We start from the raw sequence: 576,716 nt of genomic DNA, 5'->3' as shown, positions 1-576,716 counted from the left end.
TAGCGACAGCGATTGATGGAACATTCTGGCAGTGAGGCCCACCATTGTCTCACTGCCCACCCTGCATTTCTTCCCCCGCTGGCATGCCTTTCCCGAGCTGCTGCATGAACATGACATTCAAAGGATGAGGCCTGGAACCCCAGTGGATTGTCCTCCCATCGGCCCACATTACTGTGGCTTCCTGGGACCATCATATGGAAGGAGGCAGTAGACTCTAGGAAACAGCGGTAAAGCCCCTGAGGACCACCATGGAGGAGAGGGCCGTGTCGTGACCTCCTCTGAGGTCAGTCACCTTTCCACGATTTGGGCTGGCTGCCGGTGGGACTCCTACCTGTGTCAGGGAGCCCACCTCAGCCCATATTGTTTTATTAAAAAAAAATTCTGCAGCTGCCTAGGAGGGAGATGACTAGGCTACACTACTGTTGGCATCCAGCGTGAGTACATGCACCTTGGAAAAAACTCCTAGCAGCATCCATATCATTTTCTGCAGCAAACCTCTGCAGTACCTAATACTCTTATTTTTCAGGTTATAGCTGAAATTATGATTTTGTTTATCTAATGATTTAAAAACAAGGTAATGTCCAAAGACCAATTAATCAAAAATGGAATGGCAGCTATAGCTACCAATAAAAAAGCAGAGACGCTGGACTAATCAAATTACTCAAAAAAAAATTTGACAATCCTTTCAGCCAACGTCTTGGGCTCTCCGTTAATCTAACTGTCCATTATCAGAACTAAGGTTTGTAAAATGCAAAAAAATTACCAAAATTATAAGAAAATGATTGTTTATCTTTACTATAGAATATTCTGTGTTTGAAATACTTGTAACAATGGGCTCGATATTAGGAGGGCTGTGGGTTCACGGTGGGGGGGCGACTGGGCGCATGGGTAACGCACCCGGTGAAATCAGTCTACCCCACGCGCGATCGCAGCCTAATTGGATCCACTTACCTGTTCTTCCGGGTACCCCACTGCTAAGCTGCACGTCGGGCTGACCGCGCATGCGCAGTAAGGTCTGTCAGCTGGAGGAGCTCTATTTAAAGGGGCCCCGACAACATCCCAGCTGTAGTGCTGAAGAATTGTGCTCCAGAACGAGCCGTGCCTCTAGCCAAGCTGTTCCAGTACAGCTACAACACTGGCATCTACCCGACAATGTGGAAAATTGCCCAGGTATGACCTGTCCACAAAAAGCAGGACAAATCCAATCCGGCCAATTACCGCCCCATCAGTCTACTCTTAATCATCAGCAAAGTGATGGAAGGTGTCGTCGACAGTGCTATCAAGCGGCACTTACTCACCAATAACCTGCTCACCAATGCTCAGTTTGGGTTCCGCCAGGACCACTCGGCTCCAGACCTCATTACAGCCTTGGTCCAAACATGGACAAAAGAGCTGAATTCCAAAGGTGAGGTGAGAGTGACTGCCCTTGACATCAAGGCAGCATTTGACCGAGTGTGGCACCAAGGAGCCCTAGTAAAATTGAAGTCAATGGGAATCAGGGGGAAAACTCTCCAGCGGCTGGAGTCATACCTAGCACAAAGGAAGATGGTGGTGGTTGTTGGAGGCCAATCATCTCAGCCCCAGGGCATTGCTGCAGGAGTTCCTCAGGGCAGTGTCCTAGGCCCAACCATCTTCAGCTGCTTCATCAATGACCTTCCCTCCATCATAAGGTCAGAAATGGGGATGTTCGCTAATGACTGCACAGTGTTCAGTTCCATTCGCAACCCCTCAGATAATGAAGCAGTCCGAGCCTGCATGCAGCAAGACCTGGACAACATCCAGGCTTGGGCTCATAAGTGGCAAGTAACATTCGCACCAGATAAGTGCCAGGCAATGACCATCTCCAACAAGAGAGAGTCTAACCACCTCCCCTTGACATTCAACGGCATTACCATCGCCGAATCCCCCACCATCAACATCCTGGGGGTCACCATTGACCAGAAACTTAACTGGACCAGCCACATAAATACTGTGGCTACGAGAGCAGGTCAGAGGCTGGGTATTCTGCGGCGAGTGACTCACCTCCTGACTCCCCAAAGCCTTTCCACCATCTACAAGGCACAAGTCAGGAGTGTGATGGAATACTCTCCACTTGCCTGGATGAGTGCAGCTCCAACAACACTCAACAAGCTCGACACCATCCAAGATAAAGCAGCCCGCTTGATTGGCACCCCATCCACCACCCTAAACATTCACTCCCTTCACCACCGGCGCACTGTGGCTGCAGTGTGCACCATCCACAGGATGCACTGCAGCAACTCGCCAAGGCTTCTTCGACAGCACCTCCCAAACCCGCGACCTCTACCACCTAGAAGGACAAGAGCAGCAGGCGCATGGGAACAACACCACCTGCACGTTCCCCTCCAAGTCACACACCATCCCGACTTGGAAATATATCGCCGTTCCTTCATTGTCGCTGGGTCAAAATCCTGGAACTCCCTTCCTAACAGCACTGTGGGAGAACCATCACCACACGGACTGCAGCGGTTCAAGAAGGCGGCTCACCACCACCTTCTCGAGGGCAATTAGGGATGGGCAATAAATGCTGGCCTTGCCAGCGACGCCCACATCCCGTGAACGAATGAAAAAAAATGACCTACGTCGGTCAGCCAAAGTGAGTACACTTACTCATTCCCCTACACTCCGTCTGCCACATCACCGTCGCCACCCCACATCTCCTTCTGCACTGCCAACACTACTCTGTCACATCACTCCTCACACCCACTCAAAGCTCATCCTCATCTTACCTGCACTTACTCACCTCACCAGTACTCATCCCGCCATTACCACTCAACCCAATCCTCATACAATCTCATGGCTCTATCTCATACTAACCCTCTCATGCATCTCTTTCACGGTCAGCCTCACTCAACCTGCCACTACCTGTGCTGCAGCCACAGGGCATACATCACATATGTGCAGTAGGCAGCATAAGGCAAACGCGTCGTGAGCATGAAGGAGATGCACAAGGGTGTTTGAGGGTTTGTCATGGTTTTTACTTATATTTAATTTCTGACCAACTCACATCACATATTATATTGGCACCACTACTGCCACGTCTTTGCGAATCTTGTCTGGTTTGTGCAATAATGCCCTTTCCTGAGGATCACAATGAAGACCCACAACTGATGCCACCCATTGTGTCACTGCAGAGTGGGTGTAGGTGTATTTGCAGGGCTCTTTTGTGCAGATGACTGAGAGACGTCGGCGATGTCCCCGGTGGCACCCTGGAAGGATGCGGAGGAGAAGTTGTTGAGGGCAGTGGTGACTTTGACAGCGACAGGTAAGAAGATGGTGCTCGGGCCAGCCAGGAGCAGCTCGGCATGAAGGAAGCTGCAGATGTCCACGACTACATGTTGAGTGACTCTGAGCCTCCGTGTGCACTGCTGCTCAGAGAGGTCCAGGAAGCTGAGCCTCGGTCTGTCGACCCTGTGGCGAGGGTGGTGCCCTCTGCGATGCATCTCTCTCTGCGGTTGCCCTCCCTCCTGATGTGTCACAGCACTGTGTTGTGGAGCTCCACGTGTTAGAGGTGGACGGCGTGGCCGGCGAGGCTGGTGATGCTGTTCGTCCTCCGAGGAGGTCATGACTGCAGCTACGGCGGCCCCCATCCAGAAGATATACATCTGAGGGGGTCCGCAAGGTAGGTACATGTGTCTGGACCCCAGGGTAAGTGTGCAAGTTTGTGAATTTTATTGTTAGGAGGAGGGTGGTGGAGGCCAAACTTTGTCCAAAGTGACAGAGTGGCCTCCTGCAATGAGTGAGGGTCTCCCCCCGCCACCTGTCAAATGGACCTTTGCAGCTGCCACAGGCTGATGGCTGCAACACATCCATTTCAACTGGGAGTGTTTCCCCAAGTACGGGAACAGTCCCAATTGTTTCTAAAATCCCACCCCTCCTGACATATTCCCTTAATCAGGTCTGTTAACAACCTGAAATAGCACAATAAATACTGTTAAGTGGCACCCCGCTGGCTTTAATTGCCTGCGGGAGTCCCACATGCGGGGGCTGCGCGCGCACGTCAGCGCGTCTGTGGGGAACTCGGAAGTGGGCGGGTTGGAGCCGGGCTCTCGGCCCACTCCGGGATTCCCCGATTTTCGGAGCCCCCCCCCCCCGCCAGGAACGCACCCGATGGCGGGTGCTAATATCGGGCCCAATATTTCCATCTGAGGCTTGTGCCCATGTGAGGAGTCTAAGCATTGAGTTCATGCAGATTCCCAAACCTATCACTATCAGCTGAAGAAATTCAAGATAACATGTCACAGATCCCAATATGCATAAAAACAGAAAATGCTGCAAATACTCAGCAGATCAGGCAGCATCTGTGGAGAGGGAAACAGAGTTAATGTTTCAGGTTGACGACCTTTTGTCAGAACTGGAAGAAGTGTATGCAACTGTGCATATAAATAACGTGTAGCCCCTCGACATATTCAAAACCTCCAATAATCCACCACTTTTAAGATTGACTGCAAGACTGGTTTTATTTCCATTCAAAATTCAACTTCATCTTAAAAAAAAAATCAGATTAGAATGAGAAAAGAAACTACGTGTTTTCCTTTCTCTCTATTTGTGAGATTCATTCCCTATCTCTCAATGTCGCAGAAGAATTGGAATTTGATTTTCTGTCTCACGGGTGTAAATGATTAATATTGACCCTTTCTAATTGTCAACAAAACACAGATGAGTTAATCAGTTGGCTTCAAAATTCAACTGTTTTTTCGAAAATTGAAATAACATTAAATGATGAAAGATTCTCGCTTTCTCCCTCTGTGCTGCTTTCTGACCCACCCCTCTCTATCTCTGATCCTAGTCTCTCTCTTGCTTACCTTCACTTCTTATACACTTCTTAAAGATTATAGAACACAAGAGAAAAGCTACAAGTGTGTAATCTGAAAATTGTCATTTCTCTCTCTCTCTGTCACACAAACAATTGAGCCTCAACCTCCTAAGGACCCAAAATGGTGTCCGGAATGCACATGCACACTGACTTGTGCCGGACGCCATCTTGGTAAAGGCATTTGCACACGAAGATCAGTGCATCCGACGGCTACGGTTCATGAAGAGGTCGTGATGGAGATATATTAACTGCTGCAGCCACAACCACAGCCTCAGAGCAGGGCACGAGAAGGAGGATTAGGTATGCAGAGACCCTCATCGCCAATACCTCCAGTGTCACCAGTGGCCACGGCCGCCGCGACGGCCCGCCCAACAATCCCAAGCACTAGCACCTCCATGGGGGTTAGGACGTGTAGGCGTGCCTGTCCTCCTCCAGGTCTTTGCTGCTGCCAGTTGATATGCGCCACCTTCTCCTGCAAGACAGAGGGAAGTGTATCAGTGAGTGTCCTGTAAGATGTTTGGGTGATGTGGGTGTCATGGTTGAATAGCTGCCAGTGTGTGTGACCTGTGAGTGGTGGTTGTGTGGGCTGCAAGTGTCATTCTATGTGAGGGTGAGGTGCAGCATCCGAAGTGCAGTGTTGCGTATAGATGGGCAGCATTTGTTGGTGGGTGGGTGACAGGGGGTGTCGTGCGTGGATCAGTGGTGCAGTTGGTAGGATGTGCCACTTCACACTTGAATTCACTCACCATGACCACTCGTGTCAAATCATTGAACTTTCTCCTGCACTGCGTCCAAGTGCGTGGTGCAATGTTCCTGGCATTCACTTCCAGCGCCACTTCCTCCGCAGCTGATTTCTGGAATGTCTCCTGCCACCCTGTGGTTGGCCCTCCATGCATCCATCTCGTGCACCAAGGCCCCTAGTTCATCATCTGAGAGCCTCAGTGCACCCACTCTCGCAGGTCCAGCCATTAGACTTTTCTTCCACCACAGATTGAATTGACAGTGCATCTCCCCTTTAAGACATGCAGGCTGCCTCTAAGTAGTGCTGGCCACGCCCCATATCGGGCCCCCTGCTGGTGCATGCAGCCACTCAGCAGTGCAGGTAGCGCTGGCTGCACGCAGAAATCATGGAGTTTATCAGGCAGCATGAATCTCACGTGCTGCCTGCACTTCAATAACCCGGCGCAGGTTAATTGCGCACCGCGATCCCCACTCCCCGTTTCGGGGGTCATCCAATTTAACCCCCGTAGTGTCCCTGTTTAAAAAACACTCAATATAAATTTGACCTCAATAACGCTTTTTGGAATTTATCCTCGATTTCAAAATTATTTGTAGAAAAGCTACTGAGTAGGTACTAGAATCGAAAGGAAAATATTCCATCAGTACAGCTGACTGAATTTTACTGGCACATCTTGGGAAATTAGGTACAATGTACATGCTCAGACTGCAGAATCTAAATTCAGCTCACAGAATCACAGCTCTGGGCAGAAATACTAAGGGGTTAATTTTAACTTAACCTGCCCAACGGGAAACAGACAAGATAAGTTCGGCCACCTGTTTTACACCCCACCTGATTTTATTTTCCAGTGAAATCGGGCAGTGTATAAAACACATGGTCGATCTGATCCCTGCAGTTTCTCGCCGGGCGAGTTAATTAAACTCACCCTAAAGTCCACGACTAGGTTTGGCCTAGGCTTTTAAATACAAATATTAATTAAAGCATTAAAAGATATAAAAGACAATATCCAATGGATAAAATTAATCGTATTATTCTGAAATATGTAATTTTTGAATTTTATACTTTATACAAACTTTTATTTTGGGCTTTAGAAATTTCAGTTACTGAGTAAAAAACAACTGTGAAAAAAAATGTTCAGAAAGCATTTTTGGGAACCCAGTGGCCACATTGCACAATTACAGAGCAGGAAAACCCCTACAGACATTCACCTCAGACGCCCACCGAGTGGACCACTCGGCTCCAGACCTTGGTCCAAAAATGGACAAAAGAGCTGAATTCCAGAGTTGAGGTGAGAGTGACTGCCCTTGACATCAAGGCAGCATTTGACCGAGTGTGGCATCAAGTGGCCCCAGTAAAATTGAAGTCAACGGGAATCAGGGGGAAAACTCTCCACCTCCCAAACCCATGGCCTCTACCACCTAGAAGGACAAGGGTAGCAGGTGCATGGGAACACCACCACCTGCACGTTCCCCTCCAAGTCACACACCATCCCGACTTGGAAATATATCGCCGTTCCTTGATCGTTTGACTCAAAACCCTGGAACTCCCTTCCTAACAGCACTGTGGGAGAACATTCACCACACGGACTGAGTTCAAGAAGGCAGCTCGCCACCACCTTCACAAGGGCAATAAATGCTGGCACATCCCATAAATAAATAAAAACTATATATTATTATAGTACTATAGAATTCTATTCATAAACCTTACTTCCCCTCTGTGATAGCATAAAAATAAGGAAGCAATTTTTCACACAAAGAGGAATGGAAATCTGGAACTCTCTGCCCCAAAAGGCTGTGGATGCTGAGTCGTTTGAATTTTTCAAGACTGGTTCGATAGATTTTTATTAGATAAGGGTATCAAGGGATATGGATCAAAGGTAAGAAAACGGAGTTGAGGTACAGATCAGCCATGACGTGATTGAATGGTGGAACAGGTTCGAGGCTGAGTGGCCTACTCCTGTTCCTATCTTTCTAGCATATATAGAAAAAAAATTGCAATTTGTACATTTGTTTGAGAAATCTATTGTGAATAAGAAATGACCAAGATTGATAATCAGCTGTCAATGAACCTGTGTTATTCTCTTGCATCAACTTGCGGCTGGCTACAGAGAATTATTGACAGAGGCCGAGGAACAGCTGGCCTCTCTACCCTCTTGGAGTGTGGCACAAGGAAGACCTAATGATGGGAATAAGTTAAATGTGGGGTGGGGGAGGACGGAGAAATTGCCTTGAAATGCTCAAGGGATGAAAGCTGTAATAGAGTTTGCTTGTGCAAACTTGGATGCCAATGGATGGTGTGATGTCAATCTTTATTCAGAGATGCAAAACATCCATTGCTAACTAGAAAAGATTTTTTTTCTCAAATGCAATCACAACAGAAGGCATTTTCCCTTGTGATAGATTTTCTGTACATTGTAGTTATTATTCAGGTCAGGATTACAAAGTATGCAGAACACACTGTTAAGTGATAATTCACATGTGTGTATTTATAAATTCTGTGTTCACTCCAATGTTATCTCCTTCGGGAGTAGTGAAATAACAATAAAGATCTTTTTTTTCTGTTTTCATGAGCTCATGCATAGGATTCTCCTTAAAAGTGTGGGCCCAGTTCTCCATTATATTTTACACACGTAGCAGACCATACATGACCACATCAATGAATCTTTAGCACAAAGCTGAGGTGCAAAGTTGCCACTGGTACTTACATAGATACCTTTCAGTGACTTACAAGATTCTAATCCAATTAAGGGTTACAATTGATATTGCAAGATAAAGTGAGAGCAGCTTATGGTTGTCATTTGAACTCACATTGGATTGGAGATAAACGTCTAAAACTGTCTGAGATGTACTAGTCACTATATTATTATAACATGCAAGCAGATCTCTCGCGACATTGCTGCATTGTAATAATAAGGATGATATGTCATGTAACGCACAACATGTTATCGGGGTCACTGACTTACAATGACTGAATAAACTTAACAGAAACTTAACTGGACCAGCCACATAAATACTGTGGCTACGAGAGCAGGTCAGAGGCTGGGTATTCTGCAGCGAGTGACTCACCTCCTGACTCTCCAAAGCCTTTCCACCATCTACAAGGCACAAGTCAGGAGTGTGATGGAATACTCTCCACTTGCCTGGATGAGTGCAGCTCCAACAACACTCAACAAGCTCGACACCATCCAGGACAAAGCAGCCCGCTTGATTGGCACCCCATCCACCACCCTAAACATTCACTCCCTTCACCACCGGCGCACAGTGGCTGCAGTGTGTACCATCGACAGGATGCACTGCAGCAACTCGCCAAGGCTTCTTCGACAGCACCTCCCAAACCCACGACTTCTACCACCTAGAAGGACAAGAGCAGCAGGCGCATGGGAACAACACCACCTGCACGTTCCCCTCCAAGTCACACACCATCCTGACTTGGAAATATATCGCCGTTCCTTCATCGTCGCTGGGTCAAAATCCTGGAACTCCATTCCTAACAGCACTGTGGGAGAACCTTCACCACACAGACTGCAGTGGTTCAAGAAGGCGGCTCACCACCACCTTCTCAAGGGCAATTAAGGATGGACAATAAATGTTGGCCTCGCCAGTGACGCCCACATCCCATGAACGAATAATAAATAAGTCAAATTCCATTTTTATTAGATGGTACTGTGGGATATCACTGGTACTTTGGGGATTGAAGTCCACAACTCTGTCCATTTTTCTGTGAAAACTGTAAACGAGTGGTCTTTACATATTTCTTTACCAAAGTCATTAATTTTTATCCCTTACTATTTCTAAAGCTGAGAAAATACAGCAAGCTGCACCAGAGTTAGATATCTAAGCCTGGAAATTCTGGTCAGCAGGGGGGGGAAATTTGGTGCAATTCCATCAGGGGAGGCTACAATTTGGGATGGAGTCTGGATCCACTGGATTTTCACCCTACATAAGATTCCCTAACAATTTGTGCACCAGCGGTTGGGCCCTTCTTTGGTAGCTAGATCTCAATGCACATAAATCTAAGATAAGGCGTAATAAGAAACTTGCACATAATGAAGGGTATCAAAGCGTAAAAGTAAAAAAAAATCTTAAGGTAGCACAAAAAAGGGCAGGATTGAGTACTAAATATTCCTGGATACAAGATGTTGAGGAGATCTTGAGAGGTCAAGGACAGAATCTATTTGGTTAGAGTTAAGAAACAATAGAGGCAACATTACACTACTGGGTGCATTCTATAGGCCACCAACTAGTGGGAAGGATATAGTGGAGCAAACTTGCAGGGAAATTACAGAAGGGTGCAAGAACTATAGAGTAGTGATAATGGGGGACTTCAGCTATCCTAATATTGACTGGGATAGTAATAGTGTAAAAGGCAAAGAGGGGGAGGAATTTCTGAAGTGTGTTCAAGAGAACTTTCTTATTCAGGATGTTTCCAGCCCAACGAGGAAGGAGGCATTGCTGGACCTATGGAATAAGGTGGGTCAAGTGGAGCAAGTGTCAGTGGGGAAACATTTAGGGAACAGTGATCACAGTATCATAAGGTTTAGATTAGTTATGGAAAAGGACAAGGAGCAACCTAAAGTAAAGATACTTAATTGGAGGAGGACCAATTTGAGAATGGATCTGGCCCGGGTAAATTGGAATCAAAGATTAGCAGGCAAAACTGTAATTGAACAATGGGCGGCCTTTAAAAAGGAGATAGTTCAGGTACAGTCTAGGTCCATTCCCACGAGGGAGAAAGGTAGGGCAACCAAAGCCAGAGCTCCCTGGATGACGAAAGAGAAAGAGTGTAAGATGAAGCAGAAAAAGGGGGCATATGATAGATGTCAGGTTGATAATACAAGTGAGAACCAGGCGGAATATAGAAAATAAAGAGAAGTGGAACAGGAAATAAGAGGGGCAAAGAGAGAGAATGAGAATAGACTGGTGGCTAACATAAAACAGAATCCAAAAGTCTTCTATAGGCATATAAATAGTAAATGGGTAGTAAGAGGAGGGGTGGAGCCAATTCGGGACCAAAAAGGAGATCTATGCATGGAGGCAGAGGGCATGGCTGAGGTACTAAATAAATACTTTGCATCTGTCTTCACCAAGGAAGATGCTGCTACCAGAATCACAGTAAAAGAGGAGGTAGTTCAGCACTGGATGGGCTAAAAATTGATGAAGAGATAGTACTAGAAAGGCTGGCTGTATTAAAGTAGATAAGTCACCGGGTCCGAATGGGATGTATCCTCGGTTGCTGAGGAAAGTAAGGGTGGAAATTGCGGAGGTGCTGGCCATAATCTTCCAATCCTCCTTAGATATGGGGGTGGTGCTAGTAGACTGGAGAATTGCAAAGGTCACAACCTTGTTCTAAAAAGGGTGTAAGGATAAACCTGGCAACTACAGGCCAGTCAGTTTAACCTCAGTTGTGGGGAAGCTTTTAGAAACGATAATCCGGGACAAAATTAATAGTCACTTGGACAAGTATGGATTAATAAAGGAAAGCCAGCACAGATTTGTTAAAGGCAAATCGTGTTTAATTATCTTGGTTGAGTTTTTTGATGAGCTAACAGAGGGTTGATGAGGACAATACAGTTAATGTTGTGTATATGGACTTTCAAAAGGGGTTTGATAAAGTGCTACATAATAGGCTTGTCAGCAATATTGAAGCCCATGGAATAAAAGGAGCAGTGGCAGCATGGATACGAAATTGGCTAAATGACAGGAAACAGAGTAGTGGTGAGCAATTGTTTTTTGGACTGGAGGAAGGTATGCAGTGGTGCTCCCCAGGGGTCAGTACTAGAACCACTGCTTTTTTTGATATATATTAATGATATATATTAATGATATAATGATATATATTAATGACTTGGACTTTTGACTTTGGGCATAATTTCTAAATTTGCAGATGACACAAAACTTGGAAGTGTAGTGAACAATGAGGAGGATAGTGATAGACTTCAAGATGACGTAGACAGTCTGGTGGAATGGGCGGACACATGGTAGATGAAATTTAACGCAGAGAAGTACAAAGTGATACATTTGGCAGGAAGAATGAGGAGAGGCAATATAAACTAAAGGGTACAATTCTAAAGCGGGTGCACGAACAGAGAGACCCGGGGGGTATATGTGCTCAAATCTTTGAAGGTGGCAAGACAAATTGAGAAAGCGGTTAAAAAAGCATATGGGATCCTGGGCTTTTTAAATAGAGGCAGAAAGTACAAAAGCAAGGAAGTTATGTTAAACCTTTATAAAACACTGGTTCGGCCACAACTGGAATATTGTGTCCAATTCTGGGCACTGCACTTTAGGAAGGATGTGAAGGCCTTAGAGAGGGTCTGGAAACGATTTACTAGAATGGGTCCAGGGATGAAGGACTTCAATTACGTGGAGAAGCTGGGGTTGTTCTCCTTAGAGCAGAGAAGGTTGAGAGGAGATTTGATAGAAGTGTTCAAAATCATGAAGGGTTCAGATAAAGTAAATAAAGAGAAACTGTGCCCATTGGCAAAAGGGTTGAGAAGCAGAAGATACAGATTTAAGGTTATTGACAAAAGAACCAAAGGCAACATGAGGAAACACAACGAGTAGTTATGATCTGGAATGCGCTGCCTGAAAGGGTGGTGGAAGCAGATTCAATCATGGCTTTCAAAAAGGGATTGGATAAATACTTGAAGGGAAAAAATTTGCAGGGCTACGGGGAAAGAGCGTGGGAATGGGGCTAACTGGATTGCTCTTACAAAGAGCCAGCATGGACTCGATGGGCCGAAAGGCCTCCTTCTGTGCTGTAACCATTCTATGATTCTATGATCGTTCACGTAAAGTTTCCAGTCAATGTGAAACTATTATCAACGAGGCTACTATAATGAATCTTCAGGACTTTTGACCATAGAGTAGATTTAATGTCCTTGACACCAGAAAGTAAGTGAGTAACTGATGTAAAGGGAGCTCAGATTTGGGAGTGCATGCCATGTGACAATTTCCTACTGCTTGAAATTCAGTAGTCTTTTGCATTTAGTAAACTGAAAAGCTTGTGCTCGGTTTGCACTTTGGTCTTGTGAAGGCCCATACTGGCACCATGGACCTAACCTGAAGCTCATCCTGGGTATCAGTAAATGACCAGGTTTGTGTTTCAATGCTTTGACGTGTGAACCCCATGGAAGATGTGAATGTGGCAAGACTTTTAATTGTATATTGCATCTTGACTTTGTGCCCTGCTAAGGTATGGGTATGCATGCGATGCAATGACAGAGCTGCAAGGTGAGAGTTGTAAGGTGAGCGTTGTAAGGTGAGTAGTTGGCATGGGTGAGCAATAAATGTGGAACAGGTTGACAGGCAACAATTTGTGGCTTAGAATCTTAGGCCATGTAACTGGTACATGATTCTGTTCAGTAGTAATATTTTGTCAGACTCCTTAGAGTATGCCATCTTCTCCTACATTTGTTCCCATGTCCTGCAGATACTATAGACAGTATTGAAACTAATATTCACCCAGTTAGGTATGGTGCATTTACGTCCTCTGAGAGGGTGCCCTGAGGTTCCAAATAGACCAACTATCCTCACATGCACCTCATGCAATAGCATACTAGCATGTCCACTTCACTACTCATCAAACAGCTGCTCTGATATTTGACTGATGACTCTTTTTCGTGCCTCCACTTTAGGTTTCCTGTCCTTAGTTCTTAGCCATGATTTATGCTTCTCCAGACAACCTTTGGAAAGGCTGGAAAAGTTTCAAAATCACTTTTTGAGTCTTTAAAAACTCCAATATTTTTTATCCCGCCATGCAACCACTTACCTTTAATTTTGAGGTGCAGCATTTTAAGGGTAGCATGCATGCAATATTCTGCTGATCCTCCTTAACCGCGGGAGAAGTGGCCGAGTGGAGCGTAAAGCGCGGGAGAGGCGGCCGAGTAGAACGTTAAGGGCGGGAGAAGTGGCCGAGTGGAGCGTAAAGCGCGGGAGAGGCGGCCGTGTAGAGCGTAAAGCGCGGGAGAAGTGGCCGAGTGGAGCGTAAAGGGCAGGAGAAGCGGCCGAGTAGAGCGTAAAGCGCGGGAGAAGCGGCCGTGTAGAGCGTAAAGCGCGGGAGAAGCGGCCGTGTAGAGCGTAAAGCGCGGGAGAAGCGGCCGAGTAGAACACTGTAAAACAAACGCGGGGAAAAATCTGAAAAAATGACGTCAGAGGAAAGGGAGGAGCGACAAAGCCAGAGGAATTACAGCCAAGTGTTTAATTTATTATATACTTAAGCTAAGTGTTTAATTAATTAAACAGATCAAAGGGGATACAATTAAAATTAACTAAATAGATTTTACTAACACTAAATGGTTCCGAATTTCATTAAATTCAAATCTGGTATATATAAATAGGAGTCACAGAAATAATAAAATGAAGACGTTAATAAACAAAAAACAAGGCTAATTAGCTATAAACTAATCTGCAATCAAGCCAGATCCATCTACTAAATATAATCTTGATCGCAAGTAATTGTATTATTTCTAGAACTAAATTAATACTAATAAATAAATAAATACGAGAAATGGCAGTGCAGGCCATGTGTGGGAACCTGTAATATGTGAGAGTTTGTGGACAGTAAGACTGTCCCAGATTGCCATATCTGCAGTAAACGTCTCTGGCTTGAGACACTCCGGCACAGAATCCTTGAGCACGATTTTAACTTAAAATTGCGGGTGCATTGGGGGGGGGGGGGGGGGGGGGGGGAGTGGGGGTCAAACAAAATCGGGCATTTCTGGAGCTGGAAGGAATCCCGGCTCCATCCCGCCAAAAAACGTGCATGACCCAGAGCCACCTGGGTGTGCGCGCCGTTCCCAGACCCAGAAGTCTATTTAAAGCACAATTGAAGTACTTAAAGTACTTGAAATCTGCCTTAATATAATTAATCATGCTGGCAAGCGATTTCAACATTGCCTCAACTTGTTTCCCGTGCTGCATGAAGCACGCCATGGGAAACTAGACAGGTTGCAGCCGGCAGAACATTTAAATCCCTGTTTGACAGATGGGGATAATAGCTGAATTATTGCAGCAGAGCACTCAGTTCTCTCAGACAAACTTTTGGCCGGGAGATCATTGTGTTTAATCTGAAAATTCTTGGTTCACACTCAGAATTGTTCTGTTTACACATATTTACCAACCTTTCGGTCCCCCTCAAACTGACACCAACAGGATCAGCACTTCCACCACTTGGAGCTCCACAACACAGTGCTGCACCACAGGCGTCTGCACAAGAGCACGGAGGGGAATAACAGAGGGACCGACGTCGCAGGAGTCATTACCCTCGTCAGAGGGTCTACAGACCAAGGCTCAGCTTCCTGGACCTCTCTAAAGAGCAGTGCATATGGAGGCTGAGAGTGAGTCACCAGGTGGTCGCAGACATCTGCAGCCTCCTTCATGCCATGCTGCTCCCGGTTGGGCCTCGTGGCATTGCATTGCTCGTCGCAGTTAAAGTGACCGCTGTCCTCAACTTCTTCACCTACAGATCATTCCAGGGTGCTACCAGTGACATCGCCAGGGTCTCTCAGTCGTCTGCCCACAAGTGCATAAGGCAGGTCACCGACGGCTTGTTTCGCAGGGGGTTGCAATACGTCAACTTCCCCATGAACGACCTCAGCCAGAAGGAGAGGACAGTGGGATTCCACTTTGTGGCTGGCTTCATACGTGTACATATGCATATAGCAATCCGAGCACCTCTATACGAGCCAGGACTATTCATCAACAGAAAGGGGCATCGCTCCATCAACGCTCAGCTCGTTTGTGACCACCGCAAAAGATTTCTTCTCATGTGCACCAGATTCCCTGGCAGTTGCCATGATCCATTCAGTCTGAGGGAATCCAACATCCCAGCCCTCTTCCACGCACCAAAGAGCCTTAAGGGCTGGCTCCTCGGAGACAAGGGATACCCCCTGCACACGTGGCTCATGGCACCTCTGAGGAACCCCATCAGCGAGGAACAGCGTCGATGCAACGACAGCCACATCGCCACCAGGTCTGTCACTGAACATGCGATAGGACTGCTGAAGATACGATTTCGCTGCCTGGATCGGTCTGGGGAAGCGCTTCAATACGCACCAGCGAGAGGGGGACTTCTGATGTGTCCTGCACAACGTGGTGCAACAGAGAGGGGTACCGGTTGATGAGGTGCCATCCCCTCATCCAGAATCCACATCTGCCATGAACATTGAGGAGGAGCAGGAGGTGGAGGACAAACCCATCGGCAGAGCAGCGGCTCACCTGGCTGCTCATGAGGCCAGGGAGTCACTGATATTTGAACAATTCTCATAAGGAGATCACAAAGTGAGAATAGTCCAGACCTCAGATCACCCGGAAAGAGCAGCACCAACACCAGGTACTGGTTGAAAGTGGGGCAATGGGTGAGATGTGGGTGCACTTTGAGTGGCATCCCTATTTCCATGTCCCCTTTCGGCATCATCCCTCTCCTGGGCCAGGCCCACATCACTCCTACCACCCCGCTAGACAACAGTTTGGAGGACGTGTGTGATGCCTTGGAAGCCCAGTTGTAAAGTTTCTGTCTACCTTTTTAAGGCGGCAGAATGTTGTTCACCCTGAGTCCGAACGGCCGTTATCAGGGTCTGAATGGATTCATTTGTGAGCTGTGCTTGAAGCTCAATGGAGGCTAACCTTCACTCCATCGCAGACATTCCTGCATTTACCTGTGCCACTATTCCACTATTGTGGAGAGTGTGTGTTCCAGTACCTCGCAAAGGTACTGCTGCCCCTCGATCATTCTCCTTTTAAAGGATGGCCCCCAGGGTTCAGCATCTGCATCCAGCTGAGCAGAGCCTGGAGAGGAGTGCTCCCACTGACGCGGACTCTCCACAGCTGCCCCTGCCACCAGTGTCTGCTCATGCTCACTTGTGTGTGGTGACTCACCAGGTGCCAACCCAACTAACTGACTACTAGGACCCAATGAAGTGTGAGTATCTGCGCTGGTGGATGGCTCGCTAAGATGTTACACTGCACCCTCAGAGGCCTGGAGCTCCTCTGAGGAATCACCCTCTCCCATCACTTCTGTTGTTGAAGGGCCTGGAAGAGAACAGATGGCAATATTAATGCTGTGATGAGCATACTGAGGTGTTCAACAGGCCAATCACCTTCTTAACATCAATTCATGTTGTGTGTGATGAATGATAAAGTTGTGTCACCAGACGTTTGTGGGGTGCCAGTCTCGGTGTTCCTGACAGACAGGCACTCGAGGCTGTAGCTGATCTCCAGGACCTCCTCCTCTGCCTCTGTGAGGACACTATTTGTTGTGGCTCCCCTCCAGTCCTCGCTGTCTCTCGTACATTTTTCCCTCTCCTCCATTTTTCCCTCTCCTCCTCCAAGGGGAGAAAGTACAAACATGTGAGTGAGTGAGTGAGGGTGAAGTGGTCAGCTGATGAATGCATTGCTTTGGGTGAGGTTGACTGTGAAAGAGGTGCATCAGAGGGTGAGTATGAGACAGAGACATCACATTGGATGAGGATTGGGGTGAGTGGCGGTGGTGGGGTCACAGATGGGGAGGTGAGGAACTGCTCAGGAAGTGCAGGTAAGTTGAGGATGAGCCTTAAGTGGGTGTGAGGAGTGATGCAATAGAGTAGTTTTGGCAGTGCAGAATGAGTTGGGGTGGGAGAGGGCAGTGATGTACAACACGGAATGCAGGAGAATCAGTAAGTGTACTCACTTTTGCTGACCTGGTTAGGTCATTGAAACATTTCCTGCACTATACCCAGGTGCAGGATATGTTGCTCCTACTGGTGACCTCCTCCACCACCTCGAGCTTGGCTTTCTTAATGGCAGAGGCAGGGCGGGTAAAATAGTTCCCTCCTCCTCGCCACCATGGCCAGCAGCACCTCAAGTGAGGCATCACTGATTCTTGGAGCTGTCTTGCCCCACTGCTGCTTCATTCTGCGTGCTTGCTCCAGCAAAAGCCATTGGTACGATGGCCCTTTAAATCCAGACATTCCAGCCAACAGCAGGTCATGCAAGTGCGCAGTCATCCGTTACGGCAAACCCCGAAACAACGCTAAGGGCCACCAATTAAGTTGCGACCGTGTGGGGAACTGTAAGATTTTATTATTCAGGTTATCCGAGCGCCCATTCACCCACTGCTGCCATCCCGCCGGCATTTTAAGACCGTGCCCCTTGAGCTGGAGTGCGAGTTAGAGACACTCCAACACATAAGGGAGGGGGGAGGAATTTTTGGATAGTTTTCACCAGAGTATAGTCACATCTCAGAGAAAAGCACAGGTACAGGAAGGGGAGAGTGTGACTGTCAGTCAGCAGGGTAAGGGGAACCAAGGGGAGGTAGAGGAGGTGGTCCCACAGACACTAGTCCTGTCCAACAGGTACAATGTACTTGCTACCTGTGAGGATAAAGATGCAGGCTGCGGGGTGGATGGCCAGAATAATAACCATGGCACCATGGAGCAGGAGACAGTCCAAGGTGGGGAAGAGCAAATTAGAAAGGTTGTAGTCATAGGTGATTCAATAATTAGGGCGATAGATAGCGTCCTCTGCAGTTAGGACTGAGAGTCCAGGTTGTCTACCTGATGCAAAGGTAAAGGGTATCTCAGAGCAACTGGACAGGAACTTGAAAAGGGAGGGGGAGGATCAGTTGTCATGGTCCACGTTGGGACCAATGACATAGGGAAGAAAAGGGAAGGGGTTCTGCTAAGGAGATATCAGAAGTTAGGAACTAAATTTAAAAAAGGAACTCACAGGTGACAATCTCGGGATTACTACCTAAGGCACGTGTTAATTGGCATAGCGATAGGCAGATCAGGAAGGTGAATGTGTGGCTGAAAGAGTGGTGTGGGAAGGAGGGGTTCCATTTCATGGGACACTGGCACCAGTACTGGGACAGGAAGGAGCTGTACCGCTGGGATGGGCTCAATCTGAACCGGAATGGGACCATAGTCCAGCAAAAAGTATAACTAGGGCGGTGAATAGAACTTTAAATTAGTAAAATGGGGGGAGGGACCTGGTGAAAATAAAATGTCTGAAGATAAAACAAATAGAAGATGAGAGTAAAGGTCAGACCAAGGTAAGGAACAAGAGTAACAAACAGTCAGGGAACAAATACAGTTATATAACAGGAGTACAAAATGACTGTTAAAAATAAACCATTAAAGATAGAATAATTAAAATCAAATTAAATTGCCTGTACAGCAATGTGCACAGCATCAGAAACAAAATGGAAGAAGTAGAGGCAATAATTCATAGCGAGGAGCCAGATATATTAGGGATAACTGAAACATTGCTACATAAAGACGAGGACTGGTAGTTAAATATTGCAGAATATAACGTATTTAGAAAGGATAGGGATGGAAGAGGGGGAATGGGCGGGCATAGAGCAGCTGTACTAATTAGAGACAACATAATGGCAATAGGAAAAAGCGACATGAGTAATATTAAGACAGAAGCAGAATCCATATGGATTGAGACAAAAGGATAAGAAGGGATCGATTACATTAATAGGTATATTATACAGACCACCCAATAGTGGAAGGGAAGTGGAGGTAGAAATATGTAGGCAAATCTATCAATTGAGTAAAAAAACATCGAATAATAAACATGGGAGATTTCAACTACCCCCAAATAAACTGGCAAGAGGTGGGGAAAGGGGAAAGGAGTTTTTACAGTGTGTACGTGACTCCTTTCTTACCCAATATGCGAGAAACCCAACAAGAGAGAAATCACTGCTAGATCTCGTAATGAACCAGTGCAGATAAGAGAAGCAAACATAAAGGAACATCTAGGCAATAATGATCATAACATAATAAGATTTATAATAATGATTGAGAAAGACATAAGAAAGACAAAGACCAAAGTAATAGATTGGAAAAAAAGCTAATTTTGAGGGGATGAGAATGGAACTAGGAAGGTAAACGGGAAAAAAAAATTGACAAAGAGATAGAACAGCAATGGGAAATATTCAAAACAATGATCCATAGAGTTCAGGAGAAATATATTCCTCTAAAAGGCAAGATCAAACTAGCCAATAATGACACACCATGGATGAATAAAGTGATAAGGGTAAAACTGAAACTGAAGAAAAAGGCATTGTCTAAATACATAGACAATAAAGGAGAGGATGACAAAAGGAAATACAAAGAGGTTAGGAAAGAACTCAAAATAACAATTAGGAAAGCAAAGAAGAACTACAAGATTAAATTATCAAGGAATACAAAAAGAAATAGTAAAGTATTCCAGACACATAAATAACAAAAGAAAAATCAGGATAGGGATAGGGCCACTAAGGGATGCACAAGATAAACTCACAGGTAATGACAGTGAAATGGCAGAAATATTGAATAGTTACTTTGCTTCAGTATTTACCACGGACACTAACAAGGTGGGCATGACATTAGAAGAGCAGATCAAAAAATGTATAAAGACATTTAAGATAGAAAGGGGGAGATAATTGATAAACTAATCAAATTTAAAGAGGATAAGCCCCTGGTCTGGACGGATTGCATCTGTGCATACTAAAAGAATTTAGGGAAGAGATAGCAGAGGCACTATTACATGTATATAAAAATTAATTAGAATAGAATCAAAGAATCATAGAAAGTTATGGCACAGAAGGAGGCCATTTAGCCCATCGTGTCCATGCTGGCGGTAAAAGAGCTATCCAGCTTAATCCCAATTTCCAGAACATGTTCCGTAGCCCTGAAGGTTATGGCACTTCAAGTGCACATCCAAGTACTTTTTATATGAGTTGAGGGTTTCTGCCTCTACCACCCTTTCAAGCAGTGAGTTCTAGACCCCCACCACCCTCTGGGTGAAAAAGATTCTCCTCAGCTCCTCTCTAATCCTTCTACCAATTACTTTAAATTTGTGCCCTCTGGTCACTGACCCCTCTGCTAAGGGAAATAGGTCCTTCCTATCCACTCGATCGAGGCCTCTCATAATTTTGTACACCTCAATTAAATCTCCTCAGCCTCCTCTGTTCCAAAGAAAACAATCCCAGCCTATCCAATCTTTCCTCATAGCTAAAATTCTCCAGTCCTGGCAACATCCATGTAAATCTCCTCTGTACCCTGTCTAGTGCAATCACACCTTTCTTGTAATGTGGTGACCAGAACTGCACGTAATACTCAAGCTGTGGCCTAACTAGTGTTTTATAGAGTTCTAGTATAACCTCCCTGCTCTTATATTCTATGCCTCGGCTAATAAAGGAAAGTATTCCATAGGCCTGCTTACTCACCTTATCTACCTGACCTGCTACCTTCAGGGATCTGTGGACATGCACTCCAAGGTCCCTCTATTCCTCTACACTTCTTAGTATCCTCCCATTTATTGTGTATTCTCTTGCCTTGTTTGCACTCCCCAAATGCATTACTTCTCAGGATTGAATTCCATTTGCCACTTTTCTGCCCACCTGACCAGTCCATTGATATCTTCCCGTAGTCTACAGCTTTCCTCCTCACTATCAACAACAAGGCCAATTTTTGTATCATTCATTCTGTATCATTAACCCTACCATTAGAAAAAGGAATAGTGCCTGAGGACTGGTGGACAGCTAATGTTACTCCTATATTTAAAAAAGGGAGATAGAACAAGTCCAGGGAACTATAGACCAATTAGCTTAACATCAGTGGTAGGAAAGATAATGGAATCTTTACTCAAAGATGTAATAGAAAAACATCTAGAAAACAAAAATATAAAAGAATAGTCAGCACGGATTTCAGAAGGGAAAGTCATGCTTAACCAACCTTATTGAATTCTTTGAAGAAGTAACAGAAAGAGTAGATAAGGGTAATATATTAGATGTATTATATTTGGATATTCAAAAGGCCTTTGATAAGGTACCACATTCTAGACTCATGACTAAGGTCAGAGCATGTGAAGCCAGGGGACAGGTAGCAGAATGGATAGCAAGTTGGCTCAAAACAGAAAAAAAGAGAGTAGGGGTTAAGGGTAGCTACTCAGACTGGCAAAAGGTGGGAAGTGGTGTTCCACAGGAATCGGTGCTGGGACCACTGTTGTTCACAATTTACATAAACGATTTGAACTCAGGAATCGGAAGTACAATTTCAAAATTTGCGGACGACAAAATTGCAGAGTATAGTTAATACAAAAGGAAGAACACGTTAAAATGCAAGACGACATTAATAAACTTGCAGAATGGGCGTGTAATTGGAAAATAAATTTCAATGGTGGTGCATTTTGGTGGGAAGAATAAGGCGGCCACATATGGCTTGGAAAATAAGAGTCTAAATGGGGTAGAGGAGCAAAGGGATCTCGGGATACAGATACACAAATCACTAATAGTAGCAACACAGGTTAATAAGGCCATAAAAAAGGCAAACCCAGCACTGGGGTTCATTTCCAGAGGAATAGAATTGAAAAGCAGAGAAGTTATGTTAAACTTGTATCGAACCTTGGTTAGACCACATTTGGAGTACTGTGAACAGTTCTAGTCTTTATATTATAGAAAGGATATAGATGCATTGGAGAAGGTACAAAAAAAATTCACAGGGATGATACCAGAACTGAGAGGATATACTTATCAGGAAAGGCTGAACAGGTTGGGGCTCTTTTCTCTAGAAAAGAGAAGCCCGAGGGGTGACCTGATAGAGGTCTTTAAGATTATGATAGGGTAGACGTAGAGAAAATGTTTCCACTTGTGGCAGAGTCCAATGCTAAAGGTGATCAATATAAGGTAGTCACCAATAAATCCAAAAGGGAATTCAGGAGAAACTTCTTTACTCAAAGAGTGGTAAGAATGTGGAACACACTACCACAAGGAGTAGTTGAGGCAAATAACAGATGCATTTAAGGGGAAGCTAGATAAGCACATGAGGGAGAAAGGAATAGAAGGGTATCCTGATGGCGGTAGATGAAGTAGGGAGGGAGGAGGCGCGTGTGGAGCATAAATGCTGGGGTAGACTCGATGGGCCGAATGGCCTGTTTCTGTGCTGTAGACTCAGTAACTCCTTCTTCCCATGCTCTGCACATGGCCCAGGGAATAAAAGATAATAATATTCCTGAGCTGGTCTTGCAGCATATAGTAAGGCCTGCTTATTATTCTGCTAGTGTGCAATTTTGGCCTTACACACTGATCCCGGCAGCTTTTAGGTGAATCAGCCTTTGTAAGTCAAAACAAGTTTATCCTAACATTGAATAATAGGGTTGATTCTCCAATCGGGCATTGCTGGCAAAGAACGGTACTCACAAGGAACTCTAGTTGGCTAATCATGAGCCCATAGTTTCTTATTTTCCATCTTTTAGTTTAAATGGATGGAAAATCAGGAGTTGCGGGACTGTGATTTCCTGACCAGCACTTCCTGCTAACACCATTTCTCACTTGAGTACTCAATTATGGATTTGACCTGTGTGTGATTTAGGGTCACCCACCCTTCAAAAGGGCATCAGTGCATTGGGAAAAGTCCAGAGAAGAGGAAGAAGGTTGGTTCCAGACCATGAGGCTCTAAGTTAGGAAGGGAGATGCACAGGACTGAACTTGTTTTCAGTGAAGAAAAGACAATTGGCTGGAGATGTAATCTAGGCCTTTAAAATGATGAGAGGCATCGATGATGCTGCCTATTCAACACCAAAAATGAGGACACAGATTCAAAATTAAAAACTTCAAGTAAGACTAGAGATTGGGGGGATAATTTTTAAACTTGAAATCAATGGAATGAAAATCAGGAAGGTGCTACAATGGGTTGGTGACCTGCTTCGCCAGGCGGTAAAGTTGAAAATTACCATCTAGAAGTCTTTTCTTCCCACACAGAACACGTAATAAAAGCAATCAAGTCTATTTCAATTAACTCATTTGACAAAAAAATGGATGAATATCTAAAGTGCAAAGTTATGGTATAGATTTAGGCAGTTGAGTACTCCATAGAACACAATGGGGTGATTTTCCATGTGGATTCTCCTGTTTGTCTGCCGTAACTCCCAAAAAAAGAGTGAAAATGCCATTTACACTGTTTTACGTGGGATTCCACACCTCCTCCGCTGACCTTACAGTGGACGAGTGGAAGACCCCCCCAATGGTTCCAATGCCGCTGGGAATAAGGAGAAAGCAGAGGTGGGGCCTTGTTGATCTACAATAGCTGGCCAGATGGAATAGTGGAGATGTGAGGATGGAAAGATGTACTGGAGTTACATTTTGACCTTTTGGGGTGCAGGAATATTAATGCAGAATTTTCTCTCAGGATATCAAATGAGCCAAATAAAGTTAATGATAAAGCAAAATTAAATGAACTCTTGAAAAAATAGGCATGATGTATCTTTTTCTTCTATGTTTTCTTATGCTGTTTTGTTTTGTCAGCTAACAGGAACTCACTGATGTGCAGCAGGGCTGATGTTGTTCGATATTTCTTTGCCCTTAGTGGGAGTACGTTACAACCATGAAGTGCGTCGACTATGAGTTAGCCACCAAACTCCCCCATTGAGGAATTAAGTTTGAAAGACTGTCAAAACAGGGATTCAAGCTCAACCCATTAAATAGGAGTGCAACATTCTTCCTGGAGAAAATGTACAGCAGACACCTCAAATCCCTGGAGAGATAGCACCAACGTTGCCTCTGCAAAATCCTGCAAATCCACTGGCAGGATACACGTACCAACGTGAGCGTTCTCTCCCAGGCTAACAGCCCCAGTATCGAGGCACTGGTCACGCTTAACCAGCTGCGCTGGGCGGGCCACATTGTCCGCATGCCCGACACAAGATACCCTAAACAAGTGCTCCACTCCAATGGCAGGCGATCACTAGGAGGGCAGAGGAAACGCTATATGGACACTCTCAAAGCCTTCCTAAAAAAATGCAACATCCCCACCGACACGTGGGAATCGCTTGCCCTCGAACGCCCAAACTGGAGAAGAAGCATCCGCAAAGGCGCCAATCACCTTGAGCATCACCGAGTGGAGCACGCGGAGGCCAAGCCTAAGCAGCGGAAAGATGGCGCAGAATCCAGAGTGTCTCACCCATCCGCCTTATTAAACACAACCTGCCCCACCTTTGGCAGAGTCTGTGGCTCCAGGATTGGACTATTCAGCCACCGCAGAATCCACCCTCCCGGAGTGGAAGCAAGTCATCCTGGAGCCTGAGGGACTGCCAAAGAAGATTAGGACACCTGATCATCTTTGATTTATTGAAAAGTCATGACTTTGGGAACAGGCTTTGGAAGCCAATATAAATGTGTATTGATCCATATCAGATTTTGGTTTACTCATTTCCAACCAACACAGCATTTGTTCACAGATCAAAAAAATATTTGATGATTGCAGCACATCCCTAGAACTGGTAGCTTATTTTTGGGGACTGAGACCCAAAAATCAACGCATACTCGAGGAGCATAGAAATAGCTGTAGGTACAGGCCATTGAATGAAAATATTCAGAGGAAATGGTCTAGTATAACAAGACCGTCACAGACATTCACATAAAAAGCCACATTTGTTGCACAGGCTGAACCGCTGTCTTACTTGCCGTTGTCTTTCAATGTTTCATTTTTTATCTACTATGGTTTGTATCTACTGTTAATTTTGTTCAGTTAAAACATATGCATTGTATTTTCCCATAGGCTTTTAGAGCTTTTGACATCAAACATGAATATTTCGTCTGATTCAAAATACACTTTAGATTGTCAGTGGGTTTCATAACAGATGTCGTAGTTTAAAAGTTATTTTTTTGGTCCCCCTACATCCTTTTTCATTTCCTTTGAGGACCTCGTGTCCATTGCATCTGACACATCATTCTATCATATCACGTTTTATATGCTCTATGATTTTCCCCAAATATCAAATAGTGAATATTATACAGTAGAATTAGAAAAACCTATGGAATGATAGAACATTGCCTCATTCACACTGAAGTATACTAAAAATAAATTGCACCATATAGCATATTTTATTTAAAATGTGTACAGAAATGGATCTGCGGTTCTCCAGAGGTTAAATTTAAAACTCTTTGAATTTTATCCTTGCTTCCAGAATCCCATTAAATGGTATATTCCAGAATATAGTTACAGAATTTTAACTTAATTATATTTATAACCTGTGAAATATTTATATTTGTGACAGCGATATATGCATTGAATTGCTATGGTTGCTGTGCTGGTTATGTATAAATTTCACTTATTGCTACACTTATGAGTAATATATAATTAAGTGAAATCTATTGTTTATACACACTGAGATGCTTAGTAATGTCATATCACTGGAGAGCTGTCAGTCAGCCTTCCATCCATCTGGCTAATTGGCTTCTTGCCGCATTTCAGTCATGTTTTTCTTAACTGGTCGCCTCTGGCAAGAAATGCAAATGACAGACAAAGCAGTCTGGCAGTCTGCAGCTTCTTAATTATCTGTCAGAGTAAAGACCAGTAGAGCCCAGGCCGCACAGTGGAGATATGCTAAGCAGCAATGCATCTTGGGAATAAGAATGACAGCTCATTTTCCTCTTGCGTTTTTGGCTGCCTGACACCATAGGTATGTGAATTTCCCAGTTTCCCAGTGAACACCTGGGCCATTGCTCAGGAGAGCATAGTGCCAAGTGTCTGGCTTATCAAGTCAATGGCTTTTTTTTCCTTCTGTGTGACAGGATTGTTGACAAACGCCAGCAGTTGTTCAAGCGTCATGGGAAATGCCTGCCATGATTATGTCAGTGGCCTGCCAAAAATTGTTATTGTTAAAAATCCTTCCAGTGACAGAATGCTGTCATTCTAAAAACACTTCTCTCGTGAACTGCAAACTTTATCAAATGCCAAATAACCACAATAATGGGTAGCACTTGGAACGCTATGCGCGTTTTTCTAATTGTATGTAGAGTGCGTTCTTACTTTTTTTTAAAAAAAGTTTAACTTCTTCACATTTACGCAGTGATTTTTTAAAAAATCAACATCAACCAATTTAAGATACATATCAGGAGATCATTTTATATCAAATTTATTCTGCAAGTTTTAGGAACAGTTAAAAGGACCAGAATTGTCTCATATGCCAAATGAATGCAGAGAACGATCCCTGCAGCCTAAGAGGTCGGCCTGAAGCCTGATCGAAACTGGGTCTTGGGCCTCATCTGTATAATTGGGGTGAGCTGCCAGTGTCTGGTGGGCCTCCAGATGCAGTGCACCTATTTCAATCTATACAGTTTGGGCTATCTTCCTCACTGGCAGTGGCCCTCAGGTAAGTCGCAAGGGGAGGGGGTGGGGGGTAGGGGAAGGAGAATGGTAGGGGTGATCGCAGCTGGCAATGACCCTCAGGAATGCCGTGGGGTCAGGAGGAGCTCCACAAAGTTTTTTTCAAAAAAAAAACTTACCTTCTGGTGGCGGTCACTTCCACAGCAGGAACACCTGAGCGGAGCCAGGCCCAGCCCCTGCTCCATTCAGGGCAGCAGAATTTCAGGAGGGGGTCCTAGAACGGGCACTAGGCCCCTCATTAACACATGCAAGGGGCTTAACCTGTTTTAGGTGGCAGCCAGTGATGCCTGAAAAATCGCCCAATCCAATATGTGGTGAGACTCTGAGCACAAGTGCGCAGGAGCCACGGCGGGAGGGTGACGGGGAACACATAACACAGGTGCCAGCTCACCGGAGGACAAGGTCACACAATGGTTCTGCTGCCGAGGAGTGAAACGATGACTTTGATGGGCTAGGCTACAGAAGGCGACTGATGCATACACCACCAAATGCTTGGTGCACTGGAAAGCTTGCCAGAAAGCCTGTGCACAATGTCAAGAGGCATGAAGGAGTCCAGCTCCAACTTGACACAGGGCTTTGCACAGAGCTTGGAGCCCATCCTTTCCCACATAGAACAGGTGGTCACCTCCATCAGCACACCTGTGGAACCCACCATGATGCAGCGTCTGATGACCGATATCGCGGCTTCCATTGCAGCACAAACCAATGTCAGAGGTCTGCAAGCTTCAGTTGAAGCTCAGACTGCTGCTATGATGGCTTTGTGTACCACTGAGGAACGGGGCTTTCAGGGCATCAAAGCACTCCAGCAATCCATTCTCCAGCTGATCACCAGGATTGCTGAGGCGCCGCCCATGCGAGTGGCAGTGGCGTCGAGGCAGACGAACCTGCTATCCTCCCTCAGGATGACAGCATTCCTGCTCCCACCCCTGCCACTCCACCAGTGTTCTTGCTGTTGCCCATCAGCCAGCCAGGCCAAACTGCTGCAGCCCATGCCGAGATGGTGCAGTCTGAGGCCGGGCCGGGCCGGGCCTTCCCGGCCCGGAGCTGCTCAAGATCGTCCTCCAAGGCTATCTGTACACTCCTCTATTGAAGGTCAACAGCCTTCCACCATCCATGCTCCAGCCACTGGGGATGCATCTCATAGGAGCACTAGGAAAGGTAAAGGCACACGGACGACAGGCACGAAGGGAGTGCACAAGGATGAATAGTGCAATATTTGATATTTGAGTTAATGTGTTACTTTATAAATTTGGATTTGAAGTCGCAGTTGGTGGTGGTTTTAATTTATGCGATGAGCTGCGGGAGGAAGCCATGTGTAATCATATGAAGGGCGATTTGATGGTCATGTGGGAGAGGACATGTAGGGAGTGTAGGAATGTTGGTGATTTGGGAGATGTCTTTGAGGTTACTGATATTGCTCATGAATAAAGTGGGCACGCAGAGCCCTGGCAGACAGGCCTGTGCACCTTGTTGCCTCTGCCTCCTCAGCCTCCGCCTCAGGGTCAGGGTCTTGCCGGATAGGCGTTGGCAAGGGCTGTTCCCTCATAAGGGTGAGGTTGTGCAGCATGCAGCATACCACGACAAATCTTGACACCCACTCAGCAGAGTACTGCAGGGCTCCTCCACAACGGTCCGGGCAGTGGAAGAGTTAATTTAAAAGCCTACGTGTGCTTGACGATGTTCCGTGTGGCCACATGGCTCTCGTTGCATGCCTGCTCTGCTTGCGTGCATGTGCCTGGCCAGAGTCATGAGTCACCTCATGAGGGGATAGCCCTCATTACCCAGCAGCCAGCCTTTCACTTGCCGAGCTGGTGCAAAGATAGTTGAGACGTTGAACTGCCGCATAATGAGGACGTCATGACTGCTGCCAGGGTAGCGGGCATTGACCTGCATGATGCCCTGCGTGTGGTCGCACACTAGCTGCATGTTGAGGGAGTGGAACCCCTTTCTATTCATGAATATGGCCGAGTTGAGACATGGACCACGCATGGCAATATGCGTGCAGTCAGTGGCACCCTGCACCATGGGGAAGCCTGCAATACGAGCAAACCCTCGTGCTCGCTCATTCTGCTTCTCTCTGTCAAGAGTGAACGTGATGAACCTATTGCACAGCTCGTACAGTGCCTCAGTGTCCTCCCTACAGTGCACTGCAAACTGAGAGATTTTGTACATATCGCCAGCAGAGGCCTAAAAGGATCCAGAGCCGTAAAAGTTCAGCACTGCGGATACCTTGACAGCCACAGGCAATTCTGTCCTTGGCCTGCTCTAAGCCTGCAGCAGTTGACATATCTCCATGACAACCTCTTTGGTGAACCACAGCCGTTGGATGCACTGATCAGTAAGTGTATTGTTCCGTGGTGGTGGTGGTGGCAGTTGTTGTTCCTGTCCCTGTTCCTCCTCTGCACGACCTCTCTGCATGCTCCCAGTCATGTTCTATGCCCAGCGGGTACCCTGGCAGGCCGCCCATGGTTACCAGGAGTCTTGTTCAGCACACTGTTGTAAATGACACCAACAGTAATGCAGGACCTGCCAAACCACTATATACTACAGCAACCCTATCCAATTATAGGAAGCTTCAACAAACACATACAATTTTACTAGCAGCCAAAAGCAATAATCCAGCCATTAACCTGCAACACCTGCATGATCCCTTTAAATTGCGCTGCTGGGGGGTCCTCCAGACTATCTAAGACATGATCAGCTGTTCCTGGTTAAGAAATTTCATTGGCTGGAGCATTGAGTGCCAAAATATTGTCTATACCTTTAAATCAGCATTGCACTCTGATCTAACGCATATTCTCCTTACTTTACAAGATGCCAGTGTTCGTTATCTGTGCATGTGCAAATGTCTTTACCAAAATGGCATCTGGCACACGTCACACTAGAAGCAGTCACGCAGATTCCAGACGCCATTTTGGGACCTTAGGAGGCCGTATAGTGCCTGAAAAACAGGCGCTACATGGCCAAATTTCTAGCCGCTGATGTTCTACAGACCTGTCCATGTCTTCTCTCAGTCTTTTCTCCAGCAAAAATTAAGTTGCCTGAGTCTGCCTTGATAACTTAGTCCACTAGGAACTGGAGTCAGCCTGATCACTGATCTGTGCACCTTTTTTAAGGTAGAGCAACCAAAATGGCATGTCATGCCCTGCAATTCGCCTCACCATTGATTTATACATAAGAAAATAAGAAGCATGTCTTGTAAGATCACCACATTACAGGAAGGATGTAATTGCACTAGAGAGGGTACAGAGGAGATTTACGAGGATGTTGTCAGGACTGGAGAATTTTAGCTATGAGAAAAAATTGGATAAGCTGGGGTTGTTCTCTTTGGAATAAAGGTGGCTGAGGGGTGATTTAATTGAGATGTACAAAATTATGAGGGGCCTAGATAGAGTGGATAGGAAGGACCTATATCCCTTAGAGAGGTCAATAACCAGGGGGAATAGATTTAAAGTGATTGGTAGAAGGATTACAGGGGAGCTGAGGAAAAACATTTTCACCCAGAGGTTGGTGGGGATCTGGAACTCATTATCTGAAAGGGTGGTAGAGGCAGAAACCCTCAACTCATTTAAAAAGTACCTGGATGTGCACCTGAAGTGCCGTGACCTACAAGACTATGGACTAAGTGCTGGAAAGTGGGATTAAGTTGGGTGGCTCATTTTCGGCCGGTGAGGACACGATGGGCCGAATGGTCTCCTTCTGTGCCGTAAATTTTCTATTATTCTTTGATTCTATGGAGCAACATCTCCAGCCACCAGTGCAGCATAGATGTAATCCATTACTGAGCATGCTGAAGCATTGCTTATAGTGCCTTGATAGGTCAGGAAGCATCCCTCAGTATAACCCTGTCATACTTCACAAATCAAAGGGACACCTACATGGAGCAGGAGCCCTTTGGTGAGCAACTAGAGGTCGTCACTGAGAAGCCTGAGGAACCAAGGGGACGCAGCAGTAAGAATTCCCATGGCAGCTTCAAACCTTGACCTAGGACATTTTCTCCTAATGTTCCATCACAAGTCCTCCTTGCTTCTTCCCTGTACCCTACTAATAAATCATGATCCACAACATTTGCACTATCACCCTACACCTCTTTACTGCACGAGCTTTTCCCTAGTCACACAAATGAAACCATCTGCAGACTCTGCAACTCCTGTGCAAAACAATTCTATTGCCCAAAGTGTGAAGTGTCTCAGAATTTACTGCCTGCTATCACAAAGCTTCCTCTTCCTAGCAGTTTGTGTGAGTCGTGCTTGAACACCCAATCTGGTGCTTCTTCTTGGTGCAACACCTGTGACTGGAGCCTGTAAACTCTTCTGCAGGTGAGAGGGTGAGGTACATGCTTATATGAGATTGGTCATCAAATGGGCCAAAGGGATCTTAAAGGCATGCTTTTGCTACTCAAGAGGTCGGGAGGGAGGTCTGCAATATGCTCCAGATTATGTGTCACAAATAGAGGGGTGTTACACAGGGATTCCAGCCTCACTAAGTTCCATGGCCTTCTCGTGAGGCATGAAGGCTTTAAAGGTGGGGATGTGCCCTCTAGGGGGGATGCCTCTCGTGGGCATTGTGAGCTATTTTCTCCTGCACAAATACTGAGTAAGTGAGGGTAAGGCTAGCAGTTGAGGAGTGTGTGCGCCAAGTGGTACGGGAGAGCTGACGGTAGAGTTAGTATCATAGAATAATAAAGCACAGAAGGAGGACACTTGGCCCATCGTGCCTGTGCCGGCTCTCTGGATGAGCTATCCAATTAGTCCCATACCTCTGTTCTTTCCCCATAGCGCTGCAAATTTTTCCCCCTTAGTAGTTATCCAGTTCCCTTTTGAAAGTTGCTGTAGAATCTGCTTCCACCACCCTTTCAGGAAGTGCATTCTAGATCATAACAATTCACTGCATAAATTATCCTTCTCTCATGTCACCTCTGGTTCTTTTGCCAATTACCTTAAATCTGTGTCCGCTGGTAGCCGACCCTTCTGCCACTGGAATCAGTTTCTCCTTATTTACTCTATCAAGCCCTTCATGATTTTGAACACTTCTTTCAAATCTCCTCTTATCCTTCTCTGTTCTAAGGAGAACAATCCCAGCTTCTCCAGTCTCTCCATGTAAGTGAAGTCCCTCATCCCTGGTACTATTCTAGTAAATCTCTTCTGCACCCTCTCTAAGGCCTTGACAACTTTCCTAAAGTGCAGTGCCCAGAATTGGACACAATACTGCACTTGGGGCCTAACCAGTGATTTATAAGGTGTCACAGAGTCCTACCATCTCGGAACCTTCTTCATACGACAAACGATAGTCCTTGAACAATTTGTACTTCATACCACGTTTCTTTTAATTTACTCCACACAAAGTCACACTACAGTGCCTTTGGTACACCTAATACACTTCCCAATACACCGTACCTTTGGCGATGCCTAGTGCACTTTCCCAGTCCCAGGCTCTTTCAGCTGTCCGCAGCTACCTTGCAACTGCCCTTCAGCTCATCAGCTTCTTTACAGGTCTCAGAGCCCAAGCCAGCCCTAGTTACTTTACAGCTTCCTCTTTGAGCTGTGTTCAGGGGGCTCTGTCATTGCCGTCGCCGCAGCAACAGCAGTCCTGTTTCTCTTGTGCCTCACCCTTTTAACTCTCATCTAACTGGGGAAGGTCTCCACCAACTCCAGCCTTAATTACTTCTTAAAGGTGAGGTCTCTTAAAAGGGCCACACCCTTACTCAGGGATCAGGGTCCACAGTTACTCTGCTACAAAAGGTTTAGCAGAACTTCCTTGCTTTTGTACTTTATGCCTCTATTTACAAAGCCACAATCCCATATGCTTTTTTTAAACAGGCTTCTCAACTTGTCCTGCCACCTTCAAAGATTTGTGTACATACACTCCCAGGTCTCTCTGTTCCTGCACCCCCTTTAAAATTGTACCATTTAGTTTATATTGCCTCTCCTCATTCTTTCTACCAAAATGAATCACTTCACACCTGTGCATTAAATTTCATCTGCCATGTGTCTGCCGATTTCACCAATCTGTCTTTGTCCTCCTGAAGTCTGTTACTATCCTTCTCATTGTTTACTACATTTCCGAGTTTCATGTCATGTGCCAACTTTAAAATTACATCCTCTATACCCAAGTCCAGGTCATTAATATATATCAAAAAGATTTGGTCCTAATACCGAACCCTGAGGATCACCACTGTATACTTCTCTCCAGTCTGAAAAAATGTTCACCACTTCTCTCTGCTTCCTGTCCCTTAGTCAATTTTGTATCCATGCTGTCACTGCCCCTTTAATAACATGGGCTTCAATTTTGCCAACAAGTCTATTATGTGGTAATTTGTCAAATGCCTTTTGAAAGTCCATATACACAACATCAACCACACTACCCTCATCGACCCTCTCCATTACCTCATCAAAGAACTCAATCAAGTTAGTCAAACACGATTTGCCTTTAACAAATACGTGCTGGCTTTCATTTACTCGCCCATACCTTTCCAAGTGCCAATTAATTTTGTCCCGGGTCGTTGTCTCCAAAAGTTTCCCCACCACCAGTGTTAGACTGACTGGTGTGTAGTTGTCGGGTTTATCACTCTCCCCTTTTTTGAACAGGGTTGTAACATTTGCAATCCTTCAGTCCTCTGCACCAGTCCTATATCTAGTGAGGATTGGAAGATTGTGGCCAGAACCTCAGCAATTTCCACTCTTACTTCCCTCAGCAACCTAGGATGCATCCCATCCGGACTGGATCAAATTTCTACTTTGAATACTGAGGATTTTAAGCAGAATCACAGAATGGTTACAGCACAGAAAGAGGCCATACGGCTTGTCGAGCCCATGCTGGCTCTCTGCAAGAGCAATCCCGTTAGTCCCACTCCCTTTCTCCGTACACCCCTGTACACCCAAGTCCAAGTCATTAATATATGTCACGAAAAGCAGTGGTCCTAGTACCAACTCCTGGGGAACACCACTGTATACCTCCCTCCAGTCCAAAAAATATCCATTCACCGCTTCTCTCTGTTTCCTGTCACTTAGCCAATTTCGTATCCATGCTACCACTGCCCCTTTTATTCCATGGGCTTCAACTTTGCTGGCTAGCCTATTATGTGGCACTTATCAAATGCCTTTTGAAAGTCCATATACACCACATCAACTGCATTGTCCTCACCAACCCTCTTTGTTACCTCATCAAAAAACTCAATCAAGTTAGTTAAACACGATTTGCCTTTAACAAATCCGTGCTGACTTTCCTTAATTAACCCCCACTTGTCCAAGTGACTATTAATTTTGTCACAGATTATCATTTCTAAAAGCTTCCCCACCACCGAGGTTAAACTGACTGGCCTGTAGTTGTTGGGTTTATCCTTGCACCCTTTTTGAACAGGGGTGTAACATTTGCAATTCTCCAGTCCTCTGGCACCACCCCGGTATCCAAGGAGGATTGGAAGATTATTGCCAATACCTCCGCAATTTCCACCTTACTTCCCTCAGCAACTTAGGATGCATCCCATCCAGACTTGGTGGCTTATCTATTTTAAGTATAGCCAGCCTTTCTAGTACCTCCTCTTTATCAATTTTTATCCTATCCAGTATCTCAACTATCTCCTTTTTAACTGTGACCTCCTCTTTATCTATTTTCACCCTATCCAATATCTCTATAACCTCCTCCTTGATTGTGACATTGGCGGCTTCCTCTTCTTAGAATCATAGAGTCGTTACAGCACAGAAGGAGGCCATTCAGCCCATCGAGCCTGTGCCGGCTCTTTGTAAGAGCAATCCAGTTAGTCTTGTGGGTGTATCCTCTTAAAGTGGAGGAAGGGGTTTTAGATTGTACATGTAAGTAATGCTGTTAGGGGAACTGGGTAGCCATAGTTCAAGGTGTTGAGTTTTAACACCCCACCCCCCAACTCCTGTTCACCAGTGTACATGTAGAAGATCACGTGTCTGTTATAGATGTGTAACGGGCATGCTCTCCCCCACACCCTGGCATGCGGTGCTCTGCACTGGGAACCCAAAAGTGGAAAACTACCCTTCTAGCATCAGAATTCTTGCTCTATCAGTGAACATCACCTTAACAGAAAGTAAATGAGCAGATTTTGTTGTCGTTGCACTATTTGAAAAAGAGGGGAGCTTCCCTGGTGCCCTGGCCAACATTTATCCCTCAAACAAAACCATAAAAATTTCAGATGATCTTTACTCTGCAATGTTTATTTATTTTGTTCCTCTGCACCTCCCTCTTGTCCAAACACCCCTACATCTTCTCTCCACAAATGCTGACTGACCTGCTGAGTGTTGCTGGCATTTTGTATTTTTGTTTCACCCCCTAAACAAAACAAGTGTTCCAAGCACACTGCCAGACAAAGCAAGTCATTTTTAGGCTGCACTTGTTTCTGGAGTAATGGCAGGAGATATGGGTCACCCTCCTGTGGCCCAACCCCCTACCCACCCAAGCTCCCACTACCAGACAAGCCCCAGGGCAATCTACTGCCGAGACACAGTCTCCACATTGCACAATTCCAACAAGGACATATCGGTGCTGTAACCTCTTCCAGCACATCATCTCCCCCTTCCCCCCTGACCAGAAATAACGCCAGCCTTCTCACTAAGCACCCTTCACTCTAATGTATAGAAGCGTAAGCTATGTGTGTATGACCCTCACTGCATTTACCTGTAGGTATTAGTGAAATAAGTACTATCGAAATATTCTGTATGAAACCATTGCTGAGAGTATGTAAAATAAACTAAAATCTGCATTTTCCAGACAGCATAATTGGAGAGTCATCTGCAAGGACCTGATTGAAACAGAGATGAAAACAGCTTCATTTTTGACTGTGCAAATTTCATAATTTTCCTTTTTACATGAAAACAGCGATCGTCATTACATTAATGTCTTGTATCTGATATTACATCAGAAGATGTGAAACAGCTTTAATATACCCAAAGTAGCCTTAGTACCTAGATTGCTATTGACCACATAATAGTATGTTCTAATATTTTGTAAGTAAATGTTAAATATATGGGTATCCTGAAGATATGTTGGGTATGTGGGAGAACTCCTGTGGAAATTCTCCCTCATTACCCTAGAAATTATGTCCCTTTTTTGGCACAGAATTGGTGTTATTTTGTGGAAGGGATTAATTTGGGGCAGAATCCATTTCCACTGGATTTCTACCCCTTTCTGGTCAAATTATGAATTTCAAAGGGGGCGAGGGGACGACGGTTCTTCTGGTCACCTCCCTAAGAAATGCAGTTGTAAGTGGAGCCCATAAAGATGTACCCCAAAGGTACAAACATGGAGCAGCCAGCAGCAAAAAATGTCCATATCAAACACTGAGGCCAGACAGGCCCGCGGATCCCTTCCCTGGCAGAGTGTCAAGGTACCGTTCCAATATCCCAGTGCCCCCCCAGGGCAGGCATCCCAGTAATTCAGGCACTGGCATCTGCCCCTATCATGAAGATGACCCCCCCCCCACCACCCCCACCTCTGGGATCTGAGATGGGCTCATCGCTAGGAGAGACGGGTGGGCAGAAGTCCCACCCCATTGAACGCCTCGAGATGCTGCAACCAACCCAGAATTTCTAGGCTATTGTATAAAGGGATGTTGTGAAAGAGCAGCAGGTCTGGCACATGCCTTGGAGTGGCAGAATGGAGGTTCAATTCCACTGAGTTTCCAAACATATACACAATGAGAGTAAATCAGAGGAAGTGTAGGTAAGTTACATTGCTCCCAGTCATGGATGAAAAGAGACATTGGTAGAGTCACATGAACAGTCACTTGCTCACCTCAAAAGAAGATGCGTAACCATGTGGGTTCATGGGAGACTGAGAGAAAATAAAGCCATTCATACAAGTACGTGCAGCTACGGCCTAATTATTGTCCACACTTTTTGCCAATTTGTTTACAAAATTCTAATTCTTTTAATGCACCGTAATTCATTTTGTTTCATAAAATGTGTTTATTGCCAGTTATGGTCCATTGTGATTTTTACATAGGAATTTTAAGCACCACACGTACTTCAGAATCACTTTCTTGTCCTTTCAAGTAAATTGCAAATCAATAGTTGTAAAGATTTTTTCTGGGGTTGATTCTAATCATTACTCTGTTCTAAATTAACGTGTTCCATTGAAACTGACTGTTTCAAACTGATTGCAATAGGGCCCAAGACTAGGAATTGAATGAGGTGAACTCGAGCGCCCTCATGTGGCCCATATTGAGCAGTAGCATGCAAGTGCAGTTAAATCAGAAGTGATGAGAAGTTTCTTGTTTTCTGGATTCCCAGTAAGCCTTTCAGTAGAAAAGGAACCAAATATACTTTTCTGTTTGTACTAATTTAAAAGGCAGGATTGCATTTACTTGGATATCTGGGAATGATTACAAAGCAGTAATGTAATCAAGGTATTCAGATTAAAACATAAATGCCGGAACTATTAGAGCAAACCTTGAATGGACTCTTACTTACGTCATCCAAAATCCAAGAATAGGTTATTGCATTACAGGCCATCAAACAGCAGACATGAGACATACAGGGGGACCTGCAATCAGTTCAGGGAGATCTGTAAAAACAACAGGGCAATGATATTGGATAACTTTAATTATCAAAAGATAGACTGAAGTCATAAGATGAGGGTGCCGATGAAAAATGCATGTATTCAAAGTGTTTCTAATACCACAAAGAAAGAAGGATTGCTTGATTTAGTTCTGGGAAATAAAATGGAGCAAATCAATATTGTGAGAGTAGGGGACCAATTGGGAAATAATGACCATAACATATTTAAGTTCAATGCAAGAATAGAAAAGGATAAGGAACAGTCAAAGATGAGGGTGCCAGACTGGAAAAATGAAAAGTTTACTGAGATGAAAGAGATTGGTCCCAAATCAACTGGGCAGAAAAGTTAGTAAAAATGTTGATAGATCAGCAGTGAAAAGTCTTGAAGTATGAGATGCACAGATGAAAAGGGGGTGCATCAAAGAATAGAATTCCAGGGATAAGTCGAGAGATTGGCCCTGAAAAAGATGGGAATGCTCTGCTGTTGTAAATGTAGAAGTAGGTACTTACAAAATACCAGATATTGTGTTCAAATACATTCTGCTCACTGGTTCCATTTTAATCAGTGCTCGGAACTGTCTCAAGCAGGTGTATTCAATACCATGAGGCTACATTCAATACCACGGCACTGTATATAAGTGGACTTTCACTAAGTGTAAAACAGAGTTCACAAGCTCCTCCAATGATCTGAGCTTCAATACCCAATATAATATAAAGCAACATGCTCTAGTAGCATACATAACACATAATTTTACAGCTAAAGATTTAACGGGTCCCACAAGATTATGAAAGTCCCATGAGGGAGACTCTTGTAACCTGGCCCCAAGTATCTGAAGGTCAGAATGCAGTGCCCTCTTAAGTCTATCCCCGAGGGCCTCAATGACTGCAGATGGCAATGAAGCCCCCACATGTTCCTTTGATGTCTGCAATGAGGAAAATACTTCCCTGATGTTACATATGAGGGCAGTGAACCCCACCATGATCCCTGCCATCTGCTGCACATCCTGGAAGAAGAACCTCAGTGCCTGCACATAGGTCTGATGCTCCTTGAATTTCCTTCTTTTCAGAACAGAGCCCATGAGATCTGAGTGCCCTGACTTTTCAGCCAAGGGTAACTATCTCTGCACAGGAACAGCAAAACTTCTCCCACTACACACTCCGCCAGCTCCCTTGTGCTCTACCACTCTCCTCGTGCTAATTTCTCATTCCCACTATCTTTCTCCAACTGGTGATGGTCTCTGAGCTGGTGAGAAAGAGCAGGCAAGCGGGACTGAAAAAGAGGGCCAGTAACTGAGGGACCAGTCTTGCCCTCCTCCTCCTCCTCCTCATCATCATCCTCTTCGTCCTCATCTCCCTTCCCATGCTGCAACTGTAACTTCAGTGCAATGGAAGCCTAAACATGGTTTCTGCTGCACTGTCGGTGAAGTGACGATGGTGGAGTGAGAGCAGCTCCTATCAAGACACGTGGTATGCCATTGGGTGAAGTTCTTCAGGAGTTCTCCAATTCATCTGCCGTAACTTCGGCGGGAGAGCAGCGGAAACTCCAGAAAAATGGTGTAAATGGCGTTTATATCCGTTTTTTTTCTGGGGATTGGGCAATCAGGAGAACTCCTGCAGAAATTCACCCCCATAGTTTATAAACTTTGCTGACCTAATGCAGTAATCAGTAGCTGTATCATCGTATCAAATGGATAGCACGCACCACTTTTGCAGATCACAATTTTAACGGAGGCTGCAATTTTTTTTATTTATTTACTAAAAGCCGAAAGGTTGCCATTATGGCTGGGGGACATTGGATCTGCCACATTTTCAGTAGTCAATCAGAATGTAAAGCACTAAAGGCAGGAGCATGGCTCAGCAGCTTTAGCAAAGTTTTCAGCTCTTTCGGTCCCACGATAGGGACTCAACAGATGGCTCAGCAGCACCTTGGCGACTGTGTTCGGAATGGCTCAACACTTGTGTACACATCCAAACAAACCTGATCTTACACAAATCACAGGGGCAGATTATCATTTTCGGAAGTGGCAGAAAACAGGTGGTAGTGGATCAGACGTCCGACATACACTGACTTCAATGGACAGGATAATCAGGCCGGATGTTTAACGGGCAATCGATCCCCTACCGCCCTTGTTCTGGGTCAAAAGTTACCCCAAAATGTTTAAAGGAGAGTTTTGCCATTTCTTATAACTTAGAAATAAGTTGGTTAGATTGTTTTCCAGGAGAATTAAATTAATTTTTATGGATGAAGTTTTATTTATTCTTTAGACTAAACCTACAAGCTACAAAGAAATATGTATTCAACAGTATAAAGATCGGCTGCTGTAATAATGAACATAAAAATTAGCATTACAAAATGTTTCACAAATGTTCCAGTAGAATTCCAAATGCACCTTTTGTTAAACCGGGTGTCAGGGGTTACTCGGCCCTGGCAATGATTCAGCTCAGCACTCCCAACTGGGTATAACAAGGCTTTATTGTAACATTAGCAGAATCAATAATACACAGTATTCAAGCAACAATTAACAGACTCATGGTCAGTATTACCTGGTCCAAGCCTCTGGACAGCAACGCAGCGGGTAGGTCTTCTTCAAACCTGCTGTGTTTTGTGCCTTTTCACGCTCTTTCATTTATATCCTAACATTTGTCAAGTAACAAGGTTAAGGCCTCCTCTGAGGTCATCTGACAGTTAATAGGGTTATCTAACAATACCCCACTTTGAGAGTGAAAAATGTAGTTTTGATCCCTCAACAGGATGACTAAACATCTTCTCCCTCCTGCATAAGGGCAGCCAGCTCTAGATTATTAGCGCGTTGGTTAAGCATTTTAAGCATCCGCTGTAAAAAGCACATCATAATACTCAATTACAATAAAAGATGTGGAATGAGCTTTTTTTTTAGGGCTTGAACGATTGTTGGTATCCCACTAGCCCCAAATACAACCGCAGAGCCGTCTTTGACACTGGCAATGATAGACTCTATATAATGTCCACTTGTGGGTGTCAGGCATGTTTCCGTCGTGTGAAAACGTGATCCCCAGAAAAAATACTTCTGATTGTAGTAGCTGAGTTTCCTTGGGATTGATCTTTAGATCCTTAATCTGCCCAGAACATCCCGGAGCACTATCAGATGTTCTCACACCTTGGTGGCAATCAAAATGTCATCCACATATTGTAGAACAGACTGTGAGTGAGAACATCCCTTCAGTATAAATACTATATGATTGTGGAAGATTGTAGGAGGGTTATGGAACGCCTTTGGCAAACATGCCCTGGTGTATTGTTGGTCGTTGAAAGTAAAGGCGAACTTCTACTGATCTTTCGGGTGAACTGGAACACTCCAGAATCCATTGGAGATATCGAGGGTCAAAAAGATCTCGGTCGTCCTCGGGACCTGTGCCAGCAACGCAGGTGAATCTCCCACCACAGGCACGCACACAGGTGTGACTGAGTTTAATTTCCTGAATTCAATTGTTAATTGCCAACTACCATCTGGTTACTTTACCGGCCAAATTAGTGAATTCACCGTGAATGATCCCTGACGGATCACATTTTGCTCTTGCAGAGTGTCAATTGCAGCCTGTACACAAGGATGGCTGTCAGTGGGAATTGGATATTGTTTACATTTACCGTGGGGTGAGCCATTAACCCTTTCTTTTTCGTCTGACCTACCACAATCATATTTATGCTTAGGCGACACCCCACCCACCTGCTCCAAGATTGCTTGAACGTCTGGGTCAGAATGAGTGAGGGGAGGGTACGGTTCAGGTTTCTTAATTGCATACAACATCAGATATAATCATGGCAGACACATTAAACTGTTGTCCCATCACACCTTTTATCCACAAACATTGGTTCATATAATCAATCAATATCCGGTACCGGGTTAATGCATTGGATCCCAATAGCCCCCTACCCATTGGCAAAGTCATCGCGACCAGTTCAGGTATTGGCATCTGAATACCATCGATATTCAGATCAACGAGTCAATTGCATAGATTCTTGTACAAAGCCATTAAAGTCTTGCAGTGAATGAAAAACCCCAGTGACTCCTGCAAAGTCAGAGAGGTGTAAGGTGTGTAAGACAGTGACAATAGAACCAGTATCAACTAATGACATCTGCTGTGGGCTCCATTCGATCACAGCAGTGATGAAAGGCCGCTTGTCACATGTCCTCTGGAACCTTACTACTGGATCGTTATGGGGGCCAGAGCCCCGTCATTGTGGGTCCGGACGTGTTGGCTCACCCTTCACTGGTGGCACTGAGGCCTGGACCGAATGGACCTGAGGGAGGCCACCCCCAATTAATTGCTGATTGGTTAATAATGCAATTAATTTGTCCAATTTTTGATCTGTGGGGACAGATGTGGGGGTTTGTAGGGAGGTGGGTATTTGGACCTCAGTCCTGGACCTCCACACCTCTCCAGGATCGAGCAGGTGCACTTCGGCAATCTCTCGCCCCGTGTCCCAGTTTACCACAATTAATGTAAAGAATCTTACAACACCAGGTTATAGTCCAACAATTTTATTTGAAAATCACAAGCTTTCGGAGGCTTTCTCCTTCGTTCACCTCCTAATCGTTCCTGCTGAGGCCAAAGGCTGGGACATAACATACAGCTCATGCAATCTTTGTTCAAATACCTGTGGGTGCTCTTGCTGTCCCTGTTCACACCTACCAATTGCACCATAAATATCCTACTTCACCATAAACATCAGACCGATTCCCAGCATTGCAAGAATAGCATCCTTTACAGCTCGAGAGTTAGTGGCGGCGGCAAAGACCACTGGTTCCGACCGTGCCTTGAGGTCCGGACTCAAGCCATACAACAATATGTGGTTAAGATCCGGATCACCAAGTTCAGGATGACCCTGGGTGAAGACCCCAAATGTCTGAGCGAGCTCTAATGGGTCCCTCGGACCTCTCTCTTGTGCCATTGCCTGCTGTTCTATCGTGGGTGGTCAGGTGATCCTCCTCATAATTACTTGTTACTTGACTCACCTGATTAGTCCGGACTGTCTGGTGCACCACCTCTACCTGTCCCTGTGCTCCCTTAGGAGGATCATCATCATCATGGTAGTGATACGTCACATCCTCCAACGTTCCCCAATCAATCTCATCACCTCCAAACCCAAACTTGCTTGGATTACTGCCTCTACCATAACCGTTCTCTACCCCACCTGACTCCTGAGTGCTTGTATTTGCATCTGACACTGTCGATGGTCAGGTTTACCCATTTCCTTATTCCTTTCTGATCTTCTCTCAGCGCTCCTTTTGCATCCTCTAACTGCTGTTTTAACTTTTCTACTTCCTTTTTTAGCTTCTTTCTCTCACACTCCTGTACTGCCTGTTCTGACCCTTGCGCAGCTGCTAGGTTCACCAGCACTGATTGGTTTCCTAACATAGCACTTATCTCAGTGATTCGCAAATGAAAGCTCTCAATTGACTGCTGTAGTTCCTTTTACTCGCATGCGCTCTGGCACTTATGCTCCACCATTTCCTCCTTTAAATGTTTAGCCCTTTCTTCATTTTTAACTGCACAGAACCACATAGCATATCTGCACAAATGTTCTACTTGCTTGCCTGGCTTTATTTTCTTGGCCCCGACCTGTTCTGGTATCCAGGCACTCGTCTCCTCGAACGGTTCATCTGCTTTGGACATTATCAGGATCAGCGCCTTACCTGGTTTTACTACACCGCCTTTGACTTTCCCCTCATATTGGTGGATTCAGTCGGATTCCCCTTTCTTACTCATGTTGCTTAATTGTCGGAGGGTAGCACACCGCCCTCACTCCTAGTCTACTAAACTAGTATCCTCCCCCAGGAGTTAGGTTATGACCCTTTACAACCCAAAGGGATTCTGTTTCGGCTACTTCGCCTTGTTATTTGCCAAGTCCTGCCACGGGTCGCCACTTTGTTGGGCCGGGTGTCGGGGGGCACTCGGCCCTAGGTCACCCTGCCGATGATTCGGCTTGGCACTCCCAATTGGGCATAACAAGGCTTTATTGTAACATTAGCAGAATCAATAATGCACACAGTATTTAAGCAACAATTAACAGAATCAAGGTCGGTATTACCTGGTCCAAGCCTCTGGACAGCAACACAGCATGGTAGGTCTTCTTCAAATCTGCTGTGTTTTGTTCTTTTCGCGCTCTTTCATTTATATCCTTACGTTTGTCAAGTAACAAGGTTAAGTCCCCTCTGAGGCCGTCTGACAGTTGACAATTAATAAGATTATCGAACACTTTGCCTCCCCTCCCCTCCAAATAACTCAGTAAGCAGTGAAAAGGGGGAGAAACTGGTATTACTTTCATCAAAGTATAATGACAATTTATTCAACTTAACAATCATGTTCAGTTCTAAGACTATTAGATTTACCAATCTGTTTAAATTAAAGCACTACATTTACAAAACCAATCACTGGTTCTAGCATCAAATCATTAGGTATTCAAATTCGTTTCTGTCTGGGTCACAGACCCATAACTTTAATAAATTTTCATCAGAAATACAACCATGTATCAAAGATACTAACTAATGGGTTTGAATTAGTTGTAACATTAATTCAATGATTCTGAACCATAATAAAGCTCAAGGTAGAGTAACCAATACATGGATGGTATCATAGGTTACAATTTTTAATGTTGAAACTACACGATCAAAAAGAAGAAAATCTATTTTCCAAAATGGAAAACAGGTTAATTCAAAATCTCCAAAAAAAAATTTAAAACATGCCCCAAGTGAAGAACCCTTAGTTCTTCAGTCCACATGGCATTGGGCTGAAACTTTAAACCAAGGCACCTGTCTGCCAGATCAGATAGACATAAAGAATCAGAGAATCACTGCAGCACAGAAGGAGGTCATTCGGCCCATCGAGCCTGTGCCGGTTCTTTGTAAGAGCAATCCAGTTCGTCCCATTCCCCCACTCTTTCCCCGTAGCCCTGCAAATTTTTTCCCTTCAAGTATTTATCCAATTCCTTTTTCAATTAGTTTGAGGTGCTTTAGAGATTGAGGTCCTGTATTAGTTTGATGTTTTGTATTAGTTTGATGTTTTGTATTAGTTTGAAGTCTTCTATTAGATTGCGGTAGTATATTAGTTTGAGGCACTCTATTATGGATGCTTTGGTAATAATTTTCCAAAATTCTCTGGACTCTGCAAAGGTCCCGGCAGATTGGAAAACTGCTAACGTAACACCCTTATTTAAAAAGGGTAGTAGGCAGAAGGCTGGAAATTATAGACCAGTTAGCCTAACATCTGTGGTGGGTAAAATTTTGGAGTCTATTATTAAGGAGACAGTAGCAGAACATTTGGATAAACCTAATTTAATAGGATAAAGTCAGCATGGCTTTATGAAGGGGAAGTCATGTCTGACAAATTTGCTTGAGTTCTTTGAGGACATAACGTATAGGGTGGATAAAGGGGAACCAGTGGACGTAGTGTATTTAGACTTCCAGAAGGCATTCGACAAGGTGCCACATAAAAGATTATTGCTCAAGATAAAGAATCACTGGATTGGGGGTAATATTCTGGCATGGGTGGAGGATTGGTTATCTAACAGGAAGCAGAGAGTTGGGATAAATGGTTCATTCTCGGACTGGCAACCTGTAGCCAGTGGTGTTCCGCAGGGGTCCGTGCTGGGTCCCCAACTCTTTACAATCTATATAAACGATTTGGAGGAGGGGACCGAGTGTAACATATCAAAGTTTGCAGATGATACAAAGATGGGAGGGAAAGTAGAGAGTGAGGAGGACATAAAAAAACCTACAAGGGGATATAGACAGGCTGGGTGAGTGGGCGGAGATTTGGCAGATGCAATACAATATTGGAAAATGTGAGGTTATGCACTTTGGCAGGAAAAATCAGAGAGCAAGTTATTATCTTAATGGTGAGAAACTGGAAAGTACTGCAGTACAAAGGGATCTGGGGGTCCTAGTGCAAGAAAATCAAAAATTTAGTATGCAGGTGCAGCAGGTGATCAAGAAGGCCAACGGAATGTTGACTTTTATTGCTAGGGGGATAGAATATAAAAACAGGGAGGTATTGCTGCAGTTATATAAGGTATTGGTGAGACCGCACCTGGAATACTGCTTACAGTTTTGGTCTCCATACTTAAGAAAATACATACTTGCTCTTGAGGCAGTACAAAGAAGGTTCACTCGGTTAATCCCGGGGATGAGGGGGCAGACATATGAGGAGAGGTTGAGTAGATTGGGACTCTACTCATTGGAGTTCAGAAGAATGAGAGGCGATCTTATTGAAACATATAAGATTGTGATGAGGCTTGATCGGGTGGATGCGGTAAGGATGTTCCCAAGGATGGGTGAAACTAGAACGAAGGGGCATAATCTTAGAATAAGGGGCTGCTCTTTCAAAACTCAGAGGGTAGTAGGTCTGTGGAATTTGCTGCCCCGGGAAGCTGTGGAAGCTACATCATTAAATAAATTTAAAACAGAAATAGACAGTTTCCTAGAAGTAAAGGGAATTAGGGGTTATGGGGAGCGGGCAGGAAATTGGACATGAATTTAGATTTGAGGTTAGGATCAGATCAGCCATGATCTTATTGAATGGCAGAGCAGGCTCGAGGGGCCGATTGGCCTACTCCTGCTCCTATTTCTTATGTTCTTATTATGGGTACGGTAGCATAGTGGTTATGTTCCTGGACTAATAATCCAGAGCCATGAGTTCAAATCCTGCCATGGCAGCTGTGGAATTTAAATTCAATTAACTAAATAAAAATCTGGAATTAAAAAGAAACTAGTATCAGTAATGGTGGCCATGAAACTACCGGATTGTTGTTAAAACACATCTGGTTCACTAATGTCCTTTAGGGAAGGAAACCTGCCGTTCTTACCCGGTCTGGACTATATGTGACTCCAGACCCACAGCAATGTCCTCTGAGAGTTGTAAAATCTCGCTATGAAAAGTAACAACTGTGAGAGAACCTTCACTACATGGACTGCAGCGGTTCAAGAAGGTGGCTCACCACCATCTTCTCAAGGGCAATTAGGGATGGGCAATAAATGCTGGCCTTGCCAGCGATGCCCACATCCCATGAACGAATAAAATAAAATTAGTTTGAGGTACTAAGAACATAAGAAATAGGAACAGGAGCAGTCCATACGGCCTCTTGAGCCTGCTCCGCCATTCAATAAGATCATGGCTGATCTTCGACCTCAACTCCACTTACCCAATCCCCATAATCCCTTGATTCCCCTAGAGTCCAAAAACCTATCTATCTCAGCCTTGAATATACTCAACAACTCAGTATCCACAGCCCTCTGGGGTAGAGAATTCCAAAGATTCACAAACCATTGAGTGAAGAAATTCCTCCTCATCTCAATCTTAAATGGCCGACCTCTTATCCTGCGACTATGCCTCCTAGTTCTAGACTCTCCAGCCAGGAGAAACAATCTCTCAGTATCTACTCTGTCAAGCCCTCTCAGAATCTTATATGTTTCAATGAGATCACCTCTCATTCCTCTAAACTCCAGAGATACTCCCATAATACTCAATCTCTCCTCATAGGACAACCCTCTCATCCCTGGAATCAAACTAATGAACCTAAAAGAGATAAAAGATCTCTTGACACGTTTTGAAAGGAGAACAGGGAGTTCCCCTGGAATGTTCGCCAATATTCATCCCTCACCCAACCCCACCAAAACAGATTGTCTGTTCATCACACTGCTGTTTGTGGGACCTTGCCATGCACAAATCACCTGCCGTGTTTGCCTACAAAACAACAATGACTACACTTCAAAAGTGATTAATTGGCTGTGAAGTATCTTGGAATATCCAAAAGAAAATAAGAGATACGTGATGACTGCAAGTTCTTTTGTTTAAAGGAGCTAACAGTGTCCACAATCAAAAAATTAAATTCCTGGAATATTTTGAGCCATCATAGAACCGTACAGCACTGAACGAGGCCGTTTGTCCCATCGTGCCTATGCCGGCTCTTTGAAAGCTAACCAGTTAGACCCACTCCCCTGCTTTTTCTCCATTGCCCTGCAAATTTTTCCTTTTCAAATATATATCCAGTTCCCTTTTGAAAGTTACTATTGAATCTGCTTCCACCACCCTTTCAGGCAGTACATTCCAGGAGAAGAAGAAAAATAAAGCTGGTCTGCTCACTTAACAATATAAACTTCAAATATTGACTGTGATAGATCAAAGTTCAGTTCTATCTAATATCACAAGAATCTCTATCTTCCATCTTTTTCTTATGTAAAGAGTTTGTAACTTGTCTTCAGGGTGGCCATTTAATTTGATTATCGCTTGTGGGAAGCAACCTATCTTGTGTGTACATGAAATATATATTTTCTGCCTTCTGTACCAATGTCACTCCAAAGGCAAATGAGTTACTTCAGACTGCCGGATGGCCTAACTAGTGCGAGATATTAAGTTTACTCAGATGTTAGGTACAGATAATATTGATTACCAGGCTGTGAAAGGGTGGTTGAGTCACTTGTTTGCAATTGTTGATCCACCAGGGGATATAAGCCTGTTTTAGTAGCATTTCATCCATGGTGCTTTATGCTGGTGTTAATTGACACCTCCAAGGACAGAGAAATAAATACCAGCAGTTTTTTCTATTTGGCAGTTCCCTTCTTGCTGTACATGAGTGGAGGTTAATGAAGGACTCTGTGGGTATTTGATCTCATGTAAAAGTTTTTATTATGGGCATTAGGGCAAATTAAGAGGGGCTAATTTTAACTTTGGGCGATAATGTAAAATGGGCGATATCGAATTAGCCCCCCCATTATACGCCCGATCATATTTCCCTTCAATTAACTTCAATGGAAAGGAAAACCAGACGCGCTGTATAATGGGCGGCTAATGCGATATGGCCCAAAGTTAAAATTACCCCCAGAGTGTTTAATATAACAGAGAATAGACAGAAATGTAAGATATTTCATAGCATCTCTGCACTTAGTGAGAAATGGTATGATTTATCAATTTGCTTTCGCTTATACTTTTGCTTCTACCTATTTTATTTCTTAGTAAATCTGATTCATGCTGTAGCCTGAGCTATGCAATCAATATTCAAATCAACAATTAGCTGTGCCATGTAAATAGTCTGAGTAAATAGTCTGTACTTGCATGATGTAGACTGGATAAAAATCCACGTCAGTTGCAGGGGACCCAATATTTGAGAGTAGGACAAACTGTTTTGGTGCTGGAAGAACTATTATTAATTTTCCTTGCAACTCAAATAAACAAAGCAGTTGTAAAAATGGTATAAATATCTCATACGGATGGTACAAATGACAGATAACTTCATATGATAGAGTTCCCAGTATTACCATTTCTGTGGTGCAGATTGTAACACTGAGGTTAAAAGGGGCACTTCGTGCTCTGGTGATCAATAGGAAATTGTCGGGTTAGAAAGAGGTGAATCTTGCAATACCTCAGATCAGTCTTGACTCTTCTACATCTTCATTAATAATCAAAGTGGAGAGTTATCAATTTTGTGGGTAGATTTACAGCTGAACTTGGAGAAGGAATGAAAACAATGAGCACTTGGGTAGAGGATTGACATTCACAACTGTATGGTTATGCAAGTTACGTTTGGCAATATTAGTTCTGTCTACAAGCTGGGATGGGGTACTTACATTAAGATTTGGGAGACATAACTGTTAAACCTGCTCAACAGGATAATTCAGTAATTACAATAACAAATAAAAATTTAGGACCTAAATCAATGAACAGAAGGTGGTTTTATCGTGTAGTTAAAGCCCAAATTGAGATTGCAGCTTTGAAATCTTTCAACTGAAGTGATGTAAAATTTTTAAAAGTTCCTTTATCCTGAAGGTTTTTTTTACCTTAGATCTGATGGCCAATTCATATTGTCAATAAATATGTGTTTATACCCATTCAAAAGAATTAACACCTAGTCAAATGATGACACTTTATTCCCTCAGCAAGGTGGTCTTTTTACTTCACATTCACATTTGTCCTTTGAGCATGAAACTGAATACTTGGAGGCTCTTGCCCAGGATCCACGGCTACTGGTAAAGACCAGATGGATTCATTAATAGTAGAAATGGAGGAGCACTGTAATGAGTTTTGAGGATTGAAATGATCACGCATACTCTTCATGTATCTCTCAGGAGTGTTTGCTTTTTTCTTGAAACAAATGAAGTAGCACTTTGGAAAGAAATGGCAACATAAGATGCCATAGTTTGATGCTAAAATTGCAACCACTTGAACTGCTGAAAGATATCGATCATCAGTGTTGACATACACAGGGACAAAAGAAATCCATACAATTAAATAGATGAGCATGCTGAATGTGATGAACTTGGCCTCATTGTACCTATCTGGCAGCTTCCTGCCCATGAATGCAAACAGGAAACAAAATATTCCAAGTACAGCTATATATCCCAAAATGACACCAAATGCCACACTGGAGCCTTCTTCACATTTTAGTAAAATGATTTTAGGTATGTCATAACTTATTACGGAACGGGGACCTTTAAGTGCCAACCACAGTGTACAAACAATTACTTGAATCCCTGTACACATTACCAGAATTACTATGGGTTTATACAACTTCTTCATTTGTTCATGGACAATGGGATCAAGCTTAAACGCCAGAACGATCCTAAAAGATTTGATCAGGATCCAAGAAACACAAATAGTAAAGCTTATGCCAAAGAGTGGCTGTCTAATTTTACAGCCATAACCTGTTGGTTTACCAATAAAAAACCCAGTACTGACAAAGCTAAAGAACAATGAGAAGAGAATTATATAACAGAACTGGCCCCCAACAGCCTTTACTGCTGGCGTGTTCAAATTCAGTGTAAATATTATAATAATTACAATTATTAAAAGAATTCCTAAACAAGCAAAAACTACAAGTACAATTGCAAACCCATCATTCCATCTGAAGAATCCAATGGTTCTGTCATTACACTTTGAACTTCCAGCATCAGACCACTGGTCATCCGAGCACTTCAAACAGTTGTTCATATCTGCGATGAAATAAAAGTCCTTGTTAGGCATCCAGAGCATTCAAATCAAGCCCGCTTGATTAGCACCCCATCCATACCTTAAGCATTCACTCCCTCCATCAGCTCACCATGGCTACCATCCACAGTGTGTACCATCCACGGGATGCACTGCAGCAACTCGCCAAGGCTTCTTCAACAGCACCTCCCAAACCCACAACCTCTACCACCTAGAAGGACAAGGGCAGCAGGCACATGGGAACACCACCACCTGCACGTTCCCCTCCAACTCACACACCATCCCGACTTGGAAATATATCGCCGTTCCTTCATCGTCACTGGGTCAAAATCCTGGAACTCCCTTCCTAACAGCACTGTGAGAGAACCTTCACCACATGGACTGCAGCGGTTCAAGAAGGCGGCTCACCACCACCTTCTCAAGGGCAATTAGGGTGGGCAATAAATGCTGGCCTTGCCAGCGCCGCCCACATCCCATGAACGAATATATTAAAAAAATAATCAACAAAGTTGACAGAATTGTTATATTTGGACAAAATAGTCAAAAACTAGTTATACGTTCTATTAAGTTCCTGATTAGTGGCACTTCACATATGATAACTATTGTAACTTACCCCAGCTTTCAGCGTAGTATCCATTTGCACAAGGTACACAGTCATAACAGTAGGTGTATGTGGTTTGTGAGTTCTTCCTTTGTCCAGGTTTGCAGGATTGTGAGCAGTTAGAAATGCCTAATTGCCCTTGAGAAGGTGGTGGTGAGCCGCCTTCTTGAACCGCTGCAGTCCGTGTGGTGAAAGTTCTCCCACTGTGCTGTTAGGTAGGGAGTTCCAGGATTTTGACCCAGCGACGATGAAGGAACGGCAATATATTTCCAAGGCAGGATTGTGTGTGACTTGGAGGGGAACATGCAGGTGATGTTGTTCCCATGTGCCTGCTGCCCTTGTCCTTCTAGGTGGTAGAGGTCGTGGGTTTGGGAGGTGCTGTTGAAGAAGCCTTGGCGAGTTGCTGCAGTGCATCCTATGGATGGTACACACTGCAGCCACTGTGCGCTGGTGGTGAAGGGAGTGAATGTTTCGTGTGGTGGATGGGGTGCCAATCAAGCGGGCTGCTTTGTCCTGGATGTGACATCACACTAGAAGTGTGTGCGCACATTCTGCATGCCAACTTGGGTCCTTCGCAGTCCACGTAGAGCCTGCACAACAGGCGCCACATGGCCCAATTTAGAGCCCAGCGAATTATTAAACTAAATTAACTCTTCTTGTAAATTGAACTAAAATTAGGATGAAAAAGACACTTTCTCTCTCCCAGCTTTATGCACTTACTAGAGTGTATAACTGTGGGGAAGAAAACACTTCTAAGGAGAGGTAAGGGATAACAAAATGTCCATTGGTATGGGGAATTTAATTAATTTGGAGGGTTGTCTTTTGGGGGACATTAGCACTAAACTCGAAACTGGCCAATGTGAATCATTAAGTAAGTTTTTGCACTAGAAGAGAAGTCTCATAATTTTTCGATTATTGTGTACACACTTTTCCTGATTTCCATCTCTCACCTTCACCACTACAACCCTTTAGGAAACAGTACGAGGATATGCAGCACACCCCAGATATCAAAGTTGTATTTCTTTCCAGGGTTATTGTAACTGCTGCACTGTCCACCTGAAAACTGATGGTACTAAACAAAAAGGTAAACAGGGCTGGCTGGCAGTTTCTGCACAGACTTTAGTAGAAAATGAAATCTCACATTGTTTTGCAGTAATAAGTTAACTGTGTTGATTGAACTAAGCACATCAAATAATAATTCACTGCCTTTGTGGTGTTTCTGAAGGTTTCATCATAAATGTATATTATTTTATCCAGAAGTTTGTATTCTCCAACTATATTGAACTGGGGTTGACAATTGTAAACAATTTTACAATTTTATAACTTGGCGTTGTAAAATTGTTTATATTGAACTGAGTAGTGCCATTGATTATCACCCAATTAATTAGGTCATATCCATTGATGGAATCTCAAAAATTGTCAAAATAAAATGATCTACCCGCTTCTGTTAAATTCATCTTTTTCAGTTCTTCAAGTAGCTGCAGTTAAAAAAATAACTGATTATTACACACAGGAATATACATATAGTTGGTCATTGAAATACCAAAAATCATATTGAGAGAGATTTGGGTGTCCTCGTACAAGAAACACAAAAAGTTAGGATGCAGGTACAGCAGGCAATTAGGAAGGCAAATGGCACATTGGCCTTTATTGCAAGGGGTTTGGAATACAATAGTAAGGAAGTCTTACTACAATTGTACAGGGCTTTGGTGAGACCTCACCTGGAGTACTGTGTACAGTTTTGGTCTCCTTATCTAAGGAAGGATATACTTGCCTAGGGGGCGGTGCAACGAAGGTTTGCTAGATTGATTCCTGGGATGAGAGGGTTGTCCTGTGAGGAGAGATGGAGTTTAGAACAATAAGAGGGGACCTCATTGAAATGTACAAGATTCTCAAAGGGCTTGACAGGGTAGATGCTAAAAGGATGTTTCCCCTGGCTGGAGAGTCTAGAACTAGGGGGTATAGTCGCAGGATAAGGGGTCGGCCATTTAAAACTGAGATGAGGAGGAATTTTTTCAGAGGATTGTGAATCTTTGGAATTCTCTACCCCAAAGGGCTATGGATGCTGAGTCATTGAGTATATTCAAGGCTGAGATAGATAGATTTTTGGACTCTAGGGAAGTTGAGGGATATGGGGATTGGGTAGGAAAGTGGAGTTTAGGTCGAAGATCAGCCATTATCTTATTGAATGGCAGAGCAGGCTCGAAGGGCCATATGGCCTACTCCTGCTTCTATTTCTTATGTTCTTATATTCAATTCGCAATGGTAAGCTCTTTATGAGAGACGAAACTCAAAAAAGAGCCCAAACCTCAAAAAGGATCCCTTTACTGCACCAAGGTTTTTCTTTTCCATTTCTCATACTTGCTGTCTTCATACACAAGTTGGTGTAAATTTGTTTTGAATATGAACAGTCTTGTACTAAGGACCCATGCCCATGTGGAGCTGAGTTGATATTGCTCAAACTCATTTATATAAACTCTTTAAAGACAGTAGTGAAGGAAATGATTTCAGGACTGATTCCCTTGCATGGAAAGGCACTTGCAGGGAGCGCTGGCCAGGAAAGCACTAGTTTGAGGGAATTTGAGTTTAAGATTAGAGTGGGAGTATGGTTGGGCTTGGGGTCAGAGTTGGGGTTCGGATTAAAATTCGATTTAAAATAGAATTGGCATTAGGGTTAGGGCTAGGTTTGGGATTAGACTTAGAATAAGCATTGGGCTTGGGGTTGGGGTAGGGTTTAGTGATAGGGTCAAGGTTGCAGGTAGGGTCAAATACGCGGAAAGGGCAGGGGAGTGGGACTAGCTGGGATTGCTCTTGCAGAGAACCGGCACGGGCTCGACAGGCCAAATGGCTTCCTTCTGTGCTCTAACCATTCTATGGTTCTAAATATTGTAGGGCGAGTCGAAGTTTACACAAGCGAGGGGGGGGGATGGAATGGGATGATTGCCCCAACTTAATAAATCCACTTCAACTACTGCTTTTTCCATTATTGGAATAGGAAAGTCACTTTTAATACATCATGTAGAACAACAGCAAAAGTATTTTTTTCTGTACCACAGCAGGAAAAATAGCCCAAAGCTGCTGCTTTATTTGTCTATTTCAATTGTTATGATCCTGTTGCCAACTGGACATGAGTTCCAAACTAAGCTTAGTATTTAGCATTTCTTTATAGGGGAAAATAAATCAACATTGAATTTGATCCTTTAAATAATGTTGCATTTTGCAGGTTTTCCTCTGTAATGTAATAACAGCAAAGAAGAGAAAGTTTCAAATATTCTTCCAAAAATATACAATTCCACATTGTACAGCCAAATAAGATTTGAAAACAGATGTGCTGCAGAGCAATCAATGTTTACTGCCACATAACTAGAATGAAATATTACTCCAAATATCTCACTGATGTGGATTAAATCTGGTAAACTATTCAGTCAATAAAATGCAAAAATAGAATTTGAGAAAACCCTGACTTCAGAAATAGTCAAAATAAAATAATGATTTACTTATGCTGGTTATTATACCCATTGTAACAATTGTAGTAAATTAACCTGTTTCCTGTTTAGCCAGCCTGCCATGAAATACAACAAGAAGGTAAAAAGCCTTGTAAGAATCAATGGTGATGCTTTTTGATTGTTCACTGAACAATCATCCACATCTAACCACTGCCTAAGAGTTCCTGAGTTGGCAGCGTTGAGCTTGTAGATATTATAGTCATGTACTTGTAGTAAAACCATGCAAGAGTTACATGATGGAGATTGTTGTCAATCACAGACTGGTCATATAATGGTAACAATAGGGAATCTAGTATCACAATATGTGTACCTGCTCAGTTACTGCACTGCTTTTGAGACACAGGAACATTTACTTTAGAATTAATTAATACAGATTAATTTTCGGCAAGTATCAGAATAAAAAAAATCCACCCTCCATGGTGCAAAATCAAGTATTCTTTGACATGCTCCTTCTTGAGGAGGATTTTAGGTGGTTCCTCAGAGCATGAGCTATTGATTTGATTGCCAAGAACATTGCATAAGTTCCACCGAGCTCTACGTTTCTAACTAAATAACCATCATCAAAATCTACGAAGGGTTCATTTGTTTTGGTACAAGCAAGAGGTGACACCAGTTTCAAGGAGTCTGGAAGTGAGCAGCACTGTGAGCTTGAACCACATGTCTTTGTGTAATTGATATATTCATCCGAACAAGTAAAACGAAGTTGCCTGTATTCGTCAATGAACTTGTTAAGAGTTCCAGGCCTTGGCCTTTGGTTCTTTAAATGTGTTACATGCTCCTCTAATTTTCTGATTTATACTCTGTCCAACACTATAACCACTGTTAAGTGGCCTATAAACAACTCCCACCAGCATTTTCTGCTCCTTGTTATTTCTTAGCTCCACCCATTCTAAATCTACATCCTGATTTTCTGAGCTAAGAGCCTTTCTCACTACTGCTTTTACCTCATCCTTTATTATGAGAGCTATCCCCTCCCCCACCTTTTCCGTTTTGCCTATCTTTTCTAAAAGTCAAGTACCCTGGAATATTTAGTTCCCAATCTTGGTCACCCTGCAACCATGTCTCAGTAATGGCTACTAGATCAAACCCATGTATCTCTATTTGTGCCATTAATTCATCTATCTTGTTACGAATGCTTTGTGGATTCAGATAACAACTTTCCAATAACTGAAATTAAGCTAACGTGCCTATAATTTCCTGGTTCAGATTTGTTGCTTTTTTTGAATATTGCTACTACATTAGCCTCTCTAATCCATGGGAACAATCCCTCGCCCAGAAATTGGGTCGCATGGCTTTCGTTTTTAAGGCCCCAAGATGGTGGGCAGGAAGCACGTGCTCACTTCCAAGCGGAAGTGTGCTGCTCGCCTGATTGGGTAAGGACAAACAGGAGGCATCCTTTACCCATGCCTGAAGGAGATGTTAGGCCCTTTACATATACAAATAAAGGCCTAACACCTGCTTCAGGTCCCCGCTCCAACATTGGTTAGCCCTGAGGCAGCCACGCCTGAAGATCGCCTGCTAAAAAGGGAAGCTACTTACCTGTAAAGCACCATTCCAATCATTCCAGCTCCCAACCTCCCCCACAGTCCCCAAGATCCCCGATCGCCCTCCTCCCAACCCCAACCTCCAGGCTCCCTTACCCAATCTCCCTCCCCAGCCCAAAAATTAATTTGGGATCTAATTTTAATATAATAAAATACAAACTGCAGGTTACTTCTGATGCCAGTACAAAATCAGAACACAAATTTGCATGGGACATTAATAGGACAGAAATCTGGTGTAATAGATCTCCACCCATTTTTCCAATTGGTTATTCCCACTCTATGAACACATATGGGCATAACCAACCAGAAAATCTGCCCTAGCATGTTTAAAATTATCTACGAAATGGCAACACGTCCTTGGTTTAATCTGTTCGTTTTTAAGAGTAACACACTTACCTGAGGCAAGAGGATTAAATTCAATATTCTCGCAACGGATATTGAGATTTCAGAGTGGCCTTCCCCATAGCAGCTTTTACAACTGGCTGGTAATCCATAAAGTCGCATCGAGCTTCGAGGCAGTTTCCTGAGGTGTTGGGCTTAGAAAGAAACCTTATGGTTGCTGCTATGGCTCTGGAGGCATCTGCACAGGAGTCATATACTTCATATCCAAGTTTGATTCCAGGCATCAGAGTAGAATTGTTAATCATCTCAATGATGTATATCACACTCTGAGATCAGGGAAACCCATTAATGTCAAATCTTAGAAAAAGAAAAGAAAAATTGAATCTATTGTTACATTTTTTGGCTAATTTTGAAAACAATAATTAGTAAGTCTGTGGGGGATGGTGGTGTGTGTCAGCTTCACTTCTGACTTCTGAGCGGTCCGAATCGCTCCCACTCCCTGGGTTCCAGACCTTGGACTTATTTGGGGGTTGTGACAAAGTGCAGCAGACAACTGGTTTTAGTGCAAGAAACTTTGACCTTTATTCAAGAGAGAAAATACAACACAACAATCTTAACACTCTAATAAAATGGGGAACACTTCGGTACACACGAGGGAAATTACAGTAGAAAGATACCCCACCCCTCCCAATCCCACTGTACTAGCTAGGTTGGACACTAAAGGGCCAGAGAAAATGCTCACCAAACGAATCTTTGACAGTAATTCACCCAGAGGTAAGTCAGAAATAGATTGTAGAGTGGAAACTTTGCGGATCTTCGGTTTTCTCCCAAGTTGGTTTTCTTTGGTCGCGGTGGCTCAATATTACCCGGTTGGTTGGTGGTAATATTCGGTTGGTTGTTCCGTAAGGCCCTTGTTGGCGCGAGGTGTCTGATGGTCACTGGGGCTGTTGCTCTGGTTTCTTCTTGTGTGTCGGCCTGCTTCTAGAGCTGCTGATCTTCCATGTCGAACTGCCTTCCCCTCGCCTTGTTGTTTGCTGGAAACTGCTCTTCTTTCCAGACACAGGCAGAACCAAGACAAGCAGCCCACCAGAGAGAGCGAGAGAGAGAAAGAGAGCGCTTTCGCCTTGTGGATGTCTCTCTTACAATGGTCTTCGACCCTTTAAAAAAACACTTTGTTATCTGTTTAAACAGTTCTTACAAAGTCCTTAAGAATCTTTGATGGCTTTTTGATGGTCCCTCATCATGTTGCCATTGCTTCTCCCGATGGGTCATTGTTAATTCCGATTTGCTGATCACCTGATATACAGGCTTCCTTTTGTATCCAACATCCTAGGTGTTGATAGGTTTTGCATTAAAACAAAAACATGGCCCCACCATGTCTGGAGCAGTTGCCTCTTTCAATGGCTGACTGCCTTTTGAATTCATGCTGAGTGTCGACCACGTGCTGTCGGTTATGCATTAAAACAGAAACATGTCTGAAGCATTAATTCTCCGAAGTTCCACTGTGTGTGTGCTGTTGATTTTGTCTGGTGACCTCTCAACTATCCTTCCATTTTAGGATTATAGTCAATGGCCAAAGTTTTCCCATACTCAGGGTTTTTTAAGGTTTTTCTCCGGGTTTTGGGGGATCTGTGAATTTTGAGAATCTTACAAGTCTTAATAATTAAAGCAGGGACAATATGAAGGAACTGATTATACTCAGCTGTTCCCTGAGTACTATATTTTCCTGTGTAAAACTAAATCTATTCACCTATGGAGTATTGTAGCTAAATCTCAACAGGTAACTAGACCAACCACAAGGAATGATTGTCAGATAATAGTGGCACTGCTTCATGATCTCACAGCAATGTTTGTAGAGGGCATTTGTTTTGCTGCTGGTTTAAAAAAAGATTTTGTTTTCCAGATCATGTACCAAAACTCTTCAAATAGGCGTTATTAAACAAAGTAAGAGATAGGTAGTATGCTAAAAAATGTATTATAAGCGTTTGAATTGTTTTAAAATATATCAAATTACAATTTCCCTTGCCTTCATTCTGCAAGTATATATCAAGGCTCACTTTAAAAGTGATTTATAGCTCTAAAAGACAACACAGCGTAATGATTCAGTATTTGTAGCATTACTGAATTGCTGTAAAAGATTTATCACCATATTAAGCCTAGGTAAACATTTGGGAACCACCAGCTGTTAAAGTGGCATTTAACAAATGACACAAACTTCTCATCTGCCAGTTTATGTAACTTTCATCCCCACCTCTGCAAACTTTGAACCCGTTAATCAGTGGCAACACAGCCAGTGGCAAGAGAGAGTTCGGCTGTGGGACGGCCAGGGCAGCATCATGGCTGGTTTCACGAAATATATCAGCTCCTGTAACAGTTTACCCCCCTCACTCTGGCAAGTCCATACATTCCCAATTCTTCCCATTGAAATCAACATCTCGGTTCTTTCCCCTGAAATAACTCCACAGCCCTAACCCTGCCTTAAACCTAAGGTCAATTTCCCCCAAGCCTAACTTGGAAAGATTTTCTGGAAAAAAGGCCAACAAGAAGTTGGGAGGGAACAACAAGAAGGTTAACAGAGACAAGTTCATCTAATCAATTTGAGTGAACTCAAATTCAGGTCCCAAAGTCAGTGTGTTGATCCATTGGGGGGAATTTTAACCCCCTAGAACAGGCACAAGTGGGACGGGTGGCAAGTTAAAATTTTAAAAATCGGAAACCCTACCCCAACCCGCCTCCAACGAGCCCATTTCCGGTTTTAATGGAGGTGGGTTGGGGGGGGCGAGCGATTAACCTGCTCTCGAGAGGCGAGTCAGTAATTTAAATATGCTAATGAGGGTGCATGCCTCAAATTTTACCAGAGTTTTATATCTAACGGTGACGGACCGGGTTTCCCGGGGCTCGGGAAACCCGGCAGCTGAAGGGATGTAAGAACAGTCGGATCCAGCAGGTAAGTGCCTCTCCAACTTGCGGGCCAGGATGAGCAGGAGCGCTATCCCCCGGCCCCTCACGTCAACCTGCTTCCCTCCCCTCGATCGGCCGATCTCCCCACCCACAATCAGCCGACCACCCCACCGTGATCCGCCAAACCCCCAGCAACCCGATCTCCCACCTGACCCACGATCTCTCCCTCCCTCTACAATTTCCCCCCTGACCCCCAAGATCTCCCCCCCCCCCACAATCTCTCCCTCCGCTCCCCTGCTGAAGCCTATCAGCGCAGGCCTTCCCGCCCGACAGCCAGCCAGCCTCTCAATCTGGCTGGCTGCCTGCCTGAGAATAGAGAAATAAAGCCCCACGTGTGCGGAACAGTCAAGGGGTTACATGCCCGAATGTTAAAGGAAAAGAGCTTGCTAGTTTTCCTCCACCCACAAAAAATGGTAGAAACTCAAAGAGTGGTATTTAAGTCTAGTGCCTTAATTAAAGTGTGTAATTATACTTGACTGTATGACTGAGTGACACTTTACACGGCTGGCTGCAAGACCATACAGAAAGAGTCTCAATACTGCTTGTACAACTCTTATCAGTACAGTTGAAATTTTCATATATTTGGCCACCCAATGAACAGTGAGGCCGAAATCCCGATTACACCGAGTCCTGGTCTCATGTGGGAATTCTCAATCGGCCTTTTAGCAGGTGGGAGGGAAATTTGGCAAAGGGTGGAATTGGTACACAGCTGGAGATCCAGGGATCAGGGCTTGAACTCCCAAAGAAATAAGACCAACTTTTTTTTAAAATATTTTATTTTAGCCCCCTTTCAAAGAAAGTCACAGAGGGCATCCGTATGTTCTTTCTGGGGAGGAACCCGGCCCCCCTCCCCCTCACTCCCCAAACTGACTACTTGCTCTCGATTTTCCAGGCTCCCATACATGGCGGGCACTGTAAATGCCTTCCAGTGGTATAAGAGAACATTGCCATGTAAAACATGGAACCTCCCCCTGACTCCACGAACTTTGGCATCTTGCACTTATGCCAGGATGCAACCCTTGTGGATTATTGGGAGCTAGTATCTATGAAATTTCAGTTTTGTTGATATTCTGTACTGAAAAAGTCAACTTTCACATTTCCTTTAGAAATTGTTCTCTTGTTTATTCCAAGCCGTTACTGCAGACTACAATAGAATACTTCTCTGGTTTTCCTTCCATCTTACAATATGCTGAAAGGCATTTGTTGTGTATAAATGATCATTTTTAAACCATTGGTGCTGGTGTGACCACATTGTAAACACTGAAAGCTTTGACGTCTGTTTAATGCAACTGGATATTCCTGTTGGCCTCAATCCATTTTAATTGTGTCTGCATGTCATCTCTTTTGCCTACTTTAGGCATTGTTACATTCATCAACAGCCAAAAGGAAATTCAACAATTGTCTATACATTTTCTGTGTACAGTTTTGGTCTCCTTACCTAAGGAAGGATATACTTGCCTTAGAGGCGGTGCAAAAAAGGTTCACTAGATTGATTCCTGGGATGAGAGGGTTGTGCTATGAGGAGGGATTGAGTAGAAAGGGTCTATATTTTCTGGAGTTTAGAAGAATGAGAGGTGATCTCATTTAAACATGTAAGATTCTAAGAGGACTTGACAGCATAGATTGTGAGAGGATGTTTCCCCTGGCTGGAGAATCCAGAACTCGGGGACATTGTCTCAGGATAAGGGGTCGGCCATTTAGGACTGAGATGAGGAGGAATTTCTTCACTCAGCGAGTCGTGAATATTTGGAATTCTCTACCCCAAAGTGCTGTGGATGCTCGGTCGTTGAGTATATTCAAGACTGAGATCAATAGATTTTTGGACTCTAAGGGAATCAAGGGATATGTGGATCGTGCGGGAAAGTGGAGTTGAGGTCAAAGATCAGCCATGATCTTATTGAATGGTGGAGCAGGCTCGAGGGGCCATATGGCCTACTCCTGCTCCTATTTCTTATGTTCTTATGTACTTATAACTTCATATATGTGACAGGATCAGGATATTAAGGATCTTGGGTTTCGATATTCCAGCTTATATATTAGACTAAAGCTTAAAATCTATCCTTGGTACAATCTTTATCTTCAGAATCATGCAATTCTGAAAAGGAGAGAGGTTTCATCCCCACTCCTGAGAGAACTTCACAACAGAAGCAAGAGAATATAAATTTTTGTTGCACAAATTGAAAATTTTGAAACATTTCATCAACTTTATTTAAAATGATTTCACTTTCTCTTCCCTTATCCATAAAATAACAACATCAGAGTCTGACCTGCATATTTAGAGAAGGACCCCGTCAGTTTCAGGAAGACATCCTTGCCACCTGCTCAGAAGAGCAGGTTAAAATTGAAGACTGCAGGAAGAACACTGGACATCGGCAGGTAAGTTTCCTGGCCAAATTTAACTGCCCGCCTGCCCGAATACCGCCGGATGGGCAGGGTTAAAATCGTCCCTTAACTTTTAAAAATTGCAACAGGATAATTTAACAAAACAATCAACACAGCAAACTAATGTTAAGTCCTCCTGCCACGTAGCAATACAGTTTCAATAACCTAATATCAATAGTAAACATTGGCCCAGAAATTGCTTTTAAAATAACGGTGAGCTTAACAGCGCTCTCCATTATTAGCGGCAAAATGGAAGAGCATGTTCCGCTGACCACACATGCGCAGTTAAACACAGAAATCTGGACCTTGCTCTTCCTGGTTCACTGGCGATGTGACGGCTTCGCCTTAAAGGGATGTCGCTGGCTGCAATCAATGGAATCAACGGACCAGCGTCAACTTGCTCTCTTGCCCAGTTGGAAACAAATTAATCTCACCACAAAACAGGTACCCTCAATATTTTAGGTCTAAACTAAGTTTTAACAGCATGCTAAGTCTTAATGACTGCCAAACAACCTCTCTGGCACTAAAAATTAACTTCTAAAAACGTGGTGTCTCATTAGTCCTGATTTTAATAGTTTTTGGACATTTAAAAAAAAATTGAATTTTTTTTTTTACTTTTTCCTTCTGTCTCTTTTATCTCAGTCTTTTAATCTTATCCTCTCTTTATTTCACTTTCTCTATGTCATTTTACAATACCTCATCGGGCACATCTGGGTTTTTAGTCTGCGCTGTTTGTCTATGAACTGCATTACCTGGTTCTCACAGCGTGGCTTGCTTCAAGCTGATTAGTTGAGGGGCCTTAGAGATCCTTTCACCACTCACACAGCCCGGGAAAGAACACTGATGTTTTTTGACGTTGCAGTTCAAGGAAGTTGCCATCAAAAAGAACGCGTTAACTTAATGGGTGAATTTAATTCTAATGAGCGGCTGGTTCGCCACATGGAGCAATTTACAGGACATTATTTTTTTTGTAAAAGGAGCACTTTTCCCGGTTACAGTTAGAGGCCTGGATTTTCCTGTGACAAAACGTCTCTTTTTGGGTGGTGTCGAGACCTAAAATGAAGTAAAATGAGATGGCGTGGCACCACAATCCTGACCCAAAATACTGCCACCAATGACCAGTCGGGTATTGCTGCCAATCCAGAGTTCACTTTGCCGCATGTAAATAGGGTGGGTGGGTGTGATCAATGGACATATGTAACAATTACATACATTATATCCATACAGTCATAACAAATCCTCCCTACATGTACTCTGAATATATTAATGGTGCCCCGCCCTGCTCAAAATGTTCACACTGCTAATTTTGTCAATTATCCTTAAAACACATGGAATTTATCTTAACTAGTTGGTTAATTAGTTGATAACTGTGTTTTAATGCACAATGCAAAATCCATAGTTTGTGCAATCGAAATCAAGTGATATTTGTCAGCAGTGCATGAAAAATAACAATTAATTTGAGTCTGATTCTTCTAATGATCCCTTATTAGGAGTTGATATCACTGTCTCGGTGGTCAGGCACATGAATTGTAGTATATTACCACCATGACAAAGCAACCTCATTGTTAGTGGCAGGACCAAAACATTGGCCATAGGTTTCGCTGCAATGCCTACTGCAATGTATTCCAATTAGAAAACCAAGAAATTTTGGAATAAGTTTGCAACGGCAAGATCAGCATACAAAAGGGTTAAATTTACACGCACAGCGCCGATCTCACTACTGCAGGCAATTTTGGGATATTCTGACAATGCAGAATAACTAGGTGCAATTAGAAGGGACCATACATCTAACTCCCAAATGTGAAAAAGCTAATGAAATTAATTATAAACAGAAGATTGAACTACAATCTTTTGACAGCTAAGTGTTCAACCCATGGCGCTTTTCTTAACAGAAGATTTCCTCACTCTGCTATCCCTATGAGGTGCTCCGCCAGTGGCTTCAGTAGAGCTGGTGGAAGGCTGCTGTTGCTAATGTGGGGACCCTTGAGTTGTTGGGTACTCAAGCCTGAGAGGGCCTGGCTACAGACTGTGGCACCTTGGCTTCTGCCAGGGCAGTTTGGCTCATCTGGTTTTCTGCTATCATACTGGCATTGGTTGAGGGGATGGTGAGGGCACAAGCATGCTGACATCCCGAAAGAGGGCAACACGTGCTACTACCCTTGTGCCACTGCCACTCCCATGAGGCTAGGGCTCATCACTGCTACTGATCTGTAGAAGGACAGAGTGGAGAAGATGGGTGACTCCTTGAAAGCCCTATCTACTTGTTCCACCAATCTGTCCAAGGTGGACGTCTGCCTCCCCAAGGCGGAGCAGAGATTTCATAATATCATAGTAAGTACAGCACAGGAGGAGGCCATTCGGCCCATCATGCCTGTGCCGGCTCTTTGAAAGAGCTATCCAATTAGTCCCATTTCCCTGCTCTTTCCCCATAACCCTGTAATTTTTTTCCCTTCAAGTATTTATCTAATTCCCTTTTGAAAGTTACAGTTCAATCTGGTTCCACCACCCTTTCAGGCAGCGCATTCCAGATCACTACAACTGGCTGCGAAAAAAAAATGTTTCCTCAAGTCGCCTCTGGCTCTTTTGCCAATCACCTTAAATCTGTGTCCTCTGGTTCTTGACCTTTCTGCCACTGGAAACAGTTTCTCCTTATTTACTCTGTCAAAACCGGTCATGATTTTGAACACCTCTATCAAATCTCCCCTTAACCTTCTCTGTTCTAAGGAGAACAACCCCAGCTTCTCCAGTCTCTCCACATAACTGAAGTCCCTCATTCCTGGCACCATCTCTAAGGCCTTGACATCCTTCCTAAAGTGTGGTGCCCAGAATTGAACACAATAATCCAGCTGAGACCTAACCAGTGTTTTATAAAGGTTTAGCATAACTTCCTTGTTTTTATACTCTATGCTTCTATTAATGAAGCCCAGGATCCAATATGCTCTTTTAACAGCCTTCTCAACTTGTCCTGCCACCTTCAAAGATTTGTGTATGTGCACTTCTAGGTCCCTCTGTTCCAGCACCCCCTTTAGAATTGCTTCATTTAGTTTCTCTTGCCTCTCCTCATTCTTCCTAACAAAATGTATCACTTCACACTTCTCTTTGAGCCCAGAGTCTGCATGGCAGCAAGTTTGAGTTTCCACCAAAGCTGCAAAGCATGCAAGCATGTACTCCCCGTTGTGAGGTCGAGGCTGTGGCATCCCTCGAGGTGGCCACACTTTCCCAAGTAGACTGCAGAGTGTTGATACCGCGCAACATGACACCACTCAGGCTGGAAGGCAATGGCGGTGAAACTCCTTGGGAGGACTTCCAGTACCCCGTATAACTGCTTGTGAGAGGCAAGCAGTTTTCTTCTTATTGCTGGGCCCCTGAAGTCCTCATCTCTATCCCCCTAAGCAGAAAGGGGAGATAACCTTGCCATCGGCAATCTGTCGTTAGCGCTATCCCTTCTAGGTGGCAGTCAAAGCCTTTTGAAAGTAGCTTGATTCAATGACTGTGCCTCCTTGCTTTCAAACCAGGGCAACAGCTTTGCAATTATAAAATATTCAGCACTTCTAATTAGTATTTGAATTATTTTGAGACTATTAACAGTTAATGTTCATGATCATGTTTAAGGTGGGAGGGTTACATCTTAGAAATACAACTTAATAAGCACAGAGTTACTCTGACAAATATATCACGTCTGCAAACCAAGATTCAAATGGCACCCTGGGAAATATAGTAACATCAATGACAATTGCATTTAAGTCATATACTTTTCAATATAGAACAACAGTCTGAAATATAAAGGATGATAAATTGATTAGGAATATAGCACACAAAGAACATTTAGGAAAATGGAAATGATCACTCAAATCGTTTACTGTTTGCTTCAATATATAATTCAAGTTATGAGGGCCTTTTACATATGCACAAGCAGGAGTGATTCAATTTACTTATTTCTCTCAGACAGGAATAAGTTATAGAACAGAATAAAATGACACAATTGGTACATTTTTTAACAAACCCTGGTCCATCAGATCAAACAGTCTGCGTTTCTGTGAGACCAAATCAAGCCTTAACTCAGCTCTAAACCTCTGAAATTACTGTTAAATTGAAATCTGTCTCCCCTTTAAGATTTTTTTCACAGTTTAGATTTCCTGTAGAACAGAAATTGTTTACTGCAAGAGCTCAACATCAACTTTTTGATCACTTGGCCATCAAACAAGATCTCAACAGGTTTTGGATGCCAGAACACATCTCTTGACTGCCAAAGTCAAAATGATTGCACATTATTCTTAAGCTCTCCCCTGATTGAAGCACAGCCTTTTATTATTTTGCCATCTAATTGCTACAATGTTTGTACCTTTAGATTGTACAGTGACAAAATGCAGCTTCTGAACCTTGGGATTTAGTTAATTAGGAACATATATCTCAACATCATCATTATTTTCCATTCTCACCAGCTCTTATAATTCCCTTCTTTCATTAATATTCCTTTACACCACTGATACTTCATCACAGCATCCCTCATGACCGTCAAGCCTGATGCCTCTCCAGCTTTTTAGTTTTCCTCCCAATCTTTCTTAGCTTTTTGACGTTTCTCCAAATATTCCCTCTTAGTGTGCCTGTGTACTGTTCCCTCCTGCTCCCACAATGAGAGGAACTCAGAGCAATATTGAGAGACAGGTCCATCCACTTTAAAACACTGAAGTAGATTGTCACCTTGACGGTCATGGGGGAAGCTGTGATCAGCATATCAGTGGTGTGTAGGAGTATCATTGAAAGAAGACCTCGTATGAATGGAAAATAATAATGATGTCGAGATATGTTTTCCCAATTAACGAAATCCCCAGGTCCAATGGAATGAACATTGGGTGGGTTCTACAACGTGCGGGCGATCCGCTCCGACTGACTACTGCTCGGGTGATGAAGACAAAACTCTACCTCACTGTCTGAAACTAGACTCATTTTAGTTTTGGATTCACACCAACATGGAGGAACCAGAGCAGCTCCTGTCCCAACTCACATTCCCAAGTTCTCACTAAAAAGACACAAGATAGTCGTGTACTTGGATGCACATTGAAAAACCAGAAGGACACCAGTTCTGCATGTTCATACAAAATTAGAAATGAGCATTGCAAACATTATTGGTGTTCAGAGAGATTTGGGTGTCCTTGTACACAAAACACAGAAAGTTAACTTGCAGGCACGGCAAGCAATTAGGAAGGCAAATGGTATGTTGGCCTTTATTGCAAGGGGATTGGAGTACAAGAATAAGGAAGTCTTACTACAATTGTACAGGGCTTTGGTGAGACCACACCTAGAGTACTGTGTACTGTTTTGGTCTACTTATTTAAGGAAGGATATACTTGCCAAGGAGGCGATGCAATGAAGGTTCACTAGATTGATTCCTGGGATGAGAGGATTCTTGTATGAGGAGAGATTGAGTAAAATTGGCCTATATTCTCTGGAGTTTAGAACAATGCGAGGGGACCTCATTGAAACATACAAGATTCTCAAAGGGCTTGACAGGATAAATGCTGAGAGGCTGTTTCCCCTGGCTGGATAGTCTAGAACTAAGGGGCTTAATCTCAGGTTAAGGGGTTGGCCATTTAGGAATGAGATAAGAAGGAATTTCTTCACTCAGAGGGTGATGAGTCTTGGGAATTCATTACCCCAGAGGGCTGTGGATGCTGAGTCATTGAGTATATTCAAGGCTGAGATAGATAATTTTTTGGACTCTATGGGAATCAAGGGATATGGGGATTGGGTGGGAAAGTGGAGTTTAGGTCGAAGGTCATCCATGGGCAGAGCAGGCTCGAGGGGCCGTATGGCCTACTCCTATTTCTTATGTTCTTATTAGATATAATATTGTGTATAGTGAGGATGGATGCTGACTGCAAAATCAGACATACACTTTATGACTCCTCTTATTGGGTTTCCTGGCAGGTAGTTATTTTAGTCCTAGAAATATCTTTAGTTTTAATTTTGTCTCTTTATCTCAAGTTTTAGACTTATTTTAAGTACATAAGGCCAACTATTATTGTTTGTTATGTTAGTATGTGATCGCTTAACGTGGTGTTTTTCTGCTATTTTAATGGACACGCTAACCGATTTATTTTAAATAACCATGGAATCCCTATTTAGAATATTAGTAAAAACGCATTAAACATTCGTTTGCTTTTATTGCAAACAGCAATTTCCAGGCTTGTACAGTCTTCATAAGAAATGTAGGCCTCATTTTAGTCTAGCATTTTTGTCCTTAATTTTAGTTATATTTTAGTTTTAGTCTTAGAAAAAATGTTAGTCAAAAATGTCATTTTGCTTTCCATATTTTAATTCGAGCAATTACAGAATGTTTTTCATAATTTGTGTTTCACTTCTGTTGATTCGCTTCTATCACAAATCACAAAGGTAGAAGAAATATGGAGAAATTATAATTTCATCTGCTCTCGTAGTGATGGATTAGTAACCAGTGTTGTTTCAGTCCTGGAAATTATTCTAGTTTTAGATTTATCTTAAATTTTAGGCTAATTTCAGTTATGGTCTCCAAAAGAAATCTTTTCCTACACCAGGAATTTCCTCAGGGCTTCTGCTGCAATAACTTTGGCAGAAACCTGTTTTACGTATGTAAAATGGGTTTCCACCCAATTTCCGCCAAAGTTACGATCTCGGAGCGGGAGAAGCCCTAAGAAAATTCATTCCCCTAGTTTTAGTCTCGCTGTTAAAGAAACAATCATTTTAATCAACATAGAATCATAGAATCTTACAGCACAGAAGGAGGTCATTTGGCCCATCGTGCCTATGCCGACTCTTTGAAAGAGCTGTCCAATACACCAGGTTTTTCCCCATAACCCGGCAAATTAGTCTTCTTCGAGTACATGTCCAATTGCCTTTTGTAACTTCCAATGGAATCTGACTACCACCCTTTCACATAGTGCGTTCCAGATCTTAACAACCCTCTGTGTGAAAAAATTTCTCCTCATTTCCCCTCTAGTTCTTTTGTCAATTATTTTAAATCTAAGACCTCCAGTTGACAGACGAAACAGTTTCTCCCTATTTTCTCTATCAAAACCCCTCATTATTTTGAATACCTTTATTAGGCCTCCCCTTAACCTTCTCTGATCTAAGAAGAACAATCACAGCTTTTCCAATCTCTTCACATAACTGAACAATATCCATTAATATTTAGCCCCCATGTGAAAACTGAACCCCAGTCCATACAGATCAAACCAGCCCCATTTAAGTGGGTTTATCGTCTCAGCCCAGTATTTTATAAACCCCACAGTCAACATAAAGAATAAGAGAGCAAAAGCTGCTGCTTGCAGTCCCGTCAATGCATCAGGTTTACTGTGATTTGGTGATGGACTGGAAAGAGTCCACCTAGGAGAATATCGCCCTGATCTTTGGCACCTACAAAATCATTCAGTATATCACAAGATCTCACTAACCAGAAATGAAAAACACAGCAATAAAAACCACAGGCAACTTTCACCATCCACATGATTCTTCACAGTTCTACAGGACTCAAATGTAACCCAATGTACAACCTGGAGAATGAGTATCATATACAATGAGCTCTTCTTCATTACATTTACAAAAGGTTTCTATACAGCTTCATTAAGAACAGCTGTCGTTTAACTTTCAGACACTATTAAAACTATACCCTTCTCTGTTACTGATTGGTACAATGAAGGGAGGTGCCTTTTTATTCCCCTCAGTGCATTAAAATTGTGACTGGATTGTTCATTACAAGAAAAAGAATCTTCCTGCTAAACCAGTTAGACTTTCTTCAAATCACCATAGGGACAAAACACTCTTGTTGATAATTTTATCAACAAAACTCAGTGTGACTGATCTTCACAGTCTATAGGGCAAATTTTACAACTTAGCACTCACGATTCAGAGGTTCGCACACCCAGAGCACTAATCAGAATATCAGGCACAAGAATTAGCATGAACATTTCCCAACAATCCAATCTTCCATCCAATGAACAAAAAATCAGATGGACATTAACTTCAACATGCAATATTCCCATCAGTGCTCCAAGCACGCAAAGCTCTACACTGGGGGCACTGATTCATAAAATCTGGCCCTATGAGTTCAACAAGCCTAATAAGCACATACAGATTGGAAATTCCAAGAAAGCGTACCACTTTTGTATATGAGGGCCTATTTTTCAACCATTAATTTTATTGGATGGGAAATTATGTTAACGTGCCCATGATTTCCTGATACCCACGGCCGGTGGGTAAAGCTGCCCACAGCTACCACCAATTCACAAAATAACCCCATAATCATAGTAGGTACAGCACAGGAGGCAGCCATTTGGCCTATCATGCCTGTGCCAGCTCTTTGAAAGAGCTATCCAATTAGTCCCATTCCTCTGCTCTTTCCCCATAGCTCTGCAAAATTTTTCCCTTCAAGTATTTATCCAATTCCCTTTTGAAAGTTACTATTGAATCTGCTTCCACCACCCTTTCAGGCAGTACATTCCAGATCATTACAACTCGCTGCGAAAAAAAAATGTTTCCTCAAGTCACCTCTGGCTCCTTTGCCAATCACCTTAAATCTATGGGTCCTCTGGTTCTTGACCTTTCTGCCACTGGAAACAGTTTCTCCTTATTTACTCTGTCAAAACCAGTCATGATTTTGAACACCTCTATCAAATCTCCCCTTAACCTTCTCTGTTCTGAGGAGAACAATCCCAACCTCTCCACATAACTGAAGTCCCTCATCTCTGGTACCATTCTGGTAAATCTTTTCTGCACACTGTCTAAGGCCTTGACATCCTTCCTTAAGTGTGGTGCCCAGATTGAATGCAATACTCCAGCTGAGGCCTGACCAGTGTTTGATAAAAGTTTAGCATAACTTCCTTGCTTTCATACTCTAAGCCTGTATTAATAAAGCCCAGGATCCCATATGCTTTTTTAATAGCCTTCTCAACTTGTCCTGCCACCTTCAAAGATTTGTGTGTGCGCACTCCCAGGTCTCTCTGTTCCTGCAACCCCTTTAAAATTGTACCATTTAGTTTATATTGCCTTTCATCATTCTTCCTACCAAACTGTATCACTTCACACTTCTCTGCATTAAATTTCATCTGTCATATGTCCTCCTGAAGTCTGTTACTTTCCTCCACATTGTTTACTACATTTCCAAGTTTCGTGTCATCTGCAAACTTTGAAATTATACCCTTTATGCCCAAGTCCAGGTCATTAATATAGATCAAAAAGAGCAATGGCCCTAATACTGACCCCTGGGGAACACCACTGTATACTTCCCTCCAGTCTGAAAAACAAAGATAATACCATCATTTTTTTTTGCTGAATTTTGTGCGCATTAAGGTATGGAATATTATTGCTGTGAATGAAACATTATCCTATATCAGGCATCTTGTGTCAGCATCAAGTACTCCATTTCAGATATAACGTAGGAAGAAAACAAAGCTTAGCCACAACCTCAGAAGAGCAATTGCTACATCATATGAAACACTTTGCATGAGTTTTTCTACTTATCTATTATCTATTAAAAACACTGCAGTAGAAATTGCCTCATGCCAATTTTTGGCCGTCAAACGGGCACAGTGAACAATCCTTGCACCCAAAGACTGAGGCCCAAGGATTGCAAGAAATTGTTTCTCCGACCTCATTATAATAATAGCAGTAAGCTGCGACCACCAATCGGATGCCTCAATGAGCTTGCCACTCCGGGCCTACCTAATTCCGGCTGGCTGACCCGCAGGTAAAACCGGAGGATGAGGTGAGGGGGCAGGGCGAGACAAATGGGAGGAATTGGGGTAAGCGCAGGCTGGCAGTGGCCCACAGACTTGCTGTGGTGCTAGGAGGAGCACTCCTGCTCTTCCTGGCTCCACCTCAATGTAAGTAAAAACTAGAAAAACCCACCTTTCTTTCCACGGCCTTTAGTGGTTCCTTTAAGGACCATTGGGTAGGCCGCTGTAAAATTGCATAAGCTAGTCGGGGCGTGCATGATGTATGCCATGCATAATTTTTCACGAATATTGCAGAAGGGTCATGAAGCAGGTGCAGGGCCCTTATTTGAATGTTTAAATTGGATCAACCTGCTTTCAGATGGCTGCCAGGACTAATATGGCAGCCTATATGTTGCCGGCGCAGATAAAATTGGCGTACGTTGTGCCTGAAAAAAAGGCGCAACACATACTAATTTCTCCCCCACTGTCTGGTGGCAGAATGCCAAAATACTACGCCTGTAGGTGGCGTTGTGAGCACATCATGACATTAAATATTTTTGTGTGACTGGCCCCTAAAACAAAAATAAGTAACTTACCTTTGCAACAAAGCAAGAATGAGAAAAAAATGAGGAGCAGAGATCTTAAAAAAAAAACTTCAAAATACTTAATGTCAGAAAATAATTAAAAAGTCAAATAAGGAACAAGCTAAAAGGCACTTCCCTCTTGGTGTACACAAAATAAGGCCCAGTTATTGTGCACAAATTTCATACTGTTGTACTAGTGCTCCTAACTTTACAATTTTCCATATTGAATTCCATCTCCAATTCCCCGGGCTATCAACTTAATTTGTCCAAATTCTTTTGAATGTCATCAATCTTACCAACAATGATCACCTGACCACATCATTTGGTATCAATCAGCAAAATTTAAGAGCTAGACTAGAAAGTCCTCTTCCATATTATTTATGAAGTGTTGAAACAGCAAAGACTCAAAGCAGACCCCTTCAAACTCGCTATCTCAAAACAGACACTTGCTCATTTATCCTCATCTGCTTTCTATTGCCCTTTATTTTAATCATGAAGGATTAGCCCCCTAAGCATAACCTAAGTTAACAATTTTACAATACGTTATAGCCACTGGATGTCACTCTGCAACTCATGTAGTTACTTCTTGAAGAATTTCACCACATTCATGAATCGTTATCTTTCATTTCTAAAATTGTTCTCAAATTGTACTCATTTTATCTAATTGTTTCAATTTTTCTGACCGTTGTTAGATGTGATTTTAACTTTGTTACCCATATACTTGCCATATCTCTAACGCATCACTAACTTTATCATAAATTGCTATTTTCCGAGAAGGACACATCTGAAAAACAAAAAAGAAATTGTTAACTTCCTCAATCTTTCTGCATCCAGTAATAGTGCAACAGGCGAATTCTTTTCTTTACATGTCATCATGAAGTCAGCAGAATAACATGCAATTGTAAAGAAAAAAGAAAGAACTCACATCCTTGGGATGTCCCAAGGCACTTCACCGGCCCTGGAGTACTTTTGAAATGTAGGCATTAGTTTACACTTTTGGCGGAAAATTGGGCACAGGTGTATGACAGGCGGCTGATCTACAATGGCCAGTTTGCTGCCGGCACCGAAAGTGAAAATTATCCCCCCCACCGTAGTCATTGTTGTAAGGGTGGGCAAACATGGCAGCCAATTTGTGCACAGCAAGATTCCAAAAACAGCGCAGAGATAAACAATTAGATAACAATTAGAATTCTGTATAACTCTATGACTCTATTGGAATATGGGATTAGAGTAGACAGGGCTTGATGGCCGGCGCGGACACGATGGGCCGAAGGGCCTCTATCCATGCTGTATAACTCTATAATGGGCAGAATTTCCACAGCAGTTCTCTCAATCTCCCGCTGTAATCTCAGCAGAAACCCTGGAGAAACATCGTGAATGCTTGTTATATGTCATTTTCCGGGGTTTCTGCCAATCGTACGGCAGGCAATCAGAAGGACACCCATGGAAATTCCAGGCAAATCTCTTTTTTTAATGATGTTGGTTGAGGGATAAATGTTGACCAGGACAATGGGAGAATTTCCCTGCTCTTCATCGAATAGTGACATGGAAGGTAATTTTTCAACTGCCTTCTGCCCCATTAATGTTGGAAGGCGGGGCAGCCAGCAGTTCAAAATTACAAAAACATCACCCACTTCTTAGCCACCTGAGGCTGGCTGACGTAATTTTTAAGCGAACTTTCAAATGAGCGGCCAACGTTCCCCACTCAAAAACAGGCAGGAGCCGACTTCAATATGCAAGTCGAGGTCCTACGTCGGTTGTAGGACCATGTTTGCAATTTTCAGTACCAATGGCTGGAGCATGCACCGTGCATTCCATTGGCACTAAGCCTTCAGCGGCCCAACCGGCAGTCCTTAATGGACCGCTGAAAGCTGCTCACTAAACAGCCCCTAAAAATTTATCCCTGCAAGAATGCTTCTCCTGACCCCATAGTAAAGTTGTGACCCACTGCCAGTCGCTCTGTACTTCCTTCCAGTTCGGCTCTACTGTGAAGCTGCTGGGTTTCCCACTCCCTGTTTCGGTGTGCTGCCCGTCAACACTTATTGGGCGTTTGGCAGCTTGAGACCTGGAATCGAAAATGATTTGGGCCTTAAACTACTGGTATCAGGTGGGCAGTGCAATTACTTCGATACAGGTGAATGTTGAAAATCACCCCCAGATCTTTTACGTTCACCTCAGCAGGCAGTTGAGGCATCAGTCGCACATCTCATTTGACAGACTGCGCCTGTGACAATGCAACACTCCCTCACTACTGCATTAAGTATCAGCCTAGATTATGTGCTCATGTCTCTGGAGTGAGGCTCGAATCCAGAACCCTCTGACTCAAAAGTGGAAGTGCTACCACTGAGCCATGGTTGACACCAGTTTCAAATAAAAATTTTCAATAAAAAAGTGTTAAAAAAATCTCAGCTTGATCGCCCATGTACATGATGAATAAATTACAAATACAAGCTGAAATGTATACTAATGATAACTGCAATGGACAAAAAGCTCTCCAAATAAGGCTCCGCTTCCAACCTTTCCTTCCTCTTTAAGATTCTGGATCGTGTCATCACCACCCAACTCCGTGCCCACCTGTCCTGCCACTAGCTATTCAAAGCTTTTCAGTTTGACATCTATCCTGTTCACAGCAGCGAGACTACCCAGTTCAAAGTATGCAGTGACATTCTGTGTGTCTGTGACCACGGTACACTATCCATCCTTGAACTCTTCGAGCTGTCTGTGTTTTCAAGATGGCCGACCATACCATCCTCCTCCACTGCCGCTCCTTACAGATCCGCCTCCATTACAGTACCTTCAAATGGTTTCCTTCCTTCCTGCCCAAACAAAATCAGTATATTTCCTGCAATGATTTCTCCTCCTATACTCACATGATCATTTCCAGGGGTACTGCCTTCTCCTCCAGGGGTAAAAGAATACACAAGATATAAATATAGATAAGAAAGACCATTTGGCTCATCTTAACTCACCCATCCAGAAAATACAGTCACCCATCATGGCATCTAACAGTTTCTGATTCCAGGGCTTTTTCCTCTATTATCCCACCCTGAAGTCTATTCCATATGTTGATCACGTTTTGTGTGAAGAACTTGCTGAACTTGTCTTTCACCAGTTTTAACCCATGCCCCCTTGTCCTATTGTCACGGGGCAATTTGAATTAATTCTCCATACTTACTTTTTTCTGTACCATTTATTGTTTTGTATATCTCTTTAAGGTCACCTCAATTACTTCTTACAAGAATAAAAACCACAATTACCCTCAGTCTTTCCTCAAACTCAGTCTTCTGATGCTAGGGATCAGCTTTGAGGCCCTTTTCAGCTCTACTTTTGTGTATCTTGGTAAACAGAACTAGATACAGTATTCAAGGTGTATTCTGACCAGAGCATTGTACAGATCAAGTATGACTTCCGCTGGCTTGTGACTTGATGCTGGATGGTGTCTTGTTTGACCAGGGCACATATCAGCAAACTGGCACAGTCAACTCTACATCCAATTCTCAATTTGTAGTCTGAGCAAGTAGGACTCCATACCAATAGCAGAGTATCACTACATTGAGGCTCAGAAACAATAATTCCAACAACTTGTAATTACATAGTGCCTTTAATGCAGAAAAGCATCCCCAGGTGTTTCACAGGGGCATAAGAAAAAATGGACATGGAGCCAAAGAAGGAAAGATCCGAAAATATAATTACAAGGAGAGACTTGAGATTTCACCAAAGCAGAGGATGCTAAAAGGAGATTTAAATTAGAAAGAGTTTTCATAAAGTGAATAAACAAAGACTATTTCCTCTGGAAGGGGAAACATTGACAAGGGATCATTAATTTAAAATTATCACTAAAAAAGTGAGGAGAGGTGAAATTTCTTTTCACAGCGGATTGGTGGAGCATGGAGCAGTAGATTCAGAGACCGTTACATCTTTTAATGGAAAATTAGATAAATATGTGAAGTAACAGAAGATATGGGACTATAGGAGGAATTTTAATTCCCTCCATCTGGCAGAAACCAGGTTGAACAGGGGTTAAAATCCAAGTGGTACACTTACCGTTCTTTTACCGCCCTGCAGCCATTTTAACGCTGCTGCTTTCACAGGCAGATTAGGTGCCCACCTGTCTCATGCAGGAGCCTCATGAATACATGTAAATCGGGACCCTATGGCCTACATAGGACCCTGAAGTTATTTGAACGATCTACTGGGTGGGGGGTCCACTGCGGATGTTCTGCTCAGTAGAATCTGGCAGACAAGAAGCAGAGGCTTTCATAGGTAAGTAAAGAAATTATAATGTAGGCCCAGGAGGAGCAGGTGTGTTCTTATGGGTCTCACAAAGAAAGCTGCCTTGGGCTCCCCTTCTTCTGTGTTCGCAAAATCCTCCCAAACCCCACCTCGACGACTTATCCGTGTGTCGGTCGGGAGGCCTCTGGTCAGCATGATATTCACCGACCAAAACTCAGCGCACTCTCTCTGGATGCACATTTCAGACGGTCAGTTCATCGCATCAAAGTTAATGAAGCCTGCGTTAAAATGGACCAGGCCTCTCACAGCACCTATTGGGTGGCAGGCTCACTTGTTCCACCAACTGACTGACGGAGTTAAAATTCACTTTATGGGGAAAGGGTGGGACAGTGGGATTAGTTTTGGATTGTTCTAGCAAAAAGCTAGCATAGACAAGATGGGCCAAACTTCTGTGGTGTTTTACGCTAGCTTTACTATCACTACAGTGCTGGGATAGCCCCATTGCAAAAGCAATCTCAAGAGAAATACCAGGAATTACCAGCAAAAATTACACACAGGAGATGGTGATCCTCATGGGAGGTAAGATGATCACAATCTCCCTTGTGAAGCTCCTGAATGTGGCAGATAATTGGATTTGTTAAAAAAAATTATATTGATGCACTTGTTTAGTTCTGTTTGAATCCCAATTTAAGATCTCAGGGCAAGTGCTGTCAAGTTGCTGGTCATTAAGCCAATCTTGGGCTAGATAATGGCCCTTTCCTACTAAAGGGCTCTCTTATTTCAGGATGTTCCCTCACGCTGAAGTTCCTACTTGTTTTATTTCTTCTGCTCTTTGCTTTTCTCTTCCACCTGGCGGCTCTATAGTTGTCCCTGAAATTACATGGTCATCTTGTCCAGCTAGGTCAGGGGGAAGAATACACTTCAGGTAAAACCAACCCAACATTGCACTCCTCCTTCATTAAATAAAACATGTTCTATGAGTAGAGCTTGGCTACCACTGCCATTACTTCTAATCCATGATGTGGTCAGGAAGATGGTGTCAATGCACTCATACATTTAATCGTGAATTGTGCTGCTCACCATGCCACTCAGGAGGCATTTCTGGAACCTGTTGTCTATATCAAACCCCTGCTTCTCAGTTGTGCAATGGCCAATGAGTGGCTATCCTCCTGGAGATGGGCCAAGTTAGCTCCTAGATGATTAGCCTGGTGATGGGAAATTGGAACAAAGTCAATCCTTTGTGGCGGTCTCAGTCACCAATACCAGAGCCAGGCAGGTCCACAGCGCTCTAGGGCACTGTTGATCAGCATGGATCATTAATGGGATTTGGAGGGTAGACTAAAGGTTGGGATTCTTTTCACTTGGCTCCAGGTAATCTTCTAGTTCAATGCTTTAATGGGTAGGGCATCTGGACAAGCAGCAGAAAATTACTGATGCACTGTGCTGGTAAACTACATAGTTTCAGCTGGTTAAATTCCATCAGCATTCCTATATACACTTGAGTGTCCCTAAGCTTTGCCAGCCTCCACCTACCTTCTCTGGGCTTCGGCAAATGGAGTGCGTCCCTACGGGGAGAGAGTACGCAGTCCATATCAGTCAAATGATAATTCTACCTCTAGGGATTTCTCACTAGTTGGTTTGGAGAATATTAAGCACGGTGATGGGTTTCTGTATGTGTCGGGCAACCAGCCGACCAAAAAAAATACCTGTTTGGTTGGCTCCCTCACCAGGGTGCTGGTGAGGAAGGATACAGATTTATTCCAGTATGCTTTTACGTCACAGTTAGCTGATTGTGGTCAACTGGGTACTGATCTGGAATGTCTAAGATTTAATCTATGCTTTGTGCTTAATTAGCTGTTCTCAATCAGAACAGTGTTGGTGTGCTATAATTGTCTTCACTGACCCCAGGCTAGGGAGGGGGAAATCATCCAGCATGCCAGCTGCTACCATCTACTTGCAGGTAATATTTCTAGAACAATGATACTGAATAACTGGAATGCTGTTCTGCCAGCTTTGCTAACTTTCACAAACATCCTTATTGATTTGTTAGCTGTCATCAAGGACATGTCAGATGTAAGCAACTTATGTTGTCTTTCTGACCTGCAGCAAGCAAATCGCTTCACGGGCATGATTTTATCATGGCAGCGGGATGTCAGCTGGGGAGGGGGGGTGGGGGGGGAGGTGGGTCAATGGACGCGTGGGAAACCCACAAAATATTTTCCTACCTTTCCTCGAGCGATCACGATGTAATTGATGCTCATTAATGTGGCTTCCGGGTTTGGTGTCTCCAAGTTGCACAGCGGGCGCACTGCGCACCCGAATGACATGCTGTCAGCTGGAGTATTTAAAGGGCCATTGAAAGAATGACTTTTGTGGAAGTGAAAAGTAACTTATGAAAATGGAGCAGCAGAGGACCAAGCCGATGCCAAGGTTCAATGACTCCTCACTTGAGGTGCTGCTGGCCAGGGTGAGGAGGAGGAGGGAGACGCTGTAACCGGCAGACAGAAGGAAGTGCCCTGCCTCTGCCAGCAAGAAGGCCTGGCTCGAGGTGGCAGAGGAGGTGACCAGCAGCGGTAACATCTTCCGCAGTTGGGTTCAGTGCAGGAAGCGCTTCAATGACCTAACCAGGTCAGGAAAAGCGAGTATAGTTACTGATTCAACTGCATTCTATGGTGCACATCACCCCCCCTCACACTCTGCCCTGCGAAGCCTAGTCCATCAAATCACTCCTCACGCCCACTTAAGGCTCATCATCAACTTACCTTCCCTTTCTGTGCAATTCCTCACCTCCACATTTGTGCACCCACCACTGATGCAATGTGACAGATCCGTCGTGTATCTCTGATGCATCTCTTTCATTGTCAGCCTCACTCAAAGCAACTCATCCATTGGGTGACCACTTCACCCTCACTCACACGTCTGTACTTTCTTCCCTTGTAGAAGAGAGCTCAGAATGCACGGCAGAGGACGAGGACTGGAGGGGGGCCACCACAAATAGCGGTCCTCACAGAGGCAGAGGAGGAGGCCTTGGAATTGAGCCAAGCGGTGGAGTGCCTGTCCCTCGGGGATGCCGAGACTGGCACCCCGCAAACGTCTGGTGACAGAACTTTAACATCCCTCAAACAAAACATAAATTGATGTTATTAATGATTGACATGTTGCACACCTCAGTATGTTCATCGCAACATTAAATCTGTGATGATTCTTAATATTGCTGTATGTTCTCTTCCAGACCCTTCGAGGACTGAAGTCATGGAAGAGAGTGATTCCTCAGAGGAGCTCCCTGCCTCTGAGGGTGCTCCATCACATCTTCGCGAGCCATCCACCAGCACAGATACTCACACCTTGGTGGGTCCTATTAGAGAGGTAGTTGAGTTGTCACCTGGTGAGTCACCACACACAAGTGAGAACAAGCAGATGCTGGTAGCAGGGGCAGTGATGGAGAGTCCACATTGGTGGGCACACTCCTCTCCAAGCTCTGCTCAGCTGGGCACAGATGCTGAACCCAGGTGCCATCCTTGAAAAGGAGAATGATGGAGGGACAACAGCATCTTTACGAGGTACTGGAAAATGTGCCGCACACACTCTCCATAATAACGAAGAGTATGGAGGAGTCCACCTCCAGCATTAGTGGAATTGGGACACAGGTAAGGTTGGGAATGTCTGCGATGAAGAGAATGGCAGTGTTGGCCAGGGACTGCAGAAACTACTGAGTTTATTGAAGAAGTAACAGAAAGAGCAGACAAGGGTGATGTATTAGATGTATTATATTTGGATTTTCAAAAGGCCTTTAATAAGGTACTGCATTGTAGACTCATGACTAAGGACTGAGCATGTGGAGTCAGGGGTCAGGTAGCAGAATGGATATCAAGCTGGCTACAACACAGAAAACAGAGGGTAGGGGTTAACTACTCAGACTGGCAAAATGTGGGAAGTGGTGTTCCACAGGCATCAGTGCTGGGACCACTGTTGTTCACAAATTACATTAACGATTTGGACTCGGGAATCAGAAGTACAATTTCAAAATTTGCGGACGACATAATGCAAAGGAAGAATGCGTCAAAATGCAAGAGGACATTAATAAACTTGCAGAATGGGCATGTAATTGGCAAATGAATTTCAATATTGATAAGTGTGAGGTGGTACATTTTGATAAGAATAAGGAGGCCACATACTGCTTGGATAATAAGAGTCTAAATGGGGTGGAGGAACAAAGGGATCTAGGGGTGCAGATACACAAATCACTAAAAGTAGTGACTCAGATTAATAAGGCCATAAAAAAGGCAAACTAAGCACCGGGGTTCATTTCTAAAGGGATGGAATTGAAAAACAGAGAAGTCATGTTAAACCTGTATAGAACCTTGGTTAGATCACACTTGGAGTACTGTGCACAATTCTGGTCTCCATATTATAAAAAGGATATTGGAAAACATTTAAAAGATTCACAAGGATGATACCAGAACTGAGAGGATATACTTATCGAGAAAGGCTGACCAGGCTGGGGCTCTTTTCTCTAGAAATGAGGAGGCTGAGGGGTGACCTGATAGAGGTCTTTAAGATAATGAAAGTGTTTGATAGGGTAGAGGTAGAGAAAATGTTTCCACTTGTGGGGGAGTCCAAAACTAGAGGTCATAAATATATAATAGTCACTAATAAATTCAGTAGGGAATTCAGGAGAAACGTCTTTATCCAAAGAGTGGTAAGAATGTGGAACACACTACCACAAGGATTAGTTGAGGCAAATAGCATAGATGCATTTAAGGGAAAGCTAGATAAGCACATAGGGAAGAAAGGAATAGAAGAGTATGCTGATAGGGTTAGATGAAGAGGGGTGGGAGGAGGTTCATGTGGAGCATAAACACTGGCACAGACCAGTTGGCTTAATGGCCTGTTTCTGTGCTGTAGACTAGATGTAACTCGATGTAACAGCGAGATTGCAATGTGTCCTATCCCCGGTGGTAAGTTAGCATTCCAAGTACAGGTGAATTTTCATTTTGAAATTCAGTTGAGCTGTCATCTCTAATGTGTGGAGATGCCGGTGATGGACTGGGGTTGACAATTGTAAACAATTTTACAACACCAAGTTATAGTCCAGCAATTTTATTTTAAATTCTAAATTCACAAGCTTTCGGAGGCTTCCTCCTTCATCAGGTGAACGATGTGAAAATGAAATCCTCGAAATGAAATCACATTTATAATTCACAGAACAATGCTTGGTGAGTACAGACAGTTTTTTCAACTGCCCGTTGCCAAGGCAATCAGTGTGCTATCATAAATATATAATGATAGCACACATCGTTCACCTGACGAAGGAGGAAGCCTCCGAAAGCTTGTGAATTTAAAATAAAATTGCTGGACTATAACTTGGTGTTGTAAAATTGTTTACAAATCTCTAATGTGTGCAGGTATAATGAGGATCGTTAGCCTCTCGCATATCTTTCCAGTCCAAAGCAGACCTAGATCCCCTTCTGTAGTCAAGTTCAAATAGAGTGCTCAATGGAAGCATGAGGAACAGCACCACATAGATACTGCCTCACATGCTGAGTGTCTCCAGCATTTTCTGTTTTTATTTCAAAAGAGTGCTTGTCACAGACTTTTTAATAAAACAAGAATAGTGATCCAACCAAATGATAGACACAGATAAAGTACGACTGTTTCTGTGCACCTATGCACAACTTTCCTCCCTACACCTTACACCCCACCCCGCCCCACCGCGCCCCATCCCCGGCCAGCAGCAACCCTGATCCTGAAGCATTTAAACTATAATGCTGATAGGCTTATTATAGCAATGTCTGACCTTGTAAATACTGTGTAAGGAAAATTTACAATTGCATCAATATACAAATAAGTCTACAATTGTTTTAAAATAATAGAAGCAGATAAATTAAGCACAAGGACTTGTATTTGCAAATTAACAAAACAAAATAGGAAATTTAGGAGGGACTTTTTTTTTACTAAAGTGAGTAATAAGTACGTGGAACAGATTACCAGCACTTGTGGTGGAACAAGAAACTTTAATGGGCTTCAAGAAGGAACTAGACAGGTTCTTGTTAACAAATGGAATTCAGAGCTATTAAAAATGCAACAAGGGAATACTGTGGATAGGTGGTTAGATGGACCAATGGTCTTCTCCTGCCTGAAACTATGTTATATAATTGAGACACAAGACAATGGGCTCGATTTTAGCAGGCCTGCGGATTTCCGGCGGGTTGGGTTTCGGGAGCGTGGTCAACACACTCGGTGAAATTAGTGGGTTGCCCGCGCGATCGTAGCAGGCAACACACTAATAGGAATCAATTACCTGCTCCTCCGGGGTCCACGCCGCTGGTCTGCGCGTCGGGCGGGCTGCGCATGCGCAGTACGATCTGTCAGCTGGAGGCTCTCTAGTTAAAGGGGCAGTCCTCCACTGACAGATGCTGCAACCAATGGAACAAATTACAGCATGGAGCAGCCCAGGGGGAAGGCTGCTCCCAGTTTAATGATGCCTCACCCCAGGTATCATCAGATGGGGTGAGGAGGAGGGGGAGGACAGAGATCTTCCCCCCGGCGTGCGGGAGGAAGCGGCATGCCTCTGCCACCAAGAAGGCCTGGCTCGAGGTGGCAGAGGAGGTCACCTGCACCACCAACATATCGCCCACCTGCATACAGTGCAGGAGGCGCTGCAATGACCGCAGTAGGTCAGCCACAGTGAGAACACGAAGTCTTTCTCCTACACTCCGTCTGCCACAACACTGCCCCCACCCCACATCTCCTTCGGCACCGCCAACACTACTCTGTCACATCACCCTTCATACCCACTCAAACCCCATCCTCATCTTACCTCCACCTACTCACCTCGCCAGTACTCATCCTGCCACTAACACGCAACCCAATCCTCATACAATCTCATGGCTCCATCCCATACTCACCCTCTCGTGCATCTCCCTCACGGCCAGCCTCACTCAACCTGCCACCACCTGTGCTGCAGCCACAGGGCATGCATCACATATGTGCAGTAGGCAGCGTAAGGCAAACGTGTCGTCAGCATGAAGGGGGTGCACAAGGGTGTCTGAGGGTTTGCCATGGGTGTTACCTATATTGAATTTCAGAGCAACAAACATCACACATTATATTGGCACCACCACTGCCATGTCTCCGCGAATCCTGTCCGTTGTGTCCAATAATGCCCGCTCCTGGGTATCACTATGAGGACCCACCACTGATGCCACCCATCGTGTTACTGCAGAGTAGGTGCAGGTGTATTTGCAGGGCTCTTCCGTGCAGACGACTAAGAGACATCGGCGGTGTACCCGGCTGCACCCTGGAAGGATGCGGAGGAGAGGTTGTGGAGGGCAGTGGTGACTTTGACAGCAACAGGTAGGCCGTTGGTGCTGGGGCCAGCCAAGAGCAGCTCGGCATGAAAGAGCCTGCAGATCTCCACGACTACATGTCGAGCGAATCTGCGCCTCCCTGTGCACTGCTGCTCGGAGAGGTCCGGGGAGCTGCGCCTCGGTCTGTGGACCCTGTGGCGAGGGTAGTGCCCTCTGCGATACGTCTCTCTCTGCGGTAGCCCTCCCTCCTGCTGTGCAGGTGGGCGTGCAACAACACCGTGTTGGGGGGCTCCACGTCTCTGCGGCGGACGGCGTGGACTGCGAGGCTGGTCATGCTGTTCGTCCTCCGAGGGTGTCCACGCACCACCCATCTGGCAGGTGTTGGTCTGAGGGGTTGTGCAGGGTAGGTGGGTGGTTCCCCGGACTGGGGCTGCGGTTTCGTGTCGGTCTGTCCTCTGGCTTGGCGGGGGGTGGTGGGGGGCAGGGGTTGCCCTATGTGACGCGGTGGCCTCCTGCGTGGGTGAGGGCTCTCCCCCGTGGAGTGCACCTTGGCACCTGCCACAGGCTGCTGGCTGCAACACGCCTGGTTGGAGGGAGACTGTTTCCCCCAGTGTGTGAAACTCACTGCGATGAAGGTAAAATCCCACACTTCCTCTTTTGACAGCTGATTCAGCTCATTAAATGACCTCAACAAGCAAGGTAAGTACTCTCAAGTGGAACCCCGCTGGCTTTAATTGCCTGCGGGATTCGCACCAGCGGGGGCCACGCACGCAGCCCCGCACGTCATCGGGGAACCCGGAAGTGGTCGGGATCGCGGCCCGATCCGGTCACGTGACCAAATATCGGGATTTTCGGGGGCCCCCCGCTGGAAACCCTCAGGAAATCAGACGCTAAAATCGAGCCCAATGTGTTAGCACCCAGTAGAGCCCGTGCAGCTAATCACTTCCATACACATTACATGATGTAATTTCAATAACACCACCTTCAAATAAATATTTAGGTTTCATATAAAGTACACAAGTATACAAAAGCTGAGCCTGGAATCAGTGCACTGTCTCTCTTATGAAATTACACAACCGAGTATTCCAGTCTCTTAATATCTATTAACAGTTAAACAGCCTGATAGAGAAAGCAGGGAGTCCCAATAGCTCAGCGTAAAAAGTGAATGTTCCTGTCATGAGTTAATTAGTCTGGCAAGGAAATTCATATCGTGAACTTATCTGTCAAAACAAAAGTTTCATAACTTTAAAAGTGCAGGTAACTCATTTCAGAGTATCAGTGCGCAGCAGATAAAGGGAAGGCATTGATAGTGTTTGAGATCAAAAGAGGCAGCTGTTTTAATCAGCTCTCAGACATTCAAGTAAATACACATAAGCAAAACTTATGCTATTGAAAAGTCTAATCTTTTCCTATGCTTTTATGCTGTTACATTTAAATTCTTATTCAGTTATATAAAATACTGAATAACTAAAGATTCCTAGGAATCATGTTCACTGTGAAGGCTGCCTGTGTTTGGTGCTCTATTTTTCTTTGCTGGTTGTTGAGACCTTGCGATACATCTGGTGACATTGTAGGAGCCAGAAGCCCAGGAGATATTATTATCGGTGGAATCTTTCCAGTCCATCAACAAGTGGAGAATTTAACAATTCGCTCTAAACCAGACCCACTAAAATGCACAGGGTAAGTGTTTCATTATTTTGACTTTTATTCTGTTACATTATTGCAATAACCTGGAATGAAAAGTTAAACACACTTAAACATGACAAATTCAATCCGGTATGGTTTGGAGTTTAGATTTCATGCAAAATTAGTTTTCTTTGTTATGCAAGAAATCCAATCTGACAAAAAAATGGAGATGAGGCAGTTTCACTTGATTATAAGTTTTGAAGAAAAAAAACATTCCATTGATCAATCTGTTTCTGTTCTAAACTACTTTACTGCTTATATATCCAGTTTCGCAACCAATCCGAATATCAGCTTGAGTATGGATATTTGCATCAATCGGGCATCTTTATGCTAGTGTAAGTGCGCTGGCTGTTCTGGTCTGTGTTATTTTTGCCCTTTCAGTGGATTTTGTGCTAATCAACAAAGGAATGCAAGTACTGGGGGATGGAATGGAGGATTGAGGCACAGGACACTTCTGTTCCTGTTTGTATATTAAATCTGTAGTAGACATGGAAGTCACTGTGAGTGGAAGGTGAGAGCAGGTTAGGGGACCACAGCTTCTTCATGAAAGCACCAATAATCTGTTACTGGATTGTCTGTTCCACCAACTCATTCACCTTCGCCCACAAAACGAAATCTGCTTGCATTTTTGAACAGGTGTGAGAGATAGCACATTTAACCTAAATATCTGAGGTAAGTTTTTTAAGATTGTATTATATTAACATCAGAAGCACATTTTGTGGTGTGTTATTCTGGTTTAGCCAAAGGTCTTTGAAGAAAATTTAAAAGTTTAATTTATTCTCTTAGAATCATAGAAAGGTTACTGCAAGGAAGGAGGCCATTCAGCCCATCGAGTTCACGCCGGCTATTTGCAAGAGCAATCCAGCTAGTCCCACTCCCCTGCCCTTTCTCCATAGCCCTGCAAATTCTTTCCTTTCAAGTACTTATCCAGTTCCCTTTTGAAGGCCATGATTGAATCTGCCTCCACCATCCCCTCGGAAAGTGCATTCCAGATCCTAACCACTCGCTGCGTAAAAAAGTTTTTCCTCATGTCACCTTTGGCTCTTTTGCCATTCACCTTAAATCCATGTCCTCTGGGCCTTGACCCTTCCAGCAATGGGAACAGTTTCTCTCTATCTACTCTATCCAGACCCTTTGTGATTTTGAATACCTCTATCAAATCTCCTCTCAACCTTCTCTGTTCCAAGGAGAACAATCCCTGCTTCTCCAGTCTGTCCACGTAACTAAAGTTCCTCATCCCTGGAATCATTCTAGTAAATCTCTTCTGCACCCTCTCTAAGGCCTTCACATCTTTCCTGAAGTACGGTGCCTAGAACTGACACAATACTCCAGTTGGGGCCGTACCAATGTTTTATAAAGATTCATCAAGACTTCCATGCTTTTGTACTCTATGCCTATTTATAAAGCCCAAGATCCCGTATGCTTTTTTAACCGCTTTCTCAACCTGCCCTGCCACTTTCAACAATTTGTGCACATATACCCCAGATCTCTCTGTTCCTGTACCCCTTTTAGAATTGTGCCCTCTAATTTATATTGCCTCTTCTCATTCTTCCTACTGAAATATATCACTTCGCAAGTGCCCACCCATGCCACCAGCCTGTCTATATCCTCTTTAAGTCTATCGCTATCCTCCTCACTGTTTATTACCCTTCCAACTTTGTGTCATATGCAAATTTTGAAATTGTGTCCTGTACACCCAAGTCCAAGTCATTAATATATATCAAGAAAAGCAGTGGTCCCAGCACTGACCCCTGGGGAACACCACTGTATACCTCCCTCCAGTCTGAAAAACAACCGTTCACCACTACTCTCTGTTTCCTGTCCCTTAGCCAATTCTGTATCCATGTTGCTACTGCCCCCTTTATTCCATGGGCCGCAATCTTGATGATAAGCCTACCGTGCGGCACTTTATCAAACACCTTTTGAAAGTCCAATTGATTGTCACGGGGAAACGGGACCCACTACCACCAGGTTCAGGCAATGCTAATACACCTGCTTCATGATGCTTGCAGAACTGTTTAATTAAAGTCTAACACGATAGGGTAAATTTTGCAAGGCAAAGCTCCTGCTCAGCAGAGATACGGATCAGAGAATTGTGAAGAGGTCACTTTGCCCAAATCTGTGTGCTCATGATTTTTTAGTGACTACAATTAATCACTGGAAAATCAGGAGCACCGTGAATCAGGCGCACCGACCTCTGCATCCAACCAAGATTCCCCTTGACCGAGGCTCCAAGCCATGAACAGAGCTATAGGGTAGTTATATGGGCCACATTGCACTGCTCCAAGATTAATTGGACCATATCGGGACCAGCCAGGTCCTCAAAACAACTACTTGGGTGTAGCACCACCACTGCTATTTGTTAGAGTCTCCACCTCCATTCGATGTACTGTGTCTCTATAGAATGTCTTCACATCACATTTAGCCTTCCTTATGTTTCCAGCAGGGAGGATATAAATCTTGATTTGTGGAAGCAATCTGCGTCTTTGCAGTCTACAAAGTTATAGCTCTATCGCATGTATTCCTACACTTTTTCAACTGTTTTCGAGTTAGAGCAATAACATTGAGAAATTACAAAAAAAAAATCATGTTGTTATGATGTAAAATGCTGTACGGTACCATTTGCGAAAATTAAAACCTTAAACTTTAACATATCATTTGGCAGCTGTCACTTTCCTAATGCAATTCCCAATCATCAACAGATAACTGGGGAAACTAATTTGTGCAAAGGATATGTCATTGTTTACCAAAATTTGCACTCTTATTTGACAGGAGATTGCACACCTCTGGAGCACTGTTATGATTTTCCTACTGCACTAGATATTCCTTTCGTGCTCAGTGCCTAGGACCACTCCTATGAGCGAGCTCTTGCTCCCTACAAGTCAAAATGTGACCTTACACGCACGGTAGAGGTAATTCTGCACTCACGGGGACAGTGAGTTGGAGAATCAGGGCTACAATTTCGTAGCTTTATCTTCAACCCCCTGGGAATGTGGGAGCGCAGAATTAACCCCGATATCTGGCAATGTAGCTTTTTGCAGGGTCAAACATAGCATCCTGGTTATAATTTGTTCACTGGAAATGGCACAAGTCCTTGTGTTCTCCTAGTTCTTCAGATAACAAAGAGAATTACAAAAAAAATTCAAGCTATTAGATTGTATGACTTAGGCTGTAAACTATGATTCAGGTTTACTAAAAATGAAAATTAAACAGTACAAAAAGATCATCTCGGCAGATTTCGTTTGATTACAAGAAGTTATTTGACTCACTAAATCTGAGAGGGCTGCAGCAATGGCAATCACTGCCATGGTTGGAGCCGTCTGGCTGCTGTCCAAAAATAGCAGCCTGACGACCTCCAGCCAATCCCTGGCCCAAGGTCCCTTTTAAGGGAAAAAAGGGGACTTAACTTTGGATTCACTGCCTGCCCATCCCTGATCCTGGATGCAGGGTCTTAGGCCCACTTCTTCTGGGCACCCCTCGAAAAGAGGACCAATTGGCAAAGAAACAGGAAAATGAAGCCAGAGACCCAGGAATTCCCCCTTCTGAAAGTGTTATAATTCTTGCACCATCCAGTAGAGGGAGTCATTTAAATATAAAGAACTTTGTCTAACAATTTGAAGTTTATTAACTGCCTCTTTCTCTTTTGAAAAGTTCTTACTTGAAGGGCTCCTCTATAGAGTGCAGGAGACAGACGGGTCAGTGAACGACTCTACTGACTTCTGGCACAAAGCAAAGGTGATTTCACACTACAAGATTAATGTTAGTGTGAAGTGATTTTTATTTTGCCTCAAGGCTAAACTGGTATAGTGTAAATCAGGCCTGACCTGACTGAAGCTGGGACTCTCACTCTACTTTGCTCCAGTGACGAGTCAGACCCTGACTCTGGATTTAGGCTGCATTGACATGATAGGGCTGATTTTATGAATGCATGCACCTGTTGGGGAGGCTTACCTGTCGGGAGCACGTAACAGGTGCACGCAGACATGCTCCCCATGATTTCTAGTGCATTAAATTTAATGAGCCTGCAATATGCGCTCCGAATCAGTGAAGCTCCCAACCAGAATCATTCATTTGTAAAATTGGCCCTTATAACTTTAGTCTTGGTGTGAAGGCCTCGATTTTCCGAGGTCTTACTGTCCAATTTTGTGTGGTACTGGGGCAGACGAGGGTAAGAAATTAGCTGGAGAGTTGTTACACCAGCTCCCTGCTGATTGCTGCCACGTCTGGTATTTTCCACCAGAAGCAACAACAGCCACCAGATACATCTGTCCAAAAATGGGAGGGGTGTATTCTAATGAGGTATTAATGACAAAGTTACATAATTTGTCACATTATCCATCATTACCGCCATAGCAATGCTGGACACTAGGTATGCTTGCGTACAACAGCTACAGGTGGTGGGAATAGTTGTTTAAGAATTAATTCCCCCCAAAGGAATGGAATCGATTCACTCTGAAACCCACATAAATGAAATGATTCCAGTAGGACCAACTTCTTATTGCCCAGGAGACTGCAGTGAGTGCCCAGGGCCTACAGCAGCACTGATTTTGCCACTTCCCTCGAACGGGCTCTGCAGAGTAGGTAGAAAGCTGCAGGGAACCCGCTGATAAAATGCTGATTAGGCTGACCCCAGGATATTCCCAAGGATCAGCATCGGGCCAGGTAAACAGCTGGTACTCTTACGCTCCCCACCCACACCATGTTTCTGGCGGCAGTCACATCATTTGGGATAATCCATCTGTAGTGCCCTGCACCCTCAGTGATAAGTTAGAAAGATAGAATTTACAAAAAATTATCATTGACAATAGATGCTTATAATCTCAGTGGACATTGTCACCGTTCAGCAATTTCTTTCAAAAGCTAAATTTTCTTTTGACATACTGAAGTATCATTGTAAACTCTGGGGTCAACATGATGATGTCAAACAATTAACCTTTTTAATGCTTAGATTGAACAATTATTAAAAATCTTTTTTTTTAAGATTTGATGTCCAGAAATTTATCTGGGTCCAGGCTATGATATACACCATTGAAATGATAAACAACTCTACTCTACTACCAGATATTAAACTTGGATATGAAATATATGACACCTGTACAGATGCCACCAGGGCTATAACAGCTGCAATGAAGTTACTTTCTAAGTCAAACACCTCAGAAAATTGTCTGGAAGTTCGATGCAATTACACTGATTACCAGCCAATTGTAAAAGCTGTTGTAGGTGAATCCTATTCTGAGTTGTCGATTCCCATCGGAAGAATATTTAATGTAATCCTCATGCCTCAGGTATGTAAAGCATTACTATTGTGTAACACTTTTGTTCTATAGTCTTTGAAGATAACTGTGTTCCTGTTTGTGCCACTTTACTTATTCATGGGCCAGAGGTTGCTGTAGCAGAGCATCTGACAGCATCTGCCATTAGCTGGACTTACCCCTGCACCTTTCAGCTCAAAAAATTTTGCCCACAAAGTTGCTGAAAGTGCGAGCTGATAACGGTGCAGCATGGGAAACAGGGCATCTGGAATCTGAGTAAACAGGGCAAGCAGCAGGTCAATCCTTAATCAATGATATTTATGGATTGGGAAATAAACAGCGGAAGGATTGAGAGGGAAGGTTAATTAAAGGGGATGAGTTCAATGTCAAATCAGGTACAGAAACAGAAATAAAGACATGGAAAGAAAAATTGGGTTAACAGAGAGTAAAAAAAGAGACAGAAAGGAAAAGTAAGAAATTATTTTTTTTAAATTTGACATTTTTAAAATCTCTCTGAAAAATTCAAAATCTGAAGGAATGAGACTCCACACTTGTAATAGTTAATTTTCGGTGCCAAAGAGTTTGATTGGCAGTCATTAACACTTATCACATCGTTAAAAGGGTAGTTACAGTTGTAATTACTAGCCCTAAACATCTGCATCGAGTTTAGTTCGTATCGACTGCGCAAATACAGCAACTTCACCCCATTCAATGCACGTCAATGGTGAGACAGACAGCCTAATGCCATTTTCACGAAGCTAACGGTGGAGCCGCACAACTTGGACAGCAACGTTTGGATATTTGCATTTAATCGAACATCTGCTCCTCACCCGAAGTTGCTGTACCATTTAAGCATAAATAACGGCGAGCGCCATTAGTCTCACTGTTAATTTGACAGTAATATCTGGCCCCATAAGTATGGGTCAGACCTTGCTGGAGACGGGGGCATCTCGTGGCGCACGCTATTAGACTTTATCCTGCACCCTTCAGTTTGAAAACCTTTTGCGCCGTAACTTGCTGGAAGTGTGAGCTAATATCGGCATTTCAAGGGCAAAGGGGCATTTAGGAGCTTAGTGACTGGCAGGACCAACGGTGTATCTCCTTAACCAATGAGATTGAAGGATTGAGAAAGAAAAAGAGGAAAGATGGAGAAGGAGGGAAAATTAGAGTCAAATCAGGTACAAAAAAAAGAAATAAAGAGAGGGAAAGATTGATTGGATTGAGAGAGAAAAAAAAGACAGAAAGGAAAAGTAAGAAAAAATTTTAAAATTTTAAATTTGACATTTTTAAAATCTCTAACAACAATTTACTGCATGCAGAAATGAGTTTGAACACTTTAAATTGTTCCCATTCTAGAGAGGTTGATTGGCATTGCATTAACACTTATTACGTAGTTAAAAAGGTACTTAAGCTCGTAATTACCAGCCCTAACTTTCTGCAGAGAGTTTAATGGGCAGTTAATATGCAAATCGAGCAAGTACTTAAAAATAATGAGGAGGCTAAGGGTGAGATGCTGTTTGTGCGAAGCAAACAGTGGAGTGGCATAAATTGAGCAGCAAGTTCTGGATATTCACAACTCACGGTGTATCTCTTAATCCCCTGAACTTGCTGGCCGATTTGCACATTAATAACTCCATGCATCGTCTACACGCCATCATTTCTCCAGCAAGATTTGACCCTTTGTCTCATAGATTTGACCTCTCAGATACTTTCCCTTCAGTGACTATGCTATATATCAAATCTATCATAAGGTGACGTGCTCTTGTGGCTTTTCTCACTCTAGAAGAAACCTACCAGCTGCCTTTCAGTCTGTCGAGTATTAGAAAGTTGGATGAAGGCAACAATGAGGGAACATGTACCACTGTACACTTCTTCCCCAATTACATGGAGAGACTTTATGAATTCTATTACTATTAGCACAGCACTGCCACCAAGACCAGCAGCAATCCTTTGAACTACTGAACAAAAACAACATGCTGTTCAATAATGCAGTAGGATGTGTCATCATGCTTTATATGTATATAAATAGGTCAATTAAGCAGCCATCATTCCTTGAGTAAAGTTATGCTCCATTTACCATGCAAAGATCACAAATACTACTGGGGAAAATATCACTGGAATGACTGCCCCTTTAAGAGACCTTTTAGTTAAAAGTGCATGACATTTGCTACAATATTCTTTGTCTCCTCTGGAGGCTGACCTTATTTCCAAATGGCATGCAGTTACCATTCTGTTTAAACCTATACTTGATGCTAGGCAACCTATGATTGTCAAGGGATCAGCAAAACTGAGAAACCTTAATATTAATTTTATTAAATGCAATTCTAAAAAGTATAGAACTAAAATAGGGTTCAGAGAGCAAAAAAGGGAAATTGATGAAAGAGAAACTATGAGTTGGTTATTCATTTTCCTGTCCCAAAAGGATTAGAGCTGGACTTACGATCGCCACCTCAACCCCTCTTTGACCCAGCCCAGATTCCTGGATCGGGGTCATTAGCTATTCCTGGTGGTAATAAGGAGCCCAGATGTGCCCCTCAAGGAAATTCCAACAGTGCTGCAGCAAGTAGTGATGGAGCCACATTAAAGGGGCAGAAGACTGCAGCAAATCTCCAACTGAAGTCCTCGGCTGAGACCAAGGCCTTCAGCAGCTAAGCACTGGGAGCTGAAATGGAGGGAGAGGAAGCCTCTACTAGGCCCTCTCCCTCCATCAGAAAACTTCCGGGCCTTTACCACTGTTACCCCCAGTCTACTGTCACCTTCGACCAAGCGATCCCAGGGAGCAGTGGTAACTGAGGCAAATGGGAAGGAAATGGGACCAGAACACAGGCTTTGCCCAGATTTGTACATGGCAACCAAGAAAGGGGTGGCCAGTAGCATTCCTGACAGGGGCTGGGGGAGGACAATCCAGGTCAAGGTGCGAGGCAATGGAAGGCTACCACTTCCACTCAAATACAGGTGGGATCACAGAGGAAAATCCAGGCACTGTAAGTGTCTAATGGGTGTGTTTAACATAATCTTCATTGAACAACTTTCCTTTATTCTGAATGTTTTACAGATCAGTTTTGCATCATCTGCTGCAATCCTTAGTGACAAGGTGAGATTTGCATCGTTTTTACGCACTGTTCCGAGTGACATCCATCAGACAGAGGCCTTGGCTCGACTTGTCAGCAACTCTCAATGGAACTGGATTGGAATTATCGCTACCGATGATGACTATGGCAAGTCTGCAATGAACGATTTCATTTCAAAAGCACAGAACCATGACATTTGTATTGCTTTTCAAGAACTGATTCCAACATATGTGGGTGATGAACAAAGTGATGAAAGAATACAGGCCTTGGTTTCAAAAATTGAAAACACTCCTAATGCGAGTGTTATTGTTCTTTTTGCTAAACCACCACTTGTCATTAAACTGTTCAATGAAATCATTCAGCGTAAAGTGGCTAGAACATGGATTGCCAGTGATGCTTGGTCCATATCCAGAGCAGTTGCAATGATGCAGAATATCCAAAAAGTTGGAAACATATTTGGTTTTTCTTTCAAAAATGGAAACATTCCAGGCTTTCTAACACATTTAAAGAACCTAAGGCCGAGGCCTGGAACTCTTAACAAGTTCATTGACGAATACAGGCAACTTCGTTTTACTTGTTCGGATGAATATATCAATTACACAAAGACATGTGGTTCAAGCTCACAGCGCTGCTCACTTCCAGACTCCTTGAAACTGGTGTCACCTCTTGCTTGTACCAAAACAAATGAATCCTTTGCAGATTTTGATGATGATTATTTAGTTAGAAACGTAGAGCTCGGTGGAACTTATGCAACGTTCTTGGCAATCAAATCAATAGCTCACGCTCTGAGGAACCTCCTAAAATGTCAAGAAGGAGCATGTCAAAGAACACTTGATTTTGCACCATGGAGGGTAGATATTTTTACTCATAGTATTTATTTGCAGAAAATTATTATTCTTTAACTATAAAGTAATTGTTAAATGTTCCTGTAATTGTGTAGCAGTGCGGTAATTGAGCAGGTACACATATTTCGATACTAGATTCCCTGTCATAGCCATTATATAACCAGTCTGTGAGTGACAACAATCTCAGTCATGTGACTCTGCACACTTGTAACTACTAGACTCCCAGTATATTATATATGTGGCTATTATCCACAGGCTCAGTGTTGCTAATTCAAAAGGCATTGGCCAGATGTGGGTGACTGGTTCAGTGAACAGCACTGACATGCAAAAAATGTAACACCGCTGCTTCTTTAGCAAAGCCTTACCTAAATCTTAAAAAAAGCTTTGTACCTCCTTGTTATATTTCAAGGTCAGCATTGTAGGTTGGCTAACAAATCTATGAAGCTCCTGGAGATGTTTTTCTACCTTGAAAGCACTTTTAAATGTAAATTGTTGCCATTACTTTGCACGAAAGTGGAAAATGGGGTTAAGTTACTGCATCTACTGCCTTCTTGTAAATAGCTTTTCCTCAGCCAATGTGCACCTGAGCTCTGAATGTAGAAATGTGAGATGTGTCCCTACAGGGAATGAGTGTGCACTCCATACTGGGAAAATAGAAACTCTACAGGTCGGGGTAGTTTTCTCAGTAAATGAATTGGGGACTGTTATGGCAGTGATTTTCTGCACATGTCAGATACCGAGCTAACCAAAAAATAGTAACTAGCCTTTGAATTCCCAATCTTGCCAATTCTGTTAGTATAATAATCATCAGTCCTTTTGTTTGCAGTTACTTCAAGCTCTAAAAACGGTGAATTTCACTGAAGCGGGGAGACAGCTTTATTTTGACAAGTCTGGAGATTCCACAAATGGATATGACTTAATAAATTGGGTGATGGAGAATGGTACTGCACAGTTTAAAACGATTGGAGAATACAAACTTCTGGATAAAAAAATACACATTTATGATGTTACCTTCAGAAACACCACAAAGGTTAGAGTTTATTCTTTGATGTGCATAGCTTAATCATACAGTTAATTTGTTGTTGTAAGACAGTAATTTAAGATTCCTACTGTTATGATGAAGTTTGCCAGCTTCAGAAAATCTGCCAAGATCGCTGTACAAAGTAGGTGGGCAAAGAAGCAAGCCGTAAAGAGTTTACTCTCAACCTGTTACATCTTGACCAATTTTTTCGTGCAAAGCACTCAAGCAGCATTGCAGTTATTTCCCAGCTCACATGCATGCCCATACTGCAGCAGGGCAAACTGTCTAGCTGCAACTTCAAACTGGAAATATTACATAAGAAATAGGAGGAGTAGGCCATATGGCCCCTCGAGAATACTCCACCATTCAATAAGATCATGGCTGATCTTCTATCTCAACTCCACTTTCCCGCCCTATCCCCATATCCTTCGATTCTCAGTGTCCAAAAATCTATCGATCTCAGTTTTGAATACACTCAACGACTGAGCACCCACAGCCCTCTGGGATAGAGAATTCCAAATATTCACAACCCTCTGAGTGAAGAAATTTCTCCTCATCTTAGTCCTAAATGGCTGACCCCTTATCCTGAGACTATGACCCCTAGTTCTAGACTCTACGGCCCAGGGAAACAGCCTCTCAGCATCTACCCTGTCAAGCCCTCTAAGAATTTTATCACCTCTCCTTCTTCTAAACTGTCACACTAACGCCTGTAACATGTGCTGACATGGCAAGCTTCCAATAAAACCTAGTTAAGTGATGCATGTTCACTTACTCACACATATTGAGATGCAGCATAGGCATTTGGGTATCATCTCAAAACCACTTCTCTGCTTGCAGCACGAAGTGACATGGAACTGGAGGAAGCAAAGCTGGAGATGACTCTGGCACTTTCTTATCTTAAGTACATTTGGACAGGCTACCCTAGAAATTTCTCAGACACCAAAATATGTCTTTCTTCATCAGCTTTCCATGAAAGAAAGAATTTGCATTTATATGGTGCCTTATCGCATCCCCAGGATATCCCAAAGTGCTTTGCAATCAATGAATCACTTTCAAGTACAATCACTATTGTTGTGTGGGCAAATGTGACAGCCAATTTGCACACAGCAAGGACCCACAAACAGCAATGAGATAAATGACCAGATAATCTGTTTTTGGTGACGCTGATTGAGGGAGGAATGCCGGCCAGTACATCAGGAGGACTCTTTACTCTTCTTTGAATAATGTAATTGGATCTTTTGCATCCACCTGAGCAGGCAGATGGATCTTGGTTTAGTACTTCATCCAATGGACAGCACTTCCAACAATGCAGCATTCTACATCAAAGTGTCAGCCTAGATTATATGCTCACAGTGCAGCCTGAACCACAACCTTCTGAATCAGAGGCAAGAGTGCTACCAACTGAGCCAAGGCTGACACTTGAGGTATAAGTATTGCAGGAAACGGTCGCTCTCCACTTAGTTTGTCCTTCGTCCCTCAGTCCTAATTTATCAAAGTCACTCCTTAACAAATCCCAATTGCAAACATCACTAAAGGCTGAAATTGGAACTCAGACCTCCTAGTTGTGAGTCCACTGGTTTCTGATTAAATTAATAACTATATTCAGGCAAACACATTACCTCCAGTAGAAAATATGTTCATGGATGTGGAAAGACATTAAAAGGGACAAAATTTGCAATTTGTTTTTAACGTTACCATGCACCAATCCCATGGAAATTCAACCTCTCTGTTCACAAAGTGTTAATGTTTCTTTTAATGATTGATAAAACTTCTTTCTAAAAATAATAAAGGAATGAATGCGAGGAATGCCCTGAACAGACCAATAAACATAATAGCCTGTATGGTGCAGTTGAAAAAACAATGGTCAGGGTGATTGATGAGGTGTAAATAACTTTTAAATTCAACTACTATCACATTAAATCAATGATAGTTTGGGGGAATCAACTATTAATTATGTTTCTTCTAGGCTGTGTTTTCTAACTGTTCACAATCCTGCAAACCTGGACAAAGGAAGAACTCACATACCTCATACACCTGCTGTTATGACTGTGTACCTTGCGCAGAGGGATACTACTCTGTAGATCGGGGTAAGTACTAGTAATTCACACTGGTGGTATGACAATAAGAGCCAAATAGCCATCAAGCTGATCCCCAGTGTCAGAAGATTGAGTTCTGAGAAAAGACTGGAGAAACTAGAGCTGTTTAGTCTTGATAAGAGGCTACTAAGAAAGTGTCCAATAAAGATATATAAAATTTCATTGTCCTAGAAATTTCAGCACCGAAGGAGACCATTTAGCTCATCATACCAGTGTTAACTCCATATCAGAACTTTATGTTCCAATCCCATTTCCCTGCTCCTTAATATTTTTCCTCCAAGTTTTTATCCAATTTCCTCTTAAAATGTTATGATTCACTTGGCTTCAATTGCCATTTGTGGTAATGTATTTCAAATTTTGATAACTATTTGCATGAAAATTTCCTTCCAATCTCTATCTTTATGTTTTAGTACTGATTCTGATTAATCACCCCTTATTGCAGATTCATCAAATTGGAAATAATCTTTTGTTATATAATCTCTCAAATCTCTCCAAAACTTTAAACAGTTCTTTGATCTCTCCTTAACCTTCTCGTGAATATAGTCCTAGTTGTTCATGTCACTTATAATATGAGCAAGTATATGAAGTGATATAGATAAGGCCAATCCGGGGCACTACTTGGAGGTAGGTAAGACAGTAGAAGAATGGAGCATTGACTAAACCTAGTTAAAAGACAATTTAGAACTTCTTCAAGCAAACAGTGATCAATATTTGAAATCATCTACCAAGCATGATAGTGGAGGCAAAAATGTTTACATCCATTACAGACCCGGTTAAATGACATGATGCAGATTACTAGATGGACAAATTACAGTGACTGAATGGATTCCTTCATCTATATTCATCTTGTGGCCTTGTGAATGAAATGCCATTTAATAATATAAAATTTGCAGATCCTTCATAAATCATACACAAAATGTGAAGGTATCTTTTGAATATTTTGTCCAAATGTAATTCGGTCAGCTTTTTTGATTAATTTGAATGCTCTGGATGCCTAACAAGGACTTTTATTTCATCGCAGATATGAACAACTGTTTGAAGTGCTCGGATGACCAGTGGTCTGATGCCGGAAGTTCAAAGTGTAATGACAGAACCATTGAATTCTTCAGATGGAATGATGGGTTTGCAATTGTACTTGTAGTTTTTGCTTGTTTAGGGATTCTTTTAATAATTGTAATTATTATAATATTTACACTGAATTTGAACACGCCAGCAGTAAAGGCTGCTGGGGGCCAGTTCTGTTATATAATTCTCTTCTCATTGTTCTTTAGCTTTGTCAGTACTGGGTTTTTTATTGGTAAACCAACAAGTTATGGCTGTAATATTAGACAGCCACTCTTTGGCATAAGCTTTACTATTTGTGTTTCTTGGATCCTAATCAAATCTTTTAGGATCGTTCTGGCGTTTAAGCTTGATCCCATTGTCCATGAACAAATGAAGAAGTTGTATAAACCCATAGTAATTCTGGTAATGTGTACAGGGATTCAAGTAATTGTTTGTACACTGTGGTTGGCACTTAAAGGTCCCCGTTCCGTAATAAGTTATGACATACCTAAAATCATTTTACTAAAATGTGAAGAAGGCTCCAATGTGGCATTTGGTGTCATGTTGGGATATATAGCTGTACTTGCAATATTTTGTTTCCTGTTTGCATTCATGGGCAGGAAGCTGCCAGATAGGTACAATGAGGCCAAGTTCATCACATTCAGCATGCTCATCTATTTAATTGTATGGATTTCTTTTGTCCCTGTGTATGTCAACACTGATGATCGATATCTTTCAGCAGTTGAAGTGGTTGCAATTTTAGCATCAAACTATGGCATCTTATGTTGCCATTTCTTTCCAAAGTGCTACTTCATTTGTTTCAAGAAAAAAGCAAACACGCCTGAGAGATACATGAAGAGTGTGCGTGAGCATTACAGTCAGCAAGACGTAGTCAACTGTTGGCAAGCTTCAGCTATCAGTGAATCCATTTGGTCTGTACCAATATCTTCACCTCCCATGCAAGGACCTCAATTTTTTCAGTTTCCTGTGAATACAATAAGGCGTAAACATTTTCCAACTTTCACACAATCCTCTGTGGGTGACCGGCGTAATAGCTGGTAATAAAAATGAGGTCTCTGGCTTTTTTGAGATTTTGATTTCAGAGGCACTGGAACTAGAACATTTAGGAACCTGAAAATCAACTCCAATAACTTTACTACTTTCTAAAACCAGTGAAAAACAACTTTGGTGCAAACCAACTGACAACGGTGAGGGGCATGTGACAGAACTCACTCGTAACCAGAAGGTCCATATTGGGCCAAATCCAGGTATTTGCCTTAAACATGTAATGACATGATTGGAATTTCTTTGGTTATTACCCCCACCGAATGAAAGATTGAAGAATTGTATTCAGTGAGAATCTTCAAAAGCGTTCCAAAGGATTCACTGCTAATTTATACATGTGTTTTTTTTCCTAAAGAAATTGCTTTCAGTCGGATGATGCAAAGGAAATATCTCGGTATCTTAGGGTGCATTTACACTACAACAACTGGTTGGAGACAGGTAGATATAGTTTGTGTTCCATCCAGGCACAATCCAGGTTTCACTTCTTGGCTCCCAGCTGGTTGGAGATTTAGGTCTCCTTATTAGGAGAGTGTTCTGTGAATACCTGGATACAAACATGCACAAAGCTGTCTCCCAAAAGATTTTAAATTTATATGTTTAGATTTCGGATTAGAGAATCTCTGCTCTCTAAACAGTTGAATTAAAGACAAATGTAAGGAATCTTAAAACACCAGATTATAGTCCAACAGTTTTATTTGAAAATCACAATCTTTCAGAGCTTACCTCCTTCGTCAGGTGAGTGAGTGAAAGGTTCTAAAATCGCAAAGCATATATTAGGCTGGGAGACAATCACAGCAATCAAACATACAACAGAGTACCCTTCGTCGTCCAGTACTTCCCCGGAGCGGAGCAACTACGCCATGTTCTCCGCAGCCTTCAACATGTCATCAATGACGACGAACACCTCGCTAAGGCCATCCCCACGCCTCCACTACTCGCCTTCAAACAGCCACCCAACCTCAAACAGACCATCATTCGCAGCAAATTACCCAGCTTTCAGGAGAACAGCGTCCACGACACCACACAACCCTGCCACAGCAACCTCTGCAAGACATGCCAGATCATCGACACAGATACCACCATCACACGAAAGGACACCACCCACCAGGTACATGGTTCATACTCCTGTGACTCGGCCAACGTTGTCTACCTCATACGTTGCAGGAAAGGATGCCCCGGAGCATGGTACATTGGCGAGACCATGCAGACACTGCGACAACGGATGAACGGACACCGTGCAACAATCGCCAGACAGGAGGGTTCCCTCCCAGTTGGGGAGCACTTCAGCAGTCAAGGACATTCAGCCACCGATCTTCGGATAAGCATTCTCCAAGGCGGCCTTCGAGACACACGACAACGCAAAATCGTCGAGCAGAAATTGATAGCCAAGTTCCGCACCCATGAGGACGGCCTCAACCGGGATCTTGGGTTCATGTCACGCTACACGTAACCCCACCAGCGGGGAAAAAAAGTTATCTGTTTTTAATACAACTGGACATTCTCTCTCTCTCTGCCTTTCAGGTCTCTTTTTTTTCTCTTTCTGTCTATGTAATCTGACCCATTGCGTATTCAGTATACTGGGATGTAATGTTTTCCGTGGCTAACCTGTCTGAACACCAACGACACCTTTGATTGCTGTGATTGTCTCCCAGCCTAATATATGCTTTGCAATTTTAGAACCTTTCACTCACTCACCTGACGAAGGAGGTAAGCTCCGAAAGCTTGTGATTTTCAAATAGAACAGTTGGACTATAACCTGGTGTTGTAAGATTCCTTACATTTGTCCACCCCAGTCCATCACCAGCATCTCCACATCAGAATTAAAGTCAGGTAGATTTGCAAAGTGTCTAGGGGGGATCCAACAGATCGCATGACCACTTTGCAAATCACCTTTGGAACCTCATTAGATTTACACTCCGTGTGGTGCCAGACTGAAGCAGAATGAGCTACCACCTCCATGGAGTCTCACTCTGCTTCGCTCCACAGTCAGATTAGGCCCTTACACTGTATTTACACTGCCAGTTTAGTAGCGGCACAATCGTTCTGTACCAATGTTAAACTTGTAGTGTGAATGCATCCTTACTTACAGTTACCCTGATTCAGATGATACACTGGTAAAATTAAAATACCACATGTGCTGAATTTTCCTCTCCTGATCAGAACAAGAGATTTATAATTGGATTTTTATATCAGTTTCATGCTTTGGAGCTCAGATCAGTTGAAACATAAAAGCTGAGAGCTACTTGGAACGACAAACAAAATAACTAATTCTATAAAATAAAAGGGAAAAACTGCAACTGCTGGAAATCTGAAATAAAAACAGAAAATGCTAGAATCAGACAGCAGGTCAGCCAGAAATTGCAAATAGAAAGGACAATAATTCTGTACCATTTATACTATACCATTTGCAGCGATATTAAATGTGGAACATGAGATGTGACTGGAATCTCACAATATCTCCCGTTCTTATAAAACAAACACAATGGGCCCGATATTACCAGGGCGGCGGGTTCGTGGCGGGGGGGGGGGGGGGGGGTGGTGGCGATTGGGTGCGTGGGTAACGCGCCCGGTGAAATCAGTCTGCCCCGAACGCAATCGCAGGCTGATTGGATCCACTTACCTCTTGTTCGGGGTTCCCCACTGCTGAGCTGCGCGTCGGGCGGACTGCGCATGCGCAGTAAGGTCTGTCAGCTGGAGGAGCCCTATTTAAAGGGGCAGTCCTCCACTGACTGATGCTGCAACAAATAGAAAAAATTACAGCATGGAGCAGCCCAGGGGGAAGGCTGCTCCCAGTTTAATGATGCCTCACTCCAGGTATCATTGGATGGGGTGAGGAGGAGGGGGAGGAGAGAGATCTTCCACCCGTTGGGCGGGAGGAAGCGGCCTGCCTCTGCCACCAGGAAGGCCTGGCTCGAGGTGGCAGAGGAGGTCACCTGCACCACCAACATATCGCCCACCTGCATACAGTGCAGGAGGTGCTGCAATGACCTCAGTAGGTCAGCCGAAGTGAGTACACTTATTCATTCCCCTACACTCCGTCTGCCACATCACTGCCCCCACCCCACATCTCCTTCTGCACAGCCGACACTACTCTGTCACATCACCCCTCACACCCACTCAAAGCTCATCCTCACTTACTTGCATTTACTCACCTCGCCAGTACTCATCCCGCCACTACCACTCAACCCAATCCTCATACAATCTCATGGCTCTATCTCATACTCACCCTCTCATGCATCTCTTTCACGTTCAGCCTCACTCAACCTGCCACTACCTGTGCTGCAGCCACAGGGCAGGCATCACATATGTGTAGTAGGAAGCGTAAGGCAAACGTGTCGTGAGCATGAAAGGGATGCACAAGGGTGTTTGAGGGTTTGTCATGGTTTTTACTTATATTTAATTTCTGATCAACTCACATTACATATATTGGCACCACTACTGCCATGTCTTTGCAAATCTTGTCTGGTTTGTGCAATAATGCCCTTTCCTGAGGATCACAATGAAGACCCACAACTGATGCCACCCATTGTGTCACTGCAGAGTGGGTGTAGGTGTATTTGCAGGGCTCTTTTGTGCAGATGACTGAGAGACGTTGGCGATGTCCCCGGTGGCACCCTGGAAGGATGTGGAGGAGAAGTTGTTGAGGGCAGTGGTGACTTTGACAGCGACAGGTAAGAAGATGGTGCTCGGGCCAGCCGGGAGCAGCTCGGCATGAAGGAGGCTGCAGATGTCCACGACTACATGTTGAGTGACTCAGCCTCCATGTGCACTGCTGCTCAGAGGTTTCCAGGAAGCTGAGCCTTGGTCTGTGGACCCTGTGGCGAGGGTAGTGCCCTCTCTGCGACACATCTCTCTCTGCGGTTGCCCTCTCTCCTGCTGTGCAGGTGGATGTGTCACAGCACTGTGTTGTGGAGCTCCACGTGTCAGAGGTGGACGGCGTGGCCGGCGAGGCTGGTGATGCTGTTCGCCCTCCGAGGAGGTAATGACTGCAGCTATGGCGGCCCCCATCTGGAAGATGTACATCTGAGGGGGTCCACAAGGTAGGTACATGTGTCTGGACACCGGGGTAAATGTGCAAGTTGGTGAATTTTGTTGTTAGGAGGAGGGTGGTGGAGGCTAAACTTCGTCCAAAGTGACAGAGTGGCCTCCTGCAATGAGTGAGGGTCTCTCCCCCCACCTGTCAAATGGACCTTTGCAGCTGCCACAGGCTGACGCCTGCAACACGTCCATTTGAACTGGGAGTGTTTCCCCCAGTACAGGAAACAGTCCCAGTTGTTTGTAAATGACCTGAAGTACCTAGTTAATTACTTTAAGTGGCACCCGCCGGCTTTAATTGGAGCCAGGCTCCCGACCCCCCGCCCCGGGAATCCCCGATTTTCGGAGCTCCCCCGCCAGGAACGCACCCGATTGCGGGTGCTAAAATCGACCCCAATAAGGGGGTATTTTCCAAGTACATGTTGGTGTGCCGAATCTCTCTTGCAGCAAGCATATTGGAAAATCCCATGATTTTTGGATATGTATTGGTAGCAGCTGAGGTTTCTCACAACTAGCATATACTTGGAAAATTAGCCTGATTAGCAGATTTCCTCTGTTCACTATTTGTAATGAGGTCTTAAATACATTCCTATTTCAATTTATGTAATCTAGTTAGAATCATACATTAATACAGCACAGGAAGCGGCCATTCGGCCCATCGTGTCTGTGCCAGCTCTTTGAAAGAGCTATCCAATTAGTCCCATTCCTCTGTTCCTTCCCCATAGACCTGCAAATTTTTCCAGTTCAAGTATTTATCCAATTCCCTTTTGAAAGTTACTACTGAATCTGCTTCGAGCACCCTTTAGAATATAAGAAATAGGAGCAGGAGTACGCCATACAGCCCCTCGAGCCTGCTCCGCCATTCAATCCGAACACGGCTGATCTTCAAGCTCAACTCCACTTTCCTGCCTGATCCCCATTTCCCTTGATTCCCCTAGAGTCCCAAAATCTATCAATCTCAGCCCTGAATATACACAATGACTCAGCATCCGTAGCCCTTTGGGGTAGAGAATTCCAAAGATTCACAAACCATTGAGTGAAGAAATGCCTCCTTATCTCAGTCTTAAATGGCCGACCACTTATCCTGCGACTATGCCCTCTGGTTCTAGACTCTCTAGCCAGGGCAAACAACCTCTCAGCCTCTATCCTGTCAAACCCCCTCAGAATCTTATATGTTTCAATGAGATCACCTCTCATTCTTCTAATCTCCAGAGAGTATAGGCCCATTCTGCTCAAACTCTCCTCATACGACAACCCTCTCATCCCAGGAATTAATCTAGTGAGCCTTCGTTGCACCGCCTCTAAGGCAAATATATCCTTCCTTAGATAAGGAGACCAATACTGTACGCAGTAGTCCAGGTGAGGTCTCACCAAAGCCCTGTACAATTGTAGTAAGACTTCCTTACTCTGGTACTCCAACCCCATTGCAATAAAGACCAACATGCCATTTGTCTTCCTAATTGCTTGCAGTACCTGCATGCTAACTTTTTGTGTTTCTTGTATCAGGACACCAAGTCTCTCTGGACATGAACATTTAATAGTTTCTCACCATTTAAAACATACTTGGTTTTTCTATTCTTACCACCAGAGTGAATAACCTCACATTTCCCCACATATGAACATATTAATTAAGAGCAGGAGTTGGCCATTCGGCCCCTCGAGCCTGCTCTGCCATTTGATAAGATCATGGCTGATCTGATTGTGATCTCAACCCAACTTTCCCATCTACCTATTGACTCCCTTGTTAATCAGGAATCTATCTAACTCAGCCTTAAAAATATTCAATGACCCTGCCTCCACCACTCTGAGGAAGGGAGTCCCACAGAGAAAAAGTTTCTCCTTAGCTCCATCTTAAATGAGACCCCTTATTTTTAAACTGTGGCCCCTAGTTCTAGTCTCTCCCACAAGGGGAAACATCCCCTCGGCATCTACCCCTTCTAGTCCCCTCAGGATCTTATATGTTTCAATAGATCACATCTAATTCTTCTAAATGCCAGTGTATACAAGCCCAACTTGTCCAAACTTTCCTCATAAGATAACCCCCTCATCCCAGGAATCAGTCGAGTGAACCTTCTCTGAACTGCCTCCAAAGCAATTATGTCCTTTATTAAATAAGGAGACCAAAACTGCACACAGTATTCTAGATATGGTCTCACCAATGCCCTGTACAACTGTAGCAAAACATCTCTGCTTTTATATTCCATTCCCCTTGCAATAAATGACAACATTCCATTTTCCTTCCTAATCACTTGCTGTACCTGCATACTAACTTTTTGTGATTCGTGTACAAGGACATCCAGATCCCTCTGTACCTCAGAGTTCTGCAATCTCTGTCTATTTAAATAATATACTGCTTTTCTATTCCTCCTGCCAAAGTGGACAAGTTCACATTTTCCCAAATTATATTCCATCTGCCAAATTTTTGCCCACTCACTTAACCTATCTATATCCCTTTGCAGACTCCTTATGTCCTCTTCACAACTTACTTTCCTACTTACTTTTGTGTCATCAGCAAATTTAGCAACCATACATTTGGTCCCTTCATCCAAGTCATTGATATAGATTGTAAATAGTTGAGGCCCAAGCACTGATCCCTGTGGCACTCCACTCATTATATCTTGCCAACCTTAAAATGACCCATTTATGCCTACTTTCTGTTTCCTGTTAGCTAATCAATTCTTTATCCATGCTAATAGGTTACCCCCTGTACCATGAGCTCTTATTTTGTGTAGTAGCCTTTGATGCGGCACCTTGTCAAAAGCCTTCTGGAAATCCAAGTACACCACATCCACAGGGTCCCCTTTATCCACGTTGCTGATACTTCGTCAAAGAACTCTAATAAATTAGTCAAACACGATTTCCCTTTCACAAAGCCATGTTGACTCTGCCTAATTGCATTGAGATTTTCTAAGTGCCCTGCTATAACCTCCTTAATAATAGATTCTAGCATTTTCCCTATGACAGATGTTAAGCTAACTGGCCTGTAGTTTCCTGCTTTCTGTCTCCCTCCTTTCTTGAATAAAGGAGTTACATTCGCTATTTTCCAATCTGATGGGACCCTTCCAGAATCTAGAGAATTTTGGAAGATTAATACCAATGCATCTAATATTTCTCCAGCCACTTCTTTTAAGACCCTAGAATGAAGTCCGTCAGGACCTGGGGACTTGTCAGCTTTTAGTTCTAATATTTTTTTCAAAACCCTTTCCCCGGTGATTGTAAATGTTTTAAATTCCTCCCTCCCTTTCACCTCTTGATTCACAATTATTTCTGGCATGTTATTTGTATCTTCTACAGTGAAGACGGATGCAAAATATCTGTTCAATTCATCCGCCATTTCCTTATTCTCCATTATTAATTCCCCAGACTCTCTCTCTAGAGGACCAACGCTCACTATACTTACTCTTTTCCTTTTTAAATACCTGTAGAAATTCTTACTATCTGTTTTTATATTTCTAGCTAGCTTTCTCTCATACTCTAATTTCTCCCTCCTTATTATTCTTTGCTGTCGTTTATATTTGGACCATTCTTCTGACCTGCCACTAATCTTCGCGGAATTAGAGTCCCCTAGAGTCTTTTTTTCTCACTTTGCTGAGTGTTATGAAAGATATCATTAAATGTCTGCAATTGCATCTCTACTGACATATCCCTTAACCTAAGTTCCCGGTTCACTTTAGCCAGCTCTGTCTTTATGCCCTCATAATTGCCCATTATACTCCATCTGCCACCTTCTTGCCCACTCACTTAACCTGTCTATATCCCTTTGCAGACTCTCTGTCCTCCTCTCAGCTTACTTTTCCACCTAGTTTTGTATCAACAGCAAACTTGGATACACTACACTCAGTCCCTTCATCCAAGTCATTAATATAGATTGTAAACAGCTGAGGCCCAAGCAACAATCCTTGCGGTACCCCATTAGTTACAGCCTGCCAACCTGAAAATAACCCATTTATCCCGACTCTCTGTTTTCTGTCCATTAGTCAACCCTCTATCCATGCTAATATGTTACCCCCAACCCCATGAGCCCTTATCTTACATAACAACTTTTTATGTAGCTCCTTATCGAATGCCTTTTGAAAATCCAAATATACTACATCCACAGGTTCCCCTTTAGCTATGCTGCTAGTTATATCCTCAAAAAACTCTAATAGATTTGTCAAACTTGATTTCCCTTTCATAAAACCATGTTGATTCAGCCTGATCATATTATGATGTTCGAAGCACCCTATTACATTTTCCTTAATAATGGATTCCAGCATTTTCCCCGACAACTGAAGTCAGGCTAACTGGCCTGTAGTTCCCTGTTTTCTCTCTCCCTCCTTTCTTGAATAGCGAGGTGACATTTTCTACCTTCAAAACCGCTGGGACCATTCTAGAATCTAGGGAATTTTGGAAGATCACAACCAATGCATCCACTATCTCTGCAGCCACCTCTTTGAGAACCAGTGGATGTAGGCCATCAGGTCTGGGGGATTTATCGGCTTTTAGTCCCATTATTTTCTCAAGTACTTTTTCTCTACTGATATTAATTACTTTAAGTTCCTCACTCTCATTAGACCCTTGGTGCCCCATTATTTCTGGTATGCTTTTTGTGTCTTCTACTGTGAAGACAGATACAAAATATTTGTTTAACACATCTGCCATTTTCAAATTCCCCATTATAATTTCTCCTGTCTCAGCCTCTAAGGGGCCAACATTTACTTTTGCTACTCTTCCTTTTTACGTACTTGTAGAAGCTCTTACAATCTATTTTTATATTTCTTGCTAGTTTACTTTAATATTCTATTTTCTCCCTTTTTATAGACTTTTTGGTAGTTCTTTGCTGGTTTCCAAAACTCTCCCATTCTTCAGGCTCACTACGTTACTCGGCAGCATTACAGGCCTCTTCTTTTAATCAAATACTATCCTTAACTTCTTTAGTTAGCAACCGGTGGATCACTTTTCCCATGGAGTTTTTATTTGTCAATGGAATATATATTTGTTGAGAATATTGAAATATTACTTTAAATGTTTGCCATTGCTTTTCAACCGTCATACTCTTTAATTTAATTTCCCAATCTACCTTAGCCAACTCGCCCCTCATACCGATATAATTGGCTTTATTTAAGTTTAAGACACTAGTTTCGGACTTAACTATGTCACTCTCAAATTCAATGTGAAATTCTATCATATTATGATCACTCTTCCCCAGAGGATCCTTTACTGTGAGATTACTAAATAACCCTGTCTCATTACACAATACAAGATCTAAAATAGCCTGTTCCCTGGTTGGTTCCATAATGTATTGTTCTAGGAAACAGTCTCAAATGCATTCCATTAACGCGTCCTCCAAAGTACCTTTGCCATTTTAATTTGCCCAGTCCGTATGAAGATTAAAGTCCCCCATGATAACTGCATTACCTTTGTTACAAGCTCCTATTATTTCATGATTAATGCTTTGTCCATCGGTATTACTACTGTTAGGGGGCCTATAAACTACTCCCACTAGTGTTTTCTGCCCCTTGTTATTTCTTATTTCCATCCATACTGATTCTACTTCCTGATCTTCCAAGCTAACATCCTTTCTCACCACCTTTCTGAGCCAAGATCCTTTAAGGCTGTTCCAGTACGGCTACAACACTGGCATCTACCCGACAATGTGGAAAATTGTCCAGGTACGTCCTGTCCACAAAAAGCAGGACAAATCCAATCTGGCCAATTACCGCCCCATCAGTCTACTCTCAATCATCAGCAAAGTGATTGAAGGTGTCGTCGACAGTGCTATCAAGCAGCACTTACTCACCAATAAACTGCTCACCAATGCTCAGATTGGGTTCCGCCAGGACCACTCAGTGCCAGACTTCATTACAGCCTTGGCCCAAACATGGACAAAAGAGCTGAATTCCAGAGGCGAGGTGAGAGCCCTAGTAAAATTGAAATCAATGGGAATCAGGGGGAAAACTCTCCAGTGCCTGGAGTCATACCAAGCACAAAGGAAGATGGTAGTGGTTGTTGGAGGCAATCATCTCAGCCCCAGGACATTGCTGCAGGAGTTCCTCAGGGCAGTGTCCTAGGCCCAATCATCTTCAGCTGCTTCATCAATGACCTTCCCTCCATCATAAGGTTAGAAATGGGGATGTTCGCTGATGATTGCACAGTGTTCAGTTCCATTCGCAACCCCTCAAATAATGAAGCAGTCTGAGCCCGCATGCAGCAAGACCTGGACAACATCCAGGCTTGGGCTCATAAGTGGCAAGTAACATTCGCGCCAGACAATGACCATCTCCAACAAGAGAGAGTCTAACCACCTCCCCTTGACTTTCAATGGCATTACCATCGCTGAACCCCCCCACCATCAACAGCCTGAGGGTCACTATTGACCGGAAACTTAACTGGACCAGCCATATAAATACTGTGGCTACAAGAGCAGGTCAGAGGCTGGGTATTCTGCGGCGAGTGACTCACCTCCTGACTCCCCAAAGCCTTTGCACCATCTACGAGGCACAAGTCAGGAATGTGATGGAATACTCTCCGCTTGCCTGGATGAGTGCAGCTCCAACAACACTCAAGCAGCTCGACACCATCCAGGACAAAGCAGCCCGCTTGATTGGCACCACATCCACCACCCTAAACATTCATTCCCTTCACCACCGGTGCACTGTGGCTGCAGTGTGTACCATCCACAGGATGCACTGCAGCAACTCGCCAAGGCTTCTTCGACAGCACCTCCCAAACACCGCGACCTCTACCACCTAGAAGGACAAGAGCAGCAGGCACATGGGAGCAACACCACCTGCACGTTCCCCTCCAAGTCACACACCATCCCGACTTGGAAATATATCGCCGTTCCTTCATCGTCGCTGGGTCAAAATCCTGGAACTCCCTTCCTAACAGCAATGTGGGAGAACCTTCACCACACGGACTGCAGCGGTTCAAGGCAGCGGCTCACCACCACCTTCCCAAGGGTAATTAGGGATGGGCAATAAATGCCGGCCTCGCCAGCAACGCCCACATCCCATGAACGAATAAAAAAAGTCGAATAGCCTGTGTTATCGTAAAATTTGGGCTGTTGGGTTAAAGGCAACGATGAAGTGACTATTGGGTACATGGCGGTGGTCATTACCCTAAAACCACACCGAAATGCGCTTTGTGTAGATTAGACTAACCCTAATTAAAGCTTAAACATAACAATTGACTACTAACAAAATGGACACTACTAAACAAAATGGATTCTGTGACTGTGGGAAAGACAGTTAAAAGTGCTGAGTTTGTATATTCCAAAACTGACTTACAGTCTGGGAATACAAAAGACATTTCACAACGAACTGATAAAACTATAGAACCAGACTGCGTGAAACAAAGGCATACCGTCTTAAGGTGATAACAGTTGTTTTAATTTGATTGGTTAATATGTAAACAGTCCGTTGTTGCTGTGCGGGCTTAATTGGTTAATGTGTAAGCAGTCCGTTGTTGCCATGCGGGCTTAATTGGTTAATGTGTGTAATCAAGATTAATGATGTAAAAGCTACTGAAAGTCTGTATTTTAAAGGTATAAAAAGCATGACAACCATTTTGAAGTTGAGGAGGTAGTTGTGATACTGCGGAGTGTCCAGTTCTTCTCCCAAAGTACTTTGTCCAATAAACTGCATGTTGAATCTTTAAGTGGTGATTTTTCCCACAACAGCCTGTTAGATGCTGTTGCTCTCAGATTAACTTGAAAGTGGAGAGATTAGGGGAAACAAAGCTACCAAAAAACGCCAGAACAATTAAACACATACTTTGATTCTGTCTTCACAAAGGACGACACAAATAACCTCCCGGAAATGTTAGGGAACCAAGGGTCTAGTGAGAGGGAGGAACCGAAGGAAACCAGTATTAGTAAAAAAAAAGTGCTCGGTAAATTAATGGGGCTAAAGGCTGATAAATCCCAGAGTACTAAAGGAAGTGGCCTTGGAAATAATGGATGCATTGGTGATCATCGTCCAAAATTCTATAGACTCTGGAACAGTTCCTACAGATTGGAGGGTGGCAAATGTAACCCCACTATTTAAAAAAGGAGGGAGAAAAAAACAGGGAATTACAGACCAGTTAGCCGAACATCAGTAGTGGGGAAAATGCTAGAGTCTATTATAAAAGATGTGATAACAGAACACTTGGAAGGCATTAACAGGATTGGACAAAGTCAGCATGAGTTTATGAAAGGGAAATCATGCTTAACAAATCTACTGGAGTTTTTTGAGGCTGTAACTAGTAGAATAGATAGGGGAGAACCAGTGGACGTGGTGTATTTGGATTTTCAGAAGGCTTTTGATAAGGTCCCACACAAGAGGTGAGTGTGCAAAATTAAAGCACATGGGATTGGGGGGAATATACTGGCATGGATTGAGAATTGGTTGACAGACAGGAAACAGAGAGTAGGAATAAACGGGTCTTTTTCCGGGTGGCAGGCAGTGACTAGTGGGGTACCGCAGGGATCAGTGCTTGGGCCCCAGCTATTCACAACATATATCAATGATTTGGATGAGGGAACTAAATGTAACATTTCCAAGTTTGCAGATGACACAAAGCTGGGGTGGAATGTGAGCTGTGAGGCGGACGCAAAGAGGCTCCAATGTGATTTAGACAAGTTGGGTGAATGGGCAAGAACATGGCAGATGCAGTATAATGTGGATAAATGTGAAGTTATCCACTTTGGTTTAAAAACAGAAAGACAGATTATTATCTGAACGGTGATAGATTGGGAAAAGGGGAGGTGCAATGAGACCTGGGTGTCCTTGTACACCAGTCACTGAAAGCGAGCATTCAGGTGCAGCAAGCAGTTAGGAAGGCGAATGGTATGTTGGCCTTCATTACAAGAGGATTTGAGTACAGGAGCAGGGACGTCTTACTATAGTTATACAGGGCCTTGGAGAGACCACATCTGGAGTATTGTGTGCAGTTTTGGTCTCCTTATCTGAGGAAGGATGTTCTTGCCATGGAGGGAGTGCAACGAAGGTTTACCAGACTGATTCCTGGGATGGCAGGACTGACGTATGAGGAGAGATTGGGTCGACTTGGCCTATATTCACTAAAGTTTAGAAGAATGAGAGGTGATCTAATCAAAACATATAAAATTCTAACAGAAGTAGACAGACTAGATGCAGGGAGGATGTTCCCAATGGCTGGGGAGTCCAGAACCAGGTGTCACAGTCTCAGGATAGAGGGTATGCCATTTAGAACCGAGATGAGGAGAAATTTCTCTACCACAGAAGGCAGTGGAGGCCAAGTCATTAGATGTATTCAAGAAGGAGATAGATATATTTCTTAATGCTAAAGGGATCATGGAATATGGGGAAAAAGCAGGAACAGGGTACTGAGTTAGAAGATCAGCCACGATCATTTTGAACGGCGGAGCAGGCCCGAAGGGCCGAATGGCCTACTCTTGCTCCTATTTTCTATGGTCTATCCGGGGATGGATCACGTGTGTTCAGTGGAGGGAGTGTGGGATGTAGATGTGGGATTCCGAGCAGGGGAACACCCGACAGGTGTACGTGGATAGGTCCAGCTCAATAACGCAAGGAAAACATAGAACAGGGTGTGGAATTTATGACCCAGAGACAGGAATAGAAAGGGCCATAAAACTTCCCAAAACACAGTGCACAGCAGGCCGAACTGGCGGCCATGACCTATGTAATAACACACCCCAACAAATTCCCAACCCTCTATACCATATGTTCGGACTCGATGTTCACCCGCAACTCCTGCACCGAATATTTGCCGATATGGGCTAGATGAAGTTTTAAGTCTTCGGACAGGAAACCGTTAGTTTCCAACAGAGGGGCCGTTACCATCTTAAATGTCAAGGATAATAACCAGAAGGATTCAGAAGGTTAAGGCACAATCAAAAATGGAGCCTAAGTGGGAAGGCAACCAGAAGGCCGATGAACTGGCCAAAAAGGCGGCCATGGAAGGAGTGCCTTGGGACCCATACCAATCTGGACAAGTTACAGCCATAAGAAAAAGAGATGGACACCAGGAGGTGAAATTGCCCCCAGACTTGACACCGCTCCAAACACAAGATGTGGGATTAAAAGCGGTAATTAGGGAAAAGGAAGGAGGGGAACCAATTGAGGGACCTTTCGGAGCAGCAGACGTAGTAGTTAAAGAAGGAATGTTGCTTAAGGGAGATAAGTGGATTGTGCCCACGCAGTATAGGGAAGAATTCATGCAGCTCATGGGGGTCCGGGAGCCGGGCAACCAGAACCAGAAATGACGTGGAGGATAGTAGAGGAAGTGGGATGGTGGCCCCACTTCAGGGAGGATGTAAAGGAGTATTATAACTGTTTCGTGTGTGCTGCAAATAATCCAGACTCTCACCAAAGAAAGGTCCCGTTGGGATGCACTAGGAGGGTAGAGGGACCATGGCAGTCTATACAAAAACTTCATTGGGCCACTGCCCAACACAAAAATGGGCCATAAGTATTGTCTGGTGCTGGTAGATATATTCTTTAAGTGGGTGGAGGTTTTCCCTCGTCAGGCAGCCGTGGCATTAAACGTGGCTAGGATTCTGGTGAGGGAAGTGTTCTCCCGATGGGGACCGCCCCAGATAGTAGAATCAGATCAGGGAAGTCATTTCACTGGACAGGTTATGCAGGTCATTCTGAAGCTCCTAGGAATACAGGGAAATTAGCATGTGGCCCATAACCCCCAATCATCGGGTAAAGTAGAGAGAATGAACCGCACCATAAAAGGGAGGCAAGAGATAGGAGAGGACCCAAAGAAGTGCGATGAGGTCCTGCCCCTAGTCCTAATGAACATCAGGGCCAGTCTCTCTAAAAGCATGGGACATTCCCCACACGAGTTGATGACAGGGAGGTCAATGAGGGCCGATCCTCACTGAAACGCAGACTAAGGAGGTCACCTGAGCCAGGTTTGTGAGGGATCTGCATGATACTTTAAGGAAGCTGCATTGGGAGGCAGCTAATAAAATGGGAAAACAGCACCAAAAGAATAAAATGCTGTTGGAACCACAAAGCGCAGGAATGGAAAGTAGGGGACTAGGTCATGATCAGAAATTACACGAGAATAGGAGCATTCGAATCATTGTATAAAGGGCTGTACAGTATTGTGGATAAGGCAAGTCCCATGGTATATGCGGTACAACTGCCGAAACGGGTAAAATGGTTCCATATTAACCGGTGTAAGCTCTATGATCCCAAAGAGAGGAGAACAAAACAAACTAAAGCCCAGGGAACAATCATAAGTTTGATCAGTGCAAGCCTTCCTCCCATGTTGTGGGATGATGAGGATAACTCAGGGGGAGGGGCGGTGAGAAGGAGTAGTCGGATACCTCGGCCCAGGGTGCCCTGAATGCCTCCTCCTACGCCACCCCCTCGAGGGAAAGGAAAAGGATAGCAGTGATCAACCCGTACTATGTAAATATGTGAATAACTTTAGTTGAACCTGTGAAGGGAAGACCCCTCACAGAGCAGTGCTTTGTATTTTATTTTTCTTTTGTAGAAGCGAGTCGAACCAAGGACACGAGATGAAGTGGATACTGTGGCTGAACATGTTGGTGATCCAAATTGGAGCAGGGCAGGGGAGCCAGGGGGACATAGAGATATCTCTCGCTTACGGGTGTATGGGAGGAATCGGTCCCACTGTCAGTTTATATGCTATTAACATGAGCTGAGTCTTCGTTTTGCATTGCCCAGCTCCTCTGGGCCAAGTTAACATTAGTTGAGGCAGAATCTTTAACATTTACTGTTTTTTTTACAACTTTGTTCATTCAACATATAACATTTTACATCTATAAAGCAGTTTAATTTATGTTCAGGAGACTAATTCAAAATGTGGTCAGCTGTTATATATTCACAAGAAGCATTTAGCAAGATTCAATGCCAAATATAGGCAGTCCGGACCAGTGCAGAATCTATTTTTGTTAAGACAAATCTTGTTGACATTCATTGTAACATCCTCAATGAGATCTTCCGATATTCTAGCAGTGCGAGTCTGAGCTCTCGTAAAGCAGCACTCTGAATCGGAGATCTCATCAAATCTAGAGTGATACTGAGATCTTGTTAAGCAGTTCTGTGAGCCTGAGATCTCATCAAACAGCAATACGAGTCTGAGATCTCACTAATTTCACCAAATGGCAGCAAATCTAAGATCTCACGAAGTAGCAGTGCGAGTCTGAGATCTCATTACATCGCATTGTGACTGCAAGAGCTCCCTTAACTCCAGTCTGACTATACAATCTCACTAAATTGCAATGTAACTTAAATCTCATTAAATTACCATGTGACTGAAGTATTGTAGACTTTTACTTTTGCTTCATTGAATGATGAATTTCATCTGGAATATCTAATGCAAATGAGATCATGTTAAGAGATTTTTAAAAGTTTTATTAATGGAGTGTATAGTACAGTAATAGAATCATAATGTTATTTTTTTGTTTCCTTTTGTCTTGGCGCAGAAGTTCCTCTATATCTCCCCCTTGTGCTCCCAGTATCAGCTGAGTCTATGCAGCACCTACACCCAAAAGGGCTATAATCAATCTGCTTCCAGGATTCCAAGTGCACGACCTGCCCACTACACTTCTGTCCTTATGGGAAAGTACCTAGACTCTACATGATGCCTCCTCATTGTGATGTAGCTGAGATTGGGAATTCAGCAACGTGAGGGTTTGAAGCTGTGACAACCACTGCTGATATTTCAATATACTGTGGTCTTACAATGCCACCAAAAAATAGACCTGTACAAAACTTTTAACATGTAGCTTCTTATATTCTTTTTGGGCGAGAATTTCTGCAGGGGTTCACCTGATCTTCCACCATCACTTCAGGGTAGATGATCAGCGGGAATCATAGAAAGGTTACAGCATAGAAGGCGGCCATTCAGCCCCTCCACAAAAGCAATCCAGCTAGTCCCATTCCCCCACCCTTTCCCCGTAGCCCTGCAAATTTTTTGCCTTCAAGTACTTATCCAATTCCCTTTTGAAAGCCACGATTGAATCTGCCTCCACTACCTCCTCAGTCAGTGCATTCCAGATCATAACCACTCGCTGTGTAAAAAAGTTTTTCTTCATGTGGCCTTTGGTTCTTTTGCCAATCACCTTAAATCTATGTCCTCTGGTTCTTGACCCTTCCGCCAATGGGGACAGTTTCTCTCTATCTACTCTGTCTAGACCCTTCATGATTTTGAATAACTATCAAATCTCCTCTCAACCTTCACTGTTCAAAGGACACCAACCCCAGCTTCTCCAGTCTATCCACGTAACCAAAGCCCCTCATCCCTGGAATCATTCTAGTAAATCTTTTCTGCACCCTCTCTAAGGCCTTCACATCCTTCCTAAAGTGTGGTGCCCAGAATTGGACACAATACTCCAGTTGTGGCCCAAACAGTGTTTTATAAAAGTTCATCATGACTTCCTTGCTTTTGTACTCTATGCCTCTATTTATAAAGCCCAGGATCCCGTATGCTTTTTTAAACTGCTTTCTCAACCTGCCCTGCCACCTTCAACAATTTGTGCACATATACCCCCAGATCTCTCTGTTCCTGTACCCCTTTTAAGAATTGTACCCTTTAGTTTATAGATGTGGAGATGCCGGTGATGGACTGGGGTTGACAATTGTAAACAATTTTACAACACCAAGTTATAGTCCAGCAATTTTATTTTAAATTCACAAGCTTTCGGAGACTTCCTCCTTCCTCAGGTAAATGTTTTGTTTACCTGAGGAAGGAGGTAGAAACAATAATCCGGGATTTTAGTTTATAGAGGCATAGAGTACAAAAGCAAGGAAGTCATGATGAACCTTTATAAAACACTGGTTCGGCCACAACTGGAGCATTATATCGTTCTCCCTACCAAAACGTATCACTTCACACTTCTCTGCGTTAAATTTCATCTGCCATGTGTCCGCCCATTCCACCAGCCTGTCTATATCCTCTTGAAGTCTATCACTATCCTCACTGTTCACTACACTTCCAAGTTTTGTGTCATCTGCAAATTTTGAAATTGTGCCCTGTACACCCAAGTCCAAGTCATTAATATATATCAAGAAAAGCAGTGGTCCTAGTACCGATCCCTGGGGAACACCACCATACACCTCACTCCAGTCCGATAAACAGCTGTTCACCACTATGTTTCCTGTCACTAAGCCAATTTCGTATCCATGGGCTTCAAATTTGATGACAAGCCTATTAGGTGACACTTTATCAAATGCCTTTTGGAAGTCCAGATACACTACATCAACCGCATTGCCCGCATCACCCTTTCTGTTACCTCATCAAAAAACTCTATCAAGTTAGTTAACCACGATTTGCCTTTAACAAATCCGTGCTGGCTTTCCTTAACCAATCCACACTTGTCCAAGTGACTGTTGATTTTATCCCGGATTATTGTTTCTAAAAGTCTCCCCACGACCAAGGTTAAACTGACTGGCCTGTAGTTGCTGGGTTTATCCTTACACCCTTTTTTGAACAAGGGTGTAACATTTGCAATTCTCCAGTCCTCTGGCACCACCTCTGTATCTGAGGAGGATTGGAAGATTGTGGCCAGTACCTCCGCAATTTCTACCCTTACTTCTCTCAGCAACCTAGGATGCAACCCTGGAAAGCCTGGAGAAACAGCGTAAATGGTCGTTTTTAGCCATTCACGCTGTTTCTCCATGATTCCGCCAATTTTCAAGTGAAGTTATGGCAGAAGATCAGAAGAACCCTGCAGAAATTCCAAGCGATTGTTTCTTAAATGGGCTATTTAGGAGCTGAATGCACTTACTGGAATTCTTTAGTTTATAAAGTTAAATATATTACAATTAAGCCATCATAAATGAGCAGAGGCAGGAAATGTGAAAACCTGATCTTCCGTATATTCAGGTTCTTCATTGTTCTGCACTGCTTAATACAATCAAATTAGGATTTAAATGTAAGACATAATAGTCTCAATTTTCCTCCTCTTAGCCCTTGATATTTGAGCAATATTCTGTGGGGAGGTGAAAAATGGGCAGGAATGTTACATAAGATCGCCTTTCATTTGAGGGCTCACCCAATTTCCCACCACCATTTCCATCCATTGGTAGAAATACTGGCCTTATAATGAATGAGTGTATTTTAATGAGGTACTCATTGAAGTTGTAGTATCATACATCCCATTTCACATCATTAATGCCTCATTCATGTGAACATCAATCATGCCCAAATAATACAAGTGTCCAGCATTGCCTGATGGTAATGAAAAGGGCTCAGCAATTACATTAAAACGTTTCACAGAAAGCTTACTTCTCAAATGATTTGGATTTTTTTTTTCTTTTCTTGCCGCTAACAATTGCTTTACGGCTCTGATTCTTCACCCTCAATTCTAAAGGGCCCCAGTGGGTACCCTCTATCTCTGTTTTTTTTTGGTGGAAGATGACTAAGCGCAACGGAGGAAGGCCAGGCAGCACAGGAGGGCACAGCACCCACCTGCAGCTATCCCCACACTGGAGGATACATTGAGGATCTTGTGCTTCCAGCTGGCCCAGGAGCTGTTTGTGGAGATATCAGTCTATTATACCACATGCTGTAACCTACAGTCCACCTCCATCACAGTACTGCACTGCCTGTGGTTATAAAGGTAACAACTACCCAAAAATGTTATGCTAGTCAGTCCTGGCTGCCACTGGGGACATTGGCATATAGATGCATTAGACACCGATTGCAAGAGCAAGCCAGATGACAGAGCACTACAATTTTACAGATGCACAGGATTTTGCAAGGTCCAGGGTTCATTAGATTGCACCCATGTGGTCACAGGTGCTCCCTTGATCCCATCATGTACACAAACACAAAACAGTTCTACTTTCTTAATGTCCAGCTCATTTATAACCAAAAGCACTGCATGATGCATGTAAATGCTTACTTTCCTGTCAGCTGCCACAATGCCTTTATTTTAAGAACCATCCACAGGATGCACTGCAGCAACTCGCCAAGGCTTCTTCGACAGCACCTGTCAAACCCACAATCTCTACCACCTAGAAGGACAAGAGCAGCAGGTACATGGGAACACCACCACCTGCACGTTCCCCTCCAAGTCATACACCATCCAGACTTGGAAATATATCGCCGTTCCTTCATCGTTGCTGGGTCAAAATCCTGGAACTCCCTTCCTAACAGCACTGTGGGAGAACCTTCACCACACGGACTGCAGCGGTTCAAGAAGACGGCTCACCACCTCCTTCTCAAGGTCATTTAGGGATGGGTAATAAATGCCAGCCTCGCCAGTGATGCCCACATCCCATGAACGAATAAAAAAACCTTTGCAGCCAGAAAGCAAGTATCGACATAAGAACATAAGAAATAGGAGCAGGAATAGGCCAATCGGCCCCTCGAGCCTGCTCCGCCATTCAATAAGATCATGGCTGATCTGATCCTAACCTCAAATCTAAATTCATGTCGAATTTCCTGCCCGCTCCCCGAGGTGTATGCGGAGAGATCAAGGCTACGTTCTACTGGCACGGTTATTGATAAGTGGACATTTCCACGGCAGATGCTGAATATTGCTACAATGAGGTTTATTCTTCCACACAGAGCATATGATTGGCATTCAGAAGTTATACATCAGTTGCCTAGATCAGTCTGGCAATGCTCTGCAACAAAGTCCAGGTAGAATCTTGAGGATTTGAATGGTGTGCTGCCTGCTAAAGAACATTGCCTTACAAATAGACTTTACCATGGAGGCCCCAAAAGAGGAAGACCCTCAAGGGCAACAGTGGGGAGGATCAGCCAGAAGAGTGGGCAGCAGCGAAGAGGATGCCAAGGACACTTGTTGCCAGCTGCAAAATACATTAATCTCAATTTGATACAGGAGACATTCCTTTGACTACCACATTTGGCCACTGTATGGCTTGTCCAGTCTATATCTTCTGCCTCTTCACCACTAGAACCAGGCAATGGCATTATATGGCCACTGCTCTATAGTAAAGCAGACCAAATCGCCCCAGTAAGATCAATGAATCCCCGAAACATACTTGCCTGTATCCCAGCCCAATTGCTTGCAGACTGGAGAAAAAGCTCTTTCCAAATCAATAATGACATAGCACCTGAGGATTTTAATGGGGTCTATGCAAATAAGGCTGCGAGGAAAGGAACACTTGCAGGTGATGGCTAATGATATAAAGGGCTTCACACTACCTCCTAGCATTAATGAAAGCTCATAACACAGAGGGGAAGGAGGCTGAAAGTGGCAGATATGCTAACAGCATTGGATTCTTCGAAAGCACAGTTAGCTCTTCATAGTTCCCTCATTAAATTTCTTGCAGCACTGAATTGCCATGCGTGGGGACATAGAGTCATAGAGTTATACAGCACGGATAGAGGCCCTTCGGCCCATCGTGTCCGCGCCGGCCATCAAGCCCTGTCTAATCTAATCCCATATTCCAGCATTTGGTCCGTAGCCTTGTATGCTATGGCATTTCAAGTGCTCATCCAAATGCTTCTTGAATGTTGTGAGGGTTCCTGCCTCCACAACCCTCTCAGGCAGTGAGTTCCAGACTCCAACCACCCTCTGGGTGAAAAAGTTCTCTCTCAAATCCCCTCTAAACCTCCCGCCTTTTACCTTGAATCTATGCCCCCTTGTTAAAGAACCCTCAACGAAGGGAAAAAGCTCCTCAGTATCCATCCTATCTGTGCCCCTCATAATTTTGTACACCTCAATCATGTCCCCCCTCAGCCTCCTCTGCTCCAAGGAAAACAAACCCAATCTTCCCACTCTCTCATCATAGCTGAAGCGCTCCAGCCCTGGTAACATCCTGGTGAATCTCCTCTGCACCCTCTCCAAAGCGATCACATCCTTCCTGTAGTGTGGCGACCAGAACTGCACACAGTACTCCAGCTGTGGCCTAACCAGTGTTTTATACAGCTCCATCATAACCTCCTTGCTCTTATATTCTATGCCTCGGCTAATAAAGGCAAGTATCCCATATGCCTTCTTTACCACCTTATCTACCTGTTCCGCCGCCTTCAGGGATCTGTGAACTTGCACACCAAGATCCCTCTGACCCTCTGTCTTGCCTAGGGTCCTCCCATTCATTGTGTATTCCCTTGCCTTGTTAGTCCCTCCAAAGTGCATCACCTCGCACTTTTCCGGGTTAAATTCCATTTGCCACTGTTCCGCCCATCTGACCAACCCATCTATATCGTCCTGCAGACTGAGGCTATCCTCCTCACTATTTACCACCCTACCAATCTTTGTATCATCAGCGAACTTACTGATCATACCTTTTACATTCATATCCAAGTCATTAATGTAGACCACAAACAGCAAGGGACCCAGCACCGATCCCTGTGGATCCCCACTGGCCACAGGCTTCCAGTCACAAAAACAACCTTCGACCATCACCCTCTGCGTTCTGCCACTAAGCCAGTTTTGTATCCAAAGTGCCAAGGCACCCTGGATTCCATGGGCTCGTACCTTCTTGACCAGTCTCCTGTGGGGGACTTTATCGAAGGCCTTACTGAAATCCATGTATACCACATCCACTGCGTTACCCTCATCCTCACGCCTTGTCACCCCCTCAAAAAATTCAATCAAATTAGTGAGACATGATCTTCCCTTGACAAAGCCATGTTGACTATCCCTGATTAATCCTTGCTTCTCCAAGTGGAGACTAATTTTGTCCTTCAGAATTTTTTCCAATAATTTTCCTACCACTGATGTTAGGCTCACTGACCTGTAGTTCCCTGGTTTTTCCCTACTCCCCTTCTTGAACAATGGTATTACATTAGCGGTTCTCCAGTCCTCTGGCACATCCCCTGTGGCCAGAGAGGTTCTGAATATATGTGTCAGAGCCCCCGCAATCTCCTCCTTTGCCTCACACAGTAGCCTGGGATACATTTCGTCCGGGCCTGGGGATTTATCCATTTTTAGGCCTGCTAAAACCACCAATACCTCCTCCCGCTCGATGTTAATATGTTCGAGTATATCACAGTCCCCCTGCCGTATTTCTATGTCTACATCGTCCTTCTCCATAGTGAAAACAGATGCAAAAAATTCATTTAGAACCCCTCCTACATCTGCCGGCTCCACACACAGATTGCCATTTTTGTCCCTAATGGGCCCTATTTTTTCCCTAGTCATCCTCTTACCCTTAATATACTTATAAAACATCTTAGGATTTTCCTTTATTTTGCTCGCCAGTGTTATTTCATGGCCCCTCCTTGATCTCCTAATTTCTTTTTTAAGTATCCCCCTGCACTTTTTGTACTCCTCTCGGGCTTCCTCCGTCTTTAGCCTTTTATATCTGCCAAAAGCCCTCCTTTTTTTCCTAATCCATTCTCGTATATCCCCTGACATCCAAGGTTCCCTGGAGTTCTTGGAACCACCCTTGACCTTTACGGGAACATGTTGCCATTGTATGGTCTCAATCTCCCTTCTGAAAGACTTTTACAACACCAAGTTATAGTCCAGCAATTTTATTTTAAATTCACAAGCTTTCGGAGGCTTCCTCCTTCGTCAGGTGAACGATGTGAAAACATCATTTTCACATCGTTCACCTGACGAAGGAGGTAGCCTCCGAAAGCTTGTGAATTTAAAATAAAATTGCTGGACTATAACTTGGTGTTGTAAAATTGTTTACAATTGTCAACCCCAGTCCATCACCGGCATCTCCACATTCTGAAAGACTCCCATTGCTCCGATGCGGATTTTCCTACAAGCAGCTGATCCCAGTCCATTTTGGCCAGATCCTGCCTTATCCTATTAAAATCGGCCTTCCCCCAATTTAAAACCTTAATTTCCGGCCCCTCCCTGTCCTTTTCCATGACTACCTTAAATCTCACCGAATTATGGTCACTGTCACCAAAGTGCTCACCTACTAGCACTTCTTCCACTTGGCCGGCCACATTCCCTAGAATTAGGTCCAGTACCACCCCCTCTCTTGTAGGACTTTCTACATGCTGGCTCATAAAGCTCTCCTGGATGCACATTAAGAATTTTGTACCCTCTAAGCCTTTTACACTCTGAGTATCCCAGTTAATATTGGGGAAGTTGAAATCCCCCACTATTATTACCCTATTATTTGCACTATTTTCTGAGATTTGCCTACATATCTGTTCCTCTATCTCCCCCTGACTGTTTGGGGGCCTATAGTACACTCCCATCAAAGTGCTTGCCCCTTTTTTGTTTTTAAGCTCCACCCATATGGCCTCATTAGAGGAACCTGCTAATATATCATCCCTCCTTATGGCAGTAATTGATTCTTTAATTAATATTGCGACCCCCCCTCCTCTTATACCTCCCCCTCTGTCTCGCCTGAAGATTCTGTACCCCGGAATATTGAGCTGCCAGTCTTGCCCCTCCCTCAACCATGTCTCTGTGACAGCAACAATATCATACTCCCATGTGTTTATCAACACCTTCAGTTCATCCACCTTATTCGCAAGACTCCTTGCATTAAAATAGATGTCATCCAGCCTTGCCCTCACATATTTGCCCTGTCTTCCAAGCTGACTTGTTTTTTTTCTCTATATTTGGCTGCACATCACCCCCTATTGTAGCTCCACTCTGTATCCCATCCCCCTGCCAAGTTAGTTTAAACCCCCCCCAACAGTGCGAGCAAACCTCCCCGCAAGGATATTTGTCCCGCTCTGGTTCAGGTGCAACCCGTCCGACTTGTACAAGTCCCACCTTCCCCAGAAGCAAGCCCAGTGATCCAGGAAACTGAAACCCTCCCTCCTGCACCAACTCTTTAGCCACGCATTCATCTGTTCTATCCTCCTATTTCTATACTCACTAGCCCGTGGCACTGGGAGTAATCCAGAGATTACAACCTTTGAGGTCCTGCTCTTTAATCTGCTACCTAGCTCCCTAAATTCTTGATGCAGGACCTCATCTCCCTTCCTACCTATGTCGTTGGTCCCAATGTGGACCATGACCTCTGCCTGCTCACCCTCCCCCTTGAGAATGCCCTGTAGCCGCTCAGTGACATCCATGACCCTGGCACCAGGGAGGCAACAAACCATCCTGGAGTCACGTTTACGGCCACAGAAACGCCTGTCTGTTCCCCTTACGATAGAATCCCCTACCACTATAGCTCTTCCACTCTTTTTCCTCCCAGCCTGTGCAGCAGAGCTACCCCTGGTGCCAGGAAGTTGGCTGCTGCTGCCTTCCCCTGATAAGTCATCCCCCTCAACAATATCCAAAGCGGTATATTTGTTTGAGAGGGGGACGGCCACAGGGGACCCCTGCACTGCCTGCCTGCTCCTCTTACTCTGCCTGGTGGTCACCCAATTACTTCCTGCCTGTACAACCTTTACCTGCAGTGTGACCATCTCACTAAACGTGCTATCCACGACGTTCTCAGCATCGCGAATGCTCCATAATGAATCCATCCGCAGCTCCAGTGCCGCAATGCGGTTTGTCAGTAGCTGCAGCTGGATACATTTCCCGCACACATGGTCGTCAGGGACACCGGAAGGGTTGGTCCCGACTGCCCTGACCACTTCCTTTCACTGGGCCTCAGCATATCATTCTGGGAGCCTTTACCACTCTGTCCCAAATAGGGCCTCCCCCCTTTGCCTTACTTGGGCCTGCAGCTCTTCCAATGCTGCCCGAGAACCTGAGTAAACTCCTGGTTTCAAGAAAATCAGCTTTTGATGACACCGGATCCTTTTAAACTATTGTAAGTATTTAAATCCTGCACCAGCACGCCATTTCCCAGCCCCAAGCAGACATGCCAGAGTTTGCCCATGGTGTTAAATTAGGTTGACCCCAGAAATTTTGGCTGCATCCACAATGGTGTGATTGGATGGGCAGAAGTCCTGCCCTGCCACATTTCCAGTGGCAGTCGTGCTGTAGAGGAATATCTGAGCTCTTTTGAAATAAGTCTCTGAATCAGCAATCTCTAATTAATGGTATTGAGTGCCAGGAACCCGTAAACCATCTGGTGGGGTAATCTTGACAGCTAAGAGCAGTGTACAATAAACATTTCAATAACACAAAGGACGACTTGTATATTAGCCAAGTGATAAGGTTACATAAATATAATCTCACTGTCAGACTGATTCTATTCAGAGGCAACAATGCAATCAGCAACACAGGCTGGGTGGGACACTTTCAATGGATAGCACAAGCTTTTTCAAGTCATATGGCCAGTAAGGGGTTTGGGTAGGGGGGAAAAGACTGATTATCCTAGTTTCTACCAGGACAGGCGAGCATCACCAGTTCAGCTGCCTCATGTACCTTATTCTTTTGTCCAAGGAGAATGCTTCCCCACACACTTCTTTTCCATTCAACAACAGAACAGAGACTGGGTGTAAAACCTCCGACATTGTGCATGTGTATTCCAGTCGCCAGCCAAGTGATTGGTCCCAGATCCTCTTCACCTTTTTCTTGGTGGAGATCTTTTTGTTATGAAGAGTTATACCCAGAAAGGTAACTTTTCTCTTTCTCTCTCAGGTGACCAACCCACTCTATTTCCAACATTTCCTGTTTTTACTTCAGAACTTCTTTGCTCTTTGATAGTCGCTCATCAGTGACCTAGGTCTAATTTTATTCAAACGTGGGTTCAAGCTCTTCCCTGCCTTCCTTTTCTCCTTCAATACTTGAGTGGAGTGTGTTGGAAAATTCTTTAGGAGCCACACGCCCACCCACTTTAAGCACTTTCCACCAGAAATGATGTCAGGTGAATAATAGATCCATCCAAATATGGGCAGGCACATTATTAGATATAAAGGATAGGAAATATGTTATTTCCTGTCACTTATGCCTTAGCAATGCCAACTGAAAGAAAAGCTGGTATGTTCTTGGCACCAGCATTTCTATGGGTGGCAAAGGGGAGGGAGTTTAAAATGAAAGGGCTGGAATTTCTATACAATAAATTGCCAGATGTCACTTCCATCAGAAAATGTTAAAAGGTCATGTTGTTTCATATGAAATGAGATTCTAATTAAAAAAAAACTGCTTTAAGAGTTTGGGTTTGGTTCTGACATCCTTTTGATTATTTGTCACTTCACTTTCTTTAAGGTTACTGATGTTTGATTGATTCCTTGGGATCGGGAGTAGGAGAATTGAAGGGGATTTGAAAGAGAATGAAAAGCTAGAATATGAACATGCAACAAGTCATGAAAATAATTTAAAAGTTGCTTTTATTTTAAAATAAAGTTTATTAAAATTTGAGGGCAGCAAGATTGGCCGGCTGGGATTCCAGCCGAGGACCTAAAGTCAGTTCGGGGAGCGGTAGCTGGCAGCGGCCCACGGTTTTAATGTGGATCAGGTGGGAGCACTTATATTTCTCCTGGCTCCATGTTAAGGGAAGTAAAAAAAAAACTCACCTTTTTGGTGGTGACTTCCAGCACTCCCTTTAAGGACTGCTGGTTGAGTCAAATGTAGACCAGGTAATTCTGAAAGCAGCAGGCTCAATTTCCGGTTTGGGTCCTAAAACAGGCATTTTATTCACATATTCAAGCTGATTAAGCTGTTTAAAGGAAAACATATTTCACACTTACTGTTTAGGTCTAAATATATATTCTTTAGTGGTGTAAATAGTAAAGTTTGTTATCATGCGTGAGGCCTGGAATTTTTTTTCAGCACTTGTTTTGTCATTTTTTTTTTGATTTCCATTTCCCTGTCTGCCAACCATTTGAGATCATTAATACATTTATGACAATGCTGTTATTTTTCTACATGTGATGACTCATGTCTGTTTTCACCCTCTCAGTTTGGTAGAGTTGAGCTATTTGCAAAGAACGAACCTTTGAATGTGCTTTACCAAAAGGAACAATTTTATGAAACATGGTGACCACTGAACTTGAAACGTCAGATTGATGTTGCATTGTGTGTGTGAAATTCCTGTCTACTACTGCAACAAAAGCAATATAGTCAACAGAATAGCAACAACAGCATTTATATAGCACCTCTAATGTAGGACGACATCCTAGGAACACAAGACAAAAATTAACACCAACCCAAGGAGATATTAGAACAGATGACTAAAAGCTTGGTCAAAGACGCAAGTTTTAAGGATGGTCTTAAAGGAGGAGGTGGAGAGTAGTACTTTACATATGTCCGTATTAAGTTTCATTCTGCTCACCAATGCATTTCATCCAACTCATTTTGTATTTCCTGAGCTGCCTCCTAGTTTGGTATAATCAGAAAATTTGACTAATTTGATTGAGCTTTTGAATCAGAGTCATTGAAGTGAATTTTTTTTTGTTCGTGGGATCTGGGCGTCACTGGCAAGGCCGGCATTTATTGCCCATCCCTAATTGCCCTTGAGAAGGTGGTGGTGAGCCACCTTCTTGAACCGCTGCAGTCAGTGTGGTGAAGGTTCTCCCACAGTGCTGATGGAAGGGAGTTCCAGGATTTTGACCCAGCGATGATGAAGGAACGACGATATATTTCCAAGTTGGGATGGTGTGAGACTTGGAGGGGAACGTGCAGGTGGTGTTGTTCCCATGTGCCTGCTGCTCTTGTCCTTCTAGGTGGAGGTCGCAGGTTTGGGAGGTGCTGTCGAAGAAGTCTTGGCGAGTTGCTACAGTGCATCCTGTGGATGGTACACACTGCAGCCACTGTGCGCCGGTGGTGAAGGGAGTGAATGTTTAGGGTGGTGGATGGGGTGCCAATCAAGCGGGCTGCTTTGTCCTGGATGGTGTTGAGCTTCTTGAGTGTTGTTGGAACTGCATTCATCCAGGCAATTGGAGAGTATTCCATCACACTCCTGACTTGTGCCTTGTAGATGGTGAAAAGGCTTTGGAGAGTCAGGAGGTGAGTCACTCGCCATAGAACAACCAGCCTCTGACCTGCTCTTGTAGCCTCAGTATTTATATGGCTGGTCCAGTTAAGTCTGGTCAATGGTGACCCCCAGGAAGCTGATGGCGGGGGATTCGGTGATGGTAATGCCATTGAATGTCAAGGGGAGGTGGTTAGACTCTCTCTTGTTGGAGATGGTCATTGTCTGGTGCGAATGTTACTTGCCACTTATGAGCCCAAGCCTGGACGTTGTCCAGGTCTTGCTGCATGCAGGCACGGACTGCTTCGTTATCTGAGGGGTTGCAAATAGAACTGAACACTCTGCAATCATCAGCGAACAGCCCCATTTCTGACCTTATGATGGAGGGAAGGTCATTGATGAAGCAGCTGAAGATGTTTGGGCCTAGGACACTGTCCTGAGGAACTCCTGCAGCAATGTCCTGAGGCTGAGATGATTGGCCTCCAACAACCACTACCATCTTAGTTTGTTCTAGGTATGACTCCAGGCACTGGAGAGTTTTCCCCCTGATTCCCATTGACTTCAATTTTACTAAGGCTCCTTGGTGCCACACTCAAATGCTGCCTTGATGTCAAGAACAGTCACTCTCACCTCACCTCTGGAATTCAGCTCTTTTGTCCATGTTTGGACCAAGGCTGTAATGAGGTCTGGAGCCGAGTGGTCCTGGCGGAACCCAAACTGAGCATCGGTGAGCAGGTTATTGGTGAGTAAGTGCCGCTTGATAGCACTGTCGCGACACCTTCCATCACTTTGCTGATGATTGAGAGTAGGCTGATGGGGCGGTAATTGGCCGGATTGGATCTGTCCTGCTTTTTGTGGACAGGACATACCTGGGCAATTTTCCACATTGTCGGGTAGATGCCAGTGTTGTAGCTGTACTGGAACAGCTTGGCTAGAGGCGCAGCTAATTCTGGAGCATAAGTCTTCAGCACTACAGCCGGGATGTTGTCGGGGCCCATAGCCTTTGCTGTATCCAGTGCACTCAGCCGTTTCTTGATATCACGTGGAGTTAATCGAACTGGCTGAAGACTGGCTTTTGTGATGGTGGGGATATCGGGAGGAGGCCAAGATGGATCATCCAGTCGGCACTTCTGGCTGAAGATGGTTGCAAACGCTTCTGCCTTGTCTTTTGCATTAGAAACAATAATAGTCCCAATACTGATTACTGGGTTATCCCACCCAGCAATTATTCCCTTCCCTCCTCAAAATAACTCTTCTAACTAGTTATCCACTGTTTTCTATCCAACAGCCAATTTCTTATTCATTCCAAACGTTTCTGAATCCCCATGGTTTTGAGCTTAACTTAGCCTGTCACGCAGAAGTCTCGCACACCACATTCTAGCGCTTTCTACAGTCCACTTGATATACAACTCAAGGAGATTGGGCAGACAAGATGTTCCCCTCTGAATTCATGTTGATTGTTGTTTACTAGGTTATTATTAGACAGATAATCCTCAAGGTTACTCCTAATAATCAAATTCATTATTTTACACTGCAAGATTTACATTGCAAGACAAATGGCTCTGTAGTTGACTGCATCTGCTTATTTAAACATTTCTGAATTGGGTAGCCATTGCCACCCACCCCCCACCGCAAAATGTAAGACAGATAAAGGATGACTTCTTCCATAATCGCATATCTGAAGCCAATTTTAAATTCACATTTACTGTCTCGATTTTTCATATTTTCCCTATTTGATTGAACAAAAGTGCTCTCATTGCCATGTATATTGACTTCATTTTAGATCTCCACGTTATCTCTATCTACCCAGTATCTTTTCTCTTAACACTCAGCCTCCCTCTTATGTTTTAATAATTGGGTTGTGTTACATAGTTGCCTTATAAATTGAAAAAAAGGATAAAACTAATACAATCCACAAATTCTATTCATCACTTTATTTTTTCCATGAAACTAACTAGTACAACCATTTTCTAATTACAGCATTCCTTTCCTGACTATATATTATATTTGAAAGTATTTTATTAATGTGAAATGCAAGATTACAGTTCAAAAGACTTCTGTGGAATTTTCAAGTTACTGCTGTTTTGGGAAGGGGAGGTTTGAGAGTTCAAAGCCTCAGCTGCAACATCACACTTAAACATCTCATTATAAAGCACATCTATTTTGTCAGCTCTTTTAATTTTCCCCCACCTTATATTAGTGATTAATGCTGAAAAATCCCACATTAAATGAGTTTCGTTTCTTGAAATTCAAATTATTTTCCAACTGTGGTTTTTGCTGAAGTATATTATAACATGATCAATATGAAAAAGAAATAGCTTCCTTCTCGAACAATTAATGATTATCATGGTTTTTTGAAAAATCTTAGGAGACATTTGATTTCTGATGTTCACAACACAGTGGGTCTTATGTTATACTCATTTTGCATCAAGGCAAAGTTGCTACTGTATCCATCACTGTGCCCAAGGGCAAAAATCAGTACCATGCTGCAATGTAAACATGTATAGAAATCACCGTTCTATATAGCAGCAGTAACGGATTCCTAGTTGTATATTCCTTTTATTTAATATTAGAAAATAGTTTTTATTGAGATGTTTATTTTCCCTGGAGATATCAACATCTTAACTAGAAAAAAAGTGGGCTCGAGCAGCCAGGATAGCCGGGAACAGTAGGAGGGAGGCTCGGCCAATTTTAACATTGGCATCATTATCATGCCGCTTGCTGAACCATAATGGTCGGGAAGAGGCTGTCTGGCCATTAAAATCGGACAGCACGGAGGCCGCCGCTCGCGACTTGCGGGAATGGCCCCGACACAAGGTGAGTGGATAAGAGCTGCTCAGCAAGGGAATTGCGGTCTGAGGGGTTGAAGCCCATGGCAATAAGGTTTTCTTGCAGAGCCTGGAGGAGCACTCATGTTCCTCCTGGCCCATAAGAAAACTTCAAATACATTTTAAAAGCTTTCCTTACTGGGTCTTTTCTGACTTTCAATGCAGCTCTCAGTAGTTTTGACCTGGCGGGGAAGTCACCACTGTTCTACCGCTCAGCTTTCAGTTAAAAAGTCAGGTCCCGATGACATCATGAGAGCCCGATCTGCATAGTTAAAGAACTCTGCCAGATTCTGGTATGTGTCTTTGCCACAGGCTTCAACTCCAGATTGGAGCAGGAATGGAGGGGGGGGGGGGGAAGCCTCCGCTCGATTTTAACTGCCTCCCACCCGGTTTCCTCCAGTATCTTAATATGGACATTGCAAAAGCACCTTACTACTGTCTGCAAAACGGTGGTGAAAATGCTTTAAATTACCACTCTTGGCATTGTCTAGTGATGCCATTGACAGGAAGGCCAGAGTTTAAGTACCAAGCTTAGTTAACCTCAGCACTCAGGGTTCTCCTTCCCAAACAATCAGCTCCCAATCCCACCAGCACCAAGCAGAGCAGAGGAAAGGAATTCAGTGTGGGTCACATTTAGTATTCTCCTCAAATGCTATTACAGAATATTATGGACATCTGCCTTCCTGGCCACAGACTGGTATCTGCAGCTCGAAAACTACAATGAAAAGATAATTATTTTTTGGTTACAGAATAAACCTTTTAGTTGCAGAAAAAGTATATTAATGCCAGAAACAGAAAGCAAAATATCTTTACCACATTGCAAAATTTATAATACTGAATCTATTGATTTATTTTCCATTTGATTTAAACTGATCATATACCTCTATTTAATGCTTGCACTCTAGAGAAACCGCTTTTATTTTTTGACTGTTTGAATCTTTGAGGCTTCTTCTGGCCAGGTGTAAGAATCAATTACAAACTCATCATAATCAGTGCTGTAAATCAGGGAGCTGATAAAAGATTCTTTGTCTTTAGGTTCCGGATACACAGATGCCATTCCATTTCTGAACACATATTCAGCAATCTGGAAAGAAAGACGACACAGGAGGTTCAGTCCCGCAGCAGGAACTGCGTCACACTCATTCACTTCTTGAACGAGGCTTTCAAAAAGTCCCAAACTATTCTAACTGCCATCTACAGCTTTTAGAATGGTTTGTATTTATATACAAGGAAGCTTTCCACAGTTGTTCATTTATCTTAATGCCTTTTGATAATACCCATCTTCTGTTATTTTAAATACATGTTCTACTGTCTCAATGGAAAACCCATAATAAAAATCTTAACATTTAACAGCAGCACATTTTACAACTAAAGCTGAAATTATGGGTAAGCAAACCAGGTTACTTTTATAATAAATAAAATTAAAACTTTTATAATTCTTTGGCTCCTGAACTGCCTCCCACCTCACCCACCCATTTGCCCAACTCCTTCTTCAGACCCTCTCCATGAACAGATCTTCAGGCCACAGGCTTCTTATGTGCCAAAGGCACCTCAATCCTTCTCCCCGGGGATCTCACTGTGCATCAGTTGTCAGGTAACCCGCTGGTTCCCCACCTTGGCTCCATCCTGCTTGCCAGGCCTCACCACAGCTGCCCTCTCCTACTGATTGCCTGTCCGCTCACCATCACATGCCCTCAACTCTGTGCACACCAGCTCACATGCCATCTTAAAAACATTGCAACTATCTCCATTCAGCGGTGGAAACAAACCCCAACCCTGTAAGATCAACATTGTGGCTTTTCATCCAGCCCTTTATGCACCTCCTGTACACCTCTCCCTGCCACAGCAGCATTTGGACATTCCCCTCTCCCCCACACTAAGCATCATTTTCTCCTCCCCTTTCGAAGCAGTACTTCGGCTCTGCCCCTCTCCCCACCCACTGACCACCTTTTGGCCCTTCATCTCCCCCCCCACTCCCGTGAGCAGCAATTTAGTCCTCATACTTACTCGCTGAGCAGAGTGCTGAAGCAATCCAGGCCCCCTCCCTGAACAGGGAGATTGTTGCTGTCCCACTGACGCTCCCCCACCCCCCACAATAGAGAATAAAAACAGGCCCTGGGAAACTGTTTCCCAACTCCCATCATCACCAGACATGCAAATATCCTCTATCCCTTCCTTGTGTCCTCTTCTCCCTCCTTCGCTCCTCATTGTTCCCACACATCCACCCCCCACTCCTCACTCTCTTCTATTCTGTCCCTGTCCCTCCTCTCTTCCTTATGCCCTTGCTCCTTACCTGTCGTCTTCTCTTTCCCCCACCATCCTCCCCTCTTTCCCTTCCCACCCCACCACTGCCTCCTCCCTCGCTCACCTGGGTCCAATTATTCCTGCTCTCTAACCCTGCCGGATACTTGGTCTCGAGTCTCCAAGTGCAATGCCAAGATCAACTAGCCTTTTATAGAAGTCATCAGGCCAGTTGTGGTAGTTCAGTTCTTATTAACACAATGCAGCATTTGGAGAAAGCAGTATGGCAAACAGGTACTGCCTGGCTACTGACAATATTTCTCTTATGGATCTCTCTCAAAGTACTATATTGCTATCAAAGAGGAAAAAAAATGAATGTGACATGCCTGAATTGAAAAATTAATTATATATAATAAACTGCTTAATCTTTAAAGGAAATGTCCTTACCTTCACAGCCAGTGTTAGAGAAACAGTTCTGATAGTGTCAAGAGGAGGATATAAGCGGCCTTCAGCCAAATGTTCTTCGAGCACCTGCTCAGCTATAGCCTGGAATTCAAGAGCAAAAACATACAAGATGCAGGATTCCATAACAGTATTAAAATAAAATATTTGCATTGATGAGGTCTACAAGAAATGATTTTTCAGGATTTAATATGAAGCACAACTGACAAATAAATTGTGCAATCACAGTACGAACATTGTCTCTTCAATTGCAGAACCTTGGTCTTATCAAATTCAGCCATTCTCTAGGTAAATCAGCTTTTGTGCCCCAGACAACACCCTCCTGAGTTCTCTTACTCCACAGAACCAATGTTAGCCTCTGACGTCCTCTTCCAAGTGCTACAAAACCTCTGATTCCACCCCCCCTCCCACCAAGAGCACTGGCAGACCACCCCCCCTCCCCCAAACCAGAGTACTGGCAGGCCTCAGCTCCCTACCCGAGTGCTACCAGGGCTTGGCTACGTTTGCCTGGAGCATTACCAGGTCCCAGACTCCCTAGCTCATTCCAAGTCCTGGAATGTCCAATACCTCCCAGCCCCCGACCAACTCTGCCTGTGCCATCCTATGTGCCAACCTCAAAGATAATGCCCACATTCCCACCCAGCCTCCACCCCAATTTCTCAATTTCAGAAACCCTTTTGAATAAATTTGCTCCTCTCCTGCTAAAGTTAATAAGTAAGGAAGCTTCTTCCACTGCGCCCCCATAACCTCGGCAAAAGATTAGCGCAAAGCCCGTTCACATGCGCAAAAGGAAATTCTACTGAATTTACGGTGGCATAGTAGGATAACGTTCAGAGGAAAGTAACCCCCTAAATTGGAAAATATATTACATCAGTTTTCAGTTGCCATGAGCATTCCAATTCATTGCTTCTACACTGGGTATATTAACAATTGCATGGTCTCCAATCGCCAGGCCTCACCCTCCAGGTCTGTGGCCTCAGTATTTATACATTTTTCTGGGACACTACAATAATGGTAAATTATCAAAGTGAGCCCTGGATTATGCTGTTCCACATTGGGTGGAGGGCTGATGCATATGTCTATTGAAATAATTTGGAAAGAAATTTGTAAGAAATCTCCCCATTGACAGTAAATTAAACTTCTGGTTCCTGAAAAATAAAATGAACTTACTGCAGTTAGACAGAGCTCACTGATGGGATCTCCAGCCCCTCTGTTCTGGGGCAACTGCAGTTCATTGTGTAGATCAAAGATTTTGATATAGGCCAATTAAGGCCTTATGCCTTCCCTCTTCCTCCCCACGCTTCCCACTCCACCTCTGCCCTCTGCCCTCTCCCTCTATCCCTATCCCTCCCCCATTAGGCTCCAATTATTTCTGCCCACTAACCTTGCTGGATGTGAATACTTAGTCGCGTCTCCATGTGCAATGCTGAGAGAGATCAACTATTCTTTCATAGAATTCAGTATAGGCTTAAATTTGCAGATAACACAAGTAGGAAGTATAATTAATTCTTTAGAATACAAAAGGAAACTGCAAAAGGATACTGATAATATAGGGGAATAGACTGAAAAGTGTAAGTATGAGATAATACATTGGTAAAAAAAATAACAGCAATAACTTTACTCTGAAAGTAGACTCAGTGCTGTGGAAGAGCAAAAGAATTTGGGGTTACAGGTTCAACTGACATTAAAGGCAGCACCTCAGGTAGATAAGGTTGTAAAACAAAGCTAGGTTTTATCACAACATGTATACAATATAAAAGCCAAAAGGTAATGATGAGCCAATATAAAACCTTAATAAGACCTCACTTAGAATACATGTGCAGTATTGAGCTACACGCTGAAGGAAGTATATTGTGGCTTTAAGAGACGTTACAATCTAGATTCACTAGGATGCTGCTTGGTATTAGGACATACAAATATGAAGATAGACTTGAAAACTTGGGGCTTTTTTGTTAGAGCACAGATTATGGGATGATATGATTTGTAATTTTAAACACCAAAGGATTGGCCAAATTAGATACTGTTTCCAGTAGTTGAGGGATCTAGAATGGGACCATAGATACAAGATTAAATGCAAGAGATGAGAGCAAAAGAAACTCCTTAACATGGAGTGTTGTGAAGCTGCAGCAGTCCTTTCAGGGCCAGTGGTTGAGGCACAAACTATGTCAACATTCAAGATTAGATTGGATAGGTGGATGAAGAAAAAGTGAATGAACGGATATGGGAACAGGCGTGTAAATGTGATTAGGCTGGACTGGTTGGTTGAATGGCCTGTTGCAATTTTGTAACTTCTTTGCATTCCTATGTGAACACTTGTCGTCATCTTCTTTCTCACACGCACACAGCCAATACATCCAATATGAGTTTTACCTCAGTAACGCTTTTGAAATTTAACTTCTAGCCTTTGGTCAAATAAGATTGAAAAAGTTTTGACCAGAAACTGCTAGAAGAAAAAATATCCTTCCGTATACCTGACTGAATGATACTGATGCACCCTGGGAAATTAGGTAACTCTTCAGATGCTCAGACTGCACAATCCAAATTCAGCTCAGTTCTGGGCAAAAATATCCAGGCTTTTGGGGGAGGCTTAGACCTTCAAGTAAAAACTTTAACGAAGGCATTAAAACACCAAAAAGACAATTCAATGGTTAAGTTTAATCATGTTATAATGAAATGTATACTTTTTTGATTTAAAAAATGGTTAAATCCTTATTTTGGACACTAAAAAATTCAGTTACTGAGAAAAATCAGTGAATGAAAAAAATTTTCAGAAAGCATTTTGGAGCAATTTGAAACAGGTGGCCACATTGTACAGCAGGGAGATATACTCTCACTATGAGAGCATAAGAACATAAGAAATAGGAGCAGGAGTAGGCCATACGGCCCCTCGAGTCTGCTCCACCATTCAACACGATCATGGCTGATCTTCGCTCTCAACTCCACTTTCCCGCCCGATCCCCATATCCATCGATTCCCCTGGTGTCCAAAAATCTATATCTCAGCCCTGAATATACTCAATGACTCTGGGTTAGAGAATTCCAAAGATTCACAACCCTCAGTGAAGAAATTCCTCCTCACTTCAGTCCTAAATGGCTGACTCCTCATCCTGCAACTATGCCCTATCGTTCTAGACTCTCCAGTCAGGGGAAACAACCCCTCAGCCTCTACCCTGTCAAGCCCCCTCAGAATCTTACATGTTTCAATGAGATCACCTCTCATTCATCTAAACTCCAAAGGGTATAGGCATATTCTACACAATCTTTCCGCATAGGATAACCCTCTCATCCCAGGAATTAGTCTAGCGAACCGTCATTGCACCGCTTCTATGGCAAGTAAGTATATCCTTTCTTAGATAAGGAGACCAAAACTGTACGCAGTACTCCAGGTAAGGTCTCAAAGCCCTGTACAACAGTAAGACTTCCTTACTCTTTTACTCCAACCCCCTTGAAATAAAGGCCAACATGCCATTTGCCTTCCTAATTGCTTGCTGTACCCGCATGCTAACTTTGTGTTTCTTGTACCAGGACACACAAGTCTCTCTGGACACGAACATTTAATAGTTTCTCACCATTTAAAACACTGTTTTTCTATTCTTCCTACCAAAGTGAATAACCTCACATTCCCCAACATTATACTCCATCTGCCACCTTCTTGCCCACTCACTTAATCTGTCTATATCCCTTTGCGAACTCTGTGTCCTCCTCACAGCTTACTTTCCCACTTAGTTTTGTATTGGCATTAAACTTGGATACACTACACTCGGTCCCTTCATCCAAGTCATTAATATAGATTGTAAATAGCTGAGACCCAAGCACCCTTGCATCACCCCACTAGTTACAGCCCACTATCCTGAAAATGACCCGTTTAATCCTACTCTCTGTTTTCTGTCCGTTAACCAATCCTCTATCCATGCCAATATGTTACCCTCAATCCCAAGAGCCTTTATCTTGCGTATCAACCTTTTATGTGGCACCTTATCGAATGCCTTTTGAAAATCCAAATATACTACATCCACAGGTTCCCCTTCATCTACCCTGCTGGTTACGACCTCAAAAAACTTGAATAAATTTGTCAAACACAATTTCCCTTTCATAAAACCATGTTGACTCAGCCTAATTATATTATGATGTTTTAAGTGCCCTGTTACCACTTCCTTAATAATGGATTCCAGCATTTTCCCGACAACTGATGTCAGGCTAACTGGCCTGTAGTTCAGTTTTCTCTCCCTCCTTTCTTGAATAGCGGGGTTACATTTGCTACCTTCCAATCCACTGGACCGTTCTAGAATATAGGGAATTTTGGAAGATCACAACCAATGCATCCACAATCTCTGCAACCACCTCTTTTAGAACCCTTGGATGTAGGCCTTCTGGTCCAGGGGATTTATCGGCTTTTAGTCCTTTTAGTTTCTCTACTGATATTAATTACTTGAAGTTCCTCACTCTCATTAGCCCCTTGGTTCCCCACTATTTTTGGTATGCTTTTTGTGTCCTCTACTGTGAAGACATACAAAATATTTGTTTAACTTATCTGCCATTTCCTGATTCCCCATTATAATTTCTCCTGTCTCAGCCTCTAAGGGACCTATTAAATAGTAGTTCTTCTGTTTCACACAGCATGACACCTTTAACATTGAAGTATGTCACAGGAGTGCTAATGGAACATGTACTACATGTACCAAAGTTGATATTTAATACCAAACAGATCTTTTCATGCAGGACATGTTACATGGTTGGTTCCACACTTGTTCATGATTTGATACATACAAGCCCAATGACTCCCACAACTACCTTGGTTATACTTCTTTCCACCCCATTTGAAGAAAGGAATGCAGCCTTAGCTCCATGACTCAGTTTTATGACACACCTGTCATGAGGAAAGCAGTAGTCTCTGAAATTTCCATACTTAAAAAACTGTATTTAAAAAAAATTACCTGTAAAAGTTACATTTTGGCCAAACAGTCCCTCTGTCCTGAAGATTTACTTGAAGATACTGGGTAGCCTAAACAATGTGCACTTTTTTGCCATGTGTGTTTATAATGAGTAGTCTGTTGCAACAAATTTCTGGCACTAGAGGGCAGAGGAATGCTTTGCAAATACTACATGTGGTACATTGAAAGTTTGATGGGAAATATTGCTTAAGTAATCTATTTGCTTATTGTGCCAAATTAGATCTGTAAAACTGAAGATTGTTTACAATGTTTCCCATTTTAGTGGAGTCATGATCAATAATGAACCATATTCAGCTAAAGCAGCTATCTTGACCACTTTTCTGAAAAGAACAATGATATCAAAAGCCCATCTTCCATCAAAATTACTACACAAACACACACTTGTGGTCCCCAGTATCAGAAATTTGATATTGCAGGACTTATAACCATGGGAGCCAAGTCAGAGGGAATTTAACATGTACAATCTGCACAATTCAGGGTGGTTGCACAGTCACTGTGACTCCTTTAAGAGCACTAGAAATTTGAATCAGGTGCTTTAACTAGTGTACATGCTGCCACTGAGTCCAGCTCTTAATTCTGCCTGGTGTCATTCCAAAAACTTAATAGCGTTGCCACAGGTTTTGAGCACAATCGACTTCAACGATTCAGCAATTCAGGCCAGAGACTTTCCCGTGGCTATTTGAAGGAGCCCAATAGCTTGCTACACCAGTGATGGAAAGTGTGCAAGACAATGGTAGGGCAGCTATCACTGGAAGTGTTTCAAATTGTGTGTACACTTGTAAACTTAAAGAGCCTTAGCTCTGATCCTCCAAAATGTCATGCAAATTTAACACAAGTTGACGCTTATGCGCTCGTAAACCGGTTTACATGGATTATCAGAACATCTTAATATTTCTCCCCCTCTCCAAAAGCAAAAAGTTTGTTAACCTGTTTTAAGATTTTCTAAAATACCTTCAGCAAAAAGAAAATGGACATATTTTCAATTGAGAACAATGTTGGAGGATTCAAAATGTTCTAGTGTTTCAAACCACAATCAAATTTTTGTTTTCTCAAAAAGGGTTATGTGTGTCTTTTGTTTAGTAAATAACTGCAGTCTTCCTTCCTCATAACATCCTCCACAAGATGGAAGACTGGGTGAAGAACAAGCTCTACAGTTAGTTTCAATCTAAATCTTTTAAAAATAAAGTTCCTCAAACATTAAATCATTTTGAAAGCCCATTTAAAATAGTGGGCAAAATGTTTTTCATTCATTAAAATTATTTAATTCTAAAAAAAGATTAGCTTCTTACCTCATTAGCAAAAAAAAGCTATATTATACAGGTAGGTATTCTGTAATGAAATGGGATCATTTTCCAACTTTTCCGGCTGTTTCCCCACAGAAGCGCAAATGTACGCCTTGTGGTCAAGGCTCCCAATCAGAAGCATAAATCACTTTTGGGGACACTGATATAGCTTAAAAAATGCAATTATACATCTGGTCCCGATAACTTTATATGCAACATTTATTGCAGTAAGCAGTAATGCAGCAGGTTTCAGAGTTATTTAATACCAAGGAAAATTCAATGAAGGCAGAACAAGCTTGCATTAAATAGAATCTTTCACATCCTCAAGATGTCAGATAGTGCTTCAAAGCCAATTAATTAGTTTTGAAGTGTAATCACATTCATTCAACAGCAGGATTGTTACAAATCTGAGAAAATGGATTGGACTAGTAGCATAATCATTTGAGTGCTACCTAACCTGCCGAGAAGCTCCAGCATTTTCTTATCTTTTAGAAAAAAATGTCTAGGAGTTTGCATCAATGTTTCTTCTAACTTACAGTCTCGTTTTAGGCTGGTTAATTTTAAACCAATGTCCTCTGGTTTTCTCCTAACTGTTCAAGTCAAACATCTTACTTACGTCATATGTATCTTAGTATTTTAAAGGCTTGGAATCATGTTCCTCTCAATCTTCTTTTCTACAATGAAAATACATTTAGCTTTGTAAACTTCTCATAATAAAGTTAGAAGTTTTCAAACCTACCTTGTGACCTTTGCCAAACTCCCTCTTGTTGGAAGGTAGCATGTCCAGAATTGTACACATCATTCCAAAAAGAGCCTTGCCTATGATCTAAACAAGTATAATTTCATTCCATTTATAGGCAAATGCCCTCAAGACAGATCCTGTCTGAATATGTTCAGTATTTGAACATATTTGCTAACAACGGCTGCATTCTGACTGGAAACTTTCACAATTAAATCAAATCCTTTTCCACCTTTTCTTAAAGAAAGACACTCTTGTCGGCCCCAGAGCCATCTGACGATCCGGATTCTTTCCCCTCAGTCTGGTTCAGTAAAAACTGAAGTCGAATACATTTTAAAGTTCATCACAACTTTAATAGCAGGTCTTAGTCTGTAGCTTCAATTCAGATACCTGAGAGAATCCGAACGATTCTAACAGAATAAGGAGACAAAGACAAAGACAAAAACTCATACCTTTATACAGATCGATAGGGGTTGGAACATTAACACAAGAGTCAACACCAATCATAAGCCGAGCACAGGTTGCCATGCGAGGTTACATTATTGCCGGCCAATCCTAGATCGCCCATGTGCTGACCATGTTGCTGTTAGACATCAAAAGGGATACTTCCTCACCTTCCAACCTGGAATGTTCTTCCCTGTTCCTTCTGTTCCTTATCTCCCAACTTGGAATGTCTTTCAACTTTGGCTAAGCTCGTTACCTATATTGATCTGCCATAAACATGGAGACATTCAGACCAGTCCTTGAATCACATCAAAGACTCTACATTGCTAAGACCATGCAAACCTGCTGACTACGCAAACATATGGCCCAGCAGGAGGCCAGGCCACCTGTACCAATCTCAGTTACTAACTAATTAACCCTTTCTAACCATTTTGCATTCTGCTTCTTTGCCACGTAGGCATCTTAATATTTTACCAAAAACTGACCACGTAGGGATTCTCACATCCATCACTCAAACACTCGCTTCAGTTTGGTTCAACTAGACAGCTGGATGGAGAAGTACACAGAAACCAAAAAGAAACGGTGAGGAGGAAAAGAAAAACTGGGGAAAGGGGTAATTTTCACCTGCACCACTTGGACGATAAACTGCCTGAGCAGATTGCTGGTCTGTTGATTTTAATGGGAATGAAAATCAAGCTGGCTCTATAATAGGAGGCAATCCACTCCGTTAGTTTACTGCTCAAGCAATGAAGGTGAAAATTACCCCCTGGGATTCTTCTCTGTCTCTATACTTAGATCTCCTGTCAGTACTGATGGCAGCTTTAGCCTAAACTGTCCTCCCTCCCAGCTGAGGGAACATTGGTCCTTTAAAGTTGCTGAGTTCCAGCTGTTTTGTTAATGTTTCTCCAATGTAAATAAATTCAAAAAACTTATTAAATTAGACTGCAAGTATAGTGTCAGGCCAGGACATCCTAGACTGTTCTAAGCAATAGAATAATAAAAATTGTGTAATATTCACTATGGTATTATGTAGTTCAATAGAGCACAATGCAAGAAAATAAACTTTGCAAAAAGAATAAAAACAAGACAATATATTTTTGTCTGTATTTGCATGGTTCATATTTTAAAAAGGCAACTCAGTGTTTGAGAGTATGGTGCAATACCTTTACAAAATAATTGAGTTGATAGATGCTTCTGTACTCTAGTTAAAGTCAACTGATGCCAAAGTGCCATTAACAAAAATGTTTCTGTACTGCTTTTGCAAACCCCCAAGTGGGAAATAATCCCAAATTTCATCACAAACTAAATTACATGGAATTTTTAGTATTAGAATCCATAACACCACAAGCTGTATTGTTCATTAATCAGAACCCCTGCCTGTTTTAGTCGGTGTACAAAGAGTTGGAAAATGATACATTTATTACTGAATAGTTAAACTTGCTCTGACTCAACTGTGGTGGTGGTGAAATATAAATGCAATCACTTTTTCATATTTGGACTGTACTAATATTAAATTGGACATATCTGGACAATGTTAAATCTCAGAAGAAACATGTGAGAGTTTATAATCAATCAGCTGTGCTTCTTGCTTAACAACAACTATGGCATTGTGTAGCACAATATACCATAATCCAAAAACTGGATAGGTCTGCTGCAGCAGGGAGGGAAACACCTGCCTAGAACCAGCGATATAATTTTATATTGAATTATAATGAATTAAGAAAGTAAAAAGGTCATTTGAAATGTTTTTTTTAGGAATAGTAACTGAAGCACTATTTGCAACTCATAGCAAAGATAAATATTGCATGTATATGTTAATTTGTATTGTAACACAGTTCCATGTGCATTAACTGATATCCTTCAAGATTGCAAGCTGTCTCAAAATGCTACATCAATATTAGTTTCACTTCCATCAACCAACCACTTGTGGGATTTGTTTCATCAGCTTTCTAGGTAGGGTTCTTTATAATGCCAGGCATTTCACTCCAGGGGTAAGCATTGATTGGCAACCACATCGGAGGCGGTAGAGCTGACCCATTTATCAGCCCACCCAGCCACTGGAAGATTAGTGAAGGCGAGAACTATTAAGGAAATTTTGAGTCCAATTACCTCCAACCACAATTTATTTTTCCAATATTTGGTACAATAAAGTATATTTGGTGCATCAGTATATTTTAAAGGGGAAGCTGGAAAACTATTACAGGTCACCAAGACTTTTAATGAGAAATATATTTAAAATGTTACACAAAATAATGAGAAGTGATTCTGTTTTACATTTATGAAATAAAACTTTGTATTGGCTCATAATTGAGGCTCAAATTGTCTAATTATTTTGGTCCCTCCTGTGGTTTGCATTGTTTCCCATTCTGTATTCACAACACGTGGAGACCATTTTTCACATAAATATATTTAGTTTTAATGAGGAGCATTACATGTGCAGATTACTGTATAATAATCTCCATCTGCTGGACGTGCGCACGTTTGAATGGTGGGTGAGGATAGGGTCAGACTCAGCTGTAATTCCCAGATGAATAAACTGCCAACACTTGCATCTAACCTCAAGCAGGAATGACAGCTTGGGTGAGATCACAGAAAACCGTTGATACTACTGGAAGAGTACCCTCAGAATGAGTCGCCACCTTCAGCAGAGGGGGGAAAAGGAGAGAAATCTTGAAGGGGAGGAATTGAGAGTCTCCATTATTTCATCTGTGCAGACTCTCATTTCTCTTTAGAGGTGAGATACTTAACTGGGTGCAATCTTGAATATCCCCTAATGGAATAACTACTAAATTAATGAGATGTCTGTGCACCAATTACTTTTACTCAATAGTTTAAGAGCCAATAGTAATAGGCTCAATAGAAAGAAACATGCCCATCTTTTCATATATTGCACTGGCCACAGTGTAGAAATGAAATATTTTTGTGGGGTTTGCATTCCACACTACATTTAATTGAACTATTTCTGTAGTAAAGGGTAGAATTTCCTTGGGAGGCTCAGGAACTACCCCAACACATCCTGTTGACAGAATTTTAAAGGCCAGTAAAAATGAGACAGAATCCGACGTGATTGGGCTCGGGTCCATTTCTCGCCCCCGCTAATTGTAGGATTTTCAGGGCCTTAGTCTCATCATTTTCATTTTTCTTCTTTAGCAGATATCAAGCTGTTTTTAGTTTAAAAGGTAATTATCCAACAGAGCGTTAATCACTTTTTAATGAAAGTCTGCTCCACAGATCCACTACTCTGGGCAGGGGAATTCTGATCACAAGGTAGATTCAGATGAAAAATGCCCTCAGCCAATTTGATCACATCCTTCCAGAATAACTACCCAGCCATTTTCCCATTACATCATCGAGTTGTTTCTTAAAATGAGCCCAGTGTCCCAGCTTGAACCACTCTTCCCAGCGACCCAAACCAGCTGGTGATCGTCTTTTTCATCAGCAAATAACTTCTCAGTCTCATTAATTTTGCACTTATTAGGGCCAGTTTTATGAATGCATGCACCCAACATGGAGCCTTGTCCACAGGGAATGCAGGTGGACTTCCCAAGATGTTCTGTTAATTCATTTTAAATGGACAGAAAATCGTGGGAAGTACACCCACACTTTTCCAAGATGCTCTCCCAGTGGATGAAGCTCCATGCCAGCATTCACAAATAGGCCCTCTAGTCAAAATTAAATTCTCTGCTTACATTATTACTATTTGTTAACAGTAGCATTTTTAACATTCTTTAACAAACACTTTCATAACAGTCAAAATAAATCTGAGGCTATGCAAGCCAGAACAATAAAAGGGAAAAATGATACATTGACAGTTCCTACATGATGACAGCTGTGATTACAAAGCATTCAGCATTGGCAGTACCAACATAAGATATGGAACCTGATACGACGATATTAAATCATTCCAAACTAAACAAAATTCATAAATCCCTCTGCACCAAGAGCACATGATGAAAGAGGTACCCATGCAGGCTGAATCAGGCTATATGTAGCTGCTCTTAGGACCAGAACTGGAAATCTAACAATTTAGGCCAGAACTAACCCTCAAGTGCTTTAACAGGCCTTCAGTTGTCAGACTCGAATTAAAATTACTGATTTGTGCTGAAAATTATGCATAAGTGCAATAAAGACTAGCAGATCTCCAATGGTCTTGCTCCTGGCGATTCAGAAACTACACATTTATACAGAAGGATCAATATACAGTTTACTCCTGTTAATTCAAAGTCTCTTAATTCAAATTACTGGATGGTCTGAATTTTTTTTTAAGCACAAAAAAACAATTTTGAATTAACAGTAGGCTGTTCCATGTAATACACAATGGGGTAGAGTTTGCGCTTTGAGCGCAAATTGCACCCAAAAATTACACCGGCTAGGTTACAGTTCGAGTTTCCTCCAAAATACATTCACATAATCACAAATATAAAATCTTCCATGAATCAGTGCACTCTGACAGTAATCATTGATCTTTTTTCTTTGCAATAAAAAAATATTCATTGATGTATTCAAGAGTGGTAACCTGGTGCAGTTTTATTAATACAGCTGAAAATGGACTGATCACAAAAAACAAGCACTTTTAATAAGAGTGTCTGGTCCTCCACTTGTGATTAACCTGATTTTAAATAATTGAAAATGAATTTTAAAAAAACTATACTGAACCATTTATTACTTTCATTGCTGATTCGGCCGGATTGCGCTGATAAAACCACCGCAATCTAGCGGAAACTCTACACCAATGTATTACATAACACCAACCGATCTATGGACAAAAAAATATTGTGGGGGAGGCAATCCATGCATCAGTCATGCTGGCATTGTGCCAGATTGCGCCCACTGGGACATTGAATAGTGAGTAAGAACACTCAGAGATCAAAGATCTCTGACACCGCCGGACTTTGCGGGGAAAAGCTCCTTATTTGCATCTCAATGGCACGTGCCCGTTAACATTACGGGTGCTCATTAGAAGGGGGCTAGAAATGTGGCACAGGCCAGCATCTTTGTTTGCAGCTAGCAACCCAGTAGGAACTTCTTCAATGGTCAATTAGCCACAGTTACCTTATGGCTGATCTCTCCTCCTGAATGTCCAGGCCAGGACCCTCAGCTGGTACACCTCTTCTCACCCAGCATAGTAGTCGCCCAATTTTTGTATGAACCTGATTAGTTTATCATATAGTAGGTACAGCACAAGAGGCGGCCATTTGGCCCATCAGGCCTGTGCCAGCTCTTTGAAAGAGCTACCATTTAGTCCCATTCCCCTGCTCCTTCCCCATAGCCCTGCAAATTTTTCCCTTCAAGTATTTAACCAATTCCCTTTTGAAAGTTACTGTTGAATCTGTTTCCACCATCCTTTCAGGCAGTACATTCCAGATCATAACTCGCTGAATAAAAAAATGTTTCCTCACGTTGCCTCTGGCTCTTTTGTCGATCACCTTAAATCTGTGTCCTCTGGTTACCAACCCTGCTGCCACTGGAAACTCTTTCTCCTTATTTACTCTGTCAAAACCGTTCATGATTTTGGACACCTCTATCAAATCTCCCCTTAACTTTATTTGTTCTAAGGAGAACCACCCCAGTTTCTCCACATAACTGAAGTCCCCTAGCCAATTTTGTATCCATGCTGCTAATGTCCCTTTAATTCCATGGGCTTTAATTTTGCTAACTAGTCCATTATGTGGTGTTTTATCAAATGCCTTTTGGAAGTCCATATACACATTAACCCTCTCCATTACTTCAAAGAACTCAATCAAATTCGTCAAACAATATTTTCCTTTAACAAATCCGTACTGAATTTCATTTATTTGCCCATACTTTTGCAAGTGCCAATTAATTTTGTCCCAGATTATTGTCTCAAAGTTTCTCCACCACCATGTTATGGTCACTGTTTTCTAGATGGTCCGCTATCCTTACATAATTTACTTGCCAACTTCATTTGCTATAACCAGATCCAGTACTGCCTTCTTCCTTGTTGGATCAAAAACCTATTCATCTAGAAGGCAACCTTGGACACATTGTAGAAACCCTTCGACCTCTGCCATAATCTAGGTTGACACTCCACTGTGGTACTGAGATGCTCCGTATCTCGTTCCGCTTCTCCAAACATTTTTCTCACTCTTTCTCTTAAGATTTCTGTAAGTATCTTCTCTCTTCTAACTCCAATGTCTCTGCATGTTCCTTTACTTAATTTCTATGTCTTAACTTTGTTAAAGCCCAGGGTATGGATCAGGATGGCAGACAACAGATAGCAGTTCAAATATTGGAAGGGATCTTGGGATAGGAAAAGGTGGCGTAACAGCTGGTGTGACAATAGTGGCGAGAGACAATCTCACTTGCTGGGGCTTGGAGGTTTAGGCTGGGGTGGAGGCAGCAGAACAAGAGGGGCTGGAATGGAGTGACGGTCTGTGCTCAGGCTGGGGTTTTGAGCACAGTCTGGGAGCCCGGATCTGACCGCAGTCAGGGGATTGGGGACTCACCGCTCGGGAGGTGGGGCAGATTTGGGATCTGAGAGCACCCAAGGTAAACGGTGGAGGCGCTGGAATACAGGGAAAGGGCGCTGGTAGCGAAGAGGAAAGGCATCAAAGATTTTTAAGTAGGTTTATTTGTAAGTTTAGCGATTTGTGTTTTTTGTGTTATAAATGAAATATTTAGATGTAAAAGTCGGGGTTTGAAAAGCAACACGGCCACCAAAAGTTAGATTAAAAATTGTTTGAGTGATTTGATTTGTGGTATTTGCTGGTTCATTAACAGTACCTTTGAAGATAAAATAGCCATTACCAATTTTGTGCTCATTGCTGGTTATTGATTGATAGCTTTGCCTATGTGTTTAGTGAATGGAACTGGTCTTTGCTCAAATATCCATATGACTAAACGTGAACCAATTAGCATGGTTATGTGAGCCAATCATTATTTTTCGCTCAGACATGTGAAAACGTTTAATTCTAGAGCGACTGCAAGAGGCTAGACTCAGTTCTTCAGTGCAGCCATCTGCGAGGATGTATACGTGCACATTTACTGTGATCACTGGGAATTGAAAAATATAAGGCTACAACTGCAAAAATATTGGGTCAATAAATCTATTGATGTTATGGTCTATAATGTATACCTAGAGTCATTGAGCTATGATTTATACACAGTATGAAAGCAACTATTATCAGGCTTATTTTCATACCATATTTTAAACAGACTGCATCAAGTATGGATATTTTTGGCCATAACTTTTCCTGACCATTCTATAACAGCAATTATCTGCAGGCTTAACTCCAGTATCACCAATTTGAATTCTCCCACAATTTTTTTCCCCAATTATATATATATATATATATATATTATATATATATAAAAACAATGAAAATACACACATTTGCTGAACACCCTATTTTACTTAGGCACCCTACCAGTCTCAGCATGACCCTGGCAAAACCCCTAGTGTAAAAAGCCATTTTCAGCCATTTCCCTGCAGGTTCTGCCAGTCTCTTACTGGCGTTTAAGGGCAGACAAGTCAAATCCATCCACCCACCACCACCACCACTGAAATTTCAGAGCCAGAGTGTCATTGCAATACTGGTTTGAAACTGGGTCCTGTTTAGAGTCACAAGCAGATACAAGTTATATTGCTGACTCCAGCAGTGAAAGCATCTGACATCTAGCAAATCACTGGCTTAATCTGCTGCGCCATCAGGGGAGCCAATCTGCAAATTTCTGAAACTTCGAAAAGGCTTAAAATCTGCCGGTCGCCAGGTTTTACTGGCGGGACTGAGCATCACTGCTGCGATCAGCAGTTAAAATTACGTCAGGATCCAAATGATTTCATCAGTCCCCTAACATTTCAATATTAGAGGCCCCCGTCTGCCTGTGGCAGACAACCTCAATGCTGCCGAAAACCTGAAGATTAAAATGGCGGCAGGCACGAATGCGTCGGGAATGCAACGATTAACACCTGACCATTTTAACCCCTCGCCTGCCCAACTCCCATTGGACAAGCAGGATTAAAATCTGGTCTTGAGTCTATTTGGTACATCTTAACCTTTCCACAATCAGCATTAAAAAGGTTATCCATACAATTACATCCCATTAACTTACGCCACAGTATGAATAAATATCTTACCACTGGACTGTTCCAAATGACGGAGGGTTGCCCCCAAGTTTTCTGATGCCTACCTGTAGGTTCTGGTGAAGGAAGTCGGGACAAGGTGGGAGGTACTGTTTCCCAGCAACCGCAGGAGCATCCCCAGGGCTACCATCCAGCAGGCCTGGACAGAGGTGGCTGACAGGGTCAAGGTCACCAGCAGCACTGCCAGGACCTGACTTCAGTGTAGGAAAAGATTTAATGACCTCTCAAGAGCAACAAGGGTGAGTACAGCTTTTCATCTCTCCACCTCTCTCAACACCTGATAGCACTCCTTTCATCCCTTCCTCATCACTTTCAACAATTCCCTTCCCTCCATCCTATCCTTCAGCATACAATCATAAGGGCACACTACAACACTTCTTTCTCATTCCAAACACACGGACTCTCTCTTTGCACTCTTCACACCACACACAAACACCATTCTCTTCTCTCAGCTTTTGCACAACCACCAGCTGCTCCCACCGCTCCTGCCTCACTTCATGTGCCATGCACTTGGCTTTACATTCATCACCGCTCCATCCTCATTCCACCTTGCTTCTTATCCACCTCTCCACACAAGCACTATATGCACAATCCCTATTCATGGGCCGATTGGCCCCCTTCTCTGCCGTAAATTTCTATGATTCTATGACATCTCCACTTACCTTTTCAACAAGGCATTCACAAACTCTCTCCCTCTCCCTCTCCCTCTCCTTCTGAAGGACAAGTTAGTGCACGATGCCAGGGAGAGGACGAGAGCCCTCAGTCAAGTGGATCAAGGCGGCCTGGAGATTAGTGGCCCAGGCAAAGCCACGAGCATGGGATGAAGACTTTGGGGGCTCAGCCAGGAAAAGAAAACTGCTGGTCTCACACAAGCAGTAGTACGAGGTAGTAGAAGGGCTGCCAAAGTGTTTCAACACTATCGCTGAAAGTGTGGAGGAATCCGCTTCCAGCCATGAGATGCCATCTGGCATCATCACCCTGCAGTCTACCTGGGAGAGTGTGATCACCTCCAGGGACACTGCAGCCAGATCCACACAGCCAGGTCCCCACAAAGAGTCAGTGTCACTAGTCTTTACAGCTTTAGTGGAAGCTCAAACATCTGTCATGCAGGCTCTAGGCTGCATCTTGGAGAGACAGATATCCATCTGGGACAGATTGGTGAACCAAATAGATAAGATCTTTCAAGGAGTCACTCAATGTCTGCAACCTGCTCTCCCGCAGATCAGCGGAAGTGACGAACCCCAGCCCAACGGGAGTGTCAGGGACGCGATGGGAGTAGTACATGTTGTCACCTCTCAGGATGTCAGCACATTTGCTCCTTTGCCATCCCGTAAACCAATACACGCCATTATGCCAGCAAGTTAGCTGGGCCAGACGGCAGTAGCTGAAGTGCAACAGTCTACAGTCGGGCCTTCACAGGCTTGAACACCCAGTATTCATCAGCCACAAGGTCAAGGGTTGTGCAGTATACAGCATACCACTATGATGCAGGAGACTTGTAGTGGGACATATTATAGAATCATAGAAAATTTACGGCACAGAAGGAGGCCATTCAGCCCATCGCGTCCACGCCGGCCGAAAATGAGCCACCCAACCTAATCCCACTTAGACAAATATAGAACAGAAGACATAGATAGGGAGCCTCCAGGTCAGTTGAGGCATCTGAACCTCTGCTCCAGCATCCCTATGGTGTGCTCAATAATGATACTGGTGGCCCCCTAGCTTTGATTATACCTGTGTTGTTCAGGAATGGTGCAGTTGCAGAGGTTTGTCATGAGCCATGTGTGCAGGGGCTTGTCCCCAGCAGCAATCCTGCCATGTTTCTGGGAGGGTCGCTTATGGGAGGGATACAAAATTGACGGGCAGGGAAAGACCAGCTGGTCCATCAAGCCTACCCCACAAACAGAGGACTGTTAGAGGATAATGTATCATGACAGCAACTTGGGAACTATGCACAAACTTGCTTGATCCTGTTTCTGTGATCGGACACTATCCAAACGTTAATGGAGTGGCAGCCTTTTTGATTGATGAATGCTGCAGGCTGATGTTCTGGTGTCCTGATGGCAACATAGTCAATGATGCCCGGGATGTGAGGGAAGCCAACCGTTGCTGCAAATCCCTGAGCTCTCTCCTTTTGACTGTTTTGAGGTGAATGAGGTTGGTGGCATACTGGTTAGCTTTGGCAAACAGGCCATCAGTGACCTGCTTAATGCAGCTGAGCACTGCAGACTGGGAGATGTGGATGATGTCATCTGTAGCAGACTGGAAGGAGTCAGTGACAAAGAAGTTAAAGGGCTATAGTGAATTTTGACAGCCACTGGCAAAGCAGCAGCTCCTTTCTCCAAAATTGCCAAGTCCACATGAGTGGAGTTTCTGTTCACTCAATATGAAATGCACACTTTCTCCCTGTAAGGACACAACACACTTATCCAAGTTTAGAAAGCTTAGCTTGGCAACAGCCAAGACTTAAGGACCCTGAAGTGTGTGCAGGATCACTGCTGGGGTTTAAGCAGCTAAAATCACACAGCCTGGACCATTCCATCCATTCAGACATCGGGTTGCAGAGTTATCTGGCACCAAATGGGAAGAATCCCAACTCCCAGTGAGGGTCTAGCTCTCCAGATTCCTGCTTTGAGCTAGGCTGCATGATTAATCAACAATACCCTGGAATATCGTGGCCCTCCATGGCTCAGGTATTGGGTACATGAAGTGTGATGTACAGAAGTACAAGCAAAGTTTGTTTTAATATAAATTGCAGATAGATATATAGAAAGATGTCCTGTGTACCCAATACATCTTTGTGTGAAGTCACAACATACAAATTACACAAATATGAAAAATGTGATAATTGCTCAGCACTTAAAATATGCATTGCCTTTGATTCTAAAAACAATTAATTATACCTACTGTGCTGCTGCTTGCTTTCTTTCTTTGTTAGAATGCAGAGTTTCAAAGTTTTGAATTACTTGCGACAGCCCTACTTGCAGGCTCCAATGTTGAGTCTTCTGACTTTAGGGTTAAACTCAATTGAATCCAAAAAATTACCCAATCTAAAGATGAGTTGTGAAATTCAACTAAAACCTGGAATTTTGACATACTTCAGTTCTGGTGTGATGCATGTAATTGCTTTCTCTGTTTGCCAAAAGGAGAACTTTATTTTTCTTTGAACCAAGAGGCAGTATTGACAAAATGGGCACCTTCACCCCAGTTAGACCACATCTGGAGTACTGTGTACAGTTCTGGGCACTGCACCTTAGAAAGGATATCTTGGCCTTGGAAGGAGTACAGTGCAGATTCACCAGAATGTTAGCAGGGCTCCAAAGGTTAAATTTTGAGGACAGATAATATAAACTAGGCTTCTATTGCCTAGAATATAGAAGAGGTGATTTGATTGATGTTTTGGGGATTTTGAATGGAATTTAAAAAAAAAAAATCATTCATGAGATAAGGGCGTTGCTGGCAAGGCCAGCATTTATTGTCCATTCCTAATTGCCCTTGAGAAGGTGGTAGTGAGCCGCCATCTTGAACGGAGTGGTTTGTTAGGCCATTTCAGAGGGCAGTTAAGAATCAACCACATTGCTAGGATGAATTGATAGGGTAGATAGAGAAACTTTATCCACTGGTGGGGAGTCTAGGACAAGGGGACATAACCTTAAAACCAGAGCCAGGCCATTCAGGAGAGAAGTTAGGAAACATTAATTCACACAAAGGGTGGTAGAAGTGTGAAACTCTCCCACAGAAAGCAGTAGATGCTATCTCAATTAATAATTTTAAATCTGAGATAGATAGATTTTTGTTAGCCGAGGGTATCAAGGGCTGTGGAGCCAAGGCGGGTAAATGGAGTTAGGATACAGATCAGCCATGATCTCATTGAATGGCGGAATAGGCTTGAGGGGCTGAATGGTCTACTCCTGTTCCTATGTTCCAATCTCTTGCATCACATACAGATGGCTGAACAAAGGTTCATGGGGAAGGGGTGCTCAGGGGGCAGCTAATGATAGATGCCAACTCCTTTTAACATACTTCATGAAGATAGGAGTACGAATTTATTATTTACTTAAAAGTATTGTTAACCCTTCCAAAATTGTTTTGCTGAATAAACTCAAGTTTTCAGGTTACAAATATTTAATTTTACCTTTGTCCAAAAGCACATACTTGCTCGCAACAAATTTCACCCAATTCTTTAACTGAATTCACTCAAAAAATAAACACCCTGCATTCACAAGGTCTAAACATTGTTAATTTGAGAGAGGGGGGAGCAGATGGACAGATAGGTGCATACATAGAAACCATAGACTGCAATATCAGCTGGTGAACAGGAAACATACGCCCAGCTCAGGATTCTTCAATCAAGTATTTTACACAAATGTAACTAATGCAAACAACCAGAAACAAAAGTATTGTTGTCGATGTACATTAGAATCAGTATCGATGCTTAACTAATGTAAAAATACAGTACGACTGCATACAATATTTAAACCCAACCCCGATTAGGGTTGACTGGAACTTCAGCTCCGATTTACTGGCTGCATTTGAGTCAAGTGTTTTTTCAGTTTGCATTGAGAATCAACAATTGAGGCAAAAACCAAGAGTGTTCAGGCCTGTTTTTGACTTCCACTTATCTAATCAAGTCTATGGTATTTTGACTTTAGGCAAAACTGTGGTCTGTCCCTCTAAGTCAGTTCTTACCTCAACTACAAAAATAATCCAAAGGGTTGCTTTCAAAACATGTTCCTACCTTGTTGCAAATAATTAAGGGGTCCGAATGCTACTGTAAATTGTCTGAATAGTTTCCAAATATCATCAGAGCTCCTTTATACTGAAACTGTTTATAACAGCTGATTCTTATTACTTTTCAATAACATCATTTTGACATTAAAAAATCCAGTGCCTTGTCCAGCCTCATGTTGTAGTTTATGGTGAGCTCAAGTCTGGCATGGCATCAAAAGCAAATGAAAGGTGATGATCATTTAACTGGTAAAAGGGTATTAAAGTTGCTAGGTGATGAGTTCCTTTAAGATATCAGGCTATTCAATAATATAATTATAGACATAAACAGACAGAGTACAACAGGGGGATGGGTGAGGAATTATCTTTACGTGCGAATAGATGATTGTTAGTGAATCTATTGAGACAAATTGGCTCAGAATTGGAGTTTCAGGTCAGATCAAGTGACCCAGAGCTGCATAATGTACCACCTGAGGCTTATATTGAAAAATATACAGTTTAATGACATTTGCACAAATACATATGTTAATTCATCATATATTCACAATAGATTGCTATTAGGAACTGCCAATCATTTTAACTTCATACAATTGCTCCAAATCATGTGTACATACACACCAACTTAGAAAACTAACAAACATGGCTCAAAAGCTTAAAAAAATACCAAAAACCTGACAACTCAAAAACTAGTAATTACACAAAGTACAACGGGATGCAGACTTGTACCTCAAGCTGTAGACACCCAATCTCCTGCCATTCCATGCTGGCACTCTCCTTTCCTCCCCTTCCCATCCCTCTTCCTGGCCAGTCATGCTGGCAGTCTCCTTTCCACTCTCTTCCTCTCCGCTCATCCCCAGTACTAATCCCAGGTTCTTCCACCTCTCACAGCAAAAAAAGTCACCTCAGGAACAATACCAACAAAAAGGCATTTTACTTACCTGGCAATTTCCCTTTTTAAAAAATATTGTTACATTGAGTATGCTCTATAATGCAATAAAATACACAGTCCAGTCACTGCTGTTGCTGTGAATGGTTAAATGATTAAACGTGGCTGCATACTCTAGGCGGGAATTCCTAATCTTGTGGGAATTCCCACCCACAGTATTTAATCACTTTTGCAGCAGCAGTAAGACCTAAAGTGGATCTAGGGGTGAGTCGGGGAAGGCCAATTCATGTTGATTTTCAAATACAAATATGAACCAAACACTAATGGTTGGCATGCATGATATCTGCTTCACCTGACACAGCTTAATTAGCAAATGCAATTATTTACTATTTCAGATTTCACAAATTACATTCTAGGTTTCTGAAACAATCTCTTGTTACAGCAGCATCCTGCTCTCCTGTGTCTCAAAGTGCACATCTTGTGCCAAATATAGGATCTGCAACTATTCTCTGCGTCCCCAATCACAGATACTAGATTCAATCCAAGCACTCATGTGCAAGACTTCAAATGTATATAATCTGTAACAAGAGGTGGTTTCTCAACTCCTGGCATTTAAATGATTGGAAAAATTCAAAGCAATAAAACAACTGCATTTACTATTATTTTTCCTTCCTGGCTGTTCCAGTCCCCTCTGTTGCCCTTCCCTCCGGTGTATATTCCCCTTCCTCCCTAAAGCACATGCCTCTCTCCCATCCACCCCATGTTATCAGTGCTACTCCCCCTCACTCTTCTCCTAAGAGAAAGTTAGGAATGTTATTAGATGTTTAAACCTAGACTATGTAAACTGGGCAACCCCTTCCCAAATTGCATTCCCCAGTTTCTCTGCCTGGGAGCATCAAAGGAAGCAGTGCTAATAACAGGCACATAAATAAAACAGACAAAATAAAATAGACAACACGCGAAGATGAGCAGTATATTGAAGTCTGTCCCACCAAACTCTCCAAATGGTCACATTATCCTGGTGGCTGGGAATACCGACACCCTATTGTCGAACCCCAGCTTTGGAAATATTGAACTCACACTACTTTTAACCAAACATCAGGGGAAATTTTCAAAATTTACTGTGGAACCATGCCACGGTGTATTGTTTGTGTAGAATTAGCTCTATGCTTTTTTTGGAAGCAGCTGGCCTTAGTGAAGCAATTCAAATATTGCACTGTGCTATCTGTACACAGGCACTGACAAAAAAAATCTAAGTGACAACATTACTATGTGTGTGTGTGTGTGTGTGTGTATGTATAGTGGGAGTGAATACTGTCTTATATAATCCAAGTTGCTTCAAATTGGAAAGAAAAATGCAAAACTGATATTACTGTGTTTTGAGTCACAAGTATTACAATTTGTTCTTAATGGACACAAATTGTAAACAATCACACTGTGATCTGAAAAAGGGATGAAGTAATAAAACACTGCACTACCCACTTTATCTTCCAGCTGAAATTATTTTCTCATGTACTCTTATTCCACTTGGAATAAAGCTCTGGGTCAGCCAGAGTGCCAGATGCAGTAGAGAACCCATCAATTTTGTCGCTATACCACGTGTCATGCAATAGAAAAAAAATCAAGTTGCAGTTGGCTTGGAAACATACAGTTCTAGTCTGCTGATTCCATATTCAAAATATGGCCTTAAGGTTTTAATTAGAAATGCTACACTATTTGAAATTAAGGAGGCCTATGTAAAATACATGGGAAAGCTGCATTGAGGTATATTGTAATATTATTACACTTATTCAAATTAAGGAATGCAGCTCATTAAAAAAGTGTTCTACAATAATGGGATAAAGTACAAACATGCTGTATGGAGATAATGTGTACATGCAACAAACCAACCACCTTTTCTCATTAATTATTTTGGCATCTCCACAGCACTGATGTCAAGCTCTATAAACAGCCGGACCATGGGAAATCTCAATTATGAACATACACATTACCTCTGCTGCAATAAGAAAAATTTCATCTTGGATGTGTCTCACACCACAGGCTATGACCCCAAGTGCAACTCCTGGGAAAACATAGGCATTGTTACCCTGGCCTGGATATAACACATGTCCATCTGCAAGAGTAACTGGGTCAAATGGACTTCCACTTGCAAATATAGCTCGGCCCTGTAACAGAAAACGGGAAGAGAAAAAAATTGTTTAGAAATTAAATGCGAGGGGCTGGATCACATTTGCTTTTCAGATGAATAATTGTCTGACTTTTTCTTTGACATCTAGGCTGCAAAATTTGAGGGTCCACTCTGCCAGCAAGCGTGGCAACCGCTTGAGTACCAAACCAGTGACCCCATCCCAAATACCCGGACGGAGTCATTTGCATAGTCGGGGTGGGGGGGTGCTTCGCATCTGCAAAGGTGCCCAGACCTCCAGCTGGAATGTCAGCATGGTGCCTTATAGCTTCTACAGCAGACAGAAGGTCCAAGGAGGCCCCAAAGAAAATTTTCCTTTTCTGATCGTCTGCTTCTAATGGAGCAAGCTGGTGTCTTGGGGGAGGTCATCGATCTCAAGAGAGGTCCAATTACCTTTCGTTAGTGAAGGTTTGGGGTCGCTCAACGTCTTCAGAGGGATTCATACCAGTTCTTGACTGGCATGAACTCAACTGATGTTTATGGAGGGTGCAATTCCCAGGATAGCCCAGAAACTCCCCCAAGCATTCCCACCTGATGTTTGGGGGGGGGGGGGGGGGGGGGGGGAGTAGAAGCTGGCTGAAAATTCCACCCACTGCCTCCCTGCCAGAATTTAAAGGGCAAATAGGGCAGAGATTGCAGCATAACTGAGGTCTAACCCAAATATTGGGGCTTTCCACTCTCTCTAGCCTCAAATTTCAGTGCAATAGTCTTCAAAGGCTGTTGTCAAGGAAATTAATGTAGAGACAGCAGATATACATCATGGATTACTTACAACTCAGTCTGCTGAAACCACAAACATTCCAATCCCTGTATAGACTCAAACACTCTGCAACAGCAGGCATTGCAAGCAGCCCACACTAGGTTCTGGCATGGGCACAAAACCAGAGTCAGTCATTCAGACTCTCTCAGCATGCAGAAGTGCATCTAATGCACAGCTTTTAATTCTAAAACAAAGTTTACATAAGTTACATTCTAGCAGAACAAAAAGTTCCATAGCATCCCACACAAGTTGCAAAGGGCATCGACCATACTAGTACAATGTTTCAGTCTTCAAAAACAGGGCTCCAAAGGGCTCTCAGCTTTTATGGTTCATTGATTTAAAATGGTGCTTGTAACCCAATACAGAGGTACGCAGTAGTCCCAGTTTAACTAAATTATATCGGTCACTAAATTCCAGGCATCATGAGGTATATTTTCCTTCATTCATTAATGTTAGCAAAACAATTATCACAAGTATAAAACATGTATCCTCACTGAATACTCATGCTAACTTTTCCATCAACATTCACAGAGTAAAATATGTCCTGCATGTTCAGGTGACTTATTTTACCAAGAGGAAATCTATTTGCTGTGATAGAAAATATTGGTTCTGCTGCTCAGAAGTAGAAAAACGTGAAAGATTTCAGTCACACTTAAAATAAATTCTTCCATCACATAAATGTCTCATTTAAAATAAGCAACTGAATATTCAGCTGAATAAATGTTCCTATGAAGATACAATATTGCTTTCTCTTTACAGGTCAACATAACCTTTTTCTTCCCCCTATAGCTCTACAAGGTTGGTGCACTTTTTAAGTGACACCCCTTCATGCTACAGCTTAATGCATAGATGACAACCTAGAAAACTAGCAGAATTTGACCAACAGGTTCAAAAAAACCTGATACTTCCCGCAAAAAGCTGGCAACTCCAGAGTGGTCCTGACATGTAAATATGTAGTTATATAGGCTTTGTAACTTAAATTGTAGTCTATGCAACATTGCTTCATTTGTACTGGAGGAAATAAAACAAAGACCTGAAAGCTTGAGGGGGGAGTGCAAATGTTGAAGCACAAAATCTCTGGTGCATTTCTAGCAGTCTGGGAACTAACATGCTCCCTAGAAAACAGTGGCATTTTACATTAAAAATGAAGCATGCTGGTTAATTTTAAGCACTTACATACTTAGCAATTAACAGATTCTTAATCTTAAAATAAGGAAAAACAATCAGTAATGGTGGCCATGAAACTACCGGATTGTCGTGAAAACCCATCTGGTTCACTAATGTCCTTTAGGGAAGGAAACCTGCCGTCCTTACCCGGTCTGGCCTATATGTGACTCCAGACCCACAGCAATGCGGTTGATTCTTAATTGCCCTCTGAAATGGCCGAGCAAGCCACTCCGTTGTAAAATCTCGCGAAAAAGTCATGAATAAAACCGGACGGACCACCCGGCATCGCACCACTAGGCACCGCACATGACAAAGGCAAACCAAGCCCAGTCGACCCTGCAAAGTCCTACTCACTAACATCTGGGGACTTGTGCCAAAATTGGGAGCGCTGTCCCACAGACAAGTCAAACAACAGCCTGACATAGCCATACTCTCAGAATCATACCTTTCAGCCAACGTCCCAGACTCTTCTATCACCATCCCTGGGTATGTCCTGTCCCACCAGCAGGACAGATCGACCAGAGGAGGCGGTACAGTGATATACAGTCAGGAGGGAGTGGCCCTAGGAGTCCTCAACATTGACTCTGAACCCCATGAAATCTCATGGCATCAGGTCAAACATGGGTAAGAAAACCTCTTGCTGATTACCACCTACCGCCCTCCCTCAGCTGATGAATCAGTCCTCCTCCATGTTGAACACCACTTGGAGGAAGCACTGAGGGTAGCAAAGGCACAGAATGTACTCTGGGTCGGGGACTTCAATGTCTATCACCAAGAGTGGCTCGGTAGCACCACCACTGACCAAGCTGGCAGAGTCCTGAAGGATATAGTTGCCAGACTGGGCCTGCAGCAAGTGGTGAGCGAACCAACACGAGGGAAAGACTTACTTGACCTCGTCCTCACCAATCTACCGGTCACAAATGCATCTGTCCATGACAGTATTGGTGGGAGTGACCAGCGCACCACAGTGCTCGTAGAGACGAAGTTCCGTCTCCACACTGAGGACACCATCCAATGTGTTGTGTGGCACTATCACAGTGCTAAATGGGATAGATTCAGAACAGATCTAGCAGCTCAAAACTGGGCATCCATGAGGCGCTGTGGGCCAACAGCAGCAGGAGAATTGTATTCCAGCACAATCTGTAACCTCATGACCCGGCATATTCCTCACTCCACCATTACCAACAAGCCAGGGGATCAACCCTGGTTCAATGAGGAGTGAAGAAGAGCATGCCAGGAGCAGCACCAGGCATACCTAAAAATGAGGTGCCAACCTGGTGAAGCTACAACTCAGGACTACATGCATGCTAAACAGCGGAAGCAACATGCTATAGACAGAGCTAAGTAATTCCACAACCAACAGATCAGATCAAAGCTCTGCAGTCCTGTCACATCCAGTCGTGAATGGTGGTGGACAATTAAACAACTAACGGGAGGATGAGGCTCTGCAAAACATCCCCATCCTCAATGATGGGAGTCCAGCACGTGAGTGCAAAAGACAAGGCTGAAGCGTTTGCGGAACTCAAACTGAGCATTGGTGAGGTTATTGGTAAGTGCCGCTTGATAGCACTGTCGACGACACCTTCCATCACTTTGCTGATGGTTGAGAGTAGACTGATGGGGCGGTAATTGGCCGGATTGGATTTGTCCTGCTTTTTGTGGACAGGGCACACCTGGGCAATTTTCCACATTGTCTGGTAGATGCCAGTGTTGTATCTGTATTGGAACAGCTTGGCTAGAGGTGCAGCTAGTTCTGGAGCACAAGTCTTCAGCACTACAGCCAGGATGTTGTCGGGGCCCATAGCCTTTGCTGTATCCAGTGCACTCAGTCGTTTCTTGGTATCAAGTGGAGTGAATCGAATTGGCTGAAGCCTGGCTTCTGTGATGGTGGGGATATCGGGAGGCCAAGATGGAGCATCCACTCAACACTTCAGCCTCGTCTTTTGCACTTACGTGCTGGACTCCGCCATCATTGAGGATGGGGATGATTGCGCTAGAATACAATTCTGCTGCTGCTGATGGCCCACAGCGCCTCATGGATGCCCAAGTTTTGAGCTGCGAGATCTGTTCTGAATCTATCCCATTTAGCACGGTGGTAGTGCCACACAACACGTTGGATGGTGTCCTCAGTGCGAAGACGGGACTTAGTCTCCACGACGACTGTGCGGTGGTCACTCCTACCAATACTGTCATGGACAGATGCATTTGCGACAGGTAGATTGGTGAGGATGAGGTCAAGTAAGTTTTTCCCTCGTGTTGGTTCGCTCACCACCTGCCGCAGGCCCAATACTCACCAATAACCTGCTCACTGATGCTCAGTTTGAGTTCCGCCAGGACCACTCTGCTCCAGACCTCATCACAGCCTTGGTCCAAACGTGGACAAAAGAGCTGAATTCCAGAGGTGAGGTGAGAGTGACTGCCCTTGACATCAAGGCAGCATCTGACCAAGTGTGGCACCAAGGAGCCCTAGTAAAATTGAAGTCAATGGGAATCAGGGGGAAAACTCTTCAGTGGCTGGATTCATACCTAGCACAAAGGAAGATGGTAGTGGTTGTTGGAGGCCAATCATCTCAGCCCCAGGGCAGGGTCCTAGGCCCTAGGCCCAACCATCTTTAGTTGCTTTATCAATGACCTTCTCTCCATCATAAGGTCAGAAATGGGGTGTTCGCTGATGATTGCACAGTGTTCAGTTCCATTCGCAACCCCTCAAATAGCGAAGCAGTCCGAGCCTGCATGCAGCAAGACCTGGACAACATCCAGACTTGGGCTCATAAGTGGCAAGTAACATTCGCGCCAGAAAAGTGCCAGGCAATGACAATCTCCAGCAAGAGAGAGTCTAACCACCTCCCCTTGACATTCAACGGCATTACCATCACTAAATCCCCCATCAACATCCTGGGGGTCACCATTGACCAGAAACTTAACTGGACCAGCCATATAAATACAGTGGCTGCAAGAGCAGGTCAGAGGCTGGGTATTCTGCGGCGAGTGACTCACCTCCTGACTCCCCAAAGCCTTTCCACCATCCACAAGGCACAAGTCAGGAGTGTGACGGAATACTCTCCACTTGCCTGGATGAGTGCAGCTCCAACAACACTCAAGAAGCTCGACACCATCCAGGACAAAGCAGCCCGCTTGATTGGCACCCCATCCACCACCCTAAACATTCACTCCCTTCACCACTGGCGCACTGTGGCTGCAGTGTGTACCATCCACAGGATGCACTGCAGCAACTCGCCAAGGCTTCTTCAACAGCACCTCCCAAACCTGCGACCTCTACCACCTAGAAGGACAGGAGCAGCAGATACATGGGAACACCACCACCTGCACGCTCCCCTCCAAGTCACACACCATCCCGACTTGGAAATTTATCGCCGTTCCTTCACCGTCGCTGGGTCTAAATCTTGGAACTCCCTTCCTAACAGCACTGTGGGAGAACCTTCACCACACCGACTGCAGCGGTTCAAGGCAGTGGCTCACCACCACCTTCTCGAGGGCAATTAGGGATGGGCAATAAATGCCGGCCTCGCCAGCGACGCCCACATCCCATGAACGAATTAAAAAAAAAATCAGGAGAGGAAGACTGGGCCCAATGTGTGCTCAAAAATGTCAGGTTATGAAAAGGTCATTTTCTGGGTCAATTCCCTTCTGAAGCATCAGTGATTTCCCTTTAAGAATTCTAGAAACACAGAGAATGTCAAAAATCAAAACATTTTGGGTTCCTGTAACATTGCTATGTGTGTAATAGACTGAATATATTTAATAGGCAAAATTCTGATTTCCGTTCATGGTTCAATGTCTAAACATTTCTGACACAAATAGAATTTATGTTTCCGCTTCAGCTCTCCTTTTTGATTCTAGTAGCTAGCTATACACAAACCTATTACCAAAACTCGTTGGCAATAGATTTGTTACAGTGCACCATCTTTATATAAATAGGTGTCATGCACTCGGCAGACTTTTACAAACTCAACATAAACTTCTGGATCAAAGTTCCAACCACATTCATGCATTTCTTAGCTCACGTGTTTAACACCAGAGTGTAATTCAAGAAAAGTTAAGAAAATATATAAAACATTTCCATCTATGGTTTTGATTAACTTTTTGTGGGTTTCAATTAAAATAAGGATTTAAGGGCCATCTCCTTAAACTCTAAAGTGGAACCTCTTATGCAGAAAAATTAAACCAAGGTTTTGATGCCAAATTTTCACTCTAGTTTATGACCACGATTGTGATCAGCTAGCCAATCTTGAGGGAACCTTTCTTTTCCAAACTACAGTGCACTGAGTAATTGTTGAATTTTGCAGTTGTTTGCTGTTTTCATGACTATGATATATCATTTCTAACAATGTTGGGTAGATTTTCACTGTCTGGAGAAAATTGCCATCAGTTTGATAAATTAGTTCCAGTTATACGTCCTTTCCTACCAGGTCAGTGCAGCAGATCGATCACCTGCCCATGGTAGAAACCGCCCCATTTTCAGTTCATTGGAATGAAAACCAGGCAGGTTTTATAATGGATGGGTGATCCACTTCACTCTGCCAGGTTACTGCCCAAGCGGTGAAGACAAAAATCTACCCTGACATCTCCAAAGAAATGGCTTTCTGAAATAGTTTGCGATCGAACAACACGAGGCATCTCCTGTGCAGAAACAGCAGATGCGATTCACTTTTCAGTAGGACTGTGAACTGCTTAATGCAAAGGTTTAGAATTTACACTTGGGAAAATTGCTATCAGTTTGATAAATTAGTTGCAATTGTATGCCCTTTCATAGCAGGTCAGGTTGAAGCAGTTGAACACAAATTGAAAATAAGCCTTTTTTCTCCCCCCCCCCATCCCATGGCAGCCAGCATAAAAATCTTTACAAAAATGACAAATTATTGCTATAAAAACAAATTAAAAATCCAACTTTTTATTACCCAATTTGATTGAGTGCAGCTGGAGGCTTTGCATGCTTTTCTTCTCCCTCTTTTTACAGGAATATTTTCAGAGAAAATGTTGTGCAGACAGCTGTAATTTCTGTTTACCTCTCCTTGACAGAAGACATAATTGGTTTTGTACTCTCCAATCTATCGTAATTCAAAATCGCTTAATTCAAGTGACATGATAATGCAACTTTTTAAGATTAAATTCACATCTTTGCTGTGTTATTTATGGTGTTTAATTTAAATTATTGGATAATTTTTTAAAAAAAACAAAACAACTTTTGAACTATGTTGGGGGTGGGGGGGGCAGGGGACGAGTGTATCTGAACATTGCCCATCTAAAGAGGGATAAACCACACCCAGTCATGCCAGTGGGATCCAGAGTTGTGCCCTCTCTCCAGAGGAAAGGAGGAAAACTGGTGGCATCATTTCTAGGCTAGAATCATGCCCCATTCTGGTGTCAGGCTAAAGGTGTTTTTACAGTGATGGGCTTCTATAATTTGCTCATGGGAGGTTAACATCCATTTGTCTGCTACCCAATGTACATTCCTAAATCTGGCTCCCTTATTGGCAGAATTGTAGAGCCACAAACACTAAAAAGAACAGATGACATCATTGGAAGACTTCTCATTATAATTAATTTATGTTGGCTCAGTTAGTACCACTCTCACCTCAATTAGAAAATCTTTGGTTCAAGCCCCACTCTAGTGCAGTACTGAGGGAGTGCAGCATGGTCAGAGGTACCGTGTTTTGGATGAACTGTTTAGGTGGACCTAAAAGATTCCGTGGAAGTTTTTGACAAAAGGCAAGGGAGTTTTCTTTACGTTCTGCCCAACATTCTTGCCCCAGTCATGACCACCAAACACAGATTCATCAAATTTACTGGATGTGGGAACTTGCAGTGCACAAATTGGCTGCCACATTTGTAGGTATTACAACAATGACTGTACTTCAATAGTAATTCATTGGGTGTGAAGCATCTTGGGACATCCTAAAAGGCAGTATATAAATGCAAGCCCTTTCTCTTAATAGTCTGGCCCGATTACACAGTGCCAGTATAAACTTGCCACCTTAGCCTGTTTTTTTTTTGATTTGGCACCCACTAGAATGCAGAACTACATAAATTAGCACACGTTGACTACCATGGTGCATCATTTCCCCAACTTGGACGTAACACGCATGAAGGAATAGTTTTAGCATTATTTTGTTATTTTTTGGACTGTGGCAGTTAAAACAAGTTGGATTTATATACAACAACAACTTACATTTATATTACATCTTTAACGTAGTAAAACGTCCCAAGGCGCTTCACAGGAGTGTTATCAAACAAAATTTGACACCGAGCCACATAAGATATTAGGACAGGTGATCAAAACCTACATTCTTGCCCCAGCAGAGTTTTGGACAAGCACAAGTTTATGGAGGGTGGAAGATGGGAGGCCGGACAGGACAGGTTTTAAGGAGCATCTTAAAAGGAGGAGAGGTAGAGGCACGGAGGGGTTTAGGGAGGAAATTCTAAAGCTTAAGGCCTAGAAGGCTGAAGCGATTAAAATCAGGAATGCGCGAGAGGCAAGAATTGGTGGAGCGCAGAGATCTTGGAGGGTTGTAGGGCTAGAGGTTACAGAGAAAGGGAGGGGTGAGGCCACAGAGGGAATTGAAAACAAGGATGAGATTTTTAAAAATCAAGGCATTCCTGGACAGGGAGCCAATATAGGTCAGTGAGCACAGGGGTGAGGGGTGAACAGGACTTGGTGCGAGTTAGGATATGGGCAGCAGAGTTTTGGACAAGCACAAGTTTATGGAGGGTGGAAGATGGTAGTTGAGTCTAGAGGTAGCAATCATAGTGCCTTTAATGTAGAGGAAGGTCTCAGTGTTGCACAGAGATATAGGCCCTGATATTTACGAGGAGGGGGGGGGGGGGGGAGGAGTTGGAGAGGAGGGGTGTCCGATCACAAGGAGGTTAATAGGCGTGCTTGATGGGATGGGAGGAAAGCACTCCTGCACCTCCTGGCCCACAAGCAGTGCTGTAAAGGCATTTATCTGTTAGATCTAACCGTTCTTGCCTCCCTTCAGCTGCCAGGTTTCCCGAGGCCTGGGTAACCCGGCTGGCCAATGTTAAATCTGAACCACAGGTAAAATTTGAGACAAGCAGTCTCATTAAAATATTCACATTAGGGACTCGCCTCCGGAAAGCGGGTTCGGCACCCGTTGAAACTGGAAGTTGGAGGGGGGTTGGGGTCGGGGTGCCCATTTTTGAAATTTTAACACCTCCCTGCCACCCTACTCATCCTGGGGGGGTTAAAACTACCCCTATAAAACAAAAAATGGAGTTATGAGAATGGGTGACCTAAAGGAGGGCCTTAAAGGAGGTAGAGATTTAGGGAACAAATTCTAGAGCTAGAACTGTTGAAACAGCTGGAAAAACTCAGATGAAAATCAGCAGAATAAGTAGTCAACACAACTGGGCCGTTGAACCACAGGCTCGTGTCAAGTCTATAGCTCCATAAATTACAGAAAATTATTACTTTTTTTATCAAAATAAAAGGATGTTAGTGTTGGGGGGGAAGAAAGCTCTTACCATTTCAGACATCCACTTTCAATATCAAGCACTCCCGGGTCAGGCACAGCATAGCCAAGACCTTCTGAGGTTTAGGCTGAGGTACTTTGTTTAAGCAGAGTAAAGGGAGCTTAAAATAAAAAAACAACAAACACCATCGTATGGCATGTGATCGCAATACTCATATCTCACGGTGTACGCATGTGTACTCTAACCTTTGTGAGTTTGTTAGCAAAATAGTCAGATGAAAAGGAAAATACGTGAGCGTCTTTTGATTGCTGAGTGCTTTACTTCCTTCGTTAGAGTGTTGGTAGATGTTCAGTAAATATACACCACAGGTAAATGTACTTTATATGTGTATCAGTGTAGGTAAGGCGTCTTCTGTCTAAATTAATGCCTGTGGCTAAAATGGTGTAACCGTAGCAACACCTGTGGCTAGTCAGTGATTTCTATTGGACAACACTGATGTAGTTCATTAACAAAATTCTGCTTGACCTGAAAGTCATTTTTTCTTCGATAGAAGCCCCAAGATCCATCAGTCAATCTTAAGCAACCGAGACAGGTAATTAAAGCTCTGGTCAATTTCAGGGATGTGTGATGTGAATGCATTTGTTAATTATATCTGATCACATATGTAATTTGTGCAGATATGTTGACCTGCGTCTACTCTTCTGTTAATCCTGAAAGGAATATGTACATTTTCAACTGACAGCTTTTCACGCTATGACTTGCAATTTGTATCAGTGGTTTGTTTCATAAGAGTTAAAATGTTAGCTGGGAACTATTCTTGTCAATTTCATAGATGGCAGCATGGATGACTCCATGCTATATAAATGAAAGTTGTTGCTGTAGTAGTATTGTCCCATCAAAAGTATGGTTTGTAACATTTTCAGTCAATACAGCTTTGTTGGGATAGTCTTAATACTTTTGGTGGCGGGGGGGGGGGATTCTTAACCTGCCTAGCAGGAAACTGACGGGATTAGATCGGCCACCTGTTTTACACACTGCACGATTTGACTTTCCATTGACTTCAACAGAACGTATAATTGGGTGCCTGATCCAATTGGAAAGCTCTTTCAGAGAGCATCATAGTAGGTAAGGCACAGACAGTACTAAATGATTTGTTACTTCTTTAAAATAATATTTTCACTACAACACATTAATTGGAAATGACCTCTTGGAAAAAGAGGCAATATCACTGCATTTAATTACTGAAATGGTGCCACATCTACCATATAATGACACATTTGCACTTCAATACAAAGTTAGTTTTTGTCACCACATATGAAATGAGAATTAATTAATATGCAGAGTATGTTACTTTGAAACTGAGGCAAGACAGATGGGTGAACTTAAGTTCTCCACCTAATGTTCAATTACAAGCTACAGTAATGACAGGAGGTTCACTGTTGCTTCTGTGTGGGAGGATATGGACTTTTGTCCTTGATGAGATGAGCTCCTGATTTCCACCACAAAAGTAGATTACAAAAATCAGGTGTAGCAGCAGAGACCCAGCAACCAGTCTGCCTGCTTGCCTTCTGAGTCCTGGAATGGCACTCAACATAGGGAAACAGAGATGGGAGAAAATAAATAAAATAATGTTTTTTTAAAAAATTGGAAAGAATACACCAGGGTTCCCAATGCTCTCATGCACCTTATAATGGCCAGAGATACAGCCTTGGAGCATGCCTTCATCCTGGGTTCTTAGCCAAGGAAGGCATTTGACATGGGGAAACTTCAGGAGGAGAAAGAGAGAGAACAAAATAGCTTATCTAATATATTGTGTAATGCAAGAGATTTTAATCTCAAGGAGGCCTTTGTGACAAAATGTTTGTTGGTCCATAGTTAATTTCATTATAAATCTCAGAGGGAGATTTCTCAACACAGTGACAGGGCAAATGCCAATGGACAAATGCCAATATTACCCACATAGATTCCTGCTTATTTGTAATCCCAGACAAGATTTCAGCCAAGTGTCACAGATGTTTTGCAAAATGCAGTCTTACGGAAATTGAGAAATAAAATATCATAGTAGGTACGGCACAGGAGCCCGCCATTCGGCCCATCGTGCCTGTGCCGTACCTATGATACTCTTTGAAAGAGCTATCCAATTAGTCCCATTCCCCTGCTTTTTCCCCATAGTCCTGTACATTTTTTCCCATCAAGTATTTATTCAATTCCCTTTTGAAAGTTACTATTGAATCTGCTTCCACCACCCTTTCAGGCATTATATTCCAGATCATTACAACTCACCGAGTAAAAAAGTCGCCTCTGGCTCTTTTGCTAAATCTGTGTCCTCTGTTACCAGCCCTTCTGCCACTGGAAACAGTTTCTCTTTATTTACTGTCAAAACCATTCATGAATTCGAACACATCTATCAAATCTCCCCTTAACCGTCTTTGTTCCAAGGAGAACAAACCCAGCTTCTCCAGTCTCTCCACATAACTGAAGTCCCTCATCCCTGGTACCATTCTAATAAATCTCTTCTTCGCGCTCTCGCGCTCTCTCGCTCTCGCGCTCTAAGGCCTTGACATCCTTCCTAAAGTGTGGTGCCCAGAATTGAACAATACTCCAGCTGAAGCCTAACCAGCGTTTTATAAAGGTTTAACATAACTTCCTTGCTTTTGTACTCTATGCCTCTATTGATAAAGCCCAGAATCCCATATGCTTTTTTAAAAAAAAAGCCTGCTCAACTTGTCCTGCCACCTTCAAAGATTTGTGCATGTGCACCCCCAGGTCTCTGTTCCTGCACCGCTTTAAAATTGTATAATTTAGTTTATATTGTCTCTCCTCATTCCTCTTACCAAAATATGCTTCTAAACTTTCAACACATCAATTCAGATATTAAAACCTTAATACAACCGACAGCTCTTTATATTTCGAAAGTCAGCCACAGACAGACAAATGGCATGCAGCACTCCCCTTACATTAAACAAAGGCCCCTTAATATGGTTTAAGAAGGCTCAGTGAAACGCAGCACTTGTGATAGTCAGACACTAATACTAAGAGAACAACAGCATTATCCATTAAAGAAATAACCTTTCCTGCATTTGCTGCTAGTGGTTAAAGTCATTAATCCAGCTATCATGCTGAGAACATCACCCTTTTGCCTCAAACAAATTTGCTAAGGTAACAGGCAAATCTATCCCTTCACCATGATTGCTATCCTGAATATGCACCAGGGGATAGGAGAACATTTGCATTATCTTGCAGTAGCCTCAATCAACTTGCTCTGGCAACATCTAGACAACTTTGAAAATACAAGTCGAGTGCCATCTGGTACACAGCATTCTTAGTGAGGCTGGTTTTCCATTCGCACAAATATGAATAACTGCTTTCAGGTAAGAGGCTTCAAGGAAATATTAATTTAACTTCTGTAGGCACCACTTTAGATTGAAAATTCTTCCCCCTCACTATGATAAAGTTTCCCATTGTTAACAGAATAAGAGGTATACCTCAAATTCTGCTGGACAGTTTCATGGAATCCATCAATTATTTCTAATAGATTTTTGGGAATGTTCTAAAGGTCAAACTACCACTTACATTCATACAAATTTACTATATTGATAATTTTATTTCTGCAATCACAAGACCATAGAGTCAACCCTGCCTACTCACAATTAAAGTTCCATTTTACGGTAACAAAAAAAAACCTGATAAAAAATGCAAGTTAAAATCTGAAAAAATTGGTTCCTTTTCATCAGTTTTACCATGTCCCTCTCTTCACCTACTATTCAGCCGCCGAGGTCCTACATTTTGGAATTCCTTCCATAAAGCCTCGTGGCTCTCCACCGCCTTCTCCTTTATCACCCTCTTTAAAACCCACCTATTTTACCAAGTTTTTGGTCACCTCTCCTAATATCTCCTCCAATTGCATGGCATCCATGTCGTGTGATATGTTTCCTTTGATGCTCAATGACTGGACGGACGGATGGAAATAAAATGGAGGCCCAAAGCCACATGTAGCAGAGGACCACAGGTAAGGGACAGGTAGGCTATATTATGAATATTATAAATCCAGATCTGCTGCTCATGGTGAATCAGAGGATATACTCTTTTATGCTATGTATAATACAGTATCAAGGCCACTGATGTAGTGATTAAATGAAATTGTGCTTTTCTAAGAATTACATTTATTTAGTGCCTTATTACAATCTCAATGTCCCAAAGTGCTTTACAACCAATGGATTGCTTTTGAGGTGCAGACACTTGTTTTTGTCAGCAAATGTCATAGTAGAATCGTGCAGTGTGCAAATTGTCTAACAGCACACAAGTGAATGACCAGAAAATCTGTTTTTGGCAGTGGGTGAGTGAGGAATGTTGTCCATGACATCAAGAGAACTCTTGGTTTAACATATCATCCAAAAACAGCATCCCCAACAATACAGTACTCCTCAGTCGCGCACTAAAGTATCGGTCTAGATTATATACTCAAGTCCGCAATGGGACTTGAACCTACTACCTCCCGACTTAGAGGAGAGTACTATTGACTGAACCAGTGGCACTTTTTGTACTTGTGGTTATGGGAGTATCAGTAGCATTTGAGAGTTTCTGTTATGTGATGATGTCCATATTTTCATTTGACCATTGTTTACCTATTTATGGAATTTTATGTTTTAAATCCAGGATATACAGGAAGACAGTAGGAAAGAATTTCCAGGGTACGACTGGGGGAACAATCCAATGGATAGCAATTGTCATTTCTAGTCCTGTACATTCCAATAGGTGGTATTACATCGAATTAACAGCACAGAAAGGGGCCATTCAGCCCAACTGGTCTATGCCAGTGTTTATGCTCCACAGGGGCCTCCCCCCATCTTACTTCATCTCACCCTATCAACATATTCTTTTATTCCTTTCTCACTCACGTACTTATCTAGCTTCCCCTTAAATGGATCTATATTATTCGCCTCAACCACTCAATGTGGTAGAGTGTTCCACATTCTCATAACTCTGAGCAAATTAGTTTCTCCTGAATTCTTCATTGGAGTTATTAGTTACTATGTTATAATTAAGGCCCCTAGTTCTGGACTACCCCACAAATGTAAACATCTTCTCTACATCTACCCTATCAAACCCCTTCATAATTTTAAAGACTTCTTCCAGGTTACCTCTCAATCTTCTCTTTTCTAGTGAAAAGAACCCCAGCCTGTTCGGTCTTTCCTGATAATTGTACCCTCTCAGTTCTAGAATCATCCTTGTAAATCTTGTTTGCATTTTCTCCAATGCTTCTATATCCTTTTTGTAATATGGAGACCAGAACTGTGCACAGTACTTTAAGTATGGTCTAACCAAGGTTCTAAAAAAGTTTAACATAACTCCTCTGCTTTTCAATTCTATTCCTCGAGAAATGAATTTCTAGATTGTGGAATGGGAATTAGTTTAAGCATGTCGGGTGATGCATAATTGATAGCCATAGTCTCCTGGAGCTTGTTTGATTACCTTAGGGAATCAAGGGAGAATTTGCCAGAGTTTTTCTTGAAATTAGGTGCAGATGTTACTTTTTGTTTGTGGCTTTACCAGGAGTTGTCATTACTAGTGGTTAGGAACGATGGTTCACTGCCCAATGGGAATCAGGATATGGGCCTGGTTGTCTTTTCTTTTCTGATATTTGTATTAGCAGCCGGTAGATTCTCACCCCTCTGTCTCACTTTATGCAAGTTGTATCCAAGCAGATCTGCCTTAGTTCTTAACTGGGATATTAATGTAGTCCTTCATAAGCTATGGACCAACCATAAAATTCATTCAAATGTCTTATTTGAAGCGTATTACCTGTATTGGTACCATTTTGTTTTTGTACTCACCAATCTCTGGGCTTTAGGAAACTAAGTGTACATTCTCCACTGTAGCATTTAGCCAGTAAACATTTGAAGTCTGGCTAAGAGCCATTCTGCTAGTCCCTTGCCTACTTCTTAGACTTCTCAATCAGGTTTGCATTTACAGTGCCTGTAGAGTGGCTATGTGGAGTACACCTCACACATGCACCAGGTGCTACTGGGTAAATTGGACTTAACATGCAGGACAATATTTTTGGCAGACGTGCTCTGACAGCAGGAATCAGGGTTTCCTTGCTGGGGCGTTTGTCTACCTAAACTGGTGCTATTTTGTTATGGCTGTAATAATGTGTGCGGTATGCCTAAAGGACCAAGAACCTTGTAAAACTTCATTATTCTTTGGATTGTAGCATCCTTCATCTAGATCACTCATGACTACCCCCTCCCTTCCCCCCACAAACCCAGGGCCTGCTGGGGTCGTTATTGTTTTATGGCTAATAAGTTTTGAAGGAATTCGTATTTAGGATAGTGTAGATCAAAAACCAAACTTTCACACAGGTCCTGACCCTTTATTATGTTGGGGGCAGAGGGTCAGATGGTGGCAATTTCAACGACATAAGGACAAAAAAGTAATTCTCTAGAATCAATCAAGATTGGATAAGTTCTTTTGGTGTGTGAGGAGTTCTCTCGTTTGAAGAATGAAGGCCCTACAACATAAGCAATCCTTTAGGCAAAATAGAGCCTCTGAAAAAAATGTTAGTATAAACAGAAGAGGGAAAGGGAAAGGAAAGAGAATATCGGGAAGAAAAAGCAAGGTGTGAAGAAGAATGATTGAATTTTTATTTATTTTTAAAATCAAGTTTATTTTTATATTTAAGGGTTAATATTGCAGAAATAAACCTACTGGTGACAGTAGAGTTTATTACTGTAACATAGCTATTAGGGCTTGTTTCAGTATCAGTGTGTTAGCTAAAAACTCAAAAGCAGCTGGTCCAAAAAACTGGAGTCAGGACTCGTAAGAAATCAGGAGTCAGGATTGAGTAATGTGTATATAAATGCACAAAACTCAAAATAAATTTCAAATTAGAAACAATAACAACTATGGAGGGGTACTTTATTATAGCTTAGGTTTGGACAGGAATATTTCTGGTTATAACATTTGAGAGAGAGAGAGAGAGAGAGAGAGAGAGAGAGAGAGAGAGAGAGAGAGAGGAGAGAGACTAGAATGGCAGGCAATATTAATAAAGGATTCTAGAACAACACAAGTATGTTCTAGGGGGTTGCAGTAAGGCAGAATCCATATTGATTGCATTAGTAAATACAAATTTCCCTGTCCATACAAACCAAATAAGAGAATAGGGTTGCCAAGACACCTGGATTGTCCTGAAGTCTCCAGGAATTAAAGATTAATCTCCCGGACACTACTGTGCGCCACCTAGGAGAAAAATCATAGGGGCATAAAAAAAAATTGGAGCCGGGAAAAAAGACTATTTGACTGACAAACAAAAATCATCCAATCAGATATAGAAGAGTCTGTTCGCTTTCCAATTGGGCATGGGAAGGCAATGCACCACGACGATGGAGGGGTCAGATGACCAATGGCAGGCATGCGGGGGTGGGAGGTCATCTGCTGAAACCTCTGGAATATGCCCAGAGTCGGCAACCCTATGGAGAAAAGGACTCTGAAAAGATCATTGCCTGCATTTTAACTTAGCCTCTCAAACATATATACATTGGGACCACAAAGGTAGTAACTGATGCAAGTCTTAATATCCAGAGATAAACCTGGGCTGTGCGACAGATGCTTTGCTCTAATGTTGCAGGAAGGGAATATAAATAGGATCTTAGGAAGCATTGCTCCAGGGATAGAACACAAATCCCATTTTGCCATTTGGTCCATCAATTCTGTGCCAGCTCTTAGCTAGAGCAATCTGAAATTAATCTCACTGCCACACACTGTCCCCGTAGCCTTGTAACGTGCAGGAATGTGGCCCACTTGGATTCCAGAGTCCAGGAATTTTTTGAGATACAAAATGGGTTGCAGGCCGCCTGAATGTTTTTGGTACAATAAAGGAAATGGAAGAAAGACCCTGTATCTACTGCTTTGGGAATACACAGCCCCTAAAGTAAATGAGATTTTTTTTTTGGATGCTAAACTCTTGGTAATAAGGGTATCCCTTAAGTGATCTAACATTCTATCTCCGTCCATAAAATGCAGGGCAGTGACCTTGAAACGAAGGGGTAACCCTTGGTTGACTATCTCCAGCACTCAAATCCAAACATCTTGGGCATAATAGAGGGACTAAATAGTTGCATTGAGGTCCTCTGCTTTAATTATACAGCGTCTATGAGGCTGGGTCCAAGGGCAAAGCAAAGGCTCGGAGTTCGACGTTGAGGGAAAAATGTCCATCATGGGATGCTTTAATAAAGATGGGAGTAGGAAGTCACATGCAGGGTGCTTAGGACAAAAAAATGTGATTCCCAGAACCAAGATTGGACAAATTCCCAATGCGTGAATAATGGAGAACTTTTATTCTGTCCATTTTAGAGGTGGGAGCAACATTTATTTATTTATTTTTAAAATGAAAAGATTGACATAACGCAACCAGGTCAATCTTTTACTTGTATAAACATGCACAGCAGGAACGGCTGCTGATAGACAGTCATACATCCAAGGCATCTGACACAGCCCAATTGCACCTCAACAAGTAAAGTTGTCTGTGGAGTATTAAAAAAGCTCTTAACTGCACAAATACTATTTTACACAATGAAATGTAATCTTTCCTGCTTCTGCAAATTGTACCCAAGTTTAGATTTGCAAGAAAATTTTCATATATGTTGTAGTGTAGTGTAGAAAATCAAGAATATAATTTTTGAACTCAGACATTTAAAATACACGATGGAAACAGAGAACTTTACAGCACAGAAAGAGGCCATTTGGCCCCTTGCACGTGAGAGTGTCATGCACAGTCGCATTCCCCGTATCCTTTTAAATGTTTCTTTTTCATAATACTTAGTGTTTTTGCAACATCACTAACTGAGTAGTAGGAAGTATACTTTAAGTATGTTGAGTGTTTATATGCTACGAAATTACACTAACTCTCTAAAATGTGGTAGAAATGTTCAAACCTTCCCTGTCTAATAAGAATCAGTAATAATGACAGTGCTGCAGTCTAAATCTACAGTTTGAAAAGTGTAGTTTGCATGTGAAAGGCTTTACTTGCTCAGAAATGTCTTTCTTGTAAAAAGAAAACTTGAACTCTCACTTTGTGCCTTTATCCGCAACAATACGAAGCTCACTGTTTGCACTGCTGAATAAATATTACCCATGCCACTTAAATCTATCTCCAGCAAGTATTTGAATCAATGTGCTGGAATTCTGCAGAGTTCTCAGGAAGGTAGTGGCGTCACATTTGCTGCACAGAAACAGAGACAATTTAGTCCTTAAGATCAAAACTTAGTTGGCAACAAGAGGTTGCCATCAATGTCACAAAGTTTCAATTTTTAAAAAAAAATTGGGATTTTATTTGCTGGTTCTGAAGATCTTAGCAAGACAACAGTTAGTGCTAATATTCAGTATTCCTAAACACTAAATCAAATCAGCAAAGTAAAGCCATTATCAAACAAAAAATATTAATCTGTTACTGTGAATTATTTCTGTCCTCCTGGGCAATATAAAATCATAACTACAAGCAATTATAAAATGCAATCATTTTCAGGTATCACTTTTCAAATATTCACCCTGGAATTTGCTGTGCTCCTTAGGAATTGCATTTTGTATGATAAACCAGTCATGATAACCATTTCAGCTGTAGCATTCAAATAAGGTTATTTAAAATCAAGTATGAGTGCAAAAAGTTAGTAATAATTAAGTAAATGTTCATGTTTTCTTGAGATATTGTCTGTGTTATTATTGTAATTTTAGAGTGGTGAAACTTATCAGAAGTAAAGTTACATTTACAAATTGGATACAATACCTCAGTCAGACGGTAACATTGCTCAGCAGTGCACTCTGCTTTGCTGGTTGGGTTGCTCAAAGCAAATATAATTGGGTGCTTATTGAAGCTCGCCATGTCTTTAATGATCTGTTCAGTAAATGCACCACTGATTGCAGCAACTCCTGGAAGAAAGAGTCAAATAAAATCAATACACAGGATTCTGTTTCCATGTATCTTTAAGAATACTGTTCACACTCCCAGGGAAAAGGCAAGGAACAAGATATTGTTAGAAAGGTCAGCACTGCAAGCCAAGAACACTTTCTTACTGATACAGGACAGAATTCATCTAAGTACCATAAATAACTGCATACAAGGTGACCCACTTCCCAAATAAAAAAAACCTGAAAACAATCAATGATTTATGTAGGAGATGCCTAGTCATCACATCTCGCAAGAGTGCAGGAAATTTGATTTTAAATTTGCACTGGCCGTTCCACACACTGGTACCATTGTAGGGAGAAGGACCCTGGGAGTCAGAGAAGCAAGCAGTGCTAGATAATTCACAAATGCAGTGAGAGACTGGGCAGAGTAGATGAGTGCAATGCCCAGAGCTACTTAAGAAGAGTAGCGAATGAAGACTCTAGTTTCAGTCAAGCGTCTATATCTTTACGATATTCAAACCAAGCAAAAAGGTGGCAGCCTCTACTCATCCACTACTGCCAAGGGTTGCAAATCTAATAGACTTCATTTGTCTCATATTTTCCAGCCAATACTAGCCTGCAATCCAAATTTCTGGAACACGATACATTATAACAAGATTGACATACAAGAATATATCATGAAAAGTAATGTAAATTTGGTTTTAAGTGAGCTTCCTGTAATGCCTCTAAGCATGCTAGATTTTGCTAATACATTATTATTCAAATCACTATTAAAACTGCAATAAAATGCTATTATAAATAGCAGTTGCAAACAGTAACATTGCCCAAACATAAACAACATGTTCCTATGTGTTAAAATACCGTATCACATCACCGATGCTTGACTTGGACAAAAATAATGCACAGCACTTATGTTTTTTCTTGCTCCTCCCAAAAAAAAGGTTCACCAAACATGACAGTGCATCTTCATAGAGTGTTAATGACCTGACTCCCTCTCTAAGTTGAGCATTCCTCGCAACTTAAAAACACTTCGTTAAGTGACACTTAGGAACATAGGAACAGGAGTAGGCCATTCAGCCCCTCAAGCCTGCTCCGCCATTTGATAAGATTATGGCTGATCTGTGATCTAACTCCATATACCTGCCTTTGGCCCATATCCCTTAATACCTTTGGTTGTCAAAAAGCTATCTATCTCACATTTAAATTCAGCAATTGAGCTAGTATCAATTGCCGTTTGCGGAAGAGAGTTCCAAACTTCAACCACCCTTTGTGTGTAGAAATGTTTTCTAATCTCGCTCCTGTAAGGTCTGGCTCTAATTTTTAGACTGTGTCCCCTACTCCTAGAATCCCCAACCAGGGGAAATAATTTCTCTCTATCCACCCTATCTGTTCCCCTTAATATCTTATAAATTTCGATCAGATCACCCCTTAACCTTTGAAACTCCAGAGAATACAACCCCAACTTGTGTAATCTCTCCTCGTAACTTAACCCTTGAAGTCCGGATATCGTTCTAGTAAACCTACGCTGCACTCCCTCCAAGGCCAATATGTCCTTCCGAAGTTGCGGTGCCCAGAACTGCTCACAGTACTCCAGGTGCGGTCTAACCAGGGTTTTGTATAGCTGCAGCATAACTTCTGCCCCCTTGTACTCCAGTCCTCTAGATATAAAGGCCAGCATTCCATTAGCCTGTTTGATTATTCTCTGCACCTGTTCATGACACTTCAATGATCTATGTACCTGAACCCCTAAGTCCCTTTGGACATCCACTGTTTTTAACTTTTTACCATTTAGAAAGTACCCTGTTCTATCCTTTTTTGATCCAAAGTGGATGACCTCCACATTTGCCTACACTGAATTACATTTGCCACAGTTTCACAAATCCATGCTGGCTCTCTCTGATTAACTGAAAATTCTCGAGGTGTTCAGTCACCCTGTCCTTAATTATAGACTCCAGCATTTTCCCCACAACAGATGTTCGGCTAACTGGTCTATAATTCCCTTGTTTACCTCTCTCTCTTTTCTTAAAAAGCGGAGTGACATGTGCAATTTTCCAATCTCGAGGGACAGTTCCTGAATCTAGAGAACTTTGAAAGATTATAGTTAGGACATCTGCAATCTGCTCACCTACTTCCTTTAAAACCCTGGGATGGAAACCATCTGGTCCTGGGGATTTGTCACTCTTTAGTGCTATTATTCTCTTCATTACTGTTGCTTTACTTATGTTAATTTTAATCGAGTCCCTGTCCCCAATTCAACATTAGTTTTCTTGGGATTTCCGGCATTCTATCCTCTTTTTCTACTGTAAACACTGAAGCAAAGTAATTGTTCAACATGTCCGCCACTTCCCCATTGTCAATGACAATATCCTCACTTTCAGTTTTTACGGGGCCAACACTGCTCCTGACCACCCTCTTTTACCTAATGTAACTATAATAGTTCTTCATATTGGTTTTGATATCCCTTGCAAGTTTCTTTTCATACTCTCTTTTTGTAGCCCTTACTATCTGTTTTGTGACCCTTTGTTGATCTTTGTATCTTTTTCACTCGCCAGGATCTGTGCCATTTTTTGCCTTTTTGTATGCCCTTTCCTTATGTCTTATACTGTCCCTTACCTCTTTAGTTGTCCATGGCTGTTTTTTTTGGCAAGTAGAGTTCTTGCCCCTCAGGGGTATAAACTGGTTCTGTATCACGTTAAATGTCTCTTTAAACATTTCCCACTGATCATCAGTCGTTTTACCCATTAACAAATTTGCCCAGTTTACTGTGGACAGTCTCTGTCGCATCCCATTGAAGTCGGCCTTACCCAAGTCTAGAATCTTAGCAGCTGACTCACTTTTTTCCCTTTCAAACACTACATTGAACTCGACCATGTTATGATCGCTATTGGATAGATGTTCACGCACAGTTAAGCTGTTAACTGAATCTGGTTCATTACTCATTACTAAATCTAGTATGGCTTGCCCCCTTATTGCCTCCAGGACATACTGCTGTAGAAAACTATCCCGGACACACTCGAAATTAAAAACCTTTCTGACAGTTGCTAGTCTGCTTTTCCCAATCTATGTGAAGGTTAAAGTCCCCCATTAAGACCACTATGCCTTTGCTACACGCTTGTCTAATCTCTGCATTTATACAATCTAACACTTCAGAGCTGCTGCCAGGTGTCCTATATACAACTCCCACTATTGTCTTAGATCCTTTCCTATTTCTCAATTCAATCCATAAGGTCTCTGTTGGCTGCTTATCTCACGTTATATCCTCCTTTATCATTGAAGCGATTTCATCTCTAATCACTAAGGCTACTCCTCCCCTTCTTCCATTTTCCCTATCTCTCCTGTAGACCTTATAACCCAGTATATTTAGTTTCCAATCCTGACCATCCTGCAGCCATGTCATACCCTCCAATTTGAATTTGAACCTGTAGTTAATTTAATTTATTCCTTATACTCCGTGCATTTGTATATAGAACTCCTAGTTGGGCCACACACCCTAGCCTGACCTTCAGCTTTGATGCTGGGTTAATCGCCCATATTTTCCCATATGTACTCTCTGAACAAACATTACAGCAATATTCAGATTATAGGCAGTTGAATTATATAGCCCTCACTTTATAATTTAAAAATTTAAACAGGACAGGATGGGGTAGATTTGGAAGGAATACCATCAGGACCAGGAACCTTACTGGAGTCCAGAGAGCAGAGGATTCAACACAGCACTACTTGACATCAATCAAAATGGTCAAACAGAATAGAGCGATGGAGGGGATGATCTTTTCGAAGTTTATCGTAAATAGGTGCTCCAAGAGAAATTGAGCCAAAAATATCAGTTGTCTCTTTGGGAAAGCTGACAACTGTACAAATCAGGACAAAAAAAGATGAGAAAGAAGGATTTATGGAAAGCCTTTGCAAGGAACTTGACGGGGTGGCTGCTGGCAGGGTAGCAACACAGCAGTTGATGATTCTTTTCAATAAAGTTGTCCTCAGCAGATCTAATAATGGATTTGCAGAAATTATGAGCAGAGATAAACTTGACCTAGAATGATTCAGACTGATCAAGAAGCCATGGACAGAACTTTTACAAGACACGACAATAAGCTAGCCATGATTGAACCAAGATGATGTGCCAAATCTGACCGAAGAGGGAGAATGAAGCACAAAACCTGCCATACCAGCTAGAATCACACCAGTTACTACAGTGGCACAGATAGAAGGGTCATAAGATTAAAGGCAGCAATTGGAGCAGCAAAAGACAGTGGCAGTTAGTTGACTTACAGTGCCAAACAAAATGGAATGGGTTTAAAGAACATGATTTGTTAGAGAATTGTATAAAAGATAGATTTGAGATAGTGGTCAGAAGATCCCAGTATTGAGGAGGCAGATAGAGTGTAGAAGTTAGGATAGAAAGTAAGAAAATGCATTATACCTATAATTGCAGTAGGTTTAAGATCCCGAACCGCATCATCCAGGTTCCTCAGCTCTGGATGTGGGTGAGCAAACTGCAATTTCTGATGAGTCAGGTTAGCACGTCCCTTAAAGACAAAGGAAAATATCAATAATAACATGTTATTATAATGTTATTGACAAAACTGTTTAAAGCCTTTCTTTCTCATTGCTATTTGAAAAAAGTGTATTATTAAATTCTGTACAGTGTCTCAGATGCATCACTAGACTGTTCACATGCTCATAATTAAGTCTAACTATATTAAATGACAAGTCCCATTCCTTAACATTGTGGTTGATACTTGAATATTTATAAATACTTAAATATGTATAATAAATTTTCCTTTAAAAATATTTGTACATTGTTCAATATGTTAAACCCTAGATTTTCCACTATTAGCGTGGTTTATATGAGAATCACTGCCGGTGCGTTTTAGACACACTGAAGTAGAAGCGTTTTGCTTGAACCCAATTTCCCCATGGCAGCTCATTAGCATGATTCCAGATGCAGATTCAGACAGGTGTAAGGAACACATTTGTGGTAAGAGCATAAAATTGCATTTAAATGAAATATCTAGGAGCAAGGACAATCAAAGGGAGTATCACATTAGGGTGACCAATATTCTAATCCTTTGGGATGCCTCAAAAAGAATCTGAACCCGTAAAACATTTAAGCTAGAAAGGGGGGGAAAATAATTGATAAACTAATCAAACTTCGGGAGTATAAGACCCCTGGTCCAGATGGATTGCATCCGCGAATATTAAACGTAGTTAGGGAGGAGATAGCAGTGCCATACACACCACACACACACTGAATAGTGCCAGAGGACTGGCAGACAGCCAGTGTTATTCTTATATTGAAAAGGGGAGATAGAACAAGTCTTGGGAACGATAGACCAGTTAGCTTAAAAATCGGTGGTAGGAAAGATAATGGAATCTTTACTCAAAGATGTAACAGAAAGACATCTAGAGAATGAAAATATAATAAAGAATAGTCAGCACGGATTTCAGAAGGGAAAGTCATGCTTGACCAACCTTACTGAATTCTTTAAAGGAGTGACAGAAAGAGTAGACAAGGATAATGTAGTAGATATAATATATTTGGATTTTCAAAAAGGCTTTCGATGTGGTACCACACTGTAGACCCATGGCTAAGGTCAGAGCATGTGGAGTCAATGGACAGGTAGCAAAATGGATAGCAAGTTGGCTAAATGGAGAACAGAGAGTAGGTGTTAAGAGTAGCTACTCGGACTGGGAAAAGGTGAGAAGTGGTACTCCACAGGGATCAATGCTGGGACTACTGTTCACAATTTACATTGATGATTTAGATTCGGAAATCGGAAGTACTATTTCAAAATTTGCAGACGACACCAAATTGGCGGGTGCAGTTAATACAAAGGAAGAATGTGTCAAAATGCAAGAGGACATTAATAAACTTGTAGAATGGGCATGTAATTGGCAAATAAATTTCAATATAGACAAGTGTGAGGTGGTGCATTCTGGTAGGAAGAATAAGGAGGCTACATACTGATTGGATAATAACAGTCTAAACGGGATAGAGGAGCAAAGGGATCTAGAGGTAAGATACACAAATCACTAAAAGTAGCAACACAGGTTGATAAGGCCATAAAAAAGGCAAATAAAGCACTGGGGTTCATTTCTGGAGGGATAGAATGGAAAAGCAAAGAAGTTATGTTAAACTTGAATAGAACCTTGGTTAGACCACACGGAGTATTGTGCAGAGTTCTGGTCTCCATATTATAGAAAGGATATGGAGTCATTGGATAGATTCACAAGGATGATACCAGAACTGAAAGGATATACTTATCAGGAAAGGCTGAGGCTCTTTTCACTAGAAAAGAGAAGGCTGAGGGGTGACCTGATAGAGGTCTTTAAGATAATGAAAGGGTTTGATAGGGTAGACAGAAAATGTTTCCACTTGTGGGGCAGTCCAAAATTTAGAGGTCATAAATATAAGATAGTCACTAATAAATCCAATAGGGAATTCAGGAGAAACTTCTTCACCCAAAGAGTGATAAGAATGTGGAACGTGGAATAGTTGAGACAAATAGCATAGATGCATTTAAGGGGAAGCTAGATAAGCACGAGGGAGAAAGGAATAGAAGGGTATACTGATAAGGTTAGATGAAGTAGGGAGGGCGAGCCTCGTGTGGACCATAAACACTAGCATAGAGCAGTTGGGCCGAATGGCCTGTTGCTGTCAAACCTGACGTAACCCATTCTCAGTGTTTGCCAAGGATGAAGGGGCATGAGACGAAGAAGAGACAAGCAAAAATAAAGGGAAAGGAAACCCAAAGTGCAGGCATAAATCTGTTTGCAAATGATAGAATAGCCCAGCAGACAACCCCCATTGCACAGATGATTTTTACTGTCACAGGATAGGTCAGCTCTACGTTGCATTGTTGCTGGAGGCGTCCTTACAACATCACTGCATCTGCTTCTCTGTTGGCCCAGACTCTGAGAAGACTCTTCTCATGGTCATTGTGAAGTAGAAGCACCAAGGCCTGCATAAATAGCAGGTAGCATTGTGCTGGGTAGGTCCAATCAGGTATGTTAGATCTCAATCACTCCAGCAGGCAGTACCGCTGAAAGTTTGACAATATTTGATTGGGTACTTCCAAGACAGCATCAAATGATATGGTTGGTCAAACATTTGCGAATCTTAGTGATGCCATTGGACCTGTTGTCGCAGTTTCCTTTGTGAAGAGGAACCTCTACCAGCTTAATCGGTTTCCATAGTGAGGCCTGCCCATCTGCCTTCATATGAATGTGCAGATACCAGTAGATGGGCACAACCATCTCTCGTGCAGCCTGGCATCCGTCCATGGGTCCTGCTCCTTTTCCAAACATAACAGATAAGGTGATTCCCATTGGTGTCAGTAATGGTGCTGGGACAAAAAATAATTTACAAATTCCAACAGGAAAAAAAAGTAAAGAAAACAATTAAGAAATGGTTGATAAACATTCCCTTTCATATTACTGTATCCAGGCATCCAAATATCATCCAGAAATTTATACAAAAATCCAGTTTTAAAACTCAAGCAGCTTAAAAACTGAAAGATTGGTGTTAACCAAAATCTGCCTGAACAAAAACATTGACTTCAATGGAAGGTAAAATCAGGTGGCATTTAAAATGGGAGGCTGATCTGACCACCATCAGCTCCCCGACAGGCAGGTCAGGTTAAAATTACCCCCTTGATTTTAATTAAACATCATGTGGATCTCCTATTCAAAGCCCACCTTACAAGTTTTTCTTACAATCTGCAAGATGAACAACCCATTACTAATCAGCTGCTCTTGCAGGGAAAAGGGCACTAGCCAACTTACAATGAGAGAAGTAAAAATGAGAAAAGGGAGTTCTAAATTGTGATCACAATTATACACAAGAATAGATGCTTTGTACAGTTTATATTTACTTGTATTCTACCCCTGCTGGTTCTGAGAAAATTTGTTGGATTATCTAAAGACAACTTTAAAGGGTTGATTCTGTGATCCGGCGCTCCCAGCAAAAAGTGAATCTTGGGAAATCACACTTATTAAAATCAATGAAAAATACATGTCCCCGATTTATTGAAATGCACTCATATTGCAGAATCACCCCTTAACTGTGGAGAACGCTGATCAGGAAATTTGGAAATCACTCAACTTTCTCAGTAATCAACAGAGGGCACTATTTCCCAGAAAACATTTAAATCTCTTCAGCTTTGAAATAATGCTAAATATCTTCAGATTTAAGAAATCCACTCTAGATAATCCATCTCCCTCTACAAAACAGCACTTCATTTTTTCACATGGGGAATATTAAATTTAGACCAGGTGTAACTGCATTCACAACATCTAAAGTTTTGACAAAACGTGGAGTGTAGATGAAACAACATTGAAAACCAGCACTTGACATTTTAAACAGGGTCTTCAAAATAGTAGGGAACTAAAGTGTTAAGAATAATTCTGAAGAAAATTTAGAGTATTTTGATGTTATTTCTACTAATCACATATAATTGTGTGGACTGAAAGTCCCCCAGATAGCTTGCATTCCTTTGCAGAAATGCAGAACTTTAAAGGAGGAGGTCAGGTAGCACTCTTCAAAGAATCTAATTGTTTTCATCGTTCCCTCCTCTCCTTTAGGCAGTGACTCTTGCTGAACTATAGGTCAATAAGCACCAGCAGCCTCTGGTACCTTAATCTAACCGCACTTCTTTAGGTGACAGCCTGAGCAGTGAACGTTGACAGGTCATTTGTTCATTGGGACCATCCCAACTGAGCCCAGTGTCCACAGAAGCTCACCTTCCAGCAGGGCTCATCAGACAACGATCAGGAGTAAGATTGCCAGCTGGTTTTCCCCTCCCTGCCAAGGGATGTGGAGGTCAATTGCAGTAACCTCAGACCAGCCCCAGCTGATATCAGCTAACTCAGCACAGACCAGGGACAGAACAGAGGGCATTCGTGGTCTGCACAGATTAGTACTGCAACACAATACATTTGCCAATGAGCCACCAGAGGAATCAGACTGTGAATGTTAAGATTTTAATAAGCAATGTAATATTGCAAATGCTAAGGTTTGTACAGGGCTAAAGTTGGTTATCTGGAAAGAAAAGCCTTGGCGAATAAGGTGTTAGGTGTAATAGTTTATAAAATGGCCTTCTATATGTACCTAGTTGGGGTCAATCGTTATGGGGAAGAGAAATGCTGAAAAAAACTCAGGCTGGTCATTAGAAGAAACATTAACTGTTTCTCTCTCCACAGATGTTGCCTGACCTGCTGAGGGTTTTCCAGCATTGTCTGTTTTTATTTCTGGTCATTAGAAGGCTGCACTTAAGAAAAAGTGACTGAATCAGCAAACAAATCTCTGCCTTGATCCATGATGTCATGGGTAAAACTGGGTTAAATTTGATCTGCAGTTGAGATGCAAAGTTTTTCTGCTTTTATATAGCTCACAACTGTAGAATGAGGGTTGAAATAAAATGAGAACATTTATGTAGCCTTTGTGCTAACTTTTAGTTATATTAGGAAAAAGAGGGTGGTCAGGAGCAGTGTTGGCCCCGTAAAAACTGAAAGTGGGGATATTGTCATTGACAATGGGGAAATGGCGGACATGTTGAATAATTACTTTGCGTCAGTATTTACAGTAGAAAAAGAGGATAGCATGCCAGAAATCCCAAGAAAACTAATATTGAATCGGGGACAGGGACGCAATAAAATTAACGTAAGTAAAGCAACAGTAATGAAGAAAATAATAGCACTAAAGAGTGACAAATCCCCAGGACCAGATGGTTTCCATCCCAGGGTTTTAAAGGAAGCAGGTGAGCAGATTGCAGATGCCCTAACTATCTTTCAAAGTTCTCTAGATTGGAAAATTGCACTTGTCACTCTGCTTTTTAAGAAAGGCGAGGGGGGGAAACCGGAGAATTATAGACCAGTTAGCCTAACATCTGTTGTGGGGAAAATGCTGGAGTCCATAATTAAAGATAGGGTGACTGAACACCTCGAGAATTTTCAGTTAATCAGAGAGAGCCAGCATGGATTTGTGAAAGGTAGGTCGTGCCTGACAAACCTGATTAAATTTTTTGAAGAGATGACTAAAGTAGTGGACAGGGGAATGTCAATGGATGTTATTTATATGAACTTCCAGAAAGCATTTGATAAGGTCCCACATAAGAGACTGTTAGCTAAGATAGAAGCCCATGGAAAAGTACGGACTTGGTTAGGAAATTGGCTGAGCGAAAGGCGACAGAGAGTAGGGATAATGGGTAAGTATTCACATTGGCAGGATGTGAATCAGGGATCTGTCTTGGGACCTCAATTATTCACAATATTTATTAACGATTTAGATGAAGGCATAGAAAGTCTCATATCTAAGTTTGACGATGACACAAAGATTGGTGGCATTGTAAGCAGTGTAGATGAAAACATAAAATTACAAAGGGTTATTGATAGATTACGTGAATGGGCAAAACTGTAGCAGATGGAATTCAGTGTAGACAAATGTGAGGTCATCCATTTTGGATCAAAAAAGGATAGAACAGGGTACTTTCTAAATGGTAAAAAGTTAAAAACTGTGGATGTCCAAAGGGACTTAGGGGTTCAGGTATATAGATCATTGAAGTGTCATGAACAGGTGCAGAAAATAATCAATAAGGCTTATGGAATGCTGGCCTTTATATCTAGAGGACTGGAGTACAAGGGGGCAGAAGTTATGCTGCAGTTATACAAAACCCTGGTTAGACCGCACCTGGAGTACTGTGAGCAGTTCTGAGCACCGCACCTTCAGAAGGACATATTGGCCTTGGAGGGAGTGCAGTGTAGATTTACTGGAATGATGCCCGGACTTCAAGGGTTAAGTTACGAGGCGGGATTACACAAATTGGGGTTGTATTCTCTCGAGTTTCGAAGGTTAAGGGGTGATCTGATCGAAATTTAAGATATTAAGGGGAACGGATCGGGTGGATAGAGAGAAACTATTTCCGCCAGTTGGGGATTCTAGGAGTAGGGGGCAGTCTAAAAATTAGAGCCAGACCTTTCAGGATTGAGATTTGAAAACATTTCTACACACAAAGGGCGGTAGAAGTTTGGAACTCCCTTCCGCAAACGGCAATTGATACTAGCTCAATTGCTAAATTTAAATGTGAGATAGATAGCTTTTTGGCAACCAAAGGTATGAAGGGATATGGGCCGAAGGCAGGTATATGGAGTTAGATCACAGGTCAGCCATGATCTTATCAAATGGCAGAGCAGGCATGAGGGGCTGAATGGCCTACTCCTGTTCCTATGTTATATAGTCTACTCCTGATAATTCACAATTGCAGTTCAAACAAATTTGAATTAAGCAACTTTAAATTATCAGTAGACTGCAATAGTTATTTAAAGCAAACTGTGCAGCCTGTTGTCAAATTTGATTCCAGCAAGATACATGGATGAACTTTACCATTTTTTGTGCCTCATTACACTGCTTTTTTAAAAAAATGCTGCCGTGTCCAAACATTAATGTGAGTGCTGGGGACAGCAAAAGGGATCAGGCCGTGAAAGTAGAGAATAGAGCTGAAAAACCATGAGTACCTTTTTATACAAATAAGGCATTTTTAAGATTTATATGCAGGTGTATATTGACTCCTCCACCTTGCCTTGTGAAATACAATACTAATGTTCCCCATGCACTTTTAGCATGGCACACTGGGCACTTCCTACTACCTTTTCCAAGAAATTCTTTGACAGTTGTTTTAAACTGTGTCAGCTTTAAATTGGTGTCCTGGTCAATATTTATCCCTCAACCAACATCACTAAAGCAAATTATCTGGTCATTATCACATTGCTGTTTGTGGGACCTTGCTGTGCACAAATTGGCTGCCGCACTTCCTACATTACAACAGTGACTACACTTCAAAAGTAATTCATTGGCTGTAAAGCGCTTTGGAAAATCCTGAGGTGGTGAAAGGTGCTATATAAATGCAAGTCTTTTTTCTTTTTAAAGTCATGACCGTGAACTTGCCCTTTGTGAATATTGATGTACGAATGCTTAAAGCATTAGTATGAAATTCCTTTGTCCAGTAGTTGAATGGAAACATTAACCTTTCATCTTAAATGGGTTACTTCCCCTGTTTAAATGGTAACCAGAGGAAAATCATACTAATATGTTCAGTATTGTATGCTAATTCAGAGTGGAATTTCAAGCTGTATGTGTTAATGTCTAAAGGTTCTTACTGATGAGCCCTGATTCAAATGCCTGGGTGCTGCAATAACTACTTCCACAACTCAGCACCTTTTAGAGGCCATGGATTGCATGAAACAAAGCAGGAGTCTAGAAAGGATGATGGGATAAGCAGAACTTACAAGAAATTAATAGATAAAAAGTATAAAAAGAAAACATCAATATAAAAAAAGCGTAGTAAAAGTAAATTATATTTTCAGCTGTCGCTCCAAGGAAAGAAATGACCTTATTTTTCCTGCACCATTTAAAGCAATTTCCTCCCCAGCAGCCAAAAGAAATTCCAGTGTTCCAACGTGAGAATGTGTCGGAAATGCCTGATAATTAAATCACTTATAGGTATAATTTGTACGTAGAAATTTGGCAACATAAAAAAATCATCTACCTTGTCAGACTGACAGATATATGCATCCTGCACACATCATTGGAGTGCAGCCTAGTTTCATAGATTCAAGGGAATCCACATACTGAATATGCACAAAATTACTGTCAATGTTGCATAGGTGCTGCCACTCATGGTTTCCTACTTCTGATCATATAAAGACCCAGAACTTGCAGCGGTTCATTTTGAATTAACATCAACTCTCCCAAAACTAGGATTGTGGTATGTGGAGGATGCCCATCATTTAAAGGAGGTCATTATTTTTTCTTCATTTTGCATACGCCACACACCATAAGAACATTCCAAAGTGGTACAGATTCAGGAAAGGAAGGCCCCTAAATAGGAACTATAACACTTGCTGTCAGGACTGATCTGCCAAAGAGCCTGTTGCATACTGCAATTCAATCCAAACTGTCATGTTTATAGATATGCAAGGACTGCTCTGGATGACAGCCCTGCATATGCTATCAGTGGGACTCAGAGTGACGGCTAGGAAATAGCCATAGAAAAGAAAACTTGCTTACAGCGCTTCTTGCCTGCAAGGGCCCCTATGTTGTTCAGGCCTCGCAAATCACTTGAGCCAATTGTAGGATACCAGGCAATGGAGAAATACATCCAGCAACCTTGGCATCCACAGACACAACCTCCATCCTTGAACAAAATCATGGGAGCTGCTGGTCATCTCTGGATATTCCAAATATCTTGAGCTATCTCAAGATGGATATTCCTTGAGGATGAACTGTGAAGACAAAAGTGTCTGTTGCAGCTAAATACTAAGTCAGGAGATCAACTGTGTGTGGGATTACATCTCAACTAAGCAGAAATGAGTCTGTTCCCTGTCCCCTCTCGTTAATATAACAAAACACTGTAGCATTGTCCAAATGCATATATAATGGCTTACCCTGTATATAGCATTCCAGTAAACGCCCTAGCCCTGGAATAAGACCTGACTAAATAGGGCAAAATGTTTTAAATTTTTTCTTTGTAAAGAAGCAAATTGCTCTTAACCAAGAAATCATAGGCAGACTTCCCAGAATCAAAAATGACATTGATGAGCTTTATTTTCTGGCTGGGGTGGAGATTACCTCTTACAAAAAAAGGTAGGCAATGTAATGCATAGAATTATCAGGGCTGGTATGATCTCCTGGGTTAGTTTCAATTGCCAAAGAGATTGGTGAGGAATTTCCCAGATTTTCCCCCCCAAATTGGTCTGGCTTTTTAGCCTCTCCCAGGACATCACATGGTGTGGGGTGGGGAGAGTAGAGTATATATTGTGATACACAAGGAATCACAATTGCATGGAACGGGTTGGATGGATCAGAGGGTTGTTCCCCTTCCGTCATTGTTCGTATTTTCATCAGCGAGCATCTCGGGGAAGATACTGTTACAATGTTTTCCCCTTTCTTTTCTGCCACAATATTCTTTACTACAAGCACATCCCAGCCATATAACTTGCTGGCTTAAATCACTCGGCATTTCTGCCTCTTTTCACTTTCAGTTAGGAAAGATTCAGATAAAAGACTTCTGGAACACGTTCCACAGATCACTCTGCATCTTCAGCAGATATTTTTATTTCCTGTGCTACCAAATGTTAGTCAGTTAAGACTGACTACTTCTTTCAGACCTGGGAACATTTACAGGAGCTCTTGGCAGGCCGAACGACTCGCGTCTGCAAAAACAAAGATGCAAAAAGGGTTCCTCTGTGTACAGTACAAATATTGGATTCTATTTGGTGGCGAGTTGCAGCATTGAATGCTCCCAGATGAAGAAATAAATAAGTTGCGTGTCTTCCTGGCACAAATTCCAGACCGCTGTAGCAATTCGACACTTTGTCAGAAGTGTTAAACTCTTCTGGTTATTTCAAAATTGAGGGGTTTTGATAGAGTATACAGGGAGAAAATGTTTCCACTGGCAGGAGGGTCGATAACCAGAGGACACAGATTTAAGATAATTGGCAAAAAAGCCAGAGGGAGGCGAGAAATGTTTTTACTCAGCGTGTTATGATCTGGAATGCACTGCCTGAAAGGGTGGTGGAGCCAGATTCAATAGTAACTTTCAAAAGGGAATTGGATAAATATTTAAAAAGGAAAAATTTGCAGGGCTATGGGGAAAGAGCAAGACAGCAGGACTAATTGGATAGCTCTTTCAAAGAGCCAGCACAGGCATGATGGGCCAAAAGACCTCCTTCTGTGCTGTATGATTCTAAGTCTGATCTATTTTCATGAATTTTTGAGAATTCATCTGGATTGCATTTCTAAGGTGAAAAAAGCTGCTGACATCTGCATTACTATTCAAATCTCTTAGGCAAGATTTTAATATTATACGACATCTTCAATGAGAAGTAGGATATGCAAATCCAGTTGACAAATTGTATTCTTTCATTTTTTGTGGTGCAGTAGGTCTTAAGATCCACTTTGCACATATTTACTATCCTGTCCTTTGGATGGTCTACATATACCTTTTTAATTTTGCTTATGGATCTGCCTTTAGAAGTTTCTTTTGCTATTGTTAGTGCATGCAAGTAGCATTTAATAACATTTCAGTTTCTTTCCAGATGATGATTTCATTATCACAATAGAGCGTGCGTTCTGGAAGGTAAATGTAATGTGTGATTGCAACAGTGTTAGAGGGACTCCCAGAGAAGAATTTTTCTCCCTCCCAGGATACCTTTGCATAACTTATTTGAAGAATGAGAAAATAGATTAAATAACACAGCAGAGTGGAACTGGGAATAGTAATAGGAAAACCATGTGTCTGCAAGGGAATAGTAGCTATATCTATATACTCTTAACTGATGCCTATTGAGCATGTCTTGTCCCATCAGCAGGATAGACCAACCAGAGGCACAGTGGTGTTCAGTCAGGTGGGAGACCTCCAATTCCAGAACCCATTAAGGTTCACAGCTTCAGGTCAAACAAGGCCAAAGAAATCTCTTGTTGATCACCTACTTCCCCATTCGCGAAAGGCTCTTTGCCGATGATTGCGCATTACGCACCCACACTCTGGAGGACACTCAGCTTCAATCTGACTACTTTACTTTGATCGAGTGCCAGTGTTTTGGCCTTACAATCAACTTAAAAATGACAAACAATAATCAGCCCATACCTAGTCATCCAGTCAACCTCCTGTGGTTACAAACAATAATATACTACTTAAGGTCAGGGACATATTCTGCTACCTCGGTAGAGTTCGCTCAAAGAACACCTTAATCAACAATTGCGTCACTCACCGGACTGGCAGGTCCAGCTCTGCCTTTGGCAAACATGATCAAAGATTTGCAGGAACAAGGGGTTGATCTGTCAACAAAAGGCGCTATATACCGAGCTATTGTCCTCACTACTCTGTTAAATGGAATAGATTCGTGGATCTTCTACCTCCATCACATGACGTGACTTGATCATTTCCACTTGCACTGTCTACAACATATCACTGGCATCAAATGGCACAACAGGATGCCAAACACTAATGTCCTGAAGAGCTGCAAAATAGCTGGATTTGAGACCATGATAAAAAAATTCAAGTTACGCTGATCTGGACACATCGCTTGCATGCCTGATTGTAGAGTTCCCAATCCAGTCTTCTACAGTGAGCTGCAATCTTGATATTGTAACACAGGCAGACTATAAAGACACACCGTAAAATGTTGTAATATTAACCCCGCCACCTGGGAAAACATGGTCACCGACAGACCATGGCAGCATCAGTGAGAATGAATCGGAGGCTACAAGGTTGCGAAATCTGGCTGCCAACTGCCTGGAACACAAGGCACCTCATCTGGCTTCTAATAATGTGAGTGGCTGTACATTTGTGTCCACAATTGGACCCTTCTCCAATCAGCACACAAACAACTGAGACTCATCTGTCGACTAAATGGGAACCTCAGTCATTAGGACTTCCTCCCAAAAAATGTTAATCATCGCTTGGAGGAAGCTCTGCGGCGAAGCAAGGGTACAGAATATACTTGGAGGAGGAATTCAATGTCAACCACCAAGGTGACTCAGTGGTACCACCATTGACCGAACAGGCCAGTCCTGAAGGATATAGATGTTAGACTGAGCCTGCATCAAGTGATGAAGGAACCGACAGGAGGGAGCAGCCTACATGTCATAGTTATCACCAACCTGCCTGCCAGATACATCGGTCATAATAGCATCGGTAGGAATGGTCGCCACAAGATCTTTTGAAGACAAAGACTTGCCTCCATAGTGCGGACATCGTCCAACATGTAGTGCGACACCACCTCTGTGCTAAGTGGAACAGGTCTATCAACCCAAAACTGGGCATCGATGGGACACTGCAGGCCATCAGCAGAACTGTACACCACCACAACCTGTAACCTCATAACCCAACTTTTTAAAAAAAAATTCGTTCATGGGATGTCGCTGGCAAGGCCAGCATTTATTGCCCATCCCTAATTGTTCTCCTACAGTGCTGTTAAGTAGGGAGTTCCAAGATTTTGACCCAGCAACGAAGGAACGGCGATATATTTCCAATTCGGGATGGCGTGACACTTGGAGGGGAACATGCAGGTGGTGTTGGTCACGTGTGCCTGCTGCCCTAGTCCTTCCAGGTTGTTAGAGGTGTTTGGGAGGTGCTGTCAAAGAAGCCTTGGCGAGTTGCTGCTGTGCATCCTGTAGATGCTACACACTGCAGCCACGGTGCGCCGGTGGTGAAGGGAGTGAATGTTTAGGGTGGTGAATGGGGTACCAATCAAGCGGGCTGCTTTGTCGATGGTGTCGAGCATCTTGAGCTGCACTCATCCAAGCAAGTAGAGTATTCCATCACACTCCTGACTGGTGCCTTGTAGATGGTGGAAAGGATTTGGGGAGTCAGGTGGTGAGTCACTCGCCACAGAATACCCAGCCTCTGACCTCTTGTAGCCACAGTACGTGGCTGGTCTAGTTAAGTTTCTGGTCAATGGTGACCCCCAGGATGTTGATGGTGGGGGATTCGGTGATGGTAATGCTGTTGAATGTCAAGGGGAGGCGGTTAGACTCTCTCTTGTTGGAGATGGTCATTGCCTGGCACGAATGTTACTTGCAGCTTATCAGCCCAAGCCTGGATGTTATCCAGGTCTTGCTGCCTGCAGGCATGGACTGCTTCATTACCTGAAGGGTTGCAAATGGAACTGAACACTGTGCAATCATTAGTAAACATCCCCATTTCTGACCTTATGATGGAGGGAAGGTCACTGATGAAGCAGCTGAAAATGGTTGGGCCAAGGTCACTGCCCCGAGGAACTCCTGCAGCAATGTCCTGAGGTTGAGATGATTGGCCTCCAACAACCACTACCATCTTCCTTTGTGCGAGGTATGACTCCAGCCACTGGAGACTTTTCCTCGATTCCCACTGACTTTAACTTTACTAGGGCTCCTTTGGTGCCATACTCAGTCAAATGCTGCCTTGATGCAGTCACTCTCACCTCACCTCACCTCTGGAATTCAGCTCTTTTGTCCATGTTTGGACCAAGGCTGTAATGAGGTCTGGAGCAGAGTGGTCCTGGCGGAACCCAAACTGAGCATCTGTGAGCAGGTTATTGGTGAGTAAGTGCCGCTTGATAGCACTGTCAGCAGCACCTTCCATCACTTTGATGATGATTGAGAGTAGACTGATAGGGCAGTAATTGGCCAGATTGGATTTGTCCTGCTTTCTTCACTCCTTCATTACCATCAAGTAAATGGACCAAGCCTAGTTCAATGGACAATGTAGAAGGGCATACAAGGAGCATGAGACATAACTTTTACCCCTCATACCAAAACGATTGCATGGAGGTTTTTTTTTTACCTGAACAATGAGGCCTTTGGAGTCAACCATCCAGATCTTAGAAACAGCCTGCTGTCGAGGTGTCTCTTCCTTCTCCATTGCCATCACAATGAGATTCGCTATCCCCATAGCAGCCTAATTTAGGAGCCAGAAAAAAATAAAACACCAGATTTAAAAATATTGAAAGCTACTTTTTCTTAACTAAAATGCAAAACATACATATATAGCTTTTAAAATTATTTTCTCCTCTTCCAATTTGTCATGTGTCCCCATGTAACACACCATTCCGAGCTGAGTGAGTGGCAAACTACAATCATTCCACTCCAAAACCACTGATGCACAAGAACAGCACAGGGTGATTCTCTCTTATCTTTGCTCATTTACTGTGGAGAAATGCCTGATCTCTGCTTGGCAACTCAAAATAGTGGCATGGCTGAGATTAAAGTCTCAACATGTAGGGATTATGGGTACAAAACTGCCTCCTATTTACTGTTGCACGGTGCGTTGGTGATCCAATAGACTACAACGCTCTCAGTGAATCATTGTTGTAACTAATATTTTAGTCCAGCTGTAATTATTAGCCTGGGGTCCATTTTGACAGGATACAAAGTTTTTCTATATTTTGCTGGCCTAGCCCTTCGTGATAAGAGTTAAAAGCTTCCTTTTACATTGACACTTGAAATCAGAGGAATATTTAAGTTTTATCTGAAATCAGCCACATTCAATGGATTTGGATCAGTTAGGTTAATATTTGGATGACAGGATAGTAAACACCAATTATATCAAGGTTTGAGGCACAGCCTTTGATAACCCAGGCATGTCACAGGTGTTCACGAAGGTCACTGACATATTTCAGCAGTACATTTTTCATTATAATGGATCACACTTGTGGCTATTCCACAGATGATCTTAAAAGGGACTTTACTTTGAAGCTGTAGGCTTTACGGTCTTGCAATTGCCATTTTTAATGTATGGAAACTTCAATTTTAAACACACTACAAAGATTTTTTTAAAATGTGCTCCTTCAAGCCAGCTAGGGGGAGGGGCAACAGGTTGTCGCATACATTATGAGCGTTATCAAATTGAAAATTTGACTCAATACTTTTGAAACCGAAGTTTATGCAATACCATTGTACAAATAATCTGCTTTGAGAGTTCTTTGGCAAGTAGATCACCCACATATTCAGCAGGGAAGAGAGAGCGGAAGCCAGGCTGGGAATGAGGGAAATTACGGAGAATCAAGCCAGTCTGCTCTTGTGCAGCTTCTGGTGTCTGGTTTCATAGTTTCTTTGAGGGCTACCAGAGAGCAGGTCATGGATGGTGCATGGCAGAAGATGACCAACAGAAACAGAACAAAAATAAATTATAACTACTTTAAAATTGAAATCTCACCTTATACAGGGTGATTCTATTTACATGGTTGCTTTTAAATGCTTTCTGGAACACAAGTTCTGCTAAAATAGAAGACTTCCTAATAATCAAAAAGTCAATTATAGAATAAAAGTTTTACAGCACAGAAAGCAGCCATCATGTTTTGAGATTTTTTTCCACAGAAAGGATTTGAAAATTAGATATTTAATGTGTTGCATTTTAAAACAGTGAATTTGCACAGGTTTAAAAATGCACAGGCTGGAGTCAGAGACCCGGGGGGGGGGGGGGGGGGTTAGGTGTTAATGAGCCAGGCATAGAAACTAAGAACATTAAACAAGTTTATTTCATTTAATTGGCCTGATAAACATTGACACCTATTATGGTGGGAATGATTCTAGTTATACGAGCCTGACATTAGAGATGGTGTGGGATTTTTTAAATTATTTTCCTTGTTCATGAGGAGGGATCTGAAGTTAAATAAGGTAAAGAAAGAAAACACCTTGCATTTATATAGTGCCTTTCACAACCTCAGGACATTTCATAGACACGAACCATAGTCGGTGTTGTAATGTAGGGAACTGTGTCAACCAATCTGGACACAAAGTCCCACAAAGTGACAGGAGATAAATGACCAGATTATCTGTCTTTTAGTGATATTGGTTGAGGGATAAATATTGGCCAGGACACCGGGGAGAACACCCCAGCTCCTCTTCAAATAGTGCCATGGGATCTTTTACATACATCTGAGGGGACAAACAGGATCTCACAGTTTAAAGTCTCATCCAAAAAAAACACACCTCCAACAGTGTAGCACTCCCACAATATTACACCCAAGTGTAGTATGCCTAGTTTGTGTGCTCAAGTCTCTGGAGCGAGGCTTGAACCTACAACATCTGACTCAGAGGCAAGAGTGCTACCAAGGCTGACACTACCAGACAGATTTGATTATAACTGGTGTATGATGTTCATTTGCTATGTGTAAAATAAAGCAGCTTAATGATTCTTATCTGACATTGTCTCTGAAGTATTTTCAGTCCACCTACTGAATGATTAGAGGAGCACGTGAGGACAGAAGGATACGACAGATCACAAAGAGGTACCATTGTAACACCCATAGGGTACACCTATTGTAGGATTAGATTGGGAAAAGCACTTCTGAATATAATACACTGGACTGCTTAAACCTGGGGGAATATCTAAGGCAGACCTGAAATTTGCAAGAGTCGTTTGGCCCATCATGCCTGTGTCAGCTTCACCGTTGAGATCTTCACAATGAATAAAGAAACACCAAATAAAATTTGAGGAGCTAATTCATTGAAGTTGCTAGTTACTGATTTTCACCTGCAGACTTACCTCTCCAGCTCCTTGAAACAGGAATTTGTGATCTGATAATTTGTTCTTAGTGATGCGCAGAGCTGCCAGCAGACCTGCAACTGCCACTGCAGCTGTTCCTAAAACAGAAATATGTCTATTAATAGCCATACTATGTAAATATCCAAATGATTGAATTTGAAGTGCATGCAAGCTAAGGATATCAAATTATTCTGCCTTTATACACTTATTTTGTTGAAATCCTGAACTGAACAAGATAATTATGTTGTATGATTACATTACACATTTTGTCAGTGTATAACTTGAAATTCTTTAAAAAATAAAATAATTCATCCAGCAGATGTGAGCAATGAACACACACCACCCATCATATATGCCAATCATAGGTGTCAAAAGAAACTAACTTTTCACAGATTTAAATTATTTTGAATTTTACTTTGCTATGAATTGAAAACCACTAAGATCTTTTTGGAAGTTTTCATTCCGCACTCAAAGAATGGAATAAGTTCCCATTAAAAACTAATGGGGAATGGTCCTGGTCTTTTGCATAACTGGGAGGGGGTTCTGGGAATTTGGCAGTACTGAGCTGCATCTAGCAACACGGTGAGGTCCTTGGTTGAGCATTACTGTCAAGGGGAAGCTGGGGTTTGATAGAACTTGGTTGGGGGGGGGGGGGGGGGCGGGAGGGGGGATGACTCACTGATGGACTCCTAGTATCTTTTGGCAGTAAGTGGAGGGCATGGGCATGACAGCAATGGGCAGAGGAGGAAGGTCTCAGATCTGGCAGTATTGGCTTGTAACTTTTGAGAAAGTCTCAAGCATTTTGAATTTGGCATTTTATCATTTCAGATTGTGCAGTTTTGTCTCTGTGTTTCACCGTTATAAAGTATCAATGTTCTCCATACGCACAGCTGATGATCAGGACTTTTCTATTCGGTTTCGAAATTCAACTAATTTGTTTTTAATTTTAAAAAAAAGCTTAAATTATGAGAAATGATACTTGTGTTTCTTGCTCTCAGCTTAATATTCCACACAGCAAAGTCTGCAGGATATGTCTTCGACTGACAGAGTAATTGCTCTGGACAAAAATATGTTCTAGTCCAGGCTTTTGAGATAGGCCAAAGCCTTCAAATACATATTAGTGAAAACATTAAACAACAAGACCAATTAATTAACTCTAATGATGTTATTGTGAATTTTTTATTTTAAAACTTTTATTTCGGGTCTTAGTTTGGACATTCGAAAGTTACTGAAAAAATGGTAGTTGAAATATTTTCACAAAGTAATTTGAGTGGAAAAGATGATAGTATCACGCAGTGGTTAGTTTGTGCAATTACAGGTTGATGAGTTTAACATATGCTATTTCCATTATAAATGTGGATATGCACATTCATAATGGGCAAGTTGACAAAGTGGTAATAGGAAGTGAAGTTTTATAGACAGGCAGCACGTGCAGATACAAAATTCTTAAGATATGTTAAATATATACATAGACTCATTAAGCTTTATTACGATAATAATGGTTTTGTCAGTGGAGTAGCTTTATTATGTCACGGTATACGAGTTGAAAACAAAAGCCCTAGGAAGACAAGTTTCCCTGGGATTGCTTTCTGTTTAAGATTTAAATCACTTGAGGGAGAAAAATTGTTAAATATTCCTATAATGGAAAATTGTGATGTTTCTTTCAGTGATTCAAAACCATCAGTGAGTGGTCAATAATCTCACATAAATCTTATTTCTTTTCCTCTTTCACCAAAGGATACCCATCTATTGTATGAGTGTTTCATGTTTCTTGAGCAAGTATACATCGTCATACATTCTTTCATATTAAATGCTACCTGGGGTTCCTTAACTAATCTGTTTAATTTGCATAGTTCCCCATGAGCATTACCTTTTTCTTCCAAACCACTTATGCAGCTTTGGATCACCAGCAAAAGTACTTTCCGGTCATATTATTTGTGAGAAGTGTAAACAGTAAGAGTTCTCACAACAGACACCCATAAACAACACTAATTCCTGCCTGACAATGTTCTATTTACTTTGGCTTTAAACAGCAGAATTAATTTTCAATACAGTCTATTCCTCTAACTTCAAAATCACAATTTGGATTATCTATTAATTTGATTTCCCACCCCTCCCCCCCCCAAAAAAAAAAGTTTCTTGTGCCATTCCATTTAAATTGCTTAATTTGAATTCTTGAATAATTTGATTTAACAGCAAAAAACTCTAGATTAACAGGGGATGACTGTACAGCAAGCTGATTTGCCATTATTCAAAGAACTGCAATCTTCTTTAAACATCCCACATGTGGGACTTCATAAAACACCTTCTGGCATTCCAATTAAACTATGTCCCCTGCACAGCCCTCAACAAACTGGTTACCTCCTCAAAGAATTTCAATAAATACATGAGGCATGACTTATCGTTTCTAAAACCATGCCAACTTCCCTTTTATAGCCTCTGTGCTGATGGGACACTGACAGTATCTCGTAACATACTTGAGCATTTTTCCACTTCTCATGTTAGGAGCTTCACCTTATGCTCACTAATCTCCAAGTATATCCCACCTGTTCCAAATATCCTGTTGACATTTAAGTTCTGATTTTACAATGTCACATAAATTGGGGCTGCATATGTCAGTGGTGCAGACACATCTCCGCCAACAGCGTGGTAGCAAATCCTACTGAATTTTGCGATACAAGGCCCAACCCCTCATTTGTCCAAGCCCCTTGCACATGGAAAACATGTGCAGAGATATCAGGCCTGCAAGCCGGCTGATGGAAGCAAAATCTAGCTATCCCAGCAGAATTTATAAAAAGGAGGTTGCTCACCCTTAAAGGGGGAACATTTTTTCCCTCACATCTGACCAACAATTGCTGTATAGAAGAATGAGTGGAAGGAGCAATGTAAGGAACGCTGTTTCTATCAGCAAAAAAAGCCTTGAAGGTCCTTGCTATGAGAGGTACAGAAAAGGCTAAGTATTCTCAGAGCACATGTATGGAAAGAATCATGGAGCAGTTCAGTTTCCAGTCATTTACAGAAATGCCAAGGTAAATGGATGCGCCTTTGCGCGCACACATAAATGCCCAGCTTTATAAATATTACCAGCAAAATAAATCCAATTTTGAAATGCAGGCAAAAAAGGTGACAAACTAGCTTTAAGATGGCCTAATAAACCAGCCTCACCTGTTTGAGTAGTGGTGTGCAGTTTTTATGGGCAAGGCTAACACTGCAGTCAGTGCCTTCTGCATGGGACCTAGAAGTCTTAATTTAAATATTTCTGAAGTCCACTCATGCCAGTTACTCCGCCTCCTTCAATTCTTACAAAATTATGCCAGAGAGACATGCCAACTGGCCACTTCATTCCAGGAGTCAACATTTTGGGGGCCCAGTCCATATTTCAACATTTCTGACAAAATTCAGCACTGTCTGGGCTATCCTGCCTTAGCATCACTCCTACTGCTGACTATTTGAAATGATCCAAGACACCGAATGCAGTAGGTGGTAATTCTTGAGGGTAGAAATTCCTACCTATAGTATGTAGCAGCTGGAATCACTTCAAAAGCAGCAGGACTTGGGTTAAGAGCAGTGTTGTTGGGAGAGCAAGTGAAGGGAGGAGAAAAATGGAGGGTGATAGATAGGGAAGGGGTCAGAAGTTGGTAGTGGCACTTTAAGGTGGGGGAATGAAGAGAGTGGCAGATTCAAGGAAGTGGAAGAAGAGTACCAGCTTGAACTGTACTGGAGGGAGAAGAGCATCATCATTCTAAATTGGCGGTGGGGCGGGTGGGGGGGGGGGGGGGGGGGAGGGAGGGAGGGAAAGCAGGAAAGGGAGCAGTGCCAGTCAGAGGTGAGAGGGCTGGAGAAGCAGAGGTTGGCAATTGGACGGGGTACGATATTCTTCAGTAGACTGCATCTAAAAGGAGGTAGAATGCCTGTGTGGACCAGGGTTGGGGAGGGGGCTGGATGTCAGACAGTGATTGTTGACAACTTTTGTGGAAATGATAGTCTGGTTGGTTTGTTGAAAATCCAAATGTCACTTTGATTTTCTTTTCTTAATGGACTACAAATTTTTCAATTGTGAAGTTTAAAAAAGTGCTTAAAATGAACCACATTGCATCAATGTAAAAATTCAAAGTTTTCCAGGGAAGAGTGTTCCTGAACTCCTCAGAAATATACCAATGCTGTGCCTTCAACATTTGTTCTCACTTTTTCAGGCTTTCCTGAACTTCTGTTTTTTTTCCCCGTCCAATACAAGTGAAGGAATATTGTGTCGACCTACATTTTAGGTCAGAAAGCCAATGTAATTAATTGTTTCCATGCCAGGGCCACTCGAGTAGTCAGCTTTTTTGAAGGCATTAGCAGCGACTGCTGGTTTTTAGGTTGGCACGTATGCTGTAATGTTTGAGGCGCTTTATAACACATGTTTTACCGACCATTACATATGTTGTAAATTCCTGAGCTGTTTGATTGCATGTGGAATTAGTCCAATTTGATATGAAGAATTAGGTTAGTACACGCACCATTTCTTAATTCCTTCATATTTCAATTCATCTCATTCCTCAAAAGACCAATCTAGTTTTAAACTTGCACTTGTTCTATGCAATGCTAAACAAAGTACTTAGATCCTTCCTGCTGTGATCAGGAATCTTAGCATTTTTCTGTTACCACATCCATCAATCTTCTTAGTTAAACTCAATAGCCACTTATTATTAACCCTCATTATCGTTGGTTGCCATGTGTTTATTTGAAGTGGTCAGAATCAGAGCAAGACAGAGGTAGAAATTCGGATGCACCCGCGGAGGGCACAGGGTACACCTAAATTGTGAGGCCCGCGCCCCCGATATTGGCCTTGGGCTTCATTTCAATGGAGCCAGTCTGTGAAGAGGAAATCAAGATCGGGTCGGTGCTCACATCACAGCGGCCCTCAGGTAAGTGAAGCCAGGTTTTTGGAAGGGGAGGGGGGTGGTGAAGAAAGAAGATAAGAGACTGGAGAGGGGGAAGAAAAAAAACGAATTCAGGGTCAGGGGTAGGGGCGACCCATGTTCTTTAAATGTGGGGTCGGGAGGAGCACACCTGGTCCTCCCGGCTCCACATTCAGCTCAGTAAATTTCAGGAACTTACCTTTGTGTTAGGCCTTGCAGTTTCACCAACTGCAGATTAAACTTTGATTCATACACATCAGGATATACGTTTTCATATTGGCTGTGCCAATTTCTGATGGGATTTATAAAAGAAGTTTGTCTCAAATAGTTGTTTTCAGCTTCAACACCCAATTTTAAAGATTTTCACATCACAGCGTTTAAAACAAAAACAATACTTGGCAACTCAGTTGCAATCAAGTTTAAACTAATTTGGCAGGGGGGATGGGCACCAGAATGAAACGAGAAACAAGGTGCACAGAGGACTGGGAGGGACAAATAGCACTAAAAGAAAGAAGAGTTCAGAAATAGGAGGGATCAGACAGGGGGCAAATGCGAGGCAATCTAAGGTGAATTTGAAGTGCATGTGCGTAAATGCAGTTAACGTGGTAAATAAGGTTGGTGAGCTGCAGGCACAAGTCGCCACATGGCACTATGATAGAGTGGCAATAACAGAGACCTGGCTCAAAGAAGGAGAGGATTGGGAACTTAATATTCCTGTCTAACATTTGGGGAACAGTGATCTTAATATTAGGTTTAGAATAATTATGGAAAACGATAAGGAACAATCAAATGTAAAAATACTAAATTGGAAGAGGGCTAATTTCAGTGAGTTAAAAAGGGATCTTGCCCAGGTGGATTGGAACAATGGGAGGCCTTCAAGGAGGAGTTGGTTCGGGTACAGAGTAAACACTTTCCTATGAGGGGGAAAGGAAGGGCATCCAAAGCTAGAGCTCCCTGAATGACTGAAGATATAGAGATTAAAATGAAACTGAGAAAGGAGGCTTTTGATGAATACAAGGTTCATAATACAGTAGAGAACCAGGCTAAATACAGAAAGTACAGAGGAGATCTAAAAAAGGGAATGAGGGGCAAAGAGAGAGCATAGGAATAGATTAGTGGCTAACATAAAAGGGAACTCAAAAGTCTTTTTATTAACATATAAATAGTAAAAGCATAGTCAAAGGACAGGTGGGACATAAGGGACAAAAAAAAAAATCATCTTATGGAGGCAGAGGGCGTGGCTGAGGTACTGAGTACTTCACATCCGTCTTCACTAAAGAGGATGCTGCCATTGTGGCAGTGAAAGAGGTGGTAGCAGCGATATTGGACAGGATAAAAGATTGGCCGTACTCAAAAGTAGAAAAGTCAGCTGGTCCAGATGGGATGCAACCTAGGTTTCTGAAGGAAGTAAGGCTTTGGAGAGGCTCTGGCCACAATCTTCCAATCCTCATTAGATATGGGGATGGTGCCAGAGGACTGGATGATTGCAAATGTTACAACCCTGTTCAAAAAAGGGGAGAGAGATAAACCTGGCAATTACAGGCCAGTCAGCCTAATGTCGGTGGTGGAGAAACTTTGAGACAATAATCCAGGACAAAATTAATTGGCACTTGGAAAAGTATGGGCTAATAAATGAAAGTCAGCATGGGTTTGTTAAAGGAAAATCATGTTTGACTAACTGGATTTGAGTTCTTTGATGAAGTGATAGAAAATGTTGACTGGGGTAGTGCGGTTGATGTAGTGTATATGGACTTTCAAAAGTCATTTGATAAAGTACCACATAATAGACTTTTTAGCAAAATTAAAGCCCATGGGATTAAAAGGGACAGTGACAGCATGGATACGAAATTGACTAAGGGATAGAAAGCAGAGAGTAGTGGTGAACTGGAGGGAATTATACAGTGGTATTCCTCAGTGGTCAGTATTAGGACCACTGCTCTTTTTGATGTACATTAATGACCTGGACTTGGGTGTACAGGGCACAATTTCAAGGTTCGCAGATGACACGAAACTCGGAAATGTAGTAAAAAATGCGAAGGATAGTAACAGACTTCAGGAGGACATAGACAGACTGGTGAAATGGGTAGACAGATGAAATTTAACAGAAGTGTGAAGTGATGCATTTTGGTAGGAAGAATGAGGACAGGCAATATAAACTAAATGAAACAACTTTATAGGGGGTGCAGGAACAGAGAGACCTGGGGCTGCACATACACAAATCTTTGAAGGTGGCAGGACAAGTTGAGAAGGCTGTTAAAAAAGCATATGGGATCCTAGGCTTTATTAATAGAGGCGTAAAATACAAAAGCAAGGAAGTTATGCTAAACCTTTATAAAACACCGGTTAGACCTCAGCTGGAGTATTGTGTTCAATTCTTGGCACACTTTAGGAAGGACATCAAGGCCTTAGAGAGGATGCAGAAGAGATTTACTAGGATGGTACAGGGACTTCAGTTATGTGGAGTGATTGGAGAAGCTGGGGTTGTTCTCCTTAGAACAGAGAAGGTTAAGGGGAGGACTAGAGGTGTTCAAAATCATGTACAGTTTTGATAGAGTAAATAAGGAGAAACTTTTTCCAGTGGCAGAAGGGTTGGTAACCAGAGGACCCATAGATTTAAGGTGATCGGCAAAAGAGCCAGAGGAAACTTTTTTTTAAAAAAGTGAGTTGTAATGATCTGGAATGCGCTGCCTGAAAGGGTGGTGGAAGCAGATTAATTAGTATCTTTCAAAAGGAAATTGGATAAATACTTAAAGGGAAACAAATTTACAGGGCTATGGGGATAGAGCAGGGGAACGGGACTAATTGGATAGCTCTTTCAAAGAGCTGGCACAGGCGCGATGGGCCAAATGGCCTCCTCCTGTACTGTATCTACCATGATATTATGATGTGTGAACAAGAAAGTTGAGTTTCCATTTTGCAGGCCAGGACTACAATGTGCCAAAGTGAGCTGTTTAACAGTGGGTGGTGGAAACCTGATAAAAGTTATGGCTCAGTCAGGGCTATCAACCAATCCCACCGCAACAATGTCAAAATTATCTAAAGACCAACAATAGGCCTTTTTTGTGGGACAGCAGGGGTGTGAAAGAATGAAATCTGAAGCATATGGAGTCAGAATTTGAATAGCTGTACTTGCTGAAAATCTGCCTACAGGGCATTCTTTAATGTTTTACTTGCACAGAAGAACAAAATCTTTTACGCTATATTTTGAATATGAATATAACGGCTGATTCAGAGAAAACTATGAAATTACATTCACACCCATTATAAATTGCTTTTACCAGTGAAGACATTCATATACTGTGAATTATTTGATCACTTCCGAAACACATCAGACTACTCATTTTACGGTTTTATATACTGAGGCCACTGTATATACAACAGGCCATGGCAGACAAAAAAGATTATTCACTGTAGAACTAACATATTGTATGATGATGTGGAGATGCCGGTGATGGACTGGGGTTGACAATTGTAAACAATTTTACAACACCAAGTTATAGTCCAGCAATTTTATTTTAAATTCACAAGCTTTCGGAGGCTTCCTCCTTCCTCAGGTAAATGTTCAGGAGCTCCTCGAAGCCTACGCATTTATACATATAGAACAATACATGGTGTTTACAGAATGCCCCTGCAACTGCCCGTTGCCAAGGCAATCACCGTGTTCAGACAGAGAGGTGTCACCTGCAGAACCCCCGAATACACTCTCAAGACCAACCGCAACATCGTCATCAAACCAGCGGACAAAGGAGGAGCCATAGTCATACAGAACAGAACAGACTATTGCAAAGAAGCATACCGACAACTGGACAACCAGGAACACTACAGACGGTTACCCGCAGATCCGACCAAAGAACACACCCACCAGCTCAACAAACTGATCAAGACCTTCGATCCAGACCTTCAAAGCATCCTACGCACTCTCATCCCACGTACTCCCCGCGTGGGAGACTTCTACTGCCTCCCAAAGATACACAAAGCCAACACACCCGGACGTCCCATCGTATCAGGCAACGGAACCCTGTGTGAGAACCTCTCTGGATACATCGAGGGCATCCTGAAACCCATCGTACAGGGAACCCCCAGCTTCTGTCGCGACACTACAGACTTCCTACAAAAACTTAGTACCCACGGACCAGTTGAACCAGGAACACTTCTCACCACGATGGACGTCTCGGCACTATACACCAGTATCCCCCACGATGACGGCATCGCTGCGACAGCATCAATACTCAACACCAACAACAGCCAATCTCCGGAAGCCATCCTACAACTCATCCGCTTCATCCTGGATCACAATGTCTTCACCTTCGATAACCAGTTCTTTACCCAAACACACGGAACAGCCATGGGGACCAAATTCGCACCCCAATACGCCAACATTTTCATGCACAAGTTCGAGCAGGACTTCTTCACTGCACAAGACCTCCAACCAACACTATACATCAGATACATCGACGACATTTTCTTTCTATGGACCCACGGCAAGGAATCACTAAAGAGACTACATGATAACATCAACAAGTTCCATCCCACCATCAAGCTCACCATGGACTACTCCTCAGAATCAGTTTCTTTCTTGGACACACGAATCTCCATCAAAGACGGGCACCTCAGCACCTCACTCTACCGCAAGCCCACGGACAACCTCACGATGCTCCACTTTTCCAGCTTCCACCCTAACCACGTCAAAGAGGCCATCCCCCATGGACAGGCCCTGCGAATACACAGGGTCTGCTCAGACGAGGAGGAACGCGATGGACACCTACAGACGCTGAAAGACGCCCTAGTAAGAACGGGATATGACGCTCGACTCATCGATCGACAGTTCCGACGGGCCACAGCAAAAAATCGCATAGACCTCCTCAGGAGACTAACACGGGACGCAACCAACAGAGTACCCTTTGTCGTCCAGTACTTCCCCGGAGCGGAGAAACTACGCCATGTTCTCCGCAGCCTTCAACGTGTCATCAATGAGGACAAACACCTCGCTATGGCCATCCCCACACCTCCACTACTCGCCTTTAAACAGCCACCCAACCTCAAACAGACCATCGTTCGCAGCAAATTACCTAGCTTTCAAGAGAACAGCGTCCACGACGCCACACAACCCTGCCACGGTAACCTCTGCAAGACATGCCAGATCATCGACACAGATACCACCATCACACGAGAGGACACCACCCACCAGGTGCATGGTTCATACTCCTGTGACTCGGCCAACGTTGTCTACCTCATACGTTGCAGGAAAGGATGCCCCAGAGCAAGGTACATTGGCGAGACCATGCAGACGCTGCGACAACGGATGAACGGACACCGCGCAACAATTGCCAAACAGGAGGGTTCCCTCCCAGTCGGGGAACACTTCAGCAGTCATGGACATTCATCCACCGACCTTCGGGTAAGCGTACTCCAAGGCGGCCTTCGAGACACACGACAACGCAAAATCGTCGAGCAGAAATTGATAGCCAAGTTCCGCACCCATGAGGACGGCCTCAACCGGGATCTTGGGTTCATGTCACGCTACACGTTACCCCACCAGCGAACAAATGTTATCTGTTTTTAATATAATGGGTCATTTGCTGGCTTTCTCTGCCTTCCGGATGTTTCTGCCTCTCTCTGTTTTTTTTCCTGTTTGTTTTTTTGTTGAATGTGTATTCGGGGGTTCTGCAGGTGACACCTCTCTGTCTGAACACGGTGATTGCCTTGGCAACGGGCAGTTGCAGGGGCATTCTGTGAACACCATGTATTGTTCTATATGTATAAATGCGTAGGCTTCGAGGAGCTCCTGAACATTTACCTGAGGAAGGAGGAAGCCTCCGAAAGCTTGTGAATTTAAAATAAAATTGCTGGACTATAACTTGGTGTTGTCATATTGTATGATGTGGAGATGCCGGTGATGGACTGGGGTTGACAAATGTAAAGAATCTTACAACACCAGGTTATAGTCCAACAATTTTATTTGAAAATCACAAGCTTTCGGAGACTTTCTCCTTCGTCAGGTGAATGTTCACATTCACCTGACGAAAGAGAAAGCCTCCGAAAGCTTGTGATTTTCAAATAAAATTGTTGGACTATAATTTGGTGTTGTAAGATTCTTTACAATTAACATATTGTATATAAGAATGAGGGCTGCACACAAGAGGAATGGCTACACTAGTACACTGAACAGAAACTGTAGCCTAAAAAAGCTGTATTTTGCAAAATTCGGGTTAGTATTATAAATTTTGGCTCAGACTTATATTCAAGTGTTTTTGATTGTATTGTATAACCAGTACATCTCCTGCAGCACTGCGTATGGCAGGGCCTTTGATGTGCCTACCGTAATTGGGCACATGGGGCATGGTGCATGCACCTGTTCACGTGGGCACAGGAACCAGGTGAAAATGGTGCTCATTATCAGTCAGGCGTGCAGGTGGCACTACCCGCGTGCCTGTTTGCGAGGGGGGGGCGGGAAGGTGGGGAAGTCCGGTAATCATGATGCACTGACACCACTTAAAGGCAGCCAGCACCTACAAAGGAGGGGTGATCATATGGTGAATCACTGGCCACAAGTATGCAGGAGTTAGAGCAGGGGGAATAGGATGCCACACGTTGTTAGCTCACCGGAGGGCAAGATCGCATACTAGCTCAGCTACAGAGGATTCAGATGCTGGCTGAGGGCTCAGGCCACTGAAGACGACTGATGGGAATACACCAGGAACTGTTAGGTGCATTGGGCAGCCTACCAACCTTGCGAGTAACGGCTCAGAGCATGGAGGAGTCCAGCTCCAGCTTGAGTCAGGGGCTCCGCACATAGTGCAGACACCATTTTGTCCAACATAGAGCGAGTAGTCAGCTCTATGAACATGACAGTGGCGCCCATCACAATGCAGCCTCTGCTGACAGCTTCCATGGTAGCTCACACTGCTACCATGGAAACTCAGACAGTTGCCATTTTGCCTCTGGGGCCAGTGTTAACAGGGGCTTCCAGAGCATCACATCACTCCTGCACTCTGTTCTCGTGGAGAGCCATAGGAGTGATAAGGCACAGTCCCAGTCCCTTGCCTCCATGAGAGAGGCACCTCTCAAGATCACAGCATGCCTGCTCCCCCACCAACCACGCTGCCAGTGCCTTTATTGGTGCCACACAGCCAGCTGTGCCAGACTGCACCTACCCATGCCGAACTGCTGCAATCTGCAGCTGGGCCCTCAAGACCTACAGCTGCTCAAGGTCGCACACCATGGCCATCTGAAGTGTCCTTAATGGAAGCTCCGCAGCCTTCCACCTCCCCAGCTGTAGCCAAAGGGGAAAGAGCCAAAAGCAGTGCAGCACCAGCAAAAACTTCAGAAGTCAGAAATCAGTTGTAGAAGGCAGAAAATAGGCCAGAAAACCACCCAGCATCCTAAAAGAACAAACCAGCAACTAACATGTACGTAGTGGATGAGCCATTTAAATAGCACTGCTGCAGGGTCCTTGCTGCCTGTTAGTGCCATGAATTGCTAAGCCAGTTTATCACAGTGGGTCAGCTCAATTGTTAATTTTAAATCTGAGATAGATAATTTTTTTTTGTTAACCAAAGGTATTAAGGGATATGGGGCTAAGGCAGGGATATGGAGTTAGATCACAGATCAACCATGATCTCATTACATGCCAGGACAGGCTTGAGGGGTTAAATGGCCTGCTCCTGTTCCTATCTTCCTATGTTCCTAGCTGCTGGGGCAGACCAATTTCATAGAAGGGTCCAACAAGTATGGATATTAGCTAGCCCAGGTAAAAGTGGCCCTCTGGCTCCAGACAACACCACTACCATCAATTCATGTACTGGCCTAAAGCCACTGTATTACATTTGCCAACTGTATGCCTCAGTCAGGGGTCTGGAGCTCAAATCTTGCTCTGACAATGATGTCTGTGCTACTGATTGGATCACTTTCTGGCATTTTGGTGTGGCTCTGAGCAACACCATGGGAGGTTTGTTATTTTTAAAGCATGTCAGTCCCCATCCACTTGATCCCAGTCCGAATCCACAACCCAAATCCTTCCTAGTCTGGTCTAGTCCAACTTGAAATGGTGCGCCTCCGTTCTCAACTTACCTTGACCTACCCCAACCAACACTGCTATGTTCATGCCCCACACTGATAGAAAGATGTTTTTTTTTCTTATTGTATGTAACGAATGCTACAGAAGATCAACTATATAATAATAGTATGTTATAAAACATACATCCCTACACAAGAGCTTGCAGCCTTACATTCTGTCAACCTTATACCACCAGGTAAGATAGAATAGAGAGCAAAGAGTGAGCCAAACATGCATCTGGCCAGAGGTGGAGTGTTGCCAGAGCTTACTTCTAATTCAAATGACTAATAAAGCTGGTCACCCCAGCCAGAGAACATTTGCTAATGTTGAGATGCCCTCACGGGCTGTTATTCAGCTATCACTTTGCAATTTTATTGTACTTGAACAAGTTGAGACTACACTCAATACAGGGATAAACAATCCCTTTGTTAGCTATAGAAGAAATGTTAGGAAATAAATATCCACTTTTGCAGTGATATAATTAGAAATATTTTTAAGGGAAATGCACTTAAGTGAGATTGAAGTTGTTGAATATCTGTTCGCAATCCACATGAATTACTACCTGATTGAAAAGCCAAGTCAATAAAAACAGTAATTTATTTACACTACATTGCCAGTGAAATAATTTAAAAATCTTCAATTGCTCCTTCTCACTATCAAGTATCATCATTGAATTTTTTATGCATTAATAAATATTTTAATATACTTTCAGGTGTTTTTTTTAAACCAAATATTTAGGTACATAAACCCAGACACATAAAACAAACCAGTTTCAGGTTTTAAATAATGACAAACTTGAAATTTCCTTACAATCTGAAAGTACTATAATTACAGTAGATATATGATTAGAAAAGGTAATATCCTGTGTAGGCTATATTCCAGTTAATTTAATTCCTGTTGTATTCCTTTTTGGCAGTGGGAAGCCCTGGCAAAAATTAGGCTACACTTTCGGTTCAGTAAATTGAGTCAGACTCTCTGGGACGAGAGCATATTTTGAAAAGGAGTCTTGAGAGAGATACACTGTGACAAGGTAATATTACTGTAATGCCTCTAATACCTCTGAGTGAAGGTTAAGTGAAGGCCTCAGAATTACAGGAGCATTAACGAGGCAACAAGTACAGCTCTTTGTTTGATGCAGTTACTGGGAGAAACATCTGGCAGTAAGGCTTGATCTCTAAAAATGGTTGGGAATGGCAAGTATGTTCACATATAACAACAACTTGCATTTATATATCACCTTTAACATAGTAAAATGTCCCAAGGTGCATCACAGCAGCAATTATCAAACACAATTTGACAATGAGCAACATAAGGAGAGAGGTAGGTTTTAAGAAGCATGTTAAAGGGAGAGGTAGAGATGTTTAGGGAGGGAATTCCAGAACTTAGAACCTAGGAATCTGCAGGTACGGCCACCAATGGTGGAATGATGAAAATCAGGGATGTGCAAGAGGCCAGAATTGGAGGAGCATAGAGTCTCGGAGGTTTGTAGGGCTGGATGAGAATTTTAAAGTCAAGGCGTTGCTGGACCTGGAACCAATGTGGGTCAGCGAGCACAGGGGCGATAGGTGAACAGGACTTGGTGCATATTACGATACGGGCAGCAGAGTTTTGGACAAGCTCAAGTTTACGGAGGATGCAAGGTGGGAGACCGGCCAGGAGAGCATTGGAATAGTCGAGTCTAGAGGCGACAGAGGCATGGATGAGGGTTTCTGCAGCAGATTAGCTGAGGAAGGGGCGGAGACGGGTGATGTTACGGAGGTGGAAGTAGGCTGTCTTGGTGATGGAGAGGATATTTGGTTGGAAGCTCAGCTCAGGGTCAAATAGGACGCCAAGGTTGAGAACAGTCTGGTTCAGCCTCAGACAGTGACCAGGGAGAGGGATGGAGTCGGTGGCTGGAGAATGGATTTTGTGGTGGGGGCCGAAGACAATGGCTTCAGTCTTCCCAATATTTAGTTGGAGGAAATTTCTGCTCATCCAATACTGGATGTCAGACAATCAGCGTGACAAATCAAAGGCAGTGGAGGAGTAGAGAGGCGCGGTGGTGAGTTAGAGCTGGGTGTCATCAGTGTGCATGTGGAACCTGACGTTGAGTATAACATTAGTTACTAATTCCAGATTTGGTAGTCATAGAATCATGCAGCGCAGGAGGAGGCCATTCAGCCCATCATATCTGTGCCAGCTCTTTGAAAGAGCTATTCAATTAATGGCATTCCCCTGCCCCTTCACCACAGCCCTGCAATTTTTTCCCCTTCAAGTATTTATCCAATTAATTTTTGAAAGTTACTATTGAACCTGCTTCCACCACCCTTTCAAACAGTGCATTCCAGATCGTAACAACTCACTGCATAAAAAAAATTTTGCTCATCTCCCCTCTGGTTCTTTTGCCAATTACCTTAAATCTGTGTCCTCTGGTTACCGACCCTCCTGCCAATGGAAACAGTTTCTCCCTATTTACTCTATCAAAACCCTTCATAATTTTGAGTACCTCTATTAAATCGCCCCTTAGCCTTCTCTGTTCGAAGGAGAAGTCTTGCATTACATTTTAAATTTTATATTGAATGGCTTAACAGTCAACTCAGCACAGGCATTTAAATAAAGTATGCCTTCAGAAATTAAGTTGGCTAAAAATCTAATTGAATTGGATTTCTAATTGGGTTCCTGCTGATGCCCTGTTCAATTTACAAGCTTACAGGCAAAGCTCACCAGATGCATTGTGGCACAGCTGCTCCATGGAACAAAGGGATGCAAGGTTTGTGTCCATGGAACAAAGGGATGCAAGGTTTGTGTCCATGGAACAAAGGGATGCAAGGTTTGTGTCCATGATAGTCTTCATAGAGTTCTTGATTTCTACTGTGCCACTGTGAGGAGGTGCCCAAGAGACACACTCCTGCACAAGAGTGGGAAAACAGAAAGGAAAATCCCCCAGATGCTGTCACAAAATTGTCGCTGGTTGGTTTCAGAGAAGCGTAGATCGGGCCAGGCAGAGCAGCCACCTGTCCTCTATGACAGGGGTGGAGAGAGCAGGATAAGCAAAATACCTCCAAGGAGTCTCGCTTTCAATGAGCATTCCAAAAAATAAAGTTAAATCAAACCATGGCAAAGAATTTTAGCCAACTGACATCCTGTTTTTAAAAAAAAAATATTGCCCATTTATTAATATTTTTGTTTCAAAAGTGAGTACTGACATTATGGTGGAGAAACAGATTAGAGGAATTCCTAAAAATGAATAATGAGAAAGATGATCCACCGGTAGAACTGCAGTCATTATTTTATGGCGCATCAATAAGCTTGTTGGTTTGATTGTATGTTCAACTTTCTCACACTCTTGTAAGCAACCAGACCCACCAGCTTTGACATTTGGCAGGAATCTCAGGTGGCAGAATATGATCTCCCGCTTGCACTGTGCTATTAAATCCCAGCTTTGTGGTTTTCTTTTGTTTTCTTGCTCTCCAACAAGAGAAAACTATGGAAGTAGGACTTTCCCAGCATTCATAATCCCCCATTAAAACTAGTTCTATTAGAGATTCTGTGACAGCCCTGCCTCCATAATTTTCTTCTGCTTTCAATCTTTCTCCAGCAGAAATGATATAGAATCAGCTCTACTGCACAGCAATTCAAGCTAAAGCCACATTTTCACTACCTATTTGCATCGTTGTGAAGGTGGGAAAAATAAAAATCAAGATTCCATTCGTACTCAAATTCACACAAAAGGTGTTGTGCACTGTTACTAATGTGTTTTTAATGTTTGAAGATAACGAAGATAGTTCTTTTCAAATCATTAAAATCTGAGTGGTGGCATTGCAGCAGGCTACCAGAGTTTGTTTCAACCTCAAAACCAAACTTTTTTGGCAAGGCTTCATACCAGCTGCTTGTATACTACACCTAGTGTCCACACTACCCAGCATGAGACCATCTGTTTCAGATTATTTCCAAAAGGTGATTGGCTGATGGCACTTCAAGTAATTATCAGGGGATATGACTCAGGCACTCAAACAATAACTGAAGACAATCGGTGTCAGGGAGCAGCCATGTAACTAGTAACAACACAACGAACATGGATTAAAGCACAGATAGGTCATATCCTATTCTCTGTTTGATGGTTACAACTTAGTGCCTTCAACCACGTTTAAGTTTTTGCACAAGACTGACATCAGTGGTAGTAATTACTGTCCAAATTAGCACCCCCTCCCCATAAACAAAAATCAGGTGACTAGAACTCAGCACTTAAAAGATTTTCAAAAATAGAAGGATGTTAATAATATTGCTTTGTACAGATTTTTTTTAAAAAATGGAGTCCTGATGTTGAGACTCTTCAAAGCCCTGTCTCTGCTTAGAGGACACAATCCATGCATCATTTGTTTTGTTCCAAACCCCTGATAAAACAGCTTCCATTTAGGTTGTTTTTCCAGGCAATTTAATGCATGAATATGTACTTCTCGTGGCACTTTAATGACACAAACAGTTTCAGAATTATTCCATTTCACACAAGGTCACTGGTGTTTTATTAAACTACTGTATTAGGAAAACATTTGGGGAGAGAGCTGTGCACAGTATGTAGAATATACCACAACATTCTGAAACAAAATGCATATAAATCCTTTGCAATAACATACAATGCTAAATAAAGCAAGCCCTTCATTCCCACAGTTACAAACTTGTAACTTTGAAAACTCATTAAAACAAGGCTGTTGAGGAACTTCAACTCCAGACAGCTACAACAACAGTAGAGAGTGGCGTCTTGGGAACTACACCAATTGAAGAAATTAGGAGCCAGATGAATTGTTAGCTAACCATTTCAAAACTAAGATAGCTTTGTTGCAGGAAGAAAGCAAAGATCATCAAAAAGAAACAAGTCTACCCAGAGTGCCCTTTAACGTCTGCAGTGTTCAGGTTTTACTTACAGTAAATCTATCACAAGGCCCCCTGCTGGTTCAGCAAGTTTATCCAGTAAGCAGCTGAGCCACACAAACCAAGATGATCCCAGGTTGGATTTGTGATATCTGCTAGAATAGCCGACCTTAGGCAGGCCAGCAGAAGAGCTGCTACAATTGGGCTCAATAACCTGGGTAGGGAGGAGGAAAACTGCACAGAGTTCCCATTCTGGATATCTTCCACAGCCAAAAAGACTAGACAGTCATCAAAGCTTGCACAAGAACAACTGACATTTGGGCAAGATACCACAGTAGCGACTGGAACTACAGAACCATATCTCAATGAATTAAATCTCTTTAGGAATGGAGGGGCGAGGCAAAAATTGGCAAAAACAGAAAATGAAGCAATGTTGTAGCCTCAAGAGTCTACGTCAAATGCCCCCTCATGCTCTGCTAGTTTCCTTAATTCCACTTCTGTGTCTGCATCAGTGACTGGGTCCAATCAGCATATCTGCCTAAACGCCCCCATTTTACATTCGAGCTTAGTTTATGGTGCTGGGAACCATTCTCCAATGTAAATCATGTGCAAAGATATCCCACAAATGTAAGTTTCTGCTCCATTTCTCCTTTGAAAAGTCATTTATGAAAATGAGTCAGGAAAATATACTGTAATTTCTCATTTTGACAAACATTCCATTTATAAAGATGGGTAAAATGTGGATTTGTTCCAAATTAGATTTACAATAAGCTCAAATTCAAATTGTTTCAACAGTATTAAATGTCAAGGCAAATGTCTCCGATCCATTTGAATGGGAGAACATTCCATTTTGTGACCTCATGACACTTGTATTGATGTGACATCATGTCTTTTGTACATATGCTGGCTATAGAAATGTAGCTTGAGCTGTTTGTGTAATTCTCACTATCCCACAGCTGTTACAACTGAAATAAATCCTCAGCTCACCACATACGCAAGATACAATAGAACTATTTGAAATTTTAAAAAAATTATAATATATATAATGCAATAGTAGCTCTATTTGCATTGTGGTGCTATGCCAACCACTCATTTTGCTCACGCATCCAGTTGTGACTTTTCTTGAAAAGTAGTTAACTAATTTACAACAGTTTTGATGTTAAAAAAATTAATAATTTGCTAATCACTCAAAATGCAATGTAGAACAAATTTTAAGTGATAGGAGGTACAGTTATTGAGGACCCAATCTCAGCTGCACTGTTCCGAGGAGGCAGCAAGTGCAGGCCAGACTTCGCGCATACGAGACCAGCGAGAAAAGAGTCAGTTAAATTTGTCCTCACATTTGGGTCTATCCCTCGCCTCGCAAGGAATTTTACAACATGCGTCAATAACAGTCCATTGAGGATTTTATTTTTGATCCATTCCAGATATACGTAACAGTGGAAACGGATAAACTGTTCTTTACGAACCAATGAGATACTTCACAAAGTTGCATGAATTGGGCATTCAAAGCAACTCCATTGGTTAACACCTCACGAACATTTTAAACACCAAATTTTAAAAAAGTTAACCCCCAATCAAAACAATGTGTGCATACCAGTAACCGAAAACAGTAAAACATTTGCTTCAAAAAGTGGGCATATGTGCAATATCACAAAAACAATTATAAAGCTGGTTCATAGTAAATATTTCAATTAAGCAGCAACTTCAGCAAAAGAGCTGTGACACATAACATGTCAAATAAACCACAGTTGTAACTGGGCAACATTTTATAAACACATTTAAAACAATATGTATACTTCCAATATTAATGAAAGCAATGTTTTTTTATTAGCTCAAATAACTGCAGCTATTGCAATCATTCAGCAAACTTTTAATATCCTGCAATGAATGTTCATTTCAATTCCTCCTACTAATTTGTATGGTGACAGTTCTATTGGTTGAGTTATAAACTAAACCATAAAGTCCAACAATAGCTCCTTCAGTCACCACTTCAAGTCATCAGCCTGACATTTTTTCTTTCAACTCAAAATGAATCATGAGTAGAAATGCAGGTTTGTTTAACTTGCAGCTTTATGACTAATGAAACGGCTTTAAATTCCAACTCTGATATTACCTGGACAATCTGAGGAGGATAAGCCAACGCTCCCTAAGGTTTTGTTGAATAGTTTATTGATTATACAGGAGCATAGTTTCTAAGCTTTCACGTCATCTTTTATAATTAAAGAGCCAATGTTATATTAAAAAGTTTTATGTACTGATTTCTGTATGCGTTAATAAAAAAAAGTTAACTGCAGACAGATATGGGCTGATGGATTTATTTATTCATAACATTTGAGCAGAAGTTGACTCTAGAAATATAAAATATTACAGAAAACAATTTTTCCACAGTTTTGGTGCAGTTTGCACAATAGCTATTTTAAGAAGGGCACACTCAGAAATGATCTATATAATGAACAAACCTTTTTCATATCCACAATGTATATATTTACAATCCAGAATGATAAAATTAATGAGTAGTACCTTCATGAACTTGAGAAAATCACTATTTGCAGCATTAATTCAGTCACAATTTATGACAGAGATGGTCCCCTGCTTTTACTGCAAACAAGGCTTCAAATACCAAAATATTGTTGTTAAAGAAGCCATGGAGTGTCTGCATTTATTACCCATTCCTAGTTACCATAGCAATTGTTGTTATAGTCAACTGGCTTGTTATTAAGAGTCAGCCATGTAGTATGGGACTGGAGCCGTATGTAGACCAAATCAGTTAAGGGTGGCAGGTTCCCTTCCCTGGAGTATACTGGTGAACCAGTTGGGTTCTCATGATAATCCAGCAACTTTGATGATTATTTTTTCTGGTGCCAGCCTAATTACCTCATTTATTAAATTCAATATCTCAACTTTTCACGGGAGAGATTTTGAATTAATGATCTCTGTGTTGTTCGACTCGTACCATACACTACCATACCTGCATTTGGCCATCAGCCCCACCCTCACTGACCTCCTATGGCTCCCCATCCCTCAACATGTTGTATTTAAAATCCCCTCTCTTTTCTACAAATCCCTCCATGGCTTTGCCACTGCAAGGTCCTCCGTCTCTATAACCTCTCCCAAGCACTCCACTCCCCCATGAGGTGTTATCACCCGAGCTGATCATGGGTGAATTTCAGGAACCAAACCTAAGGGGTTAGGGAAAGGTGTGTGAGTGTACCCATGAGTAACAAATCACCTGGACATAATTTACTAAAGATATCAATCTGGTATAAATGTACCATCTAGTGAAGTTAGGAAAGTGTATTTGAGAATAAGTGATAGCTTTTTCATGGAGACGTTGTGTCCTTGCCAATACTGAACAATGAGAAAACTGCATTTTATAGTCTGGCCTTACCGGAGACATCGGTACCACGTAGGAGGAGGTAACCAGACACTCCCCGATCTTTTGATAAAATAACCTGAAAGCCCAAGAATGGCTATAGTGGACATGAGAGATACAAAATGTATGTTGCCATATGGAGGAAACAGAGACCAGGATGAAGAACATGATTACAAAGGCCTATGGCTTAGTGAGCGAATGGAACCACTCTTCAAACAGAGCAGTTGCTCTTACAGGATTAAATCCTAGTGGACATATGACATGTGCCATGCAACACAAGTTCGGAAATACCATGAGGAAAGAGACTGGCCAGCAGAAAGTATTACTTGTGATATCTTGCATGTGAGGTAACCAGTATGCAGAAATTCATGAAGATGATGGACTGAAGAACAGGTCTCAGTCATGCTCAGTTACTTGATAGCAGCACGACATGAAATGGTTAATGTAGTTCAGGAGATGGAGAAAACCTCTTAAACAAGGCACTGACGCATGCCCCATAGAGAAACCAACTAATGAAAATCAAAATAGAATTGAACTGGTACCTGTCAGAGCGACTGAAATTAAAGAGGGAAATAGAAATTTGGATTTCCAAAATTCAGGGTTAGGTTCCTTTGAGTTAATAAAATTGGGACAACTAAGGAAAAATAGCCACAAGGTGGATATTAGTAAAAGGAGAGCTGGAGAATCTTTTAAATCCATGATTTCTTGATATGGTACACTGTAGTTTTCTGTAAAGTATTATGATTTTCTTTGTCGATATCATGATAGGTGATGTTAACCAAATGAAACTGAAAAGCAATATGTATATGTCTAGGTGTGTTTATGTAATAAAATGCAACAAGGTGATCTTAGACAAGACCGAAAAGAAAGTTACAGGGTAAGGTGAAAATGACCCAGAGAGGTTTCACAGGTTCAAAGAGAGGGAGATGTAAGAATATGGTCGAAACTGGGTATAGTCAATTATTCCATCTCACAGCATCTAGATATTTAGCAAGACGGCGGTGCTGGGGGAAGACAAAGTTGCTGTCTCTGAACAAAAGCAGCCTGTAAATAAACAGCAGGAGATAAAAGATGAGGTAGTCACGTTACGTGGGACGGTGCACCAGTTGTTTAATACAGAACCAGCATGGGAGTGAGATAATTTATGACTAGGTGGTGAGACCAGAGACACGTATGTGCAGCATCAACAGCCGAATAGTATAAAGATAGGGCACTGCACCCAAAAGTTAGAGCTCTTGGGACAGTTGGAAGTTCACAGCCACTTGGACCAGAATAGTAAATGGCTCAGATAGGTATGTGATGCTGACAAAATGAGAATATTAGATACGGCCATGTGGCTGTTGGAGATTACAGTTGAAAGACTAAAATTGACATTGAAAAGGGAAACATCAACCTTTCGAATCATAAATGAAGGTAGCATACAATGTCAGGCAGAATACTCTCATATGGCTTTGCACTCATCTAAGAGATGATAATTGTTTTGATCATACTACTAATATGCAAAGCAAATCCTGAAGTCAACCGTAGACAGCAGATCTTGGAAACCACAGCTTTGCACAGTGGACAATAGAATTGGTGTGAGGACTCAAGCCGAACTCTCAGCTGCAAGGTGGGGACTGTAAGGTTATATAGATTAAGTTTTTTAAAAAAGGTATTTAAGGGAGCTGGGCTTGAAAGGGTTAAATAGTCTGCCTCTAGTTGAAATTGCTGTCTCAGAAGATAGACTGCTTGTGAATTAACTTGCTGAGGCTGCAGGATGACTGACAGCCTATGAGAATCTTTTTATTACAAACTAAGGTTGTGGGGGGGGGGGGGGGGGGGTGGGGAGGGAGGGAGAAGAGGGGGAAACACACAATGGTATCTTCACTCCTTCAGACATACTCGAATGCTGAAACTAGCTAGAACTCATGTTAGCTTCAAGGCCTATAGGATGATCCATCAACTGCAGAGACAGGGAAATTTGTGTTAAGAATCTTGTTGAGAATAAGGAGAGATAAGGAGGTTACAAGGTCCTGTCCCATCTGGGCAAATAAGTGTTATTTTGGGAAATGCTTGATTGTACGTATTTCACTGCAGTTCCGTTCTTTTGGGTATAACTAGGAGTCTGAGACTTTGTTAAGTGTAGAGGACTGAAAAGATATCTGGCAGGTAAACGAGAACACTTGCATCAAGAAACGTGGAACTAGGTTGCGGCTTCTACCCAAAAGGACAATCGGGTAATTAATAATTCTCAATTGTGCTTTGTAAACTACTTAAATACTGTAAGGTATTGATTCTTACCTGTGCTAAATAAAGTCATACAGCTATTAACCAGTATGGTATCAGTCTTGAACATTGAAGAGAGTCAAAATTGACTACAATTGCTAGTAGATCCTTCCGTCGTAACGGTCCTGTTCTTGGGAACTCCCTCTCTCTAAACCTCTCCATCTTAAAAATTCTTCTCAAAACCCATCTCTTCAGCCAAACTTTCCATCTCATTTTCTAAACACACTACCTGGCTCAGCATTCATTCCCAATTACCATCTGTAAAACACCTTGGGAAATTTTGATAATAGTGCTATTTAAAATTATATATTTGTTGTTTTCAATGATTAAAACGTTTTTAAAGTAAATGGAAAGATTCCCAAGTCATTAATTCCTCTCAATATGCCATTCAGTGCCACTTCCCTCCAGTCAACCTGAAATAATGTGTTTGCAGCTGGGCGCTGCATAAGGACCAAACTAGTTGAGTATGACATTACTTCATTTGTAATTTCACTCACATTTCAGATTCCAATGATATGGTAAAACCATTTCAACTTGATGTAATTCAGAAAGTTGTAATTTAATGCCTTTGGATTATACATGTCCTTAAAGTAATTACAGGTCATTAGACATGATCAGAAAAGAAGACCTTATAAACTGAACATTAAAACAGTTGATGTTTAGAAGAGGCACTATTACAATATCAGAGATGCCAAGGGAAGCATAAACAGAAGTTTCATTTTAATCACTGATTTGTTAAATACCAAAATACGTAATAGTTGAGGAGGAAACACAGTATAAACTTAAACCAACAAGTCAGCAGTGGATGCTACCAATTGATTAAAAGCAGTGACTTGTAAATATAACAAAGTTTAAAATAGCCATTTCAGTACATCTCTGAATAGGGAGGTTTCATGTGTAGCAGGGATGAGCACGAAACAAACTCTTAATTGGTTCAGGGTCTTTCATCCAGCAGAGATAACAAGAAAAAGCAAGAATGCTGGAAAAGCGTAACAGGGCAGTCAGCATCTAAAAGAAACACCCAGGGTTAAAATTACAGAAAGGACCTTCCATCAAAACTCACAAAGGATTGCAACTTCAATGCTAACTAAACTGAATTGCTTTCACTTTTAGATGATGTGCATTTCCCACATTTTCTGTTTTATTTTAGGGTCTCACATCACTCATCACCTATAAGGTGTAGGGGAAATTTTGACTTGCAAACTGCAGTCTCAAATCAGATTTCAGTTTAGGAAGGCTCAAATTTTAGAATAGCAACAAATCCTAAGCTGAAATGCAAATGCTCTTCAACAGTGCACACTCTGATATGTTGTGAACACATAAACCTCTTGCTGAATGCACAAAAGAGCAGTATTTACAGAAAACAAACTACATGACACAATCGAGCCATGGGTAAGTCCTAGGTGAGAGATTTTTGGTTGTGAGCCAATCACCTCCCCAAGGTATCACTGTGAGAAAACCAAAATGATTAAAATTGTTGCCTATTACTGATGAAATGGCTGCTCAAAGTCACCGACGTTCTTCAGTTATTGTTAGAATAACTGAATAGCATCTCCTAGTAACTACAGGATAGAAGATTTTAGCCAATTATTTATCAGAAATCACCAGGAATACATGATTTCACACCATGTCAATGGACCATTTTGGAGAACCAGAGATAAATGGTTGGGACCATTACAGAGTTGAATGCCATCCTCCATGCCTATATCCAACACAATGCAGCAATCCCAGGAACAAATGGTGGGTCAGCGATTATCTGCATCTGCCCCCCCCCCCCCCCCCCCCCCCCCGACAGAGAGCTCTCCAGGGTATGGTAACAGTGGTTATGTTACTGGACTAGTAATAAAGAGGCCTGGACTAAAACTCCTGAGTCATGAGTTCAAATCCCGCCACAGCAGCTGGTGAATTTAAATTCAATTAATTAAATAAAAATCTGGAATTAAAATACTAGTATCAGTAATGGTGGCCATGAAACTACCGGATTGTCGTAAAAATCCATCTGGTTCACTAATGTCCTTTAGCGGGAAGGAAACCTGCTGTCCTTACCCGGTCTGGCCGATAAGTGACTCCAGACCCACAGCAATGTGGTTGATTCTTAATTGCCCTCTGAAATGGCCTGGCAAGCCAATCAGTTGTAAAATCTCACTACGAAAAGTCATAAGAATAAAACCGGACGGACCACCCGGCATCGGACCACTAGGCACCGGACACGACAACAGCAAACCAAGCCCAGTCGACCCTGCAAAGTCCTCCTCACTAACATCTGGGGACTTGTGCCAAAATTGGGAGAGCTGTCCCACAGACTAGTCAAGCAACAGCCTGACCGCCATACTCACAGAATCATACCTTTCAGCCAATGTCCCAGACTCTTCTATCACCATCCCTGGGTATGTCCTGTCCCACCGGCAGGACAGACCCACCAGAGGTGGTGGTACAGTGATATACAGTCAGGAGGGAATGGCCCTGGGAGTCCTCAACATTGACTCTGGACCCCATGAAATCTCATGGCATCAGGTCAAACATGGGCAAGGAAACCTCCTGAATACCACCTACCGTCCTCCCTCAGCTGATGAATCAGTCCTCCTCCATGTTGAGCACCACTTGGAGGAAGCACTGAGGGTAACAAAGGCACAGAATGTACTCTGGGTGGGGGACTTCAATGTCCATCACCAAGAGTGGCTCGGTAGCACCATTACTGACCGAGCTGGCCAAGTCCTGAAGGACACAGCTGCCAGACTGGGCCAGCGGCAGGTGTTTAGCGAACCAACACAAGGGGAAAAACTTACTTGACCTCGTCCTCACCAATCTACCTGTCGCAAATGCATCTGTCCATGACAGTATTGGTAGGAGTGACCACCGCACCACAGTGCTCATGGACATGAAGTCCCGTCTTCGCACTGAGGTCACCATCCAACGTGTTGTGTGGCACTATCACCGTGCTAATTGGGATAGATTCAGAACAGATCTCGCAGCTCAAAACTGGGCATCCATGAGGCACTGTTCGCCATCAGCAGCAGCAGAATTGTATTCCAGCACAACCTGTAACCTCATGGCCCGGCATATTCCTCACTCTACCATTACCAACAAGCCAGGGGATCAACCCTGGTTCAATGAGGAGTGTAGAAGAGCATGCCAGGAGCAGCACCAGGCGTACCTAAAAATGAGGTGCCAACCTGGTGAAGCTACAACTCAGGACCACATGCATGCTAAACAGCAGAAGCAAAATGCTATAGACGGAGCTAAGCGATTCCACAACCAACGGATCAGATCAAAGCTCTGCAGTCCTGCCATATCCAGTCGTGAATGGTGGGGGACAATTAAACAACTAATGGGAGGAGGAGGCTCTGCAAACATCCCCATCCTCAATGATGGCGGAGTCCAGCACGTGAGTGCAAAAGACAAGGCTAATGCGTTTGCAACCATCTTCAGCCAGAAGTGCCAAGTGTATGATCCATCTCGGCCTCCTCCCGATATCCCCACCATCACAGAAGCCAGTCTTCAGCCAATTCGATTCACTCCAAGTGATATCAAGAAACGGCTGAGTGCACTGGATACAGCAAAGGCTATGGGCCCCGACAACATCCCAACTGTAGTGCTGAAGACTTGTGCTCCAGAACTAGCTGCGCCTCTAGCCAAGTTGTTCCAGTACAGCTACAACACTGGCATCTACCTGACAATGTGGAAAATTACCCAGGTATGTCCTGTCCACAAAAAGCAGGACAAATCCAATACGGCCAATTACCGCCATCAGTCTACTCTCAATCATCAGCAGAGTGATGGAAGGTATCGTCGACAGTACTTTCAAGTGGCACTTACTCACCAATAACCTGCTCACCGATGCTCAGTTTGGGTTCCGCCAGGACCACTCGGCTCCAGACCTCATTGCAGCCTTGATCCCAACATGGACAAAAGAGCTGAATTCCAGGTGAGGCGAGAGTGACTGCCCTTGACATCATGACAGCATTTGACCGAGTGTGGCACCAAGTAGCCCCAGTAAAATTGAAGTCAATGGGAATCAGGGGGAAACTCTCCAGTGGCTGGAGTCATACCTAGCACAAAAGAAGATGGTAGTGGTTGTTGGAAGCCAATCATCTCAGCCCCAGGACATTGCTGCAGGAGTTCCTCAGGGCAGTGTCCTAGGCCCAGCCATCCTCAGCTGCTTCATCAATGATCTTCCCTCCATCATAAGGTCAGAAATGGGGATGCTCACTTATGATTGCACAGTGTTCAGTTCCATTCGCAACCCCTCAAATAATGAAGCAGTCAGAGTCCGCATGCAGCAAGACCTGGACAACAGCCAGGCTTGGGCTCATAAGTGGCAAGTAACATTTGTGCCAGATAAGTGCCAGGCAATGACCATCTCTAACAAGAGTGTCGAACTACCTCCCCTGGACATTCAATGTCATAACCATCGCCGAATCCCCCACCAACATCCTGGGGGTCACCATTGACCAGAAACTTAACTGGACCAGCCATATAAATACTGTGGCTACAGGAGCAGGTCAGAGGCTGGGTATTCTGCGGCGAGTGACTCACCTCCTGACTCCCCAAAACCTTTCCACCATCTACAAGGCACAAGTCAGGAGTGTGATGGAATACTCTCCGCTTGCTTGGATGAGTGCAGCTTCAACAACACAAGATGCTCGACACCATCCACGATAAAGCAGCCCACTTGATTGGCACCCCATCCACCACCCTAAACATTCACTCCCTTCACCACCGGCACACAGTGGCTGCAGTGTGTACCATCCACAGGATGCACTGCAGCAACTCGCCATGGCTTCTTCAACAGCACCTCGCAAACCCACGACCTCTACCGCCTAGAAGAACAAGAGCAGCAGGCACATGGGAACAACACCACCTGCACATTCCCCTCCAAGTCACACACCATCCTGACTTGGAAATATATCGCCGTTCCTCTATCATCACTGGGTCAAAATCCTGGAACTCCCTTCCTAACAGCACTGTGGGAGAACAGTCACCACACAGACTGCAGCGGTTCAAGGCCGCGGCTCACCACCACCTTCTCTAGGATAATTAGGGATGGGCAATAAATGCCGGCCTCGCCAGCGATGCCCACATCCCATGAACGAATAAAAAACACCAGTCAGTGCATCCGAAGTGGATACTTTGAACACTGGCCTTCAGCCCTTGGTGGGGGATCATTTGGAAATAATACAGCGACTTTGGAGCGCTTCAGGGCAACATCTTTTCTCTGTAGGATCTACCCGATACCATCATGTCTGCCTTCCCACTGAAGTAGACACTCAGATCCCAGGTTCCAAAGTGGTGTGGCTGGAGTATGCCTTCACAATGTCATTCATCCTCCAGGTAACAGCTCGTGATCTTTCGAGCCAGCCCCCTCAGATGCCTGCTTATGTACCTGCAGTAGTGAAACGGCCTTCTGAAGGGTCTTCTTGGGACTCAGAAGCCCCGAGATGAGGGCTATTTTAGTCCCTGGAAGCTCACGATACCACAGCACAGCCAAACATTGCAGGTGTCCCTGGCCTTCTGGTATCACCTCAGCGTGGCATCAGGAGAGGTTTAAGAACAGCAGAGATAGGCACCAGGGTAAATATGGTAGTAAAAAGAAGCACCTTCTATAAATAAAATTGCGCATTGTAAGAACACTTTGTGATATGAAATGTGGTGTTCTGAAGTACATCTGTTCTTTGTTATTTGTATGTTCGGAGGTCAGTTTGCAAGTGGAGGTGGATTTTCTTTTATAGGTTCTTACTGAATCATTGCCTCGAAGCAGACTTCTTCAGAGACATCAAGGAAGCAGCTTGTTCTTTAGACTTTGGTAAAAGTGTAACTCCTGGTTACTTGTCATCATCTTTGGTGCACCCTCATAGACTGAGTGAAAAATCCTCTCTTTAGGAGCACAGCTGAAAAGATTTTTCTCTAATCTCTTCGGTCAAAGCTGAGGTTTTGGACAAAGCTTGTGGACATTGAGCCTGTGAGCTCATTCACTTCCTGGTTTGACAAGTAACTTACCCCTCTTTTCTATGAGCTTAACTGAAGTCGGGTGCAGTTCTGATGTAAATGGTGGAATTTCTGTGACAGCAGCTTTTGCCCTCGTTATCCTGTCATTTACCTACATGCACGATTTTGCAACTGGGCACATCTTATGCCAGCATTCACTTCCAACAGAAGTAGTGCGCACTTTAGAATGGGTATAACACTGGTATATTCAACTTATGCCCCAAATTCTAGTCCACTACGCCAGAATTAAACCACTTTTGTCCCCCGATCCCCTCCACCCACTTTCCCTGCAAAACAAATCTTGGAATTTCAGGCCCACAAGCATTAAAAGTAACTTTAATGGGCTGTTGCACCACTATTGATGATATCTAAAATTGCAAAAGAACCAGCTCGTCCTCTGCCGTCAGTCATTAAAAGTCACAGTGGCAGTAACAGACCGGTGAACTGTACTCAAGACACGTGTTTGAGTTCCATGCACACAACTCTGCCTTTCCCAAATTCACAATACTGCAATCAGGCAATTCAAACATGGGTTCCACTTGCACTCTTGTGAATACAGATGATACACATCCTTTAGTGCAATATAAACATGATATTTTGTTTCATGTTCCTTTTTTCTTCTCTATTCTTTTGTTTTCTACTCCTGCCTTCACAGTCAGCTTGGCAGCAGTTGCAAATTTCATTCTTGCATTTTCTTTTACTTTCCCTCAGACACCAAAAGACTGTCAGTAATTCTCAGCATGTCTCATCTTTTCTTAGAGAGTGCAAAAAGCAAGAGATCACAATGTGGACAGGCCTATCTCAGCATTCATAGCGTAATTGAAAGTCTTCTTTTTAAACCATAATGTGTTTATCTGAGTTGCCATATAATTCAGAAAGAATGAACAAACTTGTTTTTATATAGCATCATGGCAGGTCCTCAAGATGTCTTAAAATGCCGCACATCCAATGAATTACTTTTGAAATATAGTCACTTATTACAAAGGCAAATATGGTAGCCAATTTGCAAGTAGCAAGATCCCACAAATACGAGATGAATGACTAGTTAACTTGCTTTTAAATGGTCTTGGTTGCGGGAGAAACATTGGTTCAAATGCAAGAACCTTTCGCTCGTCTTCAAAAAATGCTATGTGATCATAGAATCATAGAAGGGTTACAGCACGGAAGGCCATTTGGCCCATTGAGTCCACGCCGGCTTTCAAGTACTTATCCAGTTCCCTTTTGAAGGCCATGATTGAATCTGCCTCCACCACCCCCTCGGGTAGTGCATTCCAGATTCTAACCACTCGCTGTGTAAAATAAGTTTTCCCTCAAGTCACCTTTGGTTCCTTTGCCAATCACCTTAAATCTATGTCCTCTGGTCCTTGATCCTTCTGCCAATGGGAACAGTTTCTCCCTATCTACTCTGTCTTGACCCTTCATGATTTTGAACACCCCTATCCAATCTCCTCACTACCGTGTCTGTTCCAAAGAGAACAACCCCAGCTTCTCCAGTCTATCCACGTAACCGAAGTCCCTCATCCCTGGAATCATTCTAGTAATTCTCTTCTGTACCCTCTCAAAAGGTCTTCACATCCTTCCTAAAGTGCAGTGCCCAGAACTGGACACAATACTCCAGTTGTGACCGAACCAGTGTTTTATAAAGGTTCACCATTTTCCCGAAAGCCTTTCCAACATCTACAAGGCACAAGTCAGGAGTGTGATGGAGTACCCTCCACTTGCCTAGATGTGTGCAGCTCCAACAACACTCAAGCAGCTCGACACCATCCAGGACAAAGCAGCCTGCTTCATTGGTACCCCATCCACCAACCTAAACATTCACTTCCTTCACCACCGGCGCACTGTGGCTGCAGTGTGTACCATCCACAGGATGCACTGCAGCAACTCGCCAAGGCTTCTTCGATAGCACCTCCCAAACCCGCGACCTCTACCATCTAGAAGGAAAAGAGCAGCAGGCACATGGGAACACCACCACCTGCACGTTCCCCTACAAGTCACACACCATCCTGACTTGGAAATATATCATTGTTCCTTCATCATCGCGGGGTCAAAATCCTGGAACTCCCTTCCTAACAGCACTGTGGGAGAACCGCTGCAGTCTGTTCTCAAGAAGGCTGCTCACCACCACCTTCGAGGGCAATTAGGGATGGGCAATAAATGCTGGCCTTACCAGCGATGCCCACATCCCATGAACGAATAAAAAAAATCATGACTTCTTTACTTTTGTACTCTATGCCTCTATTTATAAAGCCCAGGAACCTGTACGCTTCTTTAGCCACTTTCTCAACCTGCCCTGCCACCTTCAACAATTTGTGCACATATCCCAGATCTCTCTGATCTTTTACGTCCAACTGAACTACTAGAACAGGCAGACAGGGACTCATTTCAACATCATCTCCAGGAGACAGAACCTCCACAATGCAGCACTCACTTGAACCTAGAACCTTCTTATTCAGAGGTGAATCAGAAATCAAGCTTACACTCGAGATATATTGTATAACGACAGCCACATCTAAATAATCCCCAGTTCGTGTGTTTGTTTTAAAAATCAGACATTTTGTGCATAATCATCTCACTGGTGATCTAAGATCTATTTCAATTATAGCATGCATTGGGATTGTTGCTATCTGGAGTTTAAAGAACGAGGGGATCTCATTCAAACATAAAATTCTTAGAGGGCTTGACGGGGTAGATGCTGAGAGGCTGTTTCCGCTAGCTGGAGAGTTTGGAACTCGGGGTCATCGTCTCAAGTTAATGGGTCAGCCATTTAGGACTGAGATGAGGAAAAATTTCTTCACTCAGGTTTGTGAACCTTTAGAATTCTCTATCCCAGAGGGCTGTGGATGCTCAGCCATTGAGTATATTCAAGAATGAGATCGATGGATATTTGCACACTAAGGGAATCAAGGATTATGGGGATAGTGGAGTTGATCAGCCATGATCTTATTGAATGGCAGAACAGGCTCAAGAGGCTGTATGGCCCACTCCTACTTCTTATGTTCTTATGTCTTTTACCCCCAAACACATCACTGAGGAATAGATTCCGCACAAAATTTCTGATCCAAGGCCACTTCTGACTAGACATTTTAAAGCATGGAGGATGGGCTTGAATGAACAGTACATGACGACTAGATCTGTAAATTTATGAATATCTTCCTCGCTTGCACATATGATTACGTGGCAACTCTAAGAACTCGCAAGATGCTGGTTTAAGTATGACACAGATGTTTCATGTTAGCTGGGTGCACTATTATTTAGTTTTTGTACACCCCTCCTTAAAAAGTTCACAGACTGGTGCAATTATATCCTTTTAACATTGCAACCGTGCACAAATAATCCTAAACCTATTAGCTTTTGTTGGTTGATCTGTATTTGAAACTTCAAGAATAAACTGCTGCTTTGGTACTAAAGAAAAAAAGCCACACTGAAAAAAAAATCACAACTTTTGACATGGTTAAATGTTTAGATTTTGAAAATGCATGATGGTTTTAGTAAATTGCAGATAACAACCTGCATTTATGTAAGCCTTTAACGTAGAAGAACAGAGCATAAATAGATACAGGCGCCAGAGTTTTGGATGAGTTGAAGTTCACAGACAGTGAAGTACGGGAGACCAGTCTGGACAGCATTGGAATAAAAAATGCCTGGAGAGGACAAAGGCAGGGATAAGGGTATCAGCAGCAGTTGGATTAAGTTAGGGGAAGATGCAGCCTACGTTAGAGATGAAAGTACATGGTCTTGTGATGAAAAGGATATAGGTATGAAACCTCAGCTGAGGGTCAAATAAGAACCTGAGATTGCAAACAGTCTGGTTCAACCTGAGACAGTGGCCAGGAGGAAGGGTAGAAGGGTACGGAGTTTGTGGTGGGGCCAAAGGCGAGGCTTCAGTCTTCCCAATGTTTAACTCGAGAAAATGGCAGCTAATCCAAGATTGAACATCATCAGATAAGCAATCTGACAACAGAGGCAGTAGAGGGGTGGAGAAAGAGTTGGGAGAGCTGTGTGTCATCAGTGTACATGTGGAAGCAAACCCCATATATGCAGATAATGTTGCCAAGGGACAACATGAAGGTGAGGAAGAGGAGGGGGCCAAGAAAATAAATTCTTGGGGACTCTGGAGATAATGGTATGGAGGCAAGAAGAGCAGTCATTGCTGAAGGTGCCCTCACTGTGATTGGATAAGTATGAGTGGAATCATGTGAGAGCAATCCCTCTCCGAGCTGGATAACGGAGATGATGTTTTGGAGGAGGATGGTGATCAACTGTGTCAAAGGCTACAGAGAGGTCAAGAAGGGATACTGCACACAATCACAGTCACAGAAGATATCATTTGTGACTTTGGTTAGGGCTTTTTTGGTGCTGTGGTGGGGTAGAAAATCAAACATTGAGTTTTGGAAGAGAAGGGCATGGATTTGCGACACAGTCAAGACCTCTGGAGAGAAAAGGGAGGTTGGAGTTTGGGCAGTAGTTTGCAAGAGTGGAGGGGTCAAAAATGGGTTAATTGAGGAGGGGGTGATGGTGGTTTTGAAATGGTGGGGGACAGTACCCGAGGACAGGGAAACATTTACAATGTCAGCTAATGTTCTTTGACATACCACCACCTTTAACAAACTATTCTTTGTAGTTGACTCAGAGTCTATACAGGATTCTCCAGAGTTATTACTGTGGCACATTACCATACAACTGCTGAGTGCTGCCATGACACCATACTGGGAATCAACTTTAAGTTGCTTAAATGCTTTTACTATTATTTATTTAAAAAACAAGGCTGTTTGCTGGGGCAAGAGATTTTTCGGGAAGTATGACAGCGTCCTTCCTTCATTTTTACAATTGACAATTTTGTAAAAAATTATTTTATACTGATCTACAGTGCCAGAGTTAGCATCACATTTTGGATAAACACAAATCACTTCCTTGAAACTTATCTTTGGCAATGTATGAAGTTAATTGGAATGCTCTAACTTGATTCTAAGGCAAATGACAGAATTATTTTTATATTTATACTTGAGTTTCCATTCTGCATATTACTCCCTATTCCAAAAATGAGTCAACATTTATAGTGTGAGGGACATAAGTATTGTTTACTCTGAGTTACAAATGTTGTATGATAAGGGAATTTTAAAAGTATAACGTCCATTAATAATCATTGGTACAAAATAAATAAAACAAATAAAGAACAAATATTTGCTGTAATTTCATTTGAACTGCAATTACTGAAACTATAAAAAAATTTAGGAAAAAAATAAATATGTATTGCAAACCTTCCAACAGTCACACTACAAATTATGGTTACCAAAGTGAATATATCACCACCCTGTAATTTTGAATTGTGGAGAACAAATCTATATAAAACAACCCTAAGCTAACTCATCTCTTTAAAAGCAGGTTTTCTGAATGGTCTGGTGAATTGAGGGGCTCTGCTGTATTCCTTTATTTCCATTTGTACAACTATAGGCACAATTTAGGAGTTTTCATTTTAATACACACATCCAGATAGTATTCACTGCACTAACCTGAAATAATGAAAAGAAAATGCATGAAACCTTTAACTACAGTGATATGTGCTGATATGAATTGTTCCAAAAATAAATTCTCCTATAAATTTGACAAATCTACAGGATGTCTGGAAGAGATAAGCAGGAATACAAACTTGATACCATGTTTTTATTGAACTGTCCGATTCCAAGCTTTTACCACTTGGATTTTGATTTTTAGCTTTGTTTAGCGAAATACGATCCTTCTGAAACATGTGAAGTTACCAAGTTTTCAAAATTGTAGATAAATAGACCACCACCAACATACATGTAGTTATCTTCCAGCAACACTCAGGGATTTGTAAAATACATTTAAAAAAAAATAAAAGCAATTGAAGACTTACTGAAAACTTAGGGTAAGTGTCACAAACTTACCAGCCTACTGTTTGAATGAAGCATCTTGCAGTAAATCTCACAATGCATTACTTACAAGGCCTTACAAATTTCCAGTTACAAAGGCATTGTGACACTTAAGAAATTTAATTGCAACGCTTTAAAGGAGTGGGTCAACATTGTTCTTTTATCACCAGAACCTGCGCTTCAATTCATGAGAAATCTCTCGGTCAGCTGTAAGAGTCCTATGTGAAATAAGTTCATGAAATCTGAAACCAATTTCAACTTATAGTAGGCCAATTCCCTATGTTGTGCCATAAGGATGGCAGGTGTAGGAATTGGAATAATTCATAGTAGTGCCTCTGAGTGAAGACACCTTGATTAGTACAAAAGAGACCTATGAAGCTGCCCCCAGTGATATCAATGTGCAAATGCACATGATATAAGCCTGAGCCACATCGAAGACCGAACTAGTTTTCCATCCCTGTTCTGACCTCAGTTGACTTGTCAGCTGGGACAGCAGCTGACTTATCCATCAGCCTCAGCAAGACTAATCTGCCTGAATGGGCAGCACTGCCCACAACCCACTGACTGATTCAGTCTGGTACTAAAGTAGAACTTCATGTGACATCATGGAGAGTTCTACACGAAATATCAGTCCTCAGGTTATCCCTGATCAACAGTTCTCAAGAAGCACAAGAGATGTCTGAAGCATGTTAATAAGTGTACATGTAAATCCCTTTTTATAATACACAAGATTACATGACAACTTAGCACAATAATATTCCCCCTTTAAATGGATGAATGATACAGCTGTATATCTACAAATATTGATAATGTAGATTGCAAGACAATTGGCAGAGCAGAGTGAAAGAGAAATAGAAGCTCAACTTACAACATCGAGTTAAATCGAAACAGCATTTGGCCCAACTGGTCTATGCTCGCGTTTATGCTACATACGAGCCTTCTCCCTCCCTATTTCATCTAACCCTATCAGGATACCATTCTATTTCTTCCCCCCCATGCGTTTATCTAGCTTTCCCTTCAATGCATCTATGCTATTTGCTTCAACCATTCCTTGTGGTAGCACGTTCCACATTTTCACCACTCTGGGTAAAGAAATTTCTCCTGAATTCCCTATTGGATTTATTAGCGACTATTTTATATTTATGACTTTTAGTTTTGGACTCCCCCCTCAAGTGGAAATATTTTCTCTACATCTACCCTCACATCTTAAAGATCTCTATCAGGTCACCCCTCAGCCTTCTCTTCTAGAAAAGAGTCCCAGCCTGTTCAGCCTTTACTGATAAAGATGATACCAGAACTGAGGGGATATCCTTGTGATTCTTTGTTGCACCCACTCCAATGCCTCTACATCCTTTCTATAATATGGAGACCAGAACTGTGCACAGTACTCCAAGTGTATTCTAACCAAGGTTCCAAAGTTTAACATAACTTCTTTACTTTTCAATTCTATCCCTCTTGAAATGAACCCTACTGCTTGATTTGCCTTTTTTATGGCCCTATTAACCTGCATCGCTACTTTTAGTGAATTGTGTGTCTGTACCCTGAGATCCCTTTTGTATTAACTACACCCTCCAATTTGGTGTCAGACAACTATGAAAATCGGTGGGGTACCTCTGTTCAACACTTCTCAGGTGGAACGCATCTTCCATTACCATGTCCATCTGTCAGCTTAATTTCCTTTACTAGGGGTAGTACCTTAGCACAATTATCAGTGAAGAGTCTGAAAATCCACATAGAAAGTTCAGAGGGATAGTTTTATTTTTAAAAAATTGTTCATGGGATGTGGGCATCGCTGGCAAGGACAGTATTTATTGCCCATCCCTAATTGCCCTCGAGAAGGTGGTGGTGAGCCACCTTGAACCGCTGCAGTCCACGTGGTGAAGGTCCTCCCACAGTGCTGTTAGGTAGGGAGTTCCAGGATTTTGACCCAGCGACGATGAAGGAATGGCGAGATATTTCCAAGTCAGGATGGTGCATGACTTGGAGGGAAGTGAAAAAGGAAATAAGAGGGGCAGAGAGAATGAGAATAGACTGGTGGCCAACATAAAAGGGAATCCAAAAGTCTTCTACAAGCATGTAAGCAGTAAATGAGTAGTAAGAGGAGTGATGGGGCCAATTAGGGACCATAAAGGAGATTTACTCAGAGGCAGAAGAGATGGCCAAGGTACTAAATGAGTACTTTGCATCTGTCTTTACCAAGGAAGAAGATGCTGCCAGAGTCTCAGTAAAGGAAGATGTAGTTGAGATGCTGGATAGGCTAAAAATTGATAGGCTAGTTGTACTTAAAAGTAGATAAGTTAAAGGAAAATTGTGTTTAGCTAACCTGAGAGTTTTTTGATGTGGGCTCAGAGAGGGTAGATTAGGTGTATAGGGACTTTCAAAAGGAGTTTGATAAAGTGCCGCACGGTAGGCTTATCATCAAGATTGCGGCCCAGGGAATAAAGGGGGCAGTAGCCAATGCTGCATCCATGTCGCTAAGGGTCAGAAAACAGTAGTGGTGAATGGTTGTTTTTCCGACTGGAGGGTGGTGTACAGCAGTGTTCCCCAGGGGTCAGTGCTGGGACCACTGCTTTTCTTGATATATATTAATGACTCAGATTTGGGTGTACAGGGCATAATTTCAAAATTTGCAGATGACACAAAAGTTGGAAGGGTAGTATACAGTGAGGAGGATAGTGATAGACTTCAAGAGGATATAGACAGGCTGGTGGTATGGGCGGACACGTGGCAGATGAAATTTAATGCAGAAAAATGCAAAGTGATACATTTCAGTAGGAAGAATGAGAAGCAATATAAACTAGAGGGCACAACTCAAAGGGGTACAGGAACAGAGATCTGGGGGTATATGTGCACAAACCATTGAAGGTGGCAGGGCAGGTTGAGAAAGCGGTTAAAAAAGCATACAGGATCCTGGGCTTTATAAATAGAGGCATAGAGTATAGAACTATGGAAGTCATGATGAACCTTTATAGAACACTGGTTCGGCCACAACTGGAGTATTGTGTCCAGTTCTGGGCACCACACTTTAGGATAGATGTGAAGGCCTTAGAGAGGGGGCAGAAGAGATTTACTCGAATGATTCCAGGCATGAGAGACTTGAGTTACATGGATAGACTGGAGAAGCTGGAGTTGTTCTCCTTGGAACAGCGAAGGTTGAGAGGAGATTTGATAGAGGTATTCAAAATCATGAAGGATTTAGACAGAGTGGATAGAGAGAAATTGTTCCCATTGGCAGAAGGGTCCAGAACCAGAGGACATAGATTTAAGGTGATTGGCAAAAGAACCAAAGGTGACATGAGGAAAAACTTTTTTTACGCAGCGAGTGGTTAGGATCTAGAATGCACAGCCTGAGGGGGTGGTGGAGGCAGATTCAATCATGGCCTTCAAAACGGAACTGGATAAGTACTTGAAAATAAAAAAATTGCAGGGCTGCAGGGATAGGACGGGGGAGTGGGACTAGCTGGATTGTTCTTGCATAGAGCTGGCGCGGACTTGATGAGCTGAATGGCCTCCTTCTGTGCTGTAACCTTTCTATGATTCTATTGCCTACATGAAGGAAAAGGGGAACAATTCCAGCTATACTGAAAATTACTAAAATGGATTATAAGAAGCCACATTAATTCAAAAGCACTAAGAAGAAATATTTAAAACAAATTGTATGAAACCATGTGAAAAATGTAAACAGTTAAAGGTGCGAGTTAACTGTGTTGCACAGATGAACACAGATCTGGACAGATCCGATAACTGATGAAACATACAGCAAGAGGAGCCTTCCCGATCAGTTTGCAAGTAAACAGTTCTGCCATTATGGCATGTGCAGTGTAATTTCTATTTGAAAAGTGACTACTTCACCAAAAAATAATCTATCTTCTTCATGCAGCTATACTTATTAACCTGTCATTGGGAACGCTCCCACAGTAGCCTTTCACAGGAATGAGCAAGGATCCATCTGCCTAGTTAGATCCAGGTCAAAGTTAAGTTCTGCCAAACTACAAGTCTTTCTTTGCAAGATTTTGAGACAGTTATGAAGATATGGACCATACAAGCAGCTGCCTTGCAGATATCACATTTTGTCGCCTATTGGAGGTTAGCTCAGGCTACAACTATTACACATCAGAATGGATTGCATTCTTATGCATGTATTAAAAATTCATAAAATTGGGGGTGAGAGTGTGAGAGAGAGAGTTCGTGAGAGAAAGAAGAGAGAGAGAGAGAGAGAGAGAGAAAGTCGAGTTTCATACTAAAAAGAGCCAATCCAGATTAAAACAAGCAATTTTAAAAAGGTGTTCACAGCTAAGTTTCATTTGAAGACAGTACAATCAATGCTCTATTCTCTCATTGTATTTTACAAAGTGCTTTTTATTCATATCACAACTGAATCAGCAGAAAATGATGCACATGTGCAGCTGTTAAACATCAGGGTAAAGCTCAGCACATTCCTTAGGACAAAAAGGTGCAAAAAGAAAACTTCACCACCAGGAAAAAAAAAATGATGGTTTCCATGTTTAGGATGGTCTCAAGTGTTGACATGTTAATGTCAGAAGAAATAACTGAACAACTGCCAAAAGAATCTGAGTAACAGAGTAACTTCCAGTAACAGCTTGATCTTTTTCCAGGTAATTTTATATTAAAACAAAACTTTCATTTAAAGCTGTCTTACAAAACAATGGATTTACAGCAGAAAGAGAAATCAGGCTGAAACAGGCACATTGCAATTAAGAGACAGTCAAGAGCACGGTCACAGTAATTGAAACAAGTCTGCATAAATCAGATACACATCCTCAGTACTGAAGTAAAGTCTCTCATTTCCTTAAAGGGACTGCTATACTTCTCTCTTCCATGAGAGTCTGGTCTAGCAGTACAGCAGTTGCCAGAATACAGTGACTCCACCTCCTTAATCTGCATTACCTAATTTGCAATAATTTCAGATAACTCATTTTCAAATAACGAAATTTAAAACATTGAAAAGACTGAAGCCAGTGTCTTCGATCCCCACCACCAACTCCATCCCTCTCCCTGGCCACTGTCTGAGGCTGAACCAGACCAATCGCAACCTTGGGATCCTATTTGACCCCGAGATGAGCTTCCGACCACATATCCGTTCCATTATCAAGGCTGCCTACTTCCACCTCCATAACATCGCCCATCTCCACCCCTGCCTCAGCTCATCTGCGCCTAAAACCCTCATCTATGCCTTTGTTGCCTCTAGGCTCGACTATTCTCCTGGCCAGCCTCCCATCTTCCACCCTCTATAAACTTGAACTCATCCAAAACTCTGCTGCCCATATCCTAACTCGCACTAAGTCCCGTTCACCCATCACCCCTATGCTCGTTGACCTACATTGGCTCGCGGTCCAGGAACGCCTTGATTTTAAAATTCTCATCCTGGTTTACAAATCCCTCCATGGCCTTACCCCCTCCCCATCTTTAACCTCCTCCAGCCCTACAACCCTCAAATCTCTGTGCTCCTCCAATTCTGGCCTCTTGCACATCCCTGATTTTAAATCGCTCCACCATTGGCGGCCATGCCTTCAACTGCCTAGGCCCTAAGCTCTGGAATTCCCTCCCGAAACCTCTCCGCCTCTACTTCTCTCTCATTTAATATGTTCCTTAAAAACTACCTCTTTGACCAAGCTTTTGGTCACATGCCCTAATATCTCCTTATATGGCTCAGTGTCAAATACTGCTCCTGTGCGCCTTGGGACGTTTTACTAAGTTAAATGCAAGTTGTTGTAATTAAATCTCTCCATTTTACCACATTACTATCATCTCTGCCTTCAAAAGCCTCACAAAGCCCTTAACTCCAACAATGTAGTCAACCCACCCTCTTCCCTCCTCCTCGGTGTCCAACTTGCTCCACTGTAAGTACCCAGAGATGTTTTCTTCATGCAAGGAAAGCTATAGCAATTGTATTGACCTCCACCTCAAAGTACACAATACAAACTTTGTTTTTAAATCACTATGTGCATGAAAATCACAGTACAGTATTAACGTATTGCCCAAATTACTTTTTTGGGGGTATTTAACAGCAGATCACATTCTTTGAAAGTCGGAGTGATTACATCACAATTATAATTCTTCAATGGAGGACACAATGACATACCAAAAACATGGTGCATTCTGCCTAATGTCCACCAAGATGCCTGTCGCAAGCAGGGCAAAGGAAGCAAAAAAGAAAGCCGCTCCAAAGTGTATTAATGAAATATATATGACTGATTTTACCACAATGATCTCATTTCAGGGTTCACAGCATAGTTGTGGACCATTGAAAATTTGCTCTTAACCATCATAGAGCATTTTGAGATTATCCAATAAAAGAAATTAACAGTCATGTGGATCTCAGACTTTGTGCTTATAGTTATGATTTGCTGCACCGCTCAAGGAAGTTACTGTATTGTAGCAAAATATACATCACTTTCTATAAAATATATTCTCACCATATTCCTTAGTAATTAGCTCCAAATTATTACTCAGTGAATCTTACTTTGTGGACCCCATTAAATAGCACTGATAAACAGCTCACTGGCAAAAGAGAATCCAAATTGAAAAAAAGACCTTAAATAAAATAGTCAGCCTGAAGCGATTTAAAAGCAATATGACACACACATTCATATTGTAGCTATAAACTACTAGGGTCGCTCTCTGTTTAATTTATTATTTGAAACTCTGAATTAGATTAGTATAGTTATGCAGTCTTCAGGTTGAATTTATGCATGGTATCTGAACCAGAAGGCTACATTACTACCTAGCTGTCCATTGTTTTCTTCCCCTGAAGTGTTTTCACTCACTATTTTTCTTAGTGTCGAAAATAAAAGCTATCTAGTTTTAATTGATGCATATTGAAAGTAGCAAAATTAGTAGAAAGCTTGTGTTTTTAATTCTTCCATTGCTGATTCAAACCCAAGTAAATCAAGATAAATTTAAATAAAAGCACTTTTTAGTTCCTGAACTATGGTTAACAACTTTGACAGATATTCTAAAAATTTGGTTAAACAGGCTGAAAGATCCTGTCACTACCCTTGGATGGGATTTAACAGGCTCCTTTCATTAACCCTTGTGGAATCTATCTTTGGTTATGCGTAGTTGGTATGGTCTGTCATCACATTGCAGCAAGTTATAAGTTGAAAACATTGTACGTACCCTGGATATCATCATTGAAGGTGCAATACTTATCGCGGTACTTGTTCAGAAGACGAAATGCATTGGCGTTAGCAAAATCCTCAAATTGGATCAGTATGTTCTGGCCATACCTAAAAAAAAATGAATGCCGATTACAGGGAGATAGTTTCCAGAAAAATATATTAAATATTAAAACATTGGGCAGATTTTGCTGTCAAAATAATGGTGAGGCTGATGGCGCTCACAATTATTTATACGCAAATGCTACAGCAACTTCAGGCGAGAGGCAGATGTGCGGTTAAACATGGATATCCAAAAGTTGCTGTCCAAGATGCGCTGCTCCGCCGTTAGCTTCACGAAAACGGCATCTCGCTGTCTGACTCTGCATTGAATGGTGGGAAGTTGCTGTATTTGCGCAGTAGATATGAAGTAAACTCGCCACAGAAAGTTAAGTCTTGTCCATATCAGTCTAAGTGCCCTTTTCATGACATAAATGTTAATTACAGCCAGTCAACCTCTCTGGCACTGAAAATTAACTTTTACAAGGGTGGAGTCTCACTCCTTCAGGTGCTAGTTGTTGGAGATTGTAAAAAATGTAAAATTGAAAATTTTTTAAAAACTTTTCTTTTGTCTTTCTCTCAAATCAAATCTTTCTCTCTATTTCTCTTTCTGTACCTGATTTGACATTTAATTCACCCACCCTAATTTACACTCCCCCCTCAGTCCTTGCACTGTTAATTTCACAATCCTTTAATCTGATTAAGGAGATACACAGTTGCTTGCCCTGTTCACTCAGGTCCCAGATGCCCTGTTTCCCTCACTGTGACGTTATCAGCTCGCACTTTCACCAACTTGTCAGGCAAAATTTAAAAACCTAAGGGCAAGTCTAACTAACGGCAAATGCAGTTAGATGTCCTGTCTCAGCAAATTATGGCCCAATAGCTTTAGCATAGGCAAATAGAGAAGCTTACCAGATAGCAGAGGATCAGGGGATATAAAATGCAAACTTCGAGCAGTTTGCGTATGTTAACTGAAACCTGGAGACATTTTTCTGACTTATTTTAAGTTCCCCACACGATGATTAGTCCAAGAGGGAGACCAGATAACCTGTACTTCTAATAATGCTAAACAACAACAACTTGCATTTATATAGAGCCTTTAATGTCCCAAGGTGCTTAAAAGGAGCGTTATCAAACAAAATTTGACACTGAGCCACGTAAGGAGATATTAAGACAGGTGACCAAAGAGGTAGGTTTGAAGGAGAGTTTTAAAGGAGTAGAGAGGTAGATAGGTAGACAGGTTGAGGGAGGGAATTCGAGATCTTCGGGCCTAGACTGCTGCCATTGGTGGAGCGATTTTTTTAAAAAAAAATTCATTCATGGGATGTGGGCGTCACCGACAACGCCAGCATTTATTGTCCATCCCTAATTAAAATCGGGGATGCGCAAGTGGTCAGTATTGGAGGAGCGGGGAGATCTTGGAGGGTTATTGGGCTGGAGGAGGTTACAGAAATAGGAAGGGGACAAGTACACCACAAGTTCACGTGTTCAATCATTTTTATTTCCTCCCTATGTGTATTTCCCAATGGCTGAAAGACCAAGAATCATCTTGTGGGAATTGGCAGTAAGTAAATAATATCTTGCCTTTCCATAGCACTGTCCATTGGCACATCACTTTACTAAATCACTTTACTACATCACTTTACGACATCACTAGGATATCTCCTACCAGTTTAACATTATATATAACTTACATTTAACATTGTGAATTCTAGGCAAAGGAACATGAAAAAAAATAGAAAAATATTAATTATCCTTTTTCCAGGAAGTTGTTAGCTATTAGTGAGGGTGCAGAGGAGATTTACTAGAATGGGACCAGGGAAGAAAAGCTTCACTTACGTGGAGAGACCAGAGAAACTTGGGTTGTTCTCCTTACAGTAGAGAAGGTTAAGGGTAGATTTAATAGAGGTGTTCAAAATCATGACCGGTTTTGACAGAGTAAATAAGGAGAAACTGTTTCTACTGCAGAAGGGTCGGTAACCAGAGGACCCATAGATTTAAGGTAATTGGCAAAAAGGACCAGAGGCGACATGGAGATTTTTTTTTTTTTTAAAACCCAGCAAGTTATTACGATCTGGAATGCACTGCCTGAAAGGGTGGTGGAAGTAGATTCGATAACAACTTTCAAAAGGGAATTGGATAAATATTTGAAAGGGGAAAGAGCAGTGGAATGGGACGAATTGGCTAGCTCTTTCCAATATGGCCTACTCCTGCTTCTATCTTGTATGGTCTTATGGTCTTTCACAGAGTCGGTACAAGTATGGTGGGCTGAATGGCCTCCTTCTATGCTGTATCATTCTATGATGCATTGATTCTAGTGTAGGATGGAGTGAATGGCTTGAGCTTTTGTAGGAGCGATGATTTTTTTTGAATGCAAAGCCATTATTTAGATCCTCCATGTGCGATTGATACTGTATGCCTTTGCAGCATGAATAGAAGAATACCCACTTAGTCACTGATGGAACAGTCTTACAAGAATCCATTGGGTAATGAAAAAACAGGCTCTTTGCTATTTTGGACAGAATGTGTTACTTTAACACAGGAAACAAAAAGGAGCTGATTCGGCCTGACATTTCTTTAATATCCTGAAGGAAAATTCTCAAAAACTTTCTTTCAGCCTCCAAAAAGGCTGACCAGAATATCCATCCAACCTTGCAAATTATCTTGGAAAGCAATTGATTGCCATTTGAAAGACATACTTGAATGCTATGAACTACTGCTTTATTTATTTCCAGAAATATTTATTGTATAAACTTGAGTTCTAATGTGTATAGCTATGCCAGCAATGCACTCTGTAAAAGACATGTTTTTAAAAATACATTAATATATAAACAAGAGTACAATCTTTCTCTTTTAAGTAAGGAAAAAATTCTTACACAATGATTGTTAATTGTGAAATGTTTGACCGTTTTCCAGTTTGGATTTGTAGAATTTGCTTCATGAAATAAATGTTGTATAAAATAATACACTTCTCTTTCTAAAACCAAATATTTATCCAGCTCTCTTTTTTAAAAAAGGTTCTAATCAACATCCATTAACTACTTTATGGAAAAAAAAGTCATTCCAAGTTAAATAGCTCACTTACACTTACATTATCCATCCTCTTAGTATTTTAATAACCCAGGTCATTCTCCTCCTCTCAATTTTCTCTTCCCCAATGAAAACAAATCCAGCTTGGTGAGTCTCCCAACTCATAGCCCAAAAGTTCTGGAATAATCTCTTCTCTGAATCCTTACCAATGCATCAATGCCCTTTCAAAGTTAGGATGCACAAAACTGCACCACAATACTTTAAACATGGCCACATCAATGATGTCAGACGAGGTCATAACAAATTTTACAACTTTTTAAAAGTCTTGGGATGCAGCTTAGTATTTAATTAGCCTTACAGAATTATATCTTAACATTTAGTTCTGGGTACTAAATTATAGGAAGGCTAGTTGGGCCATGGTAAGTTTACAGCTAAGATTCACTGTAAATAACCTTTTATCTTTGGTATAATTTCAAAGAACTGCTCAAAAAATTGCAGCTTTCATTGGTACAGAGAAATTCAAAGGTGGGGGGGGGGCGGGGAAGAGACAGAGGTTTTCAAAATTATGAAAAGGTCTTGCAATGGGAAAAAGTGAAAGTGTGTTTCTACTAGTTAGCAAATCTATAAGCAGAATAAATTCAGGATTGCCATTGGAAGAACTAAGGTTAAGTTAAAAGTTTACTTTTTTCCCCCCCACAGAGGGTTATTGGATCATGGAATGCTTTATTTACCACATGGGGCTATTGAGGCTGAGCCTATATCATTTAAATGGAAATGGATGAGCATTTAAAATGGACAAATACAAAAAGATCAGGGGAATTGGATTAGATAGGTCCAGTTGAAGAGCCAGCACCAGCAAAGGCATGATGAGCCACATGGCCTCATTTTGTGCTCTTATTTTCATGATTCTGTAAACTTTCTCTATTGTATGGCTGGTTGTGCATCTTTGGTTTGACTGCAATTAGCTTTGATATGGCATTCAATGTTCCCATTTCTCATTCCAAGTAATGCAATACTTTATTTTTCACCATTATATATGGAATATTTTGTATTACAATATGCTTTACTGAGCCGCATTTACTCTGGATTCCGCCTGGTTTTCTGTCTGCAATTCTCCACAGAAAATACCAATTACCAAATATATGCGTAGTTATTTTAAAAGCTAACGTTCTCCACCTTTTTTTATATAAAAGCCTATTGCTGTGTACAATAAACTTGTGCAATCTCACCTTTCAAAATGCTAACCTAGTAATGATTCATCTACCTGTTAGAGTCCAGTTTGTGTAAATACAAGCAGTTCCAAACTACTACAGCATGAGCGTTGAACAGAATTTACATAAGGACCAACAACATACAAAAGTATGCCACCATTTATATTGTCAACCCGCTGATCCTACATTATTAATTGTACTTCCTTTGGAATTTGATACTTTCTTTTGTTAGAAGATTTCTCGCTAGTCTCAAGGTCTCCCCATTACATTCCACCAAAAAAAATCTCAATCACATTGCAGTTAAAAAAAATGCACATCACATTCCGCACCCGTAGAAAGACTGAGGGGAAAATTTCCAGTCGTGTTAAATGTTGCAAAAATCTGAGGCGAGTGGGTTGTGCACTTCAAGAAACAAAATAACAGATTACCTGCTAACCTGCAATTCCATTTACAGCACACCTATATTGACATGGAATCAATTTAAGAAGCCTGCACCCTGTTCAGTAAGTATCTGCTTATGTTCCACTTCTGTTCTGAGCTTAACTTTAAATTTTCTTTCATCTTTTGTACATCAAACAATCTGCCAGTACCCAGCCCTGCAAATCCAAAACTTCAACCTGGCAGCCACTCTCACCCCGAACTTTGGCACTGGCCTCTTCCTAGACATAACTCCCACATTCCTACCCCCCCCCCCCCCCCCCCACCCACAGCCATACAGCCCAATTTCTTCTTCAGCCTGCATGCAAAGCTACCTGAAGTGTGTTAGTATTTCAAATATTTAACAATACATTACAGCATCAAGACAATGACACAGAAATTGCGCTGAGCAGCAAATGAACCTCTCCCGCCGTTCATTAGTTATAAACCCGCCTATTTGCAGGCTTTTGGGGGGCCAACTTGCTTCAGTGGTGAGCTGCAAAAAGTGCTGCGTTCTTTCCTGGGTTTCTGTCAGCTGAGAGAGGGTTGCTCTCTCGCCCCTCAACCAATCAGCTTGAAGCATCCTTGACAAGCCGTGCAGAGTCAGAACCAGGAAGCAAAAGCTACAACAAATTCAAATGTAAAATCAGTTAGAAAAAGCAGAATAAAGAGGGGTAAGTGTTATCAATGGACAGCCATGTGGTGAAGGATAGAATACTAGAGCCTGGTCTTTAGTTGTTTCCAAGCTTTCATTCATCGAGATTCTCCTTACACACAAACACTCCACACACCCTAGATGAGCTCTCCTATAAAAAGGATACCAGAGAGCCCCCAATTGATACCCACCACCTGAATACAATTAACTGATATAAAACATACAATTAACAAAGAAATATTGAATTGAGGGGAAGAAAGAGTTTTTAAAAATTAAAATTTTTTAATATAAATCTATAACAATTAAAATCAGAAGTATATTAATTTTCAGTGCCAGAGAGGTTGTTTGGCAGTCATTAAGACTTACCACGTCATTAAAAGTTAGTTTAGATCAAAAAAACCCCAGCATATCTTTATGGAGATATCAGTTCGTTTCTAGCTGGGCAGTGCAACAAGTTCGTGCTGGTCCATTCATTCAACTGGTGAGCTGTCCTTCCCAAGCAGCTTTCAAGCGCACAGGACAAATGGTAGAGCAATTTCCGGATTTCCGCATTTGTCTGCGCATGTGTGCTTGCCAGAACTTCCTCATCCATTTGTCTGAACGGTGAGCCCTGTTAGCGTCGCTGTTATTTCATGAACAATTTCCAGGCCATTATGTTGAAAGCCTCGTCACCAAACCATGGGAAACAACGTTAAAATTGGTGCTGAGAAGTCAATAAAGGCAGCATGTACCCTCCTCTTCCCATCCTTTCCTCACCCAACACACACTATGCACCATCCTATTGCCCAACTTTCCTTTCCAAGGTTCTTGAAAATGTTGTCACTTCCCAGATCTGTGTTCGTCTCACCCACAACTCCATTTAAATCCATCTAAATCAGGTTTCATCCCCTCCCCCGCCACCTAACAGCACCAAAATAGCCTTAGGCAAAGCCATGAACAACATTCTCTGACTAACAGTGGTGCATCGTCCCTTCTCGTCCTACAGCCTTCAAACAGTTGACCATATCATTCTGCTCCAAATCCTCTCCCCCCACGGTCTAGCTCCACAAGAATGTCCTTGCTGGGTTCTATTCTTATCTATCTAATTGTAGCCAGAGCATCTCCAGCATGGATTTATTTTCCAACTCCCACATCACCATTGGACTCTCCATCCTTGGTCCCCTCCAGTTCCTCATCTACATACTGGTGTGGCCTTTCAAGTTGAAAATTTACCCCATTGCCTCTTAGTGACATCATCCAAGCACGTACACTGATGACACCCAGCTCTACCTCTCAACCAGTTCAGTGGCTTTGCGACATCAGACTGCTCGCCTGACATCCAGTTTTGGATCAGCTGTAACTCCCTTCAGCTTTGATCTTTCCAATGTTTAGCTATCATCTGAAGTCCTCACCACAAACTACGTACCCTCACCACTGACTTCATCCAGCATCCTGGCCACCGTCTCGGGCAGAATCAAACTGTTCACAAACTCAGCTTCCTGTTCCACCCTGAACTGCCCATATTCTCTCCATTACAAATATTGCCTATTTCCAATTTGTAACATTACCCATCTCTGTCCCTACCTCAGCTCATCTGCTGCTAAATCCCCGATCCATGCCATTGTCACCTCCAGACCTTATTATCCCAATTGCCTCCTGGCTGGCCTCCCAACCCAATCTTCCATAAATTTCAGCTCATCCAAACCTCTGCTGCCTGTATCCGACCTTGAACCATATCCTGTCAACTCCCATCTTTGCTGGCCAACACCTCAATTCTGCTCACTGTGATTAAATCCCACCCCTCAATAGACTCCTTTGCTCTATCTCTAACTTTCTCCAGCACTACAACTCCCTCAAAATCCACTATTCCTGACTCTAGCCTCTTCTGCACCTCCCCTTCCCTATGTCCCCACTGATGTACCTTCAGCTGCCTAGGTCCTAATCTCTGGAATTCTTCCCTAAACTTCTCCACTACTTTTAATGCCCTTCTTAAAAGCCAGTTCTTTGACTAATATTTTGGTACCCCTCCCAATCTTTTCTTTTTTGACTTATGTCTATTTTTCTTCATGCATATGTGAAGCACCTTCCACTTTAAGGGCACTACATAAATGCAAGTTGTCAGAATTAAATTGTTGTATATACCCACTGCATTTCAATAATAACGATTTAAATACAGTGGTATTTATAAAGGCCTCAGTCAGCAGGGGTCCTGCCAATCTCCCGCCTAACTGCGAAAGAATCGCCAGAAAAAGCAGTGACCCAGGTGCACTGGGTCTTATAATTTCTGGGTTCTTCTGGCATTCCATGTAAGGGAGTCTCTGCTCACTCCTTAAAAGGCAAACACTATTGAGGTGAGGACTCCCTGGGCAAGGAGTTCTTACTTTTCAGACTCATTCAGGACCTGGAGTAGTACTGGAGCCAGTACACCATGTGAAATGAGATTCACCAACTTCCAGATTAGGTGGTAGTTAGCCCCACTGGGTAGGAATTGGGATCCAGGTCGAGGAACTGGACTGGACCAAAGAGTGCCCGGAGTTTCTTTTTTTTAAAAATCAAAATCACCCCTCAGGAAGTCTGCATAGGATTCTGGGAAGGGAGAAAGGGAGGCCTGGGCACTCTCCACCCACCCCAAAAGGCTGCCAGGTGCTGAATCTTCCGGCTGCAGGTGCCATGAATGGTCAAGGTAAGTGAGGTCAACTGTCAAGTGGCATCTCCTAACTGCACCACTAGCCGCATCCACTGCTCCATGCACTACATCGCCCATCACCCTCACACCAACAAACTCTTCCAATCAGATGCTTCCTCTCACCCTCGCACACTAATACTGTTGCAAGCTGCACACCCACAACTCACAGGTCACACACACTGGCAAATATTCAATCACGACAGGCAAATCTCCCAAACATCTTGCAGGATACTCACCGACACAGCCCGTTTTCTTGCGGAAGGTGGTGCATAACAGGAGGCAGCAAGTGGCAGTGGCTCCATTGAACATGAACCTGCTGTCCTCTCAGGATAACAGCATTCCTGTCCCATCCCTGCCACTCTGCCAATGCCCTTGCTGTTGCCTGTCAGCTAGCCAGCTCACTCCCTATAGAGTATTGAAACTTTATTATAGGAACATAGGAATGGGAGTCGGCCATTTAGCCCCTTGAGCCTGTTCCACCATTCAATGAGATCATGGTTGATCTGTGACCCAACTCCATACGCCTGTCTTAACCAAAGGTATTAATTGATGTGAGGCTAACAAAAAATCTATCAATCTCAGAAGTAAAATTAACAATTGAGCTAGCATCAACTGCCGGTTGCAGAGGAGCGTTCCAAACTTCTACCACACTTTGCTTGTAGAAGCGTTTCCGAACTTCACTCCTGAAAGTCCTGCCTCTAGTTTTTAGGCTATGTCCCCTAGTCCTAGTACTCAAGTATAGAAGACCTCCAAAATCAGGTACAAATGCATCAGCAGCCAGAAGCAATAATCTAGCAACTAACCTATAAATCCTGCATGATCCTTTAAATAGCATTGATTTGGGTGGGGGGGTTCTCCATGCTGTTTACGACCTGTTCAGCTGTGCAAGGTTAAGACAATGCGTTGGCTGGAGCATTGAGTTCCAAAATTGCATCTGTCCCTTTAAATCAGCACTGCACACTGAACTACCACATATTGTCCCTACTTTACATGCTGCCGGCATTCGTTATCTGCACGTGCGCAAATGCCTTCACCAATATGGCATCCAGCGCACATCACACAAGAAGTGTGCACGTGCGCATTCCGGACACCATTTTGGATCCTTAGGAGGCCGCATATCGCCTACAAAACGGGCGCTATGCGGCCCAATTTATATCCCATAATCTCTGGTAATGTATCAGGTTAGTTTAAGTCTGGTAAAAAGAACAAACTTGCACTTATATAGCGCCTTTCAAATCCTCGATGTGCCAAAGTGCTTTACGGCGAACAAATTACTTTTAAAGTATGGTCACTTTTGTTTTATTGGCCTATGCAGTAGCCAATTTGTGCACAGCAATATTTCATCAGGATGCTTTAGAAGGGGGAATCAGCAACGTTGGTGGCCTTGAGGAGAGAAGAGGCAAGTTTGAGAACAGAAGCATATGGCAAAAAATAAAATTAATGGACCAAGATATATAAAGGTCTTAAGTTTGGAAACATAATATTTTATTTCCATAATTCTGACTGTTATAAGTGAACACTGGAAAATACCTTTTCGGATTAAACACATTTACTTCCAACAAGAATTCCCAAGCCAAGAACAGCACATCAATTTCTAACTCAAACCTGGCATGGAATGAGCCTTTCTGCAGGGTATATTTCATTCATATTCTATAAGAAAATTGAAATTATGTACACCAATATTCAGACTCAACAAATGGGAGGCAACATTAGGTACTTAGTATCACCGCTACATACCTGAATACATGAGGCATTGCATCAGATAAATTAGAGGCATCTTTCTTTTGGCCCAAGTATATATAAATCCAGATCACAGTGTAAAATATTTTCCACTCGTCATTGAAAAACAGTTTATGAAAAGAAGCCTTCAACACATTCTTGGCCTAAATCTAAGGATGGGGTCAATAGTTGGCTAGCAAACTCCTTTTGCATGGGCTCACATCCAGTCCAGACTGATGAAATTAAAATCTCCTCCTACTGGCCTGGGTTAAATCAGTTCGGGCAGTCTCAACACACTTTTTAAACTGTTGTGAAACTGCCACAGTTTGAAAATCTCAGCAAGGACATGAGGTTCGCTGGTGCATAAAATTGATACTTTTTCAGTGATCTTCTAAGGTTTAGCTTTAGGGCATATTGTTGGGGTAGAACCCATATTCTGTACTTGATTACGACATATCTGAATTGGTGCTTGATACGAACACTGTAGGGCTGATTCTGCATAACTGCCCTCTTGGCAGGGATCATCATCCATTGGGAGCACATATTTCAGGAACTCATGGATGCATTTACTAAGAAATTCTATCCATAACTTGGTGACAGCTTCCTTTGCAAAACAAAGGCCCCTGCAGAAGCTGCTCCTCTGACAAATGCAGCTTCATGCACCTCTGCCTGTATATTCTGGTGTAAGGGTACTGGCAGGTGGGTGCCACAGGTCACTGGTGTTGCCTGGCATTGCACCCCCTCTTCTTCCAAACAGCAAAGATACAAGGGAATTCCCAATGGAATACCCATTGTTCCCTGTGCGAAACAATGGGGTTGGGTGGGGGCGCAGGGGTGGAGAATGGTAGCCCCACAGCAAATTGCACAAAGACAGATGTCAAAGTTGTTGGCAACACAAAAACACACAGCTTAAAAAATGTCAGAAATAAGCTTCAAACTAATGCTAACAAACTAGTGCTGGGCTCTTCAATTTACTTTTCCACCATCCCCCCAGCACCTAGAAACCTGGATACAAGAGATATCAATGCAAGAGGTGGCATTGAGGGGAAATAGGCTGGATAACAATTTTCACCTCATTTACATGCTCATTGCAGCCACTGAAAATGACAGCAAACATCACTGCATGCAGAAAAAAAATGGGTGGAGATCCAACATTACAGAACTTGAACCAATTTTCGTGGACCAGATTAGGAAATCCAAGTGTCAGTGTTGTCATCAGGCACTTCCTGAGGAGGATTAACATGGTCACTTGCAGAATAAAGCTCCATGCGACCTACCACGACGAGCTGAGGAACAGTTCCCTGCAAGGACTGCCGTATCCCCCCATCCCTTATCAAAGGAACCGATTATTCTAGAGGGCTTGGGATATGGATCTGCCAAAAAATTCTAAGAATTTACAGGTAAAATAATGCAATCTAGTACATTTTCAGGTGCAGTGTGTTTACGGAAAACTATAATCATCTGCATTTACACAGACAGTCCCCTTTCATACACTATTGGAGACACTCAGACATTTCTTTCAATCTCCAAGCATGTTTGCATCATGTAGAATTACCATTAAAAGTATCTAGGAAAGAAACTTGGGTAATAATTGATCACTCATTAAAAGGAGCACAAGCAATGCAAGATGGTTATATAAAAATTAGCCCCTTTCCAGGAAGGCTGCTTTCACTCTGATTTGCCCTGATCCTCATGAATATAAATCATTATGCATTTGCAAAATCCACATTAAAGATTTGGACCCAAACTGTTCGTTGGGTTGCGGGTTTTTTGATCATGTTGTTTCTTCAAAGTATTTTGAGATTGCGTTATGTTTAAGAGCTGTATTTTTAAACAAAGTGACAGGCTGATTTATGCAATTCACTATTGATAGAATGAGGGTCAACGGTCTCATGCCAGGTCCATTAGCCAGGATGGCCCACATTCAACACGAGAACAGGATTTGTTAGGGTGGGTTTTCTTCATGTAGCCTGCCCAAAATTGAGTGGGAGAGTGGGGCGGGAGAGTGGGGCGGGGGAAATAAAGGGAAAAATTAGGTGACGAGGCCTATTGCTGCCTTCCCCACACATCAATTTCCCTCACCCTGCCAGGACAGCTGCTGGCCATTGTTTCCCTGCCTGTTGCATGCAAATACCAGCAGGGGCATAGGGCCCAGGTTCCCAACCCATTTCCCTCCCACTTAACTCTACTCACACCACTATCTGGTAGTTGTTCCTGGTTTGCAGCGGGAACGGCTCCACGTGCGGCAAACAGAGGGCCTATTGGAGGACTCCTCTCACTTCAATTCAGCCCCACTTAGCGGAGACTGAAGCCTTCAGCATCTGAGGCCTTTAGTGGGAAATGGATTGAAATACTAGGAATATAAATGCAACTCCACTTGCCTCAAATTTGCCACAAAAATCATAAATTTTCATGCCATGTTCTGTACGGAAGACTCTGGAAAGCCAAAATAGCTCCTATACGTGAACAGAAACAGGGCAAATGGAATCAGGGTGGTGTGTGAACCCAATTCAAAAGACACATTCAAGCACATCTTATATCAATGGCAACAGCTGAAAAAATCTCCCTGCTAGTCACACGAGCAGCAATATATAGCAGTGTCAGCCAATATGAGCACCAGCATGTTGATCACGAACAAGCAACAGTCAAAATGTAAATAGCAGCAGCCTGTCAATCCCAGATTGAGAAACATGTAGAAGAGCTTGTCTCATAATGGTCATATAATCAGTGCTTTCAACTAGACATTCTTTTTCCAACAAGCGTCTTCATCTTTGAATATAAAGGACTACTATCACTGGAGAAACTCGAATATGCTATCACAGAGCAGATGGATGATTTGGCAAAGGATTTTTTGAAACACATTTATAAATTTAAAGAATTTGCTTTTAACATTTAGAGGATTTATAACATATTTAAAGATACTATTTCCCAGTGTTAAGACAAATTTTCTCATGCCGTTCGCCAATTCTTCGAGGGATTAGAGTGATCTCTACTATATAACGCAATTTCTTAAATGAATCACAAGCTTTTTAGCTCTATTTCACAAACAGAAATGATATCCATCTATGGAAAGAAACTGCCACATAGTGATAATGTTTTAGTGAAATCAGCACTAGCTACTGAGCAATGCAAAATTACATTAGATGATGAGAATTTAAAATGGCCACAAAGGGCATGTCAAATGTAAACCTTCAGCTCATCCATTCATAGGAGCTAAAAGGAACACATTCTTGTGTTTTATCTGTGATTCAACTCAAGTATGTTGAGCACAGACATTACATATCCCATAATTCACAGCTCCACATAATAGGGCTGGCGGCCTCCTCACCTCAAACACAACGTACATATTTGACTTTGTTCCGATAAAGCCACAAATGATTTAGAATACTTGTTTATAGTCAATTATTGGTAACCATTTGATTTCTTTAAATATTTTTTAAAGAATGAGTTTTTCACACAGCCTATAAATGGGCAATACTGAACAGTAGAACTGACTCTGCTGATACAATATTTTACTGATGCATACTGTGTCATCTCACTGAAAATAAGAAATAGAAAGAGTCCATTACTATTGTGCAATGCTGAGCCAGAGAGGCAAGATGTCAGTTGGGTTCTGAACATGGTGAAAACCCAAATCAAGGTCAGGCAGGACTTCGCAACTTCCTCGGGAGGGGAAGTGACACCAGCAAATCACCACTCCGTACCTTATCGTGCATTGCAGGTGGCCAGATCGAGAGGGGAGCAATAGCAGAACTTTGGGAGTGGCTGCCAGGCGCCACTCTCTGCTGGGCAGTGGTGCACGCTGTGCAAGGATCAAAAAGGGATGTGAAAGGTTCAGCCTTAAATAATTGATAATTTTACCTGGGCCATTTATCACAAATCAGAAAATTGAACTTCAACCCTGTAACATTTTGAAACAAATACAAATTTTAAAAAAAATTATGAATCCTTTCATTGTGAATTTTTGAGATCAGGGCTATGAATCATAGAATCATAGAAGTTTACAACATGGAAACAGGCCCTTCGGCCCAACATGTCCATGTCGCCCAGTTTATACCACTAAGCTAGTCCCAATTGCCTCCACTTGGCCCATATCCCTCTATACCCATCTTACCCACGTAACTGTCCAAATGCTTTTTAAAAGACAAAATTGTACCCCGCCTCTACTACTGCCTCTGGCAGCTCGTTCCAGACACTCACCACCCTTTGAGTGAATGTATCTCTCCCCTCTCACCTTAAATCTATGCCTCCTCGTTATAGACTCCCCTACCTTTGGGAAAAGATTTTGACTATCCACCTTATCTATGCCCCTCATTATTTTATACACTTCTATAAGATCACCCCGAAACCTCCGACTCTCCAGGGAAAAAAGTCTCAGTCTATCCAACCTCTCCCTATAAGTCAAATCATCAAGTCCTGGTAGCATCCTAGTAAATCTTTTCTGCACTCTTTCTAGTTTAATAATATCCTTTCTATAATAGGGTGACCAGAACTGTGCACAGTATTCCAAGTGTGGCCTTACTAATGTCTTGTACAACTTCAACAAGACATCCCAATTCCTGTATTCACCTGTGACTCCACTTTCAAGGAGCTATGAACCTGTACTCCTAGATCTCTTTGTTCTATAACTCTCCCCAATGCCCTACCATTAACGGAGTAGGTCCTGGCCCGATTCGATCTACCAAAATGCATCACCTCACATTTATCTAAATTAAACTCCATCTGCCATTCATCGACCCACTGGCCCAATTTATCAAGATCCCGTTGCAATCCTAGATAACCTTCTTCAGGACTTGATGATTTGACTTATAGGGAGAGGTTGGATAGACTGAGACTTTTTTCCATGGAGAGTAGGAGGTTTAGGGGTGATCTGTCCACAATGCCACCAATCTTGGTGTCATCTGCAAACTGACTAACCATGCCTCCTAAATTCTCATCCAAATCATTAATATAAATAACAAACAGCGGACCCAGCACTGATCCTTGAGGCACACCGTTGGTCACAGGCCTCCAGTTTGAAAAACAACCCTCTACACCCACCCTCTGTCTTCTGTCGTCAATCCAATTTTGTATCCAATTGGCTACCTCACCTTGGATCCCGTGAGATTTAACCTTATGTAACAACCTACCATGCGGTACCTTGTCAAAGGCTTTGCTAAAGTCCATGTAGACCACGTCTACTGCACAGCCCTCATCTATCTTCTTGGTTACCCCTTCTAAAAACTCAATCAAATTCGTGAGACATGATTTTCCTCTCACAAAACCATGCTGACTGTTCCTAATCAGTCCCTGCCTCTCCAAATGCCTGTAGATCCTGTCTCTCAGAATACCCTCTAACAACTTACCCACTACAGATGTCAGGCTCACCGGTCTGTAGTTCCCAGGCTTTTCCCTGCCGCCCTTCTTAAACAAAGGCACAACATTTGCTACCCTCCAATCTTCAGGCACCTCACCTGTAGCTGTCGATGATTCAAATATCTCTGCTAGGGGACCCGCTATTTCCTCCCTAACCTCCCATAACGTCCTGGGATACATTTCATCAGGTCCCGGAGATTTATCTACCTTGATGCGCGTTAAGACTTCCAGCACCTCCCTCTCTGTAATATATACACTCCTCAAGACATCACTATTTATTTCCCCAAGTTCCCTAACGTCCATGCCTTTCTCAACCGTAAGTACCGATGTGAAATATTCATTTAGGATCTCACCCATCTCTTGTGGTTCCGCACATAGATGACCTTGTTGATCCTTAAGAGGCCCTACTCTCTCCCTAGTTACTCTTTTGCCCTTTTAATTATTTGTAGAAGCTCTTTGGATTCTCCTTTGCCTTATCTGCCAAAGCAATCTCATATCCCCTTTTTGCCCTCCTGATTTCTCTCTTAACTCTACTCCGGCAATCTCTATACTCTTCAAGGGATCCACTTGATCCCAGCTGTCTATGCATGTCATATGCCTCCTTCTTCTCAATCTCCCGAGTCATCCAAGGTTCCCTACTTCTACCAGCCTTGCCCTTCACTTTATAAGGAATGTGCTTACCCTGAACCCTGGTTAACACACTTTTGAAAGCCTCCCACTTACCAGACGTCCCTTTGCCTGCCAACAGACTCTCCCAATCAACTTCTGAAAGTTCCTGTCTAATACCATCAAAATTGGCCTTTCCCCAATTTAGAATTTTAACTTTTGGGCCAGACCTATCATTCTCCATAGCTATCTTAAAACTAATGGAATTATGATCACTGGTCCCAAAGTGATCCCTCACTAACACTTCTGTCACCTGCCCTTCCTTATTTCCCAAGAGGAGGTCAAGTTTTGCCCCCTCTCTAGTCGGGCCATCCACATACTGAATGAGAAATTCCTCCTGAATACACAACAAATTTCTCTCCATCCAAGCCCCTAATGCTATGGCTGTCCCAGTCAATGTTGGGAAAGTTAAAGTCCCCTACTATTACCACCCTATTTTTCTTGCAGCAGTCTGTAATCTCCTTACATATTTGCTCCTCAATTTCCCATTGACGATTTGGGGGTCTGAAGTACAATCCTATCAAAGTGATCTCTCCCTTCTTATTTTTCAGTTCTACCCATATAGACTCAGTGGGCAAACCCTCGGATATATCCCCTCTCACTACTGCCGTGATGTTCTCCCTAATCAAGAACGCAACTCCCCCTCCTCTCTTACCTCCTGTTCTATCTTTCCTATAGCATCTGTACCCTGGAACATTGAGCTGCCAGTCCTACCCCTCCCTTAGCCATGTTTCAGTAATAGCTATAACATCCCAGTCCCATGTACCCATCCATGCCCTGAGTTCATCTGCCTTGCCCATCAGGCTTCTTGCATTGAAATAAATGCAGTTTAATCTAGACTGCCCTTGGTCTTTGCCCTGCTTTCTCAGACCATCTGTCCGGTCATGTTTTGTACACTCTCCCTTACTGCCTTTTGTTTCTGTCACCACTTTACCTCCCACTGACTTCCTGCATTGGTTCCCATCCCCGTGCCACATTAGTTTAAACCTTCCCCAACAGCACTAGCAAACACTCCCCCTAGGACATTGGTTCCAGTCCTGCCCAGATGCAGACCGTCCAATTTGTACTGGTCCCACCTCCCCCAGAACCGGTTCCAATGGCCCAGGAATTTGAATCCCTCCCTCTTGCACCATCTCTCAAGCCACGTATTCATCCTAGCTATCCTGTCATTCCTACTCTGACTAGCTCGTGGCACTGGTAGCAATCCTGAGATTACTACCTTTGAGGTCCTACTTTTTAGTTTAACTCCTAACTCCCTAAATTCAGCTTGTAGGACCTCATCCCGTTTTTTACCTATATCGTTGGTACCTATATGCACCACGACAACTGGCTGTTCACCCTCCCCCTCCAGAATGTCCTGCAGCTGCTCCGAGACATCCCTGACCCTTGCACCAGGGAGGCAACATGCCATCCTGGAGTCTCGGTTGCGTCCGCAGAAACGCCTGTCTATTCCCCTTACGTGTTGTGGAGATGCCGGTGATGGACTGGGGTTGACAATTGTGAACAATTTTACAACACCAAGTTATAGTCCAACAATTTTTATTCACTATCTCCCTCAGTAATTTTTATCTGTGGTGTGACCAACTCACTGAACGTGCTATCCACGACTTCCTCAGCATCGCAGATGCTCCAAAGTGAGTCCATCCGCAGCTCCAGAGCCGTCAAGCGGTCAAACAGTAGCTGCAGCTGGACACACTTCCCGCAGGTGAAGGAACCAGGGACACAGGAAGGATCCCTGAATTCCCACATCCCACAAGAGGAACATGACACGGGTCTGGGATCTCCTGCCATGACTTAACCCTTAAGTTAGCTTAACAACTACAATGTCAAGAAAAAAAAGGATTTCCAAAACCATGTGGCAGAAAATGTATTGATTTGGCTTCGGCTTAACCTTCACCTTAATTTCCCCTGCTCCCACTCCTTTGGCTTCTTTGTACTCAGTCGTCCCTTAACCTCACCTTTCACATCAGCTTCTCCACCTACAGGCATCCTTCAACCTCATCAGCTCATGTGGCCTCATTAGCTCAGAAGGTTTTGATCATTGATGCACAGATCTTCAACCACTTTCTCATCTCTTTTGCCATCCAGATATCCCTACCTACTTCCAATCCTACTACACTCACCCACTGCCAGGGGAAAAAAAAACATCTGGTACCCTCCCCACCTCCAGCTCCAAAACATTCTCTAACTCCCCTTCCTCTAGCACTCAAGTCATTGCTGCTATTGTTGACCTGTTAAACAACTACCTAATGCCTACCTTCAATGTCCCCATCTCCTACTGTCCTAGTTCTGCAGCACAGTTTGCACCAGTCGGAGGGCTGCAGATTTGATCACAGATGACACGGTACCGTTGTATCCACCACCAAATCTGCCTCAACAATGTCGAGCATCACCACATCTCCCTCTCAATGGTCAAATTCTCCAACTACTTCAGGATCATTCTGGAGGGTAAAGAAAAGCCACAACTCTTCTTTCGCGCACCCCCCCCCCGCCACAATTCCCCAAGACAAACTGCCTCCTCAAAACTTATTTCACCCTTCTCTCTAACACCAAGTGCAAGGAGGTCATGAATTTCTTTGAATTAAGATCACGATCATTCATGTAACTGCCTCAGCCACCAACAACCCCTCCTCCTCTGATAGTCTTCGCCACTTCTCGTGACTTTCGCATTAACCAACATCATTTGTGTTTCCTTTTGCTCAGGTACCATCGTTCTCCCTTTCAAAACCACTGCCACCATCCCCTCCCCCTTCTTTTAAAAAAAACACAACCGACCCATTCAATTCCCACTATTGCACCATCTGTAATCTACCCTTCCTAAGGTCTCAGAATCATAGAATCATAGAATCATAGAAGTTACAACATGGAAACAGGCCCTTCGGCCCAACATGTCCATGTCGCCCAGTTTATACCACTAAGCTAGTCCCAATTGCCTGCATTTGGCCCATATCCCTCGATACCCATCTTCCCCATGTAACTGTCCAAATGCTTTTTAAAAGACAAAATTGTACCCGCCTCTACTACTGCCTCTGGCAGCTCGTTCCAGACACTCACCACCCTTTGAGTGAAAAAATTGCCCCTCTGGATCCTTTTGTATCTCTCCCCTCTCACCTTAAATCTGTGCCCCCTCGTTATAGACTCCCCTACCTTTGGGAAAAGATTTTGACTATCGACCTTATCTATGCCCCTCATTATTTTATAGACTTCTATAAGATCACCCCTTAACCTCCTACTCTCCAGGGAATAAAGTCCCAGTCTGTCTAACCTCTCCCTGTAAGTCAAACCATCAAGTCCCGGTAGCATCCTAGTAAATCTTTTCTGCACTCTTTCTAGTTTAATAATATCCTTTCTATAATAGGGTGACCAGAACTGTACACAGTACTCCAAGTGTGGCCTCACCAATGCCCTGTACAACTTCAACAAGACATCCCAACTCCTGCATTCAATGTTCTGACCAATGAAACCAAGCATGCTGAATGCCTTCTTCACCACCCTATCCACCTGTGACTCCACTTTCAAGGAGCTATGAATCTGTACTCCTAGATCTCTTTGTTCTATAACTCTCCCCAACGCCCTACCATTAACGGAGTAGGTCCTGGCCCGATTCGATCTACCAAAATGCATCACCTCACATTTATCTAAATTAAACTCCATCTGCCATTCATCGGCCCACTGGCCCAATTTATCAAGATCCCGTTGCAATCCTAGATAACCTTCTTCACTGTCCACAATGCCACCAATCTTGGTGTCATCTGCAAACTTACTAACCATGCCTCCTAAATTCTCATCCAAATCATTAATATAAATAACAAATAACAGCGGACCCAGCACCGATCCCTGAGGCACACCGCTGGACACAGGCATCCAGTTTGAAAAACAACCCTCGACAACCACCCTCTGTCTTCTGTCGTCAAGCCAATTTTGTATCCAATTGGCTACCTCACCTTGGATCCCATGAGATTTAACCTTATGTAACAACCTACCATGCGGTACCTTGTCAAATGCTTTGCTGAAGTCCATGTAGACCACGTCTACTGCACAGCCCTCATCTATCTTCTTGGTTACCCCTTCAAAAAACTCAATCAAATTCGTGAGACATGATTTTCCTCTCACAAAACCATGCTGACTGTTCCTAATTAGTCCCTGCCTCTCCAAATGCCTGTAGATTCTGTCCCTCAGAATACCCTCTAACAACTTACCCACTACAGATGTCAGGCTCACTGGTCTGTAGTTCCCAGGCTTTTCCCTGCCGCCCTTCTTAAACAAAGGCACAACATTTGCTACCCTCCAATCTTCAGGCACCTCACCTGTAGCGGTGGATGATTCAAATATCTCTGCTAGGGGACCCGCAATTTCCTCCCTAACCTCCCATAACGTCCTGGGATACATTTCATCAGGTCCCGGAGATTTATCTACCTTGATGCGCGTTAAGACTTCCAGCACCTCCCTCTCTGTAATATGTACACTCCTCAAGACATCACTATTTATTTCCCCAAGTTCCCTAACATCCATGCCTTTCTCAACCGTAAATACCGATGTGAAATATTCATTCAGGATCTCACCCATCTCTTGTGGTTCCGCACATAGATGACCTTGTTGATCCTTAAGAGGCCCTACTCTCTCCCTTGTTACCCTTTTGCCCTTTATGTATTTGTAGAAGCTCTTTGGATTCACCTTTGCCTGATCTGCCAAAGCAATCTCATATCCCCTTTTTGCCCTCCTGATTTCTCTCTTAACTCTACTCCGGCAATCTCTACCCTGTGGTGACCTCTCAACTTGCTGTACAAATCTCGAGCATCATTTCTGTCCTGCTTACAGCTTACAGCACTAAGTCACAACGCAAACACTGCATGTTGTCCTTCCTTGTCTGCTTTGACTTCTCCAATCACACCACCCTCATCCCCACCTCTGAAACCATCTTTGCATGGTTCTGCTCGCATCTGTTTTAGTGTGACCAGTGCATCTCCAGCAATGGCTTCTGCTACTGACCCCACAGTCACCGAGTTCATAAAGGATAATCCTCTTCCTCTGCTGGACTTGGTTCCAAGGAATGAGGTGGGCCAAGTGTCAGTCCGAGAGCATTTAGGGAGCAGGATCATAATATCATAAGGTTTAGAATAGCTATGGAAAAGGACACGGACCACTTTAAAGTAAAAATACTCAATTGGAGGAGGGCTAATTTCAGTGCGTTGAGAACAGATCTCACCCGGGTAAATTGGAATCAAAGATTGGCAGGAAAAACTGTAATTGAACAGTGGGCGGCCTTTAAAGAGGAGATGGTTCAGGTGCAATCTAGGCAAATTCCCACGAGGGGGAAAGGAAGGGCAACTAAAGCCAGAGCTCCCTGGATGACAAAAAGATAGTGAGTAAGATGAAACGGAAAAAAGGGGCGTATGATAGATGTCAACTTGATAACACAAGTGAGAGCCAAGCAGAATATAGAAAGTTCAGAGGGGAAGTGAAAAAGGAAATAAGAGGGTCAAAGAGAGAGTATGAGAATAGACTGGCAGCAAACATAAAAGGGAATCCAAAAGTCTTCTACAGGCATGTAAACAGAAAATGGGTAGTAAGGAGGGGTGGGGCCAATTACAGACCATAAAGTTAAATCTACTCATGGAGGCAGAGGGGATGGCTGAGGTACTAAATGAGTACTTTGCATCTGTCTTAACCAAGGAAGAAGATGCTGCCAGAGTCTCAGTAAGAGAAGATATAGTTGAGATACTGGATGGGCTAAAAATTGATAGAGGTACTTGAAAGGCTAGCTTAAAGTAGATAAGTCAGCCAGTCCGGATGGGATGCATCCTAGGTTGCTGAAGGGAGTAAGGGTGGAAATTGCGGAGGTACTGGCCATAATCTTCCAAACATCCATAGATACGGGGGGGGGGGGGGGGGGTGGTGGTGCCAGATGACTGGAGAATTGCAATTGTTACACTTGTTCAAAAAAGGGTGTAAGGATAAACCCAGCAACTATAGGCCAATCAGTTTAACCTCAATGAGGGGGGGGGGTGTGGGGGGCAATTTTTAGAAACAATAATCCGGGACAGAATTAACAAATCACTTAGATAAGAGTGGATTGATTAGGGAAAGCCAGTACATATTTGTTCAAGGCAAATCGTGTTTAACTAACCGGATAGTGTTTTTTGATGAGGTAACAGAGGGTAGATGAGGGCAATGCAGTTGATGTGGTGGAAACGGACTTTCAAAAGGAGTTTGATTAAGTGCCGCACGGTAGGCTTATCATCAAGATTGTGGCCCATGGAATAAAGGGGGCAGTAGCAACATGGATACAGAATTGGCTGAGGGTCAGGAAACAGTAGTGGTGAACGGTTGTTTTTCAGACTGCAGTGAGTTAGTGAGTTGTACGGTGTTGTTCCCCAGAGGTCGGTGCTGGGACCACTGCTTTTCTTGATATATATTAATGACTTGGACTTAGGTATATAGGGTACAAGTTCAAAATTTGCAGTTGACAAAACTTGGAAGGGTAGTGAACAGTGAGGAGGATAGTGATTGACTTCAAGAGGATATAGACAGACTGGTGGCATGGGTGGACACTTGGCAGACGAAATTTACCGCAGAAAAGTGCGAAGTGATACATTTCAGTCGGAAGAACGAGGAGAGGCAATATAAATGAGGGCACAACTCAAAGGGATACAGGAACAGAGATATCTGGGGGCATCTGTGCAGAATTCGTTGAAGGTGGCAGGGCAAATTGAGAAAGTGGTTAAAAAAGCAGACGGGATCCTGGGCTTTATAAATAGAGGCATAGAATACAAAAGTATGGAAGTCATGAAGAACCTTCATAAAACACTGGTTTGGCCACAACTGGAGTATTGTGTCCAGTTCTGGGCATTGCACTTCAGGAAAGATGTGAAGGCCTTAGAAAGGGTGCAGAAGAGATTTACTGGAATGATTCCAGGGATGAGGGAATTTAGTTTCGTGGATAGACTGGAGAAGCTGGGGTTGTTCTCCTTGGAACAGCGACAGTTGCGAGGAGATTTGATAGAGGTATTCAAAATAATGAAGGGTCTAGACAGAGTAGATAGAGAGAAACTGTTCCCATTGGCGGAAGGGTCAAGAACCAGAGGACATAAGTTTAAGGTGATTGGCAAAAGAATCAAAACTGAAATGAGGAAAAACTATGTAGCAACTGGTTAGGATCTGGAATGCACAGCCCGAGGGGTTGGTGGAGGCAGATTCAATCATGGCCTTCAAAAGGGAACTGGATAAGCACTTGAAAGGAAAAAATTTGCAGGGCTACGGGGAAAGGGCGGGGCTAGCTGGATTGCTCTTGCATAGAGCCAGTGCAGACTCGATGTGCCGAATGGCCTCCCTCCGTGGTGTAACCGATGATTCAATGATTCTCATCGACACGCTGCCCTTCGTTGATATTTCACATCGATACAGGGTAACAATATCCAGCTGTTCCTCTCCACCATTTCATTTGACCCCATGACCACCTCTCTGCTGTGAGACGGCCAGTCTGGCATTAAATTGTGGAAGAGCTTCAAACCTCATATCTGATCCACCATCGAGACCACTTACAATCTCTGATTTTCCTCTCCCTAATTCAGGAGCAATTACAACAATTTACTCACTGGATACACCTGCTGAACCACCGGATGAGCGTACTTATGATTTTACTTTCTAATTTAATAGCTAATCTTAAAACAACAAAGTATGGAACATGACGAGGCCAGTTTGTCAAGCCTGTTCCTTCTCCAGACATGGACAGAATCCAACTCATTCAATCTCCTGAACCACACACGAAAACTCCAAGCAGATAAAGCTGTGCAAACATTTTACTTGGCATCTGAAGCCAATCACGCAAAACTTCCAGAACATCAACCAATATACAGTCCACACCACTCAACCCCAAGCAGTCATATTCTACAAATGATACCTCCATGGTATCCATGAACACAGGAACCACCATGTTCCAAACAGTACTTGATCATCTAGGTCACTCCATAAATCTCTCAATCCCAGACTTAGATATTTAGCCAACCCTTTTTTTAAGATTCAATCAAAACATCATTAACTATATATTCTGAGAGTCTATTCCACGCTTCTACTGTTCCGTGGGGAAGGTTCTATTCTCTAGTGATACTTGAGCCTTGCTAATTGTAAACCTATGCACTTGAATTCTACGCTCCCAGTCCAGGTTAGAGCCCTGCTCGTTATTACAGTGCTAGTGCCTCTTCGTATTTTAAAAGACTGCATCACTTCCCCTTGCAATTTCTCAATTCTGTGAATCTCTCTTCATAATTAAGCCCCATGTCCTGGAATCATCTGTGTTGCTCTTCCTTGAGCCCTCGCCATAGCATCACTCTGTTTGAAGGTAGGATGCCCAAATTGTATATAAATTTCCATATATGGCATCACTGGATATCTATACAAAGGACAACTGGTTTCAATTTACATATCCTTGAAATGCAGTGCAGTACTTGATCAACTGGTTAACCGACTGGATATCCCATCCAAAATCTTCATTTTTCTACTTTTGCTATTAGACACTCAATTGTATATTCCAAATTTCCTGTTTCAATATGTAGCGCCTCAGTTATGCAAATCAGAATTTATTCCTTTGCCTAAAATAATATTTTTCATACATAATCACTTTCTGAACACATTATGCTGAGAAACTTGAAGAATTTTCTGGCACTTGTGTTATAATAGTCAAGGTTAAGATTTTCTCCTAACCCACTAAGACTTTAGTTCAAGCTGACAAAGGGGAACACAAGCATAAACATTCAATAAATGTATAACTAGTCTGTACAGAAATGTTCTACTTGGATCATAAAATATATAAACTATATACATAAAGGAACTACTTTGCACATCTTTGAGTGATTAAATAAGTAATGGTAAATCAGTAATTCCATCTGTACAATAAAAACAACTGCCAGCAACTTACTAATACTCAGCACAAATCTATATTTACATAAAAGTGATCAGACTTCAAAAATGTGCTGTTATGTGAGATTTGGCAGGGAGCTGAGCAAATTTATTGCAATTTTTTTTTTAAAAGGATGATTGTGGAACATTTCATGTTCAGATCAAAAGTTCTATATAAAAGCAGTGACTGGGATGGGATTTGGTACAGAAGATTTTTTTTTGGCATCGTTTGTAGTCCCATCATGTGCAGTCAGTTCCACACTACAATCAGCGAGACAAGAAGCAAGTAAGGCATCTCAAAGAATAACGGGCCAGAAATCGCACAGAGCGGCGAGGAAACGCTCACCGCAGCTCCTGCAAATTTAGTTAACGAAAATACTTACTGCGGGCTCTGTGGTGTCGAATTGCTTGAATTTGAACTTTAAACAAAACGTGCACCGTCGACCCAGCCTCTGCGCAGCGTGAGTTGCTGCGCAGCCGGAAACGTCTGTGAGAAGAGATTGCCCACAAAATCTGTCAGGAAGAGAAGTCACGCCCATAGATTGAGACTGCATTGCTCAAGCGGACTTCAAAGTTAGTATTCATATGTCATTGTAAATAAAAAAAATATTTTTTTTAATATATAAAAAGCCGAAGAAATAATTTAATTAAAAGACAAAAGGGAAAAGTAAAAACAATTTTTTTTTAAATGAACAAAAACTATTAACATTGGTAGTAATATGAGACGAACATCTTAAAAATTTAATTTTTAGTTGTTTGGCAGTCATTACGGCTAACCGCATTGTTAAAACTTAGTTTAGACCTGGTATTCTTAAGCGTACCTGTTTGGTGACGCAATTATCTGGGCAGATAAGCAAGTTGGCGCTTTTTCAATGATTTCTCTGATTGCAGCATGCAATCATAGCACCGGCAAACCATTGGAGCAAGTTCACAATTTCCACATTTTACTGTACATGTGCAAACACTCTGCAGAACTTGCTCCTTCAATTCACCACTAAAAATTGAGCGCTTTTGAGCTCCGTTATTTCGGGAGCGATTTCTGGCCCGTTGAGTGCAATTTTACAAGCCCCTGTTTGGTGACCCTTGCCCACCAAGTGACCTGAAATCTAATTATTTCGACTCCCAATTTATTTTCCCTTCCAGAAGGCATTGAGTACTTACTATGGTACAGTCCCATATGTGCCAAGTGCCCTCCAGTGCCTCTCTCAAATGCCCATTGTTCATGAGTGAGTCTTAATTGTGAATTCCAGCAAGCAATTCAATAAGTGGCAATCTGAACCCAATCTTGTCTTCATCTGACATTCACATGCGCACACTTACAGCAGCGGTCTTTGGATAGGAACAAGAGTAGGCCATTCAGCCCCTCGTGCCTGCTCCGCCATTTGATAAGATCATGGCTGATCTGTGATCTAGCTCCATATACCTGCCTTCGGCCCATATCCCTTAATACCTTTGGTTGCCAAAAAGCTATCTATCTCACATTTAAATTTAGCAATTGAGCTAGTATCAACTGCCGTTTGCGGAAGAGAGTTCCAAACTTCTACCACCCTTTGTGTGTAGAAATGTTTTCTAATCTCGCTCCTGTAAGGTCTGGCTCTAATTTTTAGACTGTGCCCCCTATTCCTAGAATCCCCAACCAGGGGAAATAGTTTCTCTCTATCCACCCTATCTGTTCCCCTTAATATCTTATAAACTTCGATCAGATCACCCCTTAACTTTCTAAACTCTAGAGAATACAACCCCAATTTGTGTAATCTCTCCTTGTAAATTAACCCTTGAAGTCCGGGTATCATTCTAGTAAACCTACGCTGCACTCCCTCCAAGGCCAATATGTCCTGCTGAAGATACGGTGCCCAGAACTGCTCACAGTACTCCAGGTGCGGTCTAACCAGGGTTTTGTATAGCCGCAGCATAACTTCTGCCCCCTTGTACTCCAGTCCTCTAGATATAAAGGCCAGCATTCCATTAGCCTTCTTGATTATTTTCTGCACCTGTTCATGACACTTCAATGATCTATGTACCTGAACCCCTAAGTCCCTTTGGACATCCTCTGTTTTTAACTTTTACCATTTAGAAAGTACCCTGTTCTTTCCTTTTTTGATCCAAAGTGTATGACCTCACATTTGTCTACATTGAATTCCATTTGCCACAGTTTTGCCCATTCACCTAATCTATCAATATCCCTTTGTAATTTTATGTTTCCATCTACACTGCTTACAATGCCACCAATCTTTGTGTCATCAGCAAACTTAGATGAGACTTTCTATGCCTTCATCTAAGTCGTTAATAAATATTGTGAATACTGGAGGCCCCAAGACAGATCCCTGCGGGACTCCACTGGTCACATCCTGCCAATGTGAATACTTACCCATTATCCCTACCCTGTCGCCTTTCGCTCAGCCAATTTCCTAACCAAGTCCGTACTTTTCCCTCGATTCCATGGGCTTCTAACTTAGCTAACAGTCTCTTATGTGGGACCTTATCAAATGCCTTCTGGAAGTCCATACAAATAACAACTATTGACAGTCCCCTGTCCACGACTTTAGTCACCTCTTCAAAAAATTCAATCAGGTTTGTCAGGCATGACCTACCTTTCACAAATCCATGCTGACTCTCTCTGATTAACTGAACACCGAGAATTTTCAGTCACCCTATCGTTAATTATAGACTCCAGCAATTTCCCCACAACAGATGTTAGGCTAACTGGTCTATAATTCCCCGGTTTCCCTCTCTCTCCTTTCTTAAAAAGCAGAGTGACATGTGTAATTTTCCAATCGAGAGGGACAGTTCCTGAATCTAGAGGGACAGTTCCTGAAATCAGAATAGGAAGCCCGCCCAATTTTCCTCTTCCTACCTTAGAGGTGCTGAGGACAAGTGTAGAGCTTCCACCTCCACTGCACCCGAGGTCAGCTAACTCACTATAGATCAAGAATTGAACCTGATATCTTCCTGATCTAAATCGTTCAGTCACTCACTAATCATGCTAAGACATAATAGGAATTCAGAAGTCCAACTTCTGCCATATTTCTGATTTTCAAAAGGTAGATGAGAGGTTTCACAGGCTTCAGTCACTTCAGTCATTTTTATGTACACACACATTAACTTTTACAAACTCTTCCAACCCTTCATAAACTTGAGCTCATCTGCTCTGAACTTGAACTCTGCTGCCCGTATCTGAACTTGGACCAAGTCCCGTTCACCCATCATTGCCATGCTCGCTGACCTACATTGGCTCCCAGTCCAACGCCTCACATTTAAAATTCTCATCCTTGTTTTCAAATCCCTCCATGGCCTCACCCCACTCTATCGCAGTGTCCTCCTCCAGCCCTCAGACCTCTGCACTCCTCCAATTCTGGCCTTTTGCACATCATCGACTTTAATCACTACACTATTGGTGGCCATGCCTTCAGCTGCCTACGTCCTGAGCTCTGGAATTCCCTCCCAAAACCCCTCTACTTCTCTCTCCTCCTTTAAGACGCTCCTTAAAACATACCTCTTTGACCAAGCTTTTAGTCACCTGTCTTAATATCTCCTTATTGGCTCGGTGCCAAATTTTGTTTGATAACCTTGCTGTGAAGCGCCTTGGGACATTTTACTACATTAAAGACGCTACATAAATGCAAGTTGTTGTTGTTGGCATCCTAGGCCGAAGTATATTCAGCTGCTTCATCAATGACCTTCTCACCATCGTAAAGTCATAAATGGGCCAGTTCACTGATAATTCCATAGCGTTCAGCTCCATTTGCAATTCCCACACATAGCAAGGCCTGGACAACATCCAAGCTTGGACCGGTAAATGGCAAGTAAGATTCATGCCACACAAGTGCAAAACATTGACCATTTCCAACATGAGAGCGCCTAAGCACCTTCCCATGACATTCAATGGCATTACTATCACCAAGTTTCCCCACCATCAACATCTTGGAGGTCACCAATGAACAGCTTCTCAACTGGAATGGCCACATAAATGTCATGGATAGTAGAGCAGATCAGAGGCTGGGTATTTTGCAGTGTGACTCATCACCTGATTCCCCAAAGTGCCTCCACCAACTATAAAGGCACAAATGTGGTAGAATACTCTCCACTTAGGAACATAGGAACAAGGAGTAGGCCATTCAGTCCCTCGTGCCTGCTCCGCCATTTGATAAGATCATGGCTGATCTGTGATCTAACTCCATATACCTGCCTTTGGCCCATATCCCTTAATACCTTTGGTTGCCAAAAAGCTATCTAGCTCAATTGATAAATTTAAATGTGAGCTAGTATCAATTGCCATTTGCGGAAGAGAGTTCCAAACTTCTACCACCCTTTGTGTGTAGAAATGTTTTCTAATCTCGCTCCTGAAAGGTCTGGCTTTAATTTTTAGACTGTGCCCCCTACTCCTAAAATCCCCTACCAGTGGAAATAGTTTCTCTCTCTCCACCCTATCTCCTTAGTATCTGATAAACTTCGATCAGATCACCCCTTAACCTTCGAAACTCCAGAGAATACAACCCCAGTTTGTGTAATCTCTCCTCGTAACTTAACCCTTGAAGTCCGGGTATCATTCTAGTAAACCTATGCTGCACTCCCTCCAAGGCCAATATGTCCTTCCGAAGGTACGGTGCCCAGAACTGCTCACAGTACTCCAGGTGCGGTCTAACCAGGGTTTTGTATAGCTGCAGCATAACTTCTGCCCCCTTGTACTCTTGTCCTCCAGATATAAAGGCCAGCAATCCAATCGCCTTCTTGATTATTTTCTGCACCTGTTCATGACACTTCAATGATCGATGTACCTGAACACCTAAGTCCCTTTGGACATCCACTGTTTTTAACTTTTTACCATTTAGAAAGTACCCTGTTCTATCCTTTTTTGATCCAAAGTGGATGACCTCACATTTGTCTACATTGAATTCCATTTGCCACAGTTTTGCCCATTCACCTAATTTATCAATATTGCTTTGTAATTTTTTGTTTCCATCTACACTGCTTACAATGCCACCAATCTTTGTGTCATCGGCAAACTTAGATATGAGACTTTCTATGCCTTCATCTAAGTCGTTAATAAATAGTGAATAATTAAGGCCCCAAGACAGATCCCTGCGGGACTCCACTAGTCACATCCTGCCAACGTGAGTACCTACCCATTATCCCTACTCTCTGTCGCCTTTCGCTCAGCCAACTTCCTAACCAAGTCCGTACTTTTCCCTCAATTCCATGGGCTTCTATCTTAGCTAACAGTCTCTTTTGTGGGACCTTATCAAAAGCCTTCTGGAAGTCCATATAAATAACATCCACTGACATTCACCTGTCCACTACTTTAGTCACCTCTTCAAAAAATTCAATCAGGTTTGTCAGGCACGACCTACCTTTCACAAATCCATGCTGGCTCTCTGATTAACTGAAAATTCGAGGTGTTCAGTCACCCTATCCTTAATTATAGACTCCAGCATTTTCCCCACAACAGATGTTAGACTAACTGGTCTATAATTCCCTGGTTTCCCTCTCTCTCCTTTCTTAAAAAGCAGAGTGACATGTGCAATTTTCCAATGCAGAGGGGCAGTTCCTGAATCTAGAGAACTTTGAAAGATTATAGTTAGGGCATCTGCAATGTGCTCACCTACTTCCTTTAAAACCCTGGGATAGAAACCATCTGGTCCTGGGGATTTGTCACTCTTTAGTGCTATTATTTTCTTCATTACTGTTGCTTTACTTATGTTAATTTTATCGAGTCCCTGTCCTCAATTCAATATTAGTTTTCTTGGGATTTCCGGCATGCTATCCTCTTTTTCGACTGTAAATACTGACGCAAAGTAATTGTTCAACATGTCCACCATTTCCCCATTGTCAATGACAATATCCCCACTTTCAGTTTTTAAGGGGCCAACACTGCTCCTGACCACCCTCTTTTTCCTAATATAACTATAATAGTTCTTCATATTGGTTTTGATATCCCTTGCAAGTTTCTTTTCATACTCTCTTTTTGTAGCTCTTACTATCTGTTTTGTGACCCTTTGTTGATCTTTGTATCTTTCCCATTCGCCAGGATCTGTGCCATTTTTTGCCTTTTTGTATGCCCTTTCCTTATGTCTTATACTGTCCCTTACCTCTAGTTATCCATGGCTTTTTTTTTGGCAAGTAGAGTTCTTGCCCCTCAGGGGTATAAACCGATTCTGTATCACGTTAAATGTTTCTTTAAACATTTCCCACTGATCATCAGTCGTTTTACCCATTAACAGATTTGCCCAGTTTACTGCGGACAGTCTCTGTCTCATCGCATTGAAGTTGGCCTTACCCAAGTCTAGAATCTTAGCAGCTGACTCACTTCTTTCCCTTTCAAACACTACATTGAACTCGATCATGTTATGATCGCTATTGGGTAGATGTTCACGCACAGTTAAGCCGTTAACTAAATCTAGTTCGTTACTCATTACTAAATCTAGTATGGCTTGCCCCCTTGTTGCCTCTAGGACATACTGCTGTAGAAAACTATCCCAGACATACTCAAGAAATTAAAAACCTTTGATAGTTGAGAGTCTGCTTTTCCCAATCTATGTGAAGGTTAAAGTCCCCCATTAAGACCACTACATCTTTGCTACATGCTTGTCTAATCTGCATTTATACAATCTAGCACTTCAGAGCTGCTGCCAGGGGTCCTATACACAATTCCCACTATAGTCTTAGATCCTTTCCTATTTCTCAATTCAACCCATAAGGTCTCTGTTGGCTGCTTACCTCTTGTTATATCCTCCTTTATCATTGAAGTGATTTCATCTCTAATCACTAAGGCTACTCCTCCCCCTCTTCCATTTTCCCTATCTCTCCTGTAGACCTTATAACCCGGTATATTTAGTTCCAAATCCTGACCCTCCTGCAGCCATGTCTCCTTAATAGCTATCATGTCATACCCTCCAATTTGAATTTGTGTCTGTAGTTCATCTAATTTATTCCTTATACTCCGTGCATTTGTATATAGAACTCTTAATTGGGCCACACACCCTAGCCTGACCTTCAGCTTTGATGCTGGGTTGATCGCCTTACGGTTTCTAGTTTTTACTTTACCTGTAGTGCCTAAAGTACACTTTCTTTCCGCTACTCTATGCTTTTCCCTTTCACTTGTTCTTGAACAATTTTTTGGACTATTTGTATTGCAAATTTCCGGTGGGTCTTCCCCACTCTTGCTGCTCTTAACTTTACTCCCTGCTCAGGTTCCCATCCCCCTGCCACTCTAGTTTAAACCTTCCCCTAGAGCACTAGCAAACACCCCCGCGAGGACATTGGTCCCGGTCTTGGATGGGTGGAGTTGCAACACCACTCAAGAAGTTAGACGCCATCCAGGACATGCAGTCCATTTGATCGGCATCTTATCCACTGTCTTAAACATCCACTCCCTCCATCATCTGCATACCGTGGCTGCAGTGTGTACTATCCACAGAATGCACTGCAGCAACTCACCAAGGCTTCTTCATCAGTCCCTCCCAAACCTACCACCTCCACTACCTGGAAGGACAAGGACTTCCCCTTCACGTGCTGCCCATCACCTCCAAGTCACACACAATCCTGACGTGGACATATATCGCCATTCCTTCATTGTCACTGGGTCAATATCCAAGAACTCCCTACCTGACAGCATCATGGGAGCACCTTCACCACACGACTGCAGCAGTTCAAAAAGGCCACCACCACCTTCAAGGCATGTGGGATGGGCAATAAAAGCCAGCCTTGCCAGCGATACCCATATCAGAGAATTAATTTTAAAAGTTGAAGTAGATTTTCTATTCCCTATGGAGTAACTTACATTTAAGCAAATCATGTGTTCGGATCACTTCAACACTCCCAGCAGAAAATTTGTTGTCCAGAATACAAAACAATTATCATCGAATATATCGTAGTATTTTTGTCTCCATTATTTACAAGCAGCTAAACATTAGCTTCAGGTTTTTGAGTGATCTTTCCTAATAATTTTTGTTAAATTCTAATCTATTATTAAGTTTTTCCTTTTAAACAGAAAAACACTCAAAAGTTGTATTTTTGCAGTGTTTTAAGTAAGATTTTTTTTTGCATTTTGAAGCCAATAGGTTTCTTAGTTAATTTGGATAAGTAGGATACACCCCACTTGGAGAGAATTCAATATGTAACAATTTATATCAATTTCTTTTATTTCCTCTTGAGTTTTACACCTTATTTACCACCTAAAGGATCAAGGAAAGAGGTGACCTGCTCTTAGCTTTTATGCCAATGTCCCTGTGTGTCTGGTTGCTAAGAGAAGAAAGGGCCCAAAGTTCCCACTTCCTATTGGGACATGTTCAGAATCTTCAGCAGCCCAGATAAGATTTTAGTGGATGAAATGTCATGGCAGAACTATAAGTTAACACTGCACTGCAGTTAGTAATATCGACTTGTATTCTGAGAAAGTTTTTCATTTACATCACTGTGCAGTTGGTGATGCATGCTTACCAAACAAACTGCAGAAGTGTTTATTTCTTTTAATCCCTGACATTCCATCCACCAAAAAGCCCAGTGGAATCCTTTTTTAAAAAGTCCTTTGAATAATACGGTAGATCAATAGGACAGTAACTCTGCATTCCACAAAAGGAAGAGGAGGGAGTGAAACAAACACCCAAAACTAATACAAGTTAATAACTGTTGCAGAATTTAGAGTCACTTGCAAAACATGTTTAGCATCTGTGCAAAGCAGTTTTAACTTCACACCAAAATCAAACTTGTGTAATGTAAATCGGGTGTTAACATCGGAACTGACTTTAAAGTAGAGATGCCCTCCGCCAGGGAATCTCATTCCACTTTGCTCCAGGGTAATGTTGTAGCCTGACCCTGGATTCAGGCTGAATTACACCAGCTGCAGAGCAAAAACCCTGTATACCTACACAACAATTCTAGTGTAAACACACCCTTACATTCTTTGTGCTATAAGCAACATGTTAGAAAACAAAAAAGAAATTTATTCAATCCATTTTGATTATTTATTTATTTAAATCTATTTTATTTATCTCTTAATTAAAATGATCAACTCTTGAACAGTCATGGACACAAATCATAGGTAGTTTGAATACATCTAATAAGCTACACTGCACATCAGTAAATCACGACATAATTGGGAAAATTTTATCTTGGAATCAGGTCACTGGATAACAAGTTGGTATGACATTTGTGGGCAACATTTCCCAAGTGAATTTACAGTTAAGTTTCCCTCCTTTTCCCACAGAAAATCTACAGTGGGAAAAATCACAGTCCTGATTTAGTCCAAACAAAGCAGGCTGTTTCATTGCAGAGTGAAACAGCAGCAAATTTGCTTGCCAGCGATATGCCTGGCACAGGGAATGAACATTATTCTCGAGTTGTTGCAACAGCTTACCATTCCCAAGCAACTCGTTTATTACTTTTTTTCCCAGTGCCGGCTGGAAAAAAAACAGATAACCATCTGCGTCAACAACAATCATATCCTAAGTATAGTGGTACTTTGGCAGAGTCAGGGAAGGTATACAAAAGAATTTACCTTAGAGACAAAATGCTTTTGTAGCACTAGAAAATCCAGCTGCAATTAATAATCCACCAGTGCAAAATTCACACTCAAAACAGTCCAAAATGCATGGGAATAGGGTGTAAGAGCCTACCATGGAGAAATTATTTTGCCATTTCTTCATTTATAGCTAAGCAATGAATTTATTGGTGTCTACCTAACAGCGGTAGCAACAGTAACAACTGCCTGGTGCTTTACATGGATGGATGGGGTGGGGGAGAAAGAATAAAAGGCAAACAAATGAAAGGGCAATTGCCAAGTCATGGTGAGAGTGTTAAAAGAGGTGACTGAAATCTTAGTCAAAAAGATGGGTTTTGATGAGGCTTTTAAAAAGGTGGAGAGAAAAGTGGAGAGGTGGAGGGGTTTGAGCAGCAGTTCCAGACAGTAGGATTCAAGGAGGCTGAACGTAGTACCACCAAGAGCAGGGGGATACAAGGCTGGAGGAGATTGCAGAAATAGGGTGGGGCAAGAGCATGGAGGGATTTGAAGATTAGGATGTGGATTTTAATACATTGAAGGATAAAGGAGTCAATGTGGGTCAGTGAGGATTGGAGCAATGGGCAAGCAGAACTTAAGTGTGAAACAGGATGCAAGCAGCTACCTTTTCAATAAGGTAGAACTTAGGATGAGAGGCTGGCAAGGGAACATCGAATCTAGAAGTGATAAAAGATTGGATAAGGGTTTCAGTAGGAGTGGGGGTTAAGTACTAATGAAGGCAGGCAACACTGCAGAGGCAGAAATGATCTTCATGATGGATAGGATGTGGGGTTTGAAACTCAGTTCAAGGTCAAACATGGTGCCAAGATTTTACATGGCCTGGTTTTGCCTGAGCAGGTGGAGACACTGGCAAGGGGATAGTGTGAATGGTGGGGGCCAAATTAATGCCTCTGGTCTTCCTGATGTTCAGTTGGAGGAAATTTTGGCAACGACAACTTGATGTCAGATAGATGGTCTGACAGCATGCCCCATGCCCATGGATGATGTCATCAAGGCACAGCATGTAGATGAGGAAGAGGATGGGGACCAAGCACAGGTCCTCAGGGGATCCCAGAGGTGACAGGAAGAGAAGCAATTGCTACAGATGCACTAGCTGCACTTAGACAGGTAGGAGTGGTACCGTACCAGAACAGTTCCATGCACTGGACAATAAAGGAGCAGTGATGGAAGAAAATAGGGTGATTTGGAAAAGTTGAGGAGGAAAAGGAGGGATAACACACCAGACATAATGGCCTGGCCAAAGTCACAAATGACATCCTGTGTGTGAAGTAATTTTGTAAATCACTTTCTGCACTGTAAAATGGTATTTCCTATTTACATTATTGTAAATAATGTAAATAGGAAATACCATTGCTTTGGTTCTGTCATCAAGGAAGAGGACACAAATAACTTCCCAGAAATGCTAGGGAACCAAGGGACTAGCAAGAAGGAGGAATTAAAGGAAATTAGTATTAGTAAAAAAAGTGCTGGAGAAATTAATGGGACTGAAAGCCGATAAGTCCCTAGGGCCTGATAATCTGCATCCCAGAGTACTAAATGGAAATAGTGGATGCATTAGTTATCATCTTCCAAAATTCTATAGATTATGGAATAGTTCCTGCAAATTGGAGGGTGGCAAATGTAACCCCATTATTTAAAAAAGGGAGAGAGAAAACAGGGAACTACAGACCAGTTAGCCTAACATCAGTAGTAGGGAAAATGCTAGAGTCTATTATAAAGGATGTGCTAACAGGACACTTAGAAAATATCAGGATTAGACAGTCAACATGGATTTATGAAAGGGAAATCATGTTTGACAAACCTCCTGGAGTTTTTTTTTGAGGATGTAACTGGTAGAATAGATAAGGGAGAACCAGTGGATGTGGTGTATTTGGATTTTCAGAAGGCCTTTGATAAAGTTCCACATAAGAGGTTAGTGTGCAAAATTATAGCACATGGGATTGGTGGTAATATACTGGCACAGATTGAAAATTGGTTAACAGACAGGAAAGAGAGTAGGAATAAATGGGTCTTTTTCGGGGTGGCAGGCAGTGACTAGTGGGGTACCGCAGGGATCAGTGATTGGGCTCCAGCTATTCACAATATATATCAATGATTTGGATGAGGGAACCAAATGTAATATTTCCAAGTTTGATGACTACACAAAACCAGGTGGGATTGTGGGTTGTGAGGAGGATGCAAAGAGGCTTCAAAGCGATTTAGACAAGTTGAGTGAGTGGGCAAGTACATGGCAGATGCAGTATAATGTGGATAAATGTGAAGTTATCCACTTCAGAAGGAAAAACAGAAAGGCAGAGTATTATTTAAATGGTGATAGATTGGGGAATGTTGATGTACAAAGGGACCTGGGTGTCCTTGTACACCAGTCACTGAAAGCAAACATGCAGGTGCAGCAAGCAGTTAGGAAGGCAAATGGTCTGTTGGCCTTCATTGCAAGAGGATTTGAGTACAGGAGCAAGGATGTCTTACTGCAGTTATACAGGGCCTTGGTGAGATCACACTTGGAGTAGTGTGTGCAGTTTTGGTTTCCTTACCTAAGGATATACTTGCCATACAGGGAGTGCAGCGAAGGTTCACCAGACTGATCCCTGGGATGGCAGGACAGTCGTATGAGGAGAGGTTGGGTCGACTCGGCTTGTATTCACTGGAGTTTAGAAGAATGAGAGGGGATCTCATTGAAACATAAAATTCTGACAGGGCTAGACAAACTGGATGCAGGGAGGATGTTTCCCCTGGCTGGGGGGTCCAGAACGAGGGGTCACAGTCTCAGGATACAGGGTAGGACATTTAGGACTGAGATAAGGAGAAATTTCTTTACTCAGAGGGTGGTGAACCAGTGGAATTCTCTACCACAGAAGGCTGTGGAGGCCAAGACACTGAATATATTTAAGAAGGAGCTAGATAGATTTCTAGACACAAAAGGCATCAAGGGGCATGGGGAGAAAGCGGGAATATGGTATTGAGATAGAGGATCAGCCATGATCATATTGAATGGCGGAACAGGCTTGAAGGGCCGAATAGCCTACTCCTGCTCCTACTTTCGATGTTTCTACGTTTCACCACGTGGGGTTCGTACCATGTAGACTAACTCCAACATCCTGCAAAGCCACATTTTAGGAGTGTCCCTGGGTCTGCTGGACAACCTGGGAACTTCTAGACTTAGTAAGGAATCTTTTTAGTATTGTGATAGAGCCTGCACTCCTCCAGCTCTCATAACATTTGAAATTACCTTTATAGGGAACTGTTTAGTCACTAAACTCACTGGAAGGCACAGATAGCAGCGTAGCTCAGGCCTGCTAACTCCTCACTGCACTATACAAATACATAGGAAGGGAGAGAAAAAAAATCTTGCATTTATATAACTCCTTTCACGGCCTCGGGACGTCCTAAAGCACTATACAACTAATTAAGCACTTGAAGTGTTGTCAATATTGTATTGTAGGGAAATGCAGCAGCCAATTTGTGCACAAGATGATCCCACCAACAGCAATGGGTTAATGGCCAGATAATCTATTTTAGTGATGTTGGTTGAGAAATATTGGCCAGGACACCAGGCAAGCTCCTCAGCAAGTCTTCGAATAGTGCCATGGCATCTTTTATGTTCACTTGAGGGAGCAGACAGGGCCTTGGTTTACCATATCATCTGAAAGACAACACTTTCGATAGAGCAGCAATCACTCAGTACTGCACGGAAGTGTCAGCTTAGATTTTGAGCTCAAGTCCCTGGAGTGGGACTTGAACCCACAACGTTCTGACTCAGTGGCAAGAGTGTTACCACTGAGCCACAGCTGACATTAAAAAAAGGAACATGACAGAACAGAGTGAGCTCAGAAACCTATGCCAAAGTCAAACACATGATTTTTAGCAGTCTATTGCATTGTGCTATTGAATGGTAGGGAAGTGTTTTGCACACAAGCATGAAAGTACTACAGCTGAAACAGGGTGCAATAAAATACTATGGGAACATCAGACTTGGAGAAGTGGCAAAAGGAGACCAATAAAGGAGTACCTGGAATTGGCAACTACTTCACTAAAAACTGAATCTCAAGAAAATTCTGTGACAAGGCTGAATGTCAACATGAAAGTAAACAGAGTCAATCATGACTACGCAATCTCCTGGAATGCACTCTGAATGAACTGACAGAACATTTTCGAAACTCAAGATCCAGAATAGGATAAACTCCTCCTCCCTCTTCCCATAATATTTAGATAACTAGAATAAAAAGCATTCCATTTCAATTCAATAAGAACCTTCTTTATTGGCATCGCAGATAATAGGGCATTTTTCTCAATATCCAAGTAGGTGATTACCTTCAATTTTCAGAACCCTGTCTCAAAATGGCAAACTTGCCTCTATAGATTACTTTTCTGACCCAAACATCTCCTGTGATCTCCCAACTCAATCATACAGCACAGAAGGAAGCCATTCTGCCCATCATGCCTGTGCCGGCTCTTTGAAAGAGTTATCCAGTTATTACTGTGGCTACGAGAGCAGGTCAAAAGGCTGGGTATTCTGCGCCGAATGACTCACCTCCTGACTCCCCAAAGCCTTTCCACCATCTACAAGGCACAAGTCAAGAGTGTGATGGAATACTCTCCACTTGCTTGGATGAGTGCAGCTCCAACAACACTCAAGAAGCACAACACCATCCAGGACAAAGCAGCCCGCTTGATTGGCACCCCATAGACCACCCTAAACATTCACTCCCTTCACCACCGGCGTACAGTGGCTGCAGTGTGTACCATCCACAGGATGCACTGCAGCAACTCGACAAGGCTTCTTTGACAGCATCTCCCAAACCCACGACCTCTACCACCTAGAAGGACAAGAGCAGCAGGTACATGGGCACACCACCGGCATGTTCCCCTCCAAGTCACACACCATCCCAACTTGGAAATATATCGCTGATCCTTCATCATCGCTGGGTCAAAATCCTGGAACTCCCTTTCTAACAGCAGTGTGGGAGAACCTTCATCACACGGACTGCAGCGGTTCAAGAAGGCGGCTCACCACCACCTTATCAAGGGCAATTAGGGATGGGCAATAAATGCTGGCCTTGCCAGCGACGCCCACATCCCATGAACGAATAAAAAAAAAATCCCACTTCCCCGCTATTTCCTTATAGCCTTGCAAAAATTTTCCTTTTCAAATACATATCCAATTCCCTTTTGAAAGTTCGTACTGAATTTGCTTTCACCACCCTTTCAGGCATTTCAGATCATATGCACCCAGCGGCATGTCAGTTTTTTTTGGGCTGGTGTTGCCAAGATGAAGTTGGCAAGGATGAGACTGGAGTTGTACATTTTGATGAGCCCAGCTGTTTAGCTGAACAGGTGGCCTCTTTCGCCAAGAACTTCAAAAACACAAGCTTGTTTAGCTGTGGAAATATGCACATGAACCCTTGAGGAAACTGCAGCTGAGTGCAAGTCCATTGCTGTACTTTTATAATCCACATAAATGTGAAACTACCTGTGCCTTATCTTATCAATTTAAACTTGGCACCTCACCTCCTATTTCCCCGTCTCCTACAGCCTTTCCTATCTGTCTTTTCATGAGATGTTAACTGAGGCCCCATTTGCCCCCTCAGGTGGATGTTAAAGATCAGGTGACATTTTCAAAGAGCAGGGGATTTCTCTCTCGTGCCCTGGCCAACATTTATCCTTCAACCAACACCACCAGAAACAGATTATCTGGTCATTTACCTCATTGTTTTTTGTGTGACCTTGCTGTGTGTAAATTGGCTGCCGCGTTTTCCCACATTACAGTGACTGCATTACAAAAGTACTTCATTGGCTATGAAGTGCTTTGGGACATCCCAAGATTGTGAAAGGCAATATAAAGATATATTTAATTAAAATAATTATTTAATTCTCTCTTTCTTGCCTACAAGCAACAAAGCTTCTTCCTCATATGAACTTGAAGTATTCAAACATGCTGTTCCTCCTCTAGTAGCAGTTCTTTGTGTTCTCGTTGTAAAGGGGAAGGTAGCACACAATCAGTACCAGAGTTAAAAGAATGTGACTGGCCAGAATACTACTTAACCCTGTTTGCATGCATACTATGATCAAACTTAAAGATGCAGGCTCCCTTTAAATACCTCTCAAGTATAACAAAACTCATTGTGCCAGGCAATGAATTCTCATGGTGGTTTGGAGTTAACATGGTACATTATTGTTTGCAGAGATTCCCTATAAATGATCCAGTTAATTATATCAAGAGACCATGAGGAGTTAGGTGAGTCATGCCTGTATAATTCCTACAGAATGTACATGGGGAACAGTGCCTTAATTTCCTTTGACCAATCTTCTCATGGCAGTTCGTGAGTGGTGGATTTTTCACTGACTGCCTCTGCAACCTTCCTCTATAAAGTCTTGATCACCATGAGGCTTACTGCCTCTTCCCCCAAGGAATCTCTCTCTTCTGGATTTATCTTCTGTTAGGACATCCACTGAAGCATCTGGAAGCCCTTCCTGTTGCTGAGTTCCCCACAACCACCACCGCCCCCCCCCCCCTTCTCCAAAGCTGCTCCTTCCTCAGTCATTGCTGCACTCCTCCCTGCCAAAAGGTGTGCTGTTTGTCAGCTGCATTTTTAAGTAATGAATTTCCTTCCCTCCCAGTGGTGGCAAACCAACAGGAAGCAGTATTACTGCTATAAACCCAAGAATACATAATTAGGCCCTTTGTGGGAAACTTGTGGATTAACAGCAGTGTCACAGAGGCGGACAGAAATCCCAGCCTGCCACTAAACTGCCAATTGGAGTCCAGCCCTCGAGTACAATGCATTCTGTAATTTTAACTTCACAAGTCAAAAAATTCTTCCAAATTCTAAAATGATGGCAGAAAATTATGCTTTCAAATTATTTGTGACACCTCTGAATTGCAACATCCATACATAATTCTGCAAATTTAATTCAGATTGAAGTATTTTTTCATAAATCTATACCTCAACCAGGAAGTCCAAAAAACTGTCAAATTCACAATGCTTTTGGCTAGACAACTGGTATTTGCACTAAGTAGTTGACCAGTCTTCAATAAGAGAGAAATGGCAGCATACCGTGCACCTCAACTCATGTTACGTTCTCAGCAGGCAAATTATTCTACTTTCTAGTCTCTATTCTTAATTCTATTTTAATACCAAAATAGTTAATTTCCCAGTGAAATTTGACCAAGGAATTGAAACTAAAAGTTACAGCATTTGCAATGGCCCAATTTACACAAATGTATAATTTGTAACTAATCTGGTATCGACAATTTGGTTAATTTGTTTAAATACTAAACCTCTTAAATGCTCTATTTTTGTGAACCAAGCTTACTCAATAACTAGTCACTAAAATTGTACATTGAAATCAACACTGAAGTAAAACTAGGTGACAGAATTAAAATCAACAGAAGTTCAATTTTGTGTTTCTATTCGGATGTAACAAGTATCCATGAAAATGATGTCCATTATTTGAGACTTCATGAACAATATAACTGTCACCCATTTCCTACTGAATTAGACACCACTAACATTTGATTTCAAAAAAATTATCCAAATGAGCACTAACATTAACTGTTATGTCAAATTTATTATACAAAATTTGTTTAATTGTTAAATAGATAGACTAGCGCAAATTCCAATTCCGACAAAGAATCAATTTAAGTACATGGAAGCAACAATCACAATTCCAGGCTACGATCAAATTGTTTTACTGGAAGAGACACTCATAAGATGTCTTGTCGCCATAGAAAAGAGAAAGTACTTGCATTTATATAGCTTATTTCATGACCTCAAGGCGTCCCAAAGCGTTTTGCAGCCAATGAAGTACTTTTGAAGTATGGTCACTGCTATAATGTAGGAAACGCAGCAGCCAATTTGCACACAGCAAGGTCCCACAATGAGATAATGACCAGATAATCTGTTTTTAGTGATGTTGATTGAGGAATAAATATTGGCCAGGAGATCTCTCCAGCTCTTCTTTGAATAATGCAATGAGATCTTTTACTCCCACCCGACAGGGCAGATGAGGTCTTGGTTTAACATCTCATTTGAAAAACCTCCATCAGTGCAGCACTGCCTCAGTACTGCACTGAAGTGTTAGGTTAGATTATGTGCTCAAGTCTCTAGTGGAAATTGAACCCACAACCTCATGCGCGTCATGATCAAAATAAATCCATTGTTGGAATGTGCACTTCAGTATACTTTATTATTCAAATTATAAAACTTAAATCTAAAAATCAAAATGTATATATTTTCTCCACAGATTGTGTCAAGATTTAAATTGTGGTGTGATTTGTGGTTTTGCTAAAATTTGTTCAAGGCATGTTTAATATATTTACTGGAGTATATGCAATATCTTCCCAATAATACAGATGCTATTTTATGCAGTAGATTATGACCAAGGGCAAGCTTTTCATTTGCCAAAGATGGCATCTTACAAGAAGCTTTATGATAGATTGAGGCAATGATTATGGAATTTGTATAAATGCACTTTTCATTTTCAGCATTCATAATGCCAAGGAAACCTAGTATTTTGCCAGGTTTAGCAAATACTTCCAAGCAAATATGATTAAGATCATTTTGGAATTGTTCCATACCAAATCCATCTAAATCATATAATAACCAGGGAAAGCAGCTTAGACTACAAAACAAGGGCAGGAAAAAACATGTCCGTTTATACTTCATTTAATGAATGGTTATTTACTTGATCCTTGACCTTAGGCTACAACTGCAGTTGATTATAAACATAAACAAACAATCATGAAACATATTTAAAAGCTACTGTATTTCTTCATACCGGACAGAATTCTTGAAACACAGGATTCATACGCATTCAAAACAGCACCAAGTCCAGATCAGTTATACTATACACACCCTACCTAATTGTAAGGCTGATAATTGTAACATTATAAATATAAGGACTTACTTCTCTTCATCGGGTTGGGTCCTATTTCACAGGACATTTACTTGAGCATGCTGCTCATTACAACATTCCAAGTAAGATATTGTACAGAGTGAACAGAATACATAAAATGTTCGTGATTATGCAGCGATGCAATTTTCCACATCGTCATCTACCAGATACCATGAAAAATTGCTCACGTATGTCCTAGCCACAAAAAGCCTAACAAATCAATCCCAGCCAATTACCACCCTATCAGCCTACTCCTAATCATCAAAGTGATGATAGCACTATTGATTCCTTCCAAGTGTACCTACTCACCAAAAATTGACAATTTGAAATACAACTCAATTTCTGTTTTAAAATAGTTAAACCTACAAATTTTTGTGTCAAAATATATACAAGTAAATCAATACCAAAAAGCAAACAGTTGGAAAAGGAAAGTTGATCAATAATTTAATCTTCACCAAAACGCCTTAAAGAATTTACCTTTCGCTGTTTTTATTTTATCCAAACGGTCATGTATTTATCTGGTTTATGAAGAGCAATTAGAATACAGTAATTAAGGAAGTATGACATTATGAGCTAACATTTAGACAATGCTTTATATCAATGACCACTATCGATGGTTGCGAGCAGACATCAGGTAAATCAAGGAAATCACCCACCCTTTTCGTACATTAAGCAAAGTATGATATAATTGGACTACACTGTCTGAAAAACGTGCTTATAAATAAATGTTATCAGGAATTTAGATGGAAGTAAACAGGGGGAAGAGTTTCTGAGCTTGAGCACAGAGGTTGGGAAAGACAGTGAGAGCAACGGAGTGTAGTGCTAACAGAGTGAGGACATTCAACTGGGGACTTGGTGCAGAGGGGGGGGGGGGGGAAGGAGGTGCTAAGTGATTTAAACAAAAGAGCTATTGACTAAGACTGAGTGGAGCCGCATGAGGAATCAAAACAAGGCAAGAAGGAGCATCGAGCGTAAGTCAATAAATATTTAGTTCATTGGTTAGTGTTTAAGTGGTTATTGTTTTAGTGTCAGATAAACAGTAAAGAATCTTTAAACTAAACAAACAGTTTAAATAACTGTTGCTGACATGGCAGGACATTCTTGGCCAGTCGCATGCACATCCTGTGCCGTGTGAGAACTCCAGAACACTGTGTCCTGGAAAACCACATGTGCAGGAAGTGGCGCCAACTGCTCGAGCTCAAAGTTTGAGCTTGAGGGATGGCAGGTATCACGACGGTGCATACGGAAAGCGGAGAGTTGCAAGGATAGGATATTTCAGGAGGCGGTCACCCCACGGCTACAGAGAGTTCAAGCTGAGAGAGAGTGGGTGAGCACCAGTCAGACTAGAAGGAACAAGCAGGCAGTGCAGAAGTCCCCTGGGAGTGTGGCACTCAAACTTCAAAGTCAAATATCAGTGAGTGGGGGGAGGGGGGGGGCAAAAGAAATGCAGCTGTCATAGGGGATTCAATAGTCAGGGGAATAGACAGGCGTTTCTGCAACCCCCGTGAGTCCTGCATGGTGTGTTGTCCTTTACCCTGCACCAAGGAGGCATCAGAGGGTGCAGAACATATTTGGGGGGGGGGGGGGGGGGGGGGAAGAGGAGAAAAAAAAAGAGGAACAGCCAGAAGTCATGGTCCATGTGGGTACCGATGACATGAGGGAAAAGGGTCGAGGTCCTGCAGTCAGAGTTTCAGAAGCTAGGGAGGAAGTTAAAAAGCAGGACCTCAAAAAGCTAGTAATCTCTGGATTACTCCCAGTGCCACTTGCTAGTGAGTATCGGAATAGTAGGAAAAGAAAGATTAATGTGTGGCTGGAGCAATGGTATCGGAGGGAGGGCTTCAGATTCCTGGTGCATTGGAACCAGTTCTGGGATAGGAGGGATCTGTTCAAGATGGACAGGTTGCAGAGCTGGGACCAATGTCCTCGTGGGGAGGTTAACTAGTGCTGTGGGGGAGGGTTTAAACTAATTTGACATGGGGTTGGGCACCCGGATGAAACATTAGAGAGGAGGAACGAGAAGCACAGAAGACTGGAGGAACAAGTAGCACTTGAGTAAAGCACAGTTCAGAAATAGGAGGGATCATACAGGGGGCAAATGCGAGGCAGTCTAAAATGAGATTGGAGTACATGTACGTAAAAGCACGCAGCGTGGTAAATAAGGTTGGTGAGCTGCAGGCTCAAGTCGCCACTTGGGACTAATATAGTGGCAACAACAGAGACCCGGCTCAAAGAAGGGGAGGATTGGGAACTTAATATTCCTGACTACAAGGTATGAGACTAGATTAGCAACTAATAAAAGGGAACCTAAAAGTCTATTATAAACACAAATAGTAAAAGGGTAGTCAAAAGGAAATGTGGGGCCAATTAGGGACAAAAAAAGATCTTCTTGTGGAGGCAGAGGCCATGGCTGAGGTACTAAATGAATACTTTGCATCTGTCTTCACTAGAGAAGAGGATGCTGCCATTGTAGTAGTAAAAGAGGGGGTAGTAGCGATATTGGATAGGATAAAAATAGATCAAGAGGAGGTAATTAAAAGATTGGCAGTACTCACCAAAGTAGAAAAGTCACCTGGTCCAGATGGGATGCATCCGATGTTACTGAGGGAAGTAAGAGTGGAAATTGCAGAGGCTCTGGCCACAATTTCACAATTCCCCTTCAATATGGTGATGGTGCCGGAGGACTGCAAATGTTACACCCAGTTCAAAAAAGGAGGGATAAACCCGACAATTACAGGCCAGTCAGCCTAATGTCGGCGGTGGGGAAACTTTGAGACACAATCATCCGGGACAAAATAAATTGGCACTTGGAAAAGTATGGACTAATAAATGAAAGTCAGCACAGATTTGTTAAAGGAAAATCATTTTTGACTAAATTGATTGCGTTCTTTGATGAATTAATGGAGTGGGTTGATGAGGGTAGTGCTGTTGTTGTAGTGTATATGGACTTTCAAAAGGCATTTGATAAAATGCCACATAATAGACTTGTTAGCAAAATTAAAGCCCATGGGATTAAAGGGACAGTGGCAGCATGGATACAAAATTGGCTAAGGGACAGAAAGCAGAGAGCAGTGGTGAATGGTTATTTTTCAGACTAGAGGAAGTATACAGTGGCGTTCCCCAGTGGTCAATACTAGGACGACTGCTCTTTTTGATATGTATTAATGACTTGGGGAGGGTATCAAAGTTTGCAGATGACATGAAAGTCAGAACTGTAGTAAACAATGTGGAGGAAAGTAACAGACTTCAGGAGGACATACACAGACTGGTGAAATAGGCAGATACACGGCAAATGAAATTTAATGCAGAGAAGTGTGAAGTGATGCATTTTGGTAGGAAGAATGAGAAGAGGCACTATAAACTAAATGGTACAATTTTAAAGGGGGTGCACACACACACAAATCTTTGAAGGTAGCAGAACAAGTTGAGAAGGCTTTTTAAAAAAGCATACGGGATCCTGGGCTTTATTAATAAAGGCAGAGTACAAAATCAAGGATGTTATGCTAAACCTTTATATAACACTGGTTAGGCCTCAGCTGGAGTATTGTGTTCAATTCTTGGCACCACATTTTAGAAAGAATGTCAAGGCCTTGGAGAGGATGCAGAAAAGATTTACTAGAATGGTACCAGGGATTAGGGACTTCAGTTACGTGGAGAGACTGGAGAAGCTGGGGTTGTTCTCCTTAGAAGTTAAGGGGAGATCTGATAGAGGTGTTCAAAATCATGAACTGTTTTGACAGAGCAAATAAGGAGAAACCGTTTCCAGTGGCAGAAGGGTCGGTAACCAGAGAGCACAGATTTAAAATGATCGGTGAAAGAGCCAGAGGCGACATGAGGAAAAACTTTTCCCCCCCCCCCTGCAGCGAGTTGTAAAGATCTGGAATGCACTGCCTGAAAGGGTGGTGGAAGCAGATTCAGTAGTGACTTTCAAAAGGGAATTGGATAAATACTCGAAGAGAAAAAAATTATTGGGCTACGGGGAAAGACATGGGGAATGGAGCTAATTAGATAGCTCTTTCAAAGAGCCAGCACAGGCACTATGGGCTGTACCTACTGTGACACTACATTATGTGAATCAGGATTTGTCTCAGACTTTTTCCGAAAGTGGAATAGCATGATTGTTAAAATTATAATGCAAAGATGAGCTAATAATAGTGAATCATTAAGAAGTATTTAATTGTTCATCAAACACACGGACTGCAGCGGTTCAAGAAGGCGGCTCACCACCACCTTCTCGAGGGCAATTAGAGATGGGCAATAAATGCTGGCCTCGCCAGTGACGCCCACATCCCGTGAACGAATAAAAAAAACAATGGGGCACAGGGCAAAAATACACATTTAATAACTGATTTGCTACAACCGAGTTAAACCCAAGGCTTTGAATGTAATAGCAATCGGAAAGAATTGCACATAAATATCAGAAAATGAGGAAAAAGGACATTTCATATACCATAACTTGACAGATCATTGTGCAAATAAATATGAAAGGTGTATTAGTGTATAACTCATTTCAGGAGTGTTTATTAAAATAAATCCTTTGGAACTCTCAATGGCATAGTGGCTAAAGCCACCAGTCCAAGTAGAAAGTCACGGGTTTGATGCCTGATCTGCACTAAGTTAGCTCACCGTACTCAGGGCAGCAGTTGGGCAGCTACAATTGCCTTGAGCACCCTGTGCTCTGGAATAAACAAAAAAAAGTTCCCACTCAGGACAGCTAGCCAGCATTTAATGGTGGAAAGTGTGTATAAGATGACACTGAATGAGGACAATACATATCTTGGCAGTGGTGCCCTCCAGCATTAAATAGGCTGCCAACACTCACCATCTAGGCTCATGTATGAAAGATGTCCCTTTGGATCATGTGCGGAGGACAGCCAGCACCATGAAACTATACTTCAGTAAAAGTTGGTGCATTCGGTGGAGAAAAAGGGGAAAAAAATTGGAGGACAAGTGAACTAAGCCCTTTAAAAAAAAGGATACTCAATAGCACGTTGCTAAATATGATAAATGTGAAAGTTTGGATGAGATAAACAGTGAGAGGGGAAGTATTAAGGAGATTAGTATCTTTGAAAGTAGATAAATCACCAGGCCTGGATGAAACGTATCCCAGGCTGTTGAAGAAGCAAGGGAAGAATTAGCGGAGGGTCTGACCATCATTTTCCAATCCTCACTGGATACAGGCATGGTGTCGGAGGATTGCAGAATTGCTAAGGGTGTACCATTGTTTAAAAAGGGAGCGAGGGATAGACCGAGTAATTACAGGCCAGTCAGCCTAACCTCGGTGGTGGGCAAATTATTGGAATCAATTCTAATGGACAGGATAAACAAACAGTCACTTAGAAAGGCACGCAGTAATCAATGACAGTCAGCATGGATTTGTTAAGGGAAGGTAGTGTCTGACTAACTTGATTGAATTTTTTGACGCCGTAACAAGGAGGGTCAATGAGGGTAGCATGTTTGATGTAGTCTACGTGGATTTTAGCAAGGCTTTTGACAAGGTCCCATATGGCAGACTGGTCAAAAAGGTACAAGCCCATGGGATAGAAGGGAAAGTGGCAAGTTGGATCCAAAATTGGCTCAGTGGCAGGAAGCAAAGGGTAATGGATGATGGGTGTTTTTGTGACTGGAAGGCTGTTTCCAGTGGGGTTCCACAGGGCTCAGTACAAGGTCCCTTGCTTTTTGTGGTATAAATTAATGATTTGGACTTAAATGTAGGGGGCATGATTAAGAAGTTTGCAGATGATACAAAAATTGGCCGTGTGGTTGATAGTGAGGAGGAAAGCTGTAGACTGCAGGAAAGTATCAGTGGACAGGTCAGGTGGGCAGAAAAGTGGCAAATGTAATTCAATCCGGAGAAGTGTGAGGTAATGCATTTGGGGAGGGCAAACAAGGCAAGGGAATACACAATAAATGGGAGGATACTGAGAGGTGTAGAGGAAGTGAGGGACCTTGGAGTGCATGTCCACAGATCCCTGAAGGTAGCAGGACAGATAGGTAAGGTGGTTAAGGCGGCATATGGAATACTTTCCTTTATTAGCCGAGGCACAGAATATAAGAGCAGGGAAGTTATGCTAGAACTGTATAAAACACTAGCTGGGCCACAGCTTGAGTACTGCACACAGTTCTGGTCACCACATTACAGGAATGATGTGATTGCACTAGAGTGGGTGCAGAGGAGATTTACAAGGATGTTGCCAGGACTGGAGAATTTTAAGCTATGAGGAAAGATTGGATAGGCTGGGGTTATTTTCTTTGGAACAGAGGAGGCTGAGGGAAGATTTAATTGAGGTGTATAAAATTATGATGAGACTAGATAGAGTGGATAGGGAGGATCTATTTCCCTTAGCAGAGAGGTCAATAACCAGGGGGCATAGATTTAAAGTAATTGATAGAATTAGAGGGGAGCTGAGGAAAAATGTTTTCACCCAGAGGATGGTGGGGGTCTGGAACTCACTGCCTGAAAGGGTGGTAGAGGCAGAAACCCTAATCACATTTAAAAAGTACCTGGATATGCACCTGAAGAGCCATAGCCTACAAGGCTACGGACCAAGTGCTGGAAAGTGGGATTAGGCTGGGTGATTAATTTTTGGCCGGCGGGGGCACAATGGGCTGAATGGCCTCCTTCTGTGCAGTGAATTTTCTATGATTCTATGAATTTGAGGGAGCTGGAGGTAAGCAGTGTAGTTGGAAGCATAAAATTACAGCGAGGTATTAACAGAGTAAGTGAATGGGCAAAACTGTGGCAAATGGATTTCAATGTAGGCAAGTGTGAGATCATCCACTTTGGACCTAAAGGATAGATCAGAGTATTTTCAAAATGGTGAAAAGCTCGAAACAGTGGAGGTGCAGAGACTTAAGGGTCCATGTACATAGATCATTAAAATGTTATGGATAGCTACAGAAAATAATTAAAAAGGTCTGATAGAATACTGGCCTTAATAACTAGGACTTGAATACAAGGGGGTAGAAGTTATGCTGCAGCTATAGAAAGCCCTGCTTAGACCACACCTGGAGTACTGTGTGCAGTTCTGGGCACCACACATTAGGAAGGATATATTGGCCTTGGAGGGAGGGCAGAGTAGATTTACTAGAACGATACCTGGACTCCAAGGCTTAAATTACGAGGAGATTTTTCACAAATTAGGATTGCATTCCCTGGCATTTAGAAGATTAAAGGGGTGATTTGATCGAAGTTTTCAAGATATTAAGAGGAACTGATAGGGTAGATAGAAAGAAACTATTTCTGCTGGTTGGGGAGTCTAGGATGAGGGGACAGAACCTAAAAAATTAGAGCCAGGACTTTCAGGAGTGAAGTTAGGAAACACTTCTACACGCAAAGGGTGGTAGAAGTTTGGAACTATCTTTCGCAAACAGCAGTTAATGCAAGCTCAATTGTTAATTTTAAATCTGAGGTTGATGGATTTTTGTTAACCAAAGGTATTGAGGGATATGGGGCTAAGGCAGGGATAGTTAGGTCTCAGGTCAGCCATGATTTCATTGAATGGTGGAACAGGCTTGAGGGACTAAATGACCCCCTGTTCCTATGTTCCAGTTCTTGAGATCACATCGTATAGAAGGATTAACAGCTGACACGTGGTCAGTGTGATCTCCTGGAACGGTTTTGATCGTCTGAGGGGAACGGAGAGGAATCTTCGAGTATTTTTTCCTCCTTATTGGCCCTGGGATCTTCTGCTTTTTGCCCTTTCCCAGAAGATTACATGGTTGCAGGCAGGGTAGGAAATGTCTAGTTGTGATGCGCCAGCCATCTCGTGTGGGGCAGGATTGATGAATCAGCTGGACATTTCCTGCCATTTTCGTACGTTTGTCATGTACCATATACATGAAGATCAAATGAACTGTGCTGGTCATGCCCACGAGTAAAAATTAAAGATGCAGTATGAAAAAAGTTTTAAAATTGCCTCATATTACTGTGGAATTTTTAGGTTATAACATAGAAAGTGCTTTAATGCTTCTCATGTAAAATGGTTTTGACCAACCTCCTGAAAAGCCCATTATTGGCAGGTAAAATTCCAACCACTGCTTTTTTATTATGTAAACTATTAGTCAATTTAAATTTCTAACATCAAATTTCTGGCACTGTAAACATTCACAAGAGTATTAAAGGTATTAGGGCCAGCATATAACCTTTACTGCTTACAATGAACTCCTCACTTAAGTTACTTGAGAAGCTGATTTTAAAACACTCATTTATTCTCCCAATCAACGACATAGAAGGAGATTAGAGTTGCAAGAAATGATTACAATACATTGAACCGGAACTTGCTCAGAGCAGTGTGGCAACATTCGCAGCAGTTCCTGCGAATTAAATGTATGAATTTACTTACTGCGAACTCCGTGGCGTGGACTTGTGTGATTTGGAAGTTTTCAAAAAAAAAATGCGCGACATCAACCCAGCCTCTGAACAGCACGGGTTGATTCGCATGGGAAATATACGAGAGAATGGAAGGCGCCCACAAAATCTGTCAGGAAGACAAGTCACGCCCACAGTAGGCAAGCAAATTCATTCATTTAAAGTAATATTCTGTATTGTAAATAAAAAAATATAACAAGTCAAAAGTAATTTAATTAAATTGAGGAGACAAGTGAATTTTTTTTAAATTTAAAATTCTTTTAATGACCAAAAGTTACGAGTAATATGAGACCCCACATTTTAAAAATTTCATTTTTTTTTCCAGTTGTTTGACAGTCAATAAGTCATCATGCTTTTAAAAAGTAGTGTAGACCTGGTATTTTTCAGCGTACCTTTTGGTGGCGTAAGTAGTTACGTTCCAGCTGGGCAAGTTTACGATTTTTCAGTGATTTCAATGATTATGGCATGCGATTCCCCTTTAATTCGCAGCTGTCAAATCGCCGGCAAACCAATAGGAGCAAGTTCACGATTTCCAGGTTTTAGTGCGTATATGCAAATGCGGGAACTTGCTCCTTTGATTCGCCGTCGGAGACAGAGGATGCCCATTGAGGTACCCCGTTTGTTTGGTGAGCAATTTTTGGGCCATTATTTCTGGATCAGTAAAAAAATTGAGCGAAGAAAACTATCTGCATACATCAATCACATTCTAAAGTGTTAAAAGTATACTGAAAAAGACTGAAAGACACGCTGGCTTACAGCCAGAATTTACAAGAACCTGGCAATCCCCAAACTTCATTCACCAAACAGCAATTACCTGGTTGACCCGAGCACCTAATTAGGCCACTTCCCCACAGGGAGCGCCTCAGCAATGGCCTTAAAGAGACAGGCCAGGCTTGCAGCTAAAGATCACAACCATGCACCCAGCCCCAGAATGCCAGTGCGCAATGCCCTATGCCAAAGGAGATTGGCTATTTTATTTGAAAGTATGCACTCCCACAGTGTGCAGTTATACTGCACAAATCAATCTGAAACAGCACAAGTTTTGATTCACATTGATAATCAAGCTGAAAGTTATACTGGCTCAGCATTGAACCCATTTCCTTGCAATTTGAGAGCCACTTTATGCACGGATAATGGAAGCAGGAAATGGCTAGGCAGGCAAGGATGGATGGTCATGCACATATTCTACAGCTCAGTTGCATGTCGTTTCTGCAGGTACAGTGTAAGCTTTATGAATGTGCTCTGGAGAGAGATTGGTTTTTAAAAAAAAATGGAAGACAGTACTTCTAAATGTTTTGTTGCTGCCCTGACATATTATGGTATTTGGTTTGGGGATTCCTTACACACTGAGGCTTTAATTGTATCATATACAGCTGTGCATCTGAACTTGGAGGCTGGAGTTATACTACACTCTGTCCACAACAGATCAGGACTGTAACCTTCTACTGGATTTCTGACCAGAATATGGTATGTATAAAATTACTTATCTGACACCCAAGTTATACTAACAATTTTGAATTGTTGTGAAGTGAAAGTTTGCACTAATGCTAATATAATGGCAGTCAAAAATAGTTTTAAACAGATGGTTTTTTAAAATCACAGATGGATCAATCATGCCTGTCAAATGAAAGACAGTGACCTTATACTAGGTTCTTAAAGTTGATTGAAGAAAATAAAATGTGCACATTGGAAGAGTCACCTTTCAGTACAATTTAGATGGGATTTTCCATTTAGGCATGGTATTTCTTCCCTTTCCCTGGTTACAGCCACAAAAAGTCAGGATTGAGTTGACAACATCTATGGTATTTTCCCCAAAATAGCAACGGAAGTTGTGATATAGTCATGTAAAGGAGGAACAATTAGTTGACTTCTGGGCAAGTCACTGTGTCTAGTTCTCAGATTTTCATTTGCACCAACAAAAACATCCATGGCACAGGAAGACCGTTAAGATGCATGAAGTGGACTGAGGATGGAAAGAGTCTGTAATGACAGCCTTATCTTGGTGAGGTTCCCTGCATCCTAATATGTGCATACTACAAAATGGCAGCCACAGCAAACCTTTGCTTCAGCATCAATTAATTTTTCTCCTTAAAGAGGAAGCATCAATCGTCCTTTAAAGAATTAAGCAGCTAAAAATGCTTTTTCTAAAAAATTAAGTCCACTTATAAAATACAATTTTATTCAAACATCAAGTGTGATGATACCAAGGGCGGTACTATGGAAGGCAGTGCTTCCATAACTAAACTAGTAACAATCAGTAATATAGTCTGGATTAACGGACTATCCATGATGGTTATTTCTCCTCCCTTATACTGAAGGGCTCAATAACTGCTCCTAGACAGTTCATTTATTTAAAATTATAAGAACTCAATGTTCAACTGATATATTTCCACAAAACACACAGAAATATTCATCCTGCCTTTAATTTTTACAATAATTAAAGGCCAGAATTTGTTTTTAAAATGATAGCCTGTGCTTAAAGGTTAAGGAACTCCCCTGCAGACATTACACACCCAGCCTGAAATTGTGCTGTGAAAGCAGTCTCAGATCTCCACCCATTTGCCAGGACCAGAACCCTGACCACCGGCACTGCCCTCCCACCCCCCCAATTACCAGAGTCAGGCAGGCTCAAGACTCAAGTGTTTACTGAAAGGAGCCCCTTAGTGCTGACCGACAGATAGATTGATATTCAAAATATACATAAAATAAAATATATATACTTTAAAGCTGTGGTAACCCAAATCTAAGATGGATTCCATTTGCTTTGATAAAATCTAAAATGGCTGCTAAGACACAAGGTCTGCAATCCAGTCATTCCAGAGAGAGAATTAGGTTGTGCGCTTTTAATCATTGTGAACTAGCTTGAGCAGGTGGTCAACATGTCTCCTGATGTTTGGCCTGCAGATAACATGTATTCCAACTACCAGCTTTTCAACCCAGATGTCAGTTTGTCTACATTTATACAAAACAGTTTTTTTTCCCCCAATGGCACTGGAGATTGCCAGTATCAACCAATCAAATCAGTTGGAAGGTGGGACTGGAGCCTGTCAGACTCAGGTTGGAGGGTGGACTAGAATTAATCAAACTTTACTTTCTCCCATTGTTTTTTGTGCACAAACATGAGGTAACATTTTTTTAAAATAAGCAGTTCATTTCTGAGAGTTGCAGTTATGCGTGTGTTAATTTAGTGTTTGACCTGGAAAAAAAGTTACATATAACAAAGGGACTGCTAAAATGCAGTTTCACAAACCTGGAGCATGGCAGGTTATTGTCTTGTATGAAATTTACTTTCTTCAATACTGGTTGCAGCTGCTTTTTGGCAATAGTGGATTTTCTGTGCTGTGAATGCATTAAATGGCTTTATTTAACAATTACGGTCGCACTCCTTGTGGAATTGACATGCTTTAGAAACGAGAGATTTTTTTGCCAATGATGTAGTGCCCATTGCACAGTGAAGTGGAGCTTAAATGATTTTGCAACAGCTTTTTGCAAGCTTGTGATGAATTTGGACTAACCATCAGTCTAAAGAAAGACAGTGACCACATTAGAGGTTGTATTCAAATTCTGCTACCTAGCAACTACTGTATCGGATAACTTACCTCCAGATAACTTATCTCTAGATAACAAGCTAAACTCTCACATCGGAAATGCAGCAACTACATTCAACCAATTGACACGTGCGTGCGGAATAGGAAATTAATATTGATACTTAGCGATGCAGGTCCACCAAACTTGTGTTCGGAGCACGCTCCTGTATGGCAGTCAGACCTGGACCACCTACCACCATGAGAGAAGACTAAACTCTTTCCACACCAGCTGTCTCCGGCCTATTCTAAATATCAAGTCAGAAGACAAAGTTCCTGACACTGAAGTACTTAAGGAAGCTCAGTTGCCAAGTCTAATAACTTTACTCAGACGCCACCAGTGACTAGATCGATCACAAGTGCCCCCATTGTACTCCTCCAGAAGGTATAAGAAGGGCGAGTGCGGGAGGATTTCTTCATTGTGAAAGCGTTTGAGAGATTGTGGGGACTGGATAGATTCAGGGACCGGGATGGACAGACCCAGGTCTTGTAGATCTATCTATCCATCCAGTATTCCAAAGGATCTTGTGTATGGAGGAGTTGCAGATGCTTCAAGGCTGCTGGGCTGACCTAGGCTCAGGTTCAAAGACTTGACAACTTTTAACATCAATACTGCAAGCTGGGAAGATGTGGTTCACAACAGGCTATATTAACAGGGCTGTGCTGCATCAGGGAGCCAAAGAGGCTGAAGAGAGGTGGCCGAGAAAGATGAAAGGGAAGAGAGCAAAGAGGAAAGTGCATCAGGCGTCAAGAGTTAATACATCCGGCTCTGTGATTTACTCCTGCACCATCTGTGGCAAGGAATGTCGCTCGAGGATTGGACTCTTCAACCACTCACTATGTTGCTAAGTAACTAAAGTAACTAAACTGCTTTGGCACTTACACGTTCGTCTTTCGAGATATGTGGTTTTCATCAAGAAACAAAATAGGTTGCAGTAATGATAAATTTTACTTAACTAAAAATATTATACATTCACTCAATTGCAATAGTCTCCAAATAAACACCAACTCAAATATCAAAAATGTTCTGAATGTGGGGGATGGGAACATTCTCTGAAAATATTTCTCATGCCTTCAGCATTCTCATGCCCCCTTCAGAAATTTCTAAATCATTTTGCTGCTAACTGCTTTTGTGTACTTCAATAAAAAAGTGCTGAAAACGTAAGCGGTACCTGCAGCCTAGGTTATGACAAGCCCATCTGCCATTCTACTCTCATTCCAACTATTTGTTTTCATATTTTGTAGGTCTATGTTCAGAACTGTTTTTGAGCAGTCAACTTTTTTGGTGTTGATTCAGCTTTTTTGAAGCTGATCAGCTATTGTTGGTTTTCCAGAGTGGCTTTTATGAGACAATGAGGTACTGAAAGCAGTACAGATTCCAGTGGGTGTATACTTTCCAAATCATTCCATAGAGTCTTCCTCAGGGATGGCTTGTGTGAATTGATACTGCTATAATGGTAGACTAAAACACAATTTCCGATTATCACATATTAACTAGGCCACTGCTGCACATTAAAACAAGTTGCATTTACATAGGATGCTTTTCTGTGAAAGGTACTAAGGAGCTTCACAGAAGTGTAATCAGACAAAATTCAACACCAAGCCAAAGGAGATTTCAGGAGGGTGATTAAAAACTTGGTCAAAAAGATGGGTTTTAAGGAGGAGGGGGGAGATGGTGAGGCAGAGGCGTTTAGGGAGGGAATTCTAGAGCCTTGGGCCTAGGCGGCTGAAGGCACAGCCTACAACGGTGGGGTGGAATGAGTGGGGGATTCACAAGAGACCAGAGTTGGAGGAATGCCGAGTTCTCAAAGGGTTGCAGGGCTGAAGACGGCTACAATGATGGAGAAAGGCAAGGCCATGAAGGAACTGAAATATAAGGATAAGAATTTTAAATTTGAGGCCTTGAGGGACCAGCAGCCAATGTAGGTCAACAAGCACAGGGGTGATGAGTGAGAAGGTGCAGGATAAGATACGGGCAGCAGAGTTTTGGTTGAGCTTAAGATTATGGAGGGTGCAAATGAGAGGCAGGCCAGGAGAGCATTGGAATAATCGAATCTGGAGGTGACAAAAGCACAGATAGAGACTGCAGATGTCACAAGGCATGATCCCATTGCTTATTGTGATTTTAAGATTCAGTGTACTTTATTTCTTAAGTTATTATATTAAAGGAATCAAATGTATCCTAGGCCTACTAGTTCTTTACTTCTGGCATGGGTGCTAATATCCAGCCAGATGCACTAAACTCCATGAGCATTTAGGCTTACATATTCCACATGTAAACCCTGTACATGAGGAAATATCTAAGCCATGTCATCGACCTTAAACTCTTTCTTTCTCCACAGATTCTGCCTGACTTGAACATTTCCAGCATTTTCTGCTTTTATTTCAGATTTCCAGCATCCGCGGTGTTTTGCTTTTGATTTAGCAATGTATTCTGTTTACCAAGAGGCAAGAAAAGGTTGATGTTCTGTTTTACTCCAAGAGACTGTTCCACTCCAATAAAGATAAGACGAGCTGGAGAATATCTGGCTTGGTAACTGAACATTCTAGATATATGCATTTCTAATTCCTACTTGTACTATATAGTATGTGTCTACTATTTTTGCTTCTGTACATTATTCAATTGTAAATGAAATTGAGTAGTTCAGGGTGATATTTTCTGAGGGAATCCTATGTAAATTCTATTAAGTTATTCACCACTAAAAAGATTAGAACCAGGCTATGGTAGTGAAAGATGCTGATTTCAGATCAAAAGGGCATGGTCCACTTACGGAAATTGATATTGGGTCATTTGAACGAGAACAGTGTTGGAAAATGTTTGAACTGCAATAACGGGCCAGCTGCAAGCAACTCAAAAGACAACAAAATCATTTATTTTAAACTGTTTCCAAATTAAAATTTGCCTTATTTTTTATAGAAACTGTAGATTATTTAAATGTGTGCTCCTGAAATGGAATATGAAATTCAAGTCATTGCAAGGTTAGGAAATATTACAATTAAAAAATTAAAGATATGGCCCATCTGAACTGAAGAGTCAGTAAACTAGTGCATATTTTGCAATATTCTTTCAAAACACCAGATTCAGCAGACTGTACTGAGATTTAGTTCCTATGAACAAGAATCTGTGGGTGAGACTATTAAAAACAGACTGATGAGTAAGTTTTCCTACACATAAAACAGACTACCACGGAATTTTATCCATATGAAATAACTCCACTGAGGACTGATTAAGTTACACAAAAGAGAGAAAAAAAAACAAGTCTCCAAAATTTTCACCCAATTCTGGACAGGCGCCGAAAATGTCTAGAAAGCTTCAGGGTTAGTCCCAAAAGTAACACTAACATTAGTAATGAATCTATTTGTAACTGGAAATAACGAAAATTAAAGAAAGAAAGTACAGAGGGAACAAAATCACCATAGTGCGATGATTTCTCATATACCAAGTGGAAGGAAACGCATGTACCTTTCAGTCACAGCCTGCATGAACTCTTCCACAAGATCATCATATGCTTGACCTCTCACTCGTTTGTGTCTTAGTCCAATGTACAAAGGATCTTTCAACAACTCCTGCCAAAAGACAGCACAACAAAATTTTAGTTTCAAGGCAAAACTTCAAAAAAATACAACAGATCTTGTTCTATTAACAAATGTATTCATTCTTAAAATAGCATATGCCAAACAAACAGACCATTCCCTTTCCTTAATAGGAACTCCTCACACAAGGAATTGAGGGGTTACTGAAAATTCAGAATTCTCAAAACATGAATAGATTCACAAAGATGCTTGATGTTTTTACAAAATGGTCTTCAACTCAGCAGCATTTGCCAGTGCTTTAAAGCCTAGCAGCTGATTTCAGAGACATTGGTTGAGGTCCAAGAGCAGCTTGTTTGTCTTCCCTGACCATGCCCCATCCTTGACTGAACAAAAGACCATAAGTAGTCAAAATATACCTTCAAAAAATAATGTTTTCAATAAAAAGGGAAATATTTAACTTTGCCAAAACAATCTTAAAGCATATATTGTTGCAATCTTTAACAGAACATGAATTACATATAATTGCATGGAATTTTACAATACAGAAACAGGCCATTTGGCCCAACAGATTGATGCCAGTGTTTATGCTCCATACAAGCTTCCTTCCACCTTACTTCATCTCACCCTATCAACATATCCTTCTGTTCCTTTCACCTTCATGTACTTACATAGCTTGCCCTTAAATGCATCTATGGTATTCGCCTCAACCACTCCATGTGGTAGCAAGTTCCACATTCTCATCACTCAGTAAAGAACGAAGGGTCTACATCTGTTCTCTCCACATATGCTGGCTGACCTTGCCTCTAGCACTCAGATTTCCAGCATTTGCAGTTTTTTTGCTTTGTTTTTTAATACATTAATGCAATCTTGCCGTGCACAACTATACTGTATATTAAAGCAAGCAACCACAGTGATATCTCGAAGATTACATACAAACATAAGAACTAGGAGGAGTCGGCCATAGGGCCCCTTGAGCTTGCTCTGCCATTCAATAAGAATAACTCAAGATTATGGCTGATCTTTGGTCTCAACTCCACTTTCCTGCCTGATCCCCCATCCCCCTCAATTCCACTAAAGTCCAAAAATCTGTGCCTGCCTTGAATATACTCAATGACTGAGCATCCACAGCTCTCTGGGGTAGAGAATTCCAAGGATTCACAACCGTCTGAAGAAATTCCTCCTCATCTCAGTCTTAAATGGCCGACCCTTCATCCTGAGACTATGCTCCCTAGTTCTAGACACTCTAGCCAGGAGAAACAATCTCTCAGCATCTACCCTGTCAAGTCCTCTCAGAATCTTACATGTTTCAATGAGATCACCTCTCATTCTTCTAAACTCCAGGAGAGTACAGGCCCATTCTACATAATCTCTCATAGGACGACCCTCATATCCCAGGAATCAATCTAGTGAACCTTTGTTGAACTGCCCATAAAGACATTGCAATTGTGCAATTTAAAATCACAAAAGGTGGGGTGGGGTCTGAACCAGAAATATTAGCATCTGAACAGAGAGACTGTGTATTTTCTCCATGTAATTAGCAGTTTGGTTTGGAGTGAAGAATCTGGCCATGAGATAAGGCAAAAGTGACAAAACCATGTGGGACAAGCAGCTTGATTTTTTCAAAAATTCACAGTTAACAATGGCAGCAGTTACTATGAGACTTTGGCTCAGTGGTAGCACTCCCACCTGATTCAGAATGTCGTGGGTTTCACGTTCCACTCCCGGACTTAACCACATAATCTGGGCTGACACGTCAATGAAGAAGTGCTGTATCATGGGAAGTGCTATCTTGCTGAGATGTTAAATTGAAACCCTGTCTGCATGCACCAGTGGATGTAAAAGATCCCATGCCAATTTTCAAACTAGAGTAGGAATCAACCAACACTACCAAAAACAACAGATTCATCATTTGATTTGCTGTTTGTGCTGTATGCACATTGAAGCTTAAACGCCTCCTACCATTCTCACCCCAATCCATCTCAAATAACTCATCCAACTGAAAAGAATTCATTCCCTTAATCATTTCAGAAACCTCAATCATATCTCCAAGACTCCATAATGAAAATTGCTGCAACTCATTCAGCCGTTTATCCTGATAAATAAAACCTGGGAATCATTTTGTCACCTTGGTGCCTTCTCCAGGATGCCGATATGCTCCATTACTTGTGGGGAGCAGAAATATACATTGTACTCCAAGTGCAGCAGTACTAAAGCCTTGTACAACCTAAATACAGCATTTAATTTTATATAGTACTGACCTAGTAAAACAACCAAAAAACCTCTGTCTTCCCAATGACCTCATCACACACCTCGTGGACCTTAAACTATGACCCCCAGGACCCTCCCCTGCTGCATAACCTTTAACAGGTACCCATGCTTTATTCACATGCCTGCAGGTTCCTGGACCCAAATACATAACACTGCACTCATCCTCATTTTCTTTTAGTAAGTGGCTCTAGTAATGTGGGGTGCATCTCTAACATCTAGGGTAGAGGACACTGGTTGACATTTCAGATGTGGACCCTTCATAAGAAAACATCTGTTAGGTGTCTGTGCCCATCCATTGGTCAATTTGTTCTTATGTACAGCAGATCTATCTGGTTTCTCCAATATTTCCTGCTTTCAGTCAATTTGCACAGCAAGGTCCCACAAACAGCAATGAGATGAATGGCCAGTTAATCTATTTTGGTGGTGTTGGCAGAGGATTAAATGTTAGCCAACACACAGAACTCTTTGCACTTCAAAAAAAGTGCCATGGAACCTTTTACACCCATCTGAACAAGCTGATTAGCCTCAATTTTACATCTCTTCTGAAAGACAGCACACCTGACAACACATCACTGCCCCAGTACTGCACAGAGTGTCAGCTTAGATTATGTGCTCAAGACCATTCTGGGACTTGGAACACAAACTTTTGACTCGAGGTTGATTTGCTACCACTGGGCCAAGATGACAGTGGATGAGAGGGCTCATGGCAATTCAGTAAACTAATTACAAATATTGAGAATTTCTGTTTGACCATTCAGCAACACTACAATACCAGAAATTGTGCATTTAAAGTTGAACCCATGTTGGTTGAAAAGTCATCTGTAACCATGATCCTGTACCAAAAGTCCAATTGAAATATACCACAAAGCCCAAGATCAGGACAAAAAGTTAAGCATCTCCTTAAAAAGCTGAACCCCAATGGCATATTTTCTTAGCTCTCAAAACCCTATACATGCAGCTAGCTACTTCACAGCTTATCTTTTCTATACTTGTCAGGTGGCATTGTCCCAGAGCGTAAAGTAGCAAAACATTGTTCCTATTCATCAAAAGGATAACAAAAAAAAAATCAATCCAGAATAACTATAAACCAGAATCAGTGAAACAAATCAAAGCTTATTGAAATTACAGAAAATGCGAAGCTGCTCTAACATCTCAATCACAACTGAATCTCTGGTTGTCAATTCACCTTGGTCCATAATTGGGAGTTATTTTCTCAAGACTAGTATGAACTTAGCAAAATTGATTCTCATCTCACCAACTCAGATTAGTTTGATAATTAGTTTCATAAATCTAATCCAGACAGAATGTGTGCTACAAGTAGGTTCAATGGAGAATTAAATTAATTTGGATTTGTTCCACTCTAGTCCACAAGGTGAAAGATAAAGTATTCCAACACTGAATACCTGCTTTAATCCTTTGGGTCGACCATTCTCCTGTGCAAAGTTATCAATTGCTATTAAGGGGATACTTAGGTACTAAATATGCTGTGGCTAATTGCCCTTTATGGAAAATGGGAAGAGAACTCAAATGTATGGTGGCCTATTTGGTTACAAAGTGAACTGGGAAAAAGTAAACCATTGTACTCTATGAATCAGACTCCCAAGGCTGCTTAAAAAGAAAAATATGTCCATAGCGAATTGGTTCTCATCCTCCAAGAGAAATGGAAATAAAGCAAGCCTTTTCTAATCCCCATGCTCAGAAAAAAAGGGAAAATTACACCATCACTTATTGACATTAAGCCTTCAGCCCAGATTTCAAGTGTCTGAATCCCCTGAAAGAAAGGAGCTAATGCCATCTCAGATAGAAAGATACTCCACCTTAGCAAGGAGCTATTCTAATCCAAGGAGAAGAATCATAGGGAGACCTTTCTTCTCAGCTAGTATTTTCAAGGGTTTTTGGAAGTATACCATCCTACCATAGTACGTGCTGTTGCTTCCAGTTTTAAGTATGTATTTGCAGCAATCCTAACCTGGCCTGCACAAGTACTTTTGTAAACATTGTAGCCTGATATGGCATGTATTCTCATATGGTCAAAGAGTATTTGGCTCCATCAGCAAATGTTTTTTTTTGCAAGGGCAACAAATATAAAATTACCGTACAATCTGATTTACACTACCTATCCTACGCTAAGTGCAAACTCCTAGCCTCAGCATACAAACATGAAATCTGTTATTTCTGATGAACAATGTACACTGAAATATTGGCCCATCTTTTAACACAGACGGACCCAACGTACATTTCCAGAATTTGTATTTTTTCTTCTTATCTGATGTTTTAGGAATGATAACTGCACTTCCAACAAGCTATATTGTCGAGTACCCTACAAAGGTCCAAACACAGCCAATCAGTCTGGCCTTTTGCCTAGGGAGGGTGTACGGCACAAAGATCAAAATGGGGAAAAAATCTTTCTAAGATAAAAACAGAAAATGCTGGAGAAGCTCAGCAAGTCAGGCAGCATCTGTGGAGAAAGAAACAGTTAAGTTTCAGGTCAAAGCCCTTTCGTTAGAACTGGAAGATGTTAAAGTTTTTAAGCAGGTACAGAGCCAGAGAAAGAGGGGGGAGGGGGAGGAGAGAGGAGGAAAGAACACAAGGGAAGGTCTGTGAAATGGTAGAGGGCAGGAGGGATTAAGTGACAAAAGGGATGATGGTGCAAAGCAAGGAAGGTGGTAACAGGACAGGTTAAGAAACAAAAGATTGGTCAGGAGTAGCTGTAAATGGCAACAGCAGAACCATTACCAGCACTAGCTGATCAAAAAAATGGGAGCAGTGGTTATGAAAATCAATGAGTCTGGAAGGTTGTAAAGTGCCTAAACAAAAGATGAGGTGCTGTTCTTTGAGCTTACACTGAACTTCATTGGAACAGTGTAAGGGGCCAAAAGACAGAGGGGGATTGGGATGGGGAATTAAAATGGCAAGTGACTGGCAGGTCAGGGTCACGCCTATGGACAGAGCGGAGATGTTCAGCAAAGCAATCACCCAATCTATGTTTGGTCTCCCCAATGTAGGAGTCTTACTTCTTACACCTCTGCCCTCACCCCCTCCCTTCCCTCCCAAAACCATTATAAGGGTCCCTTGTCCTCACCTTCCAACCTGCCAGCCTCCACATTCAACACATCATCCTCTGCCATTTCCGCCACTTCCAGCGCGATCACACCAAACACATCTTTCCCTCCCCTCTCAGCATTCCGAAAGGGACCGCTCCCTCCGTGACACCCTGGTCTACTCTTCCATCACCTCCAACATCCGCTCTGCTCCCCACGGCACCTTCCCGCGAGCACAAGAGATGCAACACCTGCCCCCTTCACCTCCTCCAGGGCCCAAACACTCCTTCCAGGTGAAACAGCGGTTTACTTTTACTTTTCAATTTAGTATACTGTATTCGCTGCTCAATGCGGTCTAGACAAAACGCAGATTGGATGATCGCTTTGCAGAGCACCTCCGCTCAGTCCGCAAGCGTGACCCTGACCTGCCGGTCGCTTGCCATTTTAATTCCCCTTCCCACTCTTACTCTGACCTCTGTCCCTTACATTGTTCCTCAAGCCTATGTTGAGCTTCATTGGAACAGCACCTCATCTTTCATTTAGGCACTTTGCAACCTTCTGGACTCAACACCAATTTTCATAACCACTGCTCCCATTTTTTCAGTCAGCTAGTGCTGGTATTGGTTCTGATGTTGCCATTTACGGCTACTCCTGACCAATCTTTTGTTTCTTAACCTATCCCATTACCACCTTCCTTGCCTTGCACCATCATCCCTTTTGTCATTTAATCACTCCTGCCCTCTACCCTATCACAGACCTTCCTTTTTGTTCTTTCCTCCCCTCCCCCTTTCCCTGGCTCATTACTTGCTTAAAAACTTTAACACCTTCCATTCTGATGAAAGGTCTTTGAACTGAAACGTCAACTCTTTCTCCACAGATACTGCCTGACTTGCTGAGCTTCTCCAGCATTTTCTGTTTTTATTTCAGATTTCCAGCATCAGCAGTATTTTGCTTTTTTTTTTAAGGTTTGCTTGGGCAACTACAAAATGCTTGTAGCGTAGCAAAGCATAGTTTCCCTGCATTGCAACAGTGACTACACTTCAAAAGTACTTAATTAGCGGTGACGTGATTTGGTATGTCCCGAGAATGTAAGAGTTGCTAAATAAATGTAAGCTCTTTCTCCTGTCACATGGCACACAGCACCATTCCACAAAATCACCAGGCCCTCATGACACTGAACACGGTGCATTGATACTTTGGTGTCCATGAAGTCAGTGTTTTCCACTTATAGTTCTCTCAAAACAGCCGCCAAAACATAACTGATGTTGGAATACTTATTTAATTAAAGGGAGATTGGGGGGGGGGGGGAACAAAGCTTCAAACACAAATGAAAAATTCGGTAATAGTTATTAACTTAAACTAAATTATAGTACATTTATTTAAGCAAAGGACCATCACATTCAATTTTTTTTTTAAATCTACAAATCGACTGCATTTCCTTATACACATCATGGTCATATTACTGGCACTCTTTCTTTAAAAGGCAACTTGTTTTTCACGCAAATTGTGAAATTCCACCCACAACACATTTTTGAACCAAAACCTTCTTTGACTTGTGCCCAACTTGGCAAAATCATCTAGTGCCTCCCCTTCATGCAGTTTACTTGAGGCTAACATTTTCTGTATATTTAAGCCAAATCTGTATTAATGTTTCTCATTCTTGCTATAAATTACAAGAGATAATAAATTTAGGTTAGTAAACTATAATAATCAAGGAGATTTTCTTTATTGCCTTTTCTTCATATCATTTACTTTTCCACTAATGAATTTGGGCAGCAATGTTAAAGTTTGAAAATTCTGTGTCATCTCAGCTGCTACGTAAAGAGCTGTTGACTTAATTGTTTTTTTTCCCATGCATCTCATAATGCACTTATGCATATCTTTCTTAGAGTGAAATTGTTTAAAGTATGGCAATTAGCATACCTTTCCAGTGACTCTGACAGACTGTTTTGGGTGGAGGGAATTTAAAAAGTCTCCATAATAAGTTTAACAAGCCTAACAGACAGCTTTTGTTCTGTTGTGGAGAACATAAAATAGTAAAATGGCATACATTAGTCTGAGTGAAGCAGCCCATTAGGCCTAATGTACACTCCGAAGGTCAGTGTGTGTAGGCATGAACTTAATGATGACATATTTCGGAACACATTCGACTGCCCACGTATTTGATAAAACTAAAACCATTGCTATACAAGATGATTCCATGAGCCATTCAAAACAAAATGCTAAAGGAAACGCAACCCGACTTTATAAATTTTACATTTTAAAGAATTCCTCATGAACGCAATTTTATGCCAAATGCTCTACCATGCGACGCTATGTTGTGTAGTTTAAAATTTGCACCTAGCCTGCTCCATTCTTTCCTTTACTTGACAGGCATTCTGGCCAAAGTGAGATCATAGTGGATATAATGCATGCAAGTGTCTCACTCAGTAGTAGCATTCTCGCCACTGAGTCAGAAGGTTGTGGGTTCAAGTCCCACTCCAGACACAAGCATGAAATCTGGGCTGACACTCCAGTGCCATACTGAGGGAGTGCTGCACCATCAGCGGTGCCGTTCTTCGGATGAGACGTTAAAGCGAGGCTCTGTCTGCCCACTCAGGTTGACGTAAACGATCCCACAGCACTATTTCGCAGAGTAGGGGAGTTCGCCCCACTGGCCAACATTTATCCTTCAACCATCATTAAAACAGATTATCTGATCATCACATTGCCGTTTGTGGGACCTTGCTGTGTGCAAATTGGCTGCTGCGTTTCCTACATTACAACAATGACTACACTTCAAAAGTACTTAATTGGCTGTAAAGCTCACAGAACACTTAAATATATATAGAAAGAAACATTGCAGTACAACAACTTACTTTTTAACGTAGTAAAATGTCCCAAGGTACTTCACAGGAGCAATCATCAAACAAAATTTGAACTCCGAGCCACATAAGGAGATATTCGGACGAGTGACTAAAAGCTCGGTCTAAAAGTGGGTTTTATGGAACTTCTTAAAAGGAGAGAGGTAGAGCGGTTTAGGGAGGGAATTCCAGTGATAAGGGCCTAGGCAGCTGAAGGCACAGTCGACAATGATGGAACAATGAAAATCGGGATGCGCAACAGGCCAGAATTGGAAGAACGCAGAGATCTCGGAGGATTGTAGAGCTGGAGGAGGTTCTGGAGATAGGTAGGGGCGGAGGCCACGGAGGGATTTGAAAAAAAAAACAGGATAAGGATTTTAAAACCGAGGCGTTGCCAGACTGGGAGCCAATGTAGGTCAGCGAGCACAGGGGTGATGTTAGGATACAGGCAGCAGTGTTTTGGACGAGCAAGTTTACAGAGGTTGCAAAGAGAGACCAGCCAGGAGAGCATTAGAATAGTTGAGTTTATGCCATATGTCTTTTCTAAAGCTTTTCTATAGTATTCATTCATGGGAAAATTCTTGTAGTTTTGTTGCACTACGTCACCATAAACTTTACTTGGGGAACAGACACTAATTGTGTTCATAGTTTTCATGGAATTAAATGGTTCTAAAGCTTCTAACATTTTTAAGAATACACAGCACTCCCATGTTCTCTGTGAAAATGAAAGGAAAAACAAAGAATTGGGGGAAGAAAATTCTAATGTCTCCAGTGGATGGGTTTTGAAGAATTGGCATTATACTTGAAGTAACTAGTGCACCTTTACTACAAACATTTAAAAAATGGAACTAAAAGTGCACGTGGCATGTGAATCGGCAGCTGTGACGAATCAACAGCGTAAGATTCTACAGCGTTTTGAATAATAGTTGCCAGTTTTGCTCAACACTCTAAATAGAAGTTAAAATGAGTTCTGCTTAAAACGGTCATATGGTTTCAAATGGCTCAAGTGCTATTTTGATTGCAACTTTCCATATCTAAGAAGAATTGACCTTTTTACTGTTAGACCACATTGGATATTTCCTCTTTGGTATTAATTCTGCCACACCAACACAAAAAAGCTCAAGCCCTTATGAGCTACTGCATTCTTCTTTGACAACATAAAGTGGCACTTTATGCCATTCAATGTAACATTTGAGAGCCTGAAAGGCTTCCTCAATTAGCACATAGAATAAACCTACTGTCCATTGTGTTTTAAATTTCCTTCCACAGAGATAATCAGTAGGGATACAAGTGTGTTTTTTTCCTCCAAAAAGGTTACCTCAACATATTCATCTTTTTACATAAAAACACATCTTAAAAAAATCTCTGAACAAAGCTGATGAGATCTGAAGTTTTTGCCTGATTTTTCTCATCATTTATTTGGCAGTATGATTCCTGTGCTGGCCTCCATTTGAATGTGTGGCTTTAACCATGACAAGTACATAAATGTTCCACTACTCTCATCGCAATTTGCAGTTCAGTGCCTGGAGACACAGAAGGCTGCTTCCTATCCTATGCCAAACGCAGAGGTTGTTTCACCCCAGTTGTTATTTTGCTTTATGGAACAAATGCAAATATGATTCAGAGTAGAGGAATCCTGATGTACATATACATTTTATCTTTCAGTTATCATATACCACTGTGAGCCTTTCAAATCTCTATAAGCTGCCTGAAACAGGTCTGTTTTGATAAGATCTGTTTTCAAGAAACCTATAGAAGTGTTCAATAATCGCCAGCAAGTCTGCTCTGAGAGAATGCTGGAATTGAACCATAGTTGGCAATTGCCAAATCAAAAAGTTTCCATACTTTGAATAGAATCCTGATGCAGTTAACCTCAATAATCAAGCTTTCTGCCAATGGAATTTGCTTTGGAGCTCTTAGCCTGCCCACAAAATACATTGCTAACAGCCCCCCTTCCACAATTATCACAGCACATATTTGAAGTAGGTTCTCATCATCTACAACAGCACTTTGTGTACTTTATGCTGGATTCATTGCCTTTGGTCCCTGTCGCAAACTCCATTCCGTAGCCACTGACACTATCCCTCTCCCTGGTCACTATCTGAGGCTGAACTAGACTGTTCGCAACCTTAGCATCCCATTTGACAGATGAGCTTCAGACCACACATGCACTCAATCACCAAGATTGCCTACTTCCACCTCTAACATCGGCCATCTCTGCCCTGGCCTCAGCTCATCTGCTGCTGAGAACCTCATCCATGCTTTTGTTACCTCTAGACTCGACAATTCCAATGCTCTCCTGGCTGGCCTCCCATCCTCACCCTCCATAAACTTGAGCTCATCCAAAACTCTCCTGCCTGTATCCTAACTTGTTCACCCATGCTTGCTGACCTACATTGGCTCCCGTTCGGGAAACTATTTTAAAATTCTCATACTTGTTTTCAAATCCCTCCATGGCCTCACCCCTCCTTGGCTCTGTAACCTCTTCCAGCCCTACAACCCTCTTAGATCTGTGCATCCCCAAATCTAATCGCTCCACCATTGGCGGCCGTGTCTTCAGCTGCCTAGGCCCGAAGCTCCGGAATTTCCTCTCTAAACTTCTCCGCTTCTCTATCTCTCTCTCCTCTAAGACACTCCTTAAAACCTACCTCTGATCAAGCTTTTAGTCACCTGTCCTAATATCTCGTGGTTTGGTGTCAAATTTTGTTTGATATTGCTCCCATGAAGCACCTTGGGACAATTTACTACATTAAATACTCTATATGAATGCAAGTTGTTGCAGTTGGATTTCTCAGTATCTTAAAACACTTGAACATTTCTTGCTGAGCTATTCACTGACCAGATGAAAGCAAATAGTACGTATATGCCTACCAAGGTAACTGTAAAGTAGTAAATACACTAACCCTATCAAAATACTTTGGAAGTCACAACCTTGTGTATCCAGATCACAAACAAATTATTCCTGTGTACTGCATGCATTTTCTTATTTTTTTTTCCTGTTCATCCCAGTGTTCCCTCTTCTCCTAGGAATGAAATTTATGAAAATATTGAATTTCTTTATCAAACTGTTAAGTTAACCTCAGTTAATTAACCATGAAATGTGGGGGACGATTTTCTCATTGGGTGGGCGTCAGGAGGAGCGCTTGCACTGCCTACCTGAAGTCCTTGCCACGAGGCCCGAACCATTTTCAGGGCAGGGCCTCATTTCAACATGAACGGTGAATTACAAGCACAAAACCAGCGCTTTTGGAAGGAAGTGGGGCGGGGGGGAAAAAAAGAGGGGAAGGGTATCCAGTCTCTCCGACGAATAGACCAACCAGAAGTTGAGATTTAAAGGAGGGGGCAGCAGTGCAGACTGGAAGGTTTTTTGTGGGGCATGCAGGCTCCTCCTGGCCCCACAAAAATCTTTGAAAACTTCTATTTCCTTTTATCAGAGCAGCCTGCAGTGGTCCCTTTAATGCCTGGTACCAATGGTTGGAGCATGCCCAGTGTACACTACGCCCATTGGTATCTCAAAATTGCAACGGGGTCCTACAACTGGTGTAGAACCTGATTTGCATATTAAAGTAGGCTCTTGCCTGAAACATGTGGCCGCCTGAGCGATCGTGAAGACCCTGAATAAAAAAAGGCAGCCTGCGGACCGAGCGCAGGAATGGGACGATAATTACTGCACTGCAACTTTCAGGGTGCTACCACCCCATTCCTGCGGGGCAGAGAACTCCAAAATTGGGGTCGTGATATGCGCAACTCACAGTAATATTTTAGATTCTGAAAAAAAGGCAGTCAATTAGAAATTACATAGAAAGCAGTATCCCAAAATTGTGTTGATTTAGTAGTGTGTTAATTTCTGTGCTCAATTGATATATCTCAAAATACAGGAATCCCTGTGTATATAGAAACATTACTACAATATACACAATTTATAGTATAACAGGTTGGTACAAGATATTTTCTAAACCAAGCTGGAAAAACTTGTAAGACATTGATTTCCACAGTGTTGAGAGTACAAACTACATAATGATACATTTAGTAAATATCAAGTGATTGGTTTCCCGTAGATACAGGATAATTAGACACTTGCCGCTATTGTGGATACAAACCAGACAGATAATGTAATCGGTATCAAATTACCAGGGAATATTTGGGTCTCACAGGTGATGAGAACAGACTCTTTCACAGCACATTCAGTAACAATATTGTTCAGCCTTCTAAATTCACTGAAAAGCCCCAAATTGTATTTTCTGAAATGCATTATAATACTTCTTTCGGTAGTTACTGCATAACCGCTATTGCTCTTGGTGGGTGAAAAACAATGGGTAGTAGAACTAAGACGAATTATTCCTGTGGTGTGGTGACTTAACAGCAGTCCTTTCAAAGCCACGAGTGGCAAACAATTGTACCACATCTCAAATTCAGAGCAGTGAGAAGCGAAAAAAGCTGCTCAAGCACATCTCGTTATTCAACTCAGCAATAAAACCACCAATGCAAGATGGAATTGAGTTGAGAAGAAAAAAACTGTCCAAACACCTTGAAAGATTCTATTTACTCTCCAGCAGTTTCATGGTTTTGCACCAGTGCGATGAAAACCCAACGTAACAGTGTAAGTTTTTCCAAATATATCAGTTCTCACAACTGCTGCTTAACTCTGAACACCGGAATAATAGTGTAAGTAATCATGTAAGTTATTAATCTGTTTTTAATTATTTCAATTGTAATTTTCTTAGACTTCTACATCTAGATAGCATAGCTACATATTAAACATTTACACTGTTTTATAATCACAGTTATTTTTGGTAATTTAGAGACATCAATAATGTCCATTCAAAACTGTTCATTTCAATTTTCCCATGTGTCATAAACTGGGTTTAAAAAAAAAGTGTTTTGTGTAGTGTCAGCCTTGGCTAAACAGCAGCAGTCACGCCTCAGTCAGAAGGTTGTGGGTTCAAGTCCCACTCCAAGAACTTGAGCATATAATCCAGGCTGACACCTCAGTGCAGTACTGAGGAAGTGCTGCACTGTTGGAGGTGCTGTCTTTCAGATGAGGCATTAAACAGAGGCCCTGTCTGCCCTCTCATGTGGGCATAAAAGATCCCAGGCACTACTTGAAGAGCAGGGAAGTTCTCCTAGTGTCCTGGCCAACCTTTCAATCAGCATTGCCAAAAACACTACTGTTTGTGGGACCTTGCTGTGCACAAATTGGCTACTGTTTCCCAACATTGCAACAGTGACTACAATGCAAAAGTATTTCATTGGATGCAAAGTGCTTTGGGATGTGCAAAGGACATAAAAGGTGCTACATAAATACAAATTCTTTCACAATGGCAGATATTTCAAAAGCCCAAACAGCTTCCTATCAAATTCAATTAGCAGTATTTTACAGAAGCCAAGATATATTGTAGTTTGCATAACTTCCATCAATTTAGATGTTTAGTTTGCTCATTCCTGAAACAGGAAATTCTACCATTTTCATTAATGTAGCCATTGGCAATTGAAACAGCAACTATTGTCTGAGCTACATTTTGAACTGATGTGTTTAAATCCACATCCTTGTGGCAAAGAGCATGGGGTGGGGGGGGGGGGGAAGAGGGGGAGATTAACACGCAGTAGTTCAGCCGTTGCACTGTAAGAGGATAGGAAATTGTGAGCGCAAAGGAAGTTGATGAGTAGAATCAACCAGAGTAAGTTAGATGATGAATGGACACGATCACTGATATGAAGGAGGAACAGAGTGGGAATGTGGCTTGGGGAACCCATGAGATAATGCAGAGAATTAAAGAAGGAGTGATCAACTACAGCACATTAGATAGCCATGAATATGGTATAGATGGTGATTAGTAACGTTAAGTTCTGTAGACATCCTGTGCCCAGGTTTGTAAATACTACAGAATAGTTATCCAGCAGCACTGCAACAAATGCAAAGATTAACCTTTTCAATAGCAGCACAAAATAACTTACAGAATTGGCATAAATATCTTTATTACCTCAGTTTTGGATATCTATCCAATTCTGAAACCACACATTCATATTAACACATGTTTGGATGAGCACTTGAAATGCCATAGCATACAAGGCTACAGACCAAATGCTGGAATATGGGATTAGAGTAGACAGGGCTGATGGCCGGCGCGGACACGATGGGCCGAAGGGCCTCTATCCGTGCTGTATAACTCTATGACTCTGACTCTATGACAAAGGGGAAAATAATTACTTTTGTGGCAATTTTGCTCTTTAATATTGCTCATTAAAACTTAGGTTTCTTTTTTCTGCTTTTTATAATTTAATACCCCACACCCAAAGGGCAGCTATACTTGCACCATTCCCTGTACAAGTAGGCAGGTGGATCTGCTCCCAAGTTTCTGTTAACAGCATACTTGCACACGTCACTAGATACGTGAATATGCCACCAGCTGTCAATCTGTAATTTTTCCTCTCAATGCAGAAAATCTTTGCTTTATTCCCTCTCAAAGATAATATTTTTCAGATCAGAAGTTAAGAAAACCCATGTTGTACCATTTCTCGGCACTTCAAGGCTCTGGCTGCAAGCTAGGGTTTAACTTATATTTAACTGCACATTGGATCTGTGCATCTAACAAAATAATTTTTAAAATCCTAAAAGTGATTTAAAACTTGTATTTAAACCACACAGACCACAAAGTCTAATGTCTGATTTCTGGGCTGCATTAAGTTAGCTGACCTCTTGAGACCAATGGTGCTAGGATGGGAGCAGGTGGTAAGGAGTGCATCACAGACTAGGGAGGGTTAAAAAGAACATCTGACTCCCTTACTTATTTGCTATCAATTGACTCCAGTTGAAAATAGTGCACTTGTGGGCATGAAGCGAGGACAGGATCGGGTTGAATCATGATGCCCTCCGCAGCTGAACATCCTACTGGCAGTCACTATCAAGACTCAAGAATGATGATCACTTGTTTATGGTATCGGTTCAGTGCGATGACCACAATGAACCGTAACCCTGCACAAGTCAGTACTTTCAAGAGGAGGGAGAAAATGGGAGGAAAATTACAGCTGCAATGTAAATTTCATTTGTGAGAAAATGAACAAGGAAAATGAAGTGTAACTAAGACTCAGCTATTAAAGAGTACACAGAATGTGGAAAATGGTGCACCAACAGTGCTCAATGGGGTAGATTGTCTCTAAGTGTGCTTCAGCATAAAGGATCACCTGGGCACAGTGCATAGGAAAATTGGACAAGGGAGTTTCACACACCCAAGACAAAGCCTGCTCAATTTTCCACCTATTAATTTAAATGGACAGAAGATCAAGTGGGCTCCATTACACATGTGACTCTTCCCATCCAATTTTCCTCTGCACAGATATCCTTTATGCCCAAGAGCAGTAAGAGGAAAATCTTCCAACATATTTATAAAGTTATACAAAACAATACCACTATGCAGGGCTGTGGGACAAATTGGATAGCTCTTTCAAAGTGCCAGCACAGGCATGATGGGCCAAATGGCCTCCTCCTGTGCTGTATCATTCTATGATTATGAATATTGCAATTTTTATATAAAATTAGACATAACATTCACACACTTATTAAAAAAAAGTTAGCTTTATGGAATGCAAATGCCTTCAAGTGATAAACACTAAACCACATTGTCTACTCTGGTATAATAAATCTGTCTCCAGAAAATATGCAGTGCATATATTTGTAGTGAAACATGATGAGCTGGTGCTACAGGAACAGAGCCACAATGTGTCAACAACACAGCAGTGCAATTCATTTTAAAATCATTCCATGTGTTTTGTTGGTCAGTTTACAAACTTGAAAATCCTTTTTTCTATAGACGTTCCCTGTGAAAGCAAGATTGCCACATTTACAAGCATCTGAGAGAGAGTGATGGGAGCAATCAAATGTACAACTTGGGTCCCTTTGTATCTTGCTGAATAGATAAAAATGACATTATATAGGGGATACAATACTGTCGCCAAACACACTAAAAAACTGAAGAAGAAACTAAACTATTTTTTAAAAATCTGTAAAGTTGCATCTACTTACTGATTCTGGGTCAAATTCAAGTTATAAATCTAATTTCTTTAGCTCATTCAGTAACAAAGTTGAAGTACTTGAACCATTGAATAGCACTGTAGCATATCTACTACACAATACTCCTCTGTGTCTCACTTTCTTTCCACTATACAGGCTAAACACAATCTATCAACCATTCATCCACAATTACCTTGGAACATTTTCTCTGCTTTCAGTGATGGCCTGTATAGAACCCATCTGAAGGCCATTCACATCAACAAATCACAATGAACAACCTCCAGACCCTATCGTTTACCATTGGTGACAGTGCAACAGAAGGTATTTTTTCTTACCAATTTTCTTCCCTCCCCTCCCGAAAGCACTGACTTTCTCACTTGGGTACAGTTCCACAGGAAGCAATCTCTCTCTGGGACCCAACTAAAGTGACCATTATACAAGAGCCTGTGTGTACCAGCAGGCTGATTGTGAAGGAGATTATAGCCAAGCTTTATCCTGTCCTCATTCAGCATTCATTTCTAGCAGTGGCTATTGTAAGCAGTCAGTAGTAGGAATCCTGGTCAATTTTCCCTTCCCAAACCCAGGGTTGCCAAGGCCAATTTTAACATCCCAACCACAGCACTGGCTAAATCAAATAACTCAATACAGATCAGAGATCAAACCTCCCTTCCTGCTCAGGCATTCACCATCTTAACCAGTTGAGCCATCAGGACAATAACAAACCGTAAGTTTAAGGGGAGATGTTCCAATGCGTACTTAATGCCATGCACAATACACCAATCCAGGCATCACTCTACATATTTTAATCAGGTTTAATAGAACTAAATGATCAGCAAATTGAAAATGCCAAATGAGCATGAATAATTTACATATACCACACACTATATTTTGAGCTTTGAAATGGCTTATACCATGAGCAAAGGAGTCACATTCAGAGTGGGCTTTTTTTTGCTAGCAGACTTAAGTCAATAGATTAAGTCTTTTTCTTTTAAATGTATGATTGAATTTGCAGTGTATAACAAGTGCATGAATTAGGAGGTATCATGCAGCAAAACTAATGGGGTCTCCAGCATAGTTACTTTGTACAATGTGTGTAACAAACCCATTTGCATTATACAAGTCCAGAAAAAAGACAGAAAAAAAGTGCTTATTGCATCCTCTGGACTTCCCAAAGTACTTGACATCCAATGAATTATTCTTTGAAATGTGGTCATCTATTTAGGTAAACACAGCAGCCAATTTGCACACAGCAAGGTCCCACACACAGCAAACGAGATGAATGCCCAGTCAAGCTTATGTTGGTTAAGGGAGGAATGTTGGCCAGGACACCAGAACACTCTTTCAAATAATGTCATAGGATCGTGACCATCCACCTAAACCAGAGAGGATGTCAGTTTAGTCTCAACCAAAAGCCAGCACCTCTGAAAGTGCAGCACTCAGTACTGGACACAAGTTACAGCCTAGATTTTTTTAAAAATTCGTTCATGGCATGTGGGCGTCGCTGGCAAGGCCAGCATTTATTGCCCATCCCTAATTACCCATGAGAAGGTGGTGGTGAGCCGCCTTCTTGAACCGCTGCAGTCCGTGTGGTGACGGTTCACCCACAGTGCTGTTAGGTAGGGAGTTCCAGGATTTTGACCCAGCGACGATGAAGGAACGGCAATATATTTCCAAGTCGGGACGGTGTGTGACTTGGAGGGGAACGTGCAGGTGGTGTTGTTCAGGTGACTATGTACTTAAGTTCAGGAGTGGGACTTGAAGCCATAGCATTCGTGCCTCAGATGTGAGTGTACTACCACTGAACAGAGCTGGAGCACAGACCAATTTAAAAAAACAAAATATTTAAGCAGATGATTATTACTTTCAGTACTTCAAAAATCTAACATACTTAACAGCGTAAAAGGGTTAACCTCAACAGTGAATGTAAATAAATTAAATTTCGTTGCAAATGAGAATGTTGCCTTCTGTGCAAAAAAGGGATATATTGATTTGATTTTTGATGTGTGCAAAATATTAAGGGCGCATGGTAATTCAACATGATGCATCCTAAAATGTGTGCATTTGTTACCTTTACATAACTTACAAGACTACCAGTGTTTTGGGACTCCTAAAGGATTCAGCATACTCGATCCAACTCTAGATTAGATGGTACATACGCTACAGCAGTGGATTTTGATCCTTTAGGCCAGTGTAAAAGAATTAAAAAAGAGGGCTAAAGCAGTTATGAATGATAATATTTCAAAAGAGCAACAAGCAGGATTGCTGATTTTCACTGCTGTAGTGGACTCAAATGATAGAGCCTACCTGCTCCACCTACTGGGCCCATGTAATGTTTTCCATATCATCTGAGTGCTACCTGGCTGTAGAGTGACCTGGGAATTTTCAATGACCCACAACAGGTGAAAGCCCTGCTTCTTGCTTTGGATGTGAGGTGGGTTATAAAAAAGTCAACACCTGTTAATTCAGTCAACACCTGCTAATTCATGGTCTCTGGCCTTTTGTGACAAACCTTCCAGCTTATCTTGGATAATTCAGAGAAGACATGCAGGAGACTCCTGCACAGCAGCATACTGTACATTCGATCGAATAAGTTCAGCAACTATGATGTCTGCTCCATCATTCACTACTTCATCCTTTCCCCGCCCCCCCACTCCCTCCTTCCCAGTTGAGAAAGCTCTGGTTGTGACACTGGGAAACTGCTGTACAATCAAGAAGAAAAAATGTCACTGTTTATATCATTCTGAAAGGCTGAGTAATAAAAGAAAAATGAAAATTTGCTTCAATAGGACACAAATATGAACATTGGGCATTCTACATCTCATTTGCTAGATGTTAATATTTTTGGAAAGTCTATTATAAAGATCATGAACAATTCGATGACATTGTTTCTTATATTGGGATAACTTGAAAAAAAAATGCATTTTCCCAGCCCGAGAATAAGCTGGCTCCTTGCTCCCAGCTCCCAAAAAGTTGTTTCCTCTCACTAACCTTGTATCTTCCTGAGTAAAATGTAGCCTTGTGATGCTTGGAGAATGCTTTATTTAAAATATAAAATTGTGTACTTTATTTTGATGCGGAAAATGAATCTAACTTAAAAACGTGCAACGCTCCGCATTTCTCATCACTTAATTTTTTAAAAATTCATTCATGGGATGTGGGCGTCACTGGCAAACCAGCATTTATTGCCCATCCCTAATTGCCCGAGAAGGTGGTGGTGAGCCGCCTTCTTGAACCACTGCAGTCCGTGTGGTGAAAGTTCTCCACAGTGCTGTTAGGAAGGGAGTTCCAGGATTTTGAGCCAGCGACAATGAAGGAACGATGATATATTTCCAAGTTGGGATGGTGAGAGACTTGGGAACACCACCTGCATGTTCCCCTCCATGTGCCTGCTGCCCTTGTCCTTCTAGGTGGTAAAGGTCGCGAGTTTGGCAAGTGCTGAAAAAGCCTTGGCAAGTTGCTGCAGTGCATCCTGTGGATGGTACACACTGCAGCCACAGTGCACCAGTGGTAAAGGGAGTGAATGTTTAGTGCAGTGGATGGGGTGCCAATCAAGCAGGCTGCTTTGTCCTGGATGGTGTCTAGCTTCTTGTGTTGTTGGAGCTGCACTCATCCAGGCAAGTGGACAGTATTCCATCACACTCCTGACTTGTGCCTTGTAGATGGTGGAAAGACTTTGGGAAGTCAGGTGGTGAGTCACTCAACACAGAATACCCAGTCTCTGACATGCTCTTGTAGCCACAGTATTTATATGGCTGGTCCAGTTAAGTTCCTGGTCAATGGTGACCCCCAGGATGGTGATGGTGGCGGATTCGGTGATGGTAATGCCATTGAATGTCAAGGGGAGGTGGTTAGACTCTCTTGCTGGAGATGTCATTGCCTGGTGCGAATGTTACTTACCACTTATCAGCCCAAGCCTGGATGTTGTCCTGGTCTTGCTGCATGCAGGAACGGACTGCTTCATTATCTGAGGGGTTGCGAATGGAACTGAACACTACGCAATCATCAGTGAACAACCCCATTTCTGACCTTATGATGGAGGGAAGGTCATTGATGAAGCAGCTGAAGGTGGTTGGGCCTGGAACACTGCCCCGAGGAACTCTTGCAGCAATGTCCTGGGGCTGAGATGATTGGCCTCCAACAACCACTACCATCTTCCTTTGTGCAAGGTTTGACTCCAGCCACTGGAGAGTTTTCCCCCTAATTCCCATTGACTTCAATTTTACTAGGGCTCCTTGATGTCAAGGGCAGTCACTCTCACCTCACCAATTCAGCTCTTTTGTCCATGTTTGGACTAAGGCTGTATTGAGGTCTGGAGCAGAGTGGTCCTGGCGGAACCCAAACTGAGCAGCGGTGAGCAGGTGCCGCTTGATAGCACTGTCGACGGCACCTTCCATCACTTTGCTGATGATTGAGAGTAGACTGATGGGGCGGTAATTGGATTGGATTGGTCCTGCTTTTTGTGGACAGGACATATCTGGTCAATTTTCCCCATTGTCGGGTAGATGCCAGTGTTGCAGCTGTACTGGATTAGTTTGGCTAGAGGCGCGGCTAGTCCTGGAGCACAAGTCTTCAGCACTACAGCCGGGATGTTGTCGGGGCCATAGCCTTTGCTGTATCCAGTGCACTCAGCTGTTTCTTGATATCACGTGGAGTGAATCTATTTGGGTGAAGACTGGCTTCTGTGATGGTGGGGATATCGGGAAGAGGCCGAGATGGATCACCCACTCTGCACTTCTGGCTGAAAATGGTTGCAAACACTTCAGCCTTGTCTTTTGCACTCAAGTGCTGGACTCCACCATCATTGAGGATGGGGATGTTTACAGAGCCTCCTCCTCCCGTTGGTGGACAATTAAACAACTACCATTCACGAGTGGATGTGGCAGGACTGCAGAGCTTTGATCTGATCCATTGGTTGTGGAATCGCTTAGCTCTGACTATAGCATTTTGCTTCTGCTGTTTAGCATGCATGTGGTCCTGAGTTTGAGCTTCACCAGGTTGGCACCTCATTCTTAGGTACGCCTGGTGCTGCTCCTGGCATGCTCTTCTACACTCCTCATTGAACCACGGTTGATCCCCTGGCTTGTTGGTAATGGTGGAGTGAGGAACACGCCAGGCCATTAGGTTACAGATTGTGCTGGAATACAATTCCGCTGCTGCTAATGGCCCACAGCACCTCATGGATGCCCAGTTTTGAGCTGCTAGATCTGTTCTGAATCTATCCCATTTAGCACGGTGATAGTGCCACACAACACGTTGGATGGTGTCCTCAGTGAGAAGACGGGACTGTGCGGTGGTCACTCCTACCAATACTGTCATGGACAGATGCATCTGCGACAGGTAGATTGGTGAGGACGAGGTCAAGTTGGTTCTTCCCTCGTGTTGGTTCGCTCACCACCTGCCGCAGGCCCAGTCTGGCAGCTATGTCCTTCAGGACTCAGCCAGCTTGGTCAGTAGTGGTGCTACCGAGCCGCTCTTGGTGATGGACATTGAAGTCCCCCACGCAGAGTACATTCTGTGCCCATGCTACCCTCAGTGCTTCCTCCAAGTGGTGTTCAACATGGAAGAGGACTGATTCATCAGCTGAAGGAGGATGGAAGTTTCCTTGCCCATGTTTGACCTGATGCCATGAGATTTCATGGGGTCCAGAGTCAATGTTGAGGACTCCCAGGGCCACTCCCTCCTGACTGTATATCACTGTACTGCCACCTCTGGTGAGTCTGTCCTGCTGGTGGGACAGGACATACCAGGGATGGTGATGGAAGAGTCTGGGACGTTGGCTGAAAGGTATGATTCTGAGAGTATGGCTGTATCAGGCTTTTGCTTGACTAGTCTGTGGGACAGCTCTCCCAATTTACGACAATCTGGTAGTTTCATGGCCACCATTACTGATACTAATAATTAAATAAAATCTGGAATTAAAATAATTGAGTTTAAATTCCCCAGCTGCCATGGCGGGATTTGAACTCATGACTCCAGATTATTCGTCCAGGCCTCTGGATTACTAGCCCAGTAACAACCACTATGCTACTTAAAGCCGATGGGCTGATACTTAAATCTAATGAGATACATTGCACTTTTATCAAACAACTTTGACTTTACCAAGACTGTCTACTTCTGCCTCAATAACACCGCCCGTCTCTATCCCGGCCTCAGCCCATCTGCTGCTGAAACCCTCATCCATGCCTTTGTTACCTCCAGACTCAGCTATTCCAATGCTCTCCTGACTGGCTTCCCCTCATCCACCCTCCATAAATGAGCTCATCCAAAACTCTGCTGCCCGTATCCTAACTCACATCCAGTCCCGCTCACCCATCAGCCCTGTGCTCGCTGACCTACATTGGCTCCTGCGGGGTCCAGAAATGCCTTGATTTTAAAATTCTCATCCTTGTTTTCAAATCCCTCCATGGCCTCGCCCCTCCCCATCTCTAACCTCCTCCAGCCCTACAACCCTCAGATCTTTGCACTCCAATTCTTGCTTCTTGCGCATCCGTGATTTTAATTGCTCCACCAATGGCGGCTATGCTTTCAGCTCCAGAATTCCCTCCCTAAACCTCTCCGCCTATCTCTCTCCTCCTTTAAGACGCTCCTTAAAACCTACCTCTGACGAAGCTTTTGATCACCTGGCCTAATATCTCATGTGGCTCGGTGTCCGGTGAAGCGTCTTGGGACGTTTTACGACATTAAAGACGCTATATAAATGAATTTCCCATGGCTTCCGATTCAGGTCAGGTGAGGAAGGGCCAAATCCATGAGGTGAGTGCCTTTATTGCACAGCTTGTGGACCAGGAGTGCTTCATCCAGGTCCAACAAGCTCACCTAGCGTGATCAGACCAGTGATTGGCCAATCCCCACCCAATCCGCCAGATTGTGGACTCCAAGATCTTCAAGGCCCACCCGATGTCGTCCACAGCCCACAATCGATCTCTCCTTCCCTCCCCTCTGATTCGCGGCTTTGTTCACTTCTGACAGGCAGCTATCCTGTCAATCTGGCTGCCTAGCACGAGAAGCACAAATACTTACCTTCAATTGAGTTGCGATCGCAGATTGCGACACACTAATTTGGCTTCCGGGTTTCCCCCACAAATATTTGTGGACGCGCTGGGTTCCCGGCTCCAAGCTAAAATCATGCCCAAAGTGTCTGAGAATTGTATTTCTTGCATACTGCATCAGTTTGAAACAATGGGGTCTGTTAATACATTTTAGCAACATGCACACATTGCTGCTGGAATAGCCATATTCATTTGAATAAAGATGAATGACTAGTTATTCAAATTCAAACAACTTGCATTTATATAGTGCCTTTAACTTAGTAAAACGTTTCAAGGCGCTTCACAGGAGCGTTATCAAACAAAATTTGACAACGAGCCATACAAGGAGATATTAGAACAGCTGACCAAAAGCTTGGTCAGAGGTAGGTTTTAAGGAACATCTTAAAAAGGAGGGGTAGAGTTTTAGGGACAGAATTCCAGAGCTTACGGCTTAGGCAGCTAAAGGCACAGTCGCCAATGATATGCTCGATTTTCATCGCTCTCTCATTTGCTGTTTGTGTGATCTAGTATATGAACATTAGCTTCCATCTTTGCCTATGTAAGTACAATGACCACTTCAAAAAATTCCTGATTTGAATATGAAATGCTTTGGGATGTACTGAGGATTTAAGGTGCTAAATAAATGCAAGCTTTCTATTGGTTGTAATAGTGTGCTGGTGCATGCTCGAGTCTCTTAACCTGGACATAGTACTGTATTTAAAAATGAGAACATTAGGCTGTTTGATCCCCACATGCTGAAGAGGTGCCCTGTGTGGCACCCACTGGTATCATACTGAGACTAAAACATATTTGTTACACTTGGTAGTTGACAGACATCAGTAAATTGTATAATACTACAGGAAATCATGTAGATATGATTGATTTATTGTGCATATAGGTTCTTAGTGCTTCTATTTCATCAGATAGTATCATTTCTTTATGATATATACAGTCTCATACATTTTATGCCAGACTTGCAACTGTTTAGTCATTTTTGTTTTAAGTTTTGAAGTGGTATTTATTTTAACAGTGTCAGACAAAATTTATGGACATATCTCTTCAGCTGTTTAGGGCAAGCTGCTAATTTTCTGACTTTCCAATTTGTACAGTCAATTTATTTCACCTGAAATAATATAATTACCTCAGAGAACAAAAATATGAAGTTTCACTGTGCAAAGTAAACTTTACAATAAAAAGAACTCACTTAAACATGCATGTTACAGGATAAAAGATCCTTCTCCATTACGAAAGGAAATGTTAGGTAAAAGATATGCAATTTGAAAAAATGAACATTTCTTCTGTAAATCAGGATTAAATGCCAGCTTTTAATGCTTTTCACCTAATGCAAAAAATGCATCTACCTATATAACTGTATTAAAGTTATTCCTTTGATGAGATATATATATATATATATATATATATATATATATATATATATATATATATATTTATTTAATTTATTTATATGCTTTGAGGAATTTGAGTCGTGATAAGGCACGACCTGAATGTTTGCCTTCTCATAAAAAATACTTAGAAATTAATGGGCCGATTTTAGTGTATCTATTTGTCTATAGTATATCCCCCCCACCACTACTATAATCCATAAAATCTCTCCATGCTCCTGAACTGCACGTACTCGCCTTCAGCCTAATACAACTGCGATAAAATCCTGCAAATCAAGAAAAGTACAGAGCTAAGGACTGAGTACATAGGTGAAAGTCCATTGATTTACAATTCTCATAAATGGGCACTTGTTGAACTAAATCCCAGAAACTCACATGATTGAATGAAATTGATTGAAACAAGTATAGCCTTAATAACAATGCATTGTGCATTACTTGGAGCAGTCCTATTAGACGAACACCTCGCTAAGGCCATCCCCACACCTCCACTACTCGCCTTCAAACAGCCACCCAACCTCAAACAGACCATCATTCGCAGCAAATTACCCAGCTTTCAGGAGAACAGCGTCCATGACACCACACAACCCTGCCACGGCAACCTCTGCAAGACATGCCAGATCATCGACACAGATACCACCATCACACGAGAGGACACCACCCACCAGGTACATGGTTCATACTCCTGTGACTCGGCTAACGTTGTCTACCTCATACGTTGCAGGAAAGGATGCCCCGGAGCATGGTACATTGGCGAGACCATGCAGACACTGCGACAACGGATGAACGGACACCGCGCAACAATTGCCAGACAGGAGGGTTCCCTCCCAGTCGGGGAACACTTTAGCAGTCAAGGACATTCAGCCACCGATCTTCGGGTAAGCGTTCTCCAAGGCGACCTTTGAGACACATGACAATGCAAAATCGTCGAGCAGAAATTGATAGCCAAGTTCCGCACCCATGAGGACAGCCTCAACCGGGATCTTGGGTTCATGTCACGCTACACGTAACCCCACCAGCGAACAAAAGTTATCTGTTTTTAATACAACGGGTCATTCTCTGTCTTTCTCTTCCTTTCGGATGTTTCTCTCTCTCTCTGTCTGTCTTTTGTTCTGGCCGTTTGTGTATTCGGTGGTCCTGTAGGTAACATCTCTCTGTCTGAACACTTTGATTGCCTTGACAACGGGCAGTTGGAAAGATTATCTGTAATCACCAGGTATTGTTCTCTGACTATAAATGCGGCAACCTTCCAGGGAATCCGAATCCCACACTCACCTGACGAAGGAGAAAGCCTCCGAAAGCTTGTGATTTTCAAATAAAACAGTTGGACTATAACCTGGTGTTGCAAGATTCCTTACTATTAGAAAATGGCATGTCCTGTCACTCCACATGATCAACACCACAGGGATCTTTTGCATAAAGCATGTACTTCCTATAAGTTAACATCCAATAACACTTCCCTGTCACACCATTTCCACCATACTTTTGCTATCATACCAGGTCCTTTTTTTTGTCTTGATAAAAATAGGTAAGTTTAGTTTACCTCAAGTCCTCCAAGTTTGATCTCCAAGATAGGTGGCACGGTCCATATTTGTCTCAGGCATCCCAGCTCCACCTCCAACATAGATGGCAATGTTCACAGTGCCACCCACCTTATAGCTTCTAAAACAGTGTCTGTGGCCCGATGCTGTCTGCCCTTTTTGTTGCTGCTGTTCAAATGTTGCTATTTTCCTTTTCTCTACACCAAATGGCCCCAAGTCAAAGCTGAACAAAGCCTGCGTTGACAAAAACATTCCTTTTGAGGAAGTGGTTTGAAGCTCTATATCTGCTTTCTACTTAAAATCTAAATTTTAAAAGTGCTGAAACAATTTTAAACCTGTTCCTGGTTTAAAAAAAAACTTTCATTTATGTAGCACCTTTCACAACTTCAGGACATTCCCAAGCAATTTACAGCCAATTAAATACTTTTCAAGTGTATTCACTGTTGTCGTGTAGGTAATGGCATTATTCAAAATAGATACTGCTGACTATGTAGTTTAAATCAGAGGCTTGCCCAGAGTATAAGGGAAACTTCTATTGTACCATGCTGGTGAGTGAAGATATTAATTCTCCTTCAACCCCTCCCCATGCCCTAAGTTTCCATATTTTTTTCCCCTCTCTTCAGTCACTCCCACTGCCTCTTGCTGTTCGCACCCCTCAGCCTGAGCATCCATGCCTTTCCCCCTCCACGCTCCCACCTGACACTGCTTCCATCCCCTATGCCAAACGCCCATACCTTCCACTCACCCTCCTATCTCACTGTTCCCACCCACCAGCACCCCTCTCCCAGTAGTCCTACATGCAGGAACTTCCTCCCCAATGCTCCTACACTCTGCCATTGGCATCCCCAAGTCCACTTTCCCACCCCTGCCACACCCCACCTCAGTGCTCTCATACCCTGTTTTGCTGGGCTGTAGGAAGTATGTGGGTTGGTGTTAGAAACTTGGCCCTGAGGTCTGGGAGAATTGGAAGCATTGCATTATGCTGTGTGAGCATTAATGGTGGATGAGAGGGAGGGGGCATTTTTGCAGCTTAATTCAACAGCATTTCTCAGCCTGAGCAACCATTCAACAGCAAAACAATTGTATCCTGGCTAACAGAATGGGAGGAGGGAAAGGAAAGGGCTTTATCACATGTTGGGAAAGAAAAGAAAGTCAGCTGTTGAATGGGTGCCCAACTTGCCACTAGTTCACATCAATCATGACCCACTCCTGGATTACTCAATCCCAAAATTAAATGCTTATTATACTGCATACTGGCTGTTTGTAGCATTGTACAGGCATCATAAAAAAGTTTTATTTAAGGATTCCCCATGAAGGAAGGAAGGAATTGGCTGTTGAACGAACACTTAATACATTTGAAGCAGTTCGCAAATTTTAAGGCAAATGAATGACCACGAGTTCAGTGTTGGCGTGAAGCAGTTTTGGCTTCACAACAATAAACTTGTAGTGTGAAGGCCCGCAGTAATTCCTCTTCCAGGGAGTCTCATTTCACTATTGTCTGATGTTAGATCAGGCCTGACAATGGATTCAGGCTGCATTTACCCTTTAACTGCAAAGTGTTAGTGCAAAGTGAAACTGCTCTACATCAGTTGAGTGTAAATGCACCTAAACTCCACTTGAACTGCATGAAGAGTCAGTAACAGCACAGTCTTCAGAATGATTCCAAAAATGTTAATTTGGAAGCAATGCTGATGGCAGCCCAGGCTATTACCAGTTATGACCAACATTAAAACAGAACTCAGGTCACCAGGGGCCATAAGCAACAGTAAGCAACAAAAAAATTCAGGCTCATGAGAATTACTAATATAAAATTTGTAACATCTGAATCACATTGACATGTGGCAGAAATGAAACCATCAATTTGGGAACAGTGAATATAGGAAAATACTCCAGCTCTTGATGTGGGAAGAAATAAACTACTTGTTCTTTGGGCTGTGATTGACATCATTTCTAGCATCACTCCATGGAGTTTTTTTTAAAATTAAATGCAAATATTACTTTTGCTTACTTCATCTGCTCACCATATTAACAGTGGGAATTTGGAAAGACCATTTTACTCTGCAGTGAACCCACTATTTTTCAAACTGTCGTAAAAAATTACGATATTTTACATAATTTACAAGTTATAACTTGCAAGAGCTTGGAGTGCTTTCCAGACTCAGTTGTAAACTTGGACAAACAAACGATCTATAAAATATCTGTAGCACAAGTATTTTAAGTTTCAATCAACAGTGACAAAATAAGCGAGTGAAGTACAACTAATTTCTTGGCTTCTGGCTTAGACCTATGAAGAGGGTCATTCTCTACAGACTACGTAAGATCATACAATTGTTGTTAAACTCGCTGGACCTTCAGAACACATATTTAGACTTTAACCACATGCTTAAGGTTCAGAGGTTAAACACCCTCTTGTCTGGATAGTTTCTACTATGGTATTGATTTTTTTTTCATATCACACCACAGCGAGACAGAATAGATCCCAGAATAGAACAAGCAGATCGGGTCAGTCGGTATTACCAAGTTTATAAGATTGATATACATAGTAACAACCCCATACTTTGGGAGACTATATCAGGATTGTAGACTGAGGCTGTCAAACACGTTGCGGGCCACATATTTTCTCACTGTTCTGTGACCATGGAAACAGAGACTTTACAATGTTATGCTCCCATAGCTGAATGCAGCTTAACTCATAGGACCCAAGTAATCTTGACCTAATTTTAATGTTAAAGCCACTTACCCTGCAAGGCACCATTGTAACCATTTAAGACAACCATTTAGAATGAACAATGATACTAAAATTGTGGCTATTCTAAAAGTAACAATGTATAAGGTCAGGCTATCACAATATTTCCCAGGTTCTTAATCGTACCCAAAATTGTATAAATATGCTTTGTTTAAAAATGACATCAAATTTTTAAGCCTCTGCCAATTTTTCCAGTTTACTTTGAGGAAAGAACTAGAGGAAAGTAAAAAAAAGTGAAAAAACAAAATCACTAACATACATTTTGAGGTTACTAAAAAGATGTGCATTAGTAAATATGGCCACATAAAAATATGATTTATCCAAAGTATTTCATAAATAAAACAGCATCAGGGTACAGATTCTTACAGTTTAAAGGAATAAATGGAAATGGAATTAAATTACTCCACCCCTTGTCCTAAATAGTAATCATTAATGACTAGGCCAATACAAATAACAGACTTGTTTTCTGTATGTTAGCAAACCATTTAACTGTTGAAATGAAAGGAGTGACACCCCCTATTGTAGTTCTGAATTGACTGAAAAGAATTAGCCAAAATGCAGAGTTAAAATTTTAAGGAATTACCTCATCGGCACAGTTCTGAATGAACTAAGCTGCCCCTAAAGATGGTTGATCACTGACAGAGGTCAGTGAGCAAGCCTTTGCAAAATTAACACTGCTTGAACATTAAGACTACAATTTTCAGGGTTTTATATTTGATCACACGCCTGAAAACCCAATGGCAATCCTTTCATCGATGGGAGTAGGATTGCAGCTACCAGGACACATCACATGGCAATTCTTAACAACCGGACTATAGAAAGGTCTGCCAGTTCACACAACCAAAAGCTGCTGAGATTCATGCGATTTGTTAGCTCCAACTGATTTAGTACAAGAAATCGGATTTAAAGGAAGGGGATGATGTAATCCATTCCCATCTTGATACCATGGCAAACACAAATCAGCTTAAGCAAGTGCTATGAGGGAAAGTGCAATAAATGTCACCTAATGCTTCAAGGAGACATGATGTTAAATTCCATGCGATATTCTAAAACTATTAACTAGTATACGTTAACCAACAGAAAATCTATCATGAACACAGACAATTAACAAAATAAAATTTATAACCAGGTCCACAATTCCATCATGCAGCAAGTATTCATTTTACAGCACCAATAACCAGAGGGAATTGTTACTTCAAGAGCCTGCATACTAATAATATATACCAACCATCTCACCAAAGTAATTATTTAGCATGTAGAAACATCTGTTGAGGTGAAGCTCAAACATTATAATTTAGCAATTTTAAAATAGGTTGATCTTATAAGGATGATAAATCAGACCCTTTCTGATTCATTACATACCACCCCAGTAGCATGTTGGTCACATGACTAAGGTTCAATGTATGGGATGGTCAACATATGAAAGATGGCACATGTACCAAGCTGGTTGTATAAATAGCAGAGCAGTTCATTAGCAAGGCAGGTTGCAGATTTAAAATTTCAGTACTATTGCTTACTCCAAGCAATCATACTCAGATAGATACATTTTATCAGTTTAAGGGTTGCCAGATGAAGCCTTGCAGAGATACCTCATTCCACTTTGGCCATGTCCATGTCATTCTATTGACCTGTGGTAACTGCAGGAACAATACTGGTAGTAGATGTGGAAACATCCAGGCCCTAGACTATGCTGGTTCACTAGGTGACAGATGACACATTTTGTCAAATAATCCCTGGAAGGGAACAGAAAAGGGTTGATTGTTTAGTTTTTTTTGGACAGGCAAAAATCACACGAGAGAGAAAAACAGTCTCTGCCACACTGAACGTAGGGCCCACCTGTTTGGCCCTGGTGTGGCTAGGCAGAAGAAAATGTTGCCAGCAGCAAGAGTCAATGCTATGCTCTTCAAGCACAGACCCCAGAAAAGGACAAAAAAATGTTCCTTTCTTTAAACCCTTCACTGGCAGCTCCAAGGTCATCAACAGCCCCACACGGCAACAGGCCTCTGCGGCTTACCATTACTGATTTCTGTCCCAATACTTACGGGACTCTTGGCAAAGATTGGGGAGCCCATCTCCCATATGCAAATAACCCTGGGGACACAAATATTGGCCGGGGTAAGGGGGGGAAAAAAAAAACACCCCAGCGGAGATGCCATCCAATCAAAAAGCCTTCAAGAGATGAAAAAAATTGGGATTTAAAAAAAAATTATAAAGCAAATCAGTATGATCAGAGAGTTATGGAAAGTGATATATTAGTGATGCCATTACACCTTATTTACACCCAACTCCTCAAATTATTTAATACAATAAGGATTTTTCTTAATTTTCCACTTCCTAGATGTACTTCCTCTTCATAACTTTATATCAAGAATTACACCTAATCCATAATCCATACTGTTGCAAACCTTAAAATCCCATACAATAAAACCAATAGAAACTGTGCTGTTGCAATAGTTGCTCCCCACCATTTCCATGCTGATGCATCACAAAATTATAGAATGAGAAGCTAATAAAAAGAAACTTCCCAGTAGTTTGTAAGAAAAAAAGAAACAAATAGCATGTGCAGCTCATTTTAAAAAAAAAATCTAACTCATTGAATAAGTTGAAAACATCTCAGTTAACACATGGTAAAGCACAGTGCTGAAATTAAGCAAATGTGCATGAGCTAAGGACCATAGTTCAATACACTATTCATTTGGAGGCTGCACAGCTGTTCATTCAGGTGTCAGACTGCAATTCCGAGAGTTCTAATGATCTAGAAATCCTATTAACAAGCTCGGTCATAAGTGGTGTGTATTCTATATAAAAATCTTATGCAAAAGGGTGAGATTAATAGTTATTCAAAGGAACTGAAGAACACGATAAATTTTTGTAACCATTCAGGGGTAGTAATTTTACAAAGGATGAAACTTAACACTTTTAAAAAAATATATAAATCTTTGCAAGAAAATTCACTATGGTGACTATAGCGACTAGAAATGAAAGAGGATTGAAATAAAAGATAAAGTGGAAGAAAAAGGAAGTCACTATCAGTCCTTTCATGCCTGTTTCCATGGTATTCCAGCATTTCAACAAACACTGATTACTGTCTGGAATAATTATACAGTGACCAAAGCCATCAATCATTACTAATCCTATAGCTTTAATCATGAGTGTTTTACAGCCTCAGGTTAAATCAAGTACATTTGTTTTCTAGATTTAAAAGCCACTGATATTTTTTTTAATGAATTTAAAGTACACCACAGAAACTTGTCGATCAGCTGAACACTTTTCAGACTGCTGCTAGTCTCCAATTACTTCAACTTTATTGTCTCAGAAACTGAATGCAACCACATTACAAACTAGGTCAAGGTTAGAAGCTACAGAAGTGTATATGACCAATCATGGCTGTAACTTTCCAAAGTATCACATTCAGATGGGAGGTAATTCTTGTTTGGCAAACTACAACACCAGACAATGATCATTTTGAATGCTCTTGTTACACCCACATCAAGCCAGGCCAGCTGTTCTTATATTCTTATGATCGAAGACTGATAAATAGCTACATTTTGTTTCCTTGACTACTTTAATCCATCATTGCTAATCAACCGAGAAAGCTGAAATGATTTAGTGACTAACAATTTGACCCTGATTGATATCAAAGAGCTGAAAGACGACTTCACGCCATGGTCAGTGCTCCAGGACTGCTCAATGCCACACTCATGCAGGTTGATACCTTTCAACCCTTTGGCCAGCCAATGCAAGTCACTGGCATTAAAAAACATTAGACAAATTTCCCAAAATGAGGTACATATATCTTCATCTGCATGTAAAAATTTAAATAATTGCTTAAAGTCTCTGTTTCTGATAAGATCAAACTCTTGTTAATATCATAGAATGATAAGCATAGAAGGAGGTCATTCGGCTCTTTGAAAGAGCTATCCAATTAGCCCCATTCCCCTGCTCTTTCCCCATAGCCTTGCAAAGTTTTCCCCTTTTTGAAAGTTATTAATGAATCTGCTTCCATCACCCTTTTTAGGCAGTACATTAGAGATCATAACTTGCTGCTTAAAAAAAAAAATCTCATCGTGCCTGTGGTTCTTTTGCCAATTACCTTAGATTGGTGTCCTGTCACAGGCAAGCCTCCTGCAGGCCCCACCTCCATGTCACATCATGGGCCTTGTATGTGGCAAATAGAACTTCTACCTGCTCCAAGCCCCCAGAGAAATTTCAGAGACCTGGTGTTTCTCGTTCCGGCACAATTTTCCAGCCCCATCTGCCTGCTTTATTCCTTCATACTGCGCCCCAGACCATAAAAGAAATTTGGGGACAGTGTTCCAGAATATGTGATGCCCAACAAGTATGGGACTGTTGAATGGTATGTAGTACTGACAATTGAGAACCACCGAGAAACCAAAGGATTGCAGGAATATGGAGCGAGAGTGTAAGAGAAAATGAATCCGTTTTCTGCATTTCAACTGTGCCTTTTGTTAGCTGTGCACAGCAATATTCACAGTTCTCCTGAAGTCACCCACAGACCAGATGACCTGGCTTTTTGACTGTTGGTGGTAGCTTTATAGTAGGAAACCAATTGCACTGTAGCAAACCATTTGTAATCTAGATGGTAGGATGCTGGATGGCACCTCATCATGTGCCTTTGACCTTGGCCAAGTTGCCAAGAGATGCACTGGGTTGAAACTAGGTATCTTGAAATTGTACTTTTCAGGGGTAATTGCACTGATAATTTTGTCATGCTAATATTCTAAAATTACTGAATAATATAATTTAGGGACCTATATTTGGATAGGCATGCATAAAGCATTAACAAATCCATAAAGAAATCCCCATGCATTTCCTGGTCAATGATATAGTCATTTTTTTTAAGAAAACAGAAAATAGCAGGAGTAGGCCATTCAGTATGATCATGGCTGATCCTCTATCTCAATACCATATTCCCGCTCTCTCCCCATACCTCTTGATGCCTTTTGTGTTTAGAAATCCCAGGAATCAGTCTGGTCAACCTTCGCTGCACTCCCTCAATGGCAAGTATATCCTGTCTTAGGTAAGGAGACCAAAACTGCACACAATATTCCAGGTGCAGTCTCACCAAGTATAACTGCAGTAAGACATCCTTGTTCCTGTACTCAAATCCTCTTGCAATGAAGGCAAACATACCATTTGCCTTCCTAACTGCTTGCTGCACCTGCATGTTTGCTTTCAAAAAACTGCCAATGGTATTAAGGTAGTCAACACCAATATATGCTGCCGAGATTATATTCCAAGAGGCACATCTAACCCAGCAGTACACCTGAAATAATCTTAAAATAAAGAGCTGGCTGTAGTCCTGCACTATGACAAGATATTAGCCATTAATAGCAGGAAGAGGAGGGGGACTATTGTAACAAGTCAATTATCCAAATGTCAGTAAGTAGATCTCCTGTTTGAGCTCTGCTGTCATGTACCACTATCTAAAAATGTGGTGGTAATAAAATGCCCAGCTGAAAATAAGTCCAGAGTTCCCAAATCCCTTTTGACATTAGTTACGACTAATGAGCTGAAACACAGCTTATTAACAGATTAGAGTCTTAAAGACATCTTAGTAAGTCACAGTCATAAACCTGAAGAAATCCATTAAAGAGCTGCAGACAAGATAGCAAAGAAATTGGAAATAGGGCCAATGTGAGCTAGTAAGAAATTCTTTTATACTGCATCAAAACATGCCATATCATGTATATCATGAAGTGGAAATCTGGAATTCTTCCCCCAGAACACGCTTGCAGCTAGGTCAATTGAAAATTTAAAAACAGAGATTGATAGATTTTTGTTAGGCAAGGGTATTAAGGGTTACAGAACCAAGGCGGGTAGGTGGAGTTAAGATACAGATCAGCCATGATCTAATTGAATGGCAGAACAGGCTTGAGGGGCTGAATGGCCGACTCATGTTCCAATCAGTTTTATTTTCATTATGGTCCAAACGTGCGTTTGGTTTTCATTCCCCTCTATGAAGCTGAGGAAAGCAGAGTTCCAGGCATGCAGGCGCAAACACAGGAACAGGAGTAGGCCATTCAGCCCCTCGTGCCTGCTCCGCCATTTGGTAAGATCATGGCTGATCTGTGATCTAACTCCATATACCCGCCTTTGGCCCATATCCCTTAATACCTTTGGTTGTCAAAAAGCTATCTCTCTCACATTTAAATTTAGCAATTGAGCTAGTATCAATTGCTGTTTGCGGAAGAGAGTTCCAAACTTCTACCACCCTTTGTGTGTAGAAATGTTTTCTAATCTGACTCCAAAAAGGTCTGGCTCTAATTTTTAGACTGTGCCCCCTACTCCTAAAATCCCCAACCAGCGGAAATAGTTTCTCTCTATCCACCCTATCCGTTCCCCTTAATATCTTATAAACTTCGATCAGATCACCCCTTAACCTTCGAAACTCCAGAGAATACAACCCCAATTTGTGTAATCTCTCCTCATAACTTAACCCTTGAAGTCCAGGTATCATTCTAGTAAACCTACGCTGCACTTCCTCCAAGGCCAAATGTCCTTCCGAAGGTACGGTGCCCAGAACTGCTCACAGTACTCCAGGTGCGGTTTAACCAGAGTTTTGTATAGATGCAGCATAACTTCTGCCCCCTTGCACTCCAGTCCTCTAGATATAAAGGCCAGCATTCCACTAGCCTTGATTATTTTCTGCACCTGTTCATGACACTTCAATGATCTATGTACCTGAACCCCTAAGTACCTTTAGACAGCCACTGTTTTTAAACTTTTTACCATTTAGAAAGTACCCTGTTCTATCCTTTTTTGGTCCAAAGTGGATGACCTCACATTTGTCTACATTGAATTCCATTTGCCACAGTTTTGCCCATTCACCTAATCTATCAATATCCCTTTGTAATTTTATGTTTCCATCTACACTGCTTACAATGCCACCAATCTTTGTGTCATCGGCAAACTTAGATATGAGACTTTCTATGCCTTCATCCAAGTCATTAATAAATATTGTGAATAATTGAGGCCCCAAGACAGATCCCTGCGGGACTCCACTAGTCACATCCTGCCAATGTGAGTACCTACCCATTATCCCTACTCTGTCGCCTTTCGCTCAGCCAACTTCCTAACCAAGTCTGTACTTTTCCCTCGATTCCATGGGCTTCTATCTTAGCTAACAGTCTCTTTTGTGGGACCTTAACAAACGCCTTCTGGAAGTCCATATAAATAACATCCATTGACAATCATCTGTCCACTACTTCAGTCACCTCTTCAAAAAATTCAATCAGGTTTGTCAGGCACGACCTACCTTTCACAAATCCATGCTGACTCTCTCTGATTAACTGAAAATTCGAGGTGTTCATTCACCCTATCCTTAATTATAGACTCCAGCATTTTCCCCACAACAGATGTTAGGCTAACTGGTCTATAATTCCACGGTTTCCCTCTCTCTCCTTTCTTAAAAACCGGAGTGACATGTACAATTTTCCAATGCAGAGGGACAGTTCCTGAATCTAGAGAACTTTGAAAGATTATAGTTAGGGCATCTGCAATGTGCTCACCTACTTCCTTTAAAACCCTGGGATGGAAACCATCTGGTCCTGGGGATTTGTCACTTTAGTGCTCTTATTTTCTTCATTACTGTTGCTTTACTTATATTAATTTTATCGCGTCGCTGTCCCCAATTCAATATTAGTTTTCTTGGGATTTCCGGCATGCTATCCTCTTTTTCTACTGTAAATACTGACGCAAAGTAATTGTTCAACATGTCCGCCATTTCCCCATTGTCAATGACAATATCCCCACTTTGTTTTTAAGGGGCCAACACTGCTCCTGACCACCCTCTTTTTCCTAATATAACTATAAAAGTTCTTCGTATTGGTTTTGATATCCCTTGCGAGTTTCTTTTCATACTCTCTTTTTGTAGCTCTGTTTTGTGACCCTTTGTTGATCTTTGTATCTTTCCCATTCGCCAGGATCTGTGCCATTTTTTGCCTTTTTGTATGCCCTTTCCTTATGTCTTATACTGTCCCTTACCTCTAGTTGTCCATGGCTGTTTTTTTTTGGCAAGTAGGGTTCTTGCCCCTCAGGGGTATAAACAGATTCTGTATCACGTCAAATGTTTCTTTAAACATTTCCCACTGATCATCAGTCATTTTACCCATTTACAGATTTGCCCAGTTTACCATGGACAGTCTCTGTCTCATCCCATTGAAGTCGGCCTTGCCCAAGTCTGGAATCTTAGCAGCTGATTCACTTTTTTCCCTTTCAAACACTACAGTGAACTCGATCATGTTATGATCGCTATTGGATAGATGTTCACGCAGTTAAGCTATTAACTAAATCTGGTTCATTACTCATTACTAAATCTAGTATGGCTTGCCTCCAGGACATACTGCAGTAGAAAACTATCCCAAACACAAGAAATTCACTACCTTTCTGACAGTTGCCAGTCTGCTTTTCCCAATCTATGTGAAGGTTAAAGTCCCCCATTAAGACCACTATGCCTTTGCTACACGCTTGTCTAATCTCTGCATTTATACAATCTAGCACTTCAGAGCTGCTGCCAGGGCTCCGATACACAATTCCCACTATAGTCTTAGATCCTTTCCTATTTCTCAATTCAACCCATAAGGTCTTTGTTGGCTGCTTACCTCTCGTTATATCCTCCTTTATCATTGAATTGATTTCATCTCTAATCATTAAGGCTGCTCCTCCCCCTCTTCCATTTTCCCCATCTCTCCTGTAGACTTTATAACCCAGTATGTTTAGTTCCCAATCCTGACCATCCTGCAGCCATGTCTCAGTAATAGCTATCATGTCATACCCTCCAATTTGAATTTGAACCTGTAGTTCATTTAATTTATTCCTTATACTCCGTGCATTTGTATATAGAACTTTTAGTTGGGCCACATACCCTCGCCTGACCTTCAGCTTTGATGCTGGGTTAATTGCCTTACGCCTTCTAGTTTTCACTTCATCTGTAGCGTCTAAAGTACACTTTCCGCTGCTCTACGCTTTTCCCTTTCACTTTTTCTTGAACTGTTTGTACTATGTGTATTGTAAATTTCCCCTGGGTCGTCTCCGCTCTTGCTGCTCGTAACTTTACTCCCTTCTGACTCCCCTCTCAGGTTCCCATCCCCCTGCCACTAGTTTAAACCTTCCCCAACAGCACTAGCAAACACCCCGCGAGGAGCAGCCTCCAGCTCCATGCTCTCCAGCCTCCACCTGCCGGTATGGTTAACGATTGGAAAAATATTGACTAGATAGTCACAGCTTTTGAGTCACTAAAATGTGAATGGTGGTATAATGGAACACCAGAATTTGTTTTTTTAACCCAACTGGCACCATCTGTGGGTCGTGAGACCTCATCACTGCAGTCTTCAAAAAGACCCGATGCTGCTGGCCTGAAGTGCAGACCTCAAGCCTGCAGCTATACTCTCTTCCACCCCGCCCCGATCCCAGCATAACACTCTGGCAGGGCCCAGAGTTTGAAGTCCTTATCCACACTTGTCACTCCTAAACTATTTCCCCAATGCCCTCTTTGCTGGCCTCCCATCCTCCACTCTTCATAAACTCTAACTTGTCCAAAACTTAGCTTCCTATATCCCATCTTGCACTGTTATACTCTCCCATCATCTTGTCCTCACTGTCTTACAATGGCACCCTGTCCCCCAAAAAATTGAATTTAAAGTCTGTCTCCTCAGTTTAAGAAGTTTCCACTGCCTCATTTCACCCCATCTCTGCAACCTCCTCTAGCCTTACATTCGTTCTCATAACATGTTCTCCAATCCTGGCTTTCTCTGCATTCCTTCTCCTCCCCTGGACCCATGAATCATTGCCATTTTTTACACTGCAGCCAATTCAACTTCTTTACTAATATAAGCACCGCTTCCAGGTGGACACACTAACCGAATGTACATTAGAGAAAATCTTACTAAAAATTCAAGCTAATTCTGCACTACCCCACACACACTGGCTTGGATGAAACATCTCACTGGTAGAAAATCATTGTCCCAGGGGAGGAAAAATAATTACATGCACAACTGGTATTTATTTTGCGCCTTTAATGCAGTAAAACATCTCAAGGCGCTTCACAGGAGCATTATCAAACAAAATTTGACACTGAGCCACATAAGGAGATATTAGGACAGGTGACTAGATTGATTTTAAGGAGTGTCTTAAAGGATAGAGAGGCAGAGAGGTTAAGGGAGGGAATTCCAGAGCTTAGGGCCTGGGCAGCTGAAGGCAAGGCTGCCATTGGTGGAGCAATTAAAAAATCGGGGATGCGCATGATGCCAGAATTGGTGGAGCGCAGAGATCTCGGAGGGTTATAGGGCTGGATGAGGTTACAGAGATAGCGAGGGGCAAAGTCATGGAAGGATTTGAAAATAAGGATCAAAATTTTAAAATAGAGACATTGCCAGGCCGGGAGCCAATGTAGGTCAGTGAGCTCAGGGGTATTGGGTGAACGGGACTTGGCACGAGTTGGGATATAGGCAGTTTTGGATGAGCTCAAGTTAATGGAGAGTGGAAGATGGGAGGCTGACCAGCAGAGCATTGAAATAGTCAAGTCTAGAGGTAACAAAGGCATGGATGAGGGTTTCAACAGATGAGCGAGGCAGGGGCCGAGACAGGCAATGTAATGGAGGTGGAAGTAGGTGGTCTTGCCGATGAGTGGATATGAGGTCAGAAGCTCACCATGAGGTCAGAAGCTCACCATGAGGTCAGAAGCTCACCATGAGGTCAGAAGCTCACCATGAGGTCAGAAGCTCACCATGAGGTCAGAAGCTCACCATGAGGTCAGAAGCTCACCATGAGGTCAGAAGCTCACCATGAGGTCAGAAGCTCACCATGAGGTCAAATAGGATGCCACGATTGTGAATGGTTTGGCTCAGCCTCGGACACTGGCCTGGGAGAGGGATGAAGTTGGCAGCTGGGAACGGAGATTGTGGCATGGACTGAAGACTATGGCTTCAGTCTTCCCAATATTTAGTTGGAGGAAATTTCTGCTCATCCAGTACTGTATGTCAGACAAGCAGCATAACAATCAGAGGCAGTGGAGGGGTCGAGAGAGGTGGTGGTGAGGTAGAGCTGGGTGTCGTCAGCATATATGTGGAACCTGATGTGTTTTCAGATGATGTCGCCAAGGGGCAGCATGTAGATGAGAAATAGGAGTGGGCCAAGGATAGATCCTTGGGGGACTCAAGGTAACAATACAGGAATGGGAAGAGATGCCATTGCAGGTGATTCTCTGGCTACAACAGATTAGATAGGAATGGAATAAAATAATGGAGGGAGAAATTAGAGTACGAGAGAAAGCTAGCTAGAAATATAAAGAGATAGTAAGAATTTCTACAGGTATTTAAAAAGGATAAGAGTAAAGTAAGTGTTGGTCCTCGAGTCTGGGGAATTAATAATGGAGAACAAGGAAATGGTGGATGAATTGAACAGATATTTTGCGTCCGTCTTCACTATAGAGGACGCAAATAACATACCAGAAATAATTGTGAATCAAGAGGTGAAAGGAAGGGAGGAATTTAAAACATTTACAATCACCAGGGAAAGGGTTCTGAAAAAAATGGGATCAGAACTAAAAGTTGACAAGTCCCCAGGTCCTAACAGACTTCATTCTAGGGTCTTAAAAGAAGTGGCTGCAGAGATAGCAGATGCATTGGTATTAATTTTCCAAAATTCCCTAGATTCTGGAAGGGTCCCATCAGATTGGAAAATAGTCAATGTAACTCCTCTATTCAAGAAAGGAGGGAGACAGAAAGCAGGAAACTACAGGTCAGTTAGCTGAACATCTGTCATAGGGAAAATGCTAGAATCTATTATTAAGGAGGTTATAGCAGGGCAATTAAAAAATCTGAATGCAATCAGGTAGAGTCAACACGGCTTTCTGAAAGGGAAATAGTGTTTGACTAATTTATTAGAGTTCTTTGAGGAAGTAACAAGCAACGTGGATAAAGGGGATCCTGTGGATGTGGTGTACTTGGATTTCCAGAAGGCATTTGACAAGGTGCCGCATCAAAGGCTACTACACAAATTAAGAGCTCATGGTGTAAGGGTTAACATATTAGCATGGATAAAGGATTGGTTAGCTAACAGGAAACAGAGAGTAGGCATAAATGGGCCCTTTTCAGGTTGGCAAGATGTAACGAGTAGATTGCCACAGGGATCAGTGCTTGGGCCTCGACTATTTACAATCTATATCAATGACTTGGATGAAGGGACTGAATGTATGGTTGCTAAATTTGCTGATGACACAAAAGTAGGTAGGAAAGTAAGTTGTGAAGAAGACATAAGGATTCTGCAAAGGGATATAGATCGGTTAAGTGAGTGGGCAAAAATTTGGCAGATGGAGTATAATGTGGGAACTTGTCCACTTTGGCAGGAGGAATAGAAAGGCAGTATATTATTTAAATGGACAGAGATTGCAGAACTCTGCAGTACAGAGGGATCTGGGTGTCCTAATATATGAATCACAAAAAGTTAGTATGCAGGTACAGCAAGTGATTAGGAAGGCAAATGGAATGGAATATAAAAGTAGAGATGTTTTGCTACAGTTGTACAGGGCATTGGAGAGATAACATAGAATACTGGGTGCAGTTTTGGTCTCATTTAAGACAGGAGATAATTGCTTTGGAGGCAGGTCAGAGAAGGTTCACTCACTTGATTCCTGGGATGAGGGGGTTATCTTATGAGGAAAGGTTGGACAAGTTGGGCCTGCATACACTGGAGTTTAGATGAATGAGAGGTGATCTTATTGTAACATAAGTTCCTGAGGGGACTTGGAGGGGTAGATGCTGAGAGGATGTTTCCCCTTGTGGAGAGACTAGAACTAGGGGACAGTTTAAAAATAAAGGGTCTCCCATTTAAGATGGAGATGAGGAGAAATTGTTTCTCTCACGGGGCCATGAGTCTGTGGAATTCCCTTCCCCAGTGAGTGGTGGAGGCAGGGTCATTGAATATTTTTAAGGCTGAGTTAGATAGATTCCTGATTAACGAGGGAGTCAAAGGTTATAATAGGTAGACGGGAAAGTAAGGTTGAGGTCTCAATCAGATCAGCCATGATCTTATCAAATGGCAGAGTAGGCTCGAGGGGCTGAATGGCCTACTCCTGCTCTTAATTCGTATGTATGTTCAGAACCAGGCGAGAGCAATCCCACCCAGCTGGATGATGAGCGGCATTGGAGGAGGGTGGTGTGGTGAAAGGCTGCAGACAGGTTGAGAAGGATGAGGAGGGATAGCTTACCATGGTCACAGTCACATAGGTTGTCATTTGTGACTTTCATAAGGGCCATTTCAGTGTTGTGGCAGGGGCGGAAACCTAATTGGAGGGGTTCAAACATGGAACTGCAGAAAAGGTGAGCATGGATTTGGGAGGCAACAACATATTCAAGGATTTTGGACATGAAACAGAGGTTGGAGAGAGGGCGGTATTTTGCAAAGACAGAGGGGTTAAGGGTGGGGCGATGACGGCAGATATGAAGGGGAGGGGGTTTGTACTTGGAGAGGGAACCATTAGCAATGTCAGCTAAATTGGGGGCCAGGAAGGGAAGTTGGGTGGTCAGCAGTTTAGTGGGAACAGGGTCGCGGGAGCAGGAGGTGGGTCTCAGACAAGTTGAGCTCGAAGAGGGCATGAAGGGAGATAGGAGAGAAACTAGAGAAAGGTCCGAGTTCAGGGACAGAATAATGACTATTATTTGACCAAGATAGCGTAGCAGTGGTAAGAGCAAAGTCTGACTATGTGCAACGTTGTGGATCCTTAACATGAGTGATTTTCTTTACCTCATTATCAGTGCCAACGTCTAACATCACTGGTAAACACTGTTGGGGATTCACTCCACTGCATGCTGTGTACAGTGCTAGCTTACCCACTGGAATGCCCATTCCATAACTCCCAAGGTCACCAAGGCCCAGGATGCGTTCCCCATCTGTGACTACAATAGCCTGGAAAAAAAAAGCCAAAAAAGTTAGAGACTGCAGCAGGATGATTTAGATAACAGGATGGCACCAAAACGCATCATCAAGGAGGGGAAGGATATCAAATTAACCACATGCCGAGTTCCTGATCTCAGCGACTTGAGAGAGAGGGGAAGTGAGAAGCAATTCAGGTCACTGCGGGTCTTCAAAGCTAGTTTAAGAAGAATGCTGGCAGAGGCCTGGTATTTGGCCGCCTGTCCATACTTTCAGCTGATATAGACCAACAGTAAAGGTATTAAGAGTGGGAGAAGGGGAAAAAAAACCAAGCCTGTAGAAATTCTGCAGGGGCCTTCGCTATATCTCTGGCAGGGGACTGGCAGAACCCATATGGCTCAAAACAGCTGTTACCCTGAGCGTTCCACTAATGACCTGTGGTGTGTGACAGAAGACTGATATCACTCCTAGAATCTCAGGGTCAAGATTGGGTGAGGGGATAAATAAAAGAAATTTAATTTGCCATTCAGCTTGTGAAAACCTTTTCCCCTTGCAAAGTTTTAGTTAATGGCTCGTGAAAATTTCTTTGTGTGCTTTTTTTTGTAAACTGCAAATGGAGTTGAGTCCTGTGGTTCAATTCCTTTCACACATATATCACAGTTGGCATAAAGCTATGGAAAAGTGTTCATTTTACTCAAATATGACATATCAGTAGTGCTTGAAGCCGGATATGCAATCAAAAAAAGGTATTATCTTGGGATTTGTGACTATTACTCTCTGGTTTAATCAGCTTTATAATTAAAACACCATGTTGCTGAAACACTTAATTTTAAAATAAGCAATTACAATATTGAGTGTTGATTTTTGTGCACTTTTAAACTGCAAAGTTTGCTATTATGAGATTCCAATTCCAATTTAATTTCTAAGCTCTCCCCTTCCCTGTTGCTGCTAACTCATGCTGGGGTATAGTTCCATTGGGGTCAGCAACCCTCTAGTACCCCATCTGAATGGCCACTTAGGCTCATATGTGAAAGGCAATTAGCATTAGTAGGCTATTGTATCATAGTAGGTACAGCACAGGAGGCGGCCATTCGGCCCATTGTGCCTGTGCCAGCTCTTTGAAAAAGCTATCCATTTAGCCCCATTTCCTTGCTCTATTCCCATAGAGCTGTAATTTTTTTCCCTTCAAGTATTTATCTAATTCCCTACTGTTGAATCTGCTTCCACCACCCTTTCAGGCAGTGCATTCCAGGTCATTACAACTTGCTGCATAAAAAAATATTTCATGTCACCGCTGGCTCTTTTGCTGATCACCTTAAATCTGTGTCCTCTGGTTACCAACCCTTCTGCCACTGGAAACAGTTTCTTACTTACTGTCAAAACCGTTCATGATTTTGAATACCTCTATCAAATCTCCCCTTAACCTTCTCTGTTCTAAGGAGAACCACCCCAGCTTCTCCAGTCTCATCCCTGGCACCAATCTAGTAAATCTCCTCTGCACCCTCTCCAAGGCCTTGACATCCTTCCTAAAGTGTGGTGCCCACAATTGAACACAATACTCCAGCTGAGGCCCAACTAGTGTTATATAAAGGTTTAGCATAACTTCTTTCCTTTTATACTCTATGCCTCTATTAAAGCACAAGATCCGGAATGCTTTAACAGCCTTCTCAACTTGTCCTGCCGCCTTCAAGGATTTGTGTACATACACCCCCAGGTCTCTGTTCCTGCACCTAGTTAAAATTGTACCATTTAATTTATATTGCCTCTCCTCATTCTTCCTACCATGGGACGACTTCACCATGAACCTAATCTTGTACTCAGCTAGTGTCCAAACAAACACTTCTCAGCAAGGATCATTGGATCAAGGTCAGGAGTGGAAAGCCTGGCTGATTTTCTGCTTCCCCTAGCCAGAGAGATGCTGAGGTTAACTGTATTGTCACCCATCCCCATTCTGCCATTGATTGATTCCTTGGCTGGGCTAACAGATCAAACACAGGCATTATGTCTTTTCAGAAAACATATCTGCCCGTATTCTACTCTTCAGTTTTAAAATTTCTCACCAACAAAATGTTTCAAAAATATGGTGCACACTACATTGGAATTCCAATGCATAGCAGCACAGAAGAGACATCAAGTGTCTTCCTACCAAGGGCAATGAATAGACGAGTCACTCCTTGTGTGAGCTTAGTTACAGAGCATTATTGGCCGAGATCTGGGGACTGATGGCCTGCCTGATCATTTGGCCTTGTATGAAGCATCGTCTGGGCAACCCAGACAGGAGAAAAATGGGAGAAAAGTAAAGGATAAATGCTCATTATGTATATAATGTTTCAAAAATGATGTATTTGACACACATTAAAACAGAACACAGGGTTTCAGTATGCACATAGCAATTCAAACATACCAGAATATCATTCTCAGGCCAGGACTTCAGTAGTGTAGCAACGTGTCCTCGGTCATGGATAGTAACGAAAAGGCCCCTAAAATATAAAAATAATTGTTAAGGTTTATTAAAATTGCATCACAATTTAATCAGCAAGAATCCCAAATAGGGCAAGGTCAATCCCAAGAGATGAAGACTCCACCATTATAAATTGATGAACCATGTACATAGAAAGTTGCCACGTTCAGAGAATAAAGTTATTATTTTTAGGTCATTGTATGTTGCAGACTCAAAAAATAACAGGACCACACACAATCATGGTTCTTTACAGTGACAATGTATTTAAATACACCATATTGTACAGTACCTATATCGTACCCCTCAGACAAGTCTTCTGCACTAATTTCATAAGACAGTTTGTGTTAGGATTTCCCTGCAAAGATGTTATTTGTGAAAGTAATTTATTTTTCTAATCAGCAAGGAGGTTCAAATAAGGTTGCAAACCTGGCAGCACACAATAAAATGTGAAAACAGATGAAAAAGCAGATATGGTGCCATAGATTGAGCAGTCTTTATGCCAGATGCAACAAGCCAACAAGATTACCTAATTCAAGAAGTCATTTCTATTTATCCAATCCATACCACTGTCTGGTACTTGTTAAAAGAAACATAAGTGTTGATTACATTTTGACACATGGAAACATGCCAGTACAACATGCAGTATAGTTAGCTGTTTCAGGGCTAATGCAGCATTTATCCTGACTTGCACATTCATAACATTTTGTACAGAGGTGGACCATTAATGGCAGTGGAATGATTTGCTGTACACTTTAGAAAGTCATGAAAGCCTTCAAGAACATTTAGCAGGAAATGAAATTATGAAGCATGATACATAATTTAAAAATCAAATAAAGCTGGCTTAAATTCAATGATAGTGACCATGAAATGCTGCAAGGGTTCTCCCAGTTAAACCCTGCAGAATTTCAGAGTCAATATCTTCCAGCCTCACGAGATAGGATTACAGGTTCAAACAATGTCAAATGACAGAATGTTTTCCATGTCACAATGGAAATGCTTGGACTGCTGATCTCAATTAAATTCTATTGTTCGGAGACAAACTGCTTTTATTTTCTGAAGACAGCACTTTCTTCCATTCCAGTGAACAAGCAGTATTAATAGTCAAAGCTTAGCAAATCATTTTTAAGCATCCTATTCATGGATACGAACATCCATGTCAATGCCTTTACTACCCAAAAGAGTAAACTCTACAAATATTTTTTGGCAAACTATTGCTATTATACCAGAACACTACATTATAGAGAGTGGCAAAACATTGATTCACATCAGCATTCCTTAGGAGAGATTTGTGGATTCTGAAAGCTGGGTTGTTATGGATAGTCATGTGCGAAGACCAGCATATAGTGTGGCTTTGGTGTATCTCAGACTGGTTCAAGTGCATCATAAGCACAAGATTAAAATCTTAATTAAAAATTCAAGAAACCAAAACTACAATCACGTACCCAAGAAAACAAATAGTTGAAAGGTAGAACATCTCACCCAATCCAAGTGTCTCTGCAAAAAAGGTGACCCCCCCCTCCCCCTCTACACAAGGTACAGTTAGAACTGTAAAATATAACAAATTATCACTGCTGTTTGGTTTTATATGCATTAGTTGATCTGAGGTCATTGCTCAGATAAAGCTATTTTTAAAAATAGCTATTAGGTTAGGATGGGATTGCGCTTGTTCTGGTGCATTGTGCGCCGGATTCAGGTAGAGCGAGACTGAGGAGAGAAGAGACCGTATGATATGTGACCAAACACTGGCACACTGACCAGGCCTCAAAAGGATGGCATCAGCATGAAAAACTGATTGATTTATCCTTCCCTACCTAGGGATGCTTAAAACAATTGTTTCGTGCTCCACCACTGTCCCAGCTAACTCAGTAACAATCATGGATGTTCCGCATCTGTGCTCATTGTATCAATCATTTAATCATTCAACCAACTCAAAAGAACTATTGCAGAAATCAACATGACAATTGAAGCAAGACACACCGTCTGCAAGAAAACATGCATTATCACGCAAAAGGAGAAAGATACTAGTATTTCCACCAGTACCTGCACTGTGAAAAATGAAACTAATCTGGCTTGAGCAGAGCAAGATTAAGAAAAGCCCTTTTAGTAGACTGTGCCAACTTAACTTTGCACAAATCCGATTTATAATTTTGTTTTAAATCCTCAATATCAGATAGCAGCCCCATTCTTCATGGCACAAAGTGAGGAATAAAATGCTGCCCACAAAATTAATTGCATAACATTGTACAGCACCATACACAGTATTCATCACTCAATATACGTTAGTTTATCCAGTATGACCGATAGCAGCATGCTCCAAGGCTGAACATAATCAAGGAATTCCAATGGCATCATGAAAAAGAGCAAAACACAATTGGTTTATATATTTGAGAATCCTACTATAACTCAAAAGTGAATTTCCACTTGTTTATTTTCTTTTGATGTTCGTGCACAGACATGCATGGATGATTATATAGTTGAGACAAACAACAGATGCATCCATGTTAAATTCTTGTATTAAAGTAAGAGTATAAAATGCTATGGCATTATACAGGAAGGAGCTGGACCACACATTGGTTTGGAATCGCAGCACAGTTAAATCATACCAGGTTTAGAGGTACAGAGCACCAGCCAATACTGACCACCACCACCTCATTGCAAAAACAATTACCCCTCAATTTCTACATAAGAGTGTACCTTATCCAACATTTTTGGGTGCCAATTTATGGACAGGACAAAACTAGAGGGCATAGAGCATAGATTTGCACGATATCAGTAATGAATACATATTGTCAGCCATGAATCAGTGGTAGAACTCTTGCCTCGAGTCAGAAGATCGTGCGTTCAAGTTTCAGTCCAAAGACTTGAGTGCATAATCTAGACTGACAATTCAGTGTAGTACCGAGGAAGTGCTGCACTGTCAGAGTTACGTTCATTTGGATGGGACTTTAAACCAGGTGAACAAAAAAAAGTGCCACGAGATCTTTTACGAAGAGGAGGAGAGTTCTCCCAGTTTCGTGGCCAACATTTACGCCTCACTAACAGATTATTTGGGCATTTAATATTGTCCCCTCAACATTCTATTTCATTCCCCAAATACTCATGCGTCTTCACCCCCTCACTCCCACTGCACCCCTAACCTTTCACCTTCCCATCACTACTCCTATTGTGTTTTCAAACTCCCTGCTCAAACCCGGATTCTCCCGTCCCCCTCGCATCACTGTCACTCACTTCTCCCTTACCCTCCAACCACTAGCCTCTCGCTCCTATTCACTCCCCCCAAACCCAGTCAACAAGGGTAAGTAGCAAGAAGCCTTCTCACTCTCAACCCAGTCTACTCATCCTCACCCCTCTTATCCACTTCCCTCAAAAGAATCTTTACTTTCAAACTTCAACTTATTTGTTGTAAAAATGTCGTTAGAATGAAAATACTGGTTTCAATTCACAGGTTCAGTGGCTCCGATGGACGGACGGACGGACACACACACACACTGGGGGAGGGGAGGGGCAGCAATGAAACCCCCATGTGATCACGATTTTCATTGATTTATTTCTCCAACCTCTCCAAAATCAGAGAAAAAAGTTTGGTTTGATCCATAAGCGGATTTATTCCACAATAAATTGAAATGAAAAGTGGGACAGGTATGATCAGAGTCAATTATATCAAATGGTACAACTTATGTTGGCATAATGATACAAAACAAAGAATGAGAATGCCACTTTGGTGGGCTGTCTTACTTAACTTACTGTCTTACTGCATCTCCACATCATTACTTAACTTAAGCAGAATAACCTCTCTGCATTCCGTTCTACAATCCTGGAGCAGAACCTTTCCTCCTGCAGTCTCCTGTCTTCCTTACAGCCTGTGCAGTTCTAGTTTCTATAAGCCAGAACAACATCCTTGGTGACGTGTTTTGCTTTATTCCGAACTATACACACTCGGGATAAGAAATCTTCCCAACGCAATGGGTACATGGTGTTTATTTCTAAGTGAGACAAGCCACCGACAGTGTCAGAGACAGAGACGGAGACAAAAAACACCTTTTGTCTGACTTTAGATTTACCACACAGCATGGGGCTGTCCTGAGAAACTAACTCCTTAAAAGCAAGCTTTAACTGAAAAAATATTTTATAATGACTTTAGATTCTTTATAGGAGGAAAAAAGCACCAAAGAATCATGAAACAAGACAATACTTTATGCCTGACCCACTCTCACCCCTCCCCCACCTTACTGGACAGAGAGACAGGCAGACACACACCACGTAACAATCAGAACATTTGTCTTTTCTAACGGTCAACAAAAAACAGATGAGATCGTTCATTAGCTTCAAAATTCAACTGTTTTTTTTCTGTAAATTGAAAAGACATTAGCAGGAGGAAATAGTGATTTTCATCTTTGGCAGATGGATATAAAGCATCACCTGGATGTAATGCAGGTGAAAATGAGGGAGAATCACACCTATAATGAACCCCACCTACCACCACTACCATTCATTCAAATGGGAGTAAAACTGGGGGAGGTTCTAACCTACATGTGATCCGACCTGCCTGCTTTGACTCTACATTGGCACCAGGCGATGCTTTGCAACCAGGTGCTAAATATGAAAATCTAACTCACTGGCACACTCCCAGATAAATGCAACTTTTGAAGTTTATAGAACACAACATAAAAAGGTACAACAGTGTGCAATAAGTAATGTCAGTTCTCTCACAAATATACAACTGCGTCCTTACAAAAAAACACTATGATTATACAAATAAATCTTTTGAAATTAGTCCTCTAGCTTTTCTTAAATAACTGAAAAACTGAGCAAAACTGCTAGATGTTGAAGAAAAATATTCCACCAGTACAGCTGACAGAAGGGAACTGACGCAATTACACTGCATATGCTCAGACTGCACCATCCAAATTCAGCTTACAGCATCATAGTTGGGGGAAATCATCAAGTCGAACCCCAGGCTTTTGGGAGAAACTGAGGGCTTCAAGTAAAAACTTTAATGGAGGCATTTAAAGACACAAGCAATTCAATGAGTACATTTAAATTTGCTATTGTGAAATATGTAATTTGAACTTTTTATTTTGTTTAAATCATTGTTTTGGACAATAGACATTTCAGTGACTAAGAAAAAAATGTTAGCCAAAAATTGTCTGAAAGCATTTTTAATTGGTTTACATAGGTGGTAAATGTAGACAGAACTTTTTGCCTTTATAAATTCAAGTGTTAAAAACAGGAAGTAAAGTTTTGCAGACATGAAGTGTGCATGGATGGAAGATTTTTAATAGATTCTTTTTTAAAATCAAAAGGCAAAGCAGCCAAGATGTTTCAATTTTGTTACTAAGCCACCAATACCCCGATGGAGTGATTCTATTTTGAGTTTCCTTTCCCTGGCATTGGTCACCTTCCTGTGTGCCGATCAGGAGACATCCAATCCGGGATAATTTAGTACCTGCTGGGTATTAAGTGTTTATTCAAGCTGTACAAACCAGCATTCAGGACCAGAAAGCAAGCCAATCTATAACCTATTCCCACAGCTATCAGCTACACTGGCTCTTGTACAGAAACTTGATTTTTGGTCAGCCAAGTGCCCAACATACTCAAAAGCATCATATGTTTAAGAGTCCACAGACCAAGCAACTGAGAAAACATAGATGAAGTTTCTGGTTTCCCATTAGGTAGTGCACACACACTCTCAGCACACTCCACTCACCCAAGTCGAAAGAGCCTTAGACATAGGTAGGCATAGTTAAGACTTAAGGGAGTCAAGAATGCACAGGGGTACTGCTGGAGTTTAACTTTGTAAAACCGAGCATCCCTCTGCACAGAGCACTGGTAAAAATCCTAGCTGAGTGACACGTCGACCCCTCCACGTTCAATGGACGGTCAATCAAATTTGCAGACAACACCGAATTGGGGTGTAGTTAATACAAAGGAAGAATGCATTAAAATGAAAGAGGACATTAATAAACTTGCAGGATGGGCATGTAATTGGCAAATGAATTTCAATATAGACAAGTGTGAGATGGTGCATTTCGGTAGGAACAATAAGGAGGCCACATACTGCTTGGATAATAAGAGTCTAAATAGGATAGAGGAGCAAAGGGATCTTGGGGTACAGATACGCAAATCACAAAGTAGTGATGCAGGTTAATAAAGCCATAAAAAGGAAAATCAAGCACTGGGTTTCATTTCTAGAGGGATAAAATTGAAAAGCAGAGAAGTTATGTTAAACTTGTGGTCTAACCAAGGCTCCATACACTTGGGGAGTACTGTGCATAGTTCTATTATAAAAAGGATATAGATGCATTGGAGCAGGTGCAAAAAAGATTCACGATACCACCAGAACTGAGAGGATATACATATCAGGAAAGGCTGAACAGGCTGGGGCTCCTCTCTAGAAAGAGGGGTGACCTGATAGAGGTCTTTAGGATAATGAAAGTGCTTGATTGGGGTAGGCAGAGAAAGTGTCTCCACTTGTGGGTGGGTGGGGGTGGGGGGTGGGGGGTGAAGGGAGTCCATATAAATATAATATAGTCACTAATAAATCCAATTCGAAGACTGGAGAATGGAGCATTTTTCCTTTTTTTTTTAATAGAAAAGATACTCCCTCATTGCCAGTTCCAGGTATTTGACAATGCATGAATTACAGAGATAGACTTCACATTTCAGAAGAACATATCCTCTGCTACACAAGGAAACAATGGAATGTTCCTGTAGCACCCAGAAAAGCTTGCCTTATCAGGAAAATATGGCTGCCATCAGATGAAAAACCTACAAGTGGATTGATCAATGTTAATCTCCAAACCCTAATCGCTTTTCTATTTAAAAAAAAAACTGTAGGAACATCCCAGTTGATCAATTTAACAAAATGTCAAAAGTTACTCAGGAAAGCTTGTGTGTCATGACAGATACTTGAACCTTAAAATAGGGTTCTGTCATGTCCTGAGAGGACGTTATCCAGGTTTTAAATGGTTGAAAAGCACCAATAATGAAGCGAAGGTTACTCAATCTCAACTGTGAGCACAGGACTAGAGGGCAAGTACCAGTCTCAAGAACTATTTGACATTAGGAGGCATTCCTCTTGCACAAATTACAAGGAACATAGGTGCAGCAGTAGGCCATTCAGTCCCTCGAGTCTGTTCCACCATTCAATTGGATCATAGCTGATCTATATGGATAAGAACAGAAACGGAGAAAAATGCTGTGTGGAACACAATGCTTCCTGAGCTGATCACATAGGATGCGAATTTAAATAGGTATTCAAAGTGACATTTCTACATGGGAATGAGACAGTATTAGCACAGCTGCTGTACATGTCCAATGCATTTGTATTCTTTCCAATCAAAAACGATTTGCACTGTGACGAGTGCCAGGGACCAGCACATGTGCACTCGGGCCTGGAGCGTGTTGGGCCACGCACGCGCATTGTAGGTCACCAACTGCCCTCACTGCTGTTCGCTAAAAGTGCGGACCTGAAGCCGAGCACCAAAAATGCAGGTAGTTATAAGGTTTGGGGGGAGAGGAAAGAGCGGGGGGAGAAGCAGCAGCAGGAGCGGGAAAATGAAAAAAAAGTGCAGGAAGCACAGGAAAAGGGGGGGGAAATGGATGCAGCATTGGGGGGGGGGGGGGGGGGGGGAGAGGAGGAGAGGAGATGCAGGAGCAGCAGGGGAAGGGGAGAGAATGTGATCCAGGTTTAAGGTTGGGGGTGGGGTAAAAGAACACTGTCCAGATGGGGAGACGGATCACGCTCTGCTCCTCCCCCCCCCCATTAGACCTGGATCACGTTCTTGAGCATGTTTGGCAGTGAGTTGACTTGTCTGAAAGTTCAGTGCACGCACAGCAAATGACATCGGAGGCAGTGTCACTATTCACTTTGTGATGTAAAAGGTGACCCGCCCCCACTTTCTACCCGATAAACCTGAAAACAATCCACGGTCTGCACACAAGGCCCCATCAGTCACTGCAGCTCTCTCCCAGAGTGTTTAGTTTGACGGGAGTGATTAGTGACAGTGTGGGTACTTCCGGTTTTCGATCGACGTGTGACATCCCCCCGGGCATCTGCCTGGTCACCTGATGTCACAACGCATGCTAAAAAGCTCCGCCTCCATTAGTGACATCACTTCCAATGCAGTCACCCTCACCCATTCTCGTTGAATGAAATGCGCCCTCCCGAAACCAACCTTGCAGCGCGTATTATGTAAAATAGTCAATGCTGTGGATTTGTCAAATTCAGCATCTCAAAGAAATGGCTACAGCCACCACCCCCACATGATCTTGCAGTGCCCACTCATAAGGCCACATATTTGAAGAGGCCCACAGGTCAATTGCTGGATTGGCCTGGCATGGAGTTTTTTTTCCCCCTCCCCCCCGAGTCAAAGCAAGGTGAGAGGCTGCTCAAAATGGAGGCCTCACTCCTCCAGCAGACAAGGAAGTTTGGTGGGAGTTTTTAAAAATCAAATCATGCTGATAACACATGTGGAACCTTGTCAAATGCTAACAAAAACAAGAGCACATGGAATTGGGGGCAACCTATTGGCTTGCCCACCACACCTGTCTTCAAACCTAGACATCAGTTAGTCAATGCTCCAAGCTGACTCCATCGTATCCATATCAACCTTATCCCTCCACAGGACCTGACTAACTTTGGACTCCCTCCAATTGTCTCCTCTCTATTTCTAGGACATATCCAGCGGCTGCAGAACATTCTGGAGGGGGAGGGTGAACAGCCAGTTGTCGTGGTGCATATAGGTACCAACGATATAGGTAAAAAACAGGATGAGGTCCTACAAGCTGAATTTAGGGAGTTAGGAGTTAAACTAAAAAGTAGGACCTCAAAGGTAGTAATCTCAGGATTGCTACCAGTGCCACGGGCTAGTCACAGTAGGAATGACAGGATAGCTAGAATGAATACGTGGCTTGAGAGATGGTGCAAGAGGGAGGGATTCAAATTCCTGGGCCATTGGAACCGGTTCTGGGGGAGGTGGGACCAGTACAAATTGGACGGTCTGCATCTGGGCAGGACTGGAACCAATGTCCAAGGGGGAGTGTCTGCTAGTGCTGTTGGGGAGGGTTTAAACTAAAGTGGCAGGGGGATGGGAACCAATGCAGGAAGTCAGTGGGAGGTAAAGTGGTGACAGAAACAAAAGGCAGTAAGGGAGAGTGTACAAAACATGACCGGACAAATGGTCTGAGAAAGCAGGGCAAAGACCAAGGGCAGTCTAGATTAAACTGCATTTATTTCAATGCAAGAAGCCTGATGGGCAAGGCAGATGAACTCAGGGTATGGATGGGTACATGGAACTGGGATGTTATAGCTATTACTGAAACATGGCTAAGGGAGGGGTAGGACTGCCAGGGTACAGATGCTATAGGAAAGATAGAACAGGAGGTAAGAGAGGAGGGGGAGTTGCGTTCTTGATTAGGGAGAACATCACGGAAGTAGTGAGAGGGGATATATCCGAGGGTTTGCCCACTGAGTCTATATGGGTAGAACTGAAAAATAAGAAGGGAGAGATCACTTTGATAGGATTGTACTTCAGACCCCCAAATCGTCAATGGGAAATTGAGGAGCAAATATGTAAGGAGATTACAGACAGCTGCAAGAAAAATAGGGTGGTAATAGTAGGGGACTTTAACTTTCCCAACATTGACTGGGACAGCCATAGCATTAGGGGCTTGGATGGAGAGAAATTTGTTGTGTATTCAGGAGGAATTTCTCATTCAGTATGTGGATGGCCCGACTAGAGAGGGGGCAAAACTTGACCTCCTCTTGGGAAATAAGGAAGGGCAGGTGACAGAAGTGTTAGTGAGGGATCACTTTGGGACCAGTGATCATAATTCCATTAGTTTTAAGATAGCTATGGAGAATGATAGGTCTGGCCCAAAAGTTAAAATTCTAAATTGGGGAAAGGCCAATTTTGATGGTATTAGACAGGAACTTTCAGAAGTTGATTGGGAGAGTCTGTAGGCAGGCAAAGGGACGTCTGGTAAGTGGGAGGCTTTCAAAAGTGTGTTAACCAGGGTTCAGGGTAAGCACATTCCTTATAAAGTGAAGGGCAAGGCTGGTAGAAGTAGGGAACCTTGGATGACTCGGGAGATTGAGAAGAAGGAGGCATATGACATGCATAGATAGTTGGGATCAAGTGGATCCCTTGAAGAGTATAGAGATTGCCGGAGTAGAGTTAAGAGAGAAATCAGGAGGGCAAAAAGGGGATATGAGATTGCTTTGGCAGATAAGGCAAAGGAGAATCCAAAGAGCTTCTACAAATAAGTAAAGGGCAAAAGAGTAACTAGGGAGAGAGTAGGGCCTCTTAAGGATCAACAAGGTCATCTATGTGCGGAACCACAAGAGATGGGTGAGATCCTAAATGAATATTTCACATCGGTTCTTACGGTTGAGAAAGGCATGGACGTTAGGGAACTTGGGGAAATAAATAGTGATGTCTTGAGGAGTGTACATATTACAGAGAGGGAGGTGCTGGAAGTCTTAACGCGCATCAAGGTAGATAAATCTCCGGGACCTGATGAAATGTATCCCAGGACGTTATGGGAGGTTAGGGAGGAAATTGCGGGTCCCCTAGCAGAGATATTTGAATCATCGACAGCTACAGGTGAGGTGCCTGAAGATTGGAGGGTAGCAAATGTTGTGCCTTTGTTTAAGAAGGGCGGCAGGGAAAAGCCTGGGAACTACAGACCGGTGAGCCTGACATCTGTAGTGGGTAAGTTGTTAGAGGGTATTCTGAGAGACAGGATCTACAGGCATTTGGAGAGGCAGGGACTGATTAGGAACAGTCAGCATGGTTTTGTGAGAGGAAAATCATGTCTCACGAATTTGATTGAGTTTTTTGAAGGGGTAACCAAGAAGATAGATGAGGGCTGTGCAGTAGACGTGGTCTACATGGACTTTAGCAAAGCACCGCATGGTAGGTTGTTACATAAGGTTAAATCTCACGGGATCCAAGGTGAGGTAGCCAATTGGATACAACATTGGCTTGACGACAGAAGACAGAGGGTGGGTGCAGAGGGTTGTTTTTCAAACTGGAGGCCTCTGACCAGCGGTGTGCCTCAGGGATCGGTGCTGGGTCCGCTGTTATTTGTTATTTATATTAATGATTTGGATGAGAATTTAGGAGGCATGGTTAGTAAGTTTGCAGATGACACCAAGATTGGTGGCGTTGTGGACAGTGAAGGTTATCTAGGATTGCAACGGGATCTTGATAAATTGGGCCAGTGGGCCGATGAATGGCAGATGGAGTTTAATTTAGATAAATGTGAGGTGATGCATTTTGGGAGATCGAATCGGGCCAGGACCTACTCCGTTAATGGTAGGGCGTTGGGGAGAGTTATAGAACAAAGAGATCTAGGAGTACAGGTTCATAGCTCCTTGAAAGTGGAGTCACAGGTGGATAGGGTGGTGAAGAAGGCATTCAGGTTGCTTGGTTTCATTGGTCAGAACATTGAATACAGGAGTTGGGATGTCTTGTTGAAGTTGTACAAGACATTAGTTAGGCCACACTTGGAATACTGTGTACAGTTCTGGTCACCCTATTGTAGAAAGGATATTATTAAACTAGAAAGAGTGCAGAAAAGATTTACTAGGATGCTGCCGGGACTTGATGGTTTGACTTATAGGGAGAGGTTAGACAGACTGGGACTTTTTTCCCTGGAGAGTAGGAGGTTAAGGGGTGATCTTATACAAGTCTATAAAATAATGAGGGGCATAGATAAGGTAGATAGTCAAAATCTTTTCCCAAAGGTAGGGGAATCTATAACGAGGGGGCATAGATTTAAGGTGAGGGGAGAGATACAAAAGGGTCCAGAGGGGCAATTTTTTCACTCAAAGGGTGGTGAGTGTCTGGAACGAGCTGCCAGAGGCAGTAGTAGAGGCGGGTACAATTTTGTCTTTTAAAAAGCATTTGGACAGTTACATGGGTAAGATGGGTATAGAGGGATATGGGCCAAGTGCAGCCAATTGGGACTAGCTTAGTGGTATAAACTGGGCGACATGGACATGTTGGGCCGAAGGGCCTGTTTCCATGTTGTAAACTTCTATGATTCTAATCTTGCTATGTAACTTTACTCTTTCTTCTTTTCTCTCTACCCCGCCAAGGACCCTCTCTCCTGTCGTCAAGCCATTGTCTTCAGTCCCCACTACAAACTCTGTTCCCCAGTCACTGACTTTATCCCTCCCCATGGCCACTGTCTGAGGTTGAACTGAACAGTTTGCAACCATGGCGTCCTATATGACCGAAATGAGCTTCCAACCACATATCCGCGCCATCAAAACCGCCAATTTCTACTCAAATAAGATCGCGCATCTCCACCCCTGCCTCAGCTCATCTGCTGCTGAAACCCTCATCCATGCTTTTATTACATCTACACTTGACTATTGCAATGCTCTTCTGGCCGGCCTCCCATCTTCCACCCTCAATATACTTGAGCTCATCCAAAACTCTGACCTATATCCTAACTCGCAACAAGTCTCGTGCAACCATCACCTTCATGCTCGCTGACCGACATTGGCCCCTGGTCTACCAACACCTTGATTTTAAAATTCTCATCCGGACTCCGGCACTCTCATCTGGACTCTGGCCTGCCTGACAATGACGATCAAATTACACATTCCAGACAAAGGGTTACATGAGTATTGTCCACAGTGGTGGCAGTAGATGCAATGAACTATTTGTGCTCTGAAATTTGCACTTACATTTTGGCAAGAAAAACTGTGCACAGTTCTTCAAAAAAGATTGCAACTTGACCGTAACTATGCATGCATTTGACAAACTATTCAAACTCAGCAGCCAAATTGTGCACAGCAAGATACCACAAACAGCAATGGTGATGTTAGGTAAATGTTGGTCAGGACACTTGGGAGAATTCACCTGATTTTCTTCAAATAGTGTCATGGGATCTTTTATGTCTAGCTGAACAGGAAGACAGGGCCTCTGTTTAACATCTCATCTGAAAGACAACAACTCCAACAGTACTGGAATGGAATGTGAGCCTGGATTTTCTGCTCATGTCCTCGAGCATGGCTTGAACCCACAACCTTCTGATTCATCAGAATCAACCACTTACATTTATATAGTGTTCCTTGTGTGCTGGAAGATATCTCAAAGTGCTTTACAGTAAGGAGAAAAGGGACATGATGGATACAGAGCATGGTGAAAGGAGAAGGTAGTATGGGCAGGTGAAACCAGTCGACAGAGGGCTTTGTGGTATCTATTTTTTTATAATCAGGAATACAAGTGGCAAGGTATAGGAGATAATTCTAGAAGGAAGAGTCGGGTGATCTTTGGATTTTGCTTCATTATTCACAAATTAAATTTAATAGTGTAGAAAATTTGGGTTTTAAATTCCCACATGACTCAAATACTTAAATAAACTTTCAAAAGTCACCAGATTTCAATGTTAGCAACACCATTTGCATTGACAAAAAAAAATCCAGGCCCCTCAAACAGAAATTAAAAATCCCTGAAGACAAACCCCCCTCCCCCCCCATCCACAACAGAGTATTTTGTCACTCATGTATTTTGATTCCGTCTTCACAGTTGTTTGAGTTAAAACCTGGTACACTTTTAAAAAGTTACACAATATTTCATTATGCCTAAATATCCACTCTGACAAGCTGGCTGCAAAGCGACTAGTTTGCTATTAATTGCAAAGCTATTTGGGTCAATCTTATCAAACACGAAAACAAAAATAAAATACTGCAGATGCTGGAGATCTGAACACTTATCAAACACTTTGGTAGCTGATTGCTTTGTATTGCAAGTAAGTAATTGGTAGTTCAGTCAAATGGGATTTGTAGCAAGGTGATAAATGGATTTGTATGCAACACTTATTAGATGGAATCGGTTAACACTCCAGGAGGTTGCCTCTGCAACTGCAGCATTCTTCAACCTTAAACATCATTCTTCAATCTGCCATTGGATTCAATTCATGGCTTCAATTCTATGTAAAATTAACAGCTTTATCTGATTTTGAAAATATATTTTCTTTAAACTTTGACCAGGAACAAAGGTGATGGAAAGTACACTTCAGACACTCGTTACGGATATTCTAAGCCATCAAGATAGACTCCGTGGGTCTGATGTAGTAATGTTATGGACCCTGATCCAGGTCTAGTATTGAGAAAATTAGCAAAGAGTCACATTGTTTCTTATTTTTGTATCAAAGGTGGTGTAGGTAAAGTTCTGTTAACTTTAACTGCTGTGGGGTCTTTTGTTACTGCTTAAGTTGTTTGGTAGTTTATAGCCTGATTATGCTACTGTTTTTCAAAGTATATTGTCCTCCACTTTCTAGGGAGTAATTTTGTCTGCATAGTTCTTACCATTTACATATTTCAACCAACACAGTCTGTAGTTTGAGCTGTCTCTTCCAATTCCACCACCCTTCCTTGTTTGATAGCTAAAAATTTCACCACTTTGCTTTGCGCTAATGAATCCAAATCATTGATAAAAACAGTAGTGGGCCCAACACTAAGAAAAGCCCACCCAGTATTTCCTCCCCACTGCAGGAGTTCCTCAAAGAAGCATTCTGGAACCAACCATTTTCAGCTGCTTCATCAATGTCTACCTCTCCATAAAAGTCAGAAGCGGTGCACTCCTGTGCTCGCTGACCTACATTGGCTTCTGGTGCAGCAACTCCTCAAATTTAAAATTCTCATCCTTGTTTTCAAATCCCTCCATGGCCTCGCCTCTCCCTATCTCTGGAACCTCCTCCAGCCCTACAACCCTCCAAGATCTCTGCGCTCTGGTCTTTTGTGCATCTCTGATGTGGTGACGGTTCTCCCACTCTGCTGTTAGGAAGGGAGTTCCAGGATTTTGACCCAGCGACAATGAAGGAACGGCGATATATTTCCAAGTCGGGATGGTGTGTGACTTGGAGGGGAACGTGCAGGTGGTGTTGTTCCCATGTGCCTGCTGCTCTTGTCCTTCTAGGTGGTAGAGGTCGCGGGTTTGGGAGGTGCTGTCGAAGAAGCCTTGGCGAGTTGCTGCAGTGCATCCTAATTGTTCCAAATCTCTATATCCTTAGCATCTTCTAACCACAGATTCTACTTCATTATTCAGTCAAAAATCATCTATATCCATTCCCTTACACACAACTGCAACACAGTAATTAGACACTGATTGGTTAAGATATTGTGGCTTAAGGATCATCTTATGTTTGACAAATAAGAGCTAAAATTTGCACTTATATAAAACAAAGCATAGCAATGCTAAGCTAGCAGATTCCCTTATCAATCAAGTCAACCACAGGATTTCTACTACTGCTCTGATTAACCCTTTATATTGGTCTATTACAGTCTGCATATCTATTATTTATGGACAAGGTGAGGTTGGAGAGGGCATTTGGGAAGATAGGAGAGAAACTACAGAATGATACAGGTTCAAGACTAGGACGGGGAGGCCTTGGCTTGGTCAGCAAGGGGGCGCGGGGGGTGTAGCAGCGTCAACTGAATGAATGGTCTCATCGCTAGTGATAAATAAGTCCATGAGCTCCTCTGACTTGCTGGAGGTGAGTATGAAGGGAGCAGGCAGGGCTGGCTGTGAACATTAATAGGAGAGTTTATATGGAGGGAGAGGTCAAGGGAGAATAGGATGGCAGTAAAATCAGGAGAGGGGGCAAGGTGAGTTGAGATAAGATGGAGATCGAAATCACCGAGGATGAGCACTCAGTCCAGAAGCAGAGGATGGATGTCTCTGAGAAATTCAAGGTGGGACTGGGAGGACCAGAGAATGAGAACTTTAAAGAGGAGACGAGAGGGGTGCGACAAGGCAAGGGGCTTGAAGGAGAAGGTACCAGAGGAGATGGGGAAGGGGTCAAGATATGATTGGTGATAAGCGCCACACTGCCACTGTGGCATTTGGGCAGGACCAAAAAGAGTAGTAAGCCTGAGGATTGGGAAGGTTTTAGAAATCAGCAAAGGATGACCAGGAACTTAATAAATTTCTTGATAAATATGAACGAAAGAAATGTAAAAACAGATTCTAAGAGCTTCTACAAATATGTAAAAAGGAAGAGATTAGCAAAAGTAAACTTGGGTCCCTTAGATGCAGCGACAGGAGAAATTATAATGGGGAATAAGGAAATGGCAAAGATGGTAAACAAATATTTTGTATCTGTCTTCACAGCAGAAGACAAAAAACATACTGGAAATAGTGGGGAACCAAGGGTCGAATGAGAGTGAGGAACTTAAAGTAATTAATATTAGTAAAGAAAAAGTACTGGAGAAATTAATGGGACTAAAAGCCAACAAATCCCCTGGACCTGATGGCCCACATCCTAGTGTTTCAAAAAAATCTGCATTTGTTTTGATCTTCCAGAATGGTCCCCATGGATTGGAAGGTAGCAAATGTAACCCTGCTTTTCAAGAAAGGAGGGAGAGAAAAAACAGGGAACTATAGGCCAGTTAGCCTGACATTAGTAGGGAAAATGCTAGAATCTATTAAGGACATAATAACAGGGCACTTGGAAAATCATATGATTAGGCAGAGTCAACAGTTTTATGAAAGGGAAATGCTGTTTGACAAACCTTAGTTTTTTGACGATGTAACTTGCAGGGTAGATATGGGAGAAACCAGTGGATGTAATATATTTGGATTTTCAAAAGGCATTCGATAAGGTGTCACATGAAAGGTTGTTACACAAGATTAGGGCTCATAGCATTGGGGGTAATATTAGCCTGGATTGAGGATTGGTTAACGGACAGAAAACAGAGTAGGAATAAACGGGTCATTTTCAGGTTGGCAGGTTTTAACTGGTGGGGTGCCACAAGGATCAGTGGTTGGGCCTCAGCTATTTACAATATATATCAATGGCTTGGACGAGGGGACCAAGTGTAATGTATCCAGGTTTGCTGACATTACAAAGGTAGGTGGGAAAGCTAGCTGTGAGGAGGATGCAAAATGATAGACAGGTGAGTGGGTGAGAAGGTGGCAGATGGAGTATAATGTTGGGAAATGTGAAATTATCCACTTTGGTAGGAATAGAAAAGCAGAATTTAAAAAAAAAACTACAAAAAGGTTGGTATTCAGAGGGATTTGGGTGTCCTTGTACACTAATCACAAAGTTAACATGCAGGTACAGCAAGCAATTAGGAAGGCAAATTATATTTTGGCCTTTATTGCAAGGGGATTGGAGTAGGAGAGAAAGGAGATCTTGCTGCAATTATATAAGGCTCTAGTGAGATCTGGAGTACTGTGTAGAGTTTTGGTCTCCTTACCAAAGGAAGGATATATTTCAGTAGGAAGAATAGAAAAGCAGAATTTTTTTTTTAAAAAAGGTGAGACTAGCAAATGTTGGTATTCAGAGGGATTTGGATGTCCTTGTACATGAATCAAAGTTAACATGCAAGTACAGCAAGCAATTAGGAAAGCAAATGGTATGTTAGCCTTTATTGCAAGGGGGTTGAAGTATAAGATAAGGAAGTCTTGCTGCAATTATAAAGGACTTTGGGACCAGGTGAGATCACACCTAAAGTACTTTGTACATTTTGGTCTCCTTATCTAAGGAAGGATATACTTACCTTAGAGGGGGTGCTACAAAGGTTCACTGGATTGATTTCTGAGATGAGAGGGTTGACTTATGAGGAGAGATTGGGCCTATATTCTCTGGAGTTTAGAAGAATGAGAGGTGACAGGGTAGATGCTGAGAGGTTGTTTCCCCTGGCTGGAGAGCCTAGAACTCGGAGTCAACAATAAGAGGTCGGCCATTTAGGACAGAGATGAGGAAAAATTTCTTCAAAGGGTTGTGAATCTTTGGAATTCTCTACCCCAGAGGACTGTGGATGCTCAGTCGTTGAGTATATTCAAGATTGAGATCAATAGATTTTTGGACACTAAGGGAATCAAGGGATATGGGGATAGGGCAGGAAAGGGGAGTTGAAGTAGGTCAGCCATGATCTTGAATAGCAGAGCAAGCTCAAGGGACCGTATGGCCCACTCCTATTTCTTATTAGGTGCAAAGTATAGCCAGGTGGGGAGGCTTCAGTAGGGGGCAAGGTGTCATCACCCGTGAGCCAAGTTTCTGTCAATACCTTGATGTCATTGCAATCACCCACAAGATCATGAACGGTAAGAGCCTTTTTACTTAGTGAATGGAGATTTTGGGAGGGAAATATGGAGAGGGGCAGTGATTGTTGATCCACAGAGTCCAAGGGGGATAGTGGTGAGTGGGGTGAGCAGGATGGGAAGGAGGTTGGCAAGACTAGCCGCCAGCAGGCGCACTGGGCGAGAAGGTCAAAGAGAAGGGATGATGAGAAGTTGGTCTTGCTGCGCTTAAAGGAGCAGCAACAGGTGCCTCGATGGGTTCTTTAGATTTAGCTGATTATACAACTGAGCAAAATTTAACACTAAAATATACAGTAAGGTTAAAATATGTACAATTGATGGAATTGAATTAACAGATAGATGTAAAGAAAAATCCAACAGAAAGAGTAGTCTTACTACTTTCTCTGTGGAGACAATGGAAATTAAAAAGTTAGTAGAATATCAAGGTTTATAGCTCAAATAGTAGCGTACAGATCTGCAGAGGTTATGCTAAAAATTTTGGTTTGCACAGGTCAGACCACACTGTGTTCAATTCTGCTCAAGATCACAGAAAAATGTACATGCATTGGAAAGGTACAAAGAGCAACACGATTGGTTTAAAGGAGCTATAAGGAAGGATTGTAAGAGTTCCATGCCAGTCTAGAAAGAGGCAGCTAAAGGGAATCCTCATGAAGATATCTGAAATATTTATGTACATCAAAAGGTAAACTCAAAATAAGACAGTAAAGTAGGGCCAGGGATGTAAATTTAAATGAAAAATAAATTCAAATATAGGGAAGAATTTTTGTTTTATTCAAAGAGCATTAATTGTTCAAAATAAACTATTTAACCGGATAGTAGAGACAAAAAAGGTTGAGTGGGGAAAGTTAGGATATTAGAAAATTGAACTTTGGCCTTTTCTCCTCCTTGACTTTTCTTCTGTTATTAAAAATAATTTCAGCTGGCACTGGAGGACTTTTGCAGTGATGGCTGTAATGGATATTTAAAAATATATTCATTTTCAGCCAGTAAAATGCAGGACATGAAGACATACCCAGTCTACCAACAAATTATGGATTTGATCATTTTTTTCTTGAAGGTTGAAGCTGCTTTCCCCTCCCCTCATTGGCAAATCACACATGACTTTAAAGAAAAACTTTGCAATGCAGTAATACTTTGTCTTAGACTCTAATCTAGCTCTCAGGAGCAACTGCCACTATAGAATCAATAAAATAGAGTGACAAGAAAGGTCGCAAAGGAGAGGCTCAAATTGGTAATCACTCAGTGAGGTCACAGGGGAGTTGGTGCAAGAAGCAGAAACATACCCCAAATAAATTTCAATGTTCTGCAATAACAAATCAGTCCAATGTGAAGCCTCATTATCTGGGCTTTTCAAGCTGAAGGTCTCAAATGATTTGTCCCAAATACTGCAAAACAAATCTATTAAAACCAACCCAGTGAGTTATGCTGCAAATGATGCCGTACATTGAAATAAACAGACCAGCAGGAACTGATATTTGTACAGCCAGAAAGTTTGCTATTTCACTGGTAACAGATTGCTGAACCCACAACACTCATGTATTAATCATCCATTAGGTAACATCAGTTAAAGCTGAAGCTACACAGGGATGGAAGCTCAATTCAGGTAATCATATCCTACAGATTAGTTTTACTTTACTTCTTTTGCAAGGTGCTTGTGCACGAGCAGCAGACCGGTTGGAGATTACGCAAATGGAGAGTTTAGATCCCTTAAAACTAACTGGCCCAAACAAGACACATTCAGGAGAACTATAAAAATCAGCAAATTTTATAAGGTCGCAAAGGAGAGGCTCTACTTGGTAATCATGCTCAGTGAGGCCACAGGGGAATTGGTGCAAGAAGCAGAAACATACTTTTTGCAATAGTTCTGAGAACCAGGCATGAAATTTGCTCTCATTGCTACATTGTAAATGCATTTGTTCAGATTTCCTGTGTTCAATATTTCTAGCAAAATTTTAAGCATGCCCTTTTAAGAATACATTCACCAGAAATACTAAACAAAATCTTAGACAAATTTATGATCTCACTATATGCAGCGAGAAGAATTTTTACCCCTAGTGAGAAAACATTCGGAAAAGCACAACTGTTGAAGGACAGTCAACATAGATAAAGAACAGAAGTAGGCCATTCAGCCTGAGTCTGTTCTGCCATCCAATGAGATCATAACTGATCTGTATGCTGACTCCATCCACCCACCTTGGCTCCATATCCCTTAATATCCTTGGCTAGTATCTACTGCTTTTTGTGGGAGTGTTCCATGCTTCTACTGCCCTCTGTGTGAACAAGTGTTTACTAACTTCTGTCCTGATTTGGAGATGCCGGTGATGGACTGGGGTTGACAATTGTAAACAATTTTACAACACCAAGTTATAGTCCAGCAATTTTATTTTAAATTCACAAGCTTTCGGAGATTTTCTCCTTCCTCAGGCAAACGTTTGCCTGAGGAAGGAGAAAATCTCCGAAAGCTTGTGAATTTAAAATAAAATTGCTGGACTATAACTTGGTGTTGTAAAATTGTTTACAATTGTCTCTCCTGATTGGCCTAGCTCTGATTTTAAGATTATGTCCCCTTGTCCTAGACTCCCCCACCAGTGGATAAAGTTTCTCTCTATCTACCCTATCAATTCCTTTCAAAATCCTAAAAACCTCAATCAAATCATCCCTTAACCTTCTATATTCCAAAGAATACGAGCCTAGTTTATTTAATCACTCCTCAATCTAACCTTAGGAACGCTGGTAACATCCTGGTGAATCTGCGCTGCACTCCTTCCAAAGCCAATATATCCTTCCTAAGGTTTGATGCCTAGAACTGTACACAATACTCCAGGTGTGGTAGACCCAGGGTTTTGTATAGCTGCAGCAAAACTTAATCCTCTTTATATTCTAGCCCTCTAATTATAAAGGCTAACATTCTATTAGACTTTTTGATTTTTTTTGTACCCGACGACTACATTTTAGTGATCTGTATGCATAGACCCCAAAATCTCTTTGGACCTCCACTGTTCCGAGCTTTTCACCATTTAAAAAAATACTCTGATCTATCCTTTTCTAGTTCAAAATGGATGACCTCACAATTGCCTGCACTGAAATTCATTGCCACAGTTTTGCCCACTCACTTAATCTATCAATGTGTCTCTGTAATGTTATGCTCCCTTCTACACTACTTACTATGCCACCAATCTTTGTCATCAGCAAACGTGGATACATGGCTCTCGTGTTATCCAAGTCATTAATACATATTGAATAGCAGAGGCTCCAGCACAGATCCTTGTGGGACACCACTGGTCACTTCCTTCTAATTCAAGTACATACCCATTATCCCAGGAGGAGGCGGCTCTGTAAACATCCCCATCCTCAACGATGGCAGAGTCCATCTTCAGCCAGAAGAGCCGAGTGGATGATCCATCTCAGCCGCCTCCCGATCACCATCACAGAGGCTAGTCTTCAGCCAATTCTATTCACTCCACGTGATATCAAGAAACGACTTGAGTGCACTGGATTCAGCAAAGACAACATCCCGGCTGTAGTGCTGAAGGCTTGTGCTCCAGAACTAGCTGCGCCTCTAGCCAAGCTGTTCCAGTACAGCTACAACACTGGCATCTACCCGACAATGTGGAAAATTGGCCAGGTATGTCCTGTCCACAAAAAGCAGGACAAATCCAATCCGGCCAATTACCGCCCCATCAGTCTACTCTCAATCATCAGCAAAGTGATGGAAGGTGTCGGCGACAGTGCTATCAAGCGGCACTTACTCACCAATAACCTGCTCACCGATGCTCAGTTTGGGTTCCGCCAGGACCACTCTGCTCCAGACCTCTTTACAGCCTTGGTCCAAACATGGACAAAAGAGCTGAATTCCAGAGGTGAGGTGAGCAGCATTTGACTGGGTGTGGCACCAAGGAGCCCTAGTAAAATTGAAGTCAATGGGAATCGGGAAAAACTCTCCAGTGGCTGGAGTCATACCTAGCACAAAGGAAAATGGTAGCGGTTGTTGGTGGCCAATCATCTCAGCCCCAGGACATTGCTGCAGGAGTTCAAGGCAGTGTCCTAGGCACAACCATCTTCAGCTGCTTCATCAATGACCTTCCCTCCAACATAAGGTCAGAAATGGGATGTTCGCTGATGATTGCAGTGTTCAGTTCCATTCACAACCCCTCAAATAATGAAGCAGTCCGAGCCTGCATGCAGCAAGACCTGGACAACATCCAGGCTTGGGCTCATAAGTGGCAAGTAACATTTGCGCCAGACAAGTGCCAGGCAATGACCATCTCCAACAAAAAAAAGTCTAACCACCTCCCCTTGACATTCAACGGCATTACCATCACCTAATCCCCCACCATCAACATCCTGGGGGTCACCATTGACCAGAAATTTAACTGGACCAGCCATATAAATACTGTGGCTACAAGAGCAGGTCAGAGGCTGGGTATTCTGCAGCGAGTGACTCACCTCCGAAAGGCTTTCAGCTTTCCACCATCTACAAGGCACAAGTGAGGAGTGTGATGGAATACTCTCCACTTGCCTGGATGAGTGCAGCTCCAACAACACAAGATGCTCGACACCATCCAGGACAAAGCAGCCTGCTTGATTAGCACCCCATCCACCACACTAAACATTCACTCCCTTCACCACCGGCGCAGTGGCTGCAGTGTGTACCATCCACAGGATGCACTGCATCAACTCGCCAAGGCTTCTTCGAAGCACCTCCCAAACCCGCGACCTCTACCACCTAGAAGGACAAGAACAGGTACATGGGAACAACACCACCTGCACGTTCCCCTCCAAGTCACACACCATCCCGGCTTGGAAATATATCGCCGTTCCTTCATCGTTGCTGGGTCAAAATCCTGGAACTCCCTTCTAACAGCACTGTGGGAGAACCTTCACCACACGGACTGCAGCAGTTCAAGGCGGCTCACCACCACCTTCTCAAGGGCAATTAGGGATGGGCAATAAAAATGCCAGCCTCGCCAGTGACGCCCACATGCCATGAACGAATAAAACAAATAGTTACTGTCTTCTACCATGTAACAAATCTAACGAGGTCAATAATTTGCCTTCAATTCCATGAGCTTTAATTTTAGCTAACAGTCTCATGTGGAACCTTATCAAATGCCTTCTGGAAGTCCATATAAACAACATCCATAGACATTCTCTTGTCCACTACTTCAGTTACATCCTCAAAAAATTCAATTAGGTTTGTTAGACATGACCTATCTTTTACAAATCCATGTTGGCTCTTTCTAATCAGTTCAAATTTCTAAGTGCTCAGTAACCCTATAAGGACAGATTTCAATAACTTCCCCACAACAGCTGTTAGTCTAACAGGTCGCTCACTCTCCTTTCTTAAATAATGGAGTTACATTTGCAATTTTTCAATCTAAAAAAGGGACAATTCCTGAAATTGAGGAAGTTTTGGACGATTACGGCTAAAGCTTCTGCAATTTCCTCACTAGTTCCTTTAAAACCCTCTGGTGGAAACAGTCAGGTCCTGGGGATTTGTCAGTCTTTCATGCCATTATTTTTTCTAGTACTGTTTTCTTGCTTATGTAAAGTTTAGTGAGTTCCAGTCCTTGATTCATTGTTTCGTTTCCCTGGAATGTCAGGTATATTATCCTCTTCCTCCACTGTGAAGACTGACACAAAGTAATTATTCAACAAGTCTGCCATTTCCTTATTTTCATTTGCAATATTATCCGCATCTGTTTTTCAAGAGCCCACGTTACCCTTGACTTTTTCTTCTAATATAATTATAAAAACTGTAATCTTGATAACCCTTGCAAATTTCTGTTCATATTCCTTTTTGCAGCTCTTACTATCATTTTTGACTTCTTTTGCTGTTCTTTATATCTCTCCCAGTCCCCGGGATCCACACTATTCTTTGCATTTTTATATGCTCTTTCCTTTAGTTTTATGTTACCTCTCACCACTTGTTGACTATGGCTGTTTTATTTGGCAAGTAGAGCTCTTATGGGTAAGACTGGCCCTGTATTAAACCAAGTTCTTTTTTGAACACCTCCCTCTGTTAATCTGTAGTTTTACTCAATAGTAGTTTTGACAAGTCCCTGTCTCATCCCATTAAAGTTAGCCAGACCAAAATCTAGAATCTTAATAACTATTACATTTCTGCTTTTCAAAAGGTCATGTTTCACTATATTGCTGCAGCTTTTCCAAAGAGACGACCGACAGTGGACAGAGGAAACTGATGCTCTATACTTTAATTGCCACTGCAGAATCTATGGTTAAGGTAAGCAATCGTGGAATTGGAGATAAAATATGAACAATTCAATACTGGGGACACAAAAAAATAAAATTAGAAGCAAGGGATGTCACACAGAACTTTTGGACTCAAAGGGTAATGGAGTTACAGAATAAATTACCAGGAAAAGATTTAAGCAGCCAAGATAACTATGCATTTCTAAATTTCTATGCATACCTGACGAAGGGGATAATCTCCGAAAGCTTGTGATTTTAAAATAAAATTGTTGGACTATAACCTGGTGTTGTAAGATTCCTTACATTTGTCCACCCCAGTCCATCACCGGCATCTCCACATCATCTCTAAAGAGTAAGACAGTATTAAGGATATGGAGAGAAGGCCAGATGGATAGGGGTTTCTCTCAGAATGGGACAGTGGTGTTGGCTTTTTCCACGTTCCGAAACATTACCACCTTAAATTTTAAAATTATATCCATTTTCTTCCGTTAAAACCAAGCATTTCACTTTTTCACTGAAATGTTTTACGGAACAACCAAAAAGGAAAAAGTCAGAAGTCCCTTAACTTAAGGTATCGTCTGAATGCAAAATTGCTCACATAACTGGTCAGAGATTTTGCTGCTCGTAATTGGACAAGTGTGACCTTTGTTGTCAACTCCCCCTCCCCAAATTCTGGTTGGATACATGAGAATTTTTTTTACACAAATCCCAGATAAATATTTATGTAACACTCATAACAGACATAAGACTGTGGTGGCATTGTACACACTTTTACTTTATGGCCCATGTGGTTATAACTTAGATACTCAACAACATTCTGATGTATGTAACATTATTAGCAATAAAGACAAGCAAATAAATTAATGTTACTTTTGCATAGCAGGTAAAAAGAATATTGACTACACAAAATGTAACATCTTTTATTGAAATCTAATCACAATTAAATAGTTACAAATTAACAAATGGACATCAAATACACCAAAATAGTGCAGAAAAAAGTTGACATGCAAGACTTTTTTGATGCTCAATATAGTAACAGGTTAATATGGAAATATATGTATCCTAATGCAAACAGCAAAATAACAGCACTTGATGCAAACAGAAGGTACATGAATTTATCCTAGAAGATGACTAATAAAGGTCAATGCATAAGGTTAGGCATCATACTTGAAAGACTGCCAAAAACTACACAGTAAGCCTGTAGCACAACGTGTTTGCCAAGTTATCAATCTACTATATTGCCATGGGATTTCTCTTTTTAAAAAAAAGACGGCTATGTCAGCTCTCAGCAGGGATGAGGGGATTGTCCAGCTTAAAACAGAGGGGGCAACATTCCACTCATCCCTAATGGTTGAGACATTAATAGACAGTTGTTAAAAGTGGCTGAAATGCAACAGAAAACAGTAACTAGCTATATATCTACTGCTAGATTTTTTTTTTTTAATATGTCTGGATTCCTATCCCTCCAAACAAATATTAACAAGGAGCTAGATAAAAGGCCATTTGGTGCTTGTTACAGCCTTGTCAAAGGCCAATCATGAGAAAGTTTTCCACATTTCACACCATTAGAGGCTCCTTGACAGCAGAATATTTAACCCCATGTCAGATCTGGTTTACAAACATATTTGTAGGCCAGTCACTGAAGCGTGCAGTAAAAAGGATGGGGCCAAAAACCTCAGCCCTTCCGGCACACTCCTGTTGCAACTCCGGCAGGCGTGCACTGGAATAGACAGAATTTAAGCCAGGGCCTTGCCATGCAAGGTAATTCCTGCTCAGCCTGGTATAGGGTGGATCCCCTGCCCACTCTGGCCAGCAGTGCAAGGTGGTCAGGACTTCTTAAAATTTTGATAATTTACAACATCTTGAACGTGGCTCCTTTTCTTAGAGTTTGAAAGCCATCTTAAAATTCTGTGGGCTTTATCCCCCTTCCTCCAAGAGCATACCTGCTCCACATGGCCTACAAATTCTTAAATTGACCAGTCAAACAAAGCCAGGTTTCTGATCTGGAGCATGACCTATAACTAACCCTGGCACTTATTCCAAAAAGTCCACAGCAGTTACACTTTCTAGCCTTAAAGAAATACACACTTGCACTTTATTTTACACGGTATAATTTTCCTGTCCTTACAAAACAATGTATCTAGTACAGCCAGCATCTGTCACACTTTAGGTATCACATTTCATATACACAGTATGCTTCACACTTGTGCCAGAGTGGCTCAAATTTCATAAACATACAATAGCAACAGATCAAGGGGTGGTCAACATACCAATGATGGGAAAAGCATCATCAATTCTAATTAAAAACAAAAGCATGAATGAAAACAACCAATTCAAAATGACAGCAGAAAAATCTTACCAAAAAAAAAAGCCGTGACATGGGATCTTTTACATCCACCTGAGGGGGCAGACGGGGCATCAGTTTAATGACTCATCCAAAAGACAGCACCTCCAATAGTGCAACATTCCCTCAGTACTGCACTGAAATGTTAACCGACATTATGTGCTCAAGTCGCTCGAGTGAGTCTTACCTTCTGACTCAGAGGCAAGAGTGCTACCACTGAGCCAAGGCTAAAGGAAATGAATGGAAAGGGAAATATACCTAAAAGCAGTTGTAAGTGAAAATTAAGTAGTAAGATCCAGAAAGTCCCAGAAATAGATAGAATATAGAAAGTTAGTTATACAACCCATAAACTGGAAACTCTAAGCTAAGTTTTAAAAAATCCTACTGTACCCATTAGTAATTTTCTCTTTACAAACCAGCTAATCTTGTGGTTTGAAATTGACTGTCAATTAAATGCTGAATTATGGGTGGTTTATGATACATATCTGTGCCCATTAAGAACTGGTTTAAGACTGTCCAAACTCATTTCATATAAGACCTTAATACTGGGAAAGACAAAACTTAATTTGATTAGTCTGGAGCTAGAATGGAACCCAGCTTCTAGACTTAGTCACTTGGTTTATTTTTTTGTATAAAAAAAGTGTACATTTTTCCTCTGATGGAATTGTATTGTTCCCAGAAAGTCCCAGCAGTAAACTATTTTAAACAACCATGATTTTAGAAAAATTAAATCTACCAGAATATTGTACAACAGAATTATAAACTTTTGGCTTCCAATTAACAAAAATAGAAAACTAAGCCAATAATTTTCTAGACATCAAATCTTGTGTGTCTCTAAATACTGTAGAAAGTAAGAAAAGTGTTGTTTGGCTTATTTGATTTATTTATAATTAACTGGTCCAATAACAGCTAAAACTGGTCAGCTCTTTTCCCTTGTTCTCCCCCACCCCATTTTGAAAATTGTGACAAATTGTATGATTTTAGATAGGGTAAATCTGAATTTTGAAAAAAAAGTCTTCACTCAGCTGTGTCTATGGAATGAGTAAGATTTACTCTGTTTTATGGCTAAGTTGTTATAGAGGTGGCTAATATACATGCCTGTCAACTTATTCAATAGATTTTCTTTTCTGCTTCAATTCATGTCAGGCTACCAAAAATACAGTCTGTTTTGTGTCTCCATAGACCATAAGGCTACTTTATCTGAACATATTTATGGTGACAGCTGTCTCAAAATATTTCAGATATTGAGATGGGAAGGTCTGAATACCATCAACAGGAGAAACATCTGAGTCCATTAACTCACTGTTTATATTGGATGCCTGCTTGGATATGGTTTGTTAATGGCCATCTGCAATAAGACTGCTTCTGTTTCAAAAGGAAAAAATGATAATCTTAAAATCTAGTGACCTGTAACGGGCCACCAGTGGTCTATTTACCTTGCCTCTTACGAAATTAGTGGGAAATTGGAACTCAAATCGCTACATGAAGTCATAGAATGTGTGTTTCTAAGAACAAGCTAAAAAGAGCTGAAAGAATTATGGATGCTGTCTTTGTTTTTAAAACAGTCAACTTAATTTGTAGTAGTGCATCTTCTATTATTGTGCTGAATCCTATTTTATCAATTTTCCATTTTATCTGTAAAGGAATCTGGACAGTCTCAGCCTATATGTTGGGATGTAATGTAGTAATCTTCTGCATTCTGAGATGGCAAGAGAACTAGGGCTTCCCATGTTTTCTCTGAGCAATGAGGGGTTGAAGAGATGGTTTATTCTTAGTTAATAATCTAAAAACAGAGGCATGGCAGGGCAGCTCAGACCCGTGGAAAGCGCATCCTGTGCCATGTGGGAACTCCAGGACGCTTCCCATGTCCTGGACAACCACTGGTGCAGGAAGTGTCGTCAGCTGGAGGAGCTCGCGCTCCGGGTTTCGGACCTTGAGCAGCAGCTGGCGTCACTGCAGTGCATCCGGAAGGCTAAGAGTTTTGTGGATAGCACATTTCAGGAGATGATCACCTCGCAAGCTTGAGAGTGCAGGCACAGAAAGACTGGGTGACCACCAGCCAAGGAGGACCAGGCAGGTAGTTCAGAAGTCCCCTGAGGGCATCTCACTCTCTAACCAGTATTCAGTTCTGAACACTGGTGGGGGGAGGGTTCCCCTAGGAAGTGCAGCCAGAGCCAAGACCAGAGCACCATGGGCGGCTCAGCTGTACAGGGGTGAAGGAGACAGGGCGGGAGAGCAAAAGTGGTAGGAGATTCCATAGTTAGGGGAGCAGACAGGCATTTCTTCGGCCGCAGGCGTGATTCCAGGATGGTATGTTGGAGGGTAAACAGCCAGAGGTTATGTTCCATATTGGGACCAACAACATAGGTAGAAAGAGGAAGAGGTCCTGCAGGCAGAGTTTAAGGAGTTAGGAAAAAGATTAAAAAGCAGGACCTCAAAAAAAAGGTAGTAATCTCCAGATTACTCCCAGTGCCATGCGCTAGTGAGAATAGAAATAGCAGATGAATGCGTGGCTGCAAAGGTAGTACAGGAGGGAGGGCTTTAGATACCTGGGGCATTGGGACCAGTTCTGGGGGAAGTGGGACCTGGACAAGCCAGACAGGTTGCACCTCAACAGGGCAGGGAGCAATATCCTGGCGGGGAGGTTTGCTAGTGCTGTCGGGGAGGGTTTAAACTAGCTTTGCAGGGGGGTGGGAACCTGAGTATGGATTCAGATGGGATAAAGTCGGAACTGGAAATAGAAGGCAGAAAATCAGTGAGCGAGTCTGGAAGGCAGAGGAAACGAAGGTTAGAAAATAAATAGGAGTTTGGCAGTCCTTAAATGTATTTACCTCAAAGCAAGGAGTATAGAAAATAAGGCGGATGAGCTAAGGGCACAGATAGATATGTGGCAGTATGATAACTTAACTAACAAACATGGCTTAAAGAGGGGCAGGAGTGGCAGCTCAATGTCCCTGGTTACAAGGTTTTCAGACGCAAGAGAGGGTGATAAAAAAAGGAGGGGGTGGCAACTTTGGTTAAGGAAACAATTACAGTTGTGGGGTGGGGGGATGATTTTAAGAGTGTCAAATGAGGCCCTATGGGTTGAGCTAAAGAACAAAAAAGGGGCAGTCACACTACTGGGAGTGCACTATCGACCCTCAAACAGTCAGCAGGAGATAGATGAGCAAATAGGTAGGGAAATTTCTGAGAAGTACAAAAATAGGACAGTAATAGTAGGGGATTTCAACTCCCATAATATTAATTGGGATACAAACAGTGTGAATGGTATAGAGGGCGTAGAATTCTTAAATTGCATATGAGATTTTTTTTATAGCCAGTATATAACAAGCCCAACAAGCGGTGGGGGCAGTTCTGCATTTAGTTCTAGGAAATGAAGAGCAGCAGGTGGAAGAAGCAGCAGTGGGAGAGCATTTTGGTGGAAGTGATAAGTTAGTTTTAGCATAGTTATGGAAAAGGACAAAGACAGAGCAGGCATTAAAATTTTCAACTGGGGAAAGGCCAATTTTAGTAAACTGGGAAGTGATTTAGCAGAAGTAAACTGGAAACAGCTACTTGAAGGTAAATCAGTGTCAGAGCAGTGGGAGACATTCAAAGGGTTAATTCGAGGGGTTCAGGGTAAACATGTTCCCACACATAAAAAGGGAGGGGCTGCCAAATCTAGAGCCCCTTGGATGTCAAGAAGCATTCAGGGTAAGATAAGGCAGAAAAAGAAAGCCTATGATAGACACTGGGAACTCAATACTACAGAAAGCTTAGACGAGAATACAAAGTGCAGGGGTGAAGTTAAAAAGGAAATTAGGAAAGCAGAGAGAGGGCATGAAAACATATTAGCAGGTTAAATCAAAGAAAACCCAAAGATGTTTTATAAATACATTAAAAGCAAGAGGATAACTAAGGAAAGAGTAGGGCCTATTAGAGACCAAAAAGGTAAACTATGTGTGGAGGTGGAAGATGTGGGTATGGTTCTTAATGAATACTTTGCATCTGTCTTCACAAAAGGAGGGATAATACAGGGACTGAAGTTAAGGAGGAGTGTGAAATATTGGATGGGATAAGCATATGAGCGAGGAAGTATTAAGGGGATTACATCTTTGAAAATGGATAAATCACCAGGGCCGGATGAAATGTATCCCAGGCTGTTAAAAGAAGCGAGGGAGGAAATAGCAGAGGCTTTAACAATCAATCATTTTCCAAACATCACTGGATACAGGCATAGTGCCGGAGGATTGGAGGACTGCTAATGTTGTACAGTTATTTAAAAAGGGAGCGAAGGATAGACCAAGTATTTACAGGCTAGTCAGACTAACCTCTGGTGGGCAAATTATTGGAATCATTCTGAGGGACAGGATAAATTATCACTTAGAAAAGCACAGACTAATCAAGGACAGTCAGCAAAGATTAGTTAACGGGAGGTCATGTCTGACTAACTTTATTCAATTTTGAGAGGAGGTGACAAGGAGAATCGACGAGGGTAGCGCAATTGATGTAAACTACATGGATTTTAGCAAGGCTTTTGACAAGGCAGGTTGGTCAAAAAAGTAAAGGTCCATGGGATCCAAGGGACTGTGGCAAATTGGATCCAAAATTGGCTTCGTGGCAGGAAGCAAAGGGTAATGGTCGATGGGTGTTTTTGCGACTTGAAGGCTGTTTCCAGTGGAGTGCCACAGGGCTCAGTACTAGGTCCTTTGCTTTTTGTGGTATTCATTAATGATTTGGACTTAAATGTAGGGGGCATCATTAAGAAGTTTGCAGATGATACAAAGATAAGCTGTGTGGTTGGTGAGGAGGAAAGCTGTAGATTGCAGGAAGATATCAATGGACTGGTCAGATGGACAGAAAAGTGGCAAATGGAATTCAATCCAGAGAAGTGTGAGGTAATACATTTGGGGAGAGCAAACAAGGCAAGGGAATACACAATAAAAAGGGAGGATACCAAGAGGTGTAGACAATTGTAAACAATTTTACAACACCAAGTTATAGTCCAGCAAATTTATTTTAAATTCACAAGCTTTCGGAGCCTTCCTCCTTCCTCAGGTGAACGTTGTTGGATTTCCAACAACGTTCACCTGAGGAAGGAGGAAGCCTCCGAAAGCTTGTGAATTCAAAATAAAATTGCTGGACTATAACTTGGTGTTGTAAAATTGTTTACAATTGTCAACCCCAGTCCATCACCGGAATCTCCACAAGAGGTGTAGAGGAAGTGAGGAACCTTGGAATGTATGTCGACAGATCCCTGAAGGCAGCAGGACAGGTAGATAAGGTGGTTAAGGTGGCATATGGAATACTTTCCATTATTAGCCGAGATATAGAATATAAAAGCAGGGATGTTACACTGGAACTGTATAAAACACTAGTTAGGCCGCAGCTTGAGTACTGCGCAGAGTTCTGGTCACCACATTACAGGAAGAATGTAATTGCACTAGAGGGTACAGAGGAGATTTACGAGGATGTTGCCATGACTGGAGAATTTCAGCTATGATGACAGATTGGATAGGCGGGGGTGGTTTTCTTTGAAACAGAGGAGGCTGAGGGGTGATTTGATTGAGGTGTACAAAATTATGAGTGGATAGGAAAGACCTATTTCCCTTAGCAGAAGGGTCAATAACCAGGAGGCATAGATTTCAAGTGATTGGTAGAAGGATTAGAGCAGAAATGAGGATAAAAATTTTCACCCAGAGGTTGGTGGGGGTCTGGAACTCACTACCTGAAAAGGGTGGTAGAGGCAGAAACCCTCAATTCATTTAAAAAGTACCTAGATGTGCACCTGAAGAGTCATGACCTGCAGGGCTACAGACCACATGCGGGAAAGTGGTTTTAGGCTGGGTGGCTCATTTCTCAGCCGGCGCGGACATGGGCCAAATGGCCTCCTCCTGTGCCGTAAATTTTCTATGATTCTAAAAAGGGTGAAGGTGATATTATTCAAGATCCTTAAGGGAACAGATAAATTGAGTCCTGATAATAGTTTTGAATTTGCAACAAACTCTAGAACCAGGAGACACAGGCTGAAGCTCAGAAAAGGGAAGGTATACCAATGGTTTAGATTTAACATGCAAGGAATGGCAAACATGTGAACTGACTGCCCAGAGTCAATGGTTGTAGATGGTGTAGAAAATTTGATAATTGGATAGATATTTGAGGGAGAGGAAAATTGAGGGTATTAGTTTTTGGCACTGGCCTGAGACTGTAGAATCTTTTCTGGGTCCTGTTCTTTCCTCTGTTTCTATTTGTAGTGTAAGGTTGGTGTGCCGAGAAACTAGAACATTTAGTTAAATTTACTTTTTTTAAAAAAAAGATATTTGTGAACTGTGACATTTGGTTTCACACACTGCTTTTCATCTAATCTACATGAATGGAGTCTATGTAGCAGTGATGCTAAACTATTTGATGTAATCTATATCGCCTAGTTGTAAACAAATTGTACTAAAAACATGTTCAAAAATGAAATGTTTCTTTAAACAGAGGTTATGAGGGAAAACTATAGATCCTTTTTCATATTAAATACTTAGCTCCACATATCCAAGATGTCCCCAACTCAGACCACAAAACACAGGGATGGTATAGTCTTGTGGTCATAAGTGCTACAAGTCTCAAGTCTGTCTTAGAGATTCTCTTGGTTACAGTATTGCTGGTCATCCCATGAGCACTCTCCTGACATCTTTTGTTAAGAAGTGTACTCATACTGCTCAATAGTTAATTATAACATAGCATTACCCAGGGGTGTAACAGTAGGACTGCCTTGTGATCAGTCTTTTGCGCATGTTTCACATGTGCTTCTCCAATCTTTCAGTAGGGGGGCTGAGAAATACATTAACAAAACAAAGCCTGATTATTTGAATTGTGAAGCTGCTTTATTTTTTTTTCCACATAGCAAAATGATTGTAGAGCAACAGTTAAAGCAAGTCCAACTTTTTACTTTATCTCCTTTTTCAAGTGAGGAGTGAGATTAAAAAAGACCAAGCATGCACCTGCTGACTGGCTCATATTTGCTATTACTTTTCTTTTGAGGCAACTTCTTACTGTTAAACCTGATCATCTGCTTTTTTGCTTCCAGTACTGGGACCAGGTTTGGACCTCACATCGGACTTTAAAACTTCACTGATTACCCAAGTGTCTCTTCACCTATAATCTGACCATTCACAGGAAGTGGAATGGCAGGACCTCCAACTCCCTCCCTGTACAGGGAAACGCCACTAGGCCTGTCAGCCAAACCAACTCGCCCTTCTTTCATATATACACAGACACCTCATCAGACTCGCATAGAGAGTTATCTGTACCATAATAAGTATGATTGTTTTGTTCGGCCAGAGATAAATTGCTTAACATCTGCAGTCATTGTGGATAATTAGAATAATAACTTGCATTTATATAGCACCTTTAACATAGTAAGGCGCTTCACAGGAGCCACATAAGGAGATATTAGAACAGATGACCAAAAGCTTGGTCAAAGACGTAGGTTTTAAGGAGAGTCTTCAAAAGGATAGAGGTGGAGGGGTTTAGGGAGGAAATTCCAGAGCTTAGGGCCTAAGCAACTGAAGGCCCGGCTGCCAATGGTGGAGTAATTAAAATCGGAGATGCGCAAAGTGGCCAGAATTAGAGCAGCAGAGATCTGAGGATTGTAGGGCTGGAGGAGGTTACAGAGATAGGGAGGGACGAGGCTATGGAGGGATTTGAAAACAAGGAATGGAATTTTTTTTTTTTTTTTTTTAAAAAGTGTTCCTGGATGGGAGCCAATGTAGTTCAGTGAGCACAGGGTAATGGGTGAACAGGACTTAGTGCAAGTTAGGGATATGGGCAGCAGAGTTTTGGATGAGCTCAAGTTTATGGAGGGTGAAAGATGGAAGGCCAGCCAGGAGAGCATTGGAAGAGTCAAGTCTATAGGTAACAAAGGCATGGATAAGAGTTGCAGCAGATGATCTGAGGCAGGGGTGAAGACGGACAATGTTACGGAGGTGAATAAGTATTTAGTTAACATGTCAAATCCCCTGCTTTCCCAGTGCCACAGTCTGTTTATTTTTTAAATTATAAAAGATGTGCAAATTCACTTAGTTTTAATACACAACCCTTAAACATAACTCATTCCCCAAAATCTTCTCCATGAAGAAAACAAAGTTAACATAAATCCTAAAATGGGACAGTTATCATCAACTTTTTTTTTTAAATAAAAAGGAATGGGATAGAGGAGTGTCACTGCTGAAAGACTGAGTTTAACAACGTTTTAAAGTTGTGGAATTAACCAAACGAATTATCTCGCTACCATTCCAGCATTACACCAGTGTCCTTATGTTTGATTAGTTGGTAAAAATGTCTTCACAGGTCTGTTGACATTTAAGAGCACCACTATCCTTCATGACTATTAAACTAGAAGTGATTGAGATCATTCCACTGCCATCCTAACAAAATGAAAACAGTAGCACTAACAATCCACTGCTGTAGGGGGAAAAAAATGCAGGTCTCTGCAAGATGCTATGGTTGAAGAGTTAAAATGATAATTTATATTAAAAAAATAGGGCTTCAGCTTGATTTTCTCAACTTTACTATTTATTTGGTACAGCTGATGTAGAACATTAAAACTGTTTACAATTTCTTTGATAAAATGTCAAAACTTTGTAGGTAAAGCAATGATAAAAACAACAACTTTCACTCAAAGGAAATGGATCACCTCCTTGGACGACATTTCAAAACCAAATGCTAAACATCTGCACTATATTTGAACGCTTGTCCAAATAAACAGTTAAAATGTCAAACATACTCTATCCATATATTACATCAAACAGTTTCTTCAAGAAGGCTCCTTTAAGATTTGAAATTTGGCAAGAACTTAAAGCACTAAATGTCATATCCCCTCCAGCTAGATGAGCAATTGTGGATTTGTAGCTAAATATTTTAAGGAAAAAAAAATGTTCAGAAAAATTTCCACCCGAGGCAATATAAAACCTACCAGATTGTCCAAATTGCCTGCATTTAAAATGGGGACTAGTGTGAGCATATTTTTTTTTTGGGGGAGGAGAGAGGAAAGAGGAAAGAGGGAGGGGGGGGGGGAGGAGGGGAAGAGAGGAAAGAGGGAGGGGGGGGGGGAGGAGGGGAAGAGAGGAAAGAGGGAGGGGGGGGGAGGAGGGGAAGAGAGGAAAGAGGGAGGGGGGGGAGGAGGGGAAGAGAGGAAAGAGGGAGGGGGGGGAAGGGGAAGAGAGGAAAGAGGGAGGGGGAGGGGAAGGGGAAGAGAGGAAAGAGGGAGGGGGAGGGGAAGAGAGGAAAGAGGGAGGGGGAGGGGAAGAGAGGAAAGAGGGAGGGGGAGGGGAAGAGAGGAAAGAGGGAGGGGGGGAAGAGAGGAAAGAGGGAGGGGGGGAAGAGAGGAAAGAGGGAGGGGGGGAAGAGAGGAAAGAGGGAGGGGGGGAAGAGAGGAAAGAGGGAGGGGGGGAAGAGAGGAAAGAGGGAGGGGGGGGAAGAGAGGAAAGAGGGAGGGGGGGGAAGAGAGGAAAGAGGGAGGGGGGGGAAGAGAGGAAAGAGGGAGGGGGGGGGAAGAGAGGAAAGAGGGAGGGGGGGGGAAGAGAGGAAAGAGGGAGGGGGGGGGGAAGAGAGGAAAGAGGGAGGGGGGGGAAGAGAGGAAAGAGGGAGGGGGGGGAAGAGAGGAAAGAGGGAGGGGGGGGAAGAGAGGAAAGAGGGAGGGGGGGGAAGAGAGGAAAGAGGGAGGGGGGGGGGGAAGAGAGGAAAGAGGGAGGGGGGGGGAAGAGAGGAAAGAGGGAGGGGGGGGAAAAGAGAGGAAAGAGGGAGGGGGGGGGAAGAGAGGAAAGAGGGAGGGGGGGGAAAAGAGAGGAAAGAGGGAGGGGGGGGAAGAGAGGAAAGAGGGAGGGGGGGGAAGAGAGGAAAGAGGGAGGGGGGGGGGGAAGAGAGGAAAGAGGGAGGGGGGGGAAGAAGAGAGGAAAGAGGGAGGGGGGGGAAGAGAGGAAAGAGGGAGGGGGGGAAGAGAGGAAAGAGGGAGGGGGGGGGAAGAGAGGAAAGAGGGAGGGGGGGGGGGGAGAGAGGAAAGAGGGAGGGGGGGGGGGGAGAGAGGAAAGAGGGAGGGGGGGGGGGAGAGAGGAAAGAGGGAGGGGGGGGGAGAGAGGAAAGAGGGAGGGGGGGGGAGAGAGGAAAGAGGGAGGGGGGGGGGAGAGAGGAAAGAGGGAGGGGGGGGAGAGAGGAAAGAGGGAGGGGGGGGGAGAGAGGAAAGAGGGAGGGGGGGGAGAGAGGAAAGAGGGAGGGGGGGGGAGAGAGGAAAGAGGGAGGGGGGGGGAGAGAGGAAAGAGGGAGGGGGGGGAAGAGAGGAAAGAGGGAGGGGGGGGGGAAGAGAGGAAAGAGGGAGGGGGGGGAAGAGAGGAAAGAGGGAGGGGGGGGAAGAGAGGAAAGAGGGAGGGGGGGAAGAGAGGAAAGAGGGAGGGGGGGAAGAGAGGAAAGAGGGAGGGGGGGAAGAGAGGAAAGAGGGAGGGGGGGGAAGAGAGGAAAGAGGGAGGGGGGGGGGGGAGAGAGGAAAGAGGGAGGGGGGGGGGGGGAGAGAGGAAAGAGGGAGGGGGGGGGGGGGAGAGAGGAAAGAGGGAGGGGGGGGGGAAGAGAGGAAAGAGGGAGGGGGGGGGAAGAGAGGAAAGAGGGAGGGGGGGAGGGAGGAGAGGAAAGAGGGAGGGGGGGGGAGGAGAGGAAAGAGGGAGGGGGGGGGAAAGAGAGGAAAGAGGGAGGGGGGGGAAAGAGAGGAAAGAGGGAGGGGGGGAAAGAGAGGAAAGAGGGAGGGGGGGAAAGAGAGGAAAGAGGGAGGGGGGGAAAGAGAGGAAAGAGGGAGGGGGGGGGAAGAGAGGAAAGAGGGAGGGGGGGGGAAGAGAGGAAAGAGGGAGGGGGGGGAAAGAGAGGAAAGAGGGAGGGGGGGGGAAAGAGAGGAAAGAGGGAGGGGGGGGGAAAGAGAGGAAAGAGGGAGGGGGGGGGGAAGAGAGGAAAGAGGGAGGGGGGGGGAAGAGAGGAAAGAGGGAGGGGGGGGGAGAGAGGAAAGAGGGAGGGGGGGGAAGAGAGGAAAGAGGGAGGGGGGGGGAAGAGAGGAAAGAGGGAGGGGGGGGGGAAGAGAGGAAAGAGGGAGGGGGGGGAAGAGAGGAAAGAGGGAGGGGGGGGGGGGGAGAGAGGAAAGAGGGAGGGGGGGGGGGGAAGAGAGGAAAGAGGGAGGGGGGGGGGGGAAGAGAGGAAAGAGGGAGGGGGGGGGAAGAGAGGAAAGAGGGAGGGGGGGAAGAGAGGAAAGAGGGAGGGGGGGGGAAGAGAGGAAAGAGGGAGGGGGGGGGAGGAGAGGAAAGAGGGAGGGGGGGGAAGAGAGGAAAGAGGGAGGGGGGGGGAAGAGAGGAAAGAGGGAGGGGGGGGAAGAGAGGAAAGAGGGAGGGGGGGGGAAGAGAGGAAAGAGGGAGGGGGGGGAAGAGAGGAAAGAGGGAGGGGGGGGGAAGAGAGGAAAGAGGGAGGGGGGGGAAGAGAGGAAAGAGGGAGGGGGGGAAGAGAGAAAGAGGGTGGGGGGAGAAAGAGGGTGGGGGGAGAAAGAGGGTGGGGGGAAGAGGAAAGAGGGAGGGGGGGAGAAAGAGAGAGGGGGGGAAAGAGGGGAAAGAGGGAGGGGGGAAAGAGGGGAAAGAGGGAGGGGGGAAAGAGGGGAAAGAGGGAGGGGGGAAAGAGGGGAAAGAGGGAGGGGGAAAGAGGGGAAAGAGGGAGGGGGGAAAGAGGGAGGGGGGAAAGAGGAAGGGGGGGAAAGAGGGAGGGAGGGGAGAGAGGGAGGGAGGGAGAGAGGGAGGGAGGGAGAGAGGGAGAGAGGGAGGGAGGGAGAGAGGAAAGAGGGAGGGAGGGAGAGAGGAAAGAGGGAGGGAGGGAGAGAGGAAAGAGGGAGGGAGGAGAGAGGAGATGGTAAGAAAAAGGAAAATATTTAATCTGAAATGCTCCCTTCCTAAAGTGACTATTTAAAAAAAGATTTGCCTAGTTAGGAAGTCTGCTGGAGACCACCATGCTGTGTTTCTTAGTTCAAAAAGAGTTCTATTGAGGTCTGCAGCAGGTCCATCAGTGCACAGCTTTCATTAATTTGATCAGAGGTGGTCATCCATCCATGTTCTGTACATTGACCCATGTACTCAATTTGATTACAATATATTCAGCATCAGCCAGGGCACAACACTAATCCATATAGAACACAAGAACCTAGAGTCCAAGATTAGGAAGCATGTCAATCCTCCTTCAAATGAGGGGTGGATGGATGAACCAGTGGTTCTATATTCACTGCCAAGACCACCACACCAGTAGAATGTACACATCTGCATTGAAATTGGGTACGTCAGCAGTAAGAGCCATCAATGGGGACTCATACATTTGAAACCTGAGCAGCAAAGTCCAGGAAATACGAGTGTGCATACATTTTTTCATCATTAGGTAGTATGAAAAGCAATGTCTGATTCTGTTTTGCAATACTGCTGCGCTCAAGTCAACAGCATGCCATATGGACTCTGATATTCTTTAAAACATTCTCCCTTCAGTCCCCCGCACCGTTTATAATAAACAGGAGCAACGTACCCTACAATATCAAACAAAATACCAGCTGTAGATTAATCAGAATTATTTATTTAGCTATCATGTGAATGTTATATGAAGCTAGAGAATTTACAAGAAATGCTAATTTGGTTTGCAGACGTGTAAACAGCTGACTTTAAAATGAATAGCTTAAACTGCACTACATTCCCCACATACTATAAAAAAATAAATCACAACTGACAAGGGCATGAAATACAACAGTTTTTCTTTTACTATTGAACACAGTCGTGTTCCTAACATTTAGCTACCAAAAATATTTGTAGCTAGTGCCAATTCATATGCGCTCAGGCTTCTTACAAACCATTTAAAAGAAAAATGTGAATTTAGCATCTTGCAATTTATTTATATCAATCTGTTGCATTCTTTTCAGCAACACAAATGTATAGATAGCACTGTTTAAACAAGTGCTGCTACACTGTGAAGAACACAATGTAAATTATTCACAAAACCAACATTCATAGTTGTCCAACATGTTTGATATGGTGGTTTATTAACCCCATCACCTTTAAGATGAACAGAAATATTAATCATTTCAATGAAATACACCTCACACCACATACATTTTTTAGCTGAAATCTTTCACCATTCTATTCAGTGTCCAAACATGATTTTATTTTCATGTCAATGTGTCCGTTCATGCCTCAACAGATAAGCAGCTACAATGAAACGCAGCAGCAGTTTAAAGCTTACAATCTTCCAGAAACGACACAATTGTCATGACTGCCTAATGTGTAGCCCATTGTACTGAAATTTTTCCCAGCGATAGCAGTCCAAAATTCCATGGGGTCCCACATCCTAACTCCAGCTCGAGAACAGTGAAACCCCCAGGAAAATAGCCAAGACCTTGCTGGGCCGATCTAGGAACTTCCTCTTTGCCTTCTAAGAGGCAAAACTTTTGTCTAGTCCTTACAAGGCAATAGTAGCTAAATGGACAGTGTTAGGGGAATTATCCCCCTAAGCTGAGAGTTCCCACAACTGGAGCTGTAAGGACACCTGGCATAGTGGTGCCAGCTTGTACGTCAGGGGAGTGAAGACAAATCAGCCTCCATAAGGGTGCGTGCAGGGACCACTAGTGGGTTCCCGACAAAGCAAGGGGCCTGGACACCAAGAATTTAACTTCAGAAGAAAATTTACTGCAGATCGGCCCCCTACATGAGGAAGGATAGATCCATCGTCAGGGTTAGGAGGGATGCCTGGGCAACCCCTCATCACTCCACCACACAGGCGGGTAGAAACCAGCGTTTCGAGCAGGCATGGGCAACCAGTGTCGGAGGTGTTTCCAAAGTGGTGCTTGTGCCCACCTGACCTATGCTAGTGAGGTGCTTCCCAATCACCACAAAACTCTGACAAGGCCAACACTGGAGAGCACAATCAGGTGCCACTCCGGCAGTTATGCCAGGACCACGATTGGAGGAATTTCAAGGCCAGTCACCTGTTTTTAGATGAAGACCTTTATTATTGAAAGAAAAAGCTGATCTAAGGTTACAAATTACAAACACAAAATCTAGCTAATTACATACATTGTTTCCTTTTGAGAAATGTTTTTCCTGCTAAAGAACAATACTTACTATAGTTGAGAACATTTTTTTTTAAAAACAGTAAGATACAAATAAGCTTCAGCTGTGCAAAGTAGATTACAGGCTATAAAACTGAAGTGAAACAAATACTGCACAAAGTATCCATTGTACCTGTAACTAATGATTTCTCCAATAATGCAGAATCATTAATTTCCCAACCATGCTAGCCTAGAAGATAAACAAATGTCAATTCACTAGAGATTCATTGCTAGATTCAGAGTGTGTGCTTTGCTGGTAGTTTCTGCTGATGTCTGAAGATCAACTGAGACTCTTGACTCCTCAGAGTGAAGAATAAATCACTTGGAAATACAGAAATGTATACCCAGTCAACATAACCAAATGAAGTTGAAGCAATTGGGGGGTAAAAGCAGTGCTCTCATACTCCTGATACTTCTGTAACATACACAGCAGCATTTAAGATATAGTTTGTTTGGCTAATTACATTATGGCATATTGCTGCTCAGCTGAAAATCTAAACAGGATTACCCAGACCTTAATTCAGAAGTGTGCACGCTAAACCTTCAGCTGATCATTTTCCATGACAGCTAGCCGAAGTATAAAGATAAAATGTTCTAAGGGGAGTTCTTTTGAAGGTACAAAATACACGGGCCTCGATATTAACCCCCCCACAGCAGTCGGGGGTTAAATCGGCAAATGCGTGAAGCACGACCCCAACCTCACGCGCCACTTGCTGTTTTTACGGCGGCAGGTTTTGTGGCGTCCGAGAGTCCCACCACTTCATTAACGTTTAAAATCAGGCTCCTACACTGCATTTGGGAGCCAGATTTAAAATTCACTGCCGCTGCATGGGTGTCCTATGAGTCAGGAAACCTGGTAATGAAAGGGAGGTAGGCGCTGCCGACTCCACAAGGCTAGTGTCTTTTCCAGCACTCATGGGCAAGTAGTGCTTCCCCCCCGGCTCCTCAAGGAAGCCTTCGGCCTCCCCACCGCCAATTGCAATCTCCTCCTTCCCTTCTCCAAATCATTGGTCTTCCTCCCCACTACGATAACCGACCTCACCCCTCTCTCGACTGCCAGGGACCATCCAAGGGTCCCCAGCTACAAACTCCTAGCGCTGGTTTTCCCTCCGAGCAGCCAGCCAGGCAGTCAATTTGGTCGGCTGCTGGGCAGGAAACTCATCCAAAAAAATTGATGAGCTCCTACTGTTAAGTTCGGCAGGACCTCCATGTCCGCGGCCTTTGAGTTCTTCGGCCTTCCCCGCAATCTACCCGTAAATAATCAGGGCCATGGTTTTCATTAGTCACTTGAATTTTTTTGGCTATTTCATGAAGAAAATTATGAATGGAAATACCCAATCAAAACAAATTGTTGAAGAAACTAGAAATATGCTGTAAAGAGAGGCTGGGAAAAAAAATCCTGAACAAGTTACCTCGACAAAATTTCCACATTTTCAGGATACTCAGTTGTGCAACCATTTTTAATAAAATGTAATAGAATTTTTAAAAAATTCTTCCAACATACTACTTGTCCATTTATCTGCATTTTTTTTTCTTCTTTTGCAGGTGATAAAATGCAGGACCTATGATGGCAAAGCCAACGTAATATCAATGGACAACTGGTCAACAATTCAGATGCCCTGAGAGTTCTAGATACTATATTTGACATTCAGCATTAGCCGTAACATTTTCAGGGTTGGGAAATTTGTACTTGGCATATTTACAACTCGTTCAGGATATCCACTTGGCATCAATTGCCAATGGTAATTCTTTATACTAGTGATAAACAGCCAATTCAGCTCATAATTAGGGGTGAAAAACATCTGCAGCTAAGCAGTGACAAATTGCAGAGCTAATTCCTGGTGGCGTGGAGTCCAATTTGGCCTCTATATGGCAGAAAACTACAGAAGTGCTCACAGGAATGCCTCCTACTCAAATTGCCACTGATGAAGAAACTGTATACCAAGAACAAAGAGGCATTACCCTACAAATAGATTTTACAAGATCTGAACAAATTACTTGCATTCAAAATAAAGCACAAACATACAAAAAACTTATTCTAAGCCTATTCATTGCCTACTGTGACCCCCAAATAGAACAATTTGCATCTATATAGCAACTTTAATACAGTAAAACATCCCAAGGTGCTTTACACGAGCATTATCAAACAAAATTTGACACCAAGCCACATAAGGAGATATTAAGACAGGTCACCAAAAGCATGGTCAAAGAGGTAGGTTTTAAGGAGTGACTTAAAAAGGAGAGAGGTGCAGAGAAGTTCAGGGAGGGAATTCTAGAGCCTAGGGCCTAGGCAGCCAATGGTGGAGCGAGTAAAATCAGGGATGAGCAAGAGGACGAGATCTGAGGGTTGTAGGGCTGGATGAGGTGAAGAACATAAGAACTAGGAGCAGGAGATAGTCCCTCAAGCCTGCTCCGCAATTCAATCAGATCATGGCTGATCTTCGACCTCAACTGCACTTTCCCGCCCGATCCCCATATCCCTCAATTCCCCTAGAGTCCAAAAATCTATCCATCTCAGCCTTGATGACCCAGCATCCACAGCCCTCTGGGGTAAAGAATTCCAAAGATTCACAGCCCTCTGCGTGAAGAAATTCCACATCTCAGTCTTGAATGGCCGGCCGCATATCTTGCGATTATACCCCTGAGTTCTAGACACTAGCCAGGGGAAACAATCTCAGCATCTACCCTGTCAAGCCCCCTCAATCTTATATTTCAATTATATCACCTCTCATTCTTCTAAACTTGCGTGTATAGGCACATTCTACTCAAGAAGGTTACGGAGATGGGGAGGGGAGGCCATGGAGGGATTTTTTTAAAAAAATTGTTCATGGGATGTGGGCGTCTCTGGCAAGGCCGGCATTTATTCCCTAATTGCTCAAGAAGGTGGTGGTGAGCCGCCTTCTTGAACCGGTGCAGGCCGTGTGCTGACTGTACTCCCACAGTGCTGTTAGGAAGGGAGCTCCAGAACTTTGACCCAGCGATGAAGAAGGAACGGCGATATATTTCCAAGTCGGGATAGTGAGAGACTTGGAGGGGAACGTGCAGGTGTTGTTCCCACGTGCCTGCTGCCCTTGTTCTTCTAGGCAGTAGAGGTCACGGGTTTGGGAGGTGCTGAAGAAGCCTTGGCGAGTTGCTGCAGTTCATCCTGTAGATGGTACACACTGCAACCACTGTGCGCCGGTGTAGGGAGTGGATGTTTAGGGTGGTGGATGGGATGCCAATCAAGCGGGCTGCTTTGTCCTGGATGATGTCGAGCTGCTTGTGTTGTTGGAGCTGCACTCATCCAGGCAAGGGGAGAGTATTCCATCACACTCCTGACTTGTGCCTTGTAGATGATGGAAAGGCTTTGGGGAGTCAGGTGAGTCACTCGCCGCAGAACACCCAGCCTCTGATCTGCTCTTGTAGCCGCAATATTTATATGGTTGGTCCAGTTAAGTTTCTGGTCAATGGTGACCCCCAGGATGTTGATTGTGGGGAATTCGGCGATGGTAATGCCGTTGAATGTCAAGGGGAGGTGGTTAGACTCTCTTGTTGGAGATGGTCATTGCCTGGCACAAATGTTACTTGCCACTTATCAGCCCAAGCCTGGATGTTGTCCAGGTCTTGCTGCATGCAGGCTTGGACTGCTTCATTATCTGAGAGGTTGCGAATGGAACTGAACACACTGCAATCATCAGTGAACATCCCCATTTTTGACCTTATGATGGAGGGAAGGTCATTGATGAAGCAGCTGAAGATGGTTGGGCCGAGAACACTGCCCTGAGGAACTCCTGCAGCAATGCCCTGGGGCTGAGATGATTGGCCTCCAACAACCACTACCATCTTCCTTTGTGCCAGGTATGACTCCAGCCACTGGAGAGTTTTCCCCGATTCCCATTGACTTCAATTTTACTAGGGCTCCTTGGTGCCACACTGTCAAATGCTGCTTTGATGTCAAGGGCAGTCACTCTCACCTCACCTCTGGAATTCAGATCTTTTGTCCGTGTTCGGACCAAGGCTGTAATGAGGTCTGGAGCAGAGTGGTCCTGACGGAACCCAAACTGAGCATCGGTGAGCAGGTTATTGGTGAGTAAGTGCCGCATGATAGCACTGTCGACGACACTTTCCATCATTTTGCTGATGGTTGAGAGTAGACTGATGGGGCAGCAATTGGCCAGATTGGATTTGTCTTGCTTTTTGTGGACAGGACATACCTCGGCAATTCTCTACATTGTCAGGTAGATGCCAGTGTTGGAGCTATACTGGAACAGCTTGGCTAGAGGCGCAGCTAGTTCTGGAGCACAAGACTTCAGCACTACAGCCGGGATGTCGTTGGGGCCCATAGCCTTTGCTATATCCAGTGCACTCAACCGTTTCTTGATATCACGTGGAGAGAATCGAATTGGCTGAACACTGGCGTCTGTGATGGTGGGGATATCAGGAGGAGACAGATGGATCATTCACTCGGCACTTCTGGCTGAAGATGATTGCAAACCCTTCAGCCTTGTCTTTTGCACTCACGTGCTGGACTCCGCCATCATTGAGGCTGGGGATAGGAACAGGAGTGGGCCATTCAGCCCCTCGTGCCTGCTCCGCCATTTGATAAGATCATGGCTGATCTGTGATCTAACTCCATATACATGCCTTTGGCCCATATCCCTTAATACCTTTGGTTGCCAAAAAGCTAACTCAGATTTAAATTTAGCAATTGAGCTAGTATCAATTGCCGTTTGCAGAAGAGAGTTCCAAACTTCTACCATCGTGTGTAGAAATGTTTTCTAATCTCGCTCCTGAAAGGTCTGGCTCTAATTTTTAGAATGTGCCCCCCTACTCCTAAAATCCCCAACCAGCGGAAATAGTTTCTCTATCCATCCTATCTGTTCCACTTAATATCTTATAAACTTCGATCAGATCACCCCTTAACCTTCTAAACTCTAGAGAATACAACCCCAATTTGTGTAATCTCTCCTCGTAACTTATCCCTTGAAGTCCGGGATGTTTGCAGAGCCTCCTCCTCCAGTTAGTTGTTTAATTGTCCACCACCATTCACGACTGGATGTGGCAGGACTGCAGAGCTTTGATCTGATCCGTTGGTTGTGGAATCGCTTTGCTCTGTCTATAGCCAGGATGAGAATTTTAAGTTAAGGTGTTCCCGGACCAGGAGACAATATGGGTCAGTGAGCACAGGGGTGATGGGGTAACAGGACTTGGTGCGAGTTAGCTTACGGGCAGCAGAGTTTTGGATGAGCTCAAGATTATGGAGAGCAGAAGATGGGAGGCCAGCCAGAAGAGCATTGGAATAGTCCAGTCTAGGAGGTAACAAAAGCATGGATGAGAGTTTCATCAGCCGATGAGCTGAAGCGGTGGAGACAGACGATGTTACTGAAGTGGAAGTAGGCGGTCTTAGTGATGGAGCATATGCGTTCAGAAGCTCATCTCAGGGTCAAATAGGACACCAAGGTTGCAAACTATCTGGATCAGCCTCAGACAGTGGCCACGGAGAGGGATGGAGTCTGTGTCTAGGGAACAGAGTTTGTGGCAGGGACCAAAGACAATGGCTTCGGCCTTCCCAATATTTAGTTGGAGCAAACAGCATGGAAAAAACATTTAAAATGGCGATGAGTCCAGGAGAAATATATCCCTCTAAAAAGCAAGAGCAAGCTAGCCAGTAAGGACACACCATGGATGAAGAAATAAGGGCAAAATTGAAACTAATGAAAAAAGCATATACTGAGTACATAGACCACAAAAGGAGGGTGACAAAAGGGAATACGAAAAGGTTAGGAAAGACGTCAAAACAATTAGGAAGGCAAAGAGAAACTACAAAATTAAATCAAGGAATAAAAATAAAGTATTCTAACAGACACAAACAACGAAAGAAAACAATCAGGATAGGGCCTCTAAGATACATATGATAAATTCACAGGGGTTGATAGTGAAATGGCAGAAATATTAGTTACTTTGCCTCAGTATTTACCAGGAGAACTGACATGGTGGACATGAGATTAGAAAAGAGATTTAAAAAGACAGACATGTGAGATGGGGAAGGAGATAATTGATAAACTGATCAAACTGAGAAGGGATAAAACCCTTTGGATGGGGAAGTGCATCAGAACTGGCAGACAGCTATTTAAAAAAGGGAGATGGAACAAGTCCAGGGAACTATAGACCAATTATAACGTCTGAAGTAGGAACAATAATTGAATCCTTACTCAAAGATTTAATAGGCAAACATTTTGGTAGCAAGAATAAAGGAAGCCACATACTCCTTGGAAAATAAGTATCTAAATGGGGATTGGGCAGCAAAGTGGAGTTGAGGTTGAAAATCAGCCATAATTTGATTGAATGGCGGAACAGGCTCGAGGGGCCATGTGGCCTACTCCTATTTATGTTCTTATGTAAATGGGGTAGAGGAGCAGAGTCATCTGGGGGTACAGATACACAAAATCGCTAAAAGGAGCGATGCAAGTTAATACGGTCATGAAAAAAAGCAAAAAGCCAACCAAGCACTTCGGGTTCATTTCTAGAGGGATAGAATTGAAAAGCAGAGACGTTATGTTAAACTTATTTAGAACCTTGGTTAGACCACAGAACTGAACAGTTCTGGGCTCCATATGAATTGGAGAAGGTGCAAAAGAGATTAACTAGGATGATGCCAGAACTGAAGATATACCTATCAGGAATGATTGAGCGGGCTGGGGCTTTTATCTCTAGAAAAAAGACTGAGGGGTGACCAGATAGAGGTCTTTAAGATTATAAGAGGATAGATGTAGAGAAGATGTTTCCACTTGCAGGGGAGACCAGAACTGGGTAGCCATAAATATAAGATAGTCACTAATAAATCCAATAGGGAATTCAGGAGAACTTCTTTACCCAAAGAGTGGCTAGAATGTGGAATTCACTACCACAAGGAGTAGTTGAGGCAACTAGCATAGATGCATTTAAGCACACAAGGGAGAAAAGAATATGCTGATGGGGGTTAGATGAAGTAGGGAGGGAGGAGGCACGTGTGGAGCATAGACACCAGCATGGACCTGTTGGGCCAAATGGCCTGTTTCTGTGCTGTACATTCTATATATATATTTGACCTCATGCTCACCAATCCACTTGTCACAGATGCATCTGTCCATGACAGTATTGGTAGGAGTGACCACCGCACAGTCCTCGTGGAGATGACGTCGCGTCTTCGCACTGAGGACACCATCCAACGTGTTGTGGCACTATCACTGTGCTAAATGGGATAGATTCAGAACAGATCTAGCAGATCAAAACTGGGCATCCATGAGGCGCTGTGGGCCATCAGCAGCAGCAGAATTGTATTCCAGCACAATCTGTAACCTCATGGCCTGGCATATTCCTCACTCTACCATTACCAACAAGCCAGGGGATCAACCCTGGTTCAATGAGTAGTGTGGAAGAGCATGCCAGGGGCAGCACCAGGCACACTTAAAAATGAGGTGCCAACCTGGTGAAGCTACAACACAGGACTACATGCATACTAAACAGCAAAACAACATGCTACAGACAGAGCTAAGCGATTCCACAACCAACGGATCAGATCAAAGCTCTGCAGTCCTGCCACATCCAGTTGTGAACGGCGGTGGACAATTAAATAACTAACGGGAGGAGGACGCTCTGTAAACATCCCCATCCTCAATGCTGGCAGAGTCCAGCACGTGAGTGCAAAAGACAAGGATGAAGCATTTACAACCATCTTCAGCCAGAAGTGCCGAGTGGATGATCCATCTCTGCCTGCTCCAGATATCCCCACCATCACAGAAGCCAGTCTTCAGCCAATTCGATTCACTCCACGCGATATCAAGAAACGGCCGCGTGCACTGGATACAGCAAAGGCTATGGGCTTCGACGACCTCCCGGCTGTAGTGCTGAAGGCTTGTGCTCCAGAACTAGCCGCGCCTCTAGCCAAACTGTTCCAGTACAGCGACAACACTGGCATCTACCCGACAATGTAGAGAATTGCCAAGGTATGTCCTGTCCACAAAAAGCAGGAAAAATCCAAATCTGGCCAATTACTGCCCCATTAGCCTACTCTCAATCATCAAAGTGATGGAAGGTGTCATCGACAGTGCTATCAAGCGGCACTTACTCACCAATAACCTGCTCACCGATGCTCAGTTTGGATTCCGCCAGGACCACTTTGCTCCAGACCTCATTACAGCCTTGGTCCAAGCATGGACAAAAGAGCTGAATTCCAGAGGTGCGTGACTACCCTTGACATCAAGGCAGCATTTGACAGTGTGGCACCAAGGAGCCCTAGTAAAATTGAAGTCAAGGGAAAACTCTCCAGTGGCTGGAGTCATATCTAGCACAAAGGAAGATGGTAGTGGTTGTTGGAGGCCAATCATCTCAGCCCCAGGACATTGCTGCAGGAGTTCCTCAGGGCAGTGTCCTAGGTCCAATCATCTTCAGCTGCTTCGTCAATGACCTTCCCTCCATAAGGTCAGAAATTGGGATGTTCGCTGATGATTGCAGAGTGTTCAGTTCTATTCAAACCCCTCAAATAATGAAGCAGTCCGTGCCCGCATGCAGCAAGACCTGGACAACATCCAGGCTTGGGCTCATAAGTGGCAAGTAACATTCGCACCAGACAAGTGCCAGGCAATGACCATCTCCAACGAGAGTCTAACCACACCCCCTTGACATTCAACAGCATTACCAAAGAACATCCTGGGTGTCACCATTGACCAGAAACTTAACTGGACCAGCCACATAAATACTGTGGCTACAAGAGCAGGTCAGAGGCTGGGTATTCTGCAGCAAGTGACTCACCTCCTGACTCCCCAAAGCCTTTCCACCATCTACAAGGCACAAGTCAGGAGTGTGATGGAATACTCTCCACTTGCCTGGATGACTGCAGCTCCAACAACACAAGAAGCTTGACACCATCCAAGACAAAGCAGCCCACTTGATTGGCACCCCATCCACCACCCTAAACATTCACTCATCACCGGCACACAGGATGCACTGCAGCAAATCGCCAAGCCTTCTTCGACAGCACCTTCCAAATGCACAACTTCTACCACCTAGAAGGGCAAGGGCAGGAGGCACGTGCAAACACCACCTGCACGTTCCCTTCCAAGACACACACCATCCCGACTTGAAAATATATCGCCGTTCCTTTATCGGCGCCGAGTCAAAATCCTGGAACTCCCTTCATAACAGCACTGTGGGAGAACCTTCACCAGACGGACTGCAGCGGTTCCAGGCGGCGGCTCACCACCACGTTCTCAAGGGCAATTAGGGATGGGCAATAAATGCTGGCCTTGCCAGCGACGCCCACATCCCATGAATGAATAAAAAAAATGTAATTTTCCTGTTCAAAAGATACCATTGCTACTATCTGAAGGAATGCCAGGAGCTCTCGCTGCAGCTTGGCCAACATTCATCACTTCAACACCATCAAGATAGGTTATCAGGTCGTTTATCAATGGTATTTGTGGGAACTTGCCTTGCAAATTGACTGCTGTTTACCTACAAAATAAATGACTACAACTTAAAAAATTCATTGCTTGAAAGCACTTTGGGACTTTTTTTTTAAACAAAAGATTTACTCTTTGGATGTGGGCAATTCTGGCAAGGCTGCATTTATTGCCCATCTCTAGTTGTCCTGGAAAAGGTGATAGTGGGCTTTCTCTTTGAACTATTGTAATCCTTGTGATTATGGTGGTCCCACAATGTGGGAAGCAGGGAATTCCAGGATTCTTATCCAGCGACAATGAAGGAACAGCACTACTCGTCCAATTCAAGTTGGCATGCAACTTGGAAGGAAAATTGGAGACGGTGTTCCCACAACAATGTTGCTCCTGTCATTCTTGGTGACAGAGGTCACATCGGAGGGAGGCAATGTCAAAAGTTGCTGCAGTGCATCCTGTGGATCGTACATATTGCAGCCATAGTGCACCGGTGGATATTGTGTCCAGCGGCAGGGACTCTGATCAAGCTGGATTGTGTTGAGCTTCTCCAGTGCTGTTGTAGCTGCACCCACCCAATTAAGTAGTGAGTATTCTATTAGACTCATGATCAGAGGCCAGTATATGGTAGAGAGGTTTGGGGGTGGGGGTGGTGGTGGTCAAGAGGTGAGCAACTCATCGCAGAGTGATTGACTTCCATTTTAAGTACCAGCTCTTTCACCATCTGCTCCAAAGCTGGCTCTTGGCAAGTATTCGCAGCACTGCTGTACTATGGAGAGAGAATGCACATTTGTTCATAACAAAATCCTACCAGTTGACTTACACCAGCTCTAATTTTTCGTTAGCGATAACCTGCCAACATGTATATATCAAAATTTGACATTACTAGTTCAAAACATAAAATCAGGGATGGGAAAGGGCCACCCTACTCATCCCTCTAGATCTCACATCTGTCTCACCAGAAAATATGGGGAAAATGAATATGTATTTATTGGTATTTAAGAGTATTCCATTTATGTGACAAATCTTAAAATTTTAATTTGACTCAAATTATCTATTATCTGTCCAAACCACCTTGACTGCTACAGTCACATTCAGTCACAAGTCCCCACTAATTGACTCACATGTGAGCTATATATTTGATTGCCCCCAGAGCGGACAGGAGAAAATATACTGGTTGCAGTGTCCACTTTTTTTTGTAGCCAAAATTGCTCTGGCAATATGAACTGCAACAATATTATTTTTTCCACACAAAAGAATAGAATATGGAATGTTTCAACATAAATGGCTATTGAAGCCAAGTCAATGACATTTAAGAGGGAATTGGATAAACATTTGCAAAAAATTAAAACAGCATAAGGAAAGAGCAGGAAAATGGGATTAGAGCTAAAAGCTGTGATATGGAGCCAGCACTGCCAAAGGCAGAATGGGCTGAATTCTCTCAATTTCTGTTGAGATTGCTATGATTCTATACTAGTTTCAGCTAAGTCAACAATACACATGTCTGCAATTGGACAGATTTACTAGGCCAATGCACATATTCAGCCGAAGTGAGTGCATGCAACTTTGCATATATTATTTCACTTAGAATGTAGACTGCATGGAGCAAACCAGAAATTCTAAGAAGGTACAACATGCTCGAGGAGGTAGCAGGTAAAGCAGAATTTATTCCCCCTTTTCCATGCACACTTTTATAGGACTAAAACCTGAAAGGAACACTGTGGGGTACACAAGTAGCTTGCACTGTGTGACACAGATGTTGAAAGGTTGAAGCAGCACTGCCACCAGGAATTATATATATGATGAAATGGATTCGACTCAAAAAAGGATGTGGACTGGCTAGACAGATGGTTATCTGGCTGCTCTGCTAATTTCTAACATTGGAATGCGTTCTTGCTTCCAGGAGAAAGCTGCACAGAACTATCGGGAGCAGAGTCACATCACTGGGGTACTCTGAATTTGACACCACTGTCCAGATTTGATGAAGCAATTGAACATTGTTGGCCCTTAGCATTTTTGGCCTCAGGTCTGTGTTGGGGATAGAATGTTTAGAAGGTGTGCTGCCACCAACCAGCAAGTATCCTTTTCTTAGTCTCATTGTTACCCAACACATACACTCAATAACAAAGGCAAGTGACTGCACAATAGAATGGCATAGTATGTTGGCATTTTACATCTGTAAGTATTCTATCCTGGAAACCATTGCAACACATCTTCCTTTATTCTTCCTATAAAAAGGTATTCAAGATAAATTTGCATCATCTGGTGGCAGTCAGGACTTCAGCACTTCACTGTAGGTTTCATCACACACACCACCTGGGTGTAAGCATCATAGATCTAAGCACACTGGATCATTTAGATAGCAAGTTTAAGGATGGAGCACTGGGTAAGAGCAAAGAAGGAGCAAGTGGACATTGCAGCCGAGGAACAGTCCGAGGCTTTCCTCTGATGATTTCCCTTTTGAAGGCTGGCCCAGCTGAGTCCCAATTTCTTGCCCATACAGCAATGAGTGATGGTGGTGCCTCATGTTTGATACATCTGTGGATTGCAGACTGGCAGATGAATCCCTGTGGTGGCCTGGAATGATTCGGTAGCATAAAAAGTTTATTGCTGCGATAATCAACATAGCTACATGAAGAGCCATCTCTATATGGCATGTACATTAGTATGTTTGTCCAGTGAAGTACAAGTATATTTTTAAAGTTAGTGTTTATTTTAGGCAGTGTGGAAACATCCATATAACAAGGGAAATAGGAACATGAGTAGGCCGTATGGCCCCGATCCGGCTCAGCCATTCAATAAGATCATGGCTCACCTACCTCAACTCCACTTTCCCACCCGATACTTCGATTCCCTTAGTGTCCAAAAATCTATCGATCTCAGTTTTTAAATATACCGAGCATCCAGCTATCTAGGATAAAGAATTCCCAAGAGTCACAACCCTCCGAGTGAAGAAATTGCTCTTCATCTCAGTCCTCAATGGCCAGCCTCTTATCTTGAGACTATGATCCCAGTTCTAGACTCTCCAGCCAGGGGAAATCAAGCCCCCTAAGAATTTCATACATTTCAATGAGATCACCTCTCATTCTTCTAAACTCCAGAGAATGTAGGCCCATTCTACTCAGTCTCTCCTCATAGGACAACCCTCATCCCAGGAATCAATCTAGTGAACCTGCGTTGTACCCCCTTCTCAGGCAAGTATACCTTTCCTTAGGTAAGGAGACCAAAGCTGTACACAGTACTCCAGGTGTAGTCTCACCAGGGCCCTATATAATTACAGCAAGACATCCTTACTTTCAAGGGGGCTGGAGTATAACATACCATTTGCCTTCCTAATTGCTTGCTGTACCTGCATGTTAACTTTGTGAGTCATGTACAAGGACACCCAAATCCCTCTGACCACCAACATTTTAGTCTCAGGTGTAATGAGCAACACAGATCGTGTCAGCACCGGACTACATCTACTTATTACAGTGCACTTAAATAGTTACTGATCTGTTATTAAACCTACTGGTGCCCAACTAATACATTGATAACAGCTATAATTGTGAATGCCACTGCAAAATGAACAGATATGTTTTCTTATAGTTTGTAGCACAAATTGATGCACTGCAGCACACGTCTTGTGAAAACAGACATTTACCTTGGTCTGCGAAATGCAAGTCCATATTGTTGACAAGCCAGGCCCACAGTGGGTGTGTAAACAATGGGCATGAATCTCTCAATGTCTGAAGTCAGCGCTCTGTAGAAAAGCTTTTCATTTCGGTCTTGAAGGGCCATTAGAAATATGTACCTTAAAACAATAAAAAAGTACAATAAAATAATTTTGTAGCAATAAAAGCAGATGAGAACATATTCAATTACACATTATAAAAAGCAGAATGCTAGTAGATTTTTTTTTAAACTATATAATTGTTTTTAAACCTGTAGTGGCACTAAAATGTGACCACTTAATTAGGACATTTTCTTATTGCTTTATTCTTCCAATTGAGCATAAAGGGACAAAGGTTTTACCAATTGAGGTTTTAAAAGCTAAATATATCTGCAATAGTGAACATAATCTTTCAATCTAATTTAATTACCTTTTGAGAACTGGCTGCCATAATATATCTGAATTATGTCTGCTGGTTGGAGAGTCCAGGACTAGGGGACATAGCCTAAAAATTAGAGCCTGGACTCTCAGGAGGGAAGTTAGAAAATACTTCTACACACAAAAGGATGGTAGAAGTTTGGAACTCTTCCACAAACGGCAGTTGATGCTAGCAACTGTTAATTTTAAATCTGAGATGGATAGATTTTTGTTAACCAAGGGTATTAAGGGATATGGGGCTAAGGCAGGTATAGAGAGTTAGGTCACAGATCAGCCGTGATCTCACTGAATGGCTGAACAGACTCGAGGGGCTAAATGGCCTACTCCTGTTTCAACATTCCTATTTTTAACCTTGGGAATCTGGGCTTGAATCCTGCACATATTTATGGGTAAAAGTTTATTGTATGGTAGCTGTAAAGTGAGTTTGGAAATTACCACTCATGTTCCTAATGGACATGATCACAGCAGGAGCAGTCAAATTCGCCAATTACAAATAAAGTCATCACTCCGAGGCCATAATAAATGCTAACAAAAAAAAGGCAAGTTGCAGGAAGCACCCTTCAATGAATCTCTACAATTCATTTAACTTGCAGCATTCACTATCAAGGGTACAACAGTAATGACTTGTCAACTTGCATCCATATGAGTGGATGAACACAAAATATATATTTTTCACTTCATAATCAACACAGGAATTATACTACAATATTCTGCACTTCATGTGATGTTGCTGTCATAATTTCAAAATGGTTAAGTGGATTCTGTATACAGATATCCTTTAAGTAAAATGGGTCTCCAAAATATTTATGAATTTTGTACCCTTTGCGATCTCATTGTGCAGAGTCGCAATTCATTCCCCTTATTACTCAGTGGGTAAATACAAGCCAAACTGAAGGCACACAGAAGGGTAAAGATCAGTGTTCAATCCCTTGTTGACGCTTAAATAGTTCATCTCAACTGGAACAGCAATTAGACATTAGCCAGACATCCCACTCCTGACTGTTATTCAGAGATCCCTTTGCTGCAATGTGTTTGTGAATGCCTGGCAAGGATATATCAGACCAGTTATGAAGCCTACATTCATTCCCTACCACTGCTTCAATGCTGGAATAGAATATTGAAAATAAAGTACTGGATTCACTGCCCATTTTGGATAACCCTTCATTACTGACGACATTGAAATTGTTCTAATGTTGCTTCAGTAGGTTGCCTACTTAGTGGAAGTTGGCAAAGGAAGCCAGCCGACAGAACTTTCAGCATTTGGCCACGAATACGTAGAGAAGGGAACAGTCAAAGACTGCAGAAATGTCCATTTAGTATCGTAACACTTCATTCGTTCATGGGATGTGGGCTTCGCTGGCGAGGCCGGCATTTATTGCCCATCCCTAATTGCCCAGAAGGTGGTGGTGAGCCGCCTTCTTGAACCACTGCAGTCCGTGTGCTGAAGGTTCTCCCACAGTGCTGTTAGGGAGTTCCAGGATTTTGACCCAGCGACAATGAAGGAACGGCGATATATTTCCAAGTCGGGATGGTGTGAGACTTGGAGGGGGGACGTGCAGGTGGTGTTGTTCCCATGTGCCTGCTGCCCTTGTTCTTCTAGGTGGTAGAGGTCGCAGGTTTGGGAGGTGCTGCAGTGCATCCTGTGGATGGTACACACTGCAGCCACAGTACGCCAATGGTGAAGGGAATGAATGTTTAGGGTGGCGGATGGGGTGTCAATCAAGCGGGCTGCTTGTCCTGGATGGTGTCGAGCTTCGAGTGTTGTTGGAGCTGCACTCATCCAAGCAAGTGGAGAGTATTCCATCACACTCCTGACTTGTGCCTTGTAGATGGTGGAAAGGCTTTGGGGAGTCAGGAGGTGAGTCACTCGCCTCTGACCTGCTCTTGTAGCCACAATATTTATATAGCTGGTCCAGTTAAGTTTCTGGTCAATGGTGACCCCCAAGATGTTGATGGGGGATTCAGCGATGGTAATGCCGTTGAATGTCAAGGGGAAGTGGTTAGACTCTTTTATTGGAGATGGTCATTGCCTGGCACTTGTCTGGCACAAATGTTACTTGCCACTTATCAGCCCAAGCCTGGATGTTATCCAGGTCTTGCTGCATGCGGGCTCGGACTGCTTCATTATTTGAGGGGTCGCGAATGGAACTGAACACTGTGCAATCATCAGCGAACATCCCCATTTCTGACCTTATGATGGAGGGAAGGTCATTGATGAAGCAGCTGAAGATGATTGGGCCTAGGACACTGCCCTGAGGAACTCCTGGGGCTGAGATGATTGGCCACCAACAACCACTACCATCTTCCTTTGTGCTAGGTATGACTCCAGCCACTGGAGAGTTTTCCCCAATTCCCACTGACTTCAATTTTACTAGGGCTCCTTGGTGCCACACTCCGTCAAATGCTGCCTTGATGTCAAGGGCAGTCACTCTCACCTCTGGAAAATAGCTCATCTTGCAATAGAAATCAAACAGTTTTGTAAGTTACATAGCCAAATTTTAGTGTACATTCTACTGTGATGAAAATGTGGTGTCAGAGATGTAAATCTAAGGCCTGGGTCTTCATTTGAGACCATTACATGACCCCCAAACTCTATTAAGGAGAAGCACAAAATAAAAGCACAAAAATTAAAGGATAAGCTGAATTTGGTCAGTTTGGGTTTCTTGGGACATAATGGAATCTGACCCAAAAAGTATAAACAATGGATTCTCCCCAAAAAAGTATAAACAAAAAGAAACTTGAAGCTCCAAATTTTCAGTTGCATCACTGAACAATTTTTTCCTTCGGTCTTGGACTTTACAAGCGATAGTAGCAAAAGGTTGCATGAAGATTGTCATTAGAACTTGGTAGTACAAAATTGGCATAAAATCATAGAATGCTACAGTACAGAAGCCGGCCATTCGGCCCATCATGCCTGTGCCAGCTTTGAAAGAGCTGGCCTATCAGTCCCACTCCCCTGCTCCCCTCCATCCCACCCCCCCATAGTGTTGCAAATTTTTCCCCTTCAAGTATTTATCCAATTCCTTTTGAAAGTAACGATTAAATCTGCTTCCACCACCATTTCAGGCAATGCATTCCAGATCATAACTCACTGCATAAAAATTTTTCCTGATGTCACCTCTGGTTCTTTTGCCAATTACCTTAAATCTGTGACCTCTGGTTACTGACCCTTCAGCCACTGGAAATAGTTTCTCTTTATTTACTCTATTAAAACCCTTCATGATTTTGAACACCTCTATCAAATGTTCCCTGCTCTAAGAGCAGCAACCCCAGTTTCTCTAGTCCCTCCACATAACTGAATTCTTTCATCCCTGGTACCATTCTAGTAAATCTCCTCTGCACCCTCTCCAAGGCCTTGACATCCTTCCTAAAGTGCAGTGCCCAGAATTGGACAATATTCCAGCTGGAGCATAACTAATGTTTTATAAACGTTTAGCATAACTTCCTTGCTTTTGTACTCTCTGCCTCTACTGATGAAGCCACAGATCCCGTATGCCTTAACAGCCTTCTCATTGTCCTGCCATCTTCAAAGACTTGTGTACACCTCCAGGTCTCTCTGTTCCTGCAGCCCTTCAAAATTGTACCATTTAGTTTATATTTCCTCTCTACATTCTTCCTACCAAAATGAATCACTTCACATTTCTCTGCATTAAATTTCATCTACCATGCATCTGCCCATTTCACCAGTCTATCTATATCCTCCTGAAGTCTGTCAGTATCCTGCACACTAATTGAATTTCTTAAACTTTGACCTGCACAACGTGAACCCAGATTGCTGGGCACTTCCAACCTCTAATGGAATAACGTGTAAGCAGCTACAATATGTGCCTAGAAGTTCAGTATCTATTTAATAGTATTTTGTATTCCTAAAGGCAAATGAAACACCTTTTAAAAATATACTATTCCTTTTGTCACGATATTTACTCAAATTAACTTAAGCTACTCAAGTCTCATTAGAAACATGCATAACCTTTTAACGGCTTAAAATTTGGGCTTGAATTCAAATCCCAGCTAAACAGGTCATTAGAACTCTATCTACTAGCTTCATTGACTGAATTTCACTTGCCCTCTACCACTATCAAGTACTTAATAGCAGAGCACTCTATCTTAAGGGAGGCGGGAGAATGGAGACAGCGGGCAGAAAACTGACATTTCATGTCGGCCAATCATTGGGGAGAACATTGACCACACCCTTTCTAATTTTTAGGATGCAAGGGATAGGGGGTGGGAAGAGAATCACAATAGATGTGGGAAAGGAATCCAAGCTTTAAAACAAAGTGTCCTCACTTCTGATAAATCAAAATTAAGAATACGCAAGTTCTCTTAAAATCGAGAAACTTGATTAAACAGCCAGCATTCACACCAAAAATTATACAGATAATCATTACTTTTTTTTTTAAAAAAAGAAAGCAGCATTTATACTTTAGCAATGCAAACTAATTGAGAAAAAGTTATAATGCTGCAATATAGTCCTGCTTTTACTGTACAAGTTGTGAATTTCCTATGGCTTTGCTCATGGAGAGTCAGAGACTACAATGGAGGTGGGAAGGAAACTGCAGTTTGGCAGTACTGCAGGAGGTGCAGTTGGGGGTGAAGAGAAACTCAACGGAGCAACCAAGAGCTGAGAAAAGGCAGTCACTGTGGCCACAACAGTTTGGATCCACAATAAAGCCTCACCTATAATACTCGAGCTTCAAGCCCATGAGATTTCAGACGGTAAAAAACTTAAAGAATTTATATCGTGCCTGTCACAACTTTAGCATATCTCAAAGTACTTCAAGGCCACTATGCAAGGAAATGCAGCTGCCAGTTTGTGCACAGCAAGGTCCCACAGAGGTAACAGACAGAAAACAGAGTAGGAATAAACAGGTCTTCAGGTTGGCAGACTGACTAGTGGGGTACCACAGGGATCAGTGCTTGGGCCCCAGCTAGTCACAATAGATCAATGATTTGGATGAGGGGACCAAATGTAATATTTCCAAGTTTGCTGACAACACAAAACTAGACAGGATTTGAGTTGTGACGAGGATGCAAAGAGGCTTCAAGGGGATATAGACAGGCTAAGGTGAGTGGGCAAGAACATGGCAGATGGAATATAATGTGGTAAAATGTGAAGTCATCCACTTTGGTAGGAAAAACAAAAGGCAGAATATTTTTTTTTAAATGGAGATTGGGAAATGTTGATGTTCAAAAGGGACCTGGGTGTCCTTGTACATGAATCACTGAAAGCTAACATACAGGTGCAGCAAGCAATTAGGAAGGCAAATGGTATGTTGGCCTTTATTACAAGAGGATGAGAGTACAGGAGTAAAGATATCTTACTGCAGTTATATATAGGGCCTTGGTGAGACCACACCTGGAGTATTGTGTACAATTTTGGTCTCTTTACCCAAGGATATACTTACCATATAGAGGGAGTGCAATGAAGGTTCACCAGATTGATACCTGGGATGGTGGGATTGTCATATGGAGGAGAGATTGAGCAGACTAGGCCTGTATTCTCTGGAGTTTAGACGGATGAGAGATGACTCATTGAAACATACAAAATTCTTACAGGGCTCGACAGGGTAGATGCAAGGAGGATGTTTCCCCTGACTGGGGAGTCCAGAGTCTCAGAATAAGGGGCAGGCCATTTAGGACTGAGATGAGGAGAAATTTCTTCACTCAGAAGGTGGTGAACCTTGGAATTCTCTACCCCAGAGGGCTGGGGAGGCTCGGAGTACATTAAAAACAGAGATCGATAGATTACGAGATATTAAAGGCATCAAGGGATAGTGCAGGAAAATGGCGTTGAGGTATTCAGCCATGATCTTGTTGAATGGCGGAGCAGGCTCAAGGGGCCGGATGGCCTACTCCTGCTCCTATTTCTTATGTTCTTATGTTCTAAACAATGGCTCTTAAAAAGGTGGTTATCCAAGTGGCCTGAGCATATATATCTCTCAAGTACTTTGGGAGGTCCATGAACTAATAAGAAAGGAAAAGGCTGGATTTGACTTTTTTGAGGAACACATAGGCCAGGCTGTGGTTTTATGCAAGATCACAGAACATCTTAAAGCTCAGGGAAATCCTACTTGCATTGTTTTCAGCAATTTTCGCAACACCTTCACCTCATGCAGCTCTCATGGAGATGGACAGTATGAGAGTACAAAAATATTTAAATTAGCTGACTTTACATTGTGTCAAGCTTAAGTGCCACGTCCAAGGCCAGCCCCATTTTCTAGTTAATTTCAGTGACAGCTAGGACAATATTTCATATGCGGGTGCTCTAAGCCACTTTGCTTCTTTTAACTAATTTTATATTCTACACAGCAAAAACTAGTCTTGAAGGATTCGCTATTGGTCAGTTAAGATCAAGAATGAGGGCAATCTAAAGTGAAAGTCACTGGCTGCCAAAAAGTCTTAAGGTTTCCTCTTTTCTTGAGGGAGTCTTCAGCCAGAAGTGCAGAGTGGATGATCCATCTCTGCCTCCTCCCGATATCCCCACCATCATTGAAGCCAGTTTTCAACCAAGTCGATTCACTCCATGTGATATCACAAAACGGCTGAGTGCACTGGATACAGCAAAGGATATGGACCCCGACAACATCCTGGTTGTAGCGCTGAAGACTTGTGCTCCAGAACTAGCTGCACCTCTAGCCAAACTCTTCCAGTATGGCTACAACACTGGCATCTACACGACAATGTGGAAAATTGCCCAGGTATGTCCTGTCCACAAAAAGCAGGACAAATCCAATCCGGCCAATTACCGCCCCATCAGTCTACACTCAATCATCAGCAAAGTGTTGGAATTTGTCATCGACAGTGCTATCAAACGACACTCGCCAATGCTCAGTTTGGATTCTGCCAGGACCACTCGGCTCAAGACCTCATTACAGCCTTGGTCCAAACATGGACAAAAAAGTGCTGAATTCCAGAGGTGAGGCAAGACTAGAGTGACTGCCCTTGACATCAAAGCAGCATTTGGCAGAGTGTGGCACCAAGGAGCCCGAGTAAAATTGAAGTCAATGGGAATCAGGGGGAAAACTCTCCAGTGGCTGGAGTCTTACCTAGCACAAAGGAAGATGGTAGTGGTTGTTGGAGGCCAAACATCTCAGCCCATCATCTCAGCCCCAGGAGTTCCTCAGGGCAGTGTCCTAGGCCCAACCATCTTCAGTTGCTTCATCATTGACCTACCTTCCATTATAAAGGTCAGAAATGGGGATGTTCGCAGATGACTGCACAGTTTTCAGTTCCATTCGCATCCCCTCAGATAATTAAGCAGTCCAAGTCCGCATGCAAGACCTGGACAACATCCAGGCTTGGGCTCATAAGTGACAAGTAACATTCGCGCCAGACAATGACCATCTCCAACAAGAGAGTCTAACAACCTCCTCTTGACATTCAACGACATTACCGTCACCGAATCCCCCACCAACATCCTGGGGGTCACCATTGACCAGAAACTTAACTGGACCAGCCACATAAATACTGTGGCTACAAAAGCTGGTCAGAGGCTGGGTATTCTGTGGCAAGTGACTCACCTCCTGACTCCCCAAAGCCTTTCTACCATCTACAAGGCACAAGTCAGGAGTGTGATGGAATACTCTCCACTTGCCTGGATGAGTGCAGCTCCAACAACACTCAAGAAGCTCAACGCCATCCAGGACAAAGCAGCCCGCTTGATTGGCACCCCATGCACCACCCTAAACTTTCACCCCCTTCACCACCGGCACACTCTGGCTGCAATGTGTACCATCCACAGGATGCACTGCAGCAAATCGCCAAGGCTTCTTCGACAGCACCTCCCAAACCAGTGACTTTTACCACCTAGGTGAAGGGCAGCAGGCACATGGGAACACCACCTGCACGTTTCCCTCCAAGTCACACACCATCCCGACTTGGAAATATATTACCGTTCCTTCATAGTCGCTGGGTCAAAATCCTGGAACTCCCTTCCTAACAGCACTGTGGGAGAACCTTCACCACACGGACTGCAGTGTTTCAAGGCGGCGGCTCACCACCACCTTCTCTCGGGCAATTAGGGATAGACAATAAATTCTAGCCTCGCCAGCGACATCCACATCCCATGAACAAATAAACAGTCTGTATATTCATTCTAGATTTGATGAACTTGTTACAGGAATATGTATAATGTTTAAGTTTTTACCCATAAACAGCCAAAACATTTTAAACGTAATCATATCTTTATTCAACTCTTGCTGCTACTGTTAACACTCAACTTACAAGTACTTTCAAAGACAACAATCCGTTCAAACAAAGGGATAGGGAGAGCATAAAATTGTTATTTCAGGCACGTCTATCAAAGCAGCATGTACACCACCAACAGACTGGAATTCAAAGGAATTTGCGTGGACCTACAATGTGTGGGCCAACAATTTAAAGTCATAGCATCACCCTGATTTCTTTGCAAGATGGTAGAGAGGAAACAGGAGCTTCCTGGCGTACACACTCCTGCCTGAACTTTTAAAAAGCGGATACAGATAATCCACAAACAGCTGCTTCCATAGTTCCCTCTCTTTCACCCCATCCCTGTGTGATGTCCATTAGGTACAATTAGTTTCACAGCATTTGCATCCACTGGTACAGACAGTGGTGATTAAATAGGACAAAAATTTAGTTACAGCATTAATAATTTTCTAGTTGCAGCTAATGGGGCATTTGGCAGTCAGTTTCAAGCTCAGAACATCTGAAATTATACAAGTCTTTGAGGATCTGTATTTTGTAATTAAATTCTACTCATGGCAGATAAATTAATGTCAACCACTCACTTTGTAAACTTGAGTATCTCATGAGTTATACATAAGTTTATGTCTCACTTATTCTGCCACTTTGAAACATTTGAACTTTTAGACAAGTGTAACTTCAATGTATGCGCTTAACAGTACATCTGATTACTTTTTAAAATGTTCATTTAGTCAAAAGAAAACTTTGCTTTCAATGTTCTCATCGGGAATTTCATTCATAGCTTAGTTATTTTGTAAACCCATGCTTGTGTGAAGTGGAAGTAGCAGTTACAAAATTACTCTAAAGTAACTTGCACATAAATCATATTCAACACAAAAATACATTAATACTTTGCACCAAATACTTGTATGGGAGATCTAAGTTTTTTTTTAAAAATGACTAATCAATAATCAGTCTGGTCATCAGACTATTTTCAATACAATGTGACAACGTATTGTAAAGTACAATTTTAAAAATGCAGTAATAAATATACAAAATCGAATTGAATGAACAGAGGGGGGGAATATGAAAAAGACCCAAGAGTAATAGTAATCAAGTTATTTTCAATGTCCAATGTCATGAAGCAACTGAAAGCCAATGGGATGTTAGGATATAATAAGCAGAACAATATTATCCAAGTCTACAGTTGTATTGAGGATTTGCAGTGCACTAATTAAACTACATGTGGAGTAGTGTGTTTGGGTCTGGTCACTATTTCACAAAAGATACAAAACCATTGGTTTTCTCTGACCCTATTCCAAGTGTTAACACAATGAGCTATGAGGAAATACTATTTTGGGATATATTCATTTGGAAATTTACTGATTTATATTTGCCAACCCCTACCCCACTTTTGAGGACTATGAAAGGCTTCAGGAGAATATAAATAAGTTAGTGGGATAGGCAAACAGATGACAGATGTAATTTAATGTGGAAAAGGGTGAGGTAATGCATTTTGCAAGGAAAACCAAGGAATCAAAGTAAACACTGAATGAAAGGCAAGACGTGGATGAACAGACACCTAAGAATTCAAATATATAATTCCGTGAAAGTACAAATGAAAGTAGGTGAAGCTATAAAAAGGTCAACAGCATTTTGAATAATTTATATAAAAAGGACTGAGGCACAAGAGTAAAGAGGTAAATGAATAATAAGAACAAGGCAGGGGTCAGGGCCACAGTTAGAGTACTGTAGAGAGTTTAGGGCATCTGATTATAGAAAGGACATTTAAGCCACAGAGCAGGTACGGCATGGATTCACTAGGAAGATACCAGGGGTAGGAAAATAGTTATGAGAGACTGGGAATATTTTCACTGGAGCAAAGCAATCTAGCACAGGAGGAGGGTTTTTAAAAAAAAATTATGAAAAGGTTGAGGAGTCAGTGATGAGGGATCAACAATTTAAAAGTTGTCTGGGTGAGGAGAGGGGTTAAAATAACTAGCTTTACAGTTTTTGGGACATGGAATGCTTTGCCACAGAGGGCGGTTGAGGCAGAGACCACTTCCATCTTTTAATAGAAAAATATTTGAGGCAAAAGGAAGATACAGGGCAGTGAGATTAGTCTTTGATTGATGGATTGATCGAGCAAAGAGCTGGCACAGCCACTGCGAGCTGAATGGCCTGATTTACTGTAAACTTCCATGGATTAAAAACAACTGATGTTTATAGTCCAGAAAGGCGGCAGTTGAGGCAGCCAGGGGAAATGGAAGGAAAACCTCAAAGCATACAAATTAAGTGGTAGATAATGTGAAGCCCCCCAGGGAAGGATGTATTAGAAATCAATTCGAGCCTGAAAATGGTTCTTTGAAAAGTAGAACTATCTACCTTCGTAGGCGGCTAGATTGAATTTCGGGGACCACAAAGTTTAAAAATCAATATTTCCATTAATTTGCATACATCTCAAGTTACTGAAAAGAATATTTCAATGTTTACCATTTATCCATCAATGAGACAATAATGAAAATGATCCTTTTACACTCAAAATTTTAAAAAGGCAAACCAAAGAAATGTAAGCAAATAGGACTAAGTTGGCCAGGCCAAATTGCCGGAGCTCTGGGCTTAATGCGATTTTAGGACCGCAGGATGGACATCCCTGCTTCAAATCACCATATTCACTGACAAAATGCCTATTGACTGTGGTGTATATACCTAAATGGAGTTGCAAGCTCATCATACTCAGTTCATTGTATTAAATAATCTTACAAGATAAAAAGGGTATCGACACAGTTGCAAAATTATTTCCAAAATTACAAAATGACAGTTTCAAAGACATATTCATTATAAGATTATAGGCAACCTAATACTGGAAATAAGTTCACTGTCATTTTGCCTTGTAATACATTTAGTAAGACTGTATTGTCTTGCTAATTCTATGTAAATTTGTTCTATTATGCTTACCGGTCAAGGTCATCTTTTCTCATTTCATAGTTCTTCAGCACCCGAAGCAGCTGAACATCTTGGCCAAGAACACAGGGGGGCAGTAGGCCGTGGATACCCAGTTGTAACCTTTCCTCCAATGTAAAGGCCATGCCCTAGAAGAAAAAGTGACAAGATATACCGGATTTCTCACCTTTGCTATTATATGCACAAAACCAATCTCAGTTTCGCAGGTTGGCATTTATCTAAAGCCGACCAACAGCTTCAAAAAAGCAGACAACCTCGAAAGTCTGACAACTGAGAAACAGTTCTGAATATAAGCTTATAACGTGAAAGAAATTACACTCAGTACAAATGAATATAGGCTTGTACTGTAAGCTGTAGGTATACCAACACTCTTAAGGAAATGAACTAGAAGTACGAGAGCCTTTGGGAGAATACAAGTTTTGACAGCACAGGAATTATTCAGAGGGGAATTTGGGCTAACGCTCCCCTCACCTCCTAAAATTTTAATTTTGGCACTTTATTGCATACTTTCTGGTATTTGAGTCTCCAATTAACACTTGTTTTAGTCTTAAGGTATTTAATTGGAAACTATTCTATTGAAAACTACTCTATTTACCATTAGAAATTTATTTTACCATTAGGCTTTTTTTCTAGTAGTTATTGGGAGAAAAAAAGTTTTAATTACATTTTCTTTTTAAAATAGTTGCCCAAAAACAAAGATAAAAAGTACAACAGCAGCAGTTTCTCTTATTTTTAAGAAAGGTTCAAAAGATAGCTAGGGTCTGGTGATCCAGCCACTTTCTGAATGCCAGTTTAATGTGTTTATTTTTCGAAGATTGAGGCCTATAAAGTGCCATGAAGATTCTAACCATAGAAAAGGTTAAACTGTAATGGTTGTGAATTTTTAATTAGGGCTCCCCAGAAATAGAAAGACTGGGTATTACAGGAAATTTGAAAAGTTTCAACTGTGTTTACAAAACTAATCTTCTCAACAGTTTAACCCCATTTACTGTAAGTGAGCTTTGTCTCCCATAATCCAGAAGCTGTATCTTTTCATTCTGTCCTCACAAATCTGCACAGCGAAGAGAATCAACATTTACCTCCCTTGCAGTAATCTGTTTACTGCTCCTAGCGGTTGCAATTGACACTAAGTTTAGGAAGGAGATCAGGAAGCAAGACCTCAGATAGGAAAAAAGACGGGCATAAAAGCCAAACTGGTCCATCAAGCCTGTTCCTGTCACGATGCAACTAAATCAGGATCGCCAGTATTTTTTTTTGCGTCTCAGGAGATTACATGGTGGCTGGCGAGAGGGAACACTGACCTATGGAGGGAGAAGTGAAACGAGGATGGGAGGACATTGAAAACCAGAGGGTACAGAGCAAGGTGATTTGAGATGGAGATTTAAAAATCACCAAGGATGAGGAGTGCTTTTATGCAGTGGCTGAGGGAGGAAATCTTCGGCAGAAATTCAGGATAGGGCTGGGAGGGGGGGGGGGGGGGGGGAGACGTAGTCGAGAATGAGAATTTTATTTTTAAAAAGGGGGTGAAACAAGGTGGTAAGGTTCGCAGAAAAGGAAGAGAAGGTGCTAGGGGAGTTTGGGGGTGGGGGTGGAAAAAGAGTGCTGATAAGGGCCATACTGCTGTCGCAGCAGTTTGGGCAGGGCAGGTGATGGAAAAGTATAACCAGGCAGGGAAGCTTCAGTTAGTGGCAGTGCCACTAACCATTAGCCATGATGTCAATGCAATTGTCCACAATAAGGATATCGATGGCAAGGATCTTGTTCCTGAATTAACAAACAAATATTCTTGAGGGAAATGCCAAGAGGGGCAATGATTATTAATCTGCTGAAAGAGTCCAAAAGGACTGTGGTGGATGGGGTGGGCAGGTTAGGAAGGAGCACTTTCCTTCAGTTTTCACAGGAGAGAAGTACGGAGACTGTCGAACCACCAGAGTTGGGCATAGGACAGTTCACAACCTTGGCGCCCTGACCCCAAGAGCTTCCGAGCACACATCCGTTTCAAGGCTGTCTGCTTCCACCTCCATAACATTGCCCGTCTCTGCCCCTGCCTCAGCTCATCTGCTGCTCAAACCCTCATCCATCTGTTACCTGTAAACTGCAGAAAGATATCAATGGACCGATCAGATGGGCAGAAAAGTGGCAAATGGAATTCAATGCACAGAAGTGAGAAGTAATGCATTTGGGGAGGGCAAACGAGGCAAGGGAGTACACAATAAATGGGAGGATACTGGGAAGATCCCTGAAGGTAGCAGGACAGGTGGATAAGGTGATTAAAAAGGCATACAGGATACTTCCCTTTATTAGCCGAGGCATAGAATATAACAGCAGGGAGGTTATACTAGAACTGTATAAAACATTGGTTAGGCCACAACTCTAGTACTGCGTACAGTTCTGATCACCACATTACAGGTAAGATGTGATTGTGCTAGAGGGTACAGAGGAGATTTACGAGGATGTTGCCAAGGCTGGAGAATTTTAGCTATGAGGAAAGATTGGATAGGCTGGGGTTGTTTTCTTTGGAAAAAAGGAGGCCGAGGAGATTTAATTGAGGTATATAAAATTATGAGGGGCCAAGATAGAGAGGACCTATTTCCCTTGGCAGAGGGGTCAGTGACCTGGGGGCATAGATTTAAAGTAATTGGAAGAAGGATTGGAGGGGAGCTGGGGAGAAATTTTTTCACAGAGGGTGGTCGGGGTCTGGACCTCACTGCCAGAAAGAATGGTAGAGGCAGACACTGTCAACTCATTTTAAAAAAGTACTTGGATGAGCACTTGAAGTGTTGTAATCTAAAAGGGTTATGGACCAAGTGTTGGAAAGTGGGATTAAGCTGGATAGCTCTTTTTTGGCCTGCACAGGCACGATGAGCTGAATGGCCGCCTCCTGTGTTGTAACTGTTTACGATTTTACCTCTAGACTTGACTGTTCCAATGCTCTCTTGGCCAGCCTCCTATCTTACACAGCCCATAAACTTGAGTTCATCCAAAAACCTGCTGCCCGTATTCTAACTCACACCAAGTCCTGTTCACCCATCACCCCTGTGCTCGCTGACCTACACTGGCTCCAAGTCCAGCAACGCCTTCATTTTAAAATTCTCAGCCTGGTTTTAAAAATCACTCCATGGCTTCACCCCCCTCCCTATCTCTAATCTCATCCAGCCCTACAACCTTCCGAGATCTCTATGCTCCTTCGCATCCCTGATTATAAAATCGCTCCACAATTGGTGGCCGTTCCTTCAGCTGCCTAGGCCCTAAGCTCTGGAATTCCCTCTCTAAACCGCTCTGCCCCCTCTCCTTAAAACCTACCTCACTTGTCCTACTATCTCCTTATGTGGCTCAGTGTTAAATTTAGTTTGATAAAGGGCTTTGGGACATTTTACAACGTTAAAGGCACTATATAAAATACAAGTTATTATTCAAAGAGATGGAATTGAAAAAGTTATTCATTTTTTGCAGAAAATGAGAATCACATTGGTGTACAAGGGTGTTGTCTTTGTGTATTGTGGTTCAGATTGATCTTTTGAGGGGGAGGCACTATGGGGGAAGCCTTAAGATGCATTTAACTCATGCTAATCATACAAATACAAGTTCTTTCTTCACATGATTTGGGAATGCACAAGATACTACATTCATAATAAAGACTTCATTAGCTCCCTCAGTGGCTCACTGGTAAATGCACCACTGATTGAATTGCAGACATCTAATCCAGAAAGATCCCAGGCTTGGTTCACTGGACTGCAATTCTCCTCTGCCCTCAAATATCACATGAATCAATGTCTAACCTCCCACATCACTCAGTGTCTAAGTTCCCATATGAAGCCTACACAAATTGATCAGAAGGCTACCAGCACCTGTGAAAACATACTCCAGCAAAAGTCACCACCTTCAGGAGAGGACAGAGAAAATTGGAAGTAAAACAGTGAACATAATATTTTGGATTAATGTAGCCCCTTAATTCAGATGGTCCAAAAAAAATGCAAAAGATCAGTGGGAGTTGATGGGCCAGATGGACTGCCCTCCTGATCCATGACACGAACATATAACTTAGATACCATGTCCTCTCCTGCATCAGGGAGAAGTCGGTTGTCAGGCTTACACCCCAGAGAAGTTGTACAAAGAAAAAAAAAATCATATTCCCCTTTAACCACCAAAAGCTACAAAAGATGTTCAAACATTGAAGATACTGCCAACGTGGTACTCTTCATATCCAGAGCAAACAAAGTGACAAGCATTTCACCATATACATGTAGTGCTATTTTTCACAGGGACAGCCATTTGCATTGTCTAACCCATGCCAAAAGTGTGGGGTTTTTTCCCTCCCTGAAAGAATCTAAAACTAGTCCAGTCTGGATTTCAGATTTATTTCAGGGCTCAATTGTGCCATCATAATCTGCAAATATGGTTACTCTAGTTCAAGCAACAAAATGTACTCCCCATTGCTCAATAGCCTACAAAAGTCTTATGCAGAGAAAAGCAGATTAAATAATATGTAACCAAAGCTCTGTAGTACAAATCTATTGAAAGAGACATGGCCCACAACAATTTACAGTTCAAAGTAGTTACACTGAAACAAATGGGTTTATCAAATGGGAGGGGTGGGAGGAGTACATGCGAGTTTCCTGGTTTCGTGAAAGTTATGATCAATCTTCTGCTTATATCAAAGCGTAACTCATTTATATTTTGGAATTCCAGCCATGATTAACATTAGATGGGAGTCACACTGAACCAGAATAATTAATGCACTAACAGGTATTAGGAAAAAAAAGCACTTCCCCAGCTGTGTGTTAACTTGAAACAGTTGAAACAGACCTTGTAATTAAAAGTCTGCCAGAGTTAATACTGCTTTCCACAACAAACATGCAAAATCCACTTTTTAAAAAAATATCAAAAATAAACAGAAAATGCTGGAGAAGCCCAGCAAGTCAGGCAGCATCTGTGGAGAAAGAAACAGGGTTACCTTTTCAGGTCAAAGACCTTTCGTCAGAACTAGATGTTAGAGAGTTAAAGTTTTTGAGCAAGTACAGAGCCAGGGAAAGGGGGTAGAAAGAGAAAGCAGGAGATGAGGGGAGGAAAGAACAAAAAGGGATTCAGCATCGACTGTCTTGTGATAGACATTTAAAAGTCCCTAAAATTGTGTCATTTTCTAACAGGCAACTTTCTCATTCAATTTCCTCCACATCACAACTTCAGGTGACACACAAAGCTGATCACAATCAGTACACAATCAATCCTTTTGAATTTCAAAACAGATTAGGCCATAATTTGCTGTAGCAGGGCTTCTAAACTTGCCCATGCATGTTCAGGTTTTTAAATTTTTTGCATGGCAAGTTACTGAAGTTGCAACGTTATCAGCTCGCACAAAGGGGAACAGGACAAGCAACTGTGTATCTCCTTAACCAAATCAGATTGAAGGATTGTGAAATAATCACAAGGACGGAGATGAAAGTGTAAATTAGAGTGGGAGAATTCAATGTCAAATCTAGTACAGAAAGGGAAGAGAGCAGGAAAGATAGATTGGACTGAGAGGAGACAAAAAAGTTCCATTTTTAAAATCTCCAACAACTAAAACCTGAAGGAATGAGACTCCAAACTTGTAATAGTTAATTTTCAGTGCCAGAGAGATTGATTGGTAGTCATTAACATTTATCACATAATTAAAAAGGGTACTTAGACTGGAATGGACAAGACTTAACTTAGAGTTTAGTTTGTATTCACCGTGCAAATACAGCAACTTGACACTGTTCAATGATTTCAAAAAGTGAGATGTTGTTTTCACAAAGCTAATAGCAGAGTGACGCATCTGACAGCAACTTTTGGATATCTGCATTTAACTGCACATCTGCCCTCGCCTGAAGTTGCTGCACCATTTGCACATCAATAATGGAGAGCTCCATTAGCCTCACTTATTTTGACAGCAAAATCTGGGCCATTATCCTCTTAGGGTTCTTTAAAAATAGAAGGAAGGTGACCAAAATTTAACTCCTAGTTAACCCTGTGTGTTCAAAATTTTCAAACTAAGGTGGAGCATAAATAAGGGTCCTGATTTTCAGGTTTAACCCATAAATTCCTACAAAATGCAAAAATGTCATTCCTTTTGAAAACACAAAATTATGAAAAACTAATGAAACAAATTAAATATTCTTGAGGATCTCTCTAGAAGTCAGTTACAATTTTAAAAATCCTGCCTGAACAATGGCACCAGGAAACTAATCCAAGACTAATCAACTAATCAAGCAAATATTTAAATTTTCAATTTTAAAAGAAATATCTTTACTTTATGCTGAATTACTTTTTTTCCCCAAAAAACAAAATAATGGGAGTTTTATGAAACAGGAAGGGGGCGGGGAGCTAAAAATATACAAAGCTAAAAAACACCAAAACCGAGAAGGCCCAAGTAGAAAAGCACAGTTGGCTTTTATTTTCAGGGCACAAATGTGCCATTCAGGAGTTAGAGAGGAAAATTCAATAGATGAGGGTAGACACACAAGGATGAGATCATAGCCCACACATCTAAAAATAACTTGCATTTATATAGTGCCGTTATCCCAAAGCACTTCACAAAAAAATCTCAAGCAGCAATTCTGCTCCTCATCCAAAACTCATCACCTCGACACAGTTCATTGGCCTCTTGATGCTCTACATTGACAACTGCTTGCTAATTCCTGGCTCCTTCCTTGAGGAGCCAGGTTTCTCTGCTCATCAGAAATAACTGGCATTCTTTTTTAAAAAAAGATGTACTTTTAAAAAAGTTTTTGATCAGCTATTGTTTTACAATAAGTGTAGTATTCAAATAGTTTCTCTTGTGCAACTTCTACAAATGTTACTTCACGGAAACGCCGATCTTTATAAAAGTAGAACTACTATCAAAATAGAGAACCACAGCTATTCCCATCCATGGTATTTTCTTAATGTCAGTACCTTGTCATATAGCAAAATGCCTATTGACAAAAATGGTAGGGAAGTGTCATTTCAGAAACTAAAGTTAATGTAGAACATCTTGGAAGTAATCCAGCTTTTCTTTATTGCAGTGTAGATTTTAAAAGACTTGCTGTATTTTGTGATGATCGGAATGTACTTTGTAGCAGTAAATCTGAAAGCAGGCACGATTATATCATTTATATCAAAGGTGTCAGAGTGAACTTAAAGGAGGATCAATAGCATAGTCCTGTATTACAGGAAGGTGATGGATCTCTATACTCAGTAGGCATTTATCCCACAACTGGAAAAGACGTTAAAATCCACAATTGGCAAAATTGTGATTAGATTGATTTATGAAAACTTCCATCACCCACATTGGATTTTGAATGTTCATACAAAACATGTGCAATTTTTCCCCAGGAAATTAGTTTTCCTTAAACATTTTTTTTCAGTATGCTGAACAAGCACGTAGATGGAAAAAGTGCCAGCACTTGCATTTACAAAATTTGGACCCTCAGCCAAGAAGTGCATAACTTAAGAGTCATCTAAGTTCCCCCAGAATCATAGTGTATGTGGAGAAACAAAGTATTTTTTTTAAAAACTAAAGGTAGCATCAGGACACAGATTAGTCATGGTGGCCATCTGCACATGGCATGCACAATTGGGATCCTATTTTTAAAAACTTTTGTTTCAATTTGTCAAGCAAAAAGAAACCATTTGAAGCCTGCTACAGTAGCATGGTTGTGGGATTGTGTGGTGCCTTCTGAATATTCATCCATCTTTTGTACACCACAAAAGGCTTGGTGAATAATGATTTGGAGGAGGGGACCGAGTGTAACATATCAAAGTTTGCAGATGATACAAAGATGGGAGGGAAAGTGGAGAGTGAGGAGGACATAAAAAACCTACAAGGGGATATAGACAGGCTGGGTGAGTGGGCAGAGATTTGGCAGATGCAATACAATATTGGAAAATGTGAGGTTATGCACTTTGGCAGGAAAAATCGGAGAGCAAGTTATTACCTTAATGGCGAGAAACTGGAAAGTACTGCAGTACAAAGGGATCTGGGGGTCCTAGTGCAAGAAATTCAAAAGTTTAGTTTGCAGGTGATCAAGAAGGCCAACGGAATGTTGGTGTTTATTGCTAGGGGGATAGAATATAAAAACAGGGAGGTATTGCTGCAGTTATATAAAGGTATTGGTGAGACTGCACCTGGAATACTGCATACAGTTTTGGTGTCCATATTTAAGACATACTTGCTCTCAAGGCAGTACAAAGAAGGTTCACTCGGTTAATCCCGGGGATGAGGGGGCGGACATATGAGGAGAGGTTGAGTAGATTGGGACTCTACTCATTGGAGTTCAGAAGAATGAGAGGCGATCTTATTGAAACACAAGATTGTGAAGGGGCTTGATCGGGTGGATGCGGTAAGGATGTTCCCAAGGATGGGTGAAACTAGAACTAGGGGGCATAATCTTAGAATAAGGGGCTGCTCTTTCAAAACTGAGATGAGGAGAAACTTCTTCACTCAGAGGGTGGTAGGTCTGTGGAATTTGCTGCCACAGGAAGCTGTGGAAGCGACATCATTAAATAAATTTAAAACAGAAATAGACAGTTTCCTAGAAGTAAAGGGAATTAGGGGCTACGGGGAGCGGGCAGGAAATTGGACATGAATTTTGATTTGAGGTTAGGATCAGATCAGCCATGATCTTATTGAATGGCAGAGCAGGCTCGAGGGGCCGATTGGCCTACTCCTGCTCCTATTTCTTATGTTCTTATGAAGTGAGCAATGCTTCTAGCATTCATTCAGGATGTGCATGGGTACTTGTGACTTCACTTACTTTAGCCAACCTCATGGGAGGTCATTAATTTGCAGCACGGTGTTGTGGTCAAGGTGGCACTGTCTGCCTGTAACACCTCCTTCCATATGGTCTGCATCATCCTCGTTTGGGAGCTTCATGTCATGTGCGCTGACCAACCAACCAGTCTCTCCTCACCTTCATCTCTACCAATAGAACCCACCAAAAATATGGGAGCTTTTGTCCCAGATGTTCCCAATGCTGTTCCTCATTTAAGAACATAAGAACATAAGAAATAGGAGCAGGAGTAGGCCAATCGGCCCCTCGAGCCTGCTCCACCATTCAATAAGATCATGGCTGATCTGGTCCTAACCTCAAATCTAAATTCATGTCCAATTTCCTGCCCGCTCCCCGTAACCCCTAATTCCCTTTACTTCTAGGAAACTGTCTATTTCTGTTTTAAATTTATTTAATGATGTAGCTTCCACAGCTTCCTGGGGCAGCAAATTCCACAGACCTACTACCCTCTGAGTGAAGAAGTTTCTCCTCATCTCAGTTTTGAAAGAGCAGCCCCTTATTCTAAGATTATGCCCCCTAGTTCTAGTTTCACCCATCCTTGGGAACATCCTTACCGCATCCACCCGATCAAGCCCCTTCACAATCTTATGTTTCAATAAGATCGCCTCTCATTCTTCTGAACTCCAATGAGTAGAGTCCCAATCTACTCAACCTCTCCTCATATGTCCGCCCCCTCATCCCCAGGATTAACCGAGTGAACCTTCTTTGTACTGCCTCGAGAGCAAGTATGTCTTTTCTTAAGTATGGACACCAAAACTGTATGCAGTATTCCAGGTGCGGTCTCACCAATACCTTATATAACTGCAGCAATACCTCCCTGTTTTTATATTCTATCCCCATCGCAATAAAAGCCAACATTCCGTTGGCCTTCTTGATCACATGCTGCACCTGCATACTAACCTTTTGATTTTCTTGCACTTGGACCCCCAGATCCCTTTGTACTGCAGTACTTTCCAGTTTCTCGCCATTAAGATAATAACTTGCTCTCCGATTTTTCCTGCCAAAGTGCATAACCTCACATTTTCCAATATTGTATTTCATCTGCCAAATCTCCGGCCACTCACCCAGCCTGTCTATATCCCCTTGTAGGTTTTTTATGTCCTCCTCACTCTCTACTTTCACTCCCATCTTTGTATCATCTGCAAACTTTGATATGTTACTCGGTCCCCTCCTCCAAATCGTTAATATAGATTGTAAAGAGTTGGGGACCCAGCACCGACCCCTGCGGAACAGCACTGGCTACCAGTCCGAGAATGTACCATTTATCCCAACTCTCTGCTTCCTGTTAGATAACCAATCCTCCACCCATGCCAGAATATTACCCCCAATCCAGTGATTTATCGAACTCTGTTGGCTCTGTTTCCTCAATTTCAAGCACATCTGGTCCTTTGAGCAGCTGCAGCATTTTAAATGCTGCAGAAAACCACATTTCCCTCCCTCCCAGCAGCAAGCTGCTCAGGAGCAGGAATACTGCTGAAAACCTGTCCTCCATAACAAATTAAGCCCCCCTCTAGAAAAATGCTGGGAATTTCCAGCTGTCATGTGGCACAGCTTCTGCCTTGACAAGTTCCCAGTAGGTGGTGAAGGCTCATTGTGTACTACAGTCCCAGAATGTACCAGTGTTCTGTACATCACTGGACTACAACTGCCAGAATTCTGACTACCACCTCCTCTTCAAACTGGGACAGTGCTTAAAAACAGGAACCCATGGCACACTATAAATGGCACATCACTTTGGAAGAATTTTTTTTTTTTTTTTTTACTATCACCTCCACCTTTTATTTTTGACAATTGTAAACAATTTTACAAAACCAAGTTATAGTCCAACAATTTTATTTGAAATTCACAAGCTTTCGGAAGCTTCCTCCTTCCTCAGGTGAATGTGGAAATGAAATCCTCGAACCATTCGCATTTATAAATCACAGAACAATACCTGGTGATTACAGATAGTCTTTCCAACTGCCCGTTGCCAAGGCAATCACAGTGTGCAGACAGAGGTGTTACCTACAGGGCCACCGAATATACAAACAACCAAGAGAGAGAGGCAGAAACATAGAAACATCCGGAAGGAAGAGAAAGACAGCAAATGACCCGTTACATTAAAAACAGATAACTTTTGTTCGTTGGTGGGGTTACGTGTAGCGTGACATGAGCCTAAGATCCCGGTTGAGGCCGTCCTCATGGGTGCGGAACTTGGCTATCAATTTCTGCTCGACGATTTTGCGTTGTCGTGTGTCTCGAAGGCCGCCTTGGAGTACGCTTACCCGAAGGTCAGTGGCTGAATGTCCTGGACTGCTGAAGTGTTCCCTGACTGGGAGGGAACCCTCCTGTCTGGCGATTGTTGCGCGGTGTCCGTTCATCCGTTGTCGCATGGTCTCTCCAATGTACCATGCTCCAGGGCATCCTTTCCTGTAACGTATGAGGTAGACAACGTTGGCCGAGTCACAGGAGTATGAACCACGCACCTGGTGGGTGGTGTCCTCTTGTGTGATGGTGGTATCTGTCGATGATCTGGCATGTCTTAGAGGTTGCCGTGGCAGGGTTGTGTGGTGTCGTGGATGCTGTTCTCCTGAAAGCTGGGTAATTTGCTGCGAACGATGGTCTGTTTGAGGTTGGGTGGCTGTTTGAAGGCGGGTCGTGGAGGTGTGGGGATGGCCAGAGAGGTGTTCGTCGTCATTGATGACATTTTGAAGGCTGCGGAGAACATGGCGTAGTTTCTCCGCTCCAGGGAAGTACTGGATGACGAAGGGTACTCTGTTGGTTGCGTCCCGTGTTAGTCTTCTGAGGAGGTCTATGCGATTTTTCGCTGTGGCCCGTCGGAACTGTCGATCGATGAGTCGAGCGTCATATCCCGTTCTTACTAGGGCGTCTTTCAGCGTCTGTAGGTGTCCATCGCGTTCCTCCTCGTCTGAGCAGATCCTGTGTATTCGCAGGGCCTGTCCATAGGGGATGGCCTCTTTGACGTGGTTAGGGTGGAAGCTGGAAAAGTGGAGCATCGTGAGGTTGTCCGTGGGCTTGCGGTAGAGTGAGGTGCTGAGGTGCCCGTCTTTGATGGAGATTCGTGTGTCCAAGAAAGAAACCGATTCTGAGGAGTAATCCATGGTGAGCTTGATGGTGGGATGGAACTTATTGATGTTGTCGTGTAGTCTCTTCAGTGATTCTTCGCCGTGGGTCCATAGAAAGAAAATGTCGTCGATGTATCTGGTGTATAGCATTGGTTGGAGGTCCTGTGCAGTGAAGAAGTCGTGCTCGAACTTGTGCATGAAAACGTTGGCGTATTGGGGTGCGAATTTGGTCCCCATGGCTGTTCCGTGTGTTTGGGTAAAGAACTGGTTGTTGAAGGTGAAGACATTGTGATCCAGGATGAAGCGGATGAGTTGTAGGATAGCGTCTGGAGATTGGCTGTTGGTGTTGAGTATTGATGCTGTCGCAGCGATGCAGTCATCGTGGGGAATACTGGTGTAGAGTGCCGAGACGTCCATCGTGGTGAGAAGTGTTCCTGGTTCAACTGGTCCGTGGGTACTGAGTTTTTGTAGGATGGATTTTTGAGGTATGGAATAATATGTTTCTGTATGATAGACAGCAAGACTGACCATTCACAGTGTGTCAGAACTTCATTTGCATGTCCACCCAATCTAGTTTAGGCTTAGTAAAAATAAAATATACCAACTGGGTATATCAGTATTGTTTTAGAGGCAGAGTGAGTGGGAGATTTGTGGAAGAGCTAATGGAGGAAAGCATCAAAGAGTGAAAAAGATTTGGAACCAATTGGAATTTTGCTAAGATGATACAAGCGAGAGCCATACATGGAAAGAGGCAGGCAAAGAGCAGAAGAAAAACAAAAAGTACATACATGTGTGTGAGACCAGAAGATAGTTACAGAAAGATAGAGCACATGGTTCACAAATAAAGTCTGATTTTTTTTATTACAATATTAATAGCTTTCAACATAATTGTTTCTGGTAATTTTTCTAGTGGCTGTTCAGTCTGCCTGGCCTTTACCTTCTACTGCCAATGTCATTCACATCACTCAGTTGTCCCTGCAGTTCACAGCCAGGAAGTACACTGTACCATCCAGGCATAACTATCCTTCCAACTTTCCCTCTCCTTGCAGCGGAGCTATTCAACCTCCAGTAAGGGTGGCCGGAGATAAATGAAACTAACTAACTCCGTTCAGTGCTCCTGCTAATTGTCAGTGTGACCCTTTTTCCCCCTAACATTTGTTCATAACTAGATGGGAGTTTTCAGAAGCAGACAGTCCTTTCTGAACAGAAACCTGCATCTATTTACTGCAACTATCAGGATAGTGTGACTAGATTTAACAATTAACCCTTTAGAGTAAACTGCATACTGGAGGATATGCGGGAAGCACAAGTTCTCCAATCACCTTCAAAGGTAGGCAACACATCAACAGAATTAAGTGTACAAACTAAAACTACTTAGTCGATTTGTTCACAGGTGAAATACAGAAGCAAAAAAAGAGCAAGATACTTTAACAGCATTGTTCTTAAAAACAATATACCCTTTTTGAAAGATGTTTTAGCCTGACTAGCATCAGATCCTTCAGATTAAAACAGAGCTTTTTTTTTTCCCATAAAGATTCAGGATGATATGTTGTAATTGTGAACCATGAGCTTCAATTCACTCAGTTTGTTGCTGTTAGCCCAAAACTGAAAACCAGCACCAGAACCAAGGCTTCTTTCCTGCAACACCCATTATGTGCTTAAAGTAAACCAACAGAGAATCATAGACAGTTATAGCATGAAGGGAGGCCATTTGAGTCCAATGCCAGCTATATGCACCAGCAATCCAGCTAGTCCCACTCCCCTGCCCTATCCCCGTAACAGTCCTTGCATCTTAGAAAGATGTTCATAGCTTAGAAGCCTACAATTTCTCCCCCCACCCCGAAACAGATTTTCTCTGCTGAAAACCATTGGAAAGCACAAATGTGACCTTCAATCTGAAATCAACATTTCAAATAAGGTCTGATTGGGATAATTCTTCAGCTATTAGCTCAGCGAGTCTCCATTTTAGTCCCACCCAAGAAAAGCATTACAGAAATTTACATTTCCATGAAAACCATTCCATGGCCTTTAGTGCTATTCACAGTGCTGCTCTTAATACTGTACCACCGCACAAGGGAGCAATAAACCTGTTCTCTTTGGAGAGATTACAACATAGAGATTTTTTTGGCCGGGGTTGGCTGGGGGGGGGGGGGGGGGGAGGTAGTAGATAATATTAGCCAAACTATTAAGTGCTTTGGGTGCAGCCACTTCAGGATACACCATCAACTAGTCAGTTATAAATTCAACAGTTTTTGCATTTCATTGACAGAACAGCTGAAATACTGCTGCACTGAAGCAATCATTCTAATGGCACAATAAATTCTAATAATTGGTACTGGACCATCTTGAGTAACCAATTAAATAGGAAACACCAACATTACAAATGGTTACATGGCACTGCTGCAATAGTTTTCCAACCAGGGAATTGATGGTGGCACCACAAAATGTTCTGAGCATGGGAAGAGAGAAAAAGAGAACTGGGGGGGTTCTGTCCCCAAATGTTCCCAGTGACTCCCTGCTGGAAAGTACACGTGCAGATGAGGATAGAATGTAGGTTGGCTACGATGCTCCACTCAATAATCAGCCACTCTCTAGGCTCACACATTAAGAATGGCCATTCGGCTACAGCACTGGTCATCCTCCAGCCTGGGTGGTGGTGGTGGTGGTGGTGGCGGCGGAGGAGAAAGAAATTCCATGCATGTCTGGTACATTCTTACCTACACAAACTATCCCATATTCAATTCTCAGGATAACCTCTGATTAAACATTCAAAATGATTAGGGAGTGAAGAACCGGATTTATAAATTCTCAATTTATTCTAATTAGCACTGTAATATCACCCAAGAACTACAGCCTCAGGCATTGATAAAACGATCAGCTTTATAGCTTAAAGTAAAAGGGATTCTGCAAAATAACCAACTCTGCTTTCAAGTAATGTTCCACTTTCTAGGAACATGAGTTAACAAACATTATTTTATTTTGGCATTGTAACAAACAATTTTTTCGTCTGTCCTGAAAGAATTTGTAACTCAATTACCAACACTTGATGAATAATTGTGAAAGCAAAGTTTTTAGTAATGTATGGTACTTGTGCAAGGATTCAACACAAAGAATTATGTACTACTTTCAACATTTGTTTCTAATTATTAACAAACTGTTGGCAATAGAAAAGGTTTATTTCTGATTGAGTTGGTTTCAGATGTTTGTTAGTGGTACTGAATCAACTGAAGAAATGGTATTGTCATTTAGTATATTCATTTGTCTGGGTTATTACTGCAACAGGATCATTCAATATTAGGAGCAAAATGCAGTCACTTGCAATTTCACAGATACATGGTATTCGAAACAAGCAAAGCTGCTTTCTAACAGTCAGCTGTTTGTACTCAAAACCTTTGGTAGCCTTAGGCTGAAATAGAACAATTGTCCCCCAGGACCTATTGTAAGCTGCATAGATTGGCACTGGTACAAGAGATGCCTATTGGAAGGCTTCTTTGAAAGCACATTAGCATCTCGATGACAAAACATACCCCAAATAGACTGAACTAATTCATTTCTGACCGTTATACTACTTGGAGACATTAGATTTGGACATTCTTTCCACTTAAACCATAATTAAATACAAATTTCTGATGTCTAATAACTCCAGATGAAGGAAATGAACTCGAATACAATGGTTCTAGGAAATAGCATAGTAGATATGTTCAGGTTTTAATTCTTTCGTTCCAATCATATTCCACTTGCAAAAACATTTATCCGAGCATTGCACAACTTAATGACTAAATAGCCCTAGAACACAAAATTAAATAGATCTTTTAGGCAGTCACTGTTCTTTGTACCTTTCATAACAGTATGTAAGGCAACATTTTCAACTTTTATTAAGCTTACTTAACTTATTCCCAATTGGAAGCAAAATAGTATTTTCATGAAATACTAACTGCATCTTTTAACATAAACCAATATAAAAAGCATGCAGAGGCAGATCCTTTGCGCTCTAGTGGGAGGAGATGGAAAACTATTGTTCCACAAACTTGAAATAAAATTCCAGACTCAAAGTTACAAAAAGAGGACAATTATAGCCATAGAATATAATTTGCTCCATGTTCACAATTTTCTCTTAAAAACATGCTCTGTACTAATAGCTTTACAACAGTTCTGGTATTAATATAATTTGAATCCATCAGGCATGTCCCAACACCAAAACGAGACTCCCTGGAGGATGGAGTCAAAGTCTGTTTTGTTTCAGTAAGTACGAGGCTGGACACCCAATTTATACTCCACATTTATCATCAGTGCAAGTGGTTTTGGCTTCACACGGATATGAAATTTTGTTGAGTGCAAATGCTCAGTTAAAAACAGAGCAAAGAAACAAGAATGTTATAAGGAATTAACTTTAACTTCTGAAAAAAATACAGCTAGATATGCTCCATTATGATTTAAGAGAATTGTCACCATCAGTAGATAAATTATTGGACTGTAGTGATTTTGCATTTGTAAGAAACTGTCTAATTTATCCAATATTGGCAATCACTGAATGTTCGCTTGCAATATGGTTCCTCCAAGTTACACGTTGGGAAAATGTGCTGCAGTGGGGTACACAGCCAGGCTACAATTGATCCCGTACCCAGTTTGAAGAATCTTGTGCAAAATCTCCAAACTCAAATCTTTATGAGCTGCTTATAAGGAATGCTAACTGTCCACATGAAGTGCACCAGCATCCATTTCTAAACAATAAATGTTGCTATTGAACTCTATGGGTTTGGTTTGGAATTCAGGATTTAGTCTGTTTCAAGTGGTCATCCATTATCTGATGAAACAGGAACAAAGCACCAAATGCAACAACTTCAGAAGCATCCCAGTACAGCACCTAGAACCTTGCCTCAGATTTTGAAGACAGATACTCTGACATCATGACATAACTCGTCATCACGGAGCTAGTCAGTGTTAATGCCTTAAAAAGATTCTAGGTCACGAAGTAGTCCAATGCTTTCCCTTCACTACAAGCAGTGTTAGGCTTAGAACATGATTACTTCAACGGAAGGTAATAAAATGGTACTTTTGATGACTGCCAGTGGTTGGAAATGTTCTGCAGGATTTGCAGAACTTGAAGCCTGGTTTAGGCATTTACAAAGACACTTTAAATTCATATACTAAAAGATTTCCTCCAAAATAAAAATAAGCTACAATTTTTTTTAAAAAAATCAATCCTGGAACTTATTTGACCTAGTTGGGATGATAATGCTGAAAGTGCTAATTAGAATTGATCAACTGATTCCAAACTACAAAGATTTTCCTGCTGGTAGAATAAAACAAGCCACTGACAGGAAAAAATGTCTGAAACCATAGTTCTTGTGTACTACAAGAGTGGAAAGATTGTCATTTGGCTCTTGCAACCAAACCATTTTTTTTGTTTTTAAAACAAGTATTTTGTCCTGGACATCAGGATTGCTGAATGCATGGTATTGAGATTAATCCAGCTGTTGACATAAGGTTAAATTTATGGTTTTACTTGAAGTGTTCAATGTTATTTCTCTGCTAATCATATGGTTTGAGAATTACCTCTTGCTGCAGGTACTTTGTATGGTTATTTCATGATTCCTTCATCCGGTCAATAATATGGTTGTTAAAAACTCCTTCAAGCCAAATTATAACAGGGATTTCTATGCATCAATCACATGGCACCTATGGGAGGACTAGATCATCTCAGGGACAAAAGAAACTTCAAATCACCAAAGGCAGCAATTTTATAATTGCATCGAACCCTTGTGAATGTACACCTACACTAGTCCTGTACCAACTGGTGCCACATTTCTACAGGGAGCATGCCCAGGGGCATGTGCCCAGACAATTTTGAATTTTGACATTAAAATGTTGCATTCTAGTTTGTTTGAAAACATTTAATACCTTATAATAGATGTTTAATCTTAAGAATAATGAGTTCAACAGACCTAGCTACCTCAAAACCTACAACAGTCACTCTGCTCCTCCATCACCACCCCACCCCCCTTCACATCCAGTTCATCTAACCCTCCAGGTTCAAGCTAGCACTTCACTCCCCATCTTTCCACCAATTCACTCTAGCTCCCTCTCCTACACCCCTCATTAATAGCTGAACTTTACTTCATTACCCTCCCCCAGTTTGTGCCAGCACTTCCTCCCTTCCCCCTCCAAAGCACCAGTCCTGTTTCTCCTTCCTTTCTCCCCCAACACTGCTCCTGGTTTCTCCCCACTCTTCCCTCATATGTACTGTTCTCAGTTTCTCAACTCCAAGCGCCTCTCCTGAGCTCCCATTGACAGTGATTGATACCAACATACAGTATGGCCAGGAAATTCCAATCTTGCACAGGAACAGTGTTTGGGTAGGCAGTTGGTTTGTGGGGGGGGGGGGGGGGGGGCGCGCAGCAGCAAGCAGAAAAAAAAAAGGGTTAGAGTCCTGGTCTGCACACATTTAAATCCTCAAAACATGAATTCATGAACAGTGGTCCCAAAATGCTGATCACAGATAATTGGCATACACAAAAATCATTCCTACTTACTGCTTTACATAATTACTTGGAATTACACATGTAAACAGGTCATTGAGCCCAACCAGTCTGTATTGCTCTTTCCTCCACAGAATCAGTAGTCCTGACCTTATGTGCTCCCATCTGTGCCCATATCTTTTTATTCTCTACCTTCAACCATTATTCTTAATCAAGATGGTCTCTGCTTCAATCACTAACTGTGGTAGTGCATTCCATAGCCTCCCTACCCTCTTAAAGCTTCTCCTGTTCGGTCATACATTGCTTACATTTCAATCTTTTATCCATGTCCTTTTGTCCCCAAGCCCCTCAATCACTGGAAACAGTTACTATCTACTGTCCCATTCCTTCATAAACATCACAGCATCACATAATCTCCTCTGTTCTAATGAAAACAGCCCCAATTTCTCCAAGTCTTCATTCATATTTCTACATCACTAACACTGGTGGTGCAATCCACAGCCTCACAAACCTTTTGTAAAGTGTAAATTAAAATTTGAAATATATCAGTAAATCGCTGCAGCATTTCCCACACCCATTCCTTTGTATTCATCTCCATTCATTCAAAGCTGCTGCATTCAAATTTTTAAACCAATCCTTTTCACATGCAAAAATTAATGAACCACATGCACTTTAAGTGAATCAGAAGTAGTCAGCATAATGTAATGTAATTATGTAAAAGTGAACAATTCACTCCATTACTGTATGTCTTACATATTTCTTATATTACAGTCAAACAGTAGCAAATTACTCAATGCTAGGGCATTCAAATTTCTTTCACTGATACAATGAATAGGGCATTTTACATCTACCATCAATAAAACCATATGAAAATTAAGTACTTTGGAATTTATCCAGAGGTTAGGACGTGAATTTATTTAACCTTGTACTTTGTGCACGCTCAGTTCATGTGACCGATCAGGGTGGAGGCTAAAAGCATTTAGTTGCAGAATTATATAGGTATACAGGAAGCCCCAGAGGGCTGGAGGTGGTAAAAGATTATATTTATGGGGTGAAAACTTTTTGCTTGGCAGATTCTTACATCAAATAGGCTGGGTAGTTATCAGTTGCCTTTTCATAGTAATAGGGGCATTTCTGGAGATTTATTTGTCTTTCTAATGCTATGAGTTGTATGCACAAGCATGTACAGTGCCATCCAGCCTGCACCAGAGTTCAAAAATCAAATGCACAGTTCATCACCTATATCCTGTAATTGATTCTCAACAAATGCCTTCTTAAAACTGATAAGTTTGCTGGAATGTTGAATCCAAAGATTGAGCATTCAAGCCCCACTTGAGGGCATCAGCATAAAATCTGGGCTGACACGTCCGTGCAGCACAGAGTAGGCTACATTGTTGGAGATGCTGTAATTCTAAACTGTTTTACTGCAGTTTGTTTTAAGTTGTGTCTGCAGAAAAATTACTGAGTCAGGGAGAAACAAAATGGAAGCATGTCCATATGAGTTAAATGGGCAAGTGTCACATTGGCTGAGTGGACGATGTCATGTCACGTGCATGTCATATGGCGTTGGGAGGGAAGGGCAGAACAGCAGCAAACAAGAAAGGGACAGACAGTTTCAAGACATGAAACTTGTTCTCCAGCAGATTGGAATATACATCTGTTGTACTTACTGCCCTGTTGCTGTGTAACTAATTGTACTTTTAAAATCATTGCTGCCACCTTATTGGTTGTCTTGTCAAACTGTTCTATAGTGATTTTTCAGATGATACAAGAAACAAAGCCCCTTCCCCCCCTTATTTTAGGTGGACACAAAAGATCCCAGGTGATTATTCAAAGAGCAGGGAATTCTTGCAGTGTCCTAGCCAACATTCAACCAAAACAGATTAACTGGTCACTCATCTCAGTTGCTGTTTGTGGGATCTTACTGTGCACAGATGAACTGCTTTGTTTGCCTACAAGACAGTGACACTTCAAAAGTAATTCATTGGTGTGAAGCACTTTGGGGAATCCTGAGGATATGAAAAGGTACTATAATCGATGCAAATTCATCAGCCAAGGCTCCCTGGGCAGTTAATTCCATACATTTACCATGCTTCATGTGAAATGGTTATAACTGATCCATCCATATATCTTTCCTCTTCTGGCCTTCATTTCATGCCCCCTCAGTCATTCCTAGTAAGAGTTTCAGGGTTGAATTTATCAATATCCTAAATTATCTTGAAAATCTTAATATCTGGTATACTGTGTGCAGCTCTGATCATACTACAGGAAATATATTACAATGGAAAAGATGCAACATGCAACCCATCTGATACTGGAATCAGACAACAGACATAAAAAAAACAGAAGTGGAATTGCTTTTTCACTGTTTTGAAGGCAAACATGGCAGTCAATTTTCCACACAAGATCCCACAAATGGCAATGAGATACATGATTCATTAAATTTGTTTTTGGAGTTAGTTATTCATTGAAGCATAAATGTTGGCCAGGAGACCAGAAAAGCTCCATTGTTCCACTTCTTGACTTTGTCAGCTGTGGCTCAGTGGTAGGACTCTCGCCTCAGTCAGAATGTTGTGGGTTCAAGCTCATACCAGGGACTTGAACACAATCTAGGCTGACACTTCAGTGCCATACTGAGGGTGTGCTGCACTATTGGAGGTACCATATTTCAATTAAGACGCTAAACCGAGGCACCATCAGTCTTCTCAGGTAGACGGGAAAGAAAAAGTACACGGCACTATTTTGAAGAGCAGGGGAGTTCTTCCTGGTGTCCTGGCCAATATTTATCCCTCAACCAACAACAAACAGCATTTATAAAGCACCTTTAACGCAGTAAAATGTGCCAAGGCACTTCACAGGAGTGTTAACAAAATTTTACACCAAGCCACATAAAGGAGATAGGAGGACAGATGACCAAAAGCTTGGTCAAAGAGGTAGATTTTAAGGAACATCTTAAAGGAGAATGGAGAGGTAGAGAAGTGGAAAGGTTTAGGGAGGGAATTCCAAAGTTTAGAGTCTAGGCAGCTGAAGGCACAGCTGCCAATGGTGGAGCGATTAAAATCGGGGATGTATCAAACAGATTATCTGGTCATTATCACATTGCTGATTGTGGGAACTTACTGTGTGCAAATTACCTGCCACGTTTCCTACAACACAACAGTGACAACACTTCAAAAGTACTTCATTGGCTGTAAAGGGTTGAGACGTCCTGAGGTTGTCTGCAAATGAATAAATGCAAGTTCTTTCTTTATGCTTTGTACATTTCCATAAAAACAATGGCACATTCATACTCAATACCAGTTACTCAAGAAACTTTTCAAAAGAACCAATAATTTTTTTTAAATTGCTGCTAAAAAGTAAATAAGAAATTTTAAACAGGAAAAGGCCATTAGGATAAACAAGCCTGTCCCTTTCCTGCCAACTTCTCAAATCTCTACAAACATACCTAAATTGTCTTGAGCCCATTTATGTGGTTTGCTTCAAATGCCTGGTAACTTATTTGCAGTTTTCGGGCTGCAGTTATACTGTAGTCTTTGGTCTCAAATCAGAGTGCAATACACTCAGCACACAATCGTTTGATACAAGCTCAGAACACTACTCCCCAGACAATACTTTTTTCACGTTAGGAAACCGCAAACTGTCCGCTTTATTACAGCATTAAAAAAAATCCATACAAAGTTTTATACATTTCTAGATGATCTATTGGGTCTTAAAATGCAGCTTTGGGCTGGTTTTACTACATCAAATAGACACCAGAGCCTCCTGGCTTTAATGTGCTTGGGAGCCATACTGGGAATGGTTTCTCAAGTTACTGTACACTACTTGAGTTGATGCATATCCAAGCCCACTTTATATTGAAGTAAAAGTGGCAGAAGAACTCACCACCTAGATTTCATCAACGTTGTTAAATTCCTCACTAATTTTCTTAGAGCACACTTGAACTGTGACAGAATTTAATTCATTTACCCTGCTCATTCACAGATTTCCAATTTTATTGCAGTTACTTGTCTTAAACTGTATTTTACTCAACCCTGAAATATATCTTTAAAAAATTCTTCAGCATTTAAACAGCAAACATGGTCAGTCTCTGAGGATTGCTTTTTCATGACATTTCATTTTCTGGTTCTCTTTAGATACAAGGTTTAGTCTTCTCATCTAAAGTTTCAACATTCCGGCAAGATAGATTTACCTTTTCCAAGGTCTCTGAGGAAAAAGAACACTAAAACAGTATGGTTCTTCAGATGTAGAATTCATTTTACTCAAGATCCTGCCATGCATTATCTTAAATGGTAAGGTGTATTTCTATATGTAACCACTGCCAACTTGTTTATGCTGAAACAAAAAAATATTTTGGACATGCAAGGCAGGTATAGTAAATACAACCTGGCTTTCATGCACATAAAAATGTATCAAATATATATAAAAATGGTTTTTGTCATTTCGTGCTATATAAACAAAAGGTCCACTTACAACTCCCAGCAGGAAAGCAGGTAGCTTAGCAAGTTTGACTTCAGCCTTTCACCTCTTCAGAATACAAGAACCCCTTTTCAGATTGTTAGGGCATTGCTAATATATTAGCAATGTCCATCACTGTTTCAATTATTACTTGAGACTTATGCAACAGCTTTACATATTCTGAATGGAATGTTGGCTTTTATCTCAAGGGGGTGAAATTCAAGTGAGGAAGTGATGCTTCAGTTGTACAGAGCCTTGGTCAGACCCCATCTGGAGCACTGTGTTCAGTTTACAGGCACCGAACTTTAGGAAAGATATATTGGCCTTGGAAGGGGTACAGAGCAGAATCATTAGAACAATACAAGGGCTTAAAGGGTTAAAATTATGAAGGCAGGTTGCACAAATTTGGCTTGTATTCCCTCGAGCTTAGAAATTTGAGCAGTGATCGAGCAGAGGGGTTTAAAATGGTAAAGGGTTTCAATAGAGTAGATAGAGAGAAACTATTTCCTCTGATGGAGGAAATCCACAACAACCAGACATACTCAAAGTCAGAGCTAGTTCATTTAGGAGTGAAATCAGCAAGCATTTTTTCCACGCAAAGGGCAGTGGAAATCTGGAACTCCATCATCCAAAAGGCTGCAGATGCTGGGTCAATTCTAACTTTCAAGAAAGATAAATAGATTTTGTGAGTAAGAGCATCAAGTGATATGGAACAAAGGCAGGTAAATGGAGTTACGGCACAGATCAGCCATGATCTAATAGAACAACTGAACAGGCTTGAGAGATTGAATGGCCTACTCCCATTCCTATGTTCCTATTATTCTGATTCTGAACTTCCAGCAAAATCATTTCTATGTCTGAGAGAAAAAGTGGTAGGAGGAGAGGTAGAGAAGAGGAGAAAAAAGGAATGGAAAACCAGAATGGGAGAGAAAGAAAAGGGGAACTGACTTCTTATCCATACTGCCACTTCCCTTCGATACTATGTGCTTTAATTTTAAAGCTCCTGATCAGCATCTTAAAACACCTCAACATCCATATGCTTGACACCCACTGGTTTTTCTTCATCAATACACTCCACTTAGAGATTTTTTGCAAAAACAATGAATATCGATTTCATCCCATATAATGGCCTCTAACACCTAAAACTGAGCCCAAATATTCATGATATTTCTAACATTCCCTCATTCTCTACTAGAAGCTTGTGGTATTCATGCCCTACCCTTATTTTTACTATCTTGCTACTCTTCTAGAAAGCCATTTTGCCCTTCCTGTTATGTTGCAGCCCCCCAACATGCTCTGCCTTAGCCTTTCTAATCTCCCTTTTTAAAGCTTTCCTATACATTGAATAGAATTTACAGTACAGAAACAAGCCATTCCACCTAACTGGTCTATGCTGGTGTTTATGCTCCACATGAGCCTCCTCCCACCTTACTTCATCTCACCCTAACCGCATATCTTTCTATTCCTTTCTCCATCGTGTACTTAGACACATTCAAGAGAAAGCTAGATAAGCTATTGTCTCAACTTGTTAAGTTTCAAATTTGATCCAATATTTCAAATTATGCAATGAATCCCCAGTCTTCAATATTCCCTTTCAGCAATGTACCCTTTACATTTCCCACAGTATTTCCATTTCTGATCAAAATTTACTAACTTCTACTTGGTAGGAAGTCACAATTTAGCAAAAGGCACAAAGTGAAGGTTTTGTTTTTACAATTGTTAGGGTAGCCTAATAGATAGATTTTTGTAATATTCCCCCTTGAGATCATCACTTGATTCTCCCCTTTCGTCCACAATCTTGCCAATGACAGAAGTATCAAGGGCTATCAGCCTTATTTTTCTATCAGGTTCATATCACAATAATTACACTGAAAGTCCTTTGCTCAGTGCACAAGACTGCAGCTGGTGCTGTGCATGTGTAAGCAAGTGTAAAATCAGTGTTAAAAAAAAGGTACAGAGGGCACAGAATTCTTAAAATGCATTCAACAGATTTTTTTTTAAAAAGCCAGTATGTAGCAAGCCCAAGTGAGGGGGCAGTTCTGGACTTGGTTTTAGGGAATGAAGCTGGGCAGGCAGAAGGAGCATCAGCGGGAGAGCATTTTAGTGTTGGAGGTCATAATTCAGTTAGATTTAGCATAGTTATGGAAAAGGACAAAAGGTAGAACCGGAGTCAAAGCTCTCATTGGGAAAAGGCCAATTTTACTAAACAGAGCAAAAAAAAGTGGACTGGAAATAGCTACTTAAAGGTAAATCAGTGTCAGAGCAGAGCAGAGGCGCATTCAGGGAGGAGATAGTGAGGGCTCAGCAAATATGTTCCTGCAAAAAAAAGTGGGACTCCCAAATCTAGAGCCCCCTGGATGTCGAGGAGCATACAGGGTAGGATAAAGCAAAGGGCCGCTTATGTCAGATACGGAGAGCTTAATAGTACAGAAAGCCTAGAGGAATATAGAAAGTGCAGAGGTGAAATTAAAAAGAAAATTAAAGAAAGCAAAGAGAGGGCATGTAAAATCAAGGAAAACCCAAAGATGTTTTATAAATACATAAAGAGCAAGAGAATAACTAAGGAAAAAGTAGGGCCTATTAGAGACCAAAAAGGTAACCTGTGTGTGGAGACAGACGACGTGGGTATGGTTCTTAATGAACACTTCGCGTCTGAGGACTAGGACACTTTGAAATATTGGATGGGATAAATAATGAGGGGGGAAATATTATGGGGTTTAGCATCTTTGAAAGTAGATAAGTCACCAGGCCCGGATGAAATGTAACCCCAGCTGTTCAGAAGCAGGGAAGGAAACAGCAGAGGCTCTGACCATCATTTTCCAATCCTCTGTGGCTAAAAAGGTGTGGTGCCAGAGGACTGCCAATGTTGTACTGTTTTTTTTAAAAAAAAAGGGACAAATAATTACACTGCAGTCAGTCTAACCTCAGTGGTGGGCAAATTATTGGAAAAGATTGAGGGACAGCATTAATAGTCATTTAGAAAGGCACAGACTAATCAAGGACAGTCAGCTTCGACTTGTTAAAGAAAGGTAGTGTCTAACTGACTTGATTGAATTTTTTGAGGCAACAAGGAGGGTTGATGAGGGTAGTGTGTTTGATGTAGCCTACATGGATTTTTAGCAAGGCCCCACATAGCAGACTGGTCAGAAAAATAAAAGCCCGTGGGATCCAAGGGAAAGTGGCAAGTTGGATCCAAAATTGGCACAGTGGCAGGAAGCAAGGGGTAATGGTTGAAGGGTGTTTTTGTGATTGGAAGTTTGTTTCCAGTGGGGTTCTGAAGGGCTCAGTAATAGGTCCATTGCATTTGTGGTGTATATCAAATGATTTAGATTTAGACTTAAATGTAGACGGCATGATTAAGAAGTTTGCAGATGATACAAAAAGATTGACCATATGATTGATCGTGAGGAAGAAAGCTGTAGACTGCAGAAAGAGAGCAATGGACTGGTCAGGTGGGCAGAAAAGTAGTAAATGGAATTCAATCTGGAGAAGTGTGAGGTAATACATTTGGAGAGGCCAAATAAGGCAGGGAATACACGATAAATAGGAGGATAGTGAAAGTGTAGAAGAACAAAGGGACCTTGGAGTGCATGTCCAGAGATCCCTGAAAGTAGGACAGGTAGATAAGGTGGTTAAGGCAGTAAATGGGATATTTTCCTTTATTAGCCAAGGCATAGACTACAAGAGCAGGGAGGTTATGCTAGAATTGTATAATACTTCAGGCCACAGCTTGAGTACTGTGTACAGTTCTGGTCACCACATTACAGGAAAGATGTGATTGCACTAGAGGGTACAGAGGAGATTTACAAGGATATTGCCAGGAATGGCTAATTTTAGCAATGGAGGAAAGATTGGATAGGCTGGGGTTGTTTTCTTTGGAACAGGAGGCTGAGGGGAAATTTAATTGAGGTGTATAAAATTGAGGGGCCTAGATGGAGTGGATAGGAAGGACCCATTTCCCTTAGCAGAGAGGTCAATAACTAAAGGGCATAGATTTAAAGTAATTGGTAGAAGGTTTAGAGGAGTTGAGAATTTTTTCACCCAGAGGGTGGTGGGGGTCTGGAACTCTCTGCCTGAAAGGGTGGTAGAGGCAGAACCCCTCATCACATTTAAAAAGTACTTGGACGTGCATTTGAAATGCCATAACTGACTAAGCTGGGAAGTGGGATTCGGCTGGATCGCTTTTTTTTGGCCAGCACAGATAATGGGCCATATAGCCTCCTTCTGTGCTGTAAATTTCTATGATTCTAAGAAAGTAATCCTGTACAATAGTAAAGGAACATTTTACTGGTTGTCTCTTGCATACTTCTTGCAGGAGGTGGGCAAATATCTAGGTAACACATCCAACATTTAAAAATTAATATGTCGCCATCACCAGTGAGTTCAAAACAGCAAGTTTGGTAATCAACAAATTTTCCCACAACTCTGGAGGAAATAACGTTTCTTACTCAAGAAAAACCATGAACCTTTTAAGCAGCAGGAAGCACATCACCTCCCAAACTACAATTCAATCTGTCCTCCCTATTCCATACTATATACAATCTCTGTTGAAAGCAGCTCAAAGCATTGTTAGAGGGAAGATTAATGAAATTTAATATGGCTTAATGCCAGCTTTAGAAATATTAGCTGTGATTTTCAAAGTTAAGACACACTAAATTATTCACCCATTAAAGTAGGATTTGAAGGTTTTCAAACTATGCCAAAAACCAAATCTTGTGCAGTGCTTCTTTATGTGCAAGTCAAATAGTTTCAATGGTCTGTAAAAGTAAAGTGAAAAATAAAAGCTCTGAATACAACAGTGTAAATCTACAACAATCTCTGCCTTAAAGCACAGCACTCAAAATGGACCAATGACAGGAGGAAAAAAAACTACAGTGTGGAAGAGATCAGTCAGATAATCATTTGGAAATTTGATTTTTTTTTAAGATTGTTTTTTGACAGGTTTGAATTCTATTTGCTGCACTGGTATTTAAAAAGTTTCATTGCAGACAGGAATTTAAAAGGTTGCACATCAGGAAACAGCAACCATACACGAAGAAATCTACCAATCTGAAAAACAGTTGGATACCGAGTTTTGAGATTCCATCAATTTTTCCACTTTTCTGCTCTCCCCAAAAATGTAAATTTTACAGTTGGTGAACAGGTGATCTCCTACATCTTGGTTCATCCCCTTCACACCATCCACAAAGGCATTAATAAACAGTGCACCTGACAGAAGGTAGATTGAGTGCTATCCCCTCCCCATCCAAATCATTTGCCAGTGTTTAAAGCAGCACTTAAGACATTCAGTAAATTGCCCAAGTTGGTAGTTCATGAAGTTCCACATTTTGTTAAGTATAGTAACAAAAATGATGGATGAGAATTGTAAATCACTTGCAAAGTACTGTTTTAACAGAACAAAAACTCCCATGAAATTAGAGTACAAAAGAGACAAACTTCATTATGGTCCACCAGTGCAGTCAGATTAGTTATGTTGAGGTGCATGAATAGAAATTCAAATTCACAACCATCACAAATTGTGAAATTTGTCATCTATTTTAATATAAAATCGATCTATCCATGGCAGCGTTCTTCCCAAGCAAGGGTTAAATACAAACTTTCTTTTTTCTCTACTTCAAAGAAACGGTAGTTGTCCTTGCTCTGGTGAAGTAGATTGATTATTTAAGTTAAAGTACGAAGCGTAAAAAGCTAATCTCTGCATTGTGCAGAGATTAAAGGGATGTTGCTTGGTAAACTGGATGTTGCCATTCAGTTCAGAATAATAACACAATGATCTCATTTATGGGACAAGAATGTGAGAAAACAGCCAGATGATTTCCAAATCAACCCACGTTTGCCAGACATCAAATCATTCATGATCCAGACAACATGCATTTACCTACTCATCAGTTTTGTGTGTTCATTAATTGTAATTTTATTAAAAAGATTCCATACTATTGTCACTTGCTAAAGTATTGTTGCTTTGACTACAATTGATTGATAGCCACTCAAGGAAATTAAATGTTTAAAGTGAAGCTTTATGCAGTCCAACCTATGTAGTTTGTTCACAATGAAGAGCTGCACAAGCAATTGGCTTACATTCCCTTTCAATTCTCCTTTTTGAGAGATACAGCAAGACGCTGATATTTCAATAGACTGCAAGAAAACTTTGAACAGCAACTGACTAAGTGCACACCCTAGATGTATGTATAATGAAAACTACTGTATAGTCTTATCTTCATTCCCTTAGTCAGATAGCCATAAACCTGCCTGCTTTCTTTCTATCCCAATACCCCATTATTCTGGATTCTCTTCATTTATTCGCTCATGAGACACACCTCCCTTCTCCTTGATGCCCTTCACATTCAATTTCAAACTATTCAACATCCTCTCCTGGCTCCAATTGTAAATGAGTTCCTTTTCTCAGGCACTATTTCCCTTTTAAAATCACTTCACCACCCCACCAATCTCAAAACACACCCTTAACCCATCAGTCCACTTCAACTACAACCCCACTTCTAACTTCCCATCCCTCGGATACATCTTCACCTCCAAAAGGTCTATCCGAGGCCCCCTCATCTTTCTGTCCAAATGCTGTCCCACAACACCATCCACAGACATGGGGTCAGCTTCCACATGCACACTGATGACATCCAGCACTCCACTGCTTAGAAACAGAATTTTACAGCCCATTGTGCCTGTGAGCTCCCAAGTGCTATCCACTAAGTCCCATTCACCTGCCTTTTCCCAATACCTTAAGCTTTATCCACTTCCCTTTTAAAAAAAAGTGCATTCATTCTGCTTCACCATCGTTTCCACACACGCACAAGCATATGTATTACGAGCAAATGGTACCAAGTGACCACCGGGGGTGGGGAGGAGACCACAGATTACATTTTTTAAAAATTCGTTCATGGGATGTGGGTGTCGCTGGCGAGGCCGGCATTTATTGCCCATCCCGAATTGCCCTTGAGAAGGTGGTGGTGAGCCGCCTTCTTGAACCGCTGCAGTCCGTGTGGTGACGGTTCTCTCACAGTGCTGTTAGGAAAGGAGTTCCAGGATTTTGACCCAGCGACAATGAAGGAATGGCGATATATTTCCAAGTCGGGATGGTGTGTGACTTGGAGGGGAACGTGCAGGTGGTGTTGTTCCCATGAGCCTGCTGCTCTTGTCCTTCTAGGTGGTAGAGGTCGCGGGTTTGGGAGGTGCTGTCGAAGAAGCCTTGGCGAGTTGCTGCAGTGCATCCTGTGGATGGTGCACACTGCAGCCACTGTGCGCCGGTGGTGAAGGGAGTGAATGTTGAGGGTGGTGGATGGGGTGCCAATCAAGCGGGCTGCTTTGTCCTGGATGGTGTCGAGCTTCTTGTGTTGTTGGAGCTGCACTCATCCAAGCAAGTGGAGAGTATTCCATCACACTCTTGACTTGTGCCTTGCAGATGGTGGAAAGGCTTTGGGGAGTCAGGAGGTGAGTCACTCGCCGCAGAATACCCAGCCTCTGACCTGCTCTTGCAGCCACAGTATTTATATGGCTGGTCCAGTTAAGTTTCTGGTCAATGGTGACCCCCAGAATGTTGATGGGGGATTCAGTGATGGTAATGCCATTGAATGTTAAGGGGAGGTGGTTAGACACTCTCTTGTTGGAGATGGTCATTCCTTGGCACTTATCTGGCACGAATGTTACTTGCCACTTACGAGCCCAAGCCTGGATGTTGTCCAGGTCTTGCTGCATGCGGGCTCGGACTGCTTCATTATTTGAGGTGCGAATGGAACTGAACACTCTGCAATCAGCGAACATCCCCATTTCTGACCTTATGATGGAGGGAAGGTCATTGATGAAGCAGCTAAGATGGTTGGGCTGAGGACACTGCCCTGAGGAACTCCTGCAGCAATGCCCTGGGGCTGAGAAGATGGGCCTCCAACAACCACTACCATCTTCCTTTGTGCTAGGTATGACTCCAGCCACTGGAGAGTTTTCCCCCTGATTCCCATTGACTTCAATTTTACTAGGGCTCCTTGGTGCCACAGTCAAATGCTGCCTTAATGTCAAGGGTAGTCACTCTCACCTCTGGAATTCAGCTCGTGTCCATGTTTGGACCAAGGCTGTAATGAGATCTGGAGCAGAGTGGTACTGGCAGAACCCAAACTGAGCATCGGTGAGCAGGTTATTGGTGAGTAAGTGCCGCTTGATAGCACTGTCGACGACACCTTCCATCACTTTGCTGATGATCGAGAGTAGGCTCATGGCTTGTTGGTAATGGTAGAGTGAGGAATATGCCGGGCCATGAGGTTACAGGTAATTGGCCGGATTGGATTTGTCCTGCTTTTTGTGGACAGGACATACCTGGGCAATTTTCCACATTGTCGGGTGGATGCCAGTGTTGTAGCTGTACTGGAACAGCTAGGCTAGAGGCGCAGCTAGTTCTGGAGCACAAGTCTTCAGCACGACAGCTGGGATGTTGTCGGGGCCCATAGCCTTTGCTGTATCCAGTGCACGCAGCCGTTTCTTGATATCACGTGGAGTGAATCGAATTGGCCGAAGACTGGCTTCTGTAATGGTGGGGATATCGGGAAGAGGCCGAGATGGATCATCCACTCGGCACTTCTGGCTGAAGATGGTTGCAAATGCTTCACCCTTGTCTTTTGCACTCACGTGCTGGACTCTGCCAGCATTGAGGATGGGGATGTTTACAGAGCGTCCTCCTCCCGTTAGTTATTTAATTGTCCACCGCCGTTCACAACTGGATGTGGCAGGACTGCAGAGCTTTGATCTGATCCGTTGGTTGTGGAATCGCTTAGCTCTGTCTATAGCATGTTGCTTCTGCTGTCTGGCATGCATGTGGTCTTGTGTTGTAGCTTCACCAGGTTGGCACCTCATTTTTAGGTACGCCTGGTGCTGCTCCTGGCATGCTCCTCTTCACTCCTCATTGAACCAGGGTTGATCCCCTGGCTTGTTGGTAATGGTAGAGTGAGGAATATGCCGGGCCATGAGGTTACAGATTGTGCTGGAATACAATTCTGCTGCTGCTGATGGCCCACAGTGCCTCATGGATGCCCAGTTTTGTGCTGCTAGATCTGTTCTGAATCTATCTAATTTAGCACAGTGGTAGTGCCACACAACATGTTGGTGTCCTCAGTGCGAAGACGGGACTTCATCTCCACGAGGACCGTGCGGTGGTCACTCCTACCAATACTGTCATGGACAGATGCATCTGCGACAAGTAGATTGGTGAGGAGGAGGTAAAGTAAGTTTTTCCCTCGTGTTGGTTTGCTCACTACCTGCCGCAGGCCCAGTCTAGCAGCTATGTCCTTCAGGACTCGGCCAGCTCGGTCAGTCGTGGTGCTACCGAGCCACTCTGTGATGGGCATTGAAGTCCCCCACCCAAAGTACATTCTGTGCCCTTGCTACCCTCAGTGCTTCCTCCAAGTGGTGCTCAACATGGAGGAGGACTGATTCATCAGCTGAGGGAGGGCGGAAGGTGGTAATCAGCAGGAGGTTTCCTTGCCCATGTTTGACCTGATGCCATGAGATTTCATGGGGTCCAGAGTCAATGTTGAGGACTCCCAGGGCCACTCCCTCCTGACTGTATATCGCTGTACCGCCACCTCTGGTGGGTCTGTCCTGCCGGTGGGACAGGACATACCCAGGGATGGTGATGGAAGAGTCTGGGATGTTGGCTAAAAAGGTATAATTGAGAGTATGGCTATGTCAGGCTGTTGCTTGACTAGTCTGTGGGACAGCTCTCCCAATTTCAGCACAAGTCCCCAAATGTTAGTGAGGAGGACTTTGCAGGGTCGACTGGGCTTGGTTTGCCGTTGTCGTGTCCGGTGCCTAATAGTCCGTCCGGTTTTATTCTTATGACTTTTTTTAAGCGAGATTTTACAACTGAGTGGCCATTTCAGAGTGCAATTAAGAATCAACCACATTGCTGTGGGTCTGGAGTCACATATAGGCCAGACCGGATAAGGACGGCAGGTTTCCTTCCCTAAAAAGGACATTAGTGAACCAGATGGGTTTTTACGACAATCCGGTCGTTTCATGGCCACCATTACTGATACTAGTATTTTAATTCCAGATTTTTTTATTTAATTAATTGAATTTAAATTCCCCAGCTGCCGTGGCAGGATTTGAACTCATTACTCTGGATTATTAGTCCAGTAACATAACCACTATGCTACCGTACCTGATTACATTCCTCCAGTCCAAACACATTGACCACTACAGTTTTAGGTGCTTCCTATCCTCAGTCACCTTTCTTTTATCATAGGTTTATTGTTATAATTAATGCACATGACACCATCAAATGCCTTTTGAAAATGCATATAAATATCTACAGCATTCACTCTTAATTAGCTTTATTTCTTTGAGGAAATAGTGTGTCAGACCAGATTTGCTTTTACAAAGTCATGCTGGTTGTTCTTAATTAAACTAGTATCTTTTGGAGGTATGAATTTTATCCTATATTATGGCTTCTAGAAGCTTACTGATGTTAGGCTGACTGGGCTGTAGTTACTGCTTTAATCTTTTCTTCCTTTTTGTTAGAAGTCTTAAATTGCCAATCCTCTAGTCCTGACAATTACCATATCGAGGGATGTTTGAAAGATTGTGGTCAGAATCTCTGCTATTTCCTCTCTCTTCCCTCAGCATTCGAGAATGCATGCCATCAGGGTCCATTGTCTCTTCCACTTTGAGTTCCACCAATTTTTCCAGCATTACTTTATAGTTAACCCATCTAATTGCTCCACTGCCTCCTGTACCATTTCATTCCCAATCCTAGACATATGTGAAGAGGCAAAATACTCATAGTACCTCCACCATTGATCTGAAGATTTCATTTTTCAATTAGCTCGACCCTTTTACTTGTGTTTACAATGTGTTACTATTTTCTTTTACTAACAGTCTTCACACCACCTTAGGGTTTCAGATCATTTTTGCTTCCCTATGTTTTCTATATTCAGCTTGATTTTCCTTTGTATTATCCCTAGATTTGTCATGTGTCTTTCAGACTTATTTTAATTCTAATTTTTTTACTTATCTAACAAAGTCCAGCTTTTGCTCCACCACGTCTACTGAAAATTACAATGATGCAGAAACAGTCATTAACTGCAATAATGTCACTGAAACTATGCAAAGTTTAAGCTTAGGCATCATTGATAACTCAGTTTGGTGGCACTCTACTCCCTACATCAAATTATTTCATTAGCCATTTATACTGATGTTGGCTGCCAAATGTCAGCCTGATGTTTTATGCTAGCTTAATCTGGTCAGTTCAAACAAACGACCAGATCAAAAGGTGTTCAGTCACCTCTTCAGTGAATTCTCTACCAAACAAGATTGATTTAAAATTAAACTGATCCCAGTTCGTTAGAGAATAGAAGTACAAGTAACAATGCTATTACACTTGAAAATTAGAAAGTTAAAAATGGGTATGTAATATTTAGCATAATTTTTTTTTTAAAGTCCCAGGAAAATGACAACCTCCCAATTTGACACAAAAAGCTATACTCAAATATTAGGATTACCTTCAATACTGTACATTTTCGCATTACAGCTGAAAATGTCATTAGTTTCAGTATTAAAATTAAGTTTGTGCAGGTTAAAGTTACTGAGGTTCAAAATGTTTACTTTTTACTGTCAATTTTCCACCCTCCATAAACTTGAGCTCATCCAAAACTTTGGTGCCATATCCTAACTCACACCAAGTCCTGTTCTCCCATCCTTGTGCTTGCTCACCTACACTGGCTCCAGATCCAGCAATGCTTCAAAATTTAATACTCATCCTGGTGTTCAAATCCTTCCATGGCCTTGCCCCCCCACCCCCATCTCTAACCTCCTAGAGCCCTACAACCCTCAGAGCTCTATGTCCCTCCAATTCTTGTCTCTTGTGCATCTACAATTTCCTGTCATTTGACAGCCATGCCTTCAACTACCTAGGCCCTAAGCTCTAAAATTCCCTCCCTAAACCTCTACCCCTCTCTCCTCTTTTACAACACTCCTTAAAACCTACCTCTGACCAAGCTTTTGGTCACCTGTTCAAATATCTCCTTATGTGGCTCAGTGTCAAATTTGGTCTGATAAAACGTTCACAGGTACATTACTACATTAAAAGGTGCTATATAAATATGTTGCCTTTCAACCACCTTTCCTTCATTCAGAGTCCTTTTAGTTTAGGATAAGTTTTGCTTTGTGTAAATTTTATCCTCAAGGTGAAAGAGCCTTGTGCCAGGAAAGGAAGTATTAATTTATTGCAATCCTCATCTTTTTTCCCCACCTTCCTCCCACTACCCACACACTTTGGATAGGCAGCAACCTCCAACAGGCGCTCTCAGGTTGATGGATTTTTTTTTTAAAAATCACCCTTGAAGCCAGTTTTCAGCCAAATGCCTAAAGTGTAAATATTGATGCAAGTGTGTCCGATTACATCACAATAATAAACTTGTCAGCAGCTCCTTGGACCAATTTTCATCCAGACTAGTAAACTTATCCAGATTGCAGCAAATCTGAAAACCATGGGTGGGGGTGGGGGGTGGGGCAGAGAAAAAGGGAAGAAGGAAGAGTCAAATGGAAAGGAAAAGCAAATCAGTCAGAAAAGCAAGTATAGGTGTTGAGGGAAATCTAGTTTATCATTCAACAGAAACCTACAGTCCCACCTAAGTATCTTATCTCACCAATGAGATTTTGCTCCACTATTCCTTACCTGGATTATTCCAGGTGTCAAAACACTATTTGCATGAAGTACTTGATTCCAGTTCTGAACTCGCTTTTTACAGACTTTCTTTTGTCCTGCACTCAAGGTATATTTTGAAATGGTGCTCCAGATTAATCTTTTCCATTCATTGAGTTACATCAAAATTACATCACATAAAAAGGCCATTCGGCCCAACTGGTCTATGCTCCACGTGAGCCTTCTCCCTCCCTACTTCATCGAACACCATCAGGATACCCTATTTCCCCACCCCCCTCATTTTCTTACCGAGTTTCCCCTTAAATGCATATGCTATTTGCTTCAACTACTCCTTGTGGTAGCATGTTTCACATTCATACCACTTTGGGTAAAGGGGTTTCTCCTGAATTCCCTATTGGATTTATTAGTGATTATATTTTTGATTTTTGGACTCCCCACAAGTGGAAACATTTTCTCTACATCTACCTTATCAAACCCTTTCATAATCTTAAAGGCCTCGATCAAGTCACCCCTCAATTTCCCCCCCCCCCCCCCCAAGAAAACAAAAGTTGCAGCTGTTCAACCTTTCCTGATAAGGATATCCTCTCAGTTCTGGTATCTTGTGAATCTTTCTTTGCACGCTCTTCAATGCATCTATAGCTTTTCTATAATATGGAGACCAGAATTGTGCATAGTACTCCAAGTGTGGTCTAACCAAGGTTCTACACAAGTTTAACCAAATTCCAATTAGTATCTTGCATTTCTCTATAAAGTCCCCTCATACAATTTATACTTATATAACACCTTTAATATAGATGTCAGTTTGGCCTAGTATGCTCACCTCAGTCAGAAGATTATGGGTTTAAACTCTACTACAGACTTGAGCACATCTAGGCAAACACTCAGTGCAGTATTAAGGGAGTGCTGCATGGTCAGATATGCCATCTTTTAGATGAGATGTTAAATCTAGGCCCTGTCTGTCTGCTCAGGTGGACATCAAAGATCTAATGGAATTATGTAAAAAGGCAGGGAGTTTGCCTGGATTCCTGTCCAATATTCCTCCCTTAACCAACATCACCAAAAACAGATTATCTGGTCATTCATTTATTTGCCTTGTGGGATTCTGTGGTATGCAAATTGGCTGCTATATTTGCCTACATAATTAGTGACCACACTTCAAAATCATTGATTGCATTTCCTCAGGACGTGAAAGGTGCTATAGAACAGAGTTCATTTTTTCTTACTACAGAGATGTCGCAAGGCTTTCTAGAGGAGAATCTGACTCCAAGTGGGAGTCAAAGAGTTAGGAGAGAAACAAAAGCATGGACAAAGAAAGGGGATTATGGAAAGAGAGGTCCAAAGAGTTGGTCTTTAGCTGTTTTGACACTATAGTGTAGTAGAGGGCGGTCAGCATGCACAGTCAGAATCAGAGTACTGAAGAGTATGATTTGGGATGTAAGAGTGATGGAGGTTGTAGTAGCAGCAAGACCACAGTTATTTGTAATCTAGGACCAGAATGTTTAATTCAATGGTTTGGAGAACAGCAAGCAATTAGGAAAGTAAATGGTATGTTATACTCAAACCCCCTTGCAGTAAAGGCTAAGAGTAAGGAGGTCTTGCAGCAATTATATAGGGTTCTGGTAAGACCACACCTGGAGTAACGTGTACAGTTTTGGTCTCCTTATTGAAGGATATACTTGCCTTTGGGGGGGGGGGGGGGGGGGGGGGTGGGTAGGGGGAGGGAGGTGCAACAAAGCTTCATTAGATTGATTCCTGGGATGAGGGGGTTGTCCTATGAGGAGGGATTGTGTAGAATGGGGGTGATGCAAGGGTGAAGACAATCAGGGTCAGCGCTCATTTAGTGTAGAGTGTTGGTTTGGCAACAATTTTTTTTGAAAAACTTCCCTTCTTTCTATTTTCTCTTTCCTGCCTTCCACCTGCTTGTAAGTCTGAAGGGCAAGTTTTTCTAGCCTTAATCTCTGACACAATGGATCAGCCTCAGTTTTTCTCTGCACCATTTCTCAGACTTGGATGTTTCCCACTTGTTACTGTATATTTTAGCATAAAATGATAGTGCTACTCAAATGTCAAGAATGGCTTTATTATGCCATTGCATTTATTCCAGTATTATAAATGCATCATTTGAATATTTTTACCCAAGCGGTCAGATCTGGGGCATACATATTTCTTGGAGCCGCATGCTGTCTACCAATTAGACCATATGATAAAATAATAGACCCACTTGAGAAGCATAGTTGCACTTAAAGTTTCCAAGTCAGAAGCTTATTATTGACTTTGGTACAAACCTCAACCCCAAAGTTTCCATCAATCTTTAAAGTACTATTTCAATACCTTACAATTCAATGTCAAAGAATGTACTGACATTACAGTTTGGATTCCACACAAATTTTGACATAGTAAGAGAAACTTGCCACTGTTCCCATATGGCACCAATCAGGTACGTCAGTATGCTGTAAATAGCTGGCAGTAAATCAGTGGCAAAATTGGCACCACCACTGGGGTGAAATGAACATAAATATGTTATTGCTTATTACAGGCTGCTAAATTTATTTGAAGTTAGTCACACAATCCTAGTCATTATTCTGTCTAAACAGATTCTTAACAGCTGATTTAGCAATATTATGCCTACTTATATATTAAAAAAGGTGGGAAAAGCAGCTACTAGTGACCAACACAGCTATTCTGTGTGCGTCAATATAAGGCCCAAAGTTTTATAAAAGCTGACCTAGTAAGATTAAAAATTAGTATCCATTAGGAATTATAGCAGTGTGAGTGAGGGAATGCAGAATGAGGGAGTGAGTGAGTACTATCTTGGACATTGATGGTAGGACTTCTACACTTTATAATTTACAGTAATGAACCAGAAATTCAACACAATACAAACTGCTCAAGTTTGTAGATGATACCAAACTTGAAGGGCAGTTAAATTTGAAGCAGTTGCTTGAGAATTACTAAAATGTGTTCGACAAAATATATAAAAGGCAGGTGACTTAATATGGGGGAGGGGTAAAGTGCAGCATACAAGGCAAAAAAACCAGGCAACAGAAGTACTCCATAAATGATATGAAAATAGCTAAGGATATCCAGAGAATAGTGGACCTCTAGAACAGGCTGCCAGCTTGTGCAGTGAATGTTGAATTGCTACATTCCTTCAAGTGCGAGCTGGACCTGTTTCTGGCTGGGGCAGAGATCACCTCTTACAAAAAAGGTAGGTAATGCACAGAATTCAAGGCCAGAGTAATCTCCTGGACTAGATTTGAATGCCAAAGAGGAATTTCCCAGATTTTGTTCCCCAAACTGGCCTGGGGTTTTAAATCTGTTTTTCCTGCCTCTCCCAGGAGATCACATGGTTTTGGGTGAGAAGTGGAGTATAGATAGTGATAAACAAGGTATCACAATTGTGTGGGACAGATTAGATGGACCAGAGGGTCTTTTCCTGTCTGTCCTTGTTCGCATGTTAAGAGATCCAATGGTGTTAGTAGACTGGCGCTCAACACATCCAAAAATGATCAGCAATCAACAAAGCAAATAGAATGCTGAATTATACAACCAAAACAGTGGAGGAAGTCATCCTGAAACTACAGTGCTCTAGCCAAACCACACCTCAAGTACAGTGTTCAGTTCTGATAGTCAGGACATCCAAGAACTGGAGGTGGTTCAAGCTGATCCCCAGTCAGAGGGCTGAGTTATGATAAAGACAAGAGAAACTTGGGTTTTTCCTGAAAAAGCAGGTGACAAATGATATAGGTATACAAGTTAGTAAATGGTATGGAAATATAACTAAAGATGGAACAGCAGAGAGAGTGGAAACAGGTTTAAGCTAGCAAATGGCAAATTTAGGACCTTTGGAACGTAGTTCAGTGAATCTGGATAATGGGAGCAAGAACCCTATTACTAAAAACACTGGATGCCACAATTTGGGGGTGGGGGGTGGAGAAAGAATAGAAGGTCTTTCTGGATCGATGAACCAAGGTTGGGCTGAAATGGTCCTCCTCACCCCTTTTTATTTCAAGTACATCTGTAAGTCAGATCTAATCAAACATGTGTGTAATGAATGTAACTTTCAAATTTAACTTTTAGCATTTTGTTATGAAGCAAATCTATTTTTTAATGATTTCTTCATACAAAAATTAGGTCTAATTGTCAAAATGTCGTGAGTGAATCAAAAAACCCACATCTAGCCAATTTTTTGAATTACCGTGTTAATTCATTTGTTTCTTACTCTGTAAAAGGGCTTCAAATATACCTGATAAGTATCACTAAGCTACAGGAACCAGGGGCTCAAGTGCTCAGCATTTAATTCCAATAGTACAATAAATGAGTCAGGTTGTTTAATCTGGTGTTTATGTAGCAGAAAATCTTTAAAGACGAGAATCAATTAAGACATCCTTCTTCCAAATCAGGTAGGATTATTTTTCAATGCTGTTTTCATTCACAAAAAACTTTGATTTAGACATAAATGTTGGTTGAAAACACTAAAATGATGCCATATGAATGACTTTGCTACTAGTTGAACATTGCTTTGCAAAGCTCAATACTTCTGGAATGACACTCGTATAAAAAAAAACACACTGGAATGAGAATTTACAGACATGTCAAAACGTGCTTTTGTGAAATCTATTGAAAATATGAAAAAGGTTTCAGATGGCATATAATGTACTGCAGCATTCTATCAAAATCCCACCTTAATCATTATGATTAGCCATTCATCTTTTGAAAAGTTGTTAAACCAACAAGTTAATTTTCACAAAATGTGATGTTTATAGGATTGGATCAGATAAACATGTCACATTTTATTTTCATATAGAAACATAGCCTGCAAAGCTATATTTATCTAAACATATTTATCTAAACAAAGCAGAGATTAGTCGTGAACAGATGTTTTTCAGACTGGAGGGAAGTATACAGTTGTGTTGCCCAGGGGTCAGTATTAGGACCACTGCTCTTTTTAATATATGACCTGGACTTGGGTATAGAGGGTATAATTTCAATGGCCCAGAAATTACTCCCCTCAGGACACCGTTCCATAATGGCATCCTCTCCAACCGCCGGTGAATCGATGGAGCAAGTTCACAAATGCACACTGAAACCCGAAAATAGTGAACTTGCTCCCATTGGTTTGCTGGCGGTTTGACAGTTCCGAATTAAAAGGGACATGGCACACTAAAATCAGAAATCATTAAACATTCATAAACTTACCCATTTGCTCAGCTGGAATGAAGATATTTATACCACCAAAAAGGTACACTGGAAAATACCAGCCCTACACTACTTTTTAAAAAGCATGGTGACTGTTAATGACCACAAAAAGCTTAAATTTTAAAAATGTGGAATGTCAAATTACTTTAATATTTTGATTTTTTAAAATTTTTAAATTTCACTTCTGTAAGTTTCATTAAATTAAATCATTTGCTTGGCTTTTTATTACAAAGATGTTAGTGAAAATAAAACTAATAGAAGTTCACTTTAAATTAATGATTTCTACTTGTCTGCTTGTGGGTGAGGCGTCCGTTCTCAGACATTTCCCATGTGCATCAATCTATGCTGTTCAGAGGCTGGGCTGATGAAGATTTTAAAAAAAAATCGCGACAAGTTCACAATTGTACACCTCTGATCCGTGGTAAATAAATTTGTACCTTTTATTCATAGGAGCTGCGGATATCACCACGCCAATGAGAGCAATTTCCCGTCCAAAGTTTGCAGATGACACGAAACGCGGAAATGTAGTAAACAATGTGGAGGATACCAGACTTCAGGTGGACATACGGACTGGTGAAATGGGCAGACACACGGTAGATGAAATTTAACGCAGACAAGTGTGAAGTGATGCATTTCGGTCAGATGAGGCGAGGCAACAAACTAAATGTTGCCATTTTAAAGAGGGTGCAGGAACAGTGACTTGGGGGTGCACATACACAAATCTTTGAAAGCGGCAGAACAAGTTGAGAAGGCTGTTAAAGTATATGGGATCCTGGGCTTTATTAAGAGGCAGAGAGTACAAAAGCAAGGAAATTATGCTAAACCTTTATAAAACTGGTTAGATCTCAGCTGGAGTATTGTGTTCAATTCTGGGCACCACAACTTTAGGAAGGATGTCAAGGTCTTGGAGAGTGCAGAAGAAAATTTACTAGAATGGGACCAGGGATGAGGGACTTCCGCTATGTGGAGAGACTGGAGAAGCTGGGGTTGTTCTCTTTAGAAGAGAGGGAGAAGGGGAGATTTGAAAGCAGTGTTCAAAATCAAACAGTTTTGATACAGTAAATGAGAAACTGGTTACCGACCCTTCTGCCACTGGAAACAGAGGACAGATTTAAGGTGATCAGCAAAACAGCCAGAGGCAAGATAAATAAACTTTTTTTTTTAAAAAGACACTGAGCTGTAATGATCTGGAATGCACTGCTTGAAAAAGGGTGGTGGAAGCAGATTCAACAGTAACTTTCAGAAGGGGATTGGATAAATACTAGAAGGGAAAAAGAAGGAGAAGGGAAAAAGCAGAAGGGAAAAAGCAGGAGAAGGGAAAAAGCAGGAGAAGGGAAAAAGCAGGAGAAGGGAAAAAGCAGGAGAAGGGAAAAAGCAGGAGAAGGGGACTAATTGGATAGCTCTCAGAGCTGGCATTGGCACAATGGGCTGCATGGCCACCTCCTGTGCTGTGCCTATGATATCTACAAAACATTGTCAGCTGCATTAAATTTACATACATCTACAAAAGCAGCTCAACACTGCTTTCCACTTCAAATTACCTGTCAAATATTTAACATGAAAATTATAGAGCAGTCTACATTATAGAAGTTGTGGGCTCTCAGACATTGTCATAGTACCACCAATAAATCATTTTTTACAAACATTAAGATAACTTAAATGTGGAAAAATGGGATAGGGAATAATACATTTTACTCAAAGTATAGCCATTTTGTTTTAATCAAAAATGTGCCTTAGCATTTTTTTTTAAAAATCACACCATTTTTATTTTATTAATGCACTAATACATCTTTGGCATTGCTCACAGGATTATCGAGGTTTTTGATGTTACCATGGTGTCACTGCAACCTTAATGTGGCAGTGCTTCACACACCAGATTAATAGTCAGCCACAGCATAAACAAGGAACCCTTTTACTGATTTAGGTAGATAAAAATAAAAGATTACCACTACAAGATCCCTCTGGCTGACAGGCAAACACTGACAGATTGTAGCCTGAGCTATACAAACTATTAAATCAAAAAATTAAATAGTATTGAACAGAAACAAGAACAGATGTCACCAGATTACTATATTTCATATTCTCAGCATGTCTTTCAAAACGAGTCAGAAACCTTTAGCAGTATTTCAAACAATTTGTAATCCTTCATTAAATGATTTTAAAAGACAAACAGACTCCTCTCGGAAATATATAAAAGGGAAGTCCCAAACTGGAAACACGCTCTCAATCATAGAATGATACAGCACTGAAGGAGGAGACCATTCAGCCCATCTTGCCTACTCTTTGAAAGAGGCTAACCAATTAGTCCCATTCCCCTGCCCTTTCCCTGTGGTCCTGTAAATTTTCCCCCCTCAACTTTCAAAAGGGAATTGGATAAATGCTTATTATTGAATATGCTTCCACCACCCTTTCAGTCAGTGCATTCCAGATCATAGCTCACTAAAAGTAATCTCCCCTCTGGTTCATTTGCCAATTACCTTTAATCTGTCCTCTGGTTACTGACTTCTCCCACTGAAAACAGTTTCTCTTTATTTACTCTATCAATACCCTTCATGATTCTGAATACTTCAATTAAATTTCCCCTTAACCTTCTCTACTCTACAGGAGAGCAACCCCAGCATTTCTAATCTCTCCACATAACTGAAGTCCCTCATCCCTGATACCATTCTAGTAAATCTCCTCTGCACCCTCTAAGGCCTTGACATCCTTCCTAAAGTGTGGTGCCCAGAATTGGGTACAACACTCCAGCTGGGGCCTAACCAATGATTTATAAAAGGTTTAGCATAACATTCTTTTTGTACTCTATGCCTCCATTTATAAAGCCACAGATACTATATGCTTTTCGAATAGCCTTCTCAACTTGTCCTGCCGCCTTCAAAGATTTGTGTACCTGCACCTTCAGGTCTCTGTTCCTACATCCCCTTTAAAATTGTACAATTTAGGTTTATATTGCCTCCTTATTCTTCCTACCAAAAATGTAGGACTACACACTTCTCTGCATTAAATTTCATCTGCCGTGTCTACCCATTTCACCAGTCTGCCTATGTCCTCCTGAAGTCTGTTACTATCCTCCTCACTGTTCACAACATTTCCAAATTTCTGTCAGCTGCAAACTTTGAAATTATGCCCTGTATACCCAAGTGCAGGTCATTAATATGTATCAGAGCAATGCTCCTAATACCGACCCCTGGGAGACACCATTGTATACGTCCCTCCAGTCTGCAGACCAACCATCCACCCCTACTGTGCTAGCTCTGCCAACGCACACGCACACACTTCCAAGTGACAATTCATTGTCTCATGTTAAACTTTAAAAAAATTACCCCACCACCACCGTTAGGCTAACCGGCCTGTAGTTGCTGGGTTTATCCCTCTCCCCTTTGAGCAGGGGTGCAACATTTGCAATCCTCCAGTCTTTTGGCACCACTCCCATATCCAAAAGGAGGATAGGACTTGAGGCAGGTTTACAATTATCCACCACCACCACCTGATACCCTGGGCAATATGCCAGCTACAACAGATTGAAACTCCAAATGTTTGGCATTACCTGGTATGAGACACTGAATGAGCCAGCCCTAGATAGTGGGAGTCATGCTCCAGGTAAAATGTGGCATTTCATCCAGACTGGCTGCTTCCAACAGTAAACAATTTAAAGTGATCACAATACCGTCCAAGACACAAACTTGTCAAATGCCGTATCTTACGGTTCAAAACAAAGATCTCTGCTTAGTCACATGCAAGTACATTTCCAGTTATACTATAATTTGTCTGCCTCCATAGTAAATTTGCAGTATTTGCTCAAGATGCATGTACTACAATTTTTAATCTTCCCTCCCACAACTTTCTGTTATTTACATGCTTATAAAAGATTTATTTCTTTCCCATGGTGGATTTATAGTTCTTGCATCCTAGCTGTGTAATATTGCCATGTAAATCTACCCTATATCAGTGAATAAAAGGTTTTAAAAAAAGATTACCTATCTAGAATCGTAACTAAATATGTTTTAGACATTCTACATGGCCCCGGAACCTCTCGGATAAGGCATGCAAACCTTCACAATATTCTAAATATAGCCTAGCCAATTATTTCTATAGGTTTAGTATTCCATTCCTCTTTTCACTTTGGAGAGAGGCTCAAGTTATGAGATGAGAAATTGGGGCTGTTTTCATTTAGAGCAGAAGGTTAAAAGATCATCTGATAGGTGTTCAAAATTATCTGGGGTTGAGAAGTAAATAAGGAAAAACAAACAATTTCCACTGATTGGTGAATCTATTCTTCTCTTTCTAAGAGGATAGGATAACAGCAGAGTTTTGGATGAGCCAAAGCTTACAGCAGATGCAGAATGGGAGGCAGGCAAGGAGAGCATTGGAATAGTCAAGCACCCTCGCTCCACAAAATGAAACCAGTGAGTTGCTGGGGAGTACAGAAAGAAAAATTGACAAATTGGTCTCAGTGAGCGGAAACCCATCGATCTAACGTAACAACACAGATGCACAGGGGTATAGCGACTTCGAATACTTTGCTCCTCAACACTGCACATAAAGGCGTTCTGATGCCTGGTCAGCTACCGCCCTACTTGCACGCTCCCAGCCGTGTCTGCAGTACGGCACCGGTGGTCCACCGGTGCGTGGCTCATTCCTTACCCGATGGGACCACCGGGACAGACAGACAGACATTTAATTTTCACTCAAGTGGAATGGAAAGACACAGCCAGAATGGAAGTACATTATAGGGATGGGGCCAATTGAACAAGACGACATTGTTTCAGGAGGCTTTTGAAAGTAGGGAGGGAGGAGGCAAAACAGAGGGATCTTCAGACAATTCTGCAGATCAGGGATGTTGTGGCTAAAAGAGCAACCACCAGTGGTGGCATATGGAAGATTGCATCCTCCACACTTGACATGTTTAAATAGCAAACTTACATTTTTTTCCCATTCTTTCCTGGGATGTGGGAGTCACTGGCAAAGCCAGCATTTATTGCCCATCCCTAATTGCTCGAGAAGGTGTGGTGAAAGTTCTCCCATAGTGCTGTTAGGTACAGTGTTCCAGGATTTTGACCCAGCGACAATGAAGGAACTGCGATATATTTCCAAGTCGGGATGGTGAGAGACATGGAAGGGGAACATGCAAGTGGTGTTGTTCCCATGTGCCTGCTGCCCTTGTCCTTGTCCTTCCAGGTGGTAGAGGTCACAGGTTTGGGAGGTGCTGTCGAAGAAGCCTGGCGAGTTACTGCAGCGCATCCTGCAGATGGTACACTGCAGCCACAGTGCGCCGGTGAAGGGAGTGAATGTTTAGGGTGGTGGATGGGGTACCAATCAAGCAGGCTGCTTTGTCCTGGATGGTGTCTAGCTTCTTGTGTTGTTGGAGTTGCACTCATCCAGGCAAGTGGCAAGTATTCCATCACACACCTGACTTGTGCCTTGTAGATGGTGGAAAGGCTTTGGAGTCAGGAGGCAAGTCACTCGACAGAATACCCAGCCTCTGACCTGCTCTTGCAGCCACAGTATTCATATGGCTGGTCCAGTTAAGTTTCTGGTCAATGGTGACCCCCAAGATGTTGATGGAGGGGGATTCGGTGATGGTAATGCCGTTGATTGTCAAGGGGAGGTGGTTAGACTCTCTCTCTCTCGTTGGATATTTGTGCCAGGCACGAATGTTACTTGCCGCATGAGCCCAAGCCTGGATGTTGTCCAGGTCTTGCTGGATGTGGGCATGGACTGCCTCATTATCTGAGGGGCTGCAAATGGAACTGAACACTGTGCAATCATCAGCAAACACCCCCATTTCTGACCTTATGATGGAGGGAAAGTCATTGATGAAGCAGCTGAAGATGGTTGGGCCTAGGACACTGTCCTGAGGAACTCCTGCAGCAATGTCCTGGGACTGAGATGATTGGCCTCCAACAACATCTTCCTTTGTGTTAGGTATGACTCCGGCCAGTGGAGAGTTTGCCACCTAATTCTCATTGACTTCAAGTTTGCTAGGGCTCCTTGGTGCCACACACTGTCAAATGGTGCCTTGATGTCAAGGGCAGTCACTCACCTCCTCTGGAATTCAGCTCTTTTGTCCATGTTTGGAACAAGGCTGTAATAAGGTCTGGAGCAGAGTGGTCCTGGCTGAACCCAAAGGGAATGGAGAATGAGGGTGAGAGAAAAAACTAACTGTTCTGAAAGCAGGTTAGATAGCTCCAGCATGGTGCTTGGAATCACTGCTAAAACCCCTCACATTATGAGAGAATAATTAAGTTGATGAACAATTTTGCAGTACCGACGCAAATTAGATATGCTATCCCATATTAGCAGAAAAATCAAGAGCACTGTGAATCAGACCTTCATGCCAAAGTCTCCAATCCATCCTCTGGTCAAGTCAGATGTGCAGTTTCACAAAATTTACCTTAAAATATGCATAGAGACGTGCCAGAACAGCAAAGGGAAAAAGACGAGGTCAATCCATTTTACAGATGCTGGAATGACCTGTGATCACGTAAATGGAGGCAAACATTCACCTTACTAAAATCTAATTTGCTTGTTTTTAAAAAAAGTGTATGACAGATCATACATGCATGCACCATACCATTCTGTGCTGTTACATATTTCACTACTGTACTTGCATTTTAGTGTATGAAAGTTGTTTTAAATACAACTTAAAGAATTTTAAATGGTATATCAGAGTGATGTTTGTCAGTCAGTCTGAAGCCAGCAGAGGTATAAGGCTAGCTACATCATTAAATAAATTTAAAACAGAAATAGACAGTTTCCTAGAAGTAAAGGGAATTAGGGGTTACGGGGAGCGGGCAGGAAATTGGACATGAATTTAGATTTGAGGTTAGGATCAGATCAGCCATGATCTTATTGAATGGCGGAGCAGGCTCGAGGGGCCGATTGGCCTACTCCTGCTCCTATTTCTTATGTTCTTATGTAGACAGAGGCTCCACAGTAGTGTTACACCACAAGAAATGAGCCTTAGTAATTTTTCATTGCAAGTTGATGCACCCACTTTCCTTGCTTTGTTCAGTATGTTCATTACATGCCTTCTTTTGCTTGAATCAAATTTCATAAAATTGCAAATCAGGTGTAAGTGTGACATGGATTTTGCATTCAAGCCAAAGCCTGTAATGCAACAGATTGTATTCACTAGACAAATATGTAGTGCACATTTCCTATATAAGTGGTATGTTTAGCATGCATGCCCTGTCCAAGACTTCTCCTGCACCCTATATTTTTCTTTGAAGTGCACCACAGAAAAATCCAGGAAAACTAAATACCCAAGCCAGTATTCCAACAGTCTTAATTAACATCTGAATGAACTTATCCAGTATTTACTTAATAGGGAGGAGCCTCTTAATTGAACTTTGTATGAGCTGAGTGTTAACAGTTGGACTTTGTAAACAAAAGACATACTCTATACCTCTTCAATTAAAATGGTACAATAAGTAGTGTAAATGGGAGCAGAGAGTTACAACAGAACATTAAAATAAGTGGGCAAAACTGTGGCAGATGGAGTTCAATGTGGGGAAGTGAATGAACACCTTGAAAATTTTCAGCTGATCAGAGACAGCCAGCATGGATTTGTAAAGGGTAGGTCACACCGAATGAACCTGATTGATTGAATTTTTTGAAGAGGTGACTAAAGTAGTGGTCAGGGGAATGTCTATGGATGTTGTTTATATAGACTTCCAGAAGGCATTTGATAAAGTCCCTCATAAAAGGCTGTTAGCTAAAGTCAAAGCTCATGGAATTAAGGGCAAATTATTGACTTGGTTAGGAAATTGGCTGAGCAGCAGGAGACAGTAGGAATAATGGGCAGGTACTCAAATTGGCAGGTTGTGACGAGTGAGGTCCCACAGGGACAACTGTATTCACTATTATTAACGACTTAAGATGATGGGATAGAGAGCCACATATCCAAGTTTGCCAATGACAAAGATAGGCAGCATTGTAAACAGTGCAGATGGAAGCATAATTTATTAATGTTTCTAATTTTAAGTGAATGGGCAAAACTGTGGCAAATGGATTTCAATGTAGGCAAGTGTGAGGTCAGCCACTTTGGACCTAAAAGGATAGATCAGCATACTTTCTAAATGGTGAAAGACTGGAAACAGTGGAGGCCCAAAAGAGACTAGGGGTCTATGTACATAGATTAAAATGTCATGGACTATTAGAGAATAATCAAACAGGCGATTGGAATGCTGGCCTTTATCTCGAGGGTTGTAATATACAGGGGAGGAAGTTATGCTTCAATTGTACAGAGACTTAGTCAGTCCCCATCTGGAGTACTATGTTCTGCTCTGGGCACTGTACTCAGGCCAATATGTCCTTCCTTGGAGAGCAAACAATGCAGATTTACCACCATCTTGTGTGCATGATACTTTAAGTTTTCCAAGGGAGGTGTCCAATTGTTGGAATTGCCCTAGAGCAAGAATATCAATTCTAGTCCACTGTGTAAGATACCTGGAAAGAATGTCGATGCCCTGTGCTGTGGCTATTTGGACCAAAAAAGGTGTAATACAAACAGACACTGTATTCAAATGAAATGTGCACCCAGTGAGTGCAATGCTTAGGTCTTAAAAAGGGCCCCAAGGATCATCTTAGAAGCAGGAACTCCCTATTTGCATACATATTAGGACTCAATGTATATAGAAAGGATCTAGAATGGGTTAATTTACGGTTTTCAAACTTTCATCAGGTACAACAGTCCAGAATACTAGTTTTAACTTTCTTTCTGCACAATGCTTCAATAAAGCCTCTTTTCTGCAACAGCTGGTCTGCTGTTACTGATAAAAGGTTCGGAGAGGAATCTTACAGAAACACAAGGTGCTTTTACATTGTGAAAATGCTGCCGACAGTAAACATCCCATTCTCCACTGTCGGTTACACTTAGAAATTTGAAAAGCATTACCTTATTCCATGCAGAGAGCCACTTTCCCCACAGTTTAAGAATGGCCTCTGCATTTACTAGTGCCACTTTTGCCCAGCATCTGATGGAGAATGGTGGCAGGTGGAAAATTAAACAGGGAGGAAAGAGGAAGAGAGCAGGAGGAGTTCAACAGCAGTATGGCCTGACAAAGTCATGATACAAAAAAAAGATTAATATTTATTATAGCTATAAACGGAGTCCATGCATTCACTTGTTAAGTGCTGTTCCGATTGCTTTATTAGAATTTTATCAAAGGTAATTTCCTTTCCCCACTATTAGTTACTACTGAAACGGATTTTTGTGTTGCCCATGTAATCAAGATTTACGGGAAATAGAAAGCCAGCAGTCATTAAATATTCTTTGAAAAGAGACAAGAGTACCGGAGCAGAAGCCCCATGTCTGAGTTTGAACATATTCAAGGGGTAGGGGAAGCTAAAGGATGGCTTGGCAATCTCAGCGTGGGAAATTGCGGGCAGCTTTGGCAGCCTCAGCATGCAAATACAGCCACATGCATGTGGCTTGGGTGAGGTCCATAAATATCCATCTCCTAGTGGGTGACTTGGCTTACACTTTATTTCCACAATAAAACATAGTAACTCCTTGCCCTGGCAACATTGGGTAAATACATATTGAACTATTTTAATCTTTGACAACTTATGCTTTGCTTGGATAGACAAACAACCCTTGATGTCATGAAGAGTTTCCATAGCTCAATCCTTTCCTACATCTAATCACTTGCTGTGCCTCATTACAATCCAGACAAACTACAGTACCTTATGTTCAAAGTATGAAATGTTTTCTGCCCAGGCTTTATCAAAGAACTAAAACATTTACAGTGATAATGGAATGGTCTTATACTTAACACTAATTAGCACAGTGCATAATGCCCTTCCAAACCCATGATTCATTTGCAGATGCTAGCGTCCTGGATTTAAGACTTCTGAATAATAGTTCTTAAACCAAAAAATTCTGTACTACAGTAATGCATCAAGATAACAGAGCACATTGAATAGCAGCACTGGGCCAACACTTCAGGTTATTCAAGTGACTTTAAAGCTTTGCAGTTTATCACCACAAAGATATGCTGAATCATAATGCAACTTGGCTAGGTGCAGTTGACAGAACTGCTCATTCTAGTAGTCCAAAACCCTGTTACAAAAAGTTCTTTTGAATTTAGCAACATGAATAGCTAAAATCTGTAGGGCGAGACTTTCCTGCTGGTAGTAATTGAGAACAGAATTGCTAGCAATGTTCCAACAATTTTTAAGTGCTAAAAGTAGACCTACCAGCAGGTTCTTTATTCCATCTCCACCTAGCTAGTGCTAAGGCCCACAAAGTTGGCCAACTTTAACACACAAGCATGCAAATGACATGGTGCACAATCCTAGATTGGAATATTGCCTTTCATTTAGTGTTCCCCTTTCTACAGCAACAATGCCGACTGTCAGAATAAAGCCAACTTTTTAGGACATAATTTATAGCATACAGCTGTAGCTCATACTCAAGGTACAATTCCAGCTGTATGTTTTACTGGTAACTAGCAAGTGCAGCAAACTTAAGAACCTGTCCACAAAGCATTCTGCTAATAATGTCTTAAAATCTCCCACTTCCAATTCTCTACCACCTGCAGGTGCCTGATTTAACAAACCAACAGGTTACAATTAATGTCCCGGTATATGGTTGAAGGACAAATCCTTTCGACGAGGACGACACACATTTCAGTTATTAAATAAGTCACATCAATCCTACATGGAGTAGATACTCCATTATTTCTTGGGTTAGCATAGACCAAATTTTGCCTTGATCTAATCCTCATTCACTAATTCTTTCCAGCCTGGGGTACAAACATTACACATTTTGACTATGCGTTGGATATTCTCTTGGGTACGATGCTAGTCACTCCATTAAGTGGTCCAAGCATCTTGAGTTTAGGAGTATACTCGTACTGCCAGTGTCTAATATAACCCAACAATTGAGCCCCCCTCCCCCGATGAACTGAACTGAATATCATGTCTTGTGTTTCAGACTGCCTTCAGAAAGATTGGTAGCGGGATGAGAGACAAGATCAAATACAAATAGTTAAGCTGCTTTCTTTTACAGATAGCAAGTGACTATCGTAAAAGATATAATCAAATCTCACTTTTAAATCACTACAGAACCCTCAAGAGCAAGTAAAAATATACCACGCTATTCCTATTAGCAGGCTTATTTAACTTTTCCTGGCTAGCCTTGGATTCTGACCAGCTAGGGGTGAATGAGGCTTTCCCCCACTAGACAAGCATCCCTCCCTAGCCCGCTGACCCTCTATTTTTAAATCCTCTTCCTGTATAGTGTCGATGAGAGTGCTGTTCCTCTGCCTACTTCCCCAGTGAGGAATCATACAACACCAGGTTATAGTCCAACAGTTTTATTTGAAAATCTCAAGCTTTCGGAGGCTTTCTCCTTCATCAGGCGAGTATGGGATTCCTTGAAAGTTACCGCATATATAGTCAGAGAACAATGGGGGAAGGAGGTGCTGCTTTGCCTTGCTTTTCCTGCAGAGCGGTAGTGGACCTGAGAGCGGTGAGCGGCGGGAGAGCGCGAGACCAGAGCGGGGATAAAAACAGCGCGGAGAGAGCGAGACCAGAGCGGAGATATAAACAGCGCGGAGAGAGCGAGAGTCCAGTCGGTGAGCGGCGGGAGAGAGCGAGACCAGAGCGGAGATATAAACAGCGCGGAGAGAGCGAGACCAGAGCTTACTCTGAGAGCGAGACTCTGAGACCAGCGGCAGTTCGGGGTGACGTCACCAGTCAGAAAGTGACGCGGCACAGGGGAGGCAGCTGATTGGTGAGTAGGTTCAGGTGAGTATTTCTACCATTTTACTGTAAGTAAAGTAATAAGAAAGGGAAGATCTGCAGGTTTTATAGCAGATAGTGTTTTTTTTTTAGTGAACCTAGGTCCCTAGTATAGTTAACATTTTCTAATTTCAACGTAATTTAAAAGGGGTAACTCAGCTAAGGCAAGTCATGGCAGCAGACCTCGCACCCGTGATATGCTCCTCCTGCAAGATGTGGGAAGTCATGGACACTACCAGTGTCCCTGCCGACCATGTGTGCGGGAAGTGTGTCCACCTGCAGCTACTGACCGATCGTATCTCTGAGCTGGAGCTGCGGGTGGACTCACTGTGGAGCATCCGCGATGCAGAGAAACTCGTGGATAGCACGTTTAGCGAGTTGGTCACACCGCAGGTAAAGGGTATACAGGCAGGAAGTGAATGGGTGACCACCAGGAAGAGTAAGAGATGCAGGCAGGTAGTGCAGGGGTCCCCTGTGTCCATCCCCCTCAAACAGATATGCCACTTTGGATGCTGTTGGGGGGGATGACTTATCAGGGGAAGGCAGCAGCAGCCAACTTCCTGGCACCACGGGTAGCTCTGCTGCACAGGCTGGGAGGAAAAAGAGTGGCAGAGCTATAGTGATAGGGGACTCAATTGTAAGGGGAATAGACAGGCGTTTCTGCGGCCGCAACCGAGACTCCAGGATGGTGTGTTGCCTCCCTGGTGCAAGGATCAAGGATGTCTCGGAGCGGCTACAGAACATTTTGGAGGGGGAGGGCGAACAGCCAGCTGTCGTGGTGCACATAGGCACCAACGATATAGGTAAAAAAGGGGATGAGGTCCTAAAAGCAGAATATAGGGAGTTAGGAGGTAAATTTAAAAATAGGACCTCAAAGGTAGTAATCTCAGGATTGCTGCCAGTGCCACGTGCTAGTCAGAGTAGAAATAGGAGGATATTTCAAATGAATACGTGGCTAGAGGAATGGTGCAAGGGGGAGGGATTCAAATTCCTGGGACACTGGAAACGGTTCTGGGGGAGGTGGGACCAGTACAAACCGGACGGTCTGCACCTGGGCAGGGCCGGGACCGCTGTCCTAGGAGGAGTGTTTGCTAGTGCTGTTGGGGAGGGTTTAAACTAAAGTGGCAGGGGGTTGGGAACCTGAGCAGGGTGAGAGAGGAAAGCGTAACAGGAAGGGACAGAAGGTATGGAGTAATAGGTAAAGTGTTAAAAAAGGAAAAAGCAGGAACTAAGCGTCACAAAACAGATTTGAAAGTTCTTTATCTGAATGCACGTAGCATTCGTAACAAAATGGACGAGTTAACGGCACAAATAACTACGTATGGGTATGATCTTGTGGCCATTACAGAAACATGGCTGCAGGGTGACAACGACTGGGAATTAAATATGCCAGGGTATTTAACAATCAGGAAGGACAGGCAGGAAGGAAGGGGAGGTGGGGTGGCTATGTTAATAAAGGAAGGAATCACTGTAATACAGAGAAATGATATTGGGACAAAGCATCAAGATAATGAAACAGTTTGGGTGGAGATAAGGAATAATAAGGGAAAAAAAACATTAGTGGGCGTAGTATATAGGCCTCCTAATAGTTGCAACTCTGCTGGAAGAAGTATTAATCAGGAGATAGTCGGGGCATGTAATAAGGGAACAGCCATAATTATGGGGTATTTTAATTATCATATTAACTGGACAAATCAAATTGGGCAGAGCAGCCTTGAGGACGAGTTCATTGAGTGCATCAGGGATGGATTTCTTGAGCAGTATGTAACTGATCCTACAAGGGGGCAGGCAACCTTGGACCTGGTCCTGTGTAATGAGTCAGGATTAATTAATAATGTCCTAGTTAAGGATCCCCTTGGAACGAGCGACCACAACATGGTTGAATTCCATATCCAATTAGAGGGTGAGAAGGTTGATTCTCAAACAAGCGTACTGAGCTTGAATAAAGGAGACTATGATGGTATGAGAGCGGAATTGATTAAAGTGGACTGGGAAAATAGATTAAAGGGTAAGACGGTACATGAGCAGTGGTGTTCATTTAGGGAGTTATTTTACAACTTTCAAAATAAATATATTCCACTGAGGAAAAAAGGGTGTAAAAGAAATGACAGCCACCCGTGGCTAAGTAAAGAAATCAAGGATAGTATCCGACTAAAAACAAGGACATATAAGGTAGCCAAACTTAGTGGGAGGATAGAAGATTGGGAATTCTTCAAAAGACAGCAAAAAGTAACTAAAGGATTGATTAAGAAAGGGAAGTTAGATTATGAAAAGAAATTAGCAAAAAATATAAAAACAGATAGCAAGAGTTTCTATAGTTATATAAAAAGAAAAAGGGTGGCTAAGGCAAACATAGGTCCCTTAGAGGATGAGACCGGGAAATTAATGGTGGGAAACATGGAGATGGCAAAAATGCTGAACAAATATTTTGTTTCAGTCTTTACAGTAGAGGACACTAAGAATATCCCAACACTGGACAAACAGGGGACTCTCGGGGGGGGAGGAGCTAAATACGATTAAAATCACTCAAGAGATGGTACTCAGTAAAATAATGGGACTCAAGGCGGAAAAATCCCCTGGACCTGATGGCTTCCATCCTAGGGTCTTGAGGGAAGTGGCAGTAGGGATTGTGGATGCTTTGGTGATAGTTTTCCAAAATTCCCTGGACTCAGGAGAGGTCCCGGCAGATTGGAAAACTGCTAATGTAACACCGTTATTTAAAAAGGGTAGTAGGCAGAAGGCTGGAAATCATAGGCCAGTTAGCTTAACATCTGTGGTGGGTAAAATTTTGGAGTCTATTATTAAGGAGACAGTAACGGAACATTTAGATAAGCATAATTTAATAGGACAAAGTCAGCATGGCTTTATGAAGGGGAAGTCATGTCTGACAAATTTGCTTGAGTTCTTCGAGGATATAACGTATAGGGTGGATAAAGGGGAACCAGTGGACGTAGTGTATTTAGACTTCCAGAAGGCATTCGACAAGGTGCCACATAAAAGATTATTACTTAAGATAAAAAATCACGGGATTGGGGGTAATATTCTGGCATGGGTGGAGGATTGGTTATCGAACAGGAAGCAGAGAGTTGGGATAAATGGTTCATTTTCGGACTGGCAACCAGTAACCAGTGGTGTTCCACAGGGGTCGGTGCTGGGTCCCCAACTCTTTACAATCTATATTAACGATTTGGAGGAGGGGACCGAGTGCAACATATCAAAATTTGCAGATGATACAAAGATGGGAGGGAAAGTAGAGAGTGAGGAGGACATAAAAAACCTGCAAGGGGATATAGACAGGCTGGGTGAGTGGGCGGAGATTTGGCAGATGCAATATAATATTGGAAAATGTGAGGTTATGCACTTTGGCAGGAAAAATCAGAGAGCAAGTTATTTTCTTAATGACGAGAGACTGGAAAGTACTGCAGTACAAAGGGATCTGGGGGTCCTAGTGCAAGAAAATCAAAAAGTTGGTATGCAGGTGCAGCAGGTGATCAAGAAAGCCAACGGAATGTTGGCTTTTATTGCTAGGGGGATAGAATATAAAAACAAGGAGGTATTGCTGCAGTTATATAAGGTATTGGTGAGACCGCACCTGGAATACTGCATACAGTTTTGGTCTCCATACTTAAGAAAAGACATACTTGCTCTCGAGGCAGTACAAAGAAGGTTCACTCGGTTAATCCCGGGGATGAGGGGGCGGACATATGAGGAGAGGTTGAGTAGATTGGGACTCTACTCATTGGAGTTCAGAAGAATGAGAGGCGATCTTATTGAAACATATAAGATTGTGAAGGGTCTTGATCGGGTGGATGCAGTAAGGATGTTCCCAAAGATGGGTGAAACTAGAACTAGGGGGCATAATCTTAGAATAAGGGGCTGCTCTTTCAAAACTGAGATGAGGAGAAACTTCTTCACTCAGAGGGTGGTAGGTCTGTGGAATTTGCTGCCCCAGGAAGCTGTGGAAGCTACATCATTAGATAAATTTAAAACAGAAATAGACAGTTTCCTCGAAGTAAAGGGAATTAGGGGTTATGGGGAGCGGGCAGGAAATTGGACATGAAGCTGAGTTCGGATCGGTCAATGCCCTGTGGGTGGCGGAGAGGGCCCAGGGGCTATGTGGCCGGGTCCTGCTCCGACTTCTTGTGTTCTTTAGATTTGTGGTTGGGATCAGATCAGCCATGATCTTATTGAATGGCGGAGCAGGCTCGAGGGGCCGATTGGCCTACTCCTGCTCCAATTTCTTATGTTCTTATGTTCTTATGTAATGCCTGGTGATTACAGATAACCTTTCCAACCGCCCGTTAGCAAGGCAATTAAAGGAATTGACTAGTGGACAGACACCTGAAAAGGAAGAGAAAGAGAATGAGAATGTCCAGTTGTATTAAAAACATAACTTTTTTTCCCGCTGGTGGGGTTATGTGTAGCGTGACATGAACCCAAGATCCCGGTTGAGGCCGTCCTCATGGGTGCGGAACTTGGCTATCAAATTCTGCTCGACGATTTTGCATTATGTGTCTCAAAGGTCGCCTTGGAGAACGCTTACCTGAAGATCAGTGGCTGAATGTCCTTGACTGCTGAAGTGTTCCCCAACTGGGAGGGAACCCTCCTGTCTGGCGATTGTTGCGCGGTGTCCGTTCATCCGTTGTCGCAGCGTCTGCATGGTCTCGCCAATGTACCATGCTCTGGGGCATCCTTTCCTGCAACGTATGAGGTAGACAACGTTGGCCGAGTCACAGGAGTATGAACCACGCACCTGGTGGGTGGTGTCCTCTCGTGTGATGGTGGTATCTGTGTCGATGATCTGGCATGTCTTGCAGAGGTTGCCGTGGCAGGGTTGTGTGGTGTCGTGGATGCTGTTCTCCTGAAAGCTGGGTAATTTGCTGCGAACGATGGTCTGTTTGAGGTTGGGTGGCTGTTTGAAGGCGAGTAGTGGAGGCGTGGGGATGGCCTTCGCGAGGTGTTCGTCGTCATCGATGACATGTTGAAGGCTGCGGAGAACATGGCGTAGTTTCTCCGCTCCGGAGAAGTACTGGACGATGAAGGGTACTCTGTTGGTTGCGTGCCGTGTTAGTCTTGAGGAGGTCTATGCAATTTTTCGCTGTGGCCCGTCGGAACTGTCGATCGACGAGTCGAGCGTCATATCCCGTTCTTACGAGGGCGTCTTTCAGCGTCTGTAGGTGTCCATCGCGTTCCTCCTCGTCTGAGCCGACCCTGTGTATTCGCAGGGCCTGTCCATAGGGGATGGCCTCTTTGACGTGGTTAGGGTGGAAGCTGGAAAAGTGGAGCATCGTGAGGTTGTCCGTGGGCTTGCGGTAGAGTGAGGTGCTGAGGTGCCCGTCTTTGATGGAGATTCGTGTGTCCAAGAAAGAAACTGATTGAGGAGTAGTCCATGGTGAGCTTGATGGTGGGATGGAACTTGTTAATGTTATCGTGTCGTCTCTTCAGTGATTCTTCGCCGTGGGTCCATAGAAAGAAAATGTCGTCGATGTATCTGGTGTATAGCGTTGGTTGGAGGTCCTGTGCAGTGAAGAAGTCGTGCTCGAACTTGTGCATGAAAATGTTGGCGTATTGGGGTGCGAATTTGGTCCCCATGGCTATTCCGTGTGCTTGGAACAAGAACTGGTTATCGAAGGTGAAGACATTGTGATCCAGGATGAAGCAGATGGCGTCTGGAGATTGGCTGTTGTTGGTGTTTCGTACTGAGGCTGTCGCAGCGATGCAGTCATCGTGGGGGATACTGGTGTCGAGTGCCAAGACGCCCATCGTGGCGAGAAGTGTTCCTGGTTCATCTGGTCCGTGGGTGCTGAGTTTTTGTAGGAAGTCTGTAGTGTCGCGACAGAAGCTGGGGGTTCCCTGGACGATGGGTTTCAGGATGCCCTCGATGTATCCAGAGAGGTTCTCACACAGGGTTCCGTTGCCTGATACGATGGGACATCCGGGTGTGTTGGCTTTGTGTATCTTTGGGAGGCAGTAGAAGTCTCCCACGCGGGGAGTACGTGGGATAAGAGCACGTAGGATGCTTTGAAGGTCTGGGTCGAAGGTCTTGATCAGTTTGTTAAGCTGGTGGGTGTGTTCTTTGGTCGGACCTGCGGGTAACCGTCTGTAGTGTTCCTGGTTGTCCAATTGTCGGTATGCTTCTTTGCAACAGTCCGTTCTGTATGACGATGGCTCCTCCTTTGTCCGCTGGTTTGATGACTATGTTGCGGTTGGTCTTGAGAGCGTTGATGGCGTTGTGTTGTGCTCGGGTGACATTCTGGACTGTCTAGAGTGCGGCTGATGAATCTGGCATTGACGCATCTCCTGACAGCTTCAGCATACATGTCGAGTTCAGGGCAGCGACCCTCCGGAGGAGTCCAATTTGACTCTTTCTTCGGTTGCTGTACCGCGGATCCCTCTGTCTGCTGTTCCGGATCGTTGATTGTCTCATTGGGTTCGCTGCTGAAATCTTGGGATTTGTGGAAGAATTCCTGGAGCCTCATTCTCCTGATGAATTCCTGTGTCCACTGCGAGACCGATGGGGTCCATTTTGGTGGTGGGGCAGAAATTGAGCCCTCGGCTGAGAACTTTGATTTCGTCTGGTTGAAGGGTGTGGGAAAAAAGTTCTTTTTAATACAACTGGTCATTCTCTCTCTCTCCCTTTCGGATGTTTCTCTCTCTGTGTCTCTGTGTCTCTTTGGTTCTGGCCGTTTGCATATTCAGTAGTCTTGTATCTAATGTGTCTGTCCGAACACTATTCAATTCCTTTGATTGCCTTGATAACGGGCAGTTGGAAAGATTCTCTGTAATCACCAGGCATTGTTCTGACTATATGCGCGGTAACTTTCAAGGAATCCCACACTCACCTGACGAAGGAGAAAGCCTCCGAAAGCTTGTGATTTTCAAATAAAACTGTTGGACTATAACCTGGTGTTGTAAGATTCCTTACATTTGTCCACCCCAGTCCATCACCGGCATCTCCACATCATACTTCCTTAGTGGTTCGTAAGTAGCCCTAACAATTAAACCAGCAACCTTCTTCTCTTTCCTCTCCCTCCACACCCCTCCTTAAAAGGCTTAAAACAACTACTATTCTCAACAGGAGCAAGGGTCATAGAACCAGGCTTAATGATGTGCCTGGGGTGAGATAATTGGCCCTCTCTATCAGTTTGAAATAGACACAGCTGCAACATTCCAGAAACTGACTCATCAGGTTCTAATACACATCTGTCTTTCTTTAAACCTATGTGAAATCACTTCATTTAAAATAACCATGTAAACATAGCTCATTCTCAGATACTTTCCATGGAGGAAAAATTTTAAAATCCTGAATTGTGACAAGCTTATGCAGTGGTATGCAGTGAGTACAAACAAGTACTTATTTCCATATGCTTATATGGTCACATTTATACCTCTGGCTGAATCTGGACATCCCTTCTATTTAACTCCTTCCCCAAACCCCAACAGAAAGGATAACTTATTTCTGGTGTAAATGCCCCACAACTCCTTAAACTCTACCTGGATGCACAGCTATTGCTAGGTTTCACCCTACTCCGATCAAACTTAGGACAACTGTCACTGCTTATTCAACTGTACATAACTTATAGATCTGTTAATCATTTCAGCTTGATGTACTGCAATGGATCATTGTAAAAACAAAAATAAATCAGACTTAAAACAATATTCTGTTTCCAGTTACAATCCATATTACACAAGGGCACGGCTTCAAAGCTTCTTTCCACAAATGAATTTAAAACTTGCATAGCAAGAAACAGGGTCTTGAAGTCCTTAATTGTACAAAGCACTCAAGTTTACAGTTAGGGACGTTTTATAACATCCAGACAGTACCCAGACAAACCGATCTTGGTCCCTTCAAGAAATGAAGTGACCATAGTGGATTTTTGTGTTAATGTGAAAGTCAAAGCCTCAGGCATATTCCTTGCACAAATCCTAATACATGTGTTATTCTAAAGCAACCTTGTAAGATCAGATAGAGATGTCTGTTTATTGGACAAGTTTGAACAAACTCAACATGGACAATGACTTACCCAAGGAAAACTACCCTGCAGCTGGACCCACTTTTGGATCAGTGCAGACTGCTTCGACCTAGCTACTGAAGAGAACTGGCCATGGAATAGGAAGACCACCTGTATTCTGATCACTTATTAGGCCCATGACACATGTTGCAACTCTACTTATCCATATGGGGGAACCATCCATGCTAAAATGGTTGTCTGTACCTGGTGCTGAATTAGAAACTCTGCACAAGCAAAATTGATTAAAATATTTTTAAAAATTTAAAACAAATTTAAAAACTTGGGGCCTGAAAACCAAAATCTGATGCAGTACATTGAAAGTTAACCACAGACAACCAGATGTCAAGGATGTGAAGACTGCATGGTTCTGATCTAGAATCTTGTGTATCATTTGCAATACAGGAATAAAAAGCAAGACATGCTTGAAATGCACAGGAGGTCCAACCAGCACTTAAAAGGAAAGTGAAGTTAGCATTTTCAGTTGAGACCCTTCCACTAGAGGTAACCCTTAAAAGTGGCACTTAAGATGGAAGCATCAGAACTCCCTTTCAGAGGGTATTTTGCCTGCTGCCTCCAACCACTGGATGCAAGTGACAGTAAATATTAACAGCTTCTGCTGGAAGTGCATTTAGACCAGGCCCACCATCTTGGATTTGAATTTTCAGCCCAACTGTGCAGGCCTGCAATGTACTTTTGCTATTGCTGTCCTGTACTTACTATCCCCATCACCTCCCTGGGGTGGGGAAAGTCTCAGCCACATTCACATCTTCAATAACTGCACAGGCACAAGATTCACCCAAGTGCAATTATCCAACATTGCTGGATCCATACACAATGTAAACGGAATAGTTTATAGTCAGAAAGGAAACCAGGTGAGAGAACCTCTTCCAAAATAAATGGTTCTGCAATTTAAAATGGAGTGTTCAGAGGACAGGCATCTCTGCTCCCCTAGATGTTACAGCTGGAATTAGAAGCAGGTAGCTGGGAAAATCAGATTCAAAATGATCTCCACACCTTTGCATAGCACAACATTTGCTCTCAGGAGACAACCACCCAGATACAGGCAACTAGTTTGTGATTGTGAGATGACATACATTGCACATGATTGGTGCAGGATGAGACAAAAAACTATTATGCACTGCAGCAAATCTCAAAGGACCGACACCCTTTGGCACCTTGAGCTGCCATGATGTGCAGAAAAGAAAATCAAAACTTTATTGAAGGGAAATGTGAAGAGCATATGGTACATAATTGCCACACTGAATAGTGAGTTATAATGTAGAGAACTGCAACAATCCAGATGGATCACATATGGTGTTCTTGACATTAAAAAATCCCTTTTAACTTTTAGACTGCAGCTCAGTAAGCTTTCAACATTTTGCAGTCACCTTAAAGATCAATTTTTTTTGTAAGATTAAAATCTTTGTACATATTTAGCCAAATAAAGAGATCTGCCTGCATTCTAAAAATTAAAATTAATTATGAATGAGGAAGGCCATTTGGCCCATTCTAATTCATCCATCCGGTCGTTTTAAGTCATTCCAGGATTTTTGCCTCCAATACTATCTGGAAGTCACCCCTTCAGGCAGTTTTGTAAATCTATTAAGAGGATAGAATTACAATAGTGCTACTGCATTCTCATTAATCTTTTTAAAACTCCTACTCACTTTTCCTCCTGCCCCCATTTTATCCCAGTGGATCACTCTTCCTGCCTACATCCTTCCAGGTTTAAACCAGGAGGGACTGCTAATCCTCCAGGCAATGTGCTTAACCATGTCAGTTTTAAATGCAGCACTGAATGATTATCCCTGCAGATTATTTTCACTCCCAATTAAAAAAGGGCACTTGTGCAAAATGACATTAAAATTCCACCTCAATGTCTTTAAAAATTCACTTTTAAGCAAAATGTATTGTACAGGACATTGGGCTGAATTGTGTGGTCACAAGATTACAGTCCAATAAACAATGCTCAGTCACTTAAATGATCCATTCTTTGTGGAGGAAGGTGGGGCCTTGTGCTCTATTGGGAATGGGATAGGGAAGACCAAATAAGTACTTCCAGTTGTCAAAGCAACCTGCTTAAAATTTAGAAAGAAAATGTCCTATGGTAGGACAGCCTTACAAACAAACATTAAAACATTTACAGTGCTGCACACACTGGTACTTTTCAAAATGCTGGTTATTCCAATTCAAGGAATTGATTTATAATTAGTTTTGTTTCCTTTTTGTTACATTTTCTGCCTGTTCCACCCATGCACACCATCTGCATTGCTGAAGCTCAGTATAGCTGGTAGCTCCCAAAGATATGACTTATTGCACTTGCAGGAAGCACAATACTGTTTCCCTCCAACAGTAGTTGCATCATCCATCAAAAAACAAAACTAATTCACAATCGGGGTTGTAAATAACATAAGACTAAAGATTCAGTCTTATTGCAGGTGGAATTCAGTTCTCTGGTAAATTTATGCAACAGGCCAAACTCAATGCAGTGCAATTGGTTAATTAATGTTTCAATCCCATTTCTACTGCTTTTTTTGCTGGAAAGTTTATTGCAAAGTTATGCACTTTGTAGGAAAGATAATTAACATTATTTTTAATCGTTTGCCCTCTTAGGCTCCCCCTCATGGTACACATCATTCTGATCCCTAAATGGTAGGCAAGTGACCAGTGACCACCAACACTAGATTTGAACTAGTCATTAGGAGACCTGGAGTGTAGCTGAAGCAAACTTGTTCAGTAATTTCCCCCTTGCTAGGATATATTTGGCTTCTAACCTTAATATCATGGCTGAGATGAATATCTTAACCAGGAGTTCACTGTAGGAGTGAACCAATGTCCCATCTCTAGATGGCAAGGCACATTGGAGCCCTGACCCATCTGGAATGCATTTAAAATTGCTCACAATCATTCCATTCAATGTCATTGTTGGAGACCAGGACAGAGGTGGATGAGGGCAAGGAGCTGGAAGAGGTCCAGCTTGCTCACAGTACAATAAAGATGGTTCACCCAATGTCATGAAATACTACTGCACTTCAGCAAAAGTCCAGAGAAAAACAGATTATACATAAGTGGTTAGTTACGGGAATCACAAAACACCATAAAGGAGCCTGTCTGGTTGGGCTAGTTGGCCTCATGGTCTGCAGCATCAGGAGCTCTTTCATAGAAAATGTACTAGAATTATACTGATATTTAAATTACTGAGACTGGGAAAAATTTATTTTCATTCTCAGGATGTGGGTATTGCTGGAAAAACTGGCATTGGCTGCCCATGCCTAGTTGCCCTGAAAATGTGGTGGTGGGCCACACTGTTATGCATTGTAGCAGTTTGACATCACTGAGTGGCTTGCTAGGTCACTTCAAAGGGCAGTTAAGAGTCAATCACATTGGTGTGGGACTGAAGTCACATAGGCCAGACGGGGTATGGACGGTACGTTTCCAGTCACAAGAGGCAAATGACAAGCAATTCGTCGAATGACCAAGGCTACGCTAGCAGAAGCTTCCAGCACATACACTTCAGTCACAAAAAGCTCAGGAGGGCTTTAGTAAAAAGCAAAAAAGTGTAGATTTAAAACTGAAACTACAGGATACCATTAATCCGCTGATCTATGTCAACACCCGTCTATTCAATTGGATAAAATATGATGACGCAATTGCAGAGGGTGAGGTGGGAATTTTTTTTTAAATTACGAGAACAAATGTTTGTTTTTTTTCTCCCATTAAACATTGCATTTCTGAACTGGTTGTATAGTTTAACATTCCCTTATGCGCTAGCATTTATATTTGTAGTTAAATCAAGAACCGCACATCTTTATGGCATTTAAAGAACATCAATATTTTTAGACATTTTTCCTTTAAAGAAAAAAATGGAAGAAAAAGTTAAACCACTCTAGTTTGCATATTCTAGCTAGTAAGCTATAACTTAAACACCAATGCTGCTCATAAGCGACACACTGCATTTGGATATAGTTTAAAAAGAATTTTTGAAACTACTGCCTTCTAATCTAAAAGCATAGAAAACCCTTTACATTTCTCCAGTCTTGTAACATCTGCCTCTGATCCAACATACAGGACACAATTATCCTCATTTCACATATTGTAAGTAGGTAGTTACTTATTGGAAGCATATTTTTTAAAATTCTGGTCTCACGCATTGGTTTTCATACTTGGGTATCAGAGGACATCTTGTATGTATATTGAAAAGTGTTTCTATATACATTAACCTTCATTTTCTGAAAAGTGATTAGATGGGAAGCAAGGGTAGCTATTATAGAATAGTGGTCATAGATTGCAGTATTAGAAAGTTTTAAGTGTGCACTAAGGTACGGGAAACCAACACTTCAAAACTAATTGATTTAAATGTGCTACTATCCATTCTGGCTAAAGCAATTAATGTGGTTTCATGACAGTAATGGAACTTGAAATATACACAAAGGAATTTCTGTTAACAAAGCTGAAAAGATGAAGGAGTTACAGCACCCCGTAAAAAAAATGAAATATTTAGTTAGGAACAGACTTGAATGTTAACACAAATGAACCACAAATGATAATTCCTCTGCTGTTGCTATTTCCTTGATCGACATCTATGGGAAAGGTCAAGGCAGGGTTCAATAATAGTGAATAGGTTCTAGAATTTTACCTGATCTGGGAGTTAAGAAATCTGTGCAACTTCCCCAAAGATAAAATAAGTGGGGTAGAGCATAAATGGTATCCAGCAGACTTAATGAATGATCTTTTCTTGTTCCATGCTTTGTTCCTATGGATACCCAAAATGGTGCATGGAGCAAGATGATTCACACATTTTGGGACTATTCTAAATAAATTTTCTACAAGGTCCTAACTTCAGCATTACTTCAGTTTTACCCATTGAAATGTAGTCAAGTCAGCATCTGTACCATACAATTCCATTAATGCTAATACAATACAGCAAGTAATGTGAAGCAACACTTATATTCCTCTCTCCTCCTCCCCAGGTAATGTTGCTACCTCAAATTCCAGAGCACACTTCACTGCTGCATCATGCATTGCTTTTAAGTATTTGCAGTGGTACTCAGTTTAGTAGGAAACTAATTGGTGTGCACATGTAGCCTATTTCACCTTATCACACTCCATGAAATCAACATACCCACAAAGGACTACTGGCCCAGGTAGAACAGGCAAATCAGTACCATTCTGCAATTCTATAAAACAATTTTGTACTAGATTTGTAGGTGTAAGTTTCACATTAAAATCCTAACATAACAATTGTTAAGCAGTTTCAATCTATTAATTAAAATGGTCTGAAACACTTCAGTTTACTTCACCATAAGTACTTCTGTGGTTTTTGTAACACTGGATTTCAAGCTAAACAAACCATTTAATCCCAGTTAAAAATGAACATCTGACACATTGTCCAAAAATGCATTAAGTACTCTATGCAACCATTTTTAAGAATGGATCATAAACATTAAGAACTTGGGACAAACGAGTTTCAAATAATAAAGAAACTATGACTCATAGCATGGTCCCATTTTAAAGACCAAGCAGCTGTTTGAAAGGAAGCCCTCCCAAAAAGGACCCCAGTCTAGAAAGAAATGTAATTTTAAAAACTGATCAGTATTATGCAGTCAATGCACAGTCATTTCAGTCTTAGGCTCTAGGAAAACCAACAGCTTCATTTATTGGGCTTCAGTTGGCTTAAACAAAAACTTCAAAAGTTGACATAAACAGACTCATATGTTGTACTAATCAGTTTGCTTTGTAATTGTCTCAATTAAACTAAGCAAAAACAACAGCTGCATTTATCAGTAACTGGTACCAGTTTGCATCACAGCAGAATTTGGCAAAGGGTGCCCCCTCCCAGTACTGCTGTGGATTTTCATATCTGAAAGCACAACTTGGCAACATCTTGGAACATAGCTGGTGCCAAGTTAGGCAAGGCAAATCAACACACAGGCAGTGCCCTAGACGTCTCTCAAGGAACCTCGACATCAGGCCAATAACTTCAAAAGGCTTTTGTCTGACTGTTCTATTTCAAAATACTTGGCTAACATCTGTTAATGTTAATTAAAAAGGAAGTTTGAGTACAGGTTCAATTAACTTATACTATGCAGCTAAAATGTTTGATAATTGAAATTGAAACAAATGTGGTTTCAAAAGTTTATTTTTGCTTCTGTAGAGTTTACCTTCACGATAATCAGCACCTAACTTGAAACAACTTGGGTTACTCCATTTTGTTACTATTAGGAGCTGTCTACCTAAACACCTGCTTTAATATCATGCGCAATGCAAGATTGAAGATACACAAAATAGACAGGATATTATACTTTAAAAAAGTGCACATAAGCAATACAAGTAGTCAAAAAACTACAGATTATAGTTTCCAAGTGAGCAGAATATTGCAAGGTGCAAAGGAAATCCAGCCCTCAAGTTACATTTTCCCACATTCCCAAAATGTTTCTATTACTCTAGCAAAAATATTTTGATAATTACCATATGTCTGAATATAGCCACGTTGAATTTGAAGTATTGGTTGCACCCAACAGGGATGCAATCAGTGTCCTATACATACTTTTATTGCCAAACTCAATTCCCATAATAGTAAATTATAACAAACCATGAACTGAAATATTTAAATACTCAATGCCAGAACTACACAAATAGCATTGCAAAATATCAGTCACATTTCTGGATTATCTGGCCATTTTTCCCCACAGAAAGGTTTGGAAAGAGTTGCATTTAAATGTTGGGTTATTAAAGCAAAGCATGTTCACACAAGTTTAAAAACAAAAGCAGAAACAAAGAGGTGATTAAAAATAATGAGCTAGGCATTGACGTTGTACACACACAAATCGCTTGCGAAATAACGGAGGAGTTCAACAGTGTGCTCCATTGTTGGTGAAGTGGAGGAGCAAGTTCGCACACGCGCAGAAATCTAGAACTTGCTCCTAGTGGTTTGTCGGTGATATGACAGCTTCGAATCAAAAAGGGACATCGCACACTGCAGAGAAATCATTGAAAAAGTGCAAACTTGCTTATCTGCCCAGCTGGAAAGTAATTATTTACACCAAATAGGTATGCTTAAAAATACAGGTCTAAACTAAGTTTTGAAAGCGCAGTAAGTCTTAATGATTGCCAAACAACTAAAATGTTTTTAAAATGGAGTCTCATTGTCTACTAAAAAAGTGAGTAGTCATTAAATTTTTAAAAAATTTTACTTTTCCCTTCCATCTCATTTAGATCAATTATTTCTTTGGCTTTTATTTACAATTACATAGAGAATTCTAATTTTCATTGAATAAAAGTCTGCTTGAGCAATGCAGGCTGAACCAGAGAGTGACTGCTCTCCCTGACAGATTCTGTGGGCGTGTCTTCTCTTCAGACTTTTCCAGCCACGGCAACTCACGCTGCACAGAGACTGGGTTGATATTGCTTGAAATTGAACTTTAAAAAATTGTGCACTTCGACGCCACAGAGCCCGCAGGAAGCAATTTTGTTAATTTAATTTGCAGGAGTGGCGATGACCGTTGCCTCGCCACCCCGAGCGATTTCTGGCCCATTGTGTTTCTTCAGTTCAACTTGGTAAAAGATTACTGTTGAGGTGCACCAAGGGGGTGGGGGTGGAAAGAGGAAGCCATGTACAAAAGTTATGATATCTGGTTCAGATTATATTGTTACACCCCAGATTGCTAGGTCATTAGAGACACATGCAAGGGTACAACTATAATCATGGGTGACTTTAATCTACATATAGATTGGTCAAACCAAGTTAGCAATAATACTGTGGGGAGGAATTCCTGGAGTGTGAACATGATGGTTTTCCAGACCAATACATTGAGGAACCAACTAGAGAACAGGCGATCCTACACTGGGTATCGTGCAATAAGGATTAAATTGACAATCTTGTTGTGCGGGGTCCCTTAGGGAGGAGCGATCATAACATGATAGAATTCCTCATTAAGATGGAGTGAAGTAGTTGAATCTGAAACTAGGGTCCTGAATCTAAATAAAGGAAATTACAAAAGTATGAGGTGCCAGTTGGTTATGATAGATTGGGGAACTTTACTAAGGGATGACAGTGGATAGGCAATGGCTAATATTTAAAGAACGTGTGCAGGAATTACAACAATTATTCATCCCTGTCTGGCACAAAAATAAAACAGGACAGGTGGCTCAACCGTGGCTTACAAAAGAAATTAGGGATAGTATTAGATCCAAAGAGACGACATAAAATTGCCAGAAAAAGCAGCAAGCCTGAGGATTGGGAGCAGTTCAGAATTCAGCAAAGGAGGACAAAGATCGATTAAGAGGGGAAAAGAGTGTACGAGAGTAAACTAGCAAGGAACATAAAATCTGACTGTAAAAGCTTCTATAAATATGTCAAGAGAAAAAGATTAGTGAAAACAAATGCAGGTCCCTTACAATCTGAAATGGGGGAAAAAGAAATGGCAGAACAAATAAACACATCCTTTGGTTCTGTCTTCACAAAGGAGGACACAAATAACCTCCCGGAAATGTTAGGGAACCAAGGGTCCAGAAGGAGAGGGACAAACTGAAGGAAGCCAGCATTAGTAAATAGGGAAATTAATGGGGCTAAAGGCTGACAAATCCCCAGGGCCTGATAATCTACATCCCAGAGTACTAAAGAAGTGGCCCTGGAAATAGTGGATGTATTGGTCAACATCGTCCAGAATCTATAGAATTTTGGAACAGTTCCGACAGATTGGAGGGTGGCAAATGTAACTCCACTGTTTTAAAAAAGAAAAAAAACAGGGAATTACAGACCAGTTAGCCCAACATCAGTAGTGGGCAAAATGCAAGAGTCTATTATAAAGGATGTGATAACAGAACACTTGCAGGGCATTAACAGGATTGGACAAAGTCAGCACAGGTTTATGAAAGGGAAATCATGCTTAACAAGTCTACTGGAGTTTTTTTTGAGGTAACTAGTAGAATGGATAGGGGAGAACCAATGGATGTGGTGTATTTGGATTTTCAGAAGGCTTTTGATAAGGTCCCACACGAGGTTAGTGTGCAAAATTAAAGCACATGGGATTGGGGGAGTATATACTGGCATGGATTGAGAATTGGTTAACAGGAAACAGAAAGTAGGAATAAATGGGTCTTTTTCTGGGTGGCAGGCAGTGACTAGTGGGGTACCACAGGGATCAGTGCTTGGGCCCCAGCTATTCACAATATACATCAATGATTTGGATGATGAGGGAACTAAATGTAACATTTCCAAGTTTGCAGATGACAAAGCTGGGGTGGAACGTGAGCTGTGAGAAGGATGCAAAGAGTCTAAATCACATTGGAGCCAAGTTGGGTGAGTGGGCAAGAACATGGCAGATGCAGTATAAGGTGGATAAATGTGAAGTTATCCACTTTGGTTGTAAAATCAGAAAGGCAGATTATCTGAATGGTGATAGATTGGGAAAGGGGGGGTGCAACAAGACCTTGTACACCAGTCACAAAGCAAGCATTCAGGTGTAGCAAGCAGTTAGGAAGGCGAATGGTATGTTGGCCTTCATTGTAAAAGGATGTGAGTACAGGAGCAGGGATGTCTTGCTGCAGTTATATAGGGCCTTGATGAGACCACATCTGAAATATTGTGTGCAGTTTTGGTCTCCTTATCTGAGGAAGGATGTCCTTGCCATGGAGAGAGTGCAACAAAGGTTTACCAGACTGATTCTTGGGATGGCAGGACTAACGTATGAGGAGAGATTGGGTGAACTAGGCCTATATTCACTGGAGTTTAGAAGAATGAGGTGATCTCATCGAAACATAAAATTCTAACAGAACTAGACAGACTAGACGCAGGGAGGATGTTCCTAATGGCTGGCGAGTCCAGAACCAGGGGGTCACAGACTCCGGGTACAGGGTATGCCATTTAGAACAGAGATGAGGAGACATTTCTTCAGAGGGTGATGAACCTGTGGAATTCTCTACCACAGAAGGCAGTGGAGGCCAGTACATGAGCTGACATAAAAGAGACACTAGACATCAAAAATCGAGCTTCCCCCCCTACCCCCAGCTGGGAGACCAGATGTGTGGATCTCCTGCAGACTACTTGCTAGACAGAAAAATGGATAATTCCTCCTATTGGTTTGAACACTGGAGGGGAAGGTATGCACTTCCAAAGTATTGTTATTCTTTAAAGCCAGCTCAGTCACATCCTTCTCTTCCCCACCCTGCCCCCATGGCTCAGTTATTAGCACTATTCAGTTTAGACCAAGTAATGCAAACCAGGGAGGTTCCAAATCTTATTCCCATTTAGGGCCCCATTACCCAGGGCTTCAGCTAGTACAAGTATGTAGCAATGGGCAAAGCAAAGACAGGATTTGGTTCAGATAAATAGCTTGCTGAATTGACTAAAGCCATCTCATAAAAAGTGCATTGGTGCCAGCACAGTCAGGAGAGGAGACTGGAAAACATGGCAATAAAATATTTTAAAACCAGTTCAGAAGGAATAAAAATTGGAAAAATTCCTTACACAAGGAGGGGAATTATTCCTAGATCTTTGTTTGAACCTAATAGGTTTGAACAAATGCAATCCACTTGAGTCTTCCAAGCGTAATGTAGAAATGTTGCTATTGAATGAATTCTCTTATGCTGTTGTACTTGCATTGTGGAAGTTCCCAAAGGTGTACAAATGTCAACATTACATCAGGTCTGAAAACTTCCCCCCCCCCTAGGAATATTCATCCACTCTCATTGGTCAACAGAGTTATAATTCAGAGAATGTCAAAGAACAATACATGTTTCATTAGTTTATGAATAATTCATTGTTGAGTTATGCACAAAATATTTTAAAAGTCAGTTCCATTCAAATGCTAGGTTTTACCAAATATTAAAAAACCCTCATTGAGATATTTTAGGCAGCAAATCAGAAGGCTTCACATAAACTATTTCATAGATTTAATCTAAGTACAAAATACATTTTTTAAAGCTCATCTGAAACAGGCCATTAAATGTAGATGATTACCTTGTTGAAAAATAGACAGTTATTGTTTCTTTAAGTGTCATCCAATAGAAATCACTCACTAGCCAAAGATGTGGCCATGGTGACACTTAGCCACACGCACTAATTTTAGTAGAAAATGCCCGTAAATGCACACAATACCCGTAAATGCACACAAACACACGCACACACACTTCAAACATCTCCATTCAGTACCCAAGGAAGTAAAGCACTCATTGATCAAACACTTGCACATGCTGCTTTTCATCTCATTGTTTTACCTGCAAACGCACAAAGGTTAAAATGCAAATGCATACAAGTATAGAGCTCACGTGACCAACGACTGTGTACTAATTTTATTTAGTGATCGGAAATTCATTAACACATCTGGATAACTAATTGGCCATGTGGCTAGTGTTTTAACAAGCATTTAAGTAATGCCTTTAGTGTAGAAAAACGTTCCAAGGCGCAAGAAATAAAATGAATGTTGAGCCTTAGAAACAGATAATAGGAGGGGTAACCAAAAGCTTAGTCAAATACATGGGTTTAAAAAGGGAGGAGGTGTAGACTTTAGGTAGGAATTCCAGAGCATGGTGCCTAGTGACAAGGGCAAGGCAAAAGGAGGGGTGAGAAAATAAGCAAAAGGCCATTCAGGAGGAACAGGCAAGTTTAGGAGAAACAAGAGGAAAGGCAGTTGTGCTGGAGAAGGTTAGAGATAGGGAGGCTCTGGGTGACTGCAAGGCAATGTAGGTCAGCGATGACAGAGATTTGGGGCAGGGGCGGGGGGGGGGAAAGAAGAGGAAAGAGAAAGAAAGCAGGACAGGATATTGGCAATAGAGTTTTAGATGAGTTGAAGTTTATGTGGGGGAGAGGGAGATTATTGAAGGCTGCCCAGGGGAACATTGGAATAATAGAGTCTGAAGGTGACAAAAAGGCATGGATGAGAGTTTCAGCAGCAGATGGGCTGAGATAGGTGATAGAGGAAATAGACAGGATATGGGAGCAGAAGCTCAACTTGGAGTTCTATAGAATGCAGAGATTGCAAACAGTCTGGTTCAGCCGTGACAGTGGCTGGAGTGGGGGATAGAATTAGTGATGAGGACACAGTTTGCAGTTGGGGTCTAAGACCATGACTTCAGTCTCCCCAATGTTTGCCTGGAAAAACTTGTGGCTCACCCAAGACTGGACACTGGAGAAACAGCCTGAAAGCAGAGAGGTAAGTGTCAGTGTACAAGTGGAAGCTGACCCCATGTCTACAGACGTCACCAAAAGGCAACATGTAGGTGGATATAAAGGGGGTGGCTTCTGAGGCGATGGTGACTGCTCGGTAGAAATGCTCTGCCTACCATTAGAAAGGCAAGAGTGAACAGAGCAAGAGTAATTCCACTCAGCTGAACACTGGGGGGGGGAATGATGTGGTCAACCATGTCAAAGGCTACGGGGATCAAGGAGGTATAATGCATAGGTTCACAGTCACAGAATGTCATACTTGGTTAGGACCTCACAAATGAAGATCAGGGAGGCAAGGGAGGACGATGGGTAAACCCACAAGATTTTTTCTCCTCAAAATCAGTGATGTCTCCAATATCAACATTCTAGGGAAACAATTCAGCTGCATTTTCTTTAGCTAGAGTTAATCACCTCTAGTAGGCCCCTTGCAGTTCCTCCACATACCAGGCAATAAACAGTCTCTTTTGCATCACTGCACCTTTCTATACAAGCATGTTATGAGATACCTGCATGGTCAAATGTGATAGTTATCTGAAGTCACCCTCCAGGACACACCACAGCAGAACCAAATACCAATACCAAACTGGATTGTCTACCTTCTCAGTACATTAGCAGTACATCAACTTCTGCCTCAATAAAATCTAGATTTCTGGTCTGCTTGGTTGTACATCCTGAATAATCAGTTCACTTAACAGAAGTTAAATCCTAACTCATTAAATTAGGTAGCAGGGCTGCATCATGATTTTTATTGCATGGCTTGAATCTCCCCAAGTACAGTATTTAGCTTTCAAGTAAAAGCAGTTTTATTCATTAGCAGTTAAATCCCACAAATATAAATCAAATACATTTAAAGACTCAATATTCAACCCAGTTATTCTGATTTAATCTCCCAAGTTGAGAGTGAAACATTCTCCCACTTTTGCTCCTGGGCTGGATTAAAAAGCACTCCATGAACACCAACATTTCAATTTCAAAACAGCAAAAGCCATTGTAATTGATCAATTTCTACTGTATTGGAGATTTCTGCCTCACATATGTTACATTCATTTTTCATAATTTTTTAACCAAGTAATGGACAAAAATAAGCAGACGTGTGCACAAGCTCATGCAAAAGAAAATTCAGTCGACAAATATTTCAAAAAAAAAATTGGTGGAAATCCCAGGCTGACAGTCAAATACAAACACTGAAGTTCAAGAATTTTTCTATTGCCCAGAGACAACAGCCACATGCAAATTCCAAAAACCTATTACAACACACATTTTGAAGAGGACCTTTTGTTCTTCAACCATATTATTGATGCCAATATAAGCAGATGAATAAAAAAATATTGTAATCGAAACTTCAGCAACTTAATACACATCATGTTACTGATTATTTCAACAGAAACCAATTCAATTCCAAGTAAGCTCTTAAAGCTCCAAGAATCAGAGAATAAATCAGTAATTTTAAAGTTCAAAAGATAAATCAGCCTACTTTTTAAAAAAGTTAGTGGTATTAGTTCTTAAATTATGCAAGCTTCTGTATCCAACCCACCAATCTCAGATCTTTGCACAAGTTCTGTAAACTACAGAAAGCACAGTAAATGGCACTTGCCCCCTTCATGTAAAGGATCCTGTCCCTCCAATTTGGGATGGGATCAACATCAAGCCAGGCTTATGGCAAGTCCCACCCTACCAGCAGCAAGTGGAGCTTATGGAATGTTATGGTATCTGAGTAAGCTACGGGTACAGTAGTAGTGGTGGTCATGTTACTGGATTAGTAATCCAGAGAATACAAGTCCAAATCCCACAATAGCAACCTGAGAATTTGAATTCAGTTTGAAAAAAAAATCTGGCAATAAAAGTGTGGTATCAGTAAGTGAAGAAGCAGCTGCTGATTGTCAAAAGCCCAACTTGTTCACTAATGTTATTTAGGTCTATATCTCACTTCAGTCCCACACCAAAGTGATTGAAGTGGCCTAGCAAGCCACTTCAGCATAATCTAGGCTCAACAATGGACATAAAGTAGGATGTAGGCCTGGAGGAGGTACAGGGGAGTGAAGGGAGATTTGTAAGAGATTCACAAATTCTGAAATAAGTGCAAAGGGGAAGGGAAGGGAAGCAGTGGCAACGAGAGGGAATTAGGATGTGACAAAGTTCTGGATGAGCTGGGAGTTTTGAGAGGGGTGGGGTTTGAGGCCTGCAAAGAAAGCATTGAAAAATTCAAACCCAGAGAATGATGCCCGAGTCGGCTCGCCGAACTGTCTTCCATTGCCCAGTTCAGATTGAATGGTGTTCACCTTCCCAACCTGTAAGATACCCACAAGCTACTGAGTGAATGGCTTCTTTGATTTGGCAAGGGTTAATTCAAACAAGTCATGCACTAACCACATTTTACTCATTACAAAAAACACAATTTAAAGTGAAATATTCAGTATAAAGCAATTAATAGATGTAGTCAGGGTCATCCAGCAGTTTGAACAACAATTATAAACTAAAGGGTACAATTCTAAAAGGGGTGCAGGAACAGAGAGATCTGGGGTATATGTACACAAATCATTGGCAGTGGCAGGGCAGGTTGAGAAAGCATATGGGATCCTGGGATTTATAAATGGAGGCAGAGAGTACAAAAGCAAGGGAGGTTATAACTGCAGTAATATGTGCAGTTCTGGGCACTGCACTTTAGAAAGGATGTCAAGGCCTTAGAGAGGGTGCAGAAGAGATTTACTAGAATGATTCCATGGATGAGGGACTTCTACATGCACAGGCTGGAGTTGTTCTTAGAGCAGAGATGGTTGAGAGGAGATTTGATAGAGGTATTCAAAATCATGAGGGGTCTAGACAGTAGATAGACAGAAATTGTTCCCATTGGCAGAAGGGTCAAGAACCAGAGGACATAGATTTAAGGTGATTGGCAAAAGAACCAAAAAAGGTGACATGAGGAAAAACATTTTTTTTTAAAAAAACACAGCAAGTGTTTAGGATCTGGAATGTGCTGCCAGAGGCAGATTCAATCATGGCTTTCAAAAGGGAATTGGATAAGTACTTGAAGGGGAAAAAAATGTGCAGGGCTACAGGGATAGGGCAGGGGAGTGAGACTAGCTGGATTGCTCTTGCAGAGCACCAGCACTGACTCAATGGGCTGAATGACCTCCTTCTGTGCTGTAACCAATTCTATGATGCTACAATTCTAACAATTGACAGACAGCGTCACTTAAAGTGAGCAAGAGGTTGGAAAGGCAGTTCACTATCACTAATTCAGCGCGAACACTGAGTATTGAAGCATAGCCAAGATTACAAATTGGCAAACTTCACACCAATCCCTTACACGCAAAATGCCTGGCAGAGAAAATGTAAAAAAATGTTTGGAAGCAGTTTGTAAAACAGCTGCATAAGAAATGTGGAAGCAAAAGCAAGGCAACCATGCAATGAAATCGAATTACTGGTTCATTGTTCCTATATTTCTTGTGCAAGGGTACACACCCAAAATGTCATAACTTGTCTTTTCTCTTTACAGATGCCGACTGACTTAGTCTATTTCCAGCTTTTAAGGCCATAAACAAGAGCAGGAGTAGGCCATGTGGCCCCTCGAGCCTGCTCCACCATTCAATAAGATCATGGCTGATCCTTCTACCTCAACTTTCCCACCCTATCCTCATATCCCTTGAGTGTCCAAAAATCTTTTGCATAGACAGAGCATCCACAGCCTTCTGGGGTACAGAATTCCAAATAGTCACAACCCTGAGTGAAGATATTTTTCCTCATCAGTCCTAAGTGGTTGACCCCTTATCCTGAGACTATGAACCCTAGTTCTAGACTCTGCAGCCAAGGGAAACAGCCTCTCAGCATCTACCCTGTCAAGCCCCTCAGAATCTTGTATGTTTCAATGAGATTACCACTCATTCTTCCAAACTCAAGACTATAGGCCCATTCTACTTAATCTCTCCTCATAGCACAACCCAGGAATCAATCAATCTAATGAACCTTCGTTGCACCCCCTCTAAAAGGCAAGTATATCCTCCTTAGGTAAGGAGACCAAAATGTACAAAGTACTTTGGTGTAGTCTCACCTAGTCCCAAAGTCCTTTATAATTACAGCAAGACTTCCTTATTCTTATACACCAATCCCCTTGCAATAAAGGCTAACATACCATTTGCCTTCCTAATTGCTTGCTGTACCTGCATGTTAACTTTTTGATTCATGTACAAGGACACCCAACCCCCTCTGAATACCAACATTTATTAGTCTCACTTAAAAAAATTCTGCTTTTCTATTCTTCCTACCCAAGTGGATAATTTCACATTTCCCCATGTTATATTCCATCTGCCACCTCATCACCTTGCCCAAATCACTTAACCTGTCTATATCCCTTTGCAACTCCTCACAGCTTACTTTCCCACCGAGCTTTGTATCAGCAGCAAACTTGGGTACATTACATTCAGTCCCTTCATCTAAGTCATTGATATAGATTGTAAATAACTGAGGACCAAGCACCCCACTAATTACAGCCTGTAACTGTTTTCATTTCAAATTTTCAGCATTTGCAGTTTTCCTTTTATTTTAAATACAGCTTTTTACACACTGCCTGTAACAAACTCAGTCACTGCCAACACACTTCTCTGAATTCCACAACTAAGGATTTTGTAAACTGCCCTGCCAGTTGTCCACTGTTTCTTCAGTTTCAATTGAGTATTACAGATTTATAAACACCAAAGAGAAATTTCAATTCAAGCTCAGCCAGATTCAAAAGCAAAAATGTTGCCAGAATATGGCTGAAAGTTTTTCTTCCATGGATCCCATCTGAAGGAAGCCTCAGACAAAAAAATAATTTAGAAAGGTTAAGATTGCACACGAACTATTTGTAGTACTGTTTCTCAAACTTCACAGATTCAGTACCACAAAAAAAGTGACAATAGGTAAAATGCACGTTTAGTTTTCCCTCCATTTTAATCCAGCCTCAAGAAAAAGTGCTAAATTGTAATAGGATGTGCAATACCAAAACAGCTCACTTGAAATATTCAAGATAAAACAGACCAGTTCTTTAAATCAACTGCTTCAAGAATTAGTGTAAATCCCAACTGCAGTTCAAACATGCAATCCTACTCTAGAAGTCATTGCACTATTACCTGTGCAAAACAACAAAGCCAATAATCAGGCTAATGAAATACCATCTTGTCATTGTTATATTATTCAAAGCCAACAACAGACCATGAGATTTCTAAAGCATAAAGTGGTATGCTAAAAGAGATCCCCATTTCTTACAATATTCAGCTTTTACAATAGCACAAATGCTTTAAATTCCAGCCTGTTGACATCTCAAGGTATCACTTTGAAATGAAAGAGCCCCTCTCTGCTTACTACTTCTTTGTAAAGGTCAAGTTACATGTAGTCTTGTCATTTGTTGCCAACATAATTTGTTTCACTTTAAATTGTGAAGTATAAACTGTTTATGGGATCAGATATTAAAGTGGATTCTAGTGCATTATTATAGGCTAGCTGGAATACTTATAATTCAGTACTGAAATGTGAATTTATGTGGAATTTTCCAAACATTCTTGAAGGGGTTATATACTGCAGAACAACAACCACCCTGCACTGGAATTTTAGTGAAGAAAATAGAGTTGACAGGGTGCTAAATAACCCAGAGGCCTGAAGGGTCAATTGACAGCCTTTGATCAGTTGACCACACCATCCTCTGGAATCCAGCTGGGTGGGCCTGCACTGGCTTGGTTCCATTTATAACTATTTTGCCGTAGTCAGAGAATCACCTGGATTGGCTTCTCTTCTAGTCCCGCACAATTAACTCTCGAGTCCTTCAAGGATCTATCCTTAGCCCTCATTTTTCTCAACGTGCTGCCTCTTGGCGACATCATCCGAAAATACAATCAGGTACCACTTGTACGCTGACTACACCCAGCTCTACTTCATCTCTCTCGACCCCTCCACTGCCTCCGATTTGTCACGCTGCTTGTCTGACATTCAGTGCTGGGTGAGCAGAAATTTCCTCCAACTCAATATTGGGATGATCATTGTCTTCGGTCCCCATCGCAAACTCCGTTCCCTAGCCACCAACTCCATCCCTCTCCCTGGCCATGGTCAGAGGCTGAACCAGACCGTTCACAACCTTGCCGTTCTATTTGACGGAGTGGATGTGGGGTTGGAAGCTCATGTATCACCAAGACCGCCTACTCCCACTCCCATAACATCACCCATCTCTGCCTCTGCTCATCTGCTGCTGAAACCCTCAACCTTGCTTTTGTCATCTCTAGACTTGACTATTCCAATGCTGTCCTGGCCGTCCTCCCACCTTGCACCCTCCGTAAAGTTGAGCTCATCCAAAGCTCTGCTGCCCGTATCCTAACTCGCATCAAGTCCCGTTCACCCATCACTGTGCTCGCTGACCTACACTGACTCCCAGTCCAGTCAATTTTAAAATCCCTCCATCTCTAACCTACTCCAGCCCTACAACCCAGAGATCTTTAGACTCCTTGAATTCTGGCCTTGTGCATCGCCGATTTTTTTTAAAAACACTCTACATTGGCGGCCTTCATCTGTGTCGGCCTCAAGCTCTAATTCCCTCCCTAATCCTCTCCACCTCTCTTTCCTCCTTTAAGATGCACCTTAAAACCCACCTCTTTGACCAAGCTTTTGGTCACTTGTCCATGTGGCTCAGTGACAAATTTTGTTTGATAAAAATCACACTAGTGAAGTGCTTTGGAACATTTTACTACATTAAAAAGTTGCTATAGAAATGCAAGTTCTTGCCCCCAAGTTCATGCGACCATCTGCTATACCACCATTGAGATAAACCAATTTTCTCACTGGGGGTACAGTATTTATCTCAGCCAATTGCTCGGGAGACTCTCAACGTGATTAACACCTGCTTGAAAGGGTTTCCATGGAGACACACTAAACAATGACTCCGAGCCAGGAGGCATAGTCTGCAGCTTTGGCTACAACTCCAGGGAAACAGGCAGGTGAGTGACTGGTTAAAACAAAAAACAACTGGCTCCCAGCAACCTCCCGGCCATAGGAATCTGCAGTGCTGTCATCAATTGTTGGCTTACTTTCCAGTTAAACACTGGCTTCCAGCTGTTTCTGCCCGAAGTAAACAGCACTTAAGAAGCTATAACCGCCAATTTTGAAATTGACGTTAATGTGAATGGTTAATGCTTTTTGCCCGATATAAGTGACTGCTGGTTTTAAACGTGGATGTTTTAAGTGATGTACTACGATAAAGACTTGCACAAAAAAAGTGATTTATTATACATTGCATTAAGTGCATTAGGGTTAGGGTTAGGGTTAGGCCTTCTAGCTACAATGCAGAGGCCCTCTTCCCTGGTACTCCCTCCACCTCCTTGCGCTTCAAGTTCGCAAATATTCAGAACAGTAGTTTAAGGCCCTATTCAACTTTATATTCTGAATGCAAAAAGAATGATGTGTGCTAGTTTTCTTAATTTCAATTAGTGACTTTATTGTCTGCCATGGGCCTGTAGGCAATCCAGGTCTACAGCCAGTGTGGGGAAAAAGTAGGCACTCATTTGAAAATGATAGTTGATAAGCCATGGTGTTGCTTACAGGTAGTCTGGGAATTGATGGAGTTTTATTATCTAGTTGCACTCAAACACAGCAGTTCTCCCATCTCTAATTCAGTAAATTTATTTAAGCAATAGATCAACAATTGAAGAGGTAAAAATATTATGCACCTGCTGAGTGAAAGATACAGACTTATTTATCTACCACAATATAAAAACTTGCTCAAAATGCAAGTAACTTTGTTCTTCCTCTCCCAAAACCTTATTCCCCGTTACATTATGAAATCTTTTTTGGTCTTCAATATACAACTAACTATTTTAAAAGTATGCATATGTTTTAAAGTAATTGAACAGTTTATCAAAATGGTACTCCAAGGTATACACTAATGCAAGTAGGTTAGTCAGTATGGTGTGCACAAAGTGTGAACAGTGAGTGCGTGTGCGATTGACAGTCATCTCCTTTGTGGGGTACTGGCAATTTGCTGGTTTATGGTGCCTTTTGGCTCTCGAGGACGGTTTCTGTCTATGTGGGAGGATCTTGAATTGTATGAGTTTCCAGATCGCTTGTATTTCCCAAGTTCCAAGCCAAGGGGATACATTCACCCTTCTTAACTGGGATGTGTTCCAAAGCCAATTACACCATCCTCTCCAAAGCTCATTCCCTAAATCCCATTCCTTTCTATTATTCTCCTTTAAAAGGATCAAAACCCATATCATCCAAGCCTTTGCCCAGTCCTCCTAGGCTTCACTCCCAGGGTTCTTTAAAGCATTACATATCAGTCACGTTTTGATCTGGAAACAAATATGGGATACAGAGGGTAGAGATGTGTTTTCAGGGATTTATAAAGAAGCATAAGTCCAGTTCCAGGTGAGTCAGCTCAGAGTTTTGACCATAGCTGGGTCAGACCAAATGTTCAATCTGGAGATGCAGAAAAAAAAAGTTTGGAATTTGTCTGCCAGTTGTTGGAAAGAAACAATTTGGCATTTATTGAGGAGATAACCCAGTATTGTGATGCCTCAGTCATGCCAGGTTTGAAATCCACTTGTGACAAATGCATCTGGGAGATCCCCAATCTGGTCAGTTTGGAGAAAGGGCCGATAGACCCAGAAAGATATTTCTTTTTGCTCCATCTCCCATGACAGATTGGGAGCATTTCAGGCAATACCTAATTGTTCACTCTTTCCTCCCTGTCCCCAAAACCTTCCTTCCCCCATCATTTACATTATAAAAAGATTCTACCTCAAATTCCACAAATGGGGTGGGGGCACATGAGGCATTCCTGGGCTATCCCAGGAATCCTGCCCAAAGCACCCATTGTGGACCTACTGAAGAGCAAATCTATCCCTCTGGGATCAATTACCATTCCATTCAGTGCACAAATGATAAAGGGATAACATTTTGGATCTACACCACCTTCAGGCTGATGCAGTCTTAGACACCCCCTCCAAGTGGGTGGGTGCTGCTCAGAGTTCTACCATCTTCATGAGTCAGATGCCCCCATTACACTGACAGTCACAGGTGGATGCCCCAATTATGTAAAATGAACCCATCCTGGGGATTTTGATGGGTCAATGGCAGGTGAAAGTTCCTACAGCAATTTCAACCAGCTCAAAACAGTACTGGAGAATTTCCAGTGCTTTTACTCATTTCTCTCTTTCTCTCCCCCCCCCCCCCCCCCCATTTATTTCTAACAGTGGATTTGTAGTTCTTGCTTAGGCTGTCATGTGTAGCACGGTCCAGAGCCTTTTCACTGTCAAGTATTTCTTAGCCAACACTTGAACAGTCATTCACCACAGTCTACACATGGATGACTGACCAGCCAACCACGATTGAAATCAGCTTCAAAAAATGTCTGACATCTCGTTCTGCTACTTGTGCAAACATCACTCCCTGAGCACCATTCCAACAAAACATTACTCAATTGGTTTATACTGTATAAATTGTGTTAGCAATTTTGATCATTTTGCCTGCCACTCAGTAATTACTACATCTCCCTCTCCAGCACCAGGTTAGGTGAGATTTCCCATTCAAGCTCTTGACTGCAGAGCATAAGGGTTGAATTTATAAGTTTTCCATTGTGTATTTTGTTTCAACTGGTATTTTTATTTTGTTTTGACATTGATCCAAATGGAGAACCAGAACAAAGGCAGTGAAACTTGAACATGATTGGCACTACAGATCCAGCCAGTTTGAGACTAATGCCTGGTTTGGGTGGGGGTGGGGAAAGAAAGGAGGTTAAACACATTTAATTTGACCACTCCGGTTTAGTTGGTAAGTGAAATTGTGGAGTACCACCAGAAAACTAAGTGCTTTTGATGGTCACATTTAGTCAATTGGATATATATGTTAGTAACAGGTTCAGTGCACATTTCAACCAAAAATCTATTTTTTTTGCCCTGTGAAAGTTTGAAATGCAATACCCCAGCACCACAACTTCAAGTAAGATCTTTCAAAAGGTGTGATGCAATGAATGCTTAGAGTCAGAGAGTCAGAGCACGGATAGAGGTCCTTCGGCCCATCGTGTCCGCGCCGGCCATCAGCCCTGTCTACTCTAATCCCATATTCCAGCATTTGGTCCGTAGCCTTGTATGCTATGGCATTTCAAGTGCTCATCCAAATGCTTCTTGAATGTTGAGGGTTCCTGCCTCCACAACCCTTTCAGGCAGTGAGTTCCAGACTCCAACCACCCTCTGGGTGAAAAAGTTCTCTCAAATCCCCTCTAAACCTCCCACCTTTTACCTTGAATCTATGTCCCCTTGTTATAGAACCCTCAACGAAGGGAAAAAGCTCCTTAGTATCCATCCTATCTGTGCCCCTCATAATTTTGTACACCTCAATCATGTCCCCCCTCAGCCTCCTCTGCTCCAAGGAAAACAAACCCAATCTTCCCAGTCTCTCTTCATAGCTGAAGCGCTCCAGCCCTGGTAAATCTCCTCTGCACCCTCTCCAAAGCGATCACATCCTTCCTGTAGTGTGGCGACCAGAACTGCACACAGTACTCCAGCTGTGGCCTAACCAGTGTTTTATACAGCTCCATCATAACCTCCTTGCTCTTATATTCTATGCCTCGGCTAATAAAGGCAAGTATCCCATATGCCTTCTTTACCACCTTATCTACCTGTTCCGCCGCCTTCAGGGATCTGTGAACTTGCACACCAAGATCCCTCTGACCCTCTGTCTTGCCTAGGGTCCTCCCATTCATTGTGTATTCCCTTGCCTTGTTAGTCCCTCCAAAGTGCATCACCTCGCATTTTTCCGGGTTAAATTCCATTTGCCACTGTTCCGCCCATCTGACCAACCCATCTATATCGTCCTGCAGACTGAGGCTATCCTCCTCGCTATTTACCACCCTACCAATCTTTGTATCATCAGCGAACTTACTGATCATACCTTTTACATTCATATCCAAGTCATTAATGTAGACCACAAACAGCAAAGGACCCAGCACCGATCCCTGTGGTACCCCACTGGCCACAGGCTTCCAGTCACAAAAACAACCTTCGACCATCACCCTCTGCCTTCTGCCACTAAGCCAGTTTTGTATCCAAAGTGCCAAGGCACCCTGGATTCCATGGGCTCGTACCTTCTTGACCAGTCTCCTGTGGGGGACTTTATCGAAGGCCTTACTGAAATTCATGTATACCACATCCACTGCGTTACCCTCATCCACATGCCTAGTCACCCCCTCAAAAAAATCAATCAAATTAGTCAGACATGATCTTCCCTTGACAAAGCCATGTTGACTATCCGATTAATCCTTGCTTCTCCAAGTGGAGACTAATTTTGTCCTTCAGAATTTTTTCCAATAATTTTCCTACCACTGATGTTAGGCTCACTGGCCTGTAGTTCCCCGGTTTCTCCCTACTCCCCTTCTTGAATAATGGTACTACATTAGCGGTTCTCCAGTCCTCTGGCACATCCCCTGTGGCCAGAGAGGTTCTGAATATATGTGTTAGAGCCCCCGCAATCTCCTCCTTTGCCACACAGTAGCCTGGGATACATTTCGTCCGGGCCTGGGGATTTATCCATTTTTAGGCCTGCTGAAACCGCCAATACCTCCTCCCGCTCGATGTTAATATGTTAGAGTATATCACAGTCCCCCTGCCGTATTTCTATGTCGACATAGTCCTTCTCCATAGTGAAAACAGATGCAAAAAATTCATTTAGAACCCCTCCTACATCTGCCGGCTCCACACACAGATTGCCATTTTTGTCCCTAATGGGCCCTATTTTTTCCCTAGTCATCCTCTTACCCTTAATATACTTATAAAACATCTTAGGATTTTCCTTTATTTTGCTCGCCAGTGTTATTTCATGGCCCCTCCTTGATCTCCTAATTTCTTTTTTAAGTATCCCCCTGCACTTTTTGTACTCCTCTAGGGCTTCCTCCGTCTTTAGCCTTTTGTATCTGCCAAAAGCCCTCCTTTTTTTCCTAATCCATTCTCGTATATCCCCTGACATCCAAGGTTCCCTGGAGTTCTTGGAACCACCCTTGACCTTTACAGGAACATGTTGCCATTGTATGGTCTCAATCTCCCTTCTGAAAGACTCCCATTGCTCCGATGCGGATTTTCCTACAAGCAGCTGATCCCAGTCCATTTTGGCCAGATCCTGCCTTATCCTATTAAAATCGGCCTTCCCCCAATTTAGAACCTTTATTTCCGGCCCCTCCCTGTCCTTTTCCATGACCACCTTAAATCTCACCAAATTATGGTCACCGTCACCAAAGTGCTCACCTACTAGCACTTCTTCCACTTGGCCGACCACATTCCCTTGAATGCTTGCTAGATGCCAAACTTTTAGTAATACTAGCCGATCTCCCTGGATATTGCCTGTAGTCGTACTAAGAAAATACTGTTCTATGACAGGGAACGACATGTAATGCCATGTCACACAATGCATTATTGGGGCCACTGATTTCTGGATCTTTGTGAAATTCCATTTTATCACATTATTTTGGGCATATTGCAGCCTATTGGGATCAAATTATAGAATTTCCCCCAGTTAAAACGTGAGTAGCCTTGATTATTATGTCAAAGTTTTTAAATCTTAACTTTTGTAAAGTCTAGAGCACATCGGAAAATGGTCACAGATCCAGGTAGATCACTGGTGTAAAGCAAGAGTGGGAAGTCATAATGGGGTGAGGCAGGGCTGTCATCCTGGGTTTAATAACTTGATAGAGCTGGAGGCTGGAAGCACTGTGGTGGGAAGGGATTCAGGCCAGGAGCAGCTGGCAGGAAAGTATGAGAGTTAGAGGGGAGGTATGTCTGCTTGGGACAGTAGACGACCAGGTAAGAGCATAGGATAGACAAGGTACAGACACTGAGGGGCAATTGGAAATAGGGGGGGGGGGGGGGGGGGAAGAGAGATAAACAGATGAGACCTTCTGACCAAACATATTTTCTGCACTTTCACTATTTCAAAACACAAACACACAAACACACAATCAGAATCCTGTACATTGTGTTCGAGAACAATGGACAGGAAGAGACCCTCTGGTACATCCAGCCTATCCCACACAATTGTGATGACGTGCATCACAATATATACACTCCCCACATGTGAACTCTTGGGAGGGGCGAAAAACCAGGCTAATTTTTTTTTTTAGGGGGGGGGGGGGGGAGCAGGGGAAGAGGAGGAAAGTCTGGGAAATTCCTGACCCCCCTTCGGCGATCGAAACTGGTCCAGATCACCTGGCCCTGAATGCTATGCAGCATCTATATTTTGTATGAGGTGATCTCCATCCTAGCCAGAAAGAGGCACAGCTCTTGCTTGAAGGAATTCAATGAATTAGTATTCAGCTCATGAGCCAGCAGCCTGTTCCAGATGTCCACAATTCTCTGGGAAAAGAACCACCTCCTGTACAACTTAAAATTGTGACCCCTAGTCCTCCCTAACATAATTGGAACAAACTATCTACTTGAACACAATCTATTCCCTTCATCTTATAAACCTCAAATCAGATCACTCCTAAGTCTATGTTTCTCTAAAGTGTAGAGTCCCAGCACTTTTAGCCTGTCTTTGATAAAGATGCTTCAAACTGGGAATTAGTCCAGTGGCCCTCCTCTGCACCCTTTCCAAAGCCTCTATCACCCACCATGAGAGACAACCAAAACAGGTCACCGTATTCAACTGAGGCCTGACCAAGGTACAAGGGCAAAATAGTATGCTTTGTCTTAGTCAACTGTCCTATAATGCACCCCAACACCTGATGCACTCTAGCTAATTGCTTCACAGCATTGCTCATGAATCTCAAGATCTATGCACCAGGATGCCCAGATCTCTCATTCTCAGTTTGCTTTAATGCTTTTCCCTGAAGGTTGGATGTATGTTCAGCATTCACCCTGCCCACATGCATAGGACTACACTTTTCCAAGTTAAACAGTATTTGCCAGTCACATGCCCAATCCCCCAATGTATCAAGAAATATCCAAAGCAGTCAAGCATTGTCTACAATCCAAACACTCGCACAAATTTTAGTATAGTCTGCAAACTTGCAGGTCATGCCCCCAACACCTTCATCATTAATAAAAATAGTAAAGAGCAACCGTTCTAATACAGATTCCTGCAGGACGCCACTGGTGACTTGGATCTGCTTGAAGACCAATCTATAACTACTTTCTGCCTACAGCCTTCCAGTCAGTTCAATATAGTGCCACTAATACCAGAGGCTTCAATCTTGTAGATGTGCTATTCACAATCTCAGTAGCTATTCCCCATCACAGGACTTTACTATATGCTCCCCAGACTTGCCAAGAATGCACTTAATGTGCAACTTGTACATTTATTTTAGAAATTACTGAATAACTTTTGAATTTATCAGCACAAAAAGGCTAGTAGATACTGTACAGGAATTGTGTTAATCTGTACCAGTTACAAAAAAGAACTCTGAACAGCTCGGCTGGTTTCTATCAAATAGGTGAGCAAAGCAAAATATCCATCACTGCAGTGACATGAATATACTTAGTAAAACCAGACAACTGATTCCTTAATCTATGAACACAAGTGTATGGATAAGCAGAATACTGGGCAAGAAATGGCAAATGGTTGGTTGAGCACATTCACAAAGCTTCTATTTTCAGAATTCCAGTAATTAATCACAACTCCTAATTATATAGAAACACCAAGATACAGCCTGAAAAATGACATTCACCACTAACCAACAGGATTTTACCTACCAATTAAACACAACCGATAAAAATGCAAGCATTGCGCTTGCCACAATAGTAATTCCACTGTTGTCCTGCATTGAGTAGCCAGCAATACTACTACCCAAGAGTTTGACACAGAGATGGAGTTAAAGGCAAAGGGTAAATCAAAGTTGGCAAATGGGGGGGGGGGGGGGGGAAGAGAAAGAGGGAGGAAAGAGAGGAGGAGGGAAGCAGCACAGCAAGGAATAAAGCAGTACTGAAACAAATTGCCCCAGAGAAACAAAAAGCAAAGCAAGATGCACCCAAAATTTTTTCCCTCAGTTTTTCTTGCATTCCTTTAGGCAACTTCCAGTCTACACAATATAGCTTGGACAAAGATTATGGGTTTAAAAAGTTATCTTATACGTTTGTAATAGGCTCACAATTTGGAACACTTGTCTAGAACTGTATATGCACCCAAAAGCCTGAATTCTGTTTGGTCTCCACAACTGATTTGCCAGCCTTTGCTTCAATCTCTCATCCCCACTGGATTATAGTGCAAGTTGAGCACCAGGACCAGCTACCAAGTCCAAGCGTTAACTCAAACATTTCCTCAGGGCATCGAGGGGAAGGACACCATCAGTAATACAGCCTATTCCTCCCAGATGGCAAAAAGTGTTATTGTAGAACAGATTACCAGTGGGTGTGATAGAACCAGAAAACTGTCAGGGTTTTAAAGAGACAAGATTAATTCCTATTATTAGGAAAGGGCATACAAGTTCCAGAATCAGTATAAGCAGACATCAACCTACAAACTCAAAAGCTGACAAATGGCTTCCAAAAAGCTGACCGTCTCAAAAAAAAACTCAACAGATCTAAATAAAAAGACCTATTACCAAGGCCACTGAATAAGCTAAATTCCATTTAATATTAGATTTCTAGAATTTGGTGATCATTTTCCTCAATTCATATTTCTTGTGAAAACTGAAACCCAATGGCCTTATATGACATATGAAATAAAGTGCAGTGGGACACTTGTGTTGTGACTTAAGCTGCAGCCATATCCAATATTCCATCTGTTCCATTAGATAAGAGGAATAATGAGACTTGGTGGTACAAAATTTGTTTTGAGAAAGGGGCATGGTTCCCCAAGGAAATATTTGACACATGGTGCATTTAAGAGTACAATGATTCTTTGTCCTGTTGAAATTCACCCCATATTGTGCATTTTCCCCCCACCTTCCACATGCTTACATAGTCCTCTTCTTTCAACTGATGAATAATGCCATGGGATTTCAAGTAAGCACCCTTCAGGTGAGGAGCAAAGAAATTGGAAGCAGAAACTGTCCAAATGACAGACTGATATACACCTCCATAAAATGAATTCAACATTTATAGGCTGCATGTAAAACAATGTGCACATTCTAAAATGGGAAAAATCATTGAGATCCATAGTGCAGTGGAGATTTGAAAATAACTACCCTGGAGGGTGGCCCATGGCAGTGTATGACCAGAGATTTTTGTACGCTCAGAAAATACTCTTCAGTACTGTCCATCTCAGTCTGGATTTCCTAAGGATGAAGGCATGTCAAAACAATTTCATAGAACCATGACAATCAGAAACTATATTCTACCCAATTAGGATCAAAAAAAATCTTAGATTTCCAACACTGGAAATGATACAGGGTTTTTAATCTGTGATGGGAGATGCAGAGGTTGCCAGCAAAGGTCTACCTTGGTTCCAGGAGAAGAATTGGGAATTGTAGCAGAAATGGTCTATTCTTGTTGCAATGACCAAGGTTGGACACTGCTGGTCAGTGGTACCAGAGTTGTGATAATTTATATAGAGTGCAGCCATCCTACACTATTTAAAATGAGTATCCACAAGACAGGTGGAAGAGAGAAGATTCCAGGGTCGAGGTTAAAATTTTAGAAACAAGGCTACTTTTTAAAAATATGGCTTGTATGCTGAAACAAATTGAGTATTTCTATTTTTCTTTAGGCACTTACTACTGCTCAAAAAAGATCAAGATAGGATATTAGATACAGGAAGCAGGTCATGTAAATTTAGTCTAGAGCACAATGCTTAATTACACTGCAAATGTCAATCACAGTACCATCTACAGGTATAAGTGATGGTGCATCCAAATGTTGACACTTCAAAAATAATGGCCAGAATTTGCTTCAGCAGGGCATCTACAGTTAGACTTGCCCTTGCACGCTTCGATCTTTAAATTTTGAGTGGCAAGTTGCTGAAAGTGAGCACTGATAACAGCACAGCAAGGGAAACACAGCATCTGGGACCCGAGTGAACAGGGTATCTCCTTAACCAATCAGATTGAAGTGTTGAAAAATAAACAGGGCAAGAACAGAAGGAAGAGTAAATTAGAGTGGGCAAATTCAATGTCAAATCAGATACAGGAAGAGATAGATTGGATTGAGAAAAAAGTACATATTTTTTAAAAACCTCAACAATTAATACCAAGTTTTTAGACTCTACAAGTTAACTTTGTGCCAGAAAGGTTGATTGGCAGTAATTAACATTGATCTCATTAAAAAGGGTACAGACACTTGAAATGACATGACTGGAGAGTTTAGTTCGTATCTTCCGTGCAAATACAGCAACTTCACCCCATTTAATATATTTCAGTGATGAGGCAGACAACAAGATGCCGTTTTTGCAAAGCCAACGGTGGAGCAGCACAACTCAGACAGCAACTTTTGGATTTCGGCAATTAACTGCGCATCTGGCCCTCGCCTGAAGTTGCAGTACCATTTGTGCATAAACAGTTAGCCTCACTTATTTTGACAGCAAAATCAGGCCTGTCAAATTTTACTATTGACAGTATCAGACATAGGAAATTTCAGTGCAACTTACTCATTTACATATTCATTTGTTCATTAAATTGTGACCATTTAAAGCCAGACCAAAGCCTGATACGATGTTCTATCACTTAGAGAACTGGGAGGCACAAAAATGAGCTCAGAGGCGTAAAAAGTTAACAGACCAGGGTATACTGTTCATTGCTCTTTATGTGTTCTTAACATTTGAAAAGATGTCAGGTTTCACATGTATGCTGACAACACCAAGCTCTACCTCACCATCAACTCTCTTGACCCCTCCACTACCATAGTTATAAAGAGAAGGGCCCTTCCAGTCAGACCCTTCATGCACTCCCGGACTCTCAGCGCCACCGCGCGCTGTCCCCGAGGAGGCTGCAGTGGAGACGAGACAGTCACCCATCTCCTTCTGGAATGTGCCTTTGCAAAGAAGGTCTGGAGAGAGATGCAGTGGTATCTGTCCAGGTTCGTCCAGAGCAGTTCCGTAACACAGGATTCTGTGCTCTGCGGGCTGTTCCCGGGGACGCACACCGAGACGGACATCAACTGCTGCTGGAAGACCATCAACTCAGTGAAAAACGCCCTTTGGTCTGCCCGAAACTTGCTGGTCTTCCAGTGCAAGGAGCCGTCCTCGACCGAGTGTTGCAGACGGGCACATTCCAAGGTCCAGGACTACGTGCTGAGGGACACACTGAGGATGGGTGCGGCCGCCGCAAAGGCTCTGTGGGGAAAGGCAACCGTTTGTATACAATGGCAGGAAGACTCCAGAGGGGCTGCAATCAGGGACAAACCCCTTCGGGCAGAATGTAAAATTCAAATTGATGCAATGAATCTGTAATGAACCTGTAAAGAATCTAACGTACCCGTTATCAATAATCTGTATTGAGTGCAATGCAATGAGGCACCCTAGTGTGTCATGAACTGTAATTATGTCCAATGCGTTCATTGAACTGTACTTGATGTAATCTGCAAATTGCATGATCTGTATTGTGTACGTTTGGAATGTGATATGTCAACTGTATTGTATGTACTGCTGCAAATTTTAATAAAGTATATTTTTGGAAAAAAAATTACATTACATGGAATATACAGCACACACAGGCCATTCAGTCCAACTGGCCCATGCTTCAACTAACCCTATCAGCATATCCTTCTATTCCTTTCTCCCTTGTTTATCCAGCTTCCCCTTAAAATGCATCTATGCTATTCACCTCAACCATTCCTTGTGATGGCAAGTTCCACATTCGAACCACTCCCCGGGTAAAGAAGTTTCTTCTGAATTCCCTATTTATTTGTGACAATCTTATATTATGGCTCCGAGTGGAGGGACCAAAACAAGTGGAGAGATCTTCATACCTACCCTTTCATAATCTTAAAAACCTCAGGTCTCTCCTCAGCCTTCTCTTTTCTTGGAGAGAAAAAAAGTCCCAGCCTGTTCAATCTTTCCTGCTAGGTATAATCTCAATTCTGGTATCATCCTTGGAAATATGGAGACCAGAACTACACAGTACTCCAAGTGTGGTCTAACCAAGATTCTATACAAGTTTAATATAATTGACAAGCAGAAGTCATATCACTCTAGAAATGAACTTCAATGCATGGTTTGCTTTCCCCCCCCCCCAAAAAAAAAAGGCCTTATTAACCTGCATCACTAGTATAACTTCCACTAGCCCTACAACCCACAGAACTCTGTATTCCTCCAACTCTAGCCTCTTGTCCAACCCCCACCATTGGTCTAGTCCCTTAAGCTTTAGAATTCCCTCCCTAAACCTCTCCACCTTTCTCACCTCAAAACATACCTTTGACCAAGTTTTTGGTCACCTGACCTAAAGTCTCCTTTGGCTTGGTGTCAAATGTGTGCGTTTACACTACTGTAAAGTGTCTTGGGAAGTTTTACTATGTTAAACGCACTATATAAATGCAAGCTGTTGATTACCCAGATAAGGCTAGTGAAGATACTCTTAAAAAGGCACTGGCAGTTAGGACTCACCTAGGAGAGCGATCCAAGATACAAACAAATCTAGAGTAAAGGAGGATTTTAAAAACTTTGTTCTAGAATTTGTAAACATATTACAGCCATTTAGTTTGCCTTCTTACTGTTTATTGCCCTTCTGTAGTCTCAATATCTTGAATTTCTCCACATTAAATGCTATTTACTGGCCCAACTTCCCAGCCTATCAAGATCCCTCTATGTTTGGTTTGCCTATCCTATTTGAAACTTAATTAAATTTTTGTTTTTGTCCCCAACTCCAAATTTATATACATTGTAAACAGCAATGGTCCAAGCACTAATTGCAGTGCTTTCTCTGGTCTAGCCAATCTTCAATCAAATGCATCAGCAGTTTCATAGAATAAACACCATGCTGTAACCACTTGTCCTATTGCATACCCAGTTACTCTATGAACAGCAGCATAATATACTGCATCAGAATTGCAGAGCTAGGGTTCCCCAGATAGCACGTGATCAGTTAAGGATAAATGAGCAGTTGAACAGAAGCATATAGTTTCCTCAGGAGCAAAAAGGTCAGACAGGTCAACCCTGCCACTCAAGTTCTGTTGGGTACAGCTTTTTAAGCAGAGACACAAGTGCACCAAAAAGGGTGTATCATGGAACTTGTCTAAGAGGAACAAAAGAATGGAGAAAAATAGAGAAACAAAAACATTGGTACAGAAGGATATTTGATTGACCAGGTGCATGCACCATTTGTGCATTTAAAAAAGGTAAAAACTAAAATTATTCCCATCAAGATCATCCTTAACTTTTTGTTTTTATAGCCTTTAAGAATTCAAATTTTTCATTGAGTTCTTTGTGCACTGGTAAAAGAATGATTGATTAGTTGATGTATACAACATTAGTGATGTCATAGGCACTGAATCATTTGGAAATCTAATGTCCTGCAGAGTGGAGGGTGGAAGATACTTTTTCTTTGCAAATTATGAACACAAGTGTAACATTAAAACTCCCATCACTGGCTGCAGTCGCTATTAGTTTGAGATAATATTTTTATTGCAGAAAAATTTGGTAGTTTTCAGACAGCAACACAAGTACAGCTGATGGATTTGCAGACCATTACACTAAATTCTCAGGTTATTTTTGTATTTTACATTTTTCTGTGTTGCTTTTGGCTGAAGTTTTCTATCAAGAACTGCAATAATCATTCTGTATCTACACAGTAAGAAAACAAACAAGGTTAAATGGATTTCTGAACACATTCTTTACATCAACTGACCAAACAATTGTTTATACAACATGACCACAAAGAAGCATTCAACCAAGATCTAAAGCAGAAAGCCCATTTTATCTTGATTGCAGCATTGAGGTTGGGGGGGGGGGGGGGGGAGCAGGGGAGACTTGGAAACAGCAAGCAGCAGCATTTCAGCAACAAGCAGTTACTAAAAACATGAATCCTATTAAATGTTGAAATCACAGAATATCCAATAGTCAGCAACACTGAAGAACTAAAAAAAAGGAACAGGAAACAGCTGCTAAGGTCATATAAAATATAAACACACCCCTAGAACCACTTATACGTATTGTGTTGGGGTGAAGCAAATTGACATAACCCTATCTTAAAGCAGACATCTTAAATACAGCTCCACTTGATAAGCTCAGAAGTCTCTGTAGCAGTTCAAATTATCTTTGAAAAATGTAATTTCAGATTAATACTTCTATACATCTTTTCCAGAATGTCTAGACTAAAGTTAAGCGAATCAAAATTCTTAAGTGGGGAGACCACAGCTGCAATATCCAAAGATGATGCAAAACCACCTCTGTTTGAAAGAGAAGTCATTGTGCAATTAATTTTCATGTTGACTACAAAGCAATGTTGAACAGAAATAGTTTCCAGAAATCTCAAAGTTGTAATACAACAGCTTGCATTTATATAGCACCTTTAACTTAACAAAACATCCTAAGCATAGTTAAATTCTTAGTTACAAAAATATAGGCTAATTACAATTCTTATTAATCTGCTCAGTACAAAGCCAAAAAATAAAACCCTCATCCATACAGAAACAGAATACTTGCATTTACTGACATTTCCATCAAGAGCCAGACACACTTTGAGCTGTTGCAAAACTGCAAGTCTGTTTGTAGGATGCAATATTTCTGCAAGATTGGTTGCTGAGGTTTACATCCACACAGATTTATAGCTGCATGGTGGTAAACTTTATATTACATGGTGTGGGGGAGTGTATATATTGTGATACACAAGGTGAGGAGAGAGTGACTGCCTTGACATCAAGGCAGCACTTCAAGTGAGGCATCAAGGAGCCCTAGTAAAATTGAAGTCAATGGGAATCAGGGGGAAAACTCTCCAGTGGCTGGAGTCATACCTAGCACAAAGGAAGATGGTAGCCTTTGTTGGAGGCCAATCATCTCAGCCCCAGGACATTGCTGCAGGAGTTTCTCAGGGCCGTGTCCTAGGCCCAACCATCTTCAGCTGCTTCATCAATGACCTTCCCTCCATCATAAGGTCAGAAATGGGGATGTTCGCTGATGATTGCACAGTGTTCAGTTCCATTCGCAACCCCTCAGATAATGAAGCAGTCCGTGCCCACATGCAGCAAGACCTGGACAACATCCAGGCTTGGGCTGATAAGTAGCAAGTAACATTCACACCAGACAAGTGCCAGGCAATGACCATCTCCAAAAAGAGTCTAACCACCTCCCCTTGATATTCAATGCCATTACCATTGCAGAATCCCCCATCAACATCCTGGGGGGTCACCATTGACCAGAAACTTAACTGGACCAGCCATATAGATACTGTGGATACAAGAGCAGGTCAGAGGCTGGGTATTCTGTGGCGAGTGACTCACCTCCTGACTCCACAAAGCCTTTCCACCATCTACAAGGCACAAATCAGGAGTGTGATGGAATAGTCTCCACTTGCCTGGATGAGTGCAGCTCCAACACCACTCAAGAAGCTCGACACCATCCAGGACAAAGCAGCCTGCTTGATTGGCACCCCTTCCACCACCCTAAACATTCACTCCCTTCACCCCCGGCACACTGTGGCTGCAGTGTGTACCATCTACAGGATGCACTGCAGCAACTCGCCAAGGCTTCTTAAGCAGCACCTCCCAAACTCACAACCTCTACCACCTAGAAGAACAAAGGCAGCAGGCACATGGGAACACCACATGCACGTTCCCCTCCAAGTCACACACCATCCCGACTTGGAAATATATCACCGGTTCTTCTTAGTCGCTGGGTCAAAATCCTGAAACTCCCTACCTAACAGCACCGTGGGAGAACCTTCACCACAGATTGCAGCGGTTTAAGGCAGCGGCTCAAGGCAGCGGCTCACCACCACCTTCAAGGTGAATTAGGGATGGGCAATAAATGCTGGCTTTGTCAGTAACACCCACATCCCATGTACAAATAAAAAAATAAATAACTATTGTGGGGGACAGGCTGGATGGACCAGAGGGTCTTTTCCTGTCCGTCATTGTTCATATATTTTCAATCCCATTGTGATTCTACAGCCAAGGAGAATGTGACAAGTCACTTACGGCAAAGCGTACTTGAAGCAGTCTTCGTATGTTGACTGCCATTAACTTTTCCCAATCAGTCTCAGCCTTTGGTCCCATCTACATTTGTTACTGCTAGAACCCCTGGTGACCTATGCAGGCTGGTGGAGGGGGGTGGGGCGAAGAGGAAGAGAAAGGTTGAAGACAAAGAAGTGTGCTTGGGGTAGTCATGATTTTTTTTTTGAAAAGCTTCAGTCAATAAGTAACTGCAAGTAAAAAACGATTATGCTGCAAAGGACGCAGTCTGACCATTAGATTGCAAAATTGTTTTCAGTGTTTAACTTGAATTTGTTTCACCACCATTTGAACTTGTATTACAAGTTTTTGACAGAGCTTTTAGAATTTGGCTTGGATTTGCTAGGAGGTAGAACAGAAAGATAATATAGATGAGGAGGAATGTGTCACAAAGCTAATATAATGAAGGGCATCTGCTGACTATGCCTGGGGTTTTCTACTGCTGCACTTGCCAGCCATGATTTTAAAACATAGAAAACAGGAAGAGTAGGCCATTCAGCCCTTCGGGCCTGCTCCACCATTCAAAATGATTATGGCTGACAGTCTAACTCAGTACCCCATTCCTGTTTTTTCCCCATATCCCTTGATCCCTTTGGCATTAAGAAATATATCTATCTCCTTGAATTCATCTAATGAATTGGCCTCCATTGCCTTCTGTAGTAGAGAATTCCACAGGTTCACCACCCTCAGTGAAGAAATTTCTCTCATCTCAGTTCCAAATGGCATACCCTGTATCCTGAGACTGACCCCTGGTTCTGGACTCTCCAGCCATTGGGAACATCCTCCCTGCATCTAATTTGTCTAGTCCTGTCTGAATTTTAAACATTTCAATGAGATCACCTCTCATTCATCTAAACTCGTGAAGATAGGCCTAGTCGACTCAATCTCTCCTTATAAGTCAGTCCTGCCATCCCAGGAATCAGTCTGGTAAACCTTTGTTGCACTTCCTCCATGGCAAGGACATCCTTCCTCAGATAAGGAGACCAAAACTGCACACAATCCTCCAGATGTGGTCTCACCAATGCCCTGTACAACTGTAGGAAGACTGCACCCATTCATTCTAACTAATAGAAAATTGTGGGCTGGCAAGTGCAGAAGTGGAAAACCCCAACCAGCCACTAGAAACTAGATTCTGTATGTACCCACTAAACACTCTGATCAGATCCTTTTCTAAAGATGTATTTAACTCATTTTAACTGAATTAATTGGTCATAATTTCCAACAGCAATTGAGTGAATTTTTCTGTCTTGCAACATTTTAAAATATATATATGTAAATAACTCAGATGATGCACTAGATATCAATTGGTGCCCATGGAACTATAACCAAGCATGGATCAGCACCTTCTGAAGAGTGTCTGGCACAGCAAAAGAAGATAGGGGAGGAGAGAGAAGGGGTTCCAGTTGAGATCAAGAAATAGCAGGGTCAGTGATGTAGGACTAAATGGAGTTATCAAAAAGTTGAGGTATTGGCTATACCTGCAAGAAACTGCATCTTTGAAGAACTGAAATAAGATTTGTGCTTCCCCATCAAGTGGGGTGGGGTGGGGGGGGGGGGGGAGAAATAAGGATGAGTCATCACAGAGGCCTAGTGGTGTAAAGCACTGAATTCACTAGCCTTGGATGACAAATGACAAGAGGAGAAGGACAATAAGGAGGAACAGACCCAAAAGGGCAGATGATGCACCAAGAGTAGTTAACATAACCACTACACTATCATACCCCTATGTTACTATGAAGCTGTTGGATGGTCATAAAAACCCAACTGGTTTACTAATGAAAGGAAACCTGCTCTTTACCCAGTGTGGCCTATATGTGATTACAGTCCCACATCAATGTGGATACTAGTCAACCAGTTGGGTATGAACTATAAGCATGAGCACAGGCCCCCGGGATTTACAAACAGACATTGTGGGCTTTTGTGTTTTAGACTTTTCTGCTGAAAATACAGCAGCCTGTTTGAAAAGTGGGTGCGGCCCAGGTGTGTGTAATGGACAAGGGATTCTGACCAGACCCCTAAGTCAATTAAGGGAAACGTCAGTGTGCGCAGAGAAACTCTGTCCACTCAATGAGCCAGGAAGGGCAACTGGCAGGAGATGGAGACACCATTGTTAAATGACTTAACCCAGGACCGGGTGCGAAGTAAAACCCACTATCAGCCATTACCACCATTGCCTAGATGAGGTAACCCCGAAGGGCAGGAAACCAAACAAAGGAGGGCCATCAAAATCCCAGAAAGGTTGGAAGCAAAAGGACATCACTAAGATTGCTGACTACACAAAAACAGCAGGCTGCGAAAACACTGCAGGAAAAGGAACGTCTCATTTTTTGGCACAGATGTTTGGAACTTGGCCGGGGTGGGGGGGGGGGGGGGGGGGGAGGAGAGATACAAGAGGAGGCAGTTTTGGGACTTGTTGCTCTCTTACTTCCTTGCTTGCTCTAGTCTTTGCTCGTCCTCACCATCACAAGAACCAAGCACTCCGCCTATGGCGGAGAGAAGAAACCACGAGAAGCAGAGCCTCACTCTTCAACTGTATGGACGAACCTCAAACTGAGACTTGAATACTGGGTCGGTGGTACGGAACCAGGAAACACGTTTTCTACAAGGGGAAGCAGCGAGAGGGTCAAGGGACAATCGGGGTGAGCATTGTCCAAGTCCACATCCTTAAGACTACCGGTATTGTGTGAAGGGGTGTTGTGTTCCCAACCAAGCCATAGGGGGTTTAGTGGGTGGGGTATAGCATATATTCTACTCTGGGTAGTGTACTGTATTGGCTTACGCCACTGTTTTTTTTGATATATTGAAGACGGCTGTGTGTGTTAACCTTAAACACTATGATAGAGTCCAAAAAAACTTGTTCGTGAGTCAGTTCTGTTCACCGTAATTCCAGTCGTCTAGAATTGTGTGGGGTGTGGGGGGGGGGGGGGGGGGGGGGGCGGTGATTCGAACCACCCAGGCAAACCGCTTACAGAACTCACATTCTCTGGGTTATTAGTCCAGGCCTCTGGATTTCTAGCCCAGTAACAACCACTACACTAGCATTCCCAGGATCACCCATAACCAATCAAGGTCAATAGGATTATAACTAAGAGGGATTAACTTTCCTGGGGTTAGGATAGACATAATTTTCAAGAAGGAAAGATAGACTGGAGCAAGAAATTGAAGAGACGACTTGGGAAAGGGACATGTTCAGAGGCACAAAAAGTATGGTTTTCAGCATTTCTATTCCACTATTGATGTGACAAAAGTAAACATCTCTACTTTTTTACATTTTAGTAAAATCATCCATCATCTTTGATTTGTCCAAAGCATTGGATAAGGTCTGGTAATGTGCATTTCTAAACAAGTATTTAAATGGTCTCCCACCACAGCCAGCTACATCTCTAAAAATTTCTATTGCCATGATAAGCCAGTGACCCAAGAAATTTGCTTACTGATACAGCAAAATTGGTGAAGTTTCAACACCCGTCCCTTTAGATTAATATGATCACCACTTAACCTCCTTGCTCACACTGCATTGACTGGAAGAACATTTCAAATGCTGCAGCAGGAAGTCAGTACCTCAGAATTAATGGGTTTTTAAATGAAGCATTGCTTAAAAGTTGAAAAGGTGTAGATTTTGTCATGATTAAGTATAGAATGTGAAACCCTATTATCTTAGAAAACCAATTTGTTCAACATCACTTGCAGTTAGAGCCTAAACTATATCCAGAACTTCAATATATAGTGTTAGTGAAAAGTTCAAAACACAAGTGTAGCAGAATACTTTTGCACCAATAGCTTGATTTGAAATGTTCTGATAACAGTAACTAGTCAGAACCATTAGTAATACACAAAGTTATAACAATTATCTTTGAATGTTGTTCTGTTAAATCATGCCAGGTAGTTTCTGGCAATTATATTTGACATTTATCATGGTGATAATGCATTTCACAATCTTATCTTCATGGCCCTGTAGATTGATACTTAGAAGATATTTTAGAAATGCATAGTTAATCAAGGACAGCCAGCTGAGATTTAAAGACAAGTCATTTTTGACAGTTTTTTTTGAACATGTAACTGATATGGATTGGTAAATCCAATGTAGATGTGGTGAGTATGGATTTTCAGAAGGCATTCAATGTGTCTCAAGAGGCATGTTTGAAAAATTCAAGCAAATGTAAATGTAGCACCATGGATAGAATGTTGGTTTACAACAACAACAACCTGCATTTAATATAGCAACTTTAGTTAGTAAAAATGACCCAAGGTGCTTCATAGGGGTGTAATTAGACAAAAATGGACACCGAGCCAAAAGGAAATATTAGGACAGGTGACCAAAAGCTTGGTCAGAGATTCCTTTTTAAGAGACTCCTTAAAACCTGAGTTCTCGGGAGGGAACCCCAGAGCTTAGGGCCTAAATGTACTTAGGTTACTTTGATAACACCTCCCTCCCCTGCAACCTCTACTGTCAAGAAGGAGAAGAGCAACAATGTTGTTGGAATACCATCACCTCCCAAGTCACATTCCAGCCTAACTTGGACATATAATTGCTGTTCCTTCAGCTCAATATCCTGAAATTCTTTACCCAATGCTATTGTGGAAGCACCATCAGCACAAGCACTGCAGTAGTTCACTGCCACCTTATCAGGGCAACTACAAATAGGAAATAAATGCTGGCAAGGTCACCAAAAAAAAAAAATCAATTGGGCCACAGTTAAAATATTGTATGCCGTTCTGGTGCCCCATCGTAAAAGTGAGTTTAAAGCCACACCATAGCTTCATTAGGACGATGCCAGGGATAGGAAACTATAGTTATGAGGAGAGGTTGGAGATAAATGGGACCATATCCACTGGAACAAGGAAGGCAAAGGGAGATTTAAAATAGAGGTTTCTAAAGTTATAAAGAGTTTTGGCACATTAAATAAATAGGGAAAGACAGTTTCCTCTGGTCAGGGAGTCAGTGGTGAGGGATCATCAATTTAAAATTGTGATCAAGAGTGAGGGGGAAGGTTAGGAGAAATTCCTTCATGCAGCAAGTTGGTGGAATGCTTTGGTCAGTGAGTGTGGTTGAGGCAGGGCTCATTGCATCTTGTAAAGGAAAAATTGGATAAATATTTGAAAGAGGATGATACAAAGCTATGGGGAGAGGCATGTAATGGGATTAGTCTTTGACTACTCTACCCAAGAGCCAGCACAGGTACAATGGGCCAAAAGGCCTTCTGTGCTTTAAACTTCTAGAATCCAGATCCATCTTAAAAAAGGTGGACCAATTTAGAGACAAAAATCCTGCCAGTATATTCCAAAAAAACCACTACCCATCTTCCCATTTCCATCTTCCTGTTCCTGAATCTTCCTCTGGAACAGCAGTGTTTTCCCACACCTGCTCTGCTTTACCTAAAATGCAAAATTTAAAAAAAGGCAAAGTTCACAAACTTAGTATAGTGTTTAAGACTAATCTAATTGCATTTCTACCCAGATGAAGCTGGACATGGAAGCAATGCGGTCAGTCATGACATATGCTCCTGGCTGAGATGTGTGGTTAAGATAACAAATGTGCTGCTGGAAATAAATAAGCAGTAATCTTGTAAAAATGTTTTTTCTTCCATTTTATCAGAATCAGATTAAATATTTTTTCCTCAATTCATAATCCTACAAGGAAAGCATGGTTCCATGAAATGAGGCAACAAATTTGAATTCTGAGTCACATTCGAGAACAAACTTGGCATGAAACAAGGCCTTACAATGGTTGCAAATGTCTGGGTCAAATACCACAAAAAACAATGTTAGAAAAGTTGAGTGAATTGCAAGTTAGATCACTGTCAAGTCCATGCCCTATTTCTTGTTTTTGCAGCTTTCAAGATGCAAAAATCTTTGAAAGTAGCACATAACACAAAATGTTTTGTAACAAGTGAAAAATACATTTCTCTGGAACAACTTGTTGTGAGACAAAGGAACAAAGTATGCCTGATCTCTTGGGTTAATGCTGGTTACAAAGATCTTGAGTTTGACCCAATACTTGAGTTTGCTTTTGTAAAAAGAGCAGCAGGAATTAAGATTTCTTCCCCCCTGCCCCCCCCCCCCCACCTCCTCCCGTTTTCCAGCAACCCAACATGAAAATTGACAGCTCCTTTACTTTATGCTACAAAAGTTAATTTGTAAAATATATGAACTCAATGGAATGTATTTTTATATTTAAATTTTAAAGACAAATCTGGCCTTGACCCTGACCCTTGGTGTTTTTTTTTTGGGGGGGGGGGGGGGGGGGGAGGAGAAACAAAAAGGATGGAGGGTTACAGGTGAGGTGAGTGAAGGAGAGGATATTAGTAGGTAGTTCAAAAAGGTGAAAAGGTAAGGGTAGTGATAAGAGTGAAGAGGTAGTCGGAAGGGAGCCTGCGAGAGCCACATTTATCCCCATCCCAAATGCAGCCATTGTAGATTGCTTTCCCCAACACATGACCACACCAACTGAAAAAAGGACAGAAAAGCAAAAGAGGAGATTTAAGGGGATCGATACAGCTGACTGAACCAGGAGATGCAAAGTGCAAGACAGAGACAAGAAATAGTTTGTGACCATATTCGTCAACTCACCATGTGCAGTGCTGCAAGAACACATTGGTAGACCAACAATTTCAAAAAAAGGGCAGGAGGCGAACCCTTTGCCCTAACTTCTCGAAGAATCTATCAAGTCTAGGGAGGTACCAGAAGCCTAAATGTGGTTCACTTGAACCATCTTACACCTATCAATCTAAAATTTATTACAATTTACACTGCCAACCAGAGTACTATACATGTAAGCTATTAAGTGAATGAGTTAATTTCTTCTTGCTGAACTCAGACCATGAAATCATGAACAAACTTACGATAAGCAATTAACAGCATCTTAATATTGAGCAGCAAATATGAAAGGTACTTGGGTTAATTTTAACAATTGATGAGGATACAAATGTGATCAAGTGCATCACAGTAACTCCATACCCTTGCTATCAATTCCCTTCCTCTCCTCAGCTGAACCAGACTGTTTGAATCTATGTCGTATTCAACACTGAGCTGAGCTTTTGACCCCGTTCTCTCCATCACAAAGACAACCTACTTCCACCTCCATCAAACTACCTGATGGTATTTCCTCATCAACCTCAAGATGTATGGCCTCCAAACTTATCTATGCAACCCCTTTTACCATAACATTGGATTTTTTTTAGAAATGAAGTTTTTGAAACAACTGGTAACTCAAATCACACTATATCTTCAAAGTTGTGGGCTAATCCACGATCGTATGGTTTCCTGCATGTCTGTTCCATTGGTAAGCTTGCTCCCAAAGACAGAATTGCAAGCCATTTTTTTAATAAAAGTGTCTGCTTATAACAAAAAAGTCAACATGATCACTATAGGATATACACTACTTTTTCCCACCCACTGTATTTGGATGGGGATAACAGATTATCTGGAAGATTTCAAAAGCAAAACAGCAGATGCTGGAAATCTGAAATAAACAGAAAATGCTGGAAATACTCAGCAAGTCAGGCAGCATCTGTGGAGACAGAGTGTTAATGTTTCAGGTCAATGACCTGTCGTCAGAACTCTGATGACGGGTTATCGACCTGTAACATTAACTTTCTTTCTGCACTGACGCTGCCTGACTTGCTGAGTATTTCCAGCATTTTCTGTTTTTAATCTGGAATATTTGTAGGTTATGGCAGAGCTTCAAGGCCAAAAAGAATCAGGAGAGAAATGCTGCACACAGGTCAACGCCTAGGCGAATGCACAGATACAATTTGTTGCTTTGAACGGGAACAAATCCAGCATCATTTTTGTCAACACCAGTGCCATTGATTTCATACCAAATGAAGGACAACGCTTTTTCAAATTCAAAAATAAGCAACAGCTAGAGACAATGGTACAAGAGGAGGCTCAGAAAAAGCTAGACATAGACCAAAGCTTCTCCAGCTTAATTCCGAATGAGAATTTAATTCAAAAACCTTACTAGACCCACTAACAGAGGGTTCATTTGGCCGAAATTGTCCTTCTACATAGAACTTCTGTAGGTCACTTCTCAAACTCTGCATTCTTATACAATGTCACATTAGGACATTACTGAACAGCTCCCCCAAACATTAAACTGTTGACCATTCAGGGCATAAAAGATACACCCTTGGAATAAATCATCCAGGAGTACAGTGTTTGGGAGGGGGAAGAGCAGGAAAAAGACAGAGGACCAGGTAATGCTAGGTCTCCCCCAGAATATTTACTACTACTAGTTCAAGATGGACGTGGCCATGATATAATAGCACACAGAACTGGCCGGAATACTTTCCTTTGACAGAATTCCTGCAGCTCCTGCCACCTATCCACCAAGCAATCTGGACACTGGGGGGGAAGTAGACAGGTTAGTTGTAGAGGGCACAAAATGGGCCAAACATGTTCCAGGCTAGGAAGACCACAGAAATGCTGCAATGCTATCCTTTGATGTGTCCACTTTCCATCTTATACGTTGAGACAGAAAAATCACAACACAAGCAGGAGCAGCTGGCAGGGGGGGGGGGGGGGGGGGAGAAGGAGAGAGAGAAAAAAAGAGGGAGGTAAGTTACAGACAAGTATTTGGTTTATTGGTTAGACTTTGTTTTAGTTTTAGCTAAAAACAGTTAAATAGTCTTAAAGTTTAAAAATAGTTTCAATAACTTAGCAGGACAGCTGGGGCCTGTCGCATGCACATCCTGTGCCACGTGGGACCTCCAGAACACTCTGGAAAACCATATATGCAGGAAACGCCGCCAACTACTCAAGCTCAACGCTTAAGCTTGAGGGTTAGCTGGTGTTACTACAGTGCAAACAGGAAGCTGAGAGTTTTGTGGATAGCACATTTCAGGGAGGTGGTTACCACGCAGCTACGGAGAGTTCAGATGGAGAGGGTGTGGGTGACCACCAGGCAGGCAGTGCAGAAATCCCCTGGGAGTGTAGTACTCAAACTCAGTATTCAGTATTGAACGCCAGTGAGGGTGATGACACTCGGAGTGCAGTCATAAGCAAATCCACAGCACCATGGGAGACACTGTTGCACTGGAGGTGTGGGGGTACAAGAAAATGTAGAAATGCTGTTATAGGGGATTCAAGAGTCAGGGGGCTAGACAGGTGTTTCTGCAGCCACAGACATATAATGCCTCCCTGGTGCCAGGGCAAATGATATCATGGAGAGGAAAACCAGTCAGGAGTCATGGTCCATGTGGGAATCAATGAGATGGGAAAGAAAAAGGGTTGAGGTTCTGCAGTCAGAGTTTCAGGAGCAAGGGAGGTGCATGTCACGCTAGAAGCATGCATGCATATCCATCTCTGATGTTCGGGAGGCTGCGCAGCGCCAAAACAGCAGGCACTAAAAGGCCAATTTCTAGCCCATAGAGTACAGAAGCAAGAAGTTATGCTAAACCTTTATAAAAACTGGTTAGGCCTCAGCTGGAGTTCAATTCTGGGCACCACATTTTAGGAAGGATGTCAAGGCCTTGGAGAGGGTGCAGAAGTGATTTACTAGGGATGAGAGACTTCAGTTATGTAGTGATTGGAGAAGCTGAGGTTGTTCTCCTTTTGTGTTCAAAATCATGAAGGGTTTTGATACAGTAAATAAGAAACTGTTTCCAGTGGCTGAAAGGTCACTAACCAGAGGACACAGATTTAAGGTAATTGGCAAAAGAACCAGAGGCGACATGAAGAAACTTTAAAAAAGGCAGTGAATTATAATGAAAGGGTCTGAAAGGGTGGTAGAAGCAAATTCAATAGTAACTTTCAAAAGGGAATTAGATAAATACTTGAAGGGAAAAAATTTACAGGGCTATGGGGAAAGAGCAGGGGAATTGGATAGCTCTTCCGAAGAGCCGGCACAGGTACGATGGGTCGAATGGCCTCCTCCTGTGCTGTAACTACGATATCCATTTTGTGCAATTGCCATCTTATTTTTGACGAGTCCCTGCTGATCAGTGACTGTTTGCTAACTTTGGATTAGATCCCTTCTCACTGAATTTGGTCCAGGATTCTTACAATTGAGATAATGCTACATCTTTTGATTTATTAATAAGTGTTCACAGGCTTTGACAATGGGATCGGATCTGGCTCTTCTGTTTACAGACTGATGACACAGCTTTTCCATCTTGTACAATTTCCAGAATATTTACTGAAAATGTGTTGGGAATTTCTGCCACCTGCCTTGTTAAAAATCTGTATTTGTGAGGCCAGTAGAAGCAGGAATGTCTTCCTGGGGCCATAAAAAAGTGACATGCCTCAAGACGCTTAATGTGCTTCTCTGGAGCGCCATCCCCTCTACAGTCTTCTTCAGCCTTGGTTCAGCTATGATGCGGTCGTATTTCCCCTTCCCTGGATCAGTGAGCAACCAGAGTTCATTAAGCACCCAGCAGCTTGCCAACCCAATGCAAAGTGAGACCTGAATTTGAAAATGGTGCAGGCCTCATGCTACCGACAATCAAGCATGTTGAAAGGTGTAATCACCACGCCCATCCAAAAAGGGGAAAATATTGAAAATCAACCATACCGTGCCCTATGCCAATAGAACCAGTGTCAGTGACTTCACCATAACACTCCAGTGAAACCAACTACTAAAAAATTGTTGATGCCAGTGCTAATGTGTGCCTTTAATGATATATTTTAAAAGGATTATTGTCAGGTATACCATTAAAAGAACATTTAGAAAAAAAATTAAGTATTAAACATTAAGCAAATAAGACCAATCTTTATTTAAAAATCCGTGTGATCAAGCAAGTCTACACAGAACAAAACATTACATTCTAGAGAGATACTGCTGAGGTATTACTACAAGATGTCTCCTACACTTGTTCCACCTGTGTGCATATTACACTACGATCTGCAACAGGTGGAGCTAGCATGTCTGCTAGTACAACGCTCCCCTTTGAACTGGCCATCAAATGGTTTATTCTACATGTGTCAGTCTCAAGTTTCATGCATCTGGTAGGAAATGAGCAAGAGGCTGGCAATAGCATAGTGACAGAAGGTTATTTTCCAAGGCAGCAATTTCTGGATTAGAAAATTTGATACATTACTTGAACAAAATATAAATTGTGCAACCAATAGGTCCAACTGCAACATTAAATAAAAGCATAACTTACTGGGAAAATGCTCTCTAGCCTTTGCTCACTCAGATTAAATTATAAATTCACTATTTTTGCCCCTTGTGTTTTCAAGGCAAGCAAGTATGTTTTTGAAATGGCAACATTTAAATACTTTCCCAGCAGACATTGTTTTGAGACATCTTTGCCAGCACCAGTGAGTTTAAAAATAGAGAAGGGCAACACTCTTTAAATATTTAGCAGTGGTACAGTTACATGAACTCTAAGCATACATTAAGAGTGGATACTTAAAAAGAAAGCCACAAGTACACTAATTGAGGTTTGGAAATGCTTTCATTTAAGCAACAAAATTAGAAACTAAAGCAAGTCACAATTTTTGAAATCAGTCATACAGCACATAGTTTTCTCATCTTATAAAGTATGTTCTGCCATGGTTAAGAGTAGTAGACTTAAAAATTTCAGCACTTTCTTCACTCTCCATCCTTCTCCCTGGCCACTGGAGAGAAATGCAATGCAATGGTGGGGCAACAATTGTTAATCTGCTGAAAGAGTCTAAGAGGACTGCGGTGTATGGGTTGGGCAGGTTAGGAAGGGGCACTTTCCTTCAGTTTTCAGGAGGAGAGTACTGAGATTGTAGAACCACCAGAGTCGGTCATAGGACAGTTTGCAGCCTTGCAGTCCCGTTTGACCCAGAGATGAGGTTCCAACTACATATCCGTTCATCACCAAGACGCCCACTTCCACCTCCATAACATCATCTGTCTCTGCCCCTACTTCAGCTTATCTGCTGCTGAAACCCTCATCCATGCCTCTTACCTCGAAACTTGACTATTCCAATGCTCTCCTGGCTGGCCTCCCATCTTCTACCCTCCATGAACTTAGAGGCATGGCACCTCAGTCCTGTTGAATGCACATCCTGTGTCAAGTGGGAACTCCAGGACACTTCATGTCCTGGACAACCACAGGTGCAGGAAGTGTTGTCAGCTGGAGGAGCTCAAGCTCCAGGTTTCAGAGCTTGAGCAACAGCTGACATCACTACAGTCCATCTGAGAGGCTGAGAGCTACATGGATAGCATGTTTCAGGAGGTGGTCACCCTGCAGCTAGAGAGGGCAGGTGGAGAGGGACTGGGTGAACACCAGACAGCAGAGGACCAAGCAGGTAGTGCAGGAGTCCCCTGGGTGCATCTCACTCTCGAGCAGATACTGGTGAGGGTGATGGTTCCTCTGAGGAGTACAGCCAGAGTTAAGTCCACAGCACGAGGCATGGGTCAGCTGTGGAGGTGGAGGAAGAGAAGGATCGGGAAAGCAATCGTGATAGAGGATTCAACTGTTAGAATCAGAAAATTTACGGTACAGAAGGAGGCCATTCGGACCATTGTGCACACTGGCCGAAAATGAGCTGGCCAGCCTAATCCCACTTGCCAACACTTGGTCCGTAGCCGTGTAGGTTACGGCACTTCAGGTGCACATCCAGGGACTTTTTAAAATGAGTTGAGGGTTTCTGCCTCTAGCACCCTTTGAGGCAGCAAGTTTCAGACCCCCCCCCCCCCCCCCACCCTCTGGTGAAAAATCTTTTCCTCAGCTCCCCTCTAATCCTACTATCAATCACTTTAAATCTATGCCCCTGGTTATTGACTTTTCTAAGGGAAATAGGTCCTCCCTCTCTAGGCCCCTCAATTTTGTACACCTCAATCAAATCACCACTCAGCCTCCTCTGTGCCAAAGAAAACAACCCCAGCCTATCCAATCTTTACTCATAGCTAAAATTCTCCAGCCCTGACAACATCCTCAAATCTCCTCTATACCCTCTCGTGCAATTATATCCTTCCTGTAATGTGGTGACCAGAACTGCATGCAGTACTCAAGCTATAGCCTAACCAGTGTTTTATACAGTTCCAGCAGAACCTCCCTGCTCTTACAGTCTATGCCTCGGCTAATAAAGAAAAGTATTCCATATGCCTTCTGAACCACCTTATCGATCTGTCCCACTACCTTCAAGGATCTGTGGACATGCACTCCAGGGTCCCTCATTTCCTGTACACTTCAGTAGCCTCCCATGTATTGTGTATTCCGGCGGGCCGGCGCAGCAAGGGCCTAGTACTGAGCCCTGCAGAACCTCACTGGAAACAGCCTTCCAGTCACAAAAACACCCGTCAACCATTACCCGTTGCTTCCTGCCACTGAACCAATTTTGGATCCAACTTGCCACTCTCCCTTGGATCCCATGGGCTTGTACTTTTTTGACCAGTCTGCCATGTGGGACCTTGTCAAAAAGCCTTGCTAAAATCCATGTAGACTACATCACATGGACTACCCTCATCAACCCTCCTTGTTACCTCAAAAAATTCAAGTTAGACACTACCTTCCCTTAACAAATCCATGCTGACTGTCCTTGATTACTTTGTGCCTTTCTAAGTGACTGTTTATCCTGTCCCTCAGAATTGAATCCAATAATTTTCCCACCACCGAGGTTAGATTGACTAGCCTGAAATTACTCTGTCTATCCCTTGCTCCCTTTTTAAAAAATGGAGCAACTTTAGCAGTCCTCCAACATAACACCTGTCTCTTCCACAAACGGCAATTGATACTAGCTCAATTGCTAAATTTAAATCAGAGATAGATAGCTTTTTGGCAACATAAGGTATTAAGGAATGTGGGCCAAAGGCAGGTATATGGCACTAGATCACAGATCAGCCATGATCTTATCAAATGGCAGAGCAGGCACAAGGGGCTGAATGGCCTACTCCTGTTCCTATGTTTCATATGTTCCTAGAAGTTCAGAAAATGGTCAGAGCCTCTGCTATTTCTTACCTTGCTTCTTTTAACAGCCTGGGATACATTTCATTCAGCCCTGGTGATTTATCTACTTTCAAAGATGCTAATCCCCTTAATACTTCCTCTCACTATGTTTATCCCATCCAATATTTCACACTCCTCAACTACAATGTTTGCATCGTCCCTCAAGAGCCGATGCAAATTATTCATTAAGAACCATACCAACATCTTCCACCTCCACACGTAGGTTAGCTTTTTGGTCTCTAAAAAGGCCCTACTCTTACTTTGTTATCCTCTTGCACTTTATGTATTTATAAAACATCTTTGAGTTTTCCTTGCCAATATTTTCTCATGCCCTCTCTGCTTCCCTAATTTCCTTTTTAATTTCACCCCTGCACTTTCTATAATATTAAAAGTTCTCAGAGTCTGACATAAGCTTTCCTTTTCTGTCTTATCTTACCCTGTGTGCTCCTTGACATCCAGGGGGCTTCTAGATTTGGCAGGCCCACTCTTTCTTTGTGGGAATATGTTTACTCTGAACCCTTTGAATCTTCTCCTTGAATGCCTCCCACTGCTCAGACATTGATTTACCTTCAAGTAGCTGTTTCCAGTCCGCTTTTGCTAAATCAGTTCCTAGCTTAGTAAAATTGGCCTTTCCCCAATTGAGAACTTTTACTCCTGTTCTCTTTGTCCTTTTCCATAACTATGCTAAAACTAACTGAATTATGATCACTACCAACAAAATGCACTCTCACTGATACTCCTTCCACATGCCCAGCCTCATTTCCTAAAACTAAATCCAGAACTACCCCCTCTCTTGTTGGGCTTGCTACATACTGGCTAAAAAAGTTCTCCTGAATGCAATTTAAGAATTTTGCATCCTCTATACCCTTCACATTGTGTCCCAGCTAATATTAGGGTAGTTGAAATCCCCTATTACTGTCCTATTGTTCTTGCACCTCAGAAATTTGCCTACATATTTGCTCTTGTATCTCCCAGTAGTGTGACTGACCCTTTTTTGTTCCTTAGCCCAACTAATTTGATGATCCTTCCAACGTATCATCCCTCCTCACAGCTGTAATTATTTCTTTAACCAGTTAGGGGAGCAGACTGGCATTTCTGCAGTCGCAGACATGATTCCAGGATGGTATGTTGCCTCCCTGGTGCCAGGGTCAAGAATGTCACTGAGTGGATGCAGAACATTCTGAAGGGGGAGGGTGAACAGCCAGAAGTATTGGTCCATAGCAGTACTAATGACATAGGTAGAAAGAGGGATGAGGTCCTGCAGGCAGATTTTAGGGAGCTAGGAAAAAAAAGATTAATATGCAGGACCTCAATAAAAGGTAGCAATCTCTGGATTACTCCCAATGCCACACACTAGCGAGTATAGAAATAGGAGGATAGAGCAGATGAATGCGTGGCTGGAGATGGTGCAGGAGGGAGGGCATTAGATTTCTGGGGCATTGGGACTGGTTCTGGGGAGGTGGTGCCTGTACAGGCACGACAGGTTGCACCTCAACAGACTTGGGATAAATGCCCTCACAGGGAGGTTCACTGGTACTGTGGGAGAGGGTTTAAACTCATTTGGCAGGGAGATAGGCACCAGGATGTAACATTTTTCCTTTCCAATAAGGGGCACAAAGGATTGGGAGAGACAGATAGCACTAGAGTTAAATAGTACAGTATTAGGTGGAATCAGACAAAGAATGTGAGGGGGTCTAAGATAGGTTTACAGTGCATATGTGTAAAAGCATGAAGCGTGGTAAATAAGATTGGTGAGTTGCAGGCACAAATAGGTATATGGGAATGTGATGTCGTGGAAACCTGGCTCAAAAGAAAAGGCAGGATTGAGTACTAAATATTCTTGGATACAAGGTGTTCAGGAAAGATAGGGAAGGAAGGAAAGAAAGAAAGGAGGGGGTGGCCTTATTGGAGAATATTGCAGCGCTGGAGATAGAGGATGTTCGAGGGGTCAAGGACAGAATCTATTTGGCTAGAGTTAAGAAACAAGAGGTGCTGTTACACTACTGGGTGTGTTCTATAGGCCACCAACTAGTGGGAAGGATTGAGAGGAGCAAATTTGCAGGGAAATTACAGAAAGGTACAAGAACTATAGAGTAGTGATAATGGGGGACTTCAATTATCCTAATATAGACTGGGATAGTAACAGTTTAAAGGGCAGGGTGGGGAAGAATTTCTGAAGTGTGTTTGAGAATTTTCTTGATCAGCACATTTCCAGCCCAAGGAGGAAGGAGGCATTGCTGGATGGGGTTCTGGGGAATGAGGTGGGTCAAATGGAGCAAGTGTAAGTGGGAGAACATTTAGGGAACAGTGATCATAGTATAAAGGTTTACATTAGATTGCTCCATGTCCTTGTCCATAACTAGAGTAAAAAGTTAATTAGAGGAGAGCCAATTTAAATGGGTTGAGAACAGATCTGGCCTGGGTAAACTGGAATCAAAGACTGGCAGGCAAAACTGTAATCAAACAATGGGCAGCCTTTAAAGAGGAGATGGTTTGGGTACAGTCTAGGTACATTCCCACGATGGGGAAAAGTAGGGCAACCAAGGCCAGAGCTCCCTGGATGATGAAAGATGAAGCAGAAAAAGGGGGCATATGACAGATTGATTATATTAAAAAAAACAAAAACCAGGCTGAATATAGAAAGTTCAGAGGGGAAGTGAAAAAGGAAATAAGGAGGGGCAGAGAGAGTGTACGAGAACAGACTGGCAACTAACATAAAAGGGAATCTAAGTCTTCTACAGGCATGTAAATAGTAAGTGAGTAGTAAGAGGGATGGGGCCCATTAGGGACCCAAAAAGGAGACCTACACATGGAGGCAGAGGGCATGATTGAGGTACTAAATGAGTACTTTGCATTTGTCTTTACCAAAAAGATGCTGCCAAAGTCACAGTAAAAAAGGAGGTAGTTGAGATACTGGATGGGCTAAAAATTGATAAAGGTGGTACTAGAAAGGCCAGCTGTACTTAAAGTAGATAAGCCATCAGGTCCGGATGAGACGCATCCTAGGTTGCTGAGGAAAGTAAGGATGGAAATTGCAAAGGTACTGGCCATAATCTTCCAATCAACCTTAGATACAGGAGTTGTGCCAGAGGACTGGAGAATTGCAAATGTTAAAACCCTTATTCAAAAAAGAGTGTAAGGATAAACCCGGCAACTACAGGCCAGTCAGTTTAACCTCTGTGGTGGGGAAACTTTTTAGACACTATAATCCTGGACAAAATTAACAGTCACTTGGACAAGTATGGATTAATTAAAAGGACAGCCAGCATGGATTTGTTAAGGGCAAATCGTATTTAACTAATCTGATAGAGTTTTTTGATGAGGGCAATGCAGTTGATGTGGTGTATATGGACTTTCAAAAAGGTGTTTGATAAAGTGCCACATAATAGGCATGTCAGCAAGGTTGAAGCCAATGGAATAAAAAGGGGTAGTGGGAGGATGGACATGAAATTGGCTAAGGGACAGGAAATAGTAGTGGTGAACAGTTGTTTTTCAGACTGGAGGAAGATATACAGTGGTGTTCCCCAGGAGTCTGTACTAGGACCACTGCTTTTCTTGATATATATTAACGATTTGGACTTGGTGTACAGGACACGACTTCAAAATTTGCAGATGACAACACTTGGAAATGTAGTAAACAGGGAAGATAGTGATAGACTTCAAGATGACAGATGGACTGGTGGGCTGGGTGGACACGTGGCAGATGAAATTTAACGCAGAGAAGTGTGAAGTGATACATTTTGGTAGGAAGAATAAGGAGAGGCAATATAAACTAAATGGTGCAATTCTAAAGGGGGAGCAACAGAGACCTGGGGGTATATGTGCACAAATTGTTGAATGTGGCAGCGCAGGTTGAGAAAGCAGTTAAAAAAGCATACAGGATCCTGGGCTTTATAAATAGGCAGAGTACAAAAGCAAGGAATTTATGAAGAACCTTTATGAAACACTGCTTCGGCCACAACTGGAGCAGTGTGTCCAGAAAAGATTTAATAGAATGATTCCAGGGATGAAGGACTTCAGTTACGTGCATAGACTAGAGAAGCTGGTGTTGTTCTCCTTACAGCAGAGAAGGTTGGGGGGAGGTTTGATAGGTGTTCAAAATCATGAAGGGTCCAGACAGAGTGGATGGAGAGAAACTGTTCCCATTGGCAAAATAGTCAGAGGAGATAGATTTAAGGTGATTGGCAAAAAGAACCAAAAGGCAACATGAGGAAAAACTTTTTTTTTTTAAATAAACGCAGCGAGCGGTTATGATCTGGAATGCACTGCCTGAAGGGTAGAGGCATATTCAATCGTGGCTTTCAAAAGGGAATTGGATAAGTACTTGAAGGGAAAAAATTTGCAGGGCTATGGGGAAAGGGCAGGGAAGTGGGATTAGCTTGATTGCTCCTGCAGAGAGCCGGCCTCCTTCTGTGCTGTAACCATTCTATAACTTGAGCTCATCCAAAACTGTCCGTATCCTAATTCACACCAAGTCCCATTCACCTATCATTCCTGCGCTTGCTGACCTACATTGGCTCCTGATCTGGGAATGCCTTCAGATTTTGAAATTCTTATCCTTCTTTTCAATTCCTTCCACGGCCTCACCCCTCGCAGTCAGAGATCTCTGTGCTCCTCCAAATCAGATTTTAAATGCTCCACCATTGGCGGCTGTGCCTTCAGCTGTCTAGGCCCTAAGCTCTGGAATTCCCTCCCTCCTCCTTTGAAACACATTAAAACCTACCTCTTTGACCAAGCTTTTGTTTACCTGCTCTAATCTCATGTGAAGTGGTCTCAAATTTTGTTTGATAATGCTCTGATGAAGTGCCTTGGGACATTTTACCATGTGGCTAGTTGGATCCAAAATTGGTTGAGTGGCAGGAAGCAAAGGGTACCGGTTGATGGGTGTTTTTGCGATTGGAAGGCTGTTTCCAGTGGGGTTCTGCAAGGCTCAGTACTAGATCCCTTGCTTTTTGTGGTTTATATTAATGATTTGGGCTTGATCAAGAAGTTTGCAGATAATACAAAAGTTGGCCATGTGGTTGATAGTGAGGAGGAAAGCTGTAGACTGCAGGAAGATATCAATGGACTGGTCAGGTGGGCAGAAAAGTGGCAAATGGAATTCAATCCAGAGAAGTGTGAGGTAATGGATTTAGGGAGGGCAAACAAGTACACAATAAATGGGAGGACACAGAGGTCTAGAGGAGCAAAGGGACCTTGGAGTGCACGTCCACAAATCCCTGAAGGTAGCAGGACTGGTGTATAAGGTGGTTAAAAAGGCATACGGGATACTTTCCTTTATTAGCTGAGGCATAAAATATTTTTTTTAAAAAGAGCAGGGGAGATTATGCTGGAACTGTACAAAATCTTGGTTAGGCCACAGCTTGAGTACTGCACACAGTTCTGATCACCACATTACAGAAGAGATATGATTGCACTCGAGAGAACAGAGGAGATTTACGAGGACATTGCCTAGGCTGGAGAATTTTAGCTATAAGATTGGATAGGCTGGGATAGTTTTCTTTGGAACAGAGGAGGCCAAGGGGAGATTTAATTGAGGTATATAAAATTATGACTGGATGCGATAGAGTGGACCTATTTCCCTTAGCAGAGGGGTCAGTGACCAGGGGGGCATTGATTTAAAGTAATTGGTAGAAGGATTAGATGGGAGCAGAGGAGAAATTTCCTCACGCAGAGGGTGGTGGGGGTCTGGACCTCACTGCCTGAAAAGGGTGGTAGAGGCAGAAACCCTCAACTCAATTTTTTTTTTAAAAAGTACTTGGATGTGCACTTGAAGTGCTGTAACCTACAGGGTTACAGACCAAGTGCTGGAAAGTGGGATTAAGGTAGATGGCTCATTTTTGGCTGGCACAGACATGGGCTGATTGGCCTCCTTCGATATCACATGTAGAAGGCAACACTTTGGTTCATAGGGAGCGGAGATTCATTTATGTGAATTTGTGCTAAGCACAGAAGAAATGGCTGGTGCAGTCTGAAAATCGTAAATTATTTTTTGCTCTTCCAAGAGATAAAACCTTGCATTGAGCAGTTCAGCCAAGGATTGACAAAATGGAATTAGTCAAAGTGATAACATTTAAAATATGCACTTAGTTAGAAAGGTCATTTAACCACAAGTTGCTGTCATATTCCCCACCCATTTCTTTTGGTACTTGCAGCAAGCACACATCCAATCAGGAGTGTAGGGGGCAACCAATTCCCACTATTCCACAAGCCTGTGTATGGTGTAATCTTACAAAGGAATTTACAGCACAGAAACAGCCCAACAGGTCCATGCCAGTGTTTATGCTCCACACACATCTCCTCCCCACTTCATCTAACCCTATTTACATATCCTTCTATTCTTTTCTCCCTCGTGTTTATCTAGCTTCCCCTTAAATGCATCTATGCTAGTCACCTCAGCTACTCCTTGTGGTAGAGTTCAAAATTCTTACCACTCCAGGTGAAGAAGTTGCTCCTGAATTCCTATTGAATTTATTAGTGACTATCTTGTCTTTGTGCTCTCCCCTGCAAGTGGAAACATCTTCCCTATCAAACCCTTTCATAATCCTAGAGGCCTCCATTAAGTCACCCCTCAGTCTTCTCTTTTCTATTCAATCTTTCCTGCTAGGTATAACCTCAGTTCTGATATCATCCTAGTAAATCGTTTTTGCACCTTCAGTGCCTCTATATCCTTCTTAGTGTGGAGAAGAAAATTGTTTGCAGTACTCTGGTCTAACCAGGGTTTTGTACAAGTTTAGCATAACTTCTGATTTTCAATTTATCCCTCTAGAAATGAACCCCAGTGCTTGGTTTGCTTTCTCCGCCCCAATGATATTAACCTGCATTGCTACTTTTAGTGATTTGTGTATCTGTACCCCTCAATCCTCTGCTACTCTACACTGTTTAGACCCTTATTTTCCCAAGGAGAATGTGGCCTCATTATTCCTATCAAAATGTGACCCCCTCACACTTACCTACATTGAAATTCAATTGCACACCCATTCTGCAAGTTTTTAATGTCTTCCTGTATTTTGTCAGTCCTCAGCATTAACTATACCCCCCAACTTGGTGGCATCTGCAAATTTTAAAATTGTACTTCCAATTCGTTTGTGTATATGGTGAATCCTTTTGGACCACCACTTCCCACTTTGTCAGTTTGAGTAACTACCTTTAACCCCTACTCTCTCTCATTTCATAGCCAGCTTGCTATCCATTCTGCTACTTGTCCCCTGACTCCACATGCTCTGACCTTAGTCATGAGTCCACTATGTGGTAGGCTAAGGCCTTTTGAAAATCCAAATATATTACATCTACCACATTGCCCTTGTCTATACTTTTGTTACTTCAAATAATTCAATGTTAATCAAGCATGACCTTCCCTTTTGAAATCCGTGCTGACGTTTCGTATTTTCAGTTTCTGCACCTAGGATGGTCAACATGACTGAATTGATAGCACTTTGCCTCAAGTTAAGAATATTATGGATTGGAGAGTCACATCAGGCCTTGAGCGCATAATCTCAGCCGACACTAATCAAGCACTAAATGAGCACTGCATTGTTGTTAGGAGGTACTTTGAATGAAGGTGCTACATGCCTTTCAGCTAGATATTAAATCTCATTTATCCCTACCAATATTTCTTACTCAACCAATAGCCTGCGCACACAAAAAAACCTGGCAATTCAACTCATTCTGTGGAACACTGCTGGTGCTCAGTGGCTGCTGTATTTGCCCACAAGTCACTGAAAGGTAACTGTGTTAAGGGCTATGTAAAGTCAAGTATCACAACAGCAGTCAAGCAGACTGCTTAAAACATCCACCCAGTAACATTTTCTCCAATCATTCCTTTGTCCTTATCGAGGAAGCACCTCTGAATGGAATATTGATTTAATGCTGAATATCTGACCTCTGTTAGACCACCATATTTATTAGAACTAAACTAATCTAATTCATGACTTACTTGCAATCAATACAGCCATGATTTCCTAGTGGTTCATCTCAGTACAAATTATAATCCACCACTATAATAATCTATGACAGCAACAGCATTAAACTCAAGAGTTGAAACTATAAACAAATGCATGTGGGATACTTTATATAAAAGCTTTCCAACTGTGCAGTTTGATTTGTAACTTTAAAACCCACCAAGCATTGTGACAAGATGTCATCCAATACACAAAGGAGTTCAGTAAATAGGCTAATGGAGGAAATTGCAGGTTACAGTTAAGTGGTATAATACTTCAGATTGTAATTCCATATGCAAACTAAGCACTAAACCAGAATATTGACCAGTGCTCACAGGTGTAACCAAGAAAAACCATAAAGATATTAATCTTAGGAGGCAAAATAAGAAACTCATTGAAATTCTAGCTATTCCAAGTACACTAAAGTATGACCCTCAAATGCTTGGAGTTATAAAAAGGTCAAGATTAAAATGTGAAAAGCACAAACTAGTCTTCAAGTGTACACAGCTGGTGAACTCTCAATTGGCTCACTGTCTATGCCTGGAGAAAAGATTATAGCTCAGACTGTTGCTCCATGTAAACTCTACCTTCAGATAAAATTTCCAAACTGTTTAGGCTACAGCATACTGAATGTATACTTCTAAAAACAAAAAGGTACAGCCTAGGTTTATAACCTCAACAGGCTCTGCCTAATTCAAATTTGTTATTAAATTTCCAAGGCTTGTTTTCCCCTTCCTCTCCTTCAATCCACGTGCATCTGTTTGGATTTATTTACTGTTGCTCGTAGGCTAACCCATCAGAAAATACCCCCTCCTCCCAAGACAATTTTCTATATGTCCCTAGACAACAAAAAAAAGTGAACCCTCTTGGGGTTACTGCTCATGAATATCATTTATGAGTGGGATTTCAACTTGGATCTCATTTGGTAGCTGTAAGTCTAATGCTTGATCAATTGTTCTTGGACAGCTTTGTCTTCAGGCAGCATAATTTTGCTGCACTATTCCTTCAGTGCACAATTTACTCCATTGGAATTAAATGGATAATGACAACTTTTGCAGTTTTTTTTGAAAACATTAATATGTACAGATCAGCACTCCATTTTTCCAATTTGGCCTCTTAGCAGGCCTTTAGGAAAGCAATGGATAATAGGCAATTGGATTCTTCAATTTTTTGTTAAAGCCACAACCACAAAAAAACCAGCTACATCATGTAGGCTTACTTTGACAATTTTACATCACCATACAAACATGCTGATGCAGTGCTGAGGATTAACCAGGAAGTTATTGTTCTGGTGGCAGATTGGGAAACCCAAGAAAAACTGGACTCCTTCTACTGTCAATCATATGAAACCAGTAAGATTGCTAAACAGACCTACACCAGTACTGGACTAAGGTAGAAATGTTTATATTTAACATTATTGCAGCTTGTTTGAATGGTGATGAAACCATCTTGGTAATAAAGTTTCTGAAGAGCTAGTTTTAAGTGATTTATAAAAGAATTGTGGAAATATACAGGTGACAATTTGAATCAAGTATAAAAACCATTTGAATTTAAAATAATTGCAAATAATCTTAGGAACATAGGAACAGGAGTAGGCCATTCAGCCCCTCGTGCCTGCTCTGCCATTTGATAAGATCATGGCTGATCTGTGATCTAGCTCCATATACCTGCCTTTGGGCCCATATCCCTTAATACCTTTGGTTGCCAAAAAGCTCTCATTTAAATTTAGCAATTGAGCTAGTATCAATTGCTGTTTGCAGAAGAGTTCCAAACTTCTACCACCCTGTGTAGAAATGTTTTCTAATCTCGCTCCTGGAAGGTCTGGCTCTAATTTTTAGACTGTGCCCCCTACTCCTAGAATCCCCACCCAGCGGAAATAGTTTCTCTCTATCCACCCTATCGGTTCCCCTTAATATCTTATAAACTTCGATCAGATCACCCCTTAACCTTCGAAGCTCCAGAGAATACAACCCCAATTTGTGTAATCTCTCCTCGTAACTTAACCCTTGCAGTCCGGGTATCATTCTAGTAAACCTACGCTGCACTCCCTCCAAGGCCAATATGTCCTTCCGAAGGTGCGGTGCCCAGAACTGCTCACAGTACTCCAGGTGCGGTCTAACCAGGGTTTTGTATAGCTGCAGCATAACTTCTGCCCCCTTGTACTCCAGTCCTCTAGATATAAAGGCCAGCATTCCATTAGCCTTATTGATTATTTTCTGCACCTGTTCATGACACTTCAATGATCTATGTACCTGAACCCCTAAGTCCCTTTGGACGTCCAGTTTTTAAAACTTTTTACCATTTAGAAAATACCCTGTTCTATCCTTTTTTGAAAAAGTGGATGACCTCACATTTGCCTACAATGAATTCCATTTGCCACAGTTTTGCCCATTCACCTAATCTAACAATAAATATCCCTTTGTAATTTTACATTTTCATCTACACTGCTTACAATGCCACCAATCTTTGTGTCATCGGCAAACTTAGATATGAGACTTTCTATGCCTTCATCTAAGACGTTTAATGAATAATTGAGGCCCCAAGACAGATCCCCGCAGGACTCCACTAGTCACATCCTGCCAATGTGAATACTTACCCATTATCCCTACTCTCTGTCGCCTTTCGCTCAGCCAATTTCCTCACCAAGTCTGCACTTTTCCCTCGATTCCATGGGCTTCTATCTTAGCTAACAGTCTCTTGTGGGACCTTATCAAATGCCTTCTGGAAGTCCATATAAATAACATCCATTGACATTCCCCTGTCCACTACTTTAGGTCACCTCTTCAAAAAAATTCAATCAGGTTTGTCAGGCACGACCTACCTTTCACAAATCCATGCTGGCTCTCCCTGATTAACTGAAAATTCAAGGTGTTCAGTCACCCTATCCTTATAGACTCCAGCAATTTCCCAACAGATGTTAGGCTAACTGGTCTATAATTCCCCCGATTCCCTCTCTCTCCTTTCTTAAAAAGCAGTGTGACATGTGCAATTTTCCAATCTAAAGGGACAGTTCCTGAATCTAGAGAACTTTGAAAGATTATAGTTAGGGCACCTGCAATGTGCTCACCTACTTCCTTCAGAGCAGCTGCCCAACAATAGGTACTGGAATGGTTAAAGAGCACATGCTTGTACATAATATGGCCCAAAGTTTGGTTAACCTTTTAGATAACTAAGCAAATCTTGGATTTAAAATTCATTTTATACCAAAAAGTTACTCCAATGCAAGAGGATCACGTTAAACCTATCTGCCACACACAAAAACTGAAAGCAATTAACAGTGGTTTGGAAATGCAACTTTGCACATTTACACTTCTGGCACCTGGATTTGAAGCCAGCCCAGCTGGATCGGATGAAAATGTCCTCTCTCTATTGGCACCAAAGATTTTATCAGAAATGGGTCAGGAGCAACGTCAACCCAGCTCCTTGTGTGATTGCCTACTGCACAAACATTTGTCACCAGTTAGCTACATGTTATAGCTCAGATCTCACTGGAATGTCCAACTAGTGCCTTCAGCTGAAGTTTATACTCTTGAAACAGTCAATCACATTTCTTGGACCTCTGCATTTATACCATCTACTTAAATGTCCATGCCACCAGGTCATCTTCTGCCACCTACAACATGACACATTTCCCCCTCCCAGTCTTCTGGAGAAACTGGAAGCTCTGATTCCTATATTCATTCCACCATTCTGTGCTCTCATTAAAAAAAAGTTTAATTTAATAAAAGCTGCACCTTTTTGGGGAAGGGGAAGATGTGGAAAATAGACCTACGATTTCTCTCATTTTCTTTTGCATTACTTTTTTCTTCCTTCATTTCCTTTTCCATCCACTGACCCAATTCTCAGTACATCACTCTTCACAACTAAAAACATACTGCATGCATCCCTGCTAACAAGATCAAACTGGGACAGTCTGGTTAGCCACTAATAATGGGATCCAGGCCCCCAGGATATCAACACTGCTGTGCAAGTTTAAAAAACATAATGGAATGGAGATAGAGACTTGATCTATCTGCTTAGTTACTTTAGGGGAGTGGGAAGCCAAACAGTGTTTATTTCTACCTCACGAGGAGAGATGCTTATATTATGCAAAATTCAGTGGGGTGGGAAAGGGAGAAGAGCCAAGGGGCAGGCTAAAGAAAATATCATCTCCAAAGCACAATGGAACAGCAAATTGTAAACAAACCAGTTTTCTTATATTTGGGGCGACGAACACAAAAAGGTACTTGGAAGGCAAGAACCTTGGGCCAACAGTTCAGCACTAGGTTCATTTGATTTAAACTAACCCAACACTTGGCTCACTTACATAATGAGGGTCACAGCTAGATACTCAAAAAAGCATTATGCAATGGTGTGCCAGATTTAATTACACAGCATAGATCCCCACAAAACCAAGCCATGCTCTACAATCAGCTTTAAAAAGCCAGATACATAGTATTGTTAAAATCTGATGAGTTTGCAGCATTGAACTATACAATCTCTGAGAAAGCAAGGCTCTGAGCACATAGATTAACACAGGCACAAGAGTTCTGTTAACTGTCTGAAATTTTCAGCATTAGCAATGATCGGACAGGGTAGTCAGTTTCCATAGTAGAGCCTCTCAGTGGACCACCAGGGTGCTTTCAAGAAAAAAAGTTTTAAAAGTTGGCTTTACACCAGTTTAATTTACAACCAACTTGAAGCCAAAGCTACGCAAGACTGCTTCCTCTGGGTGGTCTCATCTCGGCAACAAAAGCGTGCAGTATAACCACAAGGCCTTCCATTTATAAAGTGTAGAAGTAGTTCCTGCCCAAGAAATTTTTACTAACAGCAATTGTTGGAAGAGCATTGCTTAAACCATACACCAGATTCTGAGATGCAAAAAAAATAAAGCTTTGATCTTTCACTACCTTCATTTAAAAAAAGTTTACAATTCCATCACCAACTATTGCACAAAGCAGGACCAGCCAATGTATGCAGGTATGTTCTACATGTTGAGATAAGTGGAAGAACATCTTCAAAATGTTTACCTTTTCAAGAATATGTAGCATCAAAAAAATTATACACCATGAAGTATGGAGGTTTGCACTCACTTTGTATTTTAATTTCTCAGCAGTAATCACAGTAATCTATAGCACAGATTTTAACAATCAAGGTCCAATGTTATTGCCATGCAACACTGCCACTTAAAATTGAACCTTTTATTCTTTAGGCACTGAACACCGATTAAAAAGTTACTGAAGAAACAGCATAGCACCAAAGAACATGTAAGCATAGCCCTGCTACCTAAAACGTTATATGGCAATGTCCATTCAAAGCTAGTTGACACAGGAAGTAGGAGATAAATGTATATTAAAAAAGTTTCCTTGTAAAACTTCAGACTGCATACAACTGACATTGAAGTCTAGGAACAAAAAGGAACAGGAGTGGGTCATTTAGCCCACCAAACTTGTTCTGCCATCCATTTAGATCGTGGATGATTTGTTCCTCAACGCCACTTACCAGTCATTGTTCTGTATTGCTCAATACCCTAATCCAACAAAAAACTATCAATCTCAGTCTTGAAAATTTCTACTGCCTCCCAAATATACACAAAGCCAACACACCCGGACATCCTATCGTATCAGGCAACGGAACCCTGTGTGAGAACCTCTCTGGATACATCGAGGGCATCCTGAAACCCATCGTACAGGGAATCCCCAGCTTCTGTCTCGACACTACAGACTTCCTACAAAAACTCAGTACCCACGGACCAGTTGAACCAGGAACACTTCTCACCACGATGGACGTCTCGGCACTCTACACCAGTATCCCCCACGGATGATGGCATCGCTGCGACAGCATCAATACTCAACACCAACAACAGCCAATCTCCAGACGCCATCCTACAACTCATCCGCTTCATCCTGGATCACAATGTCTTCACCTTCGATAACCAGTTCTTTACCCAAACACACGGAACAGCCATGGGGACCAAATTCGCACCCCAATAGGCCAAAATTTTCACGCACAAGTTCGAGCACGACTTCTTCACTGCACAGGACCTCCAACCAACGCTATACGCCAGATACAGATACATAGACGACATTTTCTTTCTATGGACCCACGGTGAAGAATCACTGAAGAGACTACACGATAACATCAACAAGTTCCATCCCACCATCAAGCTCACCATGGACTACTCCTCAATCAGTTTCTTTCTTGGACACACTAATCGCCATCAAAGAAGAGCACCTCAGCACCTCACTATCGCAAGCCCATGGACAACCTCACGATGCTCCACTTTTCCAGCTTTACCCTAACCACGTCAAAGAGGCCATCCCCTATGGACAGGCCCTGCGAATACACACGGTCTGCTCAGACGAGGAGGAACGCGATGGACACCTACAGACGCTGAAAGACGCCCTCGTAAGAACGGGATATGACGCTCGACTCATCGATCGACAGTTCCTACGGGCTACAGCGAAAAATAGCATAGACCTCCTCAGAAGACTAACACTGGACGCAACCAACAGAGTACCCTTCGTCGTCCAGTACTTCCCTGGAGCGGAGAAACTACGCCATGTTCTCCGCAGCCTTCAACATCATCAATGACGACAAACACCTTGCTATGGCCATCCCCACACCTCCACTACTCGCCTTTAAACAGCCACCCAACCTCAAACAGACCATCGTTCGCAGCAAATTACCCAGCTTTCAGGAGAACAGCGTCCACGACACTACACAACCCTGCCACGGTAACCTCTGCAAGACATGCCAGATCATCGACACGTATACCACCATCACACGAGAGGACACCACCCACCAGGTGCACGGTTCATACTCCTGTGACTCGGCCAACGTTGTCTACCTCATACGTTGCAAGAAAGGATGCCCCAAAGCATGGTACATTGGCGAGTCCATGCAGACGCTGCGACAACGGATGAACGGACACCGCGCAACAATCGCCAGACAGGAGGGTTCCCTCCCAGTCGGGGAACACTTCAGCATCAAGGACATTCAGCCACCAACCTTCGGGTAAGCGTACTCCAAGGCGGCCTTCGAGACCACGACAATGCAAAATCGTCGAGCAGAAATTGATAGCCAAGTTCCGCACCCATGAGGACGGCCTCAACCGGGATCTTGGGTTCATGTCACGCTACACGTAACCCCACCAACGAACAAAAGTTATCTATTTTTAATACTCAGTCTCCGTCTCCGTCTGTTTTTTTTGTTTTGGCAGTTTGTATATTCGGTGGCCCTGTAGGTAACACCTATCTGTCTGAACACTTTGGTTGCCTTGGCAACGGGAAGTTGAAAAGACTCTCTGTAATCACCAGGTATTGTTCTGTGATTTATAAATGCGAGAGGTTCGAGGATTTCTTGACATTCACCTGAGGAAGGAGGAAGCCTCCGAAAGCTTGTGAATTTTAAAATAAAATTGGTGGACTATAACTTGGTGTTGTAAAATTGTTTACAATTGAAAATTTCAATTGACTCAGCATCCATAGCCTTTTGAGGGAGAGTTCCAGATTGCCACAGCTCTGAAAAAAAAATCTTCCCTATTTCAGTCCTAAAATGACTCAACTTTAAGATTATGACTCAAGTCTACCAAACTAAATTTTTAAAAATACCCTGAAAACAAATATGCCAATTAAATATCTTGAAAAAATTTACTGAATGTTTAAAGATCAAATATATTCAGCTTTGGTGGTATGTTATTTAGGGACCAGAGTGATCCAAGTCCTGTCTCTGAAAATGTTTAAATCTTATATTATCTAACTTTGCTCTGATGTGTCATAGGTCATATGAAATTATATCTGGGCTAGAAATTTTGGTTCTCAACTTTGCTCCAAATTGACTGCATTATCAGTAAGCAGTTGCAAATACAGGACTTCAACAATGCCAGAAACAGGCGGTCTCAATAGATCACCAGTTAACTCACAACTGACCAGCAACTGATGACGACGACAGCACTTTCATCTACCTGGGCAGTAAAATTTAAATAGAATGGGCATTGTGAGCAAAAGGATCGCTTTTGTAGCAATACCAAACACTTCAGTAACATGCCAAGTGACAAAAAGACATGTATGGAAAACAAGGTTTGTGCATACCACACCTATAGACTAAACGCACAGCATATGGGAACTACAGAAATTGACAACTGCTGGGAAATGGGTATAGATCAATTGCAAAAAAAGTTTGATAAAATTGCAACCAACCAGTACAGAGAAGTAGACATCATAATAGACCTTCCCTTCCACCACCACCCACCCCCTATGGTAGATTGACAGGTATTATATACAAATTTGTTAAAGCTAGCCATCTAGGAGAAAATGGATGAAATCAAACTTCATTGATGATCATAAAATGTCAGCCACTTTAGTACATGCACTGCCATTAAGAGATCAATTTATAAAAATTAATTTTCTAGCTCAGGAGTTTTTAATGCATTGCAAACTTGTAAGTGGCTGCTCAGAGGCAAAGCACATCAATACACCAAAAATTCTAAACAGGGTAGCTCATGTCTAGTCATGATGCTCCAATCATTATGGTGTGGGGGGCAGGCTTGATGAACCAGCTGGTCTTATCCTGCCGGTCAATTCTGTATGTTTGTATAGTTTAAATTTTGTATGCACCCTCCCAAAACTGTAGCGAAAGTGAACTAATGCAAGCCAATGCCTGCAATTCCAACACAGAGTGAGCTTGGACCATTTCTAGCTAAGAGAGCAACTCCTAGCCACCCCTGCAAAAGAAGTTTCACCTACAATTCTAGCACAATCAAAGACATTAAACTTTTTGCAGCAGAGATGCAATTCAGGAAAAATTGCAAGTTGTACTGTTTGTGTACTCATGAGCTGTTCCTGCCAATAGGAGGCAGAACTCAGGTTGAATGCAGAGATTAACAAAAGGACCCATTCCACATGGTACCAAAACTGACATCTAAAAGCAAAACATGCTCAGCAAGACACCAGAAAATTAAGATTCTGGGCCACTACAGCTTTAATTCTGTCTTTTTTCCCTCCTAATCACATTGTAATTCTTACTAGTCTATATCCCATTCTTTTTTCAAACTTCAGATGATATCCATTTGGTACCACACACAATTATGGTCTTCAAGCTCATCCAGTTTATATTAGAACTTTGCAAATTTTAGTTTTCCTACATCCCAGACTATTCAATCAATTATCTTCTGTGACCAGTGCACTTTTCTTCCCCTCAAACACTTGGCAATCAGGTTACAGTAAAGTGCAGTGAAAATCTAAAAAAGACTGTGGGCCATTATATTTTTAGATATTTTACATAGTTTAGAGATAAACTATCATCGGCTTAGCAACATTCTCTAGGGGGTGGAATCCTTTTCACCAACTATGATTCTTATGCTCTGAAAGGAGAGAAAAAAAGCTAAGTACAGAAAGCAGAGCCTTTCTTACACTTTTCCAACCCAACTTTAAATTACTTCTGAAGTATTCCTCCAATTTTCTTAGTCCATTATAATTGATTCCTTCAGTTCCAATCCACATATTAATAGCATTCAAACAATTTTATATTCAAGAGTGTACACAATGTGGATTTCAGAATGATTTTTTAAAATAAATGTAATAAGGCTCAGAAAACAGACAAGGGGAGTGTCCTGAACAAATAGTTCTTTTCCCTCCATATACACAAAGAAAAGAATGCTAGTTTTAATTAACTAATTAGATAAATCAAAAATTGTTGGGCATGATCAAGGTGAAAGATACCTTGAAAATCATGAAACTACAGTAAAAGATTTCACTGAAACAAGTTAAATGGAGTAGAAAGGCACATTGAAAAATAACTTGGTGTTGTAAAATTGTTTACAAACATTGAAAAATACCAGAGGAAACAATGCATGTCCCTCCCCCAACAACCTGTTGCACAACTTGCACCATAGCTTCAAAAAGGCAGCTGCATGAAATGAGCAGCAAATTATAGAATAACTAAGTAAACCAAAATATCATAAGTACTGGTTTCCCCTTCATCTTGCTGAACTAAGTAATTGAATGTTTTGGTGCTCATCCCTTTATAATTTTCAGATTTACTGAATTCCTCACTATACTAAGCAACATGACAACATTTGAAGTGGGGTGTGAAGGGAGAAAAGGTTTAATTGTATTACCACCTTCAGGAGATCTCAGGTGTTCTTATACGATTATGTAATGCAATCTACCTCAAATGATCCAGGTACAGTACTCTTCAGGAGGTTCATGATATTTCAGCTGTTTTCAAAATCTGACTTAGGGCTATTTTCAAATCAGATTAAATATCCAAATTATTTTGTTTAAAAACCTACATCACTAATATTTGCTTCATTGTAAACACTATCTTTATATTTGTTTATTTTTCCTCCACAAATCTCTGCCATGTAAACAATGATTTTAACACCCTTATCTGAACTTTAGGATGAATGAAGTAAAAAAGGTGCTAGGGGTTTGCTCAAGAATCGCAATGAATTGACAACATTTGACACATTATAAACAAAAGCCTCAAAATAGATGATTAATCTAGCCATAAAAGCAGAGGCTGAGCTGACATTCCTCCTCAGGCACTTCTGTACTGGGACAGTTTGCACAGACAAAGCAGCACAAAAACCTCTTGTGTCAGGAGCGCCAGAAAACCTCAACTAAACCTTGCTCCAACAGCAGATTGGAAGAAAGCTGTCACTGCAATTGTGTTTTGCAATTTTAAATCCATGTCAGCAGAAATAATGATGCAACTGAACAAAGCACTACTAACAATGGAAGTGAACAAAGTTCTACTTAATCACCCACAAACAGCATTAAAACAAAAAAAGTTTTATGGTTCGAGAGTTGGACGACCATAACATACAATAATTGCTGCAAACCTTAGAAATATTTTACCACAACTAATCTCTAATTATATATTCTGTTAACTACAATATAAACAGATCAGATTATGATTTTTTTGTTAGGTAAACCACAATGGCTGAAGTAAATACTGGATATTTATTTAGCAGTTTAAATAATTGTCATTTATATAAAATAACCCTCATTGTAAGAAGGTACCATGCCAATTGCAGCTGAGATCAGTATGTAGCTTCACTCACAATATCCTAAAGCAACCACAAAATCAGGAAAAGCATTGATTTAATTTTAACCAAGATTTATTAATTTTAAGATTTATACACTTAAAATTGGTCAATATACATCAAGGTGACAAGAGTCACCATTTTGAGCATACTTATCTCTGCAAAAGCTCTCAGGTCTCTATCAAGTTAACTCGAAACTCCTGTTGTCAGTATTAAAAATGTTCATTTTAATACTGTCTGAATGAAAATGAAACTTCATTTTACACATTTATATTTCTAAATAGGCATGTCCTAGTTTACAACTTACTAATCTGGTCAATCAAGAATGACAACTTGCATTTATAGAGCACCTTTTACACAGAATAACCTCACAAACAAAATTTGACACTGAGCTAAAGGAGGAGACGTTAGGTCAGGTGACCAAAAGTTTGGTCAGAGGTAGATTTTAAAGCGAGTCTTAAAAAGGAGGGATAGAGAGGTTTATGGAGTTAATTCCAGAGCTTAGGCCTAAACAGCCTAAAGTTCTCGGGGTTGTAGGCGCGCGCGCACACACACAAACACACACACAGAAATGGAGGAGTGGGTTGCTGCAATTGGCCTGAACACCTTAGGACCAGGTGAGGGGGGGAAAAAAAGACATCTGTTCCCTTTCTGCAGCAGGTAAAGACAACATCAGAAGGAAGGCTACAGGTGCATTATTAACAAAAAAAGTTTTGTAAACCTATCTGTATTCCACAAAAGGTGCAAATTCTATGTAACTAGTCTTCTAAAACAAAAACAATGAAAATGTGCCACTGCCTTCTGTGGACCAATTTAAGATTTGATTTATCACTCGAGACTGCCAGGCACACAAACAGGTGTGGCACCTCCTCTCACTCCAGTAGGCAATCACCATTTTGAGTACCGAGAGAATATAAATCTATCCCAAGCTTAAAAATAAGGTTAAAACCACCCAATATAGTTTAAGAGCATGATTACTTGTATTCAAATATTCAGCTGGTGATATTATAGCAGTCCAAAAATTCAGACCTACCACATGTTCATTAGATGCAGTCATACTATCACTTTCATGTCAATGCAAAGCAGTTTGCAGTTGCACAGCAGTGGCATAACTTCAGAATCAGGTCAGCAATTCAAGTCTTAAGGACAGTAAAGCTTCAACCTGTTGCATTTAAAAATGCCCAACAGATCTCTTACTCATTGTATTTCACTATGTCAGAAGGTTTAAGGATACACTTACATATTAAAAAATAAGCCACCTGGGTCACAGAACTCGGCACATATATCTAAGCACATGTCCAATACTCTTTTGTGGCTAACCTCGGTGCAGCCTAATGGTATAATTACCAATGTAACTCGTGTCTGCCCACTACAAACTGAAACCAGTAGCTAAACCTTGCCTAATTATGTTTTAACTTGTTACATCTATAGCTCCATGATTTTAAATGAGTTTACAATCTGGTCACTCTTGATCATAAAGGTCACTCCTAGCTTAAATGTTTCCAATATTAATGCCTGTGCAGGAACATCCTTCTATGATTCTATTTGGCTTCTATGATTCTATTTGAGACTAGCTTAGTGGTATAAACTGGGCGACATGGACATGTTGGGCCGAAGGGCCTGTTTCCATGTTGTAACTTCTATGATTCTATGATTCTACTTCTATGATTCTATCCTCTTCCCACAACCGACACAGCCCAGGCCGCAGATCTGACCTCGGGGAGGGAGTGTCTCAGGTTCCCAAGAAAGGGTCACCAATCCCGGGCTGCAGCAGCCCGCAGAATCCAGCTCCCACAACATTTGCTTCTCCCTTTTCTTCTAAAAAAAAAATAAACTCCACTGAAACAGTCGAACGGTTTCTCTTCCAGGAGGTAAACAAAAAAAAAAAAGTTTTTTTTTTAAAAAATCAGCGTATCGAGAGAGCAAAAAGAAAGAGGGAATATATGCAGCGAGCAACCCCACATACAAACGCACTGCACGCCAAACATGGCGCTTTTCGATTCATAGCAACAGTTACAAGGGTGAAGACAGGCTGGGCAATGTCGCTGGAAGGCGCCTGTCCTGCTGCAGGAGGTGTCTCGGGTCTGGCTCATTGTCCTGTCCTGTCCCGGGGGCCCCCAACCTGTCAATCATTTGTCCGCTCGCGCCCTCTCCGCCCATTGTTCAATGTTGACTTTGTGTCTTTTTACCTTGTTCAAGTGCGGGTTCCTGATAATGTCATAGCCCCTTCTCCTGGTGTAAACGAAGGTCTTGGGGCTGCCCACGGTTTTCTGCAATTCCCAGTTCGGGGATTCTTTCCCTATCGAACTTTTTGCCATTTTAGGATTCTGGGGCGGAGGGCGAAAATGAAACGAGCTGAAGAAACTGCAACCGGGATCAAATTCTGCCGCGAGGACAGCGACGACGACAACGCCTGGTCCAACACTTAAAAGCTGCTCAACTCGATTGGAAAGGGAGATAAGCGCTGTTCCAATCCGAACCTGACTTAACCCTTGGTTAGAAAAGCATCAATCAATCAATCAATGATAAATGAAACCATCCCGCAGGCATTGGTTTCTCTGATAATTTAACCCATTAGGAGACACTGGGTTACCCTATTGTCATCAGCCCAAATAAACTTAACAAAAGTGCCCCCTTTTTAGAGGGCCACAAACAAACACATAAATCATAAAAAAGAGGACAAAGGAAACTTAGCAAATTAAATCATAATATTAAGCATGGACTCCAGTCCCTGTGGTGCCCACCTGTCGCAGAAGGCCTCAAGCGTACTGACGAACACTGCGTGTTCCCTCTCCAGGGCCACCCGGGCGTGGACAAGACCGCGGAAGAGAGGCAGGCAGCCAGAGCGACCACCCCCAGGGGCCAAGACCAACCTGGACTTATGAATGGAAACCTTAGCCAGGCCCAGGAGCAGACCCACGAGGAGGTCCTCGGACTTGCCCCACAGACATTGATAAATCTTAACTATGTTGCAGGATTTAGTAATCGGAAGCTATAGCCAGGTATATCATATTTCACTTATATCTAATAACAATATGCAGATATATGAACGTCTTTTATTTTACGTTTAGATTAGACATCCACGGATAGAGCTTAACCAGTGAGTAGCTGAACCATACAGACCAGTAGATTGGATATCTCGTATGTGCTGAGTTAGCCTAGGTAGGGGTAGGGGCATGATAATTGGCTTCATTGCCATAGAGCAGAATCCTGCCCCTGATTGTTATGCAGTGCCCCCTGTTGGAAATGTGTGTGTGGATGTCCGGTTAGGACAGGATCAAACTCAACGATGATGCCCCCATAACCCCGTTTGCCTAACGCTCACTATCAAGATTTACACATCAGTAATGGGTACCTGGGTGGAGGACCACTTGGTACCTGATGTCTGTTGAACCATATCTCAGCAAGGAGTCAATGGGACAGAGTCTCCCTTGGGCATAAAGGATTGCCTGGATGTAGCACATGGAGGAAAATTGGGCAGGGAGGATCGCATCTTTGGAAGGGAGCCTGCCTGATTTTCCACCCACTTAAGTGAATGTACAGAAAATAAGGTGGGCTCTATTATGTGAATGTGATCATTCCTGCCCAATTTTCCTCTAGGTACTGTGTCTAAGTGATCCTTTACACCCAAGTGGAACAAGAGAAAAATCTGCCCCAATATTGTCAGGAAAAAAGGGAAAGTGAAAAAACTGCAGAGTGAAAAAAATATCAATTGACCTACAGAGCATGTGTGCTTAGAGTTCCATTATTCACATCTAACTGGTTGCTTTCCACAGATGTAATCTTGTGGTCCCAACAGCACATTGTACTGTATTCCATGCAGCATTTGATCATCTCAATATTCTTATCCCTATAATATTCACACCCATGTATAACATATTTATTCAGCTTTTATTTAAAGGCTTCATTAATACAACATTAACTGTGGGAAAAAAATTTAGTCTCTCTTGAGGCTTGTTAATTTTGTACTTGGGTCCTCTATTGCTTTGCTTTACATCCAAGATAAATAGCTCAGCATTTTAAAGGCCTGCATCATGTCTCCTCTCAATTTTTATTTCTCCAGTAAAATCAAATTCAGCTCTGTTAGTTTCTCTGTATACATTATCTGAGAGGCATAAGCCCCGATATTTACTTGGAGCCGGGAAGAGAGTGGGAGGGGAAGATTTTTGGAAGCAAAACCTGGAAGTGAAGTTAGCAGGTCGGATTCTGCGATCTCAACATGATTGAACGATTAATTTTTTTCTCCCGGGTTTCGCATCTCCAAGCTGCGCAGTGGGCGTCATGCACACCCGTATGACGCAATCTGAAGTCCACTATATAAAGCGCCAATACAAGAATGGAATTTGAAGGAGCAAGGAGGAATTTAACTATGGATTCACAAAGAGCAAGGCCAGCAACCAGATTCACTGATACTTCCCTTGAATACTGCTTGGTGCAGTGAAGAACAGGAGGATCATAAGTTTCCCCAGCAATGGGAGGAAGAAATCTGCTTCTGTTACCAAGAAGGCATAGCTGGAAGTGGCTGAGGAGGTGAGCAGCAGGAGCATTGTTACCCGTTCTTGGCTGCAGTGCAAGAAGCACTTTAATGACCTAACCAGGTCAGGAAAAGTGAGTACAGTTGCTGATTCACCTACATCCTGTGGTGTACAACACCCCCTCTCACTCTGTGTTGCCAAGTGTAATCCATTACATCACTCCTCACACCCACTTAAGTTTCAGCAGCACCCATCCTTCACTTTCTGTGCATTTCCTCACCTCCCCATGTATCCATCCACCGCTGCCACTCACCCCAATCCTTACGCAATGTGATGCATCTGTCTGACAGTCACCCTTACCCAATGCACTGCATCCATCGGGTGAATACATGATCTTCAGTCACTCACAGGTCTGTTTTTTCACCCCTTGTAGGAGAAGAAAGTGCAAAATGCAAGAGAGAGGGAGAGGACTGGAGGTGGACCACCACAAATTGTGCAGCTCACTAATGCAGAGGAGGAAGCCATGGAGATAAGTGGCACATCTGCGTCCCTGTCAATCGGAGATGGAGAGATTGGGAACTCGCAGATGCCTGTGACAGAATTAAAAATATCTTCCACACACATGCTGACTTTATTTCATCAATGACTGAACTATGAGAAGCCTGAGTATGGTGATTGGCAAGATTGTTACTTTGCCAGGACTAATTCATATCCGTTTCTTTTGTCTTCCAGGGCCTTCACGCATAATGCAACAGTCTGTGGACATGCCTGAAGATGATTCCTCAGAGGACCTCATTCCTTCTGAGGGTGCACCGACACAGGACATACGGCCATGCACCAACACAGATAATCGCACTTCATTGGGTCCTGTTGCACAGTTAGTTGAATTTTCACTTGGTGATTCACAATTCACAAGTGAGCACGAGCAGACACTGGTGCCAGGGGCAACTGTGGAGAGTTCGTGTTGGGGAGCACACTCCTCTCGAAGCTCTGCTCAGCTGGACACAGATGCTGAGCCCCGAGGGCCATCGTTGGGAATGAGAATGATTGAGGTACAGCTGCAACTTTGCGAGGTATAGGCAAATGTGCCACGCACATTGTCCACAGTAGTGGATTGGTGTGCCAAGTAATTGCGAGAATGTCTGCCATGGAGAAAGTGGCTGCCTCTGTGTAGCTTCAAGCCTGGCTCTCAAATGAGTCTATGCAGGCCATGGCCATGGTCATGCAGGAGATGTCTGCCACCTTAAACAGGATGACAGATACCTTATCCATGGCCTTACAATGCATCACTGATCTGCACCAAGCTGTTGTCCAGCTAAGTGGTAGGAGTGATGTGGTGTTGGCCCGGGAGAGGGATGATGGCAAAAGTTGACATGGAAGTGGAAACTCCACTTAAAGCGCTCCCACGTCTCACCCATTGCACCCCCTCCCCCCCACCAACCAGTACCCGACATGCTGCTTCCTTTCCTAATGGCTAAGTTTTCCCCCACAACAGGTGCAGGTGGAGCAGTTTTTGGTGGAGCCCACAGAGGCTCCAAAACCCAGAGGTCATAGGCCAAGAGCATCTCAGCAGTCAGGGCAGGGATCTGAGCAGCCTGCCCCTACCTCTGCTGAAGCCACAGGGGATTCATCAGGTAGAAGTAAGTGTAAGAAGTAAGGAAGTGTAAGTTCAAGCAATTGTTGTTCATCAAGGGTATGCACATGGATGTTTGAAGAAATGTTATGTTGTGAAGCTTCCTTTTTTATATCGGCACATAAAATTTATTGATTAGCACCACTTCCACGTCTTGCCCATTATTGCGTCCTGGGTGCCAACTCGCCCTTTCATTTGCTTCATGATGGATGTCAATACATGACGGGACCCATTGGGCAGATGTGTGGTTGAAGGACAGTTTTGTGCAAAGGGAATGGTGTGGGGGGGGGGGGGGGGGGGTCATTGGTTGGTGATGGTGGGAGCGGCGTGGAGTATTTCAATGTTTTTTTTTCCCACTCTGACTAAGTAATCCTTTAAGATATGAAGGCATCCCTGGTATCCCAGGCAGCAATGCAGCAATGTACACAGCTGGTCTGGCGAAGGGTGCCCCATCTTCATATTGCTCATCTTTCTCCTCCTCCACCACCCCCTGCTTTTCTTCAATGTTTTTGTCATCAGAAAGTGATTGGTGAGCACCCTTGTTGTCCTCCAGCTCTAACCCTCTCTGTTGCACAATGTTGTGCAGGACGCAGCACATCACTATGATTCTGGACACCCTCGCTGGCGAGTACAGAAGGGCGCCTCCAGATATATCCAGGTACCTGAAGCGCATCTTCAACATGCCAATGGCTTGATCGATGACACACCTGATGGTCTTGCGCCTCATTAATGGGGTTCCTCACAGCTGTCATGCTCCAAATTTGAAGGGGGTATTCTTTGTCTCTAACAAGCCAGCCCTTAAGTCTGTCTCCTGGTAGGAAGAGGTCTGGAATGTTGGACTGCCACAGTACAAAAGCATCATGATAGCTATCAGGGAATCTGACGCACACCTACATGAACCTCTTCTTGTCGTTGCACACCAGCTGTGCATTGATAAAAACTCCTGGTTCATGTGGTGGTCCTCAGATTGCCACGTGTGTGCAATCGATTGTGCCCTGCACCCGTGGGAAGCCAGCCAGAGAGGCAAAACCAACTGCCTGCTCATTCTGGCTATTGTTGTCACTGGGGAAGTTCACATAAGTGGATATCCTGGCAAACAACCCATCCATTACCTGCCTTATACATTTATGTGCAGCCGACTGAGAGAAAGAACCTCGAGATGTCGCTGGTGGCGCACTGGGAAGGAGAAATTGAGGGCAGCGGTGACTTTTGCAGCCTTGGGCAACGCGTGGTCACCAGGTCCAGCAGGGAGCAGCTCTTCTTAAAGGAGGCCGCAGATGTCTGCAACCATCTGCTGGCTCAACCTGAGCCTGCGTAGGCACTGCTCCTTAGATAGGTCAAGGAAGCTGAGCCCCTGTCTGTGGACCCTCTCACGTGGGTAGTGACTCCTGTGTCCTCGACCCCACTCTGTTCTCCTCTCTACTGTTCTCCACTCTGCTCTTCCCTCTGCTGTTCTCCAGATCTGTGTTGTGCACCTCTCTCTTGTGCACCTGCAGATCCTACCACAGCACAACATTGCTGACATGGTTGGCCATTGTCTTCCTCATCCGATGTCCTCTCGAATACGTCCATGGCGTGTCCCCCCCCCCCCACCCACATCCTGATCTTGTCCGTTTGAAAGCCTCCAAAGTTCTGAAAAAGCTGTATGAACACAAGAACTCTTTGCCAAACGCTTGCCAGAGGGAACTGAGACGCCAGCTGTAATCATTGAGTTTTTATTCACATCGGGCAATCAGAACTTTAAAGACCCCCATGAACTGTGGCTTAATCTCACCTCCGTTTCACTGGCGAGTTTCATGAGCCCAGGGAAACCTGTGCTGGAGGCGTTAAATCCGAAGGTCTGTTAAATTCAATTTGAACTCACCTAATTAACATCTCATAATCAAGTAAATTGCTCCGATAAGTACCCGCGAGCCTGCACTAATTACCGACCCACCTCCGGCGAGTAGGTTACTCGCACACATCCAAACACGCCTCTGTTAAACCCGGAAGTGGGCGCGTTGGAACTGGGTTGCGGTCGAGCTGCAAAATTCTATTATTTTAACTTCCCATCCGCCTCCAACCCACCCGTTCTCGGGGGTTAAAATTCCACCCACAGTGTTGTCTTTTTCCAATGAAGGTTTAATAACTCACATATTCTGGAAAATAGCAAACACAAAACAAAATGCTGGGTGTGCATGACTTTGCTGCTAAAATGTCAGTGCAGTACAAATGCATTAACTGTAATGAATGTAACCAGCCAATCAAAATTCCTTTGGCACATTTCAACCAGCTAAATTGCCACTTAATCGCTTCATGCTAAATATTTTGTTCATCCATCTGTGGAGTTCACAAAACATTTCCAAGATGGTACAAGAAATATAGAAAAAATCCCAGTTTACCCTGAAAACTCAGTCCTCCCGAACAACAAGTCCCAGGCCTTTAATAATTTCAGTAAAGTCTGTTCTCTGTTGAATCAGATTTCTTATCAGTTTGCATTTCTCTCCAACTATACATTGTATCTTGTCAGGTGAAACATGGCTGTTGATATTCTCAGAATTTTTTGTCTATAATTTATTATTTTAAAAAGTTACAGAAAAATTACAACCAAATGTGCTTATGCTGCTTTTATTTACATCACACTGTCTGAGGAACTTTAAAATGCCCAATTACACTATATGACATTGATTTAGAGTTTGAAACTACTTTGCAATGTTTATACATTATTTTTAATATTAAATAATGTTGATAGTCTGCTGACCCAACCTTCCACAGCTAAATTGCTGCTGTTATCTGTCAGGTTCAGTTTGGTTGGTTTAAAGAAAGTTAAAGCTGATAAATGAAGCCAAAAATGAATTAATTTAATTATTTTAAGCTGAAAACTTAAACAAATAATTCCATGTGATGATCTTTTCTTGTTGCAGAGTTTGAACCAATTTCTTAATTTCAAACTTAATTGACCTCTTTCTATCAATTTCAAATCTGTCTTCAGGTAATTGCAACTATAGCTCATCTCCATCCTTCCTTCTTCCAGTTATTGGGACTAAAATTAAGCTGCTGTTTAAAGTCAGCTTGGCTTATTTGGTAGCACTCTTGCCTTGATTGAGAAGATTGTGAGTCGAAGCCCCAACCAGAACTTCTAGATGAGGGGTGGTCAACCTTTCAAAGATCCATGTCGCATTGACAGCCTGCTACTACTGATGAACACTGCGATGAAATCCTCGAGTTTGCAATTGGGGATCTGCTTGCCAATGGCACTTGGAGGCAAGCCCCTAATTAACCTTGCTGCAGAAAGAGAGTCATTGCTGTGAACAGGTTTGTTTGTTTTCAAAATGTGTGCAATGAGGGCAAGGAGGAAGACTCCCTTTTTAGATGCATCGAGAGGGCGTGCTGCAGGAAATGAAGCAAAGGAGGGTCATCTTCTTTGGAGCAGAATGCCACCCTCATGTAAAATCACAAGTCCAAGCTGCAGTGAATGGAGGTTACATTCCCATCAGATCTGGATGTAAATGCTATAGCATTAGGAAAAGTGCCAAGATAAAAGTATCCATGTTTGTATAAATGCTTACTATTTGGCCATAGAAGAGATGGTACAAATTAAAATGTTGAGCTGTTGCATGCTAAGGGAGAGAGTATGCAAAGCAGGAACATAACCTATGCTCATTTCTCCACACACTTTCATTCCACTAAAGATATATGGCACAAATTTTAGTGGGGCATACTAATACCTAGCAGTTCAAAGTCTGGTTCTGAATGAGTACTGCCACCACAAACAGCAGCATGTTCTGCAATGTCCTTGCATGGGGTAAGAGATAGATTGTGCATGCAGCATTTGGGGTGCTGAGGCAGTTTGTAGCATCTTTATAAATTTCAAGCGCTTCCAGACCAAGGTCACACACAACCACAGAGAGAGTACCATGACAGGCGGTGGAATAGCCATGTTTAAGCAGCTGTCGCAATTTGAGAAGAGGACCCTTGCCTGTTTTGGTTGTGAATCTGTGGAGGAAGTAGGCAAGGAGGTGTTTTTAGCAATGATACCACCACCCAAGCAAATATCCTACATTGGTTTTTATCTGCCCAATACCAACTCATTTTTTTTATTCATCACAGCAGAGGCAAACTTTGTTCATCAAGAATGCGATGCATCAACTGCATTATGACCTTACCTCCCTTTGCTTTTGTAGTTGATCGTTCTTTGGGTGAAGGATAACCGCATCATCACTGTGACACAAAAATTCATGACCCCACTTTTATGTCATAAGTACAGTGGGGTGGGGGCTGCTAACCTCTCCTAACCCCACCAGCATACCTGGGGGCAGTACATTTATATTCAGTCGCTGGGACATGCACTGGTAAGGGCACATTTTGGGTGCCTGCTTGTGGGGAGGTGGCAGAAACTGGTTGCCTGGCTGGTACCTGATGAAACCAGGTCTTGGCCTATCTTCCTGCAGCCATGCAGCAATTCCAGTCAACTTATGCCAGGAATGCTCCACTGATCCAATGGCAATTTGAGGCCGTAATGTTTCACTGCACTGGATATGAGCCTAGGCATGAGTCTGAGTAGGTTTACTGAATTTTTTTAATTCTATTTTTCCACGTCATAACTTCAAAAGAATGAAGTTCAGGCCTTTTGGAAAATCTTTGTCAATGTGCTGAAATGATGTTGAAGATTTGAGAGGCAAAACATTTTTTGGCTCTTCCAGCACAATGCCACCATAACTTCGGTGGGACTGTGCCAGAAGGATTGGAAATTTGGCCAGAACATGGATACTCTGGGTCTCGACCTTACATGGGGGATTCTCTGAGGCTTTGGAAGGGGTGGAGTCTCTGCTAATCCCTTGCAAGGCCATTGATGGAGCAGGACTCCCAACGTATGAGTTCCCACATGCCCGGAATTCAGAGAGACCTGATGTAGGATCAAGTGCACCAACCCTCCAACTCTCGGAAGAGGTCCAAGCCAGCAGGGTCTGGATCCCCAAAGAAAAATTGGTCAATTTTATTTTAAGTTGTTAAAACTGCCCACTTACTTTAAACTTCTTTCTAGAGATGGGGACCTGGCTACCCTCTCCACGATCTGGCAAGTTGCACCGGAATTTCTAACTTCTCCCCTATGATGGACACCTGAAATGCAAGCCTTGTGACGCAGATGCCCATCTGTGCCACGCAAAGTTGGGAATCTCCACCTGACTAAGGAGAGTCCATCAGAGTCAGTGGCAGAAGTTCCCAATGGGCGTGTTACCAGTGTACTTGTCAGGATCACAGGCCTGTCTATTTTTCAGGGCCTTGAGGTCTTGAGCTAAGCCACACTGTCAGGGCAAAGAATGCTCCAAAAAATATTGGCTTCCACTGTGAGAAATGTTCATCTTCATATTTTTTCTTTCTTTTACATTTTTCAGCCACCTTGAGTTAAGTTCTGACGCAAGGTCCTTGACCTGAAAGGTTAACTCCGTTTCTCTCTCAACAGATGCTGTCTGACCTGCTGAGTATTTCCAGCTTTTTCTGTTTTTATTTGAGTTAGATCTTGTTCACCCACTTGTAAGGTTATAGGGGGAAAAAATTGGATAAGGGCCATTTTTGGGCGGGAGTAGCATGATGTGCTAGTACCCCATGCCCGATGGCCCCTACGCAGGCAGCACGTGAACTTTGTGCTGCCTGCTAATTATTATGATATCTCCGTGCAGCCAGCGCTACCTGCACTGCTGAGAGGCTGCATGGAGAATGAAGAAGTTGGAAATGGGGTGTGCACAGCGCATGTCATCAGCAGCCTGCACCTCTTAAAGGTGCAGATGGACATTTCAAATGGCAGGTACACAGTTCACTCGGAGGATGGAAAGATGGCCACAAGGATAGCAGGACCAGCGTGAGAGAGGCTCCATGCTTCTCTGATGAAGTACTGGGGGCCCTGGTGGAAGGGATGGATGAAAGGAGGGCCAACATGTACCCGCAGGGTGGCAGGAGACCCTCCAGACTGCAGCTCCGCAGGCATTGGCAGACTGCGATGCAGGAAGTCAATGCCAGGAGCATTAGACCACGCACATGGGGGCAGTGCCGAAAGAAGTTCAATGATTTGTCACAAGTGGTCAAGGTGAGTGAATGCAAGTGTCAAGTGGCACATTGTACCGACTGCACCACTGCTCCACGCATCAGACTCTCCAGCACCCACCCACCAACAAACGCTGCCCATCCACTGCCTGGATGCAGGCATAGTGCCAGAGGATTGGAGGACTGCTAACGTTGTACCGTTGTTTAAAAAGGGAGTGAAGGATAGACTGAGTAATTACAGGCCAGTCAGCCTAACCTCGGTGATGGGCAAATTATTGGAATCAATTCTGAGGGGCAAGATAAACTGTCACTTAGAAAAGCACGGACTAATCAAGGACAGTCAACACGGATTTGTTAAGGGGAGGTCGTGTCTGACTAACTTGATTGAATTTTTCGAGGGGGTGACAAGGAGGATCGATGAGGATAGCGCAATTGATGTAGTCCACATGGATTTTAGCAAGGCTTTTGACAAGGTCCCTTATGGCAAATTGGTCAAAAAAGTAAAGGCCCATGGTTTCCAAGGGAATGTGGCAAATTGGATCCAAAATTGGTTCAGTGTCAGGAAGCAAAGGGTAATGGTCGACAGGTGATTTTGCGACTGGAAGGCTGTTTCCAGTGGGGTGCCGCAGGGCTCAGTATAGGTCCTTTGCTTTTTGTGGTATACATTAACGATTTGGACTTAAACGTAGGGGGCATGATTAAGAAATTTGCGGATGACACAAAGATAGGCCGTGTAGTTGATAGTGAGGAGGAAAGCTGTAGACTGCAGGAAGATATCAATGGACTGGTCAGATGGGCAGAAAAGTGGCAAATGGAGTTCAATCCGGAGAAGTGTGAGGTAATGCATTTGGGGAGAGCAAACAAGGCAAGGGAATACACAATAAATGGGAGGATACTGAGAGGTGTAGAGGAAGTGAGGGACCTTGGAGTGCATGTCCACAGATCCCTGAAGGTAGCAGGACATATAGATAAGGTGGTTAAGAAGGCATATGGAATGCTTTCCTTTATTAGCCAAGGCATAGAATATAAAAGCAGGGATGTTATGCTGGAACTGTATAAAACACTAATTAGGCCACAGCTTGAGTACTGCACACAGTTCTGGTCACCACATTACAGGAAGGATGTAATTGCACTAGAGAGGATGCAGATGAGATTTACGAGGATGTTGCCAGGATTGGAGAATTTTAGCTATGATGACAGATTGAATAGGCTGGGGCTGTTTTCCTTGGAACAGAGGAGGCTGAGGGGTAATTTGATTGAGGTGTACAAAATTATGAGGGGCCTATTTCCCTTAGCGGAGGGGTCAATAACCAGGGGCATAGATTTAAAGTGATTGGTAGAAGGATTAGAGCGGAAATTAGGAAAAAAATTTTCACCCGGAGGGTGGTGGGAGTCTGGAACTCACTGTCTGAGAGGGTGGTAGAGGCAGAAACCCTCAACTCATTTTAAAAATACCTGGATGTGCACCTGAAGAGCCGTGACCTGAAGGGCTACGGACCAAATGCGGGAAAGTGGGATTAGGCTGGGTGGCTCGTTTCTCAGCCAGCGCGGACACAATGGGCCGAATGGCCTCCTTCTGTGCCGTAAATTTGCTATGATTCTATGATTCTATCCATACGCAATGCTGCACTCGGCATGCTGCATCTCACCCGCACATAGTACCACACTTGCAGGCCACACAAGCACAACTCACAGGTCACACAAACTGGCAGCTATTCGACCACGACAGGCACATCCCCCACACACGTTGCAGGATACTCACAGACACACTGTCCTCTGTCTTGCAGGAGATGGTGGCGGAAAACAGCTGGCAGCAGGAGAGACCTGAGGGTGGACGGGCACACTTACACGTCCTCACCTCCCTAGAGGAGACAGTACTCAGGATCATTGGGCGGGCCGTCGATGCAGCCGTGAGAACATGCCGCGCTGGAGGTCCCGATGAAGGGGGTCTTTGCATATCTAATGCTCCTTCTCCTTTTCCACATCTCCCTCCTCCCATAATCTTTTCTGATTGTGCTGTCAGCACGCACGTCTTAGTTGCTCCTCTCCCCGCTCCACAACTCAACCTGTTTCCCTTTGTCATTGCAGATACCCAAGAACACTTGGTGGCACTGTCCGAGGAGGAGGAGGAGGAGGTGGAGGAGGGGGGCACACTGAAGCCACACTGTAACTCGATCTGACACTTGCTTCCACCAGCCCAGAGACTGACACTGCACGTCCTTTGGAGACTAGGTGAGAGGAGGGATCTGCACGTGGTTGAGACACCGGGCACAAGTGCACGGGAGACGGGGCGGGGGAGCGAATACCATAGGTGCCAGCTTACCAGAAGGCGAGGTCACTCACTAGTTCTGCTGCAGAGGAGTCAGCTGAGGACTTTGATGGGCCAGGCTAACAAACATACGAACTTACGAATTAAGAGCAGGAGTAGGCCATTTGGCCCTTCGAGCCTGCTCTGCCATTTGATAAGATCATGGTTGATCTGATTGTGACCTCAACCCTACTTTCCCGTCTACCTACTATAACCTTTGACTCCTCGTTAATCAGGAATCTATCTAACTCAGCCTTAAAAATATTCAATGACCCTGCCTCCACCGCTCTCTGGGGAAGGGAGTTCCACAGACTCACGACCCTCAGAGAAACAATGTCTCCTCATCTCCGTCTTAAATAGGAGACCCCTTATTTTTAAACTGTGGCCCGTAATTCTAGTCTCTCTCACGAGGGGAAACATCCTCTCAGCATCTACCCCTTCTAGTCCCCTCAGGATCTTATATGTTTCAATAAGATCACCTCTCATTCTTCTAAACTCCAATGAATACAGGCCCAAGTTGTCCAACCTTTCCTCATAAGATAACCCCCTCATCCCAGGAATCAGTTGAGTGAACCTTCTCTGAACCGCCTCTAAAGCAATTATGTCCTTTCTTAAATGAGGGGACCAAAACTGCACGTAGTATTCTCAATGTGGTCTCACCAATGCCCTGTACGACTGTAGCAAAACATCACTACTTTTATATTCCATTCCCCTTGCAATAAATGACAACATTCCATTTGCCTTCCTAATCATTTATGGTACCTGCATACTAACTTTTTGTGATTCATGTACTAGGACACCCAGATCTCTCTGTATCTCAGAGTTCTGCAATCTCTCTCCATTTAAATAATATACTGCTTTTCTATTCCTCCTGCCAAAGTGGACAAGTTCACATTTTCCCACATTATACTCCATCTGCCAAATTTTTGCCCACTCACTTAACCGATCTATATCCCTTTGCAGACTCCTTGGCCCCGATATTAGCGGGAGGCGGGATGGCAACGGGTGGGGCGATTGGGCATGTAGGTAACCCGCCCAGTAAAATCCGTCCATTCCCCACGCGATCGCGGGTAAATTGGAGCCACTTAACTTGGCTCCTGGGTTTGCCGTCGGAAACCTGCGTAGCGGACGGACTGCGCACCCGCATCACAGGCTGTCAGCTGGAGGAGCTCCAATGGCTGCTCCTGGAGCAAACACCCAAATAACACAATGGAGCATCCCAGGGGAAAGGCTGCTCCTAGATTTAGCGATGCCTCAATCCAGATGCTACTGGATGGGGTGAGGAGGAGGAGGGATCTCTTTTAAACGGCGGACGGGAGGAAGTGGCCTGCCTCTGCCACCAAGAAGGCCTGGCTCGAGGTGGGAGAGGAGGTCACCAGCAGCAGCAACATCTCCCGAACCTGGATCCAGTGCAGGAAGCGCTTAAATGACCTAACTAGGTCAGCCAAAGTGAGTACACTTACTCATTCTCCTACATTCCGTCTTTCACATCACTGCCCCCATCCCCCAACTCATTCTGCACTGCCAACACTACTGTATCACATCACTCCTCACACCCACTCAAACCTCATCCTCAACTTACCTGCACTTCCTCACCTTCCCAGTTCTCATCCCACCACTACCACTCAACCCAATCCTCATAGAATGTCATGGCTCTGTCTCATACTTACCCTCTGATGCATTTCTTTCACGGTCAGCCGCACCCAATCCAATGCATTCAGCGGTTGGCCACATCACCATCACTCACTCACACGTCTCTACTTTCTCCCCTTATAGGCGAAGAGAGCCCAGAATGTACAGGAGAGGGTGAGGACCGAAGGGGGGCCGCAACAGGTAGCCGTGCTCACAGAGGCGCTGGAGCTGAGCCACACCCTCGAGTGCCTGTCCATTGGGGACGCCGAGACTGGCACCCGACAAATGTCTGGTGACAGAACTTTAACATTCAGCACACACAATATCAATTGATGTTAACATGCCTTGCCATCTTCAGCACCTCAACATCTGTGATGATGCTTAATATTGCCTTCTGTTCTCTTACAGGCCTACAGCGACTGCTGTGATGGCAGAGGGTGATTCCTCAGATGACCTGCCGGCCTCTGAGAATGCACCATCACACCCAAGCGAGCAATCCACCAGCGCAGATACACACACCTTGGCGGGTCCCCGTCCTCAGTTAGTTGAGGTCGCACATGGTGAGTCACCACACATATGTGAGCACGAGCAGACACTGGTGGCAGGAGCAGCTGTGGAGAGTCCGCGTCGGTGGGAGCACTCTTCTCCAGGCTCTGCTCAGCTGGATACAGATGCTGAGTCCTGGGGGCCATCCAACTATAATGCATCTCACTCTGTCTGGTGCGTATTGAAGCGTTACCCCAGAACGATTAAGGCACATGAAGTGCATCTTGAGCAGCCCAATAGCATGCTCAATAGTAGACCTGGTAGCGATGTGGCTGTCATTTTATCGACGCTGTTGCTCGGTGGTGGAGTTCGTCAGAGGTGTCCTGAGCTACGTGTGCAGGGGGTATCCATTGTTCCCGAGGAGCCAGCCCTTCCGGGTGTTCGGTGCATGGAAGAGGGGCGGGATGTTGGACTCCCGGAGGATGACGAAATCGTGGCAGCTGCCAGGGTATCTGGCACACACGAAGGAATCTCTTGCGGTTGTCACAAATGAGCTGAGTGTTGATGGAGTGATAGCCCTTACTGTTGATGAACAGTCCTGGCTCGTGTGGAGGTGCTCATATTGCTATATGGGTGCAATCGATTACACCCTGCACCTGTGGGAAGCCAGCCACAGAGTGGAATCCCACTGCTCTCTCCGTCTGGCTGAGGTTGTCCATGGGGAAGTTGATGTAGTGTGAGGCCCTGCGAAACAAGCCGTCGGTGACCTGCCTTATGCGCTTGTGTGCAGACGACTGAGAGACACTGGCGATGTCCCCAGTGGCACCCTGGAACGATCTGAAGGTAAAGAAGTTGAGGGCAGTGGTGACTTTGACAGAGACAGGTAAGGAGATGCTGCTCGGCTCAGCCGGGAGCAGCTCGGCATGAAGGAGGCTGCAGATGTCTGCGACTACCTGGCGACTGACTCTGAGCCTCCAAATGCACTTCTCCTCAGAGAGGTCCAGGAAGCTGAGACTCGGTCTGTAGACCCTGTTGTGAGGGTAGTGCCTTCTGCGACGTCGCTTTCTTTGTTGTTGCCCTCCATGGTCTTGTGCAAATGCCTGTGGCGCAGCACTGTTGTGGAGCTCCATGTTGCGTAGGTGGGCGCCGTGCCTGGCGAGGCGGTTGATATTGCTTGTCCTCAGATGAAGTGAAGAATGCACTCATGGCACCCCCATCCTTACGGTGTGAGTTTGAGGGGGCCCGCAAAGTAGGTAAATGTGTTTGCACAGCAGAGTTTTAGGTATAAATTAAAAATTTTGAGTGGAAACAGAAAGGTCTTGCAGCCAAAACTTTGTCTGAAGTGACAGAGTGCCTTGCTGCAATACATGAGGTTTTCCCCCACCTGTCAAATACGTATTTGCATCTCCCACTGGCTGCTGGCTGAAACACGTCTGCAAGAAGAGGGAGTGTTTCCCACAGCAAGGAAAGCACACTGAGGATCCGTCAAAATTGCACCCCTGCCAAAATGTCTACTCAATGAGGTCTCTCAAGTACCTTAACTATGTGGCAAGGTATGTAAATGATCATCCCGCCGGCTTTAATTGCAGGTGGGAGTCCCACATTTGGGAGGTACGCACACACCCGAACGCGTCACTGGGGAACCCGGAAGTCAGCAGGTTTGAGCCGGGCTCGGAACCCACTCGGGATTTCTACAATTTTAGGAACTCCCCCCGCCCCCAACGCACCCGCTCCGCCTTCCGAAAATCAGACCCCTTATGTCCTCTTCACAACTTACTTTCCTACCTACCTTTGTGTCATCAGCATATTTAGCAACCATACAATCGATCCCTTCATCCAAGTCGTTGATATAGATTGTAAATAGTTGAGGCCCAAGCACTGATCCCTGTGGCACTCCACTCATTTACATCTTGCCAGCCTGAAAATGACCCATTTATGCCTACTCTCTGTTTCCTGTTAGCTAACCAATCCTTTATCCATCCTAATATGTTCCCCCCCACACCATGAGCTCTTATTTTGTGTAGTAGTCTTTGATGTGGCACCTTGTCAAATGCCTTCTTGAAATCCAAGTACACCACACCATAAGAACTCTAATAAATTAGTCAAACACGATTTCCCTTTCACAAAGCCGTGTTTACTCTGCCTGATTGCATTGAGGTTATCTAAGTGCCCTGCTATAACCGCCTTAATAATAGATTCTAGCATTTTCCCTATGATAGATGTTAAGCCAACTGGCCTGTAGTTTCCTGCTTTCTGTCTCCCTCCTTTCTTGAATAGAGGAGTTCCATTCGCTATTTTCCAATCTGATGGGACCCTTCCAGAATCTGGGGAATTTTGGAAAATTAATATCAATGTATCTACTATCTCTGCCGCCACTTCTTTTAAGACCCTAGGATGAAGTCTGTTAGGACCTGGGGACTTGTCAGCTTTTAGTTCTAATAATTTTTTCAAAACCCTTTCCCTGGTGATTGTAAGGGCGCTAAAACGGGCCATGTAGAGCCCGTTGTTTCGGCGCTACACGGCCCCTCTGACATCCATCTTTGTATAGGAGTTTAATCCCGAACGCTGGAAGCATGTAAAGTAGGGAGAAAATGGCTGCAATCAGTGTGCAACGCTGATTTAAAGTGATACACTCAATTTTGGACCTTAACGCTCAACTAAACGTTTTTTACAGTGCCTGAAGGACCCCCCACCAGCGCTATTTAAAGGGCCATGAAGGTGTTGCAGGTTAGTTGCTGGATTATTGCTTCTGGCTGCTGGAGGAGTAGCAAGTGTTTTTTAAAGCTCCCTATTCTTATTGAGAGTTCCCGCACAACTTTTGAGAGTGCTTTGGCAGGTATTGCCTTAAGGGTCAGAAATTTACAACCCTGGTGGAACAACATTCCTGCCACCACGGGCGGTCTGCTAGGGCTCCCGCTGGGCATTGAGCATGACTGGGAGCATGACTAGGAGGCCCTACTCAATGAGGGCCTTCAGGGATCAATTCTCTTACCTCAGCATGACCGAGGAGGATTGCATCCGAAGCCTGAGGTTCACCAAGGAAGCCGTCGCTGAGATCTGTCAACTGGTGCGGCCACAACTGCAGCCTGGCGGAGTGGCAGGGGTGGGAGCAGGAATGCTGTCGTCCTGAGAGAGGACAGCAGGTCCGACTGCCATGGTGCCACTGCCACTCTCCCGGGCCGGCGCCTCAGCACTCCTGGTGATCGGCTGGAGAACGGATTGCTGGAGTGCTGTGATGCCCTGGAAGCCCCGTTCCACAGTGGTTCCGAGAGCCACGATAGCAGCAGTCTGAGCTTCAAATGCAGCAGTCAGACCTTGGATGGTAGATGTTTGTGCTGCAATGGAAGCTGTGACATCAGTCATCAGACTCTACATCATGGTGGATTCCACAGGTGCGCTGATGGAGGTGACCACCCATTCCATGTTGGAAAGGATGGGCTCCAAGCTCTGCGTAAAGCCCTGCGCTAAGTTGGAGCTGGACTCCTCCATGCCCCTCCTCATTGTGCGCAGGCGTTCTGGCAGGCTTTCCAGTGCTCCAAGTAATTGTTGGTGTACGCCCATCAGCCGTCTTCAGTAGCCTGGCCCATCAAAGTCCTCATCTGACTCCTCTGCAGCAGAACTAGTGAGTGACCTCGCCCTCCGGCGAGTTGTCTCCCGCGGTATCCGTTACCTCCGCCCCGGCTCCTGCGCACTTTTGCTCGGTGTCTCACCACGTGCAGATCCCTCCTCTAACCTAACCTCTAAAGGACGTGCAGTGTCAGTCTCTGAGCTGGTGGAAACAAGTGTCAGATCGAATGATGGTGTGGCTTCAGTGTCCTCCTCCTCCTCCTCCTCCTCCTCCTGCTCCTCGTGTGCCGCCAAGTGTTCTTGGGTATCTGCAATGACAAAGGGAAACAGGTTGAGTTGTGGACTGGGGAGAGGAGCAAGTAAGAGGTGCGTGCTGGCAGTATGTGCAGCACGTGAGTCAGAAAAGATTATGGGAGGAGGGAGATGTGGAAAAGGAGATATGCAGAGACCCCCTTGACCGGCACCTCCAGCGCGGCACGTTGTAACGGCTGCAGCGATGGCCCGCCCAATAATCTGCAGCACCGTCTCCTCTAGGGGGGTGAGGACGTGTAGACATGCCCATCCATCCTCAGATCCCTCCTACTGGCGGATGTTATATGCCACCTTCTCCTGCAAGACAGAGGACAGTGTGTCAGTGAACGTCCTGCAAGGTGTGTGGATGATGTGCCTGTCATGGTAGAATAGCTGCCAGTTTGTGTGACTTGAGTGGTGGTTGCACGGCTTGCAAGTGTGATATTATGTGCGGGTGAGATGCAGCATTGCGTATGGATGGCAGTGTTTGTTGCTGGGTGGGTGGGTGACAGGAGGTGTTGTGCATGGAGTATTGGTGCAGTTGGTAGGATGTACCACTTGACACTTGTATTCACTCACCTTGACCACTCGTGTCAAATCATTAAATTTCTTGTGGCACTACACCCACATGCATGGTGCAATGCTCCTCGCATTCACCTCCTATGCCACGGCCTGCCAATGCCTACGCAGCTGTAGTCTAGACGGTCTCCGGCCACCCTGCGGGTACATGGCGGCCCTCCTCTGGTCCACACCTTCCACCAGGGCCTCCAGAGCATCGTCGGAGAATCTTGGTGCCCGCTCTCTTGCTCGTGCAGCTACTAGTGATGCCATTCTCCCTTCTCCTCCTTGGCTGTGTAACTGCTATTGGAAATGTGCCTGCACCTTGAAGTAGGCAGCTGATGATCTGCGCTGTCCACGTCCCATTTCCAACTTCCTCATTCTCCCTGCAGCCTCTCAGCAGCGAGGGCTGTGCTTGCTGCACGGAAATTTCAGGGTAAGTAGCAGGCAGCACGAAGTTCACGTACTGCCAGCGTAGGGTCCGTTGGGCGCGCTACCATCGCCCAGAACAGACCCTCATCCAATTTTTCCCCCTAAATATTTTAAGTTCCTCCTTCCCTTTCACCTCTTGATTCACAATTATTTCTGGCATGTTATTTATATCCACCACAGTGAAGATGGACGTAAAATATCTATTCAATTTATCCGCCATTTCCTTATTCTCCATTATTAATTCCCCAGACTCACTCTCTGGAGGACCATTGCTCACTTTACTTACTCTTTTCCTTTTTAAATACCTGTAGAAATTCTTACTATCTGTTTTTATATTTCTAGCTAGCTTTCTCTCGTACTCTAATTTCTCCCTCCTTATTATTCTTTTAGTCATTCTTTGCTGTTTATTATATTCTGTCCAATCTTCTGACCTGCCACTAATCTTCGCGTTATTGTATGCTTTTTTTTCAATTTGAAACTACCTTTAACTTCCTTGGTTAGCCACGGATGGTACATCCTTCCCCTAGAGTCTTTCTTTCTCACTGGAATGTATCTTTGCTGAGTGTTATGAAATATCTCTTTAAATGTCTGCCACCACTGCATCTCTAAGTTCTCAGTTCACTTTAGCCAGCTCTGTCTTCATGCCCTTATAATTGCCCTTAGTTAAGTTTAAAACACTAGTCTTAGACTTACTATTCTCTCCCTCAGACTGAATGCAAAATTCAATCATATTGTGATCACTGCTACCTTGAGGCTCCTTTACAATGAGGTCATTCATTAATCCTGTCTCATTACACATTACCAGATCTAGAATAGTCTGCTGTCTGGTTGGCTCCAGAACGTGCTGCTCTAAGAAACTGTCCCGAAAGCACTCCATGAACTTATCTTCCAGGCTACCTTTGCCAATCAGATTCTTTCAATCTATATGTAGATTAAAATCACCCATGATTATTGCTGTTCCTTTCTCACAAGCCCCCATTATTTCTTCCTGAATACTCTGTCCTACAGTATGGTTACTGTTAGGAGGCCTATAAACTACTCCCACAAGTGGCTTCTTGCCTTTACTATTTCTTATCTCTACCCAAACTGATTCTACATCTTGGTCTTTAGAACTAAGGTCATTTCTCTCTTATACTCATGTCATCCTTAATTAACAGAGCTACCCCTTCACCTTTTCCTAGCTTCCTGTCCTTCCAAAATGTTAAGTATCCTTGAATATTCAGGTATCAGCCTTTTCCATCTTGCAGCCATGTCCCTGTAATGGCTATCAGATCGTACATATTTATTTCTATTTGAGCTGTCAATTCATCCATTTTGTTACGAATGCTACGCGCATTCAGATACAAAGCCTTTAGTGCTGTCTTTTTACTATTTTTGCAACCTCTAGTCTTATCTGCTGGCGCACTCTTAAGTTTGCATGCTCTGTCCCTTCCTGCCACTCTCTAATTATAATTTCCCTTATTGCTACCTTGCTCCCTTGCCTTGTCTTTTTTCTTTAATTTATCACATCTTCCCTTACTTGATCCCTCACCCCCATTATTTAGTTTAAAGCCTTCTCTACCGCCCTAGTTACACGATTCGCCAGGACACTGGCCCCAGCATGGTTCAGATGAAGGCTGTCCTAAAGGTACAGCTCCCACTTTCCCCAGTGCTGGTGCCAGTGCCCCATGAATCAAAACCCATTTCTCCCACACCAACCTTTGAGCCACGAATTTAACTCTCTAATCTTATTTACCCTATGCCAATTTGCTCGTGGCTCAGGTAATAATCCAGAGATTATTACTTTTGAAGTTCTGCTACAGAAGATGGCTGATGGAGGTACACCACCACATGTTTGTGGCACTGGAAAACCTGCCAGAAAGCCTGCGCACAATGAGAAGGGGCATGGAGGAGTCCAGCTCCAACTTGGCACAGGATTTTGCGCAGAGCTTGGAGCCCATCCTTTCCAACATGGAACGGGTGGTCACCTCCATCAGCACACCTGTGGAACCCACCATGATGCAGCGTCTGACGACTGATGTCACAGCTTCCACTGCAGCACAAACATTTGCCATCCAAGGTCTGACTGCTGCCTTGGAAGCTCAGACTGCTGCTATCATGGGTCTGGGGACCACTGTGGAACGGGGCTTCCAGGGCGTCACAGCACTCCAGCAATCCCTTCTCCAGCTGATCACCAGGATTGCTGAGGCGCTGTCCCGGGAGAGTGGCAGTGGTGCCATGGCATTGGGACCTGCTGTCCTCTCTCAGAACGACAGCATTCCTGCTCCCACTCCTGCCACTCTGCCAGTGCCCTGTTTTTGCCTATCAGCCAGCCAGGCCAGACTGCTGCAGCCCATTCTGCGATAGTGCAGTCTGAAGCCGGGCTCTCCCGGCCCAGGGTTGCTCGAAGTCGTCCTCCAAAGCCATCTGCATGCTCCTCCATTAAAGGCCAGCAGCCTCCCAACACCCATGCTCCATCCACTGGGGAAGCACCTCGTAGGAGCACCAGGATAGGTAAAGGCACACGAACAACAGACACTAAGGGAATGCACAAGGGTGAATACTTCTGTTCTGTTTGCATAATTTCATTTATTCATTGATAAATGAGACTTTGAATTTGCATTTGGTGGTGGTTTTTATTTATGCAATGAGCTGAGGGGGAAACCAATGTGTGATCAGATGGAGGGCGATTTGATTATCTTGTGGGAGCGGAAAGATGGGGAGTGTAGGACTGTTGGTGAGTTGGGGGATGTAGTTGACATTATTGATAGTGGGCACGGATCAGGCGAGCACACACAGCCCTTGCAGACAAGGCGTGTGGTTCCTGTTGCACCCATGCGTCTTCCTACACTTCCTCTTCCGGCTCCTCCCCCTCCTCCTCAGCCTCTTCCTCCTCCTGCTCCTCAGCCTCTTCCTCCTCAGCCTCCTCCTCCTCCACCTCTGGCTCAGGGTCTTCTCCAATCATTGGTGGCAAAGGCTGATCACTCATGATGGCGAGGTTGTGCAGCATGTAACAGACCACTACGAATGTGCCCACCCGCTCAGGGGAGTACTGCAGGGCTCCTCCAGACCGGTCCAGGCAGTGGAAGCGTTGCTTGAGGAGGCCTATGATGTGCTCCACGATGTTGCGTGTGGAAGCATGGCTCTCATTATAGGCCTGCTGTGCACGTGTGCATGGGATTCTGACCGGTGTCATGAGTCACGGTGTGTGGGGATAGCCCTTGTCACCCAGTAGCCAGCCTTTGACTTGCCGAGTCGGTGAAAGATAGCTGGCACGTTGGACTGCCGACTGCTCCCAGGGTAGCGGACATCGACCTCCATGATTCGATGCATGTGGTCGCACACCAGCTGCACATTGAGGGAGTGGAAGCCCTTTCAGTTGACGAAGACGGCTGAGTTGATATGTGTGGCACGCAGGGAAATATGCATGCAGTCATTGGTGCGCTGCACCACGTGGAAGCCAGTAATGCGAGCGAACCCCCGTATTTGTTCATTCTGCTTGCCTCTGTCGAGAGGGAAGGTGATGAACCTGTTCCTCATTTGGTACAATGCGTCTGTGACCTCCCTTATGCAGTAGTGCACTGCATAGTGCGAGATGTTGCACATGTCGCCAGCAGAGGCCTGAAATGATCCTTTGCCCTAGAAATTCAGCACCACGGTGACCTTCACAGCCACAGGCAATGCTGTCCTCGCCCTACTCTGAGGCTGCAGTTGTGGCCGCACCAGTTGACTAATCGCGGTCACGGCTTCCTTGGAGAACCTCAGGCATCGGATGCAATCCTCCTCGGTCATGTTGAGGTAAGAGAATTGGTCCCGGAAGGCCCTCATTGGGCAGGGCCTCCTGCTCAATGCCCTGCGCCTCCTCATGCTCCGTCTCCTCACAGCTTGACCTGCTATGCGTGGCCTCTCTGCATGCTTCCAGTCATGCTCAATGCCCAGCGGGAGCCCTAGCAGACCACCTATGGTTGGCAGGAATGTTGTTCAACCATGGTTGTAACTTTCCGACCCGTAAGGCAGTAGCTGCCAAACCACTCTCAATTGTAGTCTAGGATCTTTCAGTAAGGATAGGGAGCTTCAAAAAACACTTCCTACTTCACCAACAGCCAGAAGCAATAATCCAGCAACTAACCTGCAACACCTGCATGGCCCCTTTAAATAACGCTGGTGGGGGGTCCTCCAGGCACTGTAAGACATGTTCAGATGGTCGGGGTCAAGACTGTGCGTTGAGTTGAGCATTAAGATCCAAAATGGTGTCTATCACTTTAAATCAGAGTTGCCCACTGATTGCACGCATTTTCTCCCTACTTTACATGCTTCCAGCGTTCGGTATTTGCGCCTGCGCTAACTCCTATACCAAGTTGACATTCGGTGCACGTCACGCTGGAAACGTACGTGTGCATCCATGTCAGAGAGGCCGTGTAGCACCGAAACAATGCGGTTACACGGCCCAATTTAGCCCATAAAGTTTATGTTTGCAGCAGAGCTAATACTCAAGATGAGTCCCAGAAAATCATAGAATCATAGAAAGGTTACAGCACGGAAGGAGGCCATTCAGCCCATCGAGTCCGCGCCAGCTCTATGCAAAAGCAATCCAGCTAGTCCCACTCCCTTGCCCTATACCTGTAGCCCCGCAAGTTTTTTACTTTCAAGTACTTATCCAGTTCCCTTTGAAGGCCATGATTGAATCTGCCTCCACCACCTCCTCAGGCAGAGAATTCCAGATGCTAACCACTCCCTGTGTAAAAAAGCTTTTCCTCATGTCACCTTTGGTTCTTTTGCCAATCACCTTAAATCTATCTCCTCTGGTTCTTGACCCTTCCGCCAATGGGAACAGTTTCTCTCTCTCTACTCTGTCTAGACCCTTCATGATTTTGAATACCTCTATCAAATCTCCTCACAACCGTCTCTGTTCCAAGGAGAACAACCCCAGCTTCTCCAGTCTATCTATGTAACTAAAGTCCTCTGGAATCATTCTAGTAAATCTCTTCTGCACCCTCTCTAAGGCCTTCACATCTTTCCTAAAATGTTGTGCCCAGAACTGGACACAATTCTCCAGTTGTGGCCCAAACAGTGTTTTATAAAGGTTCATCATGACTTCCTTGCTTTTGTACTCTATGCCTCTATTTATAAAGCCCAGGATCCCGTATGCTTTTTTAACCGCTTTCTCAACCTGCCTTGCCACCTTCAACAATTTGTGCACATATACCCCCAGATCTCTCTGTTCCTGTACCCCTATTAGAATTGTGCCCTCTAGTTTATATTGCCTCTCCTCGTTCTTCCTACCGAAATGTATCACTTCGCATTTTTCTGCATTAAATTTCATCTGCCACATGTCCGCCCATGCCACCTGCCTGTCTATATCCTCTTGAAGTCTATCACTATCCTCCTCACTGTTCACTATCCTTCCAAGTTTCGTGTCATCTGCAAATTTTGAAATTGTGCCCTGTACACCCAAGTCCAAGTCATCAATATATATCAAGAAAAGCAGTGGTTCCAGCACCGACCCCTGGGGCACACTACTGTACACCTACCTCCAGTCCGAAAAACAACCGTTCACCACTACTCTCTGTTTCCTGTCACTTAGCCAATTCTGTATCCATGTTGCTATTGCCCCCTTTATTCCATGGGCCACAATCTTGATGACAAGCCTATCATGCGGTACTTTATCAAACGACTTTTGAAAGTCCATATACCCCACATCAACTGCATTGCCTTCATCTACTCTCTCTGTTACCTCATCAAAAAAGTTAGGTTAGTTAACCATGATTTGCTTTTCACAAATCCGTGCTGGCTTTCCCTAATCAATCCACCCTCATCCAAGTGACTGTTAATTCTGTCCCGGATTATCGTTTCTAAAAGTTTCCCCACCACTGAGGTTAAACTGATTGGCCTGTAGTTGCCAAAAGTAGCATGAACCAGTATATTAGACCTTCCAAACTGTACAAAGTACATGTTTGGAATATTTCTCACCTCTCCTCCCTCCCTCCTATTTTATGAAAATGATAAAACAAATAAATAACTCTCAGGAGGACAACTAAATTCAAAACTTATTTTTTGTTGTGTGGCACACCCTAGGGCTCAGTCTTCATAACTAAGCGACTCATGTTGAACACCAGATATTAAACACTTGTGTGGAATATCCAGGGACTCTCACTCAGCATGCTGCACAAAAAAATATTTTTCTATTTTCAATCTTCCCCTTTGTTATTTTCTCACTTTAATTTTTCTCAATGAAACATTCCCTCTGCCTCCAATTGCACTGCAATGTCATGCACCCCAAACAAAAGTATTTTTTGCAATCTATTCTGGTCTTTTTGTTTACCTGAGAGACTTAAATTATGACCTCTTATTTTGGAACTCTTATACAGTTTTACTAAATCTTATCAAAGTTACCTTGGAAAGACCTGAACTTAACTACTTCCTACTCAATTCTGGCATGAGGAACAAGAACCATCCAGTTTCACATTATAAGAATTTATGAATTGTATATTTTTATATGAACTTGTAGCATGGAAAGACATTAAAAAATGTTAAATGTAAGCCATGGCAGGTGTATTCTTGCAATTTCCTTTGTCCGTTTTGTCTTGATTAGCTTGTACATAGAAGAAAATAGGCAAACAACTGTCTGGGGTACATATATAATTAAATGAAATCTTGTTTAGTTGGACTTTGTTGAAGTTGTTTATGTCTGCAAATTCCCTTTGGGCTCAATTTTGAAATGGTGGCGGGTTGGCATCGGGAGGGGGGGCTGGTGAAGGTGCGGGTGGCAAACCCGAATAAACAAACCTTATCGTTTCCAACGTGATTGCATCGTAATTGCTGGTGATTAACATGCTCTCCAGGTTTCGCGTCCGGCAGCCAGTCCGATTGACAGGCTGGCTGCCGTCAGGAGCTGCAACACAAGGCGGCGGGGGAGGGGGGGTTGGAGAGAAAGAGAGAGAGTGAGTCATCATCCGACGCTGGAACGGAAGATCGGGTGGGGGGGAGTGGAAGGTCGGGGAGGCAACGGGGGGATGAAGAAGGGGAGAACGGGGGGACGAAGAAGGGGAGAACGGGGGGGCATTGGGGGGTGAAGAATGGGAGATTGGGGGAAATCAGGGGGCTGAAGAAGGGGAGATCGGGGGGACATCAGGGGGTGAAGAGGGGGAGATTGGGGGAAATCAGGGGGGTGAAGAGGGAGAGATCAGGGGAAATCGAGGGGGTGAAGAAGGGGAGATCGGGGCACAGCAGGGGATGAAGAGGGGGAGATCAGGGGGGTGAAGAAGGGGAGATTGGGGGTGAAGAGGGGGAGATCAGGGGAAATCGAGGGGGTGAAGAAGGGGAGATCGGGGGGACAGCAGGGGGGTGAAGGGGGGAGATAGGGGGAAATCAGGGGGGTGAAGAGGGGGACATCAGGGGAAGTCAGGGGGGTGAAGAAGGGGAGATCGGGGGTGAAGAGGGGGAGATCAGGGGAAATCAAGGGGGAGAAGAAGGGGAGATCGGGGGACAGCAGGGGGGTGAAGAGGGGGAGAATGGGGGAAATCAGGGGGGTGAAGAAGGGGAGATCAGGGGGTTGAAGAGGGGGAGATCGGAGAGGGACACATTGGACATCGGAGCAGGGCAGGAAGGTAGGTTGATTTTGTGTTTTAACTTTGTGCAATGGTTTTTTATTTAATTTATTTCGTTTCTTTTTGCCTGATTGTGGAACCAGGCGTGAATCAGAAGCCTGGGAAAGCCGCCCAGGTAAGTTAAAAATCGTTCTAACTACCTAATATGTCACAAGTAAAGTGTCTTAAGTACCTCACTGAGGTACATTTGGCTCTTTAACTATCATCACCCCGGCTTTAATTGCCGGCGCTTCCGAACCCGCTCTGCATTTCTGCAATTTTCGCAGCCCCCCCGCCCCCAACACACCCACAATTGACATGTAAAATCGAGCCCTTTGTCTCTATCATTGCAGGAAGTAGTTTGAAGTGGGAAAGTTCTGATTAATTATGAGAATATCTGCTTATTTTCCATTATATTGCTTGCTCTGAATAAATACAAATTAGTGGTTTTAGCTTGAGCTGCATGGTTTGTCAGTGTGGGGTTTTATTGCCGATACTGTGACATCCTGTACAATTTGGGTGTCTAAGTGGTGTAAGGCTTCTCTTCACTACAAACCGTCTTACATCCCTCTCCCCTGCCCTCTTCACCCTCATCTCTGACTAAAAGTGCGAGGAACTCATGGACTTCTTTGACACTAAGATTGAGACCATCTGTTCAGCTGCCTCTGTTGCTTCCTTCCCTTCCCCTAGCCCACCAAGCCAAACTTCCCCTAAGGTTGCCCCCGCCCTAGCCCTGAACTCGCACCTTTCTTTAGTTTCTCTTCTATCTCCCCACATGCCCTCTCCAAGCTCATCTTGACCATGAGGCCCACCTCCTGCTCCCTTGGCCCTATTCCCACCAAACAGCTAACCACCCAACTTCCCTTCCTGGCCCCCAATGTTAGCTGATATTGTTAACAGTTCCCTCCCCTCAGGTGCCGTCCTCCTCCCCTTCAAATCTGCCATCATCACCCCCCCCTCAAAAAACCCACCCTTGCCCCTCTGTCCTTGCAAATTACCACCCCATCTCCAACCTCCCTTTCCTCTCCAATGTCCTTGAACATGTCACCTCCCAAATCTGTACCCATCTTTCCCGCAACTCCATGTTTGAATTCCTCCAATTTGGTTTCCATTCCACCACAGTACTGAAATGGCCCTTATCAAAATCATAAATGACATCCTATGTGACTGTGACCATGGTAAACTATCCTTCCTAATCCTTCTCAACCTGTCTGCAGTCTTTGAAACAGTTGACCACACCATCCTCCTCCAACGCCTCTCCTCCGTCGTCCATCTGGGTGGGACTGCCCTCGCCTGGTTCCATTCTTATCTATCCAGTCATAGCCAGAGCATCACCTGCAATGGCTTCTCTTCCCGCTCCCGGACTGTTACCTCTGGACTCCCCCAAGGAAGTTTCCTTGGCCCCCTCCTATTTCTCATCTACACGCTGCCTCTCATCATCTGAAAACACGTCAGGTTCCACATGTACACTGATGACACCCAGTTCTACCTCACCACCACCTCTCTCGACCCCTCCACTGTCTCTGATTTGTCACACCGCTTGTCCGACTGGATGAGCAAAAATTTCCTCCAACTAAATATTGGGAAGACCGAAGTCTTTGGTCCCCACCGCAAACTCCGATCCCTAGCCACTGACTCCATCCCTCTCCCTGGCCACTGTCTGAGGCTGAACCAGACCGTTCGCAACCTTGGCATCCTATTCGACCCTGAGATGTGCTTCCGACCACATATCCACTCCATCATCAAGACCGCCTACTTCCACCTCCGTAACATCGCCCGTCTCCTACCCTGCCTCAGCTCATCTGGTGCTGAAACCCTCATCCATGCCTTTGTTACCTCTAGACTGGACTATTCCAATGGTCTCCTGGCTGGTCTCCCATTTTCCATCCTCCATAAACTTGAACTCATCCAAAACCCTGCTGCCCACACCCTAACTAGCACCAAGTCCTGTTCTCCCATCACCCCTGTGCTCGCTGACCTATAATGTCTGGGAACGCCTCGATTTTAAAATTCTCATCCTTGTTTTCAAATCCCTCCATGGCCCCGCCCCTCCCTTTCACTGTGATCTCCTCCACCGCTATAATCCTCCAAGAAATCTGTGCTCCTCCAATTCTCACTTCTTGCGCATCTCCGATTTTAATCGCTGCATCATTGGCGACTGTGCCTTCAGCTACCTAGGCCCTAAGTTCTGGAATTCCCTCCCTAAACCTCTCCACCTCGTTACCTCTCTCTCCTCCTTTAAGACGTTCCTTAAAACCTACCTCTTTGACCAAGTTTTTGGTCACCTGTCCTAATACCTCCTTATGTGGCTCGGTGTCAAATTTTGTTTGATAAGGCTCTTGCAAAGCACCCTGGGACGTTTTACGGCTTCAAAGGCGCTATGTAAATGAAAGTTGTTTTTGTTGTTGTTGTTGCTGTTCATTCTGTGACACACTAGCCCAGGTATATCATTCATGGCAAAAAGTTTTCTTTCATGGTTTGCCTATGAAAGCTGACTTTTGCAGTGAACACGAATAAAGAGTATTGGGAAGTTACCAAAATAGTAACAGCCATTCCCCGATTAACTCTGCTCCTCTTTCGATGTAGCTCCCCACGTAACCAAACTTCCTGTTCCTCACCAGAGGTTAATTCCACCCTATAATTGACATCACTCTCAGTGCAACAACATTGCTAAACAACAATAGGCGGCAGAAAGCCGTGGACACACTGGTTCAACCAGTGATGGAGGTAATATGATAAAAATCCACACAACACCAAAATTGAAAGGTGAAAGAGCCATACCTCAGCAACTGAAGACCTTGACATTGCTCATGAGACGTCAGTTGGCCATTTTGTTCCAACTTTTAAAAGTTGACTGTGCCAAGAAAAATACAAATTAGGAACATTTATGGTTTTTGCTCCCTCACATTATTATGAAAATTCTGAAACAAGTTAATACCTCCTAAGAAGACAACTAAATCCAAAACATATTTCAATTATATGGCACACCCAAGTCCTTTAATCCATTAATGAGAGACTTCAACTCGGCAGCAGCACTTAAAACATTTGTATGGCACACACTGGATCTTTCACTCAGCATGTTGCATGAAAACTATTTTTGTTTTCACTCTTCCTCTTTGTTATTTTATGCACTTTAATTATTCTAAATTTAAAAAAATCCTTTACCTCCAGTTGTGCTGCAATGCCCCCATCGAGAAAGGTATTTTTACAATTTCTTCTGGCCTTTCCATTGACCTGAAAATCTTTAATTGTAAGTTGTTATTTTCCAACTCTGTCTTACAGTTCTACTAAGGTTTACTAAAAAATTATATTACTTTGCTCACTACTCCCCCGCTCAATGATGGCTCATGCTTGATGCCAATCCTTTGTCAATATCTCCACCTACTCTCCACTCAACCATGCTGAATCATAGAAGTAAAGAATCATAGAATGGTTACAGCATAGAGGGAAGCCATTCAGCCCGTCGAGCCTGTACCGGCTCTCTGCAAGAGCAATCCAGCTAGTCCCACTCCCCTGCCCTTTCCCCATAACCCTGCAAATTATTTCCCTTCAAGTACTTGTCCAATTCCCTTTTGAAAGCCACGATTGAATCTGCCTCCATCACCCCCTCAGGCAGTGCATTCCACATCCTAACTACTCGCTGTGTAAAAAAGTTTTTCCTCATGACACCTTTGGTTCTTTTGCCAATCACATTAAATCTATGTCCTCTGGTTCTTGACCCTTCCACCAATGGGAATGGTTTCTCTCTATCTACTTTGACTAGACCCTTCATGATTTTGAATACCTCTATCAAATCTCCTCTCAACCTTCTCAGTTCCAAGGAGAACAACCCCAGGCTTCTCCAGTCTATCCATGTAACTGAAGTCCTTCATCCCTGGTACCATTCTAGTAAATCTTTTCTGCAACCTCTTTAAGGCCTTCACATCCTTCCTAAAGTGCCCAGACTGGACACACTACTCCAGCTTTGGCTGAACCAGTGTTTTATAAAGGTTCATCATAACTTCCTTGCTTTTGTACTCTATGCCTCTATTTATAAAGCGTAGAATCCCGTATGCTTTTTTAACCGCTTTCTCAACCTGCCCTACCACCTTCAACGGTCTCTCTGTTGCTGCACCCCTTTTAGAATTGTACCCTCTAGTTTATAATTCCTCGCCTCAATCTTCCTCCCAAAATGTATCACTTCGCACTTCTCTGCGTTAAATTTCATTTGCCACGTGTCCGCCCATTCCACCAGCCTGTCTATTTGCTCTTGAAGTCTATCACTATCCTCACTGTTCACTACACTTCCAAGTTTTGTGTCATCTGTAAATTTTGGAATTGTGGCCTGTATACCCAAGTCCAAGTCGTTAATATATATCAAGAAAAGCAGTGGTCCTAGTACTGACCCATGGGGAACACCACTGTATACCTTCCTCCAGTCCGAAAAACAACCGTTCACCACTACTCTCTGTTTCCTGTCACTTAGCCAATTTCGTATCCATGCTGCCACTGCCCCTTTTATTCCATGGGCTTCAACTTTGTGACAAGCCTATTATCAATCGCCTTTTGGAAGCCCATATATACCACATCAACCTCATTGCCCTCATCAACCCTCTCTGTTACCTCCTCAAAAAGTGTGGCTCCTCTCAATGCTATTGTCTACTTAACACATTACCTGCATCTCCCTAGACCCGCTTTCCACTAATTGACTCCCGGTGCATCGTGTATTTTTGCAGTCGCATGAATAACACTCAGCAGAAGATCACACCAATAGACATGTTTCATGTTCCTATGTGCATTACCTTATATTTATATCCATATTAAGTTAATATTCCTTTTCTGAATATCAAAATAAAATTTGCTATTCTTTCCTGATGGCTCACCAGGTTAATGCAGTGAGTAGCTGAAGGTCCAAGATTCAATCCTCATTCTGTGCTGAATTAGCTGATTTAAGATGGGTTAGGGAAAGGGTCATTCGCACCTGGGTTGGGAGGGAGGAATCAGCCAGTTATCCCACCAAGAATCATTATATAGCAATCTCTGCTAGAAGTACAAGTGGGTGGACATTAGAGGAAGACAGGTTCAGCTAGGAGGGCCCCCATGGTTAAATGCCTGAATAGGACGCATTGCCTAAGCTCAGAATGATGAGTGACCACATGGATGAGGTACCAAAGGATGACCAGCTCCCATAGATCTGTAATCTGGCAATGATGAGAGAGAAGCAATTGGTGGAAGAAAAAATGGGTATGGATGATAATGCTGTCTTTCAGAACAGCAACACATCTGTACTCTTCAGTGAGCCCCCTCCAATGTCTGCTCAAGTGCCAGATATATGTAGGGTCAGGTCCACCATGCAGCTGGTTACATGGCAAAGCCTGCAGCTTGTCCAGTTTGGGATTCAGCTTCTGAAGAGCGGGGTGGGGGGGGGGGCGGGGGAGTGGCGGTGAAGCCACCTTAAACTAAAGACACCTTTATGGCACAACAAACAGTCACCTTACAAGCTTCTGCCCCTGAGCTAGCACCTAGATGAAGCACCAGAAAAGGTTTAAGATAGCACATGTCATGCTATGAAGATAAGGTAAACTTGTTCTGACGGGGAAAGAAATTATTCTGATCATCGGAATGAAGTACAATTTTCAAACTTGCAATGGTGTCATCATCTGAGCAACACCGTGAAACACTGGAAGAGAAAAACAATAGAGCTGCAGAAACATGTAAGGTAATGAAAAAGTTGGTTAGATTGCATTTGGACTGTGTACAGAGAGCATTCGTGCTGAGGTTTTGGTTCAGTTTTAGCAGCTGGTAGCAATGGGAATCTTGGGAATTCAGTGATAGTTGAGGCACTAAAGGTGAAGGCTGATTAGTGGGAGAAATGTAAACAGGACTGCTGGTGCAATGGATAACTTTTAATGTTAGAAGACCTCCTCTTTGAGATATTGTTAAATGGATCTTACAGCTGGAAATAGATTCTCTTCTCCAACTTCCCTAGCTCCTTCTGCTGGTCTCTCTGCTGAGGAGAGGAGTCTTCTTCCTCTAGGGCCTCCATGATGATGCCACCTTGCAGGACGAAGTTGTACAGCATGCAGCATATTTGAAACCTTAACAGGAGCCTGATATGTTCAGGGGCCTGAAGTGTTGCTTCAACATTTCAAAGGTATACTTAATAATTACTTAGGTGGATGCATGCACCTCATTATATATTTGTTCAGCTGGTGGCTTGGATTATCATAGGGGTGTCATGACCCATGGCCCCACAGGAAAGCCTTGATCACCCAATGGCCATCTTGAGACTTGATTTTGTATGTCAAATACTGGTGGGACTAGAGACTGACTTCAAATGAAAACCTTGTGACAGCTGTCTGGGAAGAGACTTGCATAATTTGGTGCTGATAGTCGCAAATGAATTGAAATTTAGAGAGCAAATTCCTTTCCAATTTATGCATTGTGCAATAGAGCATGTAAGACCACATGGAAGAATATAAAATTGGTCACATGAACAAACAAGGCATCCATCACAAAAAGAAAATGTAGGAAACACTCAGCAAGTCACTCAGCATCTGTGAAGAGAAAAGGTGAGTTAACGTTTCGAGTGTGGATCCTTCATTAAAACTGGAAGATATTACAAATGAACAGCATTTATAATGGGACAGAACATAGCGAAGGGAGAGGGAAAATGCACACTCATACACACAAGAAAAGAAATAGGATGACCTGTAAATTGATGAAATGGAAAACAGAAGCTGGTTAAACAGCAGAAATTATATTAGCACGAGGCAATAAAAGGCATAATGAGAGAAAAGTAAAAGAAATACAAGAAATGTGTGAGATGCAGAGAACGTATGAATAGTTGAAGGAGGTGGGAGATGAGGCAGGTTGAAATGGAAGCTCAAAATACTGCAGGTTCCAGTAGACCAGAAAAGAAAAAGAACAGATTAACACCAAGAGTACAGTCCATGTCTGAATAAATAAACCTTGCCATTTACAGATGAAGATATGGGCCCACAGCTTGGTGCAAAGGAGTTCATGGGTTGACATTAAATAAAGAGAAAGACTGCTGCATGAATTTATCTCATATCACAGATTTTATGTGATGACATTTAAGAAAGCAATCTTCTCCATTTCTGCTTCTATCTTCTATTTAATTTGCCCTGAACTCTATCTCATCTGTCTTCTTTCTTCTTAATCTATAATTCGTGTTTTTGTCTAGTGACTGACAAAAAAACATGTTGAGACAATACAAATCGTGACTGGGAAGATATCAATGGCACACTAGGGCTGTATGATACAGTGATTGGTTTTCATTGACTTCAAGGAAAATAACTCAACCACTGTCATATCGCTTTGCTTTATACCTGTCACAAGTAAAACAAGAGGCAAAGGCTGCTGCATTGCTCAGATGCTGACATCATTACAAGTTTGAAAATTGTACTACATTCCGATGATCAGAATAATTTCTTTCCCCATCAGAACAAGTTTACCTTATCTTCATAGTTGAATCTGGTGTTTTTCAGTCTTTTGGTTCAATATCAATTAATATAAACTTATTTAGAATTATTGCACTTTGCAGTAATTCCTGCATCCAAGTTTAGGCAAATAATGACATCACCATATTATTGCCATTCTTTCTGATTACCTATCATGCCCTTCATATCATCTTTTGTTACATCTTCAATTCAGTTGTTTGTCATACATTGGATCACAATTTCTATTTGAACATGAATAATTCAATTTTTAAGACCTAATTTTGTGCTTCAAGACCTAGCATAACCTACATATAATAGTATTTTTAAAAAGACTACAACAGAATAAAGCAGTATTCTGAATCTTGAGTTCGAGCCCCACTCCAGAGTGATGTAGGCTGACATTTCAGTGCGGTACTGAAGGAGTGCTGCACAGTTGGAGATGAGACATAAAAGATTCCATGGCACTATTTAAAGAAGAGCAGGGGAGTTCTCCCAATGTACTGGCCAACATCAATCCCTTAATCAACACTGCTAAAGCAGATTATCTGATCATTTATCTAATTGCTGTTTGTAGGATCTTGCTTAGGCTGCCATGTTTTCCTACATTACAACAGTGACCTCACTTCAAAAGTACTTCATTGGCTGTGAAGCACTTTGGGGCTAACTAATGGATGTAAAAGGTGCTATATAAATGCAAGTTCTTTCTTTTCTTTCTTTCTCCCAGGCAACCCAGCCAGGATTTGCAAACACACTCTCATGACTCACCTAAGGGGAATGTTAATCATGACTATGATTCAATGTCTCACCCGCACATTTTGTAGCAGCTCTCAGATGACTTCTCCCTGCACAGCCATGGCCTCTACTAGAATACAATGGCACTCTGCATGCACTGGTCTTTAAAAAAAGGTTCCAATCCAGTAAAGCAGCAAAGGATAATGTTTGAGAGGCATACAAAGATAATGGGAGACATACAGAAAAGAAATAGAGGGAACGGCAGACCTACAGAAAAAGTGAGAAAAGAGCAAAGAGAACCAGAGAGATACTGACAACAATGGGAGAAAGTACAAGGCAGCCATACTGAGAGAGAAAAAAGTGCAAAACAAACATAAAGACAAAGAGAAGGAAACAAAGACTTATTGATCAGAATAGAGGGGTTGAAGGCAGGTATGGATTTATTTGTTCAAATCTGTGAGAATGCAAGCAAGTTCACCATGTTCAAAAGTCCCGAAACAAGCTACAACTGTAGAATTTGTGTTTGCCTGATATAAATTGCACAAATTCCTTCCCATTAGAACATGCCCGCTCTACCTAAGTCCAGAAAGTGTAAGTGCAGGTTGGCAGAGCCAAGGCTTAGGAACCTCCAGCGTGCTGGTGTTCAACCAGCTAAAACCACACAGTTTACCAGTATTAGGGTAAGTTTGCCACTGTATATCCAGTCAAGACCACTTTATCCATTAGGGCATTGGCTTTCAGGGTTATCTGGAGCCGAGTGGGAAGAATCTCAGCCCACAGTGATAAATCTATCCCTCCAGGTAATATTAATGAGCAGACTGATTAGTCAATCATCAACAGTGCTCTGGAGTACTGAAAACCTGCTTGGTTCAGGTACCAGATTACTAAATCTGCCACTTAGTCCCAAATTTTCATCATCAGGAGCATCACCATGAAGCCACTTCGACCTCAAGGAATAGTTGATTGTCAGACAACTGACAAGTGCAAGTTTGAACCCTCACTAGATAGACAACAGATATCAGGAGCTCCTTACAATCAGCATGGTGAGCTCACATTGTTTTTGAATGAAAGACGTATGGTTGATATTCTTTATTGTGACCGTCAGAAAGTATCTGACAAGTCCCCTTGCAAACCATATGGCAAAGGTGAAAGTTCATGGAACCAAAAGTGAAATGGCAAATTAAATAGAAATTCAAATTGAGGATAAAAAATAAAGATGTACAGAAGAGAGGGATGTAATTTCAAAAGGCATTCAGAGACCTAGCAGCCTATATTTTCATCATTTTTGTACTTTAGTACAACAAATGTAGCCACACTATCTATTTCGCACTTTCACTGTGCCTACCCTTGGTGACTACATTACCTTAACGTCTGACTTTTTACTTCTCTGGAGTGCTCCTTTCATGACAAAAGGTTAGAAACTGCATACTGAACCATTGTAGCAGGATCCTCATGGGAGTGGGGTGGACCCCACCTCAGGGCAGCTGTGGACCCTGAAGGACAAGCTGCTGGCTGTGTTTCCTGTGCAGAAACAGGGTTAACCTGGCCCTCATTGATGATTCCCAGAAGTGGCAGCCCCTGAGGGGGGCCTGGCAGAAAGATCCACTGACAGTAGTGTCATGAGAGACAGTAATATCCTGCATGCTTACACCTGCCAGGCCACTGGTACATCAATTGTTTTTAAACACAGAGTGCCTTTCTAGGCTTTCAGAAGGTTTACGCCGTTTCTCCAGGATTTCCACAGCTCTTCCTCTGAAGTTATGGCAGACAAGCGGGAGAGCCCCAAGATTCAACGATGTAGTGTGGATTAGAACCACATGTAGATTAGACCGTGTAGGGGTAGCAGGTTCCATTCCCTGAAGTACATTAGTGAATCAATTGGATTTTCAGGATAATCTGGTAGCCCTTATGGTCTTTTTTCTGATGCTATCCCACAATTTATCGGATTTATTGAATTCAATTTCATAATTTTCCGTGGGATGAATTTGAACTCTGGTGCCAAAACTCCACAGACATGAGTACAAAATCTAGGCTGTCACTCCAATGCTGTACTGAGGGAGTACTGCACTGTTGGAGGTGCTGTCTTTCGGATGAGATGTTAAATCAAGGCCCTACCTGCCCTCTCAGGTGGACGTATAAGATCCCATGGCACTATATTGAAAAAGAGTAGGGGAGTTCTCCCCGGTGTCCTGGCCAATATTTATCCCTTAACCAACATCACTAAAAAACAGAT

The 576,716-nt window shown here is 42.6% G+C and overlaps 2 protein-coding genes, 1 long non-coding RNA gene and 1 pseudogene across 6 annotated transcripts; 2 read left to right on the top strand and 2 right to left on the bottom strand.

Moving 5' to 3' along the window:
- Positions 1–49,151: 49,151 nt before the first annotated feature.
- Positions 49,152–55,855, bottom strand: LOC137322179 (G-protein coupled receptor family C group 6 member A-like; annotated as a pseudogene).
- Positions 55,856–84,947: 29,092 nt separating this feature from the next.
- Positions 84,948–99,704, top strand: LOC137321455 (G-protein coupled receptor family C group 6 member A-like). Its single transcript, XM_067983849.1, has 6 exons — positions 84,948–85,018; positions 90,006–90,309; positions 93,332–94,198; positions 95,019–95,222; positions 97,180–97,300; positions 98,331–99,704. Exons 2-6 carry the CDS (start codon positions 90,040–90,042, stop codon positions 99,413–99,415), a joined length of 2,547 nt encoding a protein of 848 aa, XP_067839950.1. The 5' UTR covers positions 84,948–85,018; positions 90,006–90,039; the 3' UTR covers positions 99,416–99,704.
- A 30,327-nt stretch (positions 99,705–130,031) lies between these two features.
- me1 (malic enzyme 1, NADP(+)-dependent, cytosolic) lies at positions 130,032–539,804 on the bottom strand. Of its 3 annotated transcripts, none has more exons than XM_067984785.1 (14): positions 539,531–539,801; positions 408,886–409,019; positions 397,318–397,467; positions 343,458–343,533; positions 340,925–341,086; positions 298,215–298,318; positions 239,740–239,849; positions 197,275–197,372; positions 194,572–194,685; positions 180,669–180,774; positions 176,124–176,266; positions 156,770–156,943; positions 133,629–133,727; positions 130,032–132,024 (listed from the first exon to the last, which is right to left on the bottom strand). In XM_067984785.1, exons 1-14 carry the CDS (start codon positions 539,657–539,659, stop codon positions 131,857–131,859), a joined length of 1,767 nt encoding a protein of 588 aa, XP_067840886.1. In that variant the 5' UTR covers positions 539,660–539,801; the 3' UTR covers positions 130,032–131,856. The 3 variants fall into 3 exon arrangements, with proteins under 3 accessions (XP_067840886.1, XP_067840887.1, XP_067840888.1); XM_067984786.1 differs by lacking the exon at positions 539,531–539,801 and adding an exon at positions 539,057–539,150; XM_067984787.1 differs by lacking the exon at positions 156,770–156,943 and having other exon boundaries at positions 539,531–539,804.
- LOC137321921 (uncharacterized) lies at positions 283,674–386,277 on the top strand. Of its 2 annotated transcripts, XR_010962924.1 has the most exons (5): positions 283,674–283,770; positions 292,541–292,634; positions 323,598–323,751; positions 367,723–367,829; positions 385,810–386,277. It is a non-coding gene; the product is annotated as an uncharacterized lncRNA (long non-coding RNA). The 2 variants fall into 2 exon arrangements; XR_010962923.1 differs by lacking the exons at positions 283,674–283,770; positions 292,541–292,634 and having other exon boundaries at positions 323,439–323,751.
- Positions 539,805–576,716: the final 36,912 nt, after the last annotated feature.

Source organism: Heptranchias perlo, chromosome 5, assembly GCF_035084215.1.
Source record: "Heptranchias perlo isolate sHepPer1 chromosome 5, sHepPer1.hap1, whole genome shotgun sequence".
NCBI lineage: Eukaryota > Metazoa > Chordata > Chondrichthyes > Hexanchiformes > Hexanchidae > Heptranchias > Heptranchias perlo.
This window is presented reverse-complemented; position numbering and strand designations above follow the sequence as displayed.

Excerpts from the sequence above, each read along its gene's own strand:
- me1 (XM_067984785.1), bottom strand. The coding sequence starts at position 539,659 with ATGGCAAAAAGTTCGATAGGGAAAGAATCCCCGAACTGGGAATTGCAG. Across the intron at positions 298,319-340,924 it reads ACGTTGGCACTGATAATGAG|GAGTTGTTGAAAGATCCTTT; the intron begins GTAAAGAAAATC and ends GTCTTTTGGCAG. Across the intron at positions 239,850-298,214 it reads ATGCAGGCTGTGACTGAAAG|GTATGGCCAGAACATACTGA; the intron begins GTACATGCGTTT and ends ATTTTTTTTTAG.
- LOC137321455 (XM_067983849.1), top strand. The coding sequence starts at position 90,040 with ATGATATACACCATTGAAATGATAAACAACTCTACTCTACTACCAGAT. Across the intron at positions 90,310-93,331 it reads ATGTAATCCTCATGCCTCAG|ATCAGTTTTGCATCATCTGC; the intron begins GTATGTAAAGCA and ends AATGTTTTACAG. Across the intron at positions 94,199-95,018 it reads TTGATTTTGCACCATGGAGG|TTACTTCAAGCTCTAAAAAC; the intron begins GTAGATATTTTT and ends TTTTGTTTGCAG.